At 36.0% G+C, this 576,716-nt stretch overlaps 10 protein-coding genes and 2 long non-coding RNA genes across 21 annotated transcripts; 8 read left to right on the forward strand and 4 right to left on the reverse strand.

Moving 5' to 3' along the window:
* The first annotated feature begins 24,300 nt into the window (after nucleotides 1-24,300).
* Nucleotides 24,301-47,582, forward strand: Srr (Serine racemase). Its single transcript, XM_073960858.1, has 6 exons — nucleotides 24,301-24,737; nucleotides 24,799-24,869; nucleotides 38,251-38,347; nucleotides 38,408-38,761; nucleotides 38,832-39,124; nucleotides 47,105-47,582. The coding sequence occupies exons 1-6, from the start codon at nucleotides 24,459-24,461 to the stop codon at nucleotides 47,466-47,468; spliced, it is 1,458 nt and encodes a 485-aa protein (XP_073816959.1). The 5' UTR covers nucleotides 24,301-24,458; the 3' UTR covers nucleotides 47,469-47,582.
* Nucleotides 47,583-47,591: 9 nt separating this feature from the next.
* Nucleotides 47,592-55,728, reverse strand: Rsph4a (Radial spoke head protein 4a). The gene is made up of 3 exons (XM_073960857.1): nucleotides 55,252-55,728; nucleotides 54,083-55,191; nucleotides 47,592-48,465 (listed from the first exon to the last, which is right to left on the reverse strand). The coding sequence occupies exons 1-3, from the start codon at nucleotides 55,575-55,577 to the stop codon at nucleotides 47,672-47,674; spliced, it is 2,229 nt and encodes a 742-aa protein (XP_073816958.1). The 5' UTR covers nucleotides 55,578-55,728; the 3' UTR covers nucleotides 47,592-47,671.
* A 17,499-nt stretch (nucleotides 55,729-73,227) lies between these two features.
* Nucleotides 73,228-86,377, forward strand: LOC141391209 (phosphotriesterase-related protein). Its single transcript, XM_073964120.1, has 4 exons — nucleotides 73,228-73,464; nucleotides 84,602-85,117; nucleotides 85,469-85,851; nucleotides 85,921-86,377. The coding sequence occupies exons 1-4, from the start codon at nucleotides 73,446-73,448 to the stop codon at nucleotides 86,056-86,058; spliced, it is 1,056 nt and encodes a 351-aa protein (XP_073820221.1). The 5' UTR covers nucleotides 73,228-73,445; the 3' UTR covers nucleotides 86,059-86,377.
* A 7,556-nt stretch (nucleotides 86,378-93,933) lies between these two features.
* Nucleotides 93,934-381,249, reverse strand: FER (tyrosine-protein kinase Fer). 7 transcript variants are annotated; one of them, XM_073960880.1, is made up of 14 exons: nucleotides 381,095-381,249; nucleotides 340,542-341,194; nucleotides 312,175-312,362; nucleotides 133,084-133,180; nucleotides 132,683-133,016; nucleotides 128,645-128,923; nucleotides 128,405-128,579; nucleotides 122,211-122,405; nucleotides 100,467-100,841; nucleotides 100,183-100,396; nucleotides 100,025-100,111; nucleotides 96,484-96,612; nucleotides 96,238-96,420; nucleotides 93,934-95,914 (listed from the first exon to the last, which is right to left on the reverse strand). In XM_073960880.1, the coding sequence occupies exons 2-14, from the start codon at nucleotides 340,735-340,737 to the stop codon at nucleotides 95,763-95,765; spliced, it is 2,604 nt and encodes an 867-aa protein (XP_073816981.1). In that variant the 5' UTR covers nucleotides 340,738-341,194; nucleotides 381,095-381,249; the 3' UTR covers nucleotides 93,934-95,762. The 7 variants fall into 7 exon arrangements, with proteins under 7 accessions (XP_073816981.1, XP_073816979.1, XP_073816982.1 ...); XM_073960878.1 differs by having other exon boundaries at nucleotides 120,537-122,405; XM_073960881.1 differs by having other exon boundaries at nucleotides 380,918-381,231.
* On the reverse strand, nucleotides 242,869-243,250 carry LOC141391210 (uncharacterized). The gene is made up of 2 exons (XR_012409590.1): nucleotides 243,061-243,250; nucleotides 242,869-242,995 (listed from the first exon to the last, which is right to left on the reverse strand). It is a non-coding gene; the product is annotated as an uncharacterized lncRNA (long non-coding RNA).
* Nucleotides 381,250-412,673: 31,424 nt separating the features above from the next.
* On the forward strand, nucleotides 412,674-426,892 carry LOC141389424 (odorant receptor 49a-like). The gene is made up of 4 exons (XM_073960885.1): nucleotides 412,674-413,619; nucleotides 425,940-426,141; nucleotides 426,204-426,359; nucleotides 426,420-426,892. The coding sequence occupies exons 1-4, from the start codon at nucleotides 412,817-412,819 to the stop codon at nucleotides 426,477-426,479; spliced, it is 1,221 nt and encodes a 406-aa protein (XP_073816986.1). The 5' UTR covers nucleotides 412,674-412,816; the 3' UTR covers nucleotides 426,480-426,892.
* A 21,036-nt stretch (nucleotides 426,893-447,928) lies between these two features.
* On the forward strand, nucleotides 447,929-451,858 carry LOC141391367 (odorant receptor 49a-like). Its single transcript, XM_073964276.1, has 2 exons — nucleotides 447,929-448,728; nucleotides 451,639-451,858. Exons 1-2 carry the CDS (start codon nucleotides 447,929-447,931, stop codon nucleotides 451,856-451,858), a joined length of 1,020 nt encoding a protein of 339 aa, XP_073820377.1.
* Nucleotides 451,859-455,061: 3,203 nt separating this feature from the next.
* Nucleotides 455,062-460,690, forward strand: LOC141391211 (odorant receptor 49a-like). 2 transcript variants are annotated; one of them, XM_073964122.1, is made up of 5 exons: nucleotides 455,062-455,170; nucleotides 459,024-459,840; nucleotides 459,915-460,116; nucleotides 460,185-460,340; nucleotides 460,419-460,690. In XM_073964122.1, the coding sequence occupies exons 2-5, from the start codon at nucleotides 459,044-459,046 to the stop codon at nucleotides 460,476-460,478; spliced, it is 1,215 nt and encodes a 404-aa protein (XP_073820223.1). In that variant the 5' UTR covers nucleotides 455,062-455,170; nucleotides 459,024-459,043; the 3' UTR covers nucleotides 460,479-460,690. The 2 variants fall into 2 exon arrangements, with proteins under 2 accessions (XP_073820223.1, XP_073820222.1); XM_073964121.1 differs by having other exon boundaries at nucleotides 455,141-455,259.
* A 7,648-nt stretch (nucleotides 460,691-468,338) lies between these two features.
* Nucleotides 468,339-475,695, forward strand: LOC141391217 (odorant receptor 49a-like). Of its 2 annotated transcripts, none has more exons than XM_073964131.1 (5): nucleotides 468,339-468,504; nucleotides 474,031-474,847; nucleotides 474,922-475,123; nucleotides 475,193-475,348; nucleotides 475,410-475,695. In XM_073964131.1, exons 2-5 carry the CDS (start codon nucleotides 474,051-474,053, stop codon nucleotides 475,467-475,469), a joined length of 1,215 nt encoding a protein of 404 aa, XP_073820232.1. In that variant the 5' UTR covers nucleotides 468,339-468,504; nucleotides 474,031-474,050; the 3' UTR covers nucleotides 475,470-475,695. The 2 variants fall into 2 exon arrangements, with proteins under 2 accessions (XP_073820232.1, XP_073820231.1); XM_073964130.1 differs by having other exon boundaries at nucleotides 468,475-468,596.
* Nucleotides 475,696-511,473: 35,778 nt separating this feature from the next.
* Nucleotides 511,474-522,868, forward strand: LOC141391212 (odorant receptor 49a-like). 2 transcript variants are annotated; one of them, XM_073964123.1, is made up of 4 exons: nucleotides 511,474-512,348; nucleotides 521,610-521,814; nucleotides 521,871-522,026; nucleotides 522,094-522,868. In XM_073964123.1, exons 1-4 carry the CDS (start codon nucleotides 511,549-511,551, stop codon nucleotides 522,154-522,156), a joined length of 1,224 nt encoding a protein of 407 aa, XP_073820224.1. In that variant the 5' UTR covers nucleotides 511,474-511,548; the 3' UTR covers nucleotides 522,157-522,868. The 2 variants fall into 2 exon arrangements, with proteins under 2 accessions (XP_073820224.1, XP_073820225.1); XM_073964124.1 differs by lacking the exon at nucleotides 511,474-512,348 and adding an exon at nucleotides 521,461-521,571.
* Nucleotides 522,869-530,908: 8,040 nt separating this feature from the next.
* LOC141391213 (odorant receptor 49a-like) lies at nucleotides 530,909-532,518 on the reverse strand. The gene is made up of 4 exons (XM_073964125.1): nucleotides 531,663-532,518; nucleotides 531,396-531,597; nucleotides 531,179-531,334; nucleotides 530,909-531,040 (listed from the first exon to the last, which is right to left on the reverse strand). The coding sequence occupies exons 1-4, from the start codon at nucleotides 532,484-532,486 to the stop codon at nucleotides 530,978-530,980; spliced, it is 1,245 nt and encodes a 414-aa protein (XP_073820226.1). The 5' UTR covers nucleotides 532,487-532,518; the 3' UTR covers nucleotides 530,909-530,977.
* A 37,078-nt stretch (nucleotides 532,519-569,596) lies between these two features.
* Nucleotides 569,597-569,989, forward strand: LOC141391214 (uncharacterized). The gene is made up of 2 exons (XR_012409591.1): nucleotides 569,597-569,817; nucleotides 569,884-569,989. It is a non-coding gene; the product is annotated as an uncharacterized lncRNA (long non-coding RNA).
* The last annotated feature ends 6,727 nt before the right edge of the window (nucleotides 569,990-576,716 follow it).

Genomic DNA, 576,716 nt, shown 5'->3' on the forward strand with positions numbered 1-576,716 from the left:
TGGCTGACAATGTCGAAGGTAAAAATTGGGAAGGTCGGTCCACGTTTTGGTATAGCTCCCATATAATGGTACTTCCTTTTAATATTTTAGCTACATTTATCGACCAATTTGGCTGTATTTTAAAGTGCAGGGTTCCCAGTTGACAAAAAACATTCCCGATAAAAATTATGGACATAGGTCCACGGTTTGTTATAACCCCCATAGAACGATACCACCCGATTTTTGGTTTTTTGAAAGTTTTAGCCACTTTATCCAACCAAAGTAGCTGATATTTGTTGTTTAGTCTTCGGCAGGTCTGTGAAATATTCCTACAGAGAATTGTTGATTTTGATTTAGCCCCTCAACATTTATGCTATTATTTTGTCCAAACTTAGTTTAAGCAAAGACATAAATACAACTAAGACTAGACAAAATGCATGCAACAAAAAATGTTTACGAAACTTTGTATAGAAACATTAGCCTTAACAGGTTGCAGTTAATTCAAAATCGCAACCAAGAAGGAACATTTCATGTAATGGTATCAGAAACGAAATTTATGAATTCAAGGATCTATTCAAGAATAATTCTATGTCAATTGGATCGGTAAATTCGGTTAAATACGTAAAAATGTAGAAAAGAAAAAAATGTTATATCACCATATCGTGATATAACATTATGTTAAATTCAAAAGCCATTCACTGAAGAATGATAGCAAAAAAAATGTCTTATCTTGTTGTATTTATGTCTTTGAATTCAAAAGCCATTCACTGAAGAATGATAGCAAAAAAAATGTCTTATCTTGTTGTATTTATGTCTTTGAATTCAAAAGCCATTCACTGAAGAATGATAGCAAAAAAAATGTCTTATCTTGTTGTATTTATGTCTTTGAATTCAAAAGCCATTCACTGAAGAATGATAGCAAACAAAATGTCTTATCTTGTTGTATTTATGTCTTTGGTTTAAGTTCGAAGATGGGTCACATCCGTTCACTCCTTCGGGTACCTCCCCCACAAAAGTTCGAAAATGTTCGATAAACTTGTGAAATTTCTACCAGACTTAGATGAGGTTCAAATATGGACTCAATCGGTCCACTCCTTCGAGTACCTCCCACACAAAATTTTGGATAAGTTCAGTTTAGGACCTGCTCTCGAATCGCTTTGATTTTTGTTGCAATTACTTGTATTCACTGCCCCCCATACGACGGTACAGGTTTTATCAGGGGCAAGTCCATACTTCCTGAGAAAATAGCCTGAAAGATACAAAAAGCCCCTATGACACCGTGTGTAGTGGTTGGAGCGCGAGATAACTCTCGAAAAGTTCTGCCGATTCGGTCCAAAATTTGGCCTTCGTAATATTTTGTTCAAACATAGTTTAAATTCGAAGATAAGCCATATCGGTCCACTCCTTCAGGTACCTTCCCCACAAAACGTCAAAAATGTTCGGAAAATTTGTGCCCACGATAGCTCTTGATGGGAGTGACCGATTTGGTCATACTTTACACATCCTAACATATCTACCAAATATAGATCAGGTTCGAATATGGACTATATTTGCCCACTCCTTCGAGTAGCTCCCACACAAAATTTCGGATAAGTTCATTATAAGACCTGCTCTCGAATTACTTTGATTTTTGTTGAAGCAATTTGCATTCGCCGCCTCAATTACGACAGTAAAAGTTTTTTCATGGGCAAGTCCATACTTCTTAAGAAAACAGCCCGAAAGTTGTAAAAAACCCCTATGGCACCATATGTAGTGGCTGGAGAGTTCGAACCGAATACTGCGTTCATCCACACTTGGATATTGTAATATTTCTTCGAATATTAGATGAAATTCGAAGGTGGTGCTTATAGGTCCACTCCTTCCGGTACCTCCCCCACAAAAGCTCGAAAATATTCGCTAGAATGGTACGTGCGATTTCTCATAGACGTAGCAACCGATTTGGTCCAAACTTTGGATCTCTAAATATTGTTGAAATTAGTTTATGTTAAAAATTTGGACCTATCTGTCCAATCCTTGTGGTACCACCCACACAAATGTTCAACATTTTTGTGTGGTTAAGGGTCTGTTCGAGGAACCGTTGGACTTTTTTACCGAAGGGTTTCCTAGTAGCCCTGTTTACAGCGATATTATGTTTTTCGTAGGCTAATGCGATAAAAAAGCCCTATCTATTGATATACCCGCAAATTTTTTGAGCTTTAATCCTATCCATACTTTTGTCGGTTCACACGTCCAACATTTTGAAAACCTCCCTAAATACATATATATTTTTTTTTTTTTTGGAAAAAAAGTTTTTCAATCATGTTGGTTTTGTATTGTTGGACTGCAAAATAATACTTGTTGTGTATTTATTTCAGCTAAAGTCCATACTTTGTTGCTTCAAAATTTGAAGAAACAAAATGTTTAACAGTGGGTATTGAAATTGATTACTACGAGCGGAGGCAGAGAATACTATAGTTTCGGAAGCAGCCAAACTTCCTCATCAGTTCTCTTAACCGCTGACTCTGTATCAATAAACAGGTCAATAAGAGTGACCAGAAAATTAAACAGAACGAGAAACTTTCTGTATCCTCCTAAATCTGTTGACCGCACAATTCTGGTCACTCTTATTGACCTGTTTATTGATACAGAGTCAGCGGTTAAGAGAACTGATGAGGAAGTTTGGCTGCTTCCGAAACTATAGTATTCTCTGCCTCCGCACGTAGTAATCAATTTCAATACCCACTGTTAAACATTTTGTTTCTTCAAATTTTGAAGCAACAAAGTATGGACTTTAGCTGAAATAAATACACAACAAGTTTTTCAATCATTTTCACTGTTGTTATCATTTTTTAGCTATAGTAAAATCAAGGCATATTTATATAAGATACTAGCAAATGCCCGCTACTTCGTATGCGGAAAGGAAACGAAATATATATAAACAATATTTAATACGGGAATGGTGAATACTGGAGATTCTGTTGTACTAAGACCTATTTTTATTACCAATATTTTTTCGATTGTAGTCAGAATTTAAAAAAAAAAAATTGCCGTATCGCATCCCTACACAGCTACCATATTTTTTATTTCGAATTTCCAAAACTACGTATCATATTGCAAATTTCAGATTTGACTCCTGGTTTTACCCCTTCACTAACACAGCATTCTCTTCCAGTACGAATTTCCAAACACTAAACTTTATCTCACCCCTTCACAACAACAATCACGCACATTCACAATTCAAGGTTCTAGGTTTAGCGGTTTCGCCCAGAACCCGAATAGGTCCGTTAAATTTTCGGCCACGTTTTCGTATATCCCCATATAACGGTACCTCTCGACTTAGTGTATTTTTAAAGAAGATCAAATGTATATTGTCCAATTTTCTTCAAATTTGGACCTTGAAAACTCAGAGGATATAGAAGCTTAATTTAAAAAATCTCCACTTCAATCCACGTTTATTAGAAGAGATATTTTGAAGGTTTAGAGTATTTTGAAGATCTTCTGCACATTTTCCAACCGCAATTCGGAATTTGTGGCATGAAAGGTTAGAAAACTTCTTTACAAAAAATTTTACTTAATGTGCACCGGTATGTCAACCGTATATAACAGCAAATTTTTTGAAGGCATTTCAATTTAAACAAAAAAACAAAACATTGTTCCACAACATCCTATACGGGACAAGGGAGACTTCTCTCATATCAATGAGTGCACCCCGATTCATATTTATCTCAATGATATGGGACCTACTGTTTATCGCCGAGTCCGAACGGCGTGTCTTAAGACACCACTTATGGAGAAGTTTTTCAAGGCTGAAATACTCAGGAAATGTCGCCAACATTACTGAGGGGTATTTTGCCACCGTTGAAAAATGTTTGATGTTGCTAGGCCGGGGAATCGAACCCCCGACCTTCTGCGTGCAAGGCGGGCGTGCATACCATTGCACCACGGTGGCACCCATTTCATTAGGATTTTCAATTTAGGATTTTTTAATATCAGGGGGTAAATACCTTCTAGTTAACAAAAATGTCGCATTGAACCACGTTTTCAAATTTACATACCAAAGCGGTCAGACAAAAAACATTTTTTGAAAAGATACTTCACGTTTGACTACTTAATTTCAGTACATTATTTAGAAACTCCTTGGCGTTAACATCAAATCAATGGGACAATATTCAGTAAAATTTTTCAAACTCAGAACTTTGTCTCAAACTTTAGAGCGATCTTCGTAACAAATATTTTTCCATTTCGTATTTTTTGTACAAATAGCATATTTTTAAATTATATAATCCCAGCTTTGTTCCTACACCCAACACCAAATTTAGTACCTTAACTATTTAAAATGGTTTTTGTATCAACATGTTACCAAACTTTTCCTACACATAGGTAAACGTTTCAAAAATTACTTCCTTATATTCAACATATATCCTAACCCCAATTCAGTTTTCTAGTTTTACCAGTTCCCCTGAAACCCATTTGAGGACTATTTAGTAGTTTTTGTATAAATAAGTACGAATTTTCAAAACCTCCTCCCTACCTCCACTCTAAACACCAATTTCTAATCTAATACCGAATTTCAAAATTCCAGTTCTACCCTTTACAAAATCACAAATTGTACAAAATTCTATACCATATAGCAAATACCAAAAGTTACCAAATTTTGTACCATTTAGCACTTTTCGTACACGATTTTCCAAAATGTACTTTCATATCTCAGCTCTATCCGTTCACCTAAACACAAATTATAGCCAATGTAGTTCCATTTAGCACTTTTCCATAAGTACGAATTTCCAAAACTACCTCAATCCTACACTCCAACAATAATCTGTTCACGCAAATACAAATTATAGCGAATTTCGTACCATTTAGTACTACTTCGTACACATTAGTACGATTTTCCAAAGCTACCTCCATATCTCAATTCTATATTCCAACAGTAATCTTAATTCCAAATTTCAGGATTCCAGCTCTTCAAATCCAAATCATACTAAACTCACTACCATTTAGGACTTTTCGACCTTTGGTACATCTTACTTACTCTTCATCAGTGACCCCCATTCCAAATTTCAGGATTCCGGCCCTATTCATTAACCCATATCCAAATTGTACTATATTTAGTACCATTTAGTATTTTTCGTATAATTTTAATTCGAATTTCCAAAAACCTTTCTTTTTTACTCTCCATCAGTGACCTTCATTCCAAATTTCAAAATTCCAGCTCTATCCGTTCACCCAAATCCAAATTGTACTAAATTGACTACCATTTATTACTTTTCGTACACTAATAGTTCGAATTCCAAAAACCTTTCATTGTTACTCTCCATCAGTGACCCTCATTACAAATTTCAGGATTCCAGCTCAATCCGTTCACCCAAATCCAAATTGTACTAAATTTAGTACCATTTAGAACTTTTCGTGCACTTATAATTCGAATTTCCAAAAACCTTTCTTTATTACTCTCCACCAGGGACCCTAATTTCAAATTTCAGGATTCTAGCTCCATCCGTTCACCCAAATCCAAATTGTACTAAATTTAGTACCATTTAGTACTTTTCGTACCCTTATAGTTCGAATTTCCAAAAACCTTTCATTGTTACTCTTCATCAGTGACCCTCGTTCCAAATGTCTGTATTCCAGCTCAATCTGTTCACCCAAATCAAAATTGTACTAAATTTAGTACCATTTAGTACTTTTCGTACACTTGTAATTCGAATTTCCAAAAACGTTTCTTTTTTACTCTTCATCAGTGACCTTCATTCCAAATTTCAGGATTCCAGCTCTGTTCGTTCACCCAAACCCAAATTGTACTAAATTTAGTACCATTTATTACTTTTCGTATACTTATAGTTCGAATTCCAAAAACCTTTCATTTTTACTCTTCATCGGTGATCCAAATCCAAATTTCAGGATTCCAGCTCTATCCGTTCACCCAAATCCGAATTGTACTAAATTTAGTACCATTTAATACTTTGCGTGCACTTATGGTTCGAATTTCCAAAAACCTTTCTTTTTTACTCTCCATCAGTGACCTTCATTCCAAATTTCAAGATTCCAGCTCTATTCGTTCACCCAAACTCAAATTGTACTAAATTTAGTACCATTTAGTACTTTTCGTACCTTTATAGTTCGAATCTACAAAAACCTTTCATTGTTACTCTTCATCAGTGACCCTCATTCCAAATGTCTGTATTCCAGCTCAATCCGTTCACCCAAATCAAAATTGTACTAAATTTAGTACCATTTAGTACTTTTCGTACCCTTACAGTTCGAATTTCCAAAAACCTTTCATTCTTACTCTTCATCAGTGACCCTCATTCCAAATGCCTGTATTCCAGCTCTATCCGTTTACCCAAATCCAAATTGTACTAAATTTAGTACCATTTAGTACTATTCGTGCACTTATAGTTCGAATTTCCAAAAACCTTTCTTTGTTACTCTCCACAAGTTACCCTAATTTCAAATTTCAGGATTCCAGCTCTATCCGTTCACCCAAACCCAAATTGTACTAAATTGACTACCATTTATTACTTTTCGTACACTAATAGTTCGAATTCCAAAAACCTTTCATTTTTACTCTTCATCAGTGATCCTCATTCCAAATTTCAGGATTCCAGCTCAATCCGTTCACCCAAATCCAAATAGTACTAAATTTAGTACCATTTAGAACTTTTCGTGCACTTATAATTCGAATTTCCAAAAACCTTTCTTTATTACTCTCCACCAGGGACCCTAATTTCAAATTTCAGGATTCTAGCTCCATCCGTTCACCCAAATCCAAATTGTACTAAATTTAGTACCATTTAGTACTTTTCGTACCCTTATAGTTCGAATTTCCAAAAACCTTTCATTGTTACTCTTCATCAGTGACCCTCGTTCCAAATGTCTGTATTCCAGCTCAATCCGTTCACCCAAATCAAAATTGTACTAAATTTAGTACCATTTAGTACTTTTCGTACCCTTGTAATTCGAATTTCCAAAAACCTTTCTTTTTTACTCTTCATCAGTTACCTTCATTCCAAATTTCAGGATTCCAGCTCTGTTCGTTCACCCAAACCCAAATTGTACTAAATTTAGTACCATTTATTACTTTTCGTATACTTATAGTTCGAATTCCAAAAACCTTTCATTTTTACTCTTCATCGGTGATCCAAATCCAAATTTCAGGATTCCAGCTCTATCCGTTCACCCAAATCCGAATTGTACTAAATTTAGTACCATTTAATACTTTGCGTGCACTTATGGTTCGAATTTCCAAAAACCTTTCTTTTTTACTCTCCATCAGTGACTTTCATTCCAAATTTCAAGATTCCAGCTCTATTCGTTCACCCAAACTCAAATTGTACTAAATTTAGTACCATTTAGTACTTTTCGTACCTTTATAGTTCGAATATACAAAAACCTTTCATTGTTACTCTTCATCAGTGAACCTCATTTCAAATGTCTGTATTTCAGCTCAATCCGTTCACCCAAATCAAAATTGTACTAAATTTAGTACCATTTAGTACTTTTCGTACCCTTACAGTTCGAATTTCCAAAAACCTTTCATTCTTACTCTTCATCAGTGACCCTCATTCCAAATGCCTGTATTCCAGCTCTATCCGTTCACCCAAATCCAAATTGTACTAAATTTAGTACCATTTAGTACTATTCGTGTACTTATAGTTCGAATTTCCAAAAACCTTTCTTTGTTACTCTCCACAAGTTAACCTAATTTCAAATTTCAGGATTCCAGCTCTATCCGTTCACACAAATCCAAATTGTACTAAATTTAGTACCATTTAGTACTTTTCGTACCCTTGTAGTTCGAATTTCCAAAAACCCTTTGGTACATCTTTCTAGCTCTCCATCAGTTACCCTCATTCCAAATTTCAGAATTCTAGCTCTTACCGTTTGCCTAATACAAAGGGTACCATATTTAGTACCTTTTAGTACTTTTCGTACGCTTCTAGGTCGAATTTCCAAAAACCCAGCCTTATCTCACCCCTTCACACCAACAGCAACCTACACCCAAAATTTCAACTTTCTAGCTTCAGCGGTTTCGTCTGGGCGCTGATGAATCAGTCAGTCAATCAGTCAGTCAGTCAGTCAGTCACTCACCTCACTACTCTTTTATATATATAGATATGCATGAATTACAACAACTAACAAATTTACAAAAACAACATTGTTGTTATTGAAAATTTAATGTCAAAGAAAATATTGAATAATGAGGTCGTTCTAAAAATTTTCTCAGGAAAAACATAAATACATTTTGAAAATACTCTAAAATAGAACAAATTTGAATCAAAATGTAAATATAAAGCATTCAGAACTGTCGTAGGTAATTTTTATTGCACGTTTAGGATGAAAAGAAGTATTTTATGGTAACAAATTTCGAAGTTTCAAATTTCATGAGTAGACCCTATTATATTTTGGAAACTAAATTTACAAACAAAAGTATGAATACAGCTGATTGTCACTTCTACCTTTTATAAATATGCCTTGAGTAAAACAATGTAAACTTTGTGTACGAATATGTTGAGTCTATCAGCACTACCTTGAATTATTATAAGTTGTATTTGTTTTTAAAAATTGTATATGCGAATTTTATAACCAACCACTTTGTTTTTGACAAATAACTACTTCCGACTTCGAATTCCCCTACGAAAAATCTTATAGAAATCGGAACGATATCTGAACGACTTGCTTCCGAAATTGTTCAGATGTGTCGGACATCCGACATTTGGTTTGCTGGGCTCTTTTGTTTATTCTACAAGCCGATCTTCGTCAGTATTACAACGTTATAATACTTACACTTCCACCACTATTTCTAGCTCTGTTCCAGAACTAAAAAGTTTTTACAATTTTTACCACTTTTACACATTTTACGTTCCCGTACACAAAATTTATATGAAAATCGTTTACGACTTTTACAACTTTTACGACTTTTACCACTTTATAAAGTACGGGAACAGGCCATCTGTTATAGCTTTTTGTACAGTCATAGGCTAATGTTTGGTTTACATTTACGAAATCCATTCGATTTCAACTGTCAATTCCTTTACGTATACGTCAAATGAAAACTCATCTGAAATCCATTGGATTTCATTTGACGTTTAAGCAATGGAACTGACAGTTGAAATCGAGTGGATTTCGTAAATGTAAACCAAGCATAAGGCATTTATATATCGGCAAAACCGACTGATTCTATTTCACTTGTTCTTTCGCAGTTTGTGTTGCTTCTGACTCCTGTGTTGACCTGTATACCTCGTTTTTCCCTTGGCTAACATAACGACACTTCATATCGAACAATGGAAGGATGACCACTAGGGCGGGGCGATTTGTATAGAAGGAAAAAAGTGATTGTGGGCGCCTGGAGTTTCTGATTCTTGGGATTGTACTGAGCAAAAAAGTCCACTACGGTGAAAATCGAGCCCCGGATTTTGACTTGAAATTTTTTTCAAGGATATTTTGGCCAAACGATATCTCAGAAACTTGACCTATCCAGAAAATTTCCTTTAGCGTTCTTAGTACACTCACCAAGAGCTTTCATCTCCAAAAGGAAATTTCCACCCACTGACTTTGAGTCAAATTTTGAAGCACAGTGTAATTTATCAATATTTTCCGAAAAATGTGCACATTCTCGGGGCCATAACTGCCTGAAAGAGCGTTCCAATACTTTTGCTATTGTCTTGGCTACAATTTTTGTCTTTGTGTTGGATCGAAAATCTCAGTGGTTTGACTGTTACATATATGCCAAAATATCCAAAAAACTTTGAAAAAAACTTCAAGTCAAAATCCGGGGGCTCGATTTTCACCGTAGATATATGGTCTAGTGGACTTTTTTGCTCAGTACAATCCCAATAATCAGAAAAACCAGGCGCCCGTGGTGGTGTTCAAATCGCCCCACCCTAGTGACTACACAATTAATTTGATCCACTGGATTCTGTGTTATTATTTGTATGCAGAGAATTCAAATTTCCATTAAGATCATAATTGGGTGTTTTTAATGCCACACTTTAGTAAGGGATTTAATACTCAGTTTGGTTATATTGTGTGGCTATTGAATGACATTGGGACTAGTTTTTCAACTTATTGTAGTGTTGACACATTTCTACGTACTGAATATTCTTTGACGTTATTTTTAAACCATATCTCATTAATTTCAAGTATGTTTTCTAATTATTAATGCCTATTATCAGTTTTTGGCTTTGCGACTTATGGGCGTGTACCCACCCAATTATCAGATGTTAGAAACGTCTGTTTTTTTGTTTAAACATAACGAACAAAAGTCTAATCAAAACACTTTCTCCTAATCTAATCTCGATGGACATTAAATTGTTTTTTGAATAACAAAAATTTGGTCAGTTGTTGTTTGGGATGATGTTGTTCGGTATTTTTGATAATAATTATTTTTTATATGAATGTCGTTATTAAAATTCTATATAAGTACTTGTTTATAAGCTTTTATATTGGATATAAAGTTCACATTCTATGAGGTCTTATCGCTGAATGTTATGATACAACACGTGAGTGTTTAAATTTCAGTTGTTGTGCGAGAAAATAAGCTATGATTGCATCATTTAAGGTCAAATGCTAATAAAATAGCATTTAATTGCAAGCATATTCCGCAGAGGTGCATAAACAAAATTCCCCTTTGGAGAACAACTCATATTTATATAAACTATTATGATTATTAGTGGATAAATAGTATAAACAAAACATGATATAATTTTTGAAAAAACTTCACTTATCGCTAAACATTTAAAATACCTACCGAATAATTGAAACAATCGATTATCAAAGTGAAATATTTTTAGCAGATAGGTGTGAGTGAGGGTATATTATTTACCACTTGCAAATGCCGATATATTGTTGATTAAAATATAATATTCTAATAGCATAACATATTATATTTGTTTGTATACATAACACATACATCAATAATGTAAGTAATACTGAGTACCATCACTTATTCCGCTACTAACCTAACACACAGAACCAATTAATTGAACAAATATAACGCATAATCAATAAATAAATAGGCAAAAAAGTGAAAGAAAAGTTATAAAACGAAATAAAAGCTTTCATTGATTATATGATGATAATACGGTAATAGTAGAACTACTATTTCTTTGATGTACCCTACACAATAAATTTTCAATATTAAATATACGATACATACCTATCAATGTCAATGTGGTGTCTGCCGGGTGGTAACCTTCAAACACTATGTATCTTATACCCCGGTTACACTTAACCGGATTAACCCAGTGGGTTTGGATTTCAAATGTCAATTCCATAGCGCAAACGTCAAATAAAAGTGGGTTAACCCGGCAAAAAAACTCTAGTGTAACCGTACTATTAATAAATAGCATTTTTGTCACTAAATATTGGATGCTAAATCACTTCCTTCCGTGGTTAATCCTAAATGAAGCTGATGTTGTCGAATAACCCTATTCAGAAGATATTTCATTGATTTGACTGTGGGCGGGAGGATACAGTGATTTTTATTAATTCTATTCGTTATTTTCCAAAAATGGAATCATTCGAATTACAAATGGAATTCTCGAATAACAATTAAATTGTTTCGAATTTCAAATGGAATAAGCGAATTACAATTAAAATGTTACGAATTACAACTGGAATGTTTCGAATTACATCTGAAAATAGTGTATTTGTACATCGAATTATTCCATTTGTGATTCGAATTATTATACCCCCAGCCTTTAGGCTAAAGAGGGTATTTACACTTTGATACGACCAAAAATGTGCCTCATCGAAATAATGGTTTTAGACCCCAAGTATGTTTGTACGATATCCGTTTCAGACAATTTTGAGTAGATCTAGCAATGTCCGTCCGTCTGTCTGTCTGGCAGGCTGGTGCGCACGATAACTCTCGAACGGATCAATCGATTCGGTTCAAATTTTGGGTATCGAAATATTTTGTCCATATTCGATTTAAGTTCGAAGATGGGCCATATAGGTCCACTCCCTCAGATACCTCCCCCACAAATGTTCAAAAATGGTCGCAAAACTTGTGCGCACGATAACTCTTGTAGGGAATAACCGATTTGGTCCATACTTTGCACATCGTGTAATTTTTACCAAACACCTCCCCGTGGTGTCACCCGGGGAACTGCCTTTAACACCCGTTAAAGGTAGTGAGCTAACATGTGCCGCGCGTTCACCCATAAGAACGTTAAAAACTTGGGTTTGGGCGTCGGTTTGGTAACCCTCCCCTAGAAAAAACATCCTACTATGAAAAAACGAAAGAAAAGAAAAACAAACCCCTCTAAAGTTGACGAACCCCGCAAACGTTTTAAGGACCATGATCTGCGAATCTGCACCTGGAATGTTCGCACTCTTTATAGAGAAGGTGCAGTCTTCGCATTGGCAGACGTACCTAAAGGTGACGCACTGTATTATAGCTGCCATGACGTAAAGCATGAGTTTGGTTGCGGATTGGTAGTTAGTCGGAGACTAAAACTTCTGGTATCCAGCTTCACCCCAGTGAATGAAAGACTTGCTGCAATTCCAATAAAAGCTAAATTCTTCAACATCAGCTTTATTTGTGCTCATGCTCCCACTGAAGAAAAGGACGAACAGACCAAAGATATATTTTACGAGCGCTTAGAAGAAACATATGACCGTTGCCCTGCCCATGACATTAAAATCATTCTAGGAGATTTTAATGCCAAAATTGGAAAGGAGAATATCTTTGGCCCAACAGTCGGGAAATTCAGTCTCCACAGTGAAACATCTGACAATGGTATGAGGCTGATAGACTTTGCAGCTGCAAAAAACATGGTAGTTAGCAGTACCAGATTTAATCATCTCGATATTCATAAGGGCACCTGGCTGTCTCCAGATCAAAGAACAAGTAATCAAATTGATCATGTTGTAATAGATGGAAGACATTCATCCAGCGTGTTGAATGTACGATCGTTCCGAGGCGCAAACATTGATTCGGACCACTACCTTGTTGCAGCAAAGGTACGTACCCGTCTAAACGTTGCAAATAAAGCACGAACAGACTCAACGCGGAAGTTGGACATCGATAGGCTGCATACACAACAGATAGCCACAGCATATTCCACTCAACTAGCCCAATTGCTTAACGCGAGCACTCCTTGTCCCGATAACATAACAACACAATGGCAACATATTGCCCACTCCATGCAAACAGCCGCAAAATCCATACTTGGATTCCAGAGACCTCCACAAAGGAATTCATGGTATGACCAGGAGTGTCGTGCTGCTACCGAAGAGAAAAATGCGGCATATAGAGCTACTTTGCAATCAGTAGCAACGCGTAGCGCGCGAGATAGATATCGGGGATAAAAGGAGAGAAGAGAAACGTCTTTTCCGCAAGAAAAAGAGAGAAATGGAAAAGCGGGAGTGTGAAAAAATCGAGATGTACAGGAGCCAGAATGAAGTCCGAAAATTCTACCAAAGAGTGAAACATCAAACAGATGGCTTTGGTACAGGCACATCCTCCTGTAGAGACCAGTAAGGTAATCTGGTAACAGATACAGATAGAGTGCTCAGGATATGGAAGGAACATTTCTCCAATCTGCTGGTATCCAATAGTAGCGAAGACGATGATACCACAGATCCAATCCGAGAAGATGGTATAGAATGTATACCGCCCGGCCAAGATGACGTAAAAACAGCAATCAACCGGCTGAAGAATAATAAAGCAGCAGGAGCCGATGGCTTACCAGCCGAGCTGTTTAAAACTGGGGGCGACGCGCTGATAAGGTGTCTGCATCAGCTAGTTAGCACCATCTGGCAGGAAGAACGCGTACCCGACGGTTGGAACCTGAGCATCCTATGTCCCGTCCACAAGAAAGGATATAAGACTGTATGCTCAAACTATAGGGGCATAAGTCTTCTCCCTATTGCCTATAAGATAGTGTCAGGGATATTGTGCGAACGACTAAAGGGAATGGTCAACGAAATAATTGGACCATACCAATGCGGCTTTAGACCTGGCAAGTCCACCATTGACCAGATATTTACCCTGCGGCAAATCCTAGAGAAGACCCAAGAGATGCAGATCGACATATTTCTCCTTTTTGTCGATTATAAAGCAGCATTCGACAGTCCCCTCCGATCAAAGGTATTCGACGCAATGTCTGAATTTGGTATCCCCGCAAAGCTCATCCGGCTTTGTAAGATGACTTTATCTGATACTAGGTCCTCAGTTAAAATTGGAAAGAACCTCTCCGAACAGTTCAGTACCAAAAGAGGTTTCAGACAAGGAGACAGCCTTTCGTGTGACCTATTCAACATTTTGCTGGAAAAGGTAATACGAGATGCAAATGTCAAAAGAAATGGCACAATTTACACCAATAGCCACATGTTACTTGCCTATGCTGATGACATAGACATCATGGGACGATCAGTAAAGGAAGTAACTGATACCTTTAGGAAGGTCGAAGCAGAATCTGCGAAAGTGGGTCTGGCGGTAAACGGCGAAAAGACCAAATTGATGGTGTCGACGCGCAAAGCGTCCATAGAGCTCGGACCAACTGTGGAAGTTGGTACCTACAATTTTGAGGTAGTTAAAGACTTCGTCTACCTCGGCACTGCCATAAACACAACAAACAACATCAGTTGTGAAATAAGAAGAAGAATTGTATTGGCCAACAGATGCTACTATGGTCTAAGTAAGCAATTTAAAAACAAAGCCACATCTCGTCAAACAAAAATAACACTATACAAAACGCTGATACTACCCGTGCTAATGTATGGCTCCGAAGCATGGGTACTTGCGCAAGCAGATAAGGCAGTGGTTGGTGTGTTTGAGAGGAAAATTCTTCGAAAGATCTACGGGCCGATTTGCGTTGACGGTGAATATCGACGTCGTATGAACCACGAGCTCTATCAGCTATACAAAGACATGAATATAGTTAAACGTATCGAGATGCAACGATTGCGTTGGCTAGGCCATATCATGAGAATGAGCGATGATCGTATGAATACATGCCACATGGCGGTGCACGCAGAATCGGCAGGCCTAAGCTTCGATGGAGCAAACAAGTGGATGAAGAAATGGAAAGGCGCGGTATTCCAAAAAGTCAAGCGAAAAACAGAGAGGAATGGAGATCTTTTCCTAATTCGGTTATGGAACAAATGTTCTGTAATGGGCCAACTAAGTAAGTAAGTAAGATGAGGTTCCAATATGGACTCAATCGGTCCACTCCTTCGGGTACCTCCCACACAAAATTTCGGAAAAGTTCAGTTAAGGACCTGGTCTCGAATCGCTTTGATTTTTGTTTACGCAAGTAGTATTCGCTGAACTCTATACGACGCTGTAAGTTTCATTAGGGGCAAGTCCATACTTCCTGAGAAAATAGCCTGAAAATTACAAAAAACCCTATGACACCGTGTGTAGTGGTTGGAGCGCAAGATAACTCTCAACGGATCTGCCGATTCGGTCCAAAATTTGGCTTTCGTAATATTTTGTCCAAACTTAATTCAAGTTCAAAGATGGATTATATCGGTCCACTCCTTCCGGTACCTCCCCCACAAAAGTTCGAAAATGTTCGGAAAATTTGTGCGTACGATAACACTTGAAGGGAGTAACCGATTTGGTCCATACTTTGCACATTATGAAATTTCTACCAGACTTAGATGAGGTTCCAATATGGACTCAATCGGTAAACTCCTTCGAGTACCTCCCACACAAAATTTCGGAAAAGTTCAGTTTAGGACCTGCTCTCAAAACGCCTTGATTTTTGTTGTAACATCGTGTATTCACTGTCCCCTATACGAAGGTACAAGTTTCTTCAGGGGCAAGTCCATACTCCCTGAAAAAATAGCCTGAAAGTTGAAAAACAAACCCTATGACACCATGTTTGTGGGTGGAAGCGCAAGATAATTCTCGAACGGAAATGCCGATTCCGGCCAAAATTTGGCCTTCGTAATACGAGTATTGTTTCCAAACATACTTTAAGTTCGTAGATAAGCCATATCGGTCCACTCCTTCAGGTACCTACCCCACAAAAGTTCAAAAATATTCGGAAAAATTGTGCGCACGGTAACTCTTGATGGGAGTGACCGATTTGGTCCATACTATACACATTCTCATACTATCTACCAGATATAGATCAGGTTCGAATATGGACTATATTTGACCACTCCATCCCGTACCTCCCACACAAAATTTTGGACAAGTTCACTTTAAGACCTGCTATTGAATCACTTTGATTTTGTGGAAGCAACTTACATTCACTGCCTCAATTACGATGGTAAAAGTTGTTTCAGGGGCAAGTCCATACTTCTTGAGAAAGCAGCCCGAAGGGTGTCAAAACCCCCTATGGCACCCCCATGGTCTATGTTGGTCCATTCCTTTAAGTACCTTTTCCTCCAAATTTTTGAACTTTAATCCTAATCAACATTTCTGTCGGCTCATACGACCAAAATTTTGAAACCCCCTAAATACATAAATTTTTTTGTGAAAGAAGTGTTTCAATTTGCACAGACTGAGGGTATATCTCTGTCGGCAAAGATGACTGATACTTTTTTACTTGTTTTATTTTAAATTACACATGAAAACATTTGAATTTCAAATGGAACAATCCGAATTACAAATGGAATAATTCGAATTGCAAATGGAATAATTCCATTTTTTGTAGACTTTAAGGCGGCGTTCGACAATGTGTTCAGAAAATCTATGCTATATAAGCTATTGGTGTGTCAACAAAAGTGATACGTTTAATTGAGAATGTTTATAAACATACAAATTTCAAGGTATGGACTGGTGATAACCTCGCTGATCAGTTTTTGACATCTGCTGATGTAAAACAAGGCTGTTTGCTATCACCACTGCTATTCGCATTATATTTAGACGGTCTTCATGATTATATCGGAGGTGGAGTTGAGATTGATGGGCTAAATATACGAATACTGCTTTACGCCGACGATATAGTAATTTTTGCAAACGAACTGGATGTATTACAGAAAATGATATACAGATTGGAAGATTATTGTAATATGTGGAATATCACGGTTAATTTAGACAAATCTAAGATTATGATTTTCAGAATAGGCGGAATAATATCTCGGGACGAAAAATGGCAAAATAAAGAAGAAATAACTCATCCAAAACAGCATAAACTCGATATGGAAATCATTTATAAGCAAATCTAATGTATCAATCTCATCAAAATGGAAACTTTTTTTGGCCATTTGTAGATCAGTCCAACAATATGGCGCGCAACTATGGGGATACGCAAATTTTGATGATGTGGACAAATTGGAGATTTACAATTGGAAAAAGTTCTGACTATGAGGTTGTTGCACTAAAACAAAAAAGCAAATACGGAAGCTAAATGAAGATGAAATTAAGTTATGGCGGAGGGTCTAAATAACCCGGCGACCCTGGCTCCGAATATCCACTAAAGAAAATGTTAACAAGATGGTGGACGATGAAGTGAGCGCATCACAGCATCGCAAAGTCCATAATGAAAATCATGCAGTTGTCAGGGGCTCGACGACGGCAATTCAAGAAGGACCAGGCGCGAATATATGAACAGCAGAGTTCTCCCAAGGAGATCAAAAAAAATTCACATCAGTGGCAAAGTGGATAAAATTTCTCAAAGTATATTTGTTAAACCATCGAAGAAGAAAAGGAACTTCTCACATTCAAGTGTCCCAAGTAAACCATATCAAGATCCATGTGGGGGAGATTTTCCCAGTATCATTTGGCTGAGGGCAACAAATTGAGTTCGGACATAAAGAAGATAAGTCCCACCTAGAACTGGAAGATGACTTTGCAGACAGGAAATAAGCCGCCATCAACTTACGCCTATGCAGTTGATATTTTTCGACTTTTAAGGTCTGTTTATACACCCTGAGATAATGGCCCAACAGTTCAAAAAAAAACTTGCCAGCATCAAATAAAATGTCTGATGAATTCGATAAGTTACAAACTGAGTATTCAATTCGACAGATTCCAAAAATGTGTTTCAAAAACGTACATCATGTTCCAAAAATTGTATTGGATAACGCTTTGGGTACGTTCCTCACAGTAGTTCAAAACGTGCGGTTATGTGCAGGTTAAGGGGTGTTTGATTATTTTTTGAAATTTTTACAGAGGATAGTTCTTGTGGTACTGATTACAACGATATAAGTCCTGACATAAGGACATTATGTGGGGCATCGGAATATTTTAACTCTGGTTCAAAATTTTCGCCTAAAGGCCTCGACACATAAGAAGCATGGCATTCTTGCTTAAGTCATATGTGGTAAATGACTAGAGTTTGGGAATTCCCGACTTTTTTTCCTTCCCGGGAAATCGGAATACAAATTTCTCATTCCCGGGAACCCGAGAATTCCCGGGACTGTAAGAAATCGAGTTTGTGGGGCATAGACGTGACAGAGAGCAAACATAAAGGAAATAAATACTCCTTATATGTATAGTTGTATAATTAGTTATCTCTTTGGAACAATATGGAACAATATTACCGACGATACGCCAAAATCTTGAAAGTATCAATACATCATATATGGCAGCTGTTCAAGCCAACCAATTCTTCCTGACAAATTTGCGGAGATTATATAAATTGCTGTTTCCTCGCAAAGTCTTCCTTCATATCATAGATTGCTGTGCGACTCTATTTTCTAGGTCAATGATATGGGGAGTTCTTTTTATGGTTCGAATGGCGTGTCAATCATAGAATAAATCTTTTGATAAAGGATTTTTACAAGGTTGACCTTTTGTGTACAAAGCTTCACAATTGCACCACGTTGGCACCAAAGATATAGAGGTCTACTTATATGAACATACATACTATAGTTATTACTGACTTCCATACCTAATATACACGATTTGCCACTTACACATTATACAGTTTTTAATATTATATACAATAATTTTGGAGAAAACAACAATTCGAATCGATCACAGAGTTTATATATTAATATACTTCAGGAATGCCTTTAATAAAAATATAGACTAGAACAACAAGGAAATGGCTCCAAAAAGTTCAGAATTATGTGAGGTTATAAAGACTTCGAATTCCCAAAAAAAAAAAAAAAACAATAATTATTGTGAGGACCGAAATGTATGTACTTTACAGGAATTATCTCGATTTTTACTATGGACCCTAAATTTGTTACAAATGATCGGGAATTACGAATTATCGGGACATGAATAATCGCTATTCCACTATATTTTCAACATTAAATAACTATAAGACAAATAATATAAGACTTATATATGAAAAATACAAATATCCGTATTCCCGGGAGTTTCAAAAAAATTTCCCGGGAAATCCCGTCCGAAAAAAATCGAGAATTCCCGGGAAATCCCGGGTCGGGAATTCCCGACCAGAAACTCTATAAATGACTAAAGACCAAGTTCGACCTAATTTAAATGTGATTCTGAAATCTTTTTATTAGGTCGAACTTGGTATTTGGTCTTTTATCAGATATGACTTCAGCAAGAATGCCATGGTTCTTATGTGTCGAGGCCTTTAGGCGAAAGTTTTGAACCAGAGTTAAAACATTCCGATGTCCCACATAATGTCCTTATGTCAGGAAAATGGACTTATATCGTTGTAATCAGTACCATAAGAACTATCCTCTGTAAAAATTTCAAAAAATCACTCTAGCATCCACAAAAATTGAGATATGATGCTGAAATTTTGGAAATATAGGTTTTTGTTTGGGGGTATGTCAAGTTCGAAGATGGACTATATCAGTCCATGTTTTCGTATAGCCCTTATATAACGTTTCCACCCGATTTAAGATATTTTGACGTTTTTTGCTACATTTTTTGGTATTTAGTACCTATGGTGCTCACGATAACTCTCGATGGGAGTAACCGAATTGGTCATAACTAGACATCGGATTTTTGCATGTTTTTTATTTCTCATCTGATTGGACTCAAATTTTGGATCTAGGCGTTTTAATGGTCAACTTTTCGATATTTGGGGTCATATCAAAAACATGCAAAAAACATGCAAAAAATATGCAAAATATATGCAAAAAATATGCAAAAAATATGCCAAAAAATATGCAAAATATGCAAAAAATATGCAAAATATGCAAAATATGCAAAAAATATGCAAAATATGCAAAAAATATGCAAAAAATATGCAGAATATGCAAAAAATATGCAAAATATGCAAACAGTTTTTGGCCGAAAATCGTCATAAAAGTCGTAAAATTGTCAATTAATGTTGGAAAAATCGTCAAAAATGTTCAAAGTGTCCAAAATTAAGATAGTTGGCCGCTTAACGTCGATTTTTTAGCAGATTCTTGTGTTATCGCGACCTCTTACGACAGTGTGGTGTAGGGTATAAAAGAATGGTATTGTAATACAATTTTTTTATTATTAAACTATGCAAAAATATTAAATTTGATAAAATATCAAACGTTCTATGTAAAATTCTATATTTTCTTTGTTATATTTTGTAGCGTTGTGCTGGTTATTGTTCGAAGGGAACAAACCGAGGACGGATTTTTTAAGGCGGCAACCGCATAAAATTTTTAGTTTGGTCAGATTTTAAGACTGTCAAAGTTTGAGCACAATTGGAATATGTTAACATGTGCCACTGGGGCATCGACATTATGAAAATCTCAATTTTTTGGCTATTTAGCGATTTCGGAGACCCATTTCTCTGGAATGGTTAAAGCTTTTTGTCCATATTAAGCATTAAATTAAAGGTCATTCTGTTCTTAACATTTCTTGCTGAACAACAAAATATAAGTATATATAATAAATCTAATACTAAACAGGTATTACAGAATTCGTACCCGAAAAACGTGACTAAGTACGTCTTTGTGCGAAAGTGGAGACTATTAAAAAAACATTATCTTCATTTTTATCAATTTTTGGAATGAAAACAAATGTCTTTTATATTTTGTTCTAAATTAAATTTATTCGAGAGTCAGACATCATGTGGTTTTGGAGCTATCTGGGTACAGCTGACTACTTGAAGAACGCTCTGCTATGTAGTTCGCAACTTTCAAGTTGTTTACCATCCTTTGCGCCTCCTGGAAATTCGGAGTTAATGTTTAATCTCTTGAACAACAAGAATTATGCCAGACCTTTTTCTAGGATTTTCGGCAGTTGCTCTTTTGGAAGTTTGGATCGAATATTTCTGAAGAAATATGAATCTTTGCTTTGTTAAGATTTTTGTCGCTTTTTGGCTCTTTACGGCGTTTTGCACCGTTGGATCAAACAATGCCAGGTCAGCAAGTTCAGGACTAAGATACCACAGATTATTAATTATGTTGTTATTTCCTTTTTCTGAAATTTGTGTGTCAATGTTCTCATATTTCAATACATTTTCAATGAGGTCTAGGTCTTGTTTTGATGCTAAACGTATCGTAGAATCGGAAGAACCATCTGTCCCGAAAACAATCAAGCGTGGCTTCAAGAACAAACTATGCAATTGTCATTGGTGCTGGACCCCTGTAAGGTGTATAGGAACGTTACTAGTATCATTATGGCTACAGTAGAAGCTATCGGGGAGGATCCCTACAAATATAAGATCTCTAGAAGCTTTCTCTGTGAACAGCGGAGAATAAACCGTGAAAAATAAACCCAAAAGACGACAAAAATCTTAACAAAGCAAAGATAGAAATTTCTCCAGAAATAATCGATCCAAACTTACAAAAATCAACTGCCGAAAGGTTTACCAGGCATAATTACAAGTGGGACTTAATTGTTGTTCAAGAGATTAAACTTTATCTCTGAATTTCTTGAAAAAGATAATGCAACTTGACCACAGAACATCAATTACCAGGAGGGGTAAAGGATGGCAAATATCTTGAAAATTGTGAGCGACATAGCAAGGAGTCGAGTTCATCGCCAAATTTCAAGACGTAGCTATCTATGAGTTCACAGATATCTCCCGTGTAAGCAACATTTTATAATTGCAATGCATAAGTAACGTTACCGAGCCAAAAACGGCCGTGTTACTTACACCAAGGATTTTACCTGGTTAATCGTTGCCAATGTGTTAAAAGTTGTAAAACACTTCTATGTGGCAATGATTTTGCGAAATCATGAATAAAAATCACCAATACTACCACATGATTTTAAAATTTACACGCCTCGGTAAATGGCATGTAGAAATTACCAAACGCGTAGGTAAAGATAACTCATAGGTAGCTACGTACCCGTTCACCCAGGAGTTGAAATTACGGGCATAAGTAAATTAAAATATGTATGAACAAAATGTAAGCGTTTGTCACTGAAGCCATACAATGAATGTACAAATGTCCATCTTTGTTAAAACAAAATTGCATTTGAAAAATGAAATGTTTGATGGATAGCGATGCCATTCCACGGCCGATATGTCTGATGTGCTTCTACAAAAGGCGAAACAAGTCACATAATGGTGGTTGTGGGGGTTCGAATCTTCAGCTTTCCTTTTTCACTTGCAAACATCATCGGTCATTAAGCTCGACTCCAACGAGGAATGAATAGAAAAAATAGACCCTCGCCCTAATAGGCAACATTTTCAAATAAAGTAAAATATATTCGTTTTCATTCCCAAAAAATTGATACTATAGGAAGAAAAAATTGTTTTTTTTTTTTTTAAATAGACTCCAAAAAGGCGTTAGGGCAACCTTTTTCGGGACATTGGGTTTATTATCTGGAATTCAGTAACACTTACGTACTTTGTTGTTCAGCAAGAAATGTTAAGAACAGAATAGCTTATAGTTAAATGCGTAATACGGGCAAGTAGCTTTAACCGTTCCACATGTATGGGTCGTCGAAGTCGCCAAATAGCAAAAAAAAAATAGATTTTCATTACTTCGAGGCCCCAGTACCACGTTTTAACATATTCGAATTGTGCTCAAACTTTGGCTATCTTAAAATCTAAAGATACTAAAATGTTTAGGCGGCTCCCCGGCTAAAAAATCCGAGATCGCTTTGGTCCTTTGAGTTAAAACCAGCCCAATGCTACAAATTAAATTATGATGCTACAAAAAAGAAAATATTGAATTTTACATAAAACGTTTGATATTTTATAAAATTTTATATTTTTACATAGTTTAGTAATAAAAAAATGGTATTACGATACCATATTTTTATACACTACACCACACTGTGGTAAATGGTCTCAATAACATAATAATCTGCTGAAAAATTCGACGTTATACGGTCAACAGTCTTAGTTTAGAACACTGTTATGTATTTTTTGATGGTTTTTCCAACTTTAAATGACAATTTAACGACTTTTATGACGATTTTCGGCCAAAATCTGTTTGCATATTTTGCATATTTTTTGCATATTCTGCATATTTTTTGCATATTTTGCATATTTTTTGCATATTTTGCATATTTTTTGCATATTTTGCATATTTTTTGCATATTTTGCATATTTTTTGCATATTTTGCATATTTTTTGCATATTTTGTGCATATGCAAAATATGCAAATATGCAAAATAAATACGAAATATGACCCTGCCATTTAATTTAGATTTCTTTGAAACGAATTTTGGTCCAATCAGAATCTTCGTATCTTTAATATTAAAAAATATGCAAATATGCAAAATCCGATGTCTAGTCATAACATTGCATATGTAAATATTGCTTCAGGTATAGATCAGGTTTGAATATGGGATAAATCGGTATACTTTTTCGTGTGAAAAATTTACAGTTTAACAGCTCATATCGGATCGTTTCGAAATTTTTTATAAAAATTCTAATTGCGGGCCCTGTTACGACGGCTTAATTTTTTCGAAGACAAGTCTATACTTCCTAAGATATCGGCCCAAAAGCTCAAAAAACCTGCCGACACCAACTAAACTAAGGCAACCCTTAAAGGGGAAACCCGATTTCGTCGAAATGTTGTACATCTTTCGGGTACCTCCCACACAAAGTTTGGAAAGAGTGGAATTTAAGGACTCGTCTGGGATCGTTTTTAAATTTTTGCGCTGGCCCAGTTACGACGGTACATTTTTTTTGGGGCAAATCCATACTTCCTGAAAATAAACCCAAAAACTCAAAATACCCCTGTAGACCCAAGAGGTATTGTGTTTGCTTCGTTTCTTTAGGTCCGAGACAGCTGACTGATACTTTGCGCTGCACTAATTAATACGTATCAGAGATTTTTTTATAAATTTTCACCAGATTTCTAAACCATTTCATTTCACTATTCTCTAATAATATAAACTTACTGGCATGCCATGGAAATGCGATAATAACTTATCAATGATTATTTTCCATTAAACGGTGAGCCACTTAAATCCTCCTCCGTTATCTCATTCAACTAGTTCAACGAACAAACCACTGTCTGTAGGGTATACCCTATTGTCGCTGATAATTCGCCAAGAAGATTATCAGCAGCGTTTAGTGTGAAATGGTAATATGACGAATTATGATTTGCGTTTGAAATCTACAATAGCGGCAAAATATTTAACATTCAAAATATCTGACAACAGAAAAGTTTAGTTGTTTTCTTAAAATCGTCCGGTGAAGGTCGTATTGCTGCCTGGCGTGTTAAGTAGAGCACAATTTTGGTGAAAGAGAAAAAAATACAAAAAATTAATAATGGGTGGTGTAGAAGTTACAAATGAAAGACCAACAAATGGCACAAAATCAGCAACAAATGGATCATCGACAAATGGAGGCAAGGCTATTGTCAAGGAAAATCTAAATGGCACTATTGTTATACCCAGTCCAAATTTAAATTTACCACAACAATTTGAAGCAAATGGTGAAATTATTGATCCTCACTGTGATCCCAAAAATCCACAGAAGATTTCATTTCATGACATTACCTCGGCTGCATTTCTAATTAAGGATGGTATTGAAAGAACTCCATGTCCGGTAAGTATTGAAGGTGTTCAAGTGATTGAAAGAACAATTAAATAAATTTCGTTCGTTATAGCGCTCAACAACATCCGATTCTTATGGCATGGATTTATATTTGAAAAAGGACTTTTTACAATACACAGGAAGGTAAGAATTTTACAAACTTTGAAAATTGTTAAAAGTTAATTGTTGCAGAAATCTTGATTTTGTTGAAATTGAAAGTGTAGAATCGCATGCTGAAACATTTACTGATACACTACAAAATGAAAGGTTAAACTTTTGCAAATGCAGTTGTATTTTGCATCGCAATACAACTTGCTATAAGTTCGAATAATAGCATTTGGCTGGTCAAAGTGCGAACGAAGTATTGTTCGTTTATACATATGGGTGCCACCGTGGTGCAATGTTATGTACAATCGCCTTGCACGCTGAAGATCGTGGGTTCGATTCCCCGGCCAGGCAACATCAAATTTTCAACGGTGGCAAAATACCCCTCAGTAATGTTGGCGACATTTCCTGAGTATTTCAGCCATGTAAAACTTCTCTACAAGTGGTGTCAAAACATGCTGTACGTACTCGGCGATAAACAATAGATCTGGGATGTTTGTGGAAAAATTATATATTATTATATTACATATAGTAAATGTGATATGAAACCATTTAGGGACTGGGCTACGTTGATGGAGCCTCAGCTATCAGAAAGACAGACGAATGATACCACCAAATTCTAGAAACTTCTCATTATTTTTGATAGCCATAACTACTTACAAATTAACCTACTAAACCGTTATTCTAACAGGCACATATGAAATAAGTATGCAGTTATTCTATGACCACTAAAACTAGACAAATTCTGGAATTAAACATGCGAACTTACAAACATTAGGATTGTTAGGTTTGAAGTCACAACTCTCGGCTTTGTTGTCGGACACACACACTTTGTGCGACCAAACTCATTACTTAGTAATGAGAAAAATTAGTAGTTACATTTTAAAGAATAACCTAATATTTGTTATCCAGCGGTAATGGAGGACGTAAATTTGTATTACTTTTAATGGTGTTTTCGATAGATCGGTCCACTCTTTCGGGTACCTCACTCACAAAAGTTGAAAATATTTCGTTAAAATGATGGGCAAGATATCCAAAATTTGAGTATCGATATATTTGTTGCACACCAAGCACTGGTTCGAATATCGACTATATCGGTCCACTTCCTATGGTACTTTCTAAAAAGTTTTCAAAACTATTCGCAATGGTGCAGTTTAAAGACATGCCTTGGATCGTTTTGACATTTTTCGGATCAGTTAAACTTCTCGGCCCATATTACGACAGTATATTTTCTGTTCCAAAAAAACCTGTCCACAACAACGCAACAATTACTGGTGAGCACGATAACTTGCGAATTGAGTATTCGATTTGGTCGAAACCTTGCACATCGTAAAATTTCTTCCAAACATAAATTAAATACCAAGAAGGTCTATGTTAGACAACATTTTCGGGTAACTCACTCAAAAAAAAGTTAAACATTTTCAGCAAAGAGCATTTTATTACTACTTGTGGTCCTTTTAACAGTGATATTGTACTTTTTTGTGTACAATGAATGTCCAAAAGCTCTTTAAAAATCTACGGGGACCAACTAAAATGTATAACTGATATTGTTCCAACCGTTGTACATCGTAAAATTCATCTCAAACATAAATCAAGTTCGAAGATGGATTATATCGGGCAATTGTTTCAGGTACACCCTTCACAAAAGATAAAATTTTCTCTTACGTACAGTTTAAACGTCTCTGTACATAGGAGTCACGATATTCTTGCTTATAGAGTAAACCGCAAAAATTTTAAAGTCGATCGGAGTGAAATTAGCTGAGAAATTATTGTGATTTGTATGTAGCTAGAGTTTCTGCGATACGATAGCTCGAAAACGAATTGACCGATCTTCATATGTTTTTGTGAGCTTATTACTAGTAAGTACATACATAAAAAGCTTGTCTTTTTTGGGCAAATTTTGATTTTGAAAGTTCACTATTTTTCAAAGCACATATTTTAAATTTCTGTTTTGCTTAAAGAATGATACACATGGTACAATAATACAGGTAGCATTATCATGCCAGCTGATGGTAACATAATGTGTCAATTGCATTGAATTGATGTCAAATTTTGACATCTTATGTTGCCAACAATTACCGATGCGGCTACCTGTGTATTTGTACCATGATGATACAATAAGGAGGTAGCAGCAACTGCCGATTTTGGTAACATAAGATGTCAAAAATTGACATAAATTCAATGCAATTGACACATTATGTTACCATCAGCTGGGCTTCAGCTGGGCTGATAATGCTACCTTTCTCATTGTATCATGGCTTAAAGACATGATTATTGGGTCCTAAAAAAGCCCACAAAAATATATGAAGATCGGTCCTCTCCTTTCGATTTATCACTCTTTTTTATCTATAGTTGGCCCCGCAAAACGCATTTACAAAAAAGGGTTTTCGCAGGTAGCCATTTACAACAAAACTATGCAATATTTTTTAACAACAAAAATTGCACACCTAAAAGTGTTCTTTCAGATGAAAAAAGGATCTACTTAAAATATTGGAAAAAAGCATGAAAACTGATTTTTTTGGATAACCCTTAAGTCATTTCAGGCAAAATAATAATGAACAGACGAGATAAATTCAAACTAGGTTGCCCTTTAGCTCCTTACCAAAAGATTTAAATATACTAAGATGGGAAAAGTCAATTGTTAACATTTGTCAATAGATGGAGTTAAGCTCTGTTGTTACGATATCATAACAACATTCTGTTAAGTAGTTAACTATTTCAGGCGTTTTTAACCGCCAAGTTCATATTCAATGAACTGAAAACTTCTAAGGAATACAATCCCGAGTCCAACTTTTTGCTTTCCTACAATTTGTATAAGCCGAATTGCGCTTTAATGGGGTTTTTATCATTAACGTACCCCTATTGTTGGTAAAATGTTTATATACTTTGTTTCATAAACATTTGTGCATTATGCATCTTTTCCAGTCTTTACAGTTCTATGTCTTTGCTTACCAGAAATAACGTAAGCACGGAAAATTTATATAAGGTAAATGTATGAATTACAATAACTAACAAATTTACAAATCAACATTGTTGTTATTGAAAATTTAATGGCAAAGAAAATATTGAATAATGGGGTCGTTCTAAAAGTTCTCTCCAGTAGTGGAATTCTGTAACTAATTTTTTGAGTTACCGACAAATATCGGTAAACATAAGTCGCAAATTTATGAATGAAAAGTGTCAATAAAAGTTAGCAACACTACTGATATCGGTAGGATATTTCGGTTGTTAAATTACCGAAAATTTTCGTTAATTACCAAAATTGTAACCATTTTAAGGTTACCGATTTTTGTCGGTAACTGAAAAAATGAATTACAGAATTCCACTACAGAAAAACATAAACACATTTTGAAAATCCTCTAAAATAAAACAAATTTGAATCAAAAGCTTTGTTCCTTAACGTGCAAGAATCTTCGAGTTTTACCACTTTTTACTTGAAAAGCGTTTCTTTACTTCAGACACCATACAAATCATATGGGATCAGTTTACAACTTTTACTACTTTTGCGGGTTTTACCATTTTCAAAAGTAAATTAACAGACCAATAATGTGAATATAAAGCATACAGAACTGTCTTAGTTCATTGTAAAATTTTGTAGGTCTATTTACTCGCCTTAGCGCAAATGGAGAACGCTGATTTTTCAATGAGGAATTCTTAACTATATATAGAACGTAGCTACGAAGAATTAGGCTTATATGTCATATAGGTCCTGATCTATGGATGTCCAAATTATTACGAATATAGACGAACGAATAAAAAATAGTTACAAAAACAGGGGGTTATTACACGTTTATGATGAAAATAAGTATTTCATGGTAGCAAATTTCGAAGTTTCAAATTTCGTGAGTAGACCCATGGTGGAAGAAACAAGGTGATACAATAATACCAACTGAAGTCTTCATTTTCTGTCAAAACATAATTTTAATCAAACACAAGGCGAATTTAACAAGGTGATCCAATAGTTGACGTTAGGTTGTAGTCTTCATTTGCTGTCAATTTTTTTTGCGCGAAATATCCACAAAAGTTAGAAGAAAACGTTAAAATATTATTCGCGAAGCTTAAACAAAGATGTTGTACACAGATATTTTTTATAGAAGCGAAATATTTGTTATTTATTTTTGATTAAAAATATGTTTTGACAGCAAATGAAGACATAGGTTGCTATTATTGTATCACCTTCTTTCTTACACCATGATCAAACATAAATAACAAATATTTCGGTTCTATAATGAATATCTGTGTACAAATGACAGCAAATGAAGACTACGGCCTGAGTTCGCCAGGCGAAGAATATTTTACAGTTTTCTTTTACCTTTTGTGGATATTTCGCGCAAAAAAAATTTGACAGCAAATGAAAACTAGGGTCTGAATTCGCTTTTTGGATCACCTTGTTAAATTCGCCTTGAGTAGACCCTATTACATCATGGTAGAACAAGTATCAGGTAAAGTAAATACTACAACAAATACAACTCAACAACAAGCACATAGAAATTTGTTTTTGTGTGTAACGCTAGTGTCAAAAATATATGTAAACAAAATAAGGAAATGTCTATAAATTATTTGAATTTAAAAAACTAATACTTTTTCACATTTGATTGAATATTTTGGAAAACATGAATGAAAATTAGTTACATTTTCAATTTGGATGTTTCCACATCATTCCACTAAATGCATAATTTCTCGAAGAAAGTAGAATTCTTGCAAAAATTTTTGGGGTCGCTGGAAATTAATTGAAAAAAGAGAAGCTGGTTCAATCATTTCTTTTTGAAATCAAAGAAGCACATGTTTGTTAGGGCTTTATTTTTTTAAAGTAAACAAAACACCTCACATATAAACAAACGTTGTACCGCCTCTAAGCGGTGTTTTATTTTGCGGTTCGTTGTTCGGTCTTGGAGGAGGTTACATATCATTGATATGAAGGGAAATATTTTTTTTTTTTGGAAAATATTTTTTTTCGGAATGATACATTTTTTCCTCAAAAAATATATATCCCTAATGTACATCGAAATAGAAATAGATATAAATATATAAAATGTCGTATGGAATTTGACACTAACGTTACAACCCAGTTCAGTCAGCTGTGTATTGCTGTCACCTTTTATTGTTCTACCATGCTATTACATTTTGAAAACCAAATTTACAAAAAAAGTTAAATTACAGCTGATTGCCACTTCTACCTTATATAAATGTGGTAGAAGTTTCATGAAATTAGGCGTTAATAGACACAATATTCCCCACTACAGCAAATTCATGATTTTACTCTACTATGCAACTCGATCTAGAAACGCATTTAACGAATTTTTTCAATGAAATTTCTCTAGTGTGGACCGAGATTGTTCGAGAATTGTTTTGAAATTTTCAGCGAAGGTATTTTTCTGATTCTGGTTATATAATAACCCAAAAACTCTAAAAAGTCCCACGGCAACAAACTAAAATGGTTGGTTGGTTAGTTATTGGAATGACTCACAAAATGCATCCCAGTTCGGTCCATTCTGTCAGGTACCTCATCCATTTTTTCTCTTTAATCAACATTAAGGCAACTTTTAGGACCGTGATGAAATTTTAATAGCGGATAGTCACTGTAACCATGACTACAATGTTATAATGTTATAATGTTTTTGTTTTTTGTTTTTTTTTTTGCTTCGGAAGTCCAATACATCCTGAGATATGTACTCCGAAATGTCCCAATATTTGGGGTTTTTCCTTCACACACCTCTTGCACAAAGCTTTTAAGTGGCCTTTGTTACAACGCTATAATTTCAATTTAATTGAGTGCACCCCGACTCAATGATATGACACCTACTGTTTATCGCTGAGTCAGAACGGCATGTCCTAAGACACCACTCTTGTAGAGGAGTTTTACATGGTTAAGATACTCAGGAAATGTCGACAACATCGATGGTAATTTTTCATTAATAGGCAAAAGTTCATTCATTCGTGCAGCAGGACATAATTTTTCATTTCATTGTATCTTTTATTTATACCCGCCACAGGAAATCATTTTTTGAGAAAAATGATTAAAAAGTCATAACCCTGGTATGCACTCCATTGCACCACGGCGGCAACCAATCTCCGTACTTGTCTTCATAATGGCTCAAATCTTACAAAAATTAGATTTGGGTAATCGAGTTCCTAGTTCCTTGTACTAGTTCCAAAACGTATGAGTAACATCATGAAATCTAGGGTGTGGTATTAAGTATACGCAGTTTGTTCAAAGAAAAAATTTGGGCCATTGGAACTGCGAAGTGAACTAAATAGTTCCATATAGTTCCTTTGGAACAAGTCTACCAAAAATCCCACCCATGTGAAATTCTTACACTATATGAAGGATGATGTTTTTTGATTTTGGTATGGACTGTGATGATTGGGCCTGTCAGTGTAATAATTAAGTCCTTTTCTATAATACCTACACCACAAACGCCTACAAATTTATCACTTACGAGAATGCTATTTACTGTTTAAATTATGGATACTGTTTTTGTTATACACTCGGGACAACGAAGTGGAAGTTCTCATCTTCATTTTCAGTCAAATGATATTGCATAATATAATTGTGTAATTTAAAAAAATCTCCGTCATATTTAATGGGGAAATGTGTCTATGCTGCGTCTTGTTTGACGACTTACTCATTGTCCATAGGTCAATGTAGTAGTCAATGTTCGTCCTTATCAATCGAATGTCTGTATTAATTAATTATGACAATCACTTTTTGCACGGTCAATGGACTGGAAAAAGTTTTCCATTCAGCCACGCATCATGTTGTAATCACAAATCAGCAGACATTTCAAATTTCAGTTGCTTCGAATGATTGTGCTTGATTGATATTAACATAATTAACTGTGTGTGAATCGATGGAAACAATAGGAGATAAAGTTTAGTAAAAGGAACCACATTGAAACAGAAGGATAGGTAACTATTTCTTGCCGTTCTAAACGAGTTGGCAATGTTTTAAATTTATGTTTAAACCTCCTAGTTTCATGACCCGATGTATTTCACGAACGCCATGAACGGGCACTAGGCAAAAACAAATGAAGCTATCAACAGACAAAAGTCATTCTTTCTAAAATACTATAATCCGATACATAAAATTATAGAGTTTACGTGAGAAAGAACATTGTGACCCATGTAAGCCTACACTAATACATTGTATGCCTTCGGTATAGTTATTAAAAAGATTTCATGGTGAATTCAACCAATCAAGATAATTAAATCATGTTGTTAGTACACCAATGTTGTTATCGTTTATCAATTTCTTCAAGAAATTCATCTGAAACCGTAGGTGTTCGTCCATTGAGCGATTTTATTGCATCTCTAATTTAATTGCCTGTAATTGCAACCGTTCTTGCTTTCTTTTTATTGTGATATTCCCTGTATCATTGGAAATTAAATTACCTTTTTATATAACGCAATTCTTATATAGAACATTCAATATTAATAAAGTGATAAGAAATGTTAATTAAGGCAATTTACTACATCCCGTTTAAAATGCATTCGAGCGTATCTGTACATGTGTATATAATTATATTTCAATTGGACAAAGGTCTCCTTTTCTAAAATATAGCAGTGATATGATCAATTTTTGCTTATATTTCAATTTTTTTGTTAAATTTTAATTAATCAATAATGGCAAATTGTTTTCTTTCACGTCATACAAAACATTGCGGTTATTTAGGGAGAAAAACCCTCAGAGATAAAGACGGCACTTTTGATTCGGTCAGGTTCCAAAATATTTAAGATTGTTCTGGTATAATTTAAATGATAACAAAGTAAACTAATGATTTTTACACATTACTACAACCTAACAAAAAGTACAATTAAATAGGAAATAACTCCCACGGCGGTCGGTTCAATACACCAGATTGACTCGGAGGAATCTTCGACCAGGGTCGTCACCTCAAGGGGAGCGTCAAGGGGAGCGAAAATATATCCCGAGGTCTTTTACATCGTACCGAGTTTGCCAGGTCCTCATCTCAGCTCCAGGAGTCTCCAACATTATCGTCGTAATGCGATACACTCGCACAGTCTCCCCAAAAACAACAAACGGGGCATGTAACACCACATTTTGTTGTTCAGCGCCACGAAAATGTATCATTCCGGCAATTCAATTGGAACGGTCTCCCTAATAAAGTCAGCGAACTCGTAGACTTTATGAGTCGGAGGAACATCATGGCTGCGGCGATACAGGAAACAAAGCTTACCGACTCCTGTAGCTTGTAACGATGCGATGGTTACTACGAAAGCGAAAGGATCGTACAAGAAGCGGAGGAGGAGGACTTGCCTTCATTACACATTAGTCTATCCAGTACAAAGCTATCTGGCTTGAATGTGACCCATACATGGAATGCTGGGGCGTAAAAGTAAAGTGTGGGACTGCCAAAGTACAGTTACTTAATGTGTACATATCGCCGATCAGTTCGTTTTTGGAGGACAATAACCGCCTGGGGACATCAATGCATATCATGAGCTTTGGCATTCCGTCCGAGGAAATTGATAGTTCCACATTTTGCACGGTGAATGAAGACACTGCCAGAATGAATGGAGCTTCACTTCACTTATACCGAATTGTGGGCAACGGTTAAGTCACTCTCGAACCCTGCAAGGATGGAAGATAGGACCTCAATCACGTTTGGCGACGTTACGTTGACTAACCCGAAGAGGTGCGCAAGTTATTTCAATCAACAGTTTGTCGTGCACCCCTAGAGTGACAGGCTGAAGAGGATAGTATTACGTCGCATCAGATCTTTTCCTGCCGAGGATGAACCACCACACTTTACAATGGATGATGTTGCGAATGGCATCAGGAACGCTAAATCATCCAAAGCGTTGGGCCCTGATGGAATATCCATGGTAATGCTGAAGCAGCTGGATGAGCCGGGAGTGGAGTATCATTGTTCATTGTTTCCGAAGTCTGGAAAATGGGCAGGGTGGTCCCGCTACGGAAGCCAGGCAAGAATACCAGCAAAAGTGAATCGTACAGGCCGATTTCGCTTTTGTCGCCCGTAGCAAAGACCCTTTAGGCCTTAAGGCCTGCGCACATAACCTGCCTTGCCTACTTACCTTGCTTACTTCTGATAAAAGAATAAACAAAGACGTATAGCAATAAAGACCCGAACAAATGCATTTTCCAAAAACATATGCTAATAGTTCCACATTTTGGTTACAGATGGCTACATAACTCACTGGAATTGATAACAGCAATGCCAATCGTTTTTGATTCCCATTTCTCGCGGCAGAAAACATTAACGTCGTGTTTTGTGGCGGAAATTTATTTCTTCACTATTTCTTATTTTTTATTTAATAAAAAAACAAAAGTCAACGCCGTAAAATTTGAGTTTTAATGTTTTTCTTGTCAATATTCCAATGAGTAACAGTTTTCGTTTAACAGAATGTTGCTATGATATCGTAGCAACAGAGGTTAACTCCCTCTACAGTTAATTTTTAACAATTGACTTTTCCTATCTTATAATATTGACATCTTTGGAATAAAAAAGAAAAGGGCAACCCAGTTCGAAATTTCCTCGGCCTTCTTTAGTCCCAATTTACATTAGGCGAGTTTACTTGCGGCAATTGTCAGTTTGATGGAGAGAGAGGTGAGGCATATGGTAACCCTTTGCCTCTCAACACCCTCTCTCACCCACAAACTGACAATTGCCGCAAGTAAACTCGCCTAATGTAAATTGGGACTTATTCTTTTATTTTTATTATGTCAAAAATGAAGCAGGAAAACAAGGTAATAAAGGCCTGCGTACATAAGCTGCTCTGCCTGATTGCCTTGCTTTCCTGCTTCATTTTTGACATAATAAAAGAATAAAGAAGGTCGAGGAAATTTCGAAGTGGGTTGCCCTATCAGAAGTAAGCAACAAAGATGTCAATATTACAAGATAGGAAAAGTCAATTGTTAAAAATTAACTGTAGAGGGAGTTAACCTCTGTTGCTACGACATCATAGCAACATTCTGTTAAATGAAAACTGTTACTCATTGGAATATTGACAAGAAAAACATTAAAACTCAAATTTTAAGGCGTTGACTTTTGTTTTTTTATTAAATAAAAAATAAGAAATGGTGAAGAAATAAATTTCAGCCACAAAACACAACGTTAATGTTTTCTGCCGCGAGAAATGGGAATCAAAAACTATTGACATTGCTGTTATCATTTCCAATGAGTTGTGTAGCCATCTGAAACCAAAATGTGAAACTATTATCATATGTTTTTGGAAAATGCATTTGTTCGGGTCTTTATTACTTTACGTCTTTGGTAAGCAAGGTAAGCAGGCAAGGCAGCTTATGTACGCAGGCCTTAAGGCAGAGCAGCTTATGTACGCAGGCCTTTAGTCCCCAGTATCAGGAATAACTATCAATTTGCCGATCATCAGCATGGATTCCGTAAGCAGCACAGCACGACAACAGCGCTGCAAGCCACATATATTTGTCAAGAACTCAACCAGAGACTGCCGTGTGATGCAGTCAGGCACTCGACGCTGTTTGAGGACATTGAGCAGACAACCCTCCGGCCAAGCTTGAAACATTGGATAGTCAACTATATGTGTGGACGCCAGTCGTACCTGGACTTCAGAAACAAGAAGTCCAAACCCCGTAGAGTGAAACAGGGAGTTTCCCAAGGTGGGTTGATATCTCCGGAACTGTTTAACCTCTACCTCTCCTGTATTTCGCCACCTCCAGACGGCATCGAGATTGTAAAGTATGCGGTTGAATCCACGATCCTGGCGTCAGTTATCTTGCCTGATGACATCTGTGAGAGACTGAACTCCTATTTAACCGATCATACCACCTTTTTCCACGCGAGATTTCCGCCATAACATCTACAGCCACTCTGTTCACCACATGGACTGCGCAGTTTGGAAGAGAATTGGTCGACGGTAGTAGAATTCCGACCACAAATGGCCCCAACATTTTAGGGGTCACATTTGAAACTAGTTTCAAGTCGTGCGCGCACGCCACAGCTATCTGCGACAAACTGAAAAGCAGGAACAAGGTCCTCAAGTCCCTAGCCGGCAGCACTTGGTGTGCAGATAAAGAAACCTTGTTGACGGTCTGTGGTAAGCCATGTCGGTCTGTGGTAAGCCATGCGGCTCCAGTTTGGTCCCCGGGATTATGTAATACGAACTGGAAAAAGATTCAAACCTATCAGAATGCCGATCTGAGAACAGCAACAGGGTGCCTCCTAAAGTCTTCAGTGGACCATCTACATGAGGAGGCAAAGATTCTTCCAGTAAAGCAATACAATGTGATGCTTTCGTTGCAGTACTTGCTTGGGAGTTACCGTGAGAGCCATCCCAATCACTATCTGCTGGCTAGGCCCTAGCACATTTTGGTACGAGTATATCAAGAAGGATATTCATGCTCTAGGGAGGAAGGTCCAACACAGCAGAGAACCCCTAGATCAACAGGCATATCAAGTAGTATTCACACGGATGCAGTTGCTAAGACCATAAGCAAATATAGTGTGAATAAAGTCCTCGGAGTACATCCCCCATCTATCGCAGCTGAGGAGCGTCAGCTGCCACGTCAAAAAAGAGTAGCTTTGACTCAACTACGTTCGGGATATTGCTGTCGCCTAAATTCTTATTGGGCGGAAATCGACTGCGACGTGCAAGACATCTTCCCAGTATGCAGAAAGGGCCCGCACGACACAAAACACCTTTTCTACTGCCCCGCCAAATCTACTCATCTAACTCCAGTGGATCTGTGGATACATCCCATCGAAGCAGCCACTTTCCTTGAACTGGAGATAGATCCAGAGCCAGATAATAAACACTGTTGCAACAACAAACAACGAGAATGATAGAAGACTGCCACAGCAGACATCACCATTGCGGGCACCCGGTCTGACAAATTACGTGTCCTGGCAACCCGTTATTTCCCTTAACTCAGACCATCTTCCAATCATTATCTCCGAAAACAGACCACCCAATTTCATAACCTCTGACCGTCGTGCTTTTCTGAACCGTAGAAAAGCTGATTGAAAAGGGAATTTACCAATCACCACTTCAGAAAGTTGCCCATTCCCTCAGATCTGGTCGAATACCCGAAATCAGAACAAATTTACCAGCAGAGGCGACGGAACTAACAAATGGGCGTGATGAGCTTCGTTATACGAACCCTGAAGAGAACTTATTCATCAAGACAACAAGCTAGTAGGCGAATATAAGCGGAAAAGTGGGTAGATCACCTGAAGCAATGCTACATTGGTAAATGATTATGTAAATTGGGACAACGGTTAAATCACTCTCGAATCCGAAAAAAGAAGGATGATAGAACGGCTGTTGTTTTCATCGGCGTGACAGAGGCAGATCCGAAGAGGTGCGCGTGTTATTTTATCCGGCAATTTATAGAGCACCCCGAGAGTGATAGGGCGAAGAGTAGTATGATACACCGTAAATAGACGTTCCATCCTAGCAGATATCACCACAATTTGCGACAATCCCACGGCAGCGGGTTCTTTCGTACCGGATTGACCCGAACCATACACGGAGAAAAATGTAGCAAACAGATATATATGTTTGGGTGCAAACAAATATATGTTTGGGTCAAAACATATATTTGTTTGTTCCCAAACATATATTTGTTTGCACTTAAACATATATTTGTTTGTTGCATTTTTTGTCTACGTGTAGTGATTCGGCCTGCGGCTGCCAACCCAGCATCAAACCTATGCCCTACATAGGTTTCTATGTCGCTACAACAACAATTTACGATGATCGATGTTGCAGATGTCATCGGAAATCATTAAAAGCTGTGGGCTCACACGGAATTTCAATAGTAATGCTTAAGCAACTGGATGAACCTGGAGTGTAGTATTTGGCAAGTGCCCTCATTCTATTGTTAGCCACCCATATTGTACTAGAAGCCTGGACCGTTGGAAGGGTGGTCCCGCTACTGAAGCCAGGTAAAGATGCAAGCAAAGGTTAATAGTACAGATCGATCTTCCTCATGTCACCAGTAGCAAATATTCCAGAGGAACTACTCTTTCCCATGATGAAAAGTAGTTTCCCAGTTGTCCAACATCAGCAAATTTCGGAAAATGCGATGTGAGGTCATCAGTTTTTTGTAGAATAAGAAGTCCAAGATCCGTATAGTGAAACAGGGAATTAATCATGGTGGGGTATTATCTCCGGAACTGTTTAACCTCTATCTTTGTGAAATTCCACACTCTCCAGACGGCGTAGTGATCGTAAGGTATGCGGATGATTGCATGATCAACGTTGCAGATTTTTTTAATCTGGATACAGAGGAACCTGAACCTAATAACTAAATAATATATACATACATATACACATTTCTGAACCAGTGTATTCAAATCTTACTGAAACAGTGTATCAAAACCTTTCCACTTTCCTAATTAAGTTTTTGATATTTTATTCGTTCCAATATTTAACATGTATTTTTAACACATTACAGCTTTAAGGAACGCGGTGCCCGTTATGCCCTATTATCATTGTCCGAGGAACAAAAGAAAATCGGTGTTATATCAGCTTCATTGGGAAATCATGCTCAGGTAAATTCCCTAACTTAGCAATGTTAAAACTTTTATACCACATTTCCTTCCTATTCGCAGGCTCTCAGTTATCATGGCTGGAAATTGAATATTCCCGTTACAGTAGTGATGCCCAAGGCTGCACCCATTATGAAAATACAAAAATGTCGTAACTACAAAGCTAATGTTATTGTCGAGGGTAAAGATATGGCCGAAGCTAAAGCTTTGGCAATGAAAATGGCTAAGGAACAGAAAATGTTATATATAAACGGTTACGATCATCCTCATATTATGGCTGGCCAGGGTACAATTGGTTTGGAAATATTGGAACAAGTGCCTAATCCAGATGCTGTAATTATACCTGTTGGTGGCGGTGGTCTTATTGCGGGCATTGCAACGGCCATTAAAGCTCTATCGCCAAAAACAAAAATTATTGTAAGTGGTACAGGGGGAGCGGATCCTTTATACTTACATTAATATTTTATTTACATATTTGTTGTTTCAGGGTGTTGAATCTGCCAAATGCCCGAGCTTTTCTAATGCCATGGAAAATAATGGTCCAATTCACACCCCTATAAAGAATACCTTGGCTGATGGTTTGGCTGTACCCAAAGTTGGTTATAATGCCTTTGTCACCGCCTTGCCATTGATCGACAAAATGGTTGTCGTGAAAGAGGAGTGGATTGCTTTGGCCATTTTACGTTTGGTCGAAGAGGAGAAATGTGTGGTTGAGGGAGCTGGTGGTGCTGGCTTGGCTGCTATTTTGGCTGGTCAATTACCGGAACTTAAGGGAAAGAAGTAAGTTATTAAGTAATGGACAATAAAAGTATCCGACGGGTATGACGAATTTTGAATGGGAGATGGCCGAAGGAGTGGACCGATAGAGCCCATATCCATCGATGTCTGGTACTTTTTTACGACGTGCAAAGTATGCACCAACTCGATTACTGCCTTCGTGAGTTATCGTGCGCACTATTTTAGCGAAAAGTTTTGACAGAGATATGTTGTTGTTGTAACAGTGTTTTTTATTATGTTTGTATGTTCGTTCCTCTGTTCAATCTGGCTCTGGGTCTATCTCCAGTTCCAGAAAAATGGCGGCTTCGATGGGATGTAGCCACAGATCCACTGGAGTTAGATGGGTAGGTTTGGCGGGGTAGTTGAAAAGGTGTTCTGTGTCGTGCGGGCCCATGCCGCATACTGGGCAAATGTCTTGCACGGCGCGATCGGTTTCCGCCCAATAAGAATTTAGATGTACTCCAAGTACTTTATTCACACTATAATTGCTTAAGGCCTTGGCATCTGCGTCCGTGTGAATGCTATTCAAACCTGCTTGATATGCTTGTTGATCTAGGGGTTCTCTCCTGTATCGTTGGACCTCTCCCTCTAGAGCATGGACATCCTTCCTGATCTGTCTGAATGTGTCGGGCCTACCCACAAGATGGTGATTGGAATGGCTCACACGGTAACATCCAAGCAGGTACTGCAATGAAAGCAGCTCATAGTGTTGCTTTACTGGAAGAATCTTTGCCTCGTCATGTAGATGGTCCACTGAAGATCTGAGGAGGCACCCTGTTGCTGTTCTCAGGGCGGCATTCTGGCAAGTTTGAATCTTTTTCCAATTCGTATCACATACCGACCGACCTATCGCGTTATATGTGGTCAACAAGGTTTCTTTATCTGCACCCCAAGTGCTGCCGGCTAGGGACTTGAGGACCTTGTTCCTACTTTTCAGCTTGTCGCAGATAGCTGTGGCGTGTGCGCACGACGTGAATGTAGTGTCGAATGTGACCTCTAAAATTTTAGGGCAGTTTGTGGTCGGAATTCTGCTACCGTCGACCACGACATTCAACTCACGTCCAAACTGCGCTGTCCATGTGGTGAACAGAGTAGCTGTAGATTTTGTGGCGGAAATCTTCATATTCCTCGAATGGAAAAAGGTGGTAAGATTGGTTTAATAGTTGTTCAGTCTCTCACAGATGTCATCAGGATAGGCACCCGACGCCAGGATCGTGCAATCATCCGCATACGTTTCGATCTCGATGCCGTCTGGAGGGGGCGGAATACAGGAGAGGTAGAGGTTAAACAGTTCCGGAGATATCACCCCACCTTGGGGAACTCCCTGTTTCACTCTACGGGGTTTGGACTTCTTATTCCTGAATTCCACGTACGCCTGGCGTCCACACATATAGTTGACTATGCAACGTTTCAAGCTTGGCCGGAGGGTTGTCTGCTCAATGTCCTCAAACAACGTGGAGTGCCTGACTGTTACAAAGGCTTTTGATAAGTCAAGCGCCACCATCACTGTTCTATCGCACAGTCGTCTCTGGTTGAGTCCTTGACAGATATATGTGGTAATGGTGTGCAGCGCTGTTCTCGTGCTGTGCTGCTTACGAAATCCATGCTGATGATCGGCAACTTGATAGCTATTTCTGATACTGGGGAGGAGTAAGGCCTCAAGTGTCTTTGCTACGGGCGACAAAAGCGAAATCGGCCTGTACGATTCACTTTTGCAGGCATCCTTGCCTCGCTTCCGTAGTGGAACCACCCTGCCCATTTTCCAGACTTCGGAAACAACGAGGGTGGCTGGCGACAAGTTGAGAACTTTAGTGAAATACTCCAATCCCGTCTCATCCAGCTGCTTCAGCATTACCATGGAGATTCCATCAGGGCCCAACGCTTTGGATGATTTAGCGACATCATCCATTGTAAATTGTGGTGGTTCATCCTCGACAGGAAGAGATCTGATGCGACGTAATACTCTTCTCTTCGCCCTCTCACGCTCGGGGTGCTCGACAAACTGTCGATTGAAATTACTTGCGCACCTCTTCGGGTCAGTCAACGTAACGTCGCCAAACGTGACTGAGGTCCTATCTTCCTTTCTTCCAGGGTTCGAGAGTGACTTAACCGTTGCCCACAATTCACCTATACCGGTGCCAATGTTGCAGCTCTTCAGATGATTTAACCATTTGTTTCGCTTATGCTCGCCGACCAGCCTGTTAGCTTCCAGTGTCAGCTCCCTGACTCTAGGGTCATTGGGGTTGGCACGGCGAAGCTCATCACGCTCATTTGCTAATCCCGTCGCCTCTGCTGGACAGTTTGGTCTTACTTCGGGTATTCGACCAGCAGGGATATGGCGAGCGGCTGCAGCAGTGATGATGTCTCGGAACGTCCTTTCCGCTACCCGAACATCAGAAGGATTGGGCAATTCTCTGAAGCGGTGATTGGTGAACTCTCTGAAATTCGGCCAATCAGCTTTCTGATTGCGATTGACGAAAGTGCGGCGTTCAGAGGTGATGAAGTCGGGTGGTCTACTAATGGAGACAAATATGGGGAGACGGTCTGATCCAAGGGAAATGACGGGTTGCCAGGTAACGTCATTTGTCAGACCAGGTGACACAATGGTTATGTCTGGCGAAGTGTGACACTCTCCTCTAATTCTGGTAGGGGCGTCCTCATTGACCGTGCAAAACCTAGAGCTATCAATCTGCTCAGCCAGCGCTGTAGCTCTCTGGTCGTTTCCGAGGGCCGAGTGCCACATCTCATGATGCGCATTAAAGTCCCCCAGGATCAGACGATTATGACCTTCCAAAAGCCGGTTAATGTCAGGCTTATAATCTGAGACACAGCAATTTCTCGGCGGGATGTATACGTTCAGCAAATCTATCTGGGCAGTTCCACACCTGACTGCTACCCCCATACATTCCATGTACGGGTCATTAGAGACAGGCTCAAGCGAGATAGGTCTGTATTGGACAGACTAGTGCAATAGCAAAGCTAATCCCCCACCTCCACTTCTGGTGCGATCTTTCCTTAGCACATTGTAACCATTACAATGCTCTAAGCTGTGGTTGTTGTTCAGCTTGGTTTCTTGCACCACCGCGACCTTGATGTTCTTCCGACTCATGAAATCTACTATTTTCTCGATCTTACCTCGGAGTCCATTGCAATTAAATTGCAAAAAGAATGCATTCTCTGGGATTGGGACAACAACGGCTGGTGTTAACGGCTGCGTGTTCGGTTGTTGTCGTGGGGACTGCGGGGGAGTTTCGTAGTCAGACGACGAGGGAGTTTCGTAATCCGACGACGACCCATTGGGGACTGTGTCACGCAGCATGCAGCAACATAGTCCCTGTCGTAGTCCCTCACGTGATCAAGTCCAGAGCAACCCCTTAGATGCACCCACTCCTGACATCTATTGCATCTCACCGAAGGTTGGATGTGGGTGAAGATGCGGATGTGACAAACTGAGCACAAATATATTGGTCCTGGGTTTTCCTCCGTCCCGGCACGGACCAAAAGAATTCGGAGCAGGCATTCCGGGATATGCCGCTCCCAACACTGAAAAACGAAACAAATACAAACATGTGTGCACTGAGGTGGCAGCCGCTGGCCAGAACAATGATTTTGTGTTGTTCCGAGTCAATCCGGTACGAAAGAACCCGCTGCCGTGGGATTGTTACAGAGATATACCCTCAGCCGGTGAGAATTGAAACTTTCATCTGTGGATAATATAGAATCGAATACCGGCTACGCAATCGATATCCTTTTCCTCAATAATTATGTATTAGGGGGTTTTCACAAATGTTGTGGCCTTTTTTGGACGTATAAACAAACTTGTCGACAAAAGAATATATTTGAATTAAAGCTCAAAAGTGTTGCTGACGAGGTACCCGAAAGAATGCATCGGCATAGTCCAATAGGAGGGTAATTTTTATAGATAGAGCGCCTCCAGTCACTTCTTTTGGTCACCGTATAATTTAGAGGTTTTGGACCACTATGTCAAGATGCATGGACTTGCCCACGAAAAACATAAAATCGCTGTAAACAGAGTCACAAGGAGAAGCAACGGTATAATTTTCAAAAGGACATTCAAACAGACCCTAAAATGCACTTAAAGAAAAATATTGAACTATTGTGGGGGAGGTACCTGAAGAAGAAGACCGATATGCACCATTTTCGAAGTTAAACTAAATTTTCACAAAATATTAGGAGATTCAAAGCTTGGACCAAATCGTTTGCTCCGTTCAAGATAATCGTGCGAACTATTCTAGTTAATTTTTTGCACTTTTTAGGGGAGGTAGCGGAAGAAGTCGACCGGTTCTTCGAACTTAAACTAAGTTTAGGCAAACTTAAGCTAAGAAGGTGAAATTTTGAACCGATCTGGCTGGTTTGTTCGAGAGTTATCATGCGCTTCAGCCACTACACGTGGTGCTGCAGGCCCTTCATAGCTTTCGGGCCATTTTCTCAGGAAATATGCACTTGCCCTGAAAAAAACTTGTACCTTTGTAATAAGGGCAGCGAATACAAGTTGTTGCAAAAAACAGGGCTTTTCGAGATCAGGCCTTGGACTGCATTTTCCCAAATTTTGTGTGGGCGGTGCCCGAAAGAGTGGACCGATAGAGCCCATGTCTATCTACGTCTGGTAGAAGTTTTACGATGTGCAAAGTATGCACCATCTCGGTTACTGCCTTCGTGAGTTATCGTGCGCACAATTTTAGCGAAAAGTTTTCAACTTTTGTAGGGAAGGTACCCGAAGGAGTGGACCGATATGACCCATCATCGAACTTAAACTAAGTTTCGAGAGTGAGTAGATTATGAAAGTAAAGCTAAAAATATGAGACACGTGAATCGGCGTATTTAAAGTTTACATCGGAAAGTAACCAAAGTAGGCGGGGCAAGTTCCGCCCATTTCTAGTTTTTTTTTCGAAATATTCGAGTTTAAATATTTTAGAATCCTTGCAATTTAGGTATATAATGTCTTTGGCAACATTACAGAGGAGGATGTGCGGCATATTTTTACTAAAAATTTTAACCATCATGTGGTTCATCAAAGGGGTCTTTTTGGTTCTTTTTTTGAAAATCTTTCAAAAACTCCTTTAAAATGTTATCACATCAAATCCAAATATTCTACAAAATTGTTCGTCATAAAATTTTACTATAGGTCTTAGAATACACCAAATCTGTAAATCTTATCTAATCGCCAGAAATCTCTAAAAATGAAAAACACGTTTTAGGGTTAAAGTGGGACTTCATCTGAGTTTATTCAAAATTGTCCCACAAAACATAATTTTAGAGAGATGACGTCAAAGACAAAAATATTCTTCGTCAAATTTCACTATGGGTTACCAAAGAAATGAAATGTCTATTAACATTATATATGATCAAAATTTCGGTATCAATTTTGCTGAAAAAAAAAAAACATGAAAATATTTCCCATTTTTTTGATGATTTTTTTCCTTCTTTTTTCGAGTGGATACATGAAAGTAATATGAAACTTGCCTCTAGGTGAAAAGTGTCAAAAGAAGAAAAATTATACAAAAAAATTTTACTATGAGTTTTAGAATAAACCATATATCTAAGTATACTATTTTCTTAAGAAAATTAGATTTATATTTTAGAATGAAATTATTATACCCTCAGCCTTTAGGCTAAAGAGGGTATTTACACTTTGATACGACCAAAAATGTGGCTCATCGAAATAATCGTTTTAGACCCCAAGTATGTTTGTACGATATCCGTTTCAGACAATTTTGAGTAGATTTAGCAATGTCCGTCCGTCTGCCTGTCTGTCTGTCTGTCTGTCCGTCTGTCTGTCTGGCTGGTGCGCACGATAACTCTCGAACGGATCAATCGATTCGGTTAAAATTTTGGTTATCAAAATATTTTGTCCAGATTCGATTTAAGTTCGAAGATGGGCCATATAGGTCCACTCCTTCAGGTACCTCCCCCACAAATGTTCAAAAATTGTCGCAAAACTTCTGCGCACGATAACTCTTGTAGGGTATAACCGATTTGGTCCATACTTTGCACATCGAGTAATTTCTACCAAACTTAGATGAGGTTCCAATATGGACTCAATCGGTCCACTACTTCGGGTACCTCCCACACAAAATTTCGGAAAAGTTCAGTATAGGACCTGGTCTCGAATCGCTTTGATTTTTGTTTACGCAAGTTGTATTCGCTGTCCTCTATACAACGCTGTAAGTTTCATTAGGGGCAAGTCCATACTTCCTGAGAAAATAGCCTGAAAGTTACAAAAAACCCTATGATACCGTGTGTAGTGGTTGAAGCGCAAGATAACTCTCGAACGGATCTGCCGATTCGGTCCAAAATTTGGCTTTCGTAATATTTTGTCCAAACTTAGTTCACGTTCAAATATGGATTATATCGGTCCACTCCTTCCGGTACCTTCCCCACAAAAGTTCGAAAATGTTCGGAAAATTTGTGCGTACCATAACTCTTGAAGGGAGTAACCGATTTGGTCCATACTTTGCACATTATGAAACATCTACCAGACTTAGATGAGGTTCTAATATGGACTCAATCGGTAAACTCCTTCGAGTACCTCTCGAATCGCATTGGTTTTTGTTGTAACATCTTGTATTCACTGTCCCCTATACGAAGGTACAAGTTTCCTCAGGGGCAAGTCCATATTTCCTGAAAAATTGCCTGAAAGTTGAAAAACAAACCCTATGACACCATGTTTATGGGTGGAAGCGCAAGATAATTCTCGAACGGAAATGCCGATTCCGGCCAAAATTGGCGTTAGTAATATTGTTTCCAAACATAGTTTCAGTTCGTATATAAGCCATATCGGTCCACTCCTTCAGGTACCTACCCCACAAATGTTCAAAAATATTCGGAAAAATTGTGCGCACGATAACTCTTGATGGGAGTGACCGACTTGGTTCATACTTTACACATTCTCATAATATCTACCAGATATAGATCAGATTCGAATATGGACTATATTTGTCCACTCCATCCCGTACCTCCCACACAAAATTTTGGATAAGTTCCCTTTAAGACCTGCTATTGAATCACTTTGATTTTTGTTGAAGCAACTTACATTCGCTGCCTCAATTACTATAATAAAAGTTGTTTCAGGGGCAAGTCCATACTTCTTGAGAAAACAGCCCGAAGGGTGTAAAAACCCCCTATGGCACCCCCATGGTCTATGTCGGTCCATTCCTTTAAGTACCTTTTCCGCAAAAATTTTGAACTTTAATCCTAATCAACATTTTTGTCGGTTCATACGACCAAAATTTTGAAACCCCCTAAATACATAATTTTTTTGTGAAAAAAGTGTTTCAATTTACACAGGCTGAGGGTATATCTCTGTCGGCAAAGTGGACTGATACTTTTTTACTTGTTTGTTATAATTTTAGACTGTTAATTTTACATAATTCCATACTGGATCAAAATCTTACAAAATCCTTCACTTTTTGGGGATATGGTAAAAAGAAGAAATGTTCCAACTGAAATTTCCCTATGAGTCTCTGAATAAAAGAAATCTGTAACCATAATATATAACATTCTTAGCAGCCCTTGTTTTCCATATAGTGTTTGGGGTCATATTTTACAAATTTTACCCAGATTGTCGTTGTGATTGGACACTATAAATATCTTATTGATAGCCGCATGAGGGTTAAAGTTTTTAACAAAAATATTTTCTACGCCCTCCTCTGTAAAGTTTCCAAAGACACTATATACCTAAATTTCCGAATATTTCGAAAAAAAACTAGAAATGGGCGGAACTTGCCCCGCCTACTTTGGTTACATTCCAATGTAAACTTTAACAACGCCGAAATACGTGTCTCATACTGTTAGCTCTCCTTTCATAATCTACTGAGTTTTTCCCATAATTTTGAAAATAAAAATTGAATTTTGTTGCACAGAGTAATTAATAATAATTAAACAATATCTTTAAAGGTCTATCAGATCTCTAGAAGAATAAAAATAAGAATACTAAATATTATATTATCGTTACATTTTCAGAGTTGTAGTCCTTCTTTGTGGCGGTAACATTGATACCACCGTTTTTGGTCGCTGTTTGGAACGTGGTTTGGCAGCTGAAGGCCGTCTAGTCAAATTCAATGTTGAAGTATCAGATCGTCCCGGTGGTATTCATGAACTGTGTGAAATTCTATCAGAACTTGGTGTTTCCATAAAGGATATAATGCATGAACGTGCCTGGCTAAAGGATATCTACACAGTGGAAGTGAAAGTTGTGTGCGAAACCAGAGATTGGGCCCACAGTACAGAATTGAAAAATGCACTGAAAAAACATTACACAAAGGTGCAATTCTCCGAAGAACCATTAGCCATTCATGAACAAATGTTACTCCAAGGCAAGAAGTAAAACACAAATGCCGTACGTCCATTATGATTCAATTATTGTTATTATTTTTATTTTATTAAAATGTATTTAATCAATAAATTATTTTATATTTATTTAAGTAATTATACAATTTAAGTCGCGGTGTTTTTATTATTATTTATGTTCTTTTTTTATTAACATATTCATATCAATTGAAGCAATTACAAATATCATATAAAACTACCTTACTCTTCCTCCTCCTCCTCTTCTTCTTCCTCCTCTTCTTCTTCATCTTCCGTGTCGTCATCATCATCACTTCCTCCATCACCAGACTCATGCGTTTCATTTTCATAATCACTCAAATGCTCTCCCATATCGGCAAGTTGCAACTCCTTCTTCAACATACTCAAACGATAAGCTTCCTCCATTTCCACACTAGGATCTGTGGCTTCCACAAAATCAATTGGTAAATGAGGATATTCCTCTGCCGGTTCTGGTATATGTTGCCACGGCATATTACGTGCCACATATTTGTGGCCCCAACCCAAATATATTGAATCACAAAGATCTTCGAATACAAAGCTGAAGGCACCAGGCCACAGATTTGATCTCATTACCAGCATACGTTCATTTTTATTCGTGTAATTACTGGTGAAACGTCCAACCCATGGTACCGGTAATTCATCGTTAGTATCACGAGAACAAGAACTTAGTACTGCTGGTCCATATTCACGCAAATCAGGCTCTTCGAGATCTTCTTCTTCCTCTCCACCTTCTTCGGAATCGTTCTCCTCACTTTCTTCTTCGTCGTCCTCTTCGTTGTGACCCTCTTCTATACCCATTTCTTCAAGACGTCTCAATTTTTCTAGGCGTTTCAGTTCTCGTTGTCGTTCACGTTTGGCTTTCTCCTCATCGAACCAAACCACACGTCCCTGCTTAAGGATATTGGGTCGAATGTGAAGCCATTGCGATGGTTGGTTTAAGATGTTAATTGGTTGTGGCACATATTTTTCGTTCCTCACCAATACTATGTCGTTATCTAAATGAGAAAAATGTAACATTCAGGCTACATTTCTGATAGTTCTTCTTAAATAAGAAAGAATTTAAATAAAAAAAATAATAAAAAAAAATAAATACGAAGACTTATTAGTCGGACGAGACCTACTGAAAGAGTACTTCGATAGACCCATTTTCAAAGACTTATTAGTCGGACGAGACTTATTAGTCGGAAGACTTATTAGTCGGACGAGACCTACTGAAAGGGTACTTCGATAGACCCATTTTCAAAGAAAGGGTGCTTCGATAGACCCTTTCTGAAAGATAGGGTGCTTCGACAGACCATTTCAGAAAGAAAGGGTACTTCGATAGACCCTTCCTGTTTCGATAGACCCATTTTCAAAGAAAGGGTGCTTAGGTAGAACCTTTCTGAAAGAAAGGGTGCTTCGATAGACTCTTTCGGAAAGAAAGGGTGCTTCGATATACTCTTTCGGAAAGAAAAGATGCTTTGATAGAACTTTTTCGGAAAGAAAAGATGCTTCGATAGAACTTTTTCGGAAAGAAAGGGTGCTTCGATAGACCCTTCCTGGAAGAAAGGTTGCTTCGATAGACCCATTTTCAAAGAAAGGGTGCTTAGATAGACCCATTTTAAAAGATAGGGTGCTTCGACAGACCATTTCAGAAAGAAAGGGTACTTCGATAGACCCATTTTCAAAGAAAGGGTGCTTCGATATACCCTTTCTGAAAGATAGGGTGCTTCGACAGACTATTTCGGAATGAAAGGGTACTTCGATAGACCCTTCCTGTTTCGATAGACCCATTTTCAAAGAAAGGGTGCTTAGATAGACCCTTTATAAAAGAAAGGGTGCTTCGATAGACCCTTTCTGAAAGAAAGGGTGCTTCGATAGACTCTTTCGGAAAGAAAGGGTGCTTCGATAGACTCTTTCGGAAAGAAAAGATGCTTTGATAGAACTTTTTCGGAAAGAAAAGATGCTTCGATAGAACTTTTTCGGAAAGAAAGGGTGCTTCGATAGACCCTTCCTGGAAGAAAGGTTGCTTCGATAGACCCATTTTCAAAGAAAGGGTGCTTAGATAGACCCATTTTAAAAGATAGGGTGCTTCGACAGACCATTTCAGAAAGAAAGGGTACTTCGATAGACCCTTTCTGAAAGAAAAGGTGTTTCGATAGACCCTTTGTGAAAGAAAGGGTGCTTTGATAGACCCTTTCTGAAAAAAGGTTGTTCAATAGACCCTTTCTAAAAGAAAGGGTGCTTCGATATACCCTTTCTGAAAAAAGGTTGTTCGATAGACCCTTTCTAAAAGAAAGGGTGCTTCGATATACCCTTTATGAAAGAAAGGATGCTTCGATAGACCCTTTCGGGAAGAAAGGGTGCTTCAATAGACCCTTTCTGAAAAAAGGGTGCTTCGTTCGACTTTTTTCTGAAAGAAAGGGTGCTTCGATAGACCCTTTCTAGAAGAAAAGCTGCTCCTATGAACTTTTTCTGAATAGAAGGGTGTTTCGATAGACCCTTTCTGAGCGAAAGAGTGTTTCGATAGACGCTTTCTGAAAGAAAGGGTGCTTCGATAAACCCTTTCTGAAATAAAAGGTGCTTCGGTAGACCCTTTCTGAAAGAACTGGTGCTTCGATAAACCCTTTCTGAAATAAAGGGTGCTTAGGTAGACCCTTTCTGAAAGAAATGGTGCTTCGATAGACACTTTCGGATAGAAAAGGTGCTTCGATAGACTCTTTCAGAAAGAAAGGGTGCTTCGATAGACCCTTCCTGGAAGCAAAGTTGCTTCGATAGAGCCATTTTCAAAGAAAGGGTGCTTAGATAGACCCTTTATAAAAGAAAGGGTGCTTCGATAGACCCTTTCGGAAAGAAAGGGTGCTTCGATAGACCCTTTCGGAAAGAAAGGGTTCTTCGATAGACTCTTTCGGAAAGAAAAGATGCTTTGATAGAACTTTTTCGGAAAGAAAAGATGCTCCGATAGAACTTTTTCGGAAAGAAAGGGTGCTTCGATAGACCCTTCCTGGAAGAAAGGTTGCTTCGATAGACCCATTTTCAAAGAAAGGGTGCTTAGATAGACCCATTTTAAAAGATAGGGTGCTTCGACAGACCATTTCAGAAAGAAAGGGTACTTCGATAGACCCTTTCTGAAAGAAAAGGTGTTTCGATAGACCCTTTGTGAAAGAAAGGGTGCTTTGATAGACCCTTTCTGAAAAAAGGTTGTTCAATAGACCCTTTCTAAAAGAAAGGGTGCTTCGATATACCCTTTCTGAAAAAAGGTTGTTCGATAGACCCTTTCTAAAAGAAAGGGTGCTTCGATATACCCTTTATGAAAGAAAGGATGCTTCGATAGACCCTTTCGGTAAGAAAGGGTGCTTCAATAGACCCTTTATGAAAGAAAGGATGCTTCGATAGACCCTTTCGGGAAGAAAGGGTGCTTCAATAGACCCTTTCTGAAAAAAGGGTGCTTCGTTCGACTTTTTTCTGAAAGAAAGGGTGCTTCGATAGACCCTTTCTAGAAGAAAAGCTGCTCCTATGAACTTTTTCTGAATAGAAGGGTGTTTCGATAGACCCTTTCTGAGCGAAAGAGTGTTGCGATAGACGCTTTCTGAAAGAAAGGGTGCTTCGATAAACCCTTTCTGAAATAAAAGGTGCTTCGGTAGACCCTTTCTGAAAGAACTGGTGCTTCGATAAACCCTTTCTGAAATAAAGGGTGCTTAGGTAGACCCTTTCTGAAAGAAATGGTGCTTCGATAGACTATTTCAGAAAGAAAGGGTGCTTCGATAGACCCTTCCTGGAAGCAAAGTTGCTTCGATAGAGCCATTTTCAAAGAAAGGGTGCTTAGATAGACCCTTTATAAAAGAAAGGGTGCTTCGATAGACCCTTTCGGAAAGAAAGGGTGCTTCGATAGACCCTTTCGGAAAGAAAGGGTTCTTCGATAGACCCTTTCTGAAAGATAGGTTGCTTCGACAGACCATTTCAGAAAGAAAGGGTACTTCGATAGACCCTTTCTGAACGAAAGGATTCTTCGATAGACCCTTCCACAAAGAAAGGGCGCTTCGATAGACCCTTTCGGAAAGGGTACTTCGATAGACCCTTTCGGAAAGATAGGGTGCTTCGACAGACCATTTCAGATAGAAAGCGTACTTCGATAGACCCTTTCTGAAAGAACGGGTGCTCCCATAAACCCTTTCTGAATAAAAGGGTGCTTCGATAGACCCTTTCAGAAAGAAAGGGTGCTTCGATAGACCCTTTCGGAAAGAAAGGGTACTTCGATAGACCCTTTCTGAAAGATAGGGTGCTTCTACAGAACATTTCAGAAAGAAAGGGTACTTCGATAGACCCTTTCTGAAAGAAAAGTTGCTTCGATAGACCCTTTGTGAAAGAAAGGGTGCTTTGATAGACCCTTTCGATATACCCTTTCGATATACCCTTTCTGAAAAAAGGTTGTTCGATAGACCCTTTCTAAAAGAAAGGGTGGTTCGATATACCCTTTCTGAAAAAACGTTGTTCGATAGACCCTTTTAAAAGAAAGGGTGCTTCGATATACCCTTTCTTAAAGAAAGGATGCTTCGATAGATCCTTTCTGAAAGAAAGTATGCTTCGATAGACCCTTTCGGGAAGAAAGGGTGCTTCAATAGACCCTTTCGGGAAGAAAGGGTGCTTCAATAGACCCTTTCTGAAAAGGGGGTGCTTCGTTGGAGTTTTTTCTGAAAGAAAGGGTGCTTTGATAGACCCTTTCTGGAAAAAGGGTGCTTCGATAGACCCTTTCTGGAAAAAGGGTGCTTCGATAGACCCTTTCTGGAAAAAGGGTGCTTCGATAGACCATTTCTGGAAAAAGGGTGCTTCGATAGACCCTTTCTGGAAAAAGGGTGCTTCGATAGACCCTTTCTGGAAGAAAGGCTGCTCCTATGAACTTTTTCTGAATAGAAGGGTGTTTCGATAGACCCTTTCTGAGCGAAAGAGTGTTTCGATAGACGCTTTCTGAAAGAAAGGGTGCTTCGATAGACGCTTTCTGAAATTAAGGGTGATTCGATAGACCCTTCCTGGAAGAAAGGTTGCTTCGATAGACCCATCTCCAAAGAGAGGGTGCTTCGATAGACCCTTTCTGAAAGAAATGGGTGCTTCCATAGACCCTTTCTGAAAGAAAGGATGCTTCAATATACCCTTTCAGAAATAAAGGGTGCTTCTATAGACCATTTCGGAAAGAAAGGGTGCTTCGATATACCTATTTTAAACGAAAGGGTGCTTCGACAGACCATTTCGGAAAGAAAGGGTACTTCGATAGACCCTTTTTGAAGGAAAGGGTGCTCCGATAGACCCTTTCGGAAGGAAAGGGTGCTCCGATAGACCCTTTCGGAAGGAAAGGGTGCTTCGATAGACCCTTTCGGAAAGAAAGTGTGCTTCGATAGACCCTTTCGGAAAGAAAGGGGCTTCGATAGATCCTTCTTGGAAGAAAGGTTGCTTGAATAGACCCTTTCTGAAAGAAATGGTGCTTCGATAGACCCTTTTTGAAAGAAATGGTGCTTCGACAGACTATTTCGGAAAGAAATGGTACTTCGATAGACTCTTTCTGAATGAAAGGTTGCTTCGATAGACCCTTTCTGGAAGAAAGGGTGCTCCTATAAACCCTTTCTGGTAGAAAGGGTGCTTCGACAGACCCTTTCTGGAAGAAAGGGTGCTCCTATAAACCCTTTCTGGGAGAAAGGCTGCTCCTGTATACCCTTTCTGGAAGAAAGGGTGTTCCTATAAACCCTTTCTGGGAGAAAGGCTGCTCCTGTAAACCCTTTCTGGAAGAAAGGGTGCTCCTATAAACCCTTTCTGGAAGAAAGGGTGCTCCTATACACCCTTTCTGTAAGAAAGGGTGCTCCTAAAAACCCTTTCTGGAAGAAAGGTGCTCCTTTGAACCATTTCTGGAAGAAAGGTTGCTCCTATGAACCATTTCTTGAAGAAAGGGTGCTCCTATGTACCCTTTCTGGAAGAAAGGGTGCTCCTATAAACCCTTTCTGGAAGAAAGGGTGCTCCTATAAACCCTTTCTGGAAGAAAGGGTGCTCCTATAAACCCTTTCTGGAAGAAAGGGTGCTCCTATAAACCCTTTCTGAATAAAATTGTGTTTCGATAAACCATTTCTGAAAGAAAGGGTGCTTTGGTAGACCCTTTCTGAAAAAAGATTGCTCGATAGACCCTTTCTGAAAAAAGATTGTTCGATAGACCCTTTCTGAAAAAAGGTTGTTCGATAGACCCTTTTTGAATGAAAGGATGCTTCGACAGACCCATTTTTCAAAAAAACCTTTCCCATAAAAAAGTGTGCTTTAATAGACCCATTTTTCAAAGAAAGGGTTTTTCGATAGACCCTTCCTGAAAGAAAAGGTGCTTCGATAAACCCTTTCTGAAAAAGGGTGCTTCGATAAACCTTTTCTGAAAGAAAGGGTGATTCAATAGACTTCGATAGACCCTTTCTGAAAGAAATGGTCATTCGTTAGGACCTTTGTGAAAGAAATGGTGCTTCGATAGACTTTGTTTACAAAAATACATGGACAGACAGAGGGACATGCGAGAATCGACTCCAAAAGTGATTCTATGTGCCTATTTCGTCTACTTCTCAGGGTATAAAAATAGAATTCTCCAAATTGCATTACCAATTTACTTACCCGGTTCTTCCTCTCCCTCATCTTCACCTTCTCCAAAGACGGTACTTTCGTTTTCATCATCCTCCTCTTCGACCATTTCATCATTGACAAGACCATCAAAAATGCGTTTTTCACTTTTGCTCATTTTACGATAATAATCTTTGGGAGCTATGTAAGTTCCCGCAGTTATGCGTGAAATCATTGCCCTGAGATAATGTTTCTCTTTGCCGGGGAAACAAGGATACGATACAATATCAGCTTCCAAATCTCCTGTTAAAAACTTCTTAATTTGTCGTGAAATTGCAATTTGTTTTGGGGTACAAATGGGCAACTCTATCCACTCATCAGATAGAGAGTTCACAACAAAATAAGAAAAACGATTCACTCCATGACCAATGGGTTCGGGTGGTATATCAAAAAGTTCTTCACTTTTCACGATGGGTACGGGCATTACAGGCGGTTGCATTTTATCCAACTCATCGGCCGGATAATTTTCCCAACCCACAGCACCTGGCATCAATTCAGGACCTATGTGTGAAGGTAATTTCGCCACCTCCGGCATTCTCCATTGATTTTCCATCAGCTCTTTGTGCATTTGTAAAAATCTCGAATCAATCTCCTCGTTGGTGAGCAAAGCTTCTACCACATAATACGAGGCGTTTAGGCCATTTATCATACCCCAAAAACGACATTGGCGAATGGAGGGATGTGTTTGTATACGATCCATTGAACAGGCCAATTGGAATATATCTTCTGAGGAAATACTAAAACCACATTGATTCCAATAGAATTGCAAATGTTGTACCCGTTCATTAAAGATGCGGAATTTATACGACAAATCGGGCTTTAAACTAAGCTTTAAGTCTTCTTCTTTGTGGTGGTCTTCTTCTAAATCTTCTTCGGATATGCCTGGTTTTGTATCAATAGGACGGGGTAGTCGCATGGACATTAATTGTTTCTTGGCCAATTTATATAAGCGATGCTCTTCATACACTCCATCGGGTGGAAAACGTTCTGGCAAATGCAGTTTTTGTTCACGAACATTGCGGCTGAATTCTTCGAAAAAATCAATGACATTTGGTGGACGTTCATCAATGACACGTTTTATAATATCCGATAAATGATCGAAGCTGAAATGTTAATCAAATAGTAATCACATATGGGGTATCCTAAATGTTCCCTTAACTCACAGATTATCACCACTAATGCTGCTGTACTGCTGCATTATGGACTTGGCCAACGACAACTCATATTCAATATTTGGCACTGCCGGTCGTGTCAATTTTTGCTTACGACAATCCTGATTAAATAGTACACTACTTATTATGGAAGACGAAGAGCTTGTTAGAATAACGGAAGGACATTGATGTTCAGATCCATGTTTGGAAATTTTTTCCTCAGCTTCAGCACAGGACGGTTGGGCTCTAGCAAATGGAAAATCACCACCAATTTTAACGCTGCTTGTAGTATCGGTTGGAATGAAATCACTGCAGGAGAAATCCGTTTCCAAATTCATGATTTAAATCACTTGTGGTATAAATATATGGAGAAGGGGAAAGTTCGTATATTTCGAAGGTAAATAAATTTGAAAATAGATTTGACAAGAATTGATGTTTTTAGAAAATAATTACAAAGTTTTAATAAAAGTCGTTCCTGAATTATACTGTGCTAAGTCCCAATTTACATTGGGCGAGTTTACTTGCGGCAATTGCCATTTTGTTGGAGAGAGAGGTGAGGCATATGGTAACCCTTTGCCGCTCAGCACCCTCTCTCACCTACAAACTGACAATTGCCGCAAGTAAACTCGCCTAATGTAAATTGGGACTTTATTTAGTCCAATTGGGACAATGTAAATTGGGACAAAGTTTTGCAAAAATGGTACGAACGACACCTCTCGAAGGGGGTAACCGCGAATTGGTTATAACTTTGCATATAGTAATATAAGGTCTGTACGATAACTCAAAACCAATACACTCATAACCTCACTGCCGATACGATTTCCTTGTCAGTAACCCAGCTAACAATTTTTTCCGAGGGCTCTGATTTCAGATTTTTTTCGAGGTTTTCTGACTTTTTTTTAGATATTTGACAATTTCTCTAATATTTTTCTAGAAATTGTACCGATTTTCTAAAACTTTTTTTTAAGAATCTCTGCACTTTTTCTGAAGAACCTTAAAAATCTCGTTTCGAATTCGTTCCGATTTCCAATCGATTTTCTAAGGGATTTTTTGTTCGATTGTTGCCGAAAAACAAAGTGTTTTTTTATAAAATTCGCATGTACAATTTTTGAATTGTTTTAATATAAATGTAATTGTTCCACAAACATCCCAGGCGGGACAGGGGAGACTTCTCTCATATCAAAGAGTGCACCCCGATTCATATTAGCTCAATGATATGGGACCTACTGTTTATCGCCGAGTCCGAATGGCGTGTCTAAGACACCACTTGTAGAGAAGTTGTACAAGGCTGAAATACTCAGAAAATGTCGCCAACATTACTGAGGGGTATTTTGCCACCGTTGAAAAATGTTTGATGTTGACTGGCCGGGGAATCGAACCCACGACCTTTAGCGTGCAAGGCGGGTGTGCATACGATTGCACCACGGTGCAACATATAATAATGCAAGCTAGTGTTGATATCTTCAACATACTCGTGCACATTCTTCTACTATTAATCACAAAATGATAACAACATCATCATTCAAATCATTAGGACGTTTGAAATTATAATCTATATATCGTCACCATAAATGCCGGAAGACGTAACCGACATGAAAATCGAAATTGGTTTTTTCGTGGAATCTGATACATAAAGCTAAAATACATGCTCTGGCAAAATTTCAAGCTTCTACGTTCAAAAACAACGATGCTATTCAAGAAATGGCATTTCGGAAAATGGGATAATATTGCCGATTTTGTTGTAATGGAGGATCTCAAAACTAAGCTCTTCAGCGATTTTGGTTTCACTACTAATTCCACTTCGTATATGATCGATAATATCCCATATACTCGCCTTCATAAGATTAATATTCCATAAAACAATTTTTAATTTTATAACGTTTTTTGCTTCTCCTGTAAAGTTTTATTTTTGTGGGTTACGTCTTCCGGCATTTATGGTGACGATATATAAAATAGAAAAATGTTTGTATGTTTGTTTGTTTGTTTGAAATTTATAGACTCAAAAACCGCTGAACCGATCTTGCTGAAATTTTCAGGGTATATTACTACATCGCCTGAAAGTAACATAGGCTATAAAAAGTTTCGAAATTCCGCTCTGATCCGGAGATATAGCATCAGAATCGGAGGTACCTCCAGAAAATTTAAACTTTGTATGCAAATATCTATAGAATGGTAACAGATAATGTCTCCAAATTTTGGATTTGGTCTAGAAATAAATTTGCCAAATTATGTTAAAATCGGTTCAGATTTGGATATAGCTCCCAAATATATTTTCGGCCGATTTCATGTATTTTATGCATTAAACACGATATGTATGTCCAATTTCAATGAAATTTGGAATGCGTGACGAAATTGAGCGTAAAAATAAATTTGCAAATTTATATTGAAATCGGTTCAAATTTGGATATAGCTCCCAAATATATTATCGTCCGATTTCAAGTATTTGATGGACCAAACACGTGTGACGAAAATTGGCCTACAAATAAATATATCAAAATATATTTTACCTTATTCGGGGTAGCGAAGCGCATCGGGTTCAGCTAGTCATCCATAAATAGCGCATTAAAAGAAATTTGTTACTGAGTGGGTATTTGTTCTGTGTTGTCAATATTAAAGGCGTCAGCGCCAAAGAATTTCTTACGATTTTTTTCAGAAAATCCTAACTTTTCTTCGAATTTTCCCAGAATTTTTTTCCGAATTCGGAGCGATTTTCTTCAAAAAAATCTAAATTTTCCACCGAATATTCCAGAATTTTTTTCCGAATTCGGATCGAATTCTTTGCGAAACTTTAATATTGTGTTAGAATTTTCTTAGAAAATTCTTTCCGAATTCGGTGGACACGACCATACAACTTTTGTACCGAATTCGCAAAGAATTCGGAAAAAAATGTTAGCTGGGAATCTATGTAAGTGCTTTGAAAGTAATAGTACGTTTAGACTTATAAATGTATGTTATGTACGTCAAATAAATCGTAGTTCTAAATCCACTGGATTTTATCGAATCGTTTTGAATTTTTTTCACCACATTGTCCTTTGCGGCCTAATAGCCTAAAAGCTCCTAAACCATGACAGCACCAATTAAATGAAAAATCCCTAAGATAACTCTCACAGGGAGTTTCTGTTTGGTCCAAGCTTTGCACATCCACACAAAATTAGAGATCATATTGTCTTTTTTCCAAAAAGTTCTTCATGCGAGCCCTGTTCGACGGTGCAATTTTTTTCGGGGGCAAGATAATGGTTCAAAATCTCCAAAAAGCCTGCCTGTAGCAGCTAAATTTAACCCTCGAAGGGAGAAACAGCCTGGAACTATGTCCGAATATCGACTACATCGAACTACTTTTTCGGGTACCTCCCAGAGTTCAGTCGCAGACAAAACATCTTGCCAAAAATTTAAATCCCATATCCCATACGGATCCTAAGTTTTCTTTCTTAATTAAGGGGTGAGTACATAAGCTGCCTTGCCTGCTTAACTTGCTTGCTTCTGATAAAAGAATAAAAAAGAAAAGGGCAACCCAGTTCGAAATTTGCTCGGCTTTCTTTATTCTTTTATTTTTATTATGTCAGAAATGAAACAGGAAAGCAAGGCAATCAGGCAAGGCAGCTTATGTACGCAGGCCTTTAGGCGTTTACACCAGACAATTTGTCTTCAAATACAACTCCGGTTTACTAACACATACATACATTTGTCGGCTGTCTCCCAGCTGTCCATATTTTTTTCGGTGACAAGTTTTTGACATTTTTGTAAAAATAACTGAGATAATAATTGACATGTGTTGAAAACAAAAGAACATGAACAAAGACAAAATATGTGAACGGAAAACAAAAAGAAATCGACGATTTTCATTCATAATTTTACAACTGTTTTTGCAGTTGTCTGGACGCTTACGTCACACAGGCAAGTTTTGGGTTTTTGACAACCAATACATGAAGTCAACTGTGTTGTCTTGTGTAAACGCAGGGTTAGGTAAGAGGTCGAGGGTATGTCTCTGTCGGCACAGCTGATTGATACTTTCTTACTAGTTTTTACAGCTTTAGGGTAATTATACCAGGTATATAAAGGATATTAGGTCGGTTCTTAAATTGCTCTCTTCGAACCTATTTGGAATATTGTGTGGGAGGTGCCCGAAGGAGTGGATCAATTTAGTCAATATTCTATGACTGGAAGAAATAGTCCAATGCGTAAAATTTGGATCGGTTACTCTCTTTGAATTTTATGGGTGAAACATTTAACCGAAAAAGTTTGAATTTTTGTAAGGGAGTTACCCGAAGGAGTGCACCAATTAGTCCATATTCTAACCTGGTCTATCTATGTCTGGAAGAACAGGTGAAAAAGTATCAGTCGGCTTTGCAGACAGAAATATACCCTCAGCCTGTGCGAGTTCAAACCGTCATCCATAGACTATATAGAATCGAATACCGGCTACGCAACCAAAATCCTTTTCCCCAATAATTATGTATTAGTGGGGTTTCAGTTATTGTACCTGTAGGAATCGATCGACATACTCCATTTTGAAAGTGGATCTTACTTTAGGAATCATTCCAGTTGGTCACCGTATCACTTAGAGGTTTTGGACCACTGTCAGGAAGCATGGTCTTGCCCACGAAAAACATAATATCGTTGTAAACAGGACCACAAGGAGTAGCATTGGTATAATTTTCCAAAGGATATACGAACAGAAGAACTGTACTTAAATAGAAAATTTTAACTTTTGTGAGGGGGTACCCTAAATATCCAATTGTCCAATTGAAGATTAACTTCGAAAATGGTCCACATAGCCATTTTCGAAGTTAATCTTCAATTGGACAAAATATTACGAAGGTAATATTTTGGACCGAAGCAGCTGATTTAATTCGAGAGTTTGTGAGCAACTCTTAAACTGCACTTTTTCGAAATTTGTATGGACCAAATCGGTTACTCCCTTCAAGAGTTATTATGCGCACAATGTTTCCGAACTTTTGTGGGGCAGGTACCCGAAGGAGTCAACCCATATGACCCATCTTCGAACTTTAACTAAGTTTATTTAAAATATTACGAAGGCAAAAGTTTGGACCCAATCGGATTATCCGTTCGAAAGTATCGTGCGCTACATATTAAGGCATAGGAGGTTTTAACAACTTTTGGACCATTTTCTCAGGAAGTATGGACTTGCCCCTGAAAAAACTTGTACCCTATGTGCTAAGTATAGACCAAATCGGTTACTCAATTCAAGAGTTATCATGCGCACAATTTTTCCGAACATTTTCGAACTTATGTGGGAAGGTACCCGAAGGAGTGGACCGATATGACCCATTTTCGAACTTAAACTTAAGCCGAATTTCGGACCGAATGGGTTGATCCATTCAAAAGTTATCGTGCGCCCCAGCCAGCCAGACAGACAAACAGACGGACATGGCTAAATCAACTCCAAATTGTCTGAAACGGATTTCGTCCAAGCATACTTGGGATCTAAAACCATTATTTCGGTAAGGCACATTTTGCCCGTATTAAAGTGTATATACCCTCGATAGCATAAATACTGAGGGTTTAAATATTCCGATGCGCAAAGTTGTTGGGTCATGAAATAATGGTTTTAGACCCCAGGTATGTTTGGACGAAATGTGTTTTAGACAATTTGGAGTTGCTTTACCCATGTCCGTCCGTCTGTCTGTCTGGCTGAAGCGCACAATAACTCTCGAACGGATCAACCGATTCGGTCCAAAATTTGACTTTCGTAATATTTTGTCCAAACTTGGCTTAAGTTCGAAAATGAGCTATATCGGTTCACTCCTTCCGGTACCTCCCCCACAAAAGTTCGGAAATGTTCGGAAATTTTGTGCGCACAATAACTCTAGAAGGAAGTAACCGATTTGGTCCATACTTTGCACATCGTGAAGTTTCTACCAGCCTTAGGTGAGGTTCCAATATGGACTCAATCGGTCCACTGCTTCGCGTACCTAACACACAAATTTTCGGAAAAGTTCAGTTTAGGACCTGCTCTCGAAACGCTTTGTTTTTTGTTGTAACAACTTGTATTCACTGCCCCCCATATGACGGTACAAGTCTCATCAGGGGCAAGTCCATACTTCCTGAGAAAATAGCCTGAAAGATGCAAAAAGCCCCTATGACGCCGTGTGTAGTGGTTGGAGCGCAAGATAACTCTCGAACGCATCTGTCGATTCGGTCCAAAAGTTGGCCTTCATAATATTTTGTTTAAACTTAGTTTAAGTTCGGTCCCCTCCTTCCGGTATCTCCCCCACAGAAGTTCAAAAATGTTCGGAAAACTTGTGCCCTCCATAACTCTTTATGGGAGTAACCGAGTTGGTCCATACTTTACACATCCTAATATATCTACCAGATATAGATCAGGTTCGAATATGGACTATATACAAAATTGATTGGATAAATTCACTTTAAGACCTGCTCTTGAATGACTTTGATTTCTGTTGAAGCAACTTGAATTCGCTGCCTCAATTTCGACAATAAAAGTTTTTTCAGGGGAGAGTCCATACTTCTTGAGAAAACAGCCCAAAAGTTGTAAAAAAAACCCTAAGGCACTATATGTAGTGGCTGGAGAGCTCGAACCGAATATTGCGTTCGTATACCCTTTAGATATTGTAATATTTCTTCGAATATTAGATGAAATTCGAAGGTGGTGTCTATAGGTCCACTCCTTCCGGTACCTCCCCCACAAAAGTTCGAAAATATTCGCTAAAATGGTACGCGCGTAGCAACCGATTTGGTCCAAACTTTGGATCTCTAAATATTGTCGGAACTAAGTTTATGTTTAAGTACCCACACAAATGTTCAACATTTTTGTTTTCGAGGATCCTTTGGACATTTTTACCGAACGTTTTCCTGGTGGACCTGTTAACAGCGATTTTATGTTTTTCGTAGGCTGGTGTGATAAAAAAAGCCCTATCTATCGATATGCCCGCAAATTTTTGAGCTTTAATCCTATCCATACTTTTGTCGGTTCATACGCCCAAAATTTTGAAACCCCCTCTAAATACATAAGTTTTTTATTTTGGAAAAAAGTATTTCAATCCACACAGGCTGAGGGTATATCTCTGTCGGCAAAGCTGACTGATACTTTTTTACTTTTTTATTTAAGATTATATAAAATCTTATATAAGTTATAGTTAAAGGCAGAATTACCGACGATCGTCGATAAGTAGAAATTTAATTTTCTTATAATTTCGATGATTAAATTAACTTGTTGCAAAGTTAGCGACCAAAATTAAGTTGCCGTTAAGACAATGCGACACCGTATGTGTGGTTAACATTCATTTAAAGTTTCGTACACAATTTTCGTTTTAATTTTATCTACTCTCGTCGGTAACGGCAAAAATAGTTATTTAGAATGTGCTCAACACCTGACCTTTTCTTTCGCTTTTGTAACGATCGGACTCTTTAAGAAGCCTAGACATATCTTCCAAGCTTGACCAGAAGAATTTTTATCTAACCCTCCTGCTAAAGGAATCCATATAGGATGTTGGCAGGGCTCTTGACATCCGCAAGGATGTATACGTAAGACCCGTACCTATAGATAATTGTGTTAAAAACTTTTTCTGTCATATTTCGTTACAATTAGACTTGTTAAATGACTCAGTAGTGGGAATCTGTAACGCATTTTTGCTGTTATCGATAATTGTCGGTAAAATTAAAATGCTTATAATTTCGATAATTAACGAAATTTTTCGGTAAGTTAACGATGAATAAAAAGTAGTCGCTAGCCTCTACCGACACAAACAGTAATGCCAACTATTCTTTATGTTTTTGGTCATAATTTTGCGATTTAATTTTACCGATTTTTGTCGGTAACAGCAAAAATGAGTGACAGAATCCCACTACAGATCAATATTAAATACTTAAAAATCTATGGTCGCCGATGTTCACAAACGCATTCAACTCCAGTAAGGAATGCACATTGCATTCCATGATCGTTACTTAAATAAGATCTCTCTTCACTGTGTTTCTGTGGGTTTTTGATAAATTAAAATCATATGATCTAATAACAACAAAAAAAATTGAATCAATAACATATCGTTTGTTTAAGTTTTAATAAATTTATCGAACAAAGAGAGTTGAAATGTTGATGCAAAAGCATTTGTCAGCTGAATACCACCATACATTCACCTGCAGTGGAGACAAGACATGCCGTTGCTACTTAGTGCAATTATCATATGATATACAAAAATAAATACAAATATGGGATTAAATTATAACAAAGAAAAAAAAAATAATAATGGTGGCACACTCTCCTACTCTGCTTGCACTAGATAAGATATCTACATCCATTTTATTGCAAAGAGAAAAAAAATAATAATAAAATTATTTATATCAACTTGTTTGGTAAACAAAAAAAATATTAAAATATTATTATTGTCGTAGTCATTTGACGAGTTAGTTTATGTAAATAAACAATTGCTTTAAAAATAGTCAAATGGTCAACATATATTATAAACAATTTTATGCTAAATTTAGATATACCTATTTTAACAATAAATGGCCAACTGTTTCCAATGTCAATACCGGGTTTCCAATGTCAATACGAGTACCATTCAAATAAACCCTCATAAAGAAGGTTAACCCGGCTATAATATAAACGGGCTAAAAGACTTACATAGTAAGTGTATTTCGATTTGTATTAAAGAATATATTTTTGCAAATTTCATTACGTTCTACAAATTCAAAGACACATACAAGTATATGTGTAACACTACACCTGTGTTGTTTTTTGAGTTATAAACAAAGTTTATCAAAACGGAGACAATGTAAATTTTCCAGATTTATATTTAATCAGTGTGGAGAGATGAATTTTGCCATCTATATCAAAACTTTCTCTTTTTTGCTTATAAATTTTGGAGACACTGATATTTGCATAATTATATACATATGTACATATTATATTAGATTAGGTCGAAATTTAAAGAAATCAAACCAAATTTGCAGACATGAACATATGTTTTTCAATAATACATATATCCTATAAGACAACTTAACTTCAAATATTAAAAATTCTCCTTTGGGGAAGCATATTTGAATTCAACCAGACTCGTGAAGTAGATACGAGTATATGTAACAGTCAAATAGCAGTCGTTGAAATAAATATCAGCGAATCAGGAGAAAATGTTTGCCTGGGATCCCTGGCATAACCCATAAAAACGATAACAATGTTGAGTTGAAGCGTTGAGTTAGTAAGTAACCCTTAGAAAAACTCCTTCCTTAAATAACATAATAATAATAATTGCTCCACAAACATCCCATACGGGACAGGGGAGACTTCTCTCATATCAATGAATGCACCCCTATTCATATTAGCTCAATGATATGCGACCTACTGTCTATCGCCGAGTCCGAACGGCGTGCCTTTCGACAATACTTTAAATGGCTGAAATACTCAGGTAATGTCGCCAACATTACTGAGCGGTATTTTGCCACCGTTGAAAATTTGATGTTGCCTGACCGGGGAATCGAACCCACTATCAACGTGTAATTATGTCTTATATAAAATATATTAATTTTGTATCACGAGTTTGCTTCAAAATACGTGGAATCCGTAGGTATGGTAATGTGGGGCTACATTAATTCATTGACATATACCAAAATTTTTAGTAGCAAACATTTGATTAGAGAGAAGTCGAAATATTAAATTACGTTAAACCAATTTTGGAAGAAATGTTTGAAAATATTGAGAGTTATCTTACACACTATATGTTTTAATATGTGCAGGCAGGGGGTTTTTTTTTTAAGCTTTTGGGTCATTATATCAGGAAATATGGAGTTACTCCGGAAAAAATTGTACCCTTTTAATGGGGAACGTGAAAACAACCTTCTGCAAAAAATTTGAAATAGATCCGAGACGAGTCCTCAAACAGCACGTTTCCCAAAATTTTGTGTGGAAAGTACCCTAAGGACGGAATCGATATAGTCCATAAATATTTCTATTTGAAGGTTTTATCTTCATTATAACACGGAAACCGCTGCAAAGGGTATAAAACTTTTCACCTGAAATTTGTCGGTATAGGTCCATGTCTTCATATAGCCTCAATAGAACGGAACCTCCCGATTTTCTACATATAGCTCGTTCTCCACCAAAATAGATGATATTTGGTATTTTTTGATAGAGGTATGAAACATTCCAGCCGAAATGTGCCGGTATAGGTCGACGTCCTCAAATACCCCCATAGTTGTGGCCTCAATATACCACCGATATGACTGAAATTTAGTATTTAAATTGCCATGGGTGTATAAAATATTGCAGAAGAAATAACCCCATAGAAGCGTACTTTCCGATTTTCGGTATTTTAAGGTTGTCTCATCAATATCCCATCGAAACGGATAAAATATAATATTTAATCTCCGTTGGTGGTATAGAACTTCCCACCTGAAAATGTCCGTTATTGTTCCATGTTTCTATATAGCCCCCATAGAATGATCCCTCCCAATTTTCGGTATTTTGAAAGTTTTAGCCACAATATTCAATGGGAATAACTGGTATTTAGTCTTCGCTGGAGTTACGAAATTTTCCTCCAGAAATTTATCGGTACAGGTTAACGTTTTATACAGCCTCCATAGAACGGCGCTTCCGATGTTGTTAACTATCCAAATCCAGAATATCCAGGTTCAGGTCTAGTCGGTTTTGCCCAATTTTATGTATTTCGCTCAATTCGGAAAATTGTAAATATTGGCCTATGTTTTTGAAACAACAAAAATGTCGCCCCATATTAGCTGCTTTGAAGGGAGTATTATCAGTTCAGATATATGTACTACTCCTGCAATAAAAGGAAGATTTTAGTACTTTCATAAACGAAATAAAACTAATTGTTCCTATTCACTTCAATACAGTTCGTGGTGGAGGGTATAAAAAGTTCGGCCCGGCCGAACTTAACGCTTTTCTTACTTGTTTTCACCTACTTTCGGCAACAAATTTGTCGAAATAAATTTCCAATTGGTTTTCAAGATTTAGTCCATGGCTTGGAATACCTTGAACGCAGAGAACGTTAATCGACAAAAATGTGGTAGGTTAACTTGGTCTGGTCAATGGTTAACTTGCCAGGTCTAAAACCGCATTGGTATAGCCCAGTTATTTTGTTTACCATAGGCTTTAGTCGATCGCACAATATTTTTGACATTATCTTGTAGGCAATAGGGATGAGACTTATGCCCCTATAATAAGAGCAGTCTTATCTCTTTTCTTGTGGACGGGGCAAAGGATGCTCAGGTTCCAATCGTCGGGTACTCGTTCTTCCTGCCAGGTGCTAACTAGCTGATGAATACATAGAGATGGTATTTACCGGGTAAGTCCTCAATGAGTATAAAATATCTTTGCAAAAATTTGTCAACGTAGGTCCACGCTTTCTTATAGGCCCCATATAAGGGTACCCCGATTTCGAGTATTTACCCAAACCTTGGGTAAAAATCTATAACTGCCGAACCACTTGACGTAGGCTGACAAAATTTGGCTCAAAACTTTCTTATATAAATAGTATTAAAGGTATTGAAAATAGAGTCCTGGTTCCATGTTTTGGTATAGCCCCCATATAATCGTACCTCCCGATTTAAGGTATTTTTCATCTATTCGCCACATTTTACAACCAAATCGGCTGTAATTTGGCGCAGTGAGTCCTCAATGAGTATAATATATTCTTGCAAAAATTTGTCAACTTAGGTCCACGCTTTCTTGTAGCCCCCATTTAAGGGTACCCCCGAATTCGGGTATTTACCCAAAAGTGGGAAAAAAACTCTTTAACTGTCGAACCACTTGACTTAGGCCAACAAAATTCGGCTAAAATTTTTCTTATATCAATAGTATAAAAGGTATTGAAAATGGAGTCCCTGGGTCCATGTTTTGATATAGCCCCCATATAGCCGTACCTCCCGATTTAAGGTATTTTTTACCTATTATCCACATTTTACACTCATACCGACTGTAATTTGATACAGTGAGTTCCCAATATGTATAAAATATCCTTGCAAAAAATTGTCGACGTAGGTCCACGTTTTCTTGTAGCCCCAATATGGGTTTCTGAAATCGGGAGGTAAGGTTATATGGGAGCTATACCAAAACATGGATCCAGGAACTCCATTTGCAATGCCTTTAATACTATTGATATAATAAATATTTGGGCCAAATTTCGTCAGCCAACGTCAAGTGGTTCGTCAGATAAAGAGTTTTTACCCACTATTTGGGTAAATACTCGAAATCGGGGTACCCTTATATGGGGGCTGTAAGAAAGCGTGAACCTACGTTGACATATTTTTGCAAGGACATATTATACTCATTGAGGACTCACTGCGCCAAATTGCAGCCAATTTGGTTCAAAATGTGGCTAATAGATGAAAAATACCTTAAATCGAGAGGTACGGCTATACGGGGGCTATATCAAAACATGGACCCAGAGACCCCATTTTCAATACCAGATGTTCTTGATATAAATAAGATTTGAGCCAAATTTCGTCAGCCTACGTCAAGTGGTTCGGCAGTTATAGAGTTTTTACCCAAGGTTTAGGTAAATACTCGAAATCGGGGTACCCTTATATGGGGGCTATAAGAAAGCGTGGACCTACGTAGATATAAGTAAGATCTCAGCCAAATTTCGTCAGCCTAGGTCAAGTGGTTCGGCAGCTATAGAGTTTTCCCACGGTTTGGGTGAATACTCTAAATCGGGGTACCCTTATATGGGGGCTATTAGAAAATGTGGACCTATGTTGACAAATTTTTGCAAGGATATTTTCTACATATTGAGAACTCACTGTGCCAAATTTCAGCCAATATGATTGTAAAATGTGGCTAGTAGGTGAAAAATACCTTAAATCGGGAGGTCCGGTTTATGGGGGCTATATGAAAACATGGACCCAGAGACCCCATTTACACGCAGAGAAAAAATATTGTTGGAACAATCATATTCTAAGAGCAAAATAGTGTATTTTAAAATTCTTAAAATATGTATTGTTGGCGCAACAATATATTTTGTGTCATCATGTTTGCTAATAAAAAATATATGGTTGAAACAACAATATATATTTTCAGATTTTTAAAATACACTAGTTTGCTCTTAGAATATGATTGTTCCAACAATATCTCTTCTCTGTGTGTAGGGACTCCATTTTCAATACCTTTAATATTATTGATATAAACAAGTTTTGAGCCAAATTTCGTCAGCCTACATCAAGTGATTCGACAGTTAAAGAATTCTACAGACGGTTTACTGCAGTCTTTGCCTCGTCTTGGGTTGTATACATTCAATGCCATCTTCTGAAATTGGATCTATGGTATCTTCGTCGTCTTCACTACTATTGGATACCAACAGTTTGCACAAGTACTCTTTCCATATCCTTAGCTCACTATCTGTATCAGTTACCAAATTGCGTTGCTACAGGATGATGTGCCTGTACCAAAGCCATCAGTTTGATGTTTCACTCTTTGGTAGAATTTTCGGACTTCATTCTGGCTCCTGTACAACTCGATTTTTTTACACTCCCGCTCTTCCATTTCTCCCTTTTTCTGCGGAAAAGACGTTTCTCCTCTCTCCTTTTCCCCCGATGCCTCTCTCGTGCCTTACTCGTTGCTACTGGCTGTAAAGTAGCCCAATATGCCGGATTTTTTCTTCGGCAGCAGCATGACACTCCAGGTCATACCATGGATTCCGTTGATGGAGGTCTCTGGTATTTTGCGGCTGTTTGCATGGTGTGCGCAATATTTTGCCATTATGCTGATGTGTTATCGGGACGAGAAGTGCTTCTATTAATAAATTGTGCCAGTTGGGTGTAATATACTGTGGCTATCTATCCAACTTCCGTGCTGTGTCTGTTCGTACTCTATTTGCTACGTTTAATCGGGTACGTACCTTTGCTGCAACAAGGTGATGGTCCGAGTCGATGAATGTCTTCCATCTATCACAACGTGATGATTTCGATTTCTCGTTCTACTGAATACTGCCAGGAGTCCATATGAATATCGAGATGCTTAAATCTGGTACTGCTAATTACCATTTTTTTTGCCGCGCGACAGTCACATTTTTCACTATGGAGACCGAATTTCCCGACTGTTGGGACAAAGATATTTTCATTTCCAATTTTGAAATTTAAAATCACCTAGAATAATGTAAACGTCATGGGCAGGACAACGGCCATATGTTTTTTCTGAGCGCTCGTAGAATCTATGTACATATCTTTGGTATGTTCGTCCACGTCTTCGGTTGGAGCATGAGCGCGGATAAAACTAGCAAGTCTTTGATTCACTGGGGTGAAGCTGGAGACCAAAAGTTTTAACCTCCGACCAACTATAAATCCGCAACCAAACTCATGCCTTGTATCATGCAGCTATAATGCAGTGCGTCACCTTTAGGTGTTGATGTGACGTCTTCCCCAATTTCATGAATGGCAGTAAGGTCGGCCTTGTACTTTTCAAGTACAAACTGCGTAAACTGCACCCCAACAAAATTTGACGGAAGGGGTTCTTTGCGATGACGTGATTTCATGTCATCTTTTGCATTGGTTCAAAGGAAGTCGTGAAAAATCCGATCTTTTCATTAGGATTTGAACCAATGCAAAGGAAGTCGTGAAAGATCCGATCTTTTCATCAGCATTTGTACCCATTCCATCGATCCAATAGAGATGATGTTTGTGTTTTTATTTACACACCTGTTTATTTTCATTTTGGTATGTTCCAGTACTGCAAAAATCTACTAATTTTTACTATTTTTTCCGATAACATAAAGGAAAAATTGTTATCGTAGTAAAAATAAGTAGATTCTTGCAGTTTCTGGAACAGACCAAAGTTGTTAGAACTGTCGTCGTGATGTTGTCTTACATTTCCTGCATATCAAACAACTAAAACTTCTAAACAATTGGTATTATATGAAGTCCCAACCATCGAGCTAAAAATAGAATCGGACTGCACACATTGCTATTTTAAAAGTTCCCTTGTCTGTTCTAAATCTGACATAGAATGAAATCAATCAAATCTCGCTTCTTGGAATTTGAAAAAAAAGTCCGAAACGAAAAGGAACAAGAATCTGAAAATAAAGAAGAAACTACTTTTGGAAAGAAACAATTAAAAATAAATTAATTAAGCAAAAATGGTATTTTCCATAAAAAGTCTCTCCTCCCCGTTCGTTACATTTTGTTCTTAGAGATCCCTAAAGCAAGCCGGGTTGTAGATCCCTACATATTTCCGTCACGAAACAAAATAGTATAAATCACCAAAATGTTGTTATAAAATAACAAAATTATAAAATAAAAGTAATTTACGAAATAAAAATACTTAAAGGAGTGCATTTGGAGTCCATGTTGAAATCTGAACTGGTGATGGGAAGATAATTGAAAAAACCTTTTGTAAGATGAAAGAATATCAGTTGCGGAGAACGGAGGAAGTAATCTTTTGCGTTGCAGCGGTGGTGATTACATTGCAATTTTGGATGTAAACTTTTGAAAAACTAAACTGATAAATTAATTGTAGGTATTTCATGAATTCGTTTGAATTAATAAAGAGTTTTGTTTTTCATGAAAACCATATTTCAATACAGCATTTCCATTTTCCAAACAAGACATGAAAATTTCATGCCAAGGGGTTGGTGAAAATGACGTGTCAAAGCATTGGTGAAAATGACATGTCAAATCATTGGTGGAAATGACATGCCAAAGCATTGGTGGAAATGACATGCTTAGGATCCAGAAAAGAACGTCATCTTTTGGGGTCCACGCTCATATAAAATTCATCGATGAAGATGGTAAAAAGATGACATGCTAGATCACTTGCACCCATGATTGAATGTCATCTTTGGCATCGAACATTTTGCTGGGACCTTCTCTATAAAGAGTGCGAATATTCCATGTGCAGATTCGCAGATCGTGGTCCTTAAAACGTTTGCGGGGGTCGTCAACCTTATGGGGGTTTGTTTTTCTTTTCGTTCGTTTTTATACCCTTAGCATTTATGCTAACGAGGGTATACACATTCTCATATGGGCAAAATGTGCCTCATCGAAACAATGGTTTTAGACCCCAAGTATGTTTGGACGAAATGTGTTTCAGACAATTTGGAGTTGATTTAGCAATGTCCGTCCGTCTGTCTGGCTGGATCGCACGATAACTCTCGAACGGATCAACCGATTCGGGCCAAAATTTGGATTTCGTAATATTTTGTCCAAACTTAGTTTAAGTTCGAAGATGGGTTAAATCGACAAACTGCTTCCGGTACCTCCCCCACAAAAGTTCGGAAATGTTCGGAAAATTTGTGCGCACGATAACTCTTGAAGGAAGCAACCGATGTGGTCCATATTTTGCACATATTTCTACCAGACTTAGATGAGTTTCCAATATGGACTCAATCGGTCCACTCCTTCGGGTACATCCTACACAAAAATTTCGGAAAAGTTCAGTTTAGGAGCTGTTCACGAATCGCTTTGATTTTTGTTGTAGCAACTTGTATTCACTGCCACCATATAACGGTATAAGTTTCATCAGGGGCAAGTCCATACTTCCTGAGAAAATAGCCTGAAAGGTACAAAAAACCCTATGACACCGTGTGTAGTGGTTGGAGAGTAAGATAACTCTCGAACGGATCTGCCGATTCGGTCCTTAATTTGGTCTTCATAATATTTTGTCCAAACTTAGTTTAAGTTCAAATATAAGCCATATCGGTCCACTCCTTCATGTACCTTCCCCACAAAAGTTGAAAAATGTTCGGAAAAATTGTGAGCACGATAACTCTTGATGGGAGTGACCGATTTGGTCCATACATTACACATCCTAAATTATCTACCAGATATAGATCAGGTTCGAATATGGACTATATTTGTCTACTCCTTCTGGTAACTCTCACACACAATTTCGGAAGGTTTACCTAGTGACCCTGCAACCAAACTCATGCCTTGTATCATGGCGGCTATAGTACAGTGCGTCACCTTTAGGTGTTGATGTGACGCCTTCCCCAACTTCCTGTATGGCAGTAAGGGCGGCTTTGTACTTTTCAAGTACATATGCCAATGCGTAAACTGCACTTTCTCTATAAAGAGTGCGAACATTCCAGGTGCAGATTCGCAGATCGTCGTCAACTTTAGGGGGGTTTGTTTTCCTTTTCGTTCGTTTTTCACAGTACGCTGCTTTTTGCTAGGGGAGGGTTACTAAACCGACGACCAAAACCAAGTTTTAACGTTCTTAGCTCACACATGTTAGCTCACTACCTTTAACGGGTATTAAAGGCAGCTCGCCAGGTGACACCACGGGGAGGTCAGTGTCCACTTGAGATGAGAGAGGGGCCAAGATAAGCCCTGGGCTTTGCCATGTTAAAGCCGGTCAGGGCCGTTGCTGGGTATCTTTCATCGCCTACGTCATTATTTATAGCTGAGAAAATAACAGGTACGGCAATAGTTATTGACCTCGCCAAAAATTCATTTTTTTTCATTAAGCTTTTTATTTTGCCTTGAATTATTTATTTTTTTACAATTAAGGATCTTTTCATCGTAATGGTAGCTGCGCAAATCCTCTAACAAACCACTACTTTTTAATTATTTCGTATGATTTCATTCTGAAAAATGAATTTTTATTAAGTCAATTGCCGACCCATTCTTGTATACAAATGAATCCATATCAATCAGCTACTGAGAGCAAATTATCGTAACTTTCAATTCAAAACACACGGTAATGTATGCTCAGTTGCTCTCAGTACGGGCTCGCTGGTGAACACTGCTCTATTCTCATCTGTCGTGGTTTAGCAAAGGGAAGACTCTCTCAGAGAGACTAATGCACAAAATATTTTGAGCATCACCGATAATATCGGATTATGGATTCCATATTTATGCTTGTTATCAACGTTCGTTTTATTGTTGTTTCTTGTTAATGGGGGGTTAACAACTGCACCGCTTAAAATTGAATGGAGAGTGAAAGTTTGTTAGTCTTCCCTTCCCATTTTCTGCTCCAACACTGTTGGACCAACAGAGACCGGCCGGTTTTCTTATCAATTTTCTCTTTTTTCCCTAGCAAACTCTCATCAATCAAATAAACAATTTGTTTTTGCCTTTCTAAACTCTGGGTGTGTTTTGCAAATTGCAACGTCTTCAGTTATTCGGAAGCATTACTAGAGTGCAGTTGGAAGTTTCTCATTTTGAAGAGGAGATCTTTTGTGTTTATTAAAAAAAACATTTTTTTAGCTTTTTTAATTTGTGCATTATATTTTATACTTAATCAGTTGTTTATTTTGTATTGAATATATTTATCTGCCATAATGCCAATTGTGCAAACAGGTAAGTGGACAACTGTGAGATATGTTTATGACATCTAATCTATGTGGAGTGGAGTGCGTTTATGGCTTCTGATCATAAAGTAATTACGGATTTTGTTGTTGTGGGGGGAGGTTATTTGAATTTACCTCAAAGAATGTGGGTCATTTTGAAAATAGTGTTGTTGACATGTATACTATGAATTTATTTTATGGCCATAACTCGTGATCTTTTGCAACAAACAGGGATATTAAAATTAGTAATCTTATATTAAAGGTATCTTCTTAATTTGGTAGTACGTGACAAAATATGAACGGTGAATTTAAATTTAAACTTTAATCTGTACGCCCAAAAAGCCAAGGATAACACCAATCTATATTGTGAAGATCACACATTTATTGACAGATCCAAAAAGGACCTAGTGCTATTCTAACCGGCATTTTTTAGAGCACCCCGAGAGTGGCAGAGGTATAAAGAGTGCGCTATTCATATAAGAGCCCTCCACAATTTACGATGTGGGATGTTTGAGATGTCATCCGAAACGCGAAATCATCCAAAGCTTTCTGCATACACGGATTTTCTATGGTAATGAATAAGCAACTGGGTGAACCCGGAGATACTTTAGTATTTGACAAATCTCCTTAATTTATCGTTAGCCTGAAGCCTAGAAATTTTGAACTTTTGCAAATAAAATATTTAAAAAATTACTATTACTACGTTGCGGTTAGTAATAATTTTTAAAATGCCACGGTATTCCACATCTAGACAAAGATCTGGAATAACCCTGGTAGTAAGTAGTTTAAGGGTTATTAAAAAAAACTGTAACATGACAAGTGTCACATACATACACTCCGGTTCATCTGAATAGAACCAGCCAATATTTGTCTACAAATACCGTTATATCAGACGAAAGGTGAGGAATTGTAAATTATAATTTTGTGGACATGTAGAGTATATAGTAGCCGATATTTTCAATACCTAACATGTTTCACATATGCGTCATAAAGGTACTTTTTACTCGCTTTATGAAAAAATGTCAAAATATTAGCATTTTTAATGGTTCACCAGGATAGAACCACCCTAAGAATTTACACAAATCCTTTGTTAGATGTGGTAAACTTTAACAAAAAACTATTTATAATTATAAATAAATGCCGTGAGTGTTAATTGCTATCAAATATAGTGCAAAAATGTGTATTAGGGTCTTGAAATTTGATGAAAATCGATGCTTAGAGCTCCAAAAAATATTTTTATGAAGAAATCGGTAGAAACAATTTATAAAGACAACATTTTATACTGAATTATGTTCAAAATTTTCTATACTACAATAAAATTAGAAAAAAGTTACATTTGATAGGGTTATGAGTCCGAAAGAGAGGAAATATGGTAAAGATAATTCAAAATTCTACCTTTCCAATCCAAGAATTGATATTTTATCTCAGGAAAGTGAATGCAAATCGATGGGTTCCACCCAGTTTCGTTGGCTGTGGCCATCTACAGGTCCAAAAAGTAAAGAAAATTCCACCGCCGAACGCTCCATGTCACCATCAAGGGCTTTGATTTAGAAGATATCGCATGATATGGAAAGCACAGAAACATAGGTGTTTAATTATTCCTTATGTTGTGGTGGGTTCTTGTGGCTTTTTGTTTGTCTTTGTTGTCAGCCAATGCAGCAAACCATGTATTTTGTTCATCAATGATTGCAATATTATACGCGACATTTATATCCAAGTTATGTGAAAAGTGTATATGAGAAGTATATACACTCAAATCAAAAATTTCTGGGCTGGTTTTCTGGGTTGACAATACTTTTTGTAAACAAAATTAGATTATGATAGTTCCTACAATCGGTATTGTTAACGATTTTTACAATATTGCGGAAATTCGAAAGTTGTTTTTGTTTTCTATTTTTGGAACAAAAGATGGTATTTTTGGATTTGGATTACAATGTTTGAACAAAACAAATAAATTTTTGGAACCAAAACAGATATTTTTGTTCCAACAAAAGCGAAAAATATTTTTTCTCTGCGTGTACGATACGAGTTTAGTAAATATGTTTTCCGGAACTTTCGATGCCTATATCTCGGGAAGTATTCATTTCCAGGACAAAAATTATACATCGTTGGAATGGGCTATGTGTGGGGAAAATGTCGATTTTTTCCGCCAGGTGCCTCTAAAGGAAATTTGTTCCCGACTCGCTACTGCTGGCAGTTTGCGATCTACCAAGGTGGGATGTTGGTAAATTTTGGAAAGATCTACCCTTATGGCTTTCCGTTCTACACAGAGACATGGATCTAAAACGGCGTTTGCATTAGAGCTTTTTGTCGGGTTAACCTGCTATGGAATTTACATTTGAAACCCAGTTGGTTTATTAAATCCGTCTGTCTGTCATCTACAGGAACGTCGGTTCTCTGTTTATAGAGACACATAGTAGTTTGTACGCGATCTTAGCAGTAACTATAGTAACTAGTTTTTACGTCGTCGTACCCGATCGTCATTAGCCGAGCTCGCAAAAGCATCAATCAACACGTTCCCCATCTTCGTGAAATTAACCAGCTTCGTCGCTCCCGAACTCTATCATATCCTTGTTCACGATTATCATCTGTCGAGTTCCCTAACTCTGTTCATTATACCCTACACCACTATATGGGGAGGGTAGTATGAGTTGGTTTTGGCCTAAAAGTTTGTAACACATCGAAATAATGGCCGTAGATCTATACTTATTCATGTCTCGACGAGCTGAATCGATCTGGATATGTGTGTCCGTCCTTCCGTCTAAACCTTGTAATCACGCTGCAGGTCGTAACTTTGATCGGATCATCAGCAAATTTTGTGAGTTTATGGGGGTCCCAGAGGGGAAGGAAGAAGCCTATTGATTTTGATGATGGTCGAATAATATTTGGAGAAAAAGTCAGCGTATTATTCCAAAGCGAATATCTCTGCTTCTATAAGGTGCCGAACAAAACCTGGCAATGAAAGTAGAAAATATCACCTTTACAACGATGTAAAGAAGGTTGGCGTAGGTGGTCAAATAACGGAGATATCGCAATAGTCGCTAATCCAAACCAGTTTTTCATTTGTGGTATTTTAATTCTAATGACGAATATCACAGTCAAAGCCTGAGTATGAAATTAGAAAATATCACCTTTACAAAGTAGGTTGGCGTAGGTTGTCAAACAACGATAATAATATCGATAATATATCCCATTTTCCATTTTTTTTGTAATCACGCTACAGGTCGCAAATTTGATCTGATCTTCACGAAATTTTGGGGGCTGATGGGGTCCTGGAGGAGAAGAAGCCTATTGATTTTGGTGATGGTAGGGTCATATTAAAGGGTCGGAATGGTCGAAAAAATTCTGAAGAGAAAAAGTCAAGGTTTTATTCTTATGCAAAAATCTCCGCTTCTGTTATGAGTATCCATTCCAAAGCAAAGCCCGATAATGAAAGAAGAAAACTCCACCTTTACAAGAATGTAAACTAGGTTGAAGTAGGTGCACAATCAACGAAGATATCACAATATTCGCTTATCCAACCCAATTTTTCATCTGTGGGATTAATTGTAATGACGAATATCATAGAATGATTATAGTCCGGTCAAAATAGACATTGAAATAGCAAAAATTCCCACAGAGCTGAATTTTGGTGGAGAGCTAGGGTTTGTCATTAGAAGCAACGTCCTAAAAGTCCCCATCGATCCCATGTGTGCAAAAAAAATTATTCGGGGTCAAAGGTCAAATTTTAAGGGTTTTTTAGGGTTTCAGATTTATTTTTTGAAAACGGTTGATCTAATCAAAAAATGACTAAAGTAAACATTGTAGACAGGAAAATTATCTACAAGTTTGGCTTTTATAATTTTTTTCCTAGGAGGAACCATTCTTGAGATATAGCTGTTCTAAAAAACACATGATTTTTATGCACTTATAAGGGAAATATGCACATATTCAGAAGAACCGGCTAAAATAAACGAAGTAATCGGGTCTGTCCCCCAAAAAAATATATTTTTTCTTGAAGAGCGAAATTATAGCTATCTTCTAAAAAAATCCAACAAAATCGGAGCGTGTTTAGTAGAGTTATTCAATGTTAGAGTCATTTTATGCAAAAATAGCCCATTTAACCTACATGTATAATCGAAAGCCAACGGGAACGACCACAACGAAAACTCTCCGATTTTTTTTTCAAGTTTTGTCGGAAGGTAGGGTTTGTTGCGTTGATTACGGAAATGTATAATTTTCAACGGTTGCGGATCCTGTTCGCCGGGTATTCGACCCGAAAGGCAAAATTTAAAAACCGGGTTAGACCCGGTTCTACTGAACCGATTACTGCAAAGTGGATATCGTTTGAAAGCTTACGGAAGTATCTAACACATAGTGTCGTTACTTTAACCGGTTCGCCTCATAATGTACTTACGCGGCTAATTCTTTATTTGACCTTTAGATCGCGATATCTCGAAAATGGTAAGTCTTTTTTAAGAGTCATAAAGATCGCTCTTGTAGACAATTATTGAATCTACAACTTTTACTTTAGCCGGCTTTTGCTAAGTTTTACCGTTTTTGAGAAAAATTAAAAAAACTGAATAATGCCTCCAAAAATAACCTTTGACCCCGAATAACTTGTTTTGCACACATGGGATCGATGGGGACTTTTAGGACGTTGCTTCTAATGGCTAACCCTAGCTCTCCACCAAAATTCAGCTTTGTGGGAATTTTTGCTATTTCCCCTTATACGCATGTCTATTTTGACCGGACTATTAATGAAATTGACTAAGGATCCCAAAGCAAAATATGTGCGATTTTGATGAAATTTGGAATGTTTGACACAATATGGTCCAGAAATAAGTGTGCCAAATTATTTCGAAATCGGTTCAGATTTGGATATAGCTCCCATATATATTTTCGGCCGATTTCACGTATTTTCTGTATCAAACACGCTAAATATTTCCGATTTCGATGATATTTGGAATGGGTGACTGAATTCAGTCTAGAAATAAATGTGCCAAATTATATCGAAATCTGAACCGATTTCAATATAGCTCCTGTATATATTTTCGGCCGATTTCGCGTATTTGGTGCACCAAACACGTTATATAAATCCGATTTCAATGATATTTGGAATGTGTGACAGAATTCAGTCTGGAAATAAATGTGCCAAATTATATCGAAATCGGTTAAGATTTGGATATAGCTCCGATATATATTTTACATATTCACAGTGGTGTAGGGTATCATATAGTCGGCCCCGCCCGACTTTGATCCTTTCCTTACTGGTTTTTATTTAAAAAAGATTTTGGAGCAAGTGTGTCACATGGAAAAGTCCTGAAAGTGCAAGCCTTCCTCACGAGTGACTAGGTAGAAACCATTGCCCTCCCAGCACAGTATATAGAAACTATTCAGATTTGCTACATACAACTTTTCACCCCATCTTTAGTATTGGGATGACGTTATATTTTTTGATGAGACTAAAATTATGTTGTACTATCACGATGTACCTCAGAAAGTATTGCGAAAACCCCTTAAAGCCATGGAAAACAAAAATGAAATACATACCGTAAGGTTCGGAAAACTGTCAGTTATGGTATGGGGTTGTATACCAAGCAGTGACGTTGGTAACATCCAGATTCTGGGGGAAACAATGACAGAGGAGGTTTATTTAGATGTTTTAAAAAATGATTTAACCAACAGCGTCAAGAAATTTGGGCCTGTTGACCTTGAAAACAAATTGCAATATAAGTACTACCAAGACAACGACCCTAACCATAAAATAATTAATGTAGGACTTGGTTGTTATACAACCAAAGTCTAGATATTAACCCCATCGACAATTCATAGGTACACCCGAAGAAAAAAATCGGGAATAGGTCGCCCACTAACCTGAGGGACTAAATAAATTCATTAAAGAAGAATAGCAAAAAATACCAATGGAATATGATTTTCCAAAACTTATTTATCAATTTCAGATACGTATACAAGCTGTTTTTGATGTCCAAGGTGGGCATACGAAATATTAGAACCAACTTTTCGAAAAATACCGTACAAATCTGAAAAGTTGTCAATTTTACAATTCTTCGTTGCACAGTGGTGGCACTTACAAGGGAAGGTGTGACAAAAATACTTCTAAATGCTATATCGAACTGAAATTGTTATCATTGGGTCATAGTGGCCTAAAAACACTCTTCGTAAAATATTGGGGTCCTCGGTCCAAAATTTCGCGTGGTTCCCATGAAACGAATCATGTTGAATTTAAGTATTTTACTGTTACCAAGACATTGTTCAACCAAAATTGCTGTAATCCGGTACCAGGCGATATTATTGCATTGTAAGCATCACCACGAAAAAAATTTCAGTATTGGTCCATGATTTGGTTTACTCCCCTATGATTTATATATCGATTTATTTGGGCAGATGTCAACCAAATATTCTTAGCGACTATGTTCTTATAATGATCTCAGACTTCTGAACACCATCTTATGAAATGTCTTATCGGTCCACTTTTGACCACTGCCTCCATATAGGGTTACCATCCTTTTCTTAGTACTTTATAAGATTTAACCACATTTGTCTGCAGAATTACTTGTAATAATGTATTTTTGGTTCTCAATGCGGGAAAAAATCTCCAGTTTTAAGCGTGGTCCAACATTAGGGTGTCCCAAAAATAAAATAACTTATTTGTTAAAGTGAATACCCCCAAATCATGACCATAGAAATCGCTAATAGTACAAAAAACATTATATTGAAACCAAATTTAAGAAAGGATAATAAATTTACTTAAAAATATTCCAAAAAATATAAATTCAGCAACTAAAAAGGGTGTTAAACTTTTGGTCATAACTGCCAAAACCGCAAATTTCCGCAAAAAGTCTATACAGTTTTGAAATCTACAGGCGCTAGGCTTCACTTTGGTACTAGTGGCCATTTGTGCGAATTTGTGCAAAGTAACTTAAACTTTAAGGAAATCCATACATCTATATTAATTTTTTTTCATTTTGACCGATATTATAACCAAAATATATGGCAACCCTTGCAATTGAGAGGAATTTTCATAACTAGAAAAATGAAGCTAAGGCAATTTACTAAATGATTCAAATTAAGTTAATGCACTAAAAATAGTCCTTTGTTTCATAAATTCGCTTAAAATATAACCATTTTTTCTCATTTTTAAATACAATTTTTTCTTCAAAATTAGTCATGCTTGTGCGGCTTTTTCTCCTTAAGAACCGCGAAAAATGGAAAAAATAAGTTGAGTTTCGAAAAATTTGGAATGTTTTAAAGCGATTTACATCTTTAAATTTTTAAAATGACGACATGAATTTTTTGATTTTTGTCGTTGGGCGCATCCACTGTGCTATGTTGACGGTTTTTGGTGGAGATCTTTTGTGACCACTGGGAACCCCAAACGTTAAATTACGGGTAATTCGCTAAGAAAATGTAGTTAAAATCCACAAAATACCGAAAATCGGGAGGTACCGTTATATGGGGGCTATATCGAAACGTGGACCTATACCGACGAATTTCTGGGAGAAAGTTTTAAACCCCCAACGGAGACTAAGTACCAAATTTAAGCCATTTCGGTGTGATAATGAGGCTACAACCTTCAAAATACCGAAAAGCGGGTGGAAGCGTTCTATGGGGGCTATATGAAGGCGTGGACCTATACCGACAAATTTCATATGGAACGTTTAATACCCCAAATGAAGGCCAAATACCAAATTTCAGCCATTTCTGTGGAATATTGAAGCCACAACCTCCAAAATACCTGAAATAGGGAGGTACGTTCTATGGGGACTATACTAAGGCGTAGATTTATACCGACACATTTCATATGGAACGTTTAAAACCCAAAATACAGACCATATACCAAATTTCAGCATTTCGGTGGATTATTGAGGCCACAGCCTTCAAAACACCGGAAATAGCGAGGTACCGTTCTATGGGGGCTATATTAAGGCGTGAACCTGTACCGACAAGTTTCTGGGGAAAGTTGTGTACTCCCAACGCACAGTGGATGCGCCCAACGACAAAAATCAAAAAATTCATGTCGTCATTTTAAAAATTTAAAGATGTAAATCGCTTTAAAACATTCCAAATTTTTCGAAACTCAACTTATTTTTTCCATTTTTCGCGGTTCTTAAGGAGAAAAAGCCGCACAAGCATGACTAATTTTGAAGAAAAAATTGTATTTAAAAATGAGAAAAAATGGTTATATTTTAAGCGAATTTATGAAACAAAGGACTATTTTTAGTGCATTAACTTAATTTGAATCATTTAGTAAATTGCCTTAGCTTCATTTTTCTAGTTATGAAAATTCCTCTCAATTGCAAGGGTTGCCATATATTTTGGTTATAATATCGGTCAAAATGAAAAAAAATTAATATAGATGTATGGATTTCCTTAAAGTTTAAGTTACTTTGCACAAATTCGCACAAATGGCCACTAGTACCAAAGTGAAGCCTAGCGCCTGTAGATTTCAAAACTGTATAGACTTTTTGCGGAAATTTGCGGTTTTGGCAGTTATGACCAAAAGTTTAACACCCTTTTTAGTTGCTGAATTTATATTTTTTGGAATATTTTTAAGTAAATTTATTATCCTTTCTTAAATTTGGTTTCAATATAATGTTTTTTGTACTATTAGCGATTTCTATGGTCATGATTTGGGGGTATTCACTTTAACAAATAAGTTATTTTATTTTTGGGACACCCTAATGTTGGACCACGCTTAAAACTGGAGATTTTTTCCCGCATTGAGAACCAAAAATACATTATTACAAGTAATTCTGCAGACAAATGTGGTTAAATCTTATAAAGTACTAAGAAAAGGATGGTAACCCTATATGGAGGCAGTGGTCAAAAGTGGACCGATAAGACATTTCATAAGATGGTGTTCAGAAGTCTGAGATCATTATAAGAACATAGTCGCTAAGAATATTTGGTTGACATCTGCCCAAATAAATCGATATATAAATCATAGGGGAGTAAACCAAATCATGGACCAATACTGAAATTTTTTTCGTGGTGATGCTTACAATGCAATAATATCGCCTGGTACCGGATTACAGCAATTTTGGTTGAACAATGTCTTGGTAACAGTAAAATACTTAAATTCAACATGATTCGTTTCATGGGAACCACGCGAAATTTTGGACCGAGGACCCCAATATTTTACGAAGAGTGTTTTTAGGCCACTATGACCCAATGATAACAATTTCAGTTCGATATAGCATTTAGAAGTATTTTTGTCACACCTTCCCTTGTAAGTGCCACCACTGTGCATAGGTCCATGTTTTGGTATAGCCCCCATATAACGGTAATTTTTGACCGAACTACCTGTAATTTGACAGTTCAGGTTCCTAGTAATCACAAAATATCTCCACCAAAAACTGTCAACATAAGTCTATGTTTTGGTAGAGCCCTTATGTAACGGTACCTCCCGATTTTCGGTATTTTGTGGATTTAAACTACATTTTTTGAGCGAACTATCTGTAATTTCACGTTTTGGGTTCCCAGTGGTCACAAAGAATATCCACTAAAAACCGTCAACATAGGTCCATGTTTTGGTATAGCCCCCATATAGCGGTAACTCCTGATTTTCGGTATTTTGAAGATTTTAAATTTTAGGGTTCCCAGTGGTCACATGTTTAGGTATAGCTCCCTATCTAACGGTACCTCCCGATTTTCACTTTGATATAGCCCCATATAAGGTTCGCTACCGATTGAATACATTTTGTATGCCTTTTTAACTTATTTAGGTAGCAGTGGTCACAAAATATCTCCGCCTAAAATTGTGGACAGGAAAGAAAATAATTATTCCGTTTTAGTTCAGAATATTTTATGATGGAAGGTATAAAAAGTTCGGCCGGGCCGAACTTAACGCTTTTTTCCCTTTTTATTTTATTTTATTAATAAACATGTGTAAGAATTATACTGTTAACAAAAATATTAATAATGATATTTATTTATGCAAAATAAAATTATGTTTCATATAAAATTTTTTAATAATTTTGCTTTTGCAATAATTAAGTTGACTAACTCTATCTCCGCTTCTGATAACAAAGCCTGTCAATGGAAGAAGAATAGTTTACCTTTACAGTGACTTAAAGTGTGTTGTTGTACTATTTTTACTTGAATTGTAATGAGATGATATTCCAGATTTGGTTGGGCGCATTTCAACAAAAGTGACCAACAAAAATGAAGACATTCTGAGCTTTAAATTGATGTGAATTGCGTTACCGAAAGTGGCCAAATACTTGAGATATAGAAAAAGACGCTCAGATATCCCAATTTTTGGAATTTTATTTCCAATGCGGATATCTTTGCTTCCAAGGAGAGAGCTTGATAGTGAAACTAGACCATCTGAGCTTTAGTAGTCGACAGGGGTAGTGGTGTAGGGTATCACATAGTCGGTCCCGTCCCGACCATAGCCTTTGCTCACTTGTCATTAAATCGTAGAACCCGAATGCCAAACAGCTTCGCCTTCGCGACAGGCGCTAAAATTGATTGTCAATCAGGCTCATCGTTCTCGATCAGTGAGGAACCTGATCATTAACGCAGTTCGTCATTTAATAAACATGGTCAATACTGAAACATCAATCAACATTGCCATTCAAGATCATCCATTGCGTCTAGTCACCATTATCATCGGCCTTGCTACAAGCATCCCCCAGCCAATAATCCTATCGCATTTCATAGTTCTAATGCCAGTATTTAGATCAACAAACATCTGATTAAACCCTAGAAGGTGTAAAACTAGTATTTTATTTCGTAAGTTTTAGTGGGTACTTATTGAGACCCTGGACACGATTGGACTTACATCAGCCAACGAGAAAACCATCTTACAAAACATCTGGTGTAAATTAATTAACGATGTTTGTCGTTTCTGCTTGAGTATTTTTCGACAATACGTTTCTTAAACAGTTAGATATCAACAAATATGTTAATAATGTGCTATTGATTTAGATTAGCATATTAACACAGTGCCAAAAAAGGTACTATATGACAGGTTAATAAATCAAATTTGTTATCAGTTTAAGATAAAACAGTTATTTCGAGATATGAATAAGAACAATAGAAGACTAATTAACAAACATATACATATATGTATGGATGTGTGTTTATTTTATTTTCATTATAATTATAATCCTATGTTTTTCCTTTCTTCTATTCCACAGTTTTGGGACCCATTGATCCAAATCTTTTGGGTCGCACACTTACCCATGAGCATGTTGCCTTGGATTTTGAGGGATTCCATTGTGATCCACCAGAGGATTTCAAGCCGTTTTTTGAGGGAAAACTATGTATGGAAAATTTGGGCTTTGTACGTCAATATCCATATTCAAGTCGCGATAATACACGATTCTACGATGAAGAGACACGTACTGCGGTACTGAAGGATATAGAATTTTATAAGAAATTTGGTGGTGGTACCATTGTCGAAAATAGTTCTCATGGCTTGAAGAGAAATATGGAATTTATGGTAGAGGCCAGTAAAAAGACTGGCGTTCACATTGTTGCTGGCACCGGTCACTATGTGCACGATTTGCAGGAGAAAGATCACGTCAATATGACGGTGGAACAAATGACCGATTTGTATTCCAAAGAAATTATCACCGGTGTTGAAGTGGAGGGTGAGGGAATGGTTAAGTGCGGTTTCATCGGCGAAGTTGGCAGTGTTTATCCTATTCATGGTGAGTAAAAAAGAAAAAATCAAATAATTAATGTAAAAATAATATTTTTTAGGTTTGCTTTATTAGGGCGAAAGTTATTATTTGTGAAATTTTAATTAAATTAATTTGTGAATTGAATTATATGACGTAAAGAGTTTTTATGAGATTTCGTTAGATATCATTTTTCAATTAATTAAATAACGTAAAATATTATTTTTGAATCATTTTTAATAAGGAATTAAAAATTCCCTATATAAAAAATTGAAACAAATTTATAAATAATAATTTTATTTGCTAATTATCCAATTAATTAATTTATCCAATTTCCATTCAATTAAATGTATAAAACGTTCTCTTAACTTTGTTTTCTAGATTTTGAAAAACGTGCCATTAAGGCCACCGGTGAAATTCAAGAAGTCTTGGGCTGTGGTGTTTCCTTCCATCCAGGACGTGATGCTGAAGCTCCCTTTGAAATTGTACGCATGTATTTGGAAGCTGGCGGTAAGGCTTCCAAATGTGTTATGTCCCATTTGGATCGTACCATATTTGACATCGATCAGCTGTTGGAATTTGCCAAAATGGGCACATACATTCAATACGATCTCTTTGGCACTGAATGTTCATTGTATCAACTTAATTTAACTGTGGATATGCCATCGGATGCTCAACGTATTAATAATTTGATGCGTTTAATTGATGAAGGTTATGTTGATAGGATCCTGATGTCTCATGATTTGCACACTAAACATCGTTTGGTAAGTAGAGGAGAGGCAAGGGTGTTTTGTTTTATGTGAAATGTTAAAATTTTTATTGATTTCTTTTAGACTTCCTTTGGCGGCCATGGCTATCATCATGTCCATATGAATATTTTGCCTCGCATGTTTGCCAAGGGTCTGTCTGTTGAGCAAGTCGAACAAATGACTGTTACCAACCCTGCCAAATGGTTAGAATTTAATATTTAATTTGCAGTGCTGCCGGTAAAGGATCGAACATAGTCGGTACGTTGAGCGTCGAGTAATAGGAACCATGAAAATTTCAAGAAAAAAAATTGGCATCATCACATCATGCACGTTGTTGTTGTTTTAACGCATTAAAGTGACTCTCAAGGTACCGATTATGGATGACACCTAAATGTTGTATCAAAAACAATTTTATTATGAAATGTTGTATATATCCTATGTATGTTTGTTCATATTATTTGTAATTAAATATGTATGTATTTAATAATTAATTCTCATGTCTCGTAAAATATTAATAAAAATAAGAATATATGTTATTTTATTTTTAAGTTTTGTTTTCTTAGGACGAAGGCCATTATTTGCAAGATGTTTAATTAATGTTATTATTCGAGGTCATATACCTTAGGAGATTCTATTGAAACAAGTAAAAAAGTATCAATCGGCTTTGTCGACAGAGATATACCCTCAGCCTGTGTGGATTGAAATACTTTTTCAAAAAAAAAAAAAACTTATGTATTTAGGGGTTTTTTTCAAAGTTTTGGGCGAACCGACAAAAGTATGAATAGGATTAAAGCTCAAAAATTCGAGGGCATATCGATAGATAAAGCTTTTTTATCACCCTAGCCTACGAAAAACGTAATATCGCTGTAAACAGGGCCACTAGGAAAGCCTTCTGTAAAAATGTCCAAGAGATCCTCGAACAGACCCTTAACCACACAAAAATGTTGAACATATGTGTGGGTGGTACCACAAAGATTGAACAGATAGGGCACAAATTTGAACATAAACTAAGTTTCGACAATATTTATAGATCCAAAGTTTGAACCAAATCGAATACTTTCCCACTTTAGTGGGGGAGGTACCGGAAGAAGTGGACCTATAAGCACCACCTTCGAATTTCATTTAATATTCGAAGAAATATTACAATATCCAAAGTACGGACGAACGCAGTATTCGGTTCGAGCTCTCCAGCCACTACATATGGTGCCATAGGGGTTTTTACAACTCTCGGGCTGTTTTCTCAAAAAGTATGGACTTGTCCCTGAAAAAACTTTTACTGTCGTAATTAAGGCAGCGAGAGCAGATCTTAAAGTGAATTTATCCAACATTTTGTGTTGGAGGTACCTGAAGGAGTGGACAAATATAGTCCATATTCGAACCTGATCTATATCTGGTAGATATATTAGGATGTGTAAAGTATGGACCAAATCGGTCACTCCTATCAAGAATTATCGTGCGCTCAATTTTTCTGAACACATCTGAACTTTTATGGGGGAGGTACCTGAAGGAGTGAACCGATATGGCTTAGCTTCGAACTTAAACTAAGTTTGGACAAAATATTATCAAGGCCAAATTTTGGATCGAATCGGCAGATCCGTTCGAGAGTTATCTTGCGCTCCAACCACCTCACACGGTGTCATAGGGGTTTTTTGAACCTTTCAGGTTATTTTCTCAGGAAGTATGGTTTTGCACCTGATAAAACTTGTACCGCGTATGGGGGGCCGTGAATACAAGTTGTTACAACAAAAATCAAAAAGTTTCGAGAGCAGGTCCTAAACTGAATTTATCCGAAATTTTGTGTGGGAGGTACCCGAAGGCGTGAAATATTGCGAAAGCCATATTTTGGACCGAATCGGTTGATCCGTTCGAGAGTTATCGTGCGTTCCAGCCAGACGGACAGACAGACGGACGGTCATTGCTCAATCGACTCCAAATTGTCTGAAACACATTTCGTCCAAACATACTTGGGGTCTAAAACCATTATTTCGATGAGGCACATTTTGCCCGTATGAAAGTGTATATACCCCCGTTAGCATAAATGCTGAGGGTATAAAAATGATATCTATCGAAGACCTACACATGGGGACTATACCAAAACAAGAACCTATTCTGACGATTTTTAGGGAAGAAGTTTCGTGGCAACTGAGAACCTCAAATGTTCAATTACAGCTAGTTCGGTTAAAAATTTGTAACTAAAATCCTCAAAATACCAAAAATTGGGAGTACCGTTACAAAGGGGGCTATACCAAAAGATGGACCAATGTGGACGATTTTTGGTGGAGAATTTTTGTGACCACTGAGAACCTCAAATGTCAAATTAAAGATAGTTCGGTTAAAAATTGTAGCTAAAATTCTCAAAATACGGAAAATCGGGAGGTACCGTTATATGGGGCTATACCAAAACATGGATCTACGCCCAAAATGTTTGCAATATAAGTGTTTTGGTCACTAGGAACCCTAAATGTCAAATTATAGTTTATTCGATTAGAAAATGTGACTAAAAACGTCAAAAGAACTGAAATCGGACGGAAGCGTTATATGAGGGCTATACTAAAATCATCGTACTTGACCTGCCTGCAAACAGAGGACGCATCTTCCCAAAATTTCAGCGTCCAATCTTCATTTTTGTGGATGCTAGAGTGTTTACCACAGACGGATGAAAGGGCGGACAGGCATATATCGACTCAGAATTTCCCCCTGATCAAGAATATATACTTTATAGGGTCGCAAATGATTATTTCAATGCGTTACAAATGGAAAAACAAACTTAATATACCCTTCATACTATGGTTTTTGGGATTATTTGATTAGACACTTCAGTACCTAATAGCTATACTAGTTTCACCAAAATAAAGTGAATGCACCTTTTTCTGAACTCTCCAACAACAATTCTTCACTAACATTTTCAAATCACTTGCAATTGTCAAGTCTTCCGATGACATTTTGTTTCCCAATGAAACCCTACGATTTTTCCAGTATTAACAGTTCCTATGTTTTTAATAAATACACTTACAAAAACTACAACATTTAAACTAAGTAACAGTCAAAGTTCCGTGGAAAAAAAATTATTTATTCCGGAGATATAGCCATTTGAAATGTATCATGTGTCAAAATATCCCTGCTAATCAATGCTGTTCGCCTATTTCCTGATGTTGGCAAAATTAAGTAAATTTATTTACATTTTCTCTTGCAAAAAAAAAAAAACGGCATGCAATTGAATGAAGAATGTTAAAAAATAAAGCATACTTTTAGACGTTACACTAAACCTGTCCTCATTGAATGACAACAAAATTCTTCATTGTTTAATTTTCATGTAACAAGCGCCCAGCATCGAGTAGCAGCTACATTTTGACACAAGCTAAAGTTCAAATGGCAATAACTCCGCTTCTAAAAGGGCAATTATTACGAATCTTTTTCCATTATTTAGAGGAAAGAATGTACTTTTGTTATGCCTTTAATGGCAAGGCAAACAATTTTCTAGATTGTTGGAAATTTGTTAAATAGGAAAAAAATCTTAATTGCTATAAAAAAGGTTAAAAATGTGTCCTTTTTTAGCGCCCTTTTTTATTTTTATACCCTCCACCATAGGATGGGGGTATATTAAGTTTGTCACTACGTTTGTAACTACTCGAAATAATCATTGTAGACCCCACAAAGTATATATATTCTTGATCAGCGTGCAATTCTACATCGATATAGCCATGTCCGTCTGTCTGTCTGTCCGTCTGTCCGTCTGTGGAAATCACTCTAGCGTCCGAACGGATTGACGTAGGTTGATGAAATTTTGGGAAAATATGTTATATTTACGTAGGACTTTTGGTATTGAAAGCGGGCTATGTAGGTCCACGCTTTCATATAGCCCCCATACAAAATGACGCGTGACGCGTCGTCGTTTTAAGGAATTTTTAAGATATTTGGCCCATTTTACCACCGAATTGGTTGTAATTTGGTACTTTGTGTCTCCAGAGGCCAACAAATATTCCTACCAAAGTTGGGTTATATAGGTCCACGTTTTGGTATAGCCCCCATATAAGGCCCCATATAAAGTACGTCATTTTAATATATTTTGAATGTATTAGACCCATTTTACCACCGAATTGGTTGTAATTTGGTACTTTGTGTCTCCAGAGGCCAACAAATATTCCTACCAAAGTTGGGTTATATAGGTCCACGTTTTGGTATAGTCCCCACATAAGACCCCTTATAAAGTACGCGTCATTTTAATATATTTTGAATGTATTAGACCCATTTGACCAAAGAATCGGTTGTAATTTTGTATTTTGTATTTCCAGAGGCTAAGAAACATTTCTACCATAAAATGTTTATATAGGTCCACGTGTTGATATAGCCCCCATAATACAATATCTCCCGATTTTCGATATTTTGAACGTTTTAGCCTCATTATCACACCGATATGGCTGAAATTTGGTATTTAGTCTTCTTTAGGCGTATAAAACTTTCCCCCAGAAATTTGTAGGTATAGGTCCACGCCATCATATAGCCCCCATAGAACGGTACTTTCCGAATTTCGGTATTTTGAAGGATGTGGCCACATTAATCCACCGAAATGGCTGAAATTTGTGGTGGAGGGTATAAAAAGTTCGGCCCGACCGAACTTAACGCTTTTCTTACTTGTTATTCTTCTAGCATTTAGGAACATAGAAATTGATTCCTTTTCTGTTTAATAGTAAAGATCTGGCCAGTCTGATGGGAATAGTGAAACGTTATGGTATGTACAGTTTGACTACATTTGAAGGTAAAACATGACTGAATCTTTAGAAATTTAAAGGAATTTGTAATTATGCACGGGAATCCAGTACCCAGCAAAATTTAAAGGAAGGGGTTCCATGCGATGGCGAGATTTCATGGCATCTTTTGCATTGGTTCAAACGAAATCGTGAAAGATGCGATCTTTCATCAGCATTCGAACCCATGCAAAGGAAGTAGTGAAAGATATGATCTTTTCATTAACATTTGAACCCATTCTATTGATCCAATAGAGATGATTTTTGTGTTTTTATACCCTCCACCATAATATATGGAGGGTATAATTAAATTTGTCATACCGTTTGTAACACATCGAAATATTCATCGAAGACCCTATATTCTTGATTATGATAAAATTCTAAGTCGATATAACCAGGCCCGTCTCTCCGTCCGTCTGTTCAAATCAAGATACAGTTCGCAATTTTTATGATAGAGCTTTGTAATTTGGTATAGAAGCTTATATTACTCATAGGATGTTTGGTATTGAAAATGGGCTATATCGGTCCACGTTTTGATATAGCCCCCATATAACGGTACCACCCGATTTTGGGTATTTTTATGGTTTTAGTTTCATTATCACACCGAAGTGGCTGAAATTTGGTACTTAGTCTTCTTTGGGGTATACAACTTTCCTTCATATAGCCCCCATAGAACGGTACCTCCCGATTTTCGGTATTTTGAAGGTTATGGCCCCAATATTCCTCCGAAATGGGTGAAATTTGGTATTTTGTCTTCAGTGGGGGTATAAAACTTTCCCCCCGAATTTTGTCGGTATAGGTTCCCGCCTTCATATAGCCCCCATAGAATGGTACCTCCCGATTTTAGGTATTTTCAATGTTGTGGCCTCAATGTTCCACCGAAATGCCTGAAATTTGGTATTTAGTCTTCATTTGGAGTAGAATTTTGTTGGTATAGGTCCACGCCTTCATATAGCCCCATAGAACGGTACCTCTCGATTTTCGGCATTTTGAAGGTTGTGGCCTCAATATTCCTCCGTAACGGCTACAATTTGGTATTTAGTTTTCGTTGGGGGTATTCAACTTTCCCCCAGAATTTTGTTGGTATAGGTCCAACAAAGGGTACCTCTCGATTTTCGGTATTTTGAAGGTTGTGGACTCAACATTCCCCCGAAATGTCTGAAAATTTTTATTTAGTCTTCGTTGGTGGTATAAAACTTTCACCCAGAAATGTGTCGGTACAGGTCCACGCCTTAATATAGCCCCATAGAACGATAACTCCCGATTTTCGGTATTTTGAAGTTTGTGGGCTCTGTACTTCGATGCCTTTAAGTATGTTATATCGGAGCATAGCTGGTACAGTAAGTATTGTCTCATCTACATTCGCGAGTATTACTGTTGTAGTTCCGAAAAAATAAGTTTTTCAGAAGCTGATTTTGGTTGGACTGTCGTACCACTTTAGAAACACAATTTTGTCTTGGAGATTATCATAATTGAGGTAAAAATAAACTCCACTGCCGTATACCTTATTTAAAATTACAGTTTTCAACTTGGTCTGAGACTATTGAACGTTGTTCGTGTTGATACAGGTTTATATATATAATGACGACACACTTGAGCGTTTTTGAAAAAAAAAATTGCATCAAATCTATTTTCGATAAAGGGTCCACATCATTGAAATACAAATAGAATAAAGCTATGTTTTTACCTGCTGTTCGTAATATATGTACATACATATGTATGTATTTTTACAGCATTCGTATGACCCTCTAACTGTCATCGGTTTTTTGTCGTTCCAGGATATGCTTGATTATACTTTGCAATCGGAAGGGAACTAATACATGTACAGGTAGCACACATTGTCTGGTCTTCATCTTGTATATGGAAAAAATAAGATGAGGTTCCAATCAATGGGTATATGTCAATGTAGCCAAATAGTGGAAATCAGCTATAAAATATTTTTCATCAGCATATCTCAACCGACCCTGAATTGTTCTCCAAGTAACTGACAAGATGCAAACTTATTATTCTTCAGCAGAAAAATTATTGGCCTGAGGGGGTATATTTTCCATGAAATCATTTAGAATTGCTCATACTCAATACGCTTTTTTTATCAGTCATCAGATTCTCTTCGTCATCATTATCATAACCATTAATCAGGTGTTTTGCTTTCTTGGAAATAGTTTGGACTCTATTCTGACTATTGTAAATCTCAAATTTTGTACGCCTTGTCTCCTTACAAAACTAATAATTATAGCATGGATATTTTGGAAAATGAGTTTTGATAGTCATATGAGGATTTTGTAACAGAGTGAGCCATTTTATTCGCATTGGTATTACCCGATTATTTTGTAAATCATGGTGTTAGTTTTTACACTATACGCTCCAAAAAGCGTTGTTTGGTGAACATGAAAACAGCACATTTTTTCCGATTACTCGACATAGTATGCTCATGAATACTGATTAAACACAGCACAATGCATCTCCTGATCCTGCTGTCCAAACCTCACTATGGATATGTGTTAAATTCTTAATAATATTTCATAACAAAATTATACTAATATGACGTTTCTAGTTATAGTGTATCGACATCTATTACCACATTTCCTTAATCGTTATTGCAAACGGATATGATGCCACCGAAACCCTCAATCTGGTGTCTTATTCTCTGATTACATTTTCGGGGTTTAATCAACTCCTTAAAACTCGAGTTGCCAGCGCTCAGGATTTCTTGTTCTGTCTCCGTTTTTTTCTTAAAATACATTTTCAAAATGATATTATTAAACAGGTTTCAATTTATTTATCGTTTTTTTTTTTTGTTGTACAGACAAATTTCTACGTTTATCCGCTCATTATTGTTCCCTTCTGCCCTTGGCTAATTTTAGATTTTTCACCAAAATGAAGCCATTTCCCATTTCCTCAATTCTTAAACTACAACTTTTATATAAGAATTTAAAAAATTGTTACAATTTTCAAGCCATTCCACTGCATTTTAGTTTTTAATAAAAACTCATAGTTTCTCTAATAAATATCGTTTTAATGTAGACACAGAATGTACATACACAAACTACAATATTTCCTCTAACTAACAAAGAAAATTTTACGAAGATAGCTCCATTTATGCCGGAGATATAACCATTTTAATTTTACCATGTGCCCAAATTACTCTGCTGTTCAGTTCTGTTTGCCTATTAACTCATTTGTCAAATCATTGAACTTGCAAAATGTCAAATTCCACAAGCAAGAGCCAAGCCAATATTGCCAGATTTTTGTTTATAACGTAAATTGCAGTAGTGAAATACTATAAAATAAAGCATACCTTTAGGCGCTTATTTTAGTTAACCTCTCATTGGAAGAAAAATTAAACGCATCATTTATTTGATATTTTAATGTTGATTCTTATTTATTGAAAATAAAATTGTATGTATATAATCATATTTATATATTTTGCTTATTGTTTTTTATGTTTTATTGCATATTAAATATATATTTTTGATTTTTTATTGTAAGTTTTCCTTTAAATTTTTCAAATTAAACATTTACATTGAAAAGCAAATAATTATGGGTTTTTTATACAATAAAAATAAAATAAACAAGAAGCATTATCGTTAGAGAGACTAAAACAATTGATAATTATAACACTATTTAATAAAACTAAACAAATGTGTATATAAACAAAATGAGAAATTCGTGTTGAATTAAAAAGCGCGACATGTGTAGTATGTCCGTTCTCAATAGCTTGCTGTTTGATTATAAGAAAATTTTACAATTATAATAATATACATTAATTTAAAACAAATATATTTGTTTTGAAAAATAAAAAAAGAATAATTAATAAAGAAATATACACATTGATAATTGATTTTAACTGCTATGGAACTTTTCCTGGTCAGTAAGAAATTGTTAATATTTTATTCGGGCTGTTTACCTCAAATCGGAAGAAAATTCTTGACTGTTTTTTTTATGTATAGAATGCCTTAAAATGAATGGATAAATTAAAAGCAAAACGATATTTTTTGACATAAGGCCTTTGAGGCACACCATATCTTCGATATTGTATACCTCAGGGGGCCTATTCAGTAACTTTTTAACAACTTTACTCATTGTTTATTTTACAACAATTTCATTTGTTTGTTTTGTAGTTGTTACAAAAACAAAAGAAATTTTATCGATTAAAAAGTTGTTAAAAGTTACAGAATTCCTATACAGTATATTACAATTTAATATGTAATAATAAAATATTTTTAAATTGCACCAATGGAAATGAATTACAGAGTTGGGAACACATGTTTTGGGAATAGTATGTGCTGGGTAAACCTCATTACATTTAGTTTTATTATTTTATTTTTATATACTTCTATCTATCCATTCATTTTAAGACATAGTTTTAATCGGCATAATATTTTTGTAAATTTAATTTTCATTTTATTTTACGTTTTGGCACATTATACAGAAGAAAGTAATTCTTTGAAGACCTCATATAAGTAAATGTAAATATAAAAAAGCACACACACTTATTAATATTGATAGATAATTTTTATAAAAATTGTTATCCACAATTATTTTTTTTGCCTTTTCAATTCAATGCTGGGTATATATGGTAAAATGCTTTATAAAAAATATGTTTGATTATTTTGTTTTCTTTACTTCCCCTAAAATTTTATGTTTTCTCAACAGAAAAGAAACATTCATTCGTTGCCATCATCAATTGCATTGGGAAACATTGCTTTCAGCCTCCTTCATTTGGGCGGTATAGAATTCTTTCGTGTTTAATTTTATTATTTAAGAGTATTCCTTATATTATTCCTTATAAATACTTTTATACTTAACATCAAATAAACTAAATAATAAAAAAAAAAACAATATAATAAAATATGTTTAAAAATGGTAATAACAGATATGCAATAACACATGTATAAGAGTAATATATATATACGACACAAAAAATAATAATTATTATAATTTTAAATTACAAATATGTACTTAAATTAGAACATAATGAGATTTCATTACAAATATGTTGCATGTATTTATGTATGTATGTTTGAGGATTTAAATGGAAAAGTTGATTTATATGCACGTATGTAAATGTTATATGATTATTATGTTTTTAGAATATATGTATGTAAATGTAAAGTAATGAGTATGGTGTTTTGTTTTCAGTTTTGATGTTGTTGATCTTCTTGTTATCTTTAATAGAGTTTAATGACTATTGTCTAAACGTAAAATCAGTGCATCGACGACATTATAAATTTCATCGAAATGTGGACGAGATTCTGGTTCAGCAGCCCAACATTGTAACATTAAACGATACATTTCCGCTGGAGCATTATCAGGAGCTGGCATACGATATCCTGAAAAGAAAATAGAGACATTAATTTTTGAGTTTAAATATTTTTTGTGACATAGGAAGATGTTTGTTATATAAACGAAAATATTTGTTGTGACATAGGATGTTGTTTGTTATATAAACGAAAATTGAAATATTTTATAAAAAGATGGCGCTACTTATCAATTATTAATAAGGAAAACATTCTTCATCTTCGTGGAATCGTTATATACAAATAAAACATTCAAATCCAACCATTTAATATATACTCTTTATAAATGTAAAACAATTTATATTTTGCTTTTGAGCCATTTAACTTTGTTATATATTTACATTTCGACCACTTACCAGCATCTATTTTTTCTCTAGCCTTGGTATTTGTCATACCGGAATATGGTGTATCACCTTTGGAGAAAATCTCCCACATTAATATACCATATGACCAGACATCACACAGTGATGTATATTTGCCGAAATTTAATGCTTCTGGTGCTGTCCATTTGACGGGAATTTGTTTCATGCCATCCGATACTGCAATTCAATAGAAACTGTCAATTGTTGATGCTCATTGCATAAATTTTAATGTATTCTTACCAATATACTCTTCTTCTTCTCGCGACATTCCAAAATCGGAAATCTTTACCGAACATTCTAAATCGACTAAACAATTACGGGCTGCTAAATCACGATGTATACAATTTTTAGACTCCAAATAACGCATGCCTGTAAAGAAGATATATAAAATAATTATAATGGGGGATTTTGATATTTCTAGAAAATACATATAAAAGGGAACATTTAAATACAAGCGATCTAAAAGAGGTCTTTACACACAAGCTTTATAAACGAACTAAGTGAAGTCTTTAAAGACGACTTTAAAGGAGTTTTTACAGACAATCTGAAGGGAGAGTCTAAAGTGAAGGGAGTCTTTATAGACAAGTTAAAGGGAGTATTTATAGACGAGCTGCAAGGAGTCTTTATAGATGAGCTGAAGGGACTCTTTATAGACGAGCTGAAAGGAGCCTTTATAAACGAACTAGGAGTCCTTATATAGAAGCTGATGGGAGTCTTTATAAACGAGCATGAAGGGAGTCTTTATATATTAGCAGAAGGGTGTCTTTGTAAACGATCTGAAGATAGTCTATACAGACGAAGTGAAGGGAGTCTTTATGGACGAGCTGCAAGGAGTCGTTATAGACGAGCTGCAAGGAGTCTTTATAGACGAGCTGAAAGGAGTCTTTATAAACGAGCTAAATGAAGTCTTTAACGACGACTTAAAAGAAGTTTTTACAGACAACCTGAATGAGGCCTTACAGCAGAAGAGATAAGTCGTGAAAGTGACCTAAAAAATGATTTATAATCGAACCAAAGTAAGTCATTATAGTAAAGCTTCTTAAAGGCAGGGTAAAGCACGACAATATAGACAAACTGAGCGAGCCACGGGATGTCTTTATAGACAAGCTAAAGGAAGTCGTAGAAGACCACTGAAAGGAAGAGTTTTTGAAGGCAAGGGAGTGAAGGGAGTCTTCATAGACGAGCTGCAAGGTGTCCTTATAGCAGAGCTGTATGGAGTTTTTATGGATGAGGTGAAGGGAGTTTTATAGATGAACTGAATGGAGTCATTATAGCTTAGCTAAAGGGAGTCTTTATATACGAGCTGATAGGAGCCTTTATAGAGCTGAAAGTAGCCTTTATAGACAGACAATAAAATCTGGAGAGCAGCACAAATATCCCAGAACACCAAATTAAAAATTTTCAACTCATGTGTAAAGTCAACACTTCTTTATGGTAGTGAAACATGGCTCATATCAAATGTAGCCCAAAAACTTCAAACATTCATCAACAAATGTCTCCGAATAATCTGTGGCATATTTTGGTCAAACACTATCTCAAACATAGATCTACATATCAAGACGAGAGAAGAATTTATTATAAAGCAAATCGCTAGACGGAAGTGGAGATGGATTGGGCACACTTTAAGAAAACCGGTGATCAGCATTCCTCGTGCGGCTCTAGAATGGAACCCTCAAGGATCTCGACGTCCAGGACGTCCAAAAAACACATGGCGCAGAACAATCCAAAATGAATTACTACGAATAAATAAATCAATCAATGATATAAAAACCATATGTATCGATAAAATAAGATATAATTTTCTTGTAGAAGCCCTATGCTCCCAAGTGGAACAATAAAGGAATAAAAAAAAATAGACAAGCTGCAAGGAGTCTGTATAGACGAGGTGAGGGAGTCTTTATGTTGAGGGGACTCTTTACGGACGAGCTGAAATGAGCCTTTATAGACGAACTGGGAGTCCTTATATACAAGCTGATGGGAGTCTTTATAGACGAAGTGAAGGGAGTCTCTTAGACGAGCTGCAAGGAGTCTTTATAGACGATCTGCAAGTAGTCTTTATAGACGAGTTGCAAGTAGTCTTAATAGACGAGTTGCAAGGTGTCTTTATAGACGAGCTGAAGAGAGTCTTTATAGACGAGCTGAAGAGAGTCTTTATAGACGAGCTGAAGGGAGAGTCTAAAGTGAAGGGAGTCTTTATAGACAAATTAAAGGGAGTATTTATAGACGAGCTGCAAAGAGTCTTTATAGCCGAGCTGCAAGGAGTCTTTAAAGCAGCGCTTAATTGAGTTTTTGTGGATGAGGTGAAGGGAGTTTTATAGATGAGATGAATGGAGTCTTTATAGCTGAGCTAAAGGGAGTCTTTATATACGAGTTGATAGGAATCTTTATAAACGAGCTACAAGGAGTCTGTATAGACGAGCTGAAGGGAGTCTTTATATATGAAGGGACTCATTACGGACGAGGTAAAGGGAGCCTTTATAGACAAGCTGGGAGTCCTTATATACAAGCTGAAGGGATACTTTATAGACGAGCTGAAGGGTGTCTTTGTAAACGAGATGAAGGGAGTCTTTACAGACGAAGTGAAGGGAGTCTCTATAGACGAGCTGGAACGAGTCTTTATAGACGAGTTGCAAGGAGTCTTTATAGACGAGCTGAATGTAGTCTTTGTAGACCAGCAGAAGGGAGTTTTTATAGACGAGCTGAAGAGAGTCTTTATAGACTAGCTGAAGGGACTCTTTATAGACGAGCTGAAAGGTGTCGTTATAGACGAGCTGAAAGGTGTCGTTATAGACGAGCTGAAGGGAGTCTTTAAAGAGGAACTGAAGGGTGTCTTTATAGAAGAGCTGAAGAAAAGTTTTATAGACCTGTTGCAAGAAATCTTTATAGACCTGTCTTTATATACCTTTTGCAACGAGCCTTTAAAGGCGTGTTGAAGGGAGTTTTTATAGACCTTTTGCAAGGAGTATTTATAGACGAGCTGCAAGGAGCCGTTATAGACAACCTGAAGGGAGTCTTTACAGATGAGCTGAAGGGTGCCTTTATAGACGAGCTGAAGGGTGTCGTTATAGACGAGCTGAAGGGAGTCTTTATAGCTAAAGGGAGCTGAAGGGAGTCTTTATAGACGAGCTGAAGGGAGTCTCTATTGACGAGCTGAAGGCAGTCTCTATTGACGAGCTGAAGGAAGTCTTTATAGACAAGCTGAAGGGAGTCTTTGTATACGAGCTGCAAGGTGCCTTTATAGACGAACTGAAGGGAGTCTTTATAGACGAGCTGAATGAAATCTTTATAGACGATCTGATACATAGACAATCTGATACAGTCGGTTAAACGAGCTGAGGGGTTTGGGTGAGAAGAGCCAAAGGGAGTTTAAATACGATCCAATAAAGTCTCTATGGATGACATGGAGAAAGACTTTGACGACGATTTAAAGAAAGTTTTAAAGACAACCTGAACGAGCCTCTATAGCAGAATATATGATTTAAGGTGACCTAAAATGTCCCCATATAAGACGATCTCAAATGAGTATTTAAAAATAAAGAGACGAGTATTTTAAGGCGACCTTAAGGTACCCTTTATACACAATCTAAAGGGAGTCTTTACAGAATAACTAAAGGCAGAATCTATTGATGGGGTCTTAAACGACAAGCTAAAGAAGAGTTCTTCATAGATAAGCTCAAGACAATATGTGTAGACGTGTGAAATACTGTATATTTCCAACCAATTAAAACCTTTAGTTTCTTCACTTCATTTCGAAAAGTAATTTTATATATTTTAAACTTACCTGCCGCTGCATCACGACACATTCCCATTTGTTGCCGTGTTGTTAGTGTATTCGAATTCTTACGCAAATAATTCAGCAAAGAGCCACCTGCAAGAGAAAAAAAGGAACATAGATTAGAAATTTAAACAAACTCCCAAAAAAGTAATATAACTACAAACCTGGTACAAGTTCCATAACAATCATTATTGGTTGTTTCTGTACACAAATACCAATCAACTTGACAATATTAGGATGGTCATACTGCTTAAGGATACGACCTTCTTGCAGGAATTTACGTTTCTGTTCATCGGGTAAGGTCATGCGACATGTTTTGACGGCCACATCTTTTTTGGTTGATTTCAATTTGGCCTTGTAGACATCACCAAAGTTTCCCTGAAGAAATAGAGCGAAACAACAATATTTAATTGAATAATTTTAATATTTACTTAAGGTTACAACTTACCCGCCCAATTTTTTCACACAAAACCACATCATCATTACTCAACTCCCATATCTCTCGGCGTATGGGCGTTCGTAGAATAGCACCTGATTTAACTGTAACTGGCAATTCGGATTGATATTGATGCAGTATCAACTCTTGTATACTGGGGAACGGCGGTCCCTCGAAACGGAAATGACCATCCACTGTTGTTTGAACTATAAAATGTTTGTGTCCATTCCAACAGACGCTTAGCACAATTTGACTTTCTTCATTGCGTATTGTTTCACGTACAAGAAAATCACCTTCATTATTGAGCAGACGTACCACCTCTTCACGCGGCAAAACACCATGGAACCATTCTTCTTCATAGAGCGGGCGATTTGTAGATAGGGAGACCTAAAGAGAAACATAAAAGCATTGTTTTTAGTAAAGATATGTAATTTTTGTTTAGATGTATATTAGTTAAGTTTTTATAAAAAACAACAAAAGGAGAAGCGAAAGTAACGTTTTAAGAAAGCAGCAATGATAGTAAAAGCAACGAAAGTTCAATTAAATTAGCACGTTTTGTTAGGAAAAAGATAAAATTAAAATAATTTATATCTAAAAGTAAAAAAAAAAAAACAACATGCAATTACATTTTTAATATTAAAGAGAAAATGTTACACATTTTGTCTACAAATACAGTTTGTGAATAATGCGCACCTTTGTGGTTCCAATGATACATTTGGACATAATCCAAAAATTGAATAGATTTTGGAAATTTACGTCATTTAATATTACATTTTGAACAACTAAATATAGAAACAATATAATATTGGATTTTTCAAGTAGATACATACATTCAGTTTATTTGCTATTTCCAGTAAGAAATATCCTTAACCTGGATAAATCTAATGTAAAACATTTTATGTATCTTTACAGTCAGTCAAATTTATTTATTTCATTTATTTATTTCAGTCGTTGTTTAACTTTGCTACTAGACAGACGTGTTACTGCTTAAAACGGCAATATTTCGTTAACAACAATTTCATAAAAAATTGCAACGGTTTATTTATTTTTTTGTTCTTTAATTTAAAAAAAAAGAGACAGTGCACTGTCTTGCAGTGTTCCAATTTTTTGCATGCGTGCATTAATTGCATTGCTTGCAAAACCTGAATTAACTACAACGCAAAAAATAACAATAATTAAAAAAATAGCCGCAATGAGTGTTACAACAAAAAGTAATGCAACTGATTGCATTGATCATCAAGAAGAAAAGTGGCAGGAAGTGTCGACTAAAAGAAAAATAACTATGTCCCCACCTTTAGGTAATTCGCCAAAAAGGAAGCAAGTGGTTGATGACAACCAGCCGTCCACATCCAACAGATTTAGTGTGTTATCAACTATGGAAAATGAAGCAGATCAAGCTGAACCGAATCAACCAGAACCAAATCAAGCTGTACCAAAACCGCCACCAATTTTTATTCCGGACGTCAAGAATGTTACTAAAATGTTGGATAGTATAAATAAAATGATTCCAGTTGAAGATTTTAATTTTAAATCTCTTCTGAAAGGTGAAGTTCGTCTAATGATAAAAAATGTTGATTCGTACAGAAAAGTAATTAAGCACTTTGATAGTAACAATATATGCTATCATACTTATCAACTGAAAACGGAAAGAGCTTACAGGGTAGTAATTAAAAATTTACATTACACCACCGATGTATCGGATATAAAAGCCTTTTTAATGAGTAAAGGTCACGATGTAAGGAGCGTACGTAACATAATTAGCAGAAAAACCAAGGAGCCTTTACCCATGTTCTTCGTTGATTTGGACCCCAAAAGTAACAATAAAGAGATTTATAATATTACTGGCATATTCAATAACATTGTTACTATTGAACCCCCAAGAAAATTTGACGACTTAGTGCAATGCTTTAGATGTCAAGAATTTGGACACACAAAATCATACTGCCGTAAACCTTTTAGGTGCGTTAAATGTGGTTTAGGTCATCCCACATTAGAATGTAATAAACCAGAAAATACCGCACCTAAATGTTTGCACTGCTTGAACACCCATACAGCTAGTTACAAAGGATGCCCGATTTACCAAAAACTGGTTCAAAAGAAGTCTGCTCCCGTGTATTCTAAACGTAACGAAACTGCTTATGAAGATAACACCATGCCCAACCAGACTTCAGATAACTTTGTGTCATATGCCCAAGCCGTAAAAGGTCAAAGCACGGGAGAAATAAATTTGTTAAGCAAGATAGAATCTTTGCTAACGAAACAAATAGAAATGACAAATTCTTTAATGAATATGATGACATTGCTAATGTCAAAATTATGCAAGTAGATTTGATCATTGCTGAGTGGAATGCCAATGGCATTTCAAATCATAGAAATGAAATAGAATTATTCCTTCATAAAAATTTTATAGATATTCTACTTATTTCTGAAACTCATTTTACAAGCAAATCATACTTCAGAATTAAAGATTATGACATTATAACAGCGAATCATCCAGATAACCGAGCCCATGGAGGTGCAGCTATAATTATTAAATCTAAAATTATATACGAAGAAGCGGAGCCAATCTTAGAATCTTTTATGCAGGCAGCTGGTGTTAATATAATATGCGAAAATTCAAAAGTATCTATTTACTCCGTTTATCTTCCTCCTCGATTTAATTTAAAATGTATACAATATGAAAATTTCTTCAAAAATCTTGGAAACAAATTCATCGTCGGTGGCGATTTCAATGCCAAACATACTTGGTGGGGATCTCGGCTATCAAACCCCAAAGGAAGAGAACTGTATAAATGCATCGCTTTAAACCATTACGAAGTTTTGTCAACTGGTAGTCCTACATATTGGCCTGCAGACCCAAATAAAATTCCCGATCTAATAGATTTTTTCATCTACTCAGGAATATGCCAGTCAATGCTAAGTATAAACGCATGTTATGATTTAGACTCAGATCACAGTCCAATTATTCTTAACTTTAGTACAAGAAATGTTCATAAACATAAACATAAAACATTAATTACATCAAAAACCAACATACCTATGGTACAACATCACATTGAACAACACCTAAATTTAAATATTCCGATTAAATCCGGAAAGGAATTGGAAAATGCTATAGAACATTTAACACAAGTCATACACAATGCTACAAATCTATACACTCCCGATAAAATTGATCTAAATTCCACAAACTTTTATGTTACGGCTGAAATACGATCAATGATAAGAGAAAAGAGACGATTGCGCAGAATTTGGCAAAATTCGAGACACCCAATGGACAAAACAAATTTAAACAGAGCTTCAAATCGGCTTAAAACCCTTCTAAGTGACTACAAAAACCAATCAATTGGAAGCTTCTTAAGTAATTTAAGCCCAGATGAAAGTAACGAGCACAGTTTATGGAGAGCAACAAAATATCTTAAGAGACCTCAAAAGAGAAATGTGCCTATAAAACATTCAAATGGAAATTGGTGTAGATCAAACAAGGACAAAGCTGAGGCGTTTAAAGACCACTTGGTGAATTCCTTTACACCTTTTGATTTATGTAGTCCCCAACAAAATAAATTAATTTCCGATTTTTTGGATGTTCCATGCCAAATGAGTCGCCCTATTAAACATTTTACGTTTAGTGAAGTTTGTAAGGAAATTAAAAATCTAAAGAAAAAAACACCAGGGTCAGACTTAGTTGATCACAAAGTCATAAGATTGCTTCCAAAGAAGGGTTTGGTGTTCCTAACGACAATTTATAATTCTATTATGAGGCTGTCCCATTTTCCAGTGCAATGGAAATGTGCTAAAATAATTATGATACCAAAACCTGGCAAACCTGAAAACCTGTTATCATCGTATAGGCCTATAAGTTTATTGTCCATATTTTCTAAACTGTTCGAAAAATTGTTTCGAAAGCGACTTCTTCCGATTTTAAATAATATAAATATTATGCCAGATCATCAGTTTGGATTCAGAGAAAATCACGGAACACCTGAGCAGTGTCATAGACTGGTGAAGGTTATAAGAGATTGTTTGGAATGTAAGCAGTTCTGTTCTGCAGCCTTTCTGGATATCAAACAGGCGTTTGATAGGGTTTGGCATCAAGGCTTGTTATATAAACTAAAAATGTTATTACCTGCTCCTTTTTATTTACTTTTAAATTCATATCTGAATGGAAGAACATTTTATGTACACATCAATGATAAAGAATCTAATTTTGGCGTCATTAAAGCTGGTGTACCACAAGGTAGTGTTTTAGGTCCTGTTTTATATACGCTTTATACAGCAGATATGCCCGTAAGAAATGAGACTATGATTGCTACTTATGCAGATGATACTGCCGTTCTTGCTATTAAAGATGATCCTTCTTCAGCTACTGACTTACTCCAAACACATCTGAATGATATCGAGAAATGGTTTAATAACTGGAATATTGGAGTCAATACTGAAAAATCTGTGCATGTTACATTTTCCTTAAGGAAAGGAAACTGTCCTTCTCCAAAATTGAATGGACTTACAATTCCTTCTGCGGATTGTGTTAAATATCTCGGTCTGCACCTTGATAGAAAACTTAACTGGAAAAATCATATAACATATAAGAGACAGCAACTAGATCTGAAGACTAAAAGAATGTTCTGGCTTCTTGGTCCAAAATCAAAACTGAGCCTGAATAACAAATTACTACTGTATAAGACCATTCTAAAGCCTATTTGGACATATGGAGTACAACTATGGGGAACAGCCAGCAATTCTAATATTGAGATACTTCAACGATATCAATCAAAGACGCTTAGATTGATTACGGGTGCTCCTTGGTTTCTTAATAATAACGCGATTCATAGAGATTTAAACATAAATAAAATTACAGATGAAATTAAAAAAATTAGTAATACGTATCTTAACAGATTAAGTAACCATTCGAATGTGTTAGCAATTAATCTATTAGATGACACAGATGAAATTAGAAGACTAAAACGAAGACATGTTTTAGACCTCCCATTTATTTAATGAGTTTCATAAAATATGTAATCTAAATTAAAATTGTAATATGTATTTATTGTTAAATCCACTGGGGTTTAACAATTCTGTTATATTGTAGTAATTATTAAATTTGCTGAATGTTTCTTGTAAATAGATTGCAAATAAAAAGAATAAATAAAAAAAAAAAAAAAAATTTATTTATTTATTTAACAATGATGCCCAGCCTTAAGACCTAAGGGCATAGCATTCTATGTACATATGTATGTATATTCGGTTCGAGTGGATTATAGACGATCATAAGTGAGTGTATTTGGGGAGAGGAGAAGGAAGTTTCATAGATAAATTAAATCTTTATAGAAGGAAAACATTGTTATTGACGTCGAGGACGAAGTCTTTATCGGTAACCAGATAGAAGTACTTTTAGACGATAGAGGGTAGATTTTATGGATATTTATTCGAAAGTTTATCGTCGAACAACAGGAAGTCCTTATAAACGAGTTAAAGAGGATTTTATATACGAGCATTTTACCGTTACCGACAAAAATCGGTAGAAATACAATTCCTTTAACTTCGGAAATTAACGATATTTGTAAGTTAGGTAAGTTAGCCAGCCAGCAAAATAAAGTTGTCGCTAAGTCCTGACGATAGCAGCATTCCTAATTTTGCTTCTTAATTTCCCGATTTATAGACGAGCTGAAGGGAGTCGTTATAGACGAGCTGAAGGGAGTCTTCATAGACGAGATGAAGGGAGTCTTTATAGACGAGCTGAAGGGAGTCTTTATAGACGAGCTGAAGGGAGTCTTTATAGACGAGCTGAAGGGAGTCTTTATAGACGAGCTGAAGGGAGTCTTTATAGACGAGCCGCAGGGAGTCGTTATAGACGAGCTGAAGGGAGTCTTTATAGAGAAGATGAAGTGAGTCTTTATAGACGAGGTGAAGGGAGTCTTAATAGAGAAGTTGAAGGGAGTCTTTATAGAGGAGCCGAAGTGAGTCTTTATAGACGAGCTGATGTGCGTCTTTATAGACGCGCTGACTGGAGTCTTTATAGACGAGCTGACAGGAGTCTTTGTAGACGAGTTGAAGGGAGTCTTTATTGAAGCTAAATGGAGTATTTGTGGACAAGCTGAAGAGATTCTTTATAGACGAGCTGAAGGGAGTCTTTATAGACGAGCTGAAGGGAGTCTTTATAGACGAGCTGAAGGGAGTCTTTATAGACGAGCACAATTGAGTCTTTGTAAACGAGTTGAAGGGAGTATTTATAGACGAGCTGACGGGAGTTTTTATAGACGAGCTGAAGGAAGTCTTTGTAGACTAGCTGAAGGTAGTCTTTATAGACGAGCTAAATGGAGTCTTTATGGACAAGCTGAAGGGATTCATTATAAACGAGCTGAAGGGAGTCTTTATAGACGAGCTGAAGGGAGTCTTTATAGACGATCTGAAGGGAGTCTTTATAGACGAACTGGAGGTAGTCTTTATAGACGAGCTGAAGGGAGTCTTTATATACGAGCTGAAGGGAGTCTTTATAGACGAGCTGAAGGGAGTGTTTGTAGACGAGCTGAAGGGAGTCTTTATAGACGAGCTGAAGGGAGTCTGTATAGAAGAGCTGAAGGGAGTTTTTATAGACGAGCTGAAGGGAGTCTTTATAGACGAGCTGAAGGGAGTCTTTATACATAGACGAGCTGAAGGGAGTCTTCATAGACGAGCTGAAGGGAGTCTTTATAGACGAACTGAAGGGAGTCTTTATAGACGAGCTGAAGGGAGTCTTTATAGACGAACTGAAGGGAATCATTATAGACGAGCTGAAGGGAGTCTTTATAGACGAGCTGAAGGGAGTCTTTGTAGACGAGCTGAAGGGAGTCTTTATAGGCGAGCTGAAGGGAGTCTTTGTAGACGAGCTGAAGGGAGTCTTTATAGACGAGCTGAAGGGAGTATTTATAGAGAAGCTGAAGTGAGTCTTTGTAGAGGAGCTGAAGTGAGTCTTTATAGACGAGCTGATGTGAGGCTTTATAAACGAGCTGAAGGGAGTCTTTATAGACGAGCTGAAGGGAGTCTGTATAGACGAGCTGAAGTGAGTCTTTATAGATGAGCTGAAGTGAGTCTTTATAGAGGAGCTGAAGTGAGTCTTTATAGACGGGCTGAAGACAGTCTTTATAGACGAGCTGAAGACAGTCTTTATAGACGAGCTGAAGACAGTCTTTATAGACGAGCTGAAGGGAGTCTTTGTAGACGAGCTGAAGGGAGTCTTTATAGACGAGCTGAAGGGAGTCTTTATAGACGTGATGAAGGGAGTCTTTATAGACGTGATGAAGGGAGTTTTTATAGACGAGCTGAAGGGAGTCTTTATAGACGAGCTGAAGGGAGTCTTTATAGACGAGCTGAAAGGAGTTTTTACAGACGAGATGAAGGGATTCTTATAGAGTCTTTATATAAAATATAAAGGGAATCTTTGTGGACAGGCAGAATAGAGGTTTTATAGAGGGGCGGAAGAGAGACGGACGAGCTGAAGGAAGGCTTTATAGACTTCTAATGGGAGTCTTTATAGACGTATTGAAAGAAGTCCTTATATCGTTGATGGAAGAGCTTTCTAAAAGAACCAAAGAAAATTTATAGGCGATTCAAAGGTAATCTTTATTGATGAGTTAAAGAGAGAGTACCGACAACCACAAATGAATTTTCGTGAGAAGAACAGAAGGAAGATTTTATACACGACCAAATCGGAGTCTTTGCTGTAAAATAATGAAAACCAAATTCCACGACTTATATGGGAGGTTAAGTTAGTCTGTATAGACGGAAAAGAGTAGAGTTTTAGGGAGTAACGCGGAGTCCTTAAAGACCTGAAGAGAATAGAAGCTACCATATGGCAGATGTTCCAAAATATATAACTTAGAGACGACCGATCTGTTGCAAAGCATACTACAAAACGAATGTATCGGAATTAGTTGAGATAGGGGAAAAAAGGAATAAACAAGTAAAAAAGTATCAGTCGGCTTCGCCGACAGAGATATACCCTCAGCCTATGTATATTGAAACAATTTTTTCCGAAAAACGTATGCATTTAGGGGGTTTTAAAAATTTTGATTAGGATTAAAGATCAAAAGTTTTGCGGAGGAACTTCTAAAAGGAATAGATCGACATTGACCATTATGGAAGTAGATCTCCAGCCACTACATATGGTACCATATGGTTTGCTCAAGAATGGACTTGCCCCTAAAAAACTTTTGCCGTCGTAATTGAGGCAGCGAATGTAAGTTGCTTCAACAAAAATCAAAGTGATTCGATGTCAGGTCTTAAAGTGAACTTATCCGAAATTTTGTGTGGGAGGTACCGGATGGAGTAGACAAATATAGTCTATATTTCAACCTGATCTATATCTGGTAGATATATTAGGATGTGTAATGTATGGACCAATTCGGCCACTCCCTTCAAGAGTTACCGTACGAACAATTTATCCGAACATTTTTGAACTTTTGTGGGGGAGGTACCTGAAGCAGTAGACCGATATGGCTTATCTTCGAACTTAAACTATATTTGGACAAAATATTACTAAGGCAAAATTTAAGACCGAATCGGCAGATCCGTTCGAGAGTTATCTTGCACTCCAACCACCTCACACGGTGTCAAAGGGGTTTTTTGCAACTTTCAGGCTATTTTCTGAGGAAGTGTGGACTTGCCCCTGATGAAACTTGTACCGTCGTATGGGGGGCAGTGAATACAAGTTGCTAAAACAAAAATCAAAGCGATGACCCTAAACTGAACTTTTCCGAAATTTTGTGTGGGAGGTACCCGAAGGAGTGGACCGATTGAGTCCATGTTGAAACCTTATCTAAGTCTGGTACGCATTTCAGGATAGACAATGTTTGGACCAAATCGGTTACTCCCTTCAAGAGTTATCGTTCGCACAAATTTTCCGAACATTTTCGAACTTTTGTGGGGGAGGTACCGGAAGGAGTGGACCGATATAGCCCATCTTCGAACTTAAAGTAAGTTTTGGCAAAATATTACGAATGCCAAAATTTGAACCGAATCGGTTCATCCGTTCGAGAGTTATCGTGCGCTCCAGCCAGCCAGACAGACAGACTTTTGCGGTTAAATGAAACATGGAAAAATGCAAACATATTGACAGAGATGCACTCGCTCTATGCGAAAAGCACATGCGCCTCAACTGATTTTAACTATTTCGCGCGTTATACGGTTTTTAACTTTTATGTTTTTTCTTTGATTGTAATATCAATATCACTCTTTATTTCCTAATTCTATTGCTTATCACACTATGCAAATATACTTTCACGATGATAAACTATTTTCCTTGAAGAAGTTTTAGCAAAATAATTCAGGTTTTGTTAGGAAATTTAGCGAAATAGTAGAATAACTCCAAAAAAATTTTCTCAAATTTTTCGTATTAAACCAAAAAATATATTCTTGAAATAATGTTCCAACAATAAACTTTTGTCTTTTGTTGTAGCTGCAATATGCAATTTAAAATCCTAATCAATAAAATTTTGGTCTCAAATTTTTCTGGACATTGTCAAGATTCTGTACGTATTTTTAGTTTATTTTTTAGAGATTTTTATGGACTCTGAGTAAGAATAAATAAAATTTACTCCAAGATTCCTTCATTATTTTTTGATTTTCCGCGAAAATGAAAATAAATTTAGCTAATATTTAGGCGTCTACGGATAGATATTAAATGTTGTTACCGATTTATATATACATTTTGGTATTGCAACACAAAGGGAATTTTTAAATATTTTTTCTTTATAAGGGAATAAAACCCCCCATAACTTTTGGGCGCAGCATCCAATTTTGTGAACGCGAACATATTTGAAACCACGATTTTTTTCTTAACCCATGTAACAAAAATCGTGAATGTGCTTGTCAAAATTTTTTTAATTTTTTTCTCGATGGAATTGTAAAGGAAATTTGAATTTTACCATATACCCTCGTTAGCATAAATGTTGAGGGTATAAAAATACGTGTGTGAACAAAGTAAGATGTAGGGTAGCCCCCTGACTTGCAACGCATAAGGAAAAAAGTATCAGTCGGCTTTGCCGACAGTGATACACCCTGAGCCGGTGGCATAATGAAAAAAGCAAACCCAGTTTTTGTTGTTTTTTAAAAAAAAAACATTACAGTTGTAATGGGTAGTACTGCGAGAGCTATCCCAATAAAGTTAAAAATTTTTCCGCAAACACATCTGTTATAACAATTTCCTAAATTTTCTATAAATATAATTAATTGCATTAACCGTTACGAATTGTATGTCATTGAGAACTATTTGATTTTTTGAGGATTGTTTCTGTTTCTAATAAGATTTGGCTTTCTTCAAGAATGACACCAATTACTATTTTTAAGAATTGATTTCTGATCTTTTTCCCTTGAGCTTTTTTCTTGCCAAAAAGTTATGCCCGACCGAGTTGGTTCAGATAGTTAACGTCACTATTATTAATATTCCAGTATTCTATCAAAACCCAACTAAATGTTTACATCAACATTTCAGGTATACTAATTTTGTATATTATTTTTTCTATAATACATATTTAGATGAGCGATTGCATCAACAAATAAAGCAACACAGTGTGGGTTGGTTAATTTCCAATGATTTCTAGTATTTACCATATTGACTGATAAATGGAAATATTTTAGAATTTTTTTTAATACATCGCATCTTTAAAAATAGAAATCACATTTGCTTCTTCACTTACATTAAACATTGATTTGGGACGTTTTTTGCGTGCCGGTGGTTTTGGTGGACCATTTAAATGGTGGCAGTTATGAAAGAATATTAAAGAGAAATTTCCTGCCGAATCACTGCAGTTGCTACTTTGACCGGATGTGCTACTCATTGTAATTTCAGACACTTTTCAACATTATTTAAAATAAAGATTTTGTTTTAGTTTATAATTTATTAAATGCAAATTTTTTTTGTTTCGAAATGCTTTATAATTTTATTAATTTTGCATAAATTAACTTTGTTTTTATTTTTTCACTAATACGTCACTAAAAAATCTTTACGCATTTTCTTCAATGAAAATTGAAAAAAAGAAAATATTTTGGCCCGGTTCAGCGAAACAAAATTATTACCGCACAACAACTGCCATTGAAAGAAAACTGTTCCGAATAACAAAAAGAAAAGCCTTTGAGAAAACAAAATTTCGTTTTTGTTGAAATTCGAAAAAATAGCACACACGGCCACACGCTTTAAAAACCTACGACAATAAAATAAATTTTTATTTCAAAATCTCATCTAATCGCCAGAATAACAAAAGAGAATATATAACACAAATCTCTTAAGACATCCCCACAGTCTCTTGGTAAATCAATTTAGAGGGGGCCCAGACAATTTCCTGTTGAACTTGTAACATTTATCTGCCAAACGAAAAGTTCATGATTAGTGAATGACATTTAGTTGGCTGTGGGGTGGAATACTTCATTAAAATGTTAAGTTATTGAAAAGTGCTCTACAAAAGAGCTTTGTTTTGTTGCTAGATTGGACTCAGCAAATTACTTTGACTGCTTCCCATCAATTTTTCTTGGCATAGTGACAAAATTGTTGTTTTCTTTTCACCTACCCAAAATGAGTGTGCTGTCATCTGTAGTACTGCGTCACTCTTTTTTTGTTGAACTAGAAGAGTCCAAAATGCATATATTTTTACTATTTCGAAAATTGTTTATAGATAATTCGAATAAAACACATTTTGCTCATAATCCCTGTATTAGTCAACATATAAAGAGATACGTGTATAAAACTTTTAATATTCTCTAGAAAATTTCTTTGGGAATGCCTGCATGATGAAAAGGGTAACCCAAATTGATGCTATGAAAAAATAATATGAAAAGCTATAGGCTGTTAATAGGTTTAGATTAACACCTCAAAGGTAAATTCATGAGCTATGTTTACGATCCTGAAAGAAAAAAAAATTAAATAAAAAAACATGAAGTAATTTCATCTGATATTTACTCGGAAGCCTTACAATCGTGTATACCGAATTCGAATATATGGTGGTACTAACAAGGAATTGATGTTAATACGTCAGATGAAGATACTCAACTAAATCAAACCCTAGACGACCGGTTTGATGTTACGGATTGATCCGAGAAGATATCAGCACCTTGGCCAAGGGTTATAATTAAATTTGTCATTCCGTTTGTAACACATTGAAATATTCATTGAAGATCCTATAAAGTATATATATTGTTGATCAGTCGATATAACCAAATCCGTCTGTCAGTCTGTTGAAATCAAGATACAGGTCGCAATTTTTAAGATAGAGCTTTGCAATTTGGTGTAGAAGATTCTATTACTCCTAGGATGTTTGGAATTGCAAATGGGATATATGGGTCCACGTTTTGATATAGCTCCCATAGAACGGTACCACCCGATTTTCGGTATTGTAAAGGTATAGGCCAAAGCCTTCATATAGCCCCCATAGAATTGTACCTCCCGATTTGCGGTATTTGGCCTCAATATTCCACCGAAATGACTGAAATTTGGTACTTAGTCTTCTTTAATGGTATACAACTTTCCCCAGAAATGTGCCGGTACCGGTCCACGCCCCCATAGAACGATACCTCCCAATTTTCGGTATTTTGAAGGTTATGGCCACAATAATCCATTGAAATTAGTCTTCGTTGGGGGTATTCAACTTTGCCATCTAAATATGTCGATATAGGTCCACGCCGTCATATAACCCCCATAGAACGGTACATCACAGTTTTCGGTATTTTGAAAGTTAGCCACATTATTTACCGAAATTCCTGGAATTTGATATTTAATCTTCTTCAATACAACTCGTGGTGAAGGGTATAACAAGAACGGCCGGGCCGAACTTAACGCCTTTCTTACTTGTTTTATTTTGGGAGCGCTATATCCTGGAATGCCTGATTCGAGTTCTTTTGGACCTTTCCGGGAGAGAAAATAATAAAAATAATAATAAACCATGGTTTTGATCCGTTTGTCACCATCTTTTCCCCCACAGATCGGTGTCGGTTAGATGCAACGGATGCCATGAATAGATACATTTCAAGAATTTTTAAAGTCTGGCCTTCCTTAGGGAGTACAGCGATAGGGATAGTATTGCTTCGTGCTGCACCAACTTGATCCCCAGCGAATCTTCCTCGCCGCCTTCAGATAATGTAAGATTCCTGCAGTTCAACTGCGATGGTCTTCGTGAAAAGATCAATAAGATTGTGAATTTAATGAGAAAGAGAAGGATAATGGTCACGTACCACCAGGGATGCCATGTTCGTGGTTTTTCTGCTACTTGTGGTGATTTTTGACGTACAAAAACAACTGTTTAAACATGCATTCTAACAGTTTCGAGGTAAAAATCGCTAAAGAATTAATATCTGTAGCGATTTTTACCTCGGAACAGTTGGCATCCCTGCGTATGACGATCATGACACTAAACAACAACAACTATGCACAAAAATAACTAGGTACTATAGGGACGACTAAGAAATAAACACTTAAGTTCTTGTAGATTCGTCCATCTCTTGTCACTGCGATTCAAAAAGTTGAGCAACACCAGCAGACTGAGTTGAATAGATGGGTGGATTCAACGTACTGGACTTGAATCGTACATAAAGTGGAGGTGGTGGACTTGCATTCCCACTGTACTAGTCAGTACATACCTATAACGCTTGAGATGAACTCTAGTGGCACATACTTGGAATGTATGAGGTTAGCGGTCAACTATTGAGCCCGTGAGATAGAATGAACGTTTATATACCTCCGATTAATAGCTGTGTCATGCGTTATTCGCCATGCGTCATTCGACATCAGGCCATTGTTGGAAGGCGTTAACCGGCTGGCTTTAGGAGATTTTAATGAACATCATGAGCTACGGCATTCAGTCGCGAGAAATGACCGGAGAGAGATAGCGATGGGTGGGCAGATAGGTGGATCAAAATTTTGCACCATGAACGAGGTCACTCCTCCAAGATTGGAGGAGACTGTCATATCCACGTGTGACTTGGTCTGACGAATGACGTGACTTCAGTCAGACCAGTGTTCCTGCTGGTCGAATATTCGAAATAATACCTAATTTCCCAGCAGAGACGACGCGATTTGCGAAGATGAGCTTGGCAGTACAAACTCAAGTAACCCGAGAGTTAGAGGTTAGCTGGTGAACACAAACGGGAAAGGTGGATAGAGCATCACACGTGCTGCAATATTGGAACATGTAAGAAGGGGCATCCTGATAGCGACTTTGCGATTTCTTCCAGCTGAGGAGGATGGGCAATGTTACAGATGCATCAACTACGCCATTTTCACATGTAATTCGAATAATTTCAGTCTAAATTCGAAATATTTCACTTGTAATGTAAGAATTTTAATTGAATTTCGAATTATTTAATTTGTAATTTGAGAATTCCAACTGAAATTTGAATTTGTTCATTTGTAATTCGAATTATTTAATTTGAAATTCGATTTTTTTCATTTGTAATTTGAATATTTTCAGTTGAAATTACAAATGAAAAAAATTTAATTACAAATTAAAAAAATCAAATTACAAATGGAAATATTCGAATTAATTACAAATGATAATCAAATAATCAAATTACAAGTGAAATAATTATAAATTCAATTGAAATTCTCAAATTACAAGTGAAATGTTTCGAATTTCAAATGAAATAATCAAAATACAACTGAAATCATTCGAATTACATGGTGTAGTATTCAATGCATAATTTTCACCAGTCATTTTTCGGATCATGATGTGTTCACGATCCCTACTTAATGGGTAGGTAGCCCCCGAAAAACGTTCGAAAAAAATGTAGCGAAGTTCCTCGAGATGTTACTCCTCCGCAGTATCTGCAGTAGCGAATCTCAGCACGGATTTCGGCCTAGTATCACAACCGAGGTTTCAAACAGATGTTATTCGAGGCGCAAAATCATACAAAACACTTGCACCTGACGGAATTTCAATGGTGATGCTAAACGAGGAATGGAGTATCTAATCGTTCCAGAAGCTTGGAACAATTGTTACAATTCGAATGTTAAGCCCATTTGGTTGTAGGACTTCGAACTAATGTAATAAAAAATAAATAAGAATGTATTAGTCAGCTGTGCCGACAGAGATATACCCTCAGCCTCGGACTTAAAGAAAAGATGTAAACATAATTCTTCTGACGTCTATATGAGGTTGTTTGCCTATCTTTGAACTTAACCTAAGTTCAGATAAAATATTACGATACCAGAAATTTTAACCAAATCGGTTGATCCGTACGAGACTTATCGTGCGCACCAGCCAGCTAGAAGGACGGACATGACTAAATCACCTTCAAACTGTCTGAGAATGACTTCGTCCAAACTTACTTGGGGTCTAAAACCATTATTTCGATAGGGCACAATTTTGGTCGTATCAAAGTGCATATACCCTCTTTAGCCTAAAGGCTGAGGGTATAAAAAACGTATCCAATTCAAAACAAAACACTTTAAAATATATTGTGCACGAACCAACCACTAGGCAAGCGCTAGGCTTGGCCCCAGGGAAGAGGACGAGATGTATGCGCATCAGATAAATTGTGGAGAAGTTTGCAGAACTTAAAACATCAAACAATACATTTTGTTATAAGAGGAGGTCGAGGACCTATATTCTATTGGGAGCCAAGAGTTGGAAAACAGAAGAAGCCGACCGACACACCGCGCAAATCACGCATCTACAGAGCAAAAATAAATATGTATATTATGTCGGTCGATATTTTGGAAACCTTGAATTTTAGGTACATAGTGTCTTTGGCAACTTTACAGAGGAGGATGTGGGGCATATTTTTTTTAAAAATGTTAACCCACATGCGGTTCGTCAAAGGGGTCTTTTTGGTCTTTTTTTGAAAATCTTTCAAAAATTTCTTTAAAATGCGATCATATCAAATCCAAATATTCTACAAAATTGTTCGCCATAAAATTTCACTATAGGTTTCAGAATACACAAGATCTGTAAATCTTATCTAATCGCCAGGAATCTTTAAAAATGAAAAAAACGTTTTAGGGTTAAAGTCGGACTTCATCTGAGTTTATTCAAAATTGTCCCACAAAAAAAATTTTTAGGGAGATGACGTCAAAGATAAAAATATTCTTCGTCAAATTTCACTATGGGTCACCAAAGAAATGAAATGTCTATTTACATTATATATGGTGAAAATATCAGTATCAATTTTGCTGAAAAAAACATGAAAATATGTCCCAATTTTTTTGATGAAATTTTGTCCCTCTTTTTCGAGTTGATACATGAAAGTAATATAAAACTTGGTTCTAGGTGAAAAGTGTCAAAATTTCACTATGAGTTTCAGAATAAACCATATATCTAGGTTTACTATTTCCTTAAGAAAATTAGATTACAAATTTATATATTTTAGAATGAAATTATTTGTTTTAATTTTGGACTGTTAATTTTACATAATTCCATACTGGATCAAAATCTAACAAAATCCTTCACTTTTTGGGGATATGGTAAAAAGAAGAAATGTTCCAAACCAAATTTCACTATGAGTCTCTGAATAAAAGAAATCTGTAACTATAACATATAACATTCATAGCAGCCATTGTTTTTGAACCATTGTTTTTTGGGCCATATTTTACAAATTTTATCCCGATTGTCGTTGTGATTGGACACTATAAATATTTTATTGATGGGTTTTCGTTATGAATTCATACGAAAACTGTTGTGCGCTCCATTTAAACAGCTTTTGAAAATTTGTGGTGAATATATATTTGAAAAATATAGAAAACCCAGATCGGAATTTGTAAAATTGCGTATTTTTAGTACTTTTAATTTAAAGTACGATAGATAAACCATTGGTTTTTTATATATTGTGGGAAAATACAAGGGAGGTCTACGGCTATGGTGCAGTGAAAATATAACTGTCATATGGGATCTCACATACACGATTTGGCGAGGTCCAAAATAATACAGTGATGGAAGTAACTCCTGCTTTGGTGACATATATGGAATCAACCCTAGAAATTTACATGAATTAACCCTAGAAATGTACATAAATAGCTGTATCATGAATGACCATAACAAATCCAATTAGGATATAGCCATTTATGTACATTTCTAGGGTTAATTCCGTATATGTCACCAAAGCAGGAGTTACTTCCATCACTGTATTATTTTGGACGTCGCCAAATCGTGTATTTGAAATAGTGAAATTTGACTAAGAATATTTTTGTCTTTGACGTCATATCCCTAAAATTATGTTTTGTGGGACAATTTTGAATAAACTCAGATGAAGTCCGACTTTAACCCTAAAACGTGTTTTTCATTTTTAAAGATTCCTGGCGATTAGATAAGATTTACAGATTTGGTGTATTCTGAGACCTATAGTAAAATTTTATGGCGAACAGTTTTGTAGAGTATTTGGATTTGATATGATCACATTTTAAAGGAGATATTGAAAGATTTTCGAAAAAAGGACAAAAAGACCACTTTGATGAACAGCATGAGGGTTGAAATTTGTAACAAAAATATTCCCCACATCCTCCTCTGTAAAGTTGCCAAAGACACTATGTACCCAAAATGCAAGGATTCCAAGATATCTTAATTCGAATATTTTGAAAAATGTTGAAATGGACGGAACTTGTCCCTCCTACTTTGTTTACTTTCCGATGTAAACTTTAAAAATGCCGATACATGTGTCTCATATTTTTAGGTCTACTTTCATAATCTAAACAGTTTTTCCCATCATTTTGAAAAATAAAATTGAATTTTGTTGCACAGTGCAAAAATTAGTAGATTCTTCCAGTTCTGGAACAGACCAATAAATTTAATTTATTTATAAAAAATAATTTAAAAAAAATTAAGATTCATTGTTTTATACAAATAATTTGTCGCTTCATCATCATGAGAAAGAATATATTTATTGAGGCTAAGCGACAAATTATTTTCTAGTTTTAAGTGCACTTATAAATAAAACACTGAAACTTAATTTTTTGAAATTATTTTTTATTTTCAACTTTTAGAAACATTTTTTTTGGCCACTGAGAACAAAATTATAGTCAATTTAGGCCGAAAATTTAGATAAAAACTTTAAAATGCCTGAAATCGTGTAGTACCGTTATATAAAGGCTATACCAAAACCTGGACTTATGTCCATAATTTTTGTTAGAGAAGTTTCTGTACCATTGGGAACTTCAAATGCCTAGTGACAGCCAATTCTGGCTAAAAATTAAGATAAAATCCTTAAACACTTGAAATCGGGTGGTACCACAATATGAGGGCTATACCAAAACCTGGACCTATGTCAACAATTTTTGGTGGAGAAGTTTCTGTACCATTGGGGACTCCAAATGCCAATTACAGCCAATTCGGCCTAAAAATGAAGATAAAATCCTAAAAACTCTTGAAATCGGCCCGTACCGCTATATGGGGGCTATACCAAAACCTGGACCTATGTCCACAATTTTTGTTAGGGAAGTTTCAGTACCATTGGGAACCCCAAATGCCAAATTACAGCCTATTAGGGTTAAAAATGAAGATAACATCCTTAAAACACTTGAAATCAGGTGGAACTGCTATATGGGGGCTATACCAAATCCTATTTTTAGTGAGGAAGTTTCGGTCTAAAAATGAAGATAAAATCCTCATAATACTTGAAATCGGGTGGTACCGCATAAGGGGGCTAAACCAAAACCTGGACATATGTTCACAATTTTTGGTGGGTAAATGTCTGTATCATTGGAAATCCCAAATGCCAAATGACAGCTAATTCGGGCAAAAATGAAGATAAAATCCTCAAAATACCTGAAATTGGGTGGTACCACTATTTGGGGGCTATAGGAAAAAATGGGCCCATATTGGATTTGGTTTCATATTCATGTATTGTCATCCAAATCTGAAAAGTGTGCAAAGTTTCAGTTCGATTGGTGAACTGCAACTGCGTTAAAAATGAGTTACTAGATTTGAACTAAATCGGGTGGTACCGCTATATGGGGCTATAGGAAAAAATGGACCCATATTGGATTTGGTTTCATATTCATGTATTGTCATCCAAATCTGAAAAGTGTGCAAAGTTTTAGTTCGAAGGATCAACAGCAACTATGCCAAAAATGAGTTACCAGATTTGAAATGCAAGTTAAATAAAACACTGTATAATGGACCAATATTGGTTTTGATTCCATATTCATTTATTGTCATCTAAATATGAAAAGTGTGCAAAGTTTCAGTTCGATTGGTCAACTGCAACTGTGTTAAAAATGAGTTACCAGATTTGAACTAAACGGACACCAAAGCAAGTTAAATAAAACACTGTAATATGTAATAATTGGTATGTTCCTTTACTTTTGAAAATGGTAAAACCGGTAAAAGTAGTAAAAGTTGTAAACTGCTCCCATATGAATTGTATTGTGTCTGAAGTAAAGGAACGCTTTTCGAGTAAAAAGTAGTAAAAGTTGAAGATTCTTGCACGTAAAGGAACTGAGCTAATATGTGCCCGATTGTAGGTTTAATCTGTTGTAAGAATACATGAACCGGCGATCAGTAGACAGACGGGTGACCGTTGGTTAAATATTAAATATTTTTTTCATATTTCTTCGTTTGAAAAATGTGTTCATTCAATTGAAGTAATTATTATATAATCTCTATTTAAAAATGTAGAATATAAATTCACAATTTAAAGTGTCACAGCAAGATTAATGTTAAAGAACATACATGCAAAATAAAAATAACTCAAAAAAGACATGCTTTATAAACTGGCTACATGATAAATAATCCAACTTTGCAACAACATAACGAAAAGCTGCAATGGATAAAAGCTACAAAACAATCGACTTATAAATATTTTAAACAACTTTAACAACAACTAAATACAATATAAAAAAACTTAAAATTAAATAGCTTAAAACTAAAATGATCTTTTGCTTTACAATCATGTCAGGTACTGAAGTGCTTGAATAAAACAATCAATCTACTACAAAAGAAATTATAATAAAATTAATATAACATAGTGAGACTGGTGCAGTTTGGGTTGATCAACCCCATATACGAGTATAATATTTATTTTAAAAAGCTCTCCACTCTAAAGATGCAAAGATGAGACAACAATCAATCGTTTTTTGTTTTTTCTTTCACATTCTTCATTGGGTTTTGTTTCAAAATGAATGCTACTCACTGTTGTTGCCAAACTGGGAACACAATAGCAATGGTCCTTCATGGAGAGTACATCATCGCTTGATTCTCCGCCATCCTCATCATCGTCATGTGAGTGATCGACACTAAATGGCCGATGTCGATGATGTTTGCCCACATGTGGTGATCCCACTGGACATGTGCAAAATTCTTCACTATTTTCTTCTGAAGTTTCGGAGTTTAAATTAAATTCTTTGGCAAAATCAAAAACACTTTTACTGGGATGTATACGTCTGCGTTTGGTGCATACCTTACACAGTTTACCTTTGCGCAATTGGAAATTTATGAATTTGGAACGGAATGTTTGGCGTATGGCTTTGGATTTCTTTTGTATTTTTGGCACTTTAAATTTGAGTTTTGAGGTAGAATCCTTGGACGGATTGGATGCATTGGCAGTGTTGGTTGTTTGTGGGGTTTTTGAATGACTTGAAGAATCGATTAAGGGATCTGTGTGTGTTGATGGCGAACTAAGGGTTGAGGAGCTATGTTGGCCATTACCAGAATCCTGATGGGTTTCTGGATAATTTGTTGTGGAGGGTGGTGTAACTGTTACCCCCGCTGCTGTCCTTGAGTGTACGGATGAAGATGTTGTCGAAGATGATGTTCCCTCTGAGCTTTTATTATCATTTACCGTTGTTGTTTTCATTGAATTGAAACACCCGGTATCTTCCTTTTCAGGACTATCCTTACTATCCACAGATTTATGCATTTTAGTTAAGGGACTCTTTGAGAACTCCTTAATATTACATAGAATGGCATTAATGGATTTCTGTGAGAAAGACAAGGATCTCTTTTTGTTCTTATCATTTTGCATGGTAATGGGTATTTCACGATCTGAACTTGAAGTTGAAATACGCTTTATATCATGGGCATTGCCACTAATGGGCCTAGTTATGACATCTATAATTTCTGCTGATTCTATGGCATCCAAATCGGTGACCTGTTGTGGGGAAATGGTACGCTTAAGACGATTGTCTAGTGTACGATTTAATTCATCTATGCGATCCAAATGGGCATCTATGGAATTTTGCATAACTTCCGGAATTGGTTTATTATCATTACATTCAGGGGGATTGGAGCTTAGGGCTATTTCCTGGTTGCAAACGATAATTTCCTTTGGTTCTTCCACTATTGTTCCCTCCTCCCCTAAATCTTTATTTTCTCCGTTTTCTTTATTTTTCTCCGTTGTTATTTCATCCTTAATACTGGCCGGTATCGTGTTGATTTCAATTACCACCTGCTGTTGTTCGCCCAGGGTAGACACCAGTATTTCCTCCTCACATTTCTTATCCAATACCACCTTTTCTGGGCTTCTCTTTTGTTCCTCCCTCTTCTCCTCTGCTTCTGGCTCCTTCTTTTCTTCCTTCAAATCTAAATCCGCATAAATATGATTATTGTTATTATACGACCATTTCTTTTCATCATATTCATCTTCCTCGTGTTCCCTCAGCTGTTCATTGCGCATCAATATCGAACCATGACTCATGCTGCGTCTTAGCTTGGAAGGCATAAATCTTAGTGGCGGTGTCAGCTCCTTAACAAAATCACTTAAATCATGCATAAAACCTTGATTGTTATTAGCTTCAAAACTGGCAGCCATGCGCATGGGTGGGTTAGTAATAGGCTCATATTTTGCTGGGCTATTTGGACTAATTACCGATAGTGAACCCAAACTCTGAGAGCGTGGTTTCAGTTTACTGCTTAAACGTTTGGCTCGAGCCGCTGCTGTTGGTGTGGTGGGCTGTGGTGTTGATTTACGTTTGAAATGTCGTCCTCGCAGTAGAGTCAAAACACCACCACGCCGCCTTAGTTCATTGAATATACTTACACTTGTTGTATTGGCATGGGAGTTCTAAATTGTAGGAGTGTGTAGTGTTGTAGTTTTAGTTTTTTGTTGTGGTTAGTGTATCAAAAAGGAGTTGGAGAAGGAAGAAGGAAAATTCAAAATCGTGTTAACTTTATATATGTAGTTGGATTCATTCACCATTTCTATGTAAAGGATTTCCTATGACTTTTTTTTTCTAAAAATGTGATCGAAAATTAAGTTGTTCTTATCCAAAGTGTTCTAAGATTCGAATTAATATTTCGAGTCCGTTTATAACTGAAAACAGAAAACATTCTGAAAGAAGTTGTGCGATAGAACAGTGTTGGTGCCGGTCAACTTATAAAACGCATCTTGAACTGACAAGGACTCCATATTGTTTGAGGACTTCATGCAGCCTACCCTCCGGCATAGTTTGAAACTTTGGATTATCAATTATGTATATGTGTGTGGACGCCAGTTGTACGTGGAATACAGGAACAAGGAAGTCCAGTAGAGTGGTATAGGGAGTTCCCAAGGTGGGATAATATCCGCGGAACTGTTTAACCTAAACTCCATAGTTTTTAGACAGCATTGAGTTCGTATGCGGATATTGCACGAGTTTGGCGTCGTGTATCTTCCCTAATGTCATTTGTGAAAGGCTGAATTCCTATTTAATCGATATAACCACCTTTTCCCCATGCGAGGAATATGCAAATATCCGCCAACTTTACGGTCACCACATGGACGCTAGAGATGGGTACAGAACTAAATATCCTGGTTGATAGTAACCGAATTTAGAGTTGTGCCAAAGGAACTATATGGAACTATTTCGTTCACTTCGCAGTTCCAATGGCCCACATATTTTTCTATGAACAAACTGCGTATACTTAATATCACACGTTACATTTTATGATGTTACTCATACGTTTTGGAACTAGTACAAGGAACTAGTTCCTACAACTCTAATAGAATTCCGATCACTAACTACCCACAAGATTCGACAGTATCTGGGTATTTTCACGTCTTCCTCGCATGCCACAGTTATCTGCCACAAGCTGAGAGGTAGGAACAAGGTCTAGAAGGCCCTAGCTGCAGCAGATAAAGAACCCTTGTTGCAATGCAGATAAAGAAACCTTGATGATCACATGTAATTCGTTAAGGTCGATCTGTGGTAAGCTATACAATATGAAATAACGCCGCCATGGGAACTGTAACAGTGTGCCTCCTTATGCCATCAGGGGACCATGAGAAGACGAAGATTATTCCTGTACGCTAATAAAATGGCATGTTCTCGCTGCTTTTCTTGGTAGGGTGTTACCGTGACAGTCATCCTATTCACCATAGTGTGGATTCATTCAAGGTTCAAGATTATGCTGGAAAACGAACACGCAAACATATCATATGCCCTTACAGCAACAACAGCAGTTAGATGACTCGAAATTTTAGTCTTCGGCTTCTTTCACCACAAACTAAATAAAGAAAATATTATAAAGAAAACCGTAAAGATCTGAGAGGACGCACCTGTATGCAAGGTATCGAAGTCAATATGACCGGCAATCTCAGGACGTAGAAATGCGTCTCTTCTCTCACTTCGCAAATCAAAGATCAGAATTATTGTATCGGACATTATTGGTCATTGAACCATTAGATCTATGACAAGTAAGTGGGAGGACAACAAACATTCAGTACTGCCAGGCTATGTGAAAATGTAAAAGAGACCGAAATAATCAAGCACCTCCTCTGCCGGTTTCCTAGACTGACAATCAAAAGGCACATAGCGTTTGGTATCCAATGAGATTGCATTTCTCTCTTCCTAGAATTAATAATTTCAATTAACCGCCCTTTTCTACCCTACCTCACTGTTTTATACTCTCTCCTCCTTCTTCTGACCACTTTCTTTTCCATTCTATCCTTTTGTCCATTTTCAGAATGAGCAGAATGGACCGCTGGTCTCCGAGTGAAGTGGTTGCCTCAAGCAACGGCAGCTGCGTACCATACAACCTAACATTTGTACCATAAAGATCCGGTGTTTGTCCTTTCCTCTCTGTTTTATCCTCTTTTCCTGTCCTCCTATCCCTTTGTCTATATTCAAGATGAGCATAATGGACCGCTGGGAACTTCATAATCTGGATTCCGTACCCCTTAACGAGACTTCACTTGCATCGGTATAATTTTCGAAATAATTTTCGAACAGATTCTAAATTGAAGTTAAACAAAAATGGTGATCATTCCCACGGCAGCGGGTTCTTTCGTACCGGATTGACCCGGAACTACACAACATCATTGTTCCGGCCAGCGGCTGCCACCCCAGTGTACATATGTTTGTATTTGTTTCGTTTTTCTGTGTTGGGGCAGCTTATCCCGGAATGCCTGCTCCGAATTCTTTTGGTCCGTGCTGGAACTGAGGAAAACCCAGGACCAATATATTTGTGCTCGGTTTGTCACATCCGCATCTTCACCACATCCAGGTGCATCTAAGGGGTTGCTCTGGACTTGTCCACGTGAGGGACTACGACAGGGACTATGTTGCTGCATGCTGTGTAAATACAGTCCCCAGTGAGTCGTCATCCCCCGCAGTCCCCTCGACAACAATCGCACATGCAGCCTTTAACACCAGCCTTTGTTGTCCCAATCCCGGAAAATGCATCATTTTTGCAATTTAATTGCAACGGACTTCGAGGTAAGATCGAGGAAATAGTAGATTTCATGAGTCGGAGGAATATCAAGGTCGATGCGGTGCAAGAAATCAAGCTCAACAACTGTAGCTTCCAACGTGGCGATGGTTACAACGTGCTAAGGAAGGATCGCACCAGAAATGGAGGTGGGGGATTAGCTTTTCTATTGCACCAGTCGGTCCAATACAGACCTATCTCGCTTGAGCCTGTCTCTAATGACCCGTACACCGAGATAGAGTTGCTGCACGTATACATCCCGCCGAGAAATATATGTATCTCAGATTATAAGCCTGACATTAGCCCGCTTTTGGAAGGTCATAATCGCCTGGTCCTGGGGGACTTTAGTGCGCATTATGAGATGTGGCATTCGGCCCCCGGAAACGACCAGAGAGGTTTAGCGCTGGCTGAGCAGATTGATAGCTCTTCGTTTTGCTCGGTCAATGAGGACGCCCCTACCAGAATTAGAGGAACATGTCACAGTTCGCCGGACATAACCATCTTCTCACCTGGTCTGACAAATGACGTCACCTGGCAACCCGTCATTTCCCTTAGATCAGACCATCTCCCCATAATTGTCTCCATCAGCAGACCACCCGATTTCATAACCTCTGAACGCCGCACATTCGTCAATCATGGGAAAGCTGATTGGCCGAGTTTCAGAGAGTTCACCAATACCGCTTCAGAGAATTGCCCAATTCTTCTGATGTTCGGGTAGCAGAAAGGACGTTCCGAGACATCATCAATGCTGCAGCCGCTCGCCATATACCGGCTGGTCGAATACCCGAAGTAAGACCAAATTTCCCAGCAGAGGCGACGGGATTAGCAAATGAGCGTGATGAGCTTCGTCGAACCAAACCCAATGACCCCAGAGTCAGGGAGCTGACACTGGAAGTTAACAGGCTGGTCGGCGAGCATAAGCGGAACATTTGGTTAAATCATCTGAAGAGTTGCAACATTGGAGCTGGTATAGGTGAATTGTGGGCAACGGTTAAGGCACTCTCGAACCCTGGAAGAAGGAAAGATAGGACCTCAGTCACATTTGGCGACGTTACGTTGACTGAACCGAGGAGGTGCGCAAGTTATTTCAATCGACAGTTTGTCGAGCACCCCGAGATTGACAGGGCGAAGAGAAGATTATTACGTCGCATCAGATCTCTTCCTGCCGAGGAGGAACCACCACAGTTTACAATGGATCATGTTGACAATGCCATCAGGAACGCTAAGTCATCCAAAGCGTTGGGCCCTGATGGAATCCCCATGGTACTGCTAAAGCAGCTGGATGAGCCGGGAGTGGAGTATCTCACAAAAGTTCTCAACTTGTCGCTATCCACCCTCATTGTTCCCGAAGTCTGGAAAATGGGCAGGGTGGTTCCACAACGGAAGCCCGGCAAGGATGCCAGCAAAAGTGAATCGTACATGCCGATTTCGCTTTTGTCACCCGTAGCAAAGACCCTTGAGGCCTTAGTCCGAAAAAGCTATCAAGTTGCCGATCATCAGGATGGATTCCGTAAGCAGCACAGCACGACAACTGCGCTGCACGCCATTACCACACATATTTGTCAAGGACTCAACCAGAGACGACCGTGCGATAGAACAATGATGGTGGCGCTTGACTTATTAAAATCCTTTGTAACAGTCAGGCACTCCACGTTGTTTGAGGACATCGAGCAGACAACCCTCCGGCCAAGCTTGAAACGTTGGATATTCAATTATATATGTGGACGCCAGTCGTACGTGGAATTCAGGAACAAGAAGTCCAAACCTCGTAGAGTGAAACAGGAAGTTCCCCAAGGTGGGGTGATATCTCCGGAACTGTTTAACCTCTATCTCTCCTGTATTCCGCCCCCTCCAGACGGCATCGAGATCGTAACGTATGCGGATGATTGCACGATCCCGTCGGGTACCTATCCTGATGACATCTGTGAGAGACTGAACAACTATTTAACCGATCTTACCACCTTTATTCATTCGAGGAATATGGAGATTTCCGCCACAAGATCAACAGCCACTCTGTTTACCACATGGACAGCGCAGTTTGGAAGAGAATTGAATGTCGTGGTTGACGACAACAAACTGCCCCAAAATCTTAGGGGTCACATTCGACACTACTTTCACGTCGAGCGCGCACGCTAAAGCTATTTGCGACAAACTGAAAAGTAGGAACAAGGTCCTCAAGTCCCTAGCCGGCAGCATTGAGGTGGAGATAAAGAAACCTTGTTGACCACATATTACGCGATAGGTCGGACTGTGGTAAGCTATGCGGCGCCAGTCTGGTCCCCGAGATTATGTGATACGAATTCGAAAAAGATTCAAACTTGCCAGAATGCCGCCCTGAGAACAGCAACAGGGTGCCTCCTCAAATCTTCAGTGGACCATATACATGAGGAGGCAAAGATTCTTCCAGTAAAGCAACACAATGAGATGCTTTCGTTGCAGTACCTGCTTGGATGTTACCGTGTGAGCCATCCCAATCACCATATTGTGGGTAGGCCCGACACATACAGGCAGATCAGGAAGGATATGCATGCTCTATAGGGAGAGGTCCAACGATACAGGAGAGAACCCCTAGATCAACAAGTATATCAAGCAGGTTTGAATGGCATTCACACGGACGCAGTTGCCAAGGCATTAAGCAATTATAGTGTGAATAAAGTACTCGGAGTACATCCCCCATCTATCGCAGCTGAGAAGCGTCAGCTGCCACGAGAAACTAGAGTAGTTTTGGCTCAACTACGCTCGGGATATTGCAGTCGCCTAAATTCTTATTGGCGGAAATCGACCGGGCCGTGCAAGACATCTGCCCAGTATGCGGTATGGGCCCGCATGTCACAAAACTCCTTTTCAACTGGCCAGCCAAACCTACTCATCTAAGTCCAGTGGATCTGTGGTTACATCCCATCGAAGCAGCCACTTTCTTGGAACTGGAAATAGACCCAGAGCCAGATTGAACAGAAGAACGAACATACAAACATAATAACAAACACTGTTACAATAACAACAGCATTATATTAAAGAACCAATTGAAAAACAAAATATAAAAAAAAAACAATACATTATGTTTTACCCCCGTTTCCTTTCCAGCTACACTCTTTTACAAATAATTCTCTTACTGTATCTCATCATAAAGATTCAACTTAATTTTCGATCAACATTCGCATTAAAGGGTAACTCCTACAAAACAATCTCTTTCATACTTAATGCATATACCATAACCTCTAGAATTCATATTTGATATTTAAATCACATACTAAGATATAATTATCTGATCTGATTAGATTACTCCATAACCTCAAAATATATGAGTGTGTAATGCATTAAATTCCTAATAAAAACACCCTTCACCATCAAAAATCAAATAAAAAAATAACTTACCTGATGATTATCATTATTATAGCCACCATGTTCAAAACAGGGGAAATTTGGCAAATCATCACCGGGTGGTAGTTCTTCACAACCGACCTCATTAAGGGCACATTTTATCATATCCAATAGCTTTTGTTTTTGTTTCTCCTGACAACGTAGGGCGTTTAAGTCCTTTGATTGGCGACTGCAAGTAAGAAAGGCAAGGGTTAGTAAATTGAAACATTTAGCTGGGAATATAATATGGAATACTTTTGATTTTCCTTTAACGACTGGATGCCATTGCTGTTAATGCTACCATTTGAGGTTATGGAACCATTGGCTATGGGTGATCCACCATTGACATGTTCAATCATTTTCATTTGTTTCTCCTGGCAGTCTCGCACGAATAACTCCAATTCCAGTTGTTTGGTACGCAGCCAATCGACAGTTAAATTATCAACGGCCAATGTACTGGACTGTAGCTTTCCGGGGATATCTTTGATGAGAGATTCATCGAATTGAAATACAACAGGGGTGGTGGGTGATGTTCTGCAGAAAAGAAACAAAGAAAAGCAATATTTTTTGAAATGTATTTTTTAATGAATGGGAATTATAAGCAATATTTTCCAAAATAGGTTATGGATTTATTTTACAATATAGATACACTGGAGGCAGTGAAAAGCAAAAGTGTAAATCATTGGAATTTTTACAACACATCTTTCTCCTTTATGACATTTATCGACTTTTATAAAAGGAGCGATGTGTCGACCCCTTGTATAATTGTCGTTTAAGGCAGATTTTAATGGCCTGTTTCTTTAAGACGAATTACGGTCAAACTCCTGTTATTGTGCATATCTTTTTTGATTGAATATAAAAAATAAATTTAATATTTTTTCTAAAACAACAAAATTTGGTAGTAATTTGAAAGAATTTGGTTTCGAATCATCGTAGAGAAACAAGCCGTAAGTTTAAAAACGCAAACGCATGTTTTTCTATAATCGATTTTGACGTAGGGGATGGAAGATACCAAGGAACGGTCCTAACCGGCTTTAACATGGCAAAGCCCAGGATTTATCTTGGTCCCTCTTTCATCTCAAGTGGACACTGACCTCTCCGTGGTGTCACCTGCGGAACTGCCTTTAACACCCGTTAAAGGTAGTGAGCTAACATGTGCCGCCCGACACAAAGCATGAGTTTGGTTGCGGATTTGTAGTTGGTCGGAGGTTAAAACATCCGGTCTCCAGCTTCACCCCAGTGAATGAAAGACTCGCCGCAATTCGATTAAAAGCAAAATTCTTCAACATCAGCTTTATTTGCGCTCATGCTCCCACTGAAGACAAGGACGAACAGACCAGAGATATATTTTACGAGCGCTTAGAAGAAACTTATGACCGTTGCCCTGCCCATGACATTAAAATTATACTAGGCGATTTTAATGCCAAAATTGAAAAGGAGAATATCTTTGGCCCAACAGTCGGAAAATTCAGTCTCCACAGTGAAACATCTGACAATGGTATGAGGCTGATAGACTTTGCAGCTGCAAGAAACATGGTAGTTAGCAGTACCAGATTTAAGCATCTCGATATTCATAAGGGCACCTGGCTGTCGCCAGATCAAAGAACAAGAAATCAAATTGATCACGTTGTGATAGATGGAAAACATGCATCAATCGTGTTGGATGTACGATCGTTCCGAGGTGCAAACACAGAGACACGGACCCCTACTTTGTTGCAGCAAAGGTACGTACCAAATTAAATGTAGCAAACAAAGTGCGAACAGACACAACACGGAAGTTGGACATCGGTAAGCTGCAATCACAACAGATAGCCACAGCATATTCCACTCAACTGGCCCAACTGCTTAATCAAAGCTCTCCTCGTCCCGATAACATATCAGGACAATGGCAAAACATTGCCCACTCCATGCAAACAGCCGCAAAATCAGTACTTGGATACCAGAGACCTCAACCAAGGAGTGTCGTGCTGCTACCGAAGAGAAAAATGCGGCACATAGGGCTACTTTACAATCAGTAGGAACGCGTAGCGCACGAGAGAGGTATCGGGAGAAAAGGAGAGAGGAGAAACGTCTTTTCCACAGTAAAAAGAGAGAGATGGAAAAGCGGGAGTGTGAACAAATCGATATGTACAGGAGACAGAATGAAGTCCGAAAATTCTACCAAAGAGTGAAACATCAAACTGATGGCTTTGGAACTGGCACATCCTCCTGTAGAGACCAGCAAGGTAATCTGGTAACTGATACAGATAGTGTGCTAAGGATATGGAAAGAGCATTTTTCCAAACTGTTGGTACCCAATAGTAGCGAAGTAGACGAAGATACCACAAATCCAATGCCAGAAGATGGTATTGAATGTATACCACCCGGCCAAGATGAGTTAAAGACAGCAATAAACAGAAGAATAATAAGGCAGCAGGTGCTGATGGCCTACCAGCTGAGCCGTTTAAAACCGGAGGCGACACGCTAATAAGGTGTATGCATCAGCTAGTTAGCTCCATCTGGCAGTAAGAACGCGTACCCGACGATTGGAACCTTAGCATCCTTTATCCCGTCCATAAGAAAGGAGATAAGACTTTATGCTCCAACTATAGGGGCATAAGTCTTCTCCCTATCGCCTACAAGATAGTGTCAGGGATATTGTGCGAACGACTAAAGCCTATGGTCAACGAAATAATTGGACCATACCAACGCGGCTTTAGACCTGGTCCACCATTGACCAGATATTTACCCTGCGGCAAATCCTGGAAAAGACCCAAGAGATGCAGATCGACACCTACCACCTTTTTGTCGATTATAAAGCAGCCTTCGACAGCCCGCTACGTTCAAAGGTATTCCAAACCATGTCTGAATTTCGTATCCCCGCAAAGCTCATTCGGCTATGTAAAATGACTCTAACTGACACAAGATCTTCAGTTAAAATAGGAAAGAACCTCTCCGAAGTTTTGTACCAAAAGAGGTTTCAGGCAAGGAGACAGCCTTTCGTGTGATCTTTTCAACATCCTGCTAGAAAAGGTTATACGAGAAGCAAACGTCAAAAGAAGTGGCGTAATCGACACCAATAGCCACATGTTACTTGCTTATGCTGATGACATACACATCATTGGACGAACAGTAAAAGAAGTAACCGATACCTTTATGAAGGTCGAAGGAGAATCTGCTAAAGTGGGTCTGGCGGCAAACGGCGAGAAGACCAAGTTGATGGTGTCGACGCGCAATGCGTCCATTGAGATCGGACCAACTGTTGGTTCCTATAATTTTGAGGTAGTAAAAGACTTCGTATACCTCGGCACAGTCGTAAACACAACAAACGACATCAGTTGTGAATAAAAAGAATAATTGTATTGGCCCACAGATGCTACTTTGGCTTAAGTAAGCACTTCAAAAATAAAGCCACAACTCGTCAAACAAAAATAACGCTTTAGAAAACACTGATACTACCCGTGCTGTAGTGGGATTCTGTAACTCGTTTTTGCTGTTACCGACAAAAATCGGTAAAATTAAATCGCAAAATTTTGACTAAAAACATAAAGAAAAGTTGTCATCACTGTTTGTGTCGGTAGAGGCTAGCGACTACTTTTTATTCATCGTTAACTTACCGAAAAATTTCGTTAATTATCGAAATTATAAGCATTTTAATTTTACCGACAATTATCGATAACAGCAAAAATGAATTACAGAATTCCACTACTGATGTATGGTTCCGAAACCTGGGTACTTGCACAAGCAGATAAGGCAGTGCTTGGCGTGTTTGAGAGAAAAATTCTTCGAAAGATCTACGGACCGATCAACAAACGACATCAGTTGTGAAATAAAAAGAAGAATTGTATTGGCCCACAGATGCTACTTTGGCTTAAGTAAACCCTTCAAAAATAAAGCCACAACTCGTCAAACAAAAATAACGCTTTACAACGCGCGGTATTCCAAAAAGCGAAGCACGAAACATAGAATTGGAGATCTTTTCTTAGTTCGGTCTATGAAACAAATGTTCTGTAATGGGCCAGCTAAGTAAGTAAGTAGATTTTGAAATTAAATTATTTGGATTTTTGCTCAAATTTTGGTTTAACCAGGGGCTGGATTCTTGTTCTATGAAAATTGGAAATGAAAAATATTTCCTTTATATTTTTTTCATTTGACAGGTTTCTCCTTTATAAATGTTTTCATTTCATAGTTTCATAGAAATAATCCCCTGGTGAATCAATATTCTATTGAACTTTATGGATATGACCATCGACTTAATTTTTTTTGACCCGACACCTTCCGCCAACTTTCTATACTTATACTTCATTCACTTACCTATGCTTTTCGGTAAATTCCCGATATTCTTCACTTGGATTTATACTGTTTATCACATTATCGATACGTTTTTGAATTTCTTTAAATTTTTCCGATGTTAGATCACTGTGTTGGCTGGCCTCCTGTAAGATATTCTTCCATAGCAGAATGAAACTTTCTTGCACCGATTGCTGATGTTCCAATAGACCGGGTAGTAGTATGGTGCGAAAATCTTTTTCAACCTCTACCGCCTCCGTGATTGAGAGAACATATTCATTGTGTGTTAAATGTAATTTACGGCAGGCTTTTTGATATTTATCACGGACATCATCAACTTTACGACCACTGCGACCAGCTGGAAAAAGATGGGAAAATATTTTGGTAAGAAAATAATATGCGTTGAAAGCTGTCGAATTACGTACCTTTTATGTAATGTTCTTCAAATCGATCCCTCAGTGTCCTATAGCCATCCAAATGTTTTGTATATTCGTTTTTCTTTCGTACCACCTCTTCTGTGAGCTGGAAATAAAAGTGAAATAGGAAACTGTGAGTAAAAAGGTTTAAAAAATTGTGTAACTTTTATGAGGCTAATGATGAAGAGAAAAGTGAATGAGTAGAAATTTAGAACAAGTTCGAACTTGGGCTATATCGGTCAAACTTTGAAAAGTTCAAAAATGTTAGGTTAAACGTAGTGAAAATTCTGTTCGAGGATCGTCTTTTACAGATGATCCGGTCACTGATAAATGTTTCGTTTTTGCAGCTGCCAGATCAACTCCTGCTGGTATAATACCAAATACTTGAAATTTATTACGGCATACTCTATACTACCTGCACTTCAACATAAGCCAACATTTTTTTCGGTTTTTTGACACTAATAAGAAGAGGTAACCCCTTATACTACCCAGCAGAGGCTGCATAATATGGTGTACCAATCCAGGTGATCCAGATATCAGGAAACTGACGCTCGAGACCACTAGGTTGGTAAACGAGCACAAAATAAACATATGGCAAAAACACCTGAAGAGTTGTAATTTATGCACGGATACTTGATAGGTTCCCAAGCATGGTATGAGGCACGACCGGGTTTCTGTCATATTTGGCGACGATATAGTAATAGACACGCGGAAGTGCGCTTGTCGATTCACAGGCAGTTTGTGGAGCAACAGGAAAATGATAGAGCGAATAGAAGAGTTTCGTGTCGCATTAGAACTCTTCAAGCCGAAGATCCACCACCAGTCTGCATCGCTGAAGTTGCAAAAGTTATTCATTCCATGCCGAATTTCTACTGAACAAGTAAAAAAGTGACAGTCGGCTTTGCCGACAGAGGTATACCCTCAGCCAATGTGAATTGAAACTTTTATCTACGGACTGATAGAATGTATTTAACGTCTCTTCAGAATTTTGTGGCCCTTTTTCAACATTTGAACTTGCCGACAAAAATGTGGATTAGGAATTAACACAAATGTTGAACTTTTGTGGGGGAGGTACCCTTAGGGAGGACCGATATGGGACATTTTAGAAGTTAAACAAAATTTTGACAAAATATTAGGAGATCCAAAGTTTGGAATAAATTGGTTGCACCATTCAAGTGATATCGTCCTAACATTTTAGTGACATTTTTTAAATATTGGGGAAAAGTACGGGAAGTTGGGGACCGGTATTGCCCCATGAAACTATGTTTGGATAAAATATGACGAAGACCAAATGTTGCACCAAATCGGTAGAACAGTTCGAGAGCCACATGTGGTGACATAGGGCTTTTTACACCTTTCGGGATGTTTTCCCAAGAAATATGGACCTGCTCCTGAAAAAACTTTTACCGTCGTAATTGAGGTAGCGAATGCAAATCACTTCAACAACAAGTAAAAAACTATCAGTCGGCTTGGCCGACAGAGATATACCCTCAGCCTGCGTATATTGAAACATTTTTTTCCCAAAAAACGTATGTAAGTATTTGGAGAGTTTTAAAAAATTTGGGCGTATGAACCGGTAAAATGTTGATTAGGATTAAAGAGCAAAAGTTTTGCGGAGGAAATACTTAAAGGAATAGATCGACATTGACCATTATGGAAGTGGAAGCCACTACATATGGTGCCATAGGGGGTTTTTACACCCTGTTTGCTCAAGAAGTGTGGATGTGCCCCTGAAAAAACTTTTACCATCGTAATTGAGGCAGCGAATGCAAGTTGCTTCAACAAAAATTAAAGTGATTCGATAGCAGGTCTTAAAGTAAACTTATTCGAAATTTTGTTTTTTGTAGGTACTGGATGAAGTGAACAAATATAGTCCATATTTGAACCTGATCTATATCTGGTAGATATATTAGGATGTGTATAGTATGGACCAATTCGGCCACTCCCTTCAAAAGTTGCCGTACGAACAATTTTTTCCGAAAATTTTTGAAATTTTGTGGGGGAGGTACCTGAAGGAGTGGACCGACATGGTTTATCTTCGAACTTAAACTATGTTTGGACAAAACATTACGAAGGCCAAATTTTGAACCGAATCGGCAGATCCGTTCGAGAGTTATCTTGCGCTCCAACCACCTCACACGGTGTCATAGGGGTTTTTTGCACCTTTCAGACTATTTTCTCAGGAAGTATGGACTTGCCCCTTATAAAACTTATACCGTCGTATGGGGAGCAGCGAATACAAGTTGCTACAACAAAAATCAAAGCGATTCGAGAGCAGGCCCTAAACTGAACTTTTCCGAAATTTTGTGTGGGAGGCACCCGAAGGAGTGGACCGATTGAGTCCATATTTAAATTTCATCTAAGTCTGGTAGAACTTTCACGATGTACAAAGTGTGGGCCAAATCGGTTACGTCCTTCAAGAGTTATCGTGCGCACAAATTTTCCGAACATTTCCGAACTTTTGTGGGGGAGGTAACGGAAGGAGTGGATCGATATAACCCATCTTCGAACTTAAACTAAGTTTGGGCAAAATATTACGAAAACCAAATTTTGAACCGAATCGGTTGCTCCGTTCGAGAGTTATCGTGCGCACCAGCCAGCCAGACAGACGGACAGACAGACGGACGGACATGGCTAAATCAACTCCAAATTGTCTAAAACACATTTCGTCCAAACATACTTGGGGTCTAAAACCATTATTTCGATGGGGCACATTTTGCCCGTATAAAAGTGTATATACCCTCGTTAGCATAAATGCTGAGGTTATAAAAATGAGAGTAAAGGAGAATCTTAAAGGCTGATCTTTCTTCTCTCGCCAGTAGCAAATACACTCGAGGCCTTACCCACTCCCAGCTTTAGAGGATGTTACCAAATTGCCGATCACCGATACGGTCAGCCAGACCATCGTGCATGAGGATGGCTGACTTCCGTATCGTCAGTTGCTTTACAAATGACTGAAAATCAGCGAAGTATTATGTTTCTTAACGACGTTGTACTTAACAAATGCGAAACTACGTGTTTCAAAACGTCAAAAATACGCATTTTAACGCAGGTAAAAATCGAATAAGTATCATTTTTATTTCTGATACATTTAGTTGCATTTTCGAGGAACAATGTATGAGTGTGCAACTGTGAAAGCAACCGACGATACGGAAATCAGCCGATATTAACATCACCAAACTACGTCTTCGGTCACCAGTCATATGTGGACTTCAGAAACACGAAGTCAAGGCCCCGAAGAGTAAACAGGGAGTTCTGCGAGCCAGATGATATCAACTACTCTGGACTTTCGAAACCTCCATAGTGTCCCGTAACGACCCCTACAGCGATTCTGACTGGGGTACGGCGCATTCTATACTACGAGTATCTTGTCTGCTGGCACTCACTACCCTGCAAATTAATGTCTAGCAAATTAGGCAAATTTAAATGAGCAGCTTCAATGCAAACTGTTTCCGAATGCGATACTGAACTTGCGACAACTTGGTTTCAATACGTAATGTCATGCAGTGCGTAGTGCTCTTCAAGGTTGAAGAAACGGCGCGACAGCTACTGTGAACATGGATGTAGTATCCTATAAACTATTACACGATTTGAAGACATATAGGTCGATTTCCGAGTAGAAACGACCTGGACCGAAGTAACGCTCCTCTAATCGGTCAGCCTTTTTAATTCGGACGGTTCCAAGAAGAAACTCTGAAAAACTAGGTATAGAACACTTATACATGTTGGAAAACGAGTGTATTCCCAGCTGATGTCTTCGCGATCAGGAATACACAGGTTTGATCAAAAAGTTTGGATGCTGAGATCTTTTAATCTGTGACTATCTCTGTTGACAGCCAGATGCATCAAATCTGAAGATGTCTTTCGAATTGTTCGATTATACCCCAGCAAAATTTTATGGAAGTGGTTCCATGAGATGCCATGATTTCACTGGATCTTTTGCATTGGTTCAAATGAAGTCGTAAAAGATCCGATCTTTTCATCAGCATTTGAACCCATTCGAAGGAAGTCGTGAAAGATCCGATCGTTTCATCAGCATTTGAACCAATTCAAAGGAAGTCGTGATAGATCCGATCTTTTCCTTAGCATTTGAACCCATTCCATCGATCCAATAGAGATGAATTTTGTGTTTTTATTTTTACACATGTATACATTCTTTTATTTATCTAAATATGTACGTTTAAAGCAATGTAAGATTTATTATGCTAGGAAGTCCCAATCATTGAGCTAAAAGTAGAGTCGGACTGCACTCTTTGGTATTAGTCGTGTTCCTTTACGTGCCTGAGGTTACCAGTTTTTACCCGCAAAGTGTTTCCTTACTTTTAAAAGCATACAATTTATATGAGAGCAGTTCACCACTTTTACCACTTTTGCAACAATTACCATTTTTAAAAGTAAAGGAACAGACCAATTATAAAAGTTTCCTTGCCTGTTCTAGAGAACCCCGCTCAACAAGTCGATTTGTAGATCCCTACAAAACAACAAACATTTCCAAAACGTTGTAAAATAAAATTCACGAAATAGTAATCTGCAGTTGGAGTCAATGTCGAAATCTGCACTGATGGGAAGTAAAATCCTTTTGTAAGATGAATCAAAACCTGTTGCGGAGGAAGTAAACTCTGTTGCGTGCAGCGGCGGTGTTTAGACTGCAACAGCTGGGAAGTCAAGTTTCTCACTTAAATTTACAACCTGTCGCTTGCCAAACACATTGTTTCCGAAGTCTGGAAAATAGGCCAGCTACTGAAGCCCGAAAAGGATGCCAGCAAAGGTGAATCTTACAAACCGATTTCGCTTTTGTCGCCCGTAGTAAGGACCCTTGTGCCTTTATTTCTTCCAGCATCAGAAATAACTTTCCAGTTGCCGATCAATAGCATAGGATCCGTAAGCAGCACAACAACTGCGCTGAAGGCCATCTCCATATTAGCGAGGACTCACTCACAGCAAGCCGTGCGATGGAACAGTGATAGTGACACTTGATTTAGTAAAGCCCTTTGATATTGTCAAGCACCCTCGTTGTTTGATGTCATCGAGCAGACTACGCAGCGATGATGATAAATAAGTTATAGTTATTTCATTAATTCCTTTGAGTTAATAAAATAAAAAAAATGAAAATCATTTTTCAATACAGCATTTTCCATTTTCCGAACAAGACGTGAAAATTACATGCCAAAGGGTTGGTGAAAATGACATGCCAAAGATTAGTGAAAATGCTATTCTTGGGAATTGGTTAAGATGGCATGCCAAAGGATTGGTATAGATGGCATGCCAAAGAATTGTTGAAGATGCCATTCCATCGAGTTAGTAAAGATGACATGCTTAGGATCTGAAAATGAATTGCATCTTTTGAGGGTCACGCTCTTGTAAAAAGAATGAGTGAAGATGCTGAAAAAATGACATTCCATTTCACTTGCACCCATTCTTGAATAGCATCTTTGGCATCGAACATTTTGCTGGGTACATGCGAGTAGAAAATATGCGCGAGTGGGAGTACTCGAAGAGTAGAACCAAAGGTCCGATTTGCTGATTTTACTCGAGAATGAAAAGTACCTGAGAGTGGGAGTACTCGAAGAGATTACGAGTTTTACAAGAAGTATTTTGTTTTATTTGCTCGCGAGTACTCCTGTTTTAAAAATAAGTGTGGGGCGGAAAATGTTCGAAATAGAGCAAGAGTCTATTCTATTACTCTCGAGTAGAATTTAAAAGTGTATTTGGGAGCTCTGCATATAAGTTAAATTGAGTTAGATGAATAAAACACGTCTGTGGGGTGTGATGGTAGCCTAGTAGGGTACTTTCATTTGCGTTGGGCGCCAGTTAGGATCGTCTGTGTGGTGTGATGGTAGCCTGAACTTTTTTAACCGACTCTACTTAAAAACGAGTTTTCGTTATAGGACAATATTCCCCACATGGTTTTGGCGTGGTATTTCTAATATATATACTAGAGTGGTTTTAAAAAAATCTATGTCATAGTTTTATAGCCGGGGGTCGCCGCCAGTGTTGTTTTGTTAGATTTTAAGGTTGTCAACGTTTGAGCACAATCGGAATATGTTAACACGTGCCATTGAGGCCTCAAAGTTTCCACGGGCCATATATATATAGTTAATATTAAAATCCGAGCCGATTTTCACAATTTTGTAGGATAAGGATTAGATATATGATTTCATCGATGGCTTATAGTAAAATTTAGCGGAAGATATTTTTGTCTTTGACGTCATCCATCTAGAATGATGTTTTGTGGGACAACTTGGCATAAACTTACATAAAGTACAACATTAACCCTAAAACTAGGTCTTGATTTTTACAGATTCTTGGCGTTAAGGTAAGATTTAAAGTGTTAATATATTCTAGGACCTAGAGTAACATTTTATGACGAATATTGTAGAATATTCGGTTAGGAATCGATCACATTTTAAAGGCGATTTACATTTTTTTGGAAAAAGGGACCAAAAACGTCCCTTTATTACTCGCTTGAGACTTAAATTTTTTTAACCAAAAAATGTCTCGCATTTTTGGTATTAATATTGCCAAAGGCACTATATGTCTAAATCGTAAAAATTCCAAGCAATCCTAACTCGATTATTTCCAAAAATGTAAAAATAGGGGGAACTTCCCCTACGCATTGAGGGTACTTCCGACACATACAAATCGCCCCGGCCTAACCCTCAGCCTTAAGGCTAGAAAGGGTATATACACTTTCATACGGGCAAAATGTGCCTCATCGAAATAATGGTTTTAGACCCCAAGTTTGTTTGGACGAAATGTTTTTCAGACAATTTGAGTCGATTGAGCAATGTCCGTCCGTCTGTCTGTCTGGCTGGCTGGAGCGCACGATAACTGTCGAACGGATCAAACGATTCGGTTCAAATTTTGACTTTCGTAATATTTTGCCCAAACTTAGTTTAAGTTCGAAAATGAGCTATATCGGTCCACTCCTTCCGGTAGCTCCCACACACAAGTTCGAAAATTTTGGGAAAATTTGTGCGCACGATAACTCTTGCAGGGAGTAACCGATTTGGTCCATACTATGCCTATCGTAAAATGTGTACCAAACTTAGACAATGTTCCAATATAGACTCAATCGGCCCACTCCTTCGGGTACCACCCACACAAAATTTTGGAAAAGTTCAGTTTAGGGCCATCTCTCGAATCGCTCTGGTTTTTGTTTTAGCAACTTGTATTCACTGCCCTCCATACGACGGTACAAGTTTTATTAGGGGCAAGTCCATACTTCCTGAGAAAATAGCCTGAAAGTTGCAAAAAACCCCTATGACACCGTGTGAGGTGGTTGGAGTACCAGATAACTCTAGAACGGATCTGCCAATACGGTCCAAAATTTGGCCTTAGTAATATTTTGTCCAAACATAGTTTAAGTTTGAAGATAAGCCATATCGGTTCACTCCTTCAGGTACCTCCCCCACAAAATTTCAAAAATGTTCGGAAAATTTGTTCATACGGTAACTCTTGAAGGTAGTGGCCGAATTGGTCCATACTTTACACATCCTAATATATCTACTAGATATAGATCAGGTTCAAATATGGAATATATTTGTCCACTTCATCCGGTACCTCCCAAAAATTTCGGATAAGTTCACTTTAGACCTGCTATCGAATCACTTTGATTTTTGTTGAAGCAACTTGCATTCGCTGCCTCAATTACGATGGTAAACGTTTTTTCAGGGGTAAGTCCATACTTCTTGAGCAAACATCCCGATGGGTGTAAAAACCCCCATATGTAGTGGCTGGAGATCCTCTTCCATAATGGTCAATGTAGATCCATTCCTTTCAGGATCTCCTCCTCAAAACTGTTGATCAAATTCCCAAAATTTTTAAAAACCTCTAAATACATACGTTTTTTGGGAAAAAATTTTTTCAATATACAGGCTGAGGGTATATCTCTGTCGGCAAGGCCGACTGATACTTTTTTACTTGTTTATCATAATTTTAGAAAATATTCTAAAAAAAAGTTCGCTTAAATATCATTTTGATCCATCCCCCCAATTCTGCATTAATTTTGAATTCCTTAACAATAAAAATTAGGTTACTTGATGGCTGTCGAAGAAAACTGCTCAAAAACATGTTGACCAGGTCAATATTTTTAACCCACTGCCACAATTACGTTTCATTTCATTGCAATTTTGTTGTTGTTGTTGGTGATTTGTGTTATCGTGTTATTGGCGTAACAATTGAAATTGAAGAAACAAGCCCCCCTTCAGGCGCGTGTTGGAACTTTTGTTTTTTGGCGCAAGTATCAGCACAACGAGATATAGTCTGGATTGAATTTCAAAAAATAAACGTATGCATGACGTAAAACAACGACATTCAAAAACAATTAAGCTTAGGGGGGAATAAATATGTGTTTGTATTTCATAAGGCCAAAATTCGAGTGTTGTATTGTTGTGGGCTAAGTGTAACTTGAAATGCAAAATACTCGAATTTCTCATCACTTCCACGAGTTGTTGAATTTGAACTGATTTGTTGTTGTTGTTGCTGTTGTCGTCGTGTTGGTTGGTTTTTATTTCTGTGGATTTGATTTTCAATGAAATGTTTAATGGTTTTTAAACAGCTATAACACATTACTCCAACAACACCAAACGTACATATTTACAAGGCACCATCACACCTATTAAATATGTAGAAGCAATTAAACACATCTACAGTGGCTCCAAGGTAAGAAATCTTAAGTTCTTCTTTAAAAAATGATGTTATACCCTCCAAACTTAATTAAAGTTTGAAAATGGGTCCCCTCCTTCAATTAAGTGCACTTTAAGGGCTCATCGAGAAATGTTTCGAAACTTTTACCGAAGGTAGTCCTTGTGGTCCCAATTAATATGATATATGTAGGTATGTTTTTTCGAGGATAATGGTTCAAAAGCTCTTACGGTTTCTGCGACTACCAACTCAACCAACTGATGAGCACGATAAGTTTCGAATAACGTAACCGAGTCGGTCCGAATTTTACACATTGTAGAATTTCTCTCAAACTTGCATAAATTGTTATTCCTACTGGTAGGTTCACACCAGTTCAAAATCGCTTATCTGCAGATACTCCTTTTGGTCCTGATTATAAGCAAATATATATTTTTGTGGGCAAGCCCGTACTTGTCCCACTTGTATGAAAAGGCGTGCCAAAAATAGTTCTAATCGAACTACCGAAATTTTAAACATAGGTTTATAACGAGGCGAAGATATAGAAACAAATGTTAGTGGATGTAGGTTCACATTTAAGTAAATATAAAGGTACCGCCCGATTTTTGGTATTTTGACGAATTTAGACAAATTTTCCAAACGATTTGGTTGAAATTTTGCATATTGAGTTCAGAGAGAATAAAATAAATCCTCGCAAAAAAATGTTCCATATAGGTCCACGTTTAGGTATAGCTCCCCCACTGCATGCGTCCCTGAAATCGGTCAATTATATGATGGTCATTGTAGCCAATGCTAATAGAGTTGGGTAATTGAACGACCTAGTTCACTGTCCTAGTTCAAAAACGTATGAGTAACATCATACAAACTAACGTGAGATATTAAGTATACACATTTTGTTCAAACAAACGACCGGTGTCCAATGAACTAGATTGTGAACTAGGTCGTTCAATTGCCCAACTCTAAATGCTATATCTTATTAACATTGTATTTACTACAAGTTAATATAATAAATAAATATTATAAAATAATATATCGGTCAACTATTTCGGAGTAGGACCCCCCTGTAAAATGCAACAAATGTTTGCTTAAGTCAAGTTTGTGGATAGATTTGACATTATCACCGATGCTATTACTTGTGCTTCTTATTACATATTTTAGAGGACATTATCATACCAGCTGAGATAATGGCAAGAATGCTGCCTAACTTTACGCATCGTAATATTTTCCATAAAGGGTGCCACCGTGGGGCAATGAAAAGCAGTCCGCTTTGCACTCAGAAAAACTGCCGTTCGATTCCGAAACCGGGCAAAAACATACTTTCCAACGGTAGAAAAATACCCCTCAGTGTAATGGCGATATTTCCTGAGTATTCTAGATAAAGTAGGTCCCATATAATTGAGCTAATATGAATTGGAGTGCACTTATTGATATGAGAGAAGTCTCCCGTGTCCCTTCGGGGATGTGTATAGGAAAATATTTATTTATTAAAACCAAGTGGCTTAACTTGATTAAGTGGCTAGATAGGATTAGTTGACTAGACCTTCTTAAGTAATGCAACATTTGTACATTATTGAGTAAATCGTGAAAAACGGCTAAAGTACTCAGGAACAGTCATGGTGGCTCAAATGGCCTTAAATGCCTTTGATACCTCCACCTATGCCAAGCTGTTCGAGAACATTGAAAAGACTTCCCTCACGCCGTGTTTGAAATTTGGTTAATCAACTATATGTGCGGACGCTAGTCGTTTTCGGAATACAGAAATAAGAAGTGGAAGACCCGTAGAGTTAACCAGGGAGTTTTCTAAGGCGGGGTTATATCTATTGTACCTCTATTTTTCTGAAATTCCACACTCTCTGGATGGCATTTGCCACCAGATCAGAAGTAGGAACAAGGTCCTCAAGTCGATGGCCGGCAGTACATGGGTTGCTGAAAAATAATAAATGTTAGCTTTCCTGCCACACTCTTGTTTACGGACTTCTCCCACCCATGCACGTCAAGAAAGATCTTCGTGATCTTCTGAGAGAGGTCAAAAAGTACAATGGGGGACCACTGCATCTACGAGCCTGTCAGGCAGAGTTGGATAGCATTTACTTGATGCGGTAGCACAGACAATTAAACAATATAGTATGAATGCAGTGCTCGGATGCCACCCCCTTCCATCGGAACAAAAGAACGCCAGCTGCCACTGTTTCGGGTACTTCCCACAAAAAGTTTGGAAACAGTTGACACCATGTTGTGTATGCGGACATAGTTACTACGGTACAATTTTTTTGTGGCATGACCATATATCCTGAGAAATTCGCCCAAAAACTCAAAAAAACCCTATAGACCACTATAGATTTATTTTCTTCAGGTCAATGACTGTGGGGTATATCTCTGACGACAAAGCTGACTGATACTTTTTACTTGTTAAATATTTACAGCGAATAAATCCTGCGATTCTAATTACAACAGGATATTTTTGGGGAGGCCGATTATAACTTCCCCGAAATTTGCCAAAAATTCTCTGGATCCACCCAGAGCTCCAAAAAACAGCCTCAAGTAGTGTTCATGTAATAAATTAAAGATTGATGATTTTATTGGTGTAGACTCGACTCTCTGTTTTGGTTGTATATTAGGCCCAATGTTTTTTTATGCCTTCACCACAAATTCGTAAAAATATGCGCTTAAATCCAATCCATTCGTATGTAACGCGGATCTTAGATCCTTCTGAAAATTTTTGTTGCTTTTGGTTGTATTTTTCCGATAACGAAATGCTGTTTATTTTTTTATTAGGGATATGTTCATAGAATATGTAGGTCCACTACTCCTTTTGTATACCCTCTACCATAATATGGAGGGTATAACAATCTGGTGTCGATTGTTCATGAAAACACAAGTGAGGATTGATGTTGACTGCCGGAGGAGCACTTTGTCTCACTGTGATCTTATCTGATAGTTACATAACGTGTTAGAATGGAGATCACTACTTGTGATCTTATCTGATGGTTATGTAACGCGTTAGATTGTAGATTACAAACTGAGCGATTTTATTGAATTTTGTTCTAGCTTAAGTACTCATCGTGAGAAGAAATAGTAGGGCGTAAATAAATTAGTAATAGTTTACAGTTGCATAAAATGGTTGTTTTACAAAAGTAGTAGAATAAATTATTTACATAGTTGCATTCTGTCAGTTAACTTTAAAATACAATGAATCAATCACAATGGGAAATTGGAATATTTACAAACTCACAATGACAAACGTACAAAACTATGAAAATTGTTACTATTGAAATGTAGAGGGCATAAAAGTGTAATTATTGAAATATGGATTGCTTCAAGGGTATAATTAAATTTGTCATGCCGTTTGTAACACATCGAAATATTCGTCGGAGACCCTATAAAGTATATATTCTTGATCAGCATACAATTCTTTGTCGATAATCATGTACGTCTGCCGAAATCCAGCTATTTTTAAAATAGAGCTTTGTAATTTGGTATTGAAGTTTCTATTACTCCCAGGATGTTTGATATTGAAAATGAGCTATATCGGTTCACGTTTTGATATAGCCCCCATCGAACGGTACCTTCCTAATTTCGGTATTTTGAAGGTTGTGGGCTCAATATCACACCGAAATGGTTGACATTTGGTATTTAGTATCCCTTGGGGGTATAAAATATTCCACTTGAAATTTGTCGGTATAGGTCCACGCCTTCATATAACCCCCATAGAACGGTAACTCCCTATTTGCGGTAATGTGAAGGTTGTGTCCTCAGTATCCCACCGAAATGGCTGAAATTTGATATTTAGTTCTCGTTTGGGGTATAAAATATTCCACCTGAAATTTTTTCGGTATAGGTACACGCCTTCATATAGACCCCCTGAACGGTACCTCCCGATTTTCGGTATTTTGAAGGTTGTGTCCTCAGTATCCCACCGAAATGGCTGAAATTTGATATTTAGTCCTCGTTTGGGGTATAAAATATTCCACCTGAAATTTGTCGATATAGGACCACGCCTTCATATAGCCCCCATAGGACGGTATCTCCAGATTTGCGGTATTTTGAAGGTTGTGGGCTCAATATCACACCAAATAGGCTGAATTTTGCTTTTTAGTCTTCATTTGGGTTATAAAACTTTCCAACTGAAAATTGTGGGTATTAGTCCACTCCTTCATATAGCCCCCATAGAACGGTACCTCCCTATTTTCGGTATTTTGAAGGTTGTGTCCTCAGTATCCCACAGAAATGGCTGAAATTTGGTATTTAGTCCTCGTTTGGGGTATAAAATATTCCATCAGAAAATTGTAGGTATTAGTCCACGTCTTCATATAGCCCCCATAGAACGGCACCTCCCTATTTTCGGTATTTGGAAGGTTGTGTCCTCAGTAGCCCACTGAAATTAGTGAAATTTGGTATTTAGTCTTCGTTGGAAGTATAAAATGTTCCACCAGAAAATTGTGGGTATTAGTCCACGCCTTTATATAGACCCCCTGAACGGTGGTTCCCGATTTTCGGTATTTTGAAGGTTTAAGCCTCACTAACACAATGAAATAGCTGAAATTTGATATTAAGACATTGTTGGAGGTATACAACTTTCCACCTGAAATTTGTCCATATAGGTCCACGACTTCACTATAGCCCCCATAGAAGGTTACTTCCCTTTTTTTAAGGCTGTGGCCTCAATATCCCACCGAAAAGACTAAAATTTGGTATTTAGTCTTCCTTGGGGATATAAAATATTCCACCTGACATTTTTTCGGTATAGGTTAACGCCTTCACTATAGCCCCCATAGAACAGTACCTCTCGTTTTTCGGTATTTTGAAGGTTGTGGTCCCACCGAAGTGACTGAAATTTGGTATTTAGTCTTCGTTGGGGCTATGAAAGTTTCCACCTGAAATTTGTCGGTATAAGCCCTCATCTTCATATAACTCCCATAGAACGTTACCTCTTGATTTTCGGTATGTGTTTTAAAGATTGTGGTCTCAATACCACACCGAAACGGCTAAAATTTTGCTATTTAGTCTTGGTTTGGGTATACATGTTTCCAAATGAAAATTGTCGGTATTGCTCCACGTAGAACTAAATGGCCCTCCAAATTTTCGGTATTTTGAATATTTTGACTTCAATATCCCACCGAAATGGTTTAAATTTGATATTTAGTCCTCGTTGGGGGGCGTAAAACTTTCCACCAAAAATTTGTAGGTATATGCCCACGTCTTCATATAGGCCCCATAGAACGGTACCCTACGATGTTCGAAGTATTAGTCCCATTTTTTAAACGGAATAATTGAAAGGTACAAGACATTTATACAGGTACAAAACATCCCTTGCAAAAAATCAGACAGTATAGGTTCACTAGAGTGGTTTTAAAAAAATCAATGTTAGATTTTTGTATGCGGCACTCTCCTAAAGTGTTTAGTTTTGTTAAAAAATGAGATTGCCAAAGTTTGAGCTCAATCGGAATATGTTAACACGTGTCACTGGGGCGTCAAACATTTCATGGGCCCCTTATATAGCTAAAATTAAAATCTGACCCGATTTTGAAAATTTTTTGTAGGATTACTTGTTTATTTACAAATTTGTATAGGACCAAAGGCGAATTTTCACAAAATCACTCTACAGACCACATTTATTGCCCAATCGATGGAAACAGTTTACCAGTTCTTTGTAGTGGCTAAACAAGTAATCCTACAAAAAATTTTCAAAATCGGGTCAGATTTTAATTTTAGCTATATAAAGGGCCCATGAAATCTTTGAGGCCCCAGTGGCACGTGTTAACATATTCCGATTGAGCCCATATTTGGCAATCTTAATTTTTAACAAAACTAAACATTTTAGGAGGGTGCCGCATAAAAAATCCGACATCGATTTTTTCCCTTTGAGTTAAAACCAGTCTAAGGTTTGAGTTAAAACCAGTTAAGGTTCAATACAGCTCGTGGTGGAGGGTATAAAAACTTCGGTCCGGCCGAACTTAATGCCGTTCTTACTTGTTAATTGTGCAGTTGCCTTAAGTCATACATTTTCGGCCAAAGGATCTGGCCGAAAGGATCTGTGAAAATAATGGGTTCGTAGGTTGAATTGTAAGTAGCCACGGGCGAACCAAAAAATAATATATAAACTCGTTAATTGGTAATGGAAGTTTTCAGTTGTGGACCATTTCAAATCTTTTTGTTATTTTCAACACCACTGAGCCACTGTATGGTAATTATTATTCATGGCATGCATTTTACCTCCTCTTTTGCATACGAGGCTAATGGGAGGAATGTTATGGGATTCGATTGGAATTGACTTCTTTTCTGCTTTTCAAGTGAGTTCAAGAAGTGGTGTGTGTGTTTCCAACTGATTGTTTATCCACACATTATGCTCTCACTCTCTTTCCACATACTACTATATTTCTTCTTCATCGTCGTCGTTTCTTTAAGTGATTACGTCTTTAAGGTAAATATTATTGAACGTGCAGTTTCCATTTTCTTTGAAATATTTTCACGTATTCTTCGACAAAAAGCAGCAGCAGCTTGTTTTTACTCTACGAGTATGTGGTAATGTTGGTGGCAGTGATTGTTTACCGCTTCACGGGTTGAGGCATTATATAAATATTCAGAAAATATTATGCCAATACTCTTTTGGTGCTAATCGAAGAGAAGCATATTTTGTTATTCTTGGCAGGTATGTATGTCGCCGCTAAGAATTATGACGTCGTTTTTTTTTTTGTCACCACAAATGAATGAATAATAATAAAAATGCAACAAATTAACATACATCCATTGAAAATATAATTTAATAATCAATAATAAAAATAATAATCATTTAATAACGGGTTCGATAAAATACAAAAAAAGAAATAACACGTTTTTATGTTAATAATCGGATTCTTTTAAATAATACATACATAAATAATACAAATGTATGCAATGTAAAGAATGTAAGTACATATGTATTTCACGAGAATTGCTTGACAGGTGTATTTGTTTTGCCACTCTTAAGAGCAGTATATGCGGAAGATATGTTTAGACCAGCGACGACCACAGAAATACAACCAAAGCGAAGACATGTATGAACGTATGAGTGAAAAAAGCAACAACCACATTATGTTTTTGTTTGTTTTCATTCATTTACACTGTACGTGAGAGAGAGAAGCAAATGCAAAAACAACTCAGTGGGCGCCCTCACTATACGATCTAAGCAAAGAAGCTCGTCCCTGGTTTAGACTGGCTATCATATTTTCTTAAACGCAGGAACAAGGCTATATAAAAAGCTTTAATAATTTTATAATTTAGAAAATTTTTTGTTACTAGAGTAGTAACTCACTATGTGATACATGGTGTGTTTCATTTACGATATAGGTACGCATTTAATTTTTAGTAATTCAAAGTATTTATATATTATATATTAAGTTTTTATATCATTAATTTAGAAATAGCATATAATATGGACGCCATGTCCTTTTTGTCAAAATGAATAAATAATTAATATGTACAAGTTATCAACACTTTGGTAATAAGGCAAATTAAAGCAAATACATTTTAAAATTCTACAATGTTGAACATATTTTCACTATATTTTTGACATGTTAAAAGATTTGTACATATTCCTTTTATTACAAACAAATTTTCAGCTGTTGTCATAACTCAGTCACATTTTGGCAACACAACTGTCCATAAACAGATTTGATGTTTCAGAATTAATAAATTTGTAATGACTGTATACAACGAATGTATGTATAACAACAAAATAGTGTTTGAAGAATTATATTGAGTTTATAGTAGGCGGAGGTTATTGTTCGAAAATCAGACGAGGGAGAGGGAACCAAATGTACTTTTATGAAAATGCATGTCGGTTTATTTGACAGGTTTTGTTAATGAAACTGGGTCAAGTTAATTGAAATAGCTTTTTGCTAAACACAAAACTCGATGATCAATCAACTTATATTTTTTTTTAGAAATGTTTTTCAAGAATTTTTGGTGTTATACAGTGCGCGAAATAATTACAACGTCAGAGTGTAATGATAATGTTTCGATTGATTTTGGGAAAATACCAAGGAACGATCCTGGTAGTTTTTATTATTTTAGCCGTTGTAATAAATAACATATCTAATTGGCCAATTCCGATTTACTTTTCCGATTCATTACTTTGTCTTTATACCCTACAAAACTATATACCCTACCAAAAGTATTGACATTTTTGGAGAGAAATTACCAGCAGGAATGGTCCGTCATCAGAATTCGAGACTCCCACCAATAGCAATCTCAGACGCAGCGAATAACTCCACTCGTTGTTGTTCTAATCCATGAAAGTGCACAATTTTTGGAATTGGAATGGAATGGACTCCGAGGTGAGATCAATGAAATTATGGACTTTGTAAGTCGGAAGAAAATGCAGGCAACCAAGCTCAACAAAAACTGCAGACAAAAATTGTGCGCTAAGCAACAGGGGAAAAGAACAGCCCTAAGGATAGTTCCTAATCTAAACCAGTGATGGCCACCAACAACAACTTGCCTATGCCCGCGGGCATACGACACACACGTACACTGTAAACACATTCGATCGGTTAATGCATTGTTTACGTTTCCACTAACACTAGCGCAAGTTATAATCTGCAAATGTGTGTTTTTGGTCATCGCTGATCTAAACAGAGGCCCCGGTCCTATTCACAGCAGAGGACATCAGCGTTGCTATCAAGAGAGCTAGACCATCTAAAGCCCTGGGGCCTGATGCCATTTCCATGCTCATATTGAAAAATATTGGCAAAGCTGCAAAAAGCTTCTTAGCAGCAATCCTGACTCTATCGGTCAATAGATCAGCGATTCCAAATATCTGGGAAATGGCGAGGATATATCCGCTACCAGAATCTGACGAGCCTGCTAGCAAAGAAGATTCATATCGTCTGATCTCCCTCTTGTTGCCGCTAGCCAAGATTTTGGAGTCTCTACTGCTACCCATCATATCCTCTTGCAGCACAAAACCAGCAAGGATTGAAAAAGGCTCACAACCCCGCAACATTCCTCACAGATGTCGTCAACAACATTGCAACATTGCATTGGACTTAAATCAAACAAGGACGATAGTCGTAGCTCTAGACTTGCCAAATTCATTTGACACAGTCGACCATGCAGTGTTGTTTCTCGATATTTGAACTCCACATGGTCTAATATGATGTATATATGTATACTATATTAAAGGCGGGCAGGCATGTGTGGAATTCATAGGGCGAAGTCCAAATGTCGGTAAGTTGAACAGGACGTTCTACATGGAAGTGTATCATCTCTGCTTTTATAACTTTTACTTCTCAAAATGTCCTTTCCCTCTAAACGGCGTAAAACTGGTGACTTACACAGATGACTGCACCATTATGGCCACTGGCTGGAGAATAAAATCATTGCCTACCATGCGTATCAAGTCAGAATTATTTCCGACGTGGAAGATATCAGCGCGCAGTGCAGACACATTTTCTCCTGTCCAGAGCGACCTACAGATATACGCAAAATTGTTCTGTGGCATCAACCTGTAGAAGTGCAGCTCGGCACCCAAATACACAATTTCAGACCAGTAACCCTCACCCCATCCATCACATTGATTCTCATGACACAATCTCTGATTAATTTATTTCTCCTCATTTCATCTTTTGGAACCCAGAGAAATCACGAACGTATCATCCGAACTCTTACAACAGTTTTCCTCTTGTACCAATCTTTCAATACAGACCTATCTAGCTGATCCTGGGGGTAGCAGTCATGTGTGGAACTGCCAAAGCGGAGTTGCTTAACGTGTACACACCGCCGATTAATAGTTGTACTTCAGGTTATAGGCCCAACATTTGCCCGTTCTTGGACGGTCATAACCACCTCGTCTTAGTTGAATTTAATGTTCATAATGAGTTGTGGGTGCCACCGTGGTGCAGTGGTATGCACACCCGCCTTGCGGTTCGATTACCAGGCAAGGCAACATCAAAATTTTCAACGGTGGCAAAATACGCCTCAGTAATGTTGGCGACATTTCCTGAGTATTTCAGCCATGTAAAACTTCTACCTGCTGATCGAATACCCAAAGTGGGACAAAAGTTTGAAACTTTGGATAATAAGTTATACATATGTGAGGATGCCAGTCATAAGTGCAATTCAGGAACAAGAAGTCGAAGTCCCCGTGGAGAGATACAAACATGATCTCTAAGGTGGGCTGATATCTTCGGACTGTTTAACCAATATCTTTCCTGTACTCCACCCCTTCCAGACCGAATCTTTACGTATGCGAATGATTGTACGATCTTGGCATCAAGGTAATCGATGTAATGTAATCCTGATGTAATTTATAAAAGGCTGTACTCATATTTGTTAAATCTTACCCCCACAATGTCTACATCCACTCTGTTCACCACATTGACTGCGGAGATGAGCACGGAGTTGGATGTCCTGGTCGATGGTAGCAGAATTCCGATCATTAACTACCACAAAATTCTAGGAGAACATTCGACAGCATTTTCAAGTCGTGCGCACTTACCAAAGCTATCTGCCACAAGCTGAGATGTAGGAACAACGTCTTCTAGTCCCTATCCGACAGCAGACAAAGTAACCATGTTGAGCACAAGTAACGCGATAGGTCGCTCTCTAGTGAGCTATGCAACGCCAGTGTGGTCCATGAACATAAGTGCAACGCAATTTTGAGTTGCCATTTTTGAATAACCCATTTTTGAGTTGCCAACAACCCATTTTTGAGTTGCCAACAAAATTCTGTTAAATTAAAATGCGTATAATTTTGGAAATTCACGAAGTTTTTGGGTAAGATAGGAACCAAAATGGAGTAGTCGTTAAGTCCTACCGATATCAAGAGTGCTGCAACTCTAATTAAAAGTTATCTTCATAATTTTACCGATTTTTGTCGGTAAATCAAAAATGGGTTGCTAAATCCTACTACAGAAGTCGAAGATTCTTCCAGTACGGTAACACAATGTCATGTTCTCGTTACAGTACTTACTCAGTTGTTACTATATGGTGGATACGACTTCCCCACCCAGACATGCCAGGTGGGATCTTCATGACCTAAAGAGAGATAGGTCCGACGATGTAAGTGAGAACCCCTAGATCAGCAGGCCTACTAAACAGGTTTGGATAGCATTGACACAGAAGCAGTCGCTGATGCCATAAACAGCTATCGTGTGAATGTGGGCCTCGGAGTATATCCCCCATCTATTGCAGCTGAAGAACGTCAGCTGCCCCGATATACCACAGAAGTTCTGGACCATGTCCATGAGGAGTGGAAGATTCTTTCAGTACCGCAACAGAATGGTATGTTCTCGTTACAGTACTCATTCGGATGTTACCGTCATACATCCCCCACAGTTGAAGAATATCAGGTGCCACGATAAACCAGAATAGTTTTGACTCAATTTCGTTCATGATGGAGAATGCGATTCTCGGAGTACATCCCTCAACGTAATGTTGGGTAACATTTCCTAAGCATTTTTATACTCTACACCACACTGTGGTAAGGGGTATTATGTGTTAGTGCATTTATATGTAACATGTATAAGGAAAAGAGATAGACCCATAGTTCCTTCTAGGGATATGCATACAATCACTTTCTGAGTCGATTTATACATGTCCGTTCGTCCCTTCGCAACTTACAGGTGGCATTTATTGTCAGATTTAGCTGAAAATTGGGGAAGATCATTTTTTTAGCCGTCGGAAGAACGCTATTGCTTTTGGTGAAAATCGGTTCGGATTTGGATATAGCTCCACATACATTTTCAGCCGATTTGAGGTATTTGATGCATCAAACACGCTACATCTGTCCAATGTTGATGAAATTTAGAATATATGACGGAATTAGGTCTATAGATAAATGTGTCAAATTATATCGAAATCGGTTTAGATTTGGATATAGCTCCCATATATATTTTCGGCCGATTTGAGGTATTTGATGCACCATAGGGCATTTGGTGCAATCTGTCCAAATTTGATGCAATTTGGAAAGTGTGACGGAATGAGGTCTATAGATAAATGTGCCCAATTATATCGAAATGGGTGTAGGGTATCATATAGTCGGTTCAATCATGTAAAACTCCTCTACAAGAGACGGCTGGCGCATGTTCAGACCCGACGACAAAAATATCGGGCTGCCAAATTGATATGAAAGACGAAATGAAATAGTTTTTTTGTTATTTTCAACATCATAATTTCATGTAAGCTTTAAATTTATCAATATGATAAAAATATTCAATCTGCTACGAGTTCGCACACTACCGACCTAAATTGAATTTTGAAAAATTCTATCAAAAGTTTTTTATGCTAACTGTACACCAGATAGTCTACCAGCCAGACCATCTTTCACATCTTCCAGGGCAAATGCATTTGTATGGCTTGATGGCAAAAATATTTAGCTTGAAAAAAATACCGTAATATGCAACATACGAAGTCTCGTTTAGCTGGAACAGCAACAACAATGAAATATTATTTAACAGTTTTTGATCTTTCGCCACTTTTTTCAATTGACAGTAACATATGTTGCTGTAGCATGATGATGAATTAACCGACAGACGGGCCGGCACAGTCAATCCCAAGACTTGCTTTTTAGAGAAATGCAAATGAGTCGATGAGAGAGAAAATTATCGAGAATCATTCGAAAACGATATCGTTTTCGATTGCAATACTGGCCTGCAGGATACTCAACAGTTCATACGGGTTCAGAAGTTATACTTTTATAAACGTGTAAGCATTTAATTTGTTCATACTTCTTAAAAAATAATAAATTAATAAATAAATAACAAAGAATAATTTTCCTCAAGGAACTGTAAGCGGTATTTCAAAATACTAGTTTGTAACAATTTTGAAAATTAAAGAGAACAACAAAGTAACACCCCATGAAAATTAAAGAATACCAATTATTTTTGCGAACTCTAAAAAAGTAGAAAGAATATTCATTTCTTTTGATTTTCTTAGGGGTAGTTTACACTATATGTAAATGTCATATGACATGAAATTTTCCATCGTTATATATTCGCTAATATGTGGAATATTGGAGATTTTGCTTACGCCATTTATTCTGTGCATCCACCCCAACAAAAATATAATAAAATTACGTCTCCACATTGTCTCCGTGGGTAGATATCGAATGTTTTTATTTCGTGTCATATGACATTGATAGATAGTGTAAACTGCCTCTTAAGACACAGCTCAGGTGTGTGCTGTTAAAGTAAAACTACAATGATTTTTATAGCTGTTGTTGGTGATGTTGTTGTTTTTAGTTATTGTTCTGTGTAATGTTTTCAAAGTTCATTACAAATCTAAATGGCAGTGGCCAACAGCTGCAAATGTGTTGGGATGCTGCCTGCCGTTGTTGCAAGCCGACGACAACAAGAAGTAAGACATGGCCATAATAGACGAAAAAACAAAAACAACTGCAACTGACTGGTTGGTCGATAGCTTGGCCAGAGGAATTACAGCTAATGCAAGCTACAACAACCGTTGCCGTAAATTTCAATCAATTTTCTTGTCTTTGGCGGTATTTTGTTATTTTTTTCTTTGTCTTCCCTAACCGCCTGTTTACAGGCTTAAGCTTCTAACTTCTGGTTGCAACGATTTGTGTTTTTTTGTGTGGTTCGTTGGTTGGTCGGTTGTTTCGTTGTAGATGGACACTAGATGGACGTATGGATATCACGTGCTATGCTGCTAGTAGTTTATTTCTATTTTGGTTATTCTGCTTTTGCTGCCTTATGGAAGTTAATAAACGCCAGCCAGCTTGGCTTAGACCAAGTCTTATCTAGTGCCCGCCGCTTCAGAGATCTGTTGTTATATTTCCCCCCAAAGACTAATTGTTAAATACGAGAGTCTTTAAGCCATCATCCATCCGTCCAAGTAGATGGACATGACTTTAAATAATGTGTGTATCTGTATGTGTACGAGTTTTTTTTTGTCTATGCAGTTTGTTACTTTGTATGGCTAATTTGAATTCCGTATGCCGTCTTTTGGCTTCTTTTTTTGTTGTTAACTAGAAAAATTACTATTTTCGGGATAATTGCTATCATAAAATAAAATTAAAGAATTATTTATTGAGGTATATTTAATGGGCATTTTTGTTGTTCTTGTTGTTGTTAACAGAATTAAATGTTGTGATAATGTTAGCACAAAGTTTGGCAACAATGTAGTATACCAAAGAAAATAGACTTCTAATAAACTATAAATATTCAAGAAAAGCTAGGAATCTCTCGGAATATTCCAAAGATTAATGGCTGGAATATCTATATGTTGAATGTAATAAGTTGTTTTGCAGAATAATGAATAATGAGGTAGGTCATGTACCTAAGAAAGGTACCAACGGGCTTTGACATGGCAATGCTCAGGATTTAACCTCCCCATGGTGTGTCACCTGGAGAAATGCCTTTAACACAAGTAAAAGCTGCAATAGGAATGTCCGGACTCTCTATTAATAAAATGCAGTTTTCGCACTTGCAGATGTACTTGCAAAGATCGATATTACTGTCATTCAGGAAAAATCGTGGTTTGGAAATGGCGTCACAACAATGCTAAAAGTGACACTCTTCTTTATTGTGTCATCACATAAAGCACGAGTTTGTAGTTAGCCGGTGGTTAAAACATCTGGTCTCCCGTTCAAATTTCTTCAACATCAATCTTATCTGCGTCAATGTCCCGACCGAAGACAAAATTTATATTTAATTAATTCTCTTTCGAGTTGAGCTTATTAGACCTATTATATACATTGAAAAATTATGAGTCTACCGAAGTCCCACGCATTCAACCATTACGCTACGTTTCACGGGTGGTTAAGCCGATCTTCAGGCGTATTGAATGTTGTTTTTGTGGCAGACGAAAGCAAAGCTTGGGAACTAGTATATATATCGCACTTCATTAGATAAATGCATATGCGAAATTATGTCAGTTAATTGAAACTCCAAACTTTTCCTATAGTCCTGCTTGGTAATCCCATTTTTCAATGTTCACAAATACTATGGTAAGTTTTATTCCTATGTCATTAGTAATTGTTCTCCTATATCAGAAGATTTTTGATCATCAATTATTGTCTACTAGAGTTTTGACAAGTTTATGGTGGCTCAGAACGCTAAGACGCCGGCAACCTTGACACTCAGTTGTCGGAGACCCAGGTTCGAATCCCAGCCTGGCTCATGCTGAAATTATTTTTTATTTTTGCCTTATTAAGGCGAAGGTCATTTATAGTGATATTTAATTAATTCTCTTTCAAATTTATATTTTACAAGTAGTTCTAAAAACATATTTACTGATGGGAAATTAAACATCTGTCAATGAAATGAGGCTGATTGACTTATAATATAATTGTTCCACAAACATCCCAGATGGGACAAGGGAGACTTCTCTCATATCAATGAGTGCACGCCGATTCATATTAGCTCAATGATATGGGACCTACTTTTTATTGCCGAGTCCGAACGGCGTGTCTTACGACACCACTTGTAGAGAAGTTTTTCAAGGCTTAAATACTCAGGAAATGTCGCCAGCATTACTGAGGGGGAGTTTTGCCACCGTTGAAAATTTGATGTTGCTTGGCCTGGGATTCGAACCGCAGACCTTCTGAGTGCAAGGCGGACGTGCTAACCATTGCACCACGGTGGCCCCCAATTGATTGACTTCGTAGCGATAAAAAAACATGGTAGTTAGCAACACCTATAGTGGGATTCTCTAACGCATTTTTTGTTTATCGACAATTATCGTTAAAATTAAAATGCTTATAATTTCGGTAATTAACGATATTATTCGGTAAGTTAGCGACCAATAAAAAGTAGTCGCAAAGTTCTACCGACAGCAACAGTGATGTGAACTTTTATTTGAACTATCCATTCCTAATTTTACGTTTTAATTTGACCGATTTTTGTAACCAAAAAATGCCCTAGAGAATCCCACTACTGATTTAAGCATCTCGACACTCATTCGAGGACACGTGGCAGTCTCCAGATCAAACAACATGAAACCAATTTGATCACGCATTGATAGATTGAAGATATTAACCCTTCTTTGCATATAGATGGAAATTTCCATCATATTAGTGAATGCCCAAAAAATATATTTAAAAAAAACAATTAAAAATTTTTGTCTGGATAACATTTTAATGTGCATTACATAAAAACAAAACAAAGCTGTCAAAAATAAACACATGTAAGTAACGGTAAATCAAGCTGAAAGTTCTAATTTTGCAGTTTGTTGTAATTGCGATAAACGCACAACTTCGTATTTTTTATTTTGTATTATAATTGATAAATTGTTGTCAAAAAAATTAAAATGATTGGAAAAAAGTTGTGTAGTTTGTGTTTCACTATGCAATTACTTATCCCCTGAGCTATGGGAAAATAATTTTTTACTGTTGTATATTATTTATTACTACTTTAGAATTCCTTACATGATAAGCAAATTGAAGCTTATTTAAAGCAATTGGAAGATGGTTGGCTATCAGAAGATGGCTTTGATGATGAGGATTCTGATGATGAGATGCACGACGGTGATGAACTAGAAAGATACCTAGAGGGAGAAAATTATGAAGATGATCAAGTCGAGGAAACTGTAATTCAATGATAATGGTCTTCATAAGCCGTCCTTCGGGCATTCAGGCTTCACAACATTACAGGCTTCACAAAATCCGCCCTGTGATACAGCACCTCAACATTTCCTAAAGCAATATTTGCCCATAAAACCCCACAAATCTGGCTTCAAGTTATATGTTCTATGCAATTTGATGGGATATGCACACAAAATTTAAGTTTACTCTGGACAAAAAAAATGTAGAAAAAATTCCAGGTGAGCCAGATCTTGGTGCTACATGAAATGTGGTGGTTCGTTTACTTCGGGAAGAACCAAGAGAGATAAATCACAATATATACTTCGATAATTTTTATACCTCACTGTCTTTGGTATATTTTTTAGCAAAAGAAGGAATCCACACAGTGGGAACTATCCAACAAAACAGAATTCCAAATAGTAAATTACCAGATAGAAAAACTTTTATGAAAAAATCTGTTCCCAGAGGAAGCTTCGAAGAAAGAGTATCAAATTTTAATGGTAAAGTGGTAACTCTAATATCCACTTATGCTGGGGCTTTACCTGTCACTGAGGTCTCCGCAGAGTGAAACTTCTGAGTGCAAGGTGGACGTGTACTACACCACGGTGCCTTTCTCTAGGTTTTAGACCTCGAAAATCCCCCTTGACCAGATATTTACCTTACTGTAAATCCTGGAAAAGACCCATGAGATGCAGATCGACGCCGATCATTTTATTGTCGATTATAAAGCAGGATCCGAAAGTCTTTTCGTTCAAAAGTATTCCAAGCCATATTATCAAATTAAATAAATAAAATAAATAACTGATACCCCGGTTCTTCGTTAAAAGAGGAAAGAACCTCGTCGAACTGTTTTGTACCAGACAAGAAGTTAACCTTTCGTGTGATATTTTCAACATCCTAACGCTTCCTGACAAATGGGTCCGAAATTTCGCAATATTTAGGGAACACTCTTTCATAGACCCCTCGCATTACTAAATATTTTAGTAGTCTTTGGGATCTTTTCCACAACGCTATAATTATACCCTCAGTCTTTACACTAACGAGGATATATTGGCAATATTTTTGTAAATTTAACATAGCTGTAGTCAAGGTTTACTTTTTTATAACTGGCGAATTGTGGTTGAATATTATACAAATTAAACGCTTTTGGACAAAATGAAATGTTTTTGGACTTGGCAAAAATATTGCCGTGAAAAGATTATTTGCGTAGAAGCTGTGGCTATATTCATGTTAAACAAGTAAATAAGTATTATGTAGTGGGCTTTGCCGACAGAGATATACCCTCGGCCTGTGTGAATTGAAACACTTTTTCCAAAAAACGTATGTATTTGAGCGTATGATATGGATTAAAGCCCAAAAGCTTTGCGGTAGAGGTACCTAAAGGAATGGACCGACATAGTCCATTTTGGAAGTGGGTCTTATTTTGTGAGTCATTCCTCTCGACATCGCACTATGTCGCAAGTTCATATTACTTGTGGCCAAAAATAGAAGGAGTTGTTGTAGGTGCATCAATTTTGGTACACGTACCTATTATTGAATTACAATCTCCTGGACAAAAAACTGGGATGGTCGGTCCAGGTTTTGATATAGCCCCCATAGAACCGTACCTCCCTATTTTCAGTATTTTGAAAGTTTTAGTCATAGTGACCAACCGAAATTACTGAAATTTGGTGGTTAGTCTTCAGCAGAGGTATGAAACATTTCAACTGAGAATTTTGTGTAGGTCCACGTTTTGATATAGCCCCCATAGAACGGTACCTCCCGATTATCGGTATTTTGAAGATTTTATCCTCATTACACCGAAATTGCTGAAATTTGGTATTTAGTCTTCATTGGGGGCATAAAATTTTCACTTTGAAATTTGTCTGCATAGGTCCACGCCTTCATATAGCCCCCATAGGACGGTACCTGATTTTCAGTATTTTGGAGGTTTTAGCCTGATTATCACACCGAAATGGCTGAAAATTGGTATTCAGTCTTCGTTGGGGGCTTATAATTTTCCACCAGAAATCTGTCAGTATAGGTCCTCGTCTTCCTATAGTCTTCCTATATATAGAACCGCACCTCCCCATTTTCGGTATTTTTAATGTTGTGGCCTCTATGCCCACCCAAAATGACTGAAATTTGGCTTTCAGTCTTCATATTTTTTGTGAGCTTATTGAATACATCAAACTCTTGTCTTTAAATATGAGAATTTTCCTTAAAAAACATTTTTTGACCGATTAATGCTCAAAAAGGGTCCATTTTATGTAAAAAATCGAATTTTGAATTTCGCTATTCCCAAATTTTTCAAAAATTTATATTTTTTAAAAGTCTCTCGTTTTAAAAATATATGATTATCGGTTCATTCGTTTTCGCGCTATAGCTAACACCGCAAAGCGCTTTGTTAAAACAGGGGCTAACCCCTGAGTGAGGTGGTCGCTGAAAAATGAAATAACATGTTCGTCTGCAAACCTTGGCAGCTTTTCAAACGTCTGAATCTTTCTTTTCACAACTCAAATAATCAAATAATATCGATATACACTTTTATACAATTTTTTCCCACTCCACTAATTTTCAAATATGGTTCACAAAATCGATGTACTAAGTACTACAGTCTTGGGTACCTGTAAACACAATATGATCACTATTTACTTCCAAACAAAAGTAAATCTACGTTTATTACATCCAAAGCAACTGTAAAAATTTATTTTAGAACGATAAATGGCTTTAAATTTGAAAATATTGGAGCATAATAAAAGTTATTAATTTTAGTAAAATAAGGACAAAAATGCATATTTACAACAATTATCGGGTTTGGACCTTCACATGGACAAAACTACTTGACAAATCAATTCCATAATTCAAATTACTTCAAATTGAAATGTTTACTATCGATTCATCAATAAATTTGTATTCCGAAGTACTTAGTTCTGACCATTTTTGGCCACGATCGTGACACTGTGCGTCATCCGCGAATGCCACAGATATCGGCGACAAACTGAGATGTAGGTATGTAGAAGCACTTGGGGTGCAGACAAAGAAACCTTTTTGGCCGCATATAAAGCCATAGGTCGGTCTGTGGTAAGCTGTGGGACCTCAGTATGCTCCACCAATATACATAAGTGCAACGCGATGGAAAAATATGCAAACCTATCGATGTCTCCTCATGTCTCCAGCAGACCATCTACATGAGGAGGCTATGCTAAGTTCATTAGTTCAAGTAATTCTTAACGAAAAGTTTTTCAATTCAATTGATCAACATAGATCAAGCCATCAGGTTGCATATTTATACCCTCCACCATAGTATGGAGGGTATATTTATTTTGTTTTTCCGTTCGATACGCATTGACATAATAATGTACGCCCCTATAACGTACTATATATATTCTTGATCCGGTTAAAATTCTCTATCAACCACAAAAATTATAATAGGACGCCTGTCAAGTTCGAAGATGGGCTATATCGGTTCACGTTTTGGTACAGCACCGCAACGGTTTTTTACAGTTTTAGTCACAGGTTCAGACCGAATTAGCTATAATTTGACATTTAGTGTTCCTAGTGAGCAAAATACTTACATTCGAAAAGTATGGATATAGGTCCATGTTTTGGTATAGCCCCCATATAATGATACCTCTCGGTATTTTGAGGACTTTAAGATACCGTGGTGCAATGGTATGCACACCCGCCTTGCACGCTAAAGGTCGTGGGTTCGATTCTCAGGCCAGGCAACATCAACAAATTTTCAACGGAGGCAAAATACCCCTCAGTGATGTTGGCGACATTTCCTGAGTATTTCATCCATGTAAAACTTCTCTACAAGTGGTGTCTTAGGACACGCCGTTAGGACTCGGCAATAAACAGTAGGTCCCTTACCATTGATCTAATATGAATCGGGGTGCACTCATTGATATGAGAGAAGTCTCCCTTGTCCCATCTGGGATGTTTGTGGAACAATTATTAGATACTATTTTCATCCGAACTACCTGTAATTTGAATTCGTCAACATAAGTCCATGTTTTGTTATAGCCCCCATATAACAATTCCTCCCGATTTTCGGTATTTTAGTTGCAATTTTGGGTGCCACCGTGGTGCAATGGTATGCATACCCGCCTTGCACGCAGAACTACATCAAAAATGTCAACGGTGGCAAAATACCCCTCAGTAATTTTGGCGACATTTCCTGAGTATTTAAGCCATGTAAAACTTCTCTATAAAGTGATGTCGTAAGACACGCCGTTCGGACTCGGCGATAAACAGTAGGTCCCATATCATTGAGCTAAAATGAATCGGGGTGCACTCATTGATATGAGAGAAGTCTCCCCTGTCCCGTCTGCGATGTTTGTGGAACAATTATTATAGTTTTTTGTTAATTTTCTCGTTTAGAGTTAAGCTTGATGATCTGAAATTATTTGCAAGTGAAAAAGGAAAGCCAAGGACTCGAACCCACATAGTCACCAAATTACGTTACCTGGTTTCATTGGTGGTAAAGCAAATCTTCGGACGTATCGACTATGTAATGGCTTCTCTGTCCTAGAACTTATCGTTTTTCAAATGCAAATGTGTTTTTGTACATTAACGCGGATACTTGGCCACAGAAATGTATTTTCTTCATGACAAACGCTTTTTGCGCTGACTTTGAAGTTATGAGTTTTGGCTTTGAACGCTAACACGCCATGACAACATTTTTTGATATGTTTTTCAAGGACGTGGGTTAAAATCCCAGCCGGGCTCAGCCTGTTTTTTATTTTTTTTTTGAAATTTTGCCTTTTTTAATCGAACTAGCTGTAATTTGACATTTGATGTTCTCAGTGGTAACGGAACTTCTTTACTAAAAATCGTCAACATAGGTCCAGGATTTGTACAGCCCTCATATAGCGTTATCTCGCGATTTTCAGTATTTTGAGGACTTTAGCTACAATTTTTAACCGAACTAGCTGTAATTTGACATTTGAAGTTCACAATGGTCACGAAATTTCTCAACCAAAAATCGGCAGCATAGGTCCATGTTTTGGTGTAGCCCTCATATGACGGTACTACCAGATTTTCGTTATTTTAAGGATTTTAGCTACAATTTTTAACCGAACTACCGGTAATTTGATATTCGATTTTCTCAGTGGTCACGAAACTTCTTTACTAAAAATCGTCAACATAGCTCAATGTTTTGGTATAGCCCCCATTTATCGATACCTATCAATTTTCGGTATTTTGAGGATTTTAGGTACAATTATTAACCGAACTAGCTGAAAATTTACATTTGAGGTTCTCTGTGGTCACACAACTACTGCACAAAAAATCGTAACCATAGGTCCATGTTTTGGTATACCCCCCATTTGACGGTACCTCTCGTTTTTCGGTATTCTGATGATTTTAGCCACAATTTTTAACCGAACCACCAAAAATGGGCAACATAGGTCCATGTTTTTGTGTAGCCACCATATGACAATACCTCCTGATTTTCGGTATTTTGGATATTAGTTACAATTTAACCGAGGATTTTAGCCACAATTTAACCGAACTAGCTGTAATTTGAGGTTCCCTGTGGTCACGAAATTTCTCCACAAAAAAGCGTCAACATAGGTCTATGTTTTGGTATAGACTCCATATAACGGTACCTCTCGATTTTCGGTATTTTCAGCTGCATTGACGGAACTACCCGTAATTTGACATTTGATGTCAAGATAGGTCCACACTTTAATAATGCCAAAATATAAAGTTACAACCTGGTTGAACACAGTATTTAGATTAGATTTGGGGCATTGAGGTATCCATGGTCGAAAAATGTTTCCATCTAAAATTATGGACAGAAAAGGAAACTAATTATTCCACTTTAGTTAACAATATTTTATGGTGGAGGGTATAAAAAGTTCGACGTGGCCGAACTTATTGATTTTTTATTTGTTACTTATTTAATTTTTCTTAATTTTCATTTTTTAATCTTTTAAAGAGAAAAACGCCCCATTAAAATTCCAACAATTGTTTATTCAAATTGAATTATTTTTTTAATTAATTAACAAATAAAAATTATGCCAAAATAATTTAACCACAATTAATCTTTAATTATTTCTGCAAACCAGTGTGTCATTAGTATAATTTTGTTGAAAAATTATTTTATACAAATTAGATGGTACTGCAAGATATATCATGGCTGTGTCTCTCTACAGAAAAAAATCAGACAACAGACCGTACGATTTCAAAAATAAATCATTAATACAGACCAAGTTAAAAATAGTTTTACACAATAGCGCCGGTCCGCGTCGTATCGTTCCACTTGGCACATAATAACTTAGACAAAATATTGCCTCGGCAGTTAGTAGTCGTATTGCTGCTGATGATGATGGCGATGATGAAGATAATGGTGGTGGTGGTCGAAACTTAAAAATAAGAATTCATTTGGCAAAGTATTTTATTTTTAGGTCAAAATCGAAGCAGCATGCAAACGAAGGCAATACATTTTGTAAAAGACAAATGCAAAGTGCGTAATGTGTAAACAATTTACATACATATGTTGTTATTGTATAATAGAGATGTCGATGCAGATGCTGAGAAAAAAAAGTAAAGAACGCCACTATTGCAGAAGTCTAATATCAAAAGGGTAGATCTTATGTATATGTACACTTTTTTTTTGAAAAATTATGATGAAGCTTATCCTTCCTTCTGAGAATCAACGAAAAAATCGTTGTCAGTTCATTAAAATTAGTTTCTTATGTATTATGAAGCCATGGACATGTTTTTTGTGGGAACTTTGTGTTCTTGACTTAAAGTTTCTTGTCAAGTCTTACTTTTTATGAGTGTTTGTTGTTTTTTTTTATTTAATCATTGATGTGATGATGTTGCATGAGGAGAATGTATTGGTACCCTCAAAAAATTGGGGTGTTCATTCGTACTTCATTGGCGGCGTTTACATTCTATGCTGCACATTTCAGTTTTGTTGTTATTTTTTTAGGAACATTAAAACTTTAATTTATATGACGTTTCAAGAGTTAATGAAACATGTGCCAAGACAACATTTTGGGGCAGGCAGGCAGACAGACAAATAACCAGTCAATCACATATTCAAGCCAGCCGGATTAGTAGGCTGCTGCTGCTGTTAAGAGTGTATCGCGTATTTAAGTCATTCGTGAGTAAATTTTGAATGTTTCTTTCAAATTTAATATATCAGAGAGTGATACGAACACAATAAGTATTACACCAAACAAGCTCAGGTCAGGTTTTTTTTTTTAATTTGTCTAAAAATTATTTATGATTTAATAAAAAACTGTGGAAAAGGGTTCCAATTTTGTTGAGGGAGAAGGAGGTGTAGCACTACACGAATGAAACTTCAAACTTCAAATACCACTTAATTCCCAATGAATCAATCACTTTCAAAACAAAAAAAAAAACTTTCAATGTCATGTCTTGCAGTCAAAAGATCAACAACGACAGCAATGATTGCATTTTAATTTGAGGGGAGGGCCAGAATAATTTCAAGAAATATTAATGTTGCCTCTGTAGGTCTCAAATCATTGAATAATTTATAATATGATATGATAGACTTACTTTGAACATTTATTCACAAAGATGTTGGCGAACTTACCTGAAAAAAAGAAAAAAATTAAATTAAAAAATGTAACATGTAAAAAATAAGAAGTAAAAAAGCCTTAAATTCAGCCGGGCCGAACTTTTTATACCTTCCACCATGAAATATTCCGACTTAAAATTAAATAATTACTTTTCTTTCTGTTACGCAATCTTCTACCATTTTGTCAACTCTTTCGTCTTCAGAGTTACTAGTCTCTACTGAAATTTTTTTGATTTACTACCCGTTTTGATTTACTACCCCTTGTTGCCGTTTCAATATCATTTGGCTAACTAATTTCTAGTTTGGGTGTTTAGTGCACCAAATATATGAAACGGGCGAACATACAGTATCGGCCAAGACTTAAGCGCCCCCTCAGTACATTTTTTAAATAATTATTTTTCTTCATACAGTCGAAATCGATTACAACGTCGGTCAAGGGACCGACGGAATTTGTCCCTATAACCGATATGCCGTTATAAGCGATAGGGTTATAAAGGGCCCCAGAGATTTCGGACTTTTGGATATCGTCATTATAACCGATATGACGTTATAAACGACGACGCTATAAGCGATTTCGACTGTACTTATTTATCACTTTATTATAGAAATTAAGAAATTCTGAATTTAATAAAAAAGTTAAAATTCAAAAACATATTAAGTCGCAAATATAAGTGGACAAAACTAAAGCACCCCAATTTAAGAAAAAAAATAAGTAAAATACCGTTATGTCCGGCCGGGACGAACTTTTTATACTCGTACCCTTCACCATCAAATATTCTTAATTAAAATGGAATAATTAGTTTCCTTTGCTGTCCATAAATTAAATGTCAAATTTCGGGTAGTTTTATCAAAAAATGTTGCCAAAACCCTGAAAATGTCGAAATCAGGAGGTACTGTTATATGGGGGCTATACCAAAACATGTTGACGGTTTCGGTAGAGAAGTTTCGTTACCACTATGTAGAAGATTTTTGATGGAGAATTTCGTGACCACTGAGAACCTAAAATGTCAAATTACAGCTAGTTCGGTTTAAAATTGTAGCTCAAACCCTCAACATACCGAAAATCGGGAAGTACCGTTATATGGGGGCTATACATAAACATGTACATATGTTGATAGTTTTTGGTGGAGTAGTGTAGTGGCCCGTAAGAACCTTATATGTCAAATTACAGCTAGTTTAATTAAATATTCTAGATAAAATCCTCAAAATACCGAAAATCGAGAGGTACTGTTATATGGGAGCTACACATAAACATGGACCTATGTTGACACTTTTAAATGGAGTAGTGTTGTGACCCTTACCACCCTTAAATGTCAAATTACGGCTAGTTCGGTTATATACGGTAGCTAAAACCCTCAAAATACCGAAAATCGGGAGGTACCGTTATATGGGGATATACCTAAACATGGGCCTATGTTGATAGTTTTTGCTGGAGTAGTGTTGTGACCCGAGATAACCTTAAATGCCAAATTACAGTTCAGTTAAATATTGTAGTTAAAGCCATCAAAATACCGAAAATCGGGAGGTACCGTTATACGGGGGCTATACCTAAACATAGGCCTTTTGGTAGAATAGAGGTGGTACTTAAGAACCTTAAATGTCAAATTATAGCTAGTTCGGTTGAATATTGTAGCTAAAGCCCTCAAAATACTGAAAATCGGGAGGTACAGTTATATGGGGACTATATCTAAACATGGACCTACATATGTTGACAGTTTTTGGTGGAGTAGTGTTGTGGCACCTGTGAACCTTAAATGCCAAATTACAGCTACTTCGGTTAAATATTCTGTTAAATATTGTTAAAATACCGAAAATCGAAAAACGGGTCCCAATCGAAAGCTAGAATCAGGGGATTGGGTAGGCCAATGGGGAACTCATGTCGATTTGTTTTGGAATTACTCCTTAACCACTTCACGGTGCTCTGGAATCAAATTTAAATGGAAGGTGCTTACACCTGGGAAATTTTTTGCGGATTCTGAAACTACAATGTTCATAGATGAGAAAAATCAAAAAACAAAAAAAAAAATCGCCGGAGCGCTTTTCAAATAAATCGCGATTCAAGTTGACATTTTTAGGGGTTGTATAGGTTTTTGCGATTTTGCTTGGACACCGCAAGACCTATCAAAACGGGAATAAAGAAAATATTGTAGCTATCAAAATTCTTTACAAGATTGACCTTAATCATATTTTCGTAGGTTTTACAACTTTTGAGATATAGAAGTTAAAATTGGGACAATTCAAATTTAATTCCATTCTATATCGCCTCCTTATAAAACAATGTCATGACTGCAATTTCCCAACTTTAACTTATATATCTAATAAAATGGTACAACCTAGGAAAAATGACATAAGCCAGTCTTGTAGAGAATTTTAACAGCTATAAGATTTTCTCAGGTCCCATGCCGATAAGACTTGCCGTATTCAAGCAAAATCGCGAAGCCCTGACAAAAAACCTAAAAATGAAAACTGAGCTTCTTTATCTCAAAAATGGTACAGCCTGAGAACAAATCATAAACGTCAATCCTGTAGAGAATTTTCACAGCTACAACATTTTCTTTAGCTCCATTTCGATTAGACTTGCGGTTTCCAAGCAAAATCGTGAAAACCTAAACAACCCCTAAAAATGTCAACTTGAATCGCGATTTATTTAAAAAGCGCTCCGGCGATTTTTTTTGTTTTTTGATTTATCTCATTTATGAACATTGCTGTTTCAGAATTCGTAAAAAACTTCCCCTGTGTAAGCGGTTTTCATTAAAAGTTAGTTAAGGCGCACCCTTCATGACATTGTTTTATAAGGGGGCGATACAGTCAGTGCATTGCCCAATTTGAACTTCAATATCTCAAAAATGGTAAAACCTACGAAATTATCGTAAAGGTCAATCATGTAAAGAATTTTCATAGGTACAACATTTTCTTCAGTCTCATTTTGATAGGACTTGCGGTTTCTAAGCAAAATCGTGAAAACCTAAACAACCCCTAAAAATGTCAACTTGAATCGCGATTTATTTAAAAAGCGCTCCGGCGATTTTTTTTGTTTTTTGATTTATCTCATCTATGAACATTGCAGTTTCAGAATCCGCAAGAACTTCCCAGGTGTAAGCACCTTCCATTTAAATTTGATTCAAGAGCACCGTGCTTTCGATACATCTTTTGGCTCGTTATCTTCCTGGAATGTCCATCTAAGTGGCAACACTGCTTCAGCATTAGGCAAAACCACCACTTTCAGTACGTTACGATATTTGAAACTATCCATAATTCCATTAATTTTATGAATTGGCCCAATCCCTTGCCCCGAGAAAAAATCCCAGATTATTATGTTCCGTATTGGGACATTTTCTCCCAGACTCTTTTCCAAGATTAGCTGAATTGTTCGCAGCTGTCTACTTAATTTTTAGCTACAAATTGCTGGGATTTCCACTATCTGGAGCATGTGGACGCGTTCGGTAGCCCTTAACTATGTTCGTTTGACTAGTTTTCCTCAACTAAAAACATAATTAATTTAATTTAGATTACAATTTAAAAATTATATAATTTTTTATGCGATGGCGGCACTTTTCATGCGTTAATTGAAAACGACGACAAAAAAAATTGATAAGAAAAAAGCAAACATAAATTAAATAAAAGCTGTTACTTCACCAAAAGTTAAGCTCAAATATGCAACGAAGTCACAAAAGTGAATTGAGATGTTTGTACTTTTTATAGGCCAGCTGAATTTACCAGGGAACCAGTTTGCAATGATTACGCTCAAACTCCCTAGTATAATCATAATTTTTACACAGTCAATTCATGTACATATGTAGAGCTCTGTCTGTCAGTCTTTTTGCATTGAAGTTGACTATCAAACCGAATGTTGGGCTCAGCGAATTTCTGCTGCTGCTGACTGGACTGGATCATCAACGTCATCAGCTTTTGTTGATTTTAACAGCAACAAACGAACACCGCCATAAAGCAAGTTCATTAAACTTTCTCCCAACAGCAGCACCCAAATGAAGTAACAGCTCAAGGCACATGGACGGGCGATGGTGGATGGATACAAGGCATACATTGTGCCGATTTCCATGGAAAGAATTATCAATGTTGTGTTGGTGTTATATCAATCATTTAAGAGGAGATTTTTTGTTCTCTCTTTCCCCAGTCCCTTCCTGATTCATATTGTGATGGTCAGTTCAGTTTAAATGATGATTAAAAAGAATTGACGTACTCTTACATGATGAATGTCATGTGATGTATACGCAACATTGTAAGTCACTTTATGTTCCAGATAATAACGTATGGTCACAAACGCACACACGCATCACACAGCATAAATTGCTGATTTTTAAGAAGATTAAAAGGGGAAAATGTTGGAAACAATTGAATAATTATTGTGTTATAAATAACTGGGCAATTTTTCAAAGAAGTGTAGGAATTTAGTTAAAATAATTTAAAAACTGTAAGTCGGTGTAATTTTCCAAGTCTTGGTTGTGTTAAATTGATTTGTTTTGAGTAAGGCAATGTTGCGAATAAGGTAATGTTTTGAATTTCGCCACAAATTCTCATCAGTTCTCTTACGTTTATTCTAAAGAAGAAAAAAATCTTCTATATTTCTATATCGGCACGAACTCAAGAAGAAGCATAATTGCTGAATTCACTTGTACGAGAATTCCCCAAATAATATTAAAAATGTTGTCGCGGTATATGCAAAGTCACTATCTGCCTCTCTCTGTCGATATAAGATTTTGGGATTTTGTTTTGTTTAAGTAGATTCGGTACTTTTTATCGGGGCCACTAGGAACCCTATGTACCAAATTTCAGCCAATTTAGTAGAAAAATGTGTCTTAAATCCTCAAAATACCGAAAATCGGGTAGTACCACTATTAGGGGGTTATATCGATAGTCGATATTATTCATATTCATCCAATGATCCTGCAGCATCTTCTGGTTAAATACAAAATCGCTTAGATTTAAATAAATTAGAGAGGCCGGCTTATTCAATCGACGACCATCAAAAAAAAAAACCTTTCATATCGACAAAAAATGAATAGCCAGATTTGAATTCGCCGAAACCCACCTGAACTGGAGTGTCCAAAAATGGAGGACTGTGCTGTTTTCTGATGAATCTAAGTTTAATTTAAAGGATGCAGATAGCATAAGGCGTGGATCAAATGGGCAACTGTTAAATCCTAAACTTTGGAAAGGCACTGTAAAACATGGACGCGTCCACATGCTCCAGATAGTGGAAATCCCAGCAATTTGTACCTAAGAATTAAATAGACAGCTGCGAACAATTCAGCTAATCTTGGAGAAGAGTCTCGGAGAAAATGTCCCAATACCTACAATTGCTGGTTGACGGTGCAATTCTTAGCCGCTCCTTGAACATTAACTTTCACTCATGAGAAAGTTTGAAGTTGTAGATTAAGGCGTTAGTAACCCACCCTTTGCCAAAAAACACACTATATACTATGAAAAAAGCCGAAAGAACTCACATAAAGTTGCCTTTCACAAGCGTTATAACGATCACGATTTGTGAATATGCACCTAGAATGTCGGACTATTTACAGAGAGGATGTAATTCACGCATTGATGGAGGTTTTTGAAAAGTACAAAAGTACCATATGAATTATAGCTTTTTTGCACCAATGAACATTTTATGAGTTTTATGAAAAAGCGAGGATAAGTTTTTTAATTTTAAAACAAATTTAAAATTTTTAAATATTTTTTCAAAAGTTACAGATTTTTGACCAGGAAAAATAATGAAGCGTACAAGTTATGAACATTGCAACAAATTTAGAGAATGGGACGAAAGAGGGAAGGAAACAACACGTTTGCAGTGTATAATTTATATTGTTTAAATTGCAAAATTATGCCAATATTGGGTTTATCATTAAAAAGGTTCAATGCGGGAGCGTGTGTGAGCGTGCCTCTTTTCAAAATCGAAAGTGCTCGAGTTCCGATGTTTGGTTTAAGACACGCTGTTCGTCCGTACGGTTGCGAAATGACGGTTTTGAATCGTTGTTAACGTATGAACACTTAGATCTAGAATTTTTATATTTTTAAGAAAGCAAACTGGACTACAGAATCCCCAAAATAAGGATCATAACAAGAGTACTGAGTCTAAGTAGCACAAAAGAAGTTTAAAATAAGAAATATTTGGTAACATGGCAAGTACAAAAGTATTAGCTTCTACTGGCGTCTGAAAAGATATTGATTTTTAATCGAGGATTTTCTGCTATTTATAAATCAACTCTCTTTGTTCTCCGCATAATTTCCCATGGGTTCCCAATTAACATTCCAACATTCACCGGAGAACGTATATTCATGAGTTTTTATTAAGGGAATTTTCAGAATTTTGTGAAATTTTTTTTTAGAAAGTCAGAACTTGCCGCAAAATATAGAACTTCTTGGAATATTGGGACCAATATTATTAATCTTTATGGAAAACATTACAATAACTTGTTTTTAATATAAATAAATAAACATACATAATTTTACAAAGGCCGTTTGGGTTTTCAATTTCGTTAAATATATGTATATTCGCCACAAATATTGCAAAAGCTGTTTAAATCGAGCGGAAAAAACAATCAATAACATATTTGTAGTTTCCAAGAATAAGGAAAATCTGAATAAAACTCGTAAAGTATGACCTTAAGCTACATATACATATATATCAAAACAAGGGCTAATAAAAATGCTATATATAAAGGTTAGGGATTTCTTTTATTCAGAGACTCATAGTTAAATTTGATTTAAAACATTTCTTCTTCAAAAAGTAGAGCATTTTCGGAACTTTAAACTCAGTTGGGATACATTCAACATTAGCAGTAAAAACGTGAACAAATGATTTCTATCTTTAATATATACATTTCGGATGACGAAAGATACCAAAGAACGGTCCTGACCGGCATTAACATGGCAAAGCCCAGGATTTATCTTGGTCCCTCTATCATATCAAGTGGACACTGACCTCCCCGTGGTGTCACCTGGGGAGCTGCCTTTAAGACCCGTTAAATGTACTGAGCTAACATGTGTCAGATTTAAGCATCTCGATATTCATAAGGGCACCTGTCTCCAGATCAAAGGACAAGAAATCAAACTGATCATGTTGTGATAGATGGAAAGACATTCATCGAGCGTGTTGGATGTACGATTGTTCCGAGCAGCAAACATAGATTCGGACTACTACCTTATTGCAGCAAAGGTACGTACCCATATAAACGTTGCAAGTAAAGCACGAACAGATACAACGCCGAAGTTGGACAACTAGCCCAATTGCTACATGAAAGCACTCCTCGTCCCGATGACATATCAGCACACTGGCAAAATATTGCCAACTCCATGCAAACAGCCGCAAAATCCATACTTGGATACTAGAGACCTCCATCAAGGAATCCATGGTATGGTCAGCAGAGTCGTGCTGCTACCGAGGAAAAAAATACGGCATATAGGGCTATTTTACAATCAGTAGCAACGCGTAACGCACGAAATAGGTATCCGGAGAAAAGGAGAGAGAAGAAATTTCTTTTCCGCAGGAAAAACAGAGAAATGGAAAAGTGGGAGTGTGAAAAAATCGAGATGTAAAGGAGCCAGAATGAAGTCTGAAAGTTCTACCAAAGAGTGAAACATGAAACTGATGGTTTTGATACAGGCACATCCTCCTGTAGAGACCAGCAAAGTAATTTGGTAACTGATATAGGTAGTGTGCTCAGGATATGGAAAGAACATTTTTCCAAACTGTTAGCATCCAATAGTAGCGAAGACCGCGAATATACCACAGATCCAATCCCAGATGATGGTGCTGAAAGTACACCGCCCAGCCAAGATAAGGTAAAGAGAGCAATAAACCGGCTCACGAATAATAAGGCAGCAGGAGCCGATGGCTTAACCACGGAGCTGTTGTGTTGTACAGTGTCATTTTTATTTATGCTAACGAGGGATATACACTGAGAAAACAGCAAGAAAAGTGTAAAAAATCCCTATGGCACCATACATATGTAGTGGCTGGAGCGCATGGCAACTCTCGAAGCTTTGAGCTTTTATCCTAGTACATATTTTTGTCGGGAAGTTCATACGCCCAAAATTTTGAGACCCCCCTAAATACATTCTTTTTTTCGAGAAAAAAGTATTTTAATTCACACAGGCTGAGGGTATATTTCTGTCGGCAAAGCCGACTGATACTTTTTTACTTATTAAATACTAATTATCTTTAATAAATATTTTAATTAACTATTAAAATATTAAAGACAACAGCTTAAATTCGAATAAAAAATTTTTAAAAACAATTATTGTGACGTTGATGGTTTTTTGTGGATTTGTGGTTTTGAATCATCAATATGATGCTGGTGGTGCCATCACTAATCATCAATCGATGGCATCATTAATAAACTAATAGATTAAAACACATACACACATATACCCACACTTAAAAAATGGGTTGAGTTAAAAATAACTCTTGCATATTAACATTTAATTGAATAAAATGAAAAAGATTAACGTATCAATTCGTGCGGTAATGAAGTCAATTAATGGTCATAATTTTTGGATTTATAAAGCAATTTGAAATTAAAACATTTAAAAACATTAAAATTAAATTTTAATATTATGATTCATGAATTCATTAAAAAGGCAACAGAACTGCTTAATAAATTGTTTTACAGGTCTCCGTATTGAAGAAGAAAATTAAATTAAATAATTTTAATTCTTTTATGTAATGTTATATTGGGATGGTGAGAAATTTAGTGGCTATTTTTTTAACGTTTGCGTTCTCTTTATAAGTGGAGTGCTTTATAAGAAACTGAAGTGGCGACATTTCAATTAAAATGGGTCACAAAGTTAATGACTTCAGCGTTTTTAGTTCTTTGTCACATTCAATTTTTTTATATTTTGAATTAAATTCTTAGGTGGTTATAACTAAAAGTTACACAACGGAGAGGTATGTATGACATAAGATAAGAGAAAGATATATTCTACACTTTGCCATGTTAAAACAACCAGGACTGTTCCTTGATATACATCTTCCTCTATCTAAGATAAAATCACTCACTTTCAACTTCTACTACTTGCAAATTATTTTAATTTAAAAAAAAACATTAGTTTTTAAATAAATGCAGAGAATGATATGAAGAAATACCAAAGTGAACCATTTCAAACTGTAACTCCCCAACCAATGCAGAAGGGTGTCATAATGGATCATTAAACTTACATAATTCGATTAATTTTTTTTTTTTGGATAATTACAAAAAATGTAGCAACTATGATGATTCATGCTCTGTTAATGCATTACCCCCGTGGCTATAACTCAATGTTCAACACTTGCAAATCGTCTTAATTTTTCTCACGCTTTTCGAAATGTACACAGAAATTTAGTTTTTGTTGTTTGTTGCTCATTTGAGTTTTGCATCTTTGCGTCGTGGCAGCGCATTCAACAGCAAACGATGAAAATGAAGCGCCAAAAGGCATTTATCCATCCATTCAGCATTTATGTCTTCTTCATCTTCAGATTGTGTATGCTCCATTAACACAGGCACCGAAGCAGGAGTCATCACCATAACATCTCTGGCAGAAGACGAGGCAGAAGACGAGGCAGGAGTATGGCAGTTTAAACTGAGTGAATGTTTCATAAACTCTGGCCTCCAACAAATTGCCAATGTGTTGTTGTTGCATCACAAAATCGAAGAACAGAGAAAACGCGATGCTGGCTTTTTTCAATCTGTTGGAAAAATGGCTTTCATCGTTGCCTCAGGAGAAATAAAGATAAGAAAATGGAAAACGGTACAAATGAATGGAGAACAGAATGATGTACAATATAAAGCGGGGAAGTGAAAGATAATAAATGAAGGGATTGTAAAAGCGGCAACAAGTTGTTGGTGTTATTGTTAGGAAGTGTGGAAGGGGAAATATTGTGGGGTTTGGTGAATATGTCGTAACAGTTATTAAGACAGATAGGATATAATGGAGACCTTATAAACTGTTTTCCAATATTTAATGGCGTATTAAAACAAATGACGTGACGATTATAAATTAAATTAGTTTAAGGATTTTGATTGGCCATGTTTGCATTCGATATAATTCTTCTCAAAGTCAATTCATAAGACCTGTAGTGTGATTCTCTAACTCATTTTTTGAGTTACCGACAAAAATCGGTTGATTAAAACGCAAAATGATTAATGAAATGTTCAAATAAAAATTGACAACACTGTTGCTATCGAAAGAACTTTACGACTATTTTTATTACCGAATAATATCGTTAATTACCGAAATTATAAGCATTTTAATTTGATCAATTTTTGTCGATAACTCAAAAAATGAGTCAGAGAATCGCACTACTGGTTATGTGAAATACCTTCTATGAGAAGAACTTGTGATCTTCTACATGTTAGAAGAGCTTGTGGTCTTCTATGGGAATACCTTGCCGTTGTTTATGAGAAGAAAGACCTTATGGTATTCTGTGAAAGACGTTGCGCTCTTTTGAGAAGATCTTATAGTCTTCTACAAAAATACCCTATGGTCTTTTAGGAGAAGACGTCGTCTTCTCAGCGAAAACTTGATCGCTTCCTATGAGAACACCTTTGGGTCTTCTATGGGAACACCTTTGGGTCTTCCATCAGAACACTTTACGGTCTTCTATGAGAAGTCTTTATGGTCTTTTATGATAACACATTATGGTGTTCTATGAGAAGGGCTTATTGCCTCACGGTGCTCTTGAACCAACTTTAAATGAAAGGAGCTTACACCTGGAAAGTTTTTGCGGATTCTGAAACTACAATATTCATAGATGAGAAAAATAAAAAAAAAAAACAATCGCCGGAGCGTTTTTTAAATAAATCGCGGCCAAAGTTCACATTTTTAGGGTTTTTTAGGTTTTCACGATTTTGCTTGGAAACCGCAAGTCCTATCAAAATGGAATTAAAGAAAATGTTGCAGCTGTGAAAATTCTCTACAAGACCGTCATTTATGATGTTTTCGTAGGTTTTACCATTTTTGAGATATAGAAGTTCAAGTTGGGCCAATGCACTTACTGTAACGCCTTCATATAAAACAATGTCATGTACGGTGCGACTTAACTAAATTAAATAAAAACCGCTTACACCTGGAAAGTTTTTGCGGATTCTGAAACCACAATGTTCATAGATAAGAAAAATCAAAAAAATCGCCGTAGCGCTTTTTAAGTAAATCACGGTCAAAGTTCACATTTTTAGGTTTATTTTAGGTTTTCGCGATTTTGCTTGGAAATCTTAAGACCTATCGAAACGGGGCTAAAGAAAATTTCGTAGTTGTGAAAATTCTCTAGATGATTGACCGTGATGATTTTTTCTTAGGTTTTACCATTTTTGAGATATATAAGTTCAGATGACATTTTAGTTTTTTTTTTGTTAGATTTTCGCGATTTGCTTGACAACGGTAAGTCTTATCGAAATGAGAAAATCGTGTAGCTGTGAAATTTTTCTACAAGATTGGCTTTCGTAATTTTTTCCTAGGTTTTACCATTTTTGAGATATGAAAGTTTAATTTGAGAAATTGCAGTCATGACATTGTTTTATAAGGAGACGATACAGTCAGTGAATTGTCCCAATTTGAACTTCTATATCTCAAAAATGATAAAACCTACGAAAATATTATAAACGACAATCTAGTAGAGAATTTTCATAGCTACAACATTTGCTATAGTTCCATTTTGATAGGCCTTGCGGTTTCCCAGCAAAATCGTGAAAACTAAAAAATCCTAAAAATGTGAACTTTGACCGCGATTTATTTAAAAAGTGCTCCGGCGATTTTTTTGTTTTTAGACTTTTCTCATCTATGAACATTTTACTTTCAAAATCCGCAAAATTGTTCCAGGTGTAAGCTTCTTTCATTTAATGTTGGTTCAACAGCACCGTGGTCTTCTATGAGAAGACTTTATCGTCTTCTTCGACGTGGATAATCACGGCAAGAGGGCATCGATCAAATTAAATCTTTGTATGTTGATAAAGGTCCATACTATAGCTCTATGAAAAATTGGTTAATTGAATTCAATTGTGGCCGACACTCGCCAAAAAACGAAGGTCGTGAGGGTCGCCTAAAATCGGACGTTGTGCCAGAAAAAAAAAAAATAAAGACGCGCGTGAACGTATAATGCAAAATCGCCATTTTATATACCGCGAGATAGAGGCACCCGTGGGCATTTCTTTCACCAACTAACATTTGATATTGCATGAACATCTGGACGAAAAACGACAAAATGTGGAATTGATGGGTTATGCGCCGTACGGTCCTGACTGGGGATCCAATGACTTCATTTGATTCGAGCCAGAAGATGCTGTAAAAGCGTTCAAAAACCACCTAGCAAATCGACATCGGAACAAAATTCGGACGACACGTCCGATATCTGATCCGAAATCGTAACGATGTCTTAACGAAAGTTGTATGAAGTGGTTGACATAATTTCGGAATGAAATGTCGGAGGGTCATCGGATCGATTGCGGTCCGATTTCGTAACGAAATCTGAAGAAAATCCTTGGGAAATTCGGAAAAGAATTTTTTTCAGACATTCGCTCCGAAATCGGAACGCAATCGGTACAAAATCTGAACTATGTCCTCTCCGAAAAATCGTTTAGAAATCGGAACGACTTTGTTTCCGAAATTGTTCAGACGTGTCGGACATCAGACATTCGGTTTGCTGGTCATGTTTTGGAGGTGTCTCAATCGAGCCACAGTAAACAACCCAACAGATGGTCGTATGTCAACTGTCCTGAGTACGCTTAGGCTAAAAACTTTCAAAAAAAAAAAAAAAAAAACATGTAAAAAAGCGTTAAGTTCGGCCGGCCGAACGAAATGTAATAATTATTTTTCTTTCCTGCACACAATTCTATGTGCAAACAAATTTCGACCACGGGAACCCCACATGCTTATATGTATTAACTAATCTAATCTAATAAATGCCACAAGTTAAAAGTTTTATGACTGCAGAGAACTTCAAATGTTAAATTTCAGGTCCACCCAAAATTGGGAGGTACCGTTATGTGGGGGCTATACCAAAACATGGACCTATGTCCACGATTTTTGCTGGAGAACTGAGAACCTGAAATGGAGATACCGTTATACGGGGCTATATCAAAACATGTTGACCATTTTTGGGTGCTGAACATGAAATAATAAATTGCAGGTGGATCGGTCGAAAAGTGTAGCTAAAAATCCGCAATATACCGAAAATCGGGAGGTACCGTTATATGGGGACTATACCGAGACATTGACCTTTGTTGATAATTGTTGGTGGATATGTTTTGTGACACTGTGAACCCTTAAATGTTAAATTGAAGGTAGTTCGGTCTAAAAATGTATCTCTAAACCCTCAAAATACCGAAAATCGGGAAGTACCGTTATGTGGGGGCTATATCGAGACATATACCTATGTTGACAATTTTTGGTGCAGGTGTTTTGCGACCTTTTGGAACCTCAAACGTCACATTACAGGTAGTTCGGTCCAAAAGTGTAGCTAAAATCCTCAAAGTACGGAAAATCGGTAGGAACCGTTATATGGGGGCTATGCCAACCTATGTGCATATGTGTTGGAATATAAGTTTCTTAGTCGCTAGGAATGTCAAATTATAGCTAATTCCGGGTGATAATGTGACTAAAAACGTAAAAATACCAGAAATCGGGCGGTACCGTTATATAGGGGCTATATCAAAACGTGGACCGATACGGGCTATATCATCGAACTTGAACTGCCTGCAAACAAAAGACGCATCTTCCCAAAATTTCAGCGTCCTATCACCATTTTTGTGTTTTTGGACTATGGTGGCCAGAGAGTTTTCTAGTGTCCTTCGTATAAAAATACCTTATGGTATTCTCTAAGAAAATCTTATGGTCTTTTGTGAGTAGAATACCTTTTATACCTCCTACTAGAAAATCGTATGGTCTTTTATGAGGGTACCTTGTGGTCTTTTATGAGGGGAAAAAGGTTTGTAGTTTTCTATTTATAGATAAAAGAGGTCTTATATTAGGAGACATTATAGCCTTCTATAAGATCTTGTGGACTTTTTTGAGAAGACCTTATGGTCTTCTATAGTCTTCATCTATGAGAAGAAAACCTTTTGGTTGTTTATGGGAAGACCTTGTGATTGTCTATGATAAGTAATAAGGACCTTCTATGGGAAGACCTTATTGTCTTCTATTATGAGTCATTGCGGTTTTCTATGAGAAAACCATGAGATCTCCTCGTAGAAGACCATAAGGTCCTCTCATAGAAGATAACAAGGTCTGCTCCTCGTAAAAGGCCATAAGGTTTTCTAATAGAATATAAGAACACAAGATCGTAATGTTATGAAGAGAAGACCTTGTTGTCTTCTATGAGAAGACCTTATGGTCTTTTAGGAGAACAGCATATGGTCTTCTATGATAAAGTCTCATGCTATACAATGTGAAATGACCTTCTACGAGAGCACGAAATGATTTTCTATTAGAAAATCTTCTTCTATTCTGTGATGGGAAACAAAGTCTCATGCTCTACAATGTGAAAATGAAATGACCTTCTACGAGAGGACGAAAAGATTTTCTATTTTAATATCTTCTTCTATTCTTTGATGAGAATTTATGGACTTTTTTCACTTCTGTAAGAAGGTAATATGGTAGAAAGATTGTTTGGTTTTCTATGAAAATACTTCATTATAAATACGGGAAAACTGCAGGTTGGTGACAGTAAAGAAGCAAAGTGTGAACTAAAAAGTCTAATAAAGCTGTGTGCTTATTGGAGACAAGCTGTGTGCTAAGTAAAGTGAAGGCGTGTACGAATAAATGAAGAACATTTAATAAACATTTAGTTTCATTTGGTACAAAACCTATCGGTAACAAAACAACGTCTACACCGAGTTAAGTCAAACTTAATTCCGTAACAGTATCAAGATTCATTAAACACGAGATATACAGATGATAAATTCTGCGGCGCTATTGGCTTCAATTATAACGAAATTCGCATGATAACATTTTTCTTAAATGAAGTTTGAAATATCATTAATACTCGTATTGTTTCCAGGAAAACTAATCACTTAAAGATAGAATGAATTTGATCACCGGCGATTTAAAGTATTTCTTTACTCTCAGCCATTTTGAGAGAAGAGTTTATGGTCCTCAAGTATAAGACACAATTGTCTCCTATGAGATTCATCATAATATTACATCTTTTATGTATTCATTATTTCTCATTTCTTTCATTATTAACAGCATCTCTGTATGTGCCGATCAAAATGAAAAAAAAAAAACAACAACAATCTTAAAAGAGAACAAATCCGGTTACCTTTTTTCAGTTTCCAAGAACTGATGCCGTACATTTAGTATTTTAGTATGTGGCTCGGGACAACAGTGGTAAAAGTTGTATGCTTTGTGCTGCTATGTTGTTGGTGGTTAACAGAAAAAATAACAACATGAAACTGAAATCATACATTCAAGAAGCCTATAAAATCATCGAAGAAGCAAACAAAATGATACCAAGAAAGAAGCCTTGGTAAACATAAACAGCAAACAGAAACAGCAATGATATACCTGTCTGCTGGCGATGTGGTTTTGTCGGCGAAGGTGGCAATGGCTTCATAAAACATTTCGGTGTATGGATTTATGTTTTAGAATAGCTGCTAGGCTAAAGATTTTTGAATGATGTACAGACATAAATACATACATTGAAGAGAACAGATTTTGTGATTCTGGCTTTGTTTAATTTTCTTCATCTTACATTGATGACTTTTTGGCTGTAAGTCATAAAAAAACAAATGAGACAAAAGAAGTTGTTTTTCGTCTAGAGAAGAAGTAAATAAAATTGCCAATCACCGTAGTTCGGAACTGATTATTTATTTTTGTTGTTTGCATAGAAAGAAGAAACGAACATAATGACAATTCCATTGCACTACAAACACCGACATTACTACGACGCAGTCTAGTTTTGAAAGTACATAATTCTAATTAATTGTCCGACAATATTTTCATGGAAAAGGAAATCATTTATAGACAGAAACATCTAGCTAACTAAAAAGATAATAATAATAAAAAGAAAACAATTGCATTACTAAGGTAGAAAACAAAAGACTTAACAAACAAACCTTAAATAAATTGGAAACATGTGACCAACGATTTTAAAATAGTTCAAGGATAATGTGGATTCCACAATGGTATAATGAACAGCATACCCATATTGGAATGCTATTCAAATTGAAAAGTAGAATTAAAATATCAAACTTTTTGTATGGGCCCGAACACTTATGAATGTAATGTAAGACGTTTCAAAATTTAAATGTTTCGAATTACTCCCATACTCCTGTTATTCTTGAAAGATTTGGTTTAATAAAAAAAAATAATGAAATATATTCCAAAACAGAAGTTTTCTAACGAGAAATTATTAAAAATAGAAGTTTGGTAATATTTCGAACGAAATACTGTTTCAAATCGTCTTAGAGTTCTTAAATGCGCATAATGTTGATATTCTTACGAATACCGCTGGTCGATTTAAGTATTAAGTATTTACATTATTTGAATCAATTTTACAATAACAACTAATGTATAGAATTTCATTCAGTATTTTGCTATTACTTTTGTTATATTCTCTGTAATATTCGTTTTGATCATTCACTTTTTGCTTAATTATTTTTCTACATTGTGACGCCATTCATTGTTACCCCTTCTATTGTCTCGTATTCATTACCTCTGTCCCATTAGTTGTTTACATTCATCCGTCTTTCTGTATATGTGATGTGCATCTGGGAATAGATGTGGTTGAATTTCTTTTGAACATTGTAGAACATCTAGAAAAGTCTATGCTTCAATGAGCGAGTATCAATACTGGAGAACAGCAGGTGGGTGACAGTAAAGAAGCAAAGTGTGAACTAAGAAGTGAAATAAAGACAATCTGTGTGCTAAGTAAACTGAAGGCGTGTACGAATAAGTGCAGTAAAGTTAATAAAGCATTTTAGCATCGAAGTCTAAAGAACTTCGTTTTATTTGTTATAAATGGTATCGGGAATAAAACCAAGTCTACACCGAGTTAAGTCAAACCTAATTCCCCAACAATATAAAGATTCATTTACCACGATATATATATATATATATATATATATATATATATATATATATATATATATATATATATACTAGCAAAGTGCCCGCTACTTCGTATGCGTTAAATATACAAAACAAATAAACAATATATAATATAGAATGGTGGAAACATTTGGTGTACTAATACGTACCACTTTAGTTCGATTTTCGCCACGCCTACACATCAAGAGCAATCCACATTTTTTGAGATATTTTAATTGAGGTTCTCAGCGCAAATAAGGCCTAACCCAACAACCGCCATCCTCATTTCCAGCTCTATCTGTTCCCCTAAAACCAATTATAGAACTATTAAGTACTTTACATGTAAATACATTAATACGAACCTCCTCCGATTATTTCAAAATTCCCTTTACATAATAACAAATTGTACAAAATCCTGTGCCATTGACAACTTTTCATATATTTATGGCACATATTTCTTAAATCGGACGTTATAAGCAAATGATAACAGTAATCTTAATTCCAAATCTCACGAATCCAGATCTATCCGTTCATCCAATACAAAATTGTACCATACATGGAACCATTTCGTACCCCTAAGTGTACCTAATTCCACATTTTAGGATTCGAGCGCTATAATTTCACCCAAATCCTAATTGTACAAAATGTAGTACTTTTTGTAAGCATAAGTACGCAATTCCAAAACTAAGTACGCATTTCCAAAACTAACCCCAACAGTAATATTAACTCCAAAATTCAAGATTCCAGCTCTAACCGTTCGCTCAAATCCAAGTTGTGCCAAATATACTACCGTTTAGTACTTTTCGTACATATAAGTACGAATTTCAAAAACTTCCTCAATCCTACATCCCAACAGTAATCTTAATTCCAAACTTCAAGATTCCAGCTCTAGCCGTTCGCTCAAATCCAAATTGAACCAAATTTAGTACTTTTCGTACTTATAAGTACGAATTTCCAAAACTTCTTTCATATCTCAATCCTACACTCCAACAGTAATATTAATTCCAAATTTCTTGATTCCAGCTCTACCCGTTCGCTCAAATCCAAGTTGTACCAAATTAAGTACCGTTTAGTAGTTTTCGTACATATAAGTACGAATTTCCAAAACTTCCTCAATCCTACACCCCAACAGTAATCTTAATTCGAAACTTCAAGATTCCAGCTCTAGCCGTTCGCTTAAATGCAAATTGTACCAAATTTAGTACCTTTCGTACTCATAAGTACGAATTTCAAAAACTACTTCCATATCTCCTACAGTAATCTTAATTCCAAATTTTTTGATTCCAACTCTATCCATTCGCTCAAATCCAAATTTAGTACAATTTAGTAATTTTCCTACCCATAACTAAAAATTTCCAAAATTTTATCAATCCTACAATTCAACAGGTATTTTAATTCCAAACTTGAGGATGGCAGCTACATCAGATCACCGAAATCCAAATTGTACCAAATTTAGTACCATTAAGTACTTTTCGTACCCATAAGTACAAATTTTCAAAACTACCACAGTGCTATGTTCAAACAATAAGCATAATTCCGAATTACAGGATTCCAGATATATCCGATAACTCAAATCCAAATTTGGTACCATTTAGTACTATTCGTATCCATAGTACCTCTATCAACACTCCAACATCAATTTTAATTCCGAATTTCACGATTCCAAATGTATCCTATCACTGAAATCCAAATTGTACCAAATTTAGTACTATTTAGTAGTTTTCCTACCCATAACTACAAATTTCCAAAACTTTATCAATCCTACACTCTAACAGTACTCCTTATTCCAAATCTCGGGTTTCCAGCTATATCCGTTCACCAAAATGCAAAATGTACCAAATTTGGTACCATTTAGTACTTTCGTACCCATGAGTACTAATTTCTACAACTACCTCAATCCTACACGCCAACTGTAATCTTAATTCCAAATTTCGGGATTACAGCTGCATCCGATCACAGTAGTCCAAATTGTACCAAATTTGATACCATTTAGTACTATTCGTATCCATAGTACGAATTTCTAAACCTACCTCAATCAACACTCCAACATCAATTTTAATTCCGAATTTCACGATTCCAAATGTATTCCATCATTGAAATCTAAATTGTACCAAATTTAGTACTTTTCCTACCCATAACTAAAAATTTCCAAAACTTTATCAATCCTACACTCCAATAGTACTCCTTATTCCAAATCTCGGAATTTCAGCTATATCCGTTCACCCAAATCCAAATTGTACCAAATTTGGTACCATTTAGTACTTTTCGTTGCCATAAGTACGAATTTCCAAAAGTATCCCAATCTCACACTCCAATAGTAATCTTAATTCCAAATTTCACTATTCCAGCTCTATCCGATCACTTAAATTCATATTGTACCAAATTTGGTACCATTTAGTACTTTTCGTACTCAAAAGTACGAATTTCCAAAATACCTCTATCCTACACCCCGACTGTTATCCTAATTCTAAATTTCAGGATTCCAGCTGCATCAGTTCCCCCAAATCCAAATTGTACCTTATTTGGTACTATTTAGTACCTTTCGTACCCATATGTACGAATTTCGAAAACTACCTCCATATCTCAAACCTATGCTCCAACAGTAATAGTAATTCCAAATTTCAGAATTCCAACTTTATCGGTTCGCCCAAATTCAAATTGTACCAAATTTAGTACCATTTAGTACTATTCGTACACATGAGTACACGTTTTCAAAACCACCTCATTTATCAACTCATCTTCTAAACCTTGATTTTCATTCCAAATTTCAAGATTTTAGCTCTATCCGTTCACGTAATACCAAATAGTACTAAATTTAGTAACTTTTAGTACTTTTCGTACACTTATAGTTCGAATTTCCAAAAACCATTTGGTACACCTTTCTAACTCTCCATCAGTGAACCTCATTCCAAATTTCAGAGTTCTAGCTCTTCGCGTTTGCCTAATACAAAGGGTACCATATTTAGTACCTTTTAGTACTTTTAGTACAGTTCTAGTTCGAATTTCCAAAAATCCAGCCTTATCTGACACCTTCGGACCAAGAGAGACCCTCACCCAAAATTTCAAGATTCTAGCTTTAGCCGTTTAGTCTGGGCGTTGATTATCAGTCAGTCAGTCAGTCAGTGAGTCAGTGAATCAGTGAGTCAGTGAGTCATCATTACTGAACTCTTTTATAAGTATAGATTACACCCCAAGTACGTTTGGACGAAATCCGTTTTAGACATTTTAACGCCAATATGACCATTCCGAACAAATCAACTTACTTGTTTTTATGAGAAGTCATGTTGATCTTCTATTAAACACCTTCTAGTGTTCTATGAGAAGCCTTAGTGGTCTTCTATGAAGCTACCTCTTGGCTTGCTATGACCTTGAACTTGTTATCATCTGTGAGAAGATTTATTGTCTTCTGTTATCTTCTATGTGGCGACCTTCAGGTCTTCTATGAGAAGAAATTTGTGGTCTTTAATGAGGAGACGTTGTGGACTTTAATGAGAAAATATTTATGGTGTTCTATGAGCAGACTTTACGGTCTTCTATGATCAGACTGCACCTTATTTCCTGACAAGACATTGTGGTCTTCTTTGAAAAGACATTCCGGTCTGCAAGATAGAATTTGTGGGGTTCTATAAGAAGACCTTGTGGTATGCTATTATTCATGCCTATGAAGACACATTGTAGTGTTTTATGGCAAGATCTGATGGTCTTTTGTGAGAAGACCCTGTGGTCTTCTATGAGAAGACCATGTAGTCTTCTATGAGAAGACCATGTAGTCTTCTATGAGAAGACCATGTAGTCTTCTATGAGAAGACCATGTAGTCTTCTATGAGAAGACCATGTAGTCTTCTACGAGAAGACCATGTAGTCTTCTATGAGAAGACCATGTAGTCTTCTATGAGAAGACCATGTAGTCTTCTATGAGAAGATCATGTAGTCTTCTATGAGAAGACCATGTAGTCTTCTATGAGAAGACCATGTGGTCTTCTATGAGAAGACCATGTGGTCTTCTATGAGAAGACCATGTGGTCTTCTATGAGAAGACCATGTGGTCTTCTATGAGAAGACCTTGTGGTCTTCTATGAGAAGATCATGTGGTCTTCTATGAGAAGATCATGTGGTCTTCTATGAGAAGACCATGTGGTCTTCTATGAGAAGACCAAGTGGTTTTCTATCAAAAGGCCTTGCGGTTTTCTTTATGAAAGAATTCTTGGGCTTCTATAACATGACTTTGTGGTCTTCTATGAGAATACCTTATGGCATCCTATAGGAAGACCTGAGATCCTCTATGAGAGGACTTTACGGTTTTCTCTTAGAAGATCTTTTGGTCATCTATGGGAAGACCTTTGGTCTTCTAAAGATATGTTTTGGTGTTCTCTTAAAAGATCTTGTGATCTTCTATGAGAAGGACTTGCGGTCTTATGAGGAGACTTTGTGGCGTTCTTTGAAGAGTTCTAGTCATATTATATGAGAAGATTTCGTGTTCTTCTATGAGACGACCTTACTATTTTGCATGAGAATACCTTATGGTTTTGCATGAGATTACCTTATGGTCTTCTATGAAAAGATCATGTGAACTTCTATGAAAAGTCTTCGTGGTCTTCTATGAGGATACTTCATGGCCTTCTATGAAACGTCTCTGTGATCGTCTATGAGAGTACCTTTAATACGTTATGGTCTTCTATGGGAAGACTTTTGGTCTTCTTTAAATCGACCTGGTGGTCCACTAGGACTTGAACTTGTTGTCTTCTATGAGACGACTTTGTGGTCTTTTATGAGACGACTTTGTGTCTTCTATGAAATGACTTTGTGATTTTCTATGAGAAGACTTTTTGGTATTCTATGAGAAGACTTTTCGGTCTTCTTCGAGAAGACTTTCAGATCTTTTATGAGATTACTTTGCGCACTTCTACGAGAAAATATCTTTTATAACAAGACTTGATGATCAGAAAATATTATGGTCTTCTATGTTTAGACGTTACAGCCTTCTGGGAGAAGAACTTGTGGTCTTCTATGAGGACATCTTGTAATTTTCTAAGAGGAGAGAAAAATCTCGTGGACTTCTTTTGTTTATGGTCTTCTAAGAGAAGACTTTGTGGTGTTGTATAAGAAGACAATATGGACTTCTGGGTTACCGAACGGATTAACCGATTTGATCAAATCTTTGTAGCTCGTGCTGTTCTGTCCTTACTTAGATACAGCTTGCAGATGGACGATATCAATTCTTTCCTTCGGGTACCTCCCCCACAGATGTTCAAGAATTTTCTCTAAAAACGCAAAGAAATTAAGCGATTTGGTCAAAACTTGGTACATCCTAATATGTCTTCAAACATATGGACTGTATCGGTCCACTCCTTCGGGTATTTTTATGGGAAAATGGAGTTATTGAACATGTCTCGGATTGTGTTAACATTTTTATACCCTCCACCATAATATGGAGGGTATAATAAAATATGTCATTCCGTTTGTAACACATCGAAATATTCATCGGATACCCTATAAAGTATATATTCCTGATCACGGTAAAATTCTAGGTCGATATAACCATGTCCGTCTGTCCGTCCGTCTGTTAAAATCAAGATACAACTCGCAATTTTTAAGATAGAATTTTGTAATTTGGTATATTAGTTTGTATTATTTTTAGGATGTTTGGTATTGCAAATGGGCTATATCGGTCCACGTTTTGATATAGCCCCCATTGAACGGTACCACCCGATTTTCGGTATTTTTATGGTTTTAGCCTGATTATCACACCGAACTGGCTGAAATTTGGTACTTAGTCTTCTCTGAGGGTACAAAACTTTCCCCCAGAAACTTGTCGGTGTAGACCCGCACTTTAGTATAGCCCCCATAGAACGGTACCTCCCTATACCCGGCATTTTGAAGGTTGTGGCCTCAATATTCCACCGAAATAGCTGAAATTTGGTATTTGGTCCTCATATGGGGTATTAAACTTTCTATATGAAATTTGTCGGTATAGGTCCACACCTTCGTATAGTCCCCATAGAACGGTACCCCCGATTTTCGATATTTAAAAGGTTTTAGCCTCATTATCACACCAAAATAGCTGAAAGTTGGTACTTAGTCTTAGTTAGGGGTATACAACTTTCTCCCAGAACTTTGTATAGGCCCACGCCTTCTTATAGCCCCCATAGAACGGTACCCCCCGATTTTCGGTATTTTGAAGGTTGTGGCCACAGCAAGACACCGAAATGGCTGAAATTTGGTATTTAGTTTTTGTTGGAGGTAAAAGCTTTTATGACTGAAATTCATTGGCATAGGTCCACGTTTCGATATAGCTCCCATAGAACGGTACCTCCCGATTTTCGTAATTCTGAAGGTTATGATGTCAATATCCCACCCAATGATTGAAATTTTTATTTAGTATTCCATGTGGTTATAAAATTGTTCTTCGAGTCTAAAAACTTTCCGCCAGAAATTTGTAGGTATAGATCGACGTTTTGATATAGCCACCATGGAACCTCCCGAATTTCGGTATTTTGAAAGATAGCCTTCTTCATAAACGAAAATAAACTAATTGTTCCATTTTACTTCAATGGTAAATGGATAGCAAGTTGGCCTGGCATAACTTAACGCCGTTCTTACTTGTTTGAGGTATTTTTTGCGGGGGAAGTCAATATTTCCTGAAATAATGGCCTCAAAGCTGTATAAGCCCCTATCAAAAAATGGACGATAACATACAAATTGAGTATCCGATCTGTCCAAAATTATGCACATTGTAATATCTCTCGCAATTCTAAATCAAGTTCCAAGGAGGACTATACCGCAGAACACTTTAAGAGATCCCAATAATAAAAGTACAAAACTTTCTCAATAGTGCAGTTCAAGGACTGTTCGAGATCGTTTAGAGATTTTTATCAACGGTAGTTCTTGTAGTTGTGATCGATTTTTTATTCGTGGGAAGTCCGGGCATGTTGGCACGATGCCTTTAGAAAGGTACATTCCTGCATAAACCTTTTTAGGAGCACAGTGTTCAATAAAGCTCAGTGCAATAATTGTACTCACTGTTTATAATACCCCACAAACGCCTAAAAATGTACGCTGAAAACTTATTTTGTCATCTACGAAATGCAATTTCTTTTTAAAATTATACGGGCGTTGGCTGAGGGTATTTAGCTGCCGGCAAGGCTGACTAATTCTGTGTTACTGGTTATTTTTACATTGTGCAAAAAAAAAAAATTGTCGTAGATTATTATTGCTGTGTTACTAACTTACAATTATTAATAATTATTTACGGCAAATACCACATCTGTTTGTTGTCTATATTTGTGTCAGCTAGAAACAAAAGACTTAAGACACAAACATGTTTTAGATAAAACTCTTTTTATTCGCTGTCACCCCACCCCTTTTTTGAAACAAAAGAACAATATGAAAAATTGAAAGTTTATTCTATTTCACCATTGTGTAGACCAAACATCTAGACTTACTGGATGTCTGCAAAAAATACTTTCTTATATTTGTGCTATTGTTTGCCATCTTGTATTGTGATTATGCCAATCATTGTCACTGGAATGTACGATGACAAATGATTAAAAAATTAAGCTGTTTCTATTTGATGTTTACACCCCCTTCTAGATTGTGAGTGACAATGTTTTGTGTTTTGTTCGTTTTTGAGAAGTTTTGCTTTCTTTCGATGATCGAATCTTATAAACTAAATTGCTTTTGGCCAACAACAGAATAGAGATTTTGTTGGAGAAAGTGAAAACTTTTACTGCCACAATTAGTTCGTAATTATGATTTAAAAATAAACATTCCTATAATTGTTTAGATATCAAAAATGATTTTCTGAAGTAGTTTGTGTTTGATTGGATGGACTTACCAAAGTTTAAATCATTTTTCAACTTTAATAACAAATTGTTAACTTACCTAAAAATAGAGAGAGAGAAAGTAAAATAAAATATTAGTATAAATTTGTAATGTAAATAAACATTTGGTTTTTCTTATAAAAATTTAATTTAATTTTATTGAGACTAATAATAACAAATTATTGTGTAGTGCATAATTTTATAACTGGTAACTATTTTATGAGTAACAATGTGGTGGCGATTTAAAGACCACTTAATATTAGGACATAATGATAACTCAGGAACTCAGAAAAATTCTATTGGACATAGGATCCATTAATATGAACTAACAAGATACGATAAATACACGACAGCCAAGGCTACAATCAGGAACGATGCTAACTGCTGAGTGGGGCTATATAGCCCCGTCAATTTAGTCGATTTTCCAGTCAAAAGAAATATTAGTTTCAAAATTTTTTTTTTTTGTAATTTAAAATATGTAATATAATTAAAAAAATACAACTAAAAAATACTAATACATTTATGTATTTACATTCTTTTATTGTTTGTGTTTTTTTATTTTTTTATTGTATTATGTTGACCAACTAAAACTAAGCAAAAAAAACCTGTACATTTTCACCTTTCAACGACGACAATTACAAACAGGTCTCTTCAGCGAGAATGCCATACTTTTACTTATTTTCACCGCAATCCGTTTGGAGATGTTGTTGTTTTTGTTATTATTTTTATTTTTCGTATTTTATGACGACAATCACGTTGCAACTCATTCTTTGAACGAGTCAATGTTGCAATTTACTGGTCGCTACTAAATATCCGCTTGCAATGATGAAAGTGGAGCAAAACTGTTTTAACAACAACAGGATTTGAATGAATAACATTTGGCCAATGACGTCAATGAACAACAATGGCGGTTTATAAGAAAGGTATGATGATAAAATCACAAACAATAACCTCAATAAAATGTAATCTTAATTTTGAGGTTAATTTATATCCTTCACCAGGATCAGTTTAGCTAACAGGGCGTCATTATTATGCTTACGTGTTAATTTGACTTCATTTAAGTTTTTATACCAACAGCATTTACGGTATACACACTTTCATACGGATAAATTGTGCCTTATCGAAATAATGGTTTTATACCCCAAGTATATTTGGACGAAATCCGTTTCAGACAATATGGAGTCGATTTGGCAATGTTCGTCCGTCTGTATGGCTGGCTGGTTGGAGCGTATGATAACTCTCGGACGCATTAATCGATTTGGTTCAAAATTTGGCTTTCGTAATATTCTGTCCATTATCTCAGGAAGTATATACTTGCCACCTAAAAAATTGCAGCGTAATAACAGGGCCCGCTTTAAATTCCTCTTAAACTTTTCCCAACTTTTGTGTGGTAGATATCAGAAAGACGGGACCGATATAGTCCACATTCCAACCTGATAAATGACTAGATAAAATAATACGATGTGCAAAGTTTGGACCAATCAGAAACTCCAAGCGAGAGTTATCTTGCGGATTTGGGTGCTTCTATAGACCCATACTTTCAGAAAGGGTGCTTCTGTAGACCCATACTTTCAGAAAGGGTGCTTCTGTAGACCCATACTTTCAGAAAGGGTGCTTCTATAGACCCATACTTTCAGAAAGGGTCCTTCTATAGACCCATACTTTCAGAAAGGGTGCTTCTATAGACCCATACTTTCAAAAAGGGTGCTTCTATAGACCCACATTTTCAGAAAGGGTGCTTCTATAGACCCATACTTTCAGAAAGGGCGTTTCTATAGATCCACATTTTCAGAAAGGGTGATTCTATAGAACCATACATTCAGAAAGGGTGTTTCTATAGATCCATACTTTCAGAAAGGGTGCCTCTATAGACTCATACATTCAGAAAGGGTGCTTTGTATAGACCCGTACTTTCAGAAAGGGTGCTTCTATAGACCCATACTTTCAGAAAGGGTGCTTCTATAGACCTATACTTTCAGAAAGGGTGCTTCTATAGACCCATACTTTCAGAAAGGGTGCTTCTATAGACCCATACTTTCAGAAAGGGTCCTTCTATAGACCCATACTTTCAGAAAGGGTGCTTCTATAGACCCATACTTTCAAAAAGGGTGCTTCTATAGACTCATACTTTCAGAAAGGGTGCTTCTATAGACCCATACTTTCAGAAAGGGTGCTTTCAGAAAGGGTGCTTCTATAGACCCATACTTTCAGAAAGGGTGCTTCTATAGACCCATACTTTCAGAAAGGGTGCTTCTATAGACCCATACTTTCAGAAAGGGTGCTTCTATAGAGCCATACTTTCAGAAAGGGTGCTTCTATAGACCCATACTTTCAGAAAGGGTGCTTCTATAGAGCCATTCTTTCAGAAAGGGTACTTCTATAGACCCATACTTTCAGAAAGGGTGCTTCTATAGACCCATACTTTCAGAAAGGGTGCTTCTATAGACCCATACTTTCAGAAAGGGTGCTTCTATAGACCCATACTTTCAGAAAGGGTGATTCTATAGACCCATACTTTCAGAAAGGGTGCTTCTATAGACCCATACTTTCAGAAAGGGTGCTTCTATAGACCCATACTTTCAGAAAGGGTGCTTCTATAGACCCATACTTTCAGAAAGGGTGCTTCTATAGACCCATACTTTCAGAAAGGGTGCTTCTATAGACCCATACTTTCAGAAAGGGTGCTTCTATAGACCCATACTTTCAGAAAGGGTGCTTCTATAGACCCATACTTTCAGAAAGGGTGCTTCTATAGACCCATACTTTCAGAAAGGGTGCTTCTATAGACCCATACTTTCAGAAAGGGTGCTTCTATAGACCCATACTTTCAGAAAGGGTGCTTCTATAGACCCATACTTTCAGAAAGGGTGCTTCTATAGACCCATACTTTCAGAAAGGGTGCTTCTATAGACCCATACTTTCAGAAAGGGTGCTTCTATAGACCCATACTTTCAGAAAGGGTGCTTCTATAGACCCATACTTTCAGAAAGGGTGCTTCTATAGACCCATACTTTCAGAAAGGGTGCTTCTATAGACCCATACTTACAGAAAGGGTGCTTCTATAGACCCATACTTTCAGAAAGGGTGCTTCTATAGACCCATACTTTCAGAAAGGGTGTTTCTATAGACCCATACTTTCAGAAAGGGTGCTTCTATAGACCCATACTTTCAGAAAGGGTGCTTCTATAGACCCATACTTTCAGAAAGGGTGCTTCTATAGACCCATACTTTCAGAAAGGGTGCTTCTATAGACCCATACTTTCAGAAAGGGTGCTTCTATAGACCCATACTTTCAGAAAGGGTGCTTCTATAGACCCATACTTTCAGAAAGGGTGCTTCTATAGACCCATACTTTCAGAAAGGGTGCTTCTATAGACCCATACTTTCAGAAAGGGTGCTTCTATAGACCCATACTTTCAGAAAGGGTGCTTCAGTAGACCCATACTTTCAGATATGGTGCTTCAGTAGACCCATACTTTCAGATATGGTGCTTCTATAGACCCATACTTTCAGAAAGGGTGCTTCTATAGACCCATACTTTCAGATATGGTGCTTCAGTAGACCCATACTTTCAGATATGGTGCTTCAGTAGACCCATACTTTCAGATATGGTGCTTCTATAGACCCATACTTTCAGAAAGGGTGCTTCTATTGGCCGCTACGTTCAGAAAGGGTGCTTCTATAGACCCATACTTTCAGAAAGGGTGCTTCTATTGGCCGCTACGTTCAGAAAGGGTGCTTCTATTGGCCGCTACGTTCAGAAAGGGTGCTTCTATAGACCCATACTTCATATTCGAATCCGATCTATGCCTGAAAGTAATATTACCATATGCAAAGTTATGACCAATTTGGTTATTCCCTTCAAGACTTATCGTCACACCATTTTAGCCAACATTTTTGAACTTTTGTGGGGGAGTTACCTAAAGGAGTGGACCTACATTACGAATGCCAAATTTTGCACTCGATCGGTTGCTTGGGGCGGACATTACTCAATCGACTCCAAATTGAAACAGATTTCGTCCAAATATACTTGGACCAGTACAATGGTATGCACACCCGCCTTGCTCGCAGAAGGTCGTGGGTTCGATTCCCCGGCAAGGCAAAATCTAAATTTTCAACTGTGGCAAAATACTCCTTAGTAATGTTGGCGACATTTCCTGAGTATTTCAGCCATGTAAAACTTCTCTATAAAGTGGTGTCGTAAGGCACGCCGTTCGGACTCGGCTATATCATTGAGCTAATATGAATCGGGGTGCACTCATTGATATGAGAGAAGCTCAAAGCTTCCCTTGTCCCGTCTGGGATGTTTGAGGAACAATTATTATTATTATTATTATTGTACTTGGGGTCTGAACCCATTATTTCGATGAGGCACATATCGTCGTATCAAGTGTATATAGCCTATTTACCTTAAAAGCTGAGGGTATAAAAAAGATCGAACAAAAAACAAAATTTTCAAAACGGTTGTTGATAATTTTTGAAATGTTCCCGAAGTTTTGGAACGACTTAGTTTGGACTAATATCAACGTAATTAACAATTTTTAATACATATAATTTAATTCTTTATTCTTTTTTATTCTCAATAATAAACCCCATCCTTTAATTGATTTTCAGATCGTTGAACTTATATCACTACTTTCGGAAACGTTTTATAGCGTTTTTTGTCAACATTTAGAATATGTTGTCCCATTGATAAATATCAGTTTTATTTTATGCCGGACACTTTAGGTATTTTAAGAATATAAACAAAATTTACACCACAAAAAATAACATTGGCAAATTAAAAAATCGTGTGAATTAATAAAACAAACATGTTTTGGAATTTTTTTCTTTTCAACAAAGCTTCCGTATTTTGTAATCTGTGTGTGTGGATCGCCACACAAAGTAACAAAATTTTAATTTTATGCTAATTTTTGCGTGAATACAAATTCAATACTTGTGTTGGTGAAATTTAATTTGGGTTAAGTGCTTTATTATGATTTTGAAGAAAATAAAAAACGGCCAAAAATAGAACTTCGTGACCCAATTTATTGGGGTATTTTATTTCCATAAAAAGATTTTCTCAGATATATGACAAATATTTTTAACGGTAAAGAAATTAAAATATTTCATTTAAAAATTTTAAAAAAAATTTTATATTTACATATATTTAATTTTTTTTTCAATGAATATTACAAAATCGTGGAGCTAACACATCATTTAAATTTACAAAATTCTAAAGAAATTCAAATATAATTTTTAATTCTGTGAAGATTTAACATTTAGGAAAATAATGTCGTCATTCACCATGACTCCTAAGATAATCAACATTTTCAGTTAAATAATGTTATAAAATTTTATTGATGGAATTTGGTCATTGACTTGTTGTTTGCAAACGATCCACTGTCTTTAGGCGGCTGTTAACAACAAATTACGAGAAAAATAAATGAAATGTATGTAAACCACAACTAAATATCTTCAATCGGTCATTGATATATGTAACACAGTGGAGGAAAAAAATAATAATATGGAAAACAAGCAAAAAAAAAAGAAACATATGTCGGAAACTGATGCTCACAACTAAAAGGCATCAGTTTTTGACTGCAAGAAAAAAATAAAATAAAAATTATAATAAAACAAGTAAGAAAAGCGTTAAGTTCGGTCGGGCCGAACTTTTTATACCCTCCACCACAAATTTCAGCCGTTTCGGTGGATTAATGTGGCCACTACCTTCAAAATACCGAAATTCAGAAGGTACCGTTCTATGGGGGCTATACGATGGCGTGGACCTATACCTACAAATTTCTGGGGTAAAGTTTTATACGCCTAAAGAAGACTAAATTCCAAATTTCAGCCATATCGGTTTGATAATGAGGCTAAAACGTTCAAAATATCGAAAATCGGGAGATTTGTATTATGGGGGCTATATCAACACGTGGACCTATATAAACATTTTATGGTAGAAATGTTTCTTAGCCTCTGGAAACACAAAATACAAAGTTGCAACCGATTCTTTGGTCAAATGGGTCTAATACATTCAAAATATATTAAAATGACGCGTACTTTATAAGGGGTCTTATGTGGGGACTATACCAAAACGTGGACCTATATAACCCAACTTTGGTAAGAATGTTTTCTGGCCTCTGAAGACACAAAATACCAAATTACAACCAATTCTGTGGTCAAATGGGTCTAATACATTCAAAATATGTTAAAATGACGCGTACTTTATATGGGGCCTTATATGGAGGCTATACCAAAACGTGGACCTATATAACCCAACTTTGGTAGAAATATGTTTTGGCCTCTGGAGACACAAAGTACCAAATTACAACCAATTCGGTGGTAAAATGGGCCAAATATCTTAAAAATTCCTTAAAACGACGCGTACTTTATATGGGGCCTTATATGGGGGCTATATCAAAACGTGGACCTATATAACCCAACTTTAGTAGGAATATTGTTTGGCCTCTGGAGACACAAAGTACCAAATTACAACCAATTCGGTGGTAAAATGGGCCAAATATCTTAAAAATTCCTTAAAACGACGACGCGTCACGCGTCATTTTGTATGGGGGCTATACGAAAGCGTGGACCTACATAGCCCGCTTTCAATACCAAAAGTCCTACGTAAATATAACATACTAGCAAATGCCCGCTACTTCGTATGCGGAAAGGGAACAAAATATATACAAACAATATTTAATACGGTAATGGTGAATACTGGAGATTCAGGTGTACTAAAACCTATTTTTATTACCAATATTTTTTTCGACTGTAGTCAGAATTTACAATAAAAAAAAAATGCCGTATCGCGTCCCTACACAACTACTATATCTTTTATTTCGAATTTCCAAAACTACATATCATATTGCAAATTTGACTCCTGGTTTTAACCCTTCATTAACACAGCATTCCCTTCCAGCACGTATTTCCAAACACTAAACTTTATCTCACCCCTTCACAACAACAATCACGCACATTCACAATGCAAGCTTCTAGCTTTAGCGGTTTCTCCCAGAACCCGAATAGGCCCGTTAAATGTTCGGCGTTGAAAATGGCCATAAACATCCACGTTTTCATATATCCCCATATAACGTACCTCTCGACTAAGTGTTTTTTAAAAGAAGAGCGATCTTCACAACAAATTTTTTTCCATTTCTTATTTTTTGTACAAATAGCATATTTCCAAATTATATAATCCCAGTTTTGTCCCTACACCCAACACCAAATTTAGTACCTTAACTATTTAAAATGGTTTTGGTACCAACATGTTACCCAACTTATCGTACACATAAGTAAACGTTTTAAAAATTACTTCCGTATATTCAACATATATCCTAACCCCAATTCACTTTTCCAGTTTTACCAGTTCCCCTGAAACCCATTTGGGGTCCTCCTCCCTACCTCCCTACCTCCACTCTAAACACCAATTGCTAATCTAATAACGAATTTCAAAATTCCAGTTCTACCCTTTACAAAATCACAAATTGTACAAAATTCTATACCATATAGCAAATACCAAAAGGTACAAAATTTTGTACCATTTAGCACTTTTCGTACACGATTTCCAATGTAGTTCCATTTAGCACTTTTCCATAAGTACGAATTTCCAAAACTACCTCAATCCTACACTCCAACAATAATCTGTTCACGCAAATACAAATTATAGCGAATTTCGTACCATTTAGTACTACTTCGTGCACATTAGTACGAGTTTCCAAAGCTACCTCCATATCTCAATTCTATATTCCAACAGTAATCTTAATTCCAAATTTCAGGATTCCAGCTCTTCAAATCCAAATCATACTAAACTCAGTACCATTTAGGTCTTTTCGACATTTGGTACATCTTTCTTAGACTTCAACAGTGACGCCCATTCCAAATTTCAGGATTCCGGCCCTATTCGTTAGCCCATATCCAAATTGTACTATATATATTTAGTACCATTTAGTATTTTTCGTATACTTTTAATTCGAATTTCCAAAAAACTTTCTTTTTTACTCTCCATCAGTGAACTTCATTCCAAATTTCAGGATTCCAGCTCTATTCGTTCACCCAAATCCAAATTGTACTAAATTTAGTACCATTTAGTACTTTTCGTGCACTTATAGTTCAAATTTTTAACAACCTTTCTTTGTTACTCTCCATCAGTGACCGTAATTACAAATTTCAGGATTCCAGCTCCATCCGTTCACCCAAATCCAAATTGTACTAAATTTAGTACCATTTAGTACTTTTCGTATTTACAAAAACCTTTCATTGTTACTCTTCATCAGTGACCCTCATTCCAAATGTCTGTATTGCAGCTCAATCCGTTCACCCAAATCCAAATTGTACTAAATTTAGTACCACTTAGAACTTTCCGTGCCCTTGTAATTCGAATTTCCAAAAACCTTTCTTTTTTGCTCTCCATCAGTGATCTTCATTCCAAATTTTAGGATTCCAGCTCTATTCGTTCACCCAAACCCAAATTGTACTAAATTTAGTACCATTTATTACTTTTCGTATATTATAGTTCGAATTTCAAAAACCTTTCATTTTTACTCTTCATCAGTGATCCTCATTCCGAATTTCAGGATTCCAGCTCGATCCGTTCACCCAAATCCGAATTGTACTAAATTTAGTACCATTTAGTACTTTTCGTGCACTTATGGTTCGAATTTCTAAAAAAATTTCTTTGCTACTCACCATCAGTGACCCTCATTCCAAATTTCAGGATTCCAGCTCAATCCGTCCACCCAAATCCAAATTGTACTAAATTTAGTACCATTTAGTACTTTTCGTACCCTTGTAATTCGAATTTCCAAAAACCTTTCATTTTTACTCTTCATCAGAGATCCTCATTCCAAATTTCAGGATTCCAGCTATATCCGTTCACCCAAATCCGAATTGTACTAAATTTAGTACCATTTAGTACTTTTCGTGCACTTATGGTTCGAATTTCCAAAAACCTTTCTTTGTTACTCTCCACCAGTGACCCTAATTTCAAATTTCAGGATTCTAGCTCCATCCGTTCACCCAAATCCGAGTTGTACTAAATTTAGTACATTTAGTACTTTTCGTACCCGTATAGTTCGAATTTACAAAAACCTTTCATTGTTACTCTTTATCAGAGGCCCTCGTTTCAAATGTCATTATTCCAGCTCAATCCGTTCACCCAAATCAAAATTGTACTAAATTTAGTACCATTTAGTACTTTTCGTACCCTTGTAGTTCGAATTTCCAAAAACCCTTTGGTACATCTTTCTAGCTCTCCATCAGTTACCCTCATTCCAAATTCCAGAATTCTAGCCCTTACCGTTTGCCTAATACAAAGGGTACCATATTTAGTACCTTTTAGTACTTTTCGTACACTTCTAGGTCGAATTTCCAAAAACCCAGCCTTATCTCACCCCTACACACCAACAGCAACCTACACCCAAAATTTCAACTTTCTAGCTTCAGCGGTTTCGTCTGGGCGCTGATGAATCAGTCAGTCAATCAGTCAGTCAGTCAGTCACTCACCTCACTACTCTTTTATATATATAGATTTTCCCAAAATTTCATCAACCTACGTCAATCCGTTCGGACGCTAGAGTGATTTCCACAGACGGACAGACGGACGGACATGGCTATATCGATGTAGAATTGCACGCTGATCAAGAATATATATAGTTTGTGGGGTCTACAATGATTATTTCGAGTAGTTACAAACGTAGTGACAAACTTAATATACCCACATCCTATGGTGGAGGGTATAAAAACAAAATTGCAAACGCTATCCAAAAAAAAAAAAAATGTTTCTAATTGAAGACACTGGCACGACGTGTGTTGTTTTTGCTGTAAAGCAGACCAACCAAATTTTGGTGTGTGCATTCGTCGAAATTCGACGACACTAGTGGAAAAGGTTTGAAGTGTTTTCGCAGACACTTTCGTCGGAGTTGTGTGAGGTTGCCAAGGAAAAACTTCTCATTGAACTTTTTTCTTTGCTTACCTTTATACTTCGAGCTGACGATTGATGTTTGGGTATAACAAGTTTTTTGTTGAAGAAGTTATTGAAAAATAACTTCGGTGGAGAATATCCACAAACAAGAAACAAGGGAACTGATGAGATCCTGTGGCGTGGATCGAAACTATAGTATTCCCTGCCTTACCCCTTGGCGAACAATGCCAACAAATCTTTTCCACTATTAAACTAGTTGTTTTAAAATATTAAAACAACAACAATGGGATTAAGCCAGACTATTAAAAAAAAAAAAAAACAATATTTTATTGAATTTCAGAGGGGGCGGGGTACCTCCCCTAAGCAATTTAGAAAAAACGCTATATGTGTAAAAATTACGCATGTATCGGTTTAAAAATGTACGGATTAATCTACAATCTAGGTACTTCTTTGGTGCCTAAAAACCCGACCACGCCTGTTTTTTTAAATGTTATATCTCCAATACCACTGAACCGAATTCCATCAAATTTGCAGTGAAAGCTCAATGTTATGTATACACTAGCGGTCATCTGAATAGGTTTGAATTTTTTTCTTTTTATATGTTAAGGTATCTTCTGATGTGTTCGTATTGCAGATCCATACTATTTACTTTTTGAGAGGCCTATACTATGCCAACATTCCCAAGAAAAAACTTGACGGTGTTGCCATATTTTCAGAAAATATCCCAATTATAATAAAAAATGTACAAAAAAGTGACCAATTTTTGCGATCATCAGAATAGGTTTGAATCAAATAAAATTGAAAAATTGTACTATCCAAGCAAATATTGCGCAGTTTTTTGGTTTAGTTTAGTAAAATGGAACATTCTGATAAATCCTACAACAAATTTGACCCGCTTTATTTGGAACGTGGGTTCAATTCTCAACATTGAAAAGTTACCAAGAAATTTCAGATAAAATCAAGTAATATTCAAACCAAAACGTTTTATAAATTTGCTTTAAATGACTTTCTGATTTCGTTAGATCTATTCTTAGCTTCGAAATTTGTCTGAAAGCAAATACCAAGTGTAGCCATATTAATAGGATCGATAAAATAGAAAGGTCATTGAAAATAGTTGGTATTTTAGTTCAAGTTTCATTTTTTAACTATCCTTGCAGTACAAATTTATGTGTTATCATGCTCACAAATCCACCATAGTTGCCCACATGTATCATAAATGTTCGAAAATTGGTATGGAAGAATGTTTCTTCGACGACAATAAAGTAGAAAATTGTAATTCAGATTTAAGTCAAAGGGGCATGATATCGCCGACTTTTATAGTGCTGTATAACCTCAGTAGTCCATTCTTTTGTACTTATTCGTGTTTGTTTTATGACTTGTGAACAGAAAAAAAACTTTTTGACCTGACTATATAGGTATTACAGCAATATAACAGTCGGTGATATCATGCCCCTTTGACTTAAATTTTAATTACAATTTTGTACTTTATTGTCGTCGATGAAACATTCTTCCAGACCAATTTTCGAACATTTATGATACATGTGGTCAATTATGGTGGATTTGTGAGCATGATAATACTTAAATTTGTACTGCAAGGATAGTTAAAAAATGAAACTTGTACTAAAATACCAACTATTTTCAATGACCTTTCTATTTTATCGATCCTAATAATATGACTACACTTGGCAATTGCTTTCAGACAATTTTCGAAGCTCAGAAGAGATCTAACGAAATCAAAAAGTCATTTAAAGCAAGTTTATAAAATGTTTTGGTTTGAATATTTCTTGATTTTATCTGAAAGTTCTTGGTAACTTTTCAATGTTGAGAATTGAACCCACGTTCCAAATAAAGCGGGTCAAATTTGTTGTAGGATTTATCAGAATGTTCCATTTTACTAAACTAAACCAAAAAACTGCGCAATATTTGCTTGGATAGTACAATTTTTCAATTTTATTTGATTCAAACCTATTCTGATGATCGCAAAAATTGGTCACTTTTTTGTACATTTTTTATTATAATTGGGATATTTTCTGAAAATATAGCAACACCGTCAAGTTTTTTCTTGGGAATGTTGGCATAGTATAGGCCTCTCAAAAAGTAAATAGTATGGATCTGCAATACGAACACATCAGAAGATACCTTAACATATAAAAAGAAAAAAATTCAAACCTATTCAGATGACCGCTAGTGTATTTTATGAATTTCGGAGGAGGGGGTAACTTCCCCACACCTTTCTTTTATACGCTTTATGTATAAGCCAAATTTATGATTATATCGGTTTCAGTATAACGTTTGCAATGCGGTTGTGTGTACCCTTGATACATATTTGGAGCCAAAATACTAGACCGCGCCCACTGTTTTAAATATGTTATATCATGAAAACTGATGACAACGCCCACTCATTTCAATACATTATTATATATCATGTAAGATCACAAGGTTTACTCATAGAATACCGCAATATTTTCTCATAGAAGACAATTGTACCATTTTAACTAAGGCGGCATACAAAATACGTTGCCAAAAATTTTAAAAATATCCCAGACGAGTCCTTAAATTGCGTACTCGAAAGAGTGGTCCGATGTAGTGGATATTCGGACATAGTTCGAAGATGAAAGAAAGTACGACGCAAAAGATTGGACCAATCGGTTTCTGCCTTCGAGGGTTATCTTACGTAGTACCCAATTTAGTTGGTACCGGCTTTTTTGAGATTTTGGGCCATCTTTTCAGGAAGTATGGACTTGCCCCAGAAAAAATTGCGACGAACTTCTTGGAAACAAATTAAAAACGTTCCGGAATGAGCTGTTAACCTGCACTTTTCACAAATTTGTTTGGACTGTGCCGATATATTCCATATTCCATCCTGATACATGACTAGAGGAAATAATTCGATGTGTAAAGTTTGTACCAATCAGAAACTCCCTGCGATAGTTATCTTGCGGAGTTGACATTTTAGTTGGTGCCGTCAAGGTTTCCTTGAGGTTTTAGACCATTATCTCAGGAAGTATGGATTTGCCCCCGAAACAAATTGTGCCGTCTTAAAGGGGGTCGCAAGGACAATCTAGTAAAGAACCCAAAACGATCCGAGAGGAGCTCTTAAACATCAGTTTTTCCAAAAAGGAGTGGACCGATATAGTCCATATTCGAACCCAATCTGAAGGTAATATTACCGTATGCAAAGTTTTGACCAATTCGGCTACTTCCAGCAAGAGTTATCGTGCTCACCATTTTTTGGGGGAGGTGCCGGAAGGAGTGGACCGATATGGTCCATCTATGAACTTAAACTAAGTTTGGACAAAACATTACGAATGCCAAAATTTGATCAGTTCAATCGGTTGCTTCGTTCGATAGTTATCGTGCCAGCCTCAGCCAGCCAGACAAACATTCGGACGGACATTGCTCAATCGACTCCAAATAGTCTGAAACAGATTTCGTCCAAACATAATTGGGATTTAAAGTCATTATTTCGATGAGGCACATCTTTGGTTGTATCAAAGTGTATATACCCTATTTAGCCTAAAGGCTGAGCGTATGAAAATCAAACCGATGTTAGGCGCGTTCTTAAACTGCACTTCCGCGAAATATTTTGTAATTTTGTGTGGGAGGTGGACCGATGTTAGTCCAGTCAAAATAGACATGCACATAAGGGGGAAATAACAAAAATTCCCACAAAGCTGAATTTTGGTGGAAAGCTAGATTTTGCGATTAGAAGTAACGTCCTAAAAGTCCCCATGGAACCCACATGTGCAAACGAAGTTATTCAGGGTCAAAGGTCATGTTTTGGAGGCCATATTCAGTTTTTTTGATTTTTCATAAAAACGGTAAGAACTATCAGAAATCGATTAAAGTGAAAGTTGTAGACTAAAAAATTGTCTACAGGAATGATCTTTATGATCTTTCAATGGGAGTCACCATTCATGACATATCGTGATATAAGTGTAAAATTACACATATGAAGAAGTAAGCTGTGTAAGAACATCAGAGGCGGACCGGTTAAAATAACAACGCCATGTGTTAGGTATTTCCATAAGTTTTGAAACGATATCCACTTTGCAGTAATCGGTACAGTAGAACCGGGTCTAAATCTGGGTTTTAAATCTGGCTTTTCGGGTCAAATAACCGGCGAACCGAATCCGGTGCCCATGAAAATTATACATTTCCGTAATCAGCGTAGCAAACCCTTCCAAAAACTAAAAAAATTGGAGATTTTTCGTTTGGGTCGTTCCCGTTGGGCTTTCGATTACTCATGTGGGTTAAATGGGTTATTTTTGCATAAAATGACTCTAACATGGAATAACTCTACCAAACACTCCGATTTTGTTGGATTGGGTATAATTTCGCTCTTCAAGAAAACATATAATTTTTGGGGTGACAGACCCGGTTACTCCGGTTATTTTAACCGTTTCATTTGAATATGTTCGTATTTCCCTTATAAGATCATATAATTGATGCGTTTTTTTAGAACCGCTAAATCTCAAGAATGGTTCCTTCTAGGAAAAAATTATAAAGACCAAACTTGCAGAGAATTTTTCTGTCAACAATATTTGCTCTACTCACTTTTTGATTAGAACCACCGTTTTCAAGAACAAATTCGAAAACTAAAAAACTTTTGGACATTGCTTCTAATGGCAAACCCTAGCTCTCCACCAAAATTCTGCTTTGTGGGAATTTTTGCTATTTGTCAATCTAATTTGCCAATGTTCTCCATATTCGAATTAGATCTATAGTTTGGACCGAATTTGCTGCTCCCTACGATAGTTACTATTCACACAATTTTACCGAAAATTTATGAAATATTGTTGGGAGGTACCCGAAGGAGTAGGTAGATAGAAGTTGATCTACAGAAATTTAAACAAATCTATTGATCCGTTCAAGAGTGATGGACAGGCTGAAATCGACTATAAATCGTCCGAAACGGATTTTGTCCAAACATACTTGGGATTCATTATTTCTATTATCACATTTTTGATCGTTTCAAGGGGTACATACCATCGTTAGCCTAAAGGCCTAGGGTATAATACATTTGAAGGGTTTAAGAAAAGAAAATTTGATCTTTGAGAAAAAAATCTGTAACATTGGCCATAACAAGACTTAATGTGGATAATAAAGAGGCTGGGGAGCAAATGTTCCAAAACTTTATTTTTTTTTGGAAATGGACACTGTGATAATATTGGACATGGACAATCAAATAACGACAAACTTGTAGACACAACAAACAACCTGGTTGGTTCCGAGCCAAAGTGGATTTTGCAAAAACCACAACAACGCTCCATATAAATGGCAGTATGTTCGTTCGTAAGACAAATCGTTAATTTCCTAGCCTTGATTTTGGTAACAGAAAAAATTTAATATGGCTTTGTTTATATTTCAACTACAGCAATTGGCCATTGTCATGGTGTCTTGTCATTTTAGCGATGTTATCAAATTAACAACATTCGTTATTGAATAAAAGTTTATTGGTAGTACAAACAACAAAATACAACAGCAACCAAAGAATTTAATTAAAAAGAATAACATTAAAAAATAAATATATATGTAAATAACCACAACAAAACAAAAACTTTTTATCATTGACTAGTGGTAAATACATGTGTTTATTTGTCTGCCTATTGCTTTCATCCCCATTTGGTCCATTTTTTGCTTTGTTTTGTTTTGATGCATGTCTGAGTAGATGACCTAAAGCACCGACAATCAAATGAAAAGCAAATAAAAATAAATTCAACCACAATAATTGAAATTGCAATATAGCGCCAAGCATCAAATGACCATTTCCATCAAGGAGAATGTGGGTAAGTACTGTTTGTTGGGTGACCCGTGTATGGTTTATTGATTTCGAAATTGAAATACAATGTAATGCCCAATGTGTCACTGAATGCATTGTGGCACTTGTATTGGTTTACCGATACATGGATTATATTGCAATAACACATATTCGATAGGTTGTAAGCAAAAATCTACAAGAGTTAGTTTAGTTTGTTTGGCAGGGCAGTTGAGAAGGTGCAGCGTGCCGTGATGGCGTGTGCCGCATGCTGGGCAGATGTTTTGCGCAGTGTTATCAATTTTTGTTCTATAAGGATTTTTATGGCTGCACCATTCTGAACGTAGTTGAACCAGAATTACTCTGGTTTGTCGTTTTTCAGCTTCGATAACACTGTGCAACATTTTTAAGGTGATCTTGTGCAAACATGATTAAATATTGAGTTTTTAAACAAATTCGGGGCTATATCTCTGAAACCAATGCGAATCTTCTTCTGACCTCTGAAGCAAAATTTGAAGATAAGGACATGAATAAAATATTTGGAGAAATAATGAACTCGAAAAACTACATTTATTGCCTCAAATTTCAAAATATATGCAAATATTCCACAATTTTTATACATTTCGCACAACAAATATTCCCTGGAATGTAATACACAACTCTTCAGAACATGTCATTGTTGTAAAATGCCTCTATGCCGTAGTTTTCAGTACATTTTTCAACGACGATTTAATAAAAATGCCAATAATGTAGTGAAATACGAAATGCGAGAATAAACTGTTGGTGATGATGCAAAATACCGCTGAAACAACATGAAGTAAGCATTTTAGAGTTTCAGAATGTTCTAATGAATTGTTGAGAACTTTATTTGGAAGATTTTTGCAAAAGGTTACTTGGTTCAACTCCTAATAGTTTAGCCGATACTGACCAGAATTTCAGCAATTATGTAAAATTTTCTATATTTTATAGATTTTGATGCCCTAGATGGAGTTTTTATGTGGTTCTCTCAAGAGGGAAGTTCTACTAGTGCAATATTGCCAAAGACAGTAAGTCCAAATTCCTATTCGTTTCTGAGATAAAGGCCTGATAAATGCAAAAATGTGTAGATCTAGCCCGGTTTAGATGAGGCCATAAAATCCGAACTGGATCTGACAGGACAAAATCCTACTAGGGTTTCTGTAGTCTAAATATGTACTTTCAAAAAATGCTTACTAGAAGTTGTTTGCATTTTCAGTTTTACATAGTGTAATTGGGGTATATACCCCGCAGACCACATTCACACGATAGTTGTTTGCATCTGCTACTAAATCGGTGTGAATGCTATTCCAACCTGTTTGATAGGCTTGCTGATCTAGGGGTTCTCCCTTGTAACGTTGAACGTCTCTCTCTAGACCATGAAGTTCCCTCCTAATATGTCTGGACGGTATTCCGACAGGTTTAAATGTTGTTCCATCGTGTATCTTTACTGAGGCCGACCTATGACGTTATATGTGGTTAAAAAGGTTTCTGTGTCTGCACCCTAAGTGTTGTAGGCTATGGATTTGAGGACTTTGTACATGCAGCTTTTGTCACAGATAGCTGTGGTATGCACGGATGACATCGAATGTTAGTTAGCGTCCATGTGGTGGACAGAGGGGGCGGGTGGGCATAGTGGCGGATATTTGCATATTCCTATTGCTGAAAAAGGTGGAAAGACATTAGAAAATGTACCCGACACCAAGATGGTACAATCATCCGCATACATTACGATCTCAGTGCCGTCTGAAGGTGGTGGAATACAGAAAAGGTAGAAGTTAAAAATATACGGATATATCCCCTAACTTAGCGACTGGCGTCAATCAATTGAATCAAATGTTACAAACTTGGCCAGATTTCTGTTCGATTTCCTCAAACTGCGTTCAGTGCTGTTGAATATCAAATGCTTTGGATTAGTCGAGCGCCACCAACAATGTCATATAACACGGCTTGTTATGGTTGAGTTATTGTGGTGCTTACGGAAACTACGCTGATGTTCGGCAACCGCTAAATCGGTCTGTACGATTCACTTTTGTTGGCATCCTTGCCTGGCTTCTTTCAGGCTTCGGTAACACAATGTGGTTGGCTAGCGACATCAGCCACTGCCACAGGGCAATCTCTCCCGGATTGCTCGACTAAAATAACTTTCGCTCATCTTCGGTTCAGTCAGTCAAACGTCACCAAAGTGGACTCAGCGCCCAACTTCATTCTTCCCAGGGTTAGAGGTTAATTAACCCTTGCCCATATACATATTACTTATTCTGGCGTCAATGTTGCAACTCTTCATGTGGCCACCAGGTCTTCTTATGGAAGACCAACAGGTATTCTTATAGAAGACCACCAGGTCTTCTTATAGAAGACCATGTTCTTCTTACAGAAAACAACCATGGCTTCTCATAGAAGACCACCAGGTATTCTTATATAAGACCACCAGGTCTTCTTATAGAGGACCACCAGGTCTTCTTATAGAGGACCACCAGGTCTTCTTATAAAAGACCACCAGTTCTTCTTATAGAAAACAACCATAGCTTCTGATAGAAGACCACCAAGACTTCTTATAGAAGACCGCCATGTCTTATTATAGAAGACACCTTGTCTTCTTATAGAATACCACCAGGTCTTCTTATAGAAAACAACCATGGCTTCTCATAGGAGACCACCAGGACTTCTTATAGAAGACCGCCAGGTGTTCCTATATTAGACCACCATGTCTTATTCTTATAGAATACCACCAGGTCTTCTTATAGAAAACAACAATGTCTTCCCATAGAATACCAAAAGGTCTTCCCATAGAATACCACAAGGTCTTCTTATAGAAGACCACCAGGTCTTCTTATAGAAGACCACCAGGTCTTCTTATAGATGACCACCAGGTCTTCTTATAGAAGACCACCAGGTCTTCTTATAGAAGACCACCAGGTCTTCTTCTAGAAGACCACCTGGTCTTCTTATAGAAGACCACCAGGCCTTATTTTAGAAGACCACCAGGTCTTCTTATAGAAAACCACCAAGTATTCTTATATAAGGCTACCAGGTCTTGTTATAGAAGACCACCAGGTCTTCTTATAGATGACCACCAGGTTTTCTTATAGAAGACCACCAGGTCCTTCTTATAGAAGACCACCAGTTTTTTCTTAAAGAAGACCGCCAGGACTTCTTATAGAAGACCACCTTGTCTTCTTATAGAAAACAACCATGGCTTCTCATAGGAGACCACCAGGACTTCTTATAGAAGACCGCCAGGTGTTCCTATATTAGACCACCATGTCTTATTATAGAAGTCCACCATGCCTTCTTATAGAATACCACCAGGTCTTCTTATAGAAGACCACCAGGTCTTCTTATAGATGACCACCAGGTCTTCTTATAGAAGACCACCAGGCCTTCTTATAGAAGACCACCAGGTCTTCTTATAGAAGACCACCAGGTCTTCTTATAGAAGACCACCAGGTCTTCTTATAGAAGACCACCAGGTCTTCTTATAGAAGACCACCATGTCTTCTTATAGAAGACAACCAGGTCTTCTTATAGAAGACAACCAGGTCTTGTTATAGAAGACCACCAGGTCTTCTTATAGAAGACCACCAGCCCCCCTATTCCGTAACTTTTTAACAACTTTACTCATTGTTTATTTTACAACAATTTCATTTGTTTGTTTTGTAGTTGTTACAAAAACAAAAGAAATTTTAACAACTTTTGAATCGATAAAAGTTACAGAATTCCTATACTGGTCTTCTTATAGAAGACCACAAGGGTCTTCTTATAGAAGACCACAAGGGTCTTCTTATAGAAGACCACCAGTTTTTTCTTAAAGAAGACCGCCAGGACTTCTTATACAAGACCACCAGGTCTTCTTATAGAAGACCACAAGGGTCTTCTTATAGAAGACCACAAGGGTCTTCTTATAGAAGACCACAAGGTCTTCTTATAGAATACCACCAGGTCTTCTTATAGAAATCACCAGGTCTTCTTATAGTAGACAACCAGGTCTTTATATAGAAGACCACCAGGTCTTTTTTATAGAAGGCAACCAGGTATTTTTTATAGAAGACCACCAGATCTGCTTATAGAAGACCACCAGGTCCTCTTATAGGAGACCACCAGGTCTACTTATAGACGAGAAGACCACCAGGTCTTCTTATAGAAGACCACCAGGTCTTCTTATAGAAGACCACAAGGTCTTCTTATAGAAGACCACCAGATCTGCTTATAGAAGACCACCAGGTCCTCTTATAGGAGACCACCAGGTCTACTTATAGACGAGAAGACCACCAGGTCTTCTTATAGATGACCACCAGGTCTTCTTATAGAAGACCACCAGGTCTTCTTATAGAAGGTGGCCAGGTCTTCTTATAGAAGGTGGCCAGGTCTTCTTATAGAATACCACCAGATCTTCTTATAGAGAACCACCAGGTCCTCTTATAGGAGACCACCAGGTCTACTAATAGACGAGAAGACCACCAGGTCCCCAGCAGTTGTATGGCGAGCAGGCGCAAATGTGTTTATGTCCTGGAAATGTTATTCTGCTACCCGAATATCCAAAGGGTTGGGGTGTATTCTGATAAGGTGGTAGGTGAACTTTTTGAAACTAGGCCAAATTGCTTTTCCCATGATTGATGAAAGTTTGACATTCAGAGGTGCTAAAGTTGAAAGCCTGCCGATGTGGACAATTATACGGAGATGGTGTGACCCAAAAGAAATCGAACGGTTGCCAGATGACGTCATTTGTCAGACCAGGTGACACGATGGTTATGTTACGTTTGGCGATTTGTGTCACTCTCCGCTTATTCTGGTTGGGTCTTCCGTTGACCGTTAACAACGTAGATCTATGAATTTGGTCAGCCAGCGTTATACATCTCTGGTCGTTACGGAGGACCGAATACCATAACTCCTGATGAGCATTAAAGTCACCGGTTATGACCATCCAGAAGCGGGCTAATGTTTCGCCTATAAGCTGAAGCACCGCTTTAATCGTTCCCATAATTGAAGAAAGTGTGACGTTCATAGGTGTTGATTTTTGGTGATCTGCTAATACGGAATATCAAACGGAGATGGTCTCAACCAAGAGAAACGACGGGTTGACATGTGACGTCATTTATCATACCAGTAGTGGGATTCTGTAACTCTTTTTTGCTGTTACCGACAAAAATCGGTAAAATTAAATCGCAAAATTATGACTAAAAACATAAAGAAAAGTTGTCATCACTGTTTGTGTCGGTAGAGGCTAGCGACTACTTTTTATTCATCGTTATCTTACCGAAAAATTTCGTTAATTATCGAAATTATAAGCATTTTAATTTTACCGACAATTATCGATAACAGCAAAAATGAGTTACAGAATCCCACTACAGATGACCGATAGTTACGTTTGGCGATTTGTGTCACTTATTCTGTTTATTCTGGTAGGGGCGTCCGTTGACCGTTAACAACGTAGATATATGAATCTGCTCAGCCAGCACTATACCCATCTGGTCATTACGTAAGACCGAATGCCATAACACATGATGAGCATTAAAGTCACTTAAGACAAGTCGGTTAATGCCTTTCCAAAGCGGACTAAGGTTTCGCCTATGATCTGAAGTGCCGCTATTAATCGTCGGAATGTATACGTTAAGCTGCTATACCTCGGCAATTCCTATTCTTACTGTTAACCCCATACACATACATTCCAGAGCCAAGCTCAAGCGATATATGTTTGTATAAAACAGACAAGTTCGAAGATGATTTATATCGGACAACTCCTTCTGGTACGCTAGAGGGGAACCGTTTCAAATTCCAACATTTTCGTTTTAGTGCAATTTAAGGGATGTTAATCGAAGGTAGTCCTTGTGATTGTGATTACAACAATACAATTTTTATCCTGAACATAATGACCCCAAAAGCTCTATTAACTTCTGTGGATACCAACTAAATGACCGGCTGGCGAGAAAACTATCGAAAGGAGTGACTTCCAAAATTAGATCCAGTTCCAAGATAGACTATGTCCATAAGTCCCTCAACAATGGACCGAATGTTTCAAAAACCCCGCCCAAGTGGTATTCTCGCAATATAAGAATGGAATATGTGCGGTGTTGACTAGGACTGTCAGTGGAACAATAAGGCCCACAGTTTACGATACCTACCCCACAAACGCCTAAAAATATACGGTGAAAACTTCCGAAACTCCTTTTGATACATACGGAAATGCTACTACTGTTTGTACAGTCATAGGATGAGGGTTAGGCCGTGGCGATTTGTATGGAAGGAAAAACAACTCATTGGGCCCATCGCGTTTTTGATTCCTGGGATTGTACTGAGCAAAAAAGTCCACTAGACCATATGTCTGCTGTGAAAATCGAGCTTCCCGATTTCGACTTGAAGTTGTTTATCCACAAGGCCAAAACTGCCTGAAGGAGCGTTCCAATACTTTTGCGATGTACTAGAGAGTTCTTAATTATTGCCTTGGCTACAATTTTTGGCTTAGCGTTGAATCGAAAATACCAATGATCTGGCTGTTATATGCCAAAATATCCAAATATCGATTTTCGCCATAGACATATGGTCTAGTGGACTTTTTTGCTCAGTTTAATCCCAGGATTCAGAAACGCGAAGGGCCCAATAAGATGTTCAAATCGTTCCACCCTACTGAGGGTATTTACCTGTCGACAAAGCCGACTTATTCCTTATTTGCTTAAGTTTTTTTAGGGTGGAGGATAAGGCACCGAATTTAATGGTGTTAGTCTACACAAAGCAGATAATATATGTATGTGTGTATTATCCACTCAAATTGGATAATCATTTAAAAACTCACTTATCTTGATTTAATTTTAATTTGGTTTCCAAAATTCAAATACAATACGTATTTCCTATGCCCTACCCGGTAAGTGTGCGATTGTTTGCACGTGTATTCAGCACATGTGGTGATGTATGTATGTACGTATGTAAAGGGTTGTTTATTTTGAATTCTGTATACAATGTTTCTAGAACTGCATGTGCAGGGGAGACCTTTCTACATTCAAGGAAGCTCTTTTGTTTTACTTTTCATGAAGAAGGCAGAGAAAAAGAGAACGATAAAGTGGCATTAGTGAGGAAGGTTTAACAACAAGGTAAAGTCACGTTTTAGACATTGATAATCAAATAACTAGACCCTCCGCCCTCAACGAAGAAGCAAGGAATGAAAGTAAATTGAAAAGTGAGGAAATTGGTTATGTGATTGAGTTAAGAATGTTAGGTGAGGTCGTAGTACAAAACAAGAATAGTAATGGTCTATTTCTTAGAGCCAACGAAGAGGTTGGTATACATTCAATCACAAAGAATGAATGTAAGGATACGTTCCAATTCATATTTACTACATACGTGTATACCACCCTAATATTTATACCACCACTACACATGGCCTGGTATAACATACTTAAGTTTTCTTTAAAAACCGGAGCATTGAAGAAAGTGGTTTTGAAGTCATTGTTCTTTTTGTACACTTTAATGTCTCAAGAAGCTCTCCTAAGAACAGGTTGAACAATGACAAAGTAAAGGCTTATCACACTTCCTTTGCATCATCCACCTACCGCACAATACCACTATTGTTTCCTCATACAGACTATGCATAACCCTGATTCAATTTCTTTCTTCTTATCAAGAAATTTCTACAGAGAATTGTTCTTGCAAGTTCCTCAATAAATAAAAAAATAATGAAAGCAAAAGGGTCAAATGAGACAAAGAAAGCAAAAGTGTCACCTGCACTATGACTTTGTACCTCTCACCAACGTAAGTTCGAAGACGTCAAGAACAAACCATCGATGGTGGTGGATCAATAATTGTGTGCATATGACATTGTCTTAGAAATTGAGGAAGGTCTTTGGGTTTTTGTTTTGTCGCTACCTCGTTACCCCGTTGTGTGAGGTGCAAATGCGGTTGTTTCCAGCAGTTGTTTATTATTTTAATTCTGGTTTTCATTGTGGTCATCGGTCGGTCGTAGCTTTTTGCATATGGTCATACTTAAATACATTTTATTTGCCATGTTCACATCCAGCTTAATGGGCTTGTTGTCATGTTGTGCGGTAAACACAAATAATGGCAACAAGAAGCATATACCCCAATGATGATGATTCTGACCTATGTATGTTTGTTGTGCTTTTCTTGGGTTTAGTTTTTTTTTTTTCTTTTTTAATACCAAAGCTCATATGTAAGGCTTCTAAACGTTATGAAGACTAATCGGACTAATTAACGGGTTTTCATTTCCAAGACAGCTTCTATCAGCGTGATAAGCTAATTTATTTACATTTTCGCCAAGGCAAAGGTACCTCTTTCACCAATTACACAAAATTCCTGTGAAAATGGATTGTTCAGAACATTCAAAAAATGAAAATGCACTTAGACTAGGACTCTAATGTGACAAACAGTATAGGCGAGTAAAGAAGACACAGTGATTTTGTAAGCGTCGCTAATTTTCAGAACTCCCCAATGGCAGTTTATAAACGGGTTTAAGGAATTTTTATACAGATTCAATCAAAATCCAATCGAATAAATATAAAACTAGATGGATTAAAAAATAAAATCATACCGTTGAAATATGTATCACAAAGGCTATCGGTGTTTAAAACATGACATTAAATTGTACAAAATTAACTAATTAACAAAACTGTATAATATAACTTCGATCCGAACAATCCTCAATAAGAATTTCACAACAATACCTCAACTGCGCCAAAACTGTACTCAGCATCATGTTTTTGAACTGTTCTATGGGAGTGGTGTATTGTACCTTATATAAATATAAAATATCTTCCGTAAAAATTTCACAATGACACAAAAAAAAAAAAAAACAAACACGAAAATGCCCTTTATAAAATCAATGTTTAAAAAATTAATTTTTTTACGATCTACACTTTAAAAAAATAAAAAAAAAATTAAAAATTCACATTAAAAAAAGTCTCCACGCTTTTTTTTAAAAAATAAAAAAAATCCACGTTAAAAAAATAAAAATTGTTAAAAATCCACGCAAAAAAGTTTACCAATAGCTTTAACAACTCCACGTTTTTTGAAAAAAATTAATAAAATCTTTAAAATTCCACGATTTTTGAAAATTTTTTAAAACAACCTTTAAAAAAATCACCCTTTTTGGAAAAATATTAAAAATCTACGATTTCTTATACAACTTTAAAAAGGCTTTTAAAATCAACCTTTTTTGAAAAACTTAAAATCCACGCTTTTATAAAATTAAAAGTCTTTAAAAAAATCCACGTTTTTATAAAATTTTAAAAAAATCTTTATGAATTCCACGTTTTTATAAAATTTTTAAAAAGTCTTTAAAAAATACTCGTTTTTATAAAATTTTTAAAAAATTCTTTAAAAAACCAAATATTTATAACATTTTTAAAAAGTCTTAAAAAATCCACGCTTTTTGAATAATATTTTAAAAATCAGCCCTTTCTTAAAAAATATTTAAAAAAGTGAATAAAAAAGTCACTATTTTTGAAAAAAATTAAAAAAGATAATCAAAATAATTCACGCTCTTTGAAAAAAAAAATTAAAAAAGATAATAAAAAATTCAATATTTTTGAAAAAAAAAATAAATAAGATTATCAAAAAATTCACGATTTTTGAAAAAATATATTGAAAAAATCCAAGCTTTAAAAAAATATTGAAAAAATTCAACCTTTAAAAAAATATTGAAAAGATCCGTGCTTTTTATTGAAATATCCACGCTTTACTAAAATATTTAAAAATCCGCTCTTTAAAAAATATTTAAAAAATCCACTCTTTACAAAGAATATTTAAAAATCCACGCTTCACAAAAAAGTCCACTCTTTAAAAAAATATTTAAAAAATCCACTCTTTAAAAAGAATATTTAAAAATCCACGCTTCACAAAAAAGTCCACTCTTTAAAAAACTCCACGTTTTAAAAAATATTTAAAAAATCCACGCTTAAAAAAATATTTAAGAAATCAAGGCTTTTAAAAAATATTTAGTGGCTTAAAAAAATATCCAGGCTTTAAAAAGTAGATTTAAAAATGAATTCCACGTTTTTATAAAATTTTTAAAAAGTCTTTAAAAAATACTCGTTTTTATAAAATTTTTAAAAAATTCTTTAAAAAACCAAATATTTATAACATTTTTAAAAAGTCTTAAAAAATCCACGCTTTTTGAATAATATTTTAAAAATCAGCCCTTTCTTAAAAAATATTTAAAAAAGTGAATAAAAAAGTCACTATTTTTGAAAAAAAATTAAAAAAGATAATCAAAATAATTCACGCTCTTTGAAAAAAAAAAATTAAAAAAGATAATAAAAAATTCAATATTTTTGAAAAAAAAAAAAATAAATAAGATTATCAAAAAATTCACGATTTTTGAAAAAATATATTGAAAAAATCCAAGCTTTAAAAAAATATTGAAAAAATTCAACCTTTAAAAAAATATTGAAAAGATCCGTGCTTTTTATTGAAATATCCACGCTTTAGTAAAATATTTAAAAATCCGCTCTTTAAAAAATATTTAAAAAATCCACTCTTTACAAAGAATATTTAAAAATCCACGCTTCACAAAAAAGTCCACTCTTTAAAAAAATATTTAAAAAATCCACTCTTTAAAAAGAATATTTAAAAATCCACGCTTCACAAAAAAGTCCACTCTTTAAAAAACTCCACGTTTTAAAAAATATTTAAAAAATCCACGCTTAAAAAAATATTTAAAAAATCAAGGCTTTTAAAAAATATTTAGTGGCTTAAAAAAATATCCAGGCTTTAAAAAGTAGATTTAAAAATCCACGCTTTAAAAAAATAGATTTAAAAATCCCAAGCTTTAAAAAATAGATTTAAAAATCCACATTTTAAAAAATAGATTTAAAAATCCACGCTTTAAAAAATAGATTTAAAAATACACGCTTTAAAAATATTTGAAAAATCCACGCTTTACAAAAAATTTTAAAAAATTCAGGCTTTAAAAATAATTATAAAAAAATCCACGCTTTACAAGAAATATTTAAAACAATCAACGCTTTACAAAAGTATTTTAAAAAATATACGTTTTACAAACAATTTTTAAAAAATCCACGCTTTACTAAAAATATTTAAAAATGTACAAAAAAATATCTAAAAAATTCACGCTTTACAAAAAATATCTTAAAAATCCATGGTTTGGAAAAAAAATTCTTTTAAATAATCCAGGCTTTACAAAGTGTTTAAAAAATTCACGATTAAAAAAAAATATTTAAAAAATCAACGATTTCCGAAAAAAAATATAAAACTACGCTTTACGAAAAATATTTAAAAAATCCAGGCTTTAAAAAATTTATTTAAAATCCACTCTTTACAAAGAATATTTAAAAAGATACGCTTCAAAAAAAAATGTTCACTCTTTAAAAAATCTTTAAGAAATCCAGGCTTTAAAAAATTTATTTAAAATCCACTCTTTACAAAGAATATTTAAAAAGATACGCTTCAAAAAAAAAATGTTCACTCTTTAAAAAATCTTTAAGAAATCCACGCTTTAAAAAAATATTTAAAAATCCACGCTTTACAAAAAATATTTAAAAAGATACGCTTCAAAAAAAAAAATGTTCACTCTTTAAAAAATCTTTAAAAAATCCACGCTTTAAAAAAATATTTAAAAATCCACGCTTTACAAAAAATATTTAAAAATCCACGCTTTACAAAAAATATTTAAAAAATCCACGCTTCAAAAATAAATGTTCACTCTTTAAAAAATCCACGCTTTAAAAAAATATTTAAAAATCCACGCTTTACAAAAAATATTTAAAAATCCACGCTTTACAAAAAATATTTAAAAAATCCACGCTTCAAAAAAAATGTTCACTCTTTAAAAAATCCACGCTTTAAAAAAATATTTAAAAATCCACGCTTTACAAAAAATATTTAAAAAATCCACGCTTTACAAAAAATATTTAAAAATCCACGCTTTACAAAAAATATTTAAAAAATCCACGCTTTACAAAAAATATTTAAAAAATCTACGCTTTTCAAACAAAAAAATAAAAAATTCACACTTTACAAAAAATATTTAAAAAATCCACGCTTTACAAAAAAAAAAATAAAAAATCCACACTTGAAAAAATATTTAAAAAATCTACGCTTTTCAAAAAAAAAAAAAAAAAAATAACAAAATCCACGCTTGAAAAAATATTTAAAAAATCCACGCTTTACAAAAAAAAAAATAAAAAATCCACACTTGAAAAAATATTTAAAAAATCTACGCTTTTCAAAAAAAAAAAAATAACAAAATCCACGCTTGAAAAAATATTTAAAAAATCCACGCTTTACAAAAAATATTTAAAAAATCCACGCTTTACAAAAAATATTTAAAAAATCCACGCTTTACAAAAAATATTTAAAAAATCCACGTTTTACAAAAATATTTAAAAAATCCACGCTTTACAAAAAATATTTAAAAAATCCACGCTTTACAAAAAATATTTAAAAAATCCACGCTTTACAAAACATATTTAAAAAATCCACGCTTTACAAAAAATATTTAAAAAATCCACGCTTTTGAAAAATCTACATTTTACAATAAACATTTAAAAAATCCACGCTTTTAAAAAATATTTAAAAAATCTACGCTTTGAAAAAATATTTAAAAAATCTACGCTTTGAAAAAATATTTAAAAAATCCATGCTTTAAAAAAATATTGAAAAAATCCACGATTGAAAAATTATTTAAAAAATCCATGCTTTAAAAAAATCTATTAAAAAAAGCAAGCGTTTTTAAAGAAATATTTGAAATTTTCACTGTTAGTTAAAAAAATGATAGTTGATCATTACATCAGTATAGGAATTCTGTAACTTTTATCGATTCGAAAGTTGTTAAAATTTCTTTTGTTTTTGTAACAGCTACAAAACAAACAAATGAAATTGTTGTAAAATAAACAATGATTAAAGTTGTTAGAAAGTTACAGAATAGGCACCCAACTGTAGAAATCTCCCATTATTTTGTCTACTATTTCGTCAAAAATACTCTTATGTCGCTCTTCATGCCTTCAGAGTCACTACTTGTGCATGAACAGTGTGTTGTCTCTAGTGAGCAATACAACGTTTTGAGTTACACCCTTTTTTTGAACAGGTGCAACATATTTAAAAAAATTACGCTTTTATAAAAATATAAAAAAAAACTGAATCCTAAAAATATTCAAGCATTTAAAAAAATAATTGTTTAAAAAATTCTCACTTTAAAAAAACTTTAAATTGAGGGAAAAATAAAAAGGCACACTTTAAAATTAATTTATGCAAAAATAAATCTTTAAAGAAGTCCACATCGTTAAGAAACCTATAAAAAATCCACGCCTTTTAAAAATACGCGCCTTTGGAAAAAATCTTAAAAGAATCCGCGCTTAAAAAAAACTTGTAAAAATCCACGCTTTTGGAAAAACTGTCTTATCAAAAATTACGCTTTTTGAAAATGAAACGAAAAAATCCACGCTTTTAACAAAAAATCCTCACTTTAAAAAACTTTAATTTGAGGGAAACAATTAAAACATCACTCTTTTTGAAAAAAAAAAATGTAAAAAATTCACATTTTATGCAATAATATTTAAAATCAAATCAACGTTTTACAAAAATACAATGCAAGTTTTTCATAAGAGAAAAATTAAAAAAAAAAAAACGTTAAAAAAGTGTACGCCTTTGGAAAAAATCTTTAAAAAAGTGTACGCCTTTGGAAACAAATCTTTAAAAAAGTCGACGCCTTTGGAAAAAAATCTTTAAAAAAGTCGACGCCTTTGGAAAAAGATATTTAAAAAGTCTACTCCCTTGGAAATAATCTTAAAAAAAGTCCACGCTTTTGGAAAAAAAAATCTTTAAAAAAGTCCACGCCTTGGGAAAAAAACTTTTTGAAAATAATAAACCACAAATGGTGCTTGAAAAAAATTCAAGTCTAAAGCATGTTGGTGGTTGAAAAGAGCTGCGGATGTGTATACATTGTGTCACTACGAGGGCAGTTCGGAAACTTCTTAGCCTAGCACAAAAAGCGCGGTATAAACAGAAAAACGTTAAGTGTTTTGGAAACTTCCATCTCTGTTATGAACACATGTTAAATTTTGTTTCGATCTGGCAACTGAAACAGATGCCTCGATTTGCGTTAACAAAAAAATAATAGATTTTGTTTCGATTTGCGTTATATAAAAAATAATATATTTGAATTTGAATATCGTGAAGAGGACATTCATGGGTTCTTAACGTCACACGATAAAACAATTAGAAAAGATTTTTATTTTACATTGCCTCGGAACATGCATTAGAGGAACAATCGATAGCGTCTAACTACCGCAGAAATATATTTTTTAAAATTCAATCAAATATCAGAAGCTAATAAACTTATAACCAAAGCAATTGAACTGTTTGTGGACAACGATTCAGAACATAGTAGCAGTAATCTAAAATAGGCTATGGAAGATGCGATTGCTATAAAGAAATATTTTTACAAAAAAAAAAAATTATTCGACCAAAAATAAAACAGCTTTATTTAAAGAAATAAAATGTTATACATAAATCATTCTCATAATGTGACGATTGTTTAATGAATAAATAATTTTATAGGGATGATTTTTTTATATTTTAGTTATGTTTTTCATAAAAATTAATTATTATAAATTAATCTTTATATATAAAACTCAATTGTAGTTTGTTGGTAATTGAATCAGTTGAAAACGGCTGGAGCGATTTGAATAATTTTTTGTGGAAATGTTAGTCATAGTCCAGTTTAGGTTTTTATGCAAAGAAAAATTGGCCACGCCCACTTTTTCGCCTACTTTTATAAATATGTTATATCTACGAAACTACTCAACAGATTTTCCTGAAATTTTCCGGGAACGTAGAGTGATGGCCACCTGTTGAAATAGGCTACACATTTGGTTGAATTTCGGATCGGGCGGGGTACCTCCCCTATGCCCATTTTTGGAAAAATGCAATATTTGCAACAATTACAAATGTATCGCTTTGAAAATTAATTTCCGAGTCAATGGCGATTGTGTCTCCGACCTTACGTGCTTATTTGGGGCATTAAGACTGGACAACGCCCACTTTTTTAAATATGTTATATCTACAAAACTACTGAATCAATTTTCCTGAAACTTTCAGCGAATGTACAGGGTTGGTCCCCGATAAAAATAGGCTACATATTTTTTGACTTTCGGATCGGGCGGGTACTTCCCCTATGCCCTATTTTTGTAAAAATGCAATATTTCTACAAAAAACTGCTGAACCGATTTTCCTGAAATTGCCAGGGAATGTACAAGGATGGCCCCGCTTAAATTAGGCAACAAATTCAGTTGAATTTCGGAAGGGGCGGGGTACTTCCCCTATACCCTACTTTTTTTAAAATGTTATATTTACAATAATTACGAATGTATCTATTTCGGAAGACCTTACCCACTTTTTTAGGATCCAATGACTTGACCACACCCACTTTTTAAAATATGTTACATCTACATAACTACTGAACCGATTTTCCTGAAAATGTCAGGGAATGTACGGGCATATTTTCTTGAATTTTGAAGGGGGCATATTTGAAAAAAACGCCTTACCTTTATTAATAAAAATCAAAAGCTGTCATAACCCAACTAAGGCTTTTGGAAAGAAAAGTTTACCACGCTCCCCGAAAACAGGTTACATATTTTATTGAATTCCAGAGGGAGCGGGGTACCTCCCCTATGTGATATTTTTAAAAAACGTTATATTTGCAAAAATTATGCATTTGTCGGATTAAAAATTACGGATTAATCTACAATCTAGGTACTTCTGTTTTTTTAATATGTCATAACTCCAATACTACTGAAGGGATTTCCAGAAAATTTGCGATAAAAGCTCAATGTTTGCCGTTGTTATGTATATATTATGAATTTCGGAAGAGGTGGGGTAACTTCCCCATGCCTTTCTGTTAAACGCTATATAGAAGCCAAATGTATGATTATATCGGTTTCAGCATACATTTTGGTAGGCAATGAAGTTGTGTGCACCCTAGGTACATATTTGGAGCCAAGATACCGGACCAGGTCTACTTTTTTTAATATGTTATATCTTGAAAACTGATGACCACGTCCACTCTTTTCAAAACATTATTTTTCCAAAACTACTGAACCTAATATTCAGAAAATGTTCAGGAATGTCCCGTGGTCCAAAATGCTATATATTTGTAGACGAATTTCGGGGACTATTATTTCATAATCGCTATATTTGCTAACCTTATGAGTGCATCGGGTTGCAAATTAGTTTTCGAGACAAACTATATATTTACAAATTATGGTGAGGTTCAACGGTCCAACAGCCATGTAAAGCTAAAACATATAAGTCTCAATAAGCGGGAGAATTCGATTTAACCACTTCTTAACCTTTAAAATTAGATCGCTTTAGGATAAAGACAGGGACATGGACGATAATAAATCCTAAAAAGCATAAATTGGCGAAAAAATCCGACAAAGTCCGTAAGAGAAAAGAAAGGTTACAGACAAAAAATCCTTCTGGGTTTGACAATAGACCGAAGAAGTGAGGTAGAAAATACCTATTTTTTAATTTTCAAGCATAAAGTCGATAAAAAGTTGTCATTAAAACTCATTACGACGGGCCAGCAACGCGGACCGGGGTCTGCTAGTATTTACATAAAATAGGTTTATCGGGACAAGAAATTTATAATGATATGGTGAATGTGTTAGGTGAAAGTGCTCCTTCATATGCAACAGTAAAAAATTGGGTTGCTTAATTTAAACGTGGTCGTACAAGCATTGAAGATGAACAACGTAGTGGACGTCCAAAAACAGCAACAACAACAGAAATTGTAGCCAAAGTGCATGCTACGGTATTAAATTATCGACGAATAAAAGTGCGTGAAATTGCTAATATCATGGGCATCTCAAATGATCGAGTCCATTTAAGTTTGCATGAAGAACTACAGATGAAAAAGCTTTCTGCAAGATGGGTGCCGCATTTGTTAACAGTCTCTCAAAAAACGCATAAGAATGAACATTTCTCAAGCTTGTTTGGATCGTTTTAAGCGAAATAAAATGGATTTTAAGCGTCGTTTCATAACTGTTGATGAGACATGGATCCACCACTATACTCCAGAGACAAAAGAACAATCCAAACAATGGACTGAAGCTGGAGGAAGTGCCCCAAAGAAGGCAAAAACAATTCAATCGGCTGGTAAGGTTATGGCAACGCTTTTTTGGGACTTCAAAGGTATTTTATTGATTGACTATCAGCAAAAGGGTAAAACAAAAAATGCAGTGTACTATTGCAACCTTTTGGATCAATTAAATGTACAAATTCGATAAAAACGTCCTGGCTTACAACACAAAAAAATAATTTTTCATCAAGACAACGCACCAGCGCACAAGAGTGTTTTAACAATGGCTAAAATCAACGAATTAAAGTACGAGTTGCTTGACCACCCACCTTATTCTCCTGATTTAGCTCCCAGTGACTTTTACTTGTTCCCAAATCTAAAAAAATTCCTTGCTGGCACGCGTTTTACCTCAAATGAAGATGCAATTACAGTTCGTCGGTGTCATGCTTAAGTGTTCCATACGCCATTTGCCTGATTCGAGAAAAACTCAAGTTAATGTTTAAGGCCATACAGGATAAAAATGGTGCAATAATCCAATACTTTAAGAGCTCAGTTCTACTTAACTAAACTCATAGAATATATCAGTAGTTTATTTTAGTCAGATATCTGTGATAGTCAAGAAGTTATGGCAATTTTTTATAATTGCAAAAATGGCTGAATTGTTCCATGGAATCTTTTTTTCATGTTTTTGGCAGTTTGTGTCACATGGAACACGTTTTGTCACATTTCAACCAAAACACTTTTTATCAATCGTGTTCCACCTCCCTTATATGAAGTGCTACTGTGGAGTTTAAAAATCAGGACTTTAAATGAAACATTTATTCTTCTCATATAAATACAATAAGGACCATTATTATAGGTTTCCTTAACATTTATTTAAGGAAATTCCTCCACTTATCACTATTTTTTTGTGATAAAAATTTCGATCTGACAAAACAGATTGATATTTTGCATTTCTAAGGTAACATAAAACGTTTAAACGCGGTTTTCTTATAATACCATTTTTGTAGTCGGTTAGCTTCAAGTCGAATGGACGTTTTTGCGTATATTTTTGTGGACTTACATCAAAATTTTGTCTTTAAACTAGGGATTTTTTGTTTAAACGATTGCTAAATTTTCGTTGTCATATAACAATACAATATTCAAAAATATTTGGACTTAGAAACTATTATTCTTCAGTTTTTAAACCAAGTCCTTTAAAACAATTTGTTCCATACGCCACACTTTTCCGTAACTTGGCAAAAATGGGCAATTTTTTGTTCCAAACGCCATCATTTTTGGTGCGGAACAATTCGTTTTTGTCTCTTTTTGTTCCATACGCCAAACGACGTGGATATGGAACTAAAAAGTTTAATGTTGTTTTGTTCCATACGCCAGGCTTTATGCATATGGAACAAAACGACAAGATTTTCTGGGTCACAAAGCGGATATGGAACATACTGGCATCTGAATATCTCAGAAACTATAAGAGATATAGAAAATCCGACCAAAAAATCTGAAAGAGCATGGTTCAAAACCTTGTAAGGTACCTTTATCTCAAAATGTCAAAAATGGCGTATGGAACACTTAAGCATGACACCGACGAGTTGTAAACCACTATTTTGAAGACCTTGAGGAAAACTATTTTAATCAAGGGATAGAATTGCTAGAAAAGCGTTGGACTAAGTGTATTGAAGTTTCAGGAGATTATATTGAAAAATAAAAATATTTTTGAAAAACTAACTATTCTCTTTCATTGATCACATCACAAACGGGACAAGGAAGGATTTTCCACCTCGTAATGTTTTGTCCAAACTTACATTAAGTTGGAAGATGGGCCACATTGGTCCACTGCTTCCATATCGCTAAAATAGTCCACACGCCATTGTGTACCACCACACAACATTTCAGAATTTTTGGCAAACGTGCAGATTAAGACCAGCTTTCGGGTCGTCTTAAATTTTCTACAGTCCAACAAAAATGGTTTGGTCCACTTACATTAAATTCGAAGATGGTGTATATCTGTCCTTTCGGTACTTCCCCCACAAATTTTGAAAACAATTTGTGCCGACAGCCTTGTTGACATAGGTATAGCCTCATATACCGATACTTGTTATTATGATGTAAAGTGGCATTTCTACGTCGAAAACTTGTTGGTATTTTCTTGCCGAACTTACGAGCTTCTTTGACCATGAGGCTAAACATTTCCCTACCTTATGGTTAACGATTGTGTTTGATTGAATTACACACACATTTAAACAAACACCTCTATTATGAGATTGTAAATGCAATTAAGCGGATAATCTTCACACTATTTTAAGATTATCTCAGGTAAGTAAAATAAATTTTATATTTTAAAACCTTCACACAATGCTGCTTCCCCATTCGATATAGAGGAGCGTAATCTAGGTTATTTACCTTCATTTCTGAACAAAAGTCTTTCAATAATGACATAACATTTTCTAACATAAGCAGCTTAAAATTTAATTAGTTCCAGGTGTGTTTAATTAATCATTGAACTTAAGATGTTCTGAATGACCTTCAGAAGTTCATCGAAATTAAGATATATTTCCAACAACATTTGCTCAAAACTAACCCGAATTAAGGCATGGGAGCTTTAATAAAATTAAAATAAAAACCATATAATTTTTTATTTACTTTTTGTACAAATAACAACGAATATTATTTTTATTTTCAAAATAATATTCAAGATCAATGAACTGCGCAGTTGTTTGTTTATTTTGGCTCTTTTTAACAAAATTTCAAATATTTTTTTTTTTTTTTGTAAAAAAATGTTTTGTCATCATCATCACCATTACCATCATGCGCACAGCTGCTCTTAATAACCACCAACCTGCTTTACCATTTTAATCATCTAAGCTTTTAATAGCTTAAGCGAGTGTGACAAATTTCTAACAATTTTTGTTGTTCATAAGCAATGTTTTTGAGATGATGTTGACGATGATGTTAATAGATGTTAGACGACATTTTTTTCGTATTTCATATTTGAAACTAAACAGGGCGATCTTTGTCAACATCAAATGCAAATTTCTTTTTTTCGGATGATTCATAAAACCATTGACAAGGTTTATGAGAATGTAATTAATAATAAGAACTGAAAATATTTCAGCCTGGCTGAATAAGGATTTCTATAGGAAATCTTTAATTCAGCCTGGCTGAATAAGGATTTCTATAGGAAATCTTTAATTCAGCCTGGCTGAATAAGGATTTCTATAGGAAATCTTTAATTCAGCCTGGCTGAATAAGGATTTCTATAGGAAATCTTTAATTCAGCCTGGCTGAATAAGGATTTCTATAGGAAATCTTTAATTCAGCCTGGCTGAATAAGGATTTCTATAGGAAATCTTTAATTCAGCCTGGCTGAATAAGGATTTCTATAGGAAATCTTTAATTCAGCCTGGCTGAATAAGGATTTCTATAGGAAATCTTTAATTCAGCCTGGCTGAATAAGGATTTCTATAGGAAATCTTTAATTCAGCCTGGCTGAATATGGATTTCCATAGGAAATCTTTACTTCAGCCTTGCTGAATAAGGATTTCTATAGGAAATCTTTAATTCAGCCTGGCTGAATAAGGATTTCTATAGGAAATCTTTAATTCAGCCTGGCTGAATATGGATTTCCATAGGAAATCTTTACTTCAGCCTTGCTGAATAAGGATTTCTATAGGAAATCTTTAATTCAGCCTGGCTGAATAAGGATTTCTATAGGAAATCTTTAATTCAGCCTGGCTGAATAAGGATTTCTATAGGAAATCTTTAATTCAGCCTGGCTGAATAAGGATTTCTATAGGAAATCTTTAATTCAGCCTGGCTGAATAAGGATTTCTATAGGAAATCTTTAATTCAGCCTGGCTGAATAAGGATTTCTATAGGAAATCTTTAATTCAGCCTGGCTGAATAAGGATTTCTATAGGAAATCTTTAATTCAGCCTGGCTGAATAAGGATTTCTATAGGAAATCTTTAATTCAGCCTGGCTGAATAAGGATTTCTATAGGAAATCTTTAATTCAGCCTGGCTGAATAAGGATTTCTATAGGAAATCTTTAATTCAGCCTGGCTGAATAAGGATTTCTATAGGAAATCTTTAATTCAGCCTGGCTGAATAAGGATTTCTATAGGAAATCTTTAATTCAGCCTGGCTGAATAAGGATTTCTATAGGAAATCTTTAATTCAGCCTGGCTGAATAAGGATTTCTATAGGAAATCTTTAATTCAGCCTGGCTGAATAAGGATTTCTATAGGAAATCTTTAATTCAGCCTGGCTGAATAAGGATTTCTATAGGAAATCTTTAATTCAGCCTGGCTGAATAAGGATTTCTATAGGAAATCTTTAATTCAGCCTGGCTGAATAAGGATTTCTATAGGAAATCTTTAATTCAGCCTGGCTGAATAAGGATTTCTATAGGAAATCTTTAATTCAGCCTGGCTGAATAAGGATTTCTATAGGAAATCTTTAATTCAGCCTGGCTGAATAAGGATTTCTATAGGAAATCTTTAATTCAGCCTGGCTGAATAAGGATTTCTATAGGAAATCTTTAATTCAGCCTGGCTGAATAAGGATTTCTATAGGAAATCTTTAATTCAGCCTGGCTGAATAAGGATTTCTATAGGAAATCTTTAATTCAGCCTGGCTGAATAAGGATTTCTATTGGAAATCTTTAATTCAGCCTGGCTGAATAAGGATTTCTATAGGAAATCTTTAATTCAGCCTGGCTGAATAAGGATTTCTATAGGAAATCTTTAATTCAGCCTGGCTGAATAAGGATTTCTATAGGAAATCTTTAATTCAGCCTGGCTGAATATGGATTTCTATAGGAAATCTTTTATTCAGCCATGTTAGAAAAATGTTTCTGCATTAATGAAATATAACTTTAAAATATTTTCAGTTCTTATTATTAATTACATTCTCATAAACCATTGACAAACATTTATGAATCATCCGAAAAAAAGAAATTTGCATTTGATGTTGACAAAGATCGCCCTGTTTAGTTTCAAATATGAAATACGAAAAAAATGTCGTCTAACATCTATTAACATCATCGTCAACATCATCTCAAAAACATTGCTTATGAACAACAAAAATTGTTAGAAATTTGTCACACTCGCTTAAGCTATTAAAAGCTTAGATGATTAAAATGGTAAAGCAGGTTGGTGGTTATTAAGAGCAGCTGTGCGCATGATGGTAATGGTGATGATGATGACAAAACATTTTTTTACAAAAAAAAAAAAATATTTGAAATTTTGTTAAAAAGAGCCAAAATAAACAAACAACTGCGCAGTTCATTGATCTTGAATATTATTTTGAAAATAAAAATAATATTCGTTGTTATTTGTACAAAAAGTAAATAAAAAATTATATGGTTTTTATTTTAATTTTATTAAAGCTCCCATGCCTTAATTCGGGTTAGTTTTGAGCAAATGTTGTTGGAAATATATCTTAATTTCGATGAACTTCTGAAGGTCATTCAGAACATCTTAAGTTCAATGATTAATTAAACACACCTGGAACTAATTAAATTTTAAGCTGCTTATGTTAGAAAATGTTATGTCATTATTGAAAGACTTTTGTTCAGAAATGAAGGTAAATAACCTAGATTACGCTCCTCTATATCGAATGGGGAAGCAGCATTGTGTGAAGGTTTTAAAATATAAAATTTATTTTACTTACCTGAGATAATCTTAAAATAGTGTGAAGATTATCCGCTTAATTGCATTTACAATCTCATAATAGAGGTGTTTGTTTAAATGTGTGTGTAATTCAATCAAACACAATCGTTAACCATAAGGTAGGGAAATGTTTAGCCTCATGGTCAAAGAAGCTCGTAAGTTCGGCAAGAAAATACCAACAAGTTTTCGACGTAGAAATGCCACTTTACATCATAATAACAAGTATCGGTATATGAGGCTATACCTATGTCAACAAGGCTGTCGGCACAAATTGTTTTCAAAATTTGTGGGGGAAGTACCGAAAGGACAGATATACACCATCTTCGAATTTAATGTAAGTGGACCAAACCATTTTTGTTGGACTGTAGAAAATTTAAGACGACCCGAAAGCTGGTCTTAATCTGCACGTTTGCCAAAAATTCTGAAATGTTGTGTGGTGGTACACAATGGCGTGTGGACTATTTTAGCGATATGGAAGCAGTGGACCAATGTGGCCCATCTTCCAACTTAATGTAAGTTTGGACAAAACATTACGAGGTGGAAAATCCTTCCTTGTCCCGTTTGTGATGTGATCAATGAAAGAGAATAGTTAGTTTTTCAAAAATATTTTTATTTTTCAATATAATCTCCTGAAACTTCAATACACTTAGTCCAACGCTTTTCTAGCAATTCTATCCCTTGATTAAAATAGTTTTCCTCAAGGTCTTCAAAATAGTGGTTTACAACTCGTCGGTGTCATGCTTAAGTGTTCCATACGCCATTTTTGACATTTTGAGATAAAGGTACCTTACAAGGTTTTGAACCATGCTCTTTCAGATTTTTTGGTCGGATTTTCTATATCTCTTATAGTTTCTGAGATATTCAGATGCCAGTATGTTCCATATCCGCTTTGTGACCCAGAAAATCTTGTCGTTTTGTTCCATATGCATAAAGCCTGGCGTATGGAACAAAACAATTGAATTAAAGATGTCCTATAGAAATCCTTATTCAGCCAGGCTGAATTAAAGATTTCCTATAGAAATCCTTATTCAGCAAGGCTGAAGTAAAGATTTCCTATGGAAATCCATATTCAGCCAGGCTGAATTAAAGATTTCCTATAGAAATCCTTATTCAGCCAGGCTGAATTAAAGATTTCCTATAGAAATCCTTGTTCAGCCAGGCTGAATTAAAGATTTCCTATAGAAATCCTTATTCAGCCAGGCTGAATTAAAGATTTCCTATAGAAATCCTTATTCAGCCAGGCTGAATTAAAGATTTCCTATAGAAATCCTTATTCAGCCAGGCTGAATTAAAGATTTCCTATAGAAATCCTTATTCAGCCAGGCTGAATTAAAGATTTCCTATAGAAATCCTTATTCAGCCAGGCTGAATTAAAGATTTCCTATAGAAATCCTTATTCAGCCAGGCTGAATTAAAGATTTCCTATAGAAATCCTTATTCAGCCAGGCTGAATTAAAGATTTCCTATAGAAATCCTTATTCAGCCAGGCTGAATTAAAGATTTCCTATAGAAATCCTTATTCAGCCAGGCTGAATTAAAGATTTCCTATAGAAATCCTTATTCAGCCAGGCTGAATTAAAGATTTCCTATAGAAATCCTTATTCAGCCAGGCTGAATTAAAGATTTCCTATAGAAATCCTTATTCAGCCAGGCTGAATTAAAGATTTCCTATAGAAATCCTTATTCAGCCAGGCTGAATTAAAGATTTCCTATAGAAATCCTTATTCAGCCAGGCTTAAATTAAGATTTCCTATAGAAATCCTTATTCAGCCAGGCTAAATTAAAGATTTCCTATAGAAATCCTTATTCAGCCAGGCTGAATTAAAGATTTCCTATAGAAATCCTTATTCAGCCAGGCTGAATTAAAGATTTCCTATAAATTTCCTATAGAAATCCTTATTCAGCCAGGCTGAATTAAAGATTTCCTATAGAAATCCTTATTCAGCCAGGCTGAATTAAAGATTTCCTATAGAAATCCTTATTCAGCCAGGCTGAATTAAAGATTTCCTATAGAAATCCTTATTCAGCCAGGCTGAATTAAAGATTTCCTATAGAAATCCTTATTCAGCCAGGCTGAATTAAAGATTTCCTATAGAAATCCTTATTCAGCCAGGCTGAATTAAAGATTTCCTATAGAAATCCTTATTCAGCCAGGCTGAATTAAAGATTTCCTATAGAAATCCTTATTCAGCCAGGCTGAATTAAAGATTTCCTATAGAAATCCTTATTCAGCCAGGCTGAATTAAAGATTTCCTATAGAAATCCTTATTCAGCCAGGCTGAATTAAAGATTTCCTATAGAAATCCTTATTCAGCCAGGCTGAATTAAAGATTTCCTATAGAAATCCTTATTCAGCCAGGCTGAATTAAAGATTTCCTATAGAAATCCTTATTCAGCCAGGCTGAATTAAAGATTTCCTATAGAAATCCTTATTCAGCCAGGCTGAATTAAAGATTTCCTATAGAAATCCTTATTCAGCCAGGCTGAATTAAAGATTTCCTATAGAAATCCTTATTCAGCCAGGCTGAATTAAAGATTTCCTATAGAAATCCTTATTCAGCCAGGCTGAATTAAAGATTTCCTATAGAAATCCTTATTCAGCCAGGCTGAATTAAAGATTTCCTATAGAAATCCTTATTCAGCCAGGCTGAATTAAAGATTTCCTATAGAAATCCTTATTCAGCCAGGCTGAATTAAAGATTTCCTATAGAAATCCTTATCCAGCTAGGCTGAATTAAAGATTTCCTATAGAAATCTTTATTCAGCCAGGCTGAATTAAAGATTTCCTATAGAAATCTTTATTCAGCCAGGCTGAATTAAAGATTTCCTATAGAAATCTTTATTCAGCCAGGCTGAATTAAAGATTTCCTATAGAAATCTTTATTCAGCCAGGCTGAATTAAAGATTTCCTATAGAAATCTTTATTCAGCCAAGCTGAATTAAAGATTTCCTATAGAAATCTTTATTCAGCCAGGCTGAATTAAAGATTTCCTATAGAAATCTTTATTCAGCTAGGCTGAATTAAAGATTTCCTATAGAAATCTTTATTCAGCCAGGCTGAATTAAAGATTTCCTATAGAAATCCGAATTCAACTAGGCTGAATTAAAGATTTCCTATTGAAATCCGAATTCAACTAGGCTGAAATAAATATTTCCTGTAGAAATCGTAAGAAAACATAGTGAATGTTGATGTCTTTAATTCACACAAAATGTCTTATCTGTTATATTCTCAACTAATCCCCATTTTCTTATAATTTTATTATCAGTATTTCTACAACGTAATAATAAAATGTTGTTACGCTTCATTTAAAAGTAAATGACTTAATTAGTAAAACAAGTTTGTAATTATTGTAGCCTCGACATGACTAAAATCTGTAAACCCCTCGGTGTCCTAACAAACTTAACTACAACAACAGCAGTCATTGTGGTGATAATTTATGACCCCTTAGCCTAATTAAGACATTCCCACAAATATCTGGAAATTGTAAACCACAATACTTTTGACCATATTACGCTCGATGTGAAGCAAAAACTGACTTTAAGCAAAACAAACAAAATGTTTTGGTTGTAATCATAGCCAAGAACATTAACAACAACAATAACAATGAGAGGAGCACTTGGCTAACGCCAACACCAATTGCCAATTCTAACAACAACAACAACAGCATTGACCATAACAATAAAGCCACATAAAAAATCGACCCAATTCCATTCATAAAATCCGAATGGAGCTCTTTAAGAAGAAGAGTGGGATGAAGGGTAAGTGGAAAAGGAGGGGTTATGGTATAAAGAACACTTGAAGAGTTCTGGGTGAGGTTTAACAACGATGATGCGAATAAAAAACACAAAACATGCCAATAACAAATTTTCTGCAAACAATCGAAAAAAATACAACCGAAAATATTGGCAAATATAACAACAACATCGCTTAGTGCAAAAATACGCAAGTAAACAAAAATCGAAACGGAATAGATATTGAAATGTTATTTCAACAAAGCAATTTCATTGTTTAGCCGCCCAAAATGCATGTAGTCAGCTAGCTAGCCAATGGTCTAGATTGCGTATTGCGACTAAATATGTTATGAGTGCGGGATACAATACCAATACAAATATTATCGTCTAAACATCGACATCATCATCAATTGATGAACATACTCCACTCCAAGGGGTTGTATATTGTTGGATAACAAACAGAAACACTTTTGCCGACTATGGGTGTTAGTGAAAATATTTTAGCTCGATAAACAAAAAATAGCAAAATAACACTCATACCCAGTTGGGTGGTCATCATGGTACTCTCTGTTCTCTGAAACGATTTTGCACTACTTCAATCATCGCTGTGGGAGGGCTGTGTGAATTGTATCCAATTTTGTTTCTACTGTGAAAATATTTGCAAGTAGACGACAGTTTCTCCGGCAGAGTGTTTCATTAATACTGTCATCATCTGTACAGATTCTACCCAATTCCGTTTTGGGGGGTTTCGCCGCAGACAAAGAGCTTTTTGCAAAATTAAATTTTGTTTCGCAATTTTCAAATGTTAAATTGCTGTTTTAGTTGGACGACAATTTACTGGCGCCTTGCTATTGCTTTTTTCAGTCATTGAATAGATTTCCTGGATTTATTAGGACGGAGAAGGTGAAAATTGAGGAAATTAATTTAACATTAAGAAAAACACGTGAACTCTGCAAAAATTTGGTAGTCTCCTAAGCCGAATAACCCATTCCAAGGCCGAAAAATAAGAAATTATTTTTGTACACACGGTGCACATTAACTAATTTTAAATGGAAGGTGCTTACACCTTGGAAGTTTTTGCAGATTCTGAAACTACAATGCTCATAGATGAGAAATATCAAGAAACAAAAAAATCGCCGGAGGGATTTTCAAATAAATCGTGATTTAAGTTCACATTTTTAGGGGTTCTTTAGGTTTTCACGATTTTGCTTGAAAATCGAGAGACCTATGTAAATGGGCCTAAAGAAAATGTTGTAGCTGTGAAAATTCTCCACAAGATTGACCTTTATAATATGTTCGTAGGTTTTACCGTTTTTGAGATATAGAAGTTCAAATTGAGACAACGCACTGACTGTATCGCCTCCTTATAAAACAAAGTCATTACTGCAATATCCCAAATTAAACTTATATATCTTGAAAATTGTACAACCTAGGAAAAACACAATCACCCAATGTTGTAGAGAATTTTCACAGCTTCAACATTTTCTTTAGTCCCATTTTGATATGACTTGCGGTTTCCAAACAAAATCTTGAAAACTTAAGAAAAAACCTAAAAATTTGAACTGAACCTCTATATCTCAAAAATGGTAAAACCTACGAAAAACCTAAAGGGCAGTCTTGTAGAGAATTTTCACAGCTACAACATTTTCTTTAGACTCATTTCGATACGACTTGCGGTTTCTAAGCAAAATTGTGAAAACCAAAAAAAAAAAAAAAAAAAAAACACTAAAATTGTGAATTTTGATCGCGATTTATTTAAAAATCCCTCCGTCGATTATTTCTGTTTTTTTATTTTTCTTATCTATGAACATTGCTGTTTCAGAATCCGCGAAATCTTCCCATGTGTAAGCGGCTTTTATCAAAAGTTAGTTAAGGCGCACTGAGCATGATATTGTTTTATAAAGAGGCGATACAGTCAGTGCGTTGTCTCAATTTGAACTTCTATATCTCAAAAACGACAAAACCTGCAAACATATCATAAAGGTCAATCTTGTGGAGAATTTTCACAGCTACAACATTTTCTTTAGAGCCATTTACATAGGTCTCGCGATTTCCAAGCAAAATCGTGAAAACCTAAAGAACCCCTAAAAATGTGAACTTAAATCGCGATTTATTTGAAAATCCCTCCGGCGATTTTTTTTGTTTCTTGATATTTCTCATCTATGAGCATTGTAGTTTTAGAATCTGCAAAAACCTCCCAGGTGTAAGCACCTTCCAGTTAAATTTGGATAAGGCACACCGTGTACAGTGTTTTATTTAACTTGCTTTGATGTCTGTCTGTTAAGTCCAAATCTAGTAACTCATTTTCCACACAGTTGCAGTTGACTATTCGAATTAAAACTTTGCACACTTTTCAGATTTGAATGATAATACCAATATGTACTTCCCCATCTAAAATTATGGACATCGGTCCAGGTTTTGGTGTAGCCCCCATATAGCGGTACCACCCGATCTCAGGTATTATTAAGTTTTTATCTACATTTTCCGCCTAATTTGGCTGTAATTTGGTTATGGGGTTCCTTTGAAGGTGAAAGGGGGCAAGTTGAGAGTTGTTGTTCGGAAGTGCGGTGCAGGTAGTTTGGAAATTCGGATTAAGTTGTGTGGAAGTTGTTTGGAGGAGGTCGCTTGGAGGTTCGGTAGAGGTAGTTCGGAATAGTAAAATCTATTTATTAAAAAATTAAAAATAAAAAATATTTAAAAAATTAAGTTACAGCGTTGTATTTAAAAAACTAAAAACTAGAAAATATTTTTTCTATTAGCCTTAATAGGTATATTCTTCTTCATGATGGGATCCCTCAAATAAAACGCTGGCCAATACATTTGCAACAAAATTGAACGTTTTAGGAAATTTTATTTAAAACAGACAGAGATATTACCTCAGCCTGTGTATATTGAAACAATTTTTTCCCAAATAAAATGTATTTACGGGGTTTTAAAAATTTTGGGCGTTTAAACCGACAAAAATATTGATTAGGATTAAAGATCAAAAGTTTTGCGGAGGAGATACAAAAAGGAATGGATCGACATTGACCATTATGGAAGTGGATCTCCAGCCACTACATATGGTGCCTCAAGAAGTATGGACTTGCCCCAAAAAAAAAAAACTTTTACCATCATAATTGTGGCAGCGAATGCAAGTTGCTTCAACAAAAATCTAAGTTATTCGATATCAGGTCTTAAAGTGAACTTATCCGAAGGTACCGGATGGAGTGGACAAATATAGTCCATATTTAAACCTGATCTATATCTGGTAGATATATTAGGATGTGTAAAGTATGGACGAATTCGGCTACTTCCTTCAAGAGTTAACGTATGAAAAATTTTTCCGAACATTTTTGAACTTTTGTAGGGGAGGTACCTGAAGGAGTGAACCGATATGGCTTATCTTCAAACTTAAACTATGTTTGGACAAAATATTACTAAAGCCAAATTTTGGACCCAATCGGCAGATCCGTTCGAGAGTTATCTTGCGCTCCAACCAACTCACACGGTGTCATAGGGGTTTTGTGCAACTTTCAGGCTATTTTCTCAGGAAGTATGGACTTGCGCCTGATGAAACTTGTACCGTCGTATGAATACAAGTTGCTAACACAAAAATGAAAGCGATTCGAGAGGAGGTCCTAAACTGAACTAATCCGAAATTTTGTGTGGGAGGTACCCGAAGGAGTGGACCGATTGAGTCTATATTGGAACCTCATCTAAGTCTTTTAGACATTTCACGATTTGCAAAGTACGGACCAAATCGGTTACTTCCTTCAAGAGTTATTGTACGTACACATTTTCCGAACATTTTCGAACTTTTGTGGGGGAGGTACCGGAAGGAGTGGACCGATATAACCCATCTTCGAACTTAAACTAAGTGTGGAGAAAGCCAAATTTTGGACGGACGGACATTGCTTAATCGACTCCAAATTGTTTGAAACACATTTCGTCCAAACATACTTGGGGTCTAAAACCATTATTTCGATGAGACACATTTTGCCCATATGAAAGTATATATACCCTCGTTAGCATAAATGCTGAGGGTATACAAATTATATAAACATTTTAAATAAAAATCAATTTTTTAGGTTTTCGCGATTTTGCTTGGAAACCGATACTTGGAAAATTCTCTGGAGGATTTACAGTAATGATTTGTTCCCAGTTCTTACCATTTCCGAGAAATAAAATTCAGGTCACATTTGTTGGTTTTTATACCCTCAGCATTTATGCTAACGAGGGTATATGGTAAAAACCAAATTTCCTTTAGAACTCCATTTGAAAAAAAATAAAAAAATGTTTGCGAGCACATCTACGATTTTTGGTATAGAGGTTGAGGAAAAAATTCTGGTTTCAAACCTGTTCGCGTTCACAAAATTGGCCGATGCGCGCAAAATTTATCGCGGTTTTTATTCTCTTATAAAGAAAAATATTTTAGAATTGTTTATTTGTCAGTAACAGCATTTGATATCCATCCGTAGATCCACCATAATTTCTAAAATTTGTTTTTATTTTCGCGGAAAATCAAAAAAGTTAAAACAAACTGGGAGTAAATCTAATTTATACTACCTCAGAGTCCGTATAAACCTCAACAAGAGAGAAAAAAACTTATTGTTAAAATATTATTCCAAATATATTTTTTGGTTCGATTAGAAAAATTAGAAAAAATATTTGGGAGATATCGCTAAAATCACATACAATAATTAATGTATACTGCTAAAACTTAATCAGGAAACATGGTTTACCATCGCGAGAGCTTAGCTGCTTACTGTGATAACTTATAAGGATTTAGAGTAATATTGAAATAACAATCATTCAAAAAATATGAAAATTAAAAAGTTTCAAATGTCAGCATCAATTTTAGGTGGATGCAGTGGATATATCGAAAAATCATACACTAGTATCATGTTGCCCGTGGAGTATTCTGTATTCCTTCTCAAGGCATAGGTTTATAAAGTGTAAGGTTAAGCCAGAAATCGGAAGGGAACATAAAAAACTTGGTGGCTTCCACCCATTTTTCTACATTGATGAAAACACAGCTTCCACGAAAATTAATTTTAAGGGTCGACCTTATGGGATCCCTCCTAAAACACTTAATTTTAAAGAATTTCAGTCATACTATATAGAATATGTTAACAGTTCGCGAATTCTGAATGGGTGAAACTAGGATTCATCGATTGTAAAACATTTTTGGTTTTTACCATATACACTTTCATACGGGCAAAATGTGCCTCATCGAAATAATGGTTTTAGAAATCAAGTATGTTTGGACGAAATCCCTTACAGACAATTTGGAGTCGATTTACCAATGTCCGTCCGTCTGTCTGGCTTGCTGGTCCACACGATAACTCTCGAAGGGATTTGGTCTAAAATTTGGCATTCGTAATATTTTGTCCAAACTCGTTTAAGTTTGAAGATGGGTTATATCGGTCCACTCCTTCCGATACCTCCCCCACAAAAGTTCGAAAATGTTCGGAAAATTTGTGGGCACGATAATTCTTGAAGGGAGTAACCGATTTAGACCATACTTATACACATGGTGAAACTTCTACCAGACTTAGATGAGGTTTTAATATGGACTCAAGCGGTACACTTCTTCGGGTACCTCCAACACATATTTTCGGATAGTTCAGTTTAGGACCTGCTCTCGAATCGCTTCGATTGTTGTTGTAACAACTTGTATTCACTGCCCCCCCATACGATGTTAGAAGTTTCATCAGGAGTAAGTCTATACTTCCTGAGAAAATAGCCTGAAAGGTGCAAAACAAAACCTATGACACCTGTGTAGTGGTTGGAGCGCACGATAACTCTCGAACGGATCTGCCGATTTGGTCCAAAATGTGGCCTTCGTAATATTTTGTGCAAAGATAGTTTAAGTTCGAAGATAAGCCATATCGGTCCACTCCTTTAGGTACCTGCCCCACAAAATCTCAAAAATGTTCGGAAAAATTGATGGGAGTGACCGATTTGTTCCACACTTTACACATCCGTATATATCTACCAGATATAGATTAGGTTTGAATATGGACTATATTTGTCCACCCATTCAGGTACCTCCCACATAAAATTTCGGATAAATCCACTTTAAGACCTGCTCTTGAATAACTTTGATTTTTGTTGAAGAAACTTGCATTCGCTGCCTCAATTTTCAGGGGCAAGTCCAAACTTCTTGGTAAAACAGCCCGAAAGGTGTAAAAAACCCCCTATGGCACTATATGTATGTAGTTGCCGAAGAGCACTATAACTCTCGAATTGATCAACCAGTACAAAAGATATACGAAGACCCACTGAAATGAAAAGTGGGCGCGATAAGATTCATAAGATTGACTTCCATAATGGACTATGTTCGGCAAGTCCCAATGTCACGCAAGCTGAGGGTATATCTCTGTACCTATGTGTCTGCTGTGCTTTTGCTTTTTTTCTATGCCTTTCAATAAAACACCATCATTTATAAATGTGTGTATATGTTAGAGATATCTAGTGAGCGCTTGCTGAGAGCAAGTGAGCATACATTTCAATATGTTTCACATTGACATTTACGCTCCTTGCTCTCAGAAAACGCCTACTGGTGCATGTGTTTTTTTTTTGTGGCTTTTGGGTTTGTATTTGTTTGCACCCAAACATATAATTTGTTTGCATCCAAACATATAATATGTTTGCACCCAAACATATAATTTGTTTGTATGCAAACATATAATTTGTTTGCACCCAAACATATAATTTGTTTGCATCCAAACGTATAATATGTTTGCACCCAAACATATAATTTGTTTGCAGGACCCAAACATATGTTATGTTTGGGACTGCTTGAAAACAAATATATGTTTGCTGCAAAATATGTTTGGGACATATGTTAGAGAGGCCTTTTTTCTGTGTGTATGTTTATATGAAAGCTATACCTAAACGCGGGCCTATATTAATCATGTTTTGCAAGGATGTATGGTGTTTCCTCCGAAGTCAAAATCCAAAATTACAGCCAGCTCGGTTAGAAAATCTGGCTAAAATCGTCAAAATTCCGAATATCGGGAGGTACGTTTATATGGCAGCTATGTTTAAACTTGCACTTATATTAAACATTTTTTGCAAGGAAGTATGATTAAAATTGTATTTGACTAGAATCGTCAAAATACGAGTGCAAAAAATCGGGCGGTACCTTTATATGTGGGCTATACCCAAATGTGGGGTTACATCCACTAACATTTTTTTCTATATTTTGCGCTCCTTTTAAAACTATGTAGGCAATAGCTGGATTAAAACTATTTTTTGGGACACATTGCACTGGTTCAGTAGACAATTGTTTCACTCTGAAGTGTTTGAATTGTTCCACTCTGTAGCTCTGAGTGACCATCTCAAATGATTTAAGAACCACCGGAAAAGAGATGAGTCTCCAATCAACTTACCCCGAAATTTGCATTACTTCTGAAGTTTCTGACCCTTGGACCCACATCCATGCTTGTCCCGCATGACCCGCCACACCGCCGATGAAGTACATATGACTAATATCAGAAGTACATATCGTCTGCTCCATCGGAAAAGGTCGTAAGTCCCTCACAATAAATTTTTCAGGAGGAAGAAAAAACATTCAAGCGCTTTCTGTATTAAAAATTTTATTATGGTGGTAAAGGCAGTATTTTTCGTTTATTTATTCCGCTTCAATACCTGTACTTTGTTTGATAAAATTCCGTCGCATTTGGGAGATAATTGGATGTCTTTGGACTTACGACCTTTTCCTTGTACAGTTTTGTATTTTTGTAGGGACTTACGACCTTTTCCTACAATTTACGTACGTTTTTAAATAAAATATTTATACTTTACAAAACAATGTGGAAAGGGTATTATAAGTTTGTTTTGTCCAATATTCGTGTAACATCGCGAAGTATTCGTCGTAGACCCCCTCCCCTTGCCATTTCTTCATATCTTGACGAGATAAAGCGATCTAGCTATGTGTGTCCGTCTATCCATTAACAATTGTAATAAAACTCCAGGCCTCAATTTTGGACCGATCGTCACGAAATTTTGTGGAGAGGTCGGGTTCCGACCAGATGTTGGTTATTATCGAAAGGTGTGAAATGGAACAAACCCACAATTTTTACCCGACTTTGTAGCTGTCCTGTAGATCGCAGTAATATTCCGATCGGAGCGAAATTTTAAGAATGATTTGAGTTTAAGACAAAGAATAAGCTTGCAATTTAACATGGTGATGAGATAATTATTAGCGGGTTCAATGGACCAAAACTTTTGTGTGAAATCTTATATATAAAATACAATGTGTGTATGTTCCGCATAGCCTCAAAAACGCCTGAACCGGTTTTTCTTGAAAATTTCAGAGAATATACAAGGAACAACCAAGGTGAATATAAGCTTTATAGTTTTTGAATTCCGGAGGGGGCGGGGGCATGCCCTATTTTTTAAAAATCGCTTTTTTGCAAAAGTTGTGAAGTATCGGTCAGAAAATTAATTTGCGAGGCAACGGTTGTTGAATCTCCGACCCTAAGAACTTATTCCATGTAATTTTCAGACTATGCACAGGGATGTCCCTTGGTGGAAGTAGACTATGTATTTTGTTGAATTTCGGAGGAGCGGGTTACACCTGTACCCTATTTTTTAAATGCGCTATATATATAACTTACGAACGATTCCGTTTCCCCAATCCTGGATACATATTTTAGCAATAAGACCCGACCAGAGTAAAATTCTAAGTCGGTATAACCATGACCGTCTGTCCGTCTTTTGAAATTAAGATACAGCTCGCAATTTTTAAGATAGATCTTCGTGATTTGGTATAGAAGTTTCTATTACTTCTAGGATGTTTGGTATTGACGCCTTCATATATAGGTGTGGCCTCAATATCCTCCGAAATGGCTGAAATTTGGTATTTATTCTTCGTTTCGGGTATAAAACTTTCTCCCATAAATTTGTCTATATAGGTCCACGCCTTCATATAGCCCCATAGAACGGTGCCTCCCAAATTTCGGTATTTTGACGGTTAGCCACATTGTTTTACCGAAATTTCTGAAATTTGGTATTTAGTCTACTGCATAAACGAAAGGAAACTAATGGAAGTAAAATTCAATACAACTCATGGTGGAGGGTATAACAAGTTCGGCCTGGCCGAATTTAACGACGTTCTTACTTGTTATTGATATTCACTTGAATATCCGAACTAATTTGCGATGCAAAAAAATTTAATTGACATAAGAAAAGGTAAAAAAAAAACTGTTTCAAGGGCCAGCAACGTGGACCGGTTCGGCTAATATTTAATATAAAACATGACACGTTGTACTTACGACCTTGTACTTTTGCCTTCAACCTTCTCCTTCAATTAAATTTCATGATTAATTCCGTTAATGTACGTGGTTTCTTAGCTACATTGTAGTTTCAAATAGTGTCATTTTTTGTCTTCCCAAGTATTTCTGCCCCAACTCACTGCATCTTTTGTTTTTGTCTGCAAACCATGTAGAATCTTCAGCATGTAACAGCTTCCTGCGTTTAGGAAGTTTATCATCAGAGCTTTCAGAATCACCGTGAAAACCATAGGGAAATAGACTAATACAAACTAATCTCGTTATGTGCATAAATGTCATTCAAAGGTGTAGGCTAGTTCTTTACATTGTACCCTAACCATGAATGACGTTAAACATTATATCTGAACTACATTAGCTGTAGTATTCTTTTAAAGTATACATTTTCCTGTGGACTTACGACCTTTTCTTAATCAAATTTGTACGTTTTGTGGACTTACGACCTTTTCCGACAAGGGTAAAACATATAGAAAAACGCGACATACTACCATTTTCTTTGTATCATACGACGTGTTTTGACTTGTACAATTATCCTGTAACAAAAACGCGATTTCAAAAAAAAGTGGACTTACGACCTTTTCCGACGGAGCAGACGATATGACTAATATCAGTTTAAAAATGTTACTCATTTTTTAAACTTTCAAAAACTAAAACAAATGATTTGACTCATAAAACTAAATTATATTTTACAAAACACTGAAGATTTTTCATGCGATTTGGTTCAGTTGCCATTAAATTTTAAGGCGTTTTATGTATTTTCATATTTTTTTATAATTTTTGTTGTATATCGCATCAATTTTTTTTTTTATTTTTGAAGCAATTAAGTATAAATAATTGCAAAACTATGTATTTTCAATTTTACGTTCAAAAATATTTTAAATATTTTTTTTTAAACGTGCATTTTTGTTGCAAATGTATTGGCACACCACTGTAACCCCTGCCGCAACAAGGTCAATCTTACCCTGATATGTATTCTCTGCAATGACAACGTGAGTATTTAACTTTCTTGTGTGTTTTATGATTCTTGTGTTAAATGCTTACAGTGACTTCGAAAAATTCCCAAAATATGATACATGAATATGCGGTTGTACAAAAGTCATCACCCTAATGTACAGCCCCTCATAGTGTTCTTTTCCATTAAGTGTTCCGAAGAGAAGCATGAGCCTATAAATTTTGACCTCTGCAAATGAAATGTCCTTTTACGTGAATATTTTTTATCCGTCATTGTACAACAAAGTCCTTTCCTTTTAATCTAGACGAAATGAGAACATTTTTTTGTCATAACTGTTCACATTGTCGGAGAACAAGAAAATAGCATTGTAATTCATTTCAATATGAAATCATCATTTTAATTTACACAAATTACAAATTAAATTTTACGATGTACGATATGTTCAACTCAGGCAAGCAACCGCTAAACAATTTGTTTTAAAAAGTTGTTAAACAAAATGTGAACAATTTGACAAAACAAATGAGCATTGTGGACGGTCTGGTCTGCCAACCAGCCAGGCATTCTGAGCCATTCACTGAACTGAATTGGTGAACTACCGAAAAGAGCAAACCCGACATAAGAGAATAATTGAACAAAACATTTATCATTTAATTGTTGTAATGCAGCAGCAGCATTGTACGAACACCATGCATTGTAGTTAACAACAATTAAACATTTTGGTCCATTAATAAAATATGTTTGCCACAAATGAACAAAACATGCAATCCTCCTCCTGCTGTCCCTCCAGCAAGAAGAAGAATCGATGGGTTGTTTGGTTGGTTGGCTGTGTGGTGGCCACTGCCACATTTGTTAATAAAAGAAGTCTGAACTTAATTCCAGTCAGTAATTACATTCAAATAGTAATTTATTGGCAACATGTTGTGGTTGTTGTTGCTGCTGCTCCTGTTATACTGGTTGTTGCTGTCATTTCGTTTAGTGTTGTTGTTGTTGGCTGGCATTGTTATTTTATTAACAAGTTCATACAGTGGCCCAAAGCAGAAAAATGTATCTTGTAGCGCAAATATTTAAAATATAAATTATTCAAAAATTGATTTAATACCACTGTAAAAGATGCATGTAATGGTTTCTGTGTGTTGCGAAAATGCTCCCAAAACGGAAATTTGTTAATGTAAGCCATAAATTTTCGTTTGGCAAAAACAAAATACCCATGAAGAAGAACGAGTAAACGAATAAGAAACTGTAGTGAACATAAATAAACAAACAAATAGAGAGAAACAACGACAGAATGCCAGGAAAGAATGGAAAAATAACACTAACAACAACTGGCAAATAAATAAACAACAACAATAAGTTTATCTGGCAAATGTTTGTGTTAACAATTCCATTGGTTTGCCTACCACAACCTCCCACCATTCAAAATAAGTTGGGAAATCGCTGTAATATCTACCGACCGACCACCCACCCACAATCATGGCTCATTAATAGTTAAAAAACATCTATAAATTTTATAATTTCCCTAAAATTTACATTTTGTTTGGTCTTATCTCTATGGGCAGCCTCAATGCAGCAACATCTCCTGTGTTGTCGCCAGCTGCCAATAAAAACAGCAACAGCATGTTGTGGTGGTTAAAAGAAAAACAGTTTTTCATTTGCAAAGAGAAAACATCAGATTCTTTTATCTTCCTTAATATTATTCATTATTGTCGGCATCATCAGCCTTATGAGGCGTAAAATATTTGAAGCAATAACAACAACCAGATACAACATACATAAATGTTTTGGCCTGGGGGAGAAGCGGAAGGGAACACACTCGGTAATAATTAATGCAAAATAGAAATTTTATAAAAATTTAATTTTGAAAATACAGAAATAAAAAAAAAAACAAATTGATAAACGTAGGATATTTTGTTTAGAACATCTTTAGCGAACATTTTCTGGCCCAAAGCCAAATTGGCGTAAATTAATATTCTGTTATGAGAAATGAGCAAATAACAACAAAGAAGATAGAAAGCAAAACAAAAATGCTTCTTACAAAATGCATTAATAGATTAAAAATGTGGAAAGAGAAGAAATAATCGCTGTTAGGTACCACATGACTTTGAGAATCTGGAAAATCGGAATAAGAGGGTGTTCCTCTAAAGAGGAAAAAATGTCATGGAGGATGTCAGTAAAAAGTGGAGATTCTGATGCACGAACTAAGTAAATTACAAGTGGTCTAATAAGGGACCTGTAGGTCCCTATTAGCCGTTGTAATAACTTCTTATGGAAGACCAAATGGTATTTTGATAGCCATGATAGAGGTCTTCATATGTATATAAGACAAAATGGGTTTCTTATAGAAGACAAAGTGGCCTTTTTATAGAAGACTAAAACGTCTTCTTATAGACGACCAAGTGGACTTCTTTAAGACGACTAAGTGGTCTTCTTAGAGAAGACCAAATGGTCTTCTTATAGACGACTAAGTGGTCTTCTTAAAGAAGACAAAGTTGCGTTTTTATAAAAGACCAAGCGCTCTTCGTACAAAGGACCACCGGTTCTTCTTATAGAGTACCAAGTGGCCGACCTATAGAAGAGCAAGTGATCTTCTTATAGAAGAACAAATGGAATTCTTATAGAAGAGCAAGTGGTCTTCTTATAGAAGAACAACTACCCTTTGCATAGAGGACCAAATGATCTTCTTGTTGAAGACTTGGTGTTCTTTTTATATAAGACCAAGTGTTCTTCTTATAGAAGACTAAGTGATCTTCTTGTAGAACAGCAAGTGGTCTTCTTATAGAAGAGCAAGTAGTCGTCTTATAGAAGAGAAAGTGGTATTCTTATAGAAGAGCAAGTCGTCTTCTTATAGAATAGCAAGTGGTCTTCTTATATAAGACTGAGTGTTCTTCTTATAGAAGACCAAGTCGTCTTCTTATAGAAGACCAAGTCGTCTTCTTATGGAAGAGCAAGTGTTCCTCTTATAGAAAGTGATCTTCATGAAGAGGACCAATTGTTCTTCTTATAGAAGACCAAGTGTTATTCCTATAGAAAACTAAGTGCTCTTCTTATAGAAGACTTAGGGCTCTTCTTATAGAAGACCCAGTCGTCTTCTTATAGAAGACAAAGAGTTCATCTTATAGAAGGCAAAGTGGACGAAGTAGTCTTCCCATAGAAGGCCAAGGGTTCTTCTTATAGGAGACCAAGTAGTCTTCCCATAGAAGACCAAGTGTTCTTCTTATAGAAGACAAAGTGTTCCTCTAATAGAAGACCACGGGTTCTTCTTATAGAAGGCCAAATGTTCTTCTTACAGAACACCAAGTAGTCTACCCAAAAAAGACAAAGTGTTTTTCTCATAGAAGACCAGGTGCTCTTCTTATAGGAGACCAAGTAGTCTTCCCTTAGAAGACCAAGTTTTTCTCTAAGAGAAGACCAAGGGTTCTTCTTATAGAAGGCCAAATGGTCTTCTTATAGAAGACCAAGTGTTCTTCTTACAGAATACCAAGTAGTCTACCCAAAGAATACAAACTGTTCATCTTATAGAAGACCAAGTAGTCTTCCCATAGAAGGCCAAGAGTTCTTCTTATAGAAGACCAAGTAGTCTTCCCATAAAAGACCAAGTGTTCTTCTTATAGAAGACCAAGTGCTCTTCTTATAGAAGACCAAGTGCTCTTCTTATAGAAGACCAAGTGCTCTTCTATGGGAAGACTATTTGGTTTTCTATAAGACCAAGTGTTCATCTTATAGAAGACCAAGTGCTCTTCTTATAGAAGACCAAATAGTCTTCCCATATAAGGCCAAGTGTTCTTCTTATAGGAGCCAAGTGCTCTTCTATGGGAAGACTATTTTGTTTTCTATAGAACCAAGTGTTCATCTTATAGAAGACCAAGTGTTCCTCTAATAGAAGATCAAGGGTTCTTCTTATAGAAGCCAAATGGTCTTCCTATAGAAGACCAAGTGTTCTTCTTATAGAAGACCAAGTAGTCTTCCTATAGAAGACCAAGTATTCATCTTATAGAAGACCAAGTGTTCCTCTAATAGAAGACCAAGGGTTCTTCTTATAGAAGGCCAAATGGTCTTCTTATAGAAGACCAAGTGTTCTTCTTATAGAAGACCAAGTAGTCTTCCTATAGAAGACCAAGTGTTCATCTTATAGAAGACCAAGTGTTCCTCTAATAGAAGACCAAGGGTTCTTCTTATAGAAGGCCAAATGGTCTTCTTATAGAAGACCAAGTGTTCTTCTTATAGAAGACCAAGTAGTCTTCCTATAGAAGACTAAGTGTTCATCTTATAGAAGACCAAGTGTTCCTCTAATAGAAGACCAAGTTTTCTTCTTATAGAATACCAAGTAGTCTACCCAAAGAAGACAAAGTGTTCTTCTTATAGAAGACCAAATAGTCTTCCCATAGAAGGCCAAGGGTTCTTCTTATAGAAGACCAAGTAGTCTTCCTATAGAAGACCAAGTGTTCATCTTCGTGTAGAAGACCAAGGGTCCTCTTATAGAATACTAAGTGTTCTTCGTGTAGAAGACCAAGACTCTTCTTATAGAAGATGAACGCTCTTCGTATAGAGAACCAAGTGCTCTGTTTATTGAAAAGCATGTGTTCTTCTTAAAGAAGACAAAGTGTTCCTCTTATAGTAGACCAAGTGCTCTTCTTATAGAAGACCAAATGGTCTTCCTACAAAAACCAAGTGTTCTTCTTATAGAATACCAAGTGCTCTTCTTATAGAAAAGCAAGTAGTCTTCTTATAGAAAAGCAAGTAGTCTTCCTTGGATGACCAAGTAGTCGTCCCATAGAAGACCTAGTGTTCTTCTTATAGAATACCAAGGGTTCTTCTTATAGAATACTAAGTGTTCTTCGTGTAGAAGACCAAGGGTCCTCTTATAGAAGACCAAGTGTTCTTCTTATGGAAGACCAAGTTTTCTTCTTATAGAATACCAAATAATCTACCCAAAGAAGACAAAGTGTTCTTCTTATAGAAGACCAAGTGCTCTTTTTATGGATGACCACGTAGTCCTCCCATAGGAGACAAAGTGTTCTTATAGAACCCCAAATTCTCTTATTATAGTAGACCAATTAGTCCTCCCACAGAAAACAAGGTGCTCTTCTTATAGAAGACAAAGTGTTCTTATAGAACCTCAAATTCTCTTCTTATAGAAGGCCAAATAGTCTTCCCATAGAAGACCAAGTAGTCTTCTCATAGTAGACAAAGTGTTCTTCTTATAGAAGACCAAATTCTCTTCTTATAGATGACCAAGTAGTCTTCCCATAGAAGACCACGTAGTCGACCCATAGAAGACAAAGCGTTCTTCTTATAGAAGACCAAATAGTCTTCTCATAGCAGACCAAGTGTTCTTCTTATAGAAGACCAAATGCTCTTCTTATAGAAGACCAAGTAGTCTTCCCATAGAAGAACAAGTGTTCTTCTTATAGAAGACCAAGTAGTCTTCCCATAAAAGAACAAGTGTTCATCTTATAAAAGACAAAGGGTTCTTCTTATAGAATACTAAGTGTTCTTCGTGTAGAAGATCAAGGCTCTTCTTGTAGAAGACCAACTGCTCTTCCTATTGAGAACTAAGTCCACTTTTTATTGAAGACCAAGTGTTCCTCTTAAAGAAGACTAAGTTTTCCTCTTATAGGAGACCAAGTAGTCTTCGTATAGAAAAGCAAGTAGTCTTCCCATAGAAGACCAAGTGTTCTTCTTATAGAATATCAAGTGTTCTTCCTATAGAAAAGCAAGTGGATGTCTTGTAGAAGTGCAAGTGGTCTTCTTACAGAGGACAAACTGTTCTTCTTATAATATACCAAGTGTTCTTCCTATAGAATATTAATAACTCTTCTTATAGAAGACAAAGTGGTCTTCTTATGGAATTCTTATGAAATACAAATTGGTTTTCATGTAAAGGACCAAGTGGGCGTTTTTTATGCGTTTCTTTTTAGAGAAGACCATGTGTTCTTCTTATAGAAGACCACTAGATTCACTATGTGATTCCAATGGTGACGGCCTCCGTGACACGTGGCATTGAAACATGTGTCAATGACATCATTCTTGTCAGCAACTATCTCCCCACAGCTTCTTGGACAACACCGTCATCATCAATTTCTCATCAATTCATTAGAATTGCAATAGTTTTTCATAGCTCCCCATACCAAAGAAAGCAACTCATAAAAATATCTCGCAAATGAATTTTTCATAGACCTCACCACCACCCACAAATTATTTTAATACAATCACTTTGGTCATTCAAAATGTATGCAAAGAAAGAAAAAACAATCATTTCAATTTCTTAATTGGAAACAATATTTAGCTTGACATGTGCTAATAACAAACAATTCCACTTAACAAGCCAAGCAGACAGATAAAGGAGGAAGACAAAGCAGGAGAAGACAATAATAAAATGTCCATTTAAGTGGTGGTTGCTTTTTCAAAACTACAAATCAAAATTATCCTTCCCCCAGCAACCATACATTTGCCAAATGGTTAAATGATATATCATCAGACAGTTTGAAGCAGTGCAAGGGGAGCCGGTTGTAGAAATTTATGGTGTAACAAAACTTTAGCATTGATAATTTTGTTGAAAGGAAGAGCATGCCAGACACGCTCCTTTAATGGTATGTACAGGATGATCTAATACAATGTACAGTGTTGATACATTGCATCACTCATCATTTGTGGGTTTCTGCTGGAGTTCAGTTTCAGTTCACTGGGTGGTGTTTTAATAGTTTCTTTTTCACAAACATAAATTTACGACATGAAATGTAATGCATGAAACGTTTAACATGCGGTATATTCCATAAAATATTTGGCATATAATGCCCAGCAGCATACCAACACTAGCGCCATCCGCCCCCTTTTTGAATATTACATAGTTGAAAAATACTTTGTTGAAAATATGATGGCCATAAAAATTGTTATGGCCACCGCAATTTGGAAGAATGCACGATAAGGATGTTTGTGGTGGTTATCATGTTGCACAATACACAGTGGTACTTACAATACGTTTACATCAAGCCTTTGCGATTTAAAAAAGTAATTATTTAAAAAATGTTAATATCCTTATTTTGACATTAATGGGGAAGATGACATCTTAAGACCAACGTCTAAGGTCACTATTTTATGAGCATATCAACACTTGATATACGGATAAATTTTGGTATATTATAAAAGTTAAATATTTGGATTGATTAGTCTAAAGACTTCAAGTAATCCCTAAGGATCTCTCTCTATTCCTCAACCATGAAGTACGAGCTTGTCCACAAAACGTCTGCTCACTGTCCATGTGTCTCCCAAAAAACAATCATAACATTCTAGATTAAAAAAGTGCAATTTTTCCCAAGAGTCCTGTCCTCTTTTTCCTCAAAAAAAAATCATTCATGTAGCCATTTGAGTTGAGTGGAGTTGAGAAAAACAAACTTGGAGGACATTAAACACTGCCATGAGAGCAATTTATGGGTAATGTTTCCCTCCTCCTTACTGCACATAGTGTCAATGAATGTTTGTCACGTGGGGTGGGTGTAAAAATTTGGTTTGAGGTTTCAGCGGGGTTTAATACCCAACAGCATGCTTAACAAGGACTTTTCGACATGGTCATACAATGTCTGAGGTTACAGACATCCTGATCGTTGTTTTTTTGGATTACCAAGCATAACGAAAATATGATTTGGTTTTTTGGTTATTGTGGACAGAAAGCAACATGCACGTCATTGTTGTTGTGGTATCCTTACGCGGAAAAGGAAACTACACATGTTGTTCACTTTTCCGGACTAGACATTGTGCCTGCTGAGAGCCATCGAATGCAAAACCAAGCAACAACTGACGACGACTGTCTGTCGAAGTTATGGATATGTAAAGATGGCTTGGAATATTTGGTTTGCATTTATGGTTAGTTATCCTTGCCACATGAAGATGTGATATGTGAGGGTTTTTTTATTTTGTCTTATAAAGTTTAAGAAATAAATATTGTTTTAAATTAAAGCATAAATGGTCTTTTATAGGAATGGTCTTTTATAGGAAGGCCACGTGGCCTTGCATAGGAGAACCACTTGGTCTTTTGTGGGAACACCACTTGGTCTTTTGTGGGAAGACCATTTGATCTTCTGTTGGAAGACCACTTGCTCTTCTATAGAAATACCCTTTGTCCATCTTGGTTTCTATAGGAAGACACAATTAGTCTTATATGGGAAGACCACTTGGTCGTTCTATAGGAATTCCACTTGATCTTTCATAGAAGGAGAACTTGGGACATTTGACTATACGAAGACCACTTGGTCTTCTATACGAAGACTACTTGGTCTTCCATACGAAGACAACTTTGTCTTTTATACGAAGACCACTTTGTCTTCTATACGAAGACCACTTGGTCTTCTATACGAAGACTATTCTATAAGAGGGCCACTGGTCTTCTATAAGAACACCTCTGGCCTTCAATAAGAAGAACACTTGGTAATCTTCCTTAAGAAGACCTCTGGTCTTCCATAAGTATACCTTTGGTCTTTTATAAGAAGACATCTGCTATAGGAAGAATGCTTGGTAATCTTCTATAAGAGGACTATGTGGTCCATTTTTTATAAGAAGACCTCTGGCCTTCTATAAGAAGACCTTTGGTCTTCTATAAGAAGACCTCTGGTCTTCTATAAAAATACCTCTGGTCTTCTATAAGAACACCTCTGGTCTTCTATAAGAAGACCGCTGGACTTCTAAGAGAAAACCTCTGGTATTTTATAAGAGGGCCTCTGGTCTTGTATATGAAGACCTCTGGTCTTCTAAAAGAAGACCTCTGGACTTCTAAAAGAAGACCTCTGGACTTCTAAAAGAAAACCTCTGGTCTTTTATAAGAGGGCCTCTGGTCTTCTATATGAAGACCTCTGGCCTTATAAAAGAAAACCTCTGGTCTTCTATTAGAGGACGTCTGGTGTTGTATAAGAAGACCTTTGGCTTTTATAAGAAGACCTCTGGTCCTCTATAAGAAGACCTCTGACCTTCTAAAGGAAGGCCTCTGGTCTTCTATAAGAAGACCTCTGGTCTTCTATAAGAAGACCTCTGGTCTTCTATAAGAATACCTCTAGTCTTCTACAAGAAGACCTTTGGTATTCTGCAAGAAGACATCTGGTATTCTGCAAGACGACCTCTGGTCTTCTATAAGAAGACCTTTGGTCTTCTATAAGAAGACCTTTGGTTTCTACAAGAAGACATCTGGCCTTCTATAAGAAGACATCTGGCCTTCTATAAGAAGACATCTGGCCTTCTATAAGAAGTCCTCTGGTCTTCTATAAGAAGACCTCTGGTCTTCTGTATGAAGGCCTCTGGTCTTCTGTATGAAGACCTCTGGTATTCTGCAGGAAGACATCTGGTATTCTGCAAGACGACCTCTGGTATTCTATAAAAAGACCTCATCTCTTCTATAAGAAGACTACCTGGAACTCTTCTATAAGAGGGCCTCTGGTATTCTTAAGAATAATACTTGGCTAAGAAGACTACTTGGTCCCTTTATATAAGAAGACCTCTGGTCTTCTATAAGACGACTACTTGATCCTCTTCTATAAGAAGAGCTCTGGTATTTTAAAAAAGACCTCTGGTATTCTATAAGAAGATCTCATGGTCTTCTATAAGAAGACTACTCGGTCCTCTTCTATAAGAAGACCTTTGGTTTTCTATAAGAAAACCTCTCGTCTTCTAGCAGAAGACTTACAGTCTTCTACAAGAAGACCTCTTGTCTTCTATAAAAAAGCCTCTTGGTTTACTATAAGAAGACTACTTGGTCCGCTTATACAATAAGACCTCTGGTCTTTAATAAGGAGACTGATTTGTCTTCTAAGAAGTCCTCTTGGTCCTATAAGAAGATCTCTGGTCTCCTATAAGAAGATCTTTTGGTCTTCCATAAGAAGACCTTTCCGTTCTTTAAGAAGACTTCTTGGTCTTCTATAAGAAAAGCACTTTGGCATCTATAAGAAGGACATTTCGTATTTATAAGAAGACCACTTGATCATCTTTAAGAAGGAAAATTGTTTTTCAAGAAGACCTCTTCTATGGAGAGAGCACATTTTAGTGTTCCTTACAAATTGTCAGTTCTATCCCCTTATTTATATTTAGTCCTCTTCCATTTCTCTGATTGACTTCCAATCGTCATTTATGGTTTTTTATTAGTAACCCCTCGAGGATATTCTAACCCCTAATGATAACCTGCAAAATTTAATTTTTGTTTGTTTATTTCGCAAAATAATCATTTCCGTTTGATGCAAAGCAAACTTACACACACACATGTTTCTCTGGTGGGTATTTTCCGGCATTTCATTTTAAAAATTGCTTAGATTTGCGTGCCAGACTTGATGATATGCGTGTTGTCAGGCACTTGCGGCCGGCTAGCCATGATTTCGCCTTTCTAACCTTTTGTACTTAACGTCTAGCCGGCCTATTTCGCCCCGTTTGAATTTGGGCATTTTCATTTCTGGCTACTGTCATGTGTTACAATCTCACGCTCCAATTATCCTCATTCCTAACATAGAACAGGACCCCTGACTTGCACTTGTGGTGCAGTCTAAGTAAAATTGTAAAACCGTCAGCAAATACAACACAGCTTGGCTGGCCAGTGTGGCTGTGAAAAGTGGTTGAAGAGCCGGTGATGATGATTGCCCAGACATGCATATTTCAATATAGTAGCTGCTGCCTTGCCATCATCATTGCTTTGCTTTGATGGCCAGCCATCCCTGCCACTTGGAGAAGGACATTTTATGCATGGCTCCACATTCACGTTTTCATGTCATGTGATTTTGAATGACATTTTGCAGATTAGAAGGATTTTCTAACGGATAAATGAATGGAAGGGTTTTTTTTGCTGTGCTCTGTGGTTTGTTGGTCGAGTGTGGCTTAGCAGGATTTCACACAATGTGATTGTGGTTCAGTGGAATCATGTTTTCAAAACTTAACATAAAAGTAATATTTGGTTTTTATGGGTGTTGCTGTTACACTTTTTTGGGGGATTTAATGAATATTGCATTAAGGAAGAGGTATGCAAATATTTTGTTTTAGACATCAATGTATTTTTGTTTTGAAAATTGGATAGTTCCAATTAATGTTCTATTCACGGTGTAATAGAATGCCATTAGCAAGTATATTCTTTATGGATTAATGTGAGTTTTAAATTTGAATGAAAGGAAAATTTTTCTTTTCAAATGAAATATAACATTTGTGTTGTCCTGAAAGCAAAGCTATAATATAAAGACACTGATCAGGGTCTAAAAGAATTCTGAAATATTCTGCTTATATGCATTTTATTCAAAATATAATCAGTGAAAATGTACGCACATCGATGATTTTCCTTAATAACATATATTACTAATATTTATAGACTCACCCCATTGAAGATGTATTTGTATATAAAGTTTGCAACACTTACCTGAAATAGAGATAAAAATATAATATATTTCATGGATCAATTAATTATTTGAAGAATAATACACATATAAACATAAAAATAATAATCATAAAATAATATAGTAATAAAAAATTCAGTTCGATTTATCATCAAGAAGTATTTTTGTCGCATCTCCCATCTCAGTGGCACCACAGTGCTATGAAACGCCTTGGAAAATATTGTTTAAAAATCCACGCTCATAGCCTTGGCAAATATTCGAGAATATTGTTTAAAAATCCACGTTCATAGCCTTGGCAAATATTCGGAAAATATTGTTTAAAAATCCACGCTCATAGCCTTGGCAAATATTCGAGAATATTGTTTAAAAGTCCACGTTCATAGCCTTGGCAAATATTCGGAAAATATTGTTTAAAAATCCACGCTCATAGCCTTGGCAAATATTCGGAAAATATTGTTTAAAAATCCACGCTCATAGCCTTGGCAAATATTCGGAAAATATTGTTTAACAAGTGAGCAAAGGCTATAGTCGGGACGGGGCCGACCATGTGATACCCTACACCACTACCCCTGTGCATAAGCTTTTCACTGGTAAACATTTCTTCTAGGGAATATAAACCGAATACCACCAAAAATAATATGCCTCTTTGTCTCTGGGACCCCCATAAGCAACCAAAATTTCGTGACCATCCGATCAAAATTACGACCTGTAGCTTGATCGCAAAAAAATGGAAGAATTGGATGCATTACCGACTATTGTGGTATCTCCCTTGTTTGACCACCTTCGCCAACCTGCTTTACACCAATGTAAAGGTAATATTTTCTTCTTCCATTGACAGGCTTTGCCGTTGGAATCAGGGACGTACGCAGGATATCATTTCGGGGGGGGGGGGGCCCAACTTGACCAAAAATCATGAAATTAAAACATGTTGTGTAGCGCTACGTAAAGCCATTTAAATGGGTTATGGCCACTTATAGGAATCCATTTTCATGCATTTGTTTAAGAAATCTATTAAACCTTGAGTTACCTTCTATTTTTTTTTACTGTTTTTACTAAAGCAGTTCACGGTACCCACTGTAGTTTGAAAAGGAATAAACCGATCAGCATATATTTTTGTGGAATCATTACGAACCTAATAATCTTGTCCATTATCGAAACGGAATTAAAAAAAAAACAATTTTTAAAAATTTTGAAAAGTTAAGATCGAAATTTCGATTTTAACAAAAATAAAAAAAATGTAAAAATTTGATATTTTTGTTGGACTCCGTCAGCAGTTTTTTAAAGACTCTATCGGTTAATCACATGCTTTATGTGTATAATAGTCCTACAAAAACATATAAAGACCGGAGCATCCGTTTTCGAGCTACAGTGGGCACCGCTTTCAAAAGTGCCTCTTCGAGGAAAAGACGTTTTTAGTTTGTTTGCTAGATACAAAACACAATAAATGTTTCCCTTCGAAATCTCATATCTTGGTAAATTTTTATCCGATAGACTGGAGATTTTGACCCATATTCTATTCTACATGTACTTTAAATTGAGCCAAAAAAATAGATTTTTCGAATTTTATATGAAATATTGGTACATAGCATATAAATTCAATAGAAATAATTCATAATATTTAGAATACAATTTGAAATATTTACAGAGTAGGATATTTAGAATTGAAAATATAATATAATCACATAGGTCCACGTTATGGTTTATCGCAGAATTTTACAAACACAAAGAATTGCCGTTATCTCTGCTATAGCAAGATTTTCACTATTTCGATGATCTTAGCTTAATTTTTAAGAATATCGTCTGTCGTTGATATGTTTCCAAATGAAAACATTAAGAAAAATTTAACAGTTTTGGAGATATGGTGCGAAATGTATACAAATTTTGGAATTTTTAGATATATTATAACATTTGAGGTAATAAATATACTTCCAGTTCATTATTTCTCCAAATATTTTAGTCTGGCCCAAGGCATATTTATACAAGGTAGAAGTGACAACCTGCTGTATTCTTACTTTTTTTGTAAATTTAGTTTTCAAAATGTAATAGGGTCTACTCATGAAATTTGAAACTTCGAAATTTGCTACCATAAAATTATTCTTTTCACCGTAAACGTGTAATAACAATGAATTACGACAGTTCTGTATGCTTTATATTTACATTTTGATTCAAATGTGTTCTATTTTAAAGGTTTTTCAAAATGTATTTATGTCTTTCCTGAAAAAAATTTTGGAACGACACTATTATTCAATATTTATTTTTAACAATTAATTTTCAATAACAAAAATGTTGTTTTTGTAATTTTTTTAGTTGTTGTAATTCTTGCATATACCTTATATAAATTTGCCTTGGTCTGGCCCTTATCTACAAATTTGCTTCAGAGGTCAGAAGAAGATTTTCATTGGTTTCAGAGATATAGCCCCGAGTTGGTTTAAAAAGTCAATATTTAACAATGTTTGGATTATCCGAGCTGGATCTGACTCAACAAAACGCAACTAGGGCTTCTGTATTTTGGGTCTGTACTTTCACAAAATCCCCACTTCAAATTGTTTGCACAAGATTACCTTAAAAATGTTGCACAATGTTATTTACCGGAGGAGATAGAGTCTGATTCCAGGATTATTTTTACTTTTAATCAGGGTTTCGGAGTCGGAGTCTACGAGTCGGAGTCGAGCAATTTTGCTGGAGTCGGAGTCTGAGTCGAAAAAAATAACTCGATAACTCCGGGCAATTTTTTCTACAATATAAAAATATAACATTAAATTCGGGACACCATTCTTTTTTTAAATCATTATTTATTTTAAAAAAGAGCTAAAAAAATATAAGCAAACGGTATGCTATACAAATTCAGAGAACGATTCAGAGGATATTTACTGTTATTTAAAGTCTAGTGTTTCATCTATATTTTGATTACAAATTGCATGTCCAGAATATTTTGGTCCAGTTGATTCTTTATTTTTGTTGTTGGCAAAAGTTATATTCTATGACAATCGAATAATAATTGGACATTTAACGTCTTTTATATAAGTCTTCTGTCAGAAGATCTACTGGTCTTCTCACAAAAGTATCACATTGATCTTCTGATCTTGTCTTTTGTTAGATGTCATCCTTGTCTTTTATTAAAGGACCTGTTGGACTCCTATGAAGGACATTGTGGTCGCTATGGGAAATCTTACTGATCACCCTATGACAAAAATGGAATCAATGTCTGGGGGTAGAAAATTCATGTTGGGAATTAAAGCCCCTATTGAATAAGAATTCCAAAGGACCCATAGCAGAAGTTTCTGAGTTATGACGTAAAGATTGTTTTATATCTTTGTTTGGCGATATTGTTTCATAATTTTGAGATGAAATGTTTTCATATAAATGGAATGAAGAATCCTTTAGTAGATTATTTTGTTCTTTTAGCTCAGTTCCTTCCAAGTCCTTTTTGTTATTGAATTGAAAAATAAACACAAGAGCAGATTTTGTACATGAAAAAATCTACAGAAATTTTCTTCCGAAAATGTTGGTAAGGACATCAAAATCGATCGATTTTAAGGGGTTATCACCACTTACAAATTTTACAAAATCGAACATTTTTTTATTTGTTTATTTTAAAGAACAGGTAGAATAGGCTATGTTGCAAAAATTTCGAGTCGATCGGAAAAAATTAGCTGTGTAGTCCTTATGATTTGTATTGTCCCTTTATTTTCACATAGTCTTGTGCCAGACTATGAACATTTTCATGAAAATGTTTTGAGCTTATGGGTAAGTAGGGAGAAAGCTATCTTCTTCACCTCCTCTCTCTCTCCTAAAAGTTAAAAAATGTTCATGTTATATTTTCGATGTCTGGCGCAAGAGTTATTGTCTCACGAAGAAAAGTTCCTCCCAGAATATTCTCGTACTTGTACTTTGATGCTATTTTAAAATGGAAAATTCAGTAGAAACAATATAAATATGATTTTTACTTCATATTTATGTTCTGTAGTTAAGTATAATATTCGAACGGATGTCTTTTCTAAAGAATATGTTAGGAAAAACCAATAGATTAGCCTATATGGGCCCAAATATACGAAAAAGTTAAAATTTTTTGCATATTTTATTAATGTTAAGCGGTATAGGAATTTACACTCGGAGTCGACCCGGAGTCGGAGTCGGAGCCGGAGTCGTGAAAAAAAATTGGTCTGGAGTCGGAGTCGACCCAAAAATACCTCGACTCCGAAACCCTGCTTTTAATATAATGTTACAAAAGAAGCGTTATAATTTTTGTTTTTCTTTAGAAGTTTTTTTTTAGAAGTTTTTGGACTCGATGACAAATACTTTGATGGACTTAGTTCTATATAGTTTTGACAAATAACAATCGAACCTTATTGAACCCCACATAATTATTCGCTAATAATAAGATAATTAATTTTGGAAACGGATCTTATTTTGAGAGACACTCCTCTCGATAGTTACCGCGCCCATAAGCTATTTTAGTTGGTCACCGTAGTATTTACATTTTTGTCAGGAAGCATGAACTTGTCCACGAAAAATAGGATATCGCTGTAAACAAGACTACAAAATGTCCAAAGGATCCTCGAACAGTCTTTAAACTGCAATTATGTTAGACTTGTATGAGGGACCTGAAGATGTTGTCCAAAAAAATTCTCTTGAAACTTGATGTACTTTTGGAAGTTAATTTTCGATTGGAACTAGGTAGTCCATACTAGGTTCGATTTTAGACTGAATCGGTTAGTCCCTTCGACCAATTTAGTCAACATTTTTTAACTTTTATGGCAGAGGTACCGATATAACTTAAATTTAATTTGGACAAAACATTACGAGATCCATATCTTGGACCAAATCGGTTGATCCGTTCGAGAGTTATCATGTGTTCCAACCTGCCAGACAAACAGAGATACAGACGGACTGACGGTGGTATGTACTTTCATCTTGTCTGAAACGAATATCGTCCAAACATATGTGGAGTCTAAACTCATTATTTTGATGAGACCTATTTGTTTCGTATCCTAGTGTATATAATCTCGTAACCTTAAAGTCTGAGGCTACAATTATACTTCGGTGATGATAAAGAAAAAAATGAAGTGACGCACAAAAATTCATTTGTCTTCATTATTATCTCATACTGTTTAGCAGCTCATTTGTCTAAAATAGGATAACAAAATTTTGGCGATGCTAGCAAAACAAATTTCTAAATGGCTTTCGTGATGTAGTCCACGAAGGACCGACTCTTCATACATTTTATCCAATAGACATTTTTTCATACACTTCCATTCCCACAATACTCAACTCGTTATTTTTGTTGTTACAGAATGAGTTTTAAGCTTCGAGAGCTATATATAGTTCGAATATGACATAAAGTTGGAGTATATTCATTATGGAATTCGCATTTGATAGTGGAATGATATGACATGAAGAAGTAATTCAGATTTCATTGGAAGTTTCTCTCAAAAACAGCATACAAACAAAAAATTTTCAAATATTTTCTTACAAAACTTGTTAATGATGAACATTTTCTGTTCAGAAACTTAAGCAAAGCATAAGTTTTAACTTGAAATCGTCAAACATACAAACATTTTCATGAGAAAACAAGTGAGCAAAGGCTATAGTCGCCAATGTAAAGGTAATATTTTCTTTTGCCGTTGGAATACCCCTACTAAAAGCCAATATATTCACAAAGGGTAAAACTTTGAATTTGTCTCCAAATGAGTTTTTGCCCATTCCTACCCCTAAATATTATCCGACCATCATTAAAGTCAGTAGGCTTCTTCCTCTGTGGGACTCCCATTAACCCCTAAAATTTCGTGACGATCCGATCAAAATTACAACCTGTGGCGTGATTACAAAATAATCGGAAAATGGGATGCATTATCGACTATTGCCATATCTCTGCTATTTGACCACCTACGACAACCTAATTTACATCGCTGGAAAGGTGATATTTTCTACTTTCCTTGCCAGGTTTTGCTTTTGATATACCTCTTAAAGAAACAGAGATATTGGCTTTAAAATAAAATGTTGACTTTTCTCTAAATAAGTGTTTGCCCATTCCGACCCCTAAATACTATCCGACCATCGCCAAAATCAATAGCCTTCTTCATCTGTGAGACCCGCATTAACCCTCAGATTTTCGTGACGATCCGATCAAGATTGCGACCTGTAGCGCGATTTCCAAAAAAATAGAAAAATGGGATGTATTACCGACTATTGCGATATCTCCGTTATTTGGTTACCTACGCCGACCTAGTTTGCATCATTGTAAAGACGGGATCTTCTACTTTGATTGTCAGGCTTTGCTTTTGGAAAATTTTCAACCAAAGCTGTGATATTCGTCAATATAATTAAAATCGCAAAAATTAAAATTGGGGTTTTATTTGCAGCTATTGTGATATCTTCGTTGTTTGATCACCTACGAGAACCTACTTTACATCAGTAGAAAGGTGATATTTTCTACTTTTATTGTCAAGTTTTGCTTTTGGTATACCCCGTATAGAAGCTGAGATATTCGCTTTGGAAAAAAACGTTGTCTTTTTATCCACATAAGTTTTTTGCCCATTCCGACCCCTAAATATTATCTGACCATCACCAAAATCAATAGGCTTCTTCCCCTCCGGGACCCCCATCAACATCCAAAATTTCGTGAAGATCCGATCAAAATTGCGGCCTGTAGCGTGATTACAAGGTTTAGATGGACAGACGGACAGACGGACAGACGGACGGACGGACGGACTGACGGACGGACACACATAGCCAGATCGACTCAGCTCGTCGAGACATTCATTTTGGTATATATAAGTATGGGTCGACGACCATTATTTCGATGCGTTACAAACTTTTTGGCCAAAACCAACTTATAATACCCTCCCCACATAGTGGTGTAGGGTATAAAAATATAATAAGTAGTTACAGTAGCTTAACAAATTTTGTTCCGCCAAACCATTTCGGGGGGGGGGGGGGGCCGGGCTCCCCGTGCCCCCCCTGCGTACGGTTGGAATACCCCTACTAGAAGCCAATATATCCACAAAGAATAAAACTTTTAATTTGTCTCCAAATGAGTTTTTCCCCATTCCGACCCCTAAATATTATCCGGCTATCACCAAAATCAATAGGCTTCTTCCTATGTGGGACCCGCATCAACTCCCAAAAAATTCGTGACGATCCGATTAAAATTGCGACCTGTAGCGTGATTACAAAAAAATCGGAAATTGGATGCATTATCGGCTATTGCCGTATGTTTGCTATTTGACCACCTACGACAACCTGCTTTACACCGTTGTAAAGGTGATATTTTCTACTTTCCTTGTCAGATTTTGCTTTTGATATACCTCTTAAAGAAACAGAGATATTGGCTTTGAAATAAAATGTTGACTTTTCTCCAAATAAGTGTTTGCCCATTCCGACCCCTAAATATTATCCGACCATCACCAAAATCAATATGCTTCTTCATCTGCGAGACCCCCATTAACCCTGAAATTTTCGTGACGATCCAATCAATATTGCGACCTGTAGCGTGATTTCCAAAAAAATAGAAAATGGGATATATTACCGACTATTGCGATATCTCCGTTATTTGGTTACCTACGCCAACCTAGTTTGCATCATTGTAAAGACGGGATCTTCTACTTTCATAGTCAGGCTTTGCTTTTGGAAAATTTTCAACCAAAGCTGTGATATTTGTCAATATAATTAAAATCGCAAAAATGAAAATTGAGGTTTTATTTGCTTCTATTGCGATATCTTCGTTGTTTGATCACCTACGAGCACCTACTTTACATCATTCGAAAGGTGATATTTTCTGCTTTCATTGGTTGTTTCATCAGGTTGTGCTTTTGGTATACCCCATATAGAAGCTGAGATATTGGCTTTGGAAAAAAACGTTGTCTTTTTATCCACCTAAGTTTTTTGCCCTTTCCGACCCCTAAATATTATCCGACCATCACCAAAATCAATAGGCTTCTTCCCCTCCGGGACCCCCATCAACATCCAAAATATCGTGACGATCCGATCAAAATTGCGGCCTGTAGCGTGATTACAAGGTTTAGATGGACTGACGGACAGACGGACGGACGGACGGACACACATAGCCAGATCGACTCAGCTCGTCGAGACATTCATTTTGATATATATAAGTATGTGTATACGACCATTATTTCGATGCGTTACAAACTTTTTGGCCAAAACCAACTTATAATACCCTTCCCACATAGTGGTGTAGGGTATAAAAATCCACGCTCATAGCCTTGGCAAATATTCGGAAAATATTGTTTAAAAATCCACGCTCATAGCCTTGGCACAAATTCGGAAAATATTGTTTTAAAATCCACGCTCATAGCCTTGGCAAATATTCGGAAAATATTGTTTTAAAATCCACGCTCATAGCCTTGGCAAATATTCGGAAAATATTGTTTAAAAATCTACGATCATAGCCTTGGCAAATATTCGGAAAATATTGTTTAAAAATCCACGCCCATAGCCTTGGCAAATATTCGAGAATATTGTTTAAAAATCCACGCGTAAAGCAATGGCAAACATTCGCGTTTTCGTATAAGACGTCTAGTAGTCTTCCGGAAGACCCAATGTAAGAACTCTTATTACTATTAGAATGCCAACTAGTTTTCTGTAAGGAACATATTGTTCCTTTGAGATAAGGTCAGTTGCCCTTAAAAGGGGTCTAGAGAGGAGTTTCCCTAGTTTTTCATAGGTTCTCTAATAGATAATCCACTAAATATTTATATGAAGATCCATTGGACTTCTGTATGAATATAAACTGACGTTAGTTAGCCTTCTTTAGAAGATAATAAACGACATTTTTTCTTTTCACATTTTTATTGAACAAGAATCTAGGCCGTGGCCTTTCGGAGGACCACTAAATATATTTTTTGTTCTTTTGTAAAAAGGTCTTTTGGTATTCTTTCTTCCAAAAGACCTTCATATTTTTCTTTAACTCTAATGCCTCTTCTCTAAGGGGTAGTTTACACTATATGTAAATGTCATATGTCATGAAATTTTCCATCGTTAAATATTCAATAATATGTGGAATATTGGAGATTTTCCTTACGCCATTTATTCTGTGCGTCCACCCCAACAAAAATATAATAAAATTACGTCTCCACATTGCCTCCGTGGGTAGATATGGAATGTTTTTATTTCGTGTCATATGACATTGATAGATAGTGTAAACTACCTCTAAGTTAAGATTTTCTTTGTAGCAACAATCGAGAGATGGGACATATCGATGAGTGATCGCTGATTCATATTTATATCGCTGTGGCATTGAATGCTGAAATGCAGTTTGAGACTCAGCTTTAATTCTAATTTGTGTAGTCTATGTTTTACTGTACTATGTATAATCGAACTGCTAAATAATAACTGACGTTGACTGGTCTATCAACAAAAATTAACGTCCCAAACATGAATCTGCTTTGACTCATTCATAGTCATGGGTTTTTTCCGAAGAAAAGAAAACGAACAAAACAAATTCATGTCTTCGACATATTGACAATTTCCTAATACACTTTATGCAGTATAGACAAGTTATTTTGTTGCAGACCATATATCAACTGCTACAACTTCTCCTCACCTCTTTGGGAAAATCCCCCATTGAAATACATAATGTCTGGAAGAGCATGACTAAATGTTATTCCTCAAATTGTGGAGTTGGTTTTGAAACAAAAAATAATAATAATAATGAAGAAAACTCTCTCCCCCATATTTAGCCTATGTATACCATGAAGTACATGCATACGTATATAGGAATGGTTGATGACTGTGGTGGTCTTACCCTCTAATAAGTCTACAGATATCGCAAAATTACAAAACAAAAACCCGTAATTGTCGTAAAATGTGTTTATAGTGGACTTTTTTGTTGTTTCTGTTGTTCAATCCTCCCTTTTTTGGTCTAGGCTGACTTTCCGCTCAAACGAAAAAAATAAACAAGTTTAAAGTTTACAGTGAAGACCCTTAAAAATATATGTAAGTATAAAAATCCCAGCTGTGAGAGCTTCATTCCCAAGGCTCTTTAATATACATACGTTTGTTAGAGGTTCTACTTTATTACTGCTTGTGTGTTGGTTGCAGTTTAAGGAATCGTTCTTGCCAAAAATTTAAGTTCTTCCTTCATCTCTAAATTTAAAAGTTTTTCTTTTTTGTTAGATGGATAATTTTTCTTATCATTTTTCTCATCCGTTCACATCATGTTTTGCCGAACTTGGTATGAAAATTGTTGCACATACCAGTCAGTAGTCACTTGCTACAGCTGTTTCTTTTATTGGCATTTTTAGTAACCCACCGACCATGTTCTGTTAGTTTCTTTTATTTTTTTGCCCGGTTTTGTGGTAGAAGCTGTTGTGGCGTCTGAACATGTCTGTCTTTCTGTCTCTCTATGTGTGTTTCTTGTCGTCTTATTTGCCAAAAAGTTTTATGTGACAATTGTCTTTTGTGTCATTTGCGTAGTTTCTTGGCGTCAAAGAATTTGCCATGTTTTGTTATGTTTCCCTTTACACCAACACAGTAGCATCAGTAGCAGCCAGCCAGAGTAGCTCATTTTTTTTTGCAAGTCAGTATCAAGTTTTTATCAAGATCTTGGATTTTCTTTTCAGTTGTTTTTGTTTGTTATGTGTTTTTTGGAAATATATGCATATCCTGTTTAATCCTACTCAAATGTGTTGTCTTTGATTTGAAATTTGAATTTTAGGAAAAGATTTTAGTTGTTATTTTTCAAGATAAGTTTTTTCTGTTTCCTTGATAATCTTTTGGCATAAAAGTTTCAGTTTTTAGTTAAAGTTATTAAGTAACTCCATAAAGTTTGAGGATTTATATATTTAAGCGTCATGTAAAGTGTAGTGAGGAGAATTAAACTAAAGGGTGCTTGACTACCAAAACCTATCTTATCTTTAAAGTATTCAAAATATTTTATTGACGATTTGAGATCAATTAGAATACACTCTGCCTGTTGGCAGAAATTCCACTATAGCTGAGGTTGGCAGAAATTCCACTATAGCTGAGGTACATCGATAAGTGGGTGACTCGGGTCTGTCTTCAGAAGAACAATTCAGATAAATGTTGCTAGACAAACTGTAAGGGGAAATTTACATTGGTGATATTTCACTAAACTACGCTATACACTCTGGCGAGGTGTAGATCCTAAATGCTACTTAATCCTCAAAGTGATCGCTTTAAATCATAGCTAAACAAATTCCAAGTAAATATTAAAACCTATGGAAAAGTGAAAACTGCAGACGAAATAAGTTTGTGTGTCTTTATTCTCAAAGTGGGTTTCTAAACGTTCCAAAATAAATTCTTGTGACGACCCTGACTCTTGCTGAACCTACATAATTTTGGTTGGTGTCGGCAATGTGTTATAGAACTTTGGACCATTAACTCAGGACTTGTCAACGAGAAGAAGTGATATCATTACAATAAGGACAACAAAGACTACTATCTTCCATTAAAATTTCAAGACAATTCTCACAAAGCTCCTAAACTGCACCTAAACATAATTTTCAGTTTGGAAGAAGTATAATAATTGTTTCGCAAACATCCCAGAAGGGTCAAGAGAGCATTTTCTCATATCAATGAGTGCACCCTGATTTTTATTAGCTCAATGATATGGGACCTACAGTTTATCGCCGAACGACGTGCCCTAAGACAACAGTTATACAGAAGTTTTTAATGGCTGAAATACTCAGAAAATGTCGCCATCATTACTGAGGTATATTTTGCCACCGTTGAAAATTTGATGTTGTCTGGCCGGGGAATCGAACTTACGACCTTTAGCGTGCAAAGCGGGTCGCATACCATTGCATCACTGTGGAAGACGTATTACAATGTACAAAGTTTGGAAAAAAACCTACGCCAGGTGTACGGCGGTGCGGGGTTAGGCCACAATTTTCGTGATACCTGGGCGGTTCAACGAATAGCAAGCTTCACCGCCAAGTCCTTGCTGTGGTAAGGATGCCACGGTAGACCTCCTGTCCTGCCAACCCCTAAACCAATGGATAGCAAAACTTTGACAATCAGGAACATGGACAACGATTTTTTATCATAGTCACAGGTATCTCGTCGCTACTCAAAATAGGTATGGGCGGGGACGACAGCCCGGGATTTGGCACGATTAACGACAGCCTGAGCAGACACAGTAGGGAGCTCCTTACAAAAATTGCGGAAACATTTTCCCCAGACAGCAGGGTGGAAAGCAAACAAGTTGACAGTATGGGCGACTTAACATTGATCTTTGAGGAGGAAACAATGGACGCAACTATCGTTCATTCCCCTAGTCGAGTTACGTTGCCACATACGATCGAAAAGGTTGCAGTTCCAAGGGGAGAAATTTACGCGTCAGACGAAACCGACAAGCCACTGCTTCTTAGGCAGGCTGCGTTGGAAGAGATTGTCGGTGAGTGTAACGCAGCAATCGATAAAATTGATGAGTCACAAAAACCCACGACATCCAAAGGTGCCTTGAGCATAGAAGCAATGAACAAAAGGGTTTATCGGAATGCATTATCATATTGAAAACGATATGTCAAAAAAGATCCCAAAAAATCTCCGATGGAGAGTTTAAGCTAATCCAGAAGAACTTAGAGTTTGTGTTGACTCGAGAGAAAATATCCTCACTTAGCGATGATCCCCTTCCCCCTGTCGAATCTCCTATGGAAGTAGCGAAAGAGGGCCCCCCGAAGAATGCTAAAAGGTTCAAAACTAGACCTAAAAATCCAATAGTGGCTGCTTCCCTTAAGCCTTCTGCTGACCCTCCCCCCATGTCAAAGCCCTTAAACAAGGAGATGTAAGTGGGTCAGTTGTTGAACAGGGGAAGGAAGCAACCAGAAAAATCTGTGCAGAGGCGGACAGACGAGGTCGTGATGGATCTGTTTTAAAGGTTTATTCAAAGGCTGCTGACCCTTGTTGTGAAGAGGATGAAGTCTTCAGAGGATTTTCGCAGCACCCTTAAACTGTGCTTCATTAATAAATATTGTTTGGAAGGTCCCCGATGGACAGGTCCGATATGGTTTATCTCCGAACATGATCTGAAATTGGAAGGAATATTACGATGTACAAATTTTATGCCCAAATTGATAACTCCCTATGAGAGTTGTCGTGTTGGCTAACCTACCAGACAAACATACGGACAACCGGACGGACGGACATTGCTATATAGACTACAAATTGTCTGAAAAGCCCGTCGTCTCAAACCATTACTTGAATCAGGGTCATTTTTGATGTCGACAAAGTGTATATTCCCTCCGTAGCCTAAGCCTAAGGCCTAAATATTACTAACTCTCAGAAACTCCCATTACCAACTAATGAGTTTATATAGTACTTTTTAGTAGCAACTAGATACAAATCACTGTTCTAACCATTGTTTTAACAATGACAGTATTTATTCTATGGGCTCTAAAAGGCCGGAACGGTTTTTAAATAAATTGCGGTCAAAGTTCACATTTTTAGGATTTTTTTAGGTTTTCACGATATTGCTTAGAAACCGCAAGTCCTATCGGAATGGGCCTAAAGAAAATGTTGTAGCTGTGCAAATTCTCTAGAGGATTGACCGTTATGATATGTTCCTAGGTTTTACCATTTTTGAGATATAGAAATTCAGGTCACATTTTTAGGGTTATTTGTTAGCTTTTCCAGATTTGGTTGAAAACGGTAAGTCTTATCGAAATGCGACTAGGGAAAATCGTATAGCTGTGAAAATCCTCTATAAGATTGTACCATTTTTAAGATATATAAATTTAAGTTGGGAAACTGCAGTCATGACATTGTTTTATAAGGACACGATGGAGTTAGTGAATTGTCCCAATTTGAACTTCTATATCTCAAAAATGGTAAAACCTACGAAGATATCATAAAGGACAATCTTGTAGAGCATTTTCACTGCTACAATGTTCCATTTTGTTCGTGAAAACCTAAAAACACAAAAAATTTGAGATTTATTTAAAAAGCGCACCGCAATTTTTTTTATTTTTTCATCTATGAACAGCCCCTTGCATTTAAAGTTGATTCAAGAGCACCCTGTGAAAATATGTTAAATTCCACCACAATTTCTGACTTGTATTTCTACGGCAGCAGGGATTGAACTTGGAAACTTCTAATTTGCTGCTAAATACACTACACATTATGTCTTGCAACATTTCAAGAAAATTTCCATTATTTACAGCCCACTTGTAATGCCGAAGGTAGCTTGTTTACATTACTTTGAAATGAGTTATTCAGCTAATGTGGCTTCAAAATTTTGGCTGAAAAGACCCAGTTTATTTTTATTTAATATTTCTTTGTTTCGGAAGGACATATCAAGCAAAATCTTGACATAACTCAAACAAAAGATAAAAAATGCCTATGAAAATAATTTACCCCGACCATGACCATGTGTCCGATATGACCCATAATACTATTACATTAAATGCTGTCAATGTCCCAGTGGAGCTATAAACAAAAGTTGTCTTTAACAAAAAACCACACACAGCAGTGGCTATCCTTCAAGCAATATTGGTTGCGTGTATTCGCAGCAACCAACAAAACAAATTATATATCAGAGGCAACAACAACAACATTCACACAAATGCGACAATTGCTGCAGCAAAGTGGAACAAAACATACTATCCTTCTTCTAAAATGATAAAGATCAACAATGACAAAATAGAAAAAAGACTCAAGCTCGACAATAAAGAAAAAACACAGCAATTTTCAGCAAACAACAAAAGTTGATAGAAGCAAACAAAAAATGTATCTTGAGAAGGAAGGAAGTTAAGAAGCGATAGGATCTACGATAGGGAGAAAAAAGAAACAAAATGTTACAATAAGATAAGTTTTATGACGCTACAATGGCAGTAAGGATCTTAGGAAAGGGGGAAGGCTTTTTTTAACCATAAAAACTTCTATGGAGATTTCATACTGTTAAATGGCTGTCCATGTAAAACCTTAATAAAAAGTTGCCAATTGTTGTTTCAAATGTCATCTACTTAATTTTTAAGGCATACCCTTATCTACTCTAACTTCCATCATTCCAAAGTGGAATTTCGTTTTATTAATATTTACTTTTTTGTAGTATCTCTCGTGGATACTCATTTTTCTCTAATTTCAACAGTATTTTGTCGCAATGTCAACAAACTGTCACTTTAAAGTTTGAAGCAGTTTTCATTCTCTACATTACGTCCCACTCAATTTTTCTTAGGACTTTCCTAAGGAACTCAACAAAAGGTCTAAGCAACATTAAGAGGAAACCATGAAGTGAAAACCATAATCCTCCTTTGGATAAAGTGGGAGCTGTTATGTTTTCGCCTTTATTTGTTGTACAATTATTGTTCGCGTTTTGTTGCCGTCGTTGTTGTTGTTATTGACAATAATTTGTTGCCTTTGCCGCGAGTGAAACGTTTCAAGTCTGTTGCTATTTTAACATTACTATTCAAGTCGATAATAGTAGTGGTCGGTAGGACACCGTTGTCGCATAATCGCCTTTGCTGCAGTTAGAAAAAAAAGTTCTTTGACTACCAAACCGTGTGGGAGTAGTTGTCGTTGTTTTTTTGTTTGCTTAAAGTCTAGAATGAATACCCTGTGTTTTCTTTCCTTTATGTGTGTATCTTCGCTTCTTAAACTTCTTTATTCTTTGACAAATTTACATAAATTGTCAATGAAAACGTCTGTATGTCTCCCGGTATAACTTGAGTTGCGAATATTGTCACGTATTGTTAAAAAAAGGGATATTCCACTTCTAGCTCCTTCGTTTTCTTTTATGGCAATTTGTTGTTTGTTCTAAAGGATATATGATATTTTTTTTTTTCTTCGTTCTAAAACTCCAACACAAATAAAAAGTTAGAATTTATTGATAAAGTTTTCCTACCTCAGTACGAAGAATTAATTTGAATATTTTCTACCACAATACACGTTTAATGACTCTCTAATGAGAATCGGGAGAAAGACAAGTTTGAAGACAATATAAATTATTCGGAGGTTAATTGGAGAAGTCAGCAATAAATTTGTTAAATCTGACACCATAGAAAACTTTGGTTTATTTTCCAAAGTTTTATGTTCCAGAATTTTAATCTATTTGTAATCTTTTTGTAATTGTTCAACGTGTTAAAGAGAAATGCGTATTACATTCGGTTCGTGGTCTTGTGTCGCTTTAACCTATAAAATTGCATGAAAATAAATACCATATTCATTAGTAAAGCACAAGGCCTTTTTTAATTTATCCGTAACGTTAGGGAAGTAAAATTAAAATCTGGTTCAACCGTAGTACAATTCATAGCATGCCCGATCTGCACACTGAATGCCTAAATTTTAGACCCTGACAAGACATCACGTTTCTTTTACGGTACACAGTGATTCAGAATCGTCTATTACTAAAGGTATTACTTAGTAATGAGTAAAATAAGTAGTTTTAAGAAATAACCCATTTTTTTCTCAGTGTGTTGGTAATGCAGAAGGTTTATTGTTTACATTAATTTGTAATGGGTTATTCGGCTCCCAAATTTTTGCTGCAAAGCCTATTCCAGCCCAATTTGCAGAAATTCCATTTCTCTGCATATTTACCCGCCCTGGCCGAATTTTTTACACTTGACATCACAAAGCAAAATGAAATAATTAGATTCATTTGTTTATGAAAGTACTAAACTCCTCCACCATGACGTCCATACCAAAACATTGCCCAGTACTAACAATATTCCGAAAAACAAAAAAACTTTTGTATCCCGGAATGTTTTTTATGTCCCTTGCGAATACTAAGTACCAAATTTCAGTCGCTTTGGTGTGATAATGCGGCTAAAACCTTGAAAATATGGAAAATCGGGAGGTACCGTTCTATGTGGGTATGTCAAAACGTTGACCTATACCGACAAATGTATAGGGGCAAGTTTTGTACCCCCAACGAAGACTAAGTTCAAAATTTTCGACATTTGGGTGTGATAAAGAAGAAAATATGAATCGGAAGAAATGGCAAGAGTAAATACGCCTTTTCAACAACTAAAAGAAAGAAATGAAAAAGCGGAAGTCCGACATAGAGGAGCCACAGGAGTAAAACATCAATTTGATGGCTTTGGTACAGGTGAACAAGGTAGAGACGAACTGGGTAATTTGGATTTTTTAATGATTTATATGCAAATGTAAGCTAAAACAAAGATTATAGGCTATAGCGAACATCGGTTATAAGAAACTACGTTTATAACGAACAAAGTTTTGTGTTCCCACAGATTTTTTCTTAATGTTTGTATACACACGGCAGACGTAGGGGATGAAAGATACCAAGGAACGGTCCTGACCGGTTTTAACATGGCAAAGCCCAGGATTTATCTTGGTCCCTCTTTCAACTCAAGTGGACACTGACCTCCCCGTGGTGTCACCTGGGGAACTGCCTTTAACACCCGTTAAAGGTAGTGAACGTTAAAAACTTGAGTTTGGGCGTCGGGTTAGTAACCCTCCCCTAGAAAAAACCGCCTGCCATGAAAAAACGAAAGAAAAGAAAAACAAATCCCTCTAAAGTAATCTGCACCTGGAATGTTCGCACTCTTTATAGAGAAGGTGCCGTTTATGCATTGGCTGATGTACATGAAAAGTACAAGGCCGACATTACTGCCATACAGGAAATACGATGGAACGCGAAAGGCGTCACAACAACACCTAAAGGTGACGCACTGTATTATAGCTGCCATGACAGAAAGCATGAGTTTGATTGCGGATTTGTAGTTGGTCGGAGGTTAAAACATCTGGTCTCCAGCTTCACCCCTGTGAATGAAAGACTCGCTGCAATTCGAATAAAAGCTAAATTCTTCAACATCAGCTTTATTTGCGCTCATGCTCCCACTGAAGACAAGGACGAACAGACCAAAGATATATTTTATGAGCGCTTAGAAGAAACTTATGACCCATGACATTAAAATTATACTAGGCGATTTTAATGCCAAAATTGGAAAGGAGAATATCTTTGGCCCAACAGTCGGGAAATTCAGTCTCCACAGTGAAACATCTGACAATGGTATGAGGCTGCTAGACTTTGCAGCTGCAAGAAACATGGTAGTTAGCAGTACCAGATTTAATCATCTCGATATTCATAAGGGCACCTGGCTATCTCCAGATCAGAAAACAAGAAACCAAATTGATCATGTTGTGATAGATGGAAGACATTCATCGAGCGTGTTGGATGTACGATCGTTCCGAGGTGCAAACATCGACTCGGACCACTACCTTGTTGCAGCAAAGGTAAGTACCAGATTAAACGTAGCAAACAAAGTGCGAACAGACACAACACGGAAGTTGGACATCGGTAAGCTGCAATCACAACAGATAACCACAGCATATTCCACTCAACTGCCCAACTACTTAATCAAAGCACTCCTCGTCCCGATAACATATCAGGACAATGGCAAAACATTGCCCACTCCATGCAAACAGCCACAAAATCAGTACTTGGATACCAGAGACCTCCACCAAGGAATCCATGGTATGACCAGGAGTGTCGTGCTGCTACCGAAGAGAAAAATGCGGCATATAGGTCTACTTTACAATCAGTAGCAACGCGTAGCGCACGAGAAAGGTATCGGGAGAAAAGGAGAGTGGAGAAACGTCTTTTCCGCAGGAAAAGGAGAGAGATGGAAAAGCGGGAGTGTGAACAAATCGAGATGTACAGGAGACAGAATGAAGTCCGAAAATTTTACCAAAGAGAGAAACATCAAACTGATGGCTTTGGAACTGGCACATCCTCCTGTAGAGACAGTGTACTCAGGATATGGAAAGAGCATTTTTCCAAACTGTTGGTATCCAATAGTAGCAAAGTCGACGAAGATACCACAGATCCAATCCCAGAAGATGGTATTGAATGTATACCACCCTGAGGTAAAGACAGCAATAAACCGGCTGAAGAATAATAAGGCAGCAGAAGCTGATGGCCCACCAGCCGAGCTGTTTAAACCCGGAGGCGACACGCTGATAAGGTGCATGCATCACCTCCATCTGGCTGGAAGAACGCGTACCCGACGATTGGAACCTGAGTATCCTGTGTCCCGTCCATAAGAAAGGAGATAAGACTTTATGCTCCAACTATAGGGGCATAAGTCTTCTCCCTATCGGCTACAAGATAGTGTCAGGGATATTGTGCGAACGACTAAAGCCTATGGTCAATGAAATAATTGGGCCATACCAATGCGGCTTTAGACCTGGCAAATCCACCATTGACCAGATATTTACCCTGCGGCAAATCCTGGAGAAGACCCAAGAGATGCAGATCGACACTTACCACCTTTTTGTTGATTACAAAGCAGCGTTCGACAGCCCCCCACGTTCAAAAGTATTCCAAGCCATGTCTGAATTTGGTATCCCTGCAAAGCTCATGCGGCTTTGTAGAATGACATTAACTGATACTCGATCGTCAGTTAAAATGGGAAAGAACCTCCCCGAAGAGTTTGGTACCAAAAGTGGTTTTAGGCAAGGTGGTTCAACATACTGCTGGCAAAGGTTATACGAGATGCAAGGTGAAAAGAAGTGGCACAATATATACAAACAGCCATATGTTACTTGCATATGCCGATGACCATGACATCATAGGTCGATCGGTAAAGGAATTAACTGATACCTTTAAAAAGGCGAAAGCGAGAAGACAAAGTTAATGGTGTCGTCGCGCAATGCGTCGATAGAGATCGGACTAACTGTTGACGTTGGTTTCAATAATTTTGAGGTGGTAAGGGACTTCGTCTACCTCGCCACCGCCGTAAGCACAACCAACAACATCAGTTGTGAAATACGAAGAAGAGTAGTGTTGGCCAACAGATGCAACTTCGGGCTGAGTAAGCAGTTTAGGAATAAAGCCACATCTCGTCAAAAAAAAAACAACGCTTTACAAAACACTGATACTACCCGTGCTGATGTATGTTTCAAAAGCCTGGGTACTTGTGCAAGCAGACAAGACAGAACTTTTCTTAGTTCGGCTTATTGAACAAATGTTCTGTGAAGTGCCCGCTAAGTAAGTAAGTTTGTATACACACTCAACTTCTTAAAATGACAACGACCACCGACTGTGCGAGTAAAATTTCTTAAAATCTTGGGGAGTTACCGAAAGAAGTGTACCGAATATTGAATTTGTGTAAGTTTGCAAGAACATTTACGATGTGCACAGATTGGTCCAAATCCGGGACTCTATTAAGGAGCCATTTTAGTTGGCGGGCCGTAGGGTCTTATCTCCGTCATTATTGACTTACACCCGATAGGAATTATACTGTCGGAATACGTGCCACGAATACTACCTGCTGTAAAAAAACACATCCTAGAAATGTCCCTGAACTCCACAGTTGTAACAAATTTTGAAATTTTGTGTGGTAGGTACCCCGAGGGGTGGATTTTTGTAGTTTATATTTGAACACGATTTAAGTGTGAAAGAAATATTACAATACACAAAAAACCGATGACAATCACGACGTTCGGTAATTATCGTGCCCATCAGATACTTCTTGGTCACCGTGAATATTTTTAGAGCTTTTGGAACATTATGTCAGTTAGCATGGACTTGTCCACGAATACCATTATATTGCCGTAAACAGGACCACAAGAAGTATTTTCGGAAAAATTGTGAGGGTGTGTCCCAATACGGTTTCCAATATTGGCCTTCTTGGAACTTGATATTCGTTTGGAAGAAATTTTACGATATGCTAAGTTTCGGCTAAATCAGATACTCAATTCGTAAATTCATCAGGCATTTGAGTTCGAGCCGATTTAGAAGATATGAGCCCGACAAAGTGTTCCATTTTGACATTAAGGCCTCAGGTTTTTGGGGGCCCATAACCGCGAAATTCGAAGTAATATCGAAAAAACTCCGGGACGCGTGTTTTCTTATTTTTTGTGTTCTATCATGCTGCGGTGTCAGAATATGGTTAATTTTCCATGACTCAAAAAATTACACAAAACATAGAATTCATTGATTCATTGCAATTGTCATACCAACCAATCTTTAACGACAACAAGAACAAAAAACAATGAACTTTCTTCCAGAATATTAACTTCGTTTGCAGTGTAAAGGCAACAGCACACTTTTCGCATATTAAACAATTTTCATTGTTTGCAATCGCAATGGAAATATAAACGCCAATATGGAACTGAAACAATTCCCCCATACACAAACAGAAGGCGGTGTAATTCACAATCGGTTGGAATATTGAACATGCATTGGAGGAGGTGTGTGAGTGTAATATATTTTTATTGATTGAATCTTCTTCGCTTTTGTAATTCAATCTAGAAAACTAACCAAGACGATTGGAATTTTTTGTGTTATTAAAAACTATTCATTGCGGTTTTGTGATTGTTTCATCTTTTTTTATAAACATTCAAACAATTTGAACTGCTGTTTATTTTAGATTACTAATAAGAAAACGTGGTGAAAAAACGAAAAGGGGTGACATTCATAGGAATTTTAGTAAAATAGGTTGATAAAAAATAAGGTAAACTATTTTTTACAAAAGATCGAAAAAAAGATATCAACCAAGATCAAGGTTAAATTTATTATACACTTTTTGAACACTTCCAAAAATCATATTTGGTCGGTCACCTACAAATGAATTTATGTTCGTTGGTGATCTTAGGCATATTGTTTAATATTAACGTGCCTATTTTATTTTCATATCTGCATTGTCCTCTACAATAGACAATCGTACATATTTGCTATCAATTGTGCTCTATAATAGAAATATATAAAAAGAAAAATGCCTTCGAGAAATCAATCGATAATCAGAGACACATTGAATTGAATCTCAACACAATTGAAGCCATAAAAAGGTTTTGTTGTTTGTTTGTTAAATACAACAACGGCAGCATAGATGAATAAAACTACTTTCAGGGAATGATAATAGGGAGGAAAAAAAGAAACGTATTTAATATGTCACCAGACATACAATGGGATTCTTCTTCAATGAAGCGGAAGAGAATTTCAAGGAATGAAAGAATAGAAGCCTACCAAAAAACACACAAATATGTAGACAAGGAAATACTGGAAATTCATTCATAAACACAAAAAGAGCAACTTGCAAATGGCAAGTTCAATTCGAAATGTTAAATAATGGGAAAAATGGAAAAAGAAAAATCAAATATTTTGTCAGATTGTAACGTGGCGTAATCAAATGTCATACATTAGCTTTTATTTTAAGTTTTACAGAATATAACACTACGCAGCATTGAAAATGCGAACAACTTCTAGTTGAATTTTGTCCTGTCAGATGCAGTTCGGATTTTATGACATTATCTAAACCGAGCTAAAACTAAATCTTTGGCAATATTGAAGCCCTAATATAGTAGAAGTTATCCGTTGAACAGAACACATGAGAAAAACTCCATCTAGGGCATCAAAATCGATAAAATATAGAAAATTTTACATAATTTCTGGAATTCTCGTCAGTATCAGCTAAGCTGTTGGGAGTTGAAACTTTGCAAAAATCTTCCAAATAATGTTCCTAGCAATACTGAAAATGAAAATGCTTTTTTTTGTTGTTTCAGCTGTGTTTATACCCTCAGCCTTTAGGCTAGAAACGGGTATATACACTTTGATTCGACCAAAAATGTTCCTCATCGAAATAACGGTTTTAGATCCCAAATATGTTTGGACGAAATTCGTTTCAGAAAATTTGGAGTCGATTTAGCCATGTCCGTCCGTCTGTCTGGCTGGTACGCACGATAACTCTCGAACGGATCTATGGATTCGAACCAAATTTTTGTATCGTAATCAGGGTTTCGGAGTCGGAGTCTGAGTCTACGAGTCGGAGTCGAGCAATTTTGCTGGAGTCGGAGTCGGAATCTGAGTCGGAAAAAATAACTCGACTCCGACTCCGGGCAAAATTTTTTCCACTTTATAGAAACATAAGATTAAATTTGGAACAAGAACATTTTTTTTAAATCATTATTTATTTTAAAAGAAAATTATAAGAAAACATATATGCAAACGGTATTTTATACTAATTTAAAGGACAATTCACAGGATATATACTATCCTCTGAAGTGTAGTCTATTCATCCCTATTTTGTTGTTCCAAATCATTCTTTACATTTTTGCAAACAAAAGTAAAGTTCTATGACAATAAAATTAAGATTGGACCTTTAACCTCTTTCCTCAGAAGTCTTACTGGTCTTCTCGCAAAGGTCTATTGATATTCTAATCCTGTTTTTTATGAGAAATCATCCTTGTCCTCTAATAAAGACATTGTGGTCTTTATGTATTTCGGTAAATTTCGCATAATCTATTAACTGTATATGAAATTCAGATTAAATTCGTTGTTTGTCAACGACAGATTCATCCCGCCATAACTTAGAAGTCTGACAAACGGCGAATCTTTCTTCTAGGATTCTTTATGTACTCAATGAGGGCATTAGATGTAGACATTCAAATAACCGGATCTGTCCGCCAGGAACAGACATAGTTCATGTGTATCCGAGTTTTCTACACAATCAATAGCATATATGATATTCAATGAAATACATAACCATAGAGTTTTCATGAGAAAGGATCGGGTAAAAGTGATAAAGGACAATGGACATGACAATATCGATTTCTTGTCTTAGTGGACCGACCCTACATAAAATTTTCCTAGCAACATTTTTGTAGAATATTTTCATGCTAATTTTTTCGTGTGCTAAGTTTTCAGTTCCAGAAAACATCTGTCTGCCTACATGATGGGTTGTTTACACAACATATCTCAAATATTTCAATAAAATTATCCATTCCACACCAAATTTCAAAATGTGAGCGCTGAATTTTAGTATAAATATCATAGCATAGAATATGTGGTAAAAATTTTAAGTCGATCGGAACAATATTGCCATAGTATAAGCGTTGGATGGGAACAATTTATTTTATTTTGTATGCACCAAATAAACTGTGTTTTTCTCGAAATCGGCCACCAAAATATACGACAATTGGCTTATCAGTTTTCGAGGTAGAGTTGGTTGGCACCGCAAAATGCTTTAATAAAAACAGGGTTTCGTAGACGGTCTCAAAACTTCGTAACATTTTTCGCTTTCAGGTGAAGAAAAAAATCACGCAAAAAGTTACGTAGTTTTCTCGAAAAAAAAAATCATGAAAAATGGCTTTTCTTGAGCTTTACAACTGGAGGTCTCCTTTTAAGGCTAAGCGCACTAAAATGTTGGGTTACATCCAGTTTGAATTGCTTATAATTTTTATTGCATGTAGTCCTTATGATTTGTATTGCCCCTTCATTTTCACATATTTTGAAAGCTTAAAGATTTTCTCACGCAGAAGAATTCCGTCCAGAATATACTCGAGCAAAAAAGGAAAACCGACAAAAACTTTCGAGTCGTCGGTTTTTCTTTTTCAGATGCATTATTGATCATTAAGCTCGATTTCCAACGAGAAATTAATTAAAAATTAATACTAAAAATGATCTTCGCCTAAAAAGGCAAAATTTAAAAAAAACTTTCTAAATTTGCTATTTTCAATGTAAGATTCGACAGAAACAATATTGATATGTTCGAATGTATTCGAACGAATGCTCTTTCTAATGAATATGTAAGGAAAAACTAACACATTAGCCTATATAGGCCAAAATATAGGAAAAAGTTAAAAATGTGTGCACATTTTATTTATTTTTAGTGGTATAGGAATTCACTCTCGGAGTCGACCCGGAGTCGGTGTCGGAACCGGAGTCATGAAAAAAATTGGTCTGGAGTCGGAGTCGGAGTCGAGCCAAAAATACCTCGACTCCGAAACCCTGATCGTAGTATGTTGTCCAAACTTAGTTTAAGTTCGAAGATGGGCCATATCATATCACTCCTTCTGGAACCTCCCCCACAAAAGTTCAACAATGTTCCGAAAATTTGTACGCACATATCTACCAGATATAGATCAGGTTGGAATATGGACTATATTTGTCCAATCCTTCGGGTACCTCCCACACAAAATTCCGGTTAAGTTCACTTTAAGACTTGGGCCCTATTCCACGAGACAACTTATCAACTTTTCATTTTGCACTTAGCAATATTTTTGATAATTCGCAAATTTTTGCGTTCCACAGAACTCTTATTTTTGATAAGTGATAAGTTGCTAATGATAACTTGTGTTTGCTAAGTATTCAAAAAATGTTGCTCTCTTTTTGATTTCTGTTCCACAAACGTTCCCTTCCGCTAGTGAAATTTTGCTCTGTCGTTCCACAGAAAACATTACATTTTGGTTTTGCTGCCCAAATATTGATAAGTTTGCCGAATATTTGCGGGGTAAACGTTCTTTTTGCCAATTTTAAAACAAGTACAGTTTTTAGAACGTTTTGTAAACGGAGATTTTGTTCGGAAATACGGAAAACACGGTAATGACAAGAAATTATAGGGATCGAATTATTTTTTTCCGAACTTTCACCCTTCAAACCAAAATTAGCTTGGATTTTTTAAAGGACAATAGGCGTAGCTATTTTAAAGACTTTTAGGGACTTCGTTGATCTTTTAAAGATTTTTAGGGGCAACTAAAAAGACAATAGTCGTCAACTTCTTAAAGATTTTTAGGAAGATCCAAAAAAGACAATAGGTGTGGACTTTTTGTTTTTAAAGATTTTTAGGAGCAACTAAAAAGAACAATAAGCGTGGATTTTTTAAAGATTCTAAGTAGCAACCAAAAAGAACAGTAGTCGTAGATTTGCTTAAAGATTTTTAGGAGCAACCAAAGGGGAAATAAACGTTGAATTTTATAGTAACCAAAAATGACAATAGGCGTGGATTTTTTTTTTATAAATTTTTAGGAGTTACCAAAAAGGACAATAGGCGTGGATTTTGTAAATATTTTTAGGGTCAACCAAAAAAGACAATAGGTGTGTTTTTTTTAAAAGATTTTTAGGATTTACCAAAAAGGACAATAGGCTTGTTTTTTTAAAGATTTTTAGGATTTACCAAAAAGGACAATAGGCTTGTTTTTTTAAAGATTTTTAGGATTTACCAAAAAGGACAATAGGCGTGGATATTTTTTAAAGATTTTAAGGGGCAGCCAAAGAAGACAATAGGCGTGGAATTTTAAAGATTTTTAGAGGTAACCAAAGAAGACAATAGGCTTGGATTTTTTAAAGATTTTTAGGGGCAACCAAAGAAGACAATAGGCTTGGATTTTTTAAAGATTTTTAGAGGCAACCAAAAAAGACAATAGGCTTGGATTTTTTAAAGATTTTTAGGGGCAACCAAAGAATACAATAGACGTAGATTTTTTAAAGGTTTTTAGAGGCAACCAAAGAAGACAATAGGCTTGGATTTTTTAAAGATTTTTAGGGGCAACCAAAGAAGACAATAGACGTGGATTTTTTAAAGATTTTTAGAGGCAACCAAAGAAGACAATAGGCTTGGATTTTTTAAAGATTTTTAGGGGCAACCAAAGAAGACGTGGTTTTTTAACTGATTTTTAGGAAATGATAAGGCTCGAATTACTTTTTTCCGAACTTTCAACCTCAAACCAACCACCCACTTCGAATTCTAACACTCCGAACTTCCACCCTGACAACAACCCCATTCCGAACTTTCAACCACCTCATTCCGAAATTCCACGCTTGCGATCCACCCCATTCCGAACTTCCAACGTAAGAACCACTCCATTCCGAATATTCACCCTCTGAACTTCCGAATTCCGAACCATCATGCAAATCGATGTTTCTCGATTTTACACTTAGCCTAAACTATTTGAGAGTTTATTTAATTTTATTTTATTTCACTTTATTTTATTTTGTGTTATTTTATTTTATTTCACTTTATTTTGTTTTTTTTTTTACTTTTTTCAATTTAATTTAATTTTAATTTATTTCAATTTATTTTATTTTATTTCATTTAATTTTTCTTTTATTTCACTTCATTTTATTTTATTTGTTTCACTTTATTTTATTTCATTTTGTTTTACTTTATTTTATTTTATTTCACTTCATTTTATTTTATTTTTTCACTTTATTTTATTTCATTATATCTGTTTTACTTTATTTTGTTTTACTTTATTTTATTTTATTTTATTTCACTTCATTTTATTTTTTTATTTATAATTTATCATTGCTAAAAAGAAAATAATTCAAAGATGATAAAATGTTCTGTGGAACAAATAGCAATCACACTTTGCAAGATGGCGGAAAAATTAAGCAAGAGAGCGCAACAACTTTGCCAAAGAGAACGGTTAAAAAAAAATTTGCTAAGTGCAAAGAGAAATTGAAAAGTTATTTCGTGGAACAAACAAAATTATCATTTTTCAATATAAATACTTTTCGATAAGTGCAAAATGAAAAGCGATAAGTTGTTTCGTGGAATGGGGTCCTGCTCTCCAATTCCTTTGATTTTTTTTGAAGCAAGTTGTATTCGCTGCATCAATTACGACGGTAAAAGTTTTTTTCAGGGGCAAATCCATACTTCTTGAGAAAACAGCCCGAAAGGTGTAAAAAACCCCATGGAATCATATGTAGTGACTGGAGAGCACGACAACTCTCGAATGTATACCGATGCTGTTCGTTGTGGTCCTGTTTAAAGCGATATTATGTTTTCCGTGGACAAGTCCATGTTTCCTGGCGTACTGGTTCAAAAGTTAGACGATGACGCACTGAAATGACTAGTGGGCGCCATATCTATCGAAGAGATATGACTCCCAAAATAAAATAATAATGGACCAAGTCGGTAAATTCATTTAATTACCTCCTCCGCTACACATTTGAACTTTAATCATAATCCATATTTTTGTCGGGAACCTCACATGTTCAAAAAAGGCCACAGGCAGTTTAAAAAAGACCCTAAGTACATTCGGTCTGTCCATAGATGAAAGTTTAAATTCACATAGGCTGAGGGTATATCTCTGTCGGCAAAGTCGACTGATACTTTTTACTTGTTAACATCAATTTTAATTAATTTCTCATTGGAGTCGAGCTTAATGACCGATAATGAATCCACAGCCGATATGTTTGATTTGGGAATTGATTGATTTTAAATATTAAATTGCGAAAATTACACTCAAGCCCACTGTGCTTTCTTTCAATTGTTTATTAGATAGCTGATAAAAACATTTTTTTATCTACTTCGACCAATATTAAAGAAGTCTGATTTGTATATAGTTTTTACAGAATTAGTCTTTTTCAAGGAACGGTCAGTAAAAAACAAAAAATCTGAAAATATACTATAATGTTTTGCTGAGGAGCAACATAAACATAAAGCAAAAAATAAAGGAAATCAAAAAACACTTTTTGCAAAGTATCCGATTTAACTTGGAATTCCCAATATATAAATAAGCGTTTGACTGGGTAGACGCAGAGTAGCAAACTTATTCTTTTTTTCCTTGTCCTTAACAATTTGAATCTAAAAGTAAATGGTCCATGTAAACATCCTTAAATCAGTCCACCATTTAAGGATATCAACAATGTTCAGGTCATCAATCAACTTCAGTAACAGTTGAGTAACAATTTCTTAGGATTCCCGAATTCGCTATTATTTCGAGTGCTATACAAAGTAACCAACAAACCTCCAAAATAAATTTTAAGAATTGTCATGTTTCTTGAAATGTTTACCATTTCTTTTCTTCGCTTTTTTTCGAAACAACTTTTTTCCAACTACAGTTTATCATCATTTGTTACGCATTTCAAGAAAATCAAAAGAAGTTTGGTTGAAGTAAACCAAGTACGGCTGTTAAAAGGATACACTTAACTTGGGTCCAACTTTACAAACGCCTCCAAACTTTTTGTGTAGATTCCACCAGCAACATAAGCTGATGGTTTGGAAAAAGTTTAGTTTTCTACTGTTTTTATTCTTAATACATTTAAGCAACAACACTAACGCGAAGTATCAACAGCTGCCTTACTCTTTGAACTAATGGTGTTGCATTCAACTCGTCTTTGATTACAACAACATTAAAAAAGAACAAAATAATTGTTGTTTTTGTTTTCAGTTTTACTTGAGATTAGTGGCGCCAAAGTTTTCACTTTGAAATTTAACCATTCATTCATTCGTTTCATTTATCCGTCTAAATGTCTGTCTGTCTGCAACGTTGTACAAAACAAAGTCAACTTAGAATTGCAGCTAAAAGCAAAACAAAAGCAACTGTTGTTTTCCAGGAGGATAAGCAATGAGGCCTTAAACTAAGAAAGGGAGCCAGGCAGCCAGCCATTTGTGTGTTGCTTCAACTCCTCAAGTGTTATGGACTCAATGTTCTGTTGTCTGCTGGCAAACAGCTTTCATTGTTTTTGCCCCGTTTTTGCTTCAAACGCTTAAATTCATTTATGATGACTTGTTTTTTTCCTTGTCTAGTTTTTAGTTAGCCTTTTTTCTCTCTTTGTTTGGTTTTTTTGGACTAGCAATACCCTTTTTTCCTGTGTTTGTTGTCTAATATCTCTAGAAATTGTTCCATTATTATAAGTCTTTGTGTCTGTTGAGCAGTTCTTTTACCCTTCGTTAAATGTTAAATCTATGGGATTTCAACAAAAAGCCAATGCACTTGAGTTCACTGATATTGGCCTTTATTGGATATGGGTTTTTATTTTGCTAGCTAAGAATCGATGACTTTTTTCGACTCATGTATCGTTATTTAGAAGAGGCAACCCCTTCAGAAGGGAATTATATTTGTTTAAAAAGATAAAACTATCAAATGTATTGGTAAGTAATGTTGAATTTATTTTTGAAAATTTCAATTGGTTTGAAGAACTAAAAAATATGGGTGCTGCAAAAATATAGGAAATGTATATTAATGTTGATTAAAACTAATATTAATTAAAAAATCGCCAAGCTCGCCAATAATCTGCAATCACCAGAAATCTATACTTATAAAAGAGTTCAGTAATGATGACTCACTGATTCACTGACTCACTGACTGACTGACTGATAACACTGCTCGATTTTTAGGTTATGGCCGAATCATGGGGTCTATGAACTTTATATTATACATTTGAATACTGGATTATATAGTAGACACCCTAAGCATATCCGGAGTACCATATGAAGATCCTATGACTTCCCCCGATGACGTAATCACAGCTTAAAGTACTCAAAATATGCAATTTTTACAAGGTCCGTCGTATATTTTCTATATTTTTTGATATATACTCACCGTAACTATTTCAAAAACGATTTGTATCGAGCGTACAACATCTTCTTAATATATTAATGTCGAAAAACCCACAAAAAATATTTGTTTGTATCCGAAAATAACGAAAGTCTGGGTTAAACTCGTAAAAACCGATTTTGAGCTATATCTCAAAAACAAGAGCTGATGGAGAAAAACCGTGACCGGATTTGAAAATAACTCGCCGATTTCATCTAGAAACAACTGCAACTTCGGTTGAAACAAAAGTACTGTTGACCAGTGTAATCAACGCCCAGACTAAACGGCTAAAGCTAGAATCTTGAAATTTTGGGTGAGGGTCACTCTTGGGCCGAAGGTGTCAGATAAGGCTGGATTTTTGGAAATTCGAACTAGAACTGTACTAAAAGTACTAAAAGGTACTAAATATGGTACCCTTTGTATTAGGCAAACGCGAAGAGCTAGAATTCTGAAATTAGGAATAAGGGTCACTGATGGAGAGTTAGAAAGGTGTACCAAAGGGTTTTTGAAAATTCGAACTATAATTGTTCGAAAAGTACTAAAAGTTACGAAATTTAGTACTATTTGTTATTACGTGAACGGATAGAGCTAAAATCTTGAAATTTGGAATGAAAATCAAGGTTTAGAAGATGAGTTGATATAAGGAGGTGGTTTTGAAAATGTGTACTCATGTGTACGAATAGTACTAAATGGTACTACATTTGGTACAATTTGAATTTAGGCGAACCGACAAAGTTGGAATTCTGAAATTTGGAATTACTATTACTGTTGGAGTGTAGGTTGAGATTGGAGGTAGTTTTCGAAATTCGTACATATGGGTAAGAAAGGTACTAAATAGTACCAAATAAGGTACAATTTGGGTTTGGGGGAACGGATGGAGCTGGAATTCTGAAATTTAGAATTAGGATTGCTGTCGGAATGTAAGATAGAGGTATTTTGGAAATTCGTACTATTGGGTACGAAAAGTACTAAATGGTACCAAATTTGGTACAATCTGAATTTAAGTGATCGGATAGACCTGGAATAGTGAAATTTGGAATTAAGATTACAATTGGAGTGTGGAATTGGGATACTTTTAAAAATTCATACTTATGGCTACGAAAAGTACTAAATGGTACCAAATTTGGTACAATTTGGATTTGGGTGATCGGATACATTTGTAATCCTGAAATTCGAAATTAAGATTACTGTTGGAGTGTTGAATAGATGTAGGTTTGGATCTTAGGGTCTATGGAACAAAAAGTACTAAATGGTACTAAATTTGGTACAATTTGGATTACGGTGATCTGATCCAGCTGTAATCCTGAAATTCGAAATTAAGATTACTGTTGGAGTGTTGGATAGAGGTAGGTTTGGAACTTCGGACCTATGGGAACAAAAGTACTAAATGGTACTAAATTTAGTACAATTAGGATTATGGTGATCGGATGCAGCTGTAATCCTGAAATTTGGAATTAAGATTACTGTTGGCGTGTAGGATTGAGGTAGTTGTGGAAATTCGTACTCAAGGGTACGAATAGTACTAAATAGTACCAAATTTGGTACATTTAGGATTTGGGTGAACGGATATAGCTGGAACCCCGAGATTTGGAATAAGGAGTACTGTTGGAGTGTAGGATTGATAAAGTTTAGGAAATTTTTAGTTATCGGAGGAAAAGTACTAAATGGTACTAAATTTGGTACAATTTTTATTTCAGTGATGGGATACATTTGGAATCGTGAGATTCGGAATTACGATTACTTTTGGAGTGTTGATAGAGGTAGGGTTGGAAATTCGTACTCTGGATACGAATAGTACTAAATGGTACCAAATTTGGATTTGAGTTATCGGATGTATCTGGAATCCTGAAATTCGGAATTAAGCTTAGTGTTTGAACATAGCACTGAGGTAGTTTAGATAATTTGTACTTACGGATACGAAAAGTACTTCTTCTTCTTCTTTATTTGCCATTCCGTATTCGGGTTTTAGCGATCATACAATTACATAATGATAATTTGGTATATTTAACAAATCAGTTTATTAATTTATATATAGGTTTCTGTTTTTAGCGGCATTCAGAAGAGTTCTTTCATTATGGTGTCCAGTCCAATCTTGAATGTTTTTGAGCCATGATGTTTCCCGTCGCCCTCTTGGTCTTCTCCCATCGATTTTTGTTTGGATAATAATTTGCAGAAGCTTATATTTTTCATGCCTCATAATGTGACCAAGATATGCGGTTTTTTGTGTTTTTATATTTTTTATTAATTGGCGTTCGACTTGCATGCGTTCTAACACTTCGTCGTTTGTAATGCGCTCGGTCCATGGGATCTTTAAAATTCGACGATATATCCATATTTCAAACGAGTTCAGTCTTTTTTCATCTACAGCTTTCAAAGTCCATGTTTCCGCAGAGTACAATAAAACGGACCATATGTAACATTTTACAAATCGTATTTTTGTAGTAAGACTTATGTCGTGGCTAAGTAAAACTTTGTTATGTTTGAAAAAATTGTTTCTTGCCATTTCTATTCGGCATTTAATTTCTCTTGATATGTCCCATTTATCGTTGATTTGAATACCGAGGTATTTGTAGGTTGTCACTCGCTCTATTTCATCGTTATTTATCTTTAGTGGCGTATTATTGTCGGCATGATTCCTGCTTACTACCATATATTTTGTTTTCTTAACGTTGATTTTTAATCCGTATATTCCGCTATTTTGTGTTACTGCGTCTATTAATTTTTGTAGTCCAGCTATGCTGCTTGCTACTAATACGGTGTCATCAGCATAGCGTATGTTATTTATTAAGGTGTTGTTTAGTTGGATACCAATATTCTTTCCACGTACAGATTCTTCGAATATTTTCTCGGAATATATGTTAAATAAAAGAGGGGACAATATGCAGCCTTGTCTTACACCTCTTGAAATTGGAACATCGTCAGTTAATTCATTATCTACTTGAATGTTTGCTATCTGTTTCCAGTATAGGTTTTTAATGCAGTTTATGTCACTGTCTTCCAATCCGATTGAAAGTAGGATCTCTATCAATTTATCATGATTTACCGTATCGAACGCTTTTTCGTAGTCTACGAAACATAAGAATACATCTTTTTGTACCTCTCGACAATTTTGTATTAATACTTGTACAGCTAGTAACGCTTCTCGTGTCCCCATGCCTTCCTTGAATCCAAATTGTGTTTGTCCCATGTGTGCTTCGCAGATCGAATAGATTCGTCTATGTATTATTTTTAAAAATATTTTAAGAGCGTGGCTCATTAGACTTATTAGTCTATAGTCGCTGCAGGTCTTCGCATTATTTTTCTTGGGTATTGTAATAAATGTTGATTTGAGCCAATCTTGGGGATATTGTCCTGTTTTATATATATTGTTGAATAATTTTAAAAGAAGCTTGGTGTTATTTCCGTCTATTAACTTAAGTACCTCGGCAGGTATTTCGTCTGGACCCATTGCCTTTTTATCCTTCATTGACATAATAGCTAGTTGTAATTCATTCTCAGTAATGGGTGTCCCTGTAAAATTAATTTCATCCCCAGAGTTGGATAAGGATGTTCGTTGGTGATCGATAAATAATTGCTTAATATATTCTTCCCATAGTTTTTTCTTTTCTGCAGTTTCATAAATTGCTACTTTATTATCATTGTAGATAAATGTTGACGATCTCTTTGGATAAATACCAGATGTCTCTTTTAATTTTTTGTGGAGATTGAAGTCGTCATGAAGTATTTTAAGTCGTTCAATTTCCTGACATTGCTTATTTATTTGCTCATTTTTTGCAGCACGTGTTGCGATTTTAATTTCTTGGTTTATCTCCCAATATCTTTCATAGTTTACATTTCTGTGTTTACTTCTTTCTTTCCGAAGTGCTCGAATTTCATCCGTTATCCATGGATCTTCTTTTTTGCGCATGTTGGTTCCGATTATATTTTTTGTGACATCTTTTATGGATTTTTTCACTTGGTTCCATAGGTTCTCGACATTACATATTGTTGCATTTATTTCAGTGAGGTCGGCATTTAATTGTTCCTTTATCGTTTGTTTCGTTAATGGGTCATTCAGTTTTTCAATATTGATTCTTGGTTCCGGCTTTTTCTTGCGAGTGGTAGCAAGTTTAATTCTTAAATTGCACATTAAAAGGTTATGGTCTGAGGGGACATCAGCACCAGGATAGGTAGAACATTTTGACACACACGTACAGTACCTCTTATTTATCAAAATGTAGTCTATTTGGTTTCTTACTATGTTGCCATTATTATCCTGAGGTGATTTCCACGTATAAAGTCGCCTAGGGTGAAGACAAAATAATGTAATGGTGATTTTGTATTTATATTCTTGGCAAAACTGAATCAATTTCTCTCCTCTTTCATTCCGTTTTCCCAGTCCGAATTTGCCTGTAACTTCAGCTGTTACTTCTTGCCCGACTTTGGCATTAAAATCCCCTTGGATTATTGTGATGTCGTGCGGTTTTGTCATTTTCAACAATTTTTCCAAGTCGTTGTAGAACTGTTCTATTTCGTCGTTATTGCTATCAGAGGTGGGTGCATAAACTTGTATTATGTTTATATTAATTGGTTTTCCAGATATTTTCACCATCATGACCCTATCTGATATTGGAACCCATCCAGCGATGCTGGCAGCTATTTTGTTCTTGATCAGAATTGCGACACCTCTTCTATGAATTCCTTCCGGGTTTCCGGAGTGATAAACTTTTATATCATGAGATACAAATTCTCCATATTCCGTCCACCAAGTTTCACTAATGCCCAACACATCTATCTGTAACCTTTTCATCTCGTTTATGGTATTGTCCAATTTCCCAAGTTCGTAAAGACTTCTGACATTCCACGTTCCTATGTTTAGTTTGGTTTTACCTCCGGGGATTCTTAGCACCCTCGAATTGCCGGAGACTGAGGGCCGTTTGTTATTTCCTGTATTCATTGTAATTGTATGGTTTTCAAGGGATTATACTTCAGTGGTTTCCCGTTGCCTTCTGAAGGGTTTATAGTTTTCCTTCTTTTTTGTTCAGCCGTTCCTCTGGAATACAGACGCTGTTTGTAGCCGCCCAATATGGGTCAGACGCTACCGATGAAAATGGAATGTGCTTGGCTTGCTCCAAACCGATATTCACATTTCGCTGTGTGTGTGCCGCTTTCGCAGTTTCTGCTACGCCACCCACTCTCCAAAGGCGACCATATTAGTCGACTCGACATCTGCCCGCCAGTGATACTAAGGGACCAGCTGCCGTCCCTTAGGCTAGATTTTGGTCACCCCCGGGTATTTTATTTCCCCGGTGTCCTGTATGTTGTTGAAACACACCGAACGTCCCCAATTCGCCAATGGGAGGGTCCCGATGGAGGATCTAGCAAGCCCCACACGAAAAGTACTAAATGGTACCAAATCTGGTACAATTTGGATTTGGGTGAACGGATATTGCAGGAACCCCGAGATTTGGAATAAGGAGTACTGTTGGAGTGTAGGATTGATAAAGTTTTTGAAATTTTTAGTTATGGGTACGAAAGTACTAAATGGTACCAAATTTGGTACAATTTGTGTGATCGGATACATTTGGAATCCTGAAATTCGGAATTAAGATTACTGTTGGAGTGTTGATAGAGGTAGGTTTAGAAATTCGTACTTTGGATACGAAAAGTACTAAATGGTACCAAATTTGGTACAGTTTGGATTTCAGTGATAGAATACATTTGGAATCGTGAAATTCGGAATTAAAATTGATGTTGGAGTGTAGATAGATGTAGGTTTAGAAATTCGTACTTTGGATACTAATAGTACTGAATGGTACCAAATTTGGATTTGAGTGATCGGATATATCTGGAATCCTGAAATTCGGAATTAAGCTTATTGTTTGAACATAGTACTGAGGTAGTTTTGAAAATTTGTAATTATGGGAACAAAAATTCTAAATGGTACTTAATTTGGTACAATTTGTATTTGTATGAAATGAAATGCTGGAATCCTGAAATGTGGAATTTAGGTTACTGTTAAAGTGAAGGATTGAGGTAGTTTTCGAAAACCTTACTTATGGGTACGAAGAGTACGAAATGGTACAATTTGGAATTGGATGAACGGATACACCTGGAATCTTGAGATTTGGAATTACGATTACTGTTTTTATTTTGTATTCAAGTCAGTGTAGGATTGATATATGTTGTCGAAAACGTGTCATGAGTATACGATAAGTACTTAATGGTACTCAATTTGTTGGGTGTAGAGATTGTGCTGGAATCGGTATGTTTTGGAGTTAGGGTGAGTATTGCAGACAGCGAAATATTGTAAAAAATAGTCTACGCTTGTGATTCATGGTGCATTTTTTATATTTTTATGTTAAATAAATTTTACAATACAACAGAAATGCTAAAATAAATCGACAACATCTGTGGTCAAAATGGTATTTATTTACAGTCATCATCGTCATCATCAACATCAATCCACAATAAAATACAATCTGTAGTTGGCCTATAAAGAACATCAAAAACACTTCAAATCAGTTCAAATGTTCTGTCTGTCTGTCGCACCGAGTTCATTAAATTTCGATTTAATTTATTATTCATATAAAACGTTACAAGAACAACAACAACCGCAACATACAATAAATAAACATTTCATCAAATGAAAAGAAAATATTTGGGCGATATTGACCCGAATAAAGCAACAACTGTGGGCAAAATTTATAGAAAAACCATTAAGTTTTTTGGGTAGGAAAACATTGTACAGACCACAAATAAAATTCAATTTTTGTTTTGCTAAATAGTGTCATGATTTCATTTTTATTATTAATTAATAGTCATGTGGGATATTAACAATAACAAAAGACGAAAACAAACAAAAAATATAACATCATCGAAATGATGAAATGAAACTATGAAAGATAGAATTTTCCTCTATCATAACATGTTGTTAACCCTTAAGTGTTGAGAACAGTACTAAATATTCTGAGAAGTATTCCCAAAAAATATTATTTCTATATAGAACAAGTAAAAAAGTATCAGTCGGCTTTGCAGACAGAGATATCTCCTCAGTTTATGTGAATTGAAACTTTCATTTACCGACAGATCGAATGTATTTTGGGTCTTTTCAGAATTTTTGTCCCTTTTTGGACATTTGAACGAAGTTCAAGTTTGAAGTTCAACAAGTAGGAAAAGCGTTAAGTTCGGTCGGGCCGAACTTTTTATACCCTCCACCACAAATTTCAGCCATTTCGGTGGATTAATGTGGCCACAACCTTCAAAATACCGAAAATCGGAAGGTACCGTTCTATGGGGGCTATATGATGGCGTGGACCTATACCTACAAATTTCTGGGGAAAAGTTTTATACCCCAAACGAAGACTAAATACCAAATTTCAGCCATCTCGGTGTTATAATGAGGCCAAAACCTTCAAAATACCGAAAATCGGCAGATATCGTCCTATGGGGGCTATATCAAAACGTGGACCTATATAAATATTTTATGGTAGAAATGTTTCTTAGCCTCTGGAAACACAAAATACAAGGTTACAGCCGATTCTGTTGTCAAATGGGACTAATACATTCAAAATATATTAAAATGACGCGTACTTTATATGGGGTGTTATATGGGGGTAATACCAAAACGTGGGCCTATATAAACCAACTATGGTAGGAATGTTTTTTGGCCTCTGGAGACACAAAATACCAAATTTCAACCAATTCGGCGGTAAAATGGGACAAATATCTTAAAAATTCCTTAAAACCTTCTGTTGTTGTATTTTTAGGCTATAGGCTTTTTAAGTAAAAGACTTGATGTTTAATTTTTCCAAGCTTTATTTGTTTCCAATATTTCGATTGGATTCTCCAATCATTTAAAGGAAGAGTAATGGCTGTTTACAGTCCAAAGTACTATCTTTAAAGATAGAAATTAACAGAAGGCAAACTATTGGAAAAATACCAAACAATTCCTTAAAACGACGACGCGTCACGCGTCATTTTGTATGGGGCCTATACGAAAGCGTGGAGCTACATAGCCCACTTTCAATACCAAAAGTCCTACGTACATATAATAGTTTTTCCCAAAATGTCATCCACCTACGTCAATCCGTTCGGACGCTAGAGTGATTTCCACAGACGGACAGACGGACGGACATGGCTATATCGATGTAGAATTGCACGCTGATCAAGAATATATATACTTTGTGGGGTCTACAATGATTATTTCGAGTAGTTACAAACGGAGTGACAAACTTAATATACCCCCATCCTATGGTGGAGGGTATAACAATTTTGCGGAGGAGGTACTTATAAGAATGGATGGACATAGTCCATTATGGAAATGGATCTTATATTGGGAGTCATATCTTTTCGATAGATATCACGCCCACTAGTAATTTCAGTAGGTCATCGTATAACTATTGGACCAGAAAACATAATATTGCTGTAAACAGGACCACAACGAACAGCATCGGTGTACATTTCCAAATGATCTTCGAACAGACCCTAAACTGCGCTTAGACACAAATGTTGAACTTTTGTGGGAGAGATACCCTAAGTAGAGGACCATTTTGGGCCATTTTAGAAGTTAAACAAAATTTGGACAACATTTTAGGAGATCCAAAGTTTGGACCAAACTGGGTGCCGCAGTCGCGCACACAATTTTAGTGACATTTTTAAATAGTGAGGGGAAGTACAGGAAGTTGTGAACCAGTATTGCCCACCTTCGAACTAAAACTAAGTTTGGACAAAATATGACGAAGGCCAAATTTTGAACCAAATCGGTTGATCAGTTCAAGAGTTGTCGTGCTCTCTAGCCATTACATATGGTGTCATATGGGTTTTTTTTACACCTTTCAAGCTGTTTTCTCAAGAGGCATGGACTAGACCCTGAAAAAAACTTTTACCCTCGTATTTGAAGCAGCGACTGCATGTTGCTTCAACAAAAATCAAAGTGATTCGGTAGATATATGAGGATGTGTAAGGTATGGTACAAATCGGTCACTCCCTTCAAGAGTTATAGTGCACACAATTTTTCCGAAATGTTTTTTAAATTTTATGGGGGAGGTACCTGAAGGAGTGGGCCGATATGGCTTATCTTCGAACTAAGTATGGACAAAATATTACAAACCCCAATTTTTGGACCGAATCGGCAGATCCGTTCGAGAGTTATCTTGCACTCCGACCACTACACACGGTGTCATAGGGCTTTTGCATCTTTCAGGCTATTTTCTCAGAAAGTATGGACTTGCCCCTGATGAAAATTTTACCGTCGTATGGAGGGCAGTGAATACATGTTGTTGCAACAAAAATCAAAGCGGATCGAGAATAGATTCTAAACTGAACTATTCCGAAATTTTCCGAATGACTGCACCGATTGAATCCATATTGGAACCTCATCTAAGTCTGCTAGAAATTTCACGATCTGCAAAGTTTGGATCAAATCGTTTCCTCCTATCAAGAGTTATGGTTCGCACGAATTTTCGAACTTTTGTGGGGGAGGTACCTGAAGGAGTGGGCCGATATGGCTTATCTTCGAACTAAGTTCGGACAAAATATTACGAAAGCCAAATTTTGGACCGAATCGGTTGATCAGTTCGAGAGTTATGGTGCGCTCCAGTCAGCCAGATGGACGGACGGACATTGGTAAATCGACTCCAAATTGTCTGAAACACATTTCTTCCAAACATACTTGGGGTCTAAAACGATTATTTCGATGAGGCACATTTTGCATGTTTGAAAGTGTATCTATACCCTCGTTAGCATAAATGCTGAGGGTATAAAGGGTGGTCGTGATCATTAGTTTTCAATATATAACGTATTTCAAAAGTGGGCGTGGTCCGACAATTTGGCTCTAAAGGTGTACCTAGGGTACACACAACCCAATTGCTTCCCAAAATGTACGCTGGCTTATGCATATAGCGTTTAAAAGAAAGGCGTGGAGAAGGTACCCCACCTCCCCCGAAATGCATACATTCATATACATAACAACGGCAAACATTGAGCTTTTGCTGCAAATTTGATGGAAATCGGTTCAGTAGTATTGGAGATATAACATTTAAAAAAAACAGGCGTGGTCGGGTCTTTAAGCCCCAATGAAGTACTACATTGTAGATTAATCCGTAAATTTTTAAACCGATACATGCGTAATTTGTGCAAATAAAGCGTTTTTTAAAAATATTGCATATGGGAGGTACCACGCCCCCTCTGGAATTCAATAAAGTATGTAGCTTGTTTTCGGGGGCCATCCCTATACATTCCCTGACAAATTTAGGAAAATCGATTCAGTAGTTTTTCAGAAAAATGTTGGCATTTGATATTCATAAAGATATGGCGTTTTTGTTTTTTAATATGGCAAAGGGAAGTACCCTGCCCCCTTCGAAATTCAAGAAAATATGCATCCTATTTCCACTGGAGGCCATCCCTGTACATTCCCTGAAAATTTTAGGAAAATCGGTTCAGTAGTTTCATATTTTAAAAAGTGGGCTTGGTCAAGTCTTTGGGACCTAAAAAAGTAGGTAAGGTCGGAGACACAACCACATTTGTCTCGCAAATTAATAACCAAACCGATACATTCGTAATAATTTTAAATTTGGCATTTTTAAAAAATAAGGTATAGGGGAAGTTCCCCGCCCCCTCCGAAACTTAGTGTGTAGCTTACTTTCACCGGGGGGCGTCCCTGTACATTCCATGACAATATCAGGAAAATCACTTCAGTAGTTTTTTTAGAAAAGATTAAAATTGAAAATGAAAAAAGTGTGCTTGGTCAAATTTTCGTCGCATAGAAACATAAGTAGGGTTATGACGAACATTTCAAAATCAGTCCAGCCATTACCAACGAACGACATTTGATTTTTATTTATGTAGATATAGCATTTTTTGGGTGACGTAGGGGATGGAAGATGCCAAGGAACGGTCCTGACCGGTTTTAACATGGCAAAGCCCAGGATTTATCTTGGTCCCTCTTTCATCTCAAGTGGACACTGACCTCCCCGTGGTGTCACCTGGGGAACTGCCTTTAACACCCGTTAAAGGTAGTGAGCTAACATGTGCCGCGCGTTCACCCATAAGAACGCTAAAAACTTGGGTTTGGGCGTCGGGTTAGTAACCCTCCCCTAGAAAAAACAGCATACTATGAAAAAACGAAAGAAAAGAAAAACAAACCCCTCTAAAGTTGACGAACCCCGCAAACGTTTTAAGGACCATGATCTGCGAATCTGCACCTGGAATGTTCGCACTCTTTATAGAGAAGGTGCAGTCTTCACATTGGCAGACGTACTTGAAAAGTACAAGACCGATATTACTGCCATACAGGAAATACGATGGATTGGGAAAGGCGTCACAACAACACCTAAAGGTGATGCACTGTATTATAGCTGCCATGACGTAAAGCATGAGTTTGGTTGTGGATTCGTAGTTAGTCGGAGACTAAAACATCTGGTATCCAGCTTCACCCCAGTGAATGAAAGACTTGCTGCAATTCGAATAAAAGCTAAATTCTTCAACATCAGTTTTTTTTGCGCTCATGCTTCCACTGAAGAAAAGGACGAACAGACCAAAGATATATTTTACGAGCGCTTAGAAGAAACATATGACCGTTGCCCTGCCCATGACATTAAAATCATTCTAGGCGATTTTAATGCCAAAATTGGAAAGGAGAATATCTTTGGCCCAACAGTCGGGAAATTCAGTCTCCACAGTGAAACATCTGACAATGGTATGAGGCTGATAGACTTTGCAGCTGCAAAAAACATGGTAGTTAGCAGTACCAGATTTAGTCATCTAGGGCACCTGGCTGTCTCCAGATCAGAAAACAAGAAACCAAATTGATCATGTTGTGATAGATGGAAGACATTCATCGAGCGTGTTGGATGTACGATCGTTCCGAGGCGCAAACATTGATTCGGACCACTACCTTGTTGCAGCAAAGGTACGCACCCGATTAAACGTAGCAAACAAAGTACGAACAGACACAACACGAAAGTTAGACATCGGTAAGCTGCAATCACAACAGATAGCCACAGCATATTCCACTCAACTAGCCCAATTGCTTAATCAAAGCACTCCTCATCCCGATAACATATCAGCGCAATGGCAAAGCATTGCCCACTCCATGCAAACAGCCTGTTGGTATCCAATAGCAGCGAAGACGACGAAGATACCACAGTCCCAATCCCAGAAGATGGTATTGAATGTATACCGCCCACCCAAGATGAGGTAAAGACAGCAATAAATCGGCTGAAGAATAATAAGGCAGCAGGGGCCGATGGCTTACCAGCCGAGCTGTTCAAAACCGGAGGCGACACGCTGATAAGGTGTATTCATCAGCTAGTTAGCACCATCTGGCAGGAAGAACGAGTACCCGAGGATTGGAACCTGAGTATCCTGTGCCCCGTCCACAAGAAGGGAGATAAGACTGTATGCTCTAACTATAGGGGCATAAGTCATGTCTGAATTTGGTATTCCCGCAAAGCTCATCCGGCTTTGTAAAATGACTTTAACTGACACGAGGTCCTCAGTTAAAATAGAAAGAACCTCTCCGAAGAGTTTGGTACCAAAAGAGCTTTCAGACAAGGAGACAGCCTTTCGTGTGACCTCTTCAACATCCTGCTAGAAAAGGTTATACGAGAGGCAAACGTCAAAAGAAGTGGCACAATCTACACCAATAGTCACATGTTACTTGCTTATGCTGATGATATAGACATCATAGGCCGATCAGTAAAAGAAGTAACTGATACCTTTATGAAGGTCGAAGGAGAATCTGCTAAAGTGGGTCTGGCGGTAAACGGTGAGAAGACCAAGTTGATGGTGTCGACGAGCAATGCGTCCATTGAGCTCGGACCGACTGTGGAAGTTGGTTCCTATAATATTGAGGTAGTAAAAGACTTCGTCTACCTCGGCACCTTCGTAAACACAACAAACGACATCAGTTGTGAAATAAAAAGAAGAATTGTATTGGCCAACAGATGCTACTTTGGATTAAGTAAGCAGTTTAAAAACAAAGCCACATCTCGTCAAACAAAAATAACGCTCTACAAAACTCTGATACTACCCGTGCTGATGTATGGCTCCGAAGCCTGGGTACTTGCGCAAGCAGACATGGCAGTGCTTGGTGTGTTTGAGAGAAAAATTCTTCGAAAGATCTACGGACCAATCTGCGTTGACGGTGAATATCGACGTCGCATGAACCACGAGCTGTATCTGCTATACGACGACATCAATATTGTTAAACGTATCGAGATGCAGCGATTGCGTTGGCTAGGCCATATCATAAGAATGAGCGATGATGACCCCCGAAAAAAGGCGTATGAATACATGCCACATGGCGGTGCACGCAGAATTGGCAGGCCAAAGAATAGATGGCGCAAACAAGTGGATGATGAGATGAAAAGGCGCGGTATTCCAGAGTGCAAAGCAACAAATAGAGAGGAATGGAGATCTATTCTTAGTTCGGCCTATAGAACAAATGTTCTGTAATGGACCAGCTAAGTAAGTAAGATATAGCATTTTTAAAGAAATAGGGTATAGGGGAAGTTCCCCGCCCCTTCCGAAATTCAAGAAAATATGTAGCCTATTTTCATGAGGCCCATCGCTGTACATTCCCTGACAATTTCAGAAAATCTGTTCAGTAGTTTTTGTAGAAAAGATAAAAATTAAAAGTTGAAAAAGTGGGCGTGGTAAAATTTCAAAATCGGTCCAGCCGTTCTCAACTGATGCCATTACCAACGAACGACGTTTGATTATTATGTGTTATTTTGTTATTTAATATTTATTATTTGTTGTTTATTATGTATTATTTATAATTTATTATTTATTATTTATTTTTTATTATTTATTTTTCATTATTTAATATTTTTTTATAATTATTATTATTTATTTATTTAATTATTATTATTTATTGTATACTATTTGTCATTTATTATTATTTATAATTTATTATGTTGTTTTTTAATATTTCTTAATTATTATTTATTATGTATTATTTATTTTATATTTCTTATATTTTTTATTATTTATTTTTCATTACTTTTTTGTTTTCATTACTATTTTTTTGTTATTTATTATCTGTTATTATTATTGTAATTATTATTATAATTATAATTATTATTATTATTATTATTATTATTATTACTATTATTATTATTATTATTATTATTATTATTATTATTATTATTATTATTATTATTATTATTATTATTATTATTATTATTATTATTATTTTTATTATTTTTATTATTTATGGTTTATAATTTATTATTTGTCTGATATTATGTATTGTTTATTATTTATTATTCTTTAATATTTATTTTTATTTATTTATTTATTTATTTATTTATCTTATATTAATATAAGATTTATTGGGAGAATAGCTTTAGCAGCTTAGGCCATCAGCTATATTTATTTTCGTTTTTCATTATTATTATTAATTAATTTTTATATAAATATCTATGAATAAAATATATTACTTTTCTTTCAATATTTACAAGTTGCCCCTTGCAATTTTGGGGTTAAAAGAAAATCTCGTCATATTTTCCCCCCTTCCATTTTAGTTGCAAACACATGTTGTTAACAAGCCAGCAATCTTCTACTCGTCTCTCATTCATCTCTAAACAGCAATAATATAAACAGATTCACATATCACCGAAACGACATATGGTCAAATGGATAATTTATATATGACCCAATATCCCCTCTCTCCCCAAAAACAGCAACATAAATGTTGTGTTATTGAAAATTTCATTCTGATATTTTAGCAATGATTTCAGATTTTGAGGTTTTTATTTAATATTTTCATTTTCTCTGTTGTGCTTTGCTGACTTTGAAAAATAAAAAGAAGACATGTTTGTAGTCACAAACAGAAGATAAACAGAAAAATGTTTAGAAATTTGTACACAGAACCCAGAAACATAAACGCCATAATGCATAACCATGAAATATTTTCTTTCTGCTTGAACTGACATAAAATTTGGCGCATTTTTGTTTAGTTCTCTCGATTGAATATGAGACAATGTTTATTTTAAGTGAATTTTTGCAATAATAAACAATTTTTGTGCTTGGCGCTGTGGATTATAAACTAAGAAGGGAATTTTTATGTCATGCGTCATAGTTTGAAAACATGAATAAATGTGGGAGAGAATGAATGATAGTGTTGTTATAGAAAATATTGAAAATTTTCTTTTGTAATATTAAATTTATTAGAATGAACTTATTATTAAAGGCTATCCAATGGCAGTGTCAAGAAGTCTGCGGTCTACTTGCTTATTCATATGAATCTCAAAAAATTACATTGGCTGTGGTTTGAATTTAATCTATGCATGTATGTAGCTAATGGTCCATACATACATACATGCATCCACTTTGTAGTTATATTATATCAAATAAGATCTTAACAAGTAATACCCCACAGCTGAAACACATGTCACAACCAATATACTTAGCAACAGTAATTAACATTAATCCAAAAGTCAATCCCACCCTCTCGCTGTTGGGGGATGAATAACAAGGATACTCATTGATGACAGGATAAAGAAAGGAAAAAATAAATGATTTTACTACGCGAACAATTAACGAAATTTCAACAGTTTTCACATTGTATTTAAAGCTGTCTTTGTCCATCCTTCACGATTACAAGGGATAACCAAACGGTTAATGACTTCGATTAAGGACAAAGGCGATTAAGGTAAGTTTGGCATTTTATGGTGGGCACACAAACAATGACCTGTTAAGTGGTTGGCTGTTTTTGTTCTTCTACTCAATCAATGGCATCAATCCACCCCACCATTTTTTGGCAAAAACTGCAACAATGTCATTGTCCTTGCCACATACGAATACACATATTTTTCGACTAACAATCTTTAACAATTAATCGCTTACAATTTATTATGGTGCGGGACATGTGGTTTTTGCTTGGAATTTTTTGTTTATTTTGCTTTATTGGTGGGGATTTGAGGGGTTGATTGTTAGCAACAGCAGCAAAGTAAAGACAGCAATTACAATATGGACAAAAAGGTTTTTCAAGCGAAAAACCATGGCACATGTGGAGGAACAGCAGTTCAAAAACCATTTAATAACTCCACCCAAAAAGACTTATGGTCGAAATTACAAGAAATACATTTTAATGCTGTTTTTGTCTGTCTTGCTGACTGTCTGTCCTGTAATAAATAACGTTGAATCATAAACGACATTAAGCGCAAACATCAGACATATGTTGTTGGCAAACGTAGAACAACCGCACGAAAATGCTTCATAAAATTGTGAAAAATATTGCATTTTCAGCGAACAACCACAAGTTGAATGAATGAGTGAGCGAGTGAACGATTGAGCGACTTTGAACAGATACAAGTTTGTTTTTTTTTTTTGTAAGTTGTTTTGTTGTAAAATGTTGCAGTTTCTTTAACCTGTGAAGGATGGCAATACCATTAAAATGTTCTTTGGATGAGTGGTAAACCTTATCCTAATTTAGGTAAGGTGGATAGTACATCCACATAATGCCAAGGAAATTAAAACATATTCTTAACAAGTTAAAAATGGCGTTATGTTCGGCCGGACCGAACTTTTTATACTGTCCGCCATAAATTAAATTGAAACGAGATTTCAGCCATTTCGGTTGGATAGTGTGGCTAAAACTTTAGAAATACCGAAAGTCCCTCGAAAGCGTTCTATAGTTGATATAACAAAACATGGACTCATACCGACAATCCTGTGCAGAAATATTTTATAGTTCCATCGGAAACTAAATAACAAGTTTCAGGTATTTCGCTTGGAAATTGTGGCTAAAACCTTAAAATTCCCTATGAGTCCAGTCAAAATACATATTAATATAGCAAAAATTCCCACTAAGCTGAATTTTGAATGTCCTAAAAGTCCCCACCAATCTCATGTGGGCAAAAACAGTTACTCGGGGTCAAAGGCCAAAATTTAGGGCATTTTTTATGATTTCACTTTCATACGGGCAAAATGTGCCTCATCGAAATAATGGTTTTAGACCCCAAGTATGTTTGGACGAAATCGCGCTGGTGCGCACGATAACTCTCGAACGGATGAACCGATATAGCCCATAATTTGGCATTCGTAATATTTTGTCCAAATTTAGTGGGTCCAAAGAAGTCTCAATACCAATCTTCAACCATTTTTGCATACCAAAATGGTGAAATAAATCAATAAAACAGCAAATAAATCTATTTTATTATACTTCTATACATATACCTTAAGCGCCAGTGTTCGAAAATTCGAACACCACTTTCCCGGAAAACGAAAAATCGGAAAATTTTTCGAGTTGATTTTTGACATCAGTGGAATAATAAAAAAAGTGTTTTCTTTTTAAAAAATAAATAAAAAATTTGTCTCGGTACGATATGAGTTAAGTTCGAAGATGGGTTATATCGGTCCACGTCTTCCGGTACCACCCCCACGAAACTTCGGAAATGTTCGGAAAATTTGTGCGCACGATAACTTTTGAAGGGAGTAACCGATTTGGTCCACACTTTGCATATCGTGAAATTTCTACTAGAATTAGACGAGGTTCCTCCTACACAAAATTTCGGAAGAGTTAAGTTTAGAACCTGCTTTAGAATCGTTTTGATTTTTGTTGGAGCAACTCCCATTCACTGTCTCCTATACGACGGCACATGTTTCATCAGGGGCAAGTCCATACTTCCTGAGAAAATAGCCTGAAGGGCTATGGTTTGAGCGCAAGATAACTCTCGAGCGGATCTGCCGATTCGGTCCAAAATTTGGTCTTCGTAATATTTTATCCAAACTTAGTTTAAGATCGATGATAAGCCATATCAGTCCACTCCTTCAGGTACCTCCCACACATGAGTTCATAAATTTTCGGAAAAATTGTGCGCATGATATTCCTTGATGGTACTTTGGCCGATACTTTACACATCATAATATATCTACCAAATATATATCAGGTTCGAATATGGACTATATGTGTTCACTCCTTCGGGTACCTGTCACACAAAGTTTCGGATAAGTTCACTTTAAGACCTGCTCTGGAATCACTTTGATTTTTGTTGACGCAACTTTCATTCGCTGCCTCATAAAGAGAGCAAACCAACAAAATCGGAGCGTGTTCAGTAGAGTTATTCCATGTTAGAGTAATTTTATGCAAAAATATCCCATGTGTAATCGAGAGCCCAACGGGAACGACATCAACGAAAACTCTCCTTTTTTTGTGTTTGTTTTTTGAATTTTTGTCATGGGCGGTGGATCCGGCAAAATCCACAGCAACCCTCTACACGTCATGGACAAAGGAGCTAAGGAGGAAGACTTTCAATCCACCTTCATAATGGCTTACCATCCCCTACCGGATGTATCCAAATGTCGAGTGTGGACCATCTGTTTCATGTGGGAAGGATTATGTCGGCCAGAGCAGCAATATAAGGTGTTGCCCACTCGACAGTTCTTACTGGCATCTCATCAGCCATCACTAGACAGCGGAATTTTATGCAACCCCTATTTCTGGCCCGATTCATGTAAAATTTTGGGACAAAATTCTCTTCAGACAAGTCAATAAAATAGAGAAATGTATAATCACAACCACAACCTTCAAAATACCGGAAATCGGGAGGTACCGTTCTATGTGGGCTATATGAAGACGTGGACCTATAGTGACAAATTTAATTTGGATTGTTATATACCACAAGGAAGACTTAATACCAAATGTCAGTAATTTCGGAGGGATATTGAGGCCACAACCATCAAAATACCGGAAATCGGGAGGTGCCGTTGTGTGGGGGCTATAAGAAGACGTAGACCTATACCGACAAATTTCATATGGATTGTTTTATACCCTCAACGAAGACTTAGTACCAAATGTCAGCCATTTCGGAGCGATATTGAGGCCACAGCCATAAAAATACCGGAAATCGGGAGGTACCGTCGTATGGGGGCTATATGAAGACGTGAGCATATACCGACAAGTTTCAGGTCGAAAGTTTCATACCATCAAGGATGACTAAATACCAAATTTCGTTCATTTCGGTGGGATATTAAGGCCACCACCTGCAAAAGCCCGAAAATCGGGAGGTACGTTACTATGAGGGTTATATGAAGAGGTGGACCTGTACCCACAAACTTTAGGTGTAAAGTTGGGGGTATACAACCTTACACCGAAGACTTAATACCAAATTTCAGACATTTCGGCGGGATAGCCATCCCATACCATATTATGGGACAGGATCCTTTCCCTAGGCACATCGGGAAGAGCATCCGGTGTTACGGTCCCTTCACCCTAGATTTCATTCCAACGGACATCTACCAAGTGTTACTGGTTGCCTCGCAAAAGACAAGCCATGTTCGTGTAGTCCAGCAAGCCGTAACTAGTAGGCCACTAGTACCATCCTGGCACAATTGAGATCTGTAGTCGAATTCTGTAACTAATCGATAAAAATCGATAAAATTAAAACGCAAAATTATAAACGACCGGCATCTTGGACGTTGTCGTCGAAGGCATTGCAGCGAGCTGTGAACTTGTATGAAGTCAACCGTGTCCTGTCTTGCTTGTCGCTTTCTCGCTTGAGCCTGGCTCTAATGACCCGTACATGGAATTTATGGGCATAGCAGACAGGTTTGGAACTACCGAGCTAAAGTAGCTTAATGTGAACATCCCAATAATCTTAATACATAGTTTTACTCCAGATTATAGACCAATTATTGAATTAAATCTGCACGGTGCTCTTGAATCAAATTTAAATGGAAGGTGCTTACACCTGGGAAGTTTTTGCGGATTCTGAAACTACAATGTTCATAGATGAGGAAAATAAAAAAACAAAAAAAATCGCCGGAGCGCTTTTTAAATAAATCGCGATTCAAGTTGACATTTTTAGGGGTTGTTTAGGTTTTCACGATTTTGCTTAGAAACCGCAACACCTATCAAAATGAGACTGAAGAAAATATTGCAGCTATCAAAATTCTCTACAAGATTTCCGTAGATTTTACTATTTTTGAGATATTGAAGTTCAAATTGGGACAATGCACTGACTGTATCGCCCCCTTATAAAAAAATGTCATGAAGGGTGCGCCTTAACTAACTTTTAATGAAAACCGCTTACACAGGGGAAGTTTTTGTGAATTCTGAAACAGAAATGTTCACAGATGAGAAAAATCCAAAAACAAGAAAAAAATCGCTGTAGGGATTTTTAAATAAATCGCGGTCAAAAATCAAATTTTTAGGTGTTTTTTAGGTTTTCACGATTTTGCTTGGAAACCGCAAGTCCAATCGAAATGGAGCTAGAGAAAATATTGTAGCTGTGAAAATTCTCTACAGGATTGGCGTTTATGATTTGTTCTCAGGCTGTACCATTTTTGAGATAAAGAAGCTCAGTTTACATTTTTAGGTTTTTTTGTTAGGGTTTCGCGATTTTGCTTGAATTCGGCAAGTCTTATCGGCATGGGACCTGAGAAAATCTTATAGCTGTGAAAATTCGTTACAGACTGGCTTATGTAATTTTTCCAATGTTGTAACATTTTTTTAGATATATAAGTTTAAGTTGGAAAATTGCAGTCATGACATTGTTTTATAAGGGGGCAATACAGAATTGAATTGAATTTGAAATGTCCCAATTTCAAAATCTATATCTCAACAGTTGTAAAATCTACCAATATACCATAAAGGTCAATCTTAAAGAGAATTTTGATAGCTACAATATTTTCTTTAGTCTCATTTTGATAGGACTTGCGGTTTCTAAGCAAAATCGTGAAAACCTAAACAACCCCTAAAAATGTCAACTTGAATCGCGATTTATTTAAAAAGCGCTCCGGCGATTTTTTTTTGTTTTTTGATTTTTCTCATCTATGAACATTGTAGTTTCAGAATCCGCAAAAACTTCCCAGGTGTAAGCACCTTCCATTTAAATTTGATTCAAGAGCACCGTGTCTGGTCTACTCTCGTTTTCTTGCCAAGTCAGAGGTCTGAATTACTGATCATTACTGATCACTATGTGAAGGTACATAAATACTGAGTACTACAGGTTCCCTATTACTTCTCTTTCATAGACTCTGTGGCCATGTTAAGATACTACACAAACCTCAGATGGCTATGACACAGGTCATTTTAGATCTTGTTATGTTTAACTAATTCTCCATCTATCCTTATTTGCAATCATCCTTGCTTCCACTTCCATCTGCTTCCACTTAACACTTCCCGTTCTCCTTTCCTCTACTTTCTATTCAGGATGAAAGCGATAGGCCGCTGGTCAACGAGTGAAGTGACAGTCTACAATACAGGGATCAGCGCATCCTATAACCTAACCTTACTGCACATCATGAATTGTGGCATTCGCAACCAGTGTTTGAATTTGCTGCTAGTTTTTCACAGCACAGCACAAGGTCTATGCTGGCGCTGTGAAAGTGACGCAGCATAGCACATAGTCCCAGCATCAAAAATAAAAACGATTGCTATTGCTATGCTGTGCTGTTTTCAAAAACAAAATCGAAAACTGTTGCTGTGCTATGCTGCGAACATAAACGTAGCATAGCACAAGGTCTATGCTGTGCTTCTGAAATCTTCACAGCACATAGCATAGCATAGTCATCAAAATCAAAAACGAATGCTATTGCTATGCTGTGCTGTTTTCAAAAACAAAAACGAAAACTGTTGCTGTGCTATGCTACGAACATAAAAGTAGCATAGCACATAGCATAGTCATGAAATCGAAAAACGATTGCTGAGCTCTGCTGTGCGGTAAACATTTCTACATAGCATAGCATAATTAATGTTAACCCAGCAAACTCACTAACCCCCATTATTATAAATAAGCTTTCTTTGGTTATAGTTTGGATTTTTCGATCGGTTTTTTAGCGTTCCGGTTAAAATAATATTAAAATGTGAAAATTATATTTTTAATGTCTTCAAATTCGTTTATTTTGCGTTTTCAAATACATCCAATAGTAAAAGAAAACTTATAATAATGGCCCTATGAGTTGTTCAGTGCTGTTTATTGCTGCGAATTTTCACTTTACAGATCACGTGTTAGCATACTCCGATTGAGCTCAAACTCTGTCAATCTTAATTTTTAACAAAACTAAACGTTTTAGGAGGGTGCCGCATAAAAATTGGACATCGATTTTTAAAACCACTCTAGTACATATGTATATTAAAACAGGTACAAGTGGCAATAACATGCATTTAGAAACTCGAAGTTCGCTTCCATAAGCCATAGACGCCAATAGCGAGAATTTTATTAAATTTCATGAAATTAGGCGTTCTTAGATCGAATTCTCCACTACATCAATTTCACGATTTTACTCTACTGTGGAACTTGATCTAGAAACGCAAAATGTTATTAAGTTGTTTAATGAAATTCATGCTAGTGTGGTTACCGACTAAATAAATTAGTTTCAAGAAACTATTGTTACTATATTTATAGCCCCAGCCTTTAGGCTAAAGAGGGTATTTACACTTTGATACGACCAAAATGTGCCTCATCGAAATAATGGTTTTAGACCCCAAGTATGTTTGTATGATATCCGTTTCAGACAATTTTGAGTAGATCTAGCAATGTCCGTCCGTCTGTCTGTCGGTCTGTCTGGCTGGCTGGCTGGTGCGCACGATAAGTCTCGAACGGATCAATCGATTCGTTTTAAATTTTGGGTATCGAAATATTTTGTCCAGATTTGATTTAAGTTCGAAGATGGGCCATATAGGTCCACTCCTTAAGGTACCTCCCCCACAAATGTTCAAAAATTGTCGCAAAATTTGTGCGCAAGATAACTCTCGAAGGGAGTAACCGAATTGAACCAAATTTTGCATATGGTAATACTACCTCTAGGCATACATCAGGTTCGAATATGGATTATATCGGGCCATTCCTTCAGGTACCTCCTACACAAAATTTGAAATAAGTTTAGTGACACCTCACGAATCGTTATGAAATTTTGTTGTTGTATGGTTATAGTTGACCTTTGGACTGAAATTTTCTCTAAGTTTTGGTTTGGCTTGAGGTCAGCAAATTAAAAACATTTTATTTTGTTTTTAATATTATTTTTATTTTCCGATATTTCGGTCATCTCCGACAACCATCATCAGGGATTTAATATTTGTTTTATTTTGTAATCACTAAAAAATTACTTCCTCATCTTTTCACAAATACTTTCCATACTTGGAATAAGTTTTTTTGTTTTTTGGGAAAAAAAGGTATGTCTATCCATACAGGATGAGGGTACATCTATGTCGGCAAGGCCGACTAATACTTTTTTACTTGTTTTATAATATTATGTGTCAAATTTGTTATACTTTAGCGGTCTATCGAAATGTTTTTATATTTGTCCTAAGAATAGTTTTAGAACGGTCAATTATTCAATATTTTCTTTGAAATTTTGTTATCTATAACAACAATTATTTAGTTGCAGAACATACAGGAATGTTTGGGCTTTTTACAGTAGACCAATAATAATAATTAGCAAATAGTCATGGGGTTTCTTTCCTTATTTCTCAAATTTTTCATTCAGTTAAAGAGATTCGTAACAATTTGACATAAGAGATTTTTTGGTACTTTAAAAAATTATATATTACTGTTTTGTCAATTAACAGACATAGTAGTGTGTTAAAAATATCGAAATGTGCATTTAGTCATGGTTTCACAGGTCAATAGCAAATTCTGTTACATTTAAAATACATACATACTTCTTTGCAATCAAAAATTTTCTGGGTTATGTTTGATGCTATGCTGTTGACTTTGTTCATAGCACAGTACAGCAATAGTTTTCGTTTTTGTTTTCTTGACTGCGGCTGTTTACTATGCTGTTAAAATGTCTGCAGCACAGCATAGCAACAGCATTCTTTTTTGATTTTGATGACTATGCTATGCTATGTGCTGTGAAGATTTCAGAAGCACAGCATAGACCATGTGCTGTGCTACTTTTATGTTCGCAGCATAGCACAGCAACAGTTTTCGATTTTGTTTTTGAAAACAGCACAGCATAGCAATAGCATATTTTTAGTGATTTCAGTGCTGTGCTGGTAGCAAATTCAAACACTGTTCGCAACGTCCCTAGCAGAATTAGCATTCGTGGAACCTGATCTCAGAAATGATTTACCAGGTGAAACTCATCGTTTCTTTTGGTTCAGAAAATCCTCCAATAATCGTCTTCGTCTAATTGGCCTAGTTTGAGAGAGAACTTTCAGAGTACTATCCAACCCTTCATATATTCGGTTAGCAGACAAGACTTTCTAGTACATCATCACAGCTGCAGCAGCCGCTCTCTATGTAAGTACCAGCTGATCGAATACCCAAAGTAATACCAAACCTTCGTCGAGCCTAATCTATTGACCCCAGATTTAACGAGATAAGAGGCTGGTCGGTGCAACATTGGTGCCCGAATAAGTGAATTGTTGGCAATTATTAAGCTTCTCTCGAAACCTGTGAAAAAGGAATATAGGACTCCAATAACATTTGGCTACATTACGTTGCATTAGATCTCTTCCTGCCGACGGGGAACTACATAAAATTTACAATGAATAATATTGCAGATGTCATAAAGAAACGTAGATCATCAAAAGCCTTGAGCCCTGACGGAATATCTATAGCAATGCTGAAATAGCTGGGTGAGTCGGGGTTTGAGTATCTCAACAAAGTTCTGAATCTATCGCCAGCCCCCCACATCTTGCCCGAAGTCTGGAAAATGTGCAGTATGGTATCGCTACTGAAGATAGGTAAGAATTGCAGCATTTGTCCATCGTACAGACCGTTTTCGCTTTTGTCGCCCGTAGCAAAGACTCTTGGGGCTTTTACTCCTCCCCAGCATTAGAAATAGCTGATCAGTTACCGATCATCAGCATGGTTACCTTAACAGCAACAACAGCACGTCATCCGCTGCACACAAGCCGAGTGATAAGACAGGGGTGACGCTCGACGTAAGCTTTGATACTGTGAAGTATTCACACTGTTTGAGGATATTGATCCTACCTCTCGCTAATTTCGGAGAAAGAGATAATTTATTGACAAAATATAACGCAACAGTTCACTTTGTGGTAAGCTATGCGGCGCCAACATAAGTTCGCTGTATACCATCAGCATAATGTTGACGACATTTCCTGGATATTTTAGCCATGTAAAACTTCTCAACATGCGATGTCGCCGTTTTGACTGGCGAAAAATGTAGGCCCCATATCATTGAGCTAACACGAATCGGTGTGCACTGATTGATATGAGAGAAGTTTTTTTGTCCCTTCGCGGATGTTTATGGGATCATATGTTTGAAATTGAGTAGCATTCATTCTGAGAACTGCAACAGAGTACCTCCTCTAGTCATCGGTGTACTATCTGCATGATTAGACGAAGCCTCTTCCAGTACTGCAAAATATTGACATGTTGTAGTTATTGTACTTGCTCGGGAGTTGCCTTGAGAGCTATCGTAATAACCATATAGGTGGATCGGAGCCCCTAACCTACACCTTTTCAGATGTAATTCGAAATATTTTAATTTCAATTCGTAACATTTCATTTGTAATTCGAATTATTCCATTTATAATTCGAATTATTTCATTTGAAATTCGAATTGTTTTATTTGAAATTACAAATGAAATCATTCGAATTACAAATGGAATAATTCGAATTACAAATGAATAATTCGAATTTCAAATGGAATAATTCGAATTACAAATGGAATAATTTGAATTAGAAATGGAATAATTCAAATTTCAAATGGAATAATTTGAATTAGAAATGGAATAATTCAAATTTCAAATGGAATAATTCGAATTACAAACTGAATAATTCGAATAACAAATGGAATGGAATTTCTTCCATTCCATTCAGATGTAATTCGAAACATTCCAGTTGTAATTCGTAACATTTTAATTGCAATTCGATTATTCCATTTGTAATTAATTCGAAACAATTTAATTTTTATTCGAGAATTCCATTTGTAATTCGAATTATTCCATTTGTAATTCGAAATATTCCATTTGAAATTTAATTTTTTTTCTTATTGTAATTCGAATTATTCCATTTGTAATTCGAATTACAAATGGAATTGTCGAATTAAATATGAAATGTTACGAATTACAAATAGAATTCTCGAATTACAATTAAAAAAAATCGAATTACATGTGAAAAAGGAGTAGACATGATAGGAGGAAGATAAAGGGAGAGAGAAGTCTGACGTTACAAGAGAGATCGCGAAGACTATCAGGCCATAAGCAACTATTGTGTGAAACAGTCCTCGGAGTATATCCCCCATCTACCTTATCTGAAGAATGTTAGCTTCCGCGACAAACCACAGAAGTTTTGGCTCAATTACGTTTCGGATGGTGTAGCCACTGTTATTTCTATAGAAGGATTGAAGGCACCGTGCAAAATATCTGCTAAGTGAAACCTACTCAACTAAATCCAGTTGCGGTTACAACATTTTGATGTAAACCTGAAGATAGAGCCATGTTGCCTCTTAACGGGTTAATTATTTTAAAACATAAATCTATGAACATATTCATGTTCCTTACAACTTTCTGTTCTTGTTGTAATTTCCCCACCACCTCCTCCTGCTCCTATTCCGTTCCAGCTTTTCAACATGTGTATCATAAATCATAAACTTATAAAATTCAGTGATATGAAATTATTTACACAAAAAACACTCACACAAAAGCACACTTACAGCATAGACAGCATTTTCAATACACTGATGCAGCAAGAAGCAGTTCTTTGGAATTGTAGAAGGAAACCTGTTCCGCACAGACTTTACATCAATATTTCATGGTCAATGCATCGAAGTATGGTGTTTAACATGCTACTCTACAAGTCTGAGGCTATGGCCGAGAGGGAGAAAAAGGTGGTCAATACTGGCCGATAGAAGCATTCACCATGTACCACCATGTCATGCAAGGCAGCCAGCAACAACAAACAAGAAACCATCTTGTAGTGAGTCCAATATTAACCTATCTTTACATTAATGACAGTACTTTGCGTTTATTAGAGTAATTTCTAACAAAACAGAAACACAAAGAAAAGTGGCAGCATGGACGAGAGGAGCTTTATAGGAAAAAGCTGTTGGTTCGGGTGTCTATCAATAGGTGCGGATAGATGTGTGTATGTAGGAGACAGTGGGAGAGAGTGGAAGTGTTCTTCTTGCACACATGTTGCAGTCTTGGATATTTATGACCATGACCAGGTTGCTGTTTCGTGTCGTATGTACTTTTGCTCCTGGCCCAAGAATCTCTCTCTAATGGACAAATAATTCATTTTTGTTTGCTATTGGTTGGCTAACATGAAAGTACAATTTTGCCAAGAGGCTACTATAGGTGCTTCTTGGAAACACTAAATCATCCACCACCACCCACCCCCCAAAAGAGGAAAATATATTTTCTCAACTTGTTATTGTTTGTTTTTGGCGTTGAAGATACTCATTAATAACTGATTTTTATGGGTCTAGTCAGCAACTTGTTGGGATAATAAATTTCCTTAAAAAGCTTTTAGGGAAATGCAATTTTGAAAACTTTCTAATTTTGTGAGGAGTAATTGAAAACAGAGGATATCTCTGTACGTTAGAAATAATGTTATTTAAGGAAGGATATGTATATCGAAAAATGTTACCGAGATTCCAACATCTATAAATATTTATTTAGTTATATTTTGAAACAGTTCTTTAATTTCGTTGTGTCTAAATTATTAATAATACTTTCTTAATATATTACTATAAGTACATTTGCACTGAAAGCCTCTCATGACTACTGACAAGTCGCAGGTCACATGACCGACCAACCACCTCGCCTTACAAAGAAGGCCATGACACATCAAGCCATTTATGATGTTATTTTTAACACTTTTGCGGTTTCTTGTGGTGCAAAATTGTTTCAAGAAAAGTGGAAAAAAAAGAAAATTGGAATGTACCGTCAAGACAGACATTATTATATTTGTTTCAAAGAAATATATTTATAAAATACTTTCTAGATTAATAAATTGTACTTACATGATTTAATCTGGCAGCAATTTTCGTATGCTCCTCCTGGTATGTTTTCTTTGCCTTACGCTTATCCTGCGACAAGTGGGCCAATTTATCACACACCACTTCGAGTTGTTCGGCATTGAATTTAAATTGTTTAGCTTGTTGATCCAATTCATCCATATAGGAACGCCAGGATTTTGTAATGAGACTGCCTGCAAAGGGGCGAAAAAGAAAAAAGAAGGATTTAGATAAAAAAATAATTAAACGTGATGTGTAAAATTTGTAATAACTGGTAGTGAAAGATTTTAAATTTGTTACAAACTATTTTACTTAAGGGTAACACAATTATGCCAAACATTAACAAGGACATAAGAGAAATAATTGGACGAAACCATTCTCTAGAAAGTCTTCGAAAATTTCGTTGCACGGTGCGCCTGAACCAACATCAAATGAAAGGAGCTTAAGGGAAGTGTACATAAGCTGTCTTGCATGCTTACCTTGCTTGCTTCTGATAAAAGAACAAAAAAGAAAAGGGCAACCCAGTTCGAAACTTGCTCGGCCTTCTTTATTCTTTTATTTGTATTATGTCAGAAATGAAGCAGGAAAGCAAGGCAATCAGGCAGGCAGGTCTTTACACCTGGGAAGTTGTGGTCAAATTTCACATTTGTAGTTTTTCAGGGGTAAGTCCATACTTCTTGAGAAAACAGCTCGAATGTTGTAAAAAGCCCCTATGCCACCATGTGTAGTGGCTGGAGGGCTCGAACCGAATACTGCGCTCGTCCACACTTTGGATATTGTAATATTTCTTCGAATAGGTCCACTCCTTCCGGTACCTTCCGCACAAAAGTTCAAAAATATTCGGTAAAATAGTACGCGCGATTTCTCATAGCCGTAGCAACCGATTTGGTCCAAACTTTGGATCTCTAAATATTGTCGAAACTTAGTTTATGTTCAAATTTGGGCCCTATCCGTCCAATCCTTGTGGTACCACCCATACAAATGTTCAATATTTTTGTATGGTCTGTTCGAGGATCCTTTTGACATTTTTACCGAAGGGTTTCCTAGTGGCCCTGTTTACAGCGATATTATGTTTTTCGTAGGCTAGTGTGATAAAAAGCCCTATCTATCGATGTTCCCGCAATTTTTTGAGCTTTAATCCTATCCAAACTTTTGTCGGTTCATACGCCCAAAATTTTGAAAACCCCCCTAAATACATACGTTTTTTTTTGGGATAAAAGCAATTCAATCCGCACAGGCTGAGGGTATATCTCTGTCAAAGCCGACTGATACTTTTTTAATTGTTCACAAATAATTTTACTTAAGGTTAACGCATTGTGTCAATCGTTGGCAATGACGTAAGAGGAATAATTGGACGAAACCATTCTCTAGAAAGTCTTCGAAAATTCCGGTACACGGTGCGCCTGAACCAAATTTAAATGAAAGGAGCTTATACCTGGGAAGTTTTTGCGGATTCTGAAACTACAATGTTCATAGATGAGAAAAATAAAAAAAATCGCTGGAAGGCTTTTTAATGAAGTTGCGTTCAATTTTCACATTTTTAGGGGTTTTAGGTTTTTACGATTTTGCTTGGAAACCGCAAGTCCTTTGGAAATGGGACTAAAGAAAATGTTGTAGCAGTGAAAATGCTCTACAAGATTGACTTTTATGATATTTTCGTAGGTTTTACTGTTTTGAGATATAGAAGTTCAAATTGGTACAATGCACTGAGTGTATCGCCTCCTCATACGAGAGTTGCACGAAAACTATCTGCAATAGACAATGCACTGCGTGTTGCCAGGCGCAATTTGATTTTTTTTTTTTTTTTTTTTTTTGAAAAGTTTGACAGTTTCTTGTCTAAACGTACTCCGGAAAGTTTGTCATACAAAAAATAACTTTGCAAAAAAAAAACTGGAATTTATTGTGAACATTTCCGTCCGATAATTTTTCACAACTTTCGACGTGGATAATCACGGCAAGAGTGCATCTATCTAATTGAATCTTTGTATGGCAATAAGGGTCATTACATAGCACTATGAAAACCTCGTTTAATGAATTCAATAGTGGTCGACACTCGCCAAAAAAACGAATATCGTAAGGGTCGCCCAAAAGCGGCCGTTGTGCCAGAAAAAATAAAGCCGTCCGCGAACGGATTGCCATGTTATATACCATGAGATAGAGGCATCCTAGGGCATTTCATACACCAACTAACACTTAATATTGCATAAATACCTGGCCGCAAAAATGGATTTTTTCTCGCTAGATCCAGTCGCTCAAAAAAGGCTCTTGTGGATTGGTGCAAAGAAATTGTGAATAGAAGCAATCACGGTTCTTCAAACGACATTAATAAGATCGTCACAGACGACGAATCTTGGATCTATGCTTAGGGGCCCGAAACAAAACAGGAATCGACCGTATGCGTATTCAAAAGCGAGGCAAATCCAACGAAATTTGTTCATCTAAGAAGCACTTCGAAGCAAATGGTCGCCAGTTTCTTCGACAAAACTGACTGTGTGGCGACTATACGGTAGGACGGTTAATTCTGAGTGTTACACTAGAATTTGTTTGCCTGAAGTCTCCTGAGAAATTCGAAAAACGGTAAAAATGTGGAATTGATGAGTCATACGCCGTACTGCACTGACTGGTTGTTAAATGACTTCATTTCACTCCAGCATATCAAGAAAAAAGGCGTGGTCGCCAAAAAATGCTTTTGAAGCGTTCAAAAACCATGTTTTGGAGCTGCCTCAATCGGAGTGGAAAAAGTGATTCAACCATTGGTTTGAGCGCATTAAAAAGCGTATAAATCATCCTGGAGACTACTTATGAAAACGATAAAACAATATTTGATGGTAACTTCGACTCTCGACTTGGTCCATACTTGGCACATCGTGAAATTTCTACCAGACTTAGATGAGGTTTCAATATGGACTCAATCGGTCCACTCCTTTGGGTACCTCCTAAACAAAATTTCAGAAAAGTTCAGCCCCCCATATAACGGTATAAGTTTCATCAGGGGCAAGTCCATACTTCCTAAGAAAATAGTCTGAAAGGTACAAAAAAGCCATATGACACCGTGTGTAGTGGTTGGAGCGCAAGATAACTCACGAACGGATCTGCCGATTCTGTCCACAATTTGGTCGTCGTAATATTTTGTGCAAACTTAGTTTAAGTTCGAAAATAAACAATAGCGGTTCACCCTTTCAGATCCCTCCGCCACAAAAGTTCAAAAATGTTCGGAAAAATTGTGCGCACGATAACTCTTGATGGGAGTGACCTAAAATATCTATCAGATATAGATCAGGTTCGAATATGGACTATATTTGTCCACTCCTTCGGGTACCTCCCACACAAAATTTTGGATAAATTCACTTTAAGACCTGCTCTCGAATCACTTCGATTTTTGTTGTAGCAACTTGCCTCAATTACGGCATTAAACGTTTTTTTTTCAGTCCATACTTCTTGAGAAAACAGCTCGAATGTTGTAAAAAACCCCTATGGCACCATGTATAGTGGCTGGAGGGCTCGAACCGAATACTGCGTTCTTCCACACTTTGGATATTGTAATATTTCTTCGAATATTAGATTAAATTCGAAGGGGGTGCTTATAGGTCCACTCCTTCCGGTACCTCCCCCACAAAAGTTCGAAAATATTCGCTAAAATGGTACGGGCGATTTCTCAAAGACGTAGCAACTGGTCCAAACTTTGGATCTCTAAATATTGTCGAAACTTAGTTTATGTTCAAATGTGGGCCATATCTGTCCAAACCTTGTGGTACCACCCACACAAATGTTCAACATTTTTGTGTGGTTCGAGGATCCTTTGGACATTTTTACCGAAATTTTTCCTAGTGGCCCTGTTTACAGCGATATTATGTTTTTCGTAGGCTAGTGTGAGCTTTAATAAATTTTTGAGCTTTAATACTATCCATACTTGCGTATGCACCCCAACATTTTGAAAACCCCCCTACCTAATTACATTTTTTGGGAAAAAAAATATTTCAATCCACACAGGCTGAGGGTATATTACTTGTTTTATTTGAAAATTTGCCTGTTAGGGCGAATATCATTTTTATACCCTCCGCATTTATGCTAACGAGGGTATAAACACTTTCATACGGGCAAAATGTGCCTCATCGAAATAATGGTTTTAGACCCCAAGTATGTTTGGACGAAATCCGTTTTAGACAATTTGGAGTTGATTTAGCCATGTCCGTCTGTCTGTCTGGCTGGAGCGCACGATAACTCTCGAACGAATCAACCGATGCGTCCAAAATTTGGCTTTCGTAATATTTTGTCCAATTTTAGTACCTGCTATCGTATCGCTTTGATTTTATTTGTAACAACTTATATTCACTGCCCTCCATACGACGGTACAAGTTTCACCAGGGGCAAGCCAATAATAATATAATATAATTGTTCCACAAACATCCCAGAAGGAAGAAGGGAGACTTCTCTCATATCATTGAGTGCATCCCAATTCATATTAGCTCAATGATATGGGACCTACTGCTTATCGCCGAGTCCGAACGGCGTGTCTAAGACACCACTTGTAGAGACGTTTTACATGGCTGAAATACTAAGGAAATGTCGCCAACATTAATTAAGGATATTTTGCCACCGCACATTGGGCCCAATGACAGGTTTTTGAGGCAACAAGTCACTGGAAGCAGCTAGAGCTACCAAATTTCGTTCCAATGTTTTTAATGAGCATAAAAGTACTTCTGCAAAATTTGGTAAGAATCGGTTCAGATATAGATATAGTTTTCATGTATATGTTTCATCCGATTTAATCCGATTTTATTTTTAAGCCCCACAAAGGTCACAATTTGCATCCGATCGCCTTAAAATTTGATATGGTAAATCCTGTTCAGGTTAGAATCAGGTCCTGAAAATTTGGCTCTGATCGGTTCAGATATATATCTACATATATATAGAAACCTTTTCAGGTATACCATGATGTTCGAAATATAAATCTTCTGAAATGGCTGGACCGAATTTGATAAAATTTTGTTTGTAGATTCATAAGGATCGTAAGGTACTTTTTATACCGAAAAATGGAGGGGGTGGGGGACCTCCCCCACAACAAGTTTTAGCCAAACGCGAAATCTCAGAGATTATTAGACGCATTGCTATACAAAACAATAGTAATTGTGACCTCTATCATTAATTTATGTTTTGGAAGTAGAAAACCGCGATCGCGTCCGTTATTTGAAAACTTTATAATTACAGGTTAAGATCTTGAAATTTAGTAGGTGTTTGTAGTACCAGTTATTAAATTTAAAGATCTAGAATATTGAAGATTTCAATGCTTGGTGTAACTCGGATAAGATTACTATAAAATTTCGCGACTTGTGTCATATTGAGCATCGTCCAGTCCCAACCCAGTCTAATAAATTAAAATATCCACATTTTTAAGTGTCACGCTATCTGTAAGTAATTTTCTATAAGTATTCGGATCCATACGGACATGAAATTTTTTTACACATATAGTACTCACTATTACCTTCTATCAGATATATATAGTTTCGACAATACGTCGCAATACCGCGAGTTTTATTCCAAAAACTATTTAAACTACAATACGAACTACCCAAAAAATACACCACAAGTCTACTTCAAATATTCCTTACCAAATCTAACTTCTTTTATTTCTTAATCAGAATATTAATTTATATACCTTTACACGTTTTATCCATTAAAAAAACTGTTTATTAAATCAGCGGTTTTTAATTGCCGAGCGAAACAAATTTGTTCTTCGTTGGATAAATTTTTATAAAATTTTACAAAGTAACATGCAATATCTTTGACAGCTCGGTATGTGACCACGAAGCGTTGCCAGGTTGAAATGATTTTGTTTCTAAGTGGCTCAAAGTGTTAAGAATCTAATCCCGTTACTAATTTATACAAATATATGACTTCAAAACTAGACTTTTTGCCTCAGAAACCTGCCATTGGGCCCAATGTGCACCGTTGAAAAATGTTTGATGTTGCCTGGCCGGGGAATCGTACCCACGACCTTCAGCGGGTGTGCATAGCATTGCACCACTTCCTGAAATAATAAAAATTTGGCCTTCGTAATATTTTCTCCAAACTTGGTTTAAGTTCGAAGATAAGCCATATCGGTCCACTCCTTCAGGTATCTGCCCCACAAAATTTCAAAAAAATTCGGAAAATTGTGCGCACGATAGATCTTGAAGGGCCTAATCAATTTAGTCCATACTTTACACATCCTAATATATTTACCCGATATAGATCAAGTTCGAATATAGATTATATTTGTTCACTCCTTCGGGTACCTCCCACACAACATTTTGGAAAAGTTCACTTTAAGACGTGCTCTCTAATCACTTTGATTTTTTTTTTTGAAGCAACTTACATCCTCTGCCTCAATTACAACGGTAAAAGTGTTTTCAAACGCAAGTCCATACTTCTATAGAAAAGGTGTAAAAACCCCCTATGACACCATATGTAGTGGCTGGAAAGCACGATATTTCTGGAACTAGTTAACCGTTTTAGTCCAAAATTTCGCCTTAGTCATATTTTGTCCAGGTGCACAACTTCCGGTACTTCCCCCAGTATATAAAAATGTCACTAAAATGGTATGCACGATATCTCTTGAACGGGACAACCAATTTGGTCCAAACTTTGGATCTACTAATATTTTGTCCAAATTTAGTTTAACTTATAAAATGACACATATCGGTCCTCTCCTTAGGGTACCTCCCCCACAAAAGTTCAACATTTGTGTCTAAGTGCAGTTCGAAGATCCTTTGGATATATATACCGATGCTGTTCGTTGTGATCCTATTTACATTGATATTATGTTTTCCGTGGACAAGTCTATGCTTTCTGGCATACTGGTCCAAAAGTTATACGTTGATCCACTGATATGACTTGTGAGCCCGATATCTATCGAAAAGATATGACTCCCAAAATAAGATCCACTTCCACAATATGTCGGTCCATTCCTTCAAGTAATTCACTAATTCACATTTTTGTCGGCAAGTTCATATGACCGAAAAGGGCCACAAAATTCTGTAAAGACCCTAAAAACATTCGATCTGTCCGTAGTTGAAAGTTTCAATTCACATAGGCTGAGGGTATATCTCTGTCGGCAAAGCCAACTGATACTTCTTTACTTGTTTATTTGAAATTTTGCCTGTTAGGGCAAAGATCATTTTTATATCCTACACCAAATTAGAATCACTTTCTGAGTAGATTTATTCATCTCCGGCTGTCAATGTATTTTTGTTCACAACGTATAGTTATTGCTTTTGGTGAAAATCGGTTCAGATTGGGATATAGCTCCCATATATATATTCACCCGATTTGTGGTATTTGGTGCGACAATGACGCTATGTGTCCAGAATTTGCAATATAAAAAATTATATTGAAATCGGTTCAGATTTGGACATAGCTCCCATATATATTTGCTCCCGATTTTGTGCACCAAACTCGCAAAGTCTGTCGAATTTTAATTAAAATACGGAAATGTCACCGATATTGAGCTAGAAATAAGTTTGCCAAATTATATTAAAATCTGTTCAGATATTTATTTTCGCCCGATTTCATATATTTGACGCACTGAACTTAAAAGTGGACAGACATTTTGATGAAATTTGGAAAATATGACGCAATCTTATCTTGAAATCTTGGAGGTGTAGGGTATCATATAGTCGGCCCCTCCCGACTTTGATCCTTTCCTTACTGGTTAATATCAATTTTATTAATTTTCTCTTTGGATGAATCTTGTTTTCTACTACTTGGAAAACTGCGCAAAATATTTCCTTTTGAATATTTATTTACTTCTTTAATTGTTTTAACTTTATTGTTGTTTTTTATTTGTTTGGTGTTACTTCATTAACTAAAAAATATTCAAGTTTTCAACAAAACAGAAAAAAAAATCTCCTTGATATATAAAATTCACACAATTCATTTGGCAAATGTCATATGAATTCAATAGAAATTCATTGTCAAATATGGCATTCAACATGAAATCCAAATCCAATTGTATTTTTTTATAATTCGTTTTTGGGAAAGGTTAATAAAGTAGCTGTGTAGAGAAGAAGAAAAGAAACACATTGGTGTGGCATGAAATCTTCAAATATTCAATAGCGGTATTTTAAAGCAGTTCCTAATCAATTTTCATACTCCGAGAAGAAAAAAACTGAATTTGCTATTATGACACGTCATTTGTCGTGACAAGATTGATGGGCGGGTGTTGGCCACAAAAAGTCAAGCAGGAATTGCATTTTAATAATTTATTATGGCCACACAGATTTAGTTGTTTTTTGAATAACTTGATTTTGTTAAACAATGGCACCATTTAAAACATTGTCTCTTGCTATTGTTTTATTCACACTATTACGTTAAATAGTGAAATTCCTCCCCTTTTTATGATATTTTCATGTTTATTTCTTTATTATTTTTGATTTGTTTTCTTCTCAATTAGCAATGCCATAATTGTCTTTGGACCAGAAATCATGGATCATGGCTAAGAAGTGACTTTTTTTATGGTTATGGAAGTTGAATCAAGTTTTCGTGTGACTCAACGAAGAGATGCATTTAAACACAATTATCGATTAGATGGTAATGATCATTGTAGATCATTATCATTGTAATGTTATGACGACTAATGGAAAATATAATTTTTTTTTGTTTGAAGTGGCTTTTTGTGTGTAGCTATACGATCCGATCTATTGTTTGTCAGTGGGAAAAACGTGTGAAATTTACATATTTAAATAGTTTCTTTTGTTGGATGCAGAAAGAAGTTAATGGAATCCAATGAATTTCAATGTTGCAAACCGGCAATATAATTATGTAAAATGAAAAATGGTCTATTGTTGTTTGAAGTGATCCTAATTAATATATAAAAATATTTGAAATTAGTATAATTCAGATGGAAGTTATTAACAAAAAAGTTATTTAAAATATTTTGTTAAGTAATTGCTTGAATATGAAATACGCGGAATTCCAAGCAATAATAAATTGGCACAAGGTCAGATTTATACGATGTAAGTGAAAATGTCACATTATGCACTTCATAATTGGGACAAAATAAAATAAGTTCAAACATCGTTGTTTTACCTCTGTCTAGCTTATTTGTATCAATAATTTCTAGTCCGCAATTTTATTTACATACAAAAAGTTGTTGAATAATATTTTAATTCGCTTTTTTCACACATTATAACCGTTCACACAGCTAACCGTTCCGCCAAATGATTTGTATTTTTTTTTTTTTTCATTTACTGTGTTACCCAAAATTAAACAGAGTGTAACATAATCATCTGAACAACGTCGGCATCATGCCACACTTACACCGGTAGTTACGTACGTTCACACAACTAGCGGTAAACTTATGATTAGATAATCGTTTTGATCACGTACATACATACTATAGCACCATTATCCGGCTTCTTGGTGTTTTGATTTTTAAATTTAATTAAATTGTTGTATTTAAAATCTAGAATAAGTTTTATGCAGAATTGTGAACGAATAATTATAAGAAAAAAATTGTCACGAATTAATTAATAGCTTTCTTAATCATAGTAAAAACAATTAAATAAAAAATAATTAAAAAAATAATTTACAGTGGTGTATATATAAATGCCCTAAACACTAGAAAATAACAACTAAAAAAGTGGCTTATCTTCGAACTTAAACTAAGTTTGGACAAAATATTATCAAGGATCGAATCGGCAGATCCGTTCGAGAGTTACCTTGCGCTCCAACCACTACACACGGTGTCATAGGGGTTTTTGAACCTTTCAGTCTATTTTCTCAGGAAGTATGGTTTTGCCATTGATGAAACTTGCATCGCCGTATGGGGGGCCGTGAACCACAGAAATACAATACAGTGGATTATCCGGGAATCGATTATCCGTAAATCTCTGCTATCCGTGAAAGGAAAATACAGATTTTTTTGTTCATCTTACACCGATTGACCGTGAGAATCTTTATAATCCGACATTATAATTCATTCGACCAAATTTTAATTGACAAAAACAATGCACATATGAATTATTTTAGAACATTTTCAATATTTTAAACTTCACATTAAATTCATAATTGCTCTTATTTGTAAATATGTATTTGCAAGATCGCATACATTTTGAATAAAAATATATGAGAAACAGTGTAACTCCATTGTCCGGGAAAATCGATTATCCGTAATGGCTTCGGTCCCGACCATTACGGATAATCGAGGTCCCACTGTATAACTGCGAACTCTAGCGTGATTATGGTTATGGGAGTAATTTCTTTTCAATAGATAGCGCTCCCTCCAATTATTTCAGCTGGTTGCCGAGCATCGGAATAAATTGCCAAATGATATTCGAACAGACCGTAAACTGCACTTAAATATATATATTGAACTTTGGTGAGAGAGGTACCCTAAGGAGAAGACCGATATGGACCAAATTGGTTGCACCGTTCAACAGATATAGAGCGTACAACTTTAGCAAAAACTTTGGAACTTTTGGGGGGGAGGTACCCGGAGGAGGGAATCGCCATGGCTCATCTTGGAACTTATACAGGGTGTTTTTTTAAGCTAGATAGAACTTTAAATTGTAAAAAGTAACACAAAAAATTAAATTTTGATGAAACTTTGTTTTTATTTGTTTCAGTATACTCTGACAAATCATCATGAATAGACTCACGCTTGAACAACGCTACGAAATTATCCAAATTTACTTTGAAAATCAGTCGTCGATTCGCGCAACTTATAGACGACTTCGTCATTTGTATGGTGTACATAATCGTCCATCTGAACAAGCCATTCGTCGAACTGTGGATAGATTTCGAACCACATACTCTCTTCCGCACGTCGAAGGAATGTGCGTACTGAAGACAATATCGCCGCTGTAAACGAAAGTGTGGCAGAAAATCCAAATTTATCGATTCGTCGTCGGTCGCAGGAATTGGGGCTCTGTCCGTCCACTACGTGGAAAATTTTACGCAAAGATCTCGGCCTACACCCGTATAAGATCGAGCTGGTGCAGGAATTGAAGCCACGAGACCATTATATGCGTCGTTCTTTCGCCGATTGGGCTCTAGAGCAGTTGGCAAATGACCCGTTGTTTTATCGCAAAATTGTGTTCAGCGATGAGGCGCATTTTTGGCTTAACGGGTTTGTTAATAAGCAAAATTGCCGCATATGGAGTGAGACCAATCCACAAGAGACCCTACAGACTCCATTACATCCAGAAAAATGCACCGTATAGTGCGGTTTTCACGCTGGTGGCATCATCGGACCTTATTTCTTCAAAAATGAGGCCGGAGCTCGCGTTACGGTCAATGGAGATCGTTACCGCACCATGATCAATGATTTTTTGTTTGAAAATATGGATGACATTGATCCGGAGGAGATGTGGTTTCAACAGGATGGCACTACGTGCCATACGGCGAACGCAACCATCGACTTATTGAAATCAAAATTTGGCGATAAGTTGATTTCGAGAAGTGGACCTGTCAATTGGCCTCCAAGGTCGTGCGATTTGACACCTCTCGATTATTTCCTGTGGGGTTACGTGAAGTCACTGGTTTATGCTGATAAACCAGCAACAATTGATGCCTTGGAGACCAGCATTGTTCGTGTTATTCGTGACATACGGCCAGCAGTGCTCGAAAAAGTGGCCAAAAATTGGACGTTCAGAATGCACTTCGTCAAGAACAGCCGCGGTACCCATATGCCCGAAATCATTTTCAAATGTTAATGTCACGTATTGATCTTTCGAATAAAAAAAATTTTGAATACAATTTAATTTTTTGTGTTATTTTTTACAATTTCAAGTTCTATCGGACTTAAAAAAACACCCTTTACTAAATTTGGTCAAAATATTGCGAAGTCCAAATCGGTTGATGCGTTCAAAAGTTATAGTGCACTCCAACTACTACACATGCTGCCATAGAGGTTTTACTCAGGTAAAACTTACTGTCGTAATGGGGATAGGGAATACAAGTGGCTACAACAAAAATCAAAGCGATTTAAGAGCAGCCCTTAAACTGCACTTTTTGTGGAAGTTAACTGAAGGAGTGGACCGATAAAGCCCAAATTCTAACTTAAACTAAGTTTGGACAAAATATTACTAAAGCCAATTTTTTTGGACCGAATAGGCTGATCCGTTCGAAAGTTATCGTGCGCTACACATAGTAACCCATATATGACAGCTTTCGGGCTACTTTCTCAGGAAGTAATGGGGCAGCCAAGACAAGTGGCTGAAACAAAAACCAAACCGATTCGAGAGCAGGTCTTAAACTAAACCTTTTCGAAATTTTGTATGGGAAATAGCTAAAGGAGTGGGACGATATAGTCTATATTGCAACCTCATATATGTCTGATAGACATTTCTGCAGAGGTTCTTGCAAAACATGAACCAAATCGGTTACTCCCTTCAAGAGTTATCGTGCGCACAATGTGGGGAAGGTACCCGAAGGAGTGGACCAATATGGCTCATCATCGAATTTATACTTAGCTTGGACAAAATATTACGAAGAACAAATTTTGAACCAAATCGCCTCATCCATTCGAGAAATATCGAGCGCTCCAGCTTGTGAGACTGACGGACATTGCTAAATCGACTCCAATTTATCTTAAACGGATTTCGTCCAAACATACTTAGCTGTATTAATCATTTCCACATATACTACATTCATATTGTCACACATCATCCCCGAAGCGATTGAACCGCACACCACTACCCACAGTGGCTCACATGGACAATCCTAATTCTTATTTCCTCACGATTCCAGAATTGGCCTTACATTAAATATCGCATTTTTTGAAAGAGATATCTGAAGTAATTGGCCGACATAGTCCATGTTGGAAGTAGCTACTTTTGATAGTTATCATGCCTACCATCCACAAACAGCCCTTTAAATTAAATTAAGCGACAATTTTGAACTTATGCATGGGAGGTACCCAGGCTTGAGAGAAATATAACAATTCGCAAAGGTTGGACTATTTACTGTCTGCATAAGTTTGATACATTCCATCTACTCGGCAAGTTCCCTCTGGGGAGACGTAGAGCGTAGAGTTGTACAATCTAGTTCATTTGAAAGATCTAGTTCAATAGCTCAGCTCTTTAAACTGAACTAGGTCAGTAATCTAGTTCATAGTTCACTGTCCAGTTCAATCATTGGGATCAAAATCGTTCACCGGCTCTTAATCGGTCGTTTGATGAAAACGCATACATACACCAAATACAAACAAAAGACTAATATAATTTAACTACTCCATAACAAAAATATTACATTTGCATAGTTTTATTGCACTCTTAAAGAAAGATTAATTAATTTTAGAAAAAACATCCTTCATTTAGTTGGCTGGCAAAAAATCGTATGTTGTGTGTGTGTTTCTTTTTTCTCTTTTTTTCTATTCAAAAAGGCAGATTGAATCTGGATTCGACATATTGTAAAATGTTATGTCTCGTATGTTTTTGTAAAAATTTTCATTTTCGGACAGCTATTCCATGTACCTTGATCCAAAACATAAACAAACTGATCACATTACAAAGGCATCCCTTAACATAGACGACGCCGTTACTTTATGTATTTGTGAACGACATGTTGAACTAGATTGTGAATTGTTCGTTGATCGTACGGTCACCGACTGATTATAGTTCAGTGAACTATAATGAACTATACCGACTGATCTAGTTCATACACTATTTTCAATGAATCGTTCAATTGAACTAGTTCGTTCATGAATTATACAACTCTAGTAGAGCGAAGATGTCAAAAGAGCGAAGATTGTTGAGCTTCCCTCTTTCGAATATGTAAATGTAGTACTATAAATCGCCTAAGATCCTCTACGATCGCTGCAATATTCTGCGATTGCAAGAACCTCTGCAACCACCTGTCGATTAACAGTCAGACACCCAACTTGTCGATCAACCTTTAACAAAACATTTTATACTAATCGGCCTCTGTCGCCACCACCTAAAAAATCTTCTTATATATAAAAACCGATTTTCTTGAAAATTTCAGAGAATGTACAGGAAACACTTGTGGTGAAAATAGGCTGTATATTTTGTGAATTTCAGATGGGGCGAGGAACCTCCCCTATGCCCTACTTTTTAAAAACGCAATTTTAGCACGCCCACTTTTTTTGCGAAGCAATGGTTGTTGTGTCTCCGATCCTAGGCCCTCATTTGGGACCTAAAGACCCGACCACGCCCACTTTTATAAATATGTTATATATCCACAAGTACTTAACCTATTTTCTTGAAAATTTCAGAGAATGTATGGGGATGAACAGTGGTGAAAATAGGTTAACTATTTAGTTGAATTTCGGAGGTACCTTAGGCCCTAATTTTTAAAAACGCTATTTTTGCAAAACTTACGAAATTATCGGTTAGAAAATTAATTTACGAGGCAACGGTGGTTGAATCTCGGAACCTAAGTACCTATTTGGGCCTACAGACCCGATCACGCACACTTTTTTTATACCCTCAGCTTTTATGCTAACGAGGGTATACACATGTAATCGAAATAACGGTTTTAGACCCCAAGTATGTTTGGGCGAAATCAGTTTCAGACAATTTGGAGTCGATTTAGCAATGTCCGTCAGTATGTCTGTCTGGCTGGTGCGCACGATAACTCTCGAACGGATCATCCGAATCCAACCAAATTTTGGGAATCGTAATATTTTGCCAACCAAATTTTGGGTATCGTAATATTTTGCCTGAAATTTGTACCAGACTTAGATGAGGTTCCAATATGGACTCAATCGGTGCACTACTTCGGGTACCTCCCACACAAAATTTCGGAAAAGTTCAGTTTAGGACCAGGTCTCGAATCGCTTTAATTTTTGTTGTAACAACTTGTATTCACTGTCCTCCATACGACGGTACAAGTTTCATCAGGAGCAAGTAAATACTTCGTGACAAAATAGCCTGAAAGTTGCAAAAAAAAACCCTATGACGCCGCACAATGTCGCGAGTTCATATTAACTGTGGCCAAAAATAGAAGGAGTTGTCGTAGGTGCATCAATTTTGGTACACGTACATATTATTGACTTACAATCTTCAGGACAAAAAATTGGGTTGGTCGGTCCACGTTTTGATATAGCCCCCATAGAACCGTACCTCCTGATTTTCGGTATTTTTAATGTTTTAGACACAATGACCAACCGAAAGTATTCAAATTTTGTGGTTAGTCTTCGGCAGAGGTATCAAACACTCCAACAGAGGCTTCCCGGCTTAGGTCCACGTTTTGATATAGCCCCCATACAACGGTACCTCCCGATTATCGGTATTTTGTAGATTTTAGCCTCATTATTATACCGAAATTGCTGAAATTTGCTACTTAGTCTTCGTAGGGGGCATTATACCTTCACCTTGAAATTTGTCTGCATAGGTCCACGCCTTCATATAGCCCCCATAGGACGGTACCTCCCGATTTTCGGTATTTTGGAGGTTTTAGCCTGATTATCAAACCGAAATGGTTGAAAATTGGTATTAAGTCTCCGTTGGGGGAAATTATAACCTTCCACCAGAAATATGTCGGTATAGGTCCTCGTCTTCCTATAGCCCCCATAGAACCGTGCCTCCTCATTTTCGGTATTTTGAGTGTTGTGACCTCAATATCCACCCGATATGACTGAAATTTGGTGTTCAGTCTTCATATTGTTTGTGAGCATATTGAATATATCAAACTCTTGTCCTTATATATGAGAAATTTCGTTTAACAAATTTTTTTGTAAAAAATCGATTGATTTTCGCTGTTCACAATTTTTTTAAAAATTGATATTTTTAAAATTCTCTCGTTTTAAAGCAAGATTATTATGTACTTTATAAGACCACAAAAATATATGATGATCGGTTCATTCGTTTTCGCGCTATAGCCAACACCACAAAACGATTTGTTAAAAAAGGAGGTATCCTCTCAGTGAGGTGGTCGCTGAAAAAGAGAAATGACTTATTCGTCTGCAAACCTCTGCAGCTGAGCCCTTTATATATTTGAAGTACTCACTTTTACAAAGCAAAAATATCGATATACACTTTTATACAATTTTTTTGCTTCAGAAAATTAATAAACTTAGTAATATATGTTTGGGTAAATGTAAACACCATATGATTAATATTTACATGCAAACAAAAGAGTAGCCAAGTTTATTACATCCCAAGAGAACTTAGGAACAATTTTTGCAGCGACCGTTACTTTTAAATTTTAAATATTAACGCATAATATAATTTATTAATTTTAGAAAAAAAAACACTAAAATACGTGTTAACTAAAATTTTCGGATTTAAATCCTCATATAGCAAAAACTACTTCACGTATCAGTACTAAATTTAATTAATATGTTTTCTATCACTCCCCATCAATAAATTTGTTCAACGAAGTATTTAGTTTTTACCATTTAGTTTTTACCACGGTCGTGACACTGTGCGCCGTGCGTAGTTCTTGGAGCGCAAGATAACTCTCGAACGAATCTGCCGATTCCGTCCAACATTCGGCCTTCGTAATAGTTTGTGCAAACTTATTTTAAGTTCGAAGATAAACCATATCGGTCCACTCCTTCAGATAACTCCCCTCACAAAAGTTCAAAAATGTTCGGAAAAATTGTGCGCACGATAACTCTAGAAGGGAGTGACCGATTTGGTCCATACTTTACACAACCTAATATATCTACCAGGTATAGATCATGTTCGAATATGGACCGATTTGGTCCGAAATTTGGCCTTCGTCATATTTTATCTAAACTTAGTTTCAGTGCGAAGATGGGCAATACCGGTCCACAACTTCCAGTACTTTCCCCCAAAATTTAAAAAATGTCACTAAAATGGTATGCACGATACACTTTCTCGGGGTAATCAATTTGGTCCAAACTTTGGATCATCTAATATTTTGTCCAAATTTAGTTTAACTTCTAAAATAGCCCATATTGGTCCTGTCCTTAAGTTACCTTCCCGGCAAAAGTTCAAGATTTTTGTTTAAGTGCAGTTTAGGGATATGTATACCGATGCTGTTCGTTGTGGTCCTGTTTACAGCGTACCTCCTCCGCAACACTTTTGAACTTTAATCCTAATCCAAGTAAGTTCAAATGTGTAAAAAGGGCCACAAATTTCGGGAAATACATTCGATCTGTCCGTAGATGAAAGATTCAATTCACATAGGCATATCTCTGTCGGCAAAGCCGACTGGTACTTTTTTACTTGTTAAATATGTTATATCTTTGAAACTTCTGAACCATTTTTAGTAAACATTTCAGTCAATGTACCGGGGTGACCCCTGGTGAAAATAAGCTATTTATTTTGTTGAATTTCGGAGGGGGCAGGGAACCAACTCTAGGCCTATTTTGTAGAAACGCTAAAGTATCGGTTTGAAAATGAATTAGCAATGGTGGTTGTGTCTCCCAACCTAGGTATTTATTTTGGACCTAAAGCTCTGACCAAGCCTTTTTTAAATATCTTATATCTTTAAAACTTCTGTATCGATTTTCATGGAATTTTCAGATGATATATTTTGACGAATTTCGGCGAAGCGGGGTTTGAAAATTAGTACCAAAAAAAACAAAAATTCGTAGTTTTCTTGGAAAAAATTGATTTTATTGGCCTTTACAAGTGTGGTTCACACATTAATACTTTAGCATCGATAAAAAATATTAACAAAATATATACATATTTCATGCTTAAAAAAATATACCAACCTCAACTTAAAAATTTGCTAACAATAACAAATAATTGTTATTAAATAAATTGTTATCGTTAATGGCAATTTTAATAACCCATGTAATAATAGACAGACGTCTTGGCTCAGTGCACCATTTAACATTTAATTATTATTCATAATGAATGATTCTTGTTAATGATTTTCGTGGCAGACAGTTTACAACAATACTGCCGTCATCTGTCATTTTACACACATTTACTTGGGTATGTTTTTTTAAATAACTAATAATCGACATTTAACAACTCTGGTTCATATAAAAAATTGTAGACAAGAGTGTGTTCCGACGAAAGGGAGCCGCAAAGTATTTAGACCAAACATCAATTAAATGGGAGATGATTGGGCTCGGAACACTTATTTTGGTCTCTTTATGACTAACACAATTTACAAATGAATATTTTTTCTCTTTCCCATTTAACCCTGACCTTTGTCAATTAATGAATTATGTTCCAAATTATGAAAAATATGAGAAATACCATAGGCAAAACTCAACAGAAGCGGCTGCACACGCTTAGTTTAGTTAACAAACACATTTTTAAAAGAATTATTGGAAGTTAATTTGTTAAAAGAAGTAAACAATGGTTGATTGTTTTCAGTTTCTATTGTTTTGTCATACTGAAGGTCAAATATTTGGAATTTTTGTTTAAGAAATTTGAAATCTGACAACAACTTGTTCCGTTGTCAATCTCAAAAAATTTTGAAAATATAAGAAGACTCATATTTTTATGAAAAAAATAAGAAGAATTAAAAATTTTAGTGGGGATGACTTTTTCTTTGTATACGTAAATATAATCGGGGTGAATTTTTTTATATAGGATAGGTTCCTCGGGATGAATTTTTCCTTAAATAGGAAAAGTTCATTGGGATGAATTTTTCCATATATAGGAAAGGTTCATCGGGATGAATTTTTTCTTATATAGGAAAAGTTCATTGGGATGATTTTTTCCTTTTACAGGAAAAGTTCATCGGGATGAATTTTTATACAGGATGAAGGAAAGGTTCATTGGGATGAATTTTTCCTGATATAGGAAAAGTTCATCGGGATGAATTTTGTCCTTATATAGTTAAAGTTCATCGGGATGAATTTTTCCTTATATAGGAAAAGTTCATCGGGATGAATTTTTCCTTATATAGGAAAAGTTCATCGGGATGAATTTTTCCTTATAAAGGAAAAATTTCATCGGGATGAATTTTTCCTTATAAAGGAAAAATTTCATCGGGATGAATTTTTCCTTATATAGGAAAAGTTCATCGGGATGAATTTTTCCTTATATAGGAAAAGTTCATTGGAATGAATTTTTCCTTATATAGGTAAAGTTCATCTGGATGAATTTTTCCTTATATAGGAAAATGATGAATTTTTCCTTACATAGGAAAAGTTCATCGGGATGAATTTTTCCTTATATACGAAAAGTGTGTCGGGATGAATTTTTCCTTATATAGGAAAAGTTCATCGGGATGAATTTTTCCTTATATAGGAAAAGTTCATAGGGATGAATTTTTCCTTATATAGAAAAAGTTCATTGGGATGAATTTTTCCTTATATAGGAAAAGTTCATTGGAATGAATTTTTCCTTATATAGGAAAAGTTCATCGGGATGAATTTTTCCTTACATAGGAAAAGTTCATCGGGATGAATTTTTCCTTACATAGGAAAAGTTCATCGGGATGAATTTTTCCTTACATAGGAAAAGTTCATCGGGATGAATTTTTCCTTACATAGGAAAAGTTCATCGGGATGAATTTTTCCTTACATAGGAAAAGTTCATCGGGATGAATTTTTCCTTACATAGGAAAAGTTCATCGGGATGAATTTTTCCTTATATAGGAAAAGTTCATTGGAATGAATTTTTCCTTATATAGGAAAAGTTCATTGGAATGAATTTTTCCTTATATAGGTAAAGTTCATCTGGATGAATTTTTCCTTATATAGGAAAATGATGAATTTTTCCTTACATAGGAAAAGTTCATCGGGATGAATTTTTCCTTACATAGGAAAAGTTCATCGGGATGAATTTTTCCTTATATAGGAAAAGTTCATCGGGATGAATTTTTCCTTATATAGGAAAAGTTCATCGGGATGATTTTTTCCTTATATAGGAAAAGTTCATCGGGATGAATTTTTCCTTACATAGGAAAAGTTCATCGGTATGAATTTTTCCTTACATAGGAAAAGTTCATCGGGATGAATTTTTCCTTATATAGGAAAAGTTCATCGGGATGAATTTTTCCTTATATAGGAAAAGTTCATCGGGATGAATTTTTCCTTACATAGGAAAAGTTCATCGGGATGAATTTTTCCTTACATAGGAAAAGTTCATCGGGATGAATTTTTCCTTACATAGGAAAAGTTCATCGGGATGAATTTTTCCTTACATAGGAAAAGTTCATCGGGATGAGTTTTTCCTTACATAGGAAAAGTTCATCGGGATGAATTTTTCCTTACATAGGAAAAGTTCATCGGGATGAATTTTTCCTTATATAGGAAAAGTTCATCGGGATGAATTTTTCCTTATATAGGAAAAGTTCATCGGAATGATTTTTTCCTTATATAGGTAAAGTTCATCGGGATGAATTTTTCCTTATATAAGTTCATCGTGATGAATTTTATGGGTATGAATTTTTCCTTATATAGGAAAAGTTCATTGGAATGAATTTTTCCTTATATAGGTAAAGTTCATCTGGATGAATTTTTCCTTATATAGGAAAATGATGAATTTTTCCTTACATAGGAATAGTTCATCGGGATGAATTTTTCCTTACATAGGAAAAGTTCATCGGGATGAATTTTTCCTTATATAGGAAAAGTTCATCGGTATGAATTTTTCCTTACATAGGAAAAGTTCATCGGTATGAATTTTTCCTTACATAGGAAAAGTTCATTGGGATGAATTTTTCCTTATATAGGAAAAGTTCATAGGGATGAATTTTTCCTTATATAGGAAAAGTTCATCGGGATGAATTTTTCCTTATATAGGAAAAGTTCATCGGGATAAATTTTTCGTTATATAGGAAAAGTTCATTGGGATGAATTATTCCTTATATAAGTTCATCGTGATGAATTTTATGGGTATGAATTTTTCCTTATATAGGAAAAGTTCATCGGGATGAATTTTTTCCTTATATAGAAAACATTCATTGGGATGAATTTTCCCTTATATAGGAAAAGTTCATTGGGATGAATTTTTCCTTATATAGGAAAAGTTCATATGGATGAATTTTTCCTTATATAGGAAAAGTTCATCGGGATAAATTTTTCGTTATATAGGAAAAGTTCATTGTGATGAATTATTCCTTATATAAGTTCATCGTGATGAATTTTATGGGTATGAATTTTTTCCTTATATAGAAAACATTCATTGGGATGAATTTTTCCTTATATAGGAAAAGTTCATTGGGATGAATTTTTCCTTATATAGGAAAAGTTCATTGGGATGAATTTTTCCTTATATAGAAAAAGTTCATTGGGATGAATTTTTCCTTATATAGGAAAAGTTCATCGGGATGAATTTTTCCCTATATAGGAAAAGTTCATCGGGATAAATTTTTCGTTATATAGGAAAAGTTCATCGGGATGAATTTTTCCCTATATAGGCAAAGTTTCATTGGGATGATTTTTTTTTATATAGGAAAAGTTCATTGGGATAAATTATTCCTTATATGTATAGGAAAAGTACATCAAGATGTATTTTCCATATATAGGGAAAGTTCATCAGGATGGCTTGCTTTATCTCACATTCCCTTAAATACCACTCATTCAAAATGAATTAAAATGTCATTGGTTTGTTACTTTTTTACTGGAAATTCCAGTAAAAAGTCATTAATGTTAACGATTAAACAAAAAATAAAAAAAGTCAAATTCATTACCCACTCCAATGAAAATTTCGAGCTGTAATTGCACAATTTATGTGTGTCTCTGTCGGTGTATAAAATGTTCAAAATGATTTTACAGAAAGATATTTGACATTTTTGCGGGAAAACCCGCCCCTGCTCAATAACATTTAAGACTTGAAAACCAAAACTGATAACAAAAAAAAAAATAAACAATTTTGTGCAACATGCAAACGCCAACCATGAAACATAAACCCCCGACAAACGGATCATGTATCATTTACTAGAAGAAACAACAACAGAAAAAAAACAAACAACAAAACCATGATTTACTGCCATATAACAAATACCACAAAACGTACAGCTACAGTGGTCGAGAAGTGTCATACAACAAAAGTTGTTGGGTGGAGAGAGAGGAGGTAAGTGGGGTGTATATTTGTATTTGCTCGCATATAGCAGTGAAATGTGTAAAAGCCCCAGAACAGTGGAATTTCGAAAAATTAAAACTCATGTGACATAAACAAGGGTCAGTCGTTTTTACCGAAATATTTACTCTCGGCCCATGGCCGATGAAATGAAATTGTCAACCTTTATACACTTGGATACGGATCGATCAAAAATGATTCCAAAGGTACACCAAGTCCCAAAAAGGTCTATATCGGACAAAAAAGTCTGTTACCTCCCTCACCAAAGTTCAAAATGTTCACTTGAGGGATGTTCGAGGATCGTATTGAAAAGTTTACCGAATATACTCCTTGTAGTTCATTTTACAGACCAATGCTAACGCTAAGCTTAACAAGTGTGTGCGTTTGATATCCTCACCGAGATCCTTTACAATCCCACTGTGCCGCATACGTGTGGCATCTATGCACAAAAAACATAAACGCACGCACTCGCTAGCCCTGAATGTTTTGTAAAGTGTTATTTTTTTCAATATAAATTCAGTTTGTCACATGAAAAGTGAACAGGCAGTGTTTTTTGTTGTTTTTCTTATCACCAATAATGAAATAAATTATTTAACTGGACATTTCATTCATGGACAGCCACGAATGGTTAGAGTAAAATATCTGCAAAAAAACGAAAAAAAAAAACATTGCATACACTGCCAATAAATGTCGCCATAACGATACGCCGTCCGTTAATGAATGTAAAAATCCCAACAATACAAAACACAGACATTGCAGACATTGTAAAGTCTGTGACGTTGACCATTCATTATTTGTCGGGGATCATGGATTAACACTTTCACTTTTGTTTGTAGCACCACTTAGTGTTGGTGGGGCTATTCGCTGGTGCGTGTTGCGGTGGCGTTGCCAAAGATCAACTGAGAGCCTTTATTTGTCGCCATTGGAGTGAATAGAGTTTTTGCAGGGCATAACACAACATTTTTAAATATTCCCCATCTCAGTGCGAAATGCGTTAAATAAATTAATTATGACTGACAAACCATTACCACATATAACAGTTATACAGCAGACATAAAATAAAACATTAAAAAAAGGTTGCAGCACTTTTCGCACGGCCTTAAATAATGGACATGTCATGTTATTAGAGAGGTTATAAAGTCATAATAGCTTTAGAGTCATATACATCAATTTGCATCTATTGGGGAAAATAAAAATTTATTGGAAATACCTTTTTTATTTGTTGGAAATGTAGCTTGTAAAAAACAAAATGGTTTAGTATACAAATGAAGACCAGGAGGTATCATATCTTCTTATATAAACAGAAAAAATATTCATCCACGTTACGAAAAAATTTTAAAAAGTGTGGCCAGTATTCAGATTCATGAATAATATGAAATTTAATATTTTATATATGTTTAATATTATTTAAATTTTACATTTCTTATATATTTTATATTTAATAGTTTTTATATTTAATATTTTAAATTGTTTTTATTTTATATTTAATATTTTTATACCCTCAGCCTTTCGGCTAGAAAGGGTACATGGTAACATGGGGCGCCTTCGCCACGTTTTTGTTCAAAATGTTCTCATACCGACACCGTTAACGTTTTTTCAAATATTATTTTTGGTACAAATATTAGCATATCTTGACTATAAGTTTTGATATATAAGAGGTTATAATTTTTGTTTTTAAAATATTATTTTTGAAAATTTACAAAATGTCTAAAAAGTGGCGAAGCCTCCCCAACCATGGGGCAGCTTCGCCATCGATATTGAACATTCTCCAACGGACTCTAAAACTGTAATTTACCATACTTCTTCCTTAAATATCAACATTATGCAAAAGAGGAACATGTTTTCTATTGAATAATCTAAAATACTTTTAATATTCACAAAAAGTAACCGATTCTAGCGGTTAATTGAAGTGGGTACCTTGAATTTAGGTACAAAAATCATAATATAACTAAAACAAGATACGTTCATAGAATTTTTTCAATTTTTTTTTCAAAGTGGTTTGTGCGGAACATTTTTATACCCCCAGCATTTATGCTAACGAGGATATATACACTTTCATACGGGCAAAATGTGCCTCATCGAAATAATGGTTTTAGACCCCAAGTATGTTTGGACGAAATGTGTTTCAGACAATTTGGAGTTGATTTAGCAATGTCCGTCCGTTTGTCTGTCTGTCTGGCTGGTGCGCACGAAAGCTCTCGAACGGATGAACCGATTTGGTCCAAAATTTGGCTTTCGCATTATTTTGTCCAAACTTAGTTTAAGTTCGAAAATGGGTTATATCGGTCCACTTCTTCCGGTACCTACCCCACAAAAGTTCGAAGATGTTCGGACAATTTATGCGCACGATAACTCTGGAAGCGAATAACCGATTTGGTTCATACTTTGCACATCGTGAAATTTCTACCAGACTTAGATGAGGTTCCAATATGGACTCAATCGGTCCACTCCTTCGGGTACATCCCACACAATATTTCGGATAAGTTCAGATTAGGACCTGCTCTCGAATCGCTTCGAGTTTTATTGCAACAACTTGCATTCACTGTCCTCCATACGACGGTACAAATTTCATCAGGGGCAAGTCCATACTTCCTGAGAAAATAGCCTGAAATATGCAAAAAGCCCCCATGACACCGTGTGTAGTGGTTAGAGTGCAAGGTAACTCTTGAATGGATTTGCCGATTCGGTCCAAAATTTGGCCTTCGTAATACTTTGTCCAAACATAGTTTAAATTCGAAGATAAGCCATATCGGTCCTCTCCTTCAGCTACCTCCCCCACAAAAGTTCAAAAATGTTCGGAAAATTTGTGGACACAATAACTCTTGAAGGGAGTAACCGATTTGGTCCATACTTTGCACATCGTGAAATTTCTACCAGACTTAGATGAGGTTCCAATATGGAATCAATCGGCCCACTCCTTCGGGTACCTCCAACACAAAATTTCGGATAAGTTCAGTTTAGGACATCATCTCGAATCGCTTTGTAGCAACTTGTGTTCACTTCCCCCCATACGACGGTACAAGTTTCATCAGGGGCAAGTCCATACTTCCTGAGAAAATGGCCGGAAAGGTGCAAAAAGCCCCTATGACACCTTGTGTAGTGGTTGGAGCGTAAGATAACTCTCGAGCAGATCTGTCGATTCGGTCCAAAATTTGGCCTTCGTAATATTTTATCAAAATACAGTTTAAATTCGAAGATGGGCTATATCGGTCTACTCCTTCAGGTACCTCCCCCACAAAACTTCAAAAATGTTCGGAAAAATTTTGCGCACCATGACTCTTGAAGGGAGTGACCGATGTAATCCATACTTTGCACATCCTAATATATCTACCAGATATAGATCAGGTTCGAATATGGACTACATTTGTCTACCCCTTCTGGTACGTCTCACTCAAAATTTCGGATAAGTTCACTTTAAGACCTGCTCTCGAATCTCGAAGTTGAAGCGATTTGCATTCGCTACCTCCATTACGACGGTAAAAGTTTTTTCAGGATCAAGTCCATATTTCTTGGGAAAACAGCCCGAAAGGTGTAAAAAACCCCTATGTCACACATATGTGGCGGTCGGAGAGCACGATAACTCTCGAACTGTTTAACCGATTTGGTCCAACATTTTCGGTCCGATTTGGTCCAACATTTCCGGTTCAAAACTTTCGGTACTTCTCCTCAATATTTAAAAAATGCCACTAAAATGCTAGGACGTTATCACTTGAATGGGGCAACCAATTTGGTCCAAACTTTGGATCGCCTAATATTTTATCAAAATTTAGTTTAACTTCTAAAATGGCCCATATCGGTCCTCCCTAAGGGTACCTGCCCTACAAAAGTTCAACATTTGTGTCTTAGTTCAGTTAATTCCTAATCCACCTTTTTGTCGGCAAGTTCAAATGTCCAAAAAGGGCCACAAAATTTTGAAGAGACTTTTAATACATTAGATCTGTCCGCAGGTGAAAGTTTCACTTCACATTGGCTGAGGGTATACACTGCCGCTCACTTGAATAGAACCCCCCTGCAAAATTTTATTCAACCTCCATTTTTTCCCAATTATACAAGATATGAAGTTTTTAACTTTTATTATATTTTGCTTCATGTGTTTGGAGTAAACTTAGTCATTCATTTGCATTCAAATCCAATTTATATAAGAATTATACATGAAAGACAAAATAAAGTCAAAAATGGGAGTAAAAAATTTGGCTCATTTGAATAGAACCCCCTTTAAAACTTGGGAATGCAGAAAGATTGTGTTAGAATAGCGATGCATATTCACTCTATATTAGAAACGAAGTACTTTCAGTACTATTCAGTAAAAGGATATCCCTCCTGATTAAGGATACATCCGCATATCTTGCCTTGGCTAGGATTCTTTAAATAATCAAGTGTAATACCTAACAAAGCTTGCTTATTTCTGTCAGCAGGTTTATTTTTGGAAGCGTACTGTCTCCTAGAGTCGTATATTTTACGCATAAGTCATTCCCAAACAGTTTAGAGCATATTTACCACTGTAAAATATGTGGTCCCTCCAGGATATACGCATTTCTATTCAAATCTTTAAGTTTTGATGACTCGAAGTGTACAAAAGTTTATAAAATCATAATGAAATTGTCACTCGGGATATCCGAAAATGTTTCTCAATACTGGAAATGCCTGGAGAAGCCACCATATTCTACAGTGGTAAATATTCTCTAAACTGTATGGGAGTGACTTATGCGTAAAATATTCGACTCTTGGAGTCAGTACGCTTCCAAAAATAAACTTGTTGACAGAAAAAAGCAAGCTTTGTTAGGCATTACACTTGATTATTTAAAGAATCATTGCCAAAGCAGGATATACGGGTGTATCCTTAATCAGGAGGGATATACTTTTACTGAATAGTACTGAAAGTACTTCGTTTTGAATATAGAGTGAATATGCATCGATATTCTAACACAATCTTTCTACATTCCCAAGCTTTAAAGGGGGGTTCTATTCAAATGAGCCAATTTTTTTACTCCAATTTTTGACTTTATTTTGTTTTTCTTGTATAATTCTTATATAAATTGGATTTGAATGCAAATGAATGACTAAGTTTACTCCAAGCACATGAAGCGAAATATAATAAAAGTTAAAAACTTCATATCTTGTATAATTCGGACAAAAATGGAGGTTGAATAAAATGTTGCAGGAGGGTTCTATTCAAGTGAGCGGCAGTGTATATCTGTCGGCAAAGCCGACTAACACTTTTTTACTTGTTTATATTTTAATATTTTTGTATTTAATATGTTTTATATTTAACATATTTATGTTTAAGATTAATATTATAATATTTTTTATATTTTATATTTTTGCTATATTTTATATTTTTAATATTAAATATTTTTATAATTTTTTTTATACTCAATATTTTTTATATTTAAAATTTTTATATAATACTTTTATACTTTTTTTATTTAATAATTTAATTTAATATTTTTATACAGTAGAATCTCGATAATTCGTAATACATGGGACCGGTAACTTTATACGAATTATCGAGGTTTTCGATTTAGCGGGTTTAAAATGTGTAGGAAATGGATTCAAGGGACCGACAGCTTATACCAATTATCAAAATTTTCGACTTATCGAGGTACGAATTATCACGGTTCTACTGTTTTTATTTTTATAATTTATATTTTTTATATTTTATATTTTTTGTATTTAATTTTTTTTATACTTAATATTTGGAATATTTAATATTTTCATACTTAATATATTTTATATTAAACATTTTTTATATTTAATAGCTTTTATATTTAATATTTTTTATTTTTAATAATTAATATTTTTAAATTTATTTTTTATATAATACATTTTTATATTTAGAATTTTATACTTTATATTTTATGTTTTATAGAAAGTTATAGGACATTTTATTTATATGCATTATTTTAAAAATAATATCGAAGAAATCCGAATATAAATAACAAGTTCTTTACTCTATATTTGCATTTATTTTATATTTAATCTTTTTTTGTTTATTTAATATTTTTGTATTTTTTTATCTTTAACATTTTTTATATTTAAACATTTTAATATTTATTTATAGTGTTTTATATTTTTATAACAAATATTCTTATGTTTAATATTTTTTATATTTAAATATCTTTATTTATTTTTATTTAATATTTAATATGTTTTATATATTTTACCTTTTATGTTTTAACATTTTATTTTTACAGTGTTTTATTTAACTCGCTTGCCGTTTAATTTCGCCACCATTTATAATTTAAATACAAGCGTTTTGTTTTATTTTTATTTGAGAGATTCCATCATAAGAAAGTATATACATATTGAGGCTAAGCGACAAATTATTTTCTAGTTTTAAGTGCATTTATAAATAAAACACTGAAACTTAATTTTTTAAAATTATTTTTTATTTGTTCAAAATAATACCGAAGAAAACTAAATAATAAATCCTCTACTCTATATTTGCATGTACTCCGTACTTACCTTGCATGTCATCGGCTCGATCGATTTTCAAACCCTGTTGCGCCACAGCAGCTAATCCAACGGCATATTCTTTGTCATATTTGGCCTTAAGTTGGATGGTACGTTTCATGATCTCCATAAGACGTAGTTCGACATCTTGACGGGCGACTAGGGCCTCGTGTGCTGCGCGACCCTGAAGGGCCGTTGAAAAGCCCATCTTTGCGAGAGGTTAACAATGAACAGGGAGTAAAGTTTTGAAAATAGTTGAACAATTAACGCGAAACACTTCCGAAAAAAATATTTTCAACCAAATCGTTATTAGTTAAAACATTACAAAAATACGAAAATTTCACGACCGAAACGAAAAACACTCACGAATTTATTTTTGCGTTAAATTAGCGACACTTTTGTTGGCTAGCACGTGTGGCCAATTTTAAAGAACATTTGTTGCCGTTTTTCGTTTATTCTTTCGCTTTTTAATTGCCAATATTAAAGATCGCCACTAAGAATAGAGAGAAAAAATATTTTTATTTTTCCAATTTTGATTTCAGTTTTTTTGGCAAAAAATTTTTTTCTTTAAATTTTTGTCACATTTGGCCTGGGGAGAAGAGGCTGCTTTGTGATGGGGCCATCTTTATTCACTCACTTTGGCAATTTGTAGGCCACGCGTTTTGCTGTAACGAAAGCAACAAGAAAAGAGAATTAAAATTAACAATATTTTCTTTCCAAAAAAAAAAAAAAAAAAAAAAAAACAAAATAAGAAAAAAAAACATTTTTGTTAAAAGAATAGAAGAATACGTTTCTTGTTTTGGGATGACAAGAATGAGGGGTGAGGCCTGGATTTTTTTTTTGTTTTGTTTTCAGTTTCAATTCAATTTTGTTGGAGAGTGCCAAAATATACAAATTTTTGTATATTGTATTTTATTTATTTTGTTTTTGTCAAACGTAGCGTCATGGCATGGTGGCCCCCAGTTTCAAAGAAAAGAAAACTTTCACATTTTGCTGTGTGTGATGTCTCACTAAACGACGGACGGTACGGTCTGTTTGTTGGACACTGGGTGTGTGTGTGAATGTGTGAATTTTTCGATACAATTTCATCATCGCCAATGGTGGTAATGATCATTATTTATTGCCAAAGTGTTGTTGGCCATATTGACAAGTTGTTGCTGACTAGGTGGCTGTCAGAATGGCTGACTCCCTGGCTAATGTGCTAAATAGTGTTGCTGGTTGCGAAAGATTTCGTTTGTTTCGTGTTTTTTTCTTGATTTGCTGGTAATTCTCTGGTGTGGCGTTTTGTTTGTGTCACCACTTTTTACTTTCCGGCCTCCATGAAGTGGCATTTTTGATATTCTTTTTTATTTTTATACCCGCATTCGAGGTGGTGGTTGTGACCTATTTTGCAGTAGCCACTGCAGTAAAGTAACCCAAATATCGTTCCGGTGGATTTATTTGTTTTTTGTTTGTGTTTTTTTTTTATTATATTAAGTGTTCTTAAATTTTGTTTAAATTGTGATTGTATTCATAATTTGCTAAATGCAGATTGTTTACGGATAACGAAAGTATGGATAATATATACATTTCCGCACGGTGAGAAAAATCAGTAAATATTGTTCACAAGGACTGGATAACAATAAAGGGATAATGTATAAATATTATCCACAATGCGTGGATAATGTATAAATATTATCCACAATGAACGGATAATGTATAAACATTATCTACGATGAGCGGATAATGTATAAACGTTATCCACCAGGAAAGGATAATGTATAAACATTATCCACCAGGTGTGGTTAATGTATAAGTATTATCCAGGCGTGCATAATGTATAAATATTATCCACTATGAGCGGATAATGTATGCAAATTATCCACAATGCATGGATAACGTATAAATATTATCCACAATGCGTGGATAATATAGAAATATTATCCACAATGCGTGGATAATGTAGAAATATTATCCAGAAGGCGTGGATAATGTATAAATATTATCCACAAGGCGTGGATAATGTATAAATATCATCCACAGTGAGCGGATAATGTATAAATATTATCCACGATGAGCGGATAATGTGGAAGGCGTGGATAATGTATAAATATTATCCACAATGAGCGGAAAATGCATAAATATTATCCACAATGCGTGGATAATGTAGATGTATAAATATTATCCACAAGGCGTGGATAATGTATAAATATTTTCCACAATGAGCGGATAATTTATTAATATTATCCACAATGAGCGGATAATGTATAAATATTATCCACAATGCTTGAATAATGTATGAACATTATCTACCAGGCGGGGATTATGTATAAATATTATCCATCCAGCGTGGATAATGTATAAATATTACCCACAAGGGATGTAGAATATATAAATATTATCCACAAGGTGTGGATAATGTATATCTATTATCCGCAAGGCGTGGATAATGTATAAATATTATCCATCAAGCGTGGATAATGTATAAATATTACCCACAAGGCATGTATAATATATAAATATTACCCAAAAGGTGTGGATAATGTATATCTATTATCCGCAAGGCGTGGATAATGTATAAATATTATCCACAATGAGCGGATATTGTATAAATATTATCCAAAATATTGCCCACAATGAGCGGATAATGTATAAATATTATCCACAATGAGCGTATAATGTATAAATATTATCCACAATGAGCGGATAATGTATACATATTATCAACAATGAGCGGATATTGTATAAATGTTATCCACCACACGTGGATAATGTATGAACATTATCTACTAGACGTGGATTATGTATAAATATTATCCATCAGGCGTGGATAATGTATAAATATTACCCAAAAGGTGTGGATAATGTATATCTATTATTCGCAAGGCGTGGATAATGTATAAATATTATCCACAAGGCATGGATAATATATAAATATTATCCACAAGGCGTGGATAATGTATATCTATTACCCACAATGAGCGGACAACGTATAAATATTATCCACGATGGGCGGATAATGTAGATATATAAATATTATCTACCAGGCGTGGATAATGTATAAACATTATCCACCAGGCGTGGATAATGTATAAACATTATCCACCAGGCGTGGATAATGTATAAATGTATAAACGCGGAACTGGGTCAGCTAGTGTATATATATATTATGCGCAAGGCGTGGATAATGTATAAATATTATCCACAAGGCATGGATAATATATAAATATTATCCACCAGACGTGGATAATATATAAATATTATCCACCAGACGTGGATAATATATAAATATTATCCACCAGACGTCGATAATGTATAAATATTATCCACAATGCGTGGATAATGTATAAATGTTATCAACAAGGCGTGGATAATGTATAAATATTATCCACCAGGCGTGGATAATGTATAAATATTATACACCAGGCATGGATAATATATAAATACTAGCTGACCCCGTCCGCGTTGCTGGCCCATTTTTGAGATCCCGGTATAAACATTTACAACTACAACATTTTTCTACAACTACAACTTTTTTCTACAACGGATTTCTACTACCAACACACCAACTAATGATGTAGACCAGAGGTCCGCAAAATGCATACAAAAGGCACACTCTATTGCCTTTTCCCAAAAGCGAATAGTGCAGTGCCTTGCACATAAAAAATATGAATGTGCAAAAAGCAGATTCACCCCAAGAAATGTTTCACTGCTTTAGTGCATGCTTGCATGCTTTTACATTTGTATTCACACGATTCGCAAATGCAGTATGCACAATACCGCATACCACCACACAGTATCGTACCATCTACTGTTTGAATAAATGAACACATTTGCCAAATTTCGCTTTTTCTTTGAGTTTCTTTAATAATAGGATAAACACCATTACTAGTAATTGTTTTTATTTTATGTTTATTAACATGTAAATTTGACCAGAAATATCTACTGCTTTTTGTAATGCAACGTGCTTTTTCGAAGGCAGCGTGCAAGAAAAAGGCAACGAGCTCTTTTAGTGTGTTGTGTGTGTGCAATTGGCACACACTCATGAAAGTAAAGGCAAAGCAAGCAATAGCACTAAACAGAAATGGCAATAGCAAGCAATGAAAAAGGCACGAAATTGCGAATATGCATTAAAAGCGAGTGGCATTTTGCGGACCTCTGATGTAGACCACAATTATCAATGTCTTGTTTACCAATAATAATATCTGAAATTTCACGTTTTGGTCAAAACAGCTGTGGGGGAGGTCACCCGAGACCACTACTTCCCGTTATACTATGAGAATTTGCATTGAAAGCTGTTAATTAGATATTTTGAAGAACTTTGGCTGATTTGATTGTTTTGGAATTTTGGTCAAGTACCATTTCAAATTATCGGAATTTTACTGTGAAAATTGTGAAGTTGACCGCAATGTCTAACTTATTGAAACCAGTGTTTATAGCGCTTTTAAAGACACTCGTACTAACATTAAGGATATTATCTGCAATTATACATTTTTGAAAAAAAATGTGGACCGCGATATTTCACTTCCGCGATGACCATTCAGGGTTAGGGCAATAATTACCATAGCATTGCAAACAATATCTTCGATTTCACGTTTTGTTAAAAAAAATTGTGTGGGAGGTACCATGGTCACTCCTCTGACCACTATAAAAAATAGTTAAAAACCTATTCTCAGACCTACAAACTCCACATACAAAATTTCATCAAATTCGGTCCAGCCGTTTCGGAGGAGTACAAAGCCGAACACCGTGACAGGAGAATTTTATATATATATAGATTATCCACCAGGCGTGGATAATGTATAAATATTATCCACCAGGCGTGGATAATGTATAAATATTATCCACCAGGCTTGGATAATGTATAAATATTATCCACCAGGCGTGGATAATGTATAAATATTATCCACCAGGCGTGGATAATGTATAAATATTATCCACCAGGCGTGAATAATGTATAAATATTATCCACCAGGCGTGGATAATGTATAAATATTATCCACCAGGCGTGGATAATGTATAAATATTATCTACCAGGCGTGGATAATGTATAAATATTATCCACCAGGCGTGGATAATGTATAAATATTATCCACCAGGCGTGGATAATGTATAAATATTATCCACCAAGCGTGGATAATGTATAAATATTATCCACCAGTCGTGGATAATGTGTAAATATTATACACCAGACGTGGATAATATATAAATATTATCCACCAGGCGTGGATAATGTATAAATATTATCCACCAGGCGTGGATAATGTATAAATATTATCCACCAGGCTTGGATAATGTATAAATATTATCCACCAGGCGTGGATAATGTATAAATATTATCCACCAGTCGTGGATAATGTGTAAATATTATACACCAGACGTGGATAATATATAAATATTATCCACCAGGCGTGGATAATGTATAAATATTATCTACCAGGCGTGGATAATGTATAAATATTATCCACCAGGCGTGGATAATGTATAAATATTATCCACCAGGCGTGGATAATGTATAAATATTATCCACCAGGCGTGGATAATGTATAAATATTATCCACCAAGCGTGGATAATGTATAAATATTATCCACCAGTCGTGGATAATGTGTAAATATTATACACCAGACGTGGATAATATATAAATATTATCCACCAGGCGTGGATAATGTATAAATATTATCCACCAGGCGTGGATAATGTATAAATATTATCCACCAGGCTTGGATAATGTATAAATATTATCCACCAGGCGTGGATAATGTATAAATATTATCCACCAGGCGTGGATAATGTATAAATATTATCCACCAGGCGTGAATAATGTATAAATATTATCCACCAGGCGTGGATAATGTATAAATATTATCCACCAGGCGTGGATAATGTATAAATATTATCTACCAGGCGTGGATAATGTATAAATATTATCCACAGGGCGTGAATAATGTATAAATATTATCCACCAGGCGTGGATAATGTATAAATATTATCCACCAGGCGTGGATAATGTATAAATATTATGCACCAGGCGTGGATAATGTATAAATATTATCCACCAGGCGTGGATAATGTATAAATATTATCCACCAGGCGTGGATAATGTATAAATATTATCCACCAAGCGTGGATAATGTATAAATATTATCCACCAGTCGTGGATAATGTATAAATATTATGCACCAGGCGTGGATAATGTATAAATATTATCCACCAGACGTGGATAATGTATAAATATTATCCACCAGACGTGGATAATGTATAAATATTATCCACCAAGCGTGGATAATGTATAAATATTATCCACCAGGCGGGGATAATGTATAAATATTATCCACCAGGCGTGGATAATGTATAAATATTATCCACGAGGCGTGGATAATATAAATAATATCCACCAGTCGTGGATAATGTATAAATATTATCCACCAGGCGTGGATAATGTATAAATACTATCCACAATGATAGGATAACGTATAAATATTATCCACAATGATCGGATAATGTATAAATATTACCCACAATGAGCGGATAATGTATAAATATTATCCACAATGATCGGATAACGTATAATTATTATCCACAATGCGTGGATAATGTATAATTATTATCCACAATGAGCGGATAATGTATAAATATTATCCACGATGGGCGGATAATGTATGAACATTATCCACCAGGCGTAGATAATGTATAAATACTATCCACAATGATAGGATAACGTATAAATATTATCCACAATGATCGGATAATGTATAAATATTACCCACAATGAGCGGATAATGTATAAATATTATCCACAATGATCGGATAACGTATAATTATTATCCACAATGCGTGGATAATGTATAATTATTATCCACAATGAGCGGATAATGTATAAATATTATCCACGATGGGCGGATAATGTATAAAAATTATCCACCAGGTGTGGATAATGTATAAATATTATCCACCAGGCGTGGATAATGTATAAATATTATCCACCAGGCGTGGATAATGTATAAATATTATCCGACAGGCGTGGATCGTGTACAAAAATTATCCACCAGGCGTGGATACTGTATAAATATTATCTACAAGGCGTGGATTGTGTATAAAATCTAAAAAAATGTCACAATATATTTGAGACAATTCCAGTATACCATCGCAAATAATACAATTCAAACATACATTTATGTTATTGTTGTTTGTCTGGCGTTCTAATTTGTTTGTCAACCATAGAATATTTATATATGATACATACATAAATTATACACATATGTATGTATTAATTTTCATTTTTAACTTGAGGAAATTCTTCTTACTAATGTAAGATACAAAGCAACAACTTGCAGCAAGTGGTCGGACACATTTCACTTTTATTCGAAAGCCAAACAAAAATTTATAAATAAAAATTAAAGAAGACCCACAACAACTAGTGACCATTATAATAGCCAATGATTGAGATCATTATGAAATTCCTGAGGTTTAAAAAATATACATCTTGCTGTATTTTTAGCAGCTGCCACAATCAACATATTAAGACACGTATTAAAAGTACATTTGTGTTTTTAGAAGACAACCCATTTATTAACATTTTGTAATTGTTTTAATATTCTTTTTCAATTCCAAGCACATCTTCAATTATATAAGTAAATAGATAAATCGAAATTAATTACCATAAAGACACATTGTATTTGTTATATTCTTCTATTTTATCTTAAAGTTCAAAGTTTTCAACATTCTTTGTGAAAAATGAACTCGCTCTCTTGCAAACAAAGCATTCAGAGGTGGTATTTGGTATTTAATCTGCTATGAATTGTTGTTACCGGCAAGTGACTACCGACCTGTTTGAGAACAAAGAATTTTTAATGCACAAAGAAACTTAAATGGAGTTTTGTTATATAATAATTAAAATCACTGCTAGCTACATTTGGACCAAAGAATCAATAATGGTTGCTGATCCAATTTATAATACTAGAGACGTATGCAGTAAGAGATCAAGAGTCGTAGGAACTAAAAATAAAATAACAGACATATCCATCTGTATTACGATCCTGTAACTAGTTAAAGACAGAATTACCGACAATTATCGATAACTGGAAATTTTTATCTGCGTAAGTTACCGAATTAAACTAAAGCTAACACCTATCGATACCGCAAGAGTATTCAACTTTTATTTCAACTTTTCATTCATAACTTTGTGTTCTAATTTGACCGATTTTCATCGGTAACGACAAAAAAGGTTACAGAATCCCACAAATCAAAGTAACCAAATTGATTATCTTACAAAACCTATTATATTAATTATTTTATTTTCAAACTTGCCTATTTTGGCTCTTTTCATTTCCTGGGCGAATTCTTAACCAGGACCCCAAAAATGCTAATTTTATTATACCCTACAACACTATGTGGGGAGGGTATTATAAGTTGATTTTGCCTCAAAAGTTTATAACACATCGAAATAATGGTCCAAAATGGTAAATCCGCATGATAATTCTCGCAGGGAATTTCTGATTGGTGCAGGCTTTGCACATCGTATTACGAGCCCTAACCACTATTAATTCGTACATCACGTATTTTTTCACTATTTAACATGAAACTTAATTAACGTCAAATATATGTCTAAAGAGAATAGATTTTCATAAATTTTTGTAGGATTAATTTTTCAGCCACAATAATGAACTGGTAAACTTTTTTCCATCGATTGGAAAATAATTGTGGCCTGTAGAGCGATTTTCGGAAAATTAGTTTTTGGTCCCCATACAAAGTTCTATGAAAAATAAAAAGCGGCCAGAGAGCACGGGTTATCGTTAACCGATCGTCATAAATTTTTGTAGAGATCATTTTTTAGCCCCAATAATGAACTGCTAAAGTTTTTTCATCGATTGGACAATAATTGCGGCCTTTAGAGAATTTTCGTGAAAATGCACCTTTGACCCCATACAAATTACTATGGAAACAAAGATCGCTCGGTAGATACGGGTTAACGTTAACCAATTTCCGTAAAATTTCATATATAAGGTTTTTGGATCAAATCGAAACAAATTTAGGAGGTAGGAGCTCCAAAATAAAAATATTTTGTTTTTTATGGGTCGCCCTAATATACATACTTTAATAACACATTGTTGAAATATGCTCTGTGTACGAATTAATAGTGGTTAGAGCTCGTATTTCATCCAGTCATGTATCAGGTTGGAATATGGATTGTATCGGTCCACTCCTTCGAGTACCTCCCACACAAAATTCGGATAAAGTGAAGTTTAAAAGCTCCTCACGGATCGTTTTGACATTTTTTTTCCTCTCGCATCGTTTTGACTCTTTTTCAGTAGATTGTTGGAGCGGCCTCATTTACAATGGTAAAAAAGCTTCAAAACCCTGTCGGATATGGTGCAAGATAACTATAAAACTTTTTCAAAAATTTCTTTCAAACTTATTTTAACATAATTTAATATTTTGAGTCATTTATGAGGAAGTTTGGTTGCCAAAAATGTTTGGTATATGTCAATGATTTGATATAAGCCCACGTTGCGTGATATAAAATCAATATATTTTATATACGGCATAATTATTGTGTTTGGTTTGGTTTTGTTGTTTTTATCTTGGTCAGTGGCTGAGGGTATTTCTCCGTCAGCACAGCTGACTGATACGTACTTACTTGTTTTCCTTTATTTATTCCTCGAGGGAACATAGGGCATCAACAATACATTTACACAATGATTTATTATGCACAAGTATTTTTATAAAATCCCATGATTTATTGATTTGTGTCAATTCCTTGAGTACTGTTCTTCTCCAGGACATTTTTGGGCGACCCGGCCTTCTACTGCCCTGCGGGTTCCAATCTAGGGCCATGCATTGAAAATTCGCAACTTCGTGGCTCTTGTTATCTGTGTGTTTTCCATGTTTTTCTTAGCCGTTCAAATGCGCTTCTTGTCTTATTAAGTCTGCTTGAGTCATCTTCATCGATGCCGCTAGCTATGGTCGCAATGCTTCCTAAATAGAAGAATGATTCAACGTAAGGAATCTGTTGATTGTCAATTTTGATCGCATCGTCGTAACGGTTGTTGAGTCGCATTACATATGTTTTTTAATGTTGATTTCTAGTCCAACTTATCTTGCTAGCCGCACTAGATCATTTATTTTGTCCTGTATGTCGCCGTCCTTGTGTGACAGAAGGCAGATATCATCTGCATATGCTAGGTCCTCGAGCTGCTTATTCAGCCCCCATGTTATACCTCGCCTCTTCCGGCACACCTTTAACATTATATCATCTAACACTATTGCAAAGAGAAGTGGTGATAATGGACAGCCTTGACGTACACCAACGTTTGTTTTGAATGGGGTACTTAGTGTCCCATTATGAAGTACTTGCATGTCGACGTTGGAGTATATAGCCTTTATTATTGCGATTAATTTATTCGGTACGCCCCGTTTTTCTAGCGATCTCCATATTGCTGCTCTTTTAATAGTATCGAAGGCCATTTTAAAGTCGACAACGAGCAAGTATAAGTTCGATAATTACTCTTAGAGTGTTTGATTGGTCCAGGCAGCTGCGGTGTGGACGAAAGCCAGCCTGTTCATCTCTAAGCTTGTCTTCGATGTTAGCTAGTCTCGCCAGGATTATTGTTGCCAGTACTTTATATACGCTGTTTAGTAGTGTGATTCCTCTCCAGTTTTCGCAAGCACGAAGGTAGTTTTTTCGGGATATTGAAAATTATTCTTTTTGTCCATGAAAATTAATTTGCGAGGCAATGGAGGTTGCATTTATTGTCCGAATCAGCTGATAATTTGGGAATATCATTTTAAGCTATAGAAAAACAATATTGCTTTTGGTGAAAATCAGTTCAGATTTGAATATAGCTCTCATATATATTTTCGGCCGATTTCCAGTATTTGCTGCACCAAACTTGCTTTAAAGTTCGATTTCGATGAAATTTGGAATGTGTGACTGAATTCGGTCTAGACATAAATATACCAAGGATATAGCTCTTATATATATTGTGAATCGATTTGAGGTATTTGATGCACCAAACATCCTATATCTGTCCAAATTTGATGGAATGTGTGACGGAATTTGGTCAAGAAATAACTGTGCCATATTATATCGAAATCGCTTCAGATTTAGATAAAGGTCCAAATTATATATTTTACATATTCAAAGGGGTGTAGGGTACCATATAGTCGGCCCCGCCCGACACAGGCACTTTCGCGAATTCTTAACAAATTTCCACATATTCTCTTGTCCGGTAGGTACAACAAATATAAAAATTAAATTCGCGAGCTTATAAAGAAAAACAAAAAATTGCAATATTGTCAAAGGTCATTAAATGCTCTGAAATATCGCGATTTGATGACAAATTTGTCCAGAATGGTTTGAAATTGATTTCAAATTAGATTATAACTATTAATAAGTTATTGCGAAAAGTGTTATCGTCACCTGAAATGCCCAAAGACGTAACCCTCAAAGGATTACGTTGGGGGTTACGTCTTTGGGCATTTCTGGTGACGATATGTCATTATAAAAAATAAAATTAAATAATGCAGTAGTGAACTTCAATGCTGTTGGTGCGGAAACTTTTTTCGCAATTGAGAAAAAATGACACCGTGTTTCATAACAGGTCTTCATGCTCTACACGTAGGGTTTTGGGTAGGGAAATCCCGCACCGGGAATTCCCGGGAATTCTCGGTTTTTTGGTTACGGGATTTTCTTAAGAATGAAAATCATATTTAAGGAAAATCGGGAAATATCTTTTTACATTTATCACAACTAATATTGAATGAATGAGTAAACTATGCCCGTCAGTTTTATACCATAGAATAAAAATTCGATTAGATTTTACAGAATCAGTAAATTAGAAAAGATTTGGAAATAACTTTAATCTACAAAACTGTTTTCAGGGAAAAAGTTATAAAATCCGCACCAAAAACATGGATTATAACGACGGAGTTTTATTCTGCTCCATTTAAGTGCGAAAGAATATTTTCTATTTTAAAGTTCCATTTTTATACCCTCAGCCATTGGGCTAAAGAGGGTCCGGCTGACTTAGTTTAAGTTCGATGATGGACCATATTGGTGGTCCACTACTTCCGATACCTTCCCCACAAAATGTCAACAGTTATTGCTAAAATGGTGCGCACGACAACTCTCGAAGGGAATAACCGAATCGGTCATAACTTTGCATATGGTAATATTAGTTCCAGGCATAGAACGGGTTCCACACAAAATTCGCAAAAAGTGAAGTTTAAGAACTCGTCTCGGATCGATTTGAATTGTTTTCAGCAGTTTGTCTTTACGGTCCCCTTTACGACGGTACACATTTTGTCCGGCGGCAAGTCCATACTTCCTGAGATAATGCCTTAAAAGCTCCAAGAAACCTTGACGGCAACAATTAAAATGGAAAATTGGCAAGATAACTCCCGCAGGAAGTTTCTGATTGGCCCAAACTTTGCACATCATATTATTTCATCATATGGATTATATCGGTCCAGCCCTTCGGGTACCTCCAACACAAAATTTAGGAAAAGTGCAGCTCAACAGCTCACCTCGACTTTTTTTAAAATTCTTTCCAAAAAGTTCTTCTTGAAGGCTCTGTTATGACGGCGCAACTTGTTTTGGAAGGGCAAGTCCACTCCTCCTGAGGTAAAGGCTCAAAATCTCAAAAAAAAAGCCTGCTGGTACCAACTACATTGGGTAGTACGTAAGATAACCGTCGAAGGGAGAAATCTCCCACATTCTCTCTTTTAAATGTTTGGCAACATGTTTTGTGTGCGGCCCTAGTTAAAACGGTAAATTTTTTCGGGGGCAAATCCATACTACCTAAGAAATTGGAATTTCTGATCAATAACTTCATTGTTTGAGCCAAATCACTTTCCATCGCGATTTGAATATTGGGAATGGTCAGTGTGGGCAACATGGTGCATTTTTCCATATTTTTTTCGTTTTTAATCGATAGAGCGAAAACGTGTCATCCATTTTTGAGCCCGCAACTCTTGGAAAATATTGTATTTTATATAAGTTACTATGGGATGATAAAAATCACGGAAATATCGGTCCACTAACGTATTTTAAAAATACCTGATTCCCCGGAATGGCGATTTTATGATTCCCGTTTACCGGGAATGATAAAAACCGAGAATACCCAAAACCCTATCTACACGGCTATGCGGTGGTATTTTTGATATTTGCAAAAATTGCAAAAAGTTATAACCCTAATGTACAGGGCCGCTGGTGAAAATAAAAATCAAAACGACGGGCCAGCAACAAGGACCTTGGTAGTAATATAAATAAATATTTCTACCATACATATATAGATCAGGTTCGAATATGGACTCTTCGCCTATCTACACACAAAAATTCACTTTAAGAATGGACTATATACAGTCCCTGTCATAATTATTTTGACAAGTTTGAAAAAATGATGAGTTTGGTTTTTTACTGGATTAGTCTTCTACAAAAATATTCTGGCTAATTCTTTAATATAATACTTAAAATTAGTAATAAAGTTTAACAATTCAAATGTACTCTTGTACTTTTGTTATGGAAATAAAATTTCACTGCATGGCATAAGTATTTTGACAAAATTGTTCTATTGGTTTCTAGACCTTAACCATTAAAAATGTCTTATTTATACTTTTGATTATTAACAGTTAAAATAAATTATATATTTCATATACATCTGTTCCATTATGGACCCATTTACAGATAAATTTTTCAAGGATATAAGGATGTTCAAGAGATTTATCATTAAACAACATGTTCGATGGTTTTCTCTTATTATATCTGAATGATTTGCGGATTTCGACTTTTTATGAAGGAAAGAATTTTAATTTTGAACCCAAAATACGCAGTGTTCTGCAAATGAATACATAACACTTCCATCAGTTTTGTGAAAGATCGTTCAAGGTGCCAAAATATTTATTACAGTCCACATCGTTAATGAAAAAAATCAAATATCACAGTATTTTGAATGGTGGATCAGAAGGACATTTATTTTACAAAGATTCCCAATTTTTGGTGGGTGGGTGGTGCTCTGCCACAGTGAATGTGTGGCGTTAATGATTTTTTATTGAAAATCTAATTGTCATTTTTTGTAGCTATGCCCTATCAACTGAGTGGAATAACGAAATATGACTTCAAATTAATTTTTTTCTAATGTCTAGATCATTGGTGGTCGCGCCTTTACGCTGTCGTAAATGTAAGATTCTCTTAAGTGTTGTTAATCCAGCAACACCTCGAAGTTTGTTGTAATCTTTGAATTAATGCATCTTAGAAAATTTTAAGAATTACAAAAAAAAAAAATTAAATATCTAATAAAACTCAAGAAACCCTAAAATATAGATTTATCTTAAATAAAGGGTGTTTTTTAAGCCCTATAGAACTTGAAATTGTAAAAAATAACACAAAAATTAAATTGTAATCAATTTTTTTTATTCGAAAGATCTATACGTGACATTAACATTTGAAAATGATTTCGGGCATATGGGCACCGCGGCTGTTCTTGACGAAGTGCATTCTGGACGTCCAATTTTTGGCCACTTTTTCGAGCACTGCTGGCCGTATGTCACGAATAACACGAATAATGCTGGCCTCCAAGTCATCAATTGTTGCTGGTTTATCAGAATAAAACTGTGACTTCACGTAGCCCCACAGGAAATTATCGAGAGGTGTCACATCGCACGACCTTGGAGGCCAATTGACAGCTCCACTTCTCGAAATCAACTTATCGCCAAATTTTGATTTCAATAAGTCGATGGTTGCGTTCGCCGTATGGCACTCGCCATTCTGTTGAAACCACATCTCCTCCGGATCAATGTCATCCATATTTTCAAACAAAAAATCATTGATCATGGTGCGGTAACGATCTCCATTGACCGTAACGCCAGCTCCGGCCTCATTTTTGAAGAAATAAGGTCCGATGATGCCACCAGCGTGAAAACCGCACCATACGGTGCATTTTTCTGGATGTAATGTAGTCTGTAGGGTCGCTTGTGGATTGGTCTCACTCCATATGCGGCAATTTTGCTATCCACAGTTCGACGAATGGCTTGTTCAGATGGACGATTATGTACGCCATACAAATGACGAAGTCGTCTATAAGTTGCACGAATCGGCGACTGATTTTCAAAGTAAATTTGGATAATTTCGTAGCGTTGTTCAAGCGTGAGTCTATTCATGATGATTTGTCAGAGTATACTGAAACAAATAAAAAAAAAGTTTCATCAAAATTTAATTTTTTGTGTTACTTTTTACAATTTAAAGTTCTATCTAGCTTAAAAAAACACCCTATACAATTGTGAGCACCCCTGGTCTAGATGTTCTAGCCTTAATGGAGAGCTTGTTTTGACATCGAAATCGCTCCGAATATGGAGATTTTTGTGCATAACTAAAGTTAGATTTCTAATTTCACATTTTCTGACTACATCGTCCATATTTGCGGCGTTTTCATGAAGAACAAGACTCATTGTTCTCTTGTTCCTATGTTTTTATTGTGTACATTTGAGAACAAAATATTCCGTACTTTTTATTTGGGTAAGGTATATATTTATATTCTTTTATATATATTTTTTTTTTTTCGAAAAATAATGGAAAAGTGTTAAAATTGTCGAAATTAGATTTCAAGTAATTCATTAACAGAGCTCTGTTAACCCATTATCAAAGCTCTGTTAACTACATGTGTCTTCGCTAAATATTGTCTTTGCTAACATTTTCCAATATAACTTTCCAATATATCGTCACACCAATTGTGCCCTAAAAGTACTAGTCCACTAAAGTTGAAATTTCACTAAAATTTAGTACCTGAGGAAAAATAAAATAGCTCACTTCGAGTAAACGCTAGGGTAATTTATTCGGTTCTTAAAGACAACAATCCTACCTACCTAAAAAAAAAACAATGAATACATTATCTGTTATAGTTTCCGAGAAATAGCTATTTCTTTCTCCAGAAATGACGTATTTTCCAAAATTTCGAAAAAATTATCGTCTTTTGAAGCACACCTTCCAATATTTTGACCTTATTTTTTGGTTTTCTTAATTTCAATATGTTTACTAACGAATCCCATATAGAAATTAACAATCGGTGACGACAAAAAAATTGGGGTTTTGGCCACAAAAATCGATTCCTGAACCACTGTGAGCTGTTGTTTTCTTGTCATTTTCTATCATAGGATGAGCATAAATTTTTGTCAGTAAAGCCAGCCAGCTGGCTTGTTGTTTTCTTCTCAATTCCATGATAAAAATTGATAATCCATCAAATTTATACAATATAATTCAAACATTGTCACAGAAGCTTAACTAAACAAATTAAAAACTCGTAATAAAATGCAAATTTAAGCCAAAAAACTGTCAGACATTTCAAAAATACCAAAAAAAATTCAAATAAATCGATGACAACAACAACAAAACAGCATGAGCAAATAATTTTAACAGATTAAATATTTGCAGACCAAAATCCGCCTCCCAAAATAAAAGAGTTGTATGCAAATAAAATATTTAATATTTGCATAATAATCTGACAAGAGCTACAAAAACAACAAAAACTAGTTGTTGGTATGTTAGGCCGACTCCACATGAACTTTAAACCTGTATCTGGGAGATACTAAAACAAATCGCATAGGTAAAGTGAAAAAATATTGGGCAGAGTTCAATTTGAGAGAGTCTGAGAGAAGATTTTCAAGTGTATTTATGTGAAGTTTGTGTTTGTTTTTTTTTTCACTTGTAATTGATTACATGTAGTTGTTGTTGTAGTTTTCCTTCCATTAGTTTTGTTTGTTAAAGACCAAGCCAAGAAAGAAACTAGTTTTTCCGCACTCTCCGAAGATTGATGACACAAACACACCCAACAGAAACAACACCGCCAACAACAACAACTCGTGCAAACAAGTCAACATTGCATTTGAAAGGCAAACAAGAACGACAACAACAACAAAATAAACATAACAAATCCAATCCACTTCAAACACGAAACAACAAACACGAATTCTAAATCAAGAATAATTTCTTTTCGGTTTTCTTTTTTTTGCCTGGTGAAAATATACATCCAATCCACTCTCAATGATTTTACATAGTAATGTTGACTGGTTGAGAAGACAATAACAACAACAATCATAAATAAAAAATATAGTTTGAGTTAAACACGCAAAGTGGAAAAATAACCTGTCAGAGGGAGGCGGATACGCATCTTAGCCTCAGTCTCAAAACGTTTTGTATAATTGTTGGATGGATCATTGAAGCAACTGGGATCAAGAGGGTGTTTCTCTCTATAGGAGAATTTATCAAGAAAGAGTTGATTGAAATGAGAGAGCGTACTGTTTTGTTTTGGATTTTTTTGGCAGGAGGAAATATTGGAGCCAAGTTTTATGGTTGCTTTGTTTTATTTTATTTTGCCTTAAATCTCTGATCTCTGTGTACATAGCATAAAACAGGTTTATGCTTTGTTTGAAACACTCAACACCGTATCAATCCATGAAAAGAACAGCAAAAAATAAATAACAACAACAGTCATCATCATGACAAGAATCGAAAAACAAAAACAATGAACTTTCTTGTTTTGTCCAATAAAAGAGAAAAACAGGATAGAAATGAGATGTGGAGTTGATGATGATCGATTACTGAATAGCCCTACCTAGCAGGGATTGCAAGATAAGCAAGTCAAAATTGTGATTTGTCAGTTAGCAACAGCATAGATATTGGCCCAAAATCTCTAAAAACCCTGCCGGCACCAACTAAAATGACTAATGGGAACGATAACTCACGAATTGAGCATCCGATTTGGCTGATGTGATTTTACATTTTATATCTTATATTTTATATTTTATATTTTATATTTTATATTTTATATTTTATATTTTATATTTTATATTTTATATTTTATATTTTATATTTTATATTTTATATTTTATATTTTATATTTTATATTTTATATTTTATATTTTATATTTTATATTTTATATTTTATATTTTATATTTTATATTTTATATTTTATATTTTATATTTTATATTTTATATTTTATATTTTATATTTTATATTTTATATTTTATATTTTATATTTTATATTTTATATTTTATATTTTATATTTTATATTTTATATTTTATATTTTATATTTTATATTTTATATTTTATATTTTATATTTTATATTTTATATTTTATATTTTATATTTTATATTTTATATTTTATATTTTATATTTTATATTTTATATTTTATATTTTATATTTTATATTTTATATTTTATATTTTATATTTTATATTTTATATTTTATATTTTATATTTTATATTTTATATTTTATATTTTATATTTTATATTTTATATTTTATATTTTATATTTTATATTTTATATTTTATATTTTATATTTTATATTTTATATTTTATATTTTATATTTTATATTTTATATTTTATATTTTATATTTTATATTTTATATTTTATATTTTATATTTTATATTTTATATTTTATATTTTATATTTTATATTTTATATTTTATATTTTATATTTTATATTTTATATTTTATATTTTATATTTTATATTTTATATTTTATATTTTATATTTTATATTTTATATTTTATATTTTATATTTTATATTTTATATTTTATATTTTATATTTTATATTTTATATTTTATATTTTATATTTTATATTTTATATTTTATATTTCATATTTTATATTTTATATTTCATATTTCATATTTTATATTTTATATTTTATATTTTATATTTTATATTTTATATTTTATATTTTATATTTTATATTTTATATTTTATATTTTATATTTTATATTTTATATTTTATATTTTATATTTTATATTTTATATTTTATATTTTATATTTTATATTTTATATTTTATATTTTATATTTTATATTTTATATTTTATATTTTATATTTTATATTTTATATTTTATATTTTATATTTTATATTTTATATTTTATATTTTATATTTTATATTTTATATTTTATATTTTATATTTTATATTTTATATTTTATATTTTATATTTTATATTTTATATTTTATATTTTATATTTTATATTTTATATTTTATATTTTATATTTTATATTTTATATTTTATATTTTATATTTTATATTTTATATTTTATATTTTATATTTTATATTTTATATTTTATATTTTATATTTTATATTTTATATTTTATATTTTATATTTTATATTTTATATTTTATATTTTATATTTTATATTTTATATTTTATATTTTATATTTTATATTTTATATTTTATATTTTATATTTTATATTTTATATTTTATATTTTATATTTTATATTTTATATTTTATATTTTATATTTTATATTTTATATTTTATATTTTATATTTTATATTTTATATTTTATATTTTATATTTTATATTTTATATTTTATATTTTATATTTTATATTTTATATTTTATATTTTATATTTTATATTTTATATTTTATATTTTATATTTTATATTTTATATTTTATATTTTATATTTTATATTTTATATTTTATATTTTATATTTTATATTTTATATTTTATATTTTATATTTTATATTTTATATTTTATATTTTATATTTTATATTTTATATTTTATATTTTATATTTTATATTTTATATTTTATATTTTATATTTTATATTTTATATTTTATATTTTATATTTTATATTTTATATTTTATATTTTATATTTTATATTTTATATTTTATATTTTATATTTTATATTTTATATTTTATATTTTATATTTTATATTTTATATTTTATATTTTATATTTTATATTTTATATTTTATATTTTATATTTTATATTTTATATTTTATATTTTATATTTTATATTTTATATTTTATATTTTATATTTTATATTTTATATTTTATATTTTATATTTTATATTTTATATTTTATATTTTATATTTTATATTTTATATTTTATATTTTATATTTTATATTTTATATTTTATATTTTATATTTTATATTTTATATTTTATATTTTATATTTTATATTTTATATTTTATATTTTATATTTTATATTTTATATTTTATATTTTATATTTTATATTTTATATTTTATATTTTATATTTTATATTTTATATTTTATATTTTATATTTTATATTTTATATTTTATATTTTATATTTTATATTTTATATTTTATATTTTATATTTTATATTTTATATTTTATATTTTATATTTTATATTTTATATTTTATATTTTATATTTTATATTTTATATTTTATATTTTATATTTTATATTTTATATTTTATATTTTATATTTTATATTTTATATTTTATATTTTATATTTTATATTTTATATTTTATATTTTATATTTTATATTTTATATTTTATATTTTATATTTTATATTTTATATTTTATATTTTATATTTTATATTTTATATTTTATATTTTATATTTTATATTTTATATTTTATATTTTATATTTTATATTTTATATTTTATATTTTATATTTTATATTTTATATTTTATATTTTATATTTTATATTTTATATTTTATATTTTATATTTTATATTTTATATTTTATATTTTATATTTTATATTTTATATTTTATATTTTATATTTTATATTTTATATTTTATATTTTATATTTTATATTTTATATTTTATATTTTATATTTTATATTTTATATTTTATATTTTATATTTTATATTTTATATTTTATATTTTATATTTTATATTTTATATTTTATATTTTATATTTTATATTTTATATTTTATATTTTATATTTTATATTTTATATTTTATATTTTATATTTTATATTTTATATTTTATATTTTATATTTTATATTTTATATTTTATATTTTATATTTTATATTTTATATTTTATATTTTATATTTTATATTTTATATTTTATATTTTATATTTTATATTTTATATTTTATATTTTATATTTTATATTTTATATTTTATATTTTATATTTTATATTTTATATTTTATATTTTACTAGCGGACCCGGCGAACTTCGTCTCGCTATTAAGGAATAAAATTTCATACAAAAACTCAATTTTCGATTTTTCCAATTTTCCGACTTTTCCAGAGAGATTTTCCAAAATTTTCTTCCGTAAAGACCTTCTCCTCGAAAATACGAATAACTGACAAAAAATTTTACAGAAATCGGCCTAGCCGTTCTCATTTTATGAATTACTATACATTTTTTACACCATTTTTATATATATAGAAGATATTTTATATTTTATATTTTATATTTTATATTTTATATTTTATATTTTATATTTTATATTTTATATTTTATATTTTATATTTTATATTTTATATTTTATATTTTATATTTTATATTTTATATTTTATATTTTATATTTTATATTTTATATTTTATATTTTATATTTTATATTTTATATTTTATATTTTATATTTTATATTTTATATTTTATATTTTATATTTTATATTTTATATTTTATATTTTATATTTTATATTTTATATTTTATATTTTATATTTTATATTTTATATTTTATATTTTATATTTTATATTTTATATTTTATATTTTATATTTTATATTTTATATTTTATATTTTATATTTTATATTTTATATTTTATATTTTATATTTTATATTTTATATTTTATATTTTATATTTTATATTTTATATTTTATATTTTATATTTTATATTTTATATTTTATATTTTATATTTTATATTTTATATTTTATATTTTATATTTTATATTTTATATTTTATATTTTATATTTTATATTTTATATTTTATATTTTATATTTTATATTTTATATTTTATATTTTATATTTTATATTTTATATTTTATATTTTATATTTTATATTTTATATTTTATATTTTATATTTTATATTTTATATTTTATATTTTATATTTTATATTTTATATTTTATATTTTATATTTTATATTTTATATTTTATATTTTATATTTTATATTTTATATTTTATATTTTATATTTTATATTTTATATTTTATATTTTATATTTTATATTTTATATTTTATATTTTATATTTTATAATATTTTATATTTTATATTTTATATTTTATATTTTATATTTTATATTTTATATTTTATATTTTATATTTTATATTTTATATTTTATATTTTATATTTTATATTTTATATTTTATATTTTATATTTTATATTTTATATTTTATATTTTATATTTTATATTTTATATTTTATATTTTATATTTTATATTTTATATTTTATATTTTATATTTTATATTTTATATTTTATATTTTATATTTTATATTTTATATTTTATATTTTATATTTTATATTTTATATTTTATATTTTATATTTTATATTTTATATTTTATATTTTATATTTTATATTTTATATTTTATATTTTATATTTTATATTTTATATTTTATATTTTATATTTTATATTTTATATTTTATATTTTATATTTTATATTTTATATTTTATATTTTATATTTTATATTTTATATTTTATATTTTATATTTTATATTTTATATTTTATATTTTATATTTTATATTTTATATTTTATATTTTATATTTTATATTTTATATTTTATATTTTATATTTTATATTTTATATTTTATATTTTATATTTTATATTTTATATTTTATATTTTATATTTTATATTTTATATTTTATATTTTATATTTTATATTTTATATTTTATATTTTATATTTTATATTTTATATTTTATATTTTATATTTTATATTTTATATTTTATATTTTATATTTTATATTTTATATTTTATATTTTATATTTTATATTTTATATTTTATATTTTATATTTTATATTTTATATTTTATATTTTATATTTTATATTTTATATTTTATATTTTATATTTTATATTTTATATTTTATATTTTATATTTTATATTTTATATTTTATATTTTATATTTTATATTTTATATTTTATATTTTATATTTTATATTTTATATTTTATATTTTATATTTTATATTTTATATTTTATATTTTATATTTTATATTTTATATTTTATATTTTATATTTTATATTTTATATTTTATATTTTATATTTTATATTTTATATTTTATATTTTATATTTTATATTTTATATTTTATATTTTATATTTTATATTTTATATTTTATATTTTATATTTTATATTTTATATTTTATATTTTATATTTTATATTTTATATTTTATATTTTATATTTTATATTTTATATTTTATATTTTATATTTTATATTTTATATTTTATATTTTATATTTTATATTTTATATTTTATATTTTATATTTTATATTTTATATTTTATATTTTATATTTTATATTTTATATTTTATATTTTATATTTTATATTTTATATTTTATATTTATATTTTATATTTTATATTTTATATTTTAAATTTTTTTTATTTTATATTTTATATTTTATATTTTATATTTTATATTTTATATTTTATATTTTATATTTTATATTTTATATTTTATATTTTATATTTTATATTTTATATTTTATATTTTATATTTTATATTTTATATTTTATATTTTATTTTTTTTATTTTATATTTTATATTTTATATTTTATATTTTATATTTTATATTTTATATTTTATATTTTATATTTTATATTTTATATTTTATATTTTATATTTTATATTTTATATTTTATATTTTATATTTTATATTTTATATTTTATATTTTATATTTTATATTTTATATTTTATATTTTATATTTTATATTTTATATTTTATATTTTATATTTTATATTTTATATTTTATATTTTATATTTTATATTTTATATTTTATATTTTATATTTTATATTTTATATTTTATATTTTATATTTTATATTTTATATTTTATATTTTATATTTTATATTTTATATTTTATATTTTATATTTTATATTTTATATTTTATATTTTATATTTTATATTTTATATTTTATATTTTATATTTTATATTTTATATTTTATATTTTATATTTTATATTTTATATTTTATATTTTATATTTTATATTTTATATTTTATATTTTATATTTTATATTTTATATTTTATATTTTATATTTTATATTTTATATTTAATATTTAATATTTAATATTTAATATTTAATATTTAATATTTAATATTTAATATTTAATATTTAATATTTTATATTTTATATTTTATATTTTATATTTTATATTTTATATTTTATATTTTATATTTTATATTTTATATTTTATATTTTATATTTTATATTTTATATTTTATATTTTATATTTTATATTTTATATTTTATATTTTATATTTTATATTTTATATTTTATATTTTATATTTTATATTTTATATTTTATATTTTATATTTTATATTTTATATTTTATATTTTATATTTTATATTTTATATTTTATATTTTATATTTTATATTTTATATTTTATATTTTATATTTTATATTTTATATTTTATATTTTATATTTTATATTTTATATTTTATATTTTATATTTTATATTTTATATTTTATATTTTATATTTTATATTTTATATTTTATATTTTATATTTTATATTTTATATTTTATATTTTATATTTTATATTTTATATTTTATATTTTATATTTTATATTTTATATTTTATATTTTATATTTTATATTTTATATTTTATATTTTATATTTTATATTTTATATTTTATATTTTATATTTTATATTTTATATTTTATATTTTATATTTTATATTTTATATTTTATATTTTATATTTTATATTTTATATTTTATATTTTATATTTTATATTTTATATTTTATATTTTATATTTTATATTTTATATTTTATATTTTATATTTTATATTTTATATTTTATATTTTATATTTTATATTTTATATTTTATATTTTATATTTTATATTTTATATTTTATATTTTATATTTTATATTTTATATTTTATATTTTATATTTTATATTTTATATTTTATATTTTATATTTTATATTTTATATTTTATATTTTATATTTTATATTTTATATTTTATATTTTATATTTTATATTTTATATTTTATATTTTATATTTTATATTTTATATTTTATATTTTATATTTTATATTTTATATTTTATATTTTATATTTTATATTTTATATTTTATATTTTATATTTTATATTTTATATTTTATATTTTATATTTTATATTTTATATTTTATATTTTATATTTTATATTTTATATTTTATATTTTATATTTTATATTTTATATTTTATATTTTATATTTTATATTTTATATTTTATATTTTATATTTTATATTTTATATTTTATATTTTATATTTTATATTTTATATTTTATATTTTATATTTTATATTTTATATTTTATATTTTATATTTTATATTTTATATTTTATATTTTATATTTTATATTTTATATTTTATATTTTATATTTTATATTTTATATTTTATATTTTATATTTTATATTTTATATTTTATATTTTATATTTTATATTTTATATTTTATATTTTATATTTTATATTTTATATTTTATATTTTATATTTTATATTTTATATTTTATATTTTATATTTTATATTTTATATTTTATATTTTATATTTTATATTTTATATTTTATATTTTATATTTTATATTTTATATTTTATATTTTATATTTTATATTTTATATTTTATATTTTATATTTTATATTTTATATTTTATATTTTATATTTTATATTTTATATTTTATATTTTATATTTTATATTTTATATTTTATATTTTATATTTTATATTTTATATTTTATATTTTATATTTTATATTTTATATTTTATATTTTATATTTTATATTTTATATTTTATATTTTATATTTTATATTTTATATTTTATATTTTATATTTTATATTTTATATTTTATATTTTATATTTTATATTTTATATTTTATATTTTATATTTTATATTTTATATTTTATATTTTATATTTTATATTTTATATTTTATATTTTATATTTTATATTTTATATTTTATATTTTATATTTTATATTTTATATTTTATATTTTATATTTTATATTTTATATTTTATATTTTATATTTTATATTTTATATTTTATATTTTATATTTTATATTTTATATTTTATATTTTATATTTTATATTTTATATTTTATATTTTATATTTTATATTTTATATTTTATATTTTATATTTTATATTTTATATTTTATATTTTATATTTTATATTTTATATTTTATATTTTATATTTTATATTTTATATTTTATATTTTATATTTTATATTTTATATTTTATATTTTATATTTTATATTTTATATTTTATATTTTATATTTTATATTTTATATTTTATATTTTATATTTTATATTTTATATTTTATATTTTATATTTTATATTTTATATTTTATATTTTATATTTTATATTTTATATTTTATATTTTATATTTTATATTTTATATTTTATATTTTATATTTTATATTTTATATTTTATATTTTATATTTTATATTTTATATTTTATATTTTATATTTTATATTTTATATTTTATATTTTATATTTTATATTTTATATTTTATATTTTATATTTTATATTTTATATTTTATATTTTATATTTTATATTTTATATTTTATATTTTATATTTTATATTTTATATTTTATATTTTATATTTTATATTTTATATTTTATATTTTATATTTTATATTTTATATTTTATATTTTATATTTTATATTTTATATTTTATATTTTATATTTTATATTTTATATTTTATATTTTATATTTTATATTTTATATTTTATATTTTATATTTTATATTTTATATTTTATATTTATATATTATTTTTTATATTTTATGTTTTGTATTTTTATTTTGTAGGGTAGGCAGGCGCACGTACAATGCAAATAAAGAAGAAACAAACAAAAAAAAACAACAACCGCCAAAACACAAACAACAACATTAACTTTGCAAAACCAAAAGCCACTTCTGGCTCTGGGTCTCTGGTATCGAAGAAGAAATAAATCTTGTTCCATAATCAGATAAAAACATTAAGCACAGAAAACGAGCGAGCGCAGAGTACAACAAAACGAGTTTTGGGTTTGATTTTATGTTGTAGTTGTTGTAAAAATGAAAGCAACAACAAACAGAGGAAACCCAACAAGAAATATTGACTGAAATAGGGGGTATGTATGGATGTGTGATGTTCTGACACACACTACTCGCAAGCTCAAATATTATACAAACATTGGGGATAAACGTGTGTATGTGTGAAAAAGCCAACCAACCGACCGACATTAACCATTGTCGATATCTCTCGATAAATATCACTGCCGTCAGAAAGTATCTTAAAGATGCACATTTTATTTATATTCCAGCAGCCACCACGCAGCAAAAGGAAATTGCAAAAAAAAAACAAACTAGAATTGAAAAACATATGGAGAAAATGCAAACGTATAAATGAAGGAAGATGCAGTGGGGTTAGATACTACATGCATACACATATCACTTTAGTAGCGGGAAACATATCTCTGAAACCACATTTATATGCCCTTTAAATGGAAAAAATTTTAGTAATTTTTGATCAAAAATTCAATTTGTTTTGTGCGTGACCTCTTTTAATACTTAAATAGAATAAAGGTTATTTTAGACATTTACAGGCAAAAGTTTATTCATTCTCGCTACAGGAAATCATTTTTGAGAAAAATGGTAAAAAAATCATAACCCTAATGTATATACTAATATTACCACCATACTATGGTGATGGCTATACAAAGTAAGAAAACGCAATGACAATATATTTTAAAAACAAGTACAAAAAGTATCAGTCACCTTTGACGACAGAAATATAACTTCAGCCTATGATATAATGCAAAGAACAGCTTTAGGGTAATTACCTCAGTCAGCATAGACTTACCAGCTGTAAAAATTGCATAGGATCGTTATGCATAGGTCCCCATACTACACATTTGCGAACAATTTTGAAATTTTGTGTCGAAGGTACCCCGGAACAATGAACCGATATAATGCATAATCGAACATAATTTAGATGTGACTGAAATATTACGGTGCCCAAATGTTGGACCAATGTCAATCACACTCCTTTCGAGCTTTTGGGCCATTATGTCAGGAGTCACGGACTTGTCGGTAAAAATTTGCAAACGATCCTCAAACAGCCCTTAAACTGCACTTAAGCGCAAATTTTGACATTTTGAGGGAGGTACCAGAAAACGTTTTCCAATATACTTCTTCCGTACATAAAGTTGCGTACGTTAAGCAAAATTTTTACAATGTGAAAAGTTTCGGTGAAATCTGATACTTAAGGCCGGTTTCTTTAAGACGATTAGAATTCAAATTCGTTCCAATTACAAACAAACTTCTGTTAGGGCGAAACCTATAGCTCTGCGTGTTGCGTGTGCGTTCAAAAATACAAAAACAAAATACATGTATTTCAAATTGAAAACAACAACAAATACATGTATTTTGTTTTTGTATTTTTGAACGCACACGCAACACGCAGAGCTATAGGTTTCGCCCTTATTGTATATTTTTTGTTTGATTCAAGACACAAATGAATTAAATACACTGTGCAACACTGGAAATACAAACAACTTCTAATGGGCATTTTCTGAAAGTGCATATTGAGACTACAAAAACCTTAATTGGGTTTTGTGTTCTTAGATCGGGTTTAGATTTTATGGCCTCATCTAAACCGACCTAAAATGAGCCTTTTTTCCAGTGATCGGACCTTTATCTCCGAAACTTATAATAATTTTACTTTGCAGTCTTCAGCAATATTGTAGCCCTAAAGTAGTAGAACTTATGTGTCAAACATATGTACTAAGAAAAGCTGCATCTAGCGCATCAAACTCGTTAAAATATAGAAAAGTTTACATAATTTCTGAAATTCTGGTCAGTAACAATTAAACTGTTGACAGTTTAAACAAGCAACCATTCTAAAAATTGTCCAAATAATGTGACCATCAATTCTTCAGAACATTCTGAAACTCTAAAATTGTTATTTCACGTTGTTTAAGGGGTATTTCATAACATACCTTTTACAAAACTTATTTCAAACAATGTTCACACAGGCTGTTTACTCTCATGTTGGGGGTTTCAATGCATTATTGAAATATTTACCAAATTGTTGTTGAAAAATTTGCTATAAACAAGGCGATAGAGGCATTTTACAACAATATAATGTTCTGAATAGTTGTGTATTACATTCAAGAGAATACTTTCCCAAAAGGTAATATTAAGATGAATTTAAAATTTTGGGAGATACGCTGCGAAATATACACAAATTATAGAATTTTTAGATATATTATAAAATTTGAGGCAATAAATGCAATTTTTCGAGTTCACTATTCCTCTAAATATTTTCTTCTTGCTCTTATCTACAAGTTTGCTGCAGATGTCAAAACAGGATTCGTATTGGTTTCAGAGATACAGCCCCGATTTGTTTTAAAAATTCGATCTTTAACCATGTTTAGATGAGGCCATAAAAACCGAACCCGATCTAAGAAAACAAAACCCAAATATGGTTTTTGCCTATTGGTCCTCTACTTTCAGAAAATTCTGGAGAGAAGTTGTTTGCACGCGATTGGCTCAAAAATGTTGCACAGTGATATTAAAAAAAACATAAGTTTCATAGTAGTTCAAACGAATTTGAAGTTTTCCTGCTCATCAGTCATTTGAGTTTTAGGGAATTTATAGTAGCGTCGTGAAAAGGGCCGCAAACATTTACGTTGCCTATCCGACGAGAGTACCTAAATTGCACTTTTGCCAAAAAAATGTTGAATATTTGTGTGAGAGGTATAATAACTAGTTGAAAGATGTAATCCATATTCGAAGCTGATCAATGTTATGTCTGGAGGAAATATTACATCGTGCAAAGTTTGAACCCACTCTGTTACTCCTTCCTTTCGAAAGTTATCGTGGGCACCATTTTTGCGAAAAATATTGATCTTTTGGTCCATCTTCGAACTTGATCTAAGTTTGACTGATCCGATCGAGAGCTATTGAGCGTTCCAGCCAGCCAACAGACAGATGGACGGATATGGCTAAATTGACTGAGGGTGTATTTGGGGATCTGTTCACAGTACAGTTAGGCCCACTACTCCTGTTATTGTTAGTTTGCAGTCACTTACTTACTTACTTACTTAGCTGGCCTTTTACAGAACATTTGTTCCATAAGCCGAACTAAGAAAAAATCTCCAATCCTCTCTGTTTGCTGCTGTATTTTCCCAATCTGGGATATGTAGCTTTGTGATATCTCGTTTCACTTGTTCGCTCCAACGAAGCTTTGGCCTTCCAGATCTGCGAGAACCTCCATGCGGCCCGTATTTATACGCCTTTTTAGCGGGTTCATCATCACTCATTCTTATAACATGGCCTAGCCATCGCAATCGTTGTATCTCGATTCGTTCAACTATATTGATGTCATTGTATAGTTGATACAGCTCGATGTTCATACGACGCCGATATTCGCCGTCAACACAGATTGGCCCGTAGATCTTTCGAAGAATTTTTCTCTCAAACACACAAAGCACTGCCTTATCTGCTTGAGCAAGTACCCATGCTTCGGAACCATACATTAGCACGGGTAGTATCAGTGTTTTGTACAGTGTTATTTTTGTTTGACGAGAGGTGGCTTTATTCCTAAACTGCTTACTCAGCCCAAAGTAGCATCTGTTAGCCAACACTATTCTTCTTCGTATTTCACAACTGATGTTATTTGTTGTGTTTATGGCGGTGCCGAGGTAGACGAAGTCCTTTACTACCTCAAAATTATAGGTACCAACATTCACAGATGGTGCGGTGTTTATGGACATATTACGCGTCGATACCATCAACTTGGTTTTTACGCCGTTTACTGCCAGACCAACTTTAGCAGATTCTCTTTCGACTTTTGCAAAGGTGTCAGTTACTTCCTTTACCGATCGACCCATGATGTCAATGTCGTCGGCATAAGCCAGTAACATGTGGCTGTTCGTGTATATCGTTCCATTTCTTTTGACCTTCGCGTCTCGTATGACCTTTTCCAGCAGGATGTTGAATAGATCACACGACAGGCCGTCTCCTTGTCTGAAACCTCTTTTGGTAGTAAACTCTTCGGAGAGGTTCTTTCCAATTTTAACTGAGGATCTCGTCTCAGTTAGTGTCATTCTACAAAGTCGAATGAGCTTTGCAGGAATACCAAAATCAGACATGGCTTGGAACACCTTTGAACGTATAGGGCTGTCGAATGCTGCTTTATAATCGACGAAAAGATGGAAGGTGTCGATCTGCATTTCTTGGGTCTTTTCCAGGATTTGTCTCAAGGTAAATATCTGGTCAATGGTGGATTTGCCAGGTCTAAAGCCGCACTGATAGGGTCCAATAATTTCATTGACCATAGGCTTTAGTCTCTCACACAATATGCCAGATACTATCTTATATGCAATAGGGAGCAGACTTATGCCCCTGTAATTGGAGCACACAGTCTTATCACCCTTCTTGTGGACTGGACATAGGATGCTCACGTTCCAATCGTCGGGTACGCGTTCTTCCTGCCAGATGGTGCTAACTAGCTGATGCATACACCTTATCAGCGTGTCGCCTCCGGTTTTGAACAGCTCGGCTGGTAGGCCATCTGCTCCTGCCGCCTTATTATTCTTCAGCCGGTTTATTGCTGTCCTTACCTCATCTTGGCTGGGCGGTATACATTCAATACCATCATCTGGGATTGGATCTGTGGTATCTTCGCCGTCTTCACTGCTATCGGATACCAACAGTTTGGAAAAATGTTCTTTCCATATCCTGAGCACACTATCTGTATCAGTTACCAAATTACCTTGTTGATCTCTACAGGAGGATATTCCTGTACCAAAGCCATCAGTTTGATGCTTCACCCTTTGGTAGAATTTTCGGACTTCGTTCTGTCTCCTGTACATCTCCATTTGTTCACACTCCCTCTTTTCCATTTCTCTCTTTTTCCTGCGGAAAAGACGTTTCTCCTCTCTCCTTTTCTCCCGATACCTCTCTCGTGCGCTACGCGTTGCTACTGATTGTAAAGTAGCCCTATATGCCGCATTTTTTTCTTCGGTAGCAGCACGGCACTCCTGGTCATACCACGGATTCTTTGGTGGAGGTCTCTGGTATCCAAGTACTGATTTTGCGGCTGTTTGCATGGAGTGGGCAATATTTTGCCATTGTGCTGATATGTTATCGGGACGAGAAGCGCTATCATTAAGCAATTGGGTCAGTTGAGTGGAATATGCTGTGGCTATCTGTTGTGTTTGCAGCTTGGCGATGTCCAACTTTCGTGTTGTGTCTGTCCGTGCTTTATTTGCAACGTTTAGACGGGTACGTACCTTTGCTGCAACGAGGTAATGGTCCGAATCTATGTTTGCTCCTCGGAACGATCGTACATCCAACACGCTCGATGAATGTCTTCCATCTATCACAACGTGATCAATTTGATTTATTGTTCTTTGGTCTGGAGACAGCCAAGTGCCCTTATGAATATCGAGATGCTTAAATCTGGTACTGCTAACTACCATGTTTTTCGCCGCTGCGAAGTCTATCAGCCTCATTCCATTGTCTGATGTTTCACTATGTAGACTGAATTTCCCAACTGTTTGTCCAAAGATATTCTCCTTTCCAATTTTGGCATTAAAATCGCCTAGAACAATTTTAATGTCATGGGCAGGACAACGGTCATATGTTTCTTCTAAGCTCTCGTAGAATATATCTTTGGTCTGTTCGTCCTTGTCTTCGGTTGGGGCATGAGCGCAGATAAAGCTGATGTTGAAGAATTTTGCTTTAAATCGAATTGTAGCAAGTCTTTCATTTACTGGGGTGAAGCTGGAGACCAGATGTTTTAACCTCCGACCAACTACAAAACCGCAGCCAAACTCATGCTTTGTGTCATGGCAGCTATAATACAGTGCGTCACCTTTAGGTGTTGTTGTGACATCTTTCCCAGTCCATCGTATTTCCTGTATGGCAGTAATATCGGCTTTGTACTTTCCAAGTACGTCTGCCAATGCGAAGACTGCACCTTCTCTATAAAGAGTGCGAACATTCCAGGTGCAGATTCGCAGATCATGGTCCTTAAAACGTTTGCAGTCATAGGCAGAGGTATTTAGGTGTCAACAAAGCCGACTGACTGAGTGAATACTTTTGTCCCCTCAATAATATGGATTCCATTTTATATTTTCTTTTTATACCCTCAGCCTTTAGGCTAAAGAGGGAATATACACTTTGACACGACCAGAAATGTGCCTCCTCGAAATAATGGTTTTAGACCCCAAGTATGTTTGGACGAAATTTGTTTGAGACAATTTAGCAATGTCGGTCCCACAGTCCGTCTGTCAGTCTGGCTGGTGCGAACAATAACTCTCGAACGGATCAACCGATTCGAATATTTTGCCCAAACTTAGTTTAAGTTCGAAGATGGGTCATATTAGTCCAACCCTTCGAGTAGCTCCCCCACAAAAGTTCAAAATTTTTCTGTTAAATGGCGTGATCGATAACTCTCGAAGAGAGCAATTGATTTGGTCCAAACTTTTCACATTGTAAATTCCTTCCAGATATAGATCCGGTTCGAATATGGACTTTATCGGTCCAATCCTTCGAGTAACACCCACACAAAATTCGAATAAAGTGAAGTTTTGATTGTTTTTTTCAGCAAGTTGTCCTTGCTGCCTCATTTACGGCGGTACAATTTCGGGGGCAAGTCCACACTCCCTGAGATAAAAACCTAAAAGCTCCAAGAAACTCTGATTGCACCAACTGGCAAATCTACAAAATAATTCTCGCAGGGAGTTTATGATTGGACCAAACTTTGCACATCGTATTATTTCATCCAGTCATGTAACAGATTGCATTATCAGGGCAATCACGGAAAATAATTTTAGAAAGTGCAATTTTTTTAAAATCAATTTTGTGAAACGTTGGAAGCTACTAGAATCATTTATGGAATATTCAAAAAATATTCCCTTTTTGGACATAAATATGGAAATAAAAAATTGTGAGAGAGAACGAATTCCGAACGGAATTTTTATTCATGGTTGCCCTGTATGTAGTATATTGGTCTCGTCCTTCGGGTACCTTCCACACAAAATGTGGTAAAAGTGCAGTTTGATGACTCGTCTCGGTACAATTTTTTCCAGAGCATGTCCATAGATAATGGCCCAAAAAACCTGCCGGCGCATACTATAATGGCTAGTGTCAAACTTTGTCAAAAATTTCTTCCAAATTTAGTTCAACGTAATTTAATATTTCGCGTTCTCTATAAATCAGAAGGTTGATTATTGAAAATAGTTGCACTATAGGTCAATGATTTGGTATAGCCCCAGATTACGGTACCTACAGATTCCACCTATTTTGACTCGTGCTACAAAATCAACATATTTTATATACGGCGCACAGTGGTTCAGGAATCGATTTTCCTAGCCAAAACCCCAAGTTTTTGTCGTCACCGATTGTTAATTTCTATATAGGATTCGATAGAAAATTAAGGAAACCAAAAAATTAGGTCAGAATATTGGAAGGTGTGGGCTTGGCGTGTTCCTAAAAACGTAATTTCTGTAGTAAAAAATACCAATATCTCGGAAATTATAACAGATATTGTGTTCGTTGTTTTTCTTGTTAGGTAGGTAGGATTATTGACTTTAAGAACCGTTTAAATAAATTACCGTATCGTTTACACGATATGAGTTATTTTATTTTTCCACAGGTACTAAATTTTAGTGAAATTCAAATTTTAGTGGACTAGAACTTTTAGGAAACATCTTTGTACACGCCTCGTTCCGTCCGTTCAACACTTTTTTATTTTTTTTTTAATTACATTGTGTATTTTTTTACCCTCAGCATTTATGCTAACGAGGGTATATAAACTTTCATACGGGCAAAATGTGCCTCAATGAAATAATGGTTTTAGATCCCAAGTATGTTTGGACGAAATGTGTTTCAGACAATTTGGAGTTGATTTAGCCATGTCCGTCCGTCCGACTGTCTGTCTGGCTGGAGCGCACGATAACTCTCGAACGGATTAACCGATTCGGTCCATAATTTGGCTTTTGTAATATTTTGTGCAAGATGGGTTATATCGGTCCACACCTTCCCGTACCTCCCCGACAAAAGTTCGGAAATGTCCGGAAAAATTGTGCGCACGATAACTATTGAAGGAAGTAACCGATTTTGTCCATACTTTGCACATCGTGAAATGTGTACCAGACTTAGACAAGGCTCCAATATGGACTCAATCGGTCCATTCCGGTACCTCCCACACAAAATTTCGGAAAAGTTCAGTTTACTACCTGCTCTCGAATCGGTTTGATTTTTGTTGCAACAACTTGTATTCACTGCCCCCCATATGACGGTACAAGTTTCATCAGGGGCAAGTCCATACTTCCTGAGAAAAAAGCCTTAAAGGTACTAAAACCCCCTATGACACCATGGGCAGTGGTTGGAGCGGAACGAACGGATCGAACGGATCTGCCGATTCGGTATAAAAATTTGGCCTTCGTAATATTTTGTTCAAGCTTAGTTTAAATTCGAAGATAAGCCATATCGGTCCACTCCTTCAGGTAACTCCCCCACAAAAGTTCAAAAATGTTGGGAAAAATTTTGCGCACGATACTCCTGATGGGAGTGACCGATTTGGTCCATACTTTACACATCCTAATATATCTACCAGATATAGATCAGGTTCGAATACGGACTATATTTGCCCACTCCTTCGGGTACCTCCCACACAAAATTTTGGAAAAATTCACTTAAAGACCTGCTCTCGAATCACTTTGATTTTTGTTGAAGCAACTTGCAATCGCTGCCTCAATTACAACAGTAAAAGTTTTTTCAGGGGTAAGTCCATACTTCTTGAGAAAACAGACCGAAAGTTGTAAAAACCCCTATAGCACCATATGTGGTGGCTGGAGCGCTCGAACCGAATACTGCGTTCGTCCACACTTGGATTTGGATAAATTCACTTTAAGGCCTGCTCTCGAATCACTTTGATTTTTGTTGAAGCAACTTGCATTCGCTGCCTCAATTACGACAGTAACAGTTTTTTCACGGGCAAGCCCATACTTCTTGAGAAAACAGCCCGAAAGTTGTAAAAACTCCTATGGCGCCATATGTAGTGGCTGGAGCGCTCGAACCGAATACTGCGTTCGTCCACAATTGGATATTGTAATATTTCTTCGAATATTAGATGAAATTCGAAGATGGTCCTTATAGGTCCACTCCTTGCGGTACCTCCCCCGCAAAAGTTCGAAAATATTCGCTAAAATGGTACTCGCGATTTCTCATCGACGTAGCAACCGATTTGGTCCAAACTTTGGATCTCTAAATATTGTCGAAACTTAGTTCAAAATTTTTGTGTGGTTAAGGGTCTGTTCGAGGATGCTTTGGACATTTTTATCGAAGGTTTTCCTAGTGGCCCTGTTTTCAGCGATATTATGTTTTCGTAGTCTAGTGTGATAAAAAGCGCTATCTATCGATATCCCCGCAAATTTTTGAGCTTTAATCCTATCCATACTTTTGTCGGTTCATATGTACGTCCAAAATTTTGAAAACCCCCCCATAATAACTTTTTTTTTATACCCTCCACCATAGTATGGAGGGTATATTAAGTTTGTTTTTCCGTTTGTAACGCATTGAAATACTCATTTGCGACCCTATAAAGTATATATATTCTTGATCAGGGTAAAATTCTAAGTCGATCTGAGCACGTCCGTCCGTCTGTGGTAATCACTCTAGCATCCACAAAAATGGAGATAGGACGCTGAAATTTTGGGAAAATGCGTCTTTTGTTTGCAGGCAGGTCAAGTTCGATGATGGGCTATATCGGTCCACGTTTTGGTATAGCCCCCATATAACGGTACCCCCCGATTTACGGTATTTTGACGTTTTTAGCTACATTTTCAGACCAATTTGGCTATAATTTGACATTTAGGGTTCTTAAGTATCAATAAACTTATATAACAAAAGTTGTGGACATAGGTCCACGTTTTGGTATAGCCCCCATATAACGGTACCCCCCGATTTGCGGTATTTTGACGTTTTTAGCTGCATTTTTAGACCGATTTAGCTATAATTTGACATTTAGGGTTCTTAAGTATCAATAAACTTATATAACAAAAGTTGTGGACATAGGTCCACGTTTTGGTATAGCCCCCATATAACGGTACCCCCCGATTTACGGTATTTTGACGTTTTTAGCTACATTTTCAGACCGATGTAGCTATAATTTGACATTTAGGATTCTTAAGTGTTAATAAACTTATATACTAGAAGTTATGGACATAGGTCCACGTTTTGGTTTAGCCCCCATATTACGGTACCCCCCGATTTGCGGTATTTTGACGTTTTTAGCTACATTTTCAGACCGATGTAGCTATAATTTGACATTTAGGGTTCTTAAAAGTCAATAAACTTTTATAACAAAACGGTACCCGCCCCATTTACGGTATTTTGACATTTTTAGCTACATTTTCAGACCGATTTAGTTATAATTTGACATTTAGGGTTCTTAAGTATCAATAAACTTATATAACAAAAGTTGTGGACATAGGTCCACGTTTTGGTATAGCCCCCACATAACGGTACCCCCCGATTTACGGTATTTTGACGTTTTTAGCTACATTTTCAGACCGATGAAGCTATAATTTGACATTTGAAGTTCTTAAATGTCAATGAACTTATGTGACAAAACTTGTGGACATAGGTCCACGTTTTGTTATAGCCCCCATATAACTGTACCCCCCGATTTACGGTATTTTGACGTTTTTAGCAACATTTTCAGACCGATATAGCTATAATTTGACATTTAGGGTTCTTAAGTGTAACTAAACTTATATAACAAAAGTTGTGGACCTAGGTCCACGTTTTGGTATAGCCCCCATATAACGGTACCCCCGATTTACGTCATTTTGACGTTTTTATCTACATTTTCAGACCGATTTAGCTATCAATTGACATTTAGAGTTCTTAAATGTCAATAAACTTATATAACTAGTGGACATAGGTCCATGTTTTGGAATAGCCCCCATATAACGTTACCGCCCGATTTCAGGTATTTTGAGAATTTTACCAACAAGTTTCAACCGAATTATCTGTACTTTGAACATTCGACATTTGAAATTCTTAGTGGTCACCACACCTCTCCACCAAAAATTGTCAAGAAAGTCCCCATATTACGGTACCTCCCGATTTTCAGTAATTTGATGATTTTAGCTACAATATTAAACCGAACAAGCAGTCATTTGACATTTGAAGTTCTTAGTGGTCACAACACCTCTCCATCAAAAATTGTCAACATAGGTCCATGTTCGGATATAGCTCCCATGTAACGGTACCTCCCAATTTTCAGTAATTGGCAATTTTAGCTAAAATTTTTAACCGAACTAACTGTAATTTGACATTTGAAGGTTGTAGTGGTCACCACACATCTGCATCAACAATTTTCAACATAGCCCCAATATAACGATACTTCCTAATTTTCGGTACTTTGAGGATTTTACTTAAAATGTTTAACCGAACGTAGGTCCATGTTTTGGTATAGCCCCAAAACAAACCTCCCAATTTTCCGTACCTTAGCCTTATTTTTTGGACGAACTTTCTGTAATTTGAAATTTAAAAGCCAACAAAAACTGTTCATTTAAGTTCATATTATCGTATAGCCCACATACCCCCGAACTAGCTGTTAATGACATTTGAAGTTCCCCAAGTTTGACCCGATTTTCGGTATTTTGAGGATTCTAGCTACAATTTTTAACCGAATTAGGAGTTATTTGACATTAAAGGCTCCCATCAAAACAGTCAACATAGGTCCTATATAACGGTACCTCCCAATTTCTAGCCCACCAAAAATTGTCAACATACATAGTTAGATATAGGCACCATAAAAAAGGGCCTACCGAATGAAACATTTTATGTACATTATCTGACATTTTAACGTACCCACTTAAAGTTGGGGACAGGAATGAAAACTAATTATTCCATTTTAGTTCAGAATATTTTATGGTGGAGGGTATGAAAAGTTCGGCCCGGCCGAACTTAATGCTTTTTTACTTGTTTTTTTTTTGAAAAAGTATTTCAGTCCGCACAGGCTGAGGGTAAACCTACATTTTGTTTTTTCAAAAAAAAAAAATATTTTTTGTATTTTTATGGTTTGTTTACTAGTGCTTGACCTTTTGTAAATTGTTAAAACATATCAAAAACTCAAAAACTAAATTTTTTAACTTTGACCTTGAATTCCTCTCCAAGTACTAGACCGAATTTGAATGTTTTTAAAGCTGATTATGTTATCTGTCGCACAAACAATAATATGAAAATATCTCTATCCGTTCAAACGTTACAGAGTTTTGACCAGGAAAAACGATTATGAACCACTGTGCGGTGTAATCATTTTGTTTGCTCCTTTTTTGGGCAGAGGGCATATCTCCGACAACACAGCTGGCTGATACCTTCTTACTTGTTTCGCTTATATTTTCGATTTTTATAATAGGAATATCAGCTTTTTTCCGAAGAATGTATGATGCCATCAGCTTTTGATTACAACAAATATTTACCACATGAAAGGTTTTTCAAATTGTTAAGAACTCATACATACATTAACTTTTATTTCATTTTTATTACCCAAATTATTTAAGCAATTATCAAAAAAATTAATTTCACACATTATAATTAAAATAAATCTTATAATTTTTATTTCGTATAATTTGATATTTTTAAAAGATTTATCACTAATCCCCTACATACTAATTTTAATTCATGTATTTACTTTGGAAATAATTAAATATTTTCAATTTATTGCTGTATCAGTTAAAAAGAGACATTGGCAAGAAATGGCAGGACAACCTGATTTTTACACAAACATGCACTATGCACCAATACACAGACATATCAAAGATGGGGATCTTTGGATACCAACTTCAATGATCTGAGGCAACACACAGGTTTTAAAATAGCAACAACAACAATGGCAAACCCTGTCACTTGGTTTTTTGTTTTTGTTATCCATTTGTGGGGTTTGTGGTTTTATTTCTTTAGAATTCTGTTCTTTCTTTTGTTTTCAATGCAAAAAGAACAATATTTGTTTTAAATACTCCACATTATTATTAATTACTAATAAATATAAACATAATTCAATTAATTTTATCATTTGCACAAAAACAGCACGTAAAATATTTAATCAATTTGTTTATCAGTAGGCAGGCATTTCAAGTAATTTGCAATGAAACTCCGTTATCTTCTTCACTGGGCACACAGACTGTCGTCGTTGTTGATTTTGATTATCTTTGTTGAAAGGTTTGTTTTTATCTTTGTTTTCTTTCTAAACATTATTTGCACTGTTTACATTAATTACAATAAATTAAAAACACATACACACACAGACTATAATAGCCTTTTAATATTTTTCCATCTTGTTAAAATTTTGTCATCTTAAAAATTTTAATTTTCTTCATTAAATATTTAATCACACACACAAAATACATACGTTTTTTTTTGTTTTGTTTTTAATTAAACCACATAAATTTCCCAGCAATTATCCACGCACGAAATGCCTTTCAATTGAGCGTGATACAAATCTGATCGATTTTTGTATCGCTTATTGAATGATATTTTGCAAAAATTTATTTATCAAAACTCATCGGATATCTTTTCCATCACTCACTTGTTTTTGTTATTATTCACTCTCAACGCTCTATGACTATTTGTTGTTGTTGTATCTCACAGATACAAAAATCTACGCGCACTCCGTATTTTTTATATTTTATTTCCGACCGAACGAACTAAACTAAATTCAAACGCAACAAACCAAACAACTACAGCCTGTGGTAGACAAGAATTGAAGACACGAACATGTCGTAGCCGCAACTCAAACGTGTGTGTGTCAAACATTGTGGGTATTCAAACACATCAGATTGGTTTTGTTCGATGGAAGACTATTAATACTGAAGTTGGGTCGGCATTCTCGCTACGTTAAAGTTTCTTAAAGTTTTACCAGTTTTGCCATTTTTATACCCTCAGCATTTATGCTAACGAAGGTATATACACTTTCATACGGGCAAAATGTGCCTCATCGAAATAATGGTTTTAGACCCCAAGTATGTTTGGACGAAATCCGTTACAGACATGTCCGATTTAGCCATGTCCGTCCGTCCGTCTGGCTGGAGCGCACGATAACTCTCGAACGGATCAACCGATTCGGTCCAAAATTTGGCTTTCGTAATATTTTGTCCAAACTTAGTTCAAGTTCGAAAATGGATTATATCGGTCCACTCCTTCCGGTACCTCCCCCACAAAAGTTCGAAAATGTTCTGAAAATTTGTGCGCGCGATAACTCTTGAAGGAAGTAACCGATTTGACCATACTTTGCACATCATGAAATTTCTACCAGGCTTAGATGAGGTTCCAATATGAACTCAATCGGTAAACACTTTCGGGTACCTCCCACACAAAATTTCGGAAAAGTTCAGTTTAGGACCTGCTCTCGAATCGCCTTGATTTTTGTTGTAACAACTTGTATTCACTGTCCCCCATACGAAGGTACAAGTTTCATCAGGGTCAAGTCCATACTTCCTGAGAAAATAGACTGAAAGTTGAAAAAACCCCTATGAGACCATGTGTAGTGGTTGGAGCGCAAGATAATTCGCTAACGGATCTGCGATTCGGTCCGAAATGTGGCCTTCGTAAAATTTTGTGCAAACTTAAACTAAGTTCGAAGATAAGCCATATCGGTCCACTCCTTCAGGTACCTCCCCCACAAAAGTTCAAAAATGTTCGGAAAAATTGTGCGCACGATAACTCGTTATGGGAGTGACCGATTTGGTCCATATATATCTACCAGATATATATCTACCAGATATAATTCGCTAACGGATATGCCGATTCCGTCCAAAATTTGGCCTTCGTAATATTGTGTCTAAACTTAGTTTAAGTTCGAAGATAAGCCATATCGGTAAACTCCTTCAGGTACCTCCCCCACAAAGTTCAAAAATGTTCGGAAAAATTGTGCGCACGATAACTCTTGAAGGGAATGGCCGATTTGATCCATACTTTACACATCCTAATATATGTACCAGATATAGACAAGGTTCGAATATGGACTATATTTGTCCACTCCATCCGGTACCTCTCACACAAAATTCATATAAGTTCACTTGAAGACCTGCTATCGAATAACTTTAATTTTTGTTGATTCAACTTGTATTCGCTGCCTCAATTACGATGATAAAAGTTTTTTCAGGGGCAAGTCCATACTTCTTGAGAAAACAGCCCGAAGTGTGTAAAAAAAACCCTATGGCACCCCCATGGTCTATGTCGGTCCCTTCCTTTAAGTACCTCCTCCGCAAACCTTTTGAATTTTAATCCTAATCAACATTTTTGTCGGTTCTTAAGCCCACAAATTTTGAAACACCCTAAATACATAAGTTTTTTGTTTTTTTTTTTTTTTTTTTTTTGGGAAAAAGTGTTTCAATTTACACAGACTGAGGATATATCTCTGTCGGCAAAGCCGATTGATACTTTTTTACTTGTTAATTTGGAAAGCCTTCGAATTTTATATAATATTCGAAGAAATATTACAATACTCAAAGTGGGGACGAACCCAGTATTCGGTTCTCGATCTCCACGACTCGCCTAGAATAATTTTAATGTCATGGGCAGGGCAACGGTCATAAGTTTCTTCTAAGCGCTCGTAAAATATATCTTTGGTCTGTTCGTCTTTGTCTTCAGTGGGAGCATGAGCGCAAATAAAGCTGATGTTGAAGAATTTAGCTTTTATTCGAATTGCAGCAAGTCTTTCATTCACTGGGGTGAAGCTGGATACCAGATGTTTTAGTCTCCGACTAACTACAAATCCGCAACCAAATTCATGCTTTACGTCATGGCAGCTATAATACAGTACGTCACCTTTAGGTGTTGTTGTGACGCCTTTCCCAATCCATCGTATTTCCTGTATGGCAGTAATATCGGCCTTGTACTTTTCAAGTACGTCTGCCAATGCGAAGACTGCACCTTCTCTATAGAGAGTGCGAACATTCCAGTAGTGCAATTATCTAACTCTTTTTTTGAGTTACCGACAAAAATCTTTAACATTAAAACGCAAAATTATGTATGAAAAGTTCAAATAAGAGTTGACAACACTGTTGCTATCGGTAGAACTTTACGACTACTTTTTATTGGTCGCTAACTTACCGAATAATATCGTTAATTACCGAAATTATAAGCATTTTAATTTTACCGACATTTGTCGGTAACTCAAAAAATGAGTTAGAGAATCGCACTACAGGTGCAAGTTATTATATTAACTTGTAGTAAATACAATGTTAATAAGACATTGCATTGGCTACAATGGCCATGGTCAATATATTTTTTAAAAATGGAAAATACGGGTAATAGTATGTAAATTAAGATTATTATTAAAAATGTAAATGTAATATTAGATGTGGTCAATAATTTGTTGTGTCGGTAAGTGATGTTTTTTGATGTAGTCTGTGGTATCGTCCACGTGTTCTTTGGAGTAGAACTTTCGGTATCGGGGTGTATTCTCATAAAAATATTTTTGATAAGAAATTTTGCGTATACTTGCGAATAAAAAAATTATCAATTTCCAGATTTCGTAAAACTTAAACATTTGGATATTTTTAATTTTTGGTTGGAAAATCAGTGAAAACCTAAACACGTTATAGATTGGATTTTTGCGAAATTTAATCGAGGTGTCAAAGACAACTTCGTGACGAGAGTTTATAACATTTGTGCACGCCTTAACCAACAATGGATAATAAATTGGAGGTTAAAAAATCGTGTATTACAATTTGAAAGCTTATGGTTATGGTTTACGCTAGAACAAGGTAATGAAACAAAGAATGTGGATTATAGTGAAGGAAGAAAACTTGCTTCGGAACTCTCCTATGAACACGGCAACAATATCAAGCTATTGATTCATGCCGCCTCTGTTTCGGCCAATTTGTTCAAAGAAAAATATTAAAACTATGTTCTCAAGGAAGTTCGGTATCAACCAACTAAAATGAGAAAACAATTAACTTCAACAGAGAAAATCTATGAACGATATATCCAAATCTGAACCGATTTCAATATGATGTCTCAATAATGTTTTCTAGACCAAATTCCGTAAGACACTTTAAATTTCATCACAATTGGACATATATAGCGTGATTGCTGCACGAAATACCTAAAATCGAGTGAAAATATATATGGGAGCTATATCCAAATCTGAACCGATTTCGATATTATTTGGCATACTTTTTTCTAGACCTAATTTCGTCACACATTTTAAATTTCATCGAAATGGGACAGAATTTGCGTGTTTGTTGCACCAAATATCTAAAATCGGATGAAAATATATATGGGAGCTATATCCAAATCTGAACCGATTTCAATATAATTTGGCAAACATATTTCTAGACCACATCCTGTCACACGTTTCAAATTTCTTCGAAATTGGGCAGAAATTGCGTGTTTGTTGCACCAAATACCTCAAATCGGACGAAAATATATATGGGAGCTACATTACAATCTGAACCGATTTCAAAATAACTTGGCAAACTTATTTCCAGTCCGAATTCCGCCACATACTCCAAATATCATCATAATTGGACAGAATTTTCGTGTTTGGTCCATCAATTACTCGAAATCGGGCGAACATATATATGAGAGCTATGTCTATATATGAACCAATATCAACCAAATTTGGCAGATTAATTTCTAGGCCGATTATAAATATGTGCACGAAATTCTGAAGGTCTAGCTTGCCCCTGTGATTTTTTGCCTCAAAAACCTGTCATCGGCCCCATCGTGCATTGTACCCCAACCATGGCTGACTTTAAACGTTATATCTGAACTACATTAGCTGTAGTATTCTTGTAAAGTATACATTTTCCTGTGGACTTACGAGCTTTTCGTTCTCAAATTTGTACGTTTTGTGAACTTACGACCTTTTGCGACAAGGACAAAACATATAGAAAAACGCGACATACTACCATTTTCTTTGTATCATACGACGTGTTTTGACTTGTACTATCATTCTGTAACAAAAAGGGTTAAAATACCTATACATAAGATAATATTAGATACGATAGTATTTGGGATTTCAAAAATGTTTCATTTATTTAATGAAAGTTTTTCATTATTTTTGGAGCAAACCAAAAACATTGAATATATACATATTTTTTTCGCCATTTTTTTTTTTTTGCCCATTCTATTTAGCTTGAATTCAAAACTTACATATTTTTATTAACTTTACATAAGTTAAAAGTGTCATTACATCAATGAAATCCGTTTCGTTTATACAATGAAACCAAAAAATATTAAATTTTAAATAAGGTAAAGTTTCATAGCATGAAAGAAACATTTCGTTATATTAAGGGAACGTTTCATAGCATCAATGAAAAATAATCATTGAAACACGTTCATTGATACAACGAAGCATTTTTCTTTCAGTGCACTTGAGATGAAAGAGGCACAAAGATAAATCCTAGGCTTTGCCATGTTAGAACAAGCAGAACAAGCTTCATTTTTCAAAAGACAAAAAAGTGAATTTTTAAAATTTTGATGTAAAATAAAAAACTACAAACCGAAGTTGGGAACATTTTTAAGGTAACTCACGAGACGAAAAATGGAGTGCTGTTGGAGTACATGTCGAAATGTCGCCTGGTGATGCGAAGACAATATGAGACGCTCATATGTTCAAAAAAATCAAAGTGAGTATAAAAATCTTGACGGAACTTTTTTACAAAAAGGGTTTTAATACGCGATATTTTCGAAAAATTTTTTTGCAAATTTTCGAGCGCAGATTGCTGTGATAATATAAAGATTACACGCTCGACTTATATATTAACAAGTAAAAAGTATCAGTCGGCTTTGCCGACAGAGATATGCCCTCAGCCTGTGTGGATTGAAATACTGTTTCCCATCGGTTGCCACGTCTATGAGAAATCGCGCATAGCATTTTAGCGAATATTTTCGAACTTCTGTGGGAGAGATACGGGAAGGAGTGGACCTATATGAAACACCTTCGAACTTCATCTAATATTCGAAGAAATAATATAATATCCAAAGTGTGGTCGAACGCAGTATTCGGTTCGTGCTCTCCAGCCACTACATATGGTGCCATAGGGGTTCTTTACAACTTTCGGGCTGGTTTTTCAAGAACAATGGACTTGCCCCTGAAAAAACTTTTACTGTCGTAATTGAGGCAGCGAATGCAAGTGGCTTCAACAAAAATCAAAGTGATTCGAGAGCAGGTCTTAAACTGAATTTATCCAAAATTTTGTGTGGGAGGTACCCGAAGGAGTGGACAAATATAGTCCATATTCGAACCTGATCTATATTTGGTATATATATTAGGATGTGTTAAGTATGGACCAAATCGGTCACTCCCATCATGACTTATCGTGCGCACAATTTTTCCGAACATTTTTAAGCTTTTGTGGGAGAGGTACCTGAAGGAGTGGACCAATATTGCTTATCTTCGAACTTAAACTAAGTTTCCACAAAATATTACGAAGGCCACGTTTTGGACCGAATCGGCAGATCCGTTCGAAATTTATCTTGCGCTCCAACCACTACACACGGTGTTATAGGGGTTTTTGTAGTTTTCAGGCTATTTTCTCAGGAAGTATGGACTTGCCCCTGATTCAACTTATAGCATCGTATGGGGGGCAGTGAATACAAGTTGCTACAACAAAAATCAAAGCAATTCGAGTGCAGTTCCTAAACTGAACTTTTCCGAAATTTTATGTGTTAGGTACCCGAAGGAGTGGACCGATTGAGTCCATATTCGAACCTCATCTAAGTCTGGTAGAAATTTCACGATGTGCAAGGTATGGACCCAATCGGTTACTTCCTTTAAGTGTTATCGTGCGCACAAAATTTCCGAACATTCCGAACTTTTGTGGGGAAGGTACCAGAAGGAGTGGACTGATATAACCTATCTTCGAACTTAAACTAAGTTTGGACAAAATATTACGAAAGCCAAGTTTTGGACCAAATTGGTTCATCCGTTCGAGAGTTATCGTGCGCACCAGCCAGACAGACGGACGGACATGGCTAAATCAACTCCAAATTGTCTGAAAGACATTTCGTCCAAACATACTTGGGGTTTAAAACCATTATTTCGACCATTATTTGCCCGTATGAAAGTGTATATACCCTCGTTAGCATAAATACTGAGGGTATAAACAATTTCTGGTACTAGAAAGCCATCCACATTTAAAAAAACTTTGTTCGTCGTAATATTTCGTGCCGGAACAGTCTTTATGCGTTAATACATTACCAGTTGGGGTAGGATACATTGCTGGAAAATAATGAATGTATGTTGTTCAAACCTTACAAACCTTACACTCGTTCTTCAGTTTCTTGCTACTCCAAATTTTGTTTGAAGAGAATCAAGTTTTGGTCGCACATCAAACACAACACAACATGTTGAAGTGGGATGTTGATGTGTTTATTATTTCCCCGTTGGAATATGTTGCACAACAACTTGTTGCATGCTGTAAAAGTTTCAGTGTTATCCATAAACAGGTAAGGATGCAAAAAATCTACAATTCCTTATTTTCCTTAAAACTGTATTTAAAGCCGGGTCAGGCAATGTGCGCTTGCTGAGAGCAAGTGAGCATACATTTCAATGCATTTTACATTGAAGTTTTCGCTCACTTGCTCTCAGCAAGCGCACATTGCCTGACCTGGATTTAAAGATGTTAAAATGTTGGTAGGATTTGCGCTTAATATTGTTGGGCATAATATTATTTTAATGTTTAGAATGTCTAAATTTATATTAATTAATTTCCTTTGTGGTGATTGTAATTTTTTTGTTAACAAAGGGTGCTGAGCCCACATTGTCTCTTCTTAAAATTGACAAATGCAGCAATGAAAATTGACTAAATTAAATCTGTACAAACACCAGGGAACATTTTGGATATTATTATAAACAAGTAAAAAAGTATGAGTCGGTTTTGCCGGCAGAGATATACTCTCAGCCTGTGTGGATTGAAACATATTTTCCCAAAAACAACTTATCTATTTAGGGGATTTTCAGAATTTTGGGCGTATGAACTTGCCGACAATGATATGTATTAGGACAAAATCTCAAAAGCTTTGTGGAAGAGGTACCTTAAGGAATGGACCGACATAGTCCATTGGAAGTGTGTCTTATTTTGGGAGTCATTGCTCTCGATAGGACCATTATATCAGAAAACATGGACTTGCCCACGCAAACGTAATATCGCTGTAATCAGGGCCACTAGGACCCAGCAAAAATACTGATTACAAAACCCCCTACTAACCCATTATTTTTACAAGGGCTGTCGCTCGAAATAAGATGTTATTTTTTGGCTACTTAAATAAGTACTTTAGAAGGTAGTTTCTTAAAGTCGAGACTACTTATTTAACTAATTTTTTAAGTGGCCAAAAACTACTAAAAACTACTTATTTCACGCGACAGGCCCTTGTCAAACTAATGGGTTAGTAGGGGGTTTTGTAATTGGTATTTTTGCTGGGGACTACCTTCGGTGAAAAATTACAAAGGATGTTGATCATTTGTGTGGGTGATACCCTAAGGAGTGGACTGATAGTGCCCACATTTGAACATAAACTAAGTTTGGACCAAATATTTTAAGATCCAAAGCTTGGACCAAATTGGTTGCTCCGTTTACCATTTTAGCGGATATTTTCCAACTTTTGTGGGGGTGGTACCGGAAGGAGTGGACCTATAAGCACCATCTTCGAATTTCATCTAATATTCGAAGAAATATTACGATAAGCAAAGAGTGGACCAATGCAACATTTGGTTCGGGAGTTGTTGTGCGCGCCAGCTACTACACAAGCTGGAAGTAGGGGTTTTTACAGATTTTGGATAATTTTTTCAAGAAGTATGGACTTGCCACTTGTACTTGTGCCATCGTAATAGGGGCCTTAAATGCAACCCGTTGCAATAAAAATCAAACCGATTCGAGAGGAGGTCCTAACTTGCATTTTTCCGAAATTTTGTGTGGGAGGTACCCGAACAAGTTGACATATATAGTCCATATTCTAACCTAATCTACGTCTCGTAGAAATAGTACGATGTCCAAAGTGTGGACCAAATCGGTTACTCTCTTTGAGAGTTATCATTATTTTTTTTTTTTTGTGGGGGAGGTTCCCTAAGGAGTGGACCGATAGGCTCATCATAGAACTTGATTTATCATTGGGCAAAATATTACGATCGAATCGATTTATCCGTTTGACAGTTACCACGCGCTCCACCCACAACACATGGTGCCATAGTGGGATTTTACAGCTTTCAGGCCATTTTCTTAGGACCTGCCCCTGAAAAAACTTGCATCATCGTAATGGATACAGCGAATACAAGTTGCTACAACAAAAATCAAAAGGATTCGAGAGGAGGTCTTAAACTGAACTTTTCCGAAATTTTGTGTGGAAGTGAACCGAATATGGGTTATATCCGAAATTTATCTATGTCTGGTAGAAATATTACGATGTGTAAAGTATGGACCAAACCGATTAGTCGAGAGAGTTATCAAGCGCATAATTTTTGCGAAACAAAATTAACTTTTGTGTGGGAGGTACCCGAGACAAAATATCACGAAAGCCAAATTTGGACCAAATCGTTTCATCCGTTCGAGAGTTATCAGACAGACGGGCAGACATGGCGAAACCGACTTCAAATAGTCGGAAACGGTTTTTGTTCAAACATACTTGATGTCTAAAACCATTATTTCAATGAGGCACGGAATATAAAAATATTCCGAATTCTTCCTTATTTTAAATAGTAGGTATTCTAGGGTGACGTAGGGGATGAAAGATAACATGCAACGGTCCTTCCGGGGCAAAGCCCAGGACTTATCTTGGTCCCTCTTTCATCTCAAGTGGACGCTGACCTCCCCGTGCTGTCACCAGGAGAGCTGCTTTTAACACACGTCGATAAAGGAAGAAAGTTAAAAACTTGGGTTGAGCGTTGGGCTAGTAATCTATTCCTTCTAATAGGCAACATACTATGACGTCGTATGAACGAGATATATCGGATATACAACGACATCAATATAGTTAAACGTATCGAGATATGATTGCTTTGGCTAGGCCATGTCATAAGAATGAGCGATGACGAACCCGCTAAAAAGGCGTAAAAATACGGGCCGCATGGGTACACGCAAAACCGGAAGTCCAAGCTTCGATGGAGTAAACAAGTTTACAGCCTATAAAAATCGATTCCATCCATTTTGATGCATTATTAAAATATAAGTCAAAATTTATAACAGTTGTTCCTTTAAGAAGATACTGTCCCTCCGAATAAATTCTCAAAATTTTTATGTCTGACTCTATATTTAATAAATTATTTCCTGTCCCATGAGATTCATTGTCATGAATTATTATTTCGTCTAGAATGAAATCAATTACACCATGTAATTGAAGAAAACAACAAATTCTACAACTTAAGAAAAATTCTCTTTTGTTATCGTTTTATTTATCTACCGGGGAATAACTTTAAATTTACTTTGAATGTACTTACGTGCATACATACATTAGTACTCGCTGAACGTTGTCAACGTCACATTTCACAAACAGTGATAAGATAAAAAAAAATAAAAATTGCATTGCATTGCTAAAACTGCTCCCGCTGACAAAAACTTCTACGCCACAAACACAAAATGCATACGAATTTCTTGGAATAAAATATTTAACTTGGTGTTGACGTCTTTTTAGAAACCAACACAGCAGCTCTGCTGCACTTCTGGAAAAATACAAAATTGCAATAAAATGTAAATTTAATTGCTGTTACAAATTATTATAATTGTCTTAAGATAGGAAGAAATTAAGGAGATATTTTACATATTCACATACATATAAAATAAACAGGAGGTTTCCATTTAAATTATTTGGCTCCTTGTACATATTAGACTTTATAAAAAAGTTAAAAAAAAACAGTTGGCTGTGCCCATACTTACTTACTTAGCTGGCCCATTACAGAACATTTTTTTTCATAAGCCGAACTAAGAAAAGATCTCCAATTCCATCTGTTTGTTGCTTCGCTTTTTGAAATACCGCGTCTTTCCATCTCGTTTTCCACTTGTTCGCTCCATCGAAGCCCTGGCCTGCCAATTCTGCGTGTGCAGCCATGTGGCCCGCATTTAAAGGTTTTTTTAGCGGGTTCATCATCGCTCATTCTAATGATATGGCCTAGCCAACGCTACGTTTATCTACTCTGATGTCGTTGTATTACAGATACAGCTCGTGGTTCATACGACGTCGATATTCACCGTCAACGCAGATTGGTCCGTAGATCTTTCGAAGAATTTTTCTCTCAAACACGCCAAGCATTGCCTTATCTGCTTGCGCAAGTACCCAGGCTTCGGAGCCATATATCAGCACGGGTAGTATCAGTGTTCTGTAGAGCGTTACTTTTGTTTGACGAGATGTGGATTTGTTTTTAAACTGCTTACTTAAACCAAAGTAGCATCAGTTGGTCAGTACAATTCTTCTTTTTATTTCACAACTGATGATATTTCACAACGTTTGTTGTGTTTACGTCGGTGTCGAGGTAGACGAAGTCTTTTACTACCTAAAATTATAGGAACCAACTTCCACTGTTGGTCCTAGCTCTATGGACTCATTGCGCGTCGACACCATCAACTTGGTCTTCTCACCGTTTACCGCCAGACCAACTTTAGCAGATTCTCCTTCGACCTTCATAAAGGTATCAGTTACTTCTTTTACTGATCGGCCCATGATGTCTATATCATCAGCATAAGCAAGTAACATGTGACTATTGGTGTAGAATGTTCCACTTCTTTTGACGTTTGCCTCTCGTATAACCTTTTCTAGCAGGATGTTGAACAGGTCACACGAAAGGCTGTCTCCTTGTCTGAAACATCTTTTGGTACTGAATTGTTCGGAGAGGTTCTTTCCTATTTTAACTGAGGACCTAGTATCAGGTAAAGTCATCTTACAAAGCCGAATGAGCTTTGCGGGGATACCAAATTCAGACATGGCTTGGAATACCTTTGAACGCAGCGGGCTGTCGAAGGCTGCTTTATAATCGACAAAAAGGTGGTAGGTGTCGATCTGCAACTCTTGGGTTTTCTCCAGGATAAAGCCGCATTGATATGGTCCAATTATCTCGTTGACCATGGGCTTTAGTCGTTCGCAGAATATCCCTGATACTATCTTGTAGGCGATAGGGAGAAGACTTATGTCCCTATAGTTGGAGCATAAAGTCTTATCTCCTTTCTAATGGACGGGACACAGGATGCTCAGGTTCCAGTCGTCGGGTACGCGTTCTTACTGCCAGATGGAGCTAACTAGTTAATGCATACACCTTATTACCGTGTCGCCTCCGGTTTTAAACAGCATGGCTTGTAGGCCATCAGCTCCTGCTGCCTTGTTATTCTTCAGCCGGTTTATTGCTTTCTTTACCTCATCTTGGCCGGGTGGTATACATTCAATACCATCTTCTGGGATTGGATCTGTGGTATCTTCGTCGACTTCGCTACTATTGGATACCAACAGTTTGGAAAAATGCTCTCCATATCCTTAGCACACTATCTGTATCAGTTACCTGATTTCCTTGCTGGTCTCTACAGGAGGATGTGTCAGTTCCAAAGCCATCAGTTTGATGTTTCACTCTGTGGTAGAACTTTCGGACTTCATTTTGGCTCCTGTAAATCTCGATTTTTTCACACTCCCGCTTTTCCATCACTCTATTTTTCCTGCGGAAAAGACGTTTCTCCTCTCACTCCTTTTCACCCTATACCTCTCTCGTGCGCTACGCGTTGCTACTAATTGTAAAGTAGCCACATATGCCGCATTTTTCTCTTCGGTAGCAGCACGACACTTCTGGTCATACCATGGATTCCTTGGTGGAGGTCTCTGGTATCCAAGTACTGATTTTGCGGTTATTTGCATGGAGTGGGTGATTAAGCAGTTGGGCCAGTTGAGTGGAATATGCTGTGGCTATCTGTTGTGATTGCAGATTACCGATGTCCAACTTCCGTGTTGTGTCTGTTCGCACTTTGTTTGCTACGTTTAATCTGGTACGTACCTTTGCTGCAACAAGGTAGTGGTCCGAGTCTATGTTTGCACCTCGGAACGATCGTACATCCAACACGCTTGATGCATGTCTTCCCTCTATCACAACATTATCACTTTGATTTCTTGTTATTTAATCTGGCAACAACCAGGTGCCCTTATGAATATCGAGATGCTTAAATCAGGTAGTGCTAACTATCATGTTTCTTGCAGATGCAAAGTCTATCAGCCTCATACCATTGTAAGATGTTTCACTGTGGAGACTGAATTTCCCGACTGCTGGGCCAAAGATATTCTCCTTTCCAATTTTGGCATTAAAATCGCCTAAACAGCATGGCTTGTAGGCCATCAGCTCCTGCTGCCTTGTTATTCTTCAGCCGGTTTATTGCTTTCTTTACCTCATCTTGGCCGGGTGGTATACATTCAATACCATCTTCTGGGATTGGATCTGTGGTATCTTCGTCGACTTCGCTACTATTGGATACCAACAGTTTGGAAAAATGCTCTCCATATCCTTAGCACACTATCTGTATCAGTTACCTGATTTCCTTGCTGGTCTCTACAGGAGGATGTGTCAGTTCCAAAGCCATCAGTTTGATGTTTCACTCTGTGGTAGAACTTTCGGACTTCATTCTGGCTCCTGTAAATCTCGATTTTTTCACACTCCCGCTTTTCCATCACTCTATTTTTCCTGCGGAAAAGACGTTTCTCCTCTCACTCCTTTTCACCCTATACCTCTCTCGTGCGCTACGCGTTGCTACTAATTGTAAAGTAGCCACATATGCCGCATTTTTCTCTTCGGTAGCAGCACGACACTTCTGGTCATACCATGGATTCCTTGGTGGAGGTCTCTGGTATCCAAGTACTGATTTTGCGGTTATTTGCATGGAGTGGGTGATTAAGCAGTTGGGCCAGTTGAGTGGAATATGCTGTGGCTATCTGTTGTGATTGCAGATTACCGATGTCCAACTTCCGTGTTGTGTCTGTTCGCACTTTGTTTGCTACGTTTAATCTGGTACGTACCTTTGCTGCAACAAGGTAGTGGTCCGAGTCTATGTTTGCACCTCGGAACGATCGTACATCCAACACGCTTGATGCATGTCTTCCCTCTATCACAACATTATCACTTTGATTTCTTGTTATTTAATCTGGCAACAACCAGGTGCCCTTATGAATATCGAGATGCTTAAATCAGGTAGTGCTAACTACCATGTTTCTTGCAGCTGCAAAGTCTATCAGCCTTATACCATTGTCAGATGTTTCACTGTGGAGACTGAATTTCCCGACTGTTAGGCCAAAGATATTCTCCTTTCCAATTTTGGCATTAAAATCGCCTAGAATGATTTTAATATCATGGGCTGGGCAACGGTCATAAGTTTCTTCTAAGCGCTCGTAAAATATATCTTTGGTCTGTGGGAGCATGAGCGCAAATAAAGCTGATGTTGAAAAATTTTGCTTTTAATCGAATCGCAGCGAGTCTTTCATTCACTGGGGTGAAGCTGGAGACCAGATGGTTTAACATCCGACCACTACAAATCCGCAACCAAACTCATGCTTATGTCATGGCAGCTATAATACAGTGTGCCGCTTTTTGGTGTTGTTGTGACGCCTTTCCAAATCCATCGTATTTCCTGTATGGCAGTTCTGTCGGCCTTGTACTTTTCAACTGCATCCGAAAATGCGTAAACTGCAACATTCCAGGTGCAGATTCACAGATCATGACCCTTAAAACGTTTGCGGGTGTTGTCAACTATAGACGCGCTTGTTTTTCTTTTCCATTGCTTTTTTCATAGCAGGATGTTTTTTTTTCTAAGGGAGGGTTACTAACCCGATGCCCAAACCCAAGTTTTTATCGTTCTTATGGGTGAACGTGAGGCACACTGCCTTTTAAGGAGTGTTAAAGGCAGATCCCCAGGTGGTATCACTGGGAGGTCAGTATCCTCTTGATATGAAAAAGGCACCAAAATGAGTCCAAAATAGTCGTTTTTTATACCCTAAACCATAATATGGAGGGTATAATTAAATTTGTCATTCCGTTTATAACACATCGAAATATTCGTAGGAGACAATATAAAGTTTTTCTAAGTTTTCAAGATAGAGCTTTGTTATTTGACATAGAAGTTTCTAGTATTCCTAGGATGTTTGGTATTGAAAATGGTAAAACTTTCCATCTGAAATCTGTTGGTATATGTCCACGCCTTTCACGATACCTCCCGATTTTCGGTATTTTGAAGGTTGTGGCCTCAATATCCCACCGAAATGGCTAACATTTGGTGTATAGTCTTCGTTGAGGATACTAAACTTTCCACCTGAAATATGTCGGTAAAGGTCCACTCCTTCATATAGCCCCCAGAGAACGGTACCTTCCGATTTTCGGTATTTTAAAGGTTGTGGACTCAATATCGCACCGAAATAGCGGAAATTTGGTATTTAATCTTCGTTGGGGGTATAAAACTTTTCACCTAAAATTTGTCGGTATAGGTCCACATCTTCATATAGAACGGTACCTCCCGATTTTCTGTATTTTGAAGGTTGCGTCATCAATATCCCACCGAAATGGCTGAATCTTTGTATTTAGTGTTAATTGGGGGTATAAATCTTTCTACCTGAAATTTGTGGGTATAGGTCCACGTCTTCATATAGCCGCATAAAACGGTACGTCCAGATTTTTGGTATTTTGAAGGTTGTGGCCTTCATATCACACCTATAGGGGAGGTACCCCGCCCTCCGAATCCTTTCTGAAATTTTCAGGAAAATCGTTTCAGTAGATTTGGATATATAACATATTTAAAAAGTGGGCCTGCCAAAATACCGTTTTTAAAAAATAGTGCATCTGGGAGGTACCCCGCCCCCTCCAAATTCAACAAAATATAGCCTATTTTCATCACGGGTGCTTCCTGTACATTCTCTGAAATTTTCAGGAAATCGGTTCAGCCGTTTTTTAGATTAACACCATGAACCGGTAATGCCCAATCTTATGTATTTCAAGGGGGTTAAGCCAAATTTTCGAACCGATATTGCTGTAACCTCCACACAGGACATTATCAGTATAAAGTAATTATCATCAGTTAAGATATTATTAGTTAGCAATTACTAATTATTCATATTTACTTCAATACAGTGGTGGTGAGGAGTATAAAAAGTTCGGCCCGGCCGAACATAACGCCGTTCTTACTTGTTTTTTACTCTCAAATCTTGTACAAAAACATCATTATCCCTGCATATTTTATTTCTATTTTTCACACGGCGCCTGGTTGATTTAAAACAGGTTCTCTTTTTTTAATGCCTTCCTAGGTAATATTCTCTTCTGACTACGTCGTTTTCATTTTTGAATGTACAATTGAGTGAGAAAGATTTGTTCCCTTATCTCCAAATAAAAGGAAGTCAGTCTTGCGGATGGCGTCTAAAGAAGGCTATGAAATATGTGAATGTGACTTTGATTCTAAATCTTATTGTCGCATTTTAAGAACTCTTTTGTCGTTGATGACGATGTTATTTAACAGAGTTTGTTGTCCTCCATTTGTCTGCCAATTGGCTTTAGTAAACCTTTTTTGTTACATTTGCCATTAACCAAAGAAAAAAACCCCGATATGAATTGATGTTGACCTTTGAAAGAATAAATGGAAAGGCAAGTGCGAACGAATGTCAATGGCCATTTTTATAGGAGACATAATGGAAAATTTATAAAAGGAAGTAAAGACATTTCTGTGCGACTCAATGGTGGCCAACAATTGATTTATAACAACGTAATTAAGATCGATTATGTGATTAAGTGATGAAACGAATTTTTCCATTTGATATTAATATGGGCAAACATTTTAATAAAACATGCTCGGGAGAATATCCAGACATGCATACATACATGTGTATTTCAACAGAAATAACTTAAATTGAAAATTGATTTTAATCGTAAAATAAATCGAAATGTCAATTTATCTACCCGTAAACATCATTCACTTTGATTTGAACACCATGACAACGGCACAACTTTTATCCTCATGAGGTTTTTAACGTTTTTTCTTCTTATTTTCCTTCATAAAATCGTTATCGAGAGATTTGTGTTTTTTCTTCATCATTTCGACAACAATGATTTTCAGAAAACCAAAAGAAAATAAAATGTTTTGTTCATTTCTAAATTCAAGGAAATTATCACTTTTCACTTTCATTGCCATTGATTTCCGACTTTTTAATGTGATAAAGGTTGGTGCAACCAACCACACGCACATACACAAATACATTGGCTCGCAAACGGCATTTGTCATCCATCCAGGATGACTGGACAAACCATCAGACAAACCTCTACACACAATATCTATCATTCATTGTCAATGCTAAAGACTCTCTCTGCGTGTTTTTGAAGGATGATGACGATGATGCAGGATGGCTGGCTGACTGGCGGGTTGGATGTGTGACTGGTGTTAATGAAATTGTTGACGATTGTAAATAAACAACAAAAATAACAACAACTACACAATAAAAATGACAATAGCAATAATGGAACACATGAACCGAAAACAACAAATCCTACAACAAATTTTCCCTTAACATCATCAATTCCATTGACTTTGGAACGGAGACGACACTGACATGAACATTTTTGTGTAAACACACAACATTACAGATTTATTACCGGTGTCACTGACATCAGTCATCCTTCGAATAGAAAGAAATTTGTTTGCTGTGGAAGTTAGGTAGGCAATATGAACATGATGCCGCATCTGTAATAAGGCTGAGGGTGTATGTTGCTGTGTGTACAAGTGTAACATGAGGCAGCTGTACAACATGCAACAAATGCATTGTCTAAATGAAAACTATATACAAATATGGAAAATATAGGTACCAAATTTAATTTACTTGCCCGAAATCGTCGATATAGAACATTCAAACCTACCGGTTGTTTCTAAATAAAGTCGGAAAAAAATAATTTGAAAAACTTGTAATTTTTGTGGAAAAAAAATTTCTAGAAATCCTCTGAATTATCAAAAAGGACTTATTTCTCTTTAATTTGGCTTTTTTCCAATATGGAAGAACTTGTCAAGGACCCGCATTCGGGGGCACGGCCCCCAATTGAATCGATAATTGCAAAAAATCCCATCAATTGTGTACATCCGACTAATATTGAAGATCAGAATTCTCCTGCTCTTCTTTCCCAATGTGGCACATTAACATCTGGCAAATCAGTGGAAAAACTTATTGCTAAAAAAGATGCAATTATCTCTAAATCACTGCAAAAGGAAAATTCAGGAGATTTTCAGTTGATGAAAGAAGGAAATTATTTTCCAACGAATCTGTCTAGTAAATCGAATTTTGGAAGTACGGATACAATAACTTCCATTTTGTCTTCTGAAGCTATGGATCATGATAATTTGAAAATCAATGGTGATGAAACGTTTACAACTGTCAAACACAAGAAATTTAAACGGGATGATGCTGGCAAAATCGTTACTTCTAGAAAACGAAAGGTTAACATGGAGGGGAATTCCGTGAGTCAAACTTCTTCTAATAGATTTTCTATATTAGGCAATATGGATATTGAATCTGATAATAACATAGCTAAAAACACACTTCCTGTAACTTCCAATACGAGTGATGCTCAAAAAACCTCTCCCTCAATTGTAAAGGGATCCGCCACGAAATCGTTTTGTCCGCCTATTTTCATGCGAAATATTAATATTAATTCCTTAATTGCTAACTTAAAAGCCAAGAACGTTGCCTTCAGGATTAAGAATAAATCAGGAGGTAGAAGTAAACTATATTTAACTGATACCAATGCGCACACTGAAATGATGCAATTGCTTAAGGAAAAGGGCTTTGATTCATATTCTTACACTCCTAAAGAGTTAAAACGCCAAACTGTTATTTGTAGGGGTTTATATTATAAAACGAACCCTATAGATATTAAACAAGATATCGACGAAATTTCTCCTAACACTGCAGAGTCAGTTACGAAATTTTCTACCGATTATTCAAGGAAAAAAGGGTTTGACACGGGCCTTTTCTTGATCACCTTAAACGCAGGAGCATTGCTTACTAATATCACAAGCAATAAGGAAATTTTGGGTCAAACGGTTACTTTTGAGAAACCTAAAGTAAATTCGAAAATTCCCCAATGTTGGAGGTGCCAACAATGGGGTCATTTTTCTAAAAATTGTAACAGGCCTTTTGCTTGCCTTAAGTGTGATCAATCACACGCCCCTGGTGAATGCTCATTTAAATCTGATGGCGGTCTTCAACCATTCTGTGTTAATTGTAAAGAACGAGGGCATCCTTCTAATTACAGAGGTTGTAAAGCCTATGAAAATTTCTGTGCTATGCGTAATAAACATATAAATGAGCAAAAGTCGCGTATCCTGGCAGCAACTAATATTGTAGATAAGGCTTGTCAAAATGCTGTAGGTCAATCATATGCAAGTTTTTTTAAAAAATCTGACTCTAACCAGTCTCAGTCCAAAAATCTCAATTCGTCACTAATTTCGGATTTTATGAGTATTGCTAAACAGTTCCTTGAGCCTGAGGAACCTACTTTGGAGCAACAGATAATGACATTTATGAAGAAGTATAAGACAATGTCTGAAGAGGAAGCTAAAGCTGAATGCATAAGAATCTTGAAGACTATTGAGTCTCAATATGGCTCGTAGAAATTTACATATTGTTACATTTAATGTCAGATCTTTAATAGATCGTTCTAGAAGAGTTGAATTAAATTCTATTATGACTAACTACAAAGTAGATATAGCTTTTTTGCAAGAATTACACTTGCGTAATAACACTTTTTCACTCTTAGATAATTACTCAGTAATTTACGATAAAAGCCCTTTAGGAGTTGCGATCGCATTTAAAAAATCCCTTTCTTTTAGAAGAATTTGTATCCCGGGACATAACTTCTTAAGCGTTTTTGCAGTTGTGGATGTCAAATACAATGGAGCCAATAAGAAATTTATTGTAGGTTCTCTTTACTTCCCCAGCAATTATAATCGTTTAGAAATTGTAAATGGTTTGAATGCAATTTTACGATATGCCGAGAGTTTTGATGGTCTAATCTTAGGAGGAGACCTAAATGCGAAAAATATTTCCTGGGGTGATGCTGATAACAATTACAATGGTTGCATTCTGTTGAATTGGTTGCAGAACGAATCCCTTTCTGTTTCAAGGATTTGTGATTTGCATCCTTCTTTTCCCTCTGGTTCTTCGCACTTAGATCATTTCGTAATAAGTAATAACATTATTGACAGTTTGAGTATAAACTATAAAACGTCAACATTGCCTACTTTTTCGGATCATCTCCCATTGAGTATTAATATTGTCTTACCAGACTTTGATTTTATATATAAAAATCCAAGAACGTTTACTTCTTTTATGAACACCAACTGGGTAGTTTTCAAAAATGATGTTAGTAGCGCAATTTCAGCGATCATGCCTCCGAAAAATCGAAATTTGTCTAACCAGGAGATTGATTATTATATAGAAAAATTTGAGACATCAGTAAATTTAGTTTCTTCCCGCCACTCCGAACAAATTGAAATTTCCAATAAAAAATTTGTTCCATCTGAGAAAGTTAAAAAACTCTTAAAAACTAAATATAGGTGGCAAAAGGACTTGAAAAATATTTATTCTCGTACCCTTAATCGCAGGCATCCTGATTATCTACTTACTTCAAAACAAATTGAACTTATTTCGGTAATAATAAAAGAGCAAATAAATATAGAGCAAGCCAAAGCGTTTAATAACCGCCTTGCTAAAATTAAACCTGGTCCCTCGACATACAAAGACATTTACAATATTATTGGTCGTTCTAATCGCGCTTCTATTAAAACAGTAGCCGTCAATGGGTTAGAAATCGAAGGTACTGATCGTCAGCTAGTTGCTTTAAAAGACCATTTTCAAGCCGTTTTTAATTCTCCATCTCGCGTCAGAAATGCTGATGTTGTTGACGATACTATTAATCAAGTCATGTCAAATATTCCACTTTCAATTGCAACATTTAACGATGAGTGTGACGTGGCAAACGACCTTGTTAGTTCCTTGTTTACTTCCAAAAGTGAAGTTATGGGCATAGTAAATTCTATGAACAATAAAAAATCTGCAGGTATAGACAACATTTCGAATTTTGTAATTAAAAAATTTCCAGAAGAGGCGTATGAATTTTTAGCTATTATTTATAATAATTGTTTTAATAACTCCTATTTTCCAAATTCATGGAAAATTGCTAAAATACTACCGATTCAGAAACAACGTGGTAACAATGACGTAACTGCATTGAGACCCATTTCTCTGCTTCCAAATTTAGGAAAATTATTTGAAAAAATTATTAAAATAAAATTGGACTTAAGTGTTACCAGTAGTTTTATTCCAGAATGTCAATTTGGGTTTAAAAAAGGAAATTCAACACTACATCCTCTTCTTAAATTTACAAGCGATGTTGTTCAACATTTGAGGGAACGTAAGTGTACAATTGCGGTTTCACTTGATGTTGAAAAAGCATTTGATAGGGCCGATCATAAGGGCATATTGTATAAAATGATAAGAATAGGTTTTCCAAATTCTTTGAACAAGCTTGTCCAAAGTTTTTTTAAAAATAGGAAATTCTGTGTTTTGCATAACAATGAATTGTCATCTATGGGGGATATAACCTGTGGAGTCCCACAAGGTTCAATACTTTCCCCTTATTTGTTTAACATTTTTTTATCCGATTTTCCTCACGAATTTGGTGATTCGAAGGGAATATTATATGCCGATGATTCGTTACTTTACGCGCACCATGAATCGCCCGTCGAAGCTCTCCGTCAGGTATCTTCTCACCTTGAGCAAGTGAATAATTTTTATTTGGATTGGGGAATTAAAATCAATGTGGCGAAAAGTAAAGCGTTATGCTTACGAAACGCATCCGGAAAATGCAAACGGTTCGTGGTTCCACAAAGCAAAAATTTGAAATTATTTCTTCATGGGAACGAAATTCCATTTGAAAACTCATTTAAATACCTTGGAGTTAACTTCGATAAATTGTTAAAATTTAATAAGCACGCTAGGGAAAACCTTAGAAAAGCTAACAGAATGAAGGGATCGTTTGCTACATTATTTCATAACAAATTCTTATCGGCTGAAACAAAATTACTCCTATACAAGGTTAGTATAAGACCAGTCCTTCTTTTTGCTTTTCCGATTTGGTTCACCATTTCACCAACCGTTATGAAAGAAATGGAAGTTTTTGAAAGAAATATTATTCGGAAATGCATAAGGAAGAACTACAAATCGGAAAACAGGAGATTTTCAAATAAATATATTTATGAAAAGTCATCAGTCGTGCGCATTGCAGATTACGCCCAAAATTGTACTCTTAAATTTGTACAGAGTCTCCAAAATTTTGAAGGAAACGTTATGCAAAATATTTTAAGTGCAGAACAAAATTTAAGTTGGACAAATACAAATTATTTGTCTCCCATTGGTATTTTGGTGGATCGAAACAACATTCCTGGCAGTTCCTTTTATGCATCCACTATTCCTGGTACACACAGAGGTTAGTTTTTTTCTGTTATTTTTAGTTTGTAAGATAGTTTGTAAGGTAAAAATTTAAATGTAGTTTTTAAGGATTTTATCTGTAGACCAAGAGCTCTACAAAATATGGTGGATGCCGGGAGCAAGCATAATTTAGCATTTGTTATGATAATTAATAACTAAAATATTACTTTTACCACAATTTCAATTTGTTAATTCACCCAAATTACTAAAATTAAAATAATACATTATAGTTTTAAGTCCTCTTGTAAATGTTTTAAATTGTATGCATTGCATTGTATGTTTTTTTATGAGTCTCAATAAACTTTAACTTTAACTAACTTTAACTTTTGCCCGAAATATGCGGCAGAGAAGATATACTATTGTTGGTGCCGTAGGCTGAGGTATAGCCTTCAGACTAAAGAGGGTATATACACTTTGATACCACCAAGTATGTATGTTTGGACGGCATCTGTTTCAGTCAACTTTGAGTCGATTGAGCAATGTTCGTCCGTTTGTCTGACTGGCTGGTGCGCACGATAACTCTGGAACGAAGCAATCGGGTCTAAAATTTGGCATTCGTTATGTTTTGTCCAAACTTAGTTAAAGTTCGATGGGCCATATCGGTCCATTCCATCCGGTACTTCCCCCAAAAGTTAAAAAAATTTCGCTAAAATGATGCGCACAATAACAAATTTCAGGTGGAAAGTTGTATACCCCCCAAAGAAGACTTAGTACCAAATTTCAGCCATTTCGGAGGGATATTGAGGCACAACTTTCAAAATACCCGAAATCAGGAGGTACCGTTCTATGGGGGCTATATGAAGACGTGGACCTATACCGAGAAATTTCAGGTGGAATGTTGTATACACCCAACGAAGACTAAATGCCGAATTTAAGCAATTTCGGTGGGGCCACAAACTTCAAATTCTCAAAAATCGGGAGGTACCGTTTTATGGGGGCTATATGAAGTCGTGGACCTAAACCGACAAATTTCAGCTGGAAAGCTCTATACACCCAACGAAGACTAAATATCAACTTTCAGTCATTTCGGTGGAATATTGAGGCCAGCACCTTCAAAATACCGGAAATCGGAAGGTACCGTTCTATGGGGGCTATATGGAGACGTGGACCTATACCGGAAAATTTCAGGTGGAAGGTTTTATACCCCCAAGGAAGACTTAGTACCAAATTTCGGCCATTTCGGAGGGGTATTGAGGTCACAACCTTCAAAATACCAGAGATCCGGAAGTACCGTTATATGGGGGCTATATGAAGACGTGGACCTATATAATATATAACGAAGACTAAATGTCAACTTTCAGTCATTTCGCTGGTGGGACCACAAACTTTAAAATACCGAAAATTGGGAGGTACCGTTCTATGGGGGCTATATGAAGACGTGGACTTATACCGACAAATTTCAGGTGGAAAATTTTATACCCCCAAGGAAGACTTAGTACCAAATTTCATCTATTTCGGAGGGATATTGAGGCCAGAACCTTCAAAATGCCAGAAATCCGGAGGTACCGTTCTGTGGGGGCTATATGAAGACGTGGACCTATACCGAGAAATTTCAGATGGAAAGTTTTATAACCCCAACGAAGACTTAATGCCAAATTTTAGCCATTTCGGAGGGATATTGAGGCACAACTTTCAAAATACCCGAAATCAGGAGGTACCGTTCTATGGGGGCTATATGAAGACGTGGACCTATACCGAGAAATTTCAGGTGGAATGTTGTATACACCCAACGAAGACTAAATGCCGAATTTAAGCAATTTCGGTGGGGCCACAAACTTCAAATTCTCAAAAATCGGGAGGTACCGTTTTATGGGGGCTATATGAAGTCGTGGACCTAAACCGACAAATTTCAGCTGGAAAGCTCTATACACCCAACGAAGACTAAATATCAACTTTCAGTCATTTCGGTGGAATATTGAGGCCAGCACCTTCAAAATACCGGAAATCGGAAGGTACCGTTCTATGGGGGCTATATGGAGACGTGGACCTATACCGGAAAATTTCAGGTGGAAGGTTTTATACCCCCAAGGAAGACTTAGTACCAAATTTCGGCCATTTCGGAGGGGTATTGAGGTCACAACCTTCAAAATACCAGAGATCCGGAAGTACCGTTATATGGGGGCTATATGAAGACGTGGACCTATATAATATATAACGAAGACTAAATGTCAACTTTCAGTCATTTCGCTGGTGGGACCACAAACTTTAAAATACCGAAAATTGGGAGGTACCGTTCTATGGGGGCTATATGAAGACGTGGACTTATACCGACAAATTTCAGGTGGAAAATTTTATACCCCCAAGGAAGACTTAGTACCAAATTTCATCTATTTCGGAGGGATATTGAGGCCAGAACCTTCAAAATGCCAGAAATCCGGAGGTACCGTTCTGTGGGGGCTATATGAAGACGTGGACCTATACCGAGAAATTTCAGATGGAAAGTTTTATAACCCCAACGAAGACTTAATGCCAAATTTTAGTCATTTCGGTGGTATATTGAGGCCACAACCTTCAAAATACCAAAAATCGGGAGGTACCGTTCTATGGGGGCTATATGAAGACGTGGACCTATACCGACAAATTTCAGGTGGAAATTTTTATAGTCCCAACGAAGACAAAATATTAAATTTCAATCACTTCGGTGGGATATTGAGGCCACAACCTTCAAAATACCGAAAATGGGGAGTTATCGTTCTATGGGGACTATATAAAGACGTGGACCTATACCAACAATTTTCAGGTGGAGAGTTTTGTACCCACAACTAAGACTAAATATCAACTTCCAGTCATTTCGGAGGGATATTGAGGCCACAAATTTCAAAATACCGAAAATCGGGAAGTACCGTTTTATGGGGACTATATGAAGACGTGGACCTATACCGACAATTTTCAGGTGGAAAGTTTTATACCCCCAACAAAGACTTAATACAAAATGTCAGCCAATTCAATGTAATGTTGAGGCCACGAATATCGGAAATCGGGAGGTTCCGTTCTATGGGGGCTATATCAAGACGTGGACCTATGCCGACAAATTTCAGGTGTAAAGTTTCATACCCCCAACGAAAACTTAGTACCAAATTTCAACCATTTCGGTGGGATATTCGGGCCACAAATCTTTGCAAAAAATCTTTGTAAAAACCAAAAATGTTTTACAATCGATGAATCCGAGTTTCACCCTTACATAATTCGCGAGCCAACAAGTTTTTTTATGTTCCCTTCCGATTTATTGCTTAACTTTACATTTCATAGACCTATACCCAAAGAAAGCCTAAAAGAATACTCCATGGGCAACAAGATATTTCGATATATCCACTGCATCCACACAAAATTTATGCTGACATTTTGAAGCCGGAATTTCGGGGTTTTTTGATTTTTTTAATAATCCGGACGCGCAACAATATAATATTCAAAACGCATAATAGGATTATAGAACTCGTGATTTTACATCGTTTAATGTATATATCATGATTGTGCTCCATACAGTATCCTAGTAATTGGAGTCCAAAAGCCAAAATTTTATGCGTGAAGTTTCTTAAAAAACCTATTTTTTGCGTGTAAAATTTACAAGTGTCATTCAATTTCATGCGTACCCCGCGTGAATTCAGTTTTTTACGCGACGGATCTAATGAGCCCTTCCGCGATCTAATACATCCACTAAAACCGCGGATATATACCTTGGAAATAGGAAAATCAGCAAAAATATATTTTGACAAATCCGCGTACTAAACCGCGATTTTCTTTAAACATTTTGTGTCATAAATTACAGAGTCACGCGAGTAATATGGGTCTTTTACGCGAAATAGAATGTGGAGGCACATCCGCTGTTCTTGAAGAATCTATTTGAAATAGGTGTATATTGACGTATTTTTGGTGGGCGCTAATGATACCGGATGCGCATCATAATTGTGTGCACCTTGCGCCACTTTTACCCACTTTAAGGTTTTGGGCATTGTGAGATGCAACTGACGACACGCAATGGCCGCTGAGTGAAACATAGATATTGCATAGATATTGAAAGAGATTGATTCGCTGTATCCAAAATCGGATGCGCATCAACCGACTTTAACTAATTCGCGAATAACAGGCCTTTCATTTTTTTATTTTCCTTATAAGTTATCACAGTAAGCTGTTAAGCTTTCGCGATGGTAAACCATGTTTCTTGATGAAGTTTTATACGGACTCTTAGGTAGTATAATTTAGATTTGCTCCCATTTTTTTTTAATTTTTTGGATTTTCCGCGAAAATAAAAACAAATTTTAGAAATTATGTTGCATCTATGGTTGGATTTCAAATGCTGTTACTGATATATGCATACATTTTCTTAATACAACAAATAAGAAATTTTAAAATATTTTTTTCTTTATAAGAGGATAAAAACCGCTATAACTTTTGCGCGCATCGGCCAATTTCGTGAACGCGAGCAGATTTGAAACCAGAATTTTTCCTTAACCTCTATACCAAAAATCGTAGATGTGCTCGCAATTTTTTTTATTTTTTTTTTCAAATTGAATTTCAAAGGAAATCTGGTTTTTTAACAAATATAGTTTTCGAGAAATATCTCCTTTCTTTCTCCAGTAATTTGCAAAATTTTCCAAAATTGCGAAAAAATTGCGGCTTTGACCAGGAAAATCGATTTCTGAACCATCTTGCCTCGTAGCAGAGGTTACAAAAATTCGCTCGTTTAAGGACACGAGTCGATGTATTTAATAAGCTTAACAAACTATATGAAGTTCGGTTCGTTCGTGGTCGCCGATATCAAACACTGCCTTTAGCACTATTATTGTTTTTGCAAATGTACATATTAGGGCTGTGACTTTTCGATATTTTTCTCAAAAATGATTTCCTGTAGCACGGTTGAATGACGCTTCGCCTATTAATCACTAAAATAAAGTTTGTTCCATTTAAATTTAAAAAAGATCAGGCACAAATCGATTTAAAAAATATATTTTTTTTTTTTTTTGAAAAAATTTATGAAATGAGAAAAAATCTCAAGAATTATTTCCCAGCAAAATTTGAAGGAAGCGGTTCTGTGCGATGACCTGATTTCATGTCATCTTTTGCATTGGTTCAAACGAAGTGGTGAAAGATCCGATCTTTTCATTAGCATTTGAACCCATGCAAAGGAAGCCGTGAAAGATCCGATCTTTTCATCAGCATTTGCACCCATTCCATCGATCCAATAAAGATGATGTTTATGTTTTTTTATTTACACACCTTTATACTTTTTTTATTTATCTAAATATGTTTAAAGCTACATAAGGTTTATTATATACAATAGGCTTGTTGTTGTCGGCGATTCAAAATCACGAAAGAAAAGGAACAGCAATTTGAAAAGAAATATGTTACGACTTTTGGAAAGAAAATCTTATAACTTAAAAATAAATTAATAACGCATAAATTATATTTTCCTGAAAAAGTCTCTCCTCTCCTTTCGTTACATTTGATTCTCTACAGATCCCTAAAAAGCAAGTCGATTTTTAGATCCCTACGTAGCGATATCATTAGGCCTGTTCGATAACTTTGCAATTTAAGTGCAGATACTTGCAACTACTTCTGATTTCTCTTTTACTGAACAAGTTTGCAATCGAACAACATTTTGTAAAACTTTGTACAAATTTGTACAAACTTTTGAGTTATCGTACAGACCTATTTTTTCCCCGAAATAAAAGAGTATAAATTTCCAAAGTTTTGTTATAAAATTGAAAGTAATTCACGAACAAGAAATTCGTAAAGGAGTGCAGTTGGAGTCCACGTCGAAATCTGAACTGGTGTTGGGAAGATAATAGAAAAAACATGTTGTAAGATGAAATAAAATCAAAATGCGGAGAGCGGAGGAACTAAACTCTGTTGCGGTACAGCGACGTTGATAAATTGCAATTTCTTATATAAATTTTTTGCTGATAAATTAGTTGTAATTATTTCATGTATTCGTTTGAACTAATAAAAAGTTTTATTGTCATGAAAATCATATTTGAATACAGCATTTTCAATTTTCCAAACAAGATTAAGGATTATTACATGTTTCGAATGGGTGACGTAGGGGATGAAAGATACCAAGGTGCGGTCCTGACCGGCTTTAAGATGGCAAGCCCAGGATTTATCTTGGTCCCTCTTTCATCTCAAGTGGACACTGACCTCCCCGTGGTGTCACCTGCGGAACTGCCTCTAACACCCGTTAAAAGTAGTGAGCTAACATGTGTCGCGCGTTCACCCATAAGAACGTAAAAACTTGGGTTTGTGCGTCGGGTTAGTAACCCTCCCCTAGAAAAAAACAGCTTACTATGAAAAAACGAAAGAAGAGAAACACAAACTCATCTAAAGTTGACGAATCCCGCAAACGTTTTAAGGACCATGATCTGCGAATCTGCACCTGGAATGTTCGCACTCTTTATAGCGAAGGTGCAGTTTACGCATTGGCAGATGTACTTGAAAAGTACAAGGCCGACATTACTGCCATACAGGAAATACGATGAATTGGGAAAGGCGTCACAACAACACCTAAAGGTGACGCACTGTATTATAGCTGCCATGACACAAAGCATGAGTTTGGTTGCGGATTTGTAGTTGGTCGGAGGCTAAAACATCTGGTACTCAGTGAATGAAAGACTCGTTGAAATTCGATTAAAGGCAAAATTCTTCAACATCAGCATTATTTGCGCTCATGCTCCCACTGAAGACAAGGACGAACAGACCAAAGATATTTTTTACAAGCGCTTAGAAGAAACTTATGACCGTTGCCCTGCCCATGACATTAAAATTATACTAGGCGATTTTAATGCCAAAATTGGAAAGGAGAATATCTTTGGCCTAACAGTCGGGAAATTCAGTCTCCACAGTGAAACATCTGACAATGGTATAAGGCTGATAGACTTTGCAGCTGCAAGAAACATGGTAGTTAGCAGTACCAGATTTAAGCATCTCGATATTCATAAGGGCACCTGACTGTCGCCAGATCAAAGAACAAGAAATCAAATTGATCACGTTTTGATAGATGGAAGACATGCATCAAGTGTGTTGGATGTACGATCGTTCCGAGGTGCAAACATAGACTCGGACCACTACCTTGTTGCAGCAAAGGTACGTACCAGATAAAACCTAGCAAAGAAAGTGCGAACAGACACAACACGGAAGTTGGACATCGATAAGCTGCAATCACAACAGATAGCCACAGCATATTCCACTCAACTGGCCCAACTGCTTAATCAAAGCACTCCTCGTCCCGATAACATATCAGGACAATGGAAAACATTGCCCAATCCATGTAAACAGCCGCAAAATCCATACTTGGATACCAGAGACCTCCGCCAAGTAATTCATGGTATGACCGAAGAGAAAAATGCGGCATATAGGGCTACTTTACAATCAGTAGCAACGCGTAGCGCGCGAGTGAGGTATCGGGAGGAAAGGAGAGAGGAGAAACGTCTTTTCCGCAGTAAAAAAGAGAGAGATAGAAAAGCGGGAGTGTGAATAAATCGAGATGTACAGGAGACAGAATGAAGTACGAAAATTCTACCAAAGAGTGAAACGTCAAACTGATGGCTTTAGAACTGTCACATCCTCCTGTAGAGACCAGCAACGTAATCTGGTAACTGATACAGATAGTGTGCTAAGGTTATGGAAAGAGCATTTTTCCAAACTGTTGGTATCCAATAGTAGCGAAGTCGACGAATATACCACAGATCCAATCCCAGAAGATGGTATTGAATGTATTCCACCCGGCCAAGATGGGGTAAAGACAGCAATAAGAAGAACAATAAAGCAGCAGGTGCTGATGGCCTACCAGCCGAGCTGTTTAAAACCGGAGGCGACTCGCTGATAAGGTGTATGCATCAGCTAGTTAGCTCCATCTGACAGGAAGAACGCGTACCCGACGATTGGAACCTGAGCGTCCTGCGTCCCGTCCATAAGAAAGGAGATAAGACTTTATGCTCCAACTATAGGAGCATAAGTCTTCTTCCTATCGCCTACAAGATAGTGTGAGGGATATTGTGCGAAGGACTAAAGCCCATGGTCAACGAAATAATTGGACCATACCAATGCGGCTTTAGACCTGGCAAGTTCACCAGTGATCAGATATTTACCCTGCGGCAAATCCTGGAGAAGACCCAAGAGATGCAGATCGACACCTACCACCTTTTTGTCGATTATAAAGCAGCCTTCGACGGCCCGCTACGTTCAAAGGTATTCCAAGCCATGTCTGAATTTGGTATCCCCGCAAAGCTCATTCGGCTTTGTAAAATGAATCTAACTGACGCAAGATCTTCATTTAAAATAGGAAAGAACCTCTCCGAAGAGTTTTGTACCAAAAGAGGTTTCAGGCAAGGAGACAGCCTTTCGTGTGATCTTTTCAACATCCTGCTAGAAAAGGTTATACGAGAGGCAAACGTCAAAAGAAGTAGCACAATCTACACCAATAGCCACATGTTACTTGCTTATGCTGATGATATAGACATCATGGGACGATCAGTAAAAGAAGTAACCGATACCTTTATGAAGGTCGAAGGAGAATCTGCTAAAATGGGTCTGGCGGTAAACGGCGAAAAGACCAAATTGATGGTGTCGACGCGCAAAGCGTCCATAGAGCTCGGACCAACTGTGGAAGTTGGTACATATAATTTTGAGGTAGTTAAAGACTTCGTCTACCGCGGCAGTGCCATAAACACAACTAACAACATCAGTTGTGAAATAAAAAGAAAAATTGTATTGTCTAATAGATGCTACTTTGGCTTAAGTAAGCAGTTTAAAAACAAAGCCGCAACTCGTCAAACAAAAATAACGCTTTACAAAACACTGATACTACCCGTGCTGATGTATGGTTCCGAAGCCTGGGTACTTGCGCAAGCAGATAAGGCAGTGCTTGGCGTGTTTGAGAGAAAAATGCTTCGAAAAATCTACGGGCCGATCTGCGTTGACGGTGAATATCGGCGTGTTATGAACCACGAGCTGTATCTGCTATACAACGACATCAATATAGTTAAACGTTTCGAGATGCAGCGATTGCCTTGGCTAGGCCATATAATAAGAATGAGCGATGATGAACCCGCTAAAAAGGCGTATAAATTCGAGCCACATGGCGGTGCACGCAGAATTGGCAGGTCAAAGAATAGATGGCGCAAACAAGTGGATGAAGAGATGACAAGGCGCGGTATTCTAAAAAACGAAGCACTAAACAGAGAGAATTAGAGATCTTTTCTTAGTTCGGTCTATAGAACAAATGTTCTGTAATGGGCCAGCTAAGTAAGTAAGTAACATCATTTTGTGCGTGAGGTTTTTTCACCGAATCACCTTATAATTAAGATTTTATTTGTAAAAAAATCATAACCCTAGTACATACATATACATTCTTGCATTTTATTGTCCGTTTACACTCTTAAGCGAATTAAAAAAAGGGTCAAACTCATAAATTTTTCATTAACAAATAGTAAAACGTGTCTTCGCCCTCTTCACTTGAAAGCGTGTCTTCGCCTCTTAGCTTTAATACACAAATTAAGTTATCAAACGTTAAGAATTGTTTTGATATTTAGGTAAAGTGTTAACCGGGCTAATAATTATACATAATTAGTTAATAAGTTAATTGTGTGTTTACTATAACAGCAACAACAACAACGGTGTTTTAATTGACAGCACTTTTATGCAATTTTAATGAGGAAATGTGTAAACAAAAGGACAACACCGCAAGTGGGAAGTCTTTTAATTTTTCGACAACCACTGAAGGTGAAGGAGTTCATCGAAACCAGGAAACCTAAAAGAAAAAAAGTGAAGAAATCAAAAAACAAATTTTCAGTTAAATAAGTTGTCGTTGCTTTCTTTATATAAAAATTATTAATAGAAAAAAATGGCTGAAGTGGAACGTTACTTTGAAGATTTTGTCAGTCTACCATGTGGACTGCTAAAATCTTTGGGCTATGATTTTCTTGGCACATCCTCCCGTCGTTGGCTTATACAAGGCTTAATGCGCTTATATTTTCTGCTAACATTAATCGCCTGTTTATATTGCACCTATTTTGTGGCTGAAGAAACTATGGCGGAAATTGTAAAAGGAGTTCCCAGTTTACCACTGCTGTTGCGTCTGGTCAATGATTTTAATTACAATGCCATTGGAATACTCAAAAGTTATTACTTCTTTCGTAATTTAAAAGCTAAAAAATCGCTATTTCGCAGATTTCGTGAAATTTTCCCCACTTCTATAGAGGATCGTTTTGAATATCGTGTAAATGAGTGTTACTGGCCGAAATGGATAACCACAATATTGTATTTGTATTTTTGTGCCACAGCTTTAATACTTTTTTCACCGTTGGCTGAAACATTTATTGAGTATTTTGTGGATTTGATAAAGGTGGGCTATGCCAAGGCCAATTGGGGTTATCATAAACTGTATGAAGAACAATCGTATGTAATTGATCATCACAACCCGTTGGGGTACACGCTCATATATTCCATGGAAGTGATGAACAGTCATTATGCCATTGTCTTTAATATTTGCCCCGATATTTGGTTGGTCGCCTATGCCATACAGCTGTGCATGCATTTTGATTATATCACAAGGAATTTGGAAAGCTATCAGCCCATGGAAACGAAAACGCAGAAGGATTTGAAAGTTGTATCGGAATTGGTGCGAAAACATCAGATCTTATTGGAGTAAGTACAACTATTCTGCATTTTCATGATGATTTACTCAACTATGTATATGCTGGCAATTGTAAGTTGGATAGGAATGTATGAAAAGATTAATATTGGCAGGGGAAAAAAATGTTTTGAAAGATTCCAGCGTAAATTTGTATCCGTTAGATACAGATCCAATCAACACAGGCTACACAAAAAAAACATAAACCACCTTAATAATACCACTTGAACGAAGACTTTGGAACGTCCGGGAAATTGTCGAGAGAAGTATGGAGGGGACTGTAATTATATTATTGTATTTATACCCTCAGCATTTATGCCAATGAGGGTATATACACTTTCATACGGGCAAAATGTGCCTCATCGAAATAATGGTTTTAGACCCCAAGTATGTTTGGACGAAATGTGTTTCAGACAATTTGGAGTCGATTGAGCAATGTTCGTCCGTCTGTCTGTCTGGCTGGAGCGCACGAAAACTCTCGAACGGATGCACCGATTTGGTTCAAATTTTGGCTTTCGTAATATTTGGCCCAAACTTAGTTTAAGTTCGAAGATAGGCTATATCGGTCCACTCATTCCGGTACCTCCCCCACAAAAGTTCGAAAATGTTCGGAAAATTTGTGCGCACGATAACTCTTGAAGGGAGTAACCGATTTGGTTCATACTTTGCACATCCTGAAATGTGTACCAGACTTAGATAAGGTTTCAATATGGACTCAATCGGTCCACTTCTTCGGGTACCTCCCACACAAAATTTCGGAAAAATTCAGTTTAGGACCTGCTCTCGAATCGCTTTGATTTTTGTTGTAGCAACTTGTATTCGCTGTCCCCCATACGACGGTGCAAGTTATTTAAGGGGCAAGACCATACTTCCTGAGAAAATAGCCTGAAAGGTGAAAAAAACCCCTATGACACCGGATCTGCCAATTCGGTCCAAAATTTGGCCTTCGTAATATTTTGTCCAAACATAGTTTAAGTTCGAAGATAAACCATGTCGGTCCACTCCTTCAGGTACCTCCCTCACAAAAATTCAAAAATCTTCGGAAAAAATATGCGCACGATAACTCTTGAAGGGAGTGGCAGATCTAATCCATACTTTGCACACCCTAATATATCTACCAGATATAGATCAGGTTCGAATATGGACTATATTTGTGCACTCCTTTGGGTACCTCCCACACAAAATTTCGGATAAGTTCACTTTAAGACCTGCTCGCGAATCACATTGATTTTTGTTGAAGCGATTTGCATTCGCTACTTCCATTACGACGGTAAACGTTTTTTCAGGAGCAGGTCCATATTTCTTGGGAAAACATCCCGAAAGGTGTAAAAAGCCCTATGTCACCATATGGGGCTCTCGAACTGTTCTACCGATTTGGTGTAACATTTGGTATTCGTAATTTTTTATCTAAACTTAGTTTCATGGGGCAATACCGGTCCCCAACTTCCGGTACTTCTCCCCAATATTTAAAAAATGTTAGGACGATATCACTTGAATGGTGCAACCAATTTGGTCCAAATTTTGGATCTCCTAATATTTTGTCAAAATTTAGTTTAACTTCTAAAATGGCCCATATCGGTCCTCCCTAAGGGTACCTCCCCCACAAAAGTTCAACATTTGTGTTAATTCCTAATCCACATTTTTGTCGGCAAGTTCAAATGTTGAAAAAGGGCCACAAAATTCTGAATAGACGCTAAATACATTCTATCTGTCCGTAGATGAAAGTTTCAATTCACATTGGCTGAGGGTATACCTCTGTCGGCAAAGCCGACTGACACTTTTTCACTTGTTTTATCTTGTAGACACTTACCTGAGGTCTTCTATCTCAGTACCGTCGCACTGTGGTTTAGAAGTCGGTTTTCCTGGCCAAAACACCAAATGTTTGTCATGACCAATTGTTAATTTCTACATGGGATTTGATAGTAAACATGTTGAAACTAAGGAAACCAAAAAATTAGTTCAAAATATTGAAAGATGTGGGTGTGGTGTGCACCTAAAAACGACAATTTTTCACAATTTTGGAAAATACGTAATTTTTGCAAATCTCTGGAGAAAGAAATTGCTATTTCTCGAAAACTATAACATATATTGTGTTGATTGTTTTTTTATTAAGAAACTTTTCAATCAACTACCGTATCGTTTACATACGCAGAGGAAAAAATATGATTGATCCAACAATAATCGAAGAGCAAAATATGTATTGTAAAGGTAATGTTAGATTCCGCATATTTTATTGTGAATCCAACAATAGTTATTGTCAATTACAACAATTGTTTTTGTCATATCCAACAATAATCTTATTACAATCTTATTCTCTTCTCTCGGTATTTGATGTCGTGGTAAAAAAAAAACAATTTTGGTGCGTTTTGTTTGTATCTTATCTTTGTTTTTTTTATTTTATCTATGTTCTTTTTTGTGTATGTACACCATGAGATTCATGTTTTGATAGTTGAATTAACAACACGACAATCCGAGAAGTGTTTTTTGGTTGTAATCTGTGTTTTCTTTTCTATATTTGTTATGGGCTTTATGGTATTTCTTTTTGGTGGTATAGGTGCTTGGAGCATGAGCGTTTTTGTTGCCTTTTTAGTTAAACTTGGCAAAACCTGACCATGTGTTGTGTTTGTCAATACGCATAATATTATACATGACATTTATACCAAAGTTATATGGAAAGTGTATATGAGAATTATATACGATCAAATCAAAAATTTCAGCGACAGGTTTTCTGGACTGACAATAGTTTTTGTAAAAATTCTAGATTATGATATTTGCTACCATCGGCATTGTTAATGATTTTTACAATATTAAGGAATTTCGCAATTTGTTTTTATTTTTTATGTTTGCAGCAAAATATGGTATTTTTGGATTTGCAATTCAATGCTTGAACAAAACAAATGAATTGTTGAAACAAAAATAGATATGTTCCAACAAAAGCGAAAAATATTTTTTCTTTGCGTGCATGAAGTGAGCTATTTTATTTTTCCTCTTTCAGCCCTTCTGTCCGTTTAATACTTTCTTAAATTTACTGAAATTACATGGGCACAAATGTATGCTTCTCCTTACCGTTTTCCTATATGAATTATTGTTTTGTTTTTTTTAAACAAATGGACATTTTTTTATTTATGAGTTTTTATATGAGTTTAAAAACCCAGGATTATCTTTTTTTAATTTTTGCATTTTTTTTTTTTTGTTTTGAAAAAAATGTTTATAAATATTTTTTTTAATTTGAACATTGGTGGCGTCGTTTTTTAATTGGGATAGCTAATATAACTTTGTTTTTAGCTTCTGGCTTAAAGCCAGACTATTTTAAACAAACAAAGTTTTTTAATTATTTTTTAATTTTTTGTATTTTCATGTTTTTCTATTTGTGCTTGACCATGGTAGAACAATAAAAGGTAACAGCAATAACCAGCTGACTGAACTGGGCTGTAATGTTAGTGTCAAATTCCATACGACATTTTATATATTTATTTCTATGTTCGATGTATATTAGAGATATATATTTTTGAAGAAAAAATATATTCATTAGAAAGAAACTATTTCCCATAAAGACATCTTCAGCTTATAGAGGCGGTACAACATTTGTTATTATGTATTTTGGTGCAAAATTTTTGGTCAAAAGTTACAGAGTTTTGACCACGAAAAAACGATTCTGAAGCACTAAGTCCACGGGGGCAAAAGACCTGTTCAACATTATTCAATAAAGTCTGCCATGACATCTGGCATTCTTCTGCTGCGATGGATGGGTTGTGGTCTCTGAGTAAGGCATTAATATTAAACCTTTGAATTGCATCAGTGTGAAAGCTATCACAGTCTGCCTGATGTGCTCGCTGATTCATAAATAGCTGTCGCTTGCGCGGATGACATAAACGTGCTAACGAACCTTACAAACAATATCTTGTGGTAGTTATTGGTCGAAATCAGGAAACAGCAGAGATGGTCTCTATGATGATTTTTTAGGTTTTCCACGGTCAGAAAGTTGTAAACGTCGAAAACTTCATATACCCGTAGAAAACGTATAAAAAGCAGTAAACGTCATAACCCTCAAAAAAATTATGTTACCATTTTTCAATTAATACTAATTCTAAAAGCTTATCTTTGTTATTGAAGAGCGTACGTACCTTTTTGGAAATTTAAACACATTTTTATTAATATTTTATTTTTTAAAACAACTGAAATGATTGAACAAAAAATGGATTAAGCACTTAGCACGTCATTTTCAGTACATTCTGAACATTACGTGTGATTCAAAGAATTTGCTGGCGAAATAATAAACAAACATACATATAATGCCTACATAATATAAAAAATCAAAACGATCTGATAGAAGCTCTTAAACTTCACTTTATCCGAATTTTGTGTGGGAGGTACCCGAAGGAGTGGACCAATAATATTCGAACCCTATCTATATCTGGAAGGAGTAATACGCTGTGCAAAGTTTGCACCACATCGATTGCTCCCTCCTTGAGTTATCGTTCACATCATTTTGCGGATAAATTTTGAACTTTTGTGGGGGAGACACCAAGTCGGCCCCAAATTGTCTGAAACGAATTTCGTCCAAACATACGTGAGGTCTAAAACGGTTATTTCTATGAGGCACATTTTTGGTCGTATCAAAGTGTATATACTAGGCCAGGGCGAATTGTGTGAAAGGAAAAAAACCTTAATGGGCCCTTCGCGTTTCTGATTCCCGGGATTGAACTGAGCAAAAAAGCCCACTGGTCCATATGTCTACGATGAAAATCGAGTCTCCCGATTTTGACATGAAGTTTTTTATTGACGTTTTTTGGATTTTTTGGCATATAACAGCCAAACCATTGAGGTTTGCGATCCAACATAAAAAACAAAATTTCGAATAAGGTATTATTTGTTCAAATCGGTTAATAAATGGCTAAGTTATAGTGGTTGATTCATACCAATACAATTACACGATAGAATTTTGTAGCAGAACGCTTGAATATTTTTCTGGTCAACTTTTGTAGCACAGTGTCATTTATCGATATTTTCCGAAAAATTTGCACTTTCTCAAGGCAAAAACTGCCTGAAGGAGCATTCCAATACTTTTGCGCTGTACTAGAGAGTTCTTAATTATTGTGTTGGCTACAATTTTGCTATTCGTGTTGGATCGCAAATCTCAATGGTTTGGCTGTTATATACCAAAATATCCGAAAAACGTCAATAAAAAACATCAAGTCAAAATCGGGAGGCTCGATTTTCATCGTAGACATATGATCCAGTGTACTTTATTGCCCAGTTCAATCCTAGGAATCAGAAACGCGAAGGGCTCATTAAGGTTTTTTTCCTTCCACACAATTCGGCAACAACGCAACTTCGGACAGTTCGATCGACCGAAAATATCGCAGCTGTACGTGATGATGTCGCTCAAACTCCATCCACCTCAATTCGACACCGAGCTCAGCAAATTGGTGTCTTCGAATCCACATGCAGCAAATTTTGACGAAAGATTTGCATCTTCATGCAAAGTTCAATTGACACAGGAACTGAAGCCAGCTGACCATGGACAGCGAAGGGAGTTCGTTAAATGGGTGTTGGAGAGGCAACATGAAAATGCTGATTTTGCCGATAAAATTCAGTGACGAGTCCCATTTCCATCTTGATGGCTTCGTCAGTAGGAAAATCCTCGAGTGATTCACGAAAAGCAAATGCATTCTCAACATGTCACTGTGTGGTGTGGTTTTTGGGCTGAAGGAATCATTGGACCTTTTTTATGAAAATGAGGCAGGTCAATGGTTTTCGGTACCGTGAAATGAAAACCAGTTTTTTCTTGCCTAGAATTGAAGAAATGAATGTGGAGGGCATGTGGTTTCAAGAAGATGGCGCTACATGTCTACGGCCAAAAAAAACAATTCAATTGCTGCATCAGTCATTTCCCGGTCGTGTTATTTCGCGTGTTGGCGACCAGAATTGGCCGCTTAGATAGTGCGTTTTAACACCTTTAGATTTTTTTCTTTGGGGTTTTTTGAAGTCGATGGTTTACGCGAATAAGCCGAAGACTACTCAAGCCTTAAAAGAGGAATGAAATACCGCAGCATTTACGCAAAATGGTCATTGAAAATTTCAATAAAAGATCGCGTGTGCCAGTAAAGCCGCAACGGCCATCTTGTTCCATACATAACCTCATTCTGTCTACTTTACGTTATAATAAAGTTTCACAATTTTTTTAAATATCTGTGTTTTTTTTTTAATTTAAAAATTGCGTTAGAGCTTATATGTTTCATTCGATTTTATCCCATTTTATATTTAAGCCGCACAAAGGTCACAATTTGCGTCAGAAGGCTTTAAAATTTGATATGGTAAATCCTGTTCAATTTAGAATCATGTCCGGAAAATTTGGTTCTGATCGGTTCTGACATACATATATCTACATATATATATATATATATATATATATATATATATATATATATATATATATATATATATGTATATATATATACAAGTAAGAACGGCGTTAAGTTCGGCCGGGCCGAACTTGTTATACCCTCCACCACAAGTTGTATTGAAGTAAAATGGAATAATTAGTTTCCTTTCGTGTATGAAGAAGACTTAATACTAAATTTCAGGAATTTCGGTAAAACAATGTGAGGCACCATTCTATGGGGGCTATTTCAAAACGTCGATCTATACGGACAAATTTCTTACGGAAAGTTTTTAGGCTCAAAGAAGACTAAATACCAAATTTCCTATATTTCGGTAAGAGAATGTGGCTAAAACTTAAAAAATACCGAAAATCAAGAAGTACGCTTCTATGGGGATATAGGAAGACGTGGACCTATACTAATAATACTCTTCTGGAATATTTTATTACTCTTGGAAGACAAAATAACGAATTTCAGCTATTTCGATTGGATATTGACGACGCAGTCTTCAGTATTACGAAAATCGGGAGGTACCGTTCTATGGGGGCTATATCGAAACGTGGACCTATACCGACGAATTTTAGTCAGAAATGGTGCAATATGAAAGAGTGGACCTGTACAGACATATTTCTGGCGAACAGTTTTATATCACATTGAAGACAAAATGTCAAATTTCAGCCATTTTGGTGGAATATTGAAGACACAACCTTTAAAACACGAAAAATCGGGAGGTACCTTTCCATGGGGGCTATATAAAGGCGTGAACCTATACCGACAAATTGAAAGGGGGAGTTTGAGTACCCTAGAGCTGGCAAACTATCGATATCGGCCCCATTCGATTTTTTCGATATTTTCGTTTCAAAATATCGATAAAATCGATACTATCGTACATTTCCTACTGCTATTTATTTGGAATCTAAAATTGCCGACTGACATTTCGCATGTCAGTGAAATACGAGGCGAATTAGAAAAGTTTGCGGCCTAAGCAACACGCAGTGTCGCCTGTCGTCATTTGACAATTTTTTGGAAATTGTGACAATTTTTAGTCTGAGCGTACTCAGGACAGTTTGACATACGACCATGTGTTGTGTTGTTTACAGTGAATTGAAAAAATCACTTTGCAAAAAAACAAGTAAAAAAGTATCAGTCGGCTTTGCCGACAGAGATATACCCTCAGCCTGTGTACATTGAAAATTTTTTTTTTCCAAAATACGTATGTATTTAGGGGGTTTTAAAAATGTTGGGCGTTTGAACAGACAAAAATGTTGATTAGGATTAAAGATCAAATGTTTTGCGGAGGAGATACTAAAAGGAATGGACCTACATTGACCATTATGAAAGTGGATCTCCAGCCACTACATATGGTGCCATAGGGGGTTTTTACACCCTTCGGCTGGTTTCTCAAGAAGTAAGGACTTGCCCTTGAAAAAACGTTTACCATCGTAATTGAGGCAGCGAATGCAAGTTGCTTCAACAAAAATCAAAGTGATTCGAGAGCAGGTCTTAAAATGAACTTATCCGAAATTTTGTGTGGGAGTTACCGGATGGAGTGGACAAATATAGTCCATATTTAAACCTGATCTATATCTAGTAGATATATTAAGATGTGTAAAGTATAGACCAATTCGGCCACTCCCTTCAAGAGTTACCGTATGAACAATTTTTCCGAAAATTTTTGAACTTTTGTGGGGGAGGTACCTGAAGGAGTGGACCGATATGGCTTATCTTCAAACTTAAACTATGTTTGGACAAAATATTACTAAGGCCATATTTTGGACCGAATCGGCAGACCCGTTCGCGAGTTCTCTTGCGCTCCAACCACTTCACACGGTGTCATAGGGGTTTTGTAACTTTCATGCTATTTTCTCAGGAAGTATGGACTTGCCCCTGATAAAACTTAAACCGTCGTATGGAGGGCAGTGAATACAAGTTGCTAAAACAAAAATCAAAGCGATTCGAGAGATGGCCCTAAACTGAACTTTCCCGAAATTTTGTGTGGGAGGTACCCGAAGGAGTGGACCTATTGAGACCATATTAAAACCTCATATTCCTCTGGTAGAAAGTTTACGCTATACAAAGTATGGACCAAATCGGTCACTCCCTTCAACAGTTATCGTGCGCACAAACTTTCCGAACATTTTCGAACTTTTGTGGGGGAGGTACCGGAAGGAGTGAATCGATGTAGCTCATCTTCGAACTTAAACTAAGTTTGGGGAAAATATTACGAAAGCCAAAATTTGAACCGAATCGGTTCATCCGTTCGAGAGTTATCGTGCGCTCCAGCCAGCAGGACAGACAGACAGACGGACGGACGGACATGGCTAGATCGACTCCAAATTGTCTGAAACACATTTCGTCCAAACATACTTGGGGTCTAAAACCATTATTTCGATGAGGCACATTTTCATCGTATCAAAGTGTATATACCCTCCTTAGCCTAAAGGCTGAGGGTATAAAAATGGAATTTATTTGTGAAAAATTTCGTCCGTTAATTTTTCACAACTTTAGACGTGGATAATCGCGGCAAGAGTGTATCGATCAAATTAAATCTTTGTATGTCAATAAAGAACCATCCTATACACTATGAAAAACTGGTTTAATGAATTCAATCGTGGCCGACATTCGCAAAAATAAAAAGAGAAGAAATTTCGAAAAACTACGATCGCAGTGATTTAAAAGACGTTTATAAGAAAATGCAGAAAATAATTTCAACACGATCCGAGAGGAGCTCTTAAACTTCACATGTTCCGAATTTTCTGTGGGAGCTACCCGAAGGAGTAAGCCGTGATAATCCATATTCGAAGTCGATGTATATCTGGAAGGAAAATACGATGTGCAAAGTTTGAAACAAATCTATTGATCTCTTCGATAGTTATCGTTCACACCATTTTACTCGAAGAATTGGACCGGTCGTGGCTCATATTCGAACTTAAACTAAGTTTGGGCAAAATATTACGAAATGCAAAATTTGAGAGTTATCGTGATCACCAGACAGACAGACGGACGGACGTCGCCTCGTCAGCCTAAAGTCCGTGTTTAGACACACGGGAAAGTAAATTCAGTTTTTAGGCAATAGGGGGTAGGAAAGAGTATTGAGGAGCTCTTTCCTCTCCGCTCTCTCCCAAAAACTCAATTTACTTTCCTGAGAAATTTGTGTGTCTAAACACAGACAAAGGCTGAGGGTGTAAAAACTTTTGGCTATTGCTTCTATGGCTTTTCTTTAGTGATGTCAAAATGTCCGATAGTATCGATATAAAAAACTATTCGTCGATATTGGCGTAAAAAATTAAGTATCGATAATATCGATATTTCCATCGATGGTTTGCCAGCTCTAGAGTACCCCCAACGAAGTCTAAATACCAAATTTCAGCCATTTCGGTGGAATATTGAGGCCACAACGTTCAAAATACCGAAAATCGGGAGGTACCGTCCTATGGGGGCTATATGAAGACATGGACCGACTCCGACAAAATTCTGGGAGAAAGTTGTGTACCCCTAAAGAAGACTACGTACCAAATTTCAGCCATTTTGGTAGGATATGATGATAAAACCTTCAAAATACCGAAAATCGGGAGGTACCGTTCTATGGGGGCTATATGAAGGTGTGGACCGATACCGACAAAATTCTAGGGGAAAGTTTTATACCCCTAAGGAAGACTACGTACCAAATTTCAGCCATTTCGGTGTGATAATGAAGCGAAAACCTTCAAAATACCGAAAAACGGGAGGTACCGTTCAATGGGGGCTATATGAAGGTATGGACCGACACCGACAAAATTCTGGGAGAAAGTTTTGTACCCCTAAAGAAGACTACGTACCACATTTCAGCCATTTCGGTGTGATAATGAAGCTAAAATCTTAAAAATACCGAAAATCGGGAGGTACCGTTCTATGGGGGCTATATCAAAACGTGGACCGATATATCCCATTTTCAATACCAACCATCCTGCAAGTAATAGCAACTTCTGTACCAAATTTTGACTCTCTATCTTTAAAATTGCGAGCTGTATCTTGATTTCAACAGACAGACGGACGGACGGACGGACATGGTCAAATCGACATAGAATTTTATGCTGATCAATATTATATATATATTATAGGGTCTCCGACGAATATTTCGATGTGTTACAAACGGAATGACAAATTTAATTATCCATACCCTCCATATGGTGGAGGGTATAAAAATTCTTCAGGTATGCCATGATGATCGAAATATAAATTCTCTGAAATGGCTGGTTGTTTGTAGATTCATTAGGTCTGAGAATAGATCGTAAGGTAGTTTTTATACCGAAAAATGGCGGGGCGGGGGACCTCCCCTACAACATGTTTTAGCCAAAATGTTTTCAAAGATTTTCCTTTTGGTACTGGCGTTTCCTTTTTCTAGAAGTGTCTATATACTCAATGTTTGTGTTTTGTTATCATTTGATGAGCTTTCTAAAACTTTTTAAGTTTATAGAATCCAAAATGTCCAATGATACCGCCCGTTATTACTTCAATAGATCAATATCCATCATTCTGATATGGACCCAATAACTACGATCATATGTTTTTCGAGAACCAGACTTCTGACTTTTGCTAATAAATGAAGCCACTGCACTCTAAACTTTGAGTTTTATTAAATTGACAACTGAAATGTGTTGAAATGTCCATTACTTTTGAAGTTTTTGACCTTGGACCCATGTTCATGCTTCTCCCGTACGACTCGCCACTCCCCCGAAGAAGTACGTATGACTGATATCAGTTTCAAAATTTTAGTAACTTTTAATCTTCACAAAACAAAAATAAATGATTTGAATCATATAAAAAATGATATTTTACAAAATATTGACGATTTTTGCATGGGATTTTGTTCAGTTGCATATGTTTGGACCATTAAATTTTAAGGCCAGTTATGTATTTTCACATTTTTTTAAAATTTGTTGTTGTATAACAAGTCAAAACTTTTTATTTTCTTATATTTAAATCAATGAACTATAAATAATTGCAAAAACATAATTAATTTTACTTAAAAAAATAATTTAAATAAAATTTCCTAAAACGTGCAATTTTGTTGCAAATGTATTGGCCACCGCTGTAGATACATTGGTATTCTAACTTTCTTAAGGAAATAGTATACCTAGATATATGGTTTATTCTGAAATTCATAGTGTAATTTTGTGTAGAATTTTTCATCTTTTGACACTTTCCACCTAGAACCAAGTTTCATATTACTTTCATGTAATCAATTGGAAAAAAGAAGGAAAAAATTTAATCAAAAAAATTGGGAAATATTTTTATGTTTTTCAGCAAAATTGATACTGAAATTTTCATGATATATATGGTAAATAGACATTTCATTTCTTTGGTGACCCATAGTGAAATTTGACTACGAATATTTTTGTCTTTGACATCAGATTTACAGATTTCGTGTATTTTGAGATCTATAGTAAAATTTTATGACGAACAATTTGTAGAATATTTGGAGTTGATATGATCACATTTTAAAGGAGTTTTGAAAGATTTTCAAAAAAAGGACAAAAAAAGACCCCTTTGATGAACGGCATGAGGGTTAAATTTTTTAACAGGAATATTGCCCACATCCTCTTCTGTAAAGTTGGCGAAGACACTATATACCTAAAATGCAAGTATTCCATAATATCTTAACTCGAATATTTCGAAAAAAATAGAATTGGGCGGAACTTGCCCCGCCTACTTTGGTTACTTTCCGATGTAAACTTTAAAAACGCCGATATACGTGTCTCATATTTTTTGCTCTACTTTCATAATCTACTCAGTTTTCCTTGTCATTTTTGTTGTTGTCGCACAATGTTATGTATACATTTTTTGCAATGTAAGGGATAATCAGTTGTCATTACTTTGTAATGCACTGATAAACAAGAGAATATATAACTTATTATAATATTACGGATGTATATATACACATGACTCTTTATAACTTCTTCTATTTTCAGACTTGCAGACGACCTAAGAGAAATCTTTAGTTTACTTGTTCTGGTTATGTTATTCTCCACAGTGGCTACGTTGTTCTGTGCAGCAGTGTATGTTCTAACGCAGGGCGTGAACAAAAATGTTCTCGGTTATTTGGCATTTTTGCCCACCAGCTTGGGTCAATATTTTATGGTATGCTATTACGGGCAACTAATTATCAATAAGGTAAGTTTTGTATTTCAAATACATACTGAGGAAAACAAACGTTTGTTATTTCTCCTCCTTAGAGTTTGGAAATTGGAGAGGCGGCCTACAGTCAAACATGGTACAATGGTTGTCAAAGTTATAAAAAATCAATATTGGCAATAATGGGACGAGCTCAGCGTCAGTGTGAAATCAATGCTGGTGGTTTTCAAACTACTAATTTGAAAGGTTTCGAATCGGTAACTCCATTGTATGACTCTCATATTTGAATATATACTAGAGTGATTGTTTCTTTTTAGGTTATGCGGATGACTTTTCAGTTGTTTACTTTATGGCGTACGTTGATGGAACCAAATTAATTATTTATATTTCTTTAAAACTAAGAAAATTAATTTCAGTAACATTTTTCAGAATGTAGCATTGAATAACCTAGAAATATGCACCTTATTTTGCACATTAAAATTTGAATTTCACAAGTTTTCCTTAATATAGTGTTAAACAAATGAAAGGAAATACTTTTTCGTTATGGAATCTCTCAAATAAAACGCTTGCCATTTAAATTTGTCACAATTTTTAATTTAAAGGCAAGCGTTTTATTTCAAAGATCTTATCATGAAGATTCCATAAATGAAATATTCATTTTTGGCCACTGAGAGCCCCATTACAGCCAGACCGAAAATTATTTTACGTAAAATTGTCTAATAAACTTGCAGAGGCGCTACAGAACATAACTGTGAGCAAAGCGTACTTTGATAAGTTTTGTCTGAAGTAATTGCTTGTGCGTATTATTTGTGATCAAAGATTTCTTAATTACTTACTTAGCTGGCCCATTACAGAACATTTGTTCCATAGACCGAACTAAGAAAAAATCTCCAATTCTCTTTGTTTTTCGCTGCGCTTTTGGAATACGGGGTCTTTCCATCTCTTTGTCAACTTGTTCGCTCCATAGAAGCCTTGGCCTGCCAGTTCTGTGTGCACCGCCATGTGGCATGTATTCATACGCCATTTTCGCGGGTTCATCATCGTTCATTCTTATGATATCGCCTAGGCAACGCAATACGATACGTTTAATTATATTCATGTCTTTGTATAGCTTATATAGCTCGTGGTTCATACGACGTCGATATTCACCGTCAACGCAAATCGGCCCGTAGATCTTTCGAAGAATTTTCCTCTCAAACACAACAAGTACTGTCTTATATTCTTGTGCAAGTACCCATGCTTCGGAGCCATACATTAGCACGGGCAGTATCAGCGTTTTGTATAGTGTTATTTTTGATTGACGAGATGTGGCTTTGTTTTTAAATTGCTTATTTAAACCATAGTAGCATCTGTTGGCCAATACAATTCTTCTTCTTTTTTCACAAATGATGTTGTTTGTTGTGTTTATGGCAGTGCCGAGGTAGACGAAGTCTTTAACTACCTCAAAATTATAGATACCAACTTCCACAGTTGGTCCGAGCTCTATGGACGCTTTGCGCGTCGACACCATCAATTTGGTCTTTTCGCCGTTTACCGCCAGGCCCACTTTCGCAGATTCTCCTTCGACCTTCCCAAAGGTATCAGTTACTTCCTTTACTGATCGTCCTATGATGTCTATGTCATCAGCATAAGCAAGTAACATGTGACTATTGGTGTAGATTGTGCCATTTCTTTTGACATTTGCATCACGTATTACCTTTTCCAGCGAAATGTTGAATAGGTCACATGAAAGGCTGTCTCCTTGTCTGAAACCTCTTTTGGTACTGTTCGGACAGGTTCTTTCCAATTTTAACTGAGGACCTAGTATCATTTAAAGTCATCTTACAAAGCCGGATGAGCTTTGCGGCGATACCAAATTCAGACATTGCATGGAATACCTTTGATCGGAGGGGACTGTCGAAAGATGCTTTATAATCGACAAAAATGTGATATGTGTCAATCCTCATCTCTTGGGACTTCTCAAGGATTTGGGTAAATATCTGGTCAATGGTGGACTTGCAAGGTCTAAAGCCACATTGGTATGGTCCAATTATTTCGTTGACCATTGGCTTTAGTCGTTCGCACAATATCCCTTACACTATCTTATAGGCAATAGGGAGAAGACTTATGCCCCTATAGTTGGAGCATACGGTCTTATCTCCTTTCTTGTGGACGGAACACAGGATGCTCAGGTTCCAATCGTCGGGTACGCGTTCTTCCTGCCAGATGGTGCTAACTAGCTGATGCATACACCTTATCAGCGCGTCGCCTCCGGTTTTAAACAGCTCGGCTGGTAGCCATCTGCTTCTGCTGCTTTATTATTCTACAGCCGGTTGATTGGTGTTTTTACCCCATCTTGGCCGGGTGGTATACATTCCATACCATCTTCTGTGATTGGATCTGTGGTATCATCGTATTCGCTACTATTGGATACCAGTAGATTGGAAAAATGTTCCTTCCATATCCTGAGCACCCTATCTGTATCTGTTACCAAATTACCTTGCTGGTCTCTACAGGGGGATGTGCCTGTACCAAATCCATCTGTTTGATGTTTCACTCTTTGGTAGAATTTTCGGACTTCACACCTCCGCTTTTCCATTTCTCTCTTTTTCTTCTCCCGATATCTCTCTCATGCGCTACTGATTGTAAGGCAATGATGCACAAGAAGAGAATGCTATTTTGGTTTTTGTATGGGAAAGAGAGTGCATGGTTGTTGTAAGGTAGCTCTATGCGCCGCATTTTTCTCTTCGGTAGCAGCACGACACTCCTGTCATACCATGAATTCCTTTGTGGAGGTCTCTGGAATCCAAGTATGGATTTTGCGGCTGTTTGCATGGAGTGGCCAATATTTTGCCATTGTGTTGTTATGTTATCGGGGCAGGGAGTGCTCTCATTAAGCAATTGGGCTAGTTGAGTGGAATATGCTGTGGCTATATGTTGTGTTTGCAGCCTATCGATGTCCAACTTCCGCGTTGTGTCTGTTCGTGCTTTATTTGCAACGTTTAGGGGGGTACGTACCTTTGCTGCAACAAGGTAGTGGTCCGAGTCTATGTTTGCGCCTCGGAACGATCGTACATCCAACACGCTCGATGAATGTCTTCCATCTATCACAACATGATTAATTTGATTACTTGTTCTTTGATCTGGAGACAGCCAGTTGCCCTTATGAATATCGAGATGATTAAATCTGGTACTGCTAACTACCATGTTTTTTACACCTGCAAAGTCTATCAGCCTCATACCATTGTCAGATGTTTCACTGTGGAGACTGAATTTCCCGACTGTTGGGCCAAAGATATTCTCCTTTCCAATTTTAGCATTAAAATCGCCTAGAATGATTTTAATGTCATGGGCAGGGCAACTGTCATAAGTTTCTTCTAAGCGCTCGTAAAATATATCTTTAATCTGTTCGTCCTTTTATTCAGTGGGAGCATGAGCGCAAATAAAGCTGATGTTGAAGAATTTAGCTTTTATTCGAATTGCAGCAAGTCTTTCATTCACTGGGGTGAAGCTGAATACGTCATGGCAGCTATAATACAGTGCGTCACCTTTAGGTGTTGTTGTGACGCCTTTCCCAATCCATCGTATTTCCTGTAGGGCAGTAATATCGGCCTTGTACTTTTCAAGTACGTCTGCCAATGCGAAGACTGCACCTTCTCTATAAAGAGTGCGAACATTCCAGGTGCAGATTCGCAGATCATGGTCCTTAAAACGTTTGCGGGGTTCGTCAACTTTAGAGGGGTTCGTTTTTCTTTTCTTTCGTTTTTCATAGTAGGCTGTTTTTTTTTCTAGGGGAGGGTTACTAACCCGACGCCCAAACCCACGTTTTTAACGTTCTTATGGGTGAACGCGCGGCACATGTTACCTCACTACCTTTAACGGGTGTTAAAGGCAGTTCCCCAGGTGACACCACGGGGAGGTCAGTATCCACTTGAGATGAAAAAGGGGCCAAGAAAAATCTTGGGCTTTGCCATGTTAAAACCGGTCAGGACCGTTCCTTGGTATCTTCCATCTCCTACGTCACCCTATCAAAGATTTCAGGTTTGTGAAATTTGGAAAAGTGTGAAGATGCCACGGTGAGAAAAAATGTTATATTATTTGTTGGTTTTCTATGTTTTCTAATGTTAACAGTTGCAAAAATCAATACGTAGCAAAAGTATATGCAAATATTATTTATATGTGATTTTAGTTGACATATTTCCTAGCGTACTACAAGTAGTACGTTCGGCACTTGTGTGTAAAAAATAAAAATATTATTTTTACGGATTTTTATTATTAAATGAGATAATAAAGGCCTTAGAAGAATTTTTTTAACAGTTTTTGTACGATTTTTTTGGCATCGTAATTGTACCCGCCGAAGGTGTGAATACGAGGGCGTCCATTGAGCTCGCATCAACTGTGGAAGTTGGTTCTAATAATTTTGAGGTAATAAAATAATTCGTCTACCTCGGCACCTCCGTAAACACAACAAACGACATCAGCTGTGAAATAAAAAGAAGAATTGTATTGGCCAACAGATAATACTTTGGTTTAAGTAAGCAGTTTAAAAAAAGCCACATCTCGTCAAACAAAAATAACGCTCTACAAAACACTGATACTACCCGTGCTGATGTATGGCTTCGAAGCCTGGGTACTTGTCCAAGCAGACATGGCAGTGCTTGGTGTGTTTGAGAGAAAAATTCTTCGAAAGATCTACGGACCAATCTGCGTTGACAGTGAATATTAGAGTTGTATAGTTCATGAACGAACTAGTTCAATTGAACGATTCATTGAATAGAGCGTATGAACTAGATCAGTCGATATAGTTCATTATAGTTCAATAGTTCACTGAACTATAACCAGTCGGCGACCGTACGATCAACGAACGAACGATTCACAATCTAGTTCAACATGTCGTTCACATATGCATAAAGTTACGCCGTCGTCAATGTTAAGTGATGCCTTCGTAATGTGATGAGTTTGTTTACGTTTTGGATCAAGGTACAATGAATAGCTGTTCGAAAGTGAAGATTTCTTCTTCATATTCCCATATTGTATGTGCCTTGTTCCGGATAGAAAAAAGAAACACACACGCACAAAGCTTTTTCGCATTGACAGTTTCTACACGCACACACTACATAAGATTTTTGCTATTGTTTGTTTCTATTTGGTGTATGTATGCGTTTGATTGAACGATTATGTTCCGAATGAATGAACTGGATAGTGAACTATGAACTAGATTACTGAACTAGTTCAGTTAAAAGAGCTGAACTATTGAACTAGATCTTTCAAATGAACTAGATTGTACAACTCTAGTGAATATCGACGTCGCATGAACCACGAGCTGTATCTGCTACACAACGACATCAATATTGTTAAACGTATCGAGATTCAGCGATTGCGTTGGCTAGGCCATATCATAAGAATGAGCGAAGATGAACCCGCTAAAAAGGCGTATAAATACGGACCGCTTGGCGGTGCACGCAGAATTGGCAGGCAAAGGAATAGATGCAAACAAGTGGATGAAGAGATGAAAAGGCGCGTTATTCCAGAGTGCGAAGCAACAAATGTTGAGAGAAATCTTAGTTCGGCCTATGGAACAAATGTTCTGTAATGGGCCAGCTAAGTATGTAAGTAAGTAAGTAAGATAAGTTTCTGGCCTTGACAATATCGTCCAAAAACGACCGTTGTGCCAGAAAACATTGATGCCGTGCAAGAACTGATAATGCAAAATCGTCATGTGAGATAGAGGCAGACTTAGTAATTTTTTTGCACCAGCTTACGTTCGATATTACATGAACACCTGTCCGTAAAAAAAGGTTTATTGTCGTTAAAACCTCTACAATTTGACAATTGCATCAAAAAAGACTCCTGCCGATTGGTGCAAAGAAATGTTGAAGAAATACGATAGCGGTGCTTCAAAATACGTTTATACGGTCGTCACAGGTGACGAATCATGGATATATGTATGTGTTTGAGCTCGAAACAAAACAGCAATCGACCATGGGGTCTTCGAAGACGAGCCAAATCCAACTAAAATTGTTCATTGAAGAAGCACTTCGAAACAAATGGTCGCCTGATTCTGCTGCTAAACTGATCATATGGCGACTATATGGCTTGAAAAACGTATGAAGATAAATTCTGAGTGGTACACCAAAATTTGTTCGATGTCTAATGTCTTTGGAAACGAACAAGAAATCGATTCAAACCAAAGCATTTTTTACCGGAATTAATGTGTCATCCGCCGTACAGCCCTGCATTGAAACCCGATGTCTTCATTTCATTCCCGCACATCAAGGTGTGGTCAATGATTTTCGTCGTCAGAAGATGCTGTTTTACAGACGTCTCATCCGGAGTGGAAAAAGTGCTTAAACAATTGGTTAGAGTGCTGCCAAAATTGTATAAATCATGATGGAAAATACAGGGTGTTTTTTTAAGGCCGATAGAACTTGAAATTGTAAAAAATAACACAAAAAATTAAATTGTAATCAAAAATTTTTTTTATTCGAAAGATCAATACGTGACATTAATATTTGAAAATAATTTCGGGCATATGGGCACCGCGGCTGTTCTTGACGAAGTGCATTCTGGACGTCCAATTTTTGGCCACTTTTTCGAGCACTGCTGGCCGTATGTCACGAATAACACGAACAATGCTGGCCTCCAAGGCATCAATTGTTGCTGGTTTATCAGCATAAACCAGTGACTTCACGTAGCCCCACAGGAAATAATCGAGAGGTGTCAAATCGCACGACCTTGGAGGCCAATTGACAGGTCCACTTCTCGAAATCAACTTATCGCCAAATTTTGATTTCAATAAGTCGATGGTTGCGTTCGCCGTATGGCACGTAGCGCCATCCTGTTGAAACCACATCTCCTCCGGATCAATGTCATCCATATTTTCAAACAAAAAATCATTGATCATGGTGCGGTAACGAAAGTAAAAAAAATCGAACTATAAAATTGCGAAATATTTTCCATTGTATCGATTACAGACACTTCGCAGACAAAGATTTTGTTTTTTTTAAATTTTGTTGTTGTAAATATTCACTCAGTAATTCACTATCAAATGCAAGAGTTTTTGTTGCATCTGATTTTAAAAAATTAACTTCATATTTGTTTAAATGTAAATGTAAGCTCCGGCCTCATTTTTGAAGAAATAAGGTCCGATGATGCCACCAGCGTGAAAACCGCACCATACGGTGCATTTTTCTGGATGTAATGGAGTCTGTAGGGTCTCTTGTGGATTGGTCTCACTCCATGTGGTACGAAATCTATCCACAGTTCGACGAATGGCTTGTTCAGATGGACGATTATGTACGCCATACAAATGACGAAGTCGTCTATAAGTTGCGCGAATCGACGACTGATTTTCAAAGTAAATTTGGATAATTTCGTAGCGTTGTTCAAGCGTGAGTCTATTCATGATGATTTGTCAGAGTATACTGAAACAAATAAAAAAAAAGTTTCATCAAAATTTAATTTTTTGTGTTACTTTTTACAATTTAAATTTCTATCTAGCTTAAAAAAACACCCTATACTTTAGAAAAAAGAAGCAAACTATTTTTGATGATAAATATTCGCGTTTTCATTATTAGGCCAGGAACTTTTAGAGAAACCCTCCTAATTACATTATAGATGAAGATCCTGGCGTTAAAAACGTATCTCCTCCATTATTAAATGTTGAAGCTGATTTTTTCGAAATCGTTATCCCACTGTTTCAGATAGCGATGACGATATTGCACTTGCGTTATTGTAACAGATCTTCCTTTGCTCTTCTCACTGACGCACACTGGTCGAAACCACTGATCTAGCGGCGCGAAAGTAAAAAAAATCGAACTATAAAATTGCGAAATATTTTCCATTGTATCGATTACAGACACTTCGCAGACAAAGATTTTGTTTTTTTTTAAATTTTGTTGTTGTAAATATTCACTCAGTAATTCACTATCAAATGCAAGAGTTTTTGTTGCATCTGATTTTAAAAAATTAACTTCATATTTGTTTAAATGTAAAATGCATTCGTAATGAAACTGGACAAGATTTATATTCAATTAATAGCAGAGGGTGAGATTTAAATTATAAAAATTAGTTTGGGGTCTGGAAGTACTTAGTTATATAGCAATAAATTTTCAAAAAATTAAATTTTTTTGTGTTTTTGTACGCGCTTGTTCCATAGAGTGCATCGTTTACAAGCCGAACTTAGATTCGATTATTTTTTGGGGAAAGAAATTGGACTCTCTGGATACGGAATAACCACATTTGGGCTGCAAATATTTGCAAATCTTTTGATGACTGCACTTTTAAAAAAAGGGATTTTGCATGAAATTCATACAAATTTAGCTGTGCATTTGTATGGGAGCTAAATCAAAATATGGACCTATCTTGAGAAATGTTTGCAAGGAGGGGTTCTACCCCCGGAGACACTATAATACCATATTATAGCTAAATATGTTATTAAATATGGGATAACAAGTACAAATTCAACGAATCGGGGGTACCATAAAAGGGTCTACATCCAAACATAAATCCGTGTTGAAAGTGTTTTGTAAGAAGATTTTATACGCAGAGAGAACACGGAATGCAAAATTACAGCCAAGTTGGTTTAAAAATGTGGTCATGATATTCAAAATACCTTAAATTGGGAAGTACGGTTACATGGGGGCTATATCAAAACGTGCACCTATGTCCATAATTTTTGGTGAAATTATTTTTTGATTACTAGGACCCTAAGTACCAAATTACAGGTAATTTGCTACGAAATTGTGGCTTAAATCCTCAAAATACCGAAAATCTTAAGGTACCGTTATATGGGGGCTATACCAAAACATTAGCCGATATTGTTCATATTTGGCCCATTATTACCCACAGGTACAAGCTGAGTTTGTGCCAAATTTCAGTGACATATCTCAATACGTTTGCAAGTTATTAATTTTGCGCCGCTAGATCAGTGTTTTCGACCACCGTGTGACGGCTTGATACGTCAGTGAAAAGAGCGAAGCAAAATCTGGAAGACACCGATGCTATTATTTCGGCATGTAATCAGGCAATTTTACCTAAAACCCTGGAATTGTTTTAAAAAAATGACTATGCCCCAAATATAATAAAACTACATTTCGTCTGCTCCGTCGGAAAAGGTCGTAAGTCCACTTTTTTGGAAATCGCGTTTTTGTTACAGGATGATAGTACAAGTCAAAACACGTCGTATGATACAAAGAAAATGGTAGTATGTCGCGTTTTTCTATATGTTTTGCCCTTGTCGGAAAAGGTCGTAAGTCCACAAAACGTACAAATTTGAGTACGAAAAGGTCGTAAGTCCACAGGAAAATGTATACTTAAAAAGAATACTACAGCTAATGTAGTTCAGATATAATGTTTAACGTCATCCATGGTTGGGGTACAATGTAAAGAACTAGCCTACACCTTTGGATGATTATCGTATAATATTTGGCGGAGCCTGTGGACCAAATGTTGAACAAAAATGTGATAATTTCTATATTGCAACGAAAATTTACATTTAAAATCTATTTTCCCCTATAAGCGAACTGATTATGAAAGATGGATTTCTGGCCTTTTCTTTGATACAAATTGGGGTGCGGTAAATGTTCAAATACCACATATATTGAAAAATTTGTTAAAAAAAATCAAAAATGTTACTGTTTTTACTGTCGTATATCTTAGTTAACTTTATCAACTGGTAATTTGTGGTTTCTCTAGGGACATTTATTCACATAACGAGATTAGTTTGTTTTCTTAATTTCATTAAAGTAATACCTTCTAACGGACGGGTAAGTGCAATGTTTATATTATTAAATGATTATAAAATAATAATTGATTGAAATGATATTAAACTAAGAAGGCATCATAATTTTTGCTAACAAAGAGCAGTATGAATTTGGAACGGAATTAGACGATGGTGTTATGGGTCTAGTTCCCTATGGTTTTCAAAGTGAATCTGAAAGCTCTGATGATAAACTTCCTAAACGCAGGAAGACGTTACATGCTGAAGATTCTACATGGTTTGCAGACAAATACAAAAGATGCCGTGAGTTGGGGCAGAAATACTTAGGAAGACAAAGAAGGACACTATTTTGGGCTACAATGTAGCTAAGTACGTGGTACATTAACGGAATTAATCATGAAATTTAATTGAAGGAGAAGGTCGTAAGGCAAAAATACAAAGTCGTAAGTACAACGTGTCATATTTTATATTAAATATTAGCCGAACCGGTCCACGTTGCTGGCCCTTGAAACAGTTTATATTACCTTTTCTTATGACAATTAATTTTTTTTTGCATCGCAAATTAGTTGGGATATTCAAGTGAATATCAATAACAATTAAGAACGTCGTTAAATTCGGCCAGGCCGAACTTGTTATACCCTCCACAGGAATTGTATTGAATTTTACTTCAATTAGTTTTCTTTCGTTTATGAAGTAGACTAAATACCAAATTTCAGCAATTTCGGTAAAACAATGTGGCTAACCTTCAAAATACCGAAATTTGGGAGGCACCGTTCTATGGGGCTATATGAAGGCGTGGACCTAAATAGACAAATTTAGGGGAGAAAGTTTTATACCCGAAACGAAGAATAAATACCAAATTTCAGCCATTTCGGAGGAATATTGATGCCACACCTTCAAAATACCGGAAATCGGGAGGTAGCGTTCTATGGAGGCTATATGAAGGCGTCAATACCAAACATCCTACAAGTAATAGAAACTTCAATACCAAATCACGAAGATCTATCTTAAAAATTGCGAGCTGTATCTTAATTTCAAAAGACGGACAGACGGTCATGGATATACCGACTTAGAGTTTTACTCTAGTCGGGTCTTATTGCTAAAATATGTACCCAGGATTGGGGAAACGGAATCGTTCGTAAGTTTTATATATATAGCGCATTTAAAAAATAGGGCACAGGTGTAACCCGCTCCACCGAAATTCAACAAAATGTATAGCCTACTTCCACCAAGGGACATCCCTGTGCATAATCTGAAAAATACATGGAATAAGTTCTTAGGGTAGGAGATTCAACAACCGTTGCTCAGCAAATTAATTTTCTGACCGATACTTCATAATCGATCGCTGTGATCTACAGGACAGCTACAAAGTCGGGTAAAAATTGTGGGTTTGGTCCATTTCACACCTTTCGATCATAACCAACATCTAATGGGGTCACTTCTGGTCGGAACCAGACCTCTCCACAAAATTTCGTGACGATCGGTTCAAAATTGAGGCCTGGAGTTTTATTACAATTGTTAATGGATAGACGGACACACATAGTTAGATCGCTTTATCTCGTCAAAATATGAAAAAATGGCAAGGGAAGGAGGTCTATGGCGAATACTTCGCGATGTTGCACGATTATTGGACAAAACAAACTTATAATACCCTTTCCACATTGTTTTGTAAAGTATAAATATTTTATTTAAAAATGTCTGTAAATTGTAGGAAAAGGTCGTAAGTCCCTACAAAAATACAAACCTGTACAAGGAAAAGGTCGTAAGTCCAAAGACATCCAATTATCTCCCAAACGCGACGGAATTTTATCCAACAAAGTGCAGGTATTGAAGCGGAATAAATAAACGAAAAATACTGCCTTTACCACCATAATAAAATCTTTAATACAGACAGCGCTGGAATGTTTTTTCTTTCTCCTGAAAAATTTATTGAGAGGGACTTACGACCTTTTCCGACGGAGCAGACGATTTGTCTTTTGCATATGTACAGTGTTGGTTACAGAATTAGCACACCCCTTTGGGGCAAAATGATTTCAGTCAGCTAAGAGTTTTGATAGGGCAAATTTAAATATTTTCGTAAATAAAATCCTTTTCTGTAATGTATTTAACAGATTTAATGATATAAGTGAAATGTATTATCAGTGGTTTTTTTTTTTTTTTGAAAATAAAAGTTTTGTGAAGACGACCAAATTGTCAAGGGGACATATAATTAGCACACCCTTAGATTTTTTAATTTAATTCAATTAATATACAAACATTAATTTATATTGAAGTTAATTCATATTCAAAACGTATTGAACAAATCATGTTTTGAAAGAAAAAATAAGTTATTATCCCGGAATCTCAAAATACATATACCCCAATAGCGGACCATTTTTCGTAATGTACACTTAAAAGTCAGAAAGTCGCCAAAACTTTAAAAACAAATGTACAATTGGCAGAAAAATGTGATTATATCTTATAAAGTACCGAAAAATGGATGGTAACCCAATGGAGGCTTTGGTCAAAAGAGGGCCGATATCACATTTCTTTATAAGGTGGCTTTCGAAACTCTGAGTTCATTATTAAAACGCATTAGGTTTGAATATTTGGTTCACATCTGCCGAAATAAATCGAGATATAAATCGTATGGGAGTAAACCATATCATTGACCATTACTGAAAATTAGTTCAATAAGAGGTACTGGTACCGGATTACAGCAAATTCGATTGAACAATGTGCTGGTAACAGTAAAATACTTCAATTCAGATTGATTCGTTATATGGGAACCACGCGAAAACTTGGACCTAGGACTACCATAGTTTTGTTAGTGTGTGTTTTTAGACCCCTAGGACTCATTGATAAAAATTTAAGTTCCATATATTATCTAGAAGTATTTTTGTCACACCTTCCCATGTATGTGCCACCACTGTGCATCGTGCAGTGCTGGTTTTAAGGGTGTTGATTTCTGCAGTAAGGTATCCAATGTTGTTGTTGTAACAGTGTTTTTATTATGTTTATATGTTCGTTCCTCTGTTCAATCTGGCTCTGGGTCTATCTCCAGTTCCAGAAAAATGGCTGCTTCGATGGGATGTAGCCACAGATCCACTGGAGTTAGATGGGTAGGTTTGGCGGGGCAGTTAAAAAGGTGTTGTGTGCCGTGCGGGCCCATGCCGCATACTGGGCATATGTCTTGCACGGCGCGGTCGATTTTCGCCCAATACGAATTTAGGCGACTGCAATATCCCGAGCGTTGTTGAGCCAAAACTACTCTGGTTTGTCGTGGCAGCTGACGCTCCTCAGCTGCGATAGATGGAGGATGTAATCCGAGTACTTTATTCACACTATAATTGCTTAAGGCCTTGGCAACAGCGTCCGTGTGAATGCTATTCAATCCTGCTTGATATGCTTGTTGATCTAGTGGTTCTTTCCTGTATCGTTGGACCTCTCCCTCTAGAGCATGGATATCCTTCCTGATCTCCCTGAATGGACCGGGCCTACCCACAAGATGGTGATTGGGATGGCTCACACGATAACATCCAAGCAGGTACTGCAATGAAAGCATCTCATTGTGTTGCTTTAGAAGAAGAATTTTTGCCTCCTCATGTAGATGGTCCACTGAAGATTTGAGGAGGCACCCTGTCGCTGTTCTCAGGGCGGTATTCTGGCAAGTTTGAATCTTTTTCCAGTTCGTGTCAAACAATTTCGGGGACCAGACTGGAGCCGCATAGCTTACCACAGACCGACCTAGCGCTTTATACGTGGCCAACAAGGTTTCTTTATATGCACCCCAAGTGCTGCCGGCCAGGGACTTGAGGACCTTGTTCCTACTTTTCAACTTGTCGCAGATAGCTGTGGCGTGTGCGCACGACGTGAATGTAGTGTCGAATGTGACCCCTAAAATTTTAGGGCAGTTTGTGGTCGGAATTCTGCTACCGTCGACCACGACATTCAACTCACGTCCAAACTACGCTGTCCATGTGGTGAACATAGTAGCTGTAGATTTTGTGTCGGAAATCTGCATATTCCTCGAATGGAAAAAGGTGGTAAGATCGGTTAAATAGTTGTTCAGTCTCTCACAGATCTCATCAGGATAGGTACCCGACGCCAGGATCGTGCAATCATCCGCATACGTCACGATCTCAATGTCGTCTGGATGGGGTGGAATACAGGAGAGGTAGAGGTTAAACAGTTCCGGAGATATCACTCCACCTTGCGTGGAGTGCCTGACTGTATCAAAGGCTTTTGATAAGTCAAGCGCCACCATCACTGTTCTATCGCACGGCCGTCTCTGGTTGAGTCCTTTACAGATATATGTGGTAATAGCGTGCAGCGCTGTTGTCGTGCTGTGCTGCTTACGGAATCCATGCTGATGATCGGCAACTTGATAGCTATTTCTGATACTGGGGAGGAGCAAGGCCTCAAGTGTCTTTGCTACGGGCGACAAAAGCGAAGTCGGTCTGTACGATTCACTTTTGCTGGCATCCTTGCCTGGCTTCCATAGTGGGACCACCCTGCCCATTTTCCAGACTTCGGGAACAACGAGGGTGGCTAGCGACAAGTTGAAGACTTTGGTGAGATACTCGACTCACGGCTCATCCAGCTGCTTCAACATTACCATGGAGATTCCATCAGGGCCCATCGCTTTGGATGATTTAGCGTTCCTGATGGCATTGGCAACATCATCCATTGTAAATTGTGGTGGTTCATCCTCGGCAGGAAGAGATCTGATACGACGTAATACTCTTCTCTTCGCTCTGTCATTCTCGGGATGCTCGACAAACAGTCGATTGAAATTACCTGCGCACCTCTTCGGGTCAGTCAACGTAACGTCGCCAAACGTGACTGAGGTCATATCTTCCCTTCTTCCAGGGTTCGAGAGTGACTTAACCGTTGCCCACAATTCACCTATACCGGCTCCAATGTTGCAGCTCTTCAGATGATTTAACCATTTGTTCCGCTTATGCTCGCTGACCAGCCTGTTAACTTCCAGTGTCAGCTCCCTGACTGTGGGGTCATTGGGGTTGATACGACGAAGCTCATCACGCTCATTTGCTAATCCCGTCGCCTCTGCTGGGAAATTTGGTCTTACTTCGGGTATTTGACCAGCAAGGATATGGCGAGTGGCTGCAGATCAGACCAGGTGACACGATGGTTATGTCAGGCGAACTGTGACACTCTCCTCTAATTCTGGTAGGGGCGTCCTCATTGACCGTGCAAAACGTAGAGCTATCAATCTGCTCAGCCAGCGCTGTACCTCTCTGGTCGTTTTCGAGGGCCGAATGCCACATCTCATGATGCGCATTAAAATACCCCAGGACCAGACGATTATGACCTTGCAAGAGCGGGCTAATGTCAGGCCTATAATCAGGGATACAGCTATTTCTCGGCGGGATGTATACATTCAGCAACTCTATCTCGGCAGCTCCACACCTGACTGCTACCCCCATAAATTCTATGTACGGGTCATTAGAGACAGGCTCAAGCGAGATAGGTCTGTATTGGACAGACTGGTGCAATAGGAAAGCCAATCTCCCACCTCCACTTCTGGTGCGATCTTTTCTCAGAACATTGTAACCATCACAATGCTCTAAGCTGTGGTTGTTGTTCAGCTTGGTTTCCTGCACCGCCGCCAGGGACGTACGCAGGGGGGGGCAAGGGGGCCCGGCCCCCCCCCCCCGAAATGGTTTGGTCGAACAAAAATTTTCAAGCTACTGTAACTAGTTATTGTATTTTTTTCTCGTAAAAATGTTTGTACATTTGAAGATTTCAAACCTCAAGCTCGACAAACTTGTTATTATTTCAAAATTAAATGGAAAAGGTCGAATAAAATAAAAAATCTAACGATTTCAAATTAAAACATATATTTTCTTAAGTTTCTGAACAGAAAATGTACATCATTAACAAGTTTTGTAAGAAAATATTTTAAAAATTTTTGTTTGTAAGCTGTTTTTGAGAGAAACTTCCAATAAAATCTGAATTACTTCTTCATGTCATATCATACCACTATCAAAAGCTAATTCCTTAATGAATATACCCCATGTCTATTATTTATTCGAACTGTATAGAGCTCTCGAGGCTTAAAACTCATCCGGTTATAACAAAAATAACGAGTTCAGTATTATGGGAATGGAAATACAGACAGGGACAAAAGTTTACATACACCCCCTAAATCTCGGGTTTTAGGGTAAGTAAAGATTTTTATGAAATTCCAAATAAACAGTTTTATTTCTTCTCGCTAAAAAACAATATTTAATACAAAAGTATATTCCATAATACAACTAACGGTAAATTTTACAAAAACCAAAAAATGATGGGGACAAAAGTTTACATACACCCCAATGAAATATGTGTATTACCGTCAAATTTATGGAATTAACAGCAAAATTTCTACATTTTATTGTTTTGCCTAATGTCTCTGGCTGTCTGAGATATATTTTAGAGAAAAGAAAATAATTTTTGGTGGTTAAATGTCGTTATTTGAGGTCAAACTTCTTGTATAACTCTTTGAAGCTGACCCTTGCTTAATTCTTTGCGTTTTTAGGTATTGTACTTTATAAAAATCACAAAATTAGTGTCAGATGGTAAATATTGAGACCCTAGAAAGTTGTGAAGTTGTTTTTGTGCTTAATATATATTCCAGGACATCGATAAATGTACGTATTTCCTTAGAGTTCTCAAGAAGTGAATAGATTCCGCGGAATTCTTGGCGCAAAATTCATACAGAAAGCCTTGAATTGCCTTCTAATAAGGTCTGATACAATCCTTGGACATCAATTGACTCAGAAATGAACAATTATACGAAACTTTTCGCCCCTATAGTGACGGTAATGATCATAATACGAAAACGACGTTGTTTACGGTACAAATCTCATGTTTTCTTAGTACAGCTTATATTTTGATGCTTTGGAAGCTTCGGGAGCATGTTTGTAACATAATATTTTACATTTCTGATTCAACTGATGCCCAAGGATTGTATCAGACCATATTACAAGAGAATTCAAAGCCTTCTATATGTAATTTGCGCCAAGAATTCCGCAGAATCTATGCACTTCTTGAGAACTCTGAGGAAAAACGTACATTTCTCGATGTCCAGGAATATATATTGAGCACAAAAACAACTTCTAAGCTTTCTATGGTCTCAATATTTACCATCTGACACTAATTTTGTGCTTTTTATAAAGTACAATACCTAAAAACGGAAAGAATTAAGAAAGGGTCAGCTTTAAAGAGTTATACAAGAAGTTTGGCCTCAAATAACGACATTTAACCCCCAAAAATTAGATTCTTTTCTCTAAAATATATCTCAGACAGCCAGAGACATTAGGCAAAACAATAAAATGTAGAAATTTTGCTGTTAATTTCATAAATTTGACGGTAATACACATATTTCCTTGGGGTGTATGTAAACTTTTGTCCCCATAATTTTTTGGTTTTTGTAAAATTTACCGTTAGTTGTATTATGGAATATACTTTTGTTGTATTAAATATTGTTTTTTAGCGAGAAGAAATAAAACTGTATATTTGGAATTTCATAAAAATCTTTACTTACCCTAAAACCCGAGATTGTAAACTTTGTCCCTCTCTGTATATAAAAAAAATCTATTGAATAAAATGTATGAAGAGTCGGTCCTTCGTGGACTACATATTGAAAGCCAATTAGAAATTTGTTTTACTGCCATCGCCAAAATTTTATTATTCTGTTTTAGACAAATTTGCTGCTAAAAAGTATGACAAAATATTGAAGACAAATGAATTTTTGTGCGTCACTTGATTTTTACTTATCATTACCGAAGTATAATTGTAACCTCAGACTTTAGATTACGAGATTATATACACTAGGATTGTATAGATTTCATCAAAATAATGATTTAAGACTTCACATATGTTTGGACGATATTCGTTTCAACCAAGATGGAAGTACTTACCACCGTCCGTCCGTCTGTATCTCTGTTTGTCTGGCAGGTTGGAACTCATGATAACTCTCGGTCCAAGTTATGGATCTCGTAATGTTTTGTCCAAATTAAATTTAAGTTATATCGGTACCTCCGCCATAAAATTTCAAAAACGTTCACTAAAATGGTCGAAGGGACTAACCGATTCGGTCTAAAATCGAACCTAATATGGTTAGCAAGATTACTTCCAAAAGTACATCAAGGTCCAAGAGAATATGTTTGGACAACATCTTCAGGTCTCTTATACAAGTCCAACATAACTGCAGTTTAAAGACTGTTCGATGATTCTTTGGACATTTTGTAGTCTTGTTTACAGCGATATCCTACTTTTCGTGGACAAGTTTATGCTTCCTGACAAAGCTCTAAACACTACGGTGGCCAACTAAAAAGCTTATGGGCGCGGTAGCTATCGAGAGGAGTGTCTCTCAAATAATTATTAGTGAATAATTATGTGGGGTTCAATATTTGTTATTTGTCACAACTATATAGAAGTAAGTCCATCAAAGTGTTTGTCATCGAGTCCAAAAACTTCTAACCGTACAATTAAGAAAACAAATTATAACGCTTCTTTTGTAACATAATATTAAAAGTAAAAATAATCCTGGTATCAGAATCTATCTCTTTCGGTAAATAACACTGTGGTAATCTTGTGCAAATAATTTGAAGTGAGGATTTTTTTAAGTACAGACCCAAAGTACAAAAGCACTAGTTGAGTCAGATACAGCTTGGATTTTATGGCCCCATCTAAACATTATTAAATATCGAGTTTTTAAACAACTCGGGGCTGTATCTCTGAAACCAATGCAAATCTTCTTCTGACCTTTGCAGCAAATTTGTAGATAAGGGTCAAAATAAAATATTTGGAGAAATGAAAAAAAAAAAAAAATTTTATAATATATCTAAAAATTCCATAACTTGTATACATTTAGCACCATATCTCCAAAACTGTTACATTTTTCTTTATGTTTTCATTTGGAAACATATCAACGACAACTTCAGCCGATATTCTTAAAAATTAGGCTAAGATAATCGAAATAGTGAAAATCTGGCTATAGCAAAGACAACGGCAATTCTTTGTTGTTGTAAAATTCTGAGATAAACCATAACGTGGACCTGTATGATTAAAAACTTCAATTACTTCAATAAATTTTACATGGCGACATTACCGAACGTGGCCCGATATTGTCTATTTTCAATTCTAAATATCCTACTCTGTAAATATTTAAAATTGTATCCTTTCTTGCGGCAATTTTTATCGTTCTCTTTTAAACTTGCCTCTTGCGTTTATACAGGCAATTCTGTTTCTGCAAGTTTTGTTTTCAAAACAATGAAAATAATGTCAAAAACGAAAAATATAAACGGAATTGCCTGAAAATTGCCGGTACGAGCAATTTTTTTTCCCCTTCCATACCCCTTACGTGTCTCTCCTACAAACTGAGACGACTTGTCGCAAGTAAACTCGCCTAATGTAAATTGGGACTAAATATTATGAATTCTTTCTATTGAATTTATATACTTTGTACCATTATTTCATATAAAATATAGAATAGAATATGTGCCAAAATTTCCAGTCCATCGGACAAAAATTTACCTAGATATGAGCTTTCGAAGGGAAACATTTATTGTGTTTTGTATGTAGCATAGAAACTAAATACGTCTTTTCCGCGAAGTGTGCACTTTATATGTTTTTGTGGGACTATTGTACACATAAATCATGTGCTTAACCGAGAGAGTCTTAAAAAACTGCTGACGGAGTCAGAAAAAATATCAATTTTGTACGGTGTTTTGTTTTTGTTAAAATCGAAATTTTGATTTTAACTGTTCAAAATTTTTAAAAATTGATTTTTTTAATTCCTTTTCGATAATGGACAAGATTAGTAGGTTCGTAATAATCCCACAAAAATATATGCTGATCGGTTTATTCTTTTTCAAACTACAGTGGGTACCGCAAACTGCTTTAGTAAAAACAGTGCTTTATAAGCGGGCATTTGAATGTAAGATTTTTCAAAAAAAAATAACTTAAGGTTTAATAGATTTTTTATAAAAAATGTATGAAAATGGATTTTCTCATGCTTAAAAGTGGCCATAACCCCTTAAAATAGCTTTACGTAACGCTACACAACATTTGAATATTTCATGATTTTTGGTCAAGTTGTGCCCCCCCCCGAAATGAAATCCTGCGTACGTCCCTGACCGCCGCGACCTTGATGTTCTTCCGACTCATGAAATCTACTATCTCCTCGATCTTACCTCGGAGTCCATTGCAATTCAATTGCAAAAGGCTGCGTTTTCGGGGATTGGGACAACAACGGCTGGTGTTAAAGGCTGCGTGTGCGGTTGTTGCCGAGGGGAGTGCGGGGGAGTTTCATAATCAGACGACGAGGGAGTCTCGTAATCCGACGACTCACTGGGGACTGTGTTCACGCAGCATGCAGCAACATAGTCCCTGTCGTAGTCCCTCACGTGGACGAGTCCAAAGCAACCCCTTAGATGCACCCACTCCTGACATCTATTGCATCTCACCGAAGGTTGGATGTGGGTGAAGATGCGGATGTGACAAACTGAGCACAGATATATTGGTCCTGGGTTTTCCTCCGTCCCGGCTCGGACCAATAGAATTCGGAGCAGGCATTCCGGGATATGCTGCTCCCAATACAGAAAAACGAAACAAATACAAACATGTACACACTGAGGTGGCAGCCGCTGGCCGGAACATTGGTTTTGTGTTGTTCAGGGTCAATCCGGTACGAAAGAACCCGCTGCCGAGGGATTGTAAGGGATCCAATCATCGGGTTATGTTAAATCAGTTGATCGCGTTGGTCAGCTAGTCGCGCAGCAGCTGCGGAATTCGTCCAGCGGGGATATATCGCTTGGCCGACTTGAAAGTAGTTTGTAGTTGTGGCTGGCTACTAAAAAGTACTGCATTAACTTTTTATGGTAATGATATTTTTCTGGGTTGTGACAGTGTTTTCAATACCACCACTTGTTGAATACCAAATTTCTCCACTTAAACAACTTAGGAACCCAGCCAGCATTTTTTGAAAATTTTAATCAAATTCGAGTCTTTTTTGATCCGACTGCACGATTAAAAAGCTGGAATATGAGCTCATTTTCTGATCATAAATGACTCCTTTGTCGGGAGGAAAACGTAACCTCAGGCGACTCTTCTAAAAAATCACAAATCAGTCTTCCTCTGCATCAGTTTCGAGTCATTTTTGCCATTTTCATGAGTCTTTAGGGATTCATTTATGAGTATTTTTATTAGACGAAATAAATTAAAAAAATTTCTTTTTATTCTTTTTTGTTCCTTTCCTTTGTTTTATTGTCTATTCTGCTTTGTTATCTCTTTTAATAATTATCCTTTATGTTGCGCGGTGGTTAGTATACTGCCTCTTCATTTCACTTGGCAAAACCTGAACATGTGTTGTGTTTGTCTATACACTTAATATTATACGTTACATTTATATCAAAGTTTTATAAAAAGTGTATATGAGAATTATTTACAACCAAACAAAAATAAAACAAAACAATCAGTTTTTAGTCACCTATCTGTTCAAAATATGATACATAATTATAATCACTTTTCAAACACCTGCATGACCCTTTTTTGATTAAGCATTTTTCAATCTTCATGAAGATCAAAATGTGACTATAAATAACGAAAAAATAGTCACATTTTAAACGCCTCAATGATTTATTTGTGATTGCTACATATTTGTTGTTGTATTTAAAATTGAACTCTTTTTAATCATTACAGGGAGTCACTTTCGAGTCCCTTTCTGATCATATAAGCGACTTAATCAATTTTTGATCACCAAAGGGACTCTAAAAAGAGTCCGCCATGTGATTTTTGAAGAAACAATCTTCCAAATGCTAGCTGGGAATGGAGAAAATTTCCCCTTACTCAGTTTTAATACTCAGACACCATCAGACGTTATGATTATATGTGTTAGTTAATAACTTAATTGTCAATTTACTAATCTCTTCATAACACTGTAATTAATTTTAAATGCCTCTAATGTAAAGTTAAAGAAGAAGAATGTAAATATAAATAAGAATAAATAACCACGAAATAACTTACTTAACAGAATTTGTAAGAAAGCTGTGAAATTAATTCAACATTTTTAGTGGTAATAATAATTTTTCATATATTTATTTATTTGTTTCTTGTAGCTCATTTTGACACACCATAATGACTGAAATCGAGCGTTATTTTGAAGATTTTATTCATCTACCACGTGTTCTGCTAAAAACATTGGGTTACGATTTTCCAGGCATCGCACGTCCATTGCCAACAAAGTGTCTAATGAGATTATATTTCATGTTGGCATTAATTAGCTGTTTGTATTGCACCTATTTTGTGGCCAAAATAGCATTGTCAGAAGTCGCGAATGGAGTGCAGGATTTACCATTACTATTAAGTCTCATTGATGACATATTGCACAATGGCACTGCAATTCTTAAAAGTTATTATTTCTTGTGCAAGATCAAATCACAGGAAGACCTTTATCAAAGATTACGTGAAATATACCCCGCATCTTTGGATGATCGTATGGCATATTGTGTAAATGACTACTATTGGCCTAAATGGATTAGGAAAACAATTTATATTCAATTCTGTGCCATTACATTGATTGTTCTTTTACCACTGGCCGAAACACTAATAGAATACATAATGGCTCTCTTGAAAGTAGGCTATGCAGATGCTGAATTTGCCTATCATATATTGTATGAAGATCACAACTATTTTATGAACCATCAGAGTCCCTTGGGATATGTGCTCGTGTATTTAATGCTGACAATGGGTACTCATTATGCCATTATTTTTAATATCTGTCCTGACATTTGGTTAGTTGCGTATGCCATGCAGCTGTGTATGCATTTCGATTATATTTCAAATAAACTGAAAAATTATGAACCCGAAGAAACAAAGACTGAACGGGATTTAGAAGTCATTGCGGAATTGGTGAGGAAACATCAAATTTTATTGGAGTAAGTATATATATTGAATATTTAATTGTAAAAATATTTAAGGAAGCCCGTTGTTGTTGTTGTAACAGTGTTTTATTATTATGTTTTTATGTTCGTTCTCCTGTTCAATCTGGCTCTGGGTCTATCTACAGTTCCAGGAAGATGGCTACTTCGATGGGATGTAACCACAGATCCACTGGAGTCAGATGAGTTGGCTTGGTGGGGCAGTTGAATAGGTGCTTAGTATCGGGCGGGCCCATGCCGCATACTGGGCAGATGTCTTGCACGGTGCGATCGATTCCCGATGACTCCGATGACTGCATTCACACAATAATTGCTTATGGTCTTAGCAACTGTGTCCGTGTGAATGCTGTTCAAACCTGCATGATATGCCTGTTGATCTAGAGGTTCTCTCCTATATTGTTGGACCGTCGCCTCTAGAGCATGAATATCCATCTTGATATGCCTGTGTGTATCGGTGGCCAGCAGATGGTGATTGGGATGGATCTCAACGATAGCATCTCATTATGTTGTCGTACTGGAAGAATCTTTGGCTCCCATGTAGATGGCCCACTTTAGATTTGGGGAGGCAGCCTGTTGCTGTTCTCAGGGCGGCGTTCTGACAAATTTGAATCTTATCCCACTTCGTGTCACATGAATTCGGGGACCAAACTGGCGCCGCATAGCTTACCACAGACCGACCTATCGCTTTATACGTGGTCAACAAGGTTTCTTTATCTGCACCCCAAGTGCTGCCAGCTAGGGACTTGAGGACCTTGTTCCTACATTTCAGTTTATCACAGATAGCTGTGGCATGCGCGGACGACGTGAAAGTGGTGTCGAATGTGACCCTTAGAATTTTAAGGCAGTTTGTGGTCGGAATTCTGCTACCATCGACCCTGATATTCAACTCTCTTCTATACTGCGCCGTCCATCTGGTGAACAGAGTGGCCGTCGATTTAGTGGCGGATATCTGCATATTCCTCGCGTGGAAAAGGGTGGTAATATCGTTTTAATAGGAGTTCAGTCTTTCACAGATGTCATCAGGGTAGGTACCTGACGCCAGGATCGTACAATCATCCGCATACGTTACGAATTCAATGCCGTCTGGAGGGGGCGGAATACAGGAAAGATAGAGGTTAAACAGTTCCGGAGATATCACCCCTCCTTGGGGAACTCCCTGTTTCCCTCTACGGGGCTTGGATTTCTTGTTCCTGAATTCCACATACGACTGGCGACCACACATATAGTTGATTATCCAACGTTTCAAACTTGGCCGGAGGGTTGTCTGCTCGACGTCCTCGAACAGCGTGGAGTGCTTGACGGTATCAAAGGCTTTTGATAAGTCAAGCGCTCCCATCACTGTTCTATCACACGACCGCTCCTGTTTGAGTCCTCGACAAATATGTGTGAAGATGGTGTGCAGCGCTGTTGTCGTGCTGTGCTGCTTACGGAATCCATGCTAATGATCGGCAACTTGATAGCTATTTCTAATGCTGGGGAGGACTAAGACCTCAAGGGTCTTCGCTACAGGTGACAAAAGCGAAATCGGCCTGTACGATTCACCTTTGCTGACATCCTTGTCTGGCTTCAGTAGCGGGACCACCCTCCCCATTTTCCAGACTTCGGGAACAATAAGGGTGGCTAGCGACAGGTTGAGAACTTTAGTAAGATACTCCACTCCCGGCTCATCCACCTGTTTCAACATTACCATGGAAATTCCGTCAGGGCCCAACGCTTTGGATGATTTAGCGTTCCTGATGGCATTCGCAACATCATCCACTGTAAACTGTGGTGGTTCATCCTCGGCAGGAAGAGATCTAATGCGACGTAACACTCTTCTCTTCGCCCTGTTACTATCGACAAACAGTCGATTGAAGTAACTTGCGCACATCTACGAGTCAGTCCACGTAACGTTGCCAAACGTGACTGAGGTCATCCTGTCGTCCCTCCCTCCGGGGTTCAAGCGTGACTAAACCGTTGTCCACAATTTACTTATACCGGCTCCAATGCTGCAACTCTTCAGATGATTTAACCACTTGTTCCGATTATGTTCGCCGACCAGCCTGTTAAATTCCAGTGTCAGCTCCCTGACGCTGGGGTCGTCGGGGTTGGTTCGACGAAGCTCATCACGCTCATTTGCTAATCCCGTCGCCTATGCTGGGAAATTTGGTCTTACTTGGGGTATTCGACCAGCAGGTATATGGCGAGCGGCTGCAGCATTGATGATGTCTCGGAACGTCCTTTCCGCTACCCGAACATCAGAAGGATTGGGCAATTCTCTGAAGCGGTGATTGGTGAACTCTCTGAAACTCGGCCAATCAGCTTTCCCATGATTGACGAATGTGCGGCGTTCAGAAGTGATGAAATCGGGTGGTCTGCTGATGGAGACAGACCAGGTGACACGATGGTTATGTCTGGCGAACTGTGACACGCTCCTCTAATTCTGGTAGGGGCGTCCTCATTGACCGAGCAAAACGTAGAGCTTTCAATCTGCTCAGTCAGCGCTATACCTCTCTGGTCGTTTCCGAGGGCCGAATGCCACATCTCATGATGCGCATTAAAGTCCCCCAGGACCAGACGATTATGACCTTCCAAAAGCGGGCTAATGTCAAGCTTAAAATCTGAGATACAGCTATTTCTCTGCGGGATGTATACGTTCAGCAACTCTATCTCGGCAGTTCCACACCTGACTGTTACCCCCATACATTGCATGTACGGGTCATTAGAGGTAGGCTCAAGCGAGATAGGCGCAAAAGGAAAGCAATCCCTCCACATCTGGTGCGATCCTTCCTTATTGCGACTTTTATTGTCCTCTTGGTAACTTGTAAAAATTCAAGATTATTCTCATCATCTCATTTAAACTTGAAATGTATTAATATTATTCGAAAATTTTGATGCCTACTAATCTAGTATTATTTCTATTTTCAGACTAGCAAACGACTTAAGAGAAATCTTCAGCTTTCTTGTTTTGTTTATGCTCTTCTCAACGGTGGCTACACTTTTTGGTCCGCTAATTTTTATCCTCACCCAAGGTGTAAATTTAGATATTAATGGTTACTTGGCATTTTTACCAACCAATTTGGGTCAGTATTTTATGGTCCGCTATTATGGTCAGCAAATTATTAATAAGGTATATAATTTATATTAAATGTATCAAGTATCCAAAAACACGATCTGATTCTATTTTTAGAGTTTGAAAATTGGTGAAGCAGCCTACGGTCAAACCTTTACAATGCACAGTGGATCCACCCATTGCACGATGGGGCCAATAGCAAGTTTTCGAGGCAAAAAGTCAATTTTTGAAGTTAACAATTTGAAAAAAATAATAACGGATTTCGATGGCCAACACTCTGAATCACTAAAAATAAAAAAATAAATCAATCTGGTAACATCACATAGCGACATACTGATCTGGCAATGGTGACCTATTTTCTTATGCATCATTTTCCGACATTCATTATAAATAAGTAGTGAAAGCATTTTAGGCGCCAAAAAGAACATTTCAACATTTATATATTTTTTAAACATGGAAAGCTCTTCAATGGGTATGTAAAATAAGATAGTGTTAACAAATAATAAAACTATTATGTGTGGTAAATGTATTTTTGAATTAAGATGTTATGTCTTTTTTGGAGTATTTTACTTTGTTATCCATGTGTTCTCTGGAGTATAACTTTTGAGATCTAAGTGGATCTAGGATATTATATATATGTGGTGAAAGGTATTAATGTGTACTATCATTTTGTGAAAAAATTAGCTGCGCCTATCTGCGCCTTTTCATAAAAATCTGATTTCAGATGTCGTAATACTTTAAAATATGGGCATTTTTATGTTTTGGTTGGCGAATAATCGGAAACCCATTAATGTTACCAATTGGATTTCGGAAAAAATTAATAAACGTATATAATAATAATAATATATAATTTCAAAGATATCGCAAACTGTGGCTTTTGTGGCGGAATCTTAGCCGATTTTTACTAAATTTTGAACCTTTTTTTATTAACTTATAACAAACTACAGACAAAACCATGAAATTTGAACATATATATAGAGGGGAGCTATTTCTATATCTGAACCGATTTCAATATAACTTGACAAACTTATTTGTAGTCCGAATTCCGTAACATTTTCCAAATTTTATTGTAATTTGATGGAATTTGCATGGTTGGTCAATCATTTTCCTGAAATCGGGCGAACATATATATATATATATATATATATATATATATATATATATATATATATGGGAGCTATATCCAATTCTGAACCGATTTCAATACGATTTGCCAAAAATGTTTCTAGACCAAAATCCGTCACACATTTCAAATTTCATCAAGATTGGACATACATAGCGGGATTGGTGCACCAAATACCTAAAATCGGGCGAAAATATATATGGGAGCAATATCAAAATCTGAACCGATTTCAATATAACTTGGCAAACTTATTTGTAGTCCTAATTCCGTGGTATTTTCCAAATCGCATAAAAATTGGGCAGAATTTGCGTGTTTGGTCCATCAATTGCTTGAAATCGGGCAAACATATATACGGCAGCTATATGTATATATGAACCGATATGAACCAAATTTGGCATATTAGTTTCTAAGCCCATTATAAACATCTGTACAAAATTTGGAAGGTCTAGCTTGCCCCAATGATTTGTTGCCTCGAAAACCTGTCATTGGCCCCATCGTGCATTGGCCAAAAATAAAAAAATTAATGTCAAAATGTTGGTACACCATCTGGCAACTCTGACACCTATGACATGGACCTTTTTAAAAATATATTAGTTTTTGTTTCATTCGAACTCGATCTTCTTAAGAATAGCTTCAAAAGTCGGAACATTTGACTAATATTTTTTGTTGTAAGTACAACCTATATTTTAAGTGCAAGTAAATATATTCAAAATATCGCGAAACGAATACGTATAGCAAAATATTATAGTGGATTTTGAAGGAGGAGATAATAGCTTAATTTTCATTGAAAAATAGTGTTTTGGCGTGTTGTGGAATTCTAGTTAGCTGCATATTTTCTTAGAATATTTTGTAATACATAAATTTGACCTAAGGTTTTAGTCATGATGCCCACCAGTGCCCACCTCGGGAATAATTTTCCAAAGTAGGCCATGGGTTTAAGATTATTCAGTATTAAAATCAGCTGCCATCTAGTGCCAGACTATAAATGGTGGGTCGCTGACTAAAGCTGCCCTAGAATAAGGTTTCTATTGATATATTAGCGTATAACTCTGTTATCTGAACACGTCCATTAACATAATTGGCATCATTGGCAAGATGAAGAAATCTTCTTCCAAATTTGTCTTACGTTCGCGGTACGTGCCTTCAAGGAAGAACGCTATAAGATCTTAATAAAAATTTTACCAATTTTCAGACAAAAAATTTGACTTTTTTAATCCGCTAAATTGGTTGGATATTATGTTGTTTTGGAGATTGTTTTGTTTCCCCAAGCCTATTTTTGCATCATAAGATAATCGGGACCTTTGTTCGTGTCATTTTGTATTAACAGCATAAAACAATTCTTATCGTATACCCCCTCCAGAGGGGAAAGGGGGAGAATGTTACGCTCGTGGTTTCTTCAAACACTCTTCGCAGCAGCACAAAGCTGTAACGGGCGCATTGACTTGATTTTTACACTCTAAATATTTTTGGCCACTTTATCCATACAAGTGGATCCACTGTGCAATGGTTGTAAAAATTATAAGAATTCAATAATGACAATAATGGGACGTGCTCAACGTCAATGTAAAATCAATGCTGGTGGCTTTCAAACTACAAACTTAAAGTCATTTGAGAACAAATTGGTCCAGAACGCTTTGATAATGATTTTAAATTAGATTACAAAAAAATAAAAATTTTAATGAAAAGCAAACATGTTGTTATAACAGATAAAATTAAAAAATGCATTACTGAACTTCAAGGCATTTGGTGCGGAAACTTATTTCGCGATAGAGAAAAAATTACACCTTATTTCATAATAGTTTTTCATGCTCTACACGGCTATGTGGTGGTATTTTCGATATCTGCAAAAAAGTGCAAAAAGTTATATCCCTATTGTACAGTCATTGTCTGAGGGTACCGAAGGATTTTATTTTTATTTCTTTTTTTAAATAAATTGACATAGGACAATTTTTGGTTTTAACATTCCTTATAAAATGTTCAGTCTTGCTGACTTACTTCAACCATGTTTGACCTTCATTCTAACATCTGTGAACATGGGATTATTCTGCGGTTAAGACGATAATAATATATTATCGGTTGTATAAAATACCTTAGCATGTCAGTGTTGTTATATCGATTTTATTAAGAATTCACTTTAATTTTTTCCGTATCTCCTGTAATTATCGAACTAACTCTAATATAATTTTTAGTTAAGAACATTTTACAACTATATTTTTTTAAAAACACCGAAGACACTGTAGTGTATAAAACATTAATCTAAAGTTGTAAGTGAATTGCAAAATTTTTTTTCGGCTTAAGTTACAATTAATCGGGTATACGTAAATCAAAAAAAAGACTCCTACTAAAATAGCTGGTGAGCTCGACAACTATCAAAACTTAGATCAAGTTCCATGATGAACTATATTAATTAATTCCTATAAGTACTTCCTCCACAAAAGCTCAACAGTTTTGCGTTCAAGATAACTTCTTGGATCATGTTGAAATTTGAAAAAATTTATTGTTATATTTCTTCTCGAGTATGGGCCTGGAAATGTACCAATATGTCTCTATTACAATGCACTATAGGTAATTTGGACAGGTTTTTAGGCAAAAAGTAAATTTTTGCACTTTTAATAAAGCGAGTTTTCTCATTTGATTCGAAGAAAGAACATGTCAAATTCTATGGATGTGCATGTTCTTTTCTTTCTATTAAAATCAAAATTTCGAAGACAAAATAAAAAATGTTAAAAAAGAATGTTGTAAGAGTTTGATAATAATCAAATACATAGAGCGATATTCTGTGGAATGTTGGCGGTGTGTATTTTCTATTTTAAGAAATAATTATACCTTCAACCTTTAGGCTAGAAAGGGTATATACACTTTGATACGTATGTATGTTTGGACGAAATTCGTTTCCGACAATTTGGAGTTGATTCAGCCATGTCCGTCCGTATGTCTGTCTGTCTGGCTGGTGCGCACGATAACTCTCGAATGGATCAACTGATTCGAACCAAATTTTAGGTAAAGTAACATTTTGTGCAAACTTAGTTAAAGTTCGAAGATGGGCCATATCGGTCCACTCCTTCGGGTACCTTCCCCACAAAATTTCAAAATTTGTTTGTAAAATGGTGTGAACGATAACTCTCGAAGGGAGCAATCGATTTGGTCCAAACTTTGCACATAGTATTATTCCTTCTAGATATAGATCGGATTCGAATATAGAGTATATTGGTCCACTCCTTTGGGTACCTCCCACACAAAATTCGGTTAAAGTTAAAGACCATAGTAGCATCTGTTGGCCAATACAATTCTTCTTATTTCACAACTGATGTTGTTTGTTGTGTTTATGGCAGTTCCGAGGTAGACGAAGTCTTTAACTACCTCAAAATTGTAGGTACCAACTTCCACAGTTGGTCCGAGCTCTATGGACACTTTGCGCGTCGACACCATCAATTTGGTCTTCTCGCCGTTTACCGCCAGACCCACTTTCGCAGATTCTCCTTCGACCTTCATAAAGGTATCAGTTACTTCTTTAACTGATCGTCCCACGATGTCTATATCATCAGCATAAGCAAGTAACATGTGGCTATTGGTGTAAATTGTGCCATTTCTTTTGACATTTGCATCCCGCATTACCTTTTCCAGCTAAATGTTGAATAGGTCACACGAAAGGCTGTCTCCTTGTCTGAAACCTCTTTTGGTACAAAATTCTTCGGAGAGGTTCTTTCCAATTTTAACTGAGGACCTAGTATCAGTTAAAGTCATCTTACAAAGCCGGATGAGCTTTGCGGGGATACCAAATTCAGACATTGCATGGAATACCTTTGATCGGAGGGGACTGTCGAATGCTGCTTTATAATCGACAAAAAGGTGAAATGTGTCGATCTGCATCTCTTGGGTCTTCTCTAGGATTTGCCGCAGGGTAAATATCTGGTCAATGGTGGACTTGCCAGGTCTAAAGCCACATTGGTATGGTCCAATTATTTCGTTGACCATTGGCTTTAGTCGTTCGCACAATCCCAATCCCTGACACTACCTTATAGGCAATAGGGAGAAGACTTATGCTTCTATAGTTGGAGCATACGGTCTTATCTCCTTTCTTGTGGACGGGACATAGAATGCTCAAGTTCCAATCGTTGGGTACGCGTTCTTCCTGCCAGATGGTGCTAACTAGCTGATGCATACACCTTATCAGGGCGTCGCCTCCGGTTTTAAACAGCTCGGCTGGTAAGCCATCGGCTCCTGCTGCTCTATTATTCTTCAGCCGGTTGATTGCTGTTTTTACCTCATCTTGGCCGGGTGGTATACATTCTATACCATCTTCTGGGATTGGATCTGTGGTATCATCGCCTTCGCTACTATTGGATACCAGCAGATTGGAGAAATGTTCCTTCCATATCCTGAGCACGCTATCTGTATCTGTTACCAGATTACCTTACTGGTCTCTACAGGAGGATGTGCGAGTTCCAAAGCCATCAGTTTGATGTTTCCCTCTTTGGTAGAATTTTCGGACTTCATTCTGGCTCCTGTACATCTCGATTTTTTCACACTCCCGCTTTTCCATTTCTCTCTTTTTCTTGCGGAAAAGACGTTTCTCTTCTCTCCTTTTCTCCCGATATCTCTCTCGTGCGCGACGCGTTGATTGTAAAGTAGCTCTATATGCCGCATTTTTCTCTTCGGTAGCAGCACGACACTCCTGGTCATACCATGAATTCCTTTGTGGAGGTCTCTGGAATCCAAGTATGGATTTTGCGACTGTTTGCATGTAGTGGGCAATATTTTGCCATTGTGTTGTTATGTTATCGGGACAAGGAGTGCTCGCGTTAAGCAGTTGGGCTAGTTGAGTGGAATATGCTGTGGCTATCTGTTGTGTTTGCAGCCTATCGATGTCCAACTTCTGCGTTGTGTCTGTTCGTGCTTTATTTGCAACGTTTAGACGGGTACGTACCTTTGCTGCAACAAGGTAGTGGTCCGAATCAATGTTTGCGCCTCGGAACGATCGTACATCCAACACGCTGGATGAATGTCTTCCATCTATTACAACATGATCAATTAAATTACTTGTTCTTTGATCTGGAGACAGCCAGCTGCCATTATGAATATCGAGATGATTAAATCTGGTACTGCTAACTACCATGTTTTTTGCAGCTGCAAAGTCTATCAGCCTTATACCATTGTCAGAAGTTTCACTGTGGAGACTGAATTTCCCGACTGTTGGGCCAAAGATATTCTCCTTTCCAACTTTGGCATTAAAATCGCCTAGAATGATTTTAATGTCATGGGCAGGGCAACGGTCATATGTTTTTTCTAAGCGCTCGTAAAATATATCTTTGGTCTGTTCGTCCTTCTCTTCAGTGGGAGCATGAGCACAAATAAAGCTGATGTTGAAGAATTTTGCTTTTAATCGAATTGCAGCGAGTCTTGCATTCACTGGGGTGAAGCTGGATACCAGATGTTTTAGTCGCCTACTAACTACGAATCCGCAACCAAACTCATGCTTTACGTCTTAGCAGCTATAATACAGTGCGTCACCTTTAGGTGTTGCTGTGACGCCTTTCCCAATCCATCGTATTTCCTGTATGGCAGTAATATCGGCCTTGTACTTTTCAAGTACGTGTGCCAATGCGAAGACTGCACCTTCTCTATAAAGAGTGCGAGCATTCCAGGTGCAGATTCGCAGTTCATGGTTCTTCGGGTACCTCCCACACAAAATTCGGATAAAGTGAAGTTTAAGAGCTGCTCTCGCATCGGTTTGATTCCTTTTGCAGTAGGTTGTTCTAGCGGGCGGTACAATTTTTTTCCGGAGTAAGTCAATACTTCCTGAGAATGGCCCAAAAGCTCCAAAATCCTTCCTGCACATACTAAAGTCTATCGTACAAGATAACTCCCAAACATTTTCAAAAATTTCTTCCAAACTTAGTCTAACGTAAGTTCATTTTTCGAATCCTTTATGAAGAAGTTTTGTTATTAAAAATGTTTAGTATATGTCGTAGATTTGGTATAGGCCCACATTACGGTACCTTCATGATTCAAAATCAATTTATTTTATACACGGCATAATTATTGTGTTTGGTTTGGTTTTTTTATATATCTCCGTCAGCACAGCTGACTGATACTTCCTTACTTGTTTCTTTTCAGTTCTTGTTGCTTCGCCAAACATGTCTGAAAGACATCGTTTTGAAAAGGTAGTTCAACTACCCTATGTGTTGCTAAAATCTATTGGTTATGATTTCTTTGAAAGACCTTGTTCGCCATGGAAAAAATCTCTGCTGATTTTATACTTTATTAGCTCTCTGATATGCTGTGCTGCTTTCACTTACTTTGCAATGGGTTTGGCCTGGGCAAAAATTGTCAGTGGAGCCCATGATATACCAATACTTTTGAGACTAATCGATGACGTTGTTTACAACATAGTCTCAATACTGAAAAGTTTCTATTTTATGCGCAATATAAAATCATTGAAACAGATATACCATAAATTTCGTGAAATGTTTCCCACAACGATGGAAGATCGCCTGGCATATCGGCTAAATGATTATGGTTGGCCTAAATGGGTATCAATTATTCTGTATTCTCAATTCATTTCACTTTCTACAATATTTATTATACCCATCGTTGAAAGCTTTGTCAGATATGCTATAGCTTTGTCGAAGGTCGGATATGCAAGTGCTGAATTTAGTTACTTAAGACTGTATGAGGAGAAAACGTATGGAATTGACCACTACAATCCATTGGGCTATGCAGTTGTTCAAACGTTGGACTTTATGAACTGTCATTATTGTCTGATTTGGATGATATGCCCCGATCTGTGGTTAGTGGCATTTGCTATACAACTTTGCATGCATTTTGATTATATTTCACGGACATTGGAAAGTTATGAACCCTCTGAGAAGAGATCACAGGAGGACTCGAAAGTCTTGGCTGAATTAATTAAAAAACACCAAGTGGTGTTGGAGTAAGTAAAATTAAACATCATATTTCATTTACATTGTAAAAAAAACAAACTCCATCCATTTGTTTGGTTTTTAGTCTAGCCGACGCTGTGCAGGAAAACTTTAGTGCAATTATTTTGGTAATGGTATTCTCAACTGCATCCGTACTTTTCGGTATAACTGAATTAGTTCTAACCCAAGGTGTAAATGCACATGTGCTAGGTTATTTGGCATTTGTACCCACCGGTGTTGCTCAATACTTTATGGTCTGTTACTATGGCCAATTGATTATTAACAAGGTAATATGAATTATGTCAATTTTTTCACTAATGAAATGTAAAGAGTATTAATAATATTTCAAATTTAGAGTTTGTATATAAGTGAAGCGGCTTACAATCAAATCTGGTATAATGGTAGCCAGAGCTATAAGAAATCTATACTAACAATAATACGACGAGCTCAACGACATTGTGAAATTAATGCTGGTGGGTTCCAAACAACTAATTTGCCGGCCTTCGAAGCGGTCAGTATATTTTTGGCGACAATTTTTTGATATGTTTTGTTTTATTTGGTTTCCATTTTTTTTTTCTTTGGTTTTTAGGTTATGCGTATGACTTACCAATTGTTTGCCATATGGAGTACCATGATGGAAGAAAAATAATTCTCTAAAAAAAAAAAACCAACAAAAAACTGATGATTAAATTTTAATCTTTTTTTAAATGTTCATATTATTAGTATTATGATATCAAAGTTAAATATTTTAATATGCAATTCCTAGAAGTATACATGACACATTTGATTTTCTCATATTTCTATCCTAAAAGTATGCACCACACTTTAATAAATATACATTTTCTTTTAATATTCAATAAATAACACTTTGTTGAATTTCTATGCCATTGAAATATGTAGCTATAACCCTTAAACAGGGTACCCACCATCATTCAAAACTGACAGCCAACGTAATTTTAGGACAATTTTCTGGCAAATAAAAACTTATGTTTAGCTAAAAACGTTTGAAATACAATATATAAAATACTAGCAAAGTGCCCGCTACTTCGTATGCGGAAAAACAAATAAACAATATTTAATATGGAAATGGCGAACACTGAAAATTTTGTTGCACTAATACCAATTTTATCAATATTAAATTTTATTTTAGTTCTGTTCGTACCACTTTAGTTCGATTTTACAAAAAATCAGTCGTATCTCACCTAGAGTTGTGTAGTTCCGGAACGAACTAGTTCCAAGGAACTATTCCGGACAAGGAACTATTGGAACTTTAGTTCATATAGTTCTTTCGTTCTTCTCGTTCCTTTATCGTTGCCTCTGTCGATCATTCATCTTTGCTGTTTTTTCACTGCAATTTATTTATTTTTTTGTCATTCATCCAGCAAACCATGAAAGCATTTCGGTCTCGGAACTATTTGGAACAAAGGAAACAAAAAGGGCGACGAAAGAGGAAGATTCGTTGAACTATTTCGGTCTCGCAACTATTTGGAACGAAAAGAACGATGATAGAGAGAGATTCGTTTAACTATATTGGTCTCGGAACTATTTGGAACTATATTAAAGAACTAGTTCCTTTTGGGAAAAGGAACTAGAAGGATCGATCCGCTCCGGGAACTAGATTGCCCAACTCTAATCTCATCCTTACATATCAACAGCGAGACAAATGTTTTGAGGCATTTTAATTAGGAGTTTTCTGTCCTCAGAAGGTAAAACATTCTTGTAAACAAATAAATCCAAGACCAATTAGTATTAGTACCATTTAGTATTTTTTTCAGCCTTATAGCAGGTATTTCCATTACCATTTTCAGCCATCAGCGACCCGCATTCCAAATTTCAGTATTTGTAAGCATTTCAAAAACAAGTTATACCAAATTTAGTACATTTCGTACACCTGGTTAAAACCTTAAAAAAATTACCTTAGTAGTGTTGGCGTTTTTTATTTGGGATGACGACTTCTATTTTGCTTTTCAAAAAAGTCAGACTTAATCCCATAGTCGTTGTTTTAATATTTTATTAAAACAACTTTACTTTATTAGTGGGAAAAATTGGTGATGTTTAACAAGGGGTAAGGCAGGGAAGACTATAGTTTCAGATCTCGCCACAGATCTTCATCAGTTCCCTTGTTTATTGTTTTTCAACAAGAAACTTTTTATACCCATGTGTCAATTGCTCGCTCAAATAGATAAGTGTCCAAAAAAACGCTCTGACCGAGAATTTCTTTGGCACTACCTAAACTCGAGCAACTTCACTTGAAACTTAGGTAGTGCCAAAGAAATTCTCGATCAGAGCGTTTCTTTGGACACTTACTTATTTGAGCGAGCAATTGACACTTGGGTATAAAAAGCTTCTTGTTGAAAAACAAGAAACAAGGGAACTGATGATAAAAATCATTAGATATGTTTGAAATTACAATCTTCCGATAAAAAACATAACAAAGAAAAAATAATCAATAAAAAAGAAACATTTTTTCCTTCGATATTCATACGACATTATTCCAAAATCGTTCAGAAATCTTTACGAAGATTCGGAAGGTACCTCAGATACCTCATACGACATTATTCCGAAATCGTTCAGAAATCGCATTCGCATTCCGAATTTCCCAAGGATCTTCTTTCATTTTCGTTCCGAATTCTGACCGAAATTGATCCGATTTCGCTTTGACGTTAAATATCGTTATGATTTCGAATCCGACATCGGACGTAGCGTCCGCATTTTGTCCCGATTTCGTTACATTATCGGTACGATTGGTTTGCTGGGATGTGTTACTCTGATATTTCACACATTTTTGTTACATAAATGTTCATAACAGAATAATCATTTTTAAATCTTGAAATAGGGGCAATAAAGGATCAAATAACAAAAACAAATATATTTTAAAACTAACAAATGTGCCTAAAATAGATTGAATGCGATACAGGCATCTGAGTTACAAATGTTTTGAACAGTACTGTATCTAAATCTTTATTAAGGGTTATTTAAGGTGTCACAATAGTTTGATATATGCAATTGGAAAAAAAGTCCAATGAATAAAATAAATTATAACTATCCCCAAAGTTGGTGCTATTCATAATTAAATTTACTTTTTTTTAAAAGGAGTGTAGGCTCAGGTAGATCTAAATTCAACTTGTCGAAATAAAGAGAAATTAAGAGTGTACGAGTATATGAAATTTGTAAAAGTGATTTACCTAGGAATACTTCTAGTCGGAAAGGATTTAGGATGAGTGTTACCTATTGCAACATACAAAAATACCATAGCAGCTCTATAACAGCCTTGAATGTGTAGGGAACGCCTTCATATCTTTCCTTCATATCTTTATTTATGCATTATAATATTAAAACAATTAAAAAAGTATCAGTCGGCTTTGCCGACAGAGATATACCCTCAGCCTATGTGAATTGGAACATTCATCTACGGACAGATCGAATGTATTTAGGGTCTTTTCACAATTTTGTGGCACTTTTTGGACATTTGAACTTGCCGACAAAAATGTGGATTAGGATTAAAGTTCAAAAGTTTTGCGGAGGAGGGACTGGACCGACATATTGCATTATGAAAGTGGATCTTATTTTGAGAGTCATATCTTTTCGATAGATATCGCGCCCACTAGTAATTTCAGTGGTTATCGTACACCTGTTGGGCCAGTATGCCAGGAAGCAAAGACTTGTTCGCGGAAAACATAATATGGCTTTAAACAGGACCACAAAGAACATCATCGGACCAAGGATCTACGAACAGACAATAAACTGCACTTGGACACAAATGTTGAACTTTTGTGGAGGACGTATCCTACAGAGAGGACCAATATGGGCCACTTTAGAAGTTAAACTAAGTTTGAACAAAATATGACGAAGGCCAAATTTTGGACCAAATAGGTTTACCAGTTCGAGAGTTACTGAGCTCTCCAGCTACTACATATGGTGTCATAGGGGTTTTTTACAACTTTCGGACTGTTTTCCAAGAAGTATGGACTTGCCACTGAAAAAACTTTTATTTTTGTAATTGAGACAGCGATTGCAAGTTGCTTCAACAAACATCAAAGTGATTCGAGAGCAAGTCCTAAAGTGAACTTTTTTGTGTGGGAGATACCCGAAGTAGTGAACAAATATAGTCGATATTCGAACCTGTTCTATACCTGGTAAATATATTAGGATGTGTAAAGTATGGACTAAATCGGTCACTCCGTTCAAGAGTTATCGTGCGCACATTTTTTCCAAACAGGTTTGAACTTTTGTGGGGGAGGTATCCGAAGGTAACATAAACAAAGTTTGGACAAATGTTGGACCGAATCGATCGGTTCGAGAGTTACCTTGCGCTAAAACCACTACACACGGTGTCATAGGGGTTTTATGAAACATTCAGGCTATTTTGTAACTCATTTTTGCTATTACCGACAAAAATCGGTAAAATTAAATCGCAAAATTATGACTAAAAGCATAAAAAGTTGGCATCACTGTTTGTGTCGGTAGAGGCTAGCGACTACTTTTTATTCATCGTTAACTTACCGACAAATTTCGTTAATTATCGAAATTATAAGCATTTTAATTTTACCGACAATTACACTGTGCCACAAATTGGAACTCAAGGTCTGTGCGGTGGAAAATTCCTTCTGGAGATGAAAGCCCTTAGTGGGTATATTAAGAACCCAAAAGGAAATTTTCCCCATAGGTCAAGATTCTGAGATATCGCGCGATGAATTTTTTGAATTTTCGCCTATGATGCTTGAGAAAATAACTTTATATCTCTGTTTGCCGTTATTGTAGCTTCGTTTTGAGATTACATGTCTTCAGTCAAATCGAATGGCGAATCTTTTTGTAGAACATTTCATTCTTCTAACTCAATACCTTTCATGTCCTTTTCGTCCTTTCTTTCTTGAACCGTAGTATAAGTACCACAAGATGAGATTTTACAGCATCCAAATATTCCACGAAAATATTTCTCAGAGAATTTTAGGTACGGTTCTCATTGACAACTAAACGATATTGTCACGTTTTCATTGTCCTTTTTGACATTTACCCGGTTTTTGTTCAGAAAAAACCTATGTTTTGTTTTTCTGTATATTCGTTATTTGTTATGTAATGGTAGGTAGACATACCCATTGGTTACCGCTTATATTGACATTTGGGATGTATCTGAAATATTTACCATAATATGTATATAGCTCCCGATATGCTAAACACGTTAATGACAAATTTTCTTGGAGAATAGATCCGGTTATCTAATATTTTGAACCGGATATAGCGATATAAAACCCGGATTTTGTACCGATTTTAAGTAACCGATTAAGGTTATATGTATACCATTAGAAAGCTAAGGACAGTTATGCCGTAGGTCAAACTTCTGAGTTATGGCGTGATGCATACATTCTTGATGAACATTAAGAGTACGACAATAAACCCGAAACATAAATTCCATTTCGCCATAACTCAGAAGTTTGACCTACGGCATAACTGTCCTTCCGGGTTCATAATATTAACTTCATCCACTTTCATCGGCAAAAAGAATATTTAACCCACCAAGCTTTGATCTTCATATTTACGCGCAGTGATATTTTTCATTAAAAACGGTTCAAGAATACGGGTTTTTTGTTTTAGCACCGAACTCAGGTAAGATGCTGTCAAAAAATTTATTTTCCCTAATCGGCAATTTTATTAGCTTTCTAATGGTATACATATAACCTTAATCGGTTACTTAAAATCGGTACAAAATCCGGGTTTTATATCGCTATATCCGGTTCAAAATATTAGATAACCGGATCTATTCTCCAAGAAAATTTGTCATTAACGTGTTTAGCATATCGGGAGCTAAATATGGTAAATATTTCAGATACATCCCAAATGTCAATATAAGCGGTAACCAATGGGTATGTCTACCTACCAATACATAACAAATAACGAATATACAGAAAAACAAAACATAGGTTTTTTCTGAACAAAAACCGGGTAAATGTCAAAAAGGACAATGAAAACGTGACAATATCGTTTAGTTGTCAATGAGAACCGTACCTAAAATTCTCTAAGAAATATTTTTGTGGAATAAGGAATTGTGGAAAGGAATTGAGTTAGAAGAATGAAATGTTCTACAAAAAGATTCGCCATTCGATTTGACTGAAGACATGTAATCTCAAAACGAAGCTACAATAACGGCAAACAGAGATATAAAGCTATTTTCTCAAGCATCATAGGCGAAAATTCAAAAAATTCATCGCGCGATATCTCAGAATCTTGACCTATGGGGAAAATTTTCTTTTGGGTTCTTAATATACCCACTAAGGGCTTTCATCTCCAGAAGGAATTTTCCACCGCACAGAAACCTTGTTGCACAGTGTTATCGATAACAGCAAAAATGAGTTACAGAATCCCACCACAGCACAGTGGTCCCAGTTGTATGGAAAAGAGTGCCAAAAATAGTTCTAATCGAGCTACCACCTCCAAACGTAGGTTTATAGCAAGCCAAAAAGATAGGGAACCATTTTTAGTGGATGTAGGTCCATATTTGGGTATAGATCCCATAGAAAGGTACCGCCCGATTTGTGGTATTTTGACAATTTTGGCCAAATTAACCAACCGATTTGGATGTTATTTTGCATTTTGAGTTCTGAGTGAATAAACTACCTACTTGCAAAAAATATTCAATATAGGTCCACGTTTAGGTATAGCCGCCATATAAGTGTACCCTCAGATTTTCGGTATTTTGAAAATTTTAGTGAAATTTTCCAACTGATTTGACTGTAATTTGGCATTTTGAGTTTTGAGTGAACCAAATACCTCCATGCAAAAAATGGTCAATATCGGCCTACGTTTAGGCATAGCCCTCATATAAACATACCTCCAGATTTTCGAAATTTTGACGATTTTACCCACATTTTCCAACCGATTTGGCTGTAATTTTGCATTTTTAATTCTGAGTGAGCAAAATATCTCCTTGCCAAAAATGTTCAGTATAGGTCCAAGTTTAGGTATAGCTCCCATATAAAAGTACCTCCCGATTTTCGGAATTTTGACGATTTTACGGGCGTGGTGTAAGAGGAATAACTTAGCGGGTGGCAGATGGGGGCAGCTGGACTTTTTTTAATCGTAAACTAGAGACTATCCCCTCCATTCTAAAAAAAAATCGAGACTCACAAGTGCTCACAACATTAGTAAAACTCAACATAAATTAGTAGTAATTATATTAACAATATCAGAAAAAGAAAAAGATTAAGAATTTATTTTTAGTGAAGTTAGAAAACGAATTATGAATTTGTTTTTTTCATAAAAACATTGCCAATGTCATCACCTATAAGTTTCATTTTGAAAATTGCACATTAACATCTCCATTTTTCTATAATTTTACTCATAACCTACGAATGCTTTGCGGATGTATTTTTCGTTTTTAAGGCCTCACATACAAATCACTACTTCTTCGACTTAACTTGGCGTATAACCGCTGTAAATTTACAAAAATTAAGCTGGGTGTTAAAAATTTGATATGTTTAGAGAATATTTATTTCAATCGCAATAAAATTTGTCGCTATCAATTTTTCGATTTTTGTCCACGGGCGTAACCACTGTGTACAGGTCCTAAATTGAACTTTTCAGAAATTTTGGGTGGGAGGTACCCGAAGGCGTGGACCAATTGAGTCCATATTGAAACCTTATCTAAGTCTGGTAGATATTTCACGATTTGCAAAGTATGGAGCAAATCGTTTACTCCCTTCAAGAGTTATCGTACGCACAAATTTTCCGAACATTTTCGAACTTTTGCGGGGGAGGTACCGGAAGGAGTGGACCGATCATCGAACTTAAACTAAGTTTGGACAAAATATTACGATAGCCAAATTTTGGACCAAATCGACCCATCCGTTCGAGAGTTATCGTGCGCACCAGCCAGACAGACAGACGGACATTGCCAAATCGACTCCAAATTGTGTGAAACACATTTCGTCCAAACATACTTGGGGTCTAGAACCATTATTTCGATGAGGCACATTTTGCCCGTATGAAAGTGTATATACCCTCGTTAGCATAAATGCTGAGGGTATAAAAAATGAAGCAAATATAATTATAGAATTCCATTATATTTTATCTTAGTCGGGGTAGCGAAGTGCACCGGGTTCAGCTAGTAGATTATAAAAGTTTACACCGAAAAATCAAAAAAGAAAAAAGAGCCAGCAACGCGGACCGGGTCAGCTAGTATAAAATATAAAATTAAAATTTAATATAAAAATTATAAAATATTACATTATTACAAGGCGCTATAACGGTATCCCTTCCCTCTCCTATAATTGTTCTTTTTACAGTCATTGTCTGCGATTTTGAATTTATTAAGCTCCTTCGACAGAAACTCTATGTTCAAAAAATTGTGCACAAAGGACAATTTTTGGTTTTAACATTCCTTATAAAATTTTCAGTCTTGCTGACTTACTTCAACAATGTTTTACCTTCACTCTAACATCTGTGAACATGGGATTATTCTGCGGTTAAGACTATAATTATATATTATCGGTTGTATAAAACACCTTAGCATGTCAGTGTTGTTATATCGATTTTATTAAGAATTCACTTTAATTTTTTCCGTATCTCCTGTAATTATCGAACTAACTCTAATATAATTTTTAGTTAAGAACATTTTACAACTATATTTTATTTAAAAACACCGAAGACACTGAAGTGTGTAGAACGTTAAGCTAATATTTGTAAGTGAATTGCATTTTTTTTTGTTTTGGTTTAATTTTCAAGTAATCGGGTATACGGGTATACCAAAAAAAGACTCCTACTAAAATAGCTGGTGAGCTCGACAACTATCAAAACTTAGATCAAGTTCCATGATAAACCATATTTTTTAATTCCTATAAGCACTTCCTCCAGAAAACCTCTATTACAACGCACTATAGGTAATTTGGACAGGTGTTTAGGCAAAAATTCAAATTTTGCACTTTTAATAACGCGAGTTTTCTAATTTGATTCGAAGAAAGAACATGTCAAACTCTCTGGATGTGCAATTTTTTCAACAATATCCAAAACTCGTGGTATAATTCCAAATTAAAATCAAAATTTCAAAGACAAACTTAAACGTTTTAAAAAGATTAAAATTCAGAGCAGAATTTAAACGTAATTTGTAGGAGTTTGATAATAATCAAATGCAAAGATGAGATATTCTGTGGAATGGTGGCGGTGTGTACTTTCTATTTTAAGAAATAATTTTCTTCAAAACGCTTGTTATAACGGAAAAACCGTCATATAGGATACAACCTAAGAATATTTTTTTATACCCTCCACCATAGGAGGGGGGTATATTAAGTTTGTCACTACGTTTGTAACTACTCGAAATAATCATTGAAGACCCCACAAAGTATATATATTCTTGATCAGCGTGCAATTCTACATCGATATAGTCATGTCCGTCCGTCTGTCTGTCTGTCTGTCTGTGGAAATCACTCTAGCGTCCGAACGGATTGACGTAGGTTGATGAAATTTTGGGAAAATATGTTATATTTACGTAGGACTTTTGGTATTGAAAGCGGGCTATGTAGGTCCACGCTTTCGTATAGCCCCCATACAAAATGACGCGTGACGCGTCGTCGCTTTAAGGAATTTTTAAGATATTTGGCCCATTTTACCACCGAATTGTATGTAATTTGGTACTTTGTGTCTTCAGAGGCCAAAAAATATTCCTACCAAAGTTGGGTTATATAGGTCCACGTTTTGGTATAGCCCCCATATAAGGCCCCTTATAAAGTACGCGTCATTTTAATATATTTTGAATGTATTAGACCCATTTGACCAAAGAATCGGTTGTAACTTTGTATTTTGTGTTTCCAGAGGCTTAGAAACATTTCTTCTTTAGGCGTATAAAACTTTCCCCCAGAAATTTGTAGGTGTAGGTCCAAGCCATCATATAGCCCCCATAGAACGGTACCCTCCGAGTTTCGGTATTTTGAAGGTTGTGGCCACATTAATCCACCGAAATGGCTGAAATTTGTGGTGGAGGGTATAAAAAGTTCGGCCCGACGGAACTTAAGCTTTTCTTACTTGTTTAAATTTATTTAAATTAAATTTTTTTAATTTAGAGTTTTATATTATAGACTTTTTCAAAATTGTCCAACTTTGTCTGAAATTCGGACACAGGGAATATCTTCAGCAAAAGGTTCTGAATCAACAACATAATATAGTTGAGATTTTTTTTCGTTTTTGGAGTGCCCTCCTTTTTGAAGTTGCCCTCCTTGCAGAAAAAAATATATTTATTTTTAATTTTTTGTTTGGTGAAGGAAATATTAAACGCAACAAAAGCATTAGTTAGCAACTAAAAAGACATTTTCTTTAAAGAAATATTCACCATGTGTTCTAAAACAATACAGACGTGTCGTGGTTAATATTTTTGTTAATTATAGCCGAAATACGTTCTAACTAGGGATAATGATTGCGTGATTTAGTTGGTCCTTTTAAAAAAAATAATATTTATACAGATATCTTCGCGAATTAATATTTTAAACATATCAATATTTATAAAAATCTTTTGGCGGATCAGTATTTTAGTTCATTGAAACCGTTTTTCTTTTGTTTTAACTGCATTCATTGCGTTGGCACGAATAAAATAGGTAAAATGAGAATAGAATAGAAGCAAGAAAATTTGTTCGTTATAAACATGTTCATCTGTAAAATTCCTATTAAAGCTTACTTTTAAATATCATATATTAAAATATTATAAACAGTGCTTAAATTCGTCGCTACCGTTTTTAAACACGGACCTGTAAATCCTAACAAATTGTAAAAAATTCTACTCGCGGGGTGAACATTTTTGTTCGTTATAATTGGTAGTTTTAAGAAGTTGAAAGTGTGTACAAATATCAAGAAAAATTCTGTGGGAACACAAAACTTTGTTCGTTATAAACATAGTTTCTTATAACCGATGTTCGCTATATCCGAATTTTACTGTGTAATTCTTTGTTTTAGCTTACTTTAGCATATAATGTATTAAAATTGATACAAAGCCCATAAGTCCACCGCTATTAATTGTTGGCTCAAAAACAGGCCAAATTACCTATAGTGCAAAGCTAACCAGTAAGGATGGGATCATAGTCGGGCGGCGCCGACTATATGAAACCCTACACCACTGTGAATATGTAAAATATATATAGGAGATATATATCAATTTGAACTGATTTCTATATAATATGGTACACTTATTACTAGATAAAAATCCGTCACACATTCCAAATTTCATCAAAATTGGACAGATATAGAGTGTTTGTTGCAGCAAATACGTGAAATGGAATAAAATCTGAACCAATTTGGATATAATTTGGCACACTTATTTCTAGACCGAATTCAGTCACACAACCCAAATTTCATGAAAATCGGACGTATATAGCGTGTTTGGTGCAGCAAGTGCGTCAAATCGGCCGAAAATATATATGGGAGCTATATACAAATCTGAACCGATTTCTATATAAATTGGCACACTTATTTTTAGATCGAGATCAGTCACACAATCCAAATTTTACCAAAATCGGACGTAAATAGCGTGGTGCAGCAAATACATCAAATCGAACGAAAATATATACATACATATGGGAGCTATATCCAAATCTGAACCGATTTCGATGTAATTTGGCACATTTATTTTTAGACCGAATTCAGTCACACATTCCATATTTCATCGAAATCAAACATATATAGCGTGTTTGGTGCAGCAATTGCGTCAAATCGGCCGAAAATATATATGGGAGCTATATACAAATCTGAACCGATTTGGATGTAATGTGGCACCTTTTTTTAAGACCGAGTTCAGTCACATATTCCATATTTCATTGAAATCAAACATATATGGGGTGTTTTGTGCCGCAAATACATCAAATCGGCCGAAAATATATTTGGGAGCTATATCCAAATCTGAACCGATTTCGACATAATTTGGCACACTTATTTCTAGACCGAGTTCAGTCACACATTCTAAATTTCATCAAAATCGGACGTACATATATAGCGTGTTTGGTGCCGCAAATACGTCAAATCGGCCGAAAATATATATGGGAGCTATATCCAAATCTGAACCGATTTCGATGTAATTTGGCACATTTATTTTAAGACCGAATTCAGTCACACATTCCATATTTCATCGAAATCGGACGTATATAGAGTGTTTGGTGCAGCACATACGTCAAATCGGCCGAAAATATATGTTGAAGCTATATCCAAATCTGAACCGATTTCGATATAATTTGGCATACTCATTCCTAGATCGAATTTAGTCACACATTCCAAATTTCATCAAAGTCGGACCTATATAGCTTGTTTGGTGCTGCAAATACCTCAAATCGGCTGAAAATATATATGTGAGCTTTATCCAAATCAGAACCGATTTTCACCAAAAGCAATTCTTCCTTTGGCTAAAAAAAATGATATTCGCCAATTTTCAGCTGAATCGGGCAAAAAATTTGGCCTGTACGTTGCGAACAAAAATGCATGGACAGACGGACGGACGGACGGACATCCATAAATCGACTCAGAAAGTGATTATATGTATATCCCCAACAGGAACTATGGGTCTATTTCGTTTCCTTTTGTATGTTACATACAAATACACAAAGACATAATACCCCTTACCACAGTGCACAGTGGTGGCATTTACATGGAAAGGTGTGACAAAAATACTTCTAAATAATATATCGAACTGAAATTGATATCAATGGGTCATGGTTGCCTAAAAACACTCTAAGTAAAATATTGGGGTCCTAGGTCCAAAACTTCGCGTGGTTGCCATGTAATTAACTATTCTGAATTCAAATATTTTACTGTTACCAACACATTTTTCAACCGAATTTGCTGTTATCCGGTACCAAGATTTTTTAATGCATAGTACACCTCCCTGCGAAAAATTGTCAGTATTGGTCCATTTTTCGGTGTACTCCATATATTATTTTTATATCGATTTATTTAGTCAGATGTCAACCAAATATTCTAAGCGAATATTTTCTTATAATGAACTCATACTTCAGAACACCATCTATAAAGAAAGGTCATATCGGTCCACTTTTGACCGCAGCCTCCATATAGGGTTACCATACTTTTCTTGGTACTTTTAAATCTTATTAACCACATTTGTCTGCAGAATTACTTGTAATAATGTATTTTTGGTTCTCTGTGCGGGGAAAATCTCCACTTGTTAGCGTGATCCAACATTAGGGTGTCCCAAAAATAAAATAAGTTATTTGTTAAATCTTTTTTCTTTCGCGAGTTTTCATTACAGCTCTAAGTTACAATGACCATAGAAATCGCTAATAGCGCAAACTAAATGTGCTATGAAACTAAATGTAAGAAAGGATAATAAAATTACTTACAAATATTACAAAAACTATAAATTCAGCAATTAAAAAGGGGGGTTAAACTTTTGGTCATAACTGCCAAAACCGCAAATTTCGCAAAAAGTCTATACAGTTTTTAAATCTACAGGCGCTAGGCTTCAATTTGGTACCAGTGGCCACTCTTGCGAATTTTTGGAAAGTACTCGTAACTTAAACTTTATGGAAATCCATACATCTATATTAAATATTTTCATTTTGACCGATATTATAACCAAAATATATGGCAACCCTTGCAATTTAGAGGAATTGTTATAACTAGAAAAAATGAAGATAAGGCAATTTACTAAATGATTCAACTTAAGTTAAGGCGATAATAATAGTCCTTTGCTTCTTAAATTCGCTTAGAATATAACCATTTTTTTTCTCATTTTTAAATACAATTTTTTCTTTAAAATTAGTCATGTTTGTGAGGCCTTTTCTCTCTGAGAAGCGCGAAAAATGGAAGAAGTAAGTTGAGTTTCGAAAAATTTGGAATGTTTTGAAGTGATTTGCATTTTAAAATTTTTAAAACGATGTCATGAATTTTTTGATTTTTGTCGTTGGGCGCATCCACTGTGCAGTGTGGTGTAGGGTATAAAAATATATTTTTTATTTTCCTCCCTATCAAAGTGGTGTTTTGTAATATTTTTAAAATTATGGATTTGATTCGTGGCGACTGTGTTGATTGGAACCGTTAGAGGAATAATTAGAAGGTTACCTCAACACAAACGCCAACTCTTTACCCTTCTCCCCTTTTTTTGTACAGTCATGATCACAGGGTATTTAGCTATTGGTGAAGCCGAATGATTTCTTTTTCTGTTCACATTTTCGAAGATTTCGGAATTCCCCACTATAAGTGTTACTTGTTTTTCTTTTCAGTTCTTGTTTCTTCGCCAAACATGTCTGAAAGACATCGTTTTGAAAAGGTAGTTCAACTACCCTATGCGTTGCTAAAATCTGTTGGTTATGATTTCTTTGAAAGACCTTGTTCACCTTGGAAAAAATCTCTACTGATTTTATACTTCATTAGCTCTCTAATATGCTGTGCTGCTTTCACTTACTTTGCAATGGGTTTGGCCTGGGCAGAAATTGTAAGTGGAGCCCATGACATACCAATACTTTTGAGACTGGTCGATGACGTTGTTTACAACATGGTCTCAATACTGAAATGTTTCTATTTTATGCGCAATATAAAATCATTGAAACAGATATACCATAAATTTCGTGAAATGTTTCCCACAACGATGGAAGATCGCCTGGCATATCGGGTAAATGATTATGGTTGGCCTAAATGGATATCAATTATTCTGTATTCTCAAATCATGTCACTTTCTACTATATATTTTATTCCCATCGTTGAAAGCTTTGTCAGATATGCTATAGCTTTGTCGGAGGTCGGATATGCAAATGCTGAATTTAGTTACTTAAGACTGTATGAGGAGAAAACGTATGGAATTGACCACTACAATCCATTGGGCTATGCAGTTGTTCAAACGTTGGACTTTATGAACTGTCATTATTGTCTGATTTGGATGATATGCCCCGATCTGTGGTTAGTGGCATTTGCTATACAACTTTGCATGCATTTTGATTATATTTCACGGACATTGGAAAATTATGAACCCTCTGAGAAGAGATCACAGGAGGACTCGAAATTCTTGGCTGAATTAATTAAAAAGCACCAAGTGGTGTTGGAGTAAGTAAAATTAAACATCATATTTCATTTACATTGTAAAAAAAACAAACTCCATCCATTTGTTTTGTTTTTAGTCTAGCCGACGCTGTGCAGGAAAACTTTAGTGCAATTATTTTGGTAATGGTATTCTCAACTGCATCCGTACTTTTCGGTATAACTGAATTAGTTCTAACCCAAGGTTTAAATGCTCATGTGATTGGTTATTTGGCATTTGTACCAACCGGTGTTGGTCAATACTTTATGATCTGCTATTATGGCCAATTGATTATTAACAAGGTAATATGAATTATGTCAATTTTCTCATTAAGCGAAATCAAAAGAGTAGTAATAATATTTCAAATTTAGAGTTTGTATATAAGTGAAGCGGCTTACAATCAAATCTGGTATAATGGTAGCCAGAGCTATAAGAAATCAATACTAACAATAATACGGCGAGCTCAACGACATTGTGAAATTAATGCTGGTGGGTTCCAAACAACTAATTTGCCGGCCTTCGAAGCGGTCAGTATATTTGTGGCGACAATTTTTGATATGATTTGTTTGATTTGGTTTTTGTTTTTAGGTTATGCGTATGACTTACCAATTGTTTGCTATATGGAGTACCATGATGGAAGAAAAATAATTCTCTAAAAAAAAAACAACAAGAAAAACGAATAATTAAATTTTAAACTATTTTTAATGTTCATATTATTAGTATTATCATATCAAAGTTAAATATTTTAATATGCAATTCCTAGAAGTATACATGACACATTTGATTTTCTCATAATTTTTATCCTAAAAGTATGCACCACACATTAATAAATATACATTTTCTTTTAATGTTCAATAAATAACACTATGTTGAATTTCTGTCATTAAAATACCTATAACCCATAAGCGGAGTACAGTATAATTTAAAACTGACAGCCAACGTAATTTTAGGAAATTTTTCTGGCAAATAAAAACGTATGTTTAGCTAAAAACGTTTGAAATACAATATATAAAATACTAGCAAAGTGCCCGCTACGTCGTATGCGGAAAGGATATAAAAACACAAATAAACAATATTTAATATGGAAATGGCGAACACTGAACATTTTGTTGCACTAATACCAACTTTAATCAATACTAAATTTTATTTTAGTTCTGTTCGTATCACTTTAGTTCGATTTTTCAAAAAAATCAGCCGTATCTCACCTAGAGTTGTGTAGCTCCGGAACGAGCTAGTTCCAAGGAACTATTCCGGACAAGGAACTATTGGAACATTAGTTCATATAGTTCCTTTCGTTCTTCTCGTTTCTTTAACGTTGCCTACGTCGATAATTCGTCTTTGCTGTTTTTATACCCTCAGCCTTTAGGCTAAGGAGGGTATATACACTTTGATACGATGAAAATGTGCCTCATCGAAATAATGGTTTTAGACCCCAAGTATGTTTGGACGAAATGTGTTTCAGACAATTTGGAGTCGATCTAGCCATGTCCGTCCGTCTGTCTGTCCGTCTGTCTGTCTGTCCTGCTGGCTGGAGCGCACGATAACTCTCGAACGGATGAACCGATTCGGTTATAATTTTGTCTTTCGTAATATTCTGCCCAAACTTAGTTTAAGTTCGAAGATGAACTACATCGGTCCACTCCTTCCGATACCTCCCCCACAAAAGTTCGAAAATGTTCGGAAAGTTTGTGCGCACGATAACTCTTGAAGGGAGTGACCGATTTGGTCCATACTTTGTATAGCGTAAACTTTCTACCAGAGTAATATGAGGTTCCAATATGGTCTCAATAGGTCCACTCCTTCGGGTACCTCCCACACAAAATTTCGGAAAAGTTTAGTTTAGGGCCATCTCTCGAATCGCTCTGATTTTTGTTTTAGCAACTTGTATTCACTGCCCTTCATACGACGAAACAAGTTTCATCAGGGGCAAGTCCATACTTCCTGAGAAAATAGTATGAAAGTTGCAAAAACCCCCTATGACACCGTGTGAGGTGGTTGGAGCGCAAGATAACTCTCGAACGGATCTGCCGATTCGGTCCAAAATATGGCCTTAGTAATATTTTGTCCAAACATAGTTTAAGTTTGAAGATAAGCCATATCGGTCCACTCCTTTAGGTACCTTCCCCACAAAAGTTCAAAAATGTTCGGAAAAATTGTTCGTACGGTAACTCTTGAAGGGTCTATGGTCTATACTTTACACATCCTAATATATCTACCAGATATAGATCAGGTTCAAATATGGACTATATTTGTCCACTCCATCCGGTACCTCCCAAACAAAAGTTTCGGATAAGTTCACTTTAAGACCTGATATCGAATCACTTTGACTTTTTTGAAGCAACTTGCATTCGCTGCCTCATTTACGATGGTAAAAGTTTTTTAGGGGCAAGTCCATACTTCTTGAGCAAACAGCCCGATGAGTGTAAAAACCCCCTATGACACCATATGTTGTGGCTGGAGATCCACATCCATAACGGTCAATGTCGATCCATTCCTTTTAGTATCTCCTCCGCAAAACTTTTGATCTTTCATCCTAATCAACATTTTTGTCTGTTCAAACCACCAAAAATTTTTAGAACCCCCTAAATACATACGTATTTTGGGAAAAAAATTGTTTCAATATACACAGGCTGAGGGTATATATCTGTCGGCAAAGCCGACTGATACTTTTTTACTTGTTTTGCTGCAATTTATTAATTTTTTTTGTCATTCATCCAGCAAACCATGAAAACATTTCGGTCTCGGAACTATTTGGAACAAAGGAAACAAAAAGAGCGACGAAAGAGGAAGATTCGTTCAACTATTTCGGTCTCGGAACTATTTGGAACGAAAAGAACTATGAAAGAGAAAGATTCGTTGAACTATAAGGATCGTTCCGCTTCGGGAACTAGATTGCCCAACTCTAATCTCAACATATCAACAGCGAGCCAAATTTTTGACACATTTTAATTAAGGGCTTTCTGTCCTCAGAAGGTAAAACATTCTTGTAAACAAATAAACCCAAGACCAATTTTAGTACAGCCTTATTGTAGGTATTTCCATTACCATTTTCAGGCATCAGCGACCCGCATTCCAAATTTCAGTATTTGTAAGCATTTCAAAAAAAAAAGTTATATTATCGTGCATGCAATAACAAAATGGTACCAAATATTTCTGTCATTAAAATACCCTTAAGCGGAGTACTTACTTGCTTACTTAGCTGGCCCATTACAGAACATTTGTTCCATAGGCCGAACTAAGAAAAAATCTCCATTCCTCTCTATTTATTGCTTCGCACTCTGGAATTCCTTTTCATCTCATCATCCACTTGTTTGCGCCATCTATTCTTTGGCCTGCCAATTCTGCCTGCACCGCCAAGCGGTCCGTATTTATACGCCTTTTTAGCGGGTTCATCATCGCTCATTCTTATGATATGGCCTAGCCAACGCAATCGCTGCATATCGATACGTTTAACAATATTGATGTCGTTGTATAGCAGATACAGCGCGTGGTTCATGCGACGTCGATATTCCCCGTCAACGCAGATTGGTCCATAGATCTTTCGAAGAATTGTTCTCTCAAACACACCAAGCACAGCCATGTCAGCTTGCGCAAGTACCCAGGCTTCGGAGCCATACATCAGCACGGGTAGTATTAGTGTTTTGTAAAGCGTTATTTTTGTTTGACGAGTTGTGGCTTTGTTTTTAAACTGCTTACTTAAACCAAAGTAGCATCTGTTAGCCAATACAATTCTTCTTTTTATTTCACAACTGATGTCGTTTGTGGTGTTTACGGAGGTGCCGAGGTAGACGAAGCCTTATACTACCTGCAAATTATAGGAACCAACTTCAACAGTTGGTCCGATCTCAATGGACGCATTGCGCGTCGACACCATCAGCTTCGTCTTCTCGCTGTTTAACGCCAGACCCACTTTAGCAGATTCTCCTTCGACCTTCATAAAGGTATCGGTTACTTCTTTAACTGATCGTCCCATGATGTCTATATCATCAGCATAAGCAAGCAACATGTGGCTATTGGTGTAGATTGTGCCACTTCTTTTGACGTTTTCCTCTCGTATAAGATCTTGTGTGAGTTAGAGTCATTTTACAAATCCGAATGAGCTTTGCGGGGATATCAAATGCAGACATTGCTTGGAATACCTTTGAACGTAGCGGGCTGTCTAAGGCTGCTTTATAATCGACAAAAAGGTGGTATGGGTCGATCTGCATCTCTTGGGTCTTCTCCAGGATTTTCCGCAGGGTAAATATCTGGTCAATGGTGGACTTGCCAGGTCTAAATCCGCATTGGTATGGTCCAATTATCTCGTTGACCATAGGCTTTAGTCGTTCGCACAATATCCCTGACACGATCTTGTAGGCAATAGGGAGTAGACTTATGCCCCTATAATTAGAGCATACAGTCTTATCTCCCTTCTTGTGGACGGGGCACAGGATACTCAGGTTCCAATCGTCGGGTACTCGTTCTTCCTGCCAGATGGTGCTAACTAGATATTCATCAGCTTGTCGCCTCCGGTTTTGAACAGCTCGGCTGGTAAGCCATCGGTCCATGCTGCCTTATTATTCTTCAGCCGATTTATTGCTGTCCTTACCTCTTCTTGGCTTGGCGGTATACATTCAATACCATCTTCTGGGATTGGGACTGTGATATCTTTGACGTCTTCGCTGCTATTGGATACCAACAGTTTTGAAAAATGTTCTTTCCATATCCTGAGTAGACTATCTGTATCAGTTACAAAATTACCTTGCTGGTCTCTACAGGAGGATGTGCTTGTACTCTCTCCTTTTCTCCCTGTATCTCTCTCGTGAGCTACCCGTTGCTACGGATTGTAAAGTAGCCCTTTATGCCGCATTTTTCTCTTCGGTGGCAGCACGACACTCCTGATCATACCATGGATTCCTTGGTGGAGGTCTCTGGTATCCAAGTATGGATTTTGCGGCTGTTTGCATGGAGTCGGCAATTCTTTGCCATTGCGCTGATATGTTATCGGGATGAGGAGTGCTTTGATTAAGCAATTGGGCTAGTTGTGTGGAATATGCTGTGGCTATCTGTTGTGATTGCAGCTTACCGATGTCTAACTTTCGTGTTGTGTCTGTTCGTACTTTGTTTGCTACGTTTAGGCGGGTGCGTACCTTTGCTGCAACATGGTAGTGGTCCGAATCAATGATCGCGCCTCGCAACGATCGTGCATCCAACACGCTCGATGAATGTCTTCCATCTATCACAACATGATCAATTTTATTTCTTGTTTTCTGATCTGGAGACAGCCAGGTGCCCTTATGAATATCGAGATGATTAAATCTGGTACTGCTAACTACCATGTTTTTTGCAGCTGCAAAGTCTATCAGCCTCATACCATTGTCAGATCTTTCACTGTGGAGACTGAATTTCCCGACTGTTGGGCCAAAGATATTCTCCTTTCCAATTTTGGCATTAAAATCGCCTAGAATGATTTTAATGTCATGGGCAGGGCGACGGTCATATGTTTCTTCTAAGCGCTCGTAAAATATATCTTTGGTCTGTTCGTCCTTTTCTTCAGTGGGAGCATGAGCGCAAATAAAGCTGATGTTGAAGAATTTAGCTTTTATTCGAATTGCAGCAAGTCTTTCATTCACTGGGGTGAAGCTTGATACCAGATGTTTTAGCCTCCGACTAACTACGAATCCGCAACCAAACTCATGCTTTACGTCATGGCAGCTTTAATACAGTGCGTCACCTTTAGGTGTTGTTGTGACGCTTTTCCCAATCCATCGTCTTTCCTGTATGGCAGTAATATCGGCCTTGTACTTTTCAAGTACGTCTGCCAATGCGAAGACTGCACCTTCTCTATAAAGAGTGCGAACATTCCAGGTGCAGATTCGCAGATCATGACCCTTATAACGTTTGCGGGGTTCGTCAACTTTAGACGGGTTTGTTTTTCTTTTCTTTCGTTTTTTTCATAGTAGGCTGGTTTTTGTAGGAGAGGGTTACTAACCCGACGCCCAAACCCAAGTTTTTAACGTTCTTATGGGTGAACGCGCGGCACATGTTAGCTCACTACCTTTAACGGGTGTTAAAGGCAGTTCCCCAGGTGACACCACGGGGAGGTCAGTGTCCACTTGGGATGAAAGAGGGACCAAGATAAATCCTCGGCTTTGCCATGTTAAACCCGGGCAGGACCGTTGCTTGGTATCTTCCATCCCCTACGTCACCCAGCGGAGTACAGTACAATTCAAAACTAACAGCCAACGTAATTTTAGGAAATTTTTCTGGCAAATAAAAACGTTTTTAAATGGTTTTATTTAGCTCAACCCGTTTGTTTTATTATACCCTACACCACTATGTGGGGAGGGTATTATAAGTTGGTTTTGCCCAAAAAGTTTGTAACGCATCGAAATAATGGTCGTAGACCCATACTTATATATACCAAAATGAATGTCTCGACGAGCTGAGTCGATCTGGCTATGTGTGTCCGTCCGTCTGTCCATCTAAACCTTGTAATCACGCTGCAGGTCGCAATTTTGATCGGATCGTCACGAAATTTTGGGTGTTGATGAGGGTCCTGGATGGGAAGAAGCCTATTGATTTTGGTGGTGGTGGGATAATATTCAGGGGTCGGAATGGGCAAAAGACAACGTTTTTTTCCAAAGCGAATATTTCAGCTTCTATATGGGATATACCAAAAGCAAGACCTGACAATAAAGGTAGAAAATATCACCTTTCTAATGATGTAAAGTAAGTTCTTGTAGGTGATCAAACAACGAAGATATTACAAAAGTCGCAAATAAAACCCAAATTTTCATTATTGCGATTTTAATTATAATGACGGATATCACAGCTTTGGTTGGGGTCTTTCCAAAAGCAAAGTCTGACTATAAAAAATAGAAGATCCCAACTTTACAATAATGCAACCAAGTTGGCGTAGGTGACCAAATAACGGAGATATCGCCATAGTCGGTAATACATCCCATTTTTCCATTTTTTGGAAATCACGCTACAGGTCGCAATTTTGATCGGATCGTCACGAAATTTTGTGTGTTGATGGGGGTCCCGGAGGGGAAGAAGCCTATTGGTTTTGGTGATGGTCGGATAATAATTAGGGGTCGGAATGAGCAAACAAGTTATTTGGAGAAAAAGTCTACATTTTATTCCAAAGCAAATATCTCAGCGTCTATAAGGGGTATATAAAAAGCTAAACTTGGCAATGAAAGTAGAAAGTAGATGTAACGTAGGTTGTCGTAGGTGGTCAAATAATAGAGATATCGCAATATCGGTAATACATCCATTTTGTCCACCTTTTCTGCAATCACACTACAGGTCGGAATTTTGATCGGATCATCACGAAATTTTCTCACAGATATAGAAGCCTATTGATGTTGGTGATGCCGAGAGTAGTCAAATATAAAACTAAATATTAATTATTTTAGTTCAGTTCGCCTTAAGTCATTTGGTATAAAAGCCAGATAGGTGAAAACTTTCGTATATCCGTAAAAGAAATGTTTTCGAATGAAAAGATTATGCACAGGGGTAGTGGTGTAGGGTATCACATAGTCGGCCCCGTACCGACTATAGCCTTTTCTCACTTGTTTATTATTTATTCTTGGGTCAAATTTAGTAATTCAAATTTCACCCTCTTCCTGTGGATTTTGGATTTTGGTGACAATACAATTATGTTTATTCTTTATACCCTCAGCCTTTAGGCTAAGGAGGGTATATACACTTTGATACGATGAAAATGTGCCTCATCGAAATAATGGTTTTAGACCCCAAGTATGTTTGGACGAAATGTGTTTCAGACAATTTGGAGTCGATCTAGCCATGTCCGTCCGTCTGTCTGTCCGTCTGTCTGTCTGTCCTGCTGGCTGGAGCGCACGATAACTCTCTAACGGATGAACCGATTCGGTTCAAATTTTGGCTTTCGTAATATTTTGCCCAAACTTAGTTCAAGTTCGAAGATGAGCTACATCGGTCCACTCCTTCCGATACCTCCCCCACAAAAGTTCGAAAATGTTCGGAAAGTTTGTGCGCACGATAACTCTTGAAGGGAGTGACCGATTTGGTCCATACTATGTATAGCGTAAACTTTCTACCAGAGTAATATGAGGTTCCAATATGGTCTCAATAGGTCCCCTCCTTCGGGTACCACCCACACAAAATTTCGGAAAAGTTCAGTTTAGGGCCATCTCTCGAATCGCTTTGATTTTTGTTTTAACAACTTGTATTCACTGCCCTACATACGACGGTACAAGCTTCATCAGGGGCAAGTCCATACTTCCTGAGAAAATAGCATGAAAGTTGCAGAAAAACCCCTATGACACAGTGTGAGGTGGTTGGAGCGCAAGATAACTCTCGAACGGATCTGCCGATTCGGTCCAAAATATGGCCTTAGTAATAGTTTGTCCAAACATAGTTTAAGTTTGAAGATAAGCCATATCGGTCCACTCCTTCGGGTACCTTCCCCACAAAAGTTCAAAAATGTTCGGAAAAATTGTTCCTACGGTAACTCTTGAAGGGAGTGGCCGAATTGGTCTATACTTTACACATCCTAATATATCTACCAGATATAGATCAGGTTCAAATATGGACTATATTTGTCCACTCCACCCGGTACCTCCCACACAAAATTTTCCGATAAGTTCACTTTAAGACCTGATATCGAATCACTTTGATTTTTGTTGAAGCAACTTGCATTCGCTGCCTCAATTACGATATTAAACGTTTTTTTAGGGGGAAGTCCATACTTCTTGATCAAACAGCCCGAAGAGTGTGAAAACCCCCTATGACACCATATGTTGTGGCTGGAGATCCACTTCCATAACGGTCAATGTCGATCCATTCCTTTTAGTATCTCCTCCGCAAAACTTTTGATCTTTAATCCTAATCAACATTTTTGTCGGTTCAAACGCCCAAATTTTTTAAAACCCCCTCAATACACACCTATTTTTGGAAAAAATTGTTTCAATATACACATGCTGAGGGTATACCTCTGTCGGCAAAGCCGACTGATACTTTTTTATTATCATTATAAATTCAAGATGGCCGCCGCTACAAAATGGCGGACAACGTAGGTTTTATCAATCCCATCAATATGGGTATCAAATGAAAGGGCTCAACAAGCAGAATACAATATACTATAAAAAATTTAAATCCAAGGCCGCTACAAAATGGCGGATAACGTAGGTTTTATCAATCCCATCAATATGGGTATCAAATTAAAGTGCTCAACCAGTAGAATACAATGTACTATACAAAATTAAAATCCAAGCTGGCGGCCTCTACAAAATGGCGGATAACTTAGGTTTTATCAATCGCATCAACATGGGTATCAATTGAAAGGTCTCAACAAGTAGAATACAATTTACTATGCAAAATTGAAATCTAAGATGGCCGCCGCTACCAAATGGCTGATAACAATTTTTTATCAATCCCACCAATATAGGTATCAAATAAAAGGGCTTGACAAGAAGAATACAGTGCACTATACAACCTCAATATTTAAGATGGGCGCAGCCACTAAATGGCGTATAATTAAGATTTAAATTTAGAAATTGAATCTGTAATTTAGGTATCTGATTAATCCAGCCTGAATCCACCACCCAAGTCAAGATTTTTTATCGTATTGAGGACTGTGTGGAGTTAGGGTGGCTAAAAATGATACGTCGTTAGCGGTACACCACCCAAGTTAAGGTGAAAGGTTAAAACGCGCCGAGAACTGTATGGCATTAGGGTGGATAAAAATGATATGTCGTTAGCGTTTTCCCCTCAAGACTCAGGCGCATCTTGTTGTACATAGCCTTGCCCCTTTATTGGACCTCTGGGGGGTCGACCGTTTAAATGTCCATTACTCGTGGGAACAAAATGGTAAAATATATAAAAAATACAAACACAAATAAAACAGAAACTGCAACACAACGTAAACGAAGGCTTCAAAAAGCGAAAGAAAAGTATAAAACAAAACTAGCTAAAGAAAGTGAAGTTAATAGAAATAGTCGATTACAGAAACGACGGGAACAATTAGCGTCAAAAACACCTGAGCAATATGAGGCCAGGTTAAAACAGCAACGTCAGCGATATACACAAATGACGGCGTCAGAAACGCCTGAAGAATATGAAGCCAGGTTAACAAAGCAACGTGAGCGATACACACAGATGATAGCGTCAGAAACGCCTGAAGAATATGAAGCCAGGTTAACAAAACAACGGGAGCGATACACACAGATGTGTGTTGGTTTTGATACTATCATGGGCTTCTACAATACATAAAATGCAGGGCAGCACTGTTCATCACGCAGTCGTATACTTAGGTGCGGAACTGTTTGAAGAAGGTCAAGCCTACGTGGCTCTTAGTAGAGTAAGATCTTTGCAGGGACTACGTATAGAGGAGTTGGACTGCAATAAACTAAAGCACTAAATGAATTAAACAGAATGCGAAATAAAAACTAAAAACTAGAAAATAAAAATAGTTAAAAAAACTTTTTTAAGTTAAACGGTTTTATGTTAAACATACATTGCAAACCAAAAAATAATAAAATAGATACAGTCGTGGGAATTATAAACATAAACATATAAAATAAAACCGTGGGGCACGTCAATTGTCTACAAATTATTGACTTAATGTGCGATAGAAGAATCGTTTAATTCGTCGTTAGGCAGTTGGCCCGCAGACGGTGAGGAAATTACTTACTATTTTCTTGCTCATGGAAATTCCAATAGTTATACACTCCATGTAAATAAAAGAGATGTTTCAACTAGTTTATCGTTGGACATTAACACTGCTGGCTGGCGAGGAATCGTTTCACTGCTCGTAGTTTGTCTTTAATCGACAAAGTACTACTCGCTCACCACTATGAAACCCTAAAACTCGCTTATAATCGAGCTTGCTAGCTTGTTTCCACATTCTAGCCCTACTTATCACACGTCCATCGTTGTCGGTTGAACAACTGCCTAATTATAGTGTAACGTTACAAAACAAACATTTTAATCAACGATTGTAGACAACTGACGTGCCCCACGGTTTTATTTTAGTCTAGTCTATGCATATGTTTATAATTCCCACGACTGTATCTATTTAATTATTTTTTGGTTTTTAGTACATTTATCTTAAACATTGCAATGTATGTTTAACATAAAACCGTTTAACTTAAAAAGTTTTTTTACCTATTTTTTTTTAGCTAAAAACGTTTGAAATACAATATATAAAATACTAGCAAAGTTCAAAAAATTACCTTAGGAGGGTTGTCATTTTTTATTTGGGATGACGACTTCTACATATTTTGATTTTCAAAAAAGTCAGGCTTAATCCCATAGTCGCTGTTTTAATATTTTATTAAAACAACTTTAATTTATTAGTGGGAAAAAATTGGTGACGTTTACCAAGGGGTAAGGCAGGGAAGACTATAGTTTCAGATCTCGCCACAGATTTTCATCAGTTCCCTTGTTTCGATTGCTTGCTTAAATAGACAAGTGTCCAAAAAAAACGCTCTGACCGAGAATTTCTTTGGCACTACCTAAACTCGAGCAACTTCACTTGTAACTTAGGTAGTGCCAAAGAAATTCTCGAACAGAACCATTTGAGGGAGCAATTGACACTTGGTTATAAAAAGTTTCTTGTTGAAAAACAAGAAACAGAGGAACTGATGAAGATCTGTGTCGAGATCTGAAACTATAGTCTTCCCTGCCTTACCCCTTGGTAAACATCGCCAATTTTTTCCCACAAATAAATTAAAGTTGTTTTAATAAAATATTAAAACAACGACTATGGGATTAAGCCTGACTATTTTGAAAAACTAAATAAAAGTTGTCATTCCAAATATAAAAAAACGCCAACCCTCATAAGTTTCATATTTATGTAAAATATTTTAGCCCGTGAGGTCTGACACATTATAGGCATTCGCCTGATGCAGACAATTAAATTGCTTTAAGGATTTATATCAGAATAATTATCGTATATAGCAATTCCACACTGCTATTATTTTGCAAGGTACTGTATGTCGATCTATTCCTTCAGGTACCTCCTCCGCATCACTTGCAAGCTTTAGTGCATACGCCCGAAAGGGCCACAATATCTGAAACGCCCCAATACATAATTATTGAGGAAAAAATTTAGATAGTGTTCCGACGTTTCGTAGTCCTCTCTGCATGCCCTGCATTCACTGCTTTCTGCACAACCTATTTTGTGCAGGTGCGCTTGTAGACCAAGGTGTCCTGTAAGAATACCCGTCAGTCTACTAATGTCTGTTTTACTTAGTAAAAGCAGTCGATTTGTTTTGTCCTCGTCTGGGTTCCCCCATAGGATTTTTGTGTTTTTATACCCTCAGTCTTTAGGCTAAGGAGGGTATATGGTAAATTTCAAATTTCTTTTGCAATTCCATTGGAAGAAATGTTAAAAAAATTTTCGCGAGCACATCCGCAATTTTTGGAACATAGATTAAGAAAAAAAGTCGTGGTTGCGCTCCAAAGTTATGGGGGGTTTTATTCCCTTATAAAGAACAAATATTTAAAAATATCATTTTTGCTGTAATAAGAAAATGTATATATAAAGCGTTAACAGTATTTAATATCTATCCGTAGATATCTAAATATTTACTAAATGTATTTCTATTTTCGCGTAAAATCAAGAAATACTGAAAAAATCTTGGAGTAAATTCAATTTATTCTAATTTAGAGTCCAAATAAAACTCGAAAAAAATTAATTAAAAATACGTACAGATTCTAGACAACGCGTAGAAAAATAGGATTTATAACTGCCATATTACAGCAACAACAAAATACGAAAACTTATTGTTGGAATATTATTTCAAAAATATATTTTTTTGTTTAATACGAAAAATAGAAAAATACTTTTAGGAGTTATTCTACTATTTCGATAAATTTCGATGCAAGGACTGACGGACTTCGCTGAAACTTCTTCAGGGAAAATGCGCTGACAAACCCGAAAGTGTATTTGATTACATTGATAAACAATAGGATTATGAAATAGAAAGTAATATTGAAATTACAACCAAAGAAAAAACATAAAGGTTAAAAAACGTATAATTCGCGAATTCGTTAAAATCAGTTAAGGCGCATGCGCTTTTCAGATACAGCGAGTGCATCTCTATCAATATGTAGCGATTTTACCACTTTTCATTCAGCGGCCAAAGTGTGCCGTCAGCTGCATCTTACTGTTCAAAAAACCTTTATGTGTGTACAAATTGCTCGATGTACATAAGATTAGAAGGCGCATCCGATTTCAGTGACCGCCTATAAAAAATACGTCATTATACAAAATTTTAAACAAATTCCTCAAGAACCGCGGATGTGCTACCAAATTCTATTTTATGCGAAATACGAATATTACTCCAGAATCTCGGTAATTTATGCCACACGGTTTTGGAAAATAATATAATCGCTTATAAAGGATTCCATTTATGTAAAAATAACCAAAGAAAATCGCGGTTCAATGCGCGGAATCATCAAAATATAATTTGGCAGAATTTCCTACTTTCAAGGTATCTATATCCGCCGTTTTAGTGGATGGATTTGAAAGCGGAAGGGTTCATTAGATCCGGCGCGTAAAAAAACTAAAATCACGCGGGGTTCAAGGGTACCTGAGTCACAATTGTAAATTTTGAAGTAAAAAAATAAGTGTTTAAAGAAAATTTACGCACCAAAATTTCGACTTTGGACTCCTATTAGTAGGGAGCTGTATGAAGCACACTCATGAGATATACATCAAACGACGTGGAATCACGAGTTCTACAATGCAATAAATAGTTTGTGTAATTATCTGGTTGGGCCCTCCAATTATAAGAAAATTTCAAAAAACCCAGATTTCAAAACTTCAAAATGTCAGCATCGATGTTAGGGGGATGCAGTGTATATATCAAAAAGTCATACATTAGAACCATGTTGCCCAAAGGGTATTCTTCAATTCTTTCTTTGAGCTCATGTCTGAATTTTCCGTGGTTTGACCAGAAATCAAGAAAGAACAAAAAAAAGGTGTAAACTTCAACACATTTTACCCATTTTTTAATATTACCACCAACACAGCTTCCACATAAATTATTTGTTATGATTCATTTTATGCGAACCCGGCTAAAACACTTCAATTAACATAAATATATTCATATTGTATAAAATGTATTGACAGTTCGCGACTTATTAAATGGTGAACCTCAACTTCAACGATTGTTAAACATTTTTGAACATTACCATATACCCTCGTTAGCATAAATGCTGAGGGTATAATAATTAAAGTGATACGAATGTTTGTCTTGAACGAAGCAACCAATTTGGTCCAAACTTTGGATCTCCTAATATATGGTGATCCAACTAGAGGTTCCTAACTTTATTCAAGAAAATAACACAGAAAACTCTAATTGAATTGGAAATGTTTATTATCATTTGAAAGAACATGCTTTGGCATTTATTTTTATGTTTATGTCCATCACATGTTGGCGCGTCTACGTCTTAGACCGCATGTCCGTAGATTCCAATTTTCGCTAAATCGTTCGAACATTTCGACTGGTAACTTACGAATGGCACGCGAGATTTTTGCCTCAGGACCTGAATTGAAGCGGGGTTGTCCGCACAGACTTTACTTACTTACTTACTTACTTAGCCCATTACAGAACATTTGTTCCATAGACCGAACTGAGAAAAGATCTCCAATTCTATCTATTTGTTGCTTCGCACTCTGGAATACCGCGCCTTGTCATCTCATCATCCACTTGTTTGCGCCATCTATTCTTTGGCCTGCCAATTCTGCGTGCACCGCCATGTGGCTCGAATTTATACGCCTTTTTAGCGGGTTCATCATCGCTCATTCTTATTATATGGCCTAGCCAACGCAATCGCTGCATCTCGATACGTTTAACTATATTGATGTCATTGTATAGCAGATACAGCTCGTGGTTCATACGACTTCGATATTCACCGTCAACGCAGATCGGTCCGTAGATCTTTCGAAGATTTTTTCTCTCAAACACGCCAAGCACTGCCTTATCTGCTTGCGCAAGTACCCAGGCTTCGGAACCATACATTAGCACGGGTAGTATCAGTGTTTTGTAAAGCGTTATTTTTGTTTGACGAGTTGTGGCTTTGTTTTTAAAGTGCTTACTTAAGCCATAGTAGCATCTGTTGGCCAATACAATTCTTCTTTTTATTTCACAACTGATGTCGTTTGTTGTGTTTACGGCGGTGCCGAGGTATACAAAGTCTTTTACTACCTCAAAATTATAGGAACCAACTTCAACAGTTGGTCCGATCTCAACGGACGCATTGCGCGTCGACACCATCAGCTTGGTCTTCTCGCCGTTTACCGCCAAACCCACTTTAGCAGATTCTTCTTCGACCTTCATAAAGGTATCGGTTACTTCTTTTACTGATCGTCCCATGATGTCTATATCATCAGCATAAGCAAGTAACATGTGGCTATTGCTGTAGATTGTGCCACTTTTTTTGACGTTTGCCTCTCGTATAACCTTTTCTAGCAGGATGTTGAAAAGGTCACACGAAAGGCTGTCTCCTTGCCTGAAACCTCTTTTGGTACAAAACTCCTCGGAGAGGTTCTTTCCTATTTCAACTGAAGATCTTGTGTCAGTTAGAGTCATTTTACAAAGCCGAATGAGCTTTGCGGGGATACCAAATTCAGACATTGCTTGGAATACCTTTGAACGTAGCGGGCTGTCGAAGGCTGCTTTATAATCGACAAAAAGGTGGTAGGTGTCGATCTGCATCTCTTGGGTCTTCTCCAGGATTTGGCGCAGGGTAATTATCTGGTCAATGGTGGACTCGCCAGGTCTAAAGCCGCATTGGTATGGTCCAATTATTTCGTTGACCATTGGCTTTAGTCGTTCGCACAATATCCCTGACACTATCTTGTATGCGATAGGGAGAAGACTTATGCCCCTGTGGTTGGAGCATAAAGTCTTATCTCCTTTCTTATGGACGGGACACAGAATGCTCAGGTTCCAATCGTCGGGTACGCGCTCTTCCTGCCAGATGGAGCTAACTAGCTGATGCATACACCTTATCAGCGTGTTGCCTCCGGTTTTAAACAGCTCGGCTGGTAGGCCATCAGCTACTGCTGCCTTATTATTCTTCAGCCGGTTTATTGCTGTCTTTACCTCATCTTGGCCGGGTGGTATACATTCAATACCGTCTTCTTGGATTGAATCTGTGGTATCTTCGTCGACTCCGCTACTATTGGATACCAACAGTTTGGAAAAATGCTCTTTCCATATCCTTAGCACACTATCTGTATCAGTTACCAGATTACCTTGCTGGTCTCTACAGGAGGATGTGCCAGTTCCAAAGCCATCAGTTTGATGTTTCACTCTTTGGTAGAATTTTCGGACTTCATTCTGTCTCCTGTACATCTCGATTTGTTCACACTCCCGCTTTTCCATCTCTCTCTTTTTCCTGCGGAAAAGACGTTTCTCCTCTCTATTTTTTCTCCCGGTACCTCTCACGTGCGCTACGCGTTGCTACTGATTGTAAAGTAGCCCTATATGCCGCATTTTTCTCCTCGGTAGCAGCACGACACTCCCGGTCATACCATGGATTCCTTGGTGAAGGTCTCTGGTATCCAAGTACTGATTTTGCGGCTGTTTGCATGGAGTGGGCAATGTTTTGCCATTGTCCTGATATGTTATCGGGACGAGGAGTGCTTTGATTAAGCAGTTGGGCCAGTTGAGTGGAATATGCTGTGGCTATCTGTTGTGATTGCAGCTTACCGATGTCAAACTTCCGTGTTGTGTCTGTTCGCACTTTGTTTGCTACGTTTAATCTGGTACGTACCTTTGCCGCAACAAGGTAGTGGTCCGAGTCTATGTTTGCACCTCGGAACGATCGTACATCCAACACACTTGATGCATGTCTTCCATCTATCAAAACGTGATCAATTTGATTTCTTGTTCTTTGATCTGGCGACAGCCAGGTGCCCTTATGAATATCGAGATGCTTAAATCTGGTACTGCTAACTACCATGTTTTTTGCAGCTGCAAAGTCTATCAGCCCCATACCATTGTCAGATGTTTCACTGTGGAGACTGAATTTCCCGACTGTTGGGCCAAAGATATTCTCCTCTCCAATTTTGGCATTAAAATCGCCTAGTATAATTTTAATGTCATGGGCAGGGCAACGGTCATAAGTTTCTTCTAAGCGCTCCTAAAAAATATCTTTGGCCTGTTCGTCCTTGTCTTCAGTGGGAGCATGAGCGCAAATAAAGCTGATGTTGAAGAATTTTGCCTTTAATCGAATTGCAGCGAGTCTTTCATTCACTGGGGTGAAGCTGGAGACCAGATGTTTTAACCTCCGACCAACTACAAATCCGCAACCAAACTCATGCTTTGTATCATGGCAGCTATAATACAGTGCGTCACCTCTAGGTGTTGTTGTGACGCCTTTCCCAATCCATCGTATTTCCTGTATGGCAGTAATTCGGCCTTGTACTTTTCAAGTACATCTGCCAATGCGTAAACTGCACCTTCTCTATAAAGAGTGCGAACATTCTAGGTGCAGATTCGCAAATCATGGTCCCTGAAACGTTTGCGGGGTCCGTCAACTTTAGAGGGGTTTGTTTTTCTTTTCATTAGTTTTTTCATAGTAGGTTGTTTTTTCTAGGGGAGAGTTACTCATGGTCGCCATTGAAGGTTACGTTCTCACCGACATAATTTTTGAAGAAATGTGGACTAATGGTTCTACCAGCGGACAAACCACACGAAACCGTTTTTTTTTTTTTTTGATGAAGTGACATTTCTTGAATCTCTTCAGGTTGCTCTTAACTTAAATGCGGTTACTTTCCTTACTTACATAACCATTAAGCCAGAAATGGGTCTCATCGCTGAACAAATTTGGCTCGAAACACATTCCTCTAAGAAAGTGAATTTTCGTAATAAAGTTGAACGATGTCCAAACATTGTTCAGTCGTAAGTCTTTCCATGATAAAATGCCAAACAATACTAAACAAAAAGCAGTAAGGAAAGGATCATAGTCGAGCGGGGCCGTCTATACGATACCCTACACCACTGTTAATATGTAAAATATATGTATATAGGAGATATACATCAATTTGAACTGATTTCTTTATAATATGGTACAATTAATACTAGACAAAAATCCATACCAAATTTCATCAAAATCGGACGTATATAGCGTGTTTGGTGCAGCAATTACGTCAAATCGACCGAAAATATATATGGAAGCTATATACAAATCTGAACCGATTTCGATGTAATTTGGCACATTTATTTATAGACCTAACACAGTCACACATTTCATAGAAATCAAACATATATAGCGTGTTTGGTGCAACAAATACCCGGAATCGGGCGAAAATATATATGGGATCTATATCCAAATCTGAACCGATTTCGATATAATTTGGCACACTTATTTCTAGACCGAGTTCAGTCACACAATCAAAATTTCATCAAAATCGGACGTGTATGCGGTGTTTGGTGCAGCAATTATGTCAAATCGGCCGAAAGTATATATGGGAGCTATATCCAAATCTGAACCGATTTCGATGTAATTTGGCACATTTATTTATAGACCGAATTCAGTCACACATTCCACATTACATAGAAATCAAACTTATATAGCGTGTTTGGTACAACAAATACCCGGAATCGGGCGAAAATATATATGGGATCTATATCCAAATCTGAACCGATTTCGATATAATTTGGCACACTTATTTCTAGACCGAGTTCAGTCACACAATCCAAATTTCATCAAAATCGGACGTATATAGCGTGTGTGGTGCAGCAATTATGTCAAATCGGCCGAAAGTATATATGGGAGCTATATCAAAATCTGAACCGATTTCGATGTAATTTGGCAAATTGTTTTAGACCTAATTCAGTCACACATTCCACATTTCATCAGAATCAAACACATATAGCGTGTTTGGTGCAACAAATACCTGGAATCGGACGAAAATATATATGGGATCTATGTCCAAATCTGAACCGATTTCGATGTAATTTGGCACATTTATTTATAGACCTAACACAGTCACACATTTCATAGAAATCAAACATATATCGCGTGTTTGGTGCAACAAATACCCGGAATCGGGCGAAAATATATATGGGATTTATATCCAAATCTGAACCGATTTCGATATAATTTGGCACATTTAATATATATGGGATCTATGTCCAAATCTGAACCGATTTCGATATAATTTGGCACACTTATTTCTAGACCGAGTTCAGTCACGCAATCCAAATTTCATCAAAATCGGACGTGTATGGGGTGTTTGGTGCAGCAATTATGTCAAATCGACCGAAAGTATATATGGGAGCTATATCCAAATCTGAACCGATTTCGATGTAATTTGGCACATTTATTTTTAGACCGAATTCAGTCACACATTCCACATTTCATCAAAATCAAACACATATAGCGTGTTTGGTGCAACAAATACCTGGAATCGGGCGAAAATATATATGGTAGCTATATCCAAATCTGAACGGATTTCGATATAATTTAGCACACTTATTTCTAGACCGGGTTCAGTCACACAATCCAAATTTCATAAAAATCGGACGTATATAGCGTGTTTGGTGCAGCAAATACGTCAAATCGGTCGAAAATATATGTGAGAGCTATATCCAAATCTGAAACGATTTTCACAAAAAGCAATAGCGTTCTTCCTATGGCTAAAAAAATTATATTCCCCAATTTTCAGCTGAATCGGACAAATAATGCGACATGTACGTTGCGAACAAAAATACATGGACAGACGGACGGACATGCATAAATCGACTCAGAAAGTGATATGTATATCCCCAAAAGGAACTATGGGTCTATTTCGTTGCCTTTTGCATGTTACATATAACTGCACAAAGATATAATACCCCTTACCGCAGTGTGGTGTAGGGTATAATAACATGACACGACTCACACGTGATCAGTCAAAAAAGGCTATTGAAAAAAGTATCTCCAGTTGGATCAACTTTATTTTGTCCAAATCGGTCTTCTCCCTACGGTACCTCCGCCACAAATTCAACATTTTCGTTTAAGTGCAGTTTACGATCTTTTGCGGATGCTACTCCTTGTGGTCCTGTCTACAGCGATATTATGTTTTCCGTGGCCAAGTCCATGCTTCCTGACATAGTGGCCCGAAACCAACCAAAATAAGATTCACTTACAACAAATTTTGAAAATCGGATCGGATTTTGTTATATCTATATAGGGGCCAAAATACCCAAAATCGGCCAAATTTACAAATTACAAAGATAGCTAGGTTGACACGGGTTAACGTGAACCGATCGCCATAAAATTTTATGTATGTACTAGCAAATGCCCGCTACTTCGTATGCGGAAAGGGAACAAAATATATAGAAACAATATTTAATACGGAAATGGTGAATACTGGAGATTCTGTTGTACTAAGACCAATTTTTATTACCAATATTTTTTTCGATTGTAGTCAGAATTTACAAAAAAATCTGAAGTATCGCATCCCTACACAACTACCATATTTTTTATTTCGAATGTCCAAAACTACGTATCAAGGTTTAACCCTTCACTAACACAGCATTCCCTTCCAGTACGAATTTCCAAACACTAAACTTTATCTCACGCCTTCACAACAACAATCACGCACATTTACAATGCAAGGTTCTAACTTTAGCGGTTTCGCCCAGAACCCGAATAGGTCCGTTAAATTTTCGGCATTCAAAATGGCCATAAAAATCCACGTTTTCGTATATCCCCATATAACGGTACCTCTCGACTTAGTGTATTTTAAAAGATTACTTCCTTATATTCAACATATATCCTAACCCCAATTCACTTTTCCAGCTTTATCTGTTCTCCTGAAACCCATTATAGTACTATTTAGTACTTTTTGTATAAATAAGTACGAATCTAGTACCGAATTTCAAAATTCCAGTTCTACCCTTTACAAAGTCACAAATTGTACAAAATTCTCTACCATATAGCAAATATCAAAAGGTACCAAATTTTGTACCATTTAGCACTTTTCGTACACGATTTTCCAAAATGTACTTTCATATCTCAGCTCTATCCGTTCACCTAACCCCAATTTATAGCCATTGTAGTTCCATTTAGCACTTTTCCATAAGTACGAATTTCCAAAACTACCTCAATCATCACTCCAACAGTAATCTGTTCACGCAAATACAGCGAATTCCGTACCAGTTAGTACTGCTTCGTTCACATTAGTACCATTTTCCAAATCTTCCTCCATATCTCAATTCTATATTCTAACAGTAATTTTAATTCCAAATTTCAGGATTCCAGCTCTTCAAACCAAATCCAAATCATACTAAACTCACTACCATTTAGGACTTTTCGACCTTTGGTACATCTTTCTTACTCTTAATCAGTAACCCCCATTCCAAATTTCAGGATTCCGGCCCTATTCGTTAACCCATATCTAAATTGTACTATATTTAGTACTATTTAGTACTTTTCGTATAAGTTTAGTTCGAATTCCTACCTCATTCCAAATTTCAGGATTCAAGCTCAATCCGTTCACCCAAATCCAAATTGTACTAAATTTAGTACCATTTAGAACTTTTCGTGCTCTTATAGTTCGAATTTACAAAAACCTTTCTTTGTTACTCTCCACCACTGACCCTAATTTCAAATTTCAGGATTCCACTCTATTCGTTCATCCAAATCCAAATTGTACAAAATTTAGTACCATTAAGTACTTTTCGTACCCTTATAGTTCGAGTTTACAAAAACCTTCATTGTTACTCTTCATCAGTGACACTCATTCCAAATGTCTGTTTTCTAGTTCAATCCGTTCAACCAAATCAAAATTGTACTAAATTTAGTACCATTTAGTACTTTTCGTATCCTTATAGTTCGAATTTCCAAAAACCTTTCATTGTTACTCTTCATCAGTGACCCTCATTCCAAATGTTTGTATTCCCGCTCTATCCGTTCACCCAAACCCAAATTGTACTAAATTTAGTACCATTTAGTACTTATCGTGCACTTATAGTTCGAATTTCAAAAAACCTTTCTTTGTTACTCTCCATCAGTGACCCTCATTACAAATTTCAGGATTCCAGATCTATCCATTCACCCAAATCCAAATTGTACTAAATTTAGTACCATTTAGTACTTTTACCCTTATAGTTCGAATTTACAAAAACCTTTCATTGTTACTCTTCATCGGTAACCCCCATTCCAAATGTCTGTATTCCAGCTCAATCCGTTCACCCAAATCAAAATTGTACTAAATTTAGTACCATTTAGTACTTTTCGTACCCTTATAACTGGAATTTCCAAAAACCTTTCATTGTCACTCTTTATCAGTGACCCTCATTCGAAATGTCTGTATTCCAGCTCTATCCATTCACCCAAATCCAAATTGTACTAAATTTAGTACCATTTAGTACTATTCGTGCACTTATAGTTCGAATTTCCAAAAAGTTTTCTTCGTTACTCTCCACAATTGACCGTAATTTCAAATTTCAGGATTCCAGCTCCATCCGTTCACACAAATCCAAATTGTACTAAATGTAGTACCATTTAGTAATTTTCGTACACATAAGTACGAATTTCCAAAATCTCCCTCATGTCTCAACATACACTTCAACAGTAATCTTAATTCCAAATTTCAGGATTCCAGTTCTATCCGTTCACCCAAATATAATTTGTACTAAATTTAGTATCATTTAGTACTTTTCGTACACATTAGTACGATTTTACAAAAACATTTAATTACATCAACACCACTTCCCAACCTTGATTTCCATACCAAATTCCATGATTCTAGCTATATCCGTTCAAAATATACAATTGGTACTAAATGTTGTAAATTTTAGTACTTTTCGTACACTTATAGGTCGATTTTCCAAAAACCCTTGGTACATCTTTCTAGATCTCCATCAGTTACCCTCATTCCAAATTTCAGAATTCTAGCTCTTACCGTTTCCCTAATACAAAGGGTACCATATTTAGTACCTTTTAGTACTTTTCGTACACTTCTGGGTCGAATTTCCAAAAACCCAACCTTATCTCACCCCTACACACCAACAGCAACCTACACCCAAAATTTCAACTTTCTAGCTTCAGCGGTTTCGTCTGGGCGGTGATGAATCAGTCAGTCAGTCAGTGAATACCTCACCTCACTGCTCTTTTATATATATAGATATCCTGCTTTATCTGTTCACCCAAGTCCAAATTGTACCAGATTTAGTACCGTCCAGTACTTTTTGTACCCATAACCAAAAATTTTCAAAACTACCTCAATCCTACAACTCAACAGTACTCTTAATTCCAAATCTTAGGATTCCAGCTGTATCCGTTACGCCAAAACCAAGTTGTACCAAGGTTAGTACCATTTAGTACTTTTCGTACCCAAAAGTACGAATTTCTTAAACTTTCACAATGCTACAGTCCAACAATAATCTTAGTTCCAAATTTCACTATTCCAACTCTATCCGATCACTCATATCCAAATTGTACCAGGTTTGATACCATTTAGTACTTTTCGTACCCATAACCATAAATTTTCAAAACTACCTCAATCATTCACTCCAATAGTAATCTTAATTCCAAATCTCAAGATTCCACCTTTATCCGATCACTCTATTCCAAATTGTACCAAATTTGGTACCATTTAGTACTTTTCGTACCCAAAAGTACGAAGTTCCAAAATACCTTTATACTACACTCCTACAGTAATCCTAATTCTAAATTGCAGGATTCCAGCTCCATCTGTTCAAAATGTACCTTAGTTGGTACTATTTAGTACTTTTCGTACTCATATGTACGAATTTCGAAAACTACTTCCATATCTCACACCTACACTCCAACAGTAATAGAAATTCCAAATTTCAGAATTCTAACCGTATCGGTTCGCCAAATTCAAAGTGTTCCAAATTTAGTACCATTTAGTACTATTCGTACACATGAATGCACATTCCCAAAACCATATATCAACACATCTTCCAGACCTTGATTTACATTCCAAATTTGAAGATTTTACCTCTATTCTTTCCCATAATACGAAATAGTACTAAATTTAGTACGTTTTAGTACTTTTCGTAGACTTGTAGTCCGAATTTCCAAAAACCCTTTGGTACACATTTTTATCTTTCCATCAGTGACCCTCATTCCAAATTTCAGAGTTCTAGCTCTACCGGTTCGCCCAAATGCAAATTGTACCAAATTTAGTACCATTTAGTACTTTTCGCACACAAGAGTACACATTTCCAAAACCACCGCCTTGTATCAACACATCTTCTAAACCTTGATTTTTATTCCAAATTTCAAGATTATAGCTCTATCCGTTCACATAATACCAAATGGTACTAAATTTGGTAACTTTTAGTACTTTTCGTACACTTATAGTCCGAATTTCCAAAAACCCTTTGGTATACCTTTCTATCTTTTCATCAGCGACCCTCATTCCAAATTTCAGAATTCTAGCTCTTCGCGTTTGGCTAATACTAATGGTACCATATTTAGTACCTTTTGGTACTTTTCGTACCGTTCTAGTACGAATTTCCAAAAACCAAGCCTTATCTGTCACCTTCGGACCAAGAGTGACCCTCACCCAAAATTTCATGATTCTAGCTTCAGCCGTTTCGTCTGGGCGTTGATGAATCAATCAGTCAGTCAGTGAATCAGTCACTCTACTCTTTTATTAATATAGATAAGGTTTTTGGATCAAAATGGAAAAAGGAGTTTGCTTGCGTTGCCGGTAGGGTTTTGGGTTTTCCCGGTTTTTATCAATCCCGGGAAACGGGAATCATAAAATTGCCATTCCCGGGAATCCGGGATTTCCCGGGAATTTTTAAAATACGAGAGTGGATAAATGTTTCCATAATTTTTTTTACTTTGCCCACACTGACCATTTCCATTATTCAAAGCTAAGGAAATCGCTCGATGGAAAGTGATTTGGCTCAAACAATGAAGTTATTGATCCGAAATTCCAATTTTATGGACCTCGAAAATCTTATGTTTTATTCTTATGCTTAAGGTTGCTTAAAACAAGTAAGTAAATATCAGTCAGGAGTGTCAACAGAGATGTACCCTCAGCCTCGGACCTAAAGAAACATGTTGCCAAACATTTAAAAGAGAGAGTGTGGGAGACTTATCCCTTCGACGTTTATATTACGTACTACCCAATGTAGTTGGTACCCGCAGGCTTTTTTTGAGATGTTGGGCCTTTACCTCAGGGGGAGTGGGCTTGCCCTCCCAAAGCAAGTTGCGCCATCGTAGCAGGGCTTTCAAGTAGAACTTTTTGGAACGAATTTAAAAAAAATCGAGATGAGCTGTTAAGCTGCACTTTTCCTAAATTTTGTGTTGGAGGTACCCGAAGGGCTGGACCGATACAGTTCATATTCCAACCTGATACATGAATAGATGAAATAATGCCAAGTGCAAAGTTTGGACCAATCAGAAACATCCTGCGGGAGTTATCTCGCCAATTTTCCATTTTAGTTGTTGCCGTCAAGGTTTCTTGGAGCTATTAAGGCATTATCTCAGGAAGTATGGACTTGCTCTCGACAAAATTTGTACCGTCGTAAAGGGGGCCGTAAAGACAAACTGCTGAAGAAATTTCAAATCGATCCGAGAGGAGCTCTTAAACTCACCTTTTCCGAATTTTGTGTGGAACCCGTTCTATGCCTGGAACTAATGTTGCCATATGCGAAATTATGACCGATTCGGTTATTCGCTTTGAGTGTTGTCGTGAGCACCATTTTAGCGATAATTGTTGAACTTTTTTGGGGAAGGTACCGGAAGTAGTGGACAACCGATATGGTCCATCTTCGAACTTAAACTAAGTTTGAAAAAAACTCGAATGCCAAATTTTTGACTTGATCGGTGGCTTCGTTCGAGACTTATCGTGCGCACCAGCCTGTCAGCCGGACCTTCTTTAGCCCAATGGCTGAGGGTATAAAAATGGGAAAAGAAAATATTCTTTCGCACTTAAATGGAACAGAATAAAAATCCGTCGTTATAGTCCATGTATTTGGTGCGGATTTTGTAACTTGTTTCCCTGAAAACACTTTTGTAGATTAAAGTTATTTCCAAATCATTTCTAATTTATTGATTCTGTAAAACCTAATCGAATTCTGATTCTATAGTATAGAAGTGACGGGCATAGCTTATTCATTCATTCATTCAATATTAGTTGTGATAAATATAAAAAGATATTTCCCGATTTCCCGGGAAATATGATTTTGTTTCCCGGGTAAATCCCGTAACCAAAAAAACGAGAATTCCCGGGAATTCCCGGTGCGGGATTTCCCTACCCAAAACCCTAGTTGCCGGTTATCCATCCGATATTGTCCATCGATGCAAATTTCAATTCACACAGATTGAGGGTATGTCTCTGTCGGCAAAGCCGATTGATACATTTTTACTTGCTTATTTATACATTCAATCTTGTCTTAAAAAAGTCGCCCAAATATTTGTTCTAAGTGTTCGTTTTCTTAGTATGAAAACAATTCCTTGACAAACCGTGTGTATGTATCTTAAAAGAACCCCTCTCTTTGATTTTCAGCCTCGCTAATGACGTCCAGTCCATATTTTCTGAACTTCAGTTGGTTATACTATTTGTAACAGCGGCAAATCTTTTTTGTACATTTGAATTGGTTTTAACTCAAGGTTTAAATGCACATGTCCTCGGTTATTTGATTTTTGTACCCAGTTGTGTTGGTCAATATTTTATGATCTGCTATTATGGTCAGTTAATTATCAATAAGGTAAGGTGTCTTTGACCTTGATTCACGTTCAAGCGAAAATTAACTTACAAAATTTCTTTTTAATATTTTTTGCTACAGAGTTTATCTGTTGGTGAAGCGGCCTATTGTCAAACGTGGTACAATGGCTGCCAGAGCTATAAAAAGTCAATTTTAATCATATTAAGACGAGCTCAGCGGCAATGTGAAATTAATGCTGGTGGTTTTCAAACAATAAATTTGGTGGCATTTGAATCGGTAAGTTGTGTGAGAGCAATGTGAGATTTTTTTGCATTAATTGCTTTTCTTTGTGACATTTTAAGGTTATGCGCATGACTTATCAATTGTTTGCCATATGGAGTACAATGATGGGAAAGAAATAATTATTGGGATCAAAATTGTTTTCTTGGATTTATGAAGAATTTAAAATTGTACTTCTTTTTTAATACTTCTTTTTTTAATATTATCAAAATTACAGTATCATTATTATATAGCACATATTTTTTTAATAAAATGGTCCACAGGAGAAATGTTGCAAACTGACACTACTGTGCAGAATAACATTAATAGCACCTCCACAAATTTTTAATTTATCTTTTCCACTCTTTTGTTTGAAAACGAGTAAAAAAGTATCAGCCGACAGAGATATACCTTCAGCTGATGACATATTGAAGAGAAACAAACACAGTATGGGATGTTTCTCCAAAACATTACTACTGCGAGAACTATCCAAAACCTGTTCTTAAGCCTAAAAGTTGGAAATGCCGGAAGAAGAGGATCGATATAGTCCATCTTCGAATTAGAAGTATGTTTGGACTTACCGTGGTTCAGAATGGTTTTTTTTTCTGGTCAAAATTCTGTAACTTTTGAACCGATAGAGATATTTTCATAATTCTTTTTTTCTTAGACAGATAACACAATCAGCTTTCAGATGAATTATCATACGGTCGGGTATTTGCAGAGAAATTCAAGGTCAATGTTAGACTTTTGAGTTTTTTACTATTTTTCATCAAAATATACGTGTTTTTGTGGATTTTATATCATCCTATATATTAAAGATTTTCAAACACCAATAAATAAACAATAAAATTACCAAACAATTAAAAAAAATCGAAAAAAAAATTTCAAAAATTAAAAAAAAAAAACAAGTAAGCAAAGGCTATAGTCGGACGGGGCCGACCATGTGATACCCTACACCACAACTTCTAGGAATTAGCTATGTGCAACCATTTTGCAAGCTGAATGTCCGGGTATGATTCCCAGGCCTGGCCACATCAAATTTTCAACGGTGGCATAATACCCCTTAGTAATGCTGGCATAATACCCCTTAGTAATGACGTATGGATCTAGAAAAATTTAATAAAACCCAAACAATCCCAAACCCCAATGATGACAACAATTCAATCATGGACTATGATTCCCACATAACCGGAACTGATGATACACGGTCGGAGAGGACTAGTAATCCGGAAGGGTACGGACAAGACGGAAAGGTTTCACCGATGCAAAATTTGGTCGATGATAGCCTCACCGAACAAAGTAGACAATTACTCGCCCTTTTGGAACGGACGCTGACCCTGAATCGAAGTCAGAGTGATATGGACGAAGACAGTTTATCGGACGACGACCTCGACAGAACGGTCGTTCCAGCGACTGTAGTCGCTGATAAACTGGCCTCGGCTCAAATGGAGACTTCAACACCTGTTGATCCTGGATCATCGTCGGACCAAGAGAGCCGTTCGTCGGACGTGGCCGATAGACCTACTCTGCAGAAGCAGAAAGCTACTGAGGAAGGACCCTCGACCAGTTACGTGGCCGAAGCGGCTTCCACTGACTCAGAGAAAAATGTACGTCGACTAGCTAAGGCTAGGAGGGCGTACCGTACTAGGAGGGCACTACCTAAGGAAGTGCGTCGGTAGAGATCCCTCGTCCATCTCGTTGAGGGAGCTTAAATTGATAAAGATTAATCTGAAGGTGGTGAATAAGTTCGAAAAGAACCACCCTCACCTACCCAAAAGAAGAAGTCAATAAGCTCTCTCTTATCAAGTTGAATGAGGAAGAGAAAACAACGCCACCATCGACTCCCACAACCCACAAAAGGAACGATGGTGGATTGGCTCGGCGCTCTAAGGATTTTGAAGCCAGTTCCCTCGACAAAGCGCTGCTCCTCACAATCTGAGCAGCACTCAAAGTCGTCGGTAATGGATGATAAGGAGGTAAATCCCAATTCAGGAAAGCAGGGGGCTAGGAAATCTGGCTCGGCACTGGTCACCGCACCTGGTAGTGTGGCTCCTACCAACATCAACCCAACTCCATCGAACAAATCGGTGAAGCGAGTTAGATCAACGGAGGATCCGTATCCCAGGGTTAAGAGACCCAATCCGAACCAGGATTCCAAACCATCTACCTCCTCTGCCCGCCCTGAGAGCAAGAAAGCCACAACCAACTATAATACTCGGAAGAAATCGAGTAGACCGATGGTGCCGGATGAACTCCGGGTAGCAGTCATTGACAGATCTGATCCAGATGGCAAGATCAGTGACAGTCGGCGGCTGCTAATAGAAGATCGTCTGAGGGACACTGTGTTCGCAGGCGAAGGGGAACCACCGAAGCACACCCAGTTCCGCAGTGCAGCTGCCTACAGGGGCATCAAGGTCATCTGCTGTGAAAACAAGGAATCCTTGGATTTCCTTGTCAACACAATTGGTGGCCTTGGTCAACTCTGGGAGGGCTGCCAATTGTCGACTGTCAGTATGAAGGAGATTCCCACCAGACGAGTATTGTCAGCATGGGTACCACCGCCTGCGGTGGACCCTGCACGAATACTGACGATGCTTGGCAGGCAAAACCCCAATCTCCAGACTAGCTCCTGGAAGCTGGTCAGCCACAGTCCGGAAAATGGGGGTCTTGTCATTAGGGTGTCAATAGACACCCAAGGACAGGAATATATCCGGACTCGGGAGGGGAAGCTGCACTTTGGACGAGGATGGATCAGGTTCCGCCTAGCCCAAGAACAGTAAAAGAACGTAAGCAGCAGCCGCTTCGCATAATGCAGATCAACCTGCATCACTGCAAAGCGGCTGCTGCTGAACTTCTACTTTATCTCACGAAGTCCGAGGTTGACATCGCCTTGGTACAGGAACCCTATTTATTTAAGAATAGGGTTTCTGGGCTAAGCGATGGCAACTATACCACCTTCGCCACGTCCAATGGAGACAAGATAAGAACATGTATAGTTGCCAAAAAGAAATTGAAATTAATGTACCTCTCTAATTTTAGCGGGGGAGATGTCACGACAGTCAAACTGGAAGACCGCTCACACAGAGCCACCATCTTCGCCTCCATATACATGCCGTATGAAAGCCCTGATCCTCCCGGCCAACACGTAGAGAAGCTCGTCAAAGAAATGGGGAGCACTTGCTTCGTCATCTTAGGATGTGATGCCAATGCTCACCACTTCCACTGGGGCAGCAGCCATACGAATGCCAGAGGTGAGTCCATATTCGATTTTATTTTAAAGTATAATCTCAGAATATGTAATAGGGGAAAGGAGTATACCTTTCAAAATAGAACCAGAGAGGAGTTTATTGATATAACCTTAATTAACAAAGACGAATCCCTCATTATTGACTGGAGGGTATCTGAAGAGTGCTCCTTTTCGGATCACCGGAAGATACTCTTTCTAGTCTCTATTGACGGAATTCGACAACCACCACATAGAAATCCACGAAAAACCGACTGGAACAAATTCAATGTGCTAGTAAGCTCCGAGCTGGGAGTATTACACTACCCCACAACAGCCAAGGAGCTTTATAGTGCAGTGAATCACGTAACAAAGGTTCTCGTGGATAGCTATGAACCGCCTGCCCACTAACCCACCCAGGCAGAAGAAGTCAACCGGTCTGGAGGTCAAAAGAACTAGCAAACCTCAGAAGGACTAGCAGAAGGCTCTGTGTTTATCACTCACTCCGGCTCTATGGAAGGAAGTCACGGTGACATACATCCCCACGGCGGGGAAGTCAAGCCATACACTTCCCAAAGACTACAGACCGATCAGCCTGTCTTTCTTTCTTTTGAAAACTTTAGAGAGACTGCTGGACCTTGGAATAAGGGCCAGGCTTGGAAGTAGTGCTATAAGTTCTGCCCAACGTGCCTACACCAAGGGTAAATCGGGGGAAACTGCAGTGAATGAGGTCGTGGGCTTCATCGAGAGGAATATGGAGGGATCAAACTATACGTTAGCAGCCTTTCTCGATATAGAAGGTGCCTTCAATAATGTAAAGCTTGAATCTATCCATAACACACCCTCTAACCTTGGTATTTCCTTTACATTGATCAATTGGATTGACGGAATGCTTAGCAGCAGGATAATCAATTCAAATATCGGTGAGACTTCCATTCAGAAGTCAGTCACCAGGGGCGTTCTATTGCCACTGCTGTGGCTTTTGGTGATTAACGAAATACTTAAGAAATATGATGAACTACGAATAAAAACGATTGCCTATGCCGACGACGTGGTCATAATGATCAGCGGTAAGTTCCCACAAACATTATCGGAACTCATGCACGGAGCTCTAGTCAAATTATCAAGATGGGCGCACAACAATGGACTTGGGGTGAATCCGTCTAAGACTGAGCTGGTCCTGTTTACCATTCACACTACCAATGATAGATGGGGTTGTCCTGGAGATGTCTCTAGAAGCCAAGTACCTCGGCATCATCCTGGACCATCAATTAACATGGAAAAGGAATGTCGAAGAACGCGCCAAGAGAGGTCTAATAGCACTCTATTCTTGCAAGAACTCCATAGGGACTGAAACCACAGGTCATCCACTGGATTTTTACGACCATAGTACGCCCAATCCTTACCTATGGTTCTGTGGTATGGTGGAATGCTTTGAACAAGACGACGCTTCTTCATAAGTTAAATACTGTTCAAAGAGCGGCATCACTGTTAATTACCGGTGCTATGAAAAGCACTCCACAGGCAGTACTCACCCGTTGAATCTTGTAGTACAAGAGTTGGCAGTCTGGAAGACCTAAAATCAATCGTTACCTTATGCTGGGTGCCGGGTCACTGCAATATCGAAGGCAATGAGATAGCAGATGAGCTGTCACGTAGCGGATCGGAGTCAACCGAAATTGAAATCGACAACTCTATCAAGCCAACCTTGTGTCACTTCATGCGGAAGCTAGAACAAGTTTACCGAGACAAGGCTGGTCAGATTTGGAACAATGAACCCGGTTGCAAGGTATCAAAGGCAATCTGGCCCAACCTATCTCAGCGAAGAACTATATCCCTTCTCTCCATGAAGAAATCCGATCTAAAATTAATGGTTGGAACAATCACAGGACACTGCAGGATAAGATCTCTGACCTGCAGATGGGATAGAGACGACACTACCGACTACTGCAGATTATGCGAAGATGAAGAAGAGACGGAGACGATTGAGCACTTATTTTGTCGTTGTCCAGTGCTCATGACCAGGAGACTTCGAACGGTGGGTTAACACATCTCTGACAACGTTCTGCCAAGTCGAGCCGACGAAACTGCTTCTTTTGGCCAAAGATTTAAAATGGCTTCAGAGAGAACCAACCAATGCGCCTTAGCGTGGCAAACTCTCCTCTCCTACCTTGTAAAAAAACAATGAACACAATATCTGTCATAGTTTCCGAGAAACAGCTACTTCTTTCTCCAGAAATTTGCAAAAATTGCGTATTTCCCATAAATGGGGAACATTTTCGTCTTTAGGTGCACCCCACGCCTACACTTTTCAATATTTTGAGCTAATTTTTTGGTTTGCTTAGTCCCAATTCACATTAGGCGAGTTTACTTGCGGCAAGTCTCAGTTTGTAGGAGAGACACGTAAGGTGTATGTATGTAAGTGGAAAAAAAAATTGCTCGTACCGACAATTTTCAGGCAATTCCTTTAATATTTTTCGTTTTTGACATTATTTCCAATGTTTTGAAAACAAAACTTGCCGAAACAGAGAACGAGAAAACTTGCCACAAGTAAACTCGCCTAATGTAAATCGGGACTTAGTTTCAATATGTTTACTATCGAATCCCATATAGAAATTAAATATCTTTGACAAAACAAAATGTTGATTTTTGGCCAGGAAAATCCATTTCTGAACCACGGTGTGCCTGACCAAAACTCCAATTTTTTGTCGTCACTGTCTATTGTTAATTCCTACATGGGATTCGAGTAACAGGTAATAAAGTATCAGCCGGCTTGACCGACAGAGATATTCCCTCAGCCTCGGACCTAAAGAAAAGAAGTAACACACAATATTTCTGAAGTCTATAAGGTTTTCAGGGTGACGTAGGGGATGGAAGATACCAAGCAACGGTCCTGACCGGTTTTAACATGGCAAAGCCCAGGATTTATCTTGGTCCCTCTTTCATCCCAAGTGGATACAGACCTCCCCGTGGTGTCACCTGGGGAACACCCGTTAAAGGCAGTGAGCTAACATGTGCCGCGCGTTCACCCATAAGAACGTTAAAAACTTGGGTTTGGGTGTCGGGTTAGTAACCCTCCTCTAAAAAAACAGTCTACTATGAAAAAACGAAAGAAAAGAAAAACAAACCCCTCTAAAGTTGACGAACCCCGCAAACGTTTTAAGGACCACGATCTGCGAATCTGCACCTGGAATGTTCGCACTCTTTATAGAGAAGGTGCAGTCTTCGCATTGGCAGACGTACTTGGAAAGTACAAGACCGATATTACTGCCATACATGAAATACGATGTTTTGGGAAAGGCGTCACAACAACACCTAAAGGAGTGCATCACCTTTATGTGTTGTTGTGACGTATTGTATTATAGCTGCCATGACATAAAGCATGAGTTTGGTTGTGGATTCGTAGTTAGTCGGAGACTAAAACATCTGGTATCCAGCTTCACCCCAGTGATTGAAAGACTTGCTGCAATTCGAATAAAAGTTAAATTCTTCAACATCAGCTTTATTTGCGCTCATGCTCCCACTGAAGAAAAGGACGAACAGACCAAAGATATATTTTACGAGCGCTTAGAACAAACTTATGACCGTTGCCCTGCCCATGACATTAAAATTATTCTAGGCGATTTTAATGCCAAAATTGGAAAGGAGAATATCTTTGGCCCAACAGTCGGGAAATTCAGTCTCCACAGTGAAACATCTGACAATGGTATGAGGCTGATAGACTTTGCAGCTGCAAAAAACATGGTAGTTAGCAGTACCAGATTTAATCATCTCGATATTCATAAGGGCACCTGGCTGTCTCCAGATCAGAAAACAAGAAACCAAATTGATCATGTTGTGATAGATGAAAGACATTCATCGAGCGTGTTGGATGTACGATCGTTCCGAGGCGCAAACATTGATTCGGACCACTACCTTGTTGCGGCAAAGGTACGCACCCGCTTAAACGTAGCAAACAAAGTACGAACAGACACAACACGAAAGTTAGACATCGATAAGCTGCAATCACAACAGATAGCCACAGCATATTCCACTCAACTAGCCCAATTGCTTAATCAAAGCGCTCCTCATCCCGATAACATATCAGCGCAATGGCAAAGCATTGCCCACTCCATGCAAACAGCCGCAAAATCCATACTTGGATACCAGAGACCTCCACCAAGGAATCCATGGTATGATCAGGAGTGTCGTGCTGCCACCGAAGAGAAAAATGCGGCATATAGGGCTACTATACAATCCGTAGCAACGCGTAGCGCACGAGAGAGATACTGGGAGAAAAGAAGAGAGGAGAAACGTCTTTTCCGCAGGAAAAAGAGAGAGAGATGGAAAAGCGGGAGTGTGAAAAAATCGAGATGTACAGGAGCCAGAATGAAGTCCGAAAATTCTACCAAAGACTCAAGCATCAAACTGATGGCTTTGGTACAGGCACATCCTCCTGTAGAGACCAGCAAGGTAATTTGGTAACTGATACAGATAGTGTACTCAGGATATGGAAAGAACATTTTTCAAATCTGTTGGTATCCAATAGCAGCGAAGACGACGAAGATACCACAGTCCCAATCCCAGAAGATGGTATTGAATGTATACCGCCCAGCCAAGATGAGGTAAAGACAGCAATAAATCGGCTGAAGAATAATAAGGCAGCAGGGGCCGATGGCTTACCAGCCGAGCTGTTCAAAACCGGAGGCGACACGCTGATAAGGTGTATTCATCAGCTAGTTAGCACCATCTGGCAGGAAGAACGAATACCCGACGATTGGAACCTGAGTATCCTGTGCCCCGTCCACAAGAAGGGAGATAAGTCTACTCCCTATTGCCTACAAGATCGTGTCAGGGATATTGTGCGAACGACTAAGGCCCATGGTCAACGAAATAATTGGACCATACCAATGCGGCTTTAGACCTGGCAAGTCCACCATTGACCAGATATTTACCCTGCGGCAAACCCTGGAGAAGACCCAAGAGATGCAGATCGACACCTACCACCTTTTTGTCGATTATAAAGCAGCCTTCGACAGCCCGCTGCGTTCAAAGGTATTCCAAGCCATGTCTGAATTTGGTATCCCCGCAAAGCTCATCCGGCTTTGTAAAATGACTTTAACTGACACGAGGTCCTCAGTTAAAATAGGAAAGAACCTCTCCGAAGAGTTTGGTACCAAAAGAGGTTTCAGACAAGGAGACAGCCTTCGTGTGACCTCTTCAACATCCTGCTAGAAAAGGTTATACGAGAGGCAAACGTCAAAAGAAGTGGCACAATCTACACCAATAGCCACATGTTATTTGCTTATGCTGATGATATAGACATCATGGGCCGATCAGTAAAAGAAGTAACTGATACCTTTATAAAGGTCGAAGGAGAATCTGCTAAAGTGGGTCTGGCGGTAAACGGTGAGAAGACCAAGTTGATGGTGTCGACGCGCGATGCGTCCATTGAGCTCGGACCGACTGTGGAAGTTGGTTCCTATAATATTGAGGTAGTAAAAGACTTCGTCTACCTCGGCACCTCCGTAAACACAACAAACGACATCAGTTGTGAATAAAAAGAAGAATTGTATTGGCCAACAGATGCTACTTTGGTTTAAGTAAGCAGTTTAAAAATAAAGCCACATCTCGTCAAACAAAAATAAAGCTCTACAAAACACTGATACTACCCGTGTTGATGTATGGCTCCGAAGCCTGGGTACTTGCGCAAGCAGACATGGCAGTGCTTGGTGTGTTTGAGACAAAAATTCTTCGAAAGATCTACGGACCAATCTGCGTTGACGGTGAATATCGACGTCGCATGAACCACGAGCTGTATCTGCTATACAACGACATCAATATTGTTAAACGTATCGAGATGCAGCGATTGCGTTGGCTAGGCCATATCATAAGAATGAGCGATGATGAACCAGCTAAAAAGGCGTATAAATACGGACCGCTTGGCGGTGCACGCAGAATTGGCAGGCCAAGGAATAGATGGCGCAAACAAGTGGATGATGCGATGAAAAGGCGCGGTATTCCAGAGTGCGAAGCAACAAATAGAGAGGAATGTATATCTCTTCTTAGTTCGGCCTATAGAACTAACGTTCTGTAATGGACCAGCTAAGTAAGTAAGTAAGTACTATAAGGTTTACAAATCGCCCCGACCTAGTATAAACAGCAAAAACATATTTTTGTTAACAAAGGACATGAAAGATCTGGGTAAGAATCGTAAAAAGGACCTAAACCATATATCAAAACGAGAGCTGATGGAGAAAAACTGCCTCTGAATTTGAAAATAACTCATCAATTTCTGCAATTTCAAAAAATACGGATGAAACAGTCGCCTTCTTCATTTTGTTGACCAGTGTAATGCTTATACAAGTCACTCGATTATAGGTTGGTTGCACCATATTTGTTTATATTTCAAAGTGATAACAATTTTTGAATATTTTATGTGTAAATTGATAATTATATTTAATTGCGTGCAGTCAGGTAATTTATTTCTTTAACAATTAAAGGGGGTGAAAAATTTAGTGTCTGTGTTTTCTTTTGTCAAAGATTTTTTTTTTTCAGTTTTTCGCCAACGGCTAAAGAAGAAAGGGAACGAAATCATCACATTTCTACACTTCTTTGCAGAGTTTTCTACACCACAATGGCCGAAAAGGAACATTATTTTGAAGATTTTGTCTATTTACCGTGCTTTTTGTTGAAAACATTGGGCTATGATTTTATCACCATGCCCAGAGTCCAATGGAGGGGAAAACTCAAGAACATATACCTAGTTCTGAGTGTGATATCCTTTTTGTCCTACACCTACTTTGTTTACGATTTACTTGTGGACGAAATATTAAACAAGACCCACAATTTGCCGCTTATCTTACAATTGCTTGCCGAGGTCATCTGCATTACTGCCGCAATACTCAAGTCTTATATTTTCTTTCGAAATATTGCAATTACGCGGAAGTTATATAAGAGATTTTGGGACATTTTTCCCACATCCATTGAAGATCGGTTTGAATATCGTGTAAATGATTACTATTGGCCCAAATGGATACGACTGGCAATTCATATACAATTTGTTGCTGTAGCATTAGTGATCTTTTTACCGCTCATTGAATCGCTTGTTGAGTATATTTGGGCTTTAACAAAATTTGGATATTCAAATGCCGTATTTCCATACTACCGAATTTTTGAGCAGAAAACCTATGGCATTGATCACCATCATCCATTGGGCTATGTGATCGTCTATATCATGGACATTATGATTACTCACGTTACTGCGGTTTTTTCTGTATACCCGGAGATATGGTTAATTTGTTTTGCCCTCCAAATCTGTATGCATTTCGATGTAATGTCAAGAAGGTTGAACAGTTATGAGCCTACGGTAGAGACAACACAACAGGATTTAAAATTTATAGCAGAATGGAGCAAACAACATCAAATTGTATTGGGGTAAGTGGAAAATGTTCACTAGGGATAGGTAATTCGACTTTCGATTAATCGATAAATCGACTTTTTGTAGTCAAAAATCGAAGTCGATTTTTGTCTGAAGGGAAAATCGCATAATCGCTATTATCTTGTGATCGATTTTCAAGTTTGCCCATAGCATGGCACAATTACGTAAAAAAAACTAGGAATTCACCATGAAAAATCAAAACAAAAACCATATGATTTGGTTAGTCGGCGTTTTAATCGGTCAAATAAATTTGTCGCGAAGTTCATACGCCAAGGCGAATTGTTTTGTTTTTCGTCTTGTTAGAAATTTTAACATTTTACATTACAAAAAAAGTTGCTTTTTTGTAGAAATTCACCGATGCATCTACCTTCCTAATTGTACCGTGGCCCATAGTTTGTTGACTGGGTGGTACAGTTTTGGCAGTTTTACAGTTTCAAAAGAAAACTCGAAAATCGACGAATAATCGATTTTCTGCGATTATGAAAAAGTCGAGTTTCGCCAGACCGAAAAAACCGCATTTTTAATTTTAGACCAAAATCGAAAAGTCGAAAAATCGATTATTGCTTTCCATTACCTATCCCTAATATTCACAATTTGATTCGGAGCTGAGCAAAATCGAGAGAGAGGCAAATGTAGGGGAGAATTAATATTTAATTTTTCTTGATGTTTCATTACTTATTTCAACATTTTTTAAACATAAATGTGGTTAAAATCGTCCACAATGCAAATTATTAAAAACAAGTAAGAAAGTATCAGTCAGCTGAGCCGACAGAGATATACCCTCAGCCACGTACCCGAAGAAAAAAGTTAACACAATACTTCTGTAGGTTTTTTAGCTGTTGGGAAAATTTTCCAGGATGGAAAGGGCCGCAAAAAACTACATGTTGCAACAAAATTCAGAATGATCCAAGACGAGTGCATTTTTTCCAAACTTTGGGTAGGGTGTACCCGTAGGAGTGATCCGATGTAGTACATATTCGGACCTAATACAAATCTGTAGGAAATCATTTTTTTTTCTTTATTAGTCTATGGATATTTTCCTTACAGACTATATAATTAAAAATGTTGTACTTAATTTTCTGAATTTAAATATATTACAATTTTACTTTTCAATTTACAAAGTTTGAGCTAAATCTATTTCTCTCTTAAAGGGTTATTTTACACATTAGCCAGTTTAGGTGGTGCCGCTAGGATTTTCTGGACCTTTTTGGGTCATTATCTCAGGAAGTTGGACTTGTCCACGAAAAAAAAAATTACAACGTCGTAACAGGGGCCGCAAGTGCAACCTGCTGCATCACAAATTCGACACCTCCAAATAATAGTATGCTAAGTCTAAAAAGTGAGTTTTGCATGAGAAGCTCTCAAAGTTTGGAAAGTTTTTTGAACTTCAGTACTATCCTAAGTCAATATTTGTTTATAACTTCTGTTCGGATTGACCGATCATTACCAAAATTAGACAGAATTTAAGTTAAAGGACGTTCGACACCTCCAAATAATAGTTTGCTAATTCTGAAAAGCGAGTTTTGCAGGACAAGCTCTAAAAGTTTGGAAATTTCTTTGACCTTCAGTACTATGCTAAGTAAATATTTATTTATAACTTCTGTTCGGATTGTCCGATCATTACCAAAATTTGACAGAATTTAAGTTAAAGGACGTTAAATATAAAAATGTAAAGAACTTGAAAACATGCTAAGTCGACTTAGCATACTATTGTTTGGAGGCGTCGAATTAATAAGATCAGAAAGGAGTTGTTAAACTATACTTTTGCCAAATTTTGTGTGGTACCCAAATGAGTGGACCGATATTGTCCATATTAGAACCCGATCTATGCCTGAAAGTAATATTACCAATAGCAAAGTTTGGCTCAATTTGGCACACATTCTTGGCGAAAATTTTTGAACCTTTGTGGGGGAGGTACCGGAAGGAGTGGACCGATATGGTCTATCTTCGAATTTAAACTAAGTTTGGACAAAATATTGAAATACCTAAAATTTGAACCAGTTGATCCGTTCGAGAGTTATCGTGCGCTCCAACTACGACAGGCAGGCCTTAAACTGCACCTAAGCAAAATTTTGTGTGGGAAACACCCGAAAGAGTGGACCAATAAGGTCCATATTGGAACCTCATCTATGTCTGGTAGAAATGTCACGATGTGCAAAGTATGGACTAATTCGGTTACTCGCTTCAATAGTTATCGTGCGGACAATTTTCCCGAACGTTTTTGAACTTTTGTGGGGGAGGTACCTGAAGGAGTCGACCGATATGGCCCATCTTCGAACTTAAATTAAATCTGGACAAAATATTTCGATACCCAAAATTTGAACCGAATCGATTGATCCGTTCGAGAGTTATCGTGCGCACCAGCCAGACAGACAGACGGACGGACAAGGGCGCAGCCAGGAATAAATCTAGGGGGGCAACTTCTTTTTTTTTTTGTGATGTGTGATTTTTACATACAAAAAATACCTAATGAAAAACAAGTAAAAACGTCCACCATGAAGTATTCTGAACTATTATGGAATAGATAGCTTTCTTTCCGTTACGAAAGTACCATTGCCCACAATTTTAGTAGAATTTGTTTGAACACTTCGTAAACAAATTACCTACCACCTAACCCTATCTGGCCAGTTAAAATTTTGTACAATACTTGAAATTGGACGGTATTGTTGTTTAGGGGCTATACCAAAACGTGACCTATGTCCATAACTATTGGCGGAGAAGTATTTTGATCACTATGAACCCTTAATGGTAACTTGCACCCACCCAATTTATAGAGAAAATGTAAATAAAAAAATTTTGAATGCGACGTACCCGAAGAACGGGATTGATATGGACTATATCCGACTTGATACATGATTGGATGAAATAATACGATGTGCAAGTTTTGGACAAAATCGATTGCTCCCATCGAGAGTTATCGTTCACACCATTTTACAGAATATATTCCGAAAGAAGCGAAATATACACCTAATGTGGTTCGAGCATAGTAATTTCTCAAAAGATAGATATAACATAGATAGATAATGTTAATATATGTATGTCTCTGTTTACCTATTTAACCCATTTCGTACTTGGTGTTCGATTTATTGAACAGTAATCAAATTTTAAACAAGTTTTAGTATGTATGAAAACTCCCCCACCTCCTAGATGGTAGGCGTACATTTTTGAAACCTATATTTTTAAATACTTTTTAAATTAATTTAAAAAATTAAAAAAAATGAAATTTAACAAGTAAAAAAGTATCAGTCGGCTTTGCCGACAGAGATATACCCTCAGCTTGTGTATATTGGAACAATTTTTCCCAAAATACGTCTGTATTTAGGGGGTTTTAAAAATGTTGGGCGTTTGAACCGACAAAAACGTTGATTAGGATTAAAGATCAAAAGTTTTGCGGAGGAGATACTAAAAGGAATGGATCGACATTGACCGTTATGGAAGTGGATCTCCAGGCACAACATATGATGCAATAGGGGGTTTTTACACTCTTCAGGCTGTTTGCTCAACAAGTATGGACTTGCCCCTAAAAAAACTTTTACCATCGTAATTGAGGCAGAGAAAGCAAGTTTATTCAACAAAAATCAAAGTGATTCGATATTAGGTCTTAAAGTGAACTTATCCGAAATTTTGTGTGGGAGGTACCGGATGGAGTGGACAAATATAGTCCATATTTGAACCTGATCTATATCTGGTAAATATATTAGGATGTGTAAAGTGTAGACCAATTCGGCCACTCCCTTCAAGAGTTACCGTACGAACAATTTTTCCGAACATTTTTGAACTTGTGTGGGGGAGGTACCTGCAGGAGTGGACCGATCTGGCTTATCTTCAAACTTAAATTATGTTTGGACAAAATATTACTAAGGCCGTATTTTGGACCGAATCAGCAGATCCGATCGAGAGTTATCTTGCGCTCCAACCACCTCACACGGTGTCATAGGGGTTTTTTTGCAACTTTCATGCTATTTTCTCAGGAAGTATGGACTTGCCCCTGATGAAACTTGTACCGTCGTATGGAGGGCAGTGAATACAAGTTGCTAAAACAAAAATCAAAGCGATGCCCTAAACTGAACTTTTCTGAAATTTTGTGTGGGAGGTACTCGAAGGAGTGGACCGATTGAGTCCATTTTGGAAACTCATCTAAGTTTAGTAGAAATTTCACGATGTGCAAAGTATGGATCAAATCGGTCACTGCCTTCAAGAGTTATCGTGCGCACAAATTTTCCGAACATTTTCGAACTTTTGTGGGGGAGTTACCGGAAGGAGTGGACCGATGTAGCTCATCTTCGAACTTAAACTAAGTTTGGGCAAAATATTACGAAAGCCAAAATTTGAACCGAATCGGTTCATCCGTTCGAGAGTTATCGTGCGCTCCAGCCAGCAGGACAGACAGAGAGACATACAGACAGACGGACGGACATGGCTAGATCGACTCCAAATTGTCTGAAACACATTTCGTCCAAACATACTTGGGGTCTAAAACCATTATTTCGATGAGGCACATTTTCATCGTATCAAAGTGTATATCAGGAATATTGTCAATTATTTCATATTCCATTTCAGGAAAAAAGGATAAATTTTTTTCGCGCTACATCAACGATTTTTGATATGAGGTTAAGAAAAAAATTCCGAGTACGAATCTGGTCGCGAGCCAATTTTTGGTTGTTGCGGACAAAAGTTATGGCGCTTTTATTTCGCTTTTTAAGAAAGAAAATATTATAAAAACGCTAATTATTTTAATGAGCACAATTGTTACAAAAAAGTTCTCTCGAAGTTACTTCAGCGAGTAGATTGCATAATACCTGCAAAATATTACACAGAATTCGCGGAATGTACAAAAAATTGATAAAGTATTGAATATAAGTCTACTTTTTTCAAAATTAAGGCCCATTTAGTGGTCATAAAATTACAAAAAAAATTGTTGTGGATCCAAACTTCACGGCAAATCAAATGAGACTACAATCATACAGATTGGTGTTATAGTTTGGATGTTACAGCCAAAATAAGCACATATTTCGGTCAAAAAAATAATTTTTTGTTTAAAAAAATATTTTTCACATGCATTATGTAGTAGAAAATATTGTAAAAATTTATAGGAATACTTCCTTCATTTTGCTTAAATCTCCCAACAAAATAGACGGATTTTGCTTTATTGACATTCATATTAAAGCTTTCCCATTGGGGAAGCTAATTGGGTTGATGGGGATATATGTCAAAGCTTCTGAAATGGAAATAGGGGTCAAATAACCCATTTTTATTTATATGCATTTTTAAATACGTATAAATCGCGTAATTATCAAAATCAGTTTGTCCGCATGTGATTTTCATGTACAGTAATACCGTATCTTTTAATTTGAATATAGTTTTCGAAATTTAATTTGGTGGCTAAGATGTAGCATCGGCTGCATCTTAGTGCCTAAAAACCTATATAACGTCGCTAACTTGCGCGGAGTGCGTATGCTTTTTGTCCGCATCCGATTTCAGTGTCCACCATAAAAATCTACATCGATATATATCTATTTCAAGGCGATCAATCAAGAACCGTGGATGTAGCATCACACACTATTTTTTCGGATAAAATGAATGTAGCTCCCTTATCAGTGAAGTTTTCAAATCTCTGTTTCCGCTAAAACGAAGATGATGTACTAGTTTTTTCATTGCAGTGGAAACGAGCCGTAGAAAACGTGACAAACTACGCGATATTTCCAAAAACAATTTTAGGTGATTTTTCTACTTTGGATTTTCTTGTAACTCGCGTTTTAGTGGATGGATTTTCACGGAGAATGATTTATTAGATCCGGAACGTAAAAAACTAAAATGTGCAATCAAGTACGAGGAAATCGAATGACAATTGTAAAAATTAGGCCCGAATAATATGATTTTTAGAAAAATATTCACACAAAATTTCCGAATTTCGATACATATTTCTGTGAAGCTGTGGAGGCTACATTCACGATATACGTATCAAAAAGCTCAGAATCGCAAGTACTATAATCCTATTAAAGCCTTTTTGAAAAATCTGTTTGCTGAACGCGACTAGAAGAAAATGTCAAAAAACACTGTAAATTTGGCTTCAAAATGTCAGCGTCATTTATTGGTAGACGCTGATGAAATTTTGAAAAGTTATACATTAGTGAGATTATCCTTATTTAGTTGGCTTCTACTTTTACTTTGACAGGAAAATCGTGAGAAGTGTGGTTTACCCACAAATCGAGAGAAAACAAAAAAAAGACACGTTGGCTTCAACCCATTTTTACCCATTTTCTAACATAAATATAGCCACAGCTTCCACGCAAATTAACTTTTGAGGCCAATATTTTTTGCCACGTCCAAAAACATTTCATTTTATTCATAAACATTTAATTTGTATAATATACAATCACAAGTCGCGTGTTCTAAAAGGGTAAACCTTGGCTTCAGCTATGTTAAATTTTCAAAAATATTGGTGATATACCCTCCTTAGCCTAAAGGCTGAGGGTATAAAAAGTAATCATGGTGAATTATTGCCAATATATTTAACCGTTTCACAAAATATAAAGATTTAGATGCTCAAGCACGACTTTACATATGTGCAAAGTTAACTGATCGAAATTTCGGACACTGGTACTTATCATAAATGTCAGTGGCTATATCACAACGTGGAAATGTACTGAAAAAATAGGGGGACAAGTTTTTATAGCCCCATAGAAGACTAAATTCTAAATGTCAGCCATTTCTGTAGGAGAGTACGGCAAAAATCCGGAAAACTCCTAAAATCGCTATAGGCTATATAAAACATGGACCAGTGCTGACAATTTTCTAAAGGGAAGTTTAGTAGCCCCAAAGAAGACTAAATACGTGTAAAACTACAACCATTTTTATAGGATAATGCAGCTAAATCCCTAAAAACCCCCGAAAATCGGGCGGTACCGTTCTATGGTGGGTAATAAAAAACGTGGACCAGTGCTGATACATTTCCGGGGAAAAGTTTTGTAGGCCCAAAGAAGACTCAATACCATCATTTTTTCTTTCAAAAATCAATAATTCATAAATTAATAAAACAGCATATAAATATTTTTTTACTTCTACACATATAGTGTTCCCGCAAATTTCGAACACCAATTTCCATTTTACTATGGTAAAATTGATCATACACAAAAAATGAGATAGGACACTGAAGTTTTGGAAAGACGGAATTAGCTATTATTTGGCATTTAGGGTGATCAAGTCTGCACCAAAACTGGCTGAAATTTGGCTTTCTAAATTCAAGGTGGTCAAAACATTTATCCACCGAAAAGACAATATCACCTCAAAACTGCGAAAAGAGGTCCACGTTTTGGTATGGCATTTTTATGCCCTCAGCTTTAGGCTAACGAGGTTATATACACTTTCATACAATCAAAATGTGTCTTATCGACTATTTTAGATCCCAATTGAGGCGCTCAGCGCCAAAACGGCCTAACCACATACCCAAAAAAATTAAACAGAATGTAAAGATTTAACTGAAACCTTTGAAACAAATTCTAAAAAATGCCACATTGTATTATTTTAGAAGGTGGTATTACCTAGTGTTAATCAATGCAATATGGAATTGTTTTAATAGTTATTTCAAAAGGTTCTGGTAAGATCTTTATAGTCTGTTTGATTTTTGTGGATATGTGGTTTATACCGTTTTGGCGCTGAGCGAATCAATTATGTTTGGAAATCTGTTTCAGACAATTTGGAGTCGTTTTAGCTATCTCCTTCCGACTGGCTGACTGGACGCACAATAACTCTCGAACGGATCAACCGATTTGGTCCAAAATTTGGCCATCGTAATATTTTATTCAAACTTAGTTTAAGTTCGAAGATGAGCCATATCGGTCCACTTCTTCAGGTACCTCCCCCATAAACATTCGAAATTTTTCGCTAAAATGGCTCGCGCTGCCTCTGGTCCATACTTCGAACATCATAATATTTCTACGAGACATAGATCGTCCAAACCTACTTTAAAGTAGTTCATATATCGTCGGTGTCATGCTTAAGTGTTCCATACGCCATTTTTGACTTTTTGAGATACAGGTTGTTTCTAGGGTTTTTCGATATGCTCTTTCTGAATTTCTAGTCGGCTTTCTCCTATCTGCTCTAGTTTCCGAGATATCCATGCATCAACGCAAAGGCTTAAATTTTGTTCAGTTATGAAATTAATATTTTAAAAACTTACTAGTTTAAAAACACATTTCAAAAATCAGAACGTGAATTTTCGTTTTAGAAGTATTTAATTTATTAAGGCAAAGATAGAAAAAAATTTTGTCACTTTGTTCCATGGGATTTACAATATTTCGCATTTTTTTAAAAAAATCTCTATAACTTTTATATTCCAATTTATATTCCTCTATATTTTTGCAAATATGTTCTATATACTATTATTAATATTTTAAGTCAAAAATATAAATATTTTCTTCAGTCAGCTCCACGCAGTTGTGACGCAAAACATTAAAATGCGATTATCTCAAAACGGGCAAATGGCGTATGGAACACTTAAGCATGACACCGACGATATGTATTCTTAAATAAAACCGTTTTCCATGATTAAACAAAAATATGTATTGAACACATTTTGACATCACAAATAATTAAAAGATGGACCGATATGGCCCTCTTCGAAGTTAAACTATAATAATTTGGACCGATTTTAATGTCGACAGACTGACTGACATGACTATATCGACTCCGAATTTTATTCTGATCAAAACCTCCATACTATGGTGGTGGGTATAAAAATGCATATCTCATCTATTTTTCAACCGAATTCATTGGTTTTTGTAATTTTCGAAAGCTTACTTGCAAATAATAAATTAAATATTATAAAATAAGAAATAAATTATACTGTTTGGTATCTTCTAAGTAGCCTAGAGCTCGAGGAAAAACATTTTCCTGTTTTTATGCGTTTTTTACACTTCAATCACCATAACTAATACCATAACTACATAACCATAAGCTATATTTTGTTAAAAGTGGTTAACAAATGGTTAGGTTAACCACTTTAAAAAATATATAGCTTATTTGAAAGATATTACTCACGCATTTGCCGTTAAAAAATAAAAAAAAGTGCATCAGATCATCTGCATCACAATTTGAATGTGAGCACACAGCCGTGCTCACCCCTGATGTAATTCCATGTATGTATCTAGCCAGAGAAAACAAGATTATCAACAGAGGTAGTGATGTCCATGTATATCCTTTGGTTACCTATTTTAACTTGTTCATTTTTTGCTTTTAATTTTTAATTTTTTTTTCAGACTAGCGGACGATGTTAAGAAAATCTTTAGTCTACAGACCCTGGTTATGCTCTTCTCAACTATGGGTATTATTTTCGCTGTTGCTGAATTTGTTCTAACCCAAGATATGGAGAGAAAAAACTTTCTTGGTTATTTAGCATATTTACCCACAATTATGGTCCAATACTATATGGTATGCTATTATGGTCAACAAATTATCAATAAGGTATGACAAAAAAATATGGACGCAAATAAAAAAATCTAAGGTTACACTTTTTCCAGAGTTTAGAAGTTGCTGAAGCGGCATATCATCAAACATGGTACAATGGCTGTCAAAGTTATAAAATATTGATACTGACCATTTTGAGGCGTTCGCAACGCCAATGTGAAATCAATGCCGCAGGTGTTGTAACAACAAACCTACGGTCCTTTGAATGGGTAAGCTTCCTATATATCAATAAATTAATCAACAAATAAATTATTAAATGTTTTTTCATTAATTTAGGTTATGCGTATGACTTATCAATTATTTGCCATATGGAGTACCATGATGGACTCAACTAACTAATGACATATCCAATGGACACCATTAACCCAGATATGCCCAACGTCCTATATATAGGACACACAAAAGTCTTGCTAATTTGATATGTTATGTTTATCAAAGTACCGTTTATCTTGGTGATATACTAAGTACACATCTGTAGCTCTTGGGATATTATGTGATTCCATTATTTTGAGCTACTATTTTTGAGTTTTGAGGTCTAGTTCATCGAAGCTGCCACCTATCGCTTAGTTTTTACAATGATTTGCGTTATGACCGATTAATTATTGGGAAGTTTTATAACGAAAACATACACGATGTGGAGCCTACTACGAAAAAACGTTAACTAGATGCCGAAAAGGTGTCTTTGGACTATATGTCAAATGTTTTGTGTCCCATAACTCCCAGTTATATGATAAAACCCTGTGTCCAAAAGTGGTCTCAAAAACCACTTTTTTCAAACAATTTTTAAAAAACATATAAACATACTGTTATTATTTCACATTTGCTTCTAAAATAATATAAAAATACTTTTAAAATGATCACGATCAAGCAATGGGCATATCTGGGTTAACTGCAGATTCAAGTTAAAGCAATTTTATGGAGAAATTTATTTGATATTTATTACACAATAGTTTTTATACCCTCCACAATAGTATGGGGGTATATTAAGTTTGTTTTTCCGTTTGTAACGCATTGAAGAGATAGAGCATTAAAAGTACACCTATAAAAAAGTCGTGATATCTCCGAAACTAGAATAGATAGAGCATTAAAAGTACACCTATTAAAAAGCTGTGATATCTCCGAAACTAGAAGCGATGGAACATAAAAAGTCCACGTATAGAAAAGTCTTGATATCTCCGAAACTAGAAGAGATAGAGCATTAAAAGTACAATTATAGAAAAGTCGTGATATCTCGGAAACTAGAAGAGATAGAGCATTAAAAGTACAATTATAAAAAAGTCGTGATATCACCGAAACTAGAAGAGATAGAGCATTAAATGTACACTTATAGAAAAGTCGTGATATCTCCGAAACTAGAAGAGATAGAGCATTAAAAGTACACCTATAAAAAGTCGTGATATCTCCGAAACTAGAAGAGATAGAGCATTAAAAGCACACTTATAGAAAAGTCGTGATATCTCCGAAGCTAGAAGAGATAGAGCATTAAAAGCACACTTATAGAAAAGTCGTGATATCTCCGAAACTAGAAGAGATAGAGCTTTAAAAGTACACTCATAGAAAAGTCGTGATATCTCCGAAACTAGAAGAGATAGAGCATTAAAAGTACAATTAGAGATAAGTCGTGATATCTCCGAAACTAGGAGAGATATAGCATTAAATGTACACATATAGAAAAGTCGTGATATCTCAGAAACTAGAAGAGATAGAGCATTAAAAGTATACCTATAAAAAGTCGTGATATCTCCTAAACTAGGAGAGATAGAGCACTAAATGTACACTTATAGAAAAGTCGTGATATCTCCGAAACTAGAAGAGATAGAGCATTAAAAGTACAATTAGAGATAAGTCGTGATATCTCCGAAACTAGAAGAGATAGAGCATTAAAAGTACAATCAGAGAAAAGTCGTGATATCTCTGAAACTAGAAGAGATAGAGCATTAAAAGTATACCTATAAAAAAGTCGCGATATCTCCGAAACTAGAAGAGATAGAGCACTAAAAGTACAATTAGAGATAAGTCGTGATATCTCCGAAACTAGAAGAGATAGAGCATTAAAAGTACACTCATAGAAAAGTCGTGATATCTCCGAAACTAGAAGAGATAGAGCATTAAAAGTATACTTATAGAAAAGTCGTAGTATCTCCGAAACTAGAAGAGATAGAGCATTAAAATTACACTTATAGAAAAGTCATGATATCTCCGAAACCAGAAGAGATAGAGCATTAAAAGTACACTCATAGAAAAGTCGTGATTTCTCCGAAACTAAAAGAGATAGAGCATTAAAAGTACACTCATAGAAAAGTCGTGATATCTCCGAAACTAGAAGAGATAGAGCTTTAAAAGTACACTTATAGAAAAGTCGTGATATCTCCGAAACTAGAAGAGATAGAGCATTAAAAGTACAATTAGAGATAAGTCGTGATATCTCCGAAACTAGGAGAGATAGAGCATTAAAAGAACACTTATAGAAAAGTCGTGATATCTCCGAAACTAGAAGAGATAGAGCATTAAAAGTACACTTATAGAAAAGTCGTGATATCTCCGAAACTAGAAGAGATAGAGCTTTAAAAGTACACTTATAGAAAAGTCGTGATATCTCCGAAACTAGAAGAGATAGAGCATTAAAGTACAATTAGAGATAAGTCGTGATATCTCCGAAACTAGGAGAGATATAGCATTAAATGTACACATATAGAAAAGTCGTGATATCTCAGAAACTAGAAGAGATAGAGCATTAAAAGTATACCTATAAAAAGTCGTGATATCTCCTAAACTAGGAGAGATAGAGCACTAAATGTACACTTATAGAAAAGTCGTGATATCTCCGAAACTAGAAGAGATAGAGCATTAAAAGTACAATCAGAGAAAAGTCGTGATATCTCTGAAACTAGAAGAGATAGAGCATTAAAAGTATACCTATAAAAAAGTCGTGATATCTCCGAAACTAGAAGAGATAGAGCACTAAAAGTACAATTAGAGATAAGTCGTGATATCTCCGAAACTAGAAGAGATAGAGCATTAAAAGTACACTCATAGAAAAGTCGTGATATCTCCGAAACTAGAAGAGATAGAGCATTAAAAGTACACCTATAAAAAAGTCGTGATATCTCTGAAACTAGAAGAGATAGAACATTAAAAGTATACTTATAGAAAATTCGTGATATCTCCTAAACTAGAAGAGATAGAGTATTAAAAGTACACCTATAAAAAGTTGTGATATCTCCGAAACTAGAAGAGATAGAGCATTAAAAGTACACCTATAAGAAAGTAGCGATAACTCCGAAACTAGAAGAAATAGAGCATTAAAAGTACAGCTATAAAAAAGTAGTACACTTATAGAAAAGTCGTGATATCTCCGAAACTAGAAGAGATAGAGCATTAAAAGTACACTTATAGAAAAGTCGTGATATCTGGGAAACTAGACGAGATAGAGCATTAAAATTGCACTTGTAGAAAAGTCGTGATATCTCCGAAACTTGAAGAGATAGAGCATTAAAAGTACACCTATAAAAAGTTGTGATATCTCCGAAACTAGAAGATATAGAGCATTAAAAGTACACCTATAACAAGTCGTGATATCTCCGAAACTAGAAGAGATAGAGCATTAAAAGTACACTTATAGAAAAGTCGTGATATCTCCGAAACTAGAAGCGATAGAGCATTAAAAGAATACCTATAACAAAGTCGTGATATCTCCGAAACTAGAAGTGATAGAGCTTTAAAAGTACACCTATAAAAAAGTCGTAATATCTCCGAAACTAGAAGAGATAGAGCATTAAAAGTACACTTATAGAAAAGTCGTGATATCTCTGAAACTAGAAGAGATAGAGCAATAAATGTACACTTATAGAAAAGTCGTGATATCTCTGAAACTAAAAGAGATAGAGCATTAAAAGTACAATTAGAGATAAGTCGTGATATCTCCGAAACTAAAAGAGATAGAGCATTACAAGTACACTTATAGAAAAGTCGTGATATCTCCGAAACTAGAAGCGATAGAGCATTAAAAGAATACCTATAACAAAGTCGTGATATCTCCGAAACTAGAAGAGATAGAGCATTAAAAGTACACTTATAGAAAAGTCGTGATATCTCCGATACCAGAAGAGATAGAGCATTAAAAGTACACCTATAAAAAAGTCGTAATATCTCCGAAACTAGAAGAGATAGAGCATTAAATGTACACTTATAGAAAAGTCGTGATATCTCTGAAACTAGAAGAGATAGAGCATTAAAAGTACACCTATAAAAAAGTCGTGATATCTCCGAAACTAGAAGAGATAGAGCATTAAAAGTACACTTATAGAAAAGTCGTGATATCTCCGAAACTAGAAGAGATAGAGAGATGCACTAAAAGCTCTATATATGTCCGATTTCAATAAAATTTGAAATGTTTACCGGGATTTGGCCTACAAATAAGTGTGCTAAATTATATAGAAATCGGTTGAAATTTGGATATAGCTCCCATATATATTCTCGGCCGATTTTAGGTATTTGATGCACGAAACACGCTATATATGTCCAATTTTGATGAAATTTGGACCATTTGACGGACTTTGGTCTACATACAAATAAATGTGAAAAATTATTTCGAAATCTGTTCAGATTTGGATATAGCTCCCATATATTTGGGTGACGTAGGTGATGGAAGATAAAAAGGAACGGTCCTGACCGGTTTTAACATGGCAAAGCCCAGGATTAATCTTGGTCCCTCTTTCATCTCAAGTGGACACTGACCTCCCCGTGGTTTCACCTGGGGAACTGCCTTTAACACCCGTTAAAGGTAGTGAGCTAATATGTGCCGCGCGTTCACCCATAAGAACGTTAAAAACTTGGGTTTGGCCGTCGGGTTAGTAACCCTCCACTAGAAAAAACAGCCTACTATGAAAAAACGAAAGAAAAGACCCCTCTAAAGTTGACGGACCCCGCAAACGTTTTAAGCACCATGATATGCAAACCTGCACCTGGAATGTTCGCACTCTTTATAGAGAAGGTACAGTCTTCGCATTGGCAGACGTACTTGAAAAGTACAAGGCCGATATTACTGCCAAACAGGAATTACGATGGATGGGGAAAGGCGTAACAACAACACCTAAAGGTGACGCACTGTATTAAAGCTGCCATGACGTAAAGCATGAGTTTGGTTGCGGATTTATAGTTAGTCGCAGACTAAAACATCTGGTATCCAGCTTCAACCCAGTGAATGAATAAAAGCTAAATTCTTCAACATCAGCTTTATTTGCGCTCATGCTCCCACTGAAGAAAAGGTCGAACCAAAGATATATTATACGAGCGCTTAGAAGAAACATATGACAGTTGCCCTACCCATGACATTAAAATCATTCTAGGCGATTTTAATGCCAAAATTGGAAAGGAGAATATCTTTGGCCCAACAGTCGGGAAATTCAGTCTCCACAGTGAAACTTCTGACAATGGTATGAGGCTGATAGACTTTGCAGCTGCAAAAAACATGGTAGTTAGCAGTACCAGATTTAATCATCTCGATATTCATAAGGGCACCTGGCTGTCTCCAGATCAAAGAACAAGAAATCAAATTGATCACGGTGTGATAGATGGAAGACATACATCAAGCGTGTTGGATGTACGATCGTTCCGAGGTGCAAACATAGACTCGGACCACTACCTTGTTGCAGCAAAGGTACGTACCAGATTAAACGTAGCAAACAAAGTGCGAACAGACACAACACGGAAGTTGGACATCGGTAAGCTGCAATCACAACAGATAGCCACAGCATATTCCACTCAACTGGCCCAACTGCTTAATCAAAGCACTCCTCGTCCAGATAACATATCAGGACAATGGCAAAACATTGCCCACTCCATGCAAACAGCCGCAAAATCAGTACTTGGATACCAGAGACCTCCACCAAGGAATCCATGGTATGACCAGGAGTGTCGTGCTGCTACCGAAGAGAAAAATGCGGCATATAGGGCTACTTTACAATCAGTAGCAACGCGTAGCGCACGAGAGAGAAACGTCTTTTCCGCAGGAAAAAGAGAGAGATGGAAAAGCGAGAGTGTGGACCAATCGAGATGTACAGGAGACAGAATGAAGTCCGAAAATTCTACCAAAAAGTTAAACATCAAACTGATGGCTTTGGAACTGGCACATCCTCCTGTAGAGACCAGCAAGGTAATCTGGTAACTGATACAGATAGTGTGCTAAGGATATGGAAAGAGCATTTTTCCAAACTGTTGGTACCCAATAGTAGCGAATAGACGAAGATAGCACAGATCCAATCTCAGAAGATGGTATTGAATGTATACCACCCGGTCAAGATGAGGTAAAGACAGCAATAAACCGGCTGAAGAATAATAAGGCAGAATGAGCTGATGGCCTACCAGCCGAGCTGTTTAAAACCGGAGGCGACACGCTGATAAGGTGTATGCATCAGCTAGTTAACACCATCTGGCAGGAAGAACGCGTACCCGACGACTGGAACCTGAGCATCCTGTGTCCCGTCCACAAGAAAGGAGATAAGACCGTATGCTCCATCTATAGGGGCATAAGTCTTATCCCTATTGCCTATAAGATAGTGTCAGGGATATTGTGCGAACGACTAAAGCCAATGGTCAACGAAATAATTGGACCATACCAATGTGGCTTTAGACCTGGCAAGTTCACCATTGACCAGATATTTACCCTGCGGCAAATCCTTGAGAAGACCCAAGAGATGCAGATCGACACATATCACCTTTTTGTCGATTATAAAGCAGCTTTCGACAGTCCCCTCCGATCAAAGGTATTCCATGCAATGTCTGAATTTGGTACCCCCGCAAAGCTCATCCGGCTTTGTAAAATGACTTTAACTGACACTAGGTTATCAGTTAAAATTGGAAAGTACCTCTCCGAACAGTTCAGTACCAAAAGATGTTTCAGACAAGGAGACAGCCTTTCGTGTGACCTGTTCAACATTTTGCTGGAAAAGGTAATACGAGATGAAAATGTCAAAAGAAATTGCACAATTTACACCAATATAGCCACATGTTACTTGCTTATGCTGATGACATAGACATCATGGGACGATCAGTAAAGGAAGTAACTGATACCTTTAGGATGGTCGAAGGAGAATCTGCGAAAGTGGGTCTGGCGGTAAACGGCAAAAAGACCAAATTGATAGTGTCGACGCGCAAAGCGTCCATAGAGCTCGGACCAACTGTGGAAGTTGGTACCTATAATTTTGAGGTAGTTAAAGACTTTGTCTACCTCGGCACTGCCATAAACACAACAAACAACATCAGTTGTGAAATAAGAAGAAGAATTGTATTGGCCAACAGATGCTACTATGGTTTAAATAAGCAATTTAAAAACAAAGCCACATCTCGTCAAAGAAAAATAACACTATACAAAATGCTGATACTGCCCGTGCTAATGTATGGCTCCGAAGCCTGGGTACTTGCGCAAGCAGACATGGCAGTGCTTGGTGTGTTTAAGAGAAAAATTCTTCGAAAGATCTACGGACCGATCTGCGTTGACGGTGAATATCGACGTCGTATGAACCGCGAGCTGTATCTGCTATACAACGACATCAATATAGTTAAACGTATCGAGACGCAGCGTTTGCGTTGGCTAGGCCATATAATAAGAATAAGCAATGATGAACCCGCTAAAAAGGCGTATAAATTCGAGCCACATGATGTTAAAACCTTCAAAATACCGAAAATCGGGAGGTACCGTCCTATGGGGGCTATATGAAGGCGTGGACCTATATCGACAAATTTCTAAGTGAAAGTTTTATACCCCCAACGAAGACTAAATACTAAAAATAAATATGAGGATAAATTAATAATGAGGATAAAAGCTTCAAAATACCAAAAATCGGGAGGTACTGTTCTATGGGGTCTATATTAAAACGTGGTCCTAAATCCACAATTCTCTGTTGGAATGTTTCATACCTCTGCCGAAGACTAACCACCAAATTTCAGTCATTTATGTTGGTCATTGTGACTAAAACTTTCAAAATACCAAAAATCGGGAGATACGGTTCTATAGGGGCTATATCAAAACGTGGACCGACCATCTCAGTTTTTATGCCCTACACCACCTTGTGGCAAAAGGAAACGAGATAGACCCATAGTTCCTTTTAGGGATATACATTAGGGATATACATAGAATCTGAGTCGATTTACGCATGTCCGTCTGCCTGCCCGTCTGTCCATGTATTTTTGTAAACAAAGTACAGGTCGCATTTATTGTCCTTCGCATGAAAATTGGGGAAGATAGTTTTTTTTGGCCAAAGGACGAACGCTATTTATTTTGGTAAAAATCGGTTCAGATTTGGATATAGCCCACATATATATCTTCGCCCGATTTAAGGCATTTGGTGCACGAAACACGCTATATATGTCCGATTTCAATTAAACTTGGAATGTGCGACGGAATTTAGTCTAGAAATAAGTGTGCCAAATTATATAGAAATCGGTTCAGATTTGGATATAGCCCCCATATATATTTTCGCCCGATTTAAGGCATTTGGTGCATGAAACACGCTATATATGCCCGATTTTAATGAAATTTGGAATGTGCGACGGAATTTATATACACATTATATAGAAATCGGTTCAAATTTGGATATAGCTCCCATAAATATTTTCGACCGATTTGAGGTATTTGATGCACGAAACACGCTATATATGTCCAATTTTGATGAAATTTGGACTATCTGACGGAATTGGGTCTAAAAATAAATGTGAGAAATTATATTGAAATCTGTTCTGATTTGGATTTAGCTCCCATATATATTTTACATATTCACAATGGTGTAGGGTATTATATAGTCGGCCCCGCCCGTCTTTGATCCTTTCCTTACTGGTTTGTCCTGGAGATTGTAAGTCAATAATAAGTGCGTGTACCAAAATTGATACACCTACGATAACTACTTCTATTTTTGGCCACAGTTAATATAACTCGCAAAATAGTGCGGCAGGGACTATGTTGCTACATGCTGCTTGAATGCTGTTCCACTCCCTGAAAATGCATCCTTTTTGCAATTTAATTGCAATGGACTTCGAAGTGAGATCAAGGAAATAGTGATGCAAGAAGCCAAGCTCAATAACAACTGCAAAAATATTCCATAAAAAACATTTATTGAGTTTAATACATCAAGTTATGTTACAGCGTAAAAATTAAAATGATTGGTCAATTTTTATCGAACACCATATGACGGAAAACAGCAAAGATTCGGTAACTTTCTGTCATAATCTAAAAATAAAAAATGGTAATAGTTTTTATTTCGGTCTTATTCCAAATAATATTAAGGTTATTTATTTTTTATTTAAAATAATTTATACCCTGGGCGGGAATCTACACCGCCTGAACAATTTGATCAAGACATCTTACCATTTGAAAAACCCCCAAACAGATTGGGCAAAATCCATTGGCACTTAACTTCATGGACTTTTGTGAACGTATCATAATGAGTAAAATGGATTTTTTATATGATGTCGAACCATTATACCAGGGATGGTTGTAGGCAGCAATGGCTATACCTCCACTCTGTAAAAAGACGTTTCTAAATTTTCATAAAAAATCCTTTGATAAATTCCTTTTTACTTACATTCGCCATCAGTTCTTGGCCATAATAACACAGCAAATAATATTGGCCAATGGCACAGGGTAGAAAGGCAATATATTGCAATAGTTCTCGACCCACACCTTGAGTTAAGGTGTAAATACCAACACAACAGATATTGGCAGTTGTATATATTAAAATAAGTAACAATGAAAGACCAAAGGCCCTGTTCACATGATCGCCGATACTGGAATTTTAAGTATTATTTGAAAAGATTTTCTTTTTTGTTTGTTATTGAAATCTCAAACTTACTTTAGCAAGATTTTGTGTTTTCTTGCAAATTCCGTTATAAAATTTCCATCACTTATCTGATGTTCCAAATCTGGTTTATAGTGACGTAAAACATTTACCAAATACCGCAAATGCATACACAGCTGCATGGTATAGCACAGCAACCAAATATCTCCACACACGTTACAGATAATCACAAACTGGGCATGCATAACTTCTATGGTGTAGGTCAGAAGGTATGCAAATGGTCGATGATGATCGAAACTGTAGGGAATATCATAAAGTTTATGATAACCAAATTTAGCACCGTTCCAACCGGAGCTTGCCAGGGCAATGATATAAATAATACAACACTCCATTAAGGGGGAAAAGACAATAAACGCCACAGCTCCAAAATAAAAATAAATCACTGTAAGCATCCATTTTGGCCAGAAAAATACATTCACCTGATATGCAATACGTTCCTTGGCAGTTTTGGGAAAGATTTCATTCAGTCTGCAATTTATCATCTGAATATTGTAAATGTTCCTTTGAAATGCAAAATATTTCAAAGTTGCAAAGAGCCCATAATTAAAGCCAGAAAGCAGCCGCAAAAACAAGGCCAAATTTGGTATTCCAGCAATGGTCATAAGGAAGACCTCCTTCGAAATGAAATAGAAACAATAGATGTGGCCACAAAATGCCATAACGGAATATACACGCATCAATACGATTTGCCATTTGTCACGATTCTTTGCTGTAAAATCTCTTCCATAGATCCGCATCAAACTATTTGGTAAATGACAAAAATCTTCAAAACTTTTCTGAGAATTTCGTTTGGGTGTCTCCACACGAGGTATTGACATTTTGTTGCGGTTAATGTTGTCTGAGATCTGAAGTGTAGTTCACTCCTTTAAATGTAATATGCCATAATAATCTCTTGGATGTGGTTTACTAGACGTGCTGTAATTGTTGGTTATAATCGCCTTATTATTAAACACTGCAATCCATTTTCACTTAATTCGTTTCATAAATAAGTTATAGGGAAGGAAAATAATAAGGTGCTATTTTTAATTTACCACATTTACACACTTAATCCGCTAAGGGCGTCACAGTGGTTAGCGCTGTAAATAAATACAACATGTGTTAATAAATATTTTAAAACCAAAAGTTTGCAATATTTAGCTTTGTGGTTAATTGGTGCGTATGCATGTTGACATACAGCATACGACACCAGTTTCCGCATTAATATTTATAGATACAGTTGATTGCGGCTCAACACATTTCATTCTGGGGAATTTTAAGATCATCAAATGTATTTATTTTGGTTCTTCTTCTTGTTTTTAATAGCAACTTTTTATGATTTTGATGATTATGATTTTACACTTTGCAATTAAAAACCAGTAAGGAAAAGATTAAAGGCGGGTGCATAGTGGTGTGGGAAAAGTGACAAAAAATATTTCTAATCGTCGGATCGGTCTGATTTTCTTAGTAAATGCTTAAAATAAGTAAAAAATATTTTAGCCAAAAAATCATCGATATATGGGTCTAGTTTTTCCTGTAGCCCCCATATAGCGGTACCACCCGATTTCAGATGTTTTGAAGGTTTTATTTAAATGTTCGGCACGAATTGGGTGTAATTTGGTATTTGGAGTTTCCAGTTGTCAGAAACATAATGCACGAACAATTGTGGACATAGGTTTAGGTTTTGGTATAGGCCCCATATAACGGTGCCTCTGATTTCAGTATTTTGAAGATTTTATCTACATTTTCGCCCCGAATTGGCTGCAATTTGGTATTTGGAGTTCTCATTGGCCAGGAAAGTTTCCCAGAAAGTGCGGACATAGGTCCAGGATTTAGCATAGCCCCCATATAACGGTATCGTAAAATTTCAGGTTTCTTGAAGTCTTTTTTTACATTTTCAGGCTAAATTGGCTGAAATTTGTTTATGGGGTACTCAGTGGTCTCCGCCTGATATTGTGGACAGTAAAGGAAACTAACTCATGGTGGGGGATATAAAATTGTTCGGTCCGGCCGAACTAAACATTTTATACTTGTTTTTCATTATACCCTCAGCATTTATGCTAACGAGGGTATATACACTTTCATACGGGCAAAATGTGCCTCATCGAAGTAATGGTTTTAGACCCCAAGTATGTTTGGACGAAATGTGTTTCAGACATTTTGAAGTCGATTGAGCAATGTCCGTCCGTCTGTCTGTCTGGCTGGCTGGAGCGCATGATAACTCTCGAACGGATGAACCGATTCGGTTCAAATTTTGGATTTCGTAACATATTGCCCAATCTTAGTTTAAGTTCGAAGATGGGCTATATATGTCCACTCCTTCCGGTACCTCCCCTACAAAAGTTCGAAAATGTTTGGAAAAATTGTGCGCACGATAACTCTTGAAGGGAGTAACCGATTTGGTCCAAACTTTGCCCATCGTGAAATGTGTACCAGACTTAGATAAGGTTTCAATATGGACTCAATCGGTCCACTCCTTCCGGTACCTCCCACACAAAATTTCGGAAAAGTTCAGTTTAGGACCAGCTCTCGAATCGATTTGATTTTTGTTTCAGCAACATGTATTCACAGCCCCCCATACGACGGTACAAGTTTCATCAGGGGCAAGTCCATACTTCCTGAGAAAATAGCCTGAAAGGTGCAAAAAAACCGCTATGACACCGTGTGTATTGGTTAGAGCGTAAGATAACTCTCGAACGGATCTGCCGTTTCGGTCCAAAATGTGGCCTTCGTAATATTTTGTGCAAAACTTAGTTTAAGTTCGAAGATAAGCCATACCGGTCCACTCCTCCAGATACCTCCCCCAAAAGTTCAAAAATGTTCGGAAAAATTGTTCGTGTGGTAACTCTTGAAGGTAGTGGCTGAATCGGTCCATACTTTACACATCCTAATACATCTACCAGATATAGATCAGGTTCAAATATGGACTATATTTGTCCAAGTTCACTTTAAGACCTGATATCGAATCACTTTGAAGCAACTTGCATTCGCTGCCTCAATTACGATGGTAAAAGTTTTTTCAGGGGCAAGTCCATACTTCTTGAGAAGGGTGTAAAACCCCCTATGGTACCATCTGTAGTGGCCGGAGATCCACTTTCATTATGGCCAATGTCGATCCATTCCTTTTAGCATCTCCTCCGCAAACCTATTGATCTTTAATTCTAATCAACATTTTTGTCGGTTCAAACGCCCAAAATTTTTACAATACATACGTTGTTTTGGGAAAAAAATTGTTTCAATATACACAGGCTGAGGGTATATCTCTGTCGGCAAAGCCGACTGATACTTATTTACTTGTTTTGTATAGAGAATCATATATCAAAACCAGTAAAAAAGGATCATAGTCGGGCGGGGCCGACTATATGATAACCTACACCACTTTGAATATGTAAAATATAAATAGAAGATATATATCAATTTGAACTGATTTCTATATAATATGGAATACTTATTACTAGACAAAATTCCGTCACACATTCCAAGTTGCATCAAAATTAAACAGATATAGGGTGTTTGGTGCAGCAAATACGTGAAATCGGCTGAAAATATATATGGGAGCTATATCCAAATCTGAACCGATTTCGATATAATATGGCACACTTATTTCTAGACCGAGTTCAGTCACACAATCCAAATTTCATCAAAATCGGACGAATATAGCGTGTTTGGTGCATCAAATACGTCAAATTGGCTGAAAATATATATGGAAGCTATATCCAAATCTGAACCGATTTCGATATAATTTGGCACACTTATTTCTAGACCGAGTTCCATTCCAAATTTCATCAAAATCGGACGTATATAGCGTGTTTGGTGCATAAAATACGTGAAATAGGGCGAAAATATATATGGGAGCTATATCCAAATCTGAACCGATTTCGATATAATCTGGCACACTTATTTCTAGACCGAGTTCAGGCACACATTCCAAATTTCATCAAAATCGGACGTATATAGCGTGTTTGGTGCATCAAATACGTCAAATCGGGCGAAAATATATATGGGAGCTATATCCAAATCTGAACCGATTTCGATATAATTTGGCACAATTATTTCTAGACCGAGTTCGGTCACTCATTCCAAATTGCATCAAAATTGGACAGATATAGGGTGTTTGGTGCAGCAAATACGTGAAATCGGGCGAAAATATATATGTGAGCTATATCCAAATCTGAACCGATTTCGATATAATTTGGCACACTTATTTCTAGACCGAGTTCAGTCACACATTCCAAATTTCATCAAAATCGGACGTATATAGCGTGTTTGGTGCATGAAATACGTCAAATCGGCTGAAAATATATATGGGAGCTATATCCAAATCTGAACCGATTTCGATGTAATTTGGCACATATATTTTTAGATTGAATTCAGTCACACATTCCAAATTTCATCAAAATCGGACGTATATAGCGTGTTTGGTGCATCAAATACGTCAAATCGGCTGAAAATATATATGGGAGTTATATCCAAATCTGAACCGATTTTCACCAAAGGCAATAGCGTTCTTCCTATGGCTAAAACAATTATATTCCCCAATTTTCAGCGTTGCGAACAAAAATACATGGACAGACGTACGGACGGACATGCATAAATCGACTCAGAAAGTGATTATATGTATATCGCCAAAAGGAGCTATGGAACTATTTCGTTTCCTTTTGTATGTTACATACAAAGGCATAAAGACATAATACCCCTTACCACAGTGTGGTGTAGGGTATAAATCAGAGATGGCCAGCAACAACAACATCTTCGTATGGCTTCGTTAGGTTAGCGTTTTGTTTACAGTTTGCAAATCAGTCGATCAGTTTGTTACCCACTAAACAATTTTTGCCCAGATCGTACCGAATTCGCACGAAATCTCTGCACAAGTTTCCATTTCTGATTCCGTATTCGCACGCAAAACATGTACTTTTTTGTTTGAAGCGGGTCGCAAAATTCGGAACGTTTTCTCGAGGGAAATTGGAAATGAACATTCGAGTTTCCACACGAATTCGTTTAGAATTCGCAGAAATTTTGTGAAAAATTCTGAAGAAAATTTTGATTTTCGTAACATTTTCGGACTAAACTCTGAAGAAATATTCGAAAGCCTGCAGATAATAGAATTCTTTTCGAAGATTTGTTTCGAGATTCTAAAAACTTTCGGAACAAATCCTAAAAGAAATCCAGATGTTTTATCCGAAAATCGGAAACTATTCTGATGCTTGATTAGATATTCTAAATATTCAACTTCAATTTTGAGGAATTGGAAAAAAATCCACAAAAAAGTAAGCTTTTCACTCGTGAACATTTCTTTTAAGCCAGAATTAGACGTTACATAGCCATAACGCCATAACCATAGAAAACCAAAACCCAATTGGTTTCTTATGGTTATGGCTATGGCATTATGTTACGTCACTACTGAACGAATACATTGATTCCCATAGGTTTGGTTCAATCAGCTGATTGATATGGCCTTATGGCGTTATGGTTATGTCACGTCTAATTCTTCCTTTAGGGAGATACTATAGTTTTCACCTATCTGGCTTTTATACCGCATGACTTAAGGCGAACTGAACCAAAATAATAATTAATTAATTTTATATTTGACTACTGTCGACATCTACTTGGTATTAATTGAAAGCTTTGCAGGCCTTCTTGATTAGCATTTTACATGTCTTTAATACACCAAATAGAAGCAGAGGTATTTGTCATCAAAGTAAAAACTTCAAAATATTAAAATTGATATTTTACCATAAATCCCACGTGTTGTAGTTATTTCAAGCTCAGATGGTTTAGTTTCATAATCAAGGGGGATGTGCGCAAACACATTTTGTTTCATAATAAAATTGATATTGTCCTCTTCCATTGACGGGCTTTCCTTTTGGAATACGGCTACTAAAAGCGGAGATATCCGCATAAGAATAACACTTTGAATTTTCGCCCACAAAAGTTTTTTTTCCATTCCGATCCCTGAATATTATCCGACCATCACCAAAATCAACAGGCTTCTTCCCCATTAGACCGCCATTAACACTCTAAAGTTCTTGACGATCCGATCAAAATTGCACTAGTGAGAAGCATTTTCGGATGTCCGGGGCGGAAATTTCATCACGATTTTATAAACTTTTGTACACTTCGAGTCGTCACAATGTAAATTTTTCAGAAGAAAGGCTGATATCCTGAAGGTGCAGCCACATTCTACAGTAGTAAATATTCTCTAAAATGTATGAGAATGTATTATGCGTAAAATCTACGACTCTGGTAGACCATACGCTTCCAAAAATTAATTTGTTGAAGGAATTAAACAAGCCTTGTTATGCATTACACTTATATATTATAAGAAGAACCCTTGCCAAAGCAGTATTAATGGGTGTATCCTTAAACATAAGGAGAGGATGAATCTCAGTGGGAGGTTGTCCTTGTTACGGCAGGAGTTGTATAAGTCTTGCATATCTTTGATCGCGCGCTCACAACACTGGTTGCTTCGGGCAATGTTGATTGGAGATTCATCTTTTTTTAATGAGTATTCAAGCATTTGAGAGCTTTTGCGTAGTCATTCAGAGCTGCAGATAGTTCTTCGAAATCTTCAGAGCGGAATAATTGACTACTGAACCAATGATCAGCCCATGAATAAGAAATGAATAAACAGATTTTACGCAACCTGCAGTCATCAGTATAAAATCAAGTAGAGCTAGAATGGCACGAGATTTCCAGCGTGCATTGCAAATGTTTGGGATCTGCTTAAAATCTACAAAAGGAATCTCACTCGTCTTAGTGAATTTCGGATTTCAAAGTTGTACCATTAGAAGAAGAACTCGACCCAATACATAGTGCTGGCAACTGATGAACTTGGGTGCGGTGTAACCTATCGCTTCAAACATTTGCTCCAGTCGAACTACAACGCCTGCCTTTTTGCCGGTATTCGCGCTTGTTGTATCGGCAACAATCATCACAATTGATCCCCAGAGGTTGAACTCCTCTAACACATTCTGGAGACCTTCTGCGATTGTTTTAGCTTTCCCATTTTTCAATTTGAGCGCAGTCAATCTAATTTCTTTAAATTCGTTCTTGAGGACCACTTACTGATAATCATAGCTCTCAAGGTGTTTGCCGTCAAAATGCTTGCTCCACTTCTCCAGATAAAGTGTCTTTACCAAGTGGTTCTTCAACCAAGCAGCTTCCTTGTAGATAGCCCTGTGAATTCCTGACTTATATGGGGTTGGGATTGCAATGCCTTCAGCGGAAAGCTGCTGGCACATCGTAGCTGCTTTATTGGACGAAATCTTTGAACTTGTAACAAGGCGTCTTGCAATGCCTGTTTGGTTATGCTTCCTTTTGATCGTTGATGCTGCGTTTTCTTCCTTCCAGGGACTATCTGTACTACTGTCGTAAAAATCCGAGCCACTGTCGCAACAATCAGGTATCGCTGAACTGGGCGCACTCGCTTCTATTGTCTTCTTTCGCTTGGACGGGTGAATGGTATTGACACCAGCAGGTTTGCCGCTTGAATAACCAACGCGGCCTTTGCTCTCAATTTGCAGTTTGTAGAGTTCCTCGTCTTCTTAGCACACCCACTCGCCCTTTACATTAGTGATGTCAAACTGTTTCCTCATTGGACCAAAGTTTCGTTTTCTTCTGCAGCCCTCGTAATCTTTCAGAAGTGTTCTTAGTTTTGCCTGAATGGCTTGTTCCGATATATGCGGGAAGATCAATATTTTACTCCATAGAAACTTAAGCTCTTCAGCAATTAGAGCGATCCTCACTGTCCGTCCTTTTGCTGTAGACTGAAGAAATTTGAGCCGACCAATGACATGTATCTTCATGGGCATGCGACTCCGTTCACTATGCCACTATGCCTCTTCTTAAAGGCGCTTGAAAATGGACTAGGTTCTTTGTCCAGTTTTTTTTTTTTTTTTGTTCTTCTGAACAAAAACAGGGGTAAATGTAAAACATGACTCTGAAAACGCGACAAAATCAATTAGTTGTCAATGAGAGCCGTACCTAAAAATTTCTGAGCACCTACAAATTTTGCAGAACACTTCGAAGCTGAAAAACTTCATCTCTTGGTACTTTTATAGTGGCTCTTAAAATAAAGGACGAAAAAGACATTGCAAGAAACGAGTTAGAAGGTCGAAGTGCTCAACGAAAATAATCCTCATTCGATTTGACTGAAGACATGTCATCTCAAAAATAAGGTAAAGCAACAGTGAACAAAGATATAACGCTTATTCCTGATGGCTTACAGGGTCTCTAGCAAAAACTTCATCACGCCATAACGCGGAAGTTCGACACACGGCGGATCTGTCCTTCGGGGTTCTTAATATACTCACCAAGGCCTTTATTCCCCAAGAGCAATTTTCCGTGCCCCAAAATTTGTGTTTACAGTGTAATTGAAACGTCTCGAAATATCAGTAGGAGTCGCGCAGTTATATCATATTTCTTCACAGTAAGATGAAATATTACACAGACAACCTTAACGGATACAATCGAATGCTTCGGATGCTGATAATATGGAACACTTTCAAAAAAATTATGAAAAACGTCAAAATTTCTTATAAAAACCGTAACGTTTTGTCAATAAAATAATTTTCCGCGAACAAGTCTGCCGTTTAAAGATTTGAAAATATGCTCCACATTCAGAGGAAGGTAATATAATCCGATTTTTTTCTTTTTTAAAGGATTAAAGCTCAAAAATTTGCGGGGATATCGATAGATAGGGCTTTTTTGTCAAACTAGCCTACGAAAAATAATCGGAAAAAATGTCCAAAGGATCGTCGAACAGACACTTAACCACAAAAACATGTTGAACATTTGTGTGGGTGGCACAAGGATTGGAGAGATAGGGCCCGAATTTGAACATAAACTAAGTTTTGACAATAATTAAAGATCCAAAGTTTGAACCAAATCGATTGCTACGTCTATGAGAAATCGCGCGTAACATTTTAGCGAATATTTTCGAATTTTTGTGGGGGAGGTACCGGAAGGAGTGGGCCTAAAAGCACCACCTACGAATTTCGTCTTATATTCGAAGAAATATTACAATATCGAAAGTGTGGACGAACGCAGTATTCGGTTCGAACTCTCCAGACACTATATATGGTGCCATAGGATTTTTTTTGCAACTTTCGGGCTGTTTTCTCAAGAAGTATGGACTGAAAAAACTTTTACCATCATTATTGAGGCAGGTGCCATAGGATTTTTTTTTTGCAACTTTCGGGCTTTTTTTCTCAAGAAGTATGGACTGAAAAAACTTTTACCATCATTATTGAGGCAGCGAATGCAAGTTGCTTCATCAAAAATCAAAGTGATTCGAGAGCAGGTCTTAAAGTGAATTTATCCAAACCTTATCTATATCTAGTAGATATATTAGGATGTGTAAAGTATGGACGAAATCGGTCACTTCTACCAAGAGTTATCGTGTGCACAATTTTTCCGAACACGTTTGAAGTTTTGTGGGGGAGATACCTGAAGGAGTGGACCGATTGAGTCCATAATGGAACCTCATCTAAGTCTGGCAGAAATTTCACGATGTGCAAAGTATGGACCAAATCGGTTACTTCCTTCCGACATTTCCGAACTTTTTTGGGGGAGGTACCGGAAGGAGTGGACCGATATAACCCATCTTCGAACTTAAACTAAGTTTGGACGAAAGCCAAATCTTGGACCGAATCGGCTGATCCGTTCGAGAGTTATCGTGCGCTCCAGCCAGCCAGACAGACAGACGGACGGACATGGCTAAATCAACTCAAAATTGTCTGAAACACATTTCGTCTAAATATACTTGGGGTCTAAACACATTATTTGGATGAGGCACATTTTGTCCGTATGAAAGTGTATATACCCTCGTTTACATAAATGCTGAGCGTATTAAAACTACTATATTCGTAAAGTCCGATATGAAGAGCTTGAGCTGTCCCGTTTATATTAGAAAATTACTCAGTTAAGAAAAGTCGCGGACATCGAAATAAGAAAACATATAAAATTCAAAACCTAAAGAGTGAGTTCAATTTAAAAAATGTGCTAAGATTTCTTCAGTGTATTAAAATAGCGGATGTTTTCATATCAGATTATCTTCCCCTGAATGTGGAGCATATTTTCAAGCATTTAAATGACAGACTTGTTCGCGGAAAAGTCAAGGTTTTTATAAGGAATGTTGACGTTTTTTATTATTATTTTTTTTTTTTTGAAAATGTTTCATCTTATCAGCATCCGAAGCATTCGATTGTATGCGTCGATGTAGTCTGTGGCATATTCTACCAACTGCGCGACTCCTACTAATATTCCGAGATGTTTCAATTATCTGTCAATTTAAGCCCTTTTACGTTGCTATTTCGTTGTCCGCGAAATTATTTATAGGTTTTCTTTGGTAAAAAATGATTAGAAAGTGCTGCTTTATCGACTGAAAGAATTCGGCGTTAATATCTCAACAATTCGCGAAAATAAAATGATTGTTCTATCCTGATGACCGAAAATAAATGCCTACTTTTCATAGTACAATCAGAAAAATGATTAGAAAACGATTTGGCGAAAAACTAGAAATACAATTTTGTCTGTGTTTGATAAGGATAATCATAGACTTTAAATCCCTACAAGACTAAAAACGTAGATTCATTCGTTTTGGGATAAATAAGCTAAAATTAACAACAATTTAGGTGTTCGTAGCTGGTATAAATATCGGATTTGAATTCAAATGAATGACTAAGTTTACTCCAAACACATAAAACAAAATATAAAAAACTTCAACACTTCATATCTTGCATAAATTAAGAAAAATGGAAGTTGAAAAAGATTTAGTAGGGGGTTCTATTCATGTGAGCGGCAGTGTAAGATCGGACACACAAGCTTCCATGACAAGAAGCATGAGTTTGGAAGCGGATTTGTAGTTGGTCGGAGGTTAAAACATCTTGAACACCAGTGAATGAAAGACTTGCTACAATTACGATAAAAGCTAAATTTTTTAACATCAGCTTTATTTGCGCTCATGCTCCCACTGAAGACAAGGACAAACAGTCCAAAGATATATTTTGCGAGTGCTTAGAGGAAACAAATAACTGTTGTCCTGCACATGACATTTAAAATTCTAGATGATTTTAGCCAAAATTGGAAAGGAGAATATCATTGGCCCAACAGTCGGGAAATTCAGTTTCCACTGTCAAACATCTGACAATAAAATGATACTGATAGACTTCGCAGCGGCGAAAACATGGTAGTTACCAGATTAAAGCATCTCGACATTCATAAGGGCACATGGCTGTCTCCAGACCAATAGACAAGAAATCAAATTAATCACGTTGTGATAGATGGAAGACATTCATCGAGGGTGTTGGGTGTAGACTCGGACCACCACCTTGTTGCAGCAAAGAAGTACGAACAGACACAACACGGAAGTTGGACATGGGTAAGTTGCAATCACAACAGATAGCCACTGTATATTCCACTCAACAGGCCCAATTGCCTAATCAAAGCACTCCTTGTCCCGATAACATCTCAGCACAATGGCAAAATATTGCCCACTCCATGCAAACAGCCGCAAAATCCATACTTGGATACAAGAGACCTCCATCAAGGAAACCATGGTATGATAAGGAGTGTCGTGCTGCTGCCGAAGAGAAAGATGCGACATACAGGACTTTGTTATACAAACATACAAACTATGATGTTAATAATAAAATGTCAACGAACTAATTTGTTGTAATAACAACAAAATTTAACTATGTACATACCAATATGAATTAATCTGTATTAATGAATAAAATGACTCAACTCTTTATATATCTTTGGAAAATCCTTGTAAAGAGCACAACAGTTATTGTAAACAAACAGACAGAACAAACCAGTCAATTAAAAAAAAACTAAACGCAATTTAAAATAAATTTAAACGTTGGAGACTATTATTGAACAACAGTTCATTGAAACTATAAGAAGAAAAGCACCACAAGGCACTCGCTTCCCATGGAGTATGAAGGGAGGCTAATAAAGAAAAATTGAAAAAAATTAATTTCTTAAAGAATACGTTTGTCATTTAATTTAGTGAGGATAGGATTGCACACTAAGAAAAATATATGGGTGTGAAGATAAAAACGATTTTAACTAGCGGAGACAAAAACCACAATGGTGGTGGTATAACAATATAACAGTTGTATAACAGATTCGTATAACAGTTGTAAAAACGATTTTGAAAAACGATTTTCATGGATATTTGTATGTTTTAGAAGATTACTCAGAATAAAAAAAAATAAGCACATGCATAGCAGTAAGTATTTTATTGTGGATATTTTGAGAAAATTGGAAATTTTTGGAGAAGATTAAACAAAATGGACCGATGATTAAATGCCTTCATGTATGGGATGGACCTATTGAGGGGCCCTCTAGGAAAAATTTATGAACCCTGCGGATATATGGAGGGCACCGTTAAATAGGGTATTGAGAGCACTTTAAGACTATATTTATTTCAATACATGATGATTGTAGAAATTTTGAAATATTGACCGTTTATGAAAACACTCTATATTTGGGGGTGGACCTATTGAGGGGCCCTCTAGGAAAAATTTATGAACCCTGCGGATATATGGAGGGCACCGTTAAATAGGGTATTGAGAGCACTATAAGACTATATTTATTTCAATACATGATGATTGTAGAAATTTTGAAATATTGACCGTTTATGAAAACACTCTATATTTGGGGGTTCACCTATTGAGGGGCCCTCTAGGAAAAATTTATGAACCCTGCGGATATATGGAGGGCACCGTTAAATAGGGTATTGAGAGCACTATAAGACTATATTTATTTCAATACATGATGATTGTAGAAATTTTGAAATATTGACCGTTTATGAAAACACTCTATATTTGTGGGTGGACCTATTGAGGGGCTCTCTAGGAAAAATATAGAGTGTTTTCATAAACGGTCAATATTTCAAAATTTCTACAATCTTCATGTATTGAAATAAATATAGTGTTAAAGTGCTCTCAATACCCTATTTAACGGTGCCCTCCATATATCCGCAGGGTTCATAAATTTTTCCTAGAGGGCCCCTCAATAGGTCCACCCACAAATATAGAGTGTTTTCATAAACGGTCAATATTTCAAAATTTCTACAATCATCATGTATTGAAATAAATATAGTCTTATAGTGCTCTCAATACCCTATTTAACGGTGCCCTCCATATATCCGCAGGGTTCATACATTTTTCCTAGAGGGCCCCTCAATAGGTGAACCCCCAAATATAGAGTGTTTTCATAAACGGTCAATATTTCAAAATTTCTACAGTCATCATGTATTGAAATAAATATAGTCTTATAGTGCTCTCAATACCCTATTTAACGGTGCCCTCCATATATCCGCAGGGTTCATACATTTTTCCTAGAGGGCCCCTCAATAGGTGAACCCCCAAATATAGAGTGTTTTCATAAACGGTCAATATTTCAAAATTTCTACAATCATCATGTATTGAAATAAATATAGTCTTATAGTGCTCTCAATACCCTATTTAACGGTGCCCTCCATATATCCGCAAGGTTCATAAATTTTTCCTAGAGGGCCCCTCAATAGGTGAACCCCCAAATATAGAGTGTTTTCATAAACGGTCAATATTTCAAAATTTCTACAATCATCATGTATTGAAATAAATATAGTCTTAAAGTGCTCTCAATACCCTATTTAACGGTGCCCTCCATATATCCGCAGGGTTCATAAATTTTTCCTAGAGGGCCCCTCAATAGGTCCACCCACAAATATAGAGTGTTTTCATAAACGGTCAATATTTCAAAATTTCTACAATCATCATGTATTGAAATAAATATAGTCTTATAGTGCTCTCAATACCCTATTTAACGGTGCCCTCCATATATCCGCAGGGTTCATACATTTTTCCTAGAGGGCCCCTCAATAGGTGAACCCCCAAATATAGAGTGTTTTCATAAACGGTCAATATTTCAAAATTTCTACAGTCATCATGTATTGAAATAAATATAGTCTTATAGTGCTCTCAATACCCTATTTAACGGTGCCCTCCATATATCCGCAGGGTTCATACATTTTTCCTAGAGGGCCCCTCAATAGGTGAACCCCCAAATATAGAGTGTTTTCATAAACGGTCAATATTTCAAAATTTCTACAATCATCATGTATTGAAATAAATATAGTCTTATAGTGCTCTCAATACCCTATTTAACGGTGCCCTCCATATATCCGCAAGGTTCATAAATTTTTCCTAGAGGGCCCCTCAATAGGTGAACCCCCAAATATAGAGTGTTTTCATAAACGGTCAATATTTCAAAATTTCTACAATCATCATGTATTGAAATAAATATAGTCTTATAGTGCTCTCAATACCCTATTTAACGGTGCCCTCCATATATCCGCAGGGTTCATAAATTTTTCCTAGAGGGCCCCTCAATAGGTCCACCCACAAATATAGAGTGTTTTCATAAACGGTCAATATTTCAAAATTTCTACAATCATCATGTATTGAAATAAATATAGTCTTATAGTGCTCTCAATACCCTATTTAACGGTGCCCTCCATATATCCGCAGGGTTCATAAATTTTTCCTAGAGAGCCCCTCAATAGGTCCACCCACAAATATAGAGTGTTTTCATAAACGGTCAATATTTTAAAATTTCTACAATCATCATGTATTGAAATAAATATAGTCTTAAAGTGCTCTCAATACCCTATTTAACGGTGCCCTCCATATATCCGCAGGGTTCATAAATTTTTCCTAGAGGGCCCCTCAATAGGTCCACCCACAAATATACAGTGTTTTCATAAACGGTCAATATTTTAAAATTTCTACAATCATCATGTATTGAAATAAATATAGTCTTAAAGTGCTCTCAATACCCTATTTAACGGTGCCCTCCATATATCCGCAGGGTTCATAAATTTTTCCTAGAGGGCCCCTCAATAGGTCCACCTCCAAATATAGAGTGTTTTCATAAACGGTCAATATTTCAAAATTTCTACAATCATCATGTATTGAAATAAATATAGTCTGAAAGTGCTTTCAATACCCTATTTAACGGTGCCCTCCATATATCCGCAGGGTTCATAAATTTTTCCTAGAGGGCCCCTCAATAGGTCCATCCCATACATGAAGGCATTTAATCATTTAATCTTCTCGTGTAATAATATTTTTTTTTTCAAAAATTTCCAATTTTCTCAAAATATCCACAATAAAATACTTAGTGCTATGCATGTGCTTATTTTTTTGTATTCTGAGTAATCTTCTAAAACATACGTATATCCATGAAAATCGTTTTTCAAAATCGTTTTTCAACTGTTATACTGTTATACCACCACCAATGTGGTTTTTGTCTCCGCTAGTTAAAATCGATTTTATCTTCACGCCCATGAAAAATATTACCAGAATATTTTCAAAAGACAATATGGACAAAGCACGATTTTTAGGAATATTTTTTAAAGGAATGTCAGGGTATAAATCGGTTAAAGGATTTCAAGGCTGAAGAATTTTTAAAGAATATTTTTTCAAGGACCATCAAAACTTCAAACGTGGATTTTTTAAAGAATATTTTTCAAGGGCCTTCAAAATTTCAAACGTGGATTTTTTAAAGAATATTTTTCAAGGACCTTTATAACTTCAAACGTGGATTTTTTAGAGAATATTTTTCAAGGACCATCTAAATATTAAAAGTGGATTTTTTAGAGAATATTTTTTCAAGGACCATCACTACTTCAAACGTGGATTTTTAGAGAATATTTTTTCAAGGAGCATCTCTACTTCAAACGTGTTTTTTTTAGAGAATATTTTTCAAGGACCATCAAAACTTCAAACGTGGATTTTTTAAAGAATATTTCTTCAAGGACCATCAAAACTTCAAACGTGGATTTTTTAAAGAATACTTCTACAAGGACCATCATAACTTCAAACGTGGATTTTTTAAAGAACAATTTTCAAGGACCATCAAAACTTCAAACGTGGATTTTTTAAAGAATATTTTTGAAGGACCATCAAAACTTCAAACGTGGATTTTTTAAAGAATATTTTTCAAGGACCATCAAAACTTCAAACTTGGATTTTTTTAAAGAATATTTTTCAAGGACCATCAACACTTCAAACGTGGATTTTTTAAAGAACAATTTTCAAGGACCATCAAAACTTCAAACGTGGATTTTTTAAAGAATATTTCTTCAAGGACCATCAAAACTTCAAACGTGGATTTTTTAAAGAATATTTTTCAAGGACCATCAAAACTTCAAACGTGGATTTTTTAAAGAATATTTCTTCAAGGACCATCAAAACTTCAAACGTGAATTTTTTAGAGAATATTTTTTCAAGGGCCATCAAAACTTCAAACGTGGATTTTTTAAAGAACATTTTTTTCAAGGACCATCAACACTTCAAACGTGGATTTTTTAAAGAACATTTTTTTCAAGGACCATCAACACTTCAAACGTGGATTTTTTAAAGAACATTTTTTTCAAGGACCATCAACACTTCAAACGTGGATTTTTTAAAGAACATTTTTTTCAAGGACCATCAACACTTCAAACGTGGATTTTTTAAAGAACATTTTTTTCAAGGACCATCAACACTTCAAACGTGGATTTTTTAAAGAACATTTTTTTCAAGGACCATCAACACTTCAAACGTGGATTTTTTAAAGAACATTTTTTTCAAGGACCATCAACACTTCAAACGTGGATTTTTTAAAGAACATTTTTTTCAAGGACCATCAACACTTCAAACGTGGATTTTTTAAAGAATATTTTTTTCCAAGACTACCAAAGCTTCATATGAATAACTTTTTCCCCCATCATCCACTCTAAATCATACCACATCATAATGGACAAAAGTAATGTATAAGTGGTTGAGCACCCCATAACCACTAATGAATGAACAAGACCAAAGTGGGAAGACCACAACCGCAGAAGCATTTCATAAAATTATTTCATATGATTTGCATACCGAATAAATCTAAAGCAATGACACAAACAACATAAAGCTAGCAAGCCAACAACAGCAAGTAGGGAGCATAGCAACATCTTGAAGGAACGAGACTAACGAGAAAAATGAGGAATTAAATAAATGAATGATATCGAAGGAATAACATACAAGATTGAGGTCTCTCTACAGTAGCTCCACCCCAGTGATGGCTTTTGTGGGGCATAAGAACATAAAGACAATTATAGAGGCCTAACCCCCCACTACTGGCTGACTGAATAATTGGATGGAAGAACTAAAGAAAGAAAAAGGAACCAACCACTCAATAAAACTTCATATGAACTTGTCATGAGCACACACATTCGTCAGCAAGAATTTCCAACAATGGAGCAGTGTCAAGCATATTAAAGTTCCTAGGGTGCCACCACACAATGATAAAATTTGTTGTAATTGTTGAATCCATTGTTGTTTTAGTTGGTGTCAATGTTGATTTTATGCACAACCATCAGTTGGTTGGGTCTATGTGGGTGGTTTAGGGGTGCAGTAATTTTTAAATACATCTTCGAGGGCATCGTGGTCGTCGGCGTCATCATCGTAATCAGCAACATTGCAGAAAGTTATGAGTTTCAATACTACTGGTAATAAAGATGACGACTGTCTGATGTCTGCTGTGGAAAAATATCAGTGAAAAGACATAAGAGTTAAGTATGTATGTACATTAAGTAAAAATTTTAGGTTGTACCGAAAATGTTTTTGTGAAGAGTCATTTGAGCTACAAACTTGGATATTTTAAAGAATATTTTTGAGGGATATTTTTAAGAATATTTTTGAAGGATCATCACAGCTACAAACGTGGATTTTTTAAAGAATATTTTTGAAGGATCATCACAGCTACAAACGTGGTTTTTTTTAAGAATATTTTTGAAGGAACATCACAGCTACAAACGTGGATTGTTTAAAGGATCATCACAGCTACAACGTGGATTTTTTAAAGAATATTTTTGAAGGATCATCACAGCTACAAACGTGGATTTTTTTAAGAATATTTTTGAAGGAACATCACAGCTACAAACGTGGATTGTTTAAAGGATCATCACAGCTACAACGTGGGTTTTTTAAAGGATCATCACAGCTACAACGTGGATTTTTTAATGGATCATCACAGCTACAAACGTTGATTTTTTAAAGAATATTTTTGAAGGAACATCACAGCTACAAACGTGGATTTTTTAAATAATACTTCTGAAGGAACATCACAGCTAAAAACGTGGATTTTTTAAAGAATATTTTTGAAGGAACATCACAGCCACAAACGTGGATTTTTTAAAGAATATTTTTGAAGGAACATCACAACTACAAATATTGGACTTTTTAAAGAATATTTTTGAAGGAACATCACAGATACAAACGTGGATTTTTTAAAGAATATTTTTGAAAAAACATCACAGCTACAAACGTGGATTTTTTTAAAGAATATTTTTGAATGATCATCACAGCTACAAACGTGGATTTTTAAAGAGTATTTTTGAAGGATCATCACAGCTACAAAGGTGGATTTTTTAAAGAATATTTTTGAATGATCATCACAGCTACAAACATGGATTTTTTTAAAGAATGTTTTTGAAGGATCTTCACAGCTACAAACGTGGATTTTTTAAAGAATATTTTTGTAGGATAATCACAGCTACAAACGTGGTTTTTTTAAAGAATATTTGTCAAGGATCATCACAGCTACAAACGTGGATTTTTTAAAGAATATTTTTGAAGGATCATCACAGCTACAAACGTGGATTTTTTAAAGAATATTTTTGAAGGATCATCACAGCTACAAACGTGGATTTTTTAAAGAATATTTTTGAAAGATCAACACAGCTACAAACTTGGATTTTTTTAAAGAATATGTTTGAAGGATCGTCACAGCTACAAACGTGGATTTTTAAAGAGTATTTTTGAAGGATCATCACAGCTACAAAGGTGGATTTTTTAAAGAATATTTTTGAATGATCATCACAGCTACAAACATGGATTTTTTTAAAGAATATGTTTGAAGGATCGTCACAGCTACAAACGTGGATTTTTAAAGAGTATTTTTGAAGGATCATCACAGCTACAAAGGTGGATTTTTTAAAGAATATTTTTGAATGATCATCACAGCTACAAACATGGATTTTTTTAAAGAATGTTTTTCAAGGATCATCACAGCTACAAACGTGGATTTTTTAAAGAATATTTTTGAAGGATCATCACAGCTACAAACGTGGATTTTTTAAAGAATATTTTTGAAAGATCAACACAGCTACAAACTTGGATTTTTTTAAAGAATATGTTTGAAGGATCGCCACAGCTACAAACCTGGCATTTTTAAAGAATATTTTTGGGATTTTAAAGAATATTTTTGAAGGATCATCACAGCTACAAACGTGGATTTTCTAAAGGATATTTTTTAAGGATCAAAGAATATTTTCGAAGGATCATTACATCTACAAACTTGAATTTTTAAAGAATATGTCTGAAGGACCATCACAGCTACAAACGTGGATTTTTTAAGAAATATTTTTGAAGGATCATCACAGCAACAAACGTGAATTTTTTAAAGAATATTTTTGAAGGAACATCACAGCTACAAACGTGGATTGTTTAAAGGATCATCACAGCTACAACGTGGATTTTTTAAAGAATATTTTTGGAGGATCATCACAGCAACAAACGTGGATTTTTTATAGAATATTTTTGAAGGAACATCACAGCTACAAACGTGGATTTTTTAAAGGATCATCACAGCTACAAACGTGGATTTTTTAAAGGATCATCACAGCTACAAACGTGGATTTTTTAAAGGATCATCACAGCTACAACGTGGATTTTTTAAAGAATATTTTTGAAGGAACATCACAGCTACAAACGTGGATTTTTTAAAGGATCATCACAGCTACAAACGTGGATTTTTTAAAGGATCATCACAGCTACAAACGTGGATTTTTTAAAGGATCATCACAGCTACAACGTGGATTTTTTAAAGGATCATCACAGCTACAACGTGGATTTTTTAAAGGATCATCACAGCTACAACGTGGATTTTTTAAAGGATCATCACAGCTACAACGTGGATTTTTTAAAGGATCATCACAGCTACAACGTGGATTTTTTAAAGGATCATCACAGCTACAACGTGGATTTTTTAAAGGATCATCACAGCTACAACGTGGATTTTTTAAAGGATACAGCTACAACGTGGATTTTTTAAAGGATACAGCTACAACGTGGATTTTTTAAAGGATACAGCTACAACGTGGATTTTTTAAAGGATACAGCTACAACGTGGATTTTTTAAAGGATACAGCTACAACGTGGATTTTTTAAAGGATACAGCTACAACGTGGATTTTTTAAAGGATCATCACAGCTACAACGTGGATTTTTTAAAGGATCATCACAGCTACAACGTGGATTTTTTAAAGGATACAGCTACAACGTGGATTTTTTAAAGGATACAGCTACAACGTGGATTTTTTAAAGGATCATCACAGCTACAACGTGGATTTTTTAAAGGATCATCACAGCTACAACGTGGATTTTTTAAAGGATCATCACAGCTACAACGTGGATTTTTTAAAGGATCATCACAGCTACAACGTGGATTTTTTAAAGGATCATCACAGCTACAACGTGGATTTTTTAAAGGATCATCACAGCTACAACGTGGATTTTTTAAAGGATCATCACAGCTACAACGTGGATTTTTTAAAGGATCATCACAGCTACAACGTGGATTTTTTAAAGGATCATCACAGCTACAACGTGGATTTTTTAAAGGATCATCACAGCTACAACGTGGATTTTTTAAAGGATCATCACAGCTACAACGTGGATTTTTTAAAGGATCATCACAGCTACAACGTGGATTTTTTAAAGGATCATCACAGCTACAACGTGGATTTTTTAAAGAATATTTTTGTAGGAACATCACAGCTACAAACGTGGATTTTTTTTTAAAGGATCATCACAGCTACAACGTGGATTTTTAAAGAATATTTTTGAAGGAACATCACAGTTACAAACGTGTTTTTTTTAAGGATCATCACAGCTACAACGTGGATTTTTTAATGAATATTTTTGAAGGAACATCACAGCTACAAACGTAGATTTTTTAAAGGATACAGCTACAACGTGGATTTTTTAAAGGATACAGCTACAACGTGGATTTTTTAAAGGATACAGCTATAACGTGGATTTTTTAAAGGATCATCACAGCTATAACGTGGATTTTTTAAAGGATCATCACAGCTATAACGTGGATTTTTTAAAGGATCATCACAGCTATAACGTGGATTTTTTATTTAATTTATTTATTTTTTAAAGGATCATCACAGCTATAACGTGGATTTTTTAAAGGATCATCACAGCTATAACGTGGATTTTTTAAAGGATCATCACAGCTATAACGTGGATTTTTTAAAGGATCATCACAGCTATAACGTGGATTTTTTAAAGGATCATCACAGCTATAACGTGGATTTTTTAAAGGATCATCACAGCTATAACGTGGATTTTTTAAAGGATCATCACAGCTATAACGTGGATTTTTTAAAGGATCATCACAGCTATAACGTGGATTTTTAAAGAATATTTTTGAAGGAACATCACAGCTACAAACGTAGATTTTTTAAAGGATCATCACAGCTACAACGTGGATTTTTAAAGAATATTTTTGAAGGAACATCACAGCTACAAACGTGGATTTTTAAAGAATATTTTTGAAGGAACATCACAGCTACAAACGTGGATTTTTAAAGAATATTTTTGAGGGAACATCACAGCTACAAACGTGGATTTTTTAAAGGATCGTCACAGCTACAACGTGGATTTTTTAAAGAATATTTTTGAAGGAACATCGCAGCTAAAAACGTGGATTTTTTAAAGGATCATCACAGCTACAACTTGGATTTTTTCAAGAATATTTTTGAAGGAACATCACAGCTAAAAACGTGGATTTTTTAAAGGATCATCACAGCTACAACGTGGATTTTTTCAAGAATATTTTTGAAGGAACATCACAGCTAAAAACGTGGATTTTTTAAAGGATCATCACAGCTACAACGTGGATTTTTTCAAGAATATTTTTGAAGGATCATCACAGTTACAGACGGTTTTGTCATCTTATCTTTTGTGAGAAATCATCCTTGTCTTCTTTAAATGTCTTGTTGGACTCCGTCGAAAGACATTGTGGTCTCTTCGGACATCCTACTGAGTACACTGTGACACCAAATGGAAGTCAAGGTCTAGGGGTGAAAAATTCACTTTGGGAATGAGAGCCAATATTGAGTATATTAACCCAGATAAAGCCACTGGTCGTTTAAACGGCACAAAAATGGTTTCAAAAATTGACGTAATTGACTCTGATTTTTTCGAATATTTCTGTGGAATTTTTTGCATTTTGTTAAATTATTGTCTGTTAACTATCATTTCATGCTTACAAAGCTTCATTTGACCTATACATTTCCACGCAATTGGCCTAAAACCAAAGCTATTCAAAAATCGACTTTTTTGAAATTTTCTACTTTTTATGAAAAATTTAAATATTCGATAAAAAATTAATCATAAATGTTAGAATCATATAAAGTCAGGGATTTGTTAGTAATATAGTAAGAGTGTTTTCTCAACCAAAAACCAAGGGATTGGCATATAAGGATACACCTATATTGTCCTCCAAAATTTTTGGCACTTTTAAAAGAAAGCCCGATTGCGGGAAAACTATACGTTTTTGAGGAAAAAGTTATTTTATAAAAAATGCGTAAAAAGTCCCAAGAATACAATTTTCGGCGCTAAGTGGATTAAATAACCCAAAGGATCCCATAGCTGATATTTCTGAGTTGTGACGTAACGATTTTTTTGAAAAAAATGCTTTATAGCTTTGTTTGACGATATTGTTTCAACATTTTGAGATGACGTGTTTTCAGTTAAATATAATGAGGAATCTTTTTGTAGAAAATGTTGACCTTATAGCTTCCATGTCCATGTCCGTTTTCTTCTTGAACTGAAAATGAAAAACAAGACGGGGGTTTCTACATAAAAAAATACTACAAAAATGTTCCTCCGAGAATTTTCTGTAGGTTCTAAAAAATCGATATTGGCACGTTTTAATTGTCCTTTATAAGTTTTACCCGATCCTTTCTCAAAAAATCCGTATGTTAGTATATTTCGGTACATTTCGTATAAGTTATTACCTATGTATGAAATACGAATGGTTATTATGATTATGATTTTTTTACAACCTGATATTCCTGAAGAGCTTTTACATAAGATTAGATAAAATCTTTTTTATAAGATGATAAAAATCTAGTAAGGACATCAAAATCTAGAAACTCGTCGATCGAGTTTATTTTTCAATTTTTTTGCACGCTTTTTGATCAAAAACATAGTTTTTTAACCCAAAAAATTAAATGTCGACTTTTTCTGTCCACCATTTCAGTAAAATCTAAAACTTGTTACAAAATGGATCTATATGGAACTAGATTTGTATGTCCTTGATAAGCACACAAAATATATGACAAACGGTTCATTAGTATTAGTTTTGGCACCACAAAACGCTTTTGTCAAAAAACTTCTCATATATGTTTCAACAAAAAATTCAGAATGCATATTAAGTTATACTCTTTCAAATGAAGAAAAAACCTACCAAAAAAGTATCGTAGTTTCGTAAGTTTTACGAAAAATGGCGTTTCAACTTTTAGGTTCTAGAAGCACTGCAAAATTTAGGCTTACATCCATTTTAAAACCTGGCCATGAATTGCTTATCATTTTCACATATTTTGAAGGCATAAAGATTTTCGTTCCTACAGAATATACTCGGGAAAAAGGTAAAACTGACAAAAACTTTATAAGTCGTATTTTGTTGCTATATAATATAAATATAAATTTTACTTTATATTTATTATGTTCTGTAGTTGAGTATTAATGAACATTCTAAAGAAAACAGATTTGCTTATTTTATTAATTTTTAGTGGTATAGGAATTTACCCTCGGAGTCGGAGTCGGAGCCGGAGTCGTGAAAAAAACTGGCCTGGAGTCGGAGTCGAGGTATTTTTGGTTGCTGTACAGATGCAAAAATTTTCCGAACTTGGCTGGCTAAGTCCATAAAGAATCGGGAGACAGATGAGTGGGTTTAGCTGGGCAGTTAAACAGTCCACATTAGGCCGGGGCGATTTGAAAACCTTAATGGGCCCTTCGCGTTTCTGATGCCTGGGATTGAACGGCGCAAAAAAGTCCACTAGACCATAGGTCTACGGTGAAAATCGAGCCTCCTGATTTTGACTTTAAATTTTTTATCCACGTTTTTTGGACATTTTGGCATATGACGGCCAAACCATTGAGATTTTCGATCCAACACAAAGACAAAAATTTTAGCCAAGACAGTAATTAAGAACTCTCTAACATATCGCAAAAGCATTGGAACACTCCTTCAGGCAGTTTTGGCCTTGAGAAGGTGCACACTTTTCGGAAAATATCGATAAATGGCACTGTGCTACAAAAGATGGCTAGAAAACTGAATTTCTCACAATTTTCAAAATAAATATTGAAATTCAGTTATATATCAAAACTATAATAAATATGAAAACCATAACAAAGTTTCTCCTGCCAAAAACACTTCTCAGATCAAAATCCAAAGAAGAAACAAATAAAAACAAGAATCTCATGGTGTACATACACAAAAAAAGAACAAAGATAAGAGGAACTCATACAAACAAAACTCACCAAATTTTTTTCACCACGGCATCGAATATCGGGAAAAGAGAATACAATTGTCGAAGAAAAGAGAATAATATTGTGCAGCAGACAAAAACTATTGTTGGGTATGACAAAAACAATTGTTGTAATTAACAAAAACGATTGTTGAAGTTACAATACTACATACGCTCTTCGAATATTGTTGGATCAATCATATTTTTTTCTCTGCGTGTACAAAAGAGCGTGTCAAAAGAGCTCGGGGCAAGCATTTCAGGATATACTTCCGTTTCCACGAAAAAATACAGCAACGCAATCACGTCATCGTTGAGGCAACAGCCCGTGGTAGAAGATTCGTCCGAGTCAACCCGGTGCATAGGACCGACCGCCTTGGTATTGAGGCTGTGTTGTCGGATGTTTCACTGCAGAAGCTAAGTTTTTCGACAATTGATTATAAGATATTCCCGTTTTCAATTTTGCAAACTTTAATATTATGGTCTGTTAGGTTATTTGTCATATGTTCTTTCTAAAAATACTTTTTCCTTCGAAAATAAAATAAAATTCCAAGGCGTAATGGACTTTCATTTAGACATCAAAATGACCATTAAATAAAAATTATGTATGAATTAACTTTCACTTACATATGGAAAAAAGTAAAACTACATTGGAAAGACCATTGTTCTTGAAACATTCACCAAGCTATAATCAATAATAAGTGCAGAATATTTTCTAACGACCAATAACAAAATGGAGAAAAGACTAATTAAATGTAATCATAAAGTGAAAATTGTCATAGAACTGGGTGGAGCGCATTCATTGATGGATGGTGGATGCACTAAACGGGGGAAAAGTTTATGTGGTGCCATAAAGTTGACTTTATCGTCGTTGTCGCTGTCTAGCCTTCTTCACAAATTTCTTCATCATTGAACCATAATGGAATTTTTATAAGATCTATCTTGCTATGGAAGAAAATGTATAAGTTTATGACTTGTCACTTGTGTCAATTTGAAGACAGATACATGTGCCTCAATAATGGAGATTGGTAAAAAAGCAGCGAATATACTTTATGAGTACCATGCAACATACAGAGAATATTTTTTCATTGAATGAATGAAGAATGTCTGACTTACTTACTGATTGTATATGGTCGGCATAAACCAATTGTATGGGTATGGGAGAGTAGTGTTTTTGTTCTTTATTAAATACACCAAAAGTAAAAAAAAAGATGAAACGAATAAAAGTTTGGTTGCCTCTTGAATGAACTTTTTCATCAATTTCTTTATAATTTATTCAACGAATATAAATGCTTTCAATTAAACGATGTCTTTCTGAAGAAGAGCGATAATAAAATCATCAAAGAGTTGGGAAATCGCAATGATTTCCAAGTAGAGTTAAATGTATGTAATTATTTTTTAATGGCGTATCAGAACGAATTATTGCGACAATACGTTTGAAGAAATTAAAAAATTAAACAAAAGAAGGCCAAATTCATAATCATTTTAAATAAAATGCTATTTCAAAATTTCTGAAAGAGCAAGAAATTTTTGTTTTTTATTTTTCGATAAAAAAAAACAAATATTTCACTATGGTATAAAGGAAAAATTTGATTGACAAATTAAAAAAATAAGAAAAAAATAGTAATTATTCGAATTCCACTTTCAAGTGATTCAAAAAAAAAAAAACAATAAAATCGAAGAGTACAAACTAAATTGTACTGAAATTGATTTCAAATATTAAATCGCAAAAACTTTATCCATACCCCCCGAATGCCACGGTCCTCGGAAACCGAGGGGTCCTCGGAAACAGAGGACGCTCCTATCAGAATTAGCGGAGAGTGTCACAGTTCGCCAGACATAACCATTGTGTCACCTGGTCTGACAAATGACGTCACCTGGCAACCCGTCGTTTCTCTTGGATCAGACCTTCTACCAATAATTATGTATACCCATTAGCAGACCGCCCGATTTCATCACCTCTAAACGCCGCACTTTCACCAATCATGCGAAAGCTAATTGCCCTAGTTTCAGAGAGTTCTCTAATCACTGCTTCAGAGATCTGCCCAACCTTTCTTATGTTCGGGTAGCAGAAAGGGCGTTCCGGAACATCATCACTGCTGCAGCCGCTCGCCATACCCGAGTGAGACCAAACTTCAGCAGAGGCGAGGGGATAAGCAAATGAGCGTGATGAGCTTCACCGTGCCAACCCCAGTGACCCCAGAGTCAGTGGATGTTAACAGTCTGATCGGTGAGCATAACCGAACCCTGGAAAGTAACTCTCGAACCCTGGAAAGACGGAAGATAGGACGTCAGTCACGTTTGGTGGCGTTACGCTAAATAATTCGAAGAAGTGCGCAAGTTATTTCAATTGACAGTTTGTCGAGCACCTCTGGTGTGAAAGGGCTAAGAGAAGAATACTACGTCGCATCAGAACTCTTCCTGTCGAGTATGAACCACCACAATTTACAATGGATGATGTTGGGAATGTCATTACGAACGCTAAATCATCCAAAGCGTTGTGCCCTGATGGAATCCCCATGGTAATGCTGAAACAGTTGGATGCGGTGTATCTATCTATCGTTCCCAAAGTCTTGAAAATTTGCAAGAAGGTCCAACTAAGCAAGAATGCCAGCAAAGGTGAATCATACATACCTATTTCGCTTTTGTCGCCCGTAGCAATAACCATTGAGGTTTTAGTCCTCCCCAGCTTCAGAAATTGCTATCCAGTTGCCGATCATCAGTATTATAGTTATAGTTAATTATATGTGTGGACGGCAGTCGTACGCGGAATTCAGGAACAAGAAGTTCAAGCCCCGTAGAGTGAGACAGGGAGTTGCCCAAGGTGGGGTGATATCTCCGGAACTGTTTAACGTGAGGAATATGCAAATATCCGACACTAAATCTACGGCCACTTTTCACGACAAGGACGGCAGAGGTAAGAACAGAGTTGAATAGCCATGGTCGACCACAAACTACCCCAAAATTCTAGGGGTCACATTCTACAGCATTTTCATGTCGTCCGCGCATGCCACAGTTATCTGCTGAGATGTAGGAAAAAGGTCATCAAGTCCCTAGACGGAAGCACTTGGCGTGCAGATAAAGAAATCTTGTTAACCACGTATAACGCGATACGTCGGTTTGTGGTAAGCTATGCGACGCCAATATAGTCCGCGAATAGAAGTGCAACACGTAAAAAAATATTCAAACCAGCCCGAATGCCGCTCTGAAAACTACAACGGGTGCCTTCTCATGTCTTCAGGGGACCATCTACATGAAGAGGCAAACATTATTCCATTACAGCAACAGAATTTCATGCTTACGTTGCAGTACTTGCTCGTGTGTTACAGTGAGAGCCATCCTAATCACCATATGGTGGATAGGACCCCACCCAGGCATGTCAGGAGCAGTGTGGCCATTTTAGCATTTTTTCAGCTAAATTTTGCATTATTTTTTATACCCTCAGACTTTAGGCTAAAGAGGGTATATGAAGAAAAGACAAAATTTTTTAGTTTTCCATAAGAAAAAAAATTAAAAATTTTTTTTAAGCTACATGAAAGATTTTTGGTACATAGAATGGGAAAAAATCCCATTCTTAAATCTGTTCGAGATACTAATTTTGGTTGTTGCGCGCAAAAGTTATGGCGGTTTCAATTCTGATAAAAAGAAAAAAATCTTTAAAAGGCTCTAATCATTATATTGAGAAACTCTCTTAATTAGGGGCTCCCTACGTAATATATGATTACTGAGGCCCCATAACATTAGTGAATATGTTTAAAGTTTTCGCGGAAATTGAGAAAGGGTTAAAAAAATTGGTACTTTGCTACGTGTTTTAATAAAATTCAACCTGTTTATGCATCTGAAAAATATATAAAAAATATGTACTTAATCTATACATCGCGAAGATTCAAATGAAACCAAAACTATACAAATCCGTTTAGTGGTTTTCATATTATAGCAAAAACAAAAAAATATATTGAGGAAATTTATAAAATTTTTGTAAGAGAAAATATTTATTAAAATTTATTTTGTGAGTTAGTTGAAGAAAATGTAGGAAAAATAGGTTAGAGTTATTTTTCTATTTTAGTTAATTTTCACGCAAAGAATCACATTTTTTATTCTAATCACTTCTCGAATACACGCTAACATCTAGCGGAAGATATGGGTATCGTTCAAATAAATGTTGGGTTCCTTTAAATGAGGTATACTCTTGAAATAAAACTGTATCGGGTAATGTTCATTTTGAAATGCGTGTAAATCGCGAAATCCTCAAAATCACTTGATGCGCATGCGGTTTACCAACACAGCGAATTCTTCTCTTTTCATTTGTACACATTTGCCAGGATTTACTTAGGCCGCTAAGATGTAGCTTCGTCTGCAGTTTAGTGTGCAACAAACTGTATAACGCTTATAATTTGCACAAAGTGCATACACTTTTTATGCGCATCCGATTTCAGTATCAACCGCGATAAAATACATCGATCTAAACATATTTCAATAAAATCCATCAAGAACCGTGGATGTAGCATCACACAGTATTTTTTGGATAAATCGGATACAGCTCCCATGCCACTAAATTTTTCAAACCGATGTTTTCGCACAAACGCGAGTGATGATTCACTTTCTTCATTGAAATGGAAACGATCCACATAAAACGCGAATTAGTCAGCGATATTTTGAAAAACATTTTTCGCAAATTTTTCAATTTTTGCAGTAGCCATTTCTGCCGTTCTAGTAGATGGATTTTTACGATCTGTGATTCATATGATCCGGATCGTCGAAAAACTAAAATATCGCGGGGTACCAGCACACTCAAAACGATATTGTAAATACTGTACCCAAAAAAATAGGTTTTTTAGAAAAAATATCGCACTAAATTTTGGCCTTTGGCAGTAGATTACTCTGCTGCTGTGTGGGCTACATACTCAATATACATATCAGATTATGCGAAATCGCGAGTTCTTTAATCATATAATTGGTTTTTTGAAATATCCGAATGCGCGTCCCAGTTACATAAAATATACAAAAAACACCTGAAATCCGGCTTCAAAATGTCAGCATCCATAAAAGGTGGATACAGTGGAAATTTTGGAAAGTGTTACATTAGAAGTGTAATCTTCATTTTGTATTCTCCTACTTTTACTTTGGACAGATGTTCGTCATTTGAATGGATTAATCAGAAATCAAATAGCAATGTAAAAAACCTGTTTAGCTTCAACGTGTTTTTACCTATGTTTTTTCCTTTACGCGGTCGTAACTACCACGTAAATTAAATTTGTTTGCTAAATTTTTGAGCTTTGTACAAAAACATCTAAATTAATCCAGCAATAGTCATAGTTACTGATAAACTACAATAGTTCGCGTATTATAATAGTGCAAACCTTGGCTTCATGGAAACTAAAAAATTTTGACTTTTCCTCATATACACTTTGATACGATGAAAATGTGCCTCCTCGAAATAATGGTTTTAGACCCCAAGTATGTTTGGACGAAACGTTTTTCAGACAATTTGGAGTCGATCTAGCCATGTCCGTCCGTCTGTCTGTCGGTCTGTCTATCTGTCTGTCCTGCTGGCTGGAGCGCACGATAACTCTCGAACGGATGAACCGATTCGGTTCAAATTTTGGCTTTCGTAATATTTTGCCCAAACTTAGTTTAAGTTCGAAGATGAGCTATATCGGTCCACTCCTTCCGGTACCTCCCCCACAAAAGTTCGAAAATGTTCAAAAAGTTTGTGTGCACGATATCTCTTGAAGGGAGTGACCGATTTGGTCCATACTTTGTATAGCGTAAACTTTCTACCAGAGTAATATGAGGTTTAAATATGGACTCAATCGGTCCACCCTTCGGGTACCTCTCACACAAAATTTCGGAAAAGTTCAGTTTAGGACCTGCTCTCGAATAGCTTTGATTTTTGTTGTAGCAACTTGTATTAACTGCCCCCCATACGAAGGTACAAGTTTCATCAGGGGCAAGTCCACACGGATCTACTGAGTCGGTCCAAAACAAAGTTCGAAGATAAGCCTTATCGGTCCAAACCTTCAGGTACCTCCCCCAAAAAAGTTTTTGTTGACGCATCTTGCATTCTCTGTCTCAATTACGACAGTAAACGTTTTTTCAGGGGCAAGTCCATACCTCTTGAGAAAACAGCCCGAACGTTTTAAAAAAAACCCCTATGGCACCATATGTAGTGGCTGTAGAGCTCGAACTGAATACTGCGTTCGTCCACACTTTGGATATCGTAATATTTCTTCGAATATTAGATGAAATTCGATGGTAGTGCTTATAGGTCCACTGCTTCCGGTACCTCTCCCATAAATATTTGAAAATATTTGCTAAAATGATAAGCGCAATATCTCACAAACGTGGCAACCGATTTGGTCCAAATTTTCGATCTCGAAATTTTTTGTCCAAGGTTAGTTTATGTTCAAATTTGGGCCCTATCGGTCTAATACTTGGGGTACCACTCATACAAATGTTCAACACATTTTTGTAGTTGAGGGTTGTTCGAGGATCCTTCGGACATTTTTACTGAAGGTTTCCCTAGTGGCCCGATATTATGCTTTTCGTAGGCTAGTATGGTACAAAAGCCCTATCTATCGATATCCCCCCGCAAATATTGGAGCTTTAATCCAATCCACATTTCTGTCTTTCTTTTTTTTTGGAAAAAAAGTATTTCAATCCACACAGGCCGACCGATAGTTTTTTTCCTTGTTTTTTTTTTTTTTTTTTTTTTTTTGTATTTAGCCGCGAAATTTCCATTTAGCATATTTTTAGCATTTTTCAATTATTAATTTAGCATTATTCGATCCATAAAACCTCAAATATGTCAATACTTTTTTTTATAAACAAATCTGATAATTTTTAATTGACAACACATTTATACATACATAAAAGCATGAAGTGATTAAAAATTAAATATGGGATCACAGATCATTATGTTTGAACAGCTCGAAAAACAACGCATCTACGAAGAATTAAGTCTCTATGTCATCTAAGGCCTGAGCTATCGATGCCTAAATTATTACGCATATACATATGTACCTAGATAAACGAACAAAATTTAGTTACAAAAACAGGGGGTTAAAGGAATGAAAATTGAAAACATTTAGTTTGGACGGGCCGAACTTTTTGTAGCCTCCGTCATGAAATATTCTGAACTAATACGGAATAATTAGTTTTTCTTTTTGTTCCAAAAGTACCAAAGTTTTTTAGGGGGAAATGTTTTTGACCAAGGTATACCTCAAATACCTAAAAATTTAGTTAGTTAAAAACTTATAACTACCTGAAATCGGGCGGTATCGTTGTATGGGCGCATGTACACTACTTGGGCCTATATACACAATTTTTGATTGAAAGTTTTTAACAATTGGAAACTATAAATACCTAATGACATCCAATTTTACCCGAACTAAAAGAAAAACTGAATTAGGTGGTGCCGTTGTATGGCGCCATAGCCAAATCCATCCAAATACCTTAAATCAGCTGGTACCGTTTTTTTTAACTATTCCAAAACGATGACCTATGTCCTATGTCCCTGTGTCCATAATTTTTGGAGGTAAAGCTTTTGGAATCTTATATGCCAAATCATTGCTAATTCGGTCTGAACATATATCCAAAAAGTAGCAATCGGACGGTATTGTTATGTGGAGGCTATACCAAAACATGGACCGATATAGTCCACCTTTGAACAAAAGACGCATCTTTCCAAAATGTCAGTGCCCCCTCTCAATTTTTGTGGATGCTATAGTGATTTTCACAGACGGACGGACATGCATAGATCGACTAAGAATTTTATCCTGATCAAGAATATATATACTTTACTAGCGGACCCGGCGAACTTCGTCTCGCTATTAAGGAATAAAATTTCATACAAAAACTCAATTTTCGATTTTTCCAATTTTCCGACTTTTCCAGAGGGATTTTCCAAAAGACCTTCTCCTCGAAAATGCGAATAACTGACAAAAAAATTTACAGAAATCGGCCTAGCCGTTCTCATTTTATGAATTACTATACATTTTTTACACCATTTTTATATATATAGATAGGGTTGCGAATGATTATTTCAATGCGTTACAAACGAAAAAACAAACATAATATACCCTCCATACTATGCATGGTACAACATGATACTATAGTATATGTATTTTCTTAAAAATCATCGTTTTTAAATTTAGCATTATTTTTTGGCATTTTAATATTTATTTTAGCATTTTTTAGCATAATTTTAAAGCTGATTTAGCTGCAAATCTTTTTTAGATCTGGTCACACTGGTCAGGAGGGATCTTCATGTTCTAGAAAGAGAGGTTCAACGTTATAAGAGGGAAACCCTGGATCAACAGACCTATCAAGCAGGTTTAGATAGCATTCGCACGGATGCTTTAAACAACTATCGTGGTAGTGAAGCCGTCCGTCTAAATTCTAGAGCAGACATGACCAAAAAGAGAACGGAGAAAATGTGAATGTATTCAAAATATTGGCAACTTATAACAGTGTGTTAGTAAGTTTGTAATCACGCAAGCTGTAAAACAATAACAAATCAAAACATTTGTTCTCTTTTGCACGCTCTTTCTGTGCATTCGGGTCGTGTGCGTGTAAATTGCCGAAAATCATCGGCACCGCCGTGCCAAATGTGACCATGCTTGTTCTAGAGTTGCGTCGTTCGTGAACGAACCGGCTCAAAGAAACGATTCCGTGAAAAGAACGAACGGATCCGTATCCAGCTCATTCTTTTTTATCGTTCATATAGATCCCCGATGGACGAGTCATCGCTGCTTACAAAATTAGCAGCATTGGTTTTGCAGCCAAACTCTAAACAAACGCTGCGTTAGCGCAAGCAACACAAATTTCCACACAAAACAAACAATGATTCAGAGAGCTACTCTCGCTCAGTAACTCACCTCATTCAGTAGCACATCTCGGTCATATTTTTCTTTTGCATCATTCGTTCATCTGGTTCTTTCATATCAAAACCACCACCACTACGTTCAGAAACAAAACCACCCCCATTAGCACACAATGTGTCATTCGTGAACGAACATTTTCAAAAGAACGATTCGGTGAAAAGAACGACAGAGTCATATGTAGCAGAGAACGAACGACTTCAAAAGAAAATAATACAGTCAAATGTATTGTTGAACGAAAAAGAGCCAACGAACGAACTAAACGACCCGGATCTTTTTGGGTCGCGTTTTAAGTTGGCGATTGAAATTTGACTTCCCAACTTAAAAAGGTTATTACACAAAAACTAAAATAACTACTTGAACCATATTTTGCAAACAGCTAGCCAGACATAATTGCTAAATTTCTCTGCAAGATCAATCATGGTATGAACTCATAAACGCAAAAAACGTGTATGTTGAATTATACGAAACTCGTAGTAACTCGTCGAGTTTTTGAGATATCAGAATGAAAATTTTACACAAGATAAAGTAGGAGTCGTAGATAAAATAGAAATTGCTACCTCAGAAAATGCATTTTTTGTGTTATGCCACGTGTGACTGATTTTGGACTAGAAATAAGTTCGCCAAATTATTTGGAAAACGTTTCAGATTTGCATACAGCTCACATATATGTTTCATATATTTGACGCACAAACACAAAATATGACAGATATTTTAATGACCTTTGCAACATATGCCGAAACTGAAATCATGGTGGTGTAGGGAAACATTTAGTCGGACCCGCCTGACTTTTATCATTTTCTTACTGGTTTTTACCATGTGAGCGACAATCAGGTATGTGATGAAAACCGAATCGACTCGATTTGCAGAATCGAAATGGTATATAATTGGAGTGCCTTTGATGATATACATAGATAGTGTTGCTTCGCAAACGCCCCTTATATGAATAATATTTTTTAAATCCATTTTCCATTTCATTAAAATATTCACCAAAATTATTAGAGATATGGTAAAAACCAAAAATGTTTTACAAACGATGAATCCGAGTTTCACCCAATCAGAATTCGCGAACTGTTAGCATATTCTATATAGTATGACTGAAATTCTTTGAAATGAAGTGTTTTAGGAGGGATCCCATAATGTCGACCATTGATATTAATTTTCGTGGAAGCTGTGTTGCCATCAATGGAGAAAAAAATTTAAAAATGGGTTGAAGCCAACAAGTTTTTTTATGTTCCCTTCCGATTTCTGTCTTAACCTTAAGACCTGCGTACATAAGCTGCTCTGCCTGATTGCCTTGCTTTCCTGCTTCATTTTTGACATAATAAAAATAAAAGAATAAAGAAGGCCGAGGAAATTTCGAACTGGGTTGCCCTTTTCTTTTTTATTCTTTTATCAGAAGTAAGTAAGGTAAGCAGGCAAGGCAGCTTATGTATGAATGCCTAAAGAAAGAATCACAGAATACTCCATGGGTAACATGATACTAGTGTATCATCCACCTAAAATTGATGCTGACATTTTGAAGCCGAAATTTCGGGGGTTTTTGAATTTTTTAAATAATCCGGACGCGATATGATGCGTGAATTTTCTTAAAACCCCTATTTTTACGTGTAAAATTTACAAGTGTCATTCAATTTCCTTTGAACCCCGCGAGAATTTTGTTTATTTTACGTGACGGATCCAATGAGCCCTTCCGCGATCGAAATTATCTACTATCTATTATTATCTATCGATCATCGAATCCATCCACTAAATATATTTTGGCAAATCCGCGTACTAAGCCGCGATTTTCTTTAAAAAATTTTACGTAAATGTAATCCTTAATACGGGATTATAATATTTGCGAAAACGCGTGTCATAAATTACAGAGATACGCGAGTAATATCGGTATCTTACGCAAAGTAGAATGTGGAGGTACATCCGCGGTTCTTGAAGAATCTATTGACGTATTTTTGATGGGTGCTACTGAAACCGGATGCGCATCAAAATCGTATGCACATTGCGCGATCTTTACCCACTTTAAGGTTTTTTGCATTGTGTGATGCAACTGACGGCACACTTTGGCCGCTGAGTAAATCATCGAAATATTCATAAATATTGAAAGAGATTGACTCGCTGTATCCAAAAACGGATGCGCATCAACTGATTTTAACTAATTCGCGAATAATAGGCTTTTTAATTTTCACATTTTTTGAATGATTGTAAGTTCAATATTACACTTAATTTCCTATCCTTATAAGTTATCATAGTAAGCAACCAAGCTTTCACGATGATAAACCATATTTCTTGATGAAGTTTTAGCAGTACACACTAATTACACTGTGCAACATTTTTAAGGGGATCTTGTGCAAACAATTCGAACTGAGGATTTTTTGAAAGTACAGACCCAAAGATAAGAAACCCTAGTTGGGTTTTGTTGTGTCAGATCCAGCTCGGATTTTATGGCCCCATCTAAACATGGTTAAATATTGAGTTTTTAAAGAAATTCGGGACTATATCTCTGAAACCAATGTGAATCTTCTTCTGACCTCTGAAACAAATTTGTAGATAAGGACAAGAATAAAATATTTAAAGAAATAATGAACTCGAAAAACTACATTTATTACCTCAAATTTCAAAATATATGCAAAAATTCTACAATTTTTATACATTTCGAACCGTTTCTCCGAAACCGTTAATTTTTTCTGAATATTTTCTTTTTGAAAAATATTCCCTGGAATGTAATACACAACTCTTCAGAACATGTCATTGTTGTAAAATGCCTCTATACCGTTGTTTTCAGTACATTTTTCAACGACGATTTAATAAAAATGTCAATAATGTAGTGAAATCCGAAATGCGAGAATAAACTGTTGGTGTGAACTGTGTTTGAAAAACTGTAAAAAAAACCCTACGGCCCGCATATGTAGTGGCTGGTGCGCATAACTTCCGAACCGAATACTGCATCGGTCCACACTTTGTATATCGTAATATTTCTTCGAATATTAGATGAAATTCGTGCCTATAGGTCCACTACTTACTGTACCTCCCCCACAAAAGTTCGAAAAGATCCGCTAAAATGGTAAGCACAATATCTCATAAACGGACCAACCAATTTGGTCCAAACTTTGGATGTCGAAATATTTTGTCCAAACATAGATTATGTTCAAAAGTGGGCCCTATCGGTCCATTCCTTAGCACCAACACAAATGATCAACATTTTTGTTTAAATGCGGTTATGGGTTTCTGCGAGAATCCTTTGGAAATTTTTATCGAATGTACTCATAGTAGCCCTGTTTACTCCTAGTAGCCATGTTAATTATATTTTTAGTGAGCAAGTCTATGTTTCGCAAAATAAGACACACTTCCCAAATGAACAAGATCGGTCCATTCCTTTAGGCACCTCCCCCGCAAAACGTTTGTGATTTTAACCTAATCCATATATTTTTCGACAAATTCATACGCCCAAAATTCGGAAGACCCCTAATATGTGTTTCAATTCGCACAGGCTAAGGGTATGCCTCTGTCGGCAAAGCCGGATTGATACTTTTTTTTACTTATTTTTTTATTTTTAATTTTTTTAGTAAATAGATTTTTTACCATTGAGACCTCGATAACCAAATTACAACCAACTTAAGCCGAAAATTTAGATAAAAGCTTTAAAATGCCTGAAATCTGTTGGCTATACCAAACCTGTACTTGTGTCCTCCGCTGAACCTCCGACTAATCTCCTCCGAAATTCCGAACAACCTCCTCAAAAACTCCGAACAACGTGCTCCGTACTGCCCTTTCAACCTTCAACGGAACCCCGTAACAAAATTACATCCAATTTAGCCCGAAAATGTAGATAAAAACTTAAATCTGGTGGTACTGTTACATGGAGGCTATACCAAAACCTGCACCTACGTCCACAATTTCTGTTGAGAAAGTTCGTGGACCATTGGGAACTCGAAATTCTAAGTTACAACCAATTCGGACAAAAAATGTAGATAAAAAATCAAAATACCTGAAATCGGGGGGTACCGCTATATGGGGGCAATAGGAAAAAATTGACCCATATTGGTTCTTATTGTATTGTCATCCAAATCTGAAAAGTGTGTAAACTTTTAGTTCGATTGGTCAACTGCAACTGTTTGAACGAAACAGACAACAAAACATGTTAAATAAAACGCTGTGAAATACGTTAGAGTTAAGGTAAAGATATGTTTGGGATTTTCCAAAATGTGTAAACTAAAACTAATTTTTTTATACAAGTGTGTATTTAAACTTCATATCAAACAAGAGTAAACATAAAAAACTGCAAACCTAATATTTTTTGCTTAAAAAAACTATCAAATAAATAAATTTGTGAGTTTTGTCAATACAAATTTCTATAAGCATTATTTGTTTTTATCAATTCGACAATAGCTTAGCTGAGTGCATTATTTTTCACATCTGTGTTTTCATTCAACTCTAAATAATAAATTCACTATTCTATTATAGCTATTCCATTTGCTATAAAAATTATTTGAAATTACCCAACAGTCGTCAGTTGTTCAACACTTGTGTTCTCAGTCGACAACAAAATGAAATTCAACAAAATTTTACTTACTGCCGCTGCTATGATTTTGGCCATTAGCTTGGCTGAAGCCAGGCCTAAACCAATTCCCCAGCTGTGGGTTGACCTTGAGAAGATCCCTTTTGGGGTATGTTTAAAAACAATTGTGTATAAGCTATAAACAAAATACTACGCTTTTTCAATTATTTTACAGGGTAAATGAAGAGTTTGAATGAATTATACAACAAGGACACCTGGACCCCTTTCACACAAATAAAATGATAAAATAAAAATGAAAATTTTTCAAAAACAAAAAAATATATGCATATTTTTATGATTTTTTTTTAAGAATACCTTCAAATCATTTGTTATAAGACTATGTTTATATTACAGCCTTTTTGCAGGGTTAACCTTCTGAGGATTTATTTGACGTATACACAAAGGAATTGACATTTGAAACCCAGTGGGTTTGTTAAATCCGGTTATATATAAACGTACTATAAGACTTGCAAAATTTGAGGATTTAGTAAAATAGTGTTTTTGTAGTAGTCGGCACGGCACAATTATCCAATTGTCTGCACATCGGACTTCAAACAGATATTTTCAAGAGAATCCCTTTTCGATTTAGGCGAGAATGGTTTGTAACTAGTGCCGAAAGAAGAAGTAATATCAAAGAAAAACTGCAAAAAACTAATAGAATGCCAACCAAGAGATCACACAAGCTATTTGTTGTCTGAAAATGCAACTATTCTGTGACCAGTTTCAGCTGACTTCCCAAGACTAAGAGGCCGTAGAAACACTTTGTGCTTTCATCGAGTCTACTTAGCACCAAAATAAGACCTACTAGACCTCATTGGAAATCTTTTGAAATGCGAAAGCATTGACAATCAAAGAAAAAGGAACACAAACACACACATAATTCATTCACCTTAAAAAAGGTGGAGCTGTCAACTAGCCCTGCAAATTGATAACTCCACGTTTTGCAAGGTGAATGAATTATGGAGAGAATTTACCAATCACCGTTTCAGAGTGCTTCCCATTCATTCCCTCAGATGCTCGGGTAGCTGAGAGTAGAGTTGTGTAGTTCCGGAACGAACTAGTTCCAAGGAACTATTCTGGACAAGGAACTATATCCGGCTCTTGTATTTATATAGTCCTTTAGTTCATATAGTTCCAGCCGTGCATACAATTCCTTTCATTTGTATAATTCATTTTCTACATTTAATTTCACACTCACTTCGATCTTCCACGTTTGGTTCCTTTTTTATATCAATTCATCTACCAAAAGATGAAAAAAAATGATTCGTTAAACTACTTCACTCTCGGAACTATTTGGAACGAAGGAAATAAAAAGAACGACGAAAGAGAAAGATTCATTGAACTTTATCGGTCTTGGAACTATTTGGAACGAAGGAAATAGAAAGACCGATAAAAGAGAAAGATTTATTGAACTTGATCCCTCTCGGAACTATGGAACTATATTAAGGAACTAGTTCCTTTTGGGAGAAGGAACTAGAAAGATCGATCCGCTACAGGAACTAGATTGCCCAAATCTAGCTGAGAGAACTTTCGGGGACATCATCACTAGACAGTGGAATTCGGACTATTTTTGGTCCGATTCATATCAAATTTTGGGACTGGCCATATTTTTGGCTTCTGATTAAATTGCAATCGAAACATATGACATATGCAAAATTATGCAACCAATATGTCAAAAATAGGTACAAAAATGTTTGTGTGTACAATTTTTCTGTTTAAAATTCTGTAACCACAGCCACAACCTCCTAAATACCGAAAATCGGGAGGTATCGTTCCATTTCGGCGTCATATTGAGGCCACAACTTTCAAAATATCGGAAATCGGGAGCTACCCTTCTATGGGGTCTATATGAAGACGTGGACCTATTTCAGTCATTTCGGTGGGATAGTGAGGCCACTACCTTAAAAATACCGAAAATCGGGAGGTACCGTTCTATGGGGGCTATATGAAGACGTGGACCTATACCGACACATTTCAGGTAGAAAGTTGTATACCCCCAACGAAGATAAAATGCCAAATTTCAGTACTTTCGGTGGGATATTGAGCCCACAACCTTCAAACTACCGAAAATCGGGAGGTACCGTTCTATGGGGGCTATATGAAGACGTGGACCTATACCGACAAAATTCAGGTGGAAGGTTGTATAACCCCAACGAAGACAAAATGCCAAATATCAGTCATTTCGGTGGGATATTGAGGCCACAACCTTCAAAACACCGAAAATCGGGAGGTACCGTTCTATGGGGGCTATATGAAGACATAGACCTATACCGACAAATTTCAGGTGGAAAGTTGTATACCGCCAACGAAGACAAAATGCTAAATTTCAGTAATTTCGGTGGGATATAGAGCCCACAACCTTCAAAATACCAGAAATCCGGAGGTACCGTTCTATGGGGGCTATATGAAGACGTGGACCTAACCGACAAATTTCAGGTGGATAGTTGTATACCCTCAACGAAGACAAAATGCCTAATTTCAGTCATTTCGGTGGGATAGTGAGGCCACTACCTTCAAAATACCGAAAATCGGGAGGTACCGTTCTATGGGGGATTTATGAAGACGTGGACCTATACCGACAAATTTCAGGTGGAAAGTTGTATACTCCCAACGAAGACAAAATGCCAAATATCAGTCATTTCGGTGAGATATTGAGGCCACAACCTTCAAAACACCGAAAATTGGGAGGTACCGTTCTATGGGGGCTATATACCGACAAATTTTAGGTGGAAAGTTGTATACTCGCAACGAAAACTTTATACAAAATGTTAGCTTAAAACCAAATTTCAAACTTAAAACCAAATTTCAGCCATTTCGGTGGGATATTTAGACCACAAATCCTTGAATATATTTTTGTATATGCTCATTTTATGCAAATATGTAAATATATGTCTAAATATGCACGATATGCAAAATATGCAGAAATAAAACGAGTTTCAGTCTAATCAGATTTTCTCTACGACCATCCTAACCATATATGCATTTGCATAGGATTCCGCTTTCTAATCATCACTGCAGCAGCCGCACGCTACATACCTGCTTGTCGAATAACCGTAATAAGACCAAATTTCCCAAGCAGAGGCGACGGGACTAGCAAATGAGCGTGATGAGTTTTGTCGTACGAACGATGAAGACCCAAGAGATAGAGAGCTTACTGTTGAGGTCAAAAGGCTAGTAGGCGAACATAAGCGAAAAAGTGGATAGACCACCTAAAGCAATGCAACATTGTTTCAGGTTTAAGTAAATTGTGGGCAACGGTTAAATCAAAACCCGTAGAGTAAAGCATGGAGTTCCCCAAGGAGGTTGTATATCTCCGGAACTGTTTAAACTCTAACTTTGTGGCATTCCGCACCCTCCAGACGGCATTGAGATCGTAATGTATACGGATTGTTGTACGATCTTGGCGTCGGGTCCTATCGTCGATGACAAATATGATAAGTTAAATGTCTACATGGGTGACCTAGTGCAGTTCTTCAATGTGGGGAATATGATAATAGTCATCGCTAAATCCACTGCCACACTGTTCAACACTTGGACGGCTGAAATGAGGCTCCCACTGAACTAGATTAGCAAACGAGCGTGATGAGCTTCGTTGAACCAACCCCGACGACCCCAGAGTCAGGGAGCTGACACTGGAAGTTAACAGGCTGGTCGGCGAACATAAGCCGGACAAGTGGTTAAATCACCCGAAGAGGTGTGCAAGTTCCTTCAATCGACAATTTGTCGAGCACCCCGAGAGTGACAGGGCGAAGACAAGAGTGTTACGTCGCATTAGATCTCTTCCTTCCGAGGATGAACCACCACAGTTTACAATGGATGATGTTGCGAATGCCATCAGGAACGCTAAATCATCCGAAGCGTTGGGCCCTGACGGATTTTCCATGGTAATGTTGAAACAGCTGGATGAGCCGGGAGTGAAGTATCTCACTAAACTTCTCAACCTGTCGCTAGCCACCCTTATTGTTCCCGAAGTCTGGAAAATGGGCAGGGTGGTCCCGCTACTAAAGGCAGGCAAGGATGTCAGCAAAGGTGAATCGTACTGGCCGATTATGCTTTTGTCACCTGTACCGACGACCCTTGAGGCCTTAAATGCCTACGTACATAAGCTGCCTCGCCTGCATGGTAGAATAAGAAAAGCAGCAATACACAGCTGACTGAACTGGGTTGTAACGTTAGTGTCAAATTTCATATGACATTTTATACATTTATTTCTATTTCGATGTACATTAGGGACATATATTTTTTGAGAAAAAAATATATCATTCGGAAAAAACCATTTCCCAGAAAGACTTCTTCATATCAATGATATGTAACCTCCTCCAAGTTCGAACGATAAGCCGCGCAGTAAACCCCCGCTTGTAGAGGCGATATAACGTTTGTTAATATGTGAGGTATTTTGTTAAAATTTGAAAAAATAAAGCCCTAATAAACATGTGCTTCTTTGATTTCTAAAACAAAACATTGAAACAGCTTCTCCCTTTTCTATGAATTTACAGCCACCCCAAACTTTTCTGCAAGAATTCTACTTTCTGCGAGAATTTATGCATTTAGTGGAATGATGTGGAAACATAAAAATTGAAAATGTAACGAATTTTCATTCATGTTTTCCAAAATATTCAACCAAATGTGAAAAATTATTAGTTTTTTAAATTCCAATTTTTTATAGACATTTACTTGTTTTGTTTATAAATACAACAGGCAGTAACGTTACAAACAAAAACAAATTCCTTTGTGGTTGTTGTTCGAGTTGTATTTGTTGTAGTATTAACTTTACCTTATATTTGTTCTACCATGCCTCGCCTGGTTGCCTTGCTTGCTTCTGATAAAAGAATAAAAAAGAAAAGGGCAACCCAGTTCGAAATTTGGACAACCCAGTTCGAAATTTGCTCGGCCTTCTTTATTCTTTTATTTTTATTATGTCAAAAATGAAGCAGGAAAGCAAGGCAACCAGCCTTTAAAGGCCTGCGTACATAAGCTGCTCTGCCTGATTGCCTTGCTTTTCTGCTTCATTCCTGACATAATAAAAATAAAAGAATAAAGAAGGCCGAGCAAATTTCGAACTGGGTTGTCCTTTTCTTTTTTATTCTTTTATCAGAAGCAAGCAAGGTAAACAGGCAAGGCAGCTTATGTACTCACGCCTTTAGTCCTCCACAGCATTAGAAATAACTATCATGTTGCCGATCACCAGCAAGGATTCCGTAAGCAACACAGAACGACAACAGCGCTGCACGCCATCTCCACACATATTTGTCGAAACCTTGTTGACCAAGTATAAAGCGATAGGTCGGTCTGTGGTAAGATATGCGTCGCCAGTTTGGTCCCCGAATTTTTGTGACACGCAGTGGGATAAGATTCAAATTTGTCAGAACGCCGCCCTGAGAACAGCAACAGGATGCCTCTTCAAATCTACAGTGGACCATCTATATGAGGAGGCAAAGATTGTTCCAGTACGCCAACATAATGAGATGCTATCGTTGCAGTACTTGCTCGGGTGTTACCGTGAGAGCCACCCCAATCACCATCTGCTGGCCACCGATACATTCAGACATATCAGGAAGGATATTCATGCTCTAGAGACGGAGGTCCAGCAATATAGGAGAGAACCTCTAGATCAACAGGCATATCAGGCAGGTTTGAACAGCATTCACACGGACACAATTGCCAAGGTCATAAGCAATTATTGTGTGAATGCAGTCATCGAGTACATCCCCCATCTGTCGCAGCTGAAGAGCGTCAGCTGCCACGACAAACCAGAGTAGTTTTGGCTCAATTACGCTCGGGATATTGCAGTCGCCTAAATTCCTATAGGGCGGGAATTGATCGCACCGTGCAAGACATCTGCCCAGTATGCGGAATGGGCCCGCACGATACTAAGCACCTATTCAACTGCCCCGCCAAACCTACTCATCTAACTCCAGTGGATCTGTGGTTACATCCCATCGAAGTAGCCACTTTCCTGGAACTGGAGATAGACCCAGAGCCAGATTGAACAGGAGAACGAACATACAAACATAATAATAAAACACTGTTACAACAACAGAATTTTTGAGTCTGGATACAGAGGAACCGGAACCTGATAATTGAAATAATACAAAAACGAAGATACATATGTATATCCGTTGCTACAACAACAGCAATCCAACGGCAGCGGGTTCTTTCGTGCCGGATTGACAGCGGCTGTCCACCCATCATCAAACCTATGCTTCTACGTAGGTTTATATGCTGCTACAACAACAACAGAAAATGGAATTAACAAAATGATAAATCATCGGCAGTATCTTAGTCCTGAACTTGTTGACCTGATATTGTTTGACCCGACGAAATCCAAATCAAGCGGGGGAAACTTAATAATTTCTAGATTGAAAATTTTCAACATATGTATGTTTCTTATGACCGTAAGTCTAATGTTATTGAATATGGTCTATATAGGTTCGCATTTTGGTGAAGATCCCATATAACGGTACCGCCTGATTTTTAGTGTTTTGAATAGTTTGGCTACATTTTCTGACTGAATTAGCAGTATTTTAAACTTTGGAATTCAAAAAAAAACTTGTCCACAACAAATAAAAAAGTATCAGTCAGCTTTGACGAAGGAGACCAGCTACACAGCCATACTTATTTTCCTCAAAGATTATGTATTTTAGGGGTTTTTAAGATTTGTACGTCCCTTTTTTGAACATTTGAACTTGCCGACAAACATGTGGCATTAGAATAAAAGTTCAAAAGTGTTGCGGAGGAAGTACTTGAAGTAACGGATCGGCATAGTCCATTTTGAAAGACGATCTTATTTTGGGAATTATTTCTTTTCTATAGATATCGCGCCCACCAGCCATTTCAGTTGGTCACCGTATAACTTAGATCTCTTTATTATATCAGGAAGCATGGACATGGACATCATAATATCGCTGTAAACAGGACCACAAGGAGTATTGTCGGTATAAAATTCCAAAGCATCTTCGAACAGACCTTAAACTGCATTTAAAAAAAATAGTTAAACTTTTGTGGGGG

This window comes from Musca autumnalis, unplaced genomic scaffold (genome assembly GCF_047663935.1).
Source record: "Musca autumnalis isolate F117 unplaced genomic scaffold, ASM4766393v1 scaffold_1, whole genome shotgun sequence".
In the NCBI taxonomy this organism is placed as follows: domain Eukaryota; kingdom Metazoa; phylum Arthropoda; class Insecta; order Diptera; family Muscidae; genus Musca; species Musca autumnalis.

What these genes read in the sequence shown, in the direction of transcription:
- LOC141391217 (XM_073964131.1), top strand. Translation starts at nt 474,051, where the DNA reads ATGTCTGAAAGACATCGTTTTGAAAAGGTAGTTCAACTACCCTATGCG. An exon ending in AAGCACCAAGTGGTGTTGGA is followed by an intron (nt 474,848 to 474,921) that starts GTAAGTAAAATT and finishes TTTTGTTTTTAG; the next exon opens with TCTAGCCGACGCTGTGCAGG. An exon ending in GCCAATTGATTATTAACAAG is followed by an intron (nt 475,124 to 475,192) that starts GTAATATGAATT and finishes TTTCAAATTTAG; the next exon opens with AGTTTGTATATAAGTGAAGC.
- LOC141391212 (XM_073964123.1), top strand. Translation starts at nt 511,549, where the DNA reads ATGGCCGAAAAGGAACATTATTTTGAAGATTTTGTCTATTTACCGTGC. An exon ending in GTCAACAAATTATCAATAAG is followed by an intron (nt 521,815 to 521,870) that starts GTATGACAAAAA and finishes CACTTTTTCCAG; the next exon opens with AGTTTAGAAGTTGCTGAAGC. An exon ending in ACCTACGGTCCTTTGAATGG is followed by an intron (nt 522,027 to 522,093) that starts GTAAGCTTCCTA and finishes TCATTAATTTAG; the next exon opens with GTTATGCGTATGACTTATCA.
- Srr (XM_073960858.1), top strand. Translation starts at nt 24,459, where the DNA reads ATGGGTGGTGTAGAAGTTACAAATGAAAGACCAACAAATGGCACAAAA. An exon ending in CATTGGGAAATCATGCTCAG is followed by an intron (nt 38,348 to 38,407) that starts GTAAATTCCCTA and finishes TCCTATTCGCAG; the next exon opens with GCTCTCAGTTATCATGGCTG. An exon ending in CGCCAAAAACAAAAATTATT is followed by an intron (nt 38,762 to 38,831) that starts GTAAGTGGTACA and finishes TTGTTGTTTCAG; the next exon opens with GGTGTTGAATCTGCCAAATG.
- LOC141391367 (XM_073964276.1), top strand. Translation starts at nt 447,929, where the DNA reads ATGACTGAAATCGAGCGTTATTTTGAAGATTTTATTCATCTACCACGT. An exon ending in AAACATCAAATTTTATTGGA is followed by an intron (nt 448,729 to 451,638) that starts GTAAGTATATAT and finishes TTCTATTTTCAG; the next exon opens with ACTAGCAAACGACTTAAGAG.
- Rsph4a (XM_073960857.1), bottom strand. Translation starts at nt 55,577, where the DNA reads ATGAATTTGGAAACGGATTTCTCCTGCAGTGATTTCATTCCAACCGAT. An exon ending in AGCATTAGTGGTGATAATCT is followed by an intron (nt 55,192 to 55,251) that starts GTGAGTTAAGGG and finishes TTAACATTTCAG; the next exon opens with CTTCGATCATTTATCGGATA. An exon ending in TGAGGGAGAGGAAGAACCGG is followed by an intron (nt 48,466 to 54,082) that starts GTAAGTAAATTG and finishes TTTCTCATTTAG; the next exon opens with ATAACGACATAGTATTGGTG.
- FER (XM_073960878.1), bottom strand. Translation starts at nt 340,737, where the DNA reads ATGGGCTTTTCAACGGCCCTTCAGGGTCGCGCAGCACACGAGGCCCTA. An exon ending in GAATTTACCGAAAAGCATAG is followed by an intron (nt 128,924 to 132,682) that starts GTAAGTGAATGA and finishes TCTTTTCTGCAG; the next exon opens with AACATCACCCACCACCCCTG. An exon ending in AGAAGAAGAAGAGTATATTG is followed by an intron (nt 96,421 to 96,483) that starts GTAAGAATACAT and finishes ATTGAATTGCAG; the next exon opens with TATCGGATGGCATGAAACAA.
- LOC141389424 (XM_073960885.1), top strand. Translation starts at nt 412,817, where the DNA reads ATGGCTGAAGTGGAACGTTACTTTGAAGATTTTGTCAGTCTACCATGT. An exon ending in AAACATCAGATCTTATTGGA is followed by an intron (nt 413,620 to 425,939) that starts GTAAGTACAACT and finishes TTCTATTTTCAG; the next exon opens with ACTTGCAGACGACCTAAGAG. An exon ending in GGCAACTAATTATCAATAAG is followed by an intron (nt 426,142 to 426,203) that starts GTAAGTTTTGTA and finishes TCTCCTCCTTAG; the next exon opens with AGTTTGGAAATTGGAGAGGC.
- LOC141391211 (XM_073964122.1), top strand. Translation starts at nt 459,044, where the DNA reads ATGTCTGAAAGACATCGTTTTGAAAAGGTAGTTCAACTACCCTATGTG. An exon ending in GCCAATTGATTATTAACAAG is followed by an intron (nt 460,117 to 460,184) that starts GTAATATGAATT and finishes TTTCAAATTTAG; the next exon opens with AGTTTGTATATAAGTGAAGC. An exon ending in ATTTGCCGGCCTTCGAAGCG is followed by an intron (nt 460,341 to 460,418) that starts GTCAGTATATTT and finishes TTTGGTTTTTAG; the next exon opens with GTTATGCGTATGACTTACCA.
- LOC141391213 (XM_073964125.1), bottom strand. Translation starts at nt 532,486, where the DNA reads ATGTCAATACCTCGTGTGGAGACACCCAAACGAAATTCTCAGAAAAGT. An exon ending in AAACACAAAATCTTGCTAAA is followed by an intron (nt 531,598 to 531,662) that starts GTAAGTTTGAGA and finishes TTAAAATTCCAG; the next exon opens with TATCGGCGATCATGTGAACA. An exon ending in GCCAAGAACTGATGGCGAAT is followed by an intron (nt 531,335 to 531,395) that starts GTAAGTAAAAAG and finishes GTCTTTTTACAG; the next exon opens with AGTGGAGGTATAGCCATTGC.
- LOC141391209 (XM_073964120.1), top strand. An exon ending in CAGTGTTTATCCTATTCATG is followed by an intron (nt 85,118 to 85,468) that starts GTGAGTAAAAAA and finishes TTTGTTTTCTAG; the next exon opens with ATTTTGAAAAACGTGCCATT. An exon ending in TGCACACTAAACATCGTTTG is followed by an intron (nt 85,852 to 85,920) that starts GTAAGTAGAGGA and finishes GATTTCTTTTAG; the next exon opens with ACTTCCTTTGGCGGCCATGG.